At 28.8% G+C, this 443,329-nt stretch overlaps 18 protein-coding genes, 1 long non-coding RNA gene and 1 other non-coding gene across 40 annotated transcripts; 8 read left to right on the forward strand and 12 right to left on the reverse strand.

Moving 5' to 3' along the window:
* Positions 1-23,938: 23,938 nt before the first annotated feature.
* LOC130669816 (fasciclin-2) lies at positions 23,939-110,130 on the forward strand. Of its 5 annotated transcripts, none has more exons than XM_057472906.1 (9): positions 23,939-24,444; positions 86,796-86,961; positions 87,264-87,287; positions 88,890-89,071; positions 90,301-92,097; positions 101,025-101,153; positions 102,097-102,166; positions 102,563-102,688; positions 107,377-110,129. In XM_057472906.1, the coding sequence occupies exons 1-9, from the start codon at positions 24,387-24,389 to the stop codon at positions 107,516-107,518; spliced, it is 2,694 nt and encodes an 897-aa protein (XP_057328889.1). In that variant the 5' UTR covers positions 23,939-24,386; the 3' UTR covers positions 107,519-110,129. The 5 variants fall into 5 exon arrangements, with proteins under 5 accessions (XP_057328889.1, XP_057328887.1, XP_057328888.1 ...); XM_057472904.1 differs by lacking the exon at positions 23,939-24,444 and adding an exon at positions 24,961-25,103 and having other exon boundaries at positions 107,377-110,130; XM_057472905.1 differs by lacking the exons at positions 23,939-24,444; positions 87,264-87,287 and adding an exon at positions 24,965-25,103.
* On the reverse strand, positions 39,892-39,963 carry Trnam-cau (transfer RNA methionine (anticodon CAU)). The gene has a single exon. It is a non-coding gene; the product is annotated as a tRNA-Met (tRNA).
* Positions 110,131-114,793: 4,663 nt separating the features above from the next.
* Positions 114,794-119,836, reverse strand: LOC130669819 (galactosylgalactosylxylosylprotein 3-beta-glucuronosyltransferase I). The gene is made up of 4 exons (XM_057472915.1): positions 119,612-119,836; positions 118,942-119,465; positions 115,355-115,651; positions 114,794-115,272 (listed from the first exon to the last, which is right to left on the reverse strand). Exons 1-4 carry the CDS (start codon positions 119,742-119,744, stop codon positions 115,174-115,176), a joined length of 1,053 nt encoding a protein of 350 aa, XP_057328898.1. The 5' UTR covers positions 119,745-119,836; the 3' UTR covers positions 114,794-115,173.
* Positions 119,837-122,239: 2,403 nt separating this feature from the next.
* LOC130669822 (protein quiver) lies at positions 122,240-134,798 on the reverse strand. Its single transcript, XM_057472920.1, is given in 8 exon segments — positions 122,240-125,698; positions 125,700-125,905; positions 126,801-126,947; positions 128,767-128,814; positions 129,294-129,406; positions 133,640-133,943; positions 134,081-134,258; positions 134,660-134,798. Coding segments are annotated over 5 exon segments (585 nt in total). The 5' UTR covers positions 129,319-129,406; positions 133,640-133,943; positions 134,081-134,258; positions 134,660-134,798; the 3' UTR covers positions 122,240-125,539.
* A 2,622-nt stretch (positions 134,799-137,420) lies between these two features.
* LOC130669820 (uncharacterized) lies at positions 137,421-148,131 on the forward strand. Its single transcript, XM_057472916.1, has 3 exons — positions 137,421-137,779; positions 143,823-143,993; positions 147,740-148,131. Exons 1-3 carry the CDS (start codon positions 137,710-137,712, stop codon positions 148,120-148,122), a joined length of 624 nt encoding a protein of 207 aa, XP_057328899.1. The 5' UTR covers positions 137,421-137,709; the 3' UTR covers positions 148,123-148,131.
* On the forward strand, positions 137,838-143,576 carry LOC130669817 (uncharacterized). Its single transcript, XM_057472909.1, has 4 exons — positions 137,838-138,429; positions 139,962-140,567; positions 140,907-142,127; positions 142,201-143,576. Exons 1-4 carry the CDS (start codon positions 138,312-138,314, stop codon positions 142,464-142,466), a joined length of 2,211 nt encoding a protein of 736 aa, XP_057328892.1. The 5' UTR covers positions 137,838-138,311; the 3' UTR covers positions 142,467-143,576.
* Positions 148,132-148,237: 106 nt separating the features above from the next.
* On the reverse strand, positions 148,238-152,249 carry LOC130670561 (probable cyclin-dependent serine/threonine-protein kinase DDB_G0292550). Its single transcript, XM_057473978.1, has 2 exons — positions 151,872-152,249; positions 148,238-149,727 (listed from the first exon to the last, which is right to left on the reverse strand). Exons 1-2 carry the CDS (start codon positions 151,897-151,899, stop codon positions 148,238-148,240), a joined length of 1,518 nt encoding a protein of 505 aa, XP_057329961.1. The 5' UTR covers positions 151,900-152,249.
* Positions 152,250-154,765: 2,516 nt separating this feature from the next.
* On the forward strand, positions 154,766-170,115 carry LOC130669818 (probable 4-coumarate--CoA ligase 1). 4 transcript variants are annotated; one of them, XM_057472914.1, is made up of 11 exons: positions 154,885-154,918; positions 155,069-155,308; positions 156,499-156,823; positions 156,924-157,131; positions 160,817-160,986; positions 164,309-164,495; positions 165,386-165,540; positions 165,626-165,809; positions 166,733-167,058; positions 167,143-167,338; positions 169,470-170,115. In XM_057472914.1, the coding sequence occupies exons 3-11, from the start codon at positions 156,587-156,589 to the stop codon at positions 169,559-169,561; spliced, it is 1,755 nt and encodes a 584-aa protein (XP_057328897.1). In that variant the 5' UTR covers positions 154,885-154,918; positions 155,069-155,308; positions 156,499-156,586; the 3' UTR covers positions 169,562-170,115. The 4 variants fall into 4 exon arrangements, with proteins under 4 accessions (XP_057328894.1, XP_057328897.1, XP_057328895.1 ...); XM_057472911.1 differs by lacking the exon at positions 155,069-155,308 and having other exon boundaries at positions 154,766-154,918; XM_057472912.1 differs by lacking the exons at positions 154,885-154,918; positions 155,069-155,308 and adding an exon at positions 155,315-155,455.
* A 971-nt stretch (positions 170,116-171,086) lies between these two features.
* On the reverse strand, positions 171,087-172,014 carry LOC130669821 (uncharacterized). Of its 2 annotated transcripts, XM_057472918.1 has the most exons (3): positions 171,863-172,014; positions 171,434-171,786; positions 171,087-171,358 (listed from the first exon to the last, which is right to left on the reverse strand). In XM_057472918.1, the coding sequence occupies exons 1-3, from the start codon at positions 171,937-171,939 to the stop codon at positions 171,258-171,260; spliced, it is 531 nt and encodes a 176-aa protein (XP_057328901.1). In that variant the 5' UTR covers positions 171,940-172,014; the 3' UTR covers positions 171,087-171,257. The 2 variants fall into 2 exon arrangements, with proteins under 2 accessions (XP_057328901.1, XP_057328900.1); XM_057472917.1 differs by having other exon boundaries at positions 171,087-171,786.
* Positions 172,015-173,855: 1,841 nt separating this feature from the next.
* On the reverse strand, positions 173,856-177,850 carry LOC130669520 (uncharacterized protein PF3D7_1120600-like). Its single transcript, XM_057472473.1, has 3 exons — positions 177,191-177,850; positions 175,447-177,071; positions 173,856-174,650 (listed from the first exon to the last, which is right to left on the reverse strand). The coding sequence occupies exons 1-3, from the start codon at positions 177,199-177,201 to the stop codon at positions 174,040-174,042; spliced, it is 2,247 nt and encodes a 748-aa protein (XP_057328456.1). The 5' UTR covers positions 177,202-177,850; the 3' UTR covers positions 173,856-174,039.
* Positions 177,851-179,125: 1,275 nt separating this feature from the next.
* LOC130669704 (speckle targeted PIP5K1A-regulated poly(A) polymerase-like) lies at positions 179,126-184,494 on the reverse strand. The gene is made up of 4 exons (XM_057472733.1): positions 184,238-184,494; positions 182,944-183,029; positions 182,541-182,855; positions 179,126-180,718 (listed from the first exon to the last, which is right to left on the reverse strand). Exons 1-4 carry the CDS (start codon positions 184,492-184,494, stop codon positions 179,271-179,273), a joined length of 2,106 nt encoding a protein of 701 aa, XP_057328716.1. The 3' UTR covers positions 179,126-179,270.
* Positions 184,495-184,524: 30 nt separating this feature from the next.
* LOC130669706 (tRNA 2'-phosphotransferase 1) lies at positions 184,525-186,810 on the reverse strand. Its single transcript, XM_057472734.1, has 2 exons — positions 186,673-186,810; positions 184,525-185,106 (listed from the first exon to the last, which is right to left on the reverse strand). Exons 1-2 carry the CDS (start codon positions 186,709-186,711, stop codon positions 184,525-184,527), a joined length of 621 nt encoding a protein of 206 aa, XP_057328717.1. The 5' UTR covers positions 186,712-186,810.
* On the forward strand, positions 186,551-187,123 carry LOC130669707 (protein PET117 homolog, mitochondrial). The gene is made up of 2 exons (XM_057472735.1): positions 186,551-186,753; positions 186,836-187,123. The coding sequence occupies exons 1-2, from the start codon at positions 186,662-186,664 to the stop codon at positions 186,978-186,980; spliced, it is 237 nt and encodes a 78-aa protein (XP_057328718.1). The 5' UTR covers positions 186,551-186,661; the 3' UTR covers positions 186,981-187,123.
* A 1,723-nt stretch (positions 187,124-188,846) lies between these two features.
* Positions 188,847-192,064, forward strand: LOC130669830 (uncharacterized). Of its 3 annotated transcripts, none has more exons than XM_057472931.1 (5): positions 188,847-189,235; positions 189,665-189,817; positions 191,527-191,604; positions 191,671-191,784; positions 191,873-192,064. In XM_057472931.1, the coding sequence occupies exons 1-5, from the start codon at positions 188,968-188,970 to the stop codon at positions 192,010-192,012; spliced, it is 753 nt and encodes a 250-aa protein (XP_057328914.1). In that variant the 5' UTR covers positions 188,847-188,967; the 3' UTR covers positions 192,013-192,064. The 3 variants fall into 3 exon arrangements, with proteins under 3 accessions (XP_057328914.1, XP_057328916.1, XP_057328915.1); XM_057472933.1 differs by having other exon boundaries at positions 188,849-189,235; positions 191,689-191,784; XM_057472932.1 differs by having other exon boundaries at positions 188,852-189,235; positions 191,683-191,784.
* A 204-nt stretch (positions 192,065-192,268) lies between these two features.
* Positions 192,269-198,429, reverse strand: LOC130669829 (melanization protease 1-like). The gene is made up of 6 exons (XM_057472930.1): positions 197,999-198,429; positions 197,718-197,932; positions 196,143-196,251; positions 195,863-196,044; positions 195,505-195,770; positions 192,269-194,194 (listed from the first exon to the last, which is right to left on the reverse strand). Exons 1-6 carry the CDS (start codon positions 198,184-198,186, stop codon positions 194,090-194,092), a joined length of 1,065 nt encoding a protein of 354 aa, XP_057328913.1. The 5' UTR covers positions 198,187-198,429; the 3' UTR covers positions 192,269-194,089.
* Positions 198,430-202,766: 4,337 nt separating this feature from the next.
* LOC130670627 (PI-PLC X domain-containing protein 1-like) lies at positions 202,767-213,960 on the reverse strand. 2 transcript variants are annotated; one of them, XM_057474061.1, is made up of 7 exons: positions 213,785-213,960; positions 213,170-213,290; positions 212,767-213,024; positions 212,467-212,675; positions 206,956-207,160; positions 206,574-206,859; positions 202,767-203,188 (listed from the first exon to the last, which is right to left on the reverse strand). In XM_057474061.1, the coding sequence occupies exons 2-7, from the start codon at positions 213,264-213,266 to the stop codon at positions 202,948-202,950; spliced, it is 1,296 nt and encodes a 431-aa protein (XP_057330044.1). In that variant the 5' UTR covers positions 213,267-213,290; positions 213,785-213,960; the 3' UTR covers positions 202,767-202,947. The 2 variants fall into 2 exon arrangements, with proteins under 2 accessions (XP_057330044.1, XP_057330045.1); XM_057474062.1 differs by lacking the exon at positions 213,785-213,960 and adding an exon at positions 213,490-213,635.
* LOC130670628 (uncharacterized) lies at positions 213,839-219,938 on the forward strand. 2 transcript variants are annotated; one of them, XR_008990369.1, is made up of 6 exons: positions 213,839-213,976; positions 214,409-214,523; positions 215,771-216,069; positions 217,660-218,115; positions 218,730-218,836; positions 219,761-219,938. It is a non-coding gene; the product is annotated as an uncharacterized LOC130670628 (long non-coding RNA). The 2 variants fall into 2 exon arrangements; XR_008990370.1 differs by lacking the exon at positions 215,771-216,069.
* A 5,303-nt stretch (positions 219,939-225,241) lies between these two features.
* Positions 225,242-247,264, reverse strand: LOC130670625 (insulin receptor-related protein-like). Of its 4 annotated transcripts, none has more exons than XM_057474057.1 (7): positions 247,031-247,264; positions 236,337-237,272; positions 235,324-235,744; positions 233,368-233,521; positions 232,097-232,277; positions 230,772-230,931; positions 225,242-228,881 (listed from the first exon to the last, which is right to left on the reverse strand). In XM_057474057.1, the coding sequence occupies exons 2-7, from the start codon at positions 236,621-236,623 to the stop codon at positions 225,780-225,782; spliced, it is 4,305 nt and encodes a 1,434-aa protein (XP_057330040.1). In that variant the 5' UTR covers positions 236,624-237,272; positions 247,031-247,264; the 3' UTR covers positions 225,242-225,779. The 4 variants fall into 4 exon arrangements, with proteins under 4 accessions (XP_057330040.1, XP_057330041.1, XP_057330042.1 ...); XM_057474058.1 differs by having other exon boundaries at positions 246,948-247,264; XM_057474059.1 differs by lacking the exon at positions 247,031-247,264 and adding an exon at positions 244,861-245,038.
* A 547-nt stretch (positions 247,265-247,811) lies between these two features.
* LOC130669503 (uncharacterized) lies at positions 247,812-440,721 on the forward strand. 6 transcript variants are annotated; one of them, XM_057472448.1, is made up of 8 exons: positions 247,812-247,845; positions 259,005-259,082; positions 315,533-315,619; positions 367,230-367,347; positions 371,728-371,841; positions 408,491-408,561; positions 415,569-415,865; positions 432,815-440,721. In XM_057472448.1, exons 5-8 carry the CDS (start codon positions 371,772-371,774, stop codon positions 432,929-432,931), a joined length of 555 nt encoding a protein of 184 aa, XP_057328431.1. In that variant the 5' UTR covers positions 247,812-247,845; positions 259,005-259,082; positions 315,533-315,619; positions 367,230-367,347; positions 371,728-371,771; the 3' UTR covers positions 432,932-440,721. The 6 variants fall into 6 exon arrangements, with proteins under 6 accessions (XP_057328431.1, XP_057328430.1, XP_057328432.1 ...); XM_057472447.1 differs by lacking the exon at positions 247,812-247,845 and adding an exon at positions 248,375-248,432; XM_057472449.1 differs by lacking the exon at positions 247,812-247,845 and adding an exon at positions 248,417-248,432 and having other exon boundaries at positions 315,523-315,619.
* On the reverse strand, positions 347,524-349,419 carry LOC130669502 (putative ankyrin repeat protein RF_0580). Its single transcript, XM_057472443.1, has 2 exons — positions 348,832-349,419; positions 347,524-348,195 (listed from the first exon to the last, which is right to left on the reverse strand). Exons 1-2 carry the CDS (start codon positions 349,320-349,322, stop codon positions 348,090-348,092), a joined length of 597 nt encoding a protein of 198 aa, XP_057328426.1. The 5' UTR covers positions 349,323-349,419; the 3' UTR covers positions 347,524-348,089.
* Positions 440,722-443,329: the final 2,608 nt, after the last annotated feature.

Genomic DNA, 443,329 nt, shown 5'->3' on the forward strand with positions numbered 1-443,329 from the left:
GATTTTTATTGCAATAAATATTCTGTCGCCTGAGGAAAAAAAATATATAGTAGGGTTTAATAAGTCGAGAATGATCTTGTGTGCTTATAATACATATATATACGTGTTCATGAGTTTAGCACACTTCTTGTGTATAATATTTTCCTATATAACGCCGGCCAATAAGCGTTAAGTGTGAAATATTGCTGATCGGTTTTTTGGATAGGGGAAGTAGAGCACGAGTGTAATATATATAACAAGCATGATGAGAAAAAAAAAAGAAAGATGAATCTGACGCAGGGATTTTTATATTGTGTAATATTAATAATATATAGGTTTTATGTACGAACAAATACGTTATAAGTTACCGAGCGTTAAAATGCGCAGTAAATGTATGACTGGATTATTGGACCCAGTATTAATTATTAATTTCCAAAACTTAACAAAAAAATTTTTATATGTATATATAAATATACCCGAGTAAAAAAAACAAATTCGGATTTACGTCTCAAAGTTCTTAATGAAGTTTTTGAGGATCAATTTAGAATTTTAAGATTGTAGTTACGACCCATTTTACCACCTTGAGGACTAAACTGGAATAACATAATCTGGATTAAAGCCTTAAAATACTCAAAACGTACAGGAATAATTTTATCCACATTTGAACCTCAAAAGTCTCATTCGACGTTTTCTCTCCCCTCCCTTTTCTATCTAAAATTTTTCAAAGTCCGAAGTATAGTTTTCATTCGTTGAGGATTTGAGGTCTTAGTCATAATTTAAAATCGATAAATTATTCGCATTTAGACTTCATAGTTTTCATTGAGGATTTTTAGTACTAAAATAGAGTTACTTTCTGGGCGGCAAATAAATTATCAAAGGAATTGAGGCTTTTAAGGACAACCAGAATTTGTGTTTTGACTCGGGATATGAATAATTTTGTGGTATATTAAAGCTTATAAACTCTAGTAAACAGAATAAAAACTTTTCACAGCAATTTACAACGATATTAATTGTTTTCAAAATAAAAAAAAATATGAAGTCTAAATTTGTAAATTAAATTTTCTCTTATAAAAAAGTTGTCGGATAAAAGTAACTTTCTTTCAACACAAAAATGACTAAAAAAAAATTATTTATAAAGTTTGTAATTTATTAAAATTTAATCTAAATATGTAATTGCTTGATAAAAAAAAAAAAAAAAAATTTATAATCTGTTTAAATGAAATCATATTTGTAAACACAAACTTAATAGTAGGGGAACCCAGAGCAAAATGAGGCTGTATTAAAGATAAAAAAACTTTTGTCGTTGAAAAACTTTCATTTACGAAGTCTGCATGATGGGACAAGTTGATTATCTCGAGCAGTGCGACCATATTTAAATTTTGACTGAAAAAAGTTTGTTTTTTATCTCAACAAGTTTGTCCTGTTTTAGTCTTCTTTAATTCTACAAAACAATCCAAATAACAAACATTTGAAAACGAAATATTTGCTTCAAATTGTAACCGTGCTGTCAAGACTGGCCAACTTATGGCATCCTCTGTTAGTCACCATAAATAAAAATTTCTCCATTTCATGTTGTTTTGAACACATGGATTTTATAGTGTTCCCTTCTACCCCAGTGCCTCATTTTCCCTTGAGTTCCCTTATAATTTAAAAACAAATTTTTTTGTTACAAAAAAACATTTTTAATTACAGTAATCAGAAATTTAAATGAAAGAGTAAAGTACTTGTGATATTGATCAAATGACATGACTGTAATTCGTAAAATTACACAGCTCGTTCGTTAATATACGTGGGTATATTTGATGGAAACTACTATACCTTGCTACATCACCACCCATGAGTGTCCGCCCTCCAATGAACTTCCCTCAGGCATACCCTCCTGATCGATTGATATTCGCGATGCATCTGTCAAATTTACCCTTTCGCAATTCCTACAACGGTATATAAAATTTTCCTGTCGTTCAGCCTAGCAAATATATATACAGATATACATATGCTACACTGTACGTGGTTGGATGCATGAACATGTTTCACTTTCACCTCTACTATACACATTATCGTCAAGCTCTCTTTACTCTTCCTACCCCTTTAATATTCTCCTCGCCCCTTTGCTCTCCTCTGGTAATATATTGATCAACATCATCCTTCTTCTATCACTCTCCATTCTATCCAATGCATCCAACAATGATTATACCATATTGCATGTACCAAATTATCACGGTACATCACGTTACGCTTATCATCCACACGGGACAATAAATAACTGTTTATAATTTTTTTACGCTCTTTTAAGGGTTATAATGTATACATAGAAAAAATTATACGGTTAAATTTTACTATTCTATTGAGAAAATAATAATAGTAAGACATAAAGTGTATACTGGAAAAAAAATTTTCAGACTAAACATAGAATAAATCCAGAGTAAATTCGGAATGAATGCGAAGCGGATGATTTGTTGTTTATTTAATTCCTTTGGAGTTGAACTCACTCCAAAGAGAAGTTTATTTTGACATTCAAACTCCGGGTTAGAATGGATGCGGATTAAAATAAAATCTACATCATTCCGAAATCACTTCACTGAAAAATAATTCTCTATTTACACAGTATGCAGAGTAATTTATTTTTAAACTCCGGAACTCTGACGGAACGAATTCGGATTCAAATAAAATTCAAATTCACTCTGAATTCACTTCCGATATTTTACAGTGTATGAGATTATATATTATGTTATAATCGCAAAATATTCTTAGACATATTTACACTTCTGGTTTTAAATGAATTCGAAACCTTAAGAAAAATGTGCCCGGGTCAAAAATAAAACTTGATTCAGGCTCGCTTCGCCTTATTTTCTCTTGAAGTTATCGATTTGCCGACGATTTTTCGATAAGATCTCGACTTTTTCGATTTAAATTAAATTTTTTTTAACTTTTTGAACTTTTTGCATCTTAGTTTCAACTTATTCGTGTTTTTTGGTCTTAGTTTGAACTTATTCGTCTTTACTTTGAGCACAATAGTCATTCACCTTACTTTTGACTTGCTAAACCACACAGTAGAAAACATTGTGTATCTGTGTTAAAAACGGTCCGGGTTAAAATTTTTGTGTTGATTATTTTGTGTCAAATCAACACATTTCTTTGTGTTACTTTAGAATTTTTAATCGATTTACTCTTCAACACTTTAAAAGTGTTACTTAGTATAAAAATCGATATTATCAACATTTATTAAGTGTTACTTTAAAATCAACACAAACAAAGTGTTGAAATTTTAACACAAATTTTCTGTTGAAATTTAACACAAATAGTCTTTGCTGAAAAATAACACAAATATTGTGTGGACCGTTTCTAACACACAGATTGTGTTGATTTAAACACAATATTTTTGACTGTGCACGTCGAAAAAAAGTTCTTCATTCGTCTTACTTTCGCCTTAATAAATCAAAATTATTTCATCTTAGTTTTGACTTTTTCGCCTTATAATTTAAGTCGAATAAGTCTAAACCAAGTCATTTTGGACTTGATCTTGACTTTTTCATCTTAAAATTTAAGTCGAATAAGTCTAAACCAAGTCAATTTCGACTTGATTTCAACTTTTTCGTCTTAAATCGTGACTAAGTAAGCCAGTTAAGTCAAAACCAAGGCGAAAACTCAATGTATTTCATATCTCCGTAAAAAAAAGTCGAGTTTGTCTTATTGTGAAAAACGGCTCCAAATTTCGACTTGATAAACCAAGTCTAAATCAAGTTTTATTTTTGACCCGAGTGTGCCCTAAAAGGGAAAAGAAAGATATATAAATGTTATGTTAGTTTGGCAAATTGGCAATACGCGAGTATTTTTTTAGGACAAGTATAAAAATGTATAGAACATTGAGCGGATCGATCTTGGCGCGTTCTAGACGCCAACTTTTTGTTCTCTATTTTGTGTTATATATACATAATCTTTTCTATTTCATCCTATGTGTCAATACATGCTTATATATATGCACAATTTGTACAATGTTGTAGTAGAACACAGTGTACTTATACAGTGAGCTCGACACGATTTCCCGACGTTAACCCAAATCGTTGGTTTGTTGGTAACTCTCCAAATCGAGACAAAGTCCATTGCCAGAAAACGTAAGGGACTTTTTTTATCGTAATTTTTCTTTTCTTTATCCTACTTTTCAGATGGATATTAAAATAATAAATCAGCTGTGTACTTTTTTCTTATCTTTAAAGCCTTGCATATTTATACTTATCAAATTTAATTACAATATCTCTGAGAGGAAAAAATGAATCACCAAATTTAAATGTAAATAAAAAAATTTTACCTAAGCGTTTTTGAAAAAAAGAAATATTAAAATTATATGTTTTAATAAAATATGTTAATTAATTAGACGGATTAATTATGGAATAATTAGTAGACTATGGACGGAATGAATATTAATGTGAGAACAGTGTAGAGGCTTCGGTGGAAAAAAATATTTAAAGTTAAAAAAATAAAATTTTAAAACCCCTCGTAAGTATGCTCGTAACTTTGTCATTCACTTGTAAATGAAAATCCATTTAATCGGCATGGAAATCAAATTAAAGTTTAATACACAAATGGATGCAATGTGCCCGCAGGAATTGAGACAAGAGTGAGAAATAATTGCATTAGAGGAGTTACGCGTTGTCGATTTGGGTATAATTCAAGAACCCGTTGCCCATCTATTCTTCAAGAGTTAAACTAGTAAATTTATATATATATACCACCCTAACTTTTGGGAAAGTACTTTTCTTTCTATGCCACTCGAACCCTCCTCTCCCCGTCTATACGTATTGTATACGACAGCTTTCGCTTACCAGCATAAGCATGTATCCATGCAGGTTTTTGTCTTTTAAACTTTTTTTTTTCTCTCATTCTCAATCCATTCTTTGCACTCACTATCACCAATAATCGCGTAGTGGTTTACACAGTATTGCGAATGCGGGAGTGGAAAAATCGAGCCAATACAATACCGATAATAATGATACGAAGAGTGAATCAGTAAAATTAAATCAACCAATTTAAAACAGAAGCAAGTTCACGTGAAATGCATTCCATTAAAGGCGCTTTACAGAAGGCGTTAAATAAAATAATCAAAGAGTTTTTGAAAAAATATTAATAGTTGATAGATTTAAAGAAGATGCTGAATTATCATCACGCGTATTTATCGAGGCTGGTTGAAATTCTAACTTTTATTATAAACATGCATTTGATAAGGAATATATAAAGAATCCTGCATAATTTCGACTGTTATTTCCGGACCGACCGAATTTCGTTTTAGTTCGCTATCTTTTGTCTATATCTGGAAGAAACGATAAAAAAAATACCTGATCAAGATGAAATATTTTTAAAACACGTAAAACTACGAATTGCGAATAATATTGAGTTTTTGTAAACATTACTCAGATAAATATTTGATACCCGCACGAAAAAATATATATCCCGGCAAAATAGTATATATCCGGCTTATTTCTTTAGTATTGTTGTATCTATGCTATTTTGCTGGCATATATTCCTGGATATACATTTTTTCGTATGGGTAAGGCTTAGATAAATATCCTTTCAACAATAAAACACATTATATATACGCCCTGATTAAACAACTGAATTCGATCGAATTAAACAGAATTAAATTTTTAATTCTATTTAATTCAGATAAATTCTGTTAATTCGGTACCTAACTTAAAAATGAATTCCGTCTAATTCGGCAGGAAAATCAGAATTCGTCAAAATTAAAACGAATTTAAATAATTCTATTCAGTTTAATTTTGATTAATTCGAAAGTAATTCTCCAATTTCTGGTTCTGAATCCGAATTGAACTGAATTAAAACGAATTTAAATTTTTAAATCGGTTTTATTCTGTTTAATTCGAATTCAAATTTTCAATTCAGTTGAATTTTGTTTTGCAGAATTCGGCAGAATATAACAGAATTAAAATTTTTAATTCGGTCGAATTTAGTTGTTTAATCAGGGCGGAGAGTGCTTGTTCTTAAATTAAAATAATCATGAAAAAGTCAATATCAACAACAATCAAAATTCGGAAAAAGATTAAGTTATTGAAGATAAAGAACTTAAAAAAAAAATAGCTGAACGAAAGGCAAAACTGGAAATAAGTAAAAATAAGCAACGACAACCAGAAGGTGACACTGTCAATGATAAAGTATATCCGGTATAATTAAAAACAAAAGTAACAAACGTAGAGCAAATAAATTAGCTCGAATGAAAATTAATTAACGGGTAATTGGGGTTGATCGTAAATTTACAGAAGATTAATTATTGGAAACTGAAGAATAAAGAACGTCGGGAGAAATCGTTAAAAAAAAAGAAAGAGACCGAGGAAGGATAAGAAAACCCGTAAATCTATGCTGATCAGTGTATATATTGGAAATGAAGTTTGTGTTGCTAATCAGGGAATTCCCAATGGATTCAGGTATTCTCTTAAGCGCTTTACACACTGATAGAAGTATTTATTTGCGCCAAATAAATATTTATTAATAGTTAATAAATGATTTATTAAATGAGATTTATTTGAGCCAAAAAAGCCATTTCTTAATTGTTAATAAATGGCTTATTTGAATGGAAAGAAATGACACATGAAGTTAATTAAGTAAGGTTATGACAAATATTTTATAGGACTGTTTAATTTTATTTTTTTAAAGAAAATAATACACACAATTAATGTTAATTGAGGATAAAAATTATTATACAAAAGATATGAAAAAATGAAATATTATAATAAATTTTTACTACACTGAGAAAAAATTTCTCTTTGGACAATTAAATTGGTTTTGTTAAATTATATTAAGCTAAAAATTATTTGAGACAACTAAATTTTATTACGTCAATATAATCTATTTTATCATTTTTAACAAATGATTTAATAGACTTCATTTGGTTGACATTAATATTTCTTTCTCTGAGATAATAAAATCATATGGTAGAGTTAAGAAAATATTTATTTAATAGACAACTTAACTATTTTTTAGTGCCAACAAATCCAAATATTAAAGCAAAATATTAATATATTAACTCTAATAAATGTTAATTAGACACAAAAAAATATATTCATTTAGAATAAATATATATATTTGGTCGGGGTTAATAAATATATATTTAAACCTAATGATTATTGATTTAAAAGTTATGGTGTTAGGCAGCAGCAGCTGGAGTAGTTCTGTGCTCGCCACTAGATCGCGCCCACCATTTGTGGTGTCCCTGGTAAGATACTTATTTCGGAGTTTTTATATTCCGAGCTTGAAGCATTTACGGGACGTGTTATCGATGATGACATTAATGATTAAGATTAATATTATCCCTGAATAATTTTTGTCAGTACGAAAAGAAGTACTTGTGAAGGAAATAAATTAATTTTCCAAATATGCATTTATTGAACTGTTGAATAAATATTCTGTCATTTCAAAATAATATTTAATTATTATTAATAACTCATTCTTTATAATGATCACTCATACATTTCATTATGACTCCTTTATAAACTCTACAGGTTATCAATTTGATTTTATGCTTGCTACTAAACGCGTATAAATCTTTACTAAATATTTTATAGTTTCTAATAATTTGTTTCGTTGGTGGATTACAAAAGATTTAGTTAAAACAACCAAATATATGATTGGCAATGGGCAATCAAATCATTTTCTTGTCATAACTAAAGTATAGTTGTTAGGAGAAAATTTTTTTCTCAGTGTAGGGATGGATGCTCAAATTTTTCTAAATTGTTCGGTTGTTCCATATTTTATATAATCTGCGACGCTTATTTATCAATCAGGATTGTATGAATTAATTACGTGATGGAACACGGCCGCGCGCGAGATTTAGGTTGAGATTGAGATTGATTGAAGTCTTCTTTCACTGGCAGTGCCAGAGTTGCCAGTTCTGACGGAAAACCGCACGACCTTACGGAAAAACCGCAAACTAATGAAAAAAACTAGCGATGCTAGATCTTTGAACATAAAATTCTCTTCGGAGTCAGTCAATTTCATCACCTTTGACCAAAACATTGGACCCTGAGAAATAATTAATTCATCGAATATAGATTTAAAATCAAAATCGATCAATTTTCTCCACTGAGATTCCATAACAATCACACTCATTCTATTCAAGGTTATAACCTTAACTTCATGTGTCATTTCTTTCTATTCAAATAAGCCATTTATTAACTATTAAGAAATAGCTTATTTGGCTCAAATTAATCTCATTTAATAAATCATTTATTAACTATTAATCAATCTTATTTGGCTTAAATAAATACTTCTATCAGTGCAAAAACATTAAAAAAGAACACTGATTAAACAACTGAGTTTGACCGAATTAAAAATTTTAATTCTGTTATATTCTGTCGAATTCTGCAAAACAAAATTCAACTGAATTGAAAATTTGAATTTGAATTAAACAGAATAAAACCGATTTAAAAATTTCAAATTCGTTTTAATTCAGTTTAATTTGGATTCAGAACCAGAACTTGGAGAATTATTTTCGAATTAATCAGAATTAAACCGAATAGAATTATTTAAATTCGTTTTAATTTGAACAAATTCTGGTTTTCCTGCCGAATCAGACAGAATTCATTTTTAAGTTAGGTACCAAATTAACAGAATTTATCTGAATTAAATAGAATTAAAAATTTAATTAATAGGGAATATCCTACATCCATATCATGCTTTTTGCATTTTTTAATATGATTTCGTCATGGACCGCGATGAAAATGCTGCTAAAAATATCTTATTAGCAAATACAACCCGGAAAAATAAATTGTTTGAACATCAGGCATACAAAAAACAAGGATCGCCCTATGATCTGGTTGTAAATGGCTGCCAATTTTGAAGAATTGGCTGATAATTATGTCATTTTTATAAGGAGAAACATGGCTGTCAATAATTCACCAGCATGGGTCAGTATAGTTAGCCATTTGTTGGCCGATCATCATTAACCAACTATCGCCCAATCTATGGGACCATTCCAATGCTCATCCGCTTTGTATAGCGTCAAAACCGAAAAGTATATGCGCAGATATGTCCTTGTAATGTAAAGTTAAAAAAAATTGCATCCACACTTTCCTACATATGATAGTAGACTAGCGGAATTTCCTCATTCCGGGAAAAATATTGCGACACTCCCGACGGGGCAATATTCACCCTCTGAAAAAAAAATTAAGTAATAAATAAAAATAAAAAATGTTTCCGTTTAATTTAAATAAAAAGAAAAAAACACCAGTAACCAATAAATGTTTAAAAAATTTTGTTAAGTAAAGTTTTTAAATATTTGAGCTCAAATAATTGTCCTTTAAGTGAGAATCAAACAAGCGAAAGACAATGGAGAAGTAGAAGGAAACACGCCGGAAGCACGATAATTCCTTTGAGATTCGCAATACAAATTCCGAGGGTGCGACATCTATAATTCTAGTACATACATACATATATATATATATGTACATACATATACATATATATATATCTGTAGAATAGTAGTATAGTGCATTGAGTGTCGTATTGTGAGTGAGTAAAAGAGAAACCTAGTGAAATGAGATAGAGAAATAGAAAGGGGTGGTAACGAGGTTCCCGCGCTTTAGATTATCTGTCGCCCCATCGGTCCGAAAGCACTCAACTATACAAGCAGACAAGCACATACCAACAGCAGCAGATCTATGTAAATATATAAACTCTATATATGTACATGTCTGTACAATAGATGTAATAACAATAATAATAATAATAATAATAATAATAATAATAATCGGTAAAAAAATATCGATCAGGAGGTGAGTCCAGTGGCACATTAACAAGCATATTAACGTAGACTTTGCGAAATGTAACAAAGTCTGAGTACCCTGAACTGTATAGAACCTACGGGGTTGTTTCGCCCTTTTTAAAAAGATCGCACTTCTGACTTCAATGGGCCGTGTAATCGGATTAGGTACGGCTGTGTACAATACTTTAGTGTAGTGTGTAGAATATACAGAGTAGAGCCAACTGAATGTAAAGAACGCAGTAGCAGTATGTAGTAGAACTTGTTACATTGTATATATACCGTTTGCATCCGCGGCGATCCCATCTGGCGACAGCTACAGTATTAGAGTAGAAGTGCGGAGAAAGTAAAAGTAACATCCATATGTCCAGCCGCAGGCTACACTATGCTTTACTATACTTTTAATATATTGAGAAAAAGGATACTTATGCTTACTGTATGGTAGTAGACTACTTTTATTCTCGTTCAGTATGTTGTGTATATGTGGTAGTATAGGTCGAGTGAGATCCGATTAGTTGATATTGATTTCAGGACCACTCATTGTCATATAGAGCCTCTTCTATGGATTTTCATGAGAGTACTTCCACACGGATTAGATTCATTGAGAATACCATGAATAGTATAAGGATTATGCGAACAAAAATATAAATTATATATTATATAGAATTGTAGTATGAAGGTGTGAAATATTATATCTTTGATTTTTCTTAAATTTTATTTTTGATATAGAGGTAAAAAAATTTTTACATTGTAATATAAATTGAAAATTCCGTTTTTTGTGATTTTATTTATGTTAGGGAAATGTATTTTTTTATTTTTTTTTTTATTTATAAATAAAAAAGTAAACTGGAAAAACGGAATAAAATTAATGTTGGTTTAAATTTTTTATTGACATAAAAAAAAAGTATAAAATGTTTATAGAGAATTGTTTAAAATTTGTTATATTTAAAAGTATACTCGCGAACTCATTTAGTAAGGTAAAATATTTGATGTTTATTGAGGTAGATAGATATTTATTTATGTGAAAAATGAATTGAAGTTTACGGGTTTGCAGAAAATTTATATAAAGTCAATAAAAGTATTGAAATAAATTGAGAAATGCTTATTAAAATTTCAAATACTGCTGTAGTAAATCAACAATTTTACATTTTATTTCTGGAAATAGTATGTGTACCTGAAAATCGGAACGTTTTTTGCGGAACGAAAATAAAAAATCAACATGAAAAGTAAAAAATTTTCTGGATATGGATTTCTAAAATGTTTTGCATGTCAATTAACCGGCAATTGCAGCCACCGCCAATCACTCCTGAAGTCACTTTTAAGCCGTCAAATAACATAAATTTGTTCATTTTTATTGTGCAAAAAACGTTCCGATCTTCAGTTACATAATAGTATGAGAATATAATGATTTTTATATATAATTAATAAATTTAAACAATTATTTACTTCATTACACGGTAATGAGACTGATAAATTCCCAAAAAATGTGAATATAAATATCCAATGTTTTTATAGTCAATGTTCGAGTAAAATTTGTATGACGTCAATATAAATATTGGAAATAGTTGAAGAATATTTTTAAAAAATATTCCTACTGTTTTAGTATACTACTAAAACTGTTACCTGAACTAAATAATTCAGGTATTGGGTATCATGAAAATATGCTCACTTTCTCGAATAGGTAGTATAGAAAATTGTTGGGAAAACTTCACACTAAATTTTGTTAGTCATAGTGTATCTCAGTGTAAAGGAGGTGATATATCAAAATGGGTCAGCTCAAAAAGTAAAAAAAAAATTTAATTTTTTGTCACTTGTTTATTTATTGGAAGTAAAATTACTGATTGGACCCCACTTCTATAATTAAAAAAAAACTTCAAAAAATTAAATTTATTACTTTATTTCGTATTTCTTTTTTTGTATTTTATATTATCCGGTAATTTTGGCTTATGAGCAAAAGTTATGAGTAACAATTTATTGTTAGAAAATTCAATATTTGAAATTGGCTTAACTTAATCCGGTAGACTATTTTACTAAAATGTAGTTTGATTCTGAACGAACAAAAAGGCGAAAATAAATTATTTTAGTTTTTTTTTCGTAACTTTTGCTAGGTTCCCATCTTGGTACCAAATTATTTATTTATGAAACCTATCAAACCAAATAAAAAGAAACTATCTTAGATCAATCGTGAAAAAATAGAATAATTGGTTTGATTATTAACTAATATAAATTTTTGAGTCACCCATTTTGATACCACCTCGCTTACTGTGATAATTTTATTAAAACTAAAAATTTTATTGTTAGAAATATTCTACGCGATATCTGGCATTAAGTTTTTCGATGTTAAATTAACATCGGAATATTATTATTCCAATCAATTAAAAAAATAAAATTTACCAAGTATAAAATGCCTAATCCGTGAAAAACACCCGTTTCGTTTATTTAAACATCAATTTTTTTGCAATGCATTTATTTTCAATGAATAAATTAAAATATTCATGCAAATTATTTAGCAGCAGTAAAATCGATATTTTACCATTTGTTAATAAAAATCCAATATATTTATTGTCAATAACTGTATATTTATTGTAGCTTGTAACTGTTTGAATTCATAAAATTGGAAACTTTTTTTTTCCATATTTCCTTAATAACAATACCTCCATTGAAATGAAATATTTGACTGTTTGTTCATGAAAAAAACTTCATTAAGCAGATGAAGCGTTTCCTACATCATTTATATACATACATACATACAAAAAAATGAATATTTTAAATTTATAACAAACTGTTAAAAATAAAAAAACAATTTTTTCATCTTTCTACTCAGAAACTCTTTGAGCAAAGTGTTTGATGTTGATGCAGATAGATAGTTAATTAAGTCCAGAACTCGATATTTATCTTCCATACCAACTATTTACAAAAATAAAATATAGCAAACCTAAAAAATAAAAAATGAAAAATCGTAATGATAGTAGTAGTCGTATATAAATGGAAGAAGTAATTACACTCGCCCATGGCCGTGAATGAAACTTCCGGTTTCCGGTATTCACGCTTTCTATACTATATATATCTACTGGCGATGAAAGAGAATAGAGATAGAAAAATAATAGTCGTATCGGAGTAAAAGAGTAAATTTCCGAAGCAGAACAATAGTCAGCCCTTTCACAGTTAGAAGTAATACTGTCCGATTTCTTTAAAGTTTTTCCTTATCTAAAAGATATAGTTACTTCTAAAACAATTTTTTTGTGCTTTCTTCTTCGCGTTTCAATTCTTTACTGTCCTGTTAGTTCTATTTATATATAACAAAAAAAAAAAAAAATAAAAAGTACTAAGAGTTGTATCCAGAGAAGAGAGTGCAAACTGTTGAGACTTTAAAGGACATATCACGCAGCAGCAATGCTTTAAAAGTTTTTTTATTTTCCTTTTATGTTTGTTCATATATTGTATTGTATCTTTTCGCAAGCTCCTGAGATTGGATGTTACTGTAGAGCTAGAGGTAAAGTCACACTATAGTGAATACTCTTTGGAACAGCCGTTGGCGGAGTTATCGATTTGTTCTTTCTCTACGTATTGTTCCAATATTCGCATCTAAGACTTGAGATTTTTTTTTCTTACATTTTTTTTATATATCACACTCTCTCGCTCGGTTTTATTCGGATTTCTCTTTGTCAGACATTTTATTACAAACATCAGTCTCCAAACGATACTTATCCCAACAGCGAAAGTACTTGAGTCTCCGTCAATTCGATAATATAAACATATAGATACTTATACATAAAAATAATATTTTTTTAGAGGGTGTTTAAAAAAAAATTATAATGAAAATATTGTTAGGAAAATGGATTATTTAATAAGATATATTTATTTTCTTTCTTTTTTCTTTTTTTATGTATTTTTAACGGCGCGTATTTATTATTTAATGTTTTTGGAGGTATCATAATAAATATATAAGCGAGGGCTAAGCAAAACAGAGACGCTAAAGAAATAAAGCACTTTTGTAAACTTTGGTACATTGGATTTTTTACTTTTTTACTTTTTACTTATATATTTTAAGAACATAATACATATAAATTGTTTTCATTACTATTAGAGAAATTTTTTTTTTTTTAATACTTTTAATAAAATTTACAAAGTTAGGAAATTTATGTATAACTTAGGTAAAAATATGGTAAGCGATTTAAATGACGGGTAAAAAAATTAAATAATTTTTTTCAACGAAATATTTTTCAAAACTTTTAATCTATTTTTCAAATTACAAATAAATTTTTATGAGACCGAAGAAAAAATAGTGAACCAATTTTAAATTTAATTTCACAGGCGTGAAAAAAAAGTAATTTCTCTATCAATAACCTAAAACGATATAATCATTGGATCGGACGTCTATCGAGTGGTTCGACAAGTGGACTTCCGGTTGACCGAGCATGATAAAAATTTCCCAAGCAAAGTTACACGGATGAAGAAGCTGTGGCTGCATTTTCGCATATTTCTTTATAATTCTTAAAAAGAGAGCAGCCTTGACTAAAAACATTTTTCTAGAGAATTTATTTCCTCCATATTTATCTTATAGAGTTTCATTTCTATTCTGAAATTTCCAGAGTACTTATTGATCAGCTTTAATATTTTCATTAAAATTATAATCACGGAAAAAAGAGCAGTTGAAAAATTACAGTTTCTACAGTGAAAACAAGCCTCGGGGCAAAAATCTTTAAACATTAAAGCTTAAACTGTAATTTTAGAAATTTGTTCTAGTAATAAAATTAATACAATTTTAAGCAGCAAATTTTACAATTTAAAATGTAATTTTAGTTAAATAAATCTTTAAAGCATTATTTACTTTTTATTTTGAATTCTTGCTTTATTTAAGAATTAATAATTGATAGGTGAAACTGTAAAAATTAAGATTTATTGGTTATGTATTTTTTGCTTTCTGGAATAATACCTCTTATTTATTCATAACATAAAAATTACACAGTGAGTTATCAATTGTCGAGAATGATGAATGATCTGAGAAAAATCACAGCTCACACTGTAATTTTTAAATTCTATATCTTAAAAAGAACACTACTATACAGAATAGTAATATTATCCATCGAAAATGTAATTTTAACTAATTTTAGAATAAAATTTAAATTATAAAATCTGTTTACTATAGAGAGCTGGACAACATCGAGTTTGAAACTGTAATATTTATTATGCCTGGGATAAAAATGTAATTTTTACAGTTTCAGAGTCGCACCGCTTTACTACTATACGAAATTGTAATAAATACAATGTAATTTGCTAAAATGTCCAGTGGTTCATTAGTTCCGATAAAATTAGGACCTCTCGAAATCCATTTAATGAATTAACATATTTTTGAATATTAAATGACTGACTCAGGGACTCGATGAGTGACCTCATTGCCCAGATTTTATAAGCGAAGCTCCCATCGCTCAGTTATAATCCACAGGGGGAAGCAGCTACTGGCTGCATGCCTGCATTGCCACGAGATCGAGTTTTCTTTAAGATCTGACAAACTAGCGGAAAGATGAAATGTCGTAAAGTAAAAAGATCTGCGCACACAACCTTTTAAGAACATAGTATTACATAAAAGACGTCACTACTTGGTCCCTTTAACTTCTCCGTCTCGATCTCCAACACATTTACTTGAATTTTCCATTCGTATCTGGTCTCGGATCCTGCATACACTCTAGACTCACCCGTTGGAAAGCAGCATCCAGCAAAGCTCTCCATCTCTCGGTATCTATCTGTCTCTTCTTCCACCCTGAATCCACCCACCGCAACGAGAAACGGTGCTTGCAGAATTGGCGCCCGTCTGACTGTCGTCTAGGCGCCAGTAAACCTGCCCCTCGATACACAATTGTCGACATCGTTCATTTTCCACCCAACACAAACGACAAATTCACCTATAGTGTCCTGCTCTATAATGCAGTGCAGAACGACTCGATTGTTCTTTATTCTTTGATACCTGTATATTATCTATAACTAGGAGTTATTTAGCAGCAATTTATTTTATGTAGATGAAAAAAACAGAATATTAAAAATTAATAAATAATAGTAAAAAGTGGAATCTGTTATCAATAATTAGTACTATTATGTACTTAATGGAAAGTAGTTTACTAATTTTTGTAGATTCCTAAAAACTACTATCAATTATTCCAAAAAGTAAGTAAATATTATTACTTTTAGGTATAAATACGTGACTTATTAGTGAAAATTAATTAATTTATGGCATACGTCTATTAAAAAGTAATGATTGGTCAAATTAATTGCTATCTTAGATACTGATTTTTCCAGCCGAAAAATTGAAAAAGTTACTAACTTTTATTTTATAAATTCGATATCACTGATCAATTATTAGCTTAGAATATCATTTATTCATCATTATAAATTAATTTACAATATACATCAATCGAATAAGTGGTAAATAATACAATTAAAAATTAGTATACTAGATACTGATTTTTTGCTCATAAAAATACCGAAAACTTTTAATTCTTAGTTTATAAATTCTATCCCATTGACTAATAATTAATATAAAATGTTATTTATTCGTTATTATAAATTAATTTCTTATATACATAAATCGAATAAGTGGTAAATTTTTTGAATTTTTCTATGTTTATTTGAATAGTAATAAATAACTGTAGATACCAATTTATCGATTCTTTTTCATATTAATTTAAATCTACGAAATTACAAATTTTGCTCTTCTCTGTGCATCAAATTTTAATATAAATAATAGCCATTTTGTAATATATAATGATCCTGGTTTGATATTAGTATACAAATATACTAATTTTAAGTCAAAAGTAAACTACAAACTATTAAAATTTTGAGCATCATTTTTTTCCGTGTACATCAGTATCATATTATTTCTTATTACAATTTATAAATTTTTGTTATAAAAAAATTTATATAAATATATGAAAATTTTTATAAATATATGAAAATTTATATAAATATATGAAAATTTATATAAATATATGAAATATTAATTAAATATATTTCCTCTTCTGGATTTAGCATAAATCAGAAAAGATATTCTTTGATAAGCTCATCTCCGAACACAGACTCTTGAGCCATTCGTCTTTTTAGTAATCTCCCAACCCAATTCTCTTTCTCTGATCCTCATTACCCTCTTGAGCTTCTATCATATTCTCTCAGATGCACTTCCAACCATCTACCTGACCTTCTTTATACGTAAATAAACGGATATTAGTCATCCGTTTATTAATCATGCCAGTCGCTTCAAGGCGTTGCTCGGAAATTCACCGAGCAGCGAATACAATGAAAAAGACTAAAAAGATGAAATAAAATATAAATGAACATAATATTAAAAAAAATTCCTTTTATCCCGATTATGTTCATTCAAGTAAACGCTCATTCCTTAACTCTATGAAAAGATGGATAAAACGTCATATGAAAGTCGATGATGGTCGAAATCGACTTTTCATCTTCGAAATACCTTATTTCAAATAAAATGAAAAATTAAAAAAAAAAATGAAAAAATTCATTGAATAAAATTCCTCGAGCTTGTTTTTCCCTTTTATGTATTGCGAATAAAATTTCAGAGCGAAATCCAGCATAAATCCGTAACATTTTATTTTGTATCGACTTTCACGACAACTAACAAAAGTTTATTCTTATTTGTAACATTGCTGCAGAAGAACGTGACGTATGTGAACGGACATGGCTAACGTTGGTACATATACATACATACATACATACATACATACAAATATATATAGAGGGTGTTGGCTATAAGAATCACGTGCAAGTAGATGGATGAAGTATCAAAACAAAAAAAAATAAAAAGAAAACAAGATGAGAACGAAGCCGGCTCTTCGCCTAGTCTCATGAGTTCACGATCGGGTGTAAACAAGGGTTGACAAATGGCAAACAAAAAAAGGTAAGAAAACCCTTACTACCACCTTCACTATCAGCAAGCGTTCTCACTCGGAATCTCGCTTATTCTACAGACCAAAGAGAGTTTTCCTAAGCCATCACTTCGTATTTGCCTCTTACTTTAACTCGTTTGCCTCTATCCTACTGTACTTCTTTTTCTTTATCTTCTTCTTCCACTTCTTCTTCTTTATCCTCTTCACTTGGTTCTTTCTGTTACCCACTAAACATCCAAAGGGGATTGCCGTTTGTTTGGACAAGCGAGATGGATCGTCGGATGGTACACACACATAATGTACTCAACAACTAAAACTCAAGATCTGGCTAGAACTTATAACTTTTTTTATACAAAAGATCCGAGGCATCTATGGCATTTTCACAGCCACAACACTACACTTCTATATAGTTCGTCACCTATTATACGATAGAATATATTTTGTTTGATTACTATCCTCACATTTTTTTATAACGCCGTTACGTACATATGTCTGTCTAAAGTGTGAAAACAAATTTATTATAGCCTACAGGGTTTTTAGACTTTTAAATCCATTATTATTTTATTTTAGTTTTTCTAAATTTGAATATTTTTATGTAAACTAAGTTATGTATTTTATGTATGACAAATAGCTTATGAAATAAAAAATTTGACTGACAAAGAAAAATTTAAAGTTTAAAAATATTACGCAATTGCAAATAGACAACAGTATATATATATATATATATATATATATATATATATATATATATATATATATATATATAGGATGAGTGATATATATTTATAATATATGCATTCAGGTGTGAGCCAAATGGTTCACTTGATAAATAATGTTTATCATCGTTAAACTTTGTTTTTATTTGATTCATTTTTATACAACACGGCATGTGTTGTATATGCGTTATATATATATATATATATATATTTATTTTTATTAATCTGATGACGTGTTATATTTGCCGTGGACATCAAACCATCAATCCATCAATCTTCGAGGATGCAAAATTACAGAGAAGGAAGTTGAAGGAAGAGAAGGAAGTTTGTATATAAGTACAAGTATGAGATGCAGGAAAAGGAAATATAAGAGCGAGAGTGAGAAAGATAGAGATAGAGATAGAAAGTAAAGGGGATTAAAAATATTCCTGCAACTCAACTCGAGTAATTCATGGATGCGCTTGCAGTCTCGACGGCTTGTTATAATATATTAGCGGGGAAAAATATTCGGGTGATGGAAAATTCCTGAAATAGCTTTGCTGGGGGGAAAAGGTAATCCCAACTACTCCTGAGGGCAACCAGCAAAGACGCATATTTGCGGCTTGATAAGGAGCCGACCTAACGTAATGATCTTCAATACTCTGTTCTCTTCTTGGCTCATTAAAAACTCCTTAGATGGAAAATTACCCCAGTATTGCTATAATCTCTATTTTTAAATCCTCGTGATCGTAATACTAGTCCACTTCTTTATTTTTAAATCATTAAGGTGACATCTAAAATTGTCTATTTATTTGTAATGGTGTTTACAATTTATTACTTTTTTATGTAATTGTACATAAATTAAATATATGAGTCATCTAAGGATAATTTGATTTTAATGTTGCGCAATATTTTTTATTGAGAATTTTAATTTTATAACTTCCTGGACCATAACTTAAAACTTTATTTTCAAGTTTAATTTAAAATTTTTCTTCTATACTGTACGGAAAAAGCATTAAGGAAAAATCGTTATACTGTCTAAGAAAACTAGAAGCAATTTAAAAATATTGTAATTTTTCTTAGCGTAGGGAAAAGATTTTTAAAAACTAAATACAGTAGGACCTCGTTATAAGACTGGCTCGGGGCTGTAAGGGAAAAAATTCTTGGAATTGAGGTACCCCCACTCCTATTGTGCTTAACAGCGTTTGCGCCTAAACCTCGCTATAAGACTACCGCCGTTTTGCATTTGATTTTTTTATTCGGTTCAACTCTACTCTATTATGCAATGTATCTATTTTATATATAATCATAAATAAATAGAATTTTTTCGTTCTTTACCGTTAATTAATTACACGATACCACGAAATTTTAAGTATTTTTTATGAAAATAAATTCGTTAATCTAAAATCTTTATGTGTGTACATTTTATCCCGATTTTAGTCGTAATTGTCGTTAGTCTTATAGCGAGGTTTCGGCGCAGAACTTTTGTTGAGTTGTAGGTTGGGGAAACGTTCCAAGCGAGTTTCAACAAATTGAGGGAAAGCGTCTTATAACGAGGTCCTACTGTATTATAAATTATTGATTTTTGCACCAAGCAAATTTCACTACATTGATTGACTATTTATTTATAATAAAATAACTATTCTATGTATATAATAATTTAAAAATATTTTGCAATAATTTTTATTATTAGAATAATAAGTTGCCTGTGTATGTTTTGTGTGCACATACTAGTGCGTAGAATTTTTAAATTGACAGGTTTTATCGATAAGTAATAATTGCACCGAAAGAAAAAAATATACATATCAATAATTAATGATCTTCTTTGAAAGAATTATTTTAATAAATTTTTGAATTAACTGTAGATTTATTTTTGAAAAAAAAATTTCTCACTGGAGAAAACTTGAAATTTATCTTTACAAATTCAAATAAATAAATGAATGATGATTTTAAATTTAAGAAAGATAATTTTAAATTTAAAAATACTTTTTTTTAATAATGTCAACAAATTTTCGCGACAAAGATATATGGCTTTGTTTTTCTGCGGACTCTGCCCTAGATCAGTCTAATATATGAAGATGTACGGACTTCGAGCAATAAACTGAATTTACCCATATTATTGTGATCATCATAAAAAAATATTCTCTTCTTAAAAGTATTATGTTTTTTCGGAGTATAAAATTAACTAAGTAATAATTATTATTAAGTTTCCATGCCGTTTCTGAGCTTAAAAAACTTATTCATAAATAGCAGGATAGATGAGTCTACAGTATGTAATTTTTTTCTGTTTTTTATTGAATGAAAATAAAGTTTATAAACAACTTTGGGTTTTAATTGCTAAAAGTTTTAAACTATAGCACTTCATTGTACAAACTATATTTTTTATTATTGAATAGTTATTTTAAATAGCCTACACAGAAAAAAAGGATTTTTTGGCGCAAAAATTTTTACTTGTCCCAAGAAATTTTTTGCAATATAAATTAAAAACAAAAATTTTCTTGTAGCGATAAAAAAATTCTTGCGCCAAAAAATTTTTTGTAGTCCTACTCTTTAAACATGAATTAGTGAAATAAGTGAATATTCACTAATTCAAAGTGCCAATTTTACCACATTTTGGCATTAGTGGTTCGATTTGCACTTCGAATTAGTGAATATTCACTTATTTTCACTAATTCATGTTTAGAGAACTTTAAGTAGGGAACAGTAGATCGGTATTTCCATGACCTTGAAGGACCGAAACTCCACCGTCCATCGTACGGCATTAAATAAATTAATATTGCACACCTCAATCGCGAAAGCGTTAGGTGTGCTTTACTGTCACTCTCTCACTCTCGGCCCTTTCACTGACTTTAAATCCTCTCTACTTTCTTTTTTTTGTATATTTAAACATAATCTGAATCGAATTAACACTTATATATAGTTTTAAAATTGATTTTTCTCAAAATCGACTTCAAACCGTGATAAAGTTTCAGGAAGACCGGTATTGCCATGACCTTGAAGGACCGTCCATCGTACGGTGTTTAGAGAGTAAGAAACATTTTTTTTAAATTTATAATGCAAAATATATAAGAAATTTTTTTTTTACTGAGTATTTTAATTGTTATTGACTTTTGCTACATTTTATTCTGTATACAATTAAATTTATCGCATCATTTATAAGAAAATAAAATTTACAAAAAAAAAATGAAAGCTTACTTCGTAAGAATTTAATTAAATTTTTTTAAAAATCATCCTAAAATCCCGCTTTTTTTAATTTACTTCCCCAAAATGTGTAATAAGAAGTCCACGATAAACAAAGCGTTTAAAAATTCTTAAATGATAAAAAAATAATTCACGATTTATTGCAAGAATACAGTAGACTCGTAATACTAAAAACTTAATATTTTCTCAAGTTTTATAGTTTAATCGCGTGTAGCTGGCCTTTTATACCTGAGAGCTCTATACCATTACGCTATCGCTCCCAGTGGGATCAGTGTATAAATAAAAATAAAGGCCACTATATCAGTATAAATAAATAATTAAATATAAACATCTTATTCATAGTTCAGAGTATACAATATATAATGCAAAATACATATTTTTATACTTACAACTTATTTATTATTGTCTGTGGTCTTGGTTTTACTTTCTTTATTGTTTGAATTTTTTACCGCGCTTTAGTTTAAATTATAGCTCTCATATTGTTATTTTAAATAAGAACTCGTCACGTTAAGGTAACAATTTCAGTTATTGTCACTATGAGAAGTATACTAGAAATTCAATGTACTTATTATATTTAATATTAATAATGAATTAATTTTTTTTATTATTCTTATTCTCTATTCAATCACTTTTACTGCATTATTAATTTATAAAATGTTGCAATAAATATGTATCATGTTAAATGATCGGCAATTATCGGCATGCTATCGGTAAGGAATTTGCAGTTTCCGTCCTGCTTTCAGACGTCGCGAAATTATATTTTTTTTCCAATCTTTTGTATTATAAATTATTAATTCATTTTATAAAGTTTTATATATTCTATAAAATGAATAAAGTAATAATTTGGGTGATTTATTAAGGGGTAATAAGACCAATATTTTTTTTTTTATTCATAAATATGAGTACCCAATATAATTACTGTCAATGCCCGTATATTTATTACAGCGACTGTTTAAAATCGTAAAAAATAAAAAAAGTTTGCTAAATCCCAGCTGTCAGCTCCCCTCGATATTCCATTTCAAAATAATAATTCTACGAATTTGAAATAAACTGACTTAACGATAAATCAATCTAATCAGTAAAAAAAAAAATATAAAATAAATAATTACCGGTCATTAAATAATTTTATTAATAAAATATATACAAGGGCTGAAAATTAGGTACTTTATCATGAATGAGTGTGAATGTAGCTGACAAATGGCAATTTTTTAAATTTTAGAATAAATAAATAAAATGTAATTAGAGTAAAAATAAAAAAATGCGTATTTAGACAAATGAAAAATCCGTACGCGCATTTTTTTAAATTTCATTATTTTAATTTATTTACATATTTATTTCAAATTTATAAATTGTCTCGTCTCATTAGCATGATACTGAAGTTAGCTGACGTCTATTAAATTTTGAATTTTTTAAAAATTCATAAATTAAAAAAAAAATATATTTTAAAAAATTGCACCTGTAGTTTTTTTAATTTTCTAGATGTGCATGTTTTTAGTTTTTCTCCTTTTTTAAATTAAATCATCGAAAACAAAATTTGAAAATTTTTAATTGTCTGCTAACTTCATGATCATACTTTAGCCTGTATAACTTTGATGAGTGTGAATGTAACAGACTTCAGACAAAGTTTCAATTATTAATAAATAAACTAAATAATTAGTGAAATAAAATTTTAAAAAAATGTGCGTTTAAAAAAATTTCAAATTAATAAGTGCATTTTTTATATGAGTGTGAATGTAGTAGACATCAGATAAATTTAAAACTATAAGTAAATAGAGTAAATAATTAAAAAAAAAATATTTATAAAAAATGCACTTATTAGTTTCAAAATTTTGTAAGTACACATTTTTTTTTAGTTTAATTTTTCAAATTATTTACTCTACTTATTAATAGTTTTAAATTTGTCTAATGCCTGCTACATTCACACTCATAATAAATAGTGTAAATAATTTACAAAATAATATTTCGAAAAAATGCACTTATAAATTTAAAAATTTTTTAAATGCGCGTTTTTTTTAATTTAATTTTATTAATTATTTATTCTATTCATTAATAATTTTAAATTTGTCTGATGTCTGCTACGCATTCGCACTCATTAACTTTACGGATATTAAAAGATAATTAAACAAAAAGTTTAAATAATTGGTACACGGCCAATAATCGGGACTTTTACCTCAGTACATCGTACATTGCATTGTATTAATTCATCAGTGACTATAATAGTTAAGTAGTGACTAAACTCTATTACACACTAGTCTACTCTCACATATATTTATATTTATCCATATATATATAGAACTAAATTCAAATGCAAGTTCTCATATACAGAACAAACAAACTGACATATAAACCGAACGTCACCGAGCCTCACCGAGCGGCGCTGTTGTCCTCGGGTCGAGCGCGTTCCCTGCTACAGTCGGAAATCGGCCAGCGTGACGACAACACCGAGTCTACGAATCGCGCATTCTTTAAGATACAATCCAACAGTTAATTCGTGTATGTCTTTCGTGAAAATAGTCAATTAACCATAATAATAATATCACAAATTACACCATATATATATGTGTAATAATTAAACCTACATATTAATGTGTACACCGATTTAAATTAATCATTGAGTTTAAATAAAAAAAAGAAAGGACAATTTTAAAAAAATAACGTGCCGCGAGTGTTTGTGTTTTTTAAAAACTGTTTATTCAGTAGTATCGGTAATTAGTGTTACCGTTAAGACAATTTAATATTTATTTTTACTTAAGTAAATAATAAAACTACAAAAGTAGTTTTAATTTAAGTTGATTTGTTTATTTAAAAATAGTATTATTATAATTAATTAATTATTAAATAAAAGTGATGGCGAGTTTATCAAGTGGGCGACCTGCGGTCGTTGCAATTCTTATGCTGCATCTAGGTGAGTGATGGCGTCGAGCATCATTATATACTATATATTATAACTTTTATTTTTATTAATATTCTTGTTCTCGTATACACTTTCTCGTATATTCTGTCTCAACTTGAAAAACCGGATTCCTTAAGATACTTACGGCTATCGATAAAACCATGATCTTTATCATACAGAGACAAAAGTAATAATAATATATACTATGTACGCTTATATATATACATATATATGTTGATAATGATGATTCAAGGTATACTGTCATTGTCATTTTATCCAAGGATTCTCTATCCTCATTACAACCGATTACGTATCTTTAGTTTTATAATTCGCAGTTAAAAGTTAATTATTTAATATATGGGTTCAATTACCACGTAAACTGAATTTTGAATAATAATATTAATATTAATTAACAAGTGTATTAATTAAGTCGTAATTGGTCAGTGAATAGTAAAAAAAGTTGAATCAGAATTTAAAAACTGAGGGTTTCGCGCGTCGCGTTCGTGAGTTCGTTGCCCGGCGCCGGTTTGAATTTAACCGTCGGGACCGCGTCGACATTCCTGAGTGTTAGTTTTTAAAACATATGAAAGTCGTTTATATCATTATCATATATGTCGTGATATATTTTCAATATATATTTATAGTTATTAGTTATTATATTAATCATACAGGTGATTAGATATTTTATCAGATTATTATTATTATTAATAATTCAGTACCTGCTGCGTGGGAAAGTGTGAATTGATTAGCGGAATTGCGGAAGGAAGTTTGTGTTTCCCCTTTTCCCATGACTTGTTAGCTGGATGCCTTTGCAGTATAATTTTATCTAGTACTGCTTTATAAATAATTTATGTTTACTTAATAATAACAATAATAATAATATAAATTATTATTAAGTAAAAAATAATGAAATTGCAATAAATGATAAGAGTATTTATTAAAATACAAAATTGCTGACACCTGAGCAAACGTGTTACTCGTGAGAGAGCACCTGCTCGGCACCGACTTAAACCACTTTGTTTTACTCTCAATGTATATGGATGTTATGTATAGTTACTTGGCTCCTCTTGGTTCTCGTGATGCTCTGCCTGTTAGCCTACAGGTCCAGGGTCAACAGTAACATGCAAAGGGCAAAGGTAAAAGGCCCTTGAAGGCAACCAAAGTTGTTGAGAAAATTGCTTAAGTCATGCAGACATTAAAAAACAAGATTTAAAACCCACGTATTCTGTCTATTTATCCTAATCTGCGACTTTTAAATCAACGAATATTTTTACTTCCTCTCTTTTTTCTTTATTTTTTTTCTTGTAATCTTTTAAAATGCTTTAAGCTTCACGGTACTTGAGAAGATACCGAAAATAAATTTAAAATAGCTTCGTTATGGAGAAAAAAAATACTAAATTTTTCGAGGTTGCATCCATACCTGGGCTATTTTAAACGTTATCTTTTCACAGTCAATTAGTAGTGTATTAACTTTGCCTTTTTTTCTTTTTTATTGAAATAGGTAAAAATATTCAAATCGATTATATTCATGGAGCTTTTAGGAATTTTATTTTAAAAAGAATCATTTAAATAAAATACGCGTTTATTTTGTTGTAAAGAATATTTTAAATATGTAACAATGATCGGAACGCTTATTGTAGTAAGTAAAATTCCAGCTTTATAAAGTTTAAAATTTAAAATGGAAAAATTACCATTTTACGATAAATTATAAGATGGAATTTTTTTTCGCTATTACATGTGGCAGATGGAATATAAGTATAAAACAAAATTACGTCCGGGTGCGTCATCTGCGACTCGTACTCACAATTTATAAAGTAAAGAGTAAAGACTGTATATATAAAGTTCATTTTTTTTAATTTTTACACTGGGTTATTTAAAAGCTTACTGTAATAACGTGTACAGTATTTTAAATTGTTGTGGCGTAAAACATTACATGTAATTATCATTAGTTTTTCCACTTAAATATAGAATTAACGGTCGTTGAGTGTAAAAAATCCAGCCCGTGCCTTGTTAATGTTTTGTTATTTCTGTCATCAACAGATAATAGTAAAATTTTTTATTTTTATTGTTTATGTCATTTCTTGGGTATCGAATTAACGACATTCAAGTCTGTATTCTTTCAATTGACGTCTTGAGTAGAGGAAGAGGAAAAAAAAATTGAAATAAACAAAAAGGTAGAGGAAGATGAGACTTAAGACCAAGTAAAGAGGATCTTACCCAGTTACTGTCGTTCTTGGTCATTTTAATTTTATTTATTTATTTTTATTTCATTGCACTCGAATTCACGTGTTGGAAATTCTGCAACAAACAACTGTACTCCTGTTTATGTTGCTTCCATGCCAGTCTGATTTATAAACGAGAGACTGTCGGATAACCCCGTCTTCATGTTTCTTCTTTTTTTTTTCCTTCTTTCTTCTCAATGTTTCCAATGAAACAGGAGATTATGATGAAAATTTACCGTTAAAACAAGACAGTTTTACTCTCGAAAATTAACTGTTTTTTTTTAAATGCTATACATTTATATAAAAGTTGTCTCATACATTTCATTTTTATCAATAAATAATTATTCTTTAATAATTTGGTAGAGTCCGTCTGAACTCAAGTCAGAATTAGAATACCGTTTATTAAATTTTGATTTAGTGTTTATATTTATAAATTAAACAAAATATTTAATTAGTTTTAACAAATGAATCTATTCTATGCATTCTTCTGGCATTTTATTTATTAATTGTTGAAATTGGGATTTTTTTTACCGCTTTGACCTTTTTTCTTATATTTTTTGTTGGTGCAAAAAGTTTTTTAGTAATTACTTCAAAACATATATATATTTTTTAAAATAATTATTACAGAAATGATATAGATTTAAAAATGTTTATTATTTAAATAATTTATCTTGTGTGATGATTGGAAACATTTAAGATAATTTTAAATTTTTTAATTGAATGCATAAAAATCAATACACGGAAAAAAATAAACTTTAAAAATTAGTGTTTGAAATTATAACCAGGAACCCGGATGTCAATATGGGGAATTTTAACATTCAAAAAAATAAATTTTATAATACGTGTCGTCAATTTTTTAAATATCAGTTACGAATGAGTGTGAATGTAGCAGACATCAGACAAATTTAAAATTATAAATAGTGTAAATAATTAATAAAATTAAAAAAAAATGCACTTATTAATTTTTTATACGCGCATTTTTTAAAATTTAATTTTATTAATTATTTACTCTATTCATTTATAATTTTAAATTTGTCTGATGTCTGCTACATTCTCACTCGTCAGTTACGATTTTTAAAATTCAAATACTAATTTTCCTTACATAGACAATAAATTTTCATACTTATCCTGTAATTATTCACGTTTTAATTATAAATGAAAAAATTACTATTTAGAATGATAATTTTTACTGATCATTTTATTATTATATTACTTGTCGTTCTCAATTTATGATCCTGAAGTTAGCAGACAATTAAAAATTTTTTGATTATTTTTTCAACAATTCAATTTAAAAAAAAAAAAAATAAAAATATGCACATGTAGAAAATTTAAAAGACTACAGGAGCAATTTTTTAAAATATTTTTTTTTTAATTTCTCGTTTTTAAGAAAAATATAAAATTTACTAGACGTCAGTATCATTTTCAATTTATACAATTTATTTTTTTCCGTGTAAATACTTTTAGTTTGTGATCACTGTTTGTTGGACATTAATATTCAGATAATAAACCACAAAATTTAGTTATTAATGTCCCTGAACATCGGAAGTTTTTTTGCAATTTGATTAGGGGTGGCTGCAATTTTCGGCTTACATACTAGCACCTATGCCAAACATTTCAGAAATCTAGATCCACTAAATTTTTTACTTTTCATTCTACTTTTTTATTTTCGTCCCGCGAAAAACGTTCCGATTTTTAAATAAATTGATCAATTGATTTTTCAACATTCATTTGACAACGCTAATTATTATTAATTTTCTTTTAGAAGAAAAAGGACAGCAGTAAAAATCTTTCCGTCAGTAATTTTTTAATGATACTGAAGTTAGCCGACGTCCAATAATTTTTGGATTTTTTTTAAACAATAAATTATAAAAAAAAAAAATTTGAAAAAATTGCACCTATAGTGTATTAAATTTTCTACATGTGCATATTTTTATTTTATTTTTATTTTCAAATTAAGTCGTTGAAAAAAAAATTCAAAAATTTCTAACTGTTCTAACTTCAGGGTCATATTTTTTAAGTAATTAAACATTTTTTCTCAGGCACATTTTCTTGTGAAATGAAAATGTAACCTTATTACCACAACTTAGAATAAATTAAAAAAGAATTAAGTTTTTTTTTAAATGTTGACAATTTCTTGAGACACAAATATATTTTGATATCTCAAATAATTATTGATACTAATTACGATAATTAAAAATTATTTGCACAAATGTTCATTACTCAGATGACGAAAGAAATTATTTATTTAATTTTAATTACCGTCCAATTTCAAACGATCCTCATCACCACAAGTAAATATCAAATAATTAAAATTTTTTTAGTCAAACGTTAAAAGATATTTGACGTAATAAATGACAAATGGTTTTTAAATACTCAGTTTATGAAATCAGTAAACAATTTAGGGTTAGTATTTATTTAGTTAAGAGTCAATTCAAAGGATATAATAGTGACACTATTCTTAAAGAACTTTAAAATGTTATTCTTTCATTTTTCATTTGACACTTTACACTTAACGCCCTTTATAACGACTTGTCAACGAGTCTAACCCAAACAGATCTCTCTCAAAACTAGTCTAAAACACGTGGCAACTTTCAGGGAGAGATATATATATTTCTCTTATTCACAGTACATCTAACTACTACATATATATAATATGTATAGAGATATTTATGGTATGCCTACCCCCCATTGTCTGGCCCTATCTAGTTAGGTCTACTTTAGAGAACTACTCAGGAAATGAAACAAAACAGACTTTTTAAATTTAAAGGAAACGTAAAAAATTAATAAATGAAGAATATAACTTTTAAATTTGAAACTTGTAATTTATTAAGTAATATTACATCTTAAGCATAAGACTTTAGTCATTTCTCATTTTTTATCTTTTTCTTTATATTCTCAGAGTAGAAATTTCGAGTCTTTTATCCTTATGAGCTTTATAAATGAACTTAGGATACTGAATAAACTTTGGCCTTTGATTCTTAGGCTTTTTTTTTAACTTGATTGTATGCGTAAATAGGAGTGAGAATTTCATAAAGAATAAAAAAGGAAATAATATAAATATAATAAAGTAAAAAATATATATAATGATACAATAGAGTAAAATATATAAAAATAATAAAATGAAGCTGAGAGAGAAGTTAAGAAAAATGTCGATGATGACTAGATTGAGAATAAAGGAATAAGTGAAAGGCATGTATGGACATATTCTCAGGCTTAACTTGTGTAGTGTTGCATTGTTCAGTATCCGACTTGTTTCGTGTTAGAAACGAAATGCTTTGCTGTCAGAAATACCGCACTGACTTTATGGACAAAGAAACCCACCAGATGAGATTGTATACATTTATGTACATATATATACCATACGTATACAAATACGAATACCAATACATACAAATACGTGAAAATATATTACATATATGTATACAATGAAAAAGGATAACAGAAAGTAAAAAAAAAAAGCTTTTTTTTCAAATAAAAATTCATGAATTTATCAGCCTCTCTAAGAGATTTTATTATAATATCTTTGGAAAGCTATTTCATAAAAATTTTTTACGTTTTTCAATTTATTTTATTTTATATTCATTGAAGATTGTGATTTTTATTTTATTATTACTAGGGACAAAATTTTTGCCTTGATTTTGAAATTAATCGATCAAATGTTTAATATTACGGCGAAAATATTGGTCTAATCAGAAAAGTTTTTAAACAAAATTTATAGGAAACTAAATTTTCTAAAAAAAACGTCTCTTTACATTTTTTTATACGGCCAATATTTTCACCGTAATTTGAAAATTAACTTTCATAATGAATAATTCAAATTTTTGATAATTATGAAAATCTTAATTTTGAAATTACGGCTTTCTTTTTAGTCCTAAGAAAAAATTATAAGAGACATTTTCTTTAAAAAATTAAATTCTGAACAACTTTTATTTGAAAAATTTTTTTATACGACCAATATTTTTTCCGTAATATCAAAAATTTCACACCATTATTTATTGTTGGCTAATTTTAAATTGAAGCAAAAATCCTGGCCCTAATTATTATTATATATGCTATTTTTTTTTTTTTTTATTTCATTATGGTCACTGAGTGTAAAAATAGTGGGTGTGATAGCAGAGGAAGTGAGGGAGCGTGAGAATATTAAATCGATCGATATTAATATGAGTGAATAATAATTTGTAACGTTATTACACGGCAAGAGAAACGATAATGAGAGGGTTATTGCCAGGACACACTACGAGAAAATACGTTACTCGTTTTGGTCAAATGTATACATGTTATGTTATGTACCTCATAGTAGCGCCGTTTAATGAGCCGTAACATTTTTTTTTTCAACGTCGCTTTTATTATTTATTTTGTTTTTGATCGAACGTTGGCCAATTGGTATAAATTTTTAGAATAACTTAAATTTTGTTGCGTAAAAGAAAATAAGAAAAATAATGAAAATGAATTAAACATATGATAGATTAACCATACGGGTTGAAATAGAAAGTTTTTGTACTATACAAAGTAAGGATAATCCTTTGTTCATCTTTTACTTTATGTTCGGGTATTAATTGATATATTTTTCACGAATAGAATAAAGATTTTCAATATTTCAATTTTATTATTGACAATATATTATTTACTGGATAGATTTTATTCAGTCGAATGAGAAATGAAAATGCTTCCAACTGTAGAATAGACTGAAATGCAATTTTCATCTTTCGTTTATACACTTTTTTTATTTTATTTTTTATACAATCTGTAATCAAAAAAATATCGATGTATAACGAACCAATTACTAAAGTGGATTCCGCTTAGATTAATATCCTTTTATGTATTTTTTTTTTTTTTTTAAATAGATTATAGTTGTGTATACAATACAGTCTGGTTATGAGCAATTTCGAATGCTTTATCTACTCTCACGTAAATTGAATTTTTTTTCAAGTAGAAGTGTAACGGAATTCCGTTAACTGAAACTTTTCAGTTACTTGGCTTTTTTGGCAGTATCATAAATTAAAAAATTAACACATTTTTAAACTATTAATTATTGAAGTAGATTATGATAAAAATTAATCAGTTGATATATTTATGTACACAGAAAAAAAGGATTTCTTGACACAAAAAATTCTTTCTTGTCCCAAGAAAATTTATGTACCTGAAGATCGGAACGTTTTTCGCGCAGTGCAAATGAAAAAAAATTATGTAATTTGCTTCCTTAAGGAGTAATTCCGAAGGTAGGGGATGGCCTAAGATTTTCGGCTGACCTACCAGCATCTATTTGCAAAACATTTCTGAAATCTAGTCATCCAGTAGATTTTTTGCTATCAAATTTCTTTTTTTGTTGCGCGAAAAATGCTCCGATCTTCACACAGTTTAAAATTTTGTGTTCTTGTATAGAAAAATTCAATGGTTAAATATTTTGTGTCAATTATTTGACACCCCTGAGTGTAAATTTAACTAAATTTGAACGTGTTATCTGATCTCAACAAGTTTTAAGCCTGTATTAATGTTTGACAAAAGTATAATGTGTCAAATCAAAACAAAAAATTGAGTGGACCGTTTTGGACATGTCATTTGTCTTAGATTTAAAATAATTTTTTCAACTGTGCAGGTGCATGAAAATTTTTACTTGCTTTAAGAAATTTTGTGCATCATGAATTGAACACAAAAATTTTATTGAGCCAAGAAAAATTTTTTAGAGCGAAAAAAAATTCGTTGTGACAAAAAATTTCTTCAAGTCCTAAGAAAAATTTTTTTTTTTCATTTCATAAAGCGAAATTTTTCTGGCGCCAAGAAATCCTTTTTTTTCTGTGTAAACTGAAAAGAGTCATATTTAATATTTTAAAAAACTTTTTTTTTCACAAAATTTTTCTAATATATTTTTTTGCACATGACCTAAAAAGCTAGACAACCTTAAAGTAAATAAGTATCAATATTTCTTCGAAACAGATTGTTCAGAAATTTTTTTTTTTATCAAAACAATTTTTCTTTGGAAATTACAAATGTAATAAGCAGTGGTTTTAAGGTCGAGGCGCCCGGATGTTTAACTTGCTTAAGCTTTTCACCTCTTGTTACAGTATTACTGTACTCTGTAGTAGTCTCTAGTGTGACAATGCTTGAATCGTTTTCGTTTTACTATAAAAAAGTTCCACTTGGCTAGTTTTACCTCCTCGTGGTAACTTTTTTTCTCTTTTTACCCAACTCTTACAAAAGTCTTTCTATCCTTATTTTATTTATTTGTTACTCGTGGAAAAATTTACCCACCATTTCTCGCAGTCTTTTTAACAGTCATAACTTAAACATTCCGCTAGTCGTGACCTGACCACGGGATACTTCTTTGTCCCTTGAATAACTAAGCCACGAATTTTTATGAGTTCAACGAAGTCCATATACGTAAACTATTTTTTTTTTGTTTATTAACTTTGTTTCTATTCCCATCAACTTAACTTCTATGGTGGGCTTTGTCATCAAATATAGTACTGTTTACACTCGTTAATTTTACTACATATTTTTTTTCTCAACGCTTTGGCATACATTTTTTTTTATTACCTCGAACGATAATTACCTTTTACTTTTAAATTAAAAATACTCTACCATTCACATTAGTTTATTATAAACATGATTTATTATTTAAATTCTCAAACAATTTTACTTTTTTTCCCATTATTTATTATTTGTCGAAAAATTAAATTTTTTTCTATTAGAGCTTTTAGCCTGAAATATAATCCGACATAATAATAAAATACCGTGATATTTAAAACCTATATACTTTATCATCGCAGAATGAAAATCACCGATAACAGTAATTTGACAGTAGATATATATATATATAATGTATAAAATACATACATAATCTAAAACTATACGTGTCTATCTTATCACTGTTGTTCGTTATCAAAGCACGTCAATAGTATCGTGATCTGTTGATCAATAGCTATGAGAATACTAGTGTTATACAAAGAGATAGGATTACTCGCTATTCTCACGTTCACTCGGTATTTACGCCAACGCATAACCGTGAATTACCTTTGCACATATGTGCATCCATAGATGTATTGTAGCTTACTGGCATGGTTTTAAACTACTCCTTATACATGTTTGTATATATGTATATATATATATAAATATAATCTGGCATTTTCCAAGGTAGGCGTGAACACATAAAATATTACCTGGGAATATACACTGATGACATGTCATCCAGACTCATATGTCACTTGTTTTTATTCAATTTTTTTATTTATTTTTTTCTACGTTAATATAACTATGCAAATGTTCTAGTGATAATTTACTACCGTACTTTGTTATGCATTCGCTTCTCTACGAGTTGAAAATATTCAATGCATAATCTAAATAACCGGGTGGTAAATTTTTCTTCCCTTTTTATCGTAATAGATCACAGTCTGTCAGAGTTAATGACGTCACTTGATGCTTGACACTAACTAGATATTCTTTCTCTGTCTCTCCTTCTTTCTTTCTTGCTTTCTTATTTTTTTTTCTCTCATTACTTATTATTACACAGTGTTGTGTCTTTAACTGTTGCTCTCAAGGCAAATTAAACCCACGCCCACCCACAGAAAACGTCGAAGGGTCCGTGAACACTTGAATTACTAAAATAACACCCGTTTGTTTCACTATATAATTCTACAACTCCCTGTCTCACTTGTATTAATCATGGAATCTCAAGAGCAGTCTCGAGGAATCATTCAATCTGGCCTGCATCATCTCATCTTTTACAAGTATCTCTCCTTCTATTCAAACTTTATATATCTTTTGATGTCTCTAAAACCCGTGTGTATTTTTCGTTTACACTTGGGAATAATATTTCATTATTTTATTACTAATTGACTTAAACTCGTATAAATAAATGAATAATTAATTAATTAATCAATATTCATTGGGAGTTTGAATAATTATTCGTTAAAAAATCCCTTTGTCTTGTTACCCAAAGATTCAAATAACCGGCATATGGGAATTGAAAAAGAAAGAAAGCATATTTTGATTTAACAAAACCAGCGATATTGAGGTTAAAAATAAAATAATAAGAACCGAGACAACACGTCAAGCCAAGTTTGGATGAGAAAAAGAAACTAAGGATAACCAACAGACGATTTCGTGATGGTTTTACGTGGAACCTGTTCGGTATCCAAAAAGGGTACCTGTATATCCGCTTGATATTGCCTGTGCTGCCCTCAAACTCTTAGTTTTTTACCTTTTATTCTGTTGTCTTTATCCTTATAACCTCTTTTATTTTTCATCTTTGTCTTTTTCATTGTCTCGTTTAGTCGTTTTCGCTGTCGCTATCACAGTTGTCGTTGTGCACCTGTATTATACATGCACACCAACTCATCAAAACTAAAACAGACAAAAGGGGCCACTTGTTCGGCTTTTTGAGACCCTCCACCACCGCATGTTCTATATCCGAAACGAAACAGATAATCAACCATAGTCGGATTATATTTCTGGGTGTTCTTCAATATAATATGTTTTTTTTTTTTTTTTTAATACTCAAAATATATTCCTGCGTTATAATATCTCTCACATAATTCTTGCCCTCTATTTTTGTACAATTATTTAAAGTACTCATACATTATTTTACTTGACTACTTTCATGTACTAGTTATGGTAATATTTTGCATTTTGTTTATAATGATATTAATAGAGCAAAATAGAAATAAATTTGTATTTATGTATATGTATTTTTTAGACCCTGATGAAGACTCAATAAAGAGTCGAAACGTCGCAATAATAACAATGGCATGATTGTTTTTTCTTGTATTGTCCAATTACCTGTGATCTATTTAAATATCTTTTGGATTTTTGGATGCGAAAGTGGAAATTATTTAAAGTTTTCGGTTGATAAAATGAATAATTAATTTTTTTTTTTTACCCAGTAGAGTACAATAAACAAGTTCACTGAATTGAGACTCATTTATTGAATATCCCAATGGATTTTATGGTTGACTAGTTTTCGTAGTTGAGTTTACAACTGGAAACCTTTACTACCTTGTGGTGGGTATTGGAAGATATTCCTCGGACCGTTGACGCCTCACCCTTTACATTACATATACCTTTTTTTCATTTATTTTATTTTTTTCCTGTTTCTTTCATCTCTTTCATTCTAACAGGGCACATAGCACTCTGGCGATTTCACGAGTGTGACGTCATTAGTTTTATGTGCAAGTGTAGTAGAAAGGGAGCATGTTGTAAGTCAGGGACAAGCCCCCTTGGTTTCTCGTGATCGTTAAGCCGCGAGGTCAGGCGTATCTTTCTCCTTTTATCCCTTGGGCTGCTCTCTACGCCCAATACTCACTTCCGTTAGGTTCGTTTTCGCGCGAATTGGATTAGAACAACCTTATACCATACCTTCACCTTTTATTCTACTATTTTTATTTCCGAAACATTCTTGTAGTAGTTTGAGAGTAACAACTCGTGTCTCAAGTTAAGGGGATATAATTTGTGATGAGATAGCTGTAAAAGAGTAGTACGTGAAGTTACCAGACCCACTAACTTTGTCAGAATTTTTTTATTTTTTTATACGTTTTATTTTGCACTTGATATTGTATTAAAAGTAAAGAGTATCTATGTTCTGTTCTCTTCTCTTCTGTAATATACGTAATACGCTACACTAGAACTAGAGAAATTCATTCAACCGTGAGCTCGTTAAAAAGTTCATGGCACTATTGATTTACAGTTACTTCAGACAGTTATTTCAACTGATTTATTTATTATTATGTAGATTTTTTTTATTACAACAGTATTGTGATGATTTTTAAAAAATTTTTTAATTGTTTAGTTTGTTAATATTTTTTGCTACGGTTTTACATTCATTTTACGGGGTTTTGATTACGTTAAACTATATATACATAAGATTGTAAATTTCTCAAGTTTATATTAAGTGAAATAATAACTGAAACTCGCGAGCAAGCACGCGAGCAATGGAATATATATGATTAAATTATAATTGTAATTTTATAATAATAATAGAGAAATACTCGAAAATGAATATTCTCGTGAGCGGAATTACGCTTGATATTTGCGTCGTTTAAAAGCCATTAATTAATGATCTTGAAGTTAGCAGACAATTAACAATTTTTGAATTTTTTTTTAAATAATTTAATTTAAAAAAAAAATATGCACAGGTAGAAAATTTAAAAAACTATAGGTGCAATTTTTTAAAATATTTTTTTTTTTGAAATTTATCGTCTTTAGAAAAATCCAAAAACGTTCGCTGAGTTCAGTATCATATTAATTAATATATTAAAAATTTAAGTTTTAAAAAATGATACTCAAGTTAGCCGACGTTTAATAATTTTTAGATTTTTTTTTCTACAATAAATTATTAAAAAAAAAGTATTTGAAAAAATTGCACCTATAGTATTTTGAATTTTCTACATGTGCGTATTTTTAGTTTTTAATTGATTTGTTTAAAAAAAATCCGAAAATTATTAACCGTCTGCTAACTTCAGGATCATTTTAAAAAATATCAATGAATCATGAATTATAATTTGAATATACATATATACATATAAATAAAATAATAATAAACTTTACAACCAGGCTGTAATAATTTAATTATTAAAAGCCTAATGAAATGAAAATTATAAATTGCTATCAAATTATTAATATGATGACTTGAGTAAATATTAACCGAGATATATGATACTGTGTTATAAAATACGCGTCTGATATACATATATGATAAGGAAATTCTTTTATTATTTACAGCTATGATTAATTCAAAATATAAATAAATTATTAAATATTTTCGCTAATTATGAGTAAATATTTTTTTTTTATTATTTAATTTAAATGAATCATTTAAAATGAATTTATTTATTAATTGACTCATTCATAATTCTCAATTACATTTAACTTTTTTACTAAAATAACGGGTTAATAAATGAAATTTAAAATAATTAATTCACAAAGATAACAAAATATTCAATAATTTTAACGAGAAAAAAAGAAATCGTATCTAGATTGTAAATATTTTTTTACTAATGTCATTAAATATTTGTCAACTAATTTACAACACACGTAATACAAGGATAATATACACAAGTGATAAATACTGAATCATTTAACGTGTACACAATGAAATAATATGTGTCATGATAATAGATAAATCAAATTGTCTACATATTACTATAAATATCTTGACAAACTGACAACTCTCATAATACCTATAGTTATATATCAATAATAATCTAGTCAAATTAATTTATAATGTTATATATAATAGTCATCAGATGAATTTACATAGAAATGTCTGTCTCATTTACTGTCTGTTTTCAATGAGCGTTAACGGATGCGAAAATTGCGGCGCACCGCACATAGTCACGATAGTTATATATATATACATATAGCTCTCGAGTTTGCATTTTGAAATGTCTATCTTTGTTTAACAAGTAGAAAAGGTACTATATCTTGTTCATATATATGTATCTATGTAATGGTATGTATGTACATCACTCATTCCTATATCTCTCTATCAATATATATATTTAGGTTTAACGCGTGTCCAATTCGGAACTACGGATTCCGCGGTTTAAGCCGATTAATGATTATCAAACTAGCCGACAATTTACGGGGGATTTGTAATTATCGAATTTTGTCCAAACTTGTTCTATTCGTATTTGAGGATTTAAGTCAAACAAATTAGTATATATTTCTTGTTGATATGTTTCATATCATTTAGCCATCAAGTTTATTTCCGACTTGATTAATTAATTTTTTTAAATCAATTTCATTTTTATTAATTGATCGTGAGTGCTGACTATTCGTGTTTGCAATTATTCTTTGAGAAACCTCGGTGGGATTTAAAGTCAGAATAAATAAACAGTTTTTTTTTCTTCCTACTCCAGCTTAATTGCTGTTTTATTTTCTTATCGGGTTTTATTTAATTTAAAAGTTTTTTTTCTTTAATTTAATTTATTTTATTTAAAATTGAATGTAAATTTTTTTGCTTATTTATTTTGAATAATTTTGAAAATTTTTATAAAAAATAATTCTAACGGGTGAAATAAATATTTCTCATTGATTTCGCGGAATGTAAATAAAGTATAATAGACAATGAAGAGGATGTTTATGTCGGCACGCGACAGTTTCCGGCTGTTGCTGAGTGATCACAAACGGATGAGTATTGATAGTCATCCATGAGAAGAATCGAGAGATGTACCATAATAGACATTCAAGGGTTCTGGTGAGAACATGCATTTGCAGAACGAAGAAAACGAGAGGAAGAAAAAGAATAAGAAGATGAAAAAAAAAAAAGATAATAAAGAATAAGCAGAACGATGGAGCAGGTGAAAGAGAAGGATATTTATTTATTCGTTTCTCAAGACATCTCGTGAGTCGTCTGCTTGTCTGGCTTTTCTCGCTGCTCTCGCCAAGAGATGAAATGCACGCCAGCAAATTCGAACCATTTTACATTTTTTTTTTATTTCTGTCCTTTGCTATTTTATTTTATACTTTCTTGTTCTATTTTTCTTTCTGAAACTCGCAACTTGAAAAAGTGGCGTAACATCCGGGACCCTGGAAAGTCGTAAGGATGCGAAATGGCGACGGGAAAATCCGTGAAAAATTGCCAAGTTGGCGTTATTCCGCTTGAGTACGAGAAAAATCCCAATGCTGAACGATTTATATGCTTGAAGGGAGAAGAAGGTCGATTTTAAATGGGCTCAAAAGAAAATACTCAGATAAAATAAATAGAAAAGACGATTATCTATTGATAAAAATACATCAATCGATATTTTATTCTCTTTTAATAAAAATATTGAAAAAAGCATAATACAGATATAATATATAGACATATATAAAATAGAAAAATCCTTTTAATAAGCTCCAATAAAATCTGCTTTGCAGACAGAAAAAAAGTAAATAATAACGATAATAATAAGATAATAGAATAAAAATCATGAGCATTCGTCTGGAAAGTTGATCTACTTAGATGAAATCTTATACAAATTATCTTATCGTTACTCTTTGAAGTATAGTCATGACTATAGTATTAAATTAATATTCAAATTCAAAAAAGGTTTGTAAAGAGTATGGACCTTTTTTTTTTAAGATGAAAGCAATTATTAAATAATTTATCCCAAAGATTGAAGTCTTACCGTATCGCTAAATAATTTAGTAATAAATTTAAAATTATCAAGCGGATTGAAAATTTCTATCCATAATAATATTACGTCAAGTAACTTATTGTTGAAGAATTTAATATATATTGCTGGAAAAAAAAAAAAATAGTTAGCAGAGCGTGGTTTCGATCCACGGACCTCTGGGTTATGGGCCCAGCACGCTTCCACTGCGCCACTCTGCTCTTGTTGCCTAAAATTATTTTTTTCCAGGATTGTTTTGCATTTATACACAGAAAAAAAGGATTTCTTGTCACAAGAATTTTTTACTCGCCCCAAGAAAATTTTTTCCCAGCCCAAGAAATTTTTTGCATTATGAATTGAAAACAGAAATTTTCTTACGGCGAGAATGGATTTTCTCAGAACAAGAAAAAACTTTTTGAATCAATAAATTTTTTCTCGTCCCAAGAAAATTTTTGTGTTCAATTCATAATACGAAAAAATTCTTGCGCCCAGAAATTATTTTTTTCTGTGTAAACATCCTTGTTGAAACAATTTTTAAAATTATTAAGGATTTTCAGGATATACTGATACTTTATTCATAAAGCCGTTGATTTGGCAACACTTTGTAAAGGTAATTAATCATGTAACTGATGGCTCTGACGAGACTTTTTCCACGTATATTTTATAACCCCCTCTTTTTAGGGCTTTGAAGAAAAAGAGAAAGTGTAGATGAGCCGCAGGACGAATCCATAATTAATGATGGTCCGCAGACGCGATCGATTCAAATGATTTATTTATATTCCAGCCACAAATATTTACTTGCCCAGGGGGTTAGTTATATATTGTAAAGGGGTTGATAGTGGATAAAAATAAAGATAAACACAAAGTGAGCGAGTGAATGAGTAAGTGAAAATGATAATGTATATAAAAAAAAAAAAAAGAATAAATAAATAAGTAGAAGAGACGACAATAAAGCTGGAAAGGATGACTTATTATAATTAATAGCTGCCGTCATCTGAAGTCAAAAGTTCGCCAGTCATTTTGCTGAATGGACTGTAATTCAGGTGGGGCCAGTTTCCATGAATAGGTCCTTAATTCGGGTGCCTCCATGATGCATAGCACCCTCTACATCTACTCTGAATTTATCTTCTGAAAATGTTCCACACATACATACACACGCTGTACCATAACTTGCGTATCTAAATCGAACGATCAAGTCATCGTATGTGTAGAGTTCACGAACTTTCTTGTATACATAACATGAGAAAGCAGTTGATGTAGATTTTATTTATATTTACCCTCGGTAAAACTCACGAGCTTTTAATTCTCCCTGCTTATAAAAATTTCCGGTCGACACGTGTCGCTAAATTATGTTATAATTACTCAGCAATTTAAACATTTTTATCTTCGTATCGTGAGGCTTCAAATTCTTTAACATAACATACATACATCAACAAAGTATTAAAATTTTTTTGTATTTAAATAAATAATCTTGATAAAAACCATTAAAGTGTCCGTATGAAAAAACAATATATGGTTAAAATATATAATCATATATGTTTGCAACAAAAAAATATACGATATATTATATTGTGTATTATAAAAAATCATATAGAGATTTTGGCCGTTTAAATATAAAATTATATACAGTAGTAAATATATGTATTCCATATATGTAACTTATATTTTTTTTCTATTAGCTATATATACATTTACATTTACCTTATAATATATTGTATTGATATATTTCCTTTTATATTCAAAAAATATTTATATGAAATGAAATACATGGTAGCATATAATTTATATTATATATGGCACCATATATTTTCTTTATTATATTTATTTTATTCGGTGTATGTATATGTATATGGGTATATATTCGAATCAAATTAAATAATTTTGAAAATTTTAACTGCAATTTAAAGAGTATATTAAAATTTAGATCTAATTTAATTGGAGTCGTTCATACGAATAAGAAACTGTTTTTTTTCCATACACAATGTAAATATGTTCTTATATATGATCAGAATATATTTTTCGAATATGATAGAAATATATATTTTTATGTATAATAAAAATATAGTTTTCGTATACACTAAATAAAATAATCGGTTGCAGCTACTTATTGGCAATTGGTAGCCACTACCGATTATTTTTCGGTAGACGCTACCGATTATTTCGATACCAGTTACCTAATTTTCGGTAACAGCTATCGATTTCTTTTCGGTAGCTGGTACCGATTCCAATCAGTAACGGCTACCAAAATAATCGGTAGCTGTTACCGAATAATCGGTAGGCGTTACCGAAACAATTGGTAGCTGTTACTGAAAATTAATCGGTAGTGGCTACCGATTGCCAATCGGTAGCTGTTACCGATTTTTTTTTCAGTGTATGACAAGAATATATATTTTCATATATGATAAAAATACATTTTTTAGTATAAAAAAAAACATCAGAAAATATAGTTAAATTGGCCACACATATTTTCTGATATTTATCATATATTTTAACCATATATGTTATTTTTATACAGGAGAAGTGAAGTACATTACAAATTCCTCGTTACTTTTTATTATTTAATAAACATTAAAATATTAATGGTTATTTTGACTTCCTAATTTTATAAAATGAATGATGGATTAGTGTCCAACTCAATTCGTCATTTTATTTGTCCCTATTTTATCATGATGAAGCTTAATGTCACTGATGTGTCTGTGTACGTCTACAAGGGTTGATTTTGATAAATTACATGGCTGGTAATAATGATAAATTTTAAGTTACATAATTTGTTTAAAACATTTTTCATGCTTAAACATAATTATATACTAGGAATAATGATACAACAAGTATTATTAAATAACCACCGAGATTATTTGAAATAATAATGTCGGCCAGTTATTATCTTATGAAGAAGCTTTCCATCTTGATTACCGTTTACGTTATATTTCCTCGGTGTTTATCGCGTATAAAAGTTTAAAACCAAATGCCACACCTCGTTTAAAGACTTTGGCTGGGTATCCTATGGTCCGAGAAATAGTTTCGTTACTTCAATGAATAATCGGGGAAAGTTTGAAAGTTAATTGCACTTCTGTATTATATTGCTTCTTCTATACTTATATTCTTGGGTTTTAGATTATCGCCTGGATATGTATAGCGAAAGCGTGCGAATTGCCTTGATACTAAACCGGGAATTTATCATTTTTTCAGTTTTTCATATAATTCTGTTTTTATTTTTCTAACCTCATTAATCTTCAAGATAAGTAGACCTATTCATTAACTGCAATCTTTTATTTTTAATTTCCAAAGCCTTTAAATCATATCACCTCTTTATATCTTATTTTTCATTTTACATACATTTTATACTTTCTTATATATTCTATCATGACGTTTCCAATAATAAAATGCATATTTATAGGATTTTATTGAGAAATTTTTTCGTCGATGTCAATAATAAATTTTGTTCTTGTATGATTGATTTCTAAGGCTTCATTGGAACGTAACATCTATTCGCACCCTATCGTTTTTCATCCCTTGTAAGTCTTCATCGTGACTCAACAATAGTGTTCATTTTCGACTGTGAAACCTTTATATGTAAATTGTATCTAAGAAAAGGACTTTTATCACATGTTGGAAATCTTTCATAGTTATATACAGTATAAAATAACGTATATGGTTGAGAATAAAGTCCAACACTCGAAACATTAGTATCAGTAACAGTAACACAGTAGGAAAGTAATCTAGAGAAGAATGACATTATGCAAACGATCAAATAGTAAATGTCAAGAGAGTAAAACGGGAAGCACGTTTCTCATCGTTTAGTCACTCGCCCACAGATTCTACCAAGTAAAGAAGATGAGAGAACTACTGTACCATGTATATGTACAAAGTGCATCAGAGTGTATAAGTCTCACTTCTATCTTACTAATGAGCAAATCAGAGATCTTCACTAGTTCAACACCAACATCATCTCTCAGTTCTCCAACTCCTTCTTGAACAGTTTCTGTTTCTACTATTTCAACTACGCACGCTTCCTCTTTCTACTCTTTCTCTCTGTCTATCTCTTTCATTTCAATTTACACGTTTATTGAATCAAGAAAATTGAGTCTTGTGGCCGAGACAACTTCAATCTGCAATTTATCTAATGAATTTACTTGACACGATTTAACTTTTGTGATGAATAATGCAACTGTGATAAGATTTCATAAATCTATATAAGGTAAAAAACTAATACCTGATTACAGGGACTAGTACCCAATCATTTCATGTATTTTTATTAGGGTGTTAAAAAAAACAATTTTTTTTTTATGGTATCCAAAAATTAAAAGTATAATTAAATACAAAAATTTTGTTACAAATCCCAGCTCTTAATAATAATATCAAGGTTTGCCTCAATCCATTTTTTTATTTTCCATTTCAATAACACAGGAAAAGAATTTTTTTTTTTAGAATTTTCTAGCTCACAAACCAATTAACGGATTTTTATGCACAATATATATTTTTGTAGGAAATTGAACGCCCTACAAAAAAAGTCATCAAAAAATCATTTTTTGATAAATTCTACTGTTCAAAAGTTATTTGAGCTTCAAGTCAAATGTATAGTAAATTTCAGGATCTTTTCACTTTTCCAGCGAAACTATCGATCTTATCACATAATGTCATAGAATTATTTTTGTAGATAATTTTATTCCTTACAAATTATTACGAATAAAATTTTTCGAAATTCCGCATTGTTTTCAAGTTATTTTCATTTCAATGCCAAGCTCTTAAAAAACTAGATTTCTGATTGATTTTACTTTTGGATACCATAAAAAAAAAAAATTGTTTTTTTTTTAAACACCCTAATTTGTATATCTATAAATAGTCCCTTGTTGGGTATTAGGTCTTTAACTTAATGTTAAAAAAAAAAAATATATCTAAATATTTACAAATTTATCATAACTCCATAAATATTTAAATATTATTGTTATTGTCATTATTTCTACATCAAGTAAAAGTTAAATTGAATTCTTTTTTTTTTCAAGTACTTATTCTATTATGTTTTTAATATAAAAAAAATATCCACTCGCTTTTAATACTTACGGTCATTAATCATCTGAGACGGTAGTGGATATCACAAAATTATCCACCCTTAAATAAACCTACTCATGATACCGTTCGATTCTCGTAAGTGTATACATTATTTCCCCTCTTATATACTATGAGAATATGTATATACATATATTAATATTTAACTATTTTATTTTTTTTCTCCGTAGTACTTTGTTCGTAATAGTTATACGGGAACTTGTCTCTAAGTACTTCCGTAGAGAGATTGAGAATACGGAAGAGGGCCAAAGATATTCCCCTGTGCACACTTTACAACCAACAAAGTAGTACACTAACGATTTGGTGGCTGATATAATTTATCAGAGTTGTGAGTTTGAAGGATAAAGGAGCCTCGGTTGGTTGGCTGGTACTTCTCTTCTCGTGTATCAACTCTATTACTATACCACACTACGACGATTAATGTAAGACTGACGAGTTCGTTATAACTAAATATGGCTATATATAACACAGTTTCATATCTCAGATTATATTTCACTCGAGTCAAAGGATCAAAAGCAAATCTGACTTCTAATTAACACTTTTGATTAACTTACGCAATTTAAAAAAAACCCGCGTAAAATATTTAAAATTTATGAATTGATTTTATTTATCATTAAAAATATGCCTAAAAATTTTTTCAAAATGATATAGAGGCAGGAGAGGCAAGATGGCCATCCTAAAGAAAATGCCGATTGTGATTTCTTTCACTATTTTCATTTATTTTGCATTAATATGACAGTCATTAAAAATAATACATATATAATAGAGGGCAAAATGAACTTTCTAAAAAAAAATGAATAAAGTTTGAAAAAAATTATTTTTTACCTTGAATATTTTTAATGCATACGAAAATATAAATAACTTAATTCGTTATTAAAAATTCAAATTTTATTATTACAAAAAAATTTGGTAATAGTCTAGAAGTAGGGCTCCACACAGAAAAAAAAGATTTCTTGACACAAAAAATTTTTACTCGTCTCAAGAAAATTTTTTCCCAACCCAAGAAATTTTTTGCATTATGAATTGAAACCAAATTTTCTTACAACGAGAATGAATTTTCTCAGAGCAAAAAAAAACTTTTTGAGTCAATAAATTTTTTCTCGTCCCAAGAAAATTTTCGTGTCCAATTTATAATACAAAACAATTCTTACGCCCTGAAATTCTTTTTTTCTGTGCACCTACTTTTGGCCATAAAAATCTTTGTATCAGGAATTTTTCAATTTTTTTTAAGTTCTACTTCTCGACAGATTGATGATTAATAAAAAAATTAAAAAAAAAAACTAATATTTCCATTAGTTATGGCTGAAAATCTTTAAAATCAAAAAAATAATTTTTTTACATTAATTATGGTTTCTGAAATTTTTTTAGAGAGTTTTCAAAAGAGATAAAAATAGAGAATAACTTTGTTAAAAAAATTTTAGAAACCACAATTAATATAAAAAAATCATTTTTTTATTTTTAAAATTTTCAAACAGCCATAACTAATAGATATATTGGTTTTTTTTGGAAATTTTATTTTCATCATTAATCCATCGATAAGTAGAACAATTTGAAAAAAAAAATGAAAAAATCTTAAACAGAAGACATTTTATAGTCAAAAGTAGGTGGAGCCCCACTTCTAAACCATTACCAAAAATTTGTTGATTCAATTTTAAATTTAAGAATTATGAAACTTACAAAAATATTATGTGACCCGACTTGCCCCTTTTTCTTTAAATTAAATATTCATTAAAAAAAATAAAAATATTTAATAAAATATTGATAAAATAATTGTAGATTGGTATTTTATAGTAATCATCAAGTTATCGCATTTATCAAACCTTAGAATATTAAAGTAGTATTCACAAATATTGTCGCTGCATAAATATGTAAATTATTCAAGAGGGTTGTGGGTCACTTCACAATGGGGTTGACGATCGAAATTAAGGGCACGAGCGACCGCGACCCTACGTATATATATATTAGTATACATCACGCGACGCTTTGAGGTTATTAGAGAACAATGAAATAAAAAGCGTTGTCAAAGATAAAAAAAAAATTATTAAAGCTTTTAAAAAATGAATAAAAAAAACTCCTACACTAGGCGTTTCTAAAAAAATTCATAAAAGCGGAAATAACTGTCAGATTAGCTGTACAATTTGTATAACGTAGTTCAAGTGTTGGGAACAAAAGCCACGAGGTGTAACGTGAATCCAAGAAAATGTCTCGCAATATACCGACACCTTGGGACTTCTACCCTGGTGACTAAAGATCTCGTATTCTCGTCCCTCGAGGCGCTTGCGTTGTTACTTATATATGTGCCTTGTGCCTTGTGCCCCAGAATTTAATGCATACAGATATAACTGAGATATAATGTGTGCCAGAGTATTTATTCGTTGATTACATATACATATACAACTCTGTACTGCGACATAAATACAACAATGCAGACTTAACTGGCAAAAGCACGCGATATGCCGTTTTGCTACTGCGAACGTGTACAACAAGCGTTTTATCGCGAGTGACTTGAGTACCGGTTTCTTCTTACCTTCATTCCATCATGTGACTCCATACCACTCCTGTCTTTCGTCTAACGACTTGTCTTTCCAACTACTTTGTGACATCGATCCACTCGTTAAAGTCGACAGTTCCATCATCGTTATAATTTTTAAAACATTCATGAATTTATTTATTTCATTAACTCATTCACTAACTACCTAATTAATTAATTATGCATTACCATTCTACATACAAATACTTTTGATTAATTGTTTTTGATTAAATTTTAACAGTTAATTAATTTATAAAAGTATTTTTATTAATTAATTGCTTAGGGGGATGTATTGCTCAATTATTATTGTTATTATTATTATTATTATTGCTTGTTACGTAATGTCATTTAATGGAAACACAGACCACAAAGGCGCTGTTAAATAATTTATTTAAGATAATTAAATCATTAAATCAATATTACAGGAGCGACTGGTATCAATTGAAAACTAATTCTATCTAACCCCATGATACCAAGAGAGAATAGTCGCCTAATGAGGACTATTGAAACTGGCAATTACGAACCGAGTTAATCATCAAGTTGACCGTGGTCTAACAGCCTTCTCGTATTGCTCTTAATTGTCTATCCAACTTCTCTCACCTTTTTCACTCTATTTTTATTCGCTCTCAATTACTTTTAAGAGTTTTTCATACGAGAAAATCTTGATTTTTTTTTCCTGAGATTCAGGTCATTAAAACTTTTTAGAATAAATTAAGGCTGTTGTCAAAACAAGACATGTATAACACGAAAAAAAAGACATGGAAGCATGTGTGGAACACTAATGTAAATTACGCAATAGTTTATAATATTTTTTCCGTGTGAATGTTGAAAAAGTTATTTCTCAAGTTAAAATTTTTTAGAAAAATATTAAATCGCTTTGACGTCTTATTCAACTTTCGTAATTTATTTATTTATTTTTTATTAAATTTTTCGACTGTCGACTGGAATTTGTTAGGGTCAATTATCCAATTCCAAGAAAGTTTTACGTAAAAAAAAAAAAAATTTCAACAAAGATGTTTGATTTTATCTCAATCTTGTTGAAGTAATTTGTCGCAGCAGGTGACGGTCGGGAAAAAAGGAAACCCATCGGGTCACAGTTGTCGTGATCATGCCTAAATTAGACTTAGGTTTTTGAGGTTCACTATAATACATTTAGAATCCATAGTAAGGGCGTACAAGGTCTAAAGGTCTATTACCGAAGTTAAAAAAAAATTTAACGGAACGAAAACGCCTATTTGTTGCCGATTATCGTCTTAAATCACGAGTATCTTGAGGGACATCTGTCGATCAGTCTGGACTCTCAGCAAATAACGAAAAAAGGACAAAAGGTCCTGGGGATATTAAATAACAACCACCTACAAGATCTTAAGTAACAAAGATAAGAAAAGAAAATCGCGTTCGATTATTGACGTACAACTTTTATGGAGGTTTTAAATTACTTAAATTTAGGGGTTTTTTTTTGTCAAAGCGAAAAAAAAGTTGTTAGAGTAATTTATTGGTACCTGAGGGAATACTTGTCGCGCATATTTTTATAATTTTAGTATTTTTTTTTCTTTCATTCGTAAATTTTGTCGTTGGTCCTTCCCCTATTTATTCAGCCTTTTTATAGTATACTTGCATAGCGATGATTCCCTTGAGATCTGACTACTACCTTCCGTAGCGTGTGCGTTTGGAATTATATCCTTTGAATCTACAATTACTGGAAAATGAGAGGAGAGGATAAAAGAGAGGACACGAGAAGAGGGTATTTGACGAAAATTCCTGGCACGTATTCACAGGGAAAGTTTACCCGTGGAATACTAAAATCACGCGTCGCCCAAATAGGATCAATACTGACACCAACTTTAAAGATGAGTGAAAGTCTGTTGGCGTGTTAAAACTCACTGTTCATTTTTATTTTTATCGATAATCAGCAAAACACTTGTTACCATTTTAAATTATTTTATCCCCATAGAAAGCACATGCATATTTAATAATCCTGAACAATAGCTTATCAGAAGCTAAATTTGACATAAATCAAACAATATTTTTTTTATAATCATACTATCGATAAATTTAGTATTTATGGATTATATTCGACTGAATTTATAATTTGTTTTCAATAGAAATTTTTTTTTTTATTTTTAAATATTTTATCCGACCACTTAAATTTTAAAATAAAATCTCAGTTTAGGATTTATTGAACAGTGCCGCTTTTTATTTATTCAAATAATTATAAAATGGATGACGAAATATTTTATCGTCAAATATTTAAATATTTATAACGCTAGACTATAAATTGCCGTGAGATATTACTCTGTAAAAAAAGCGGTGTTAAAAATGGACTCAATTTAACACCTCGCGTTAAAATGAAATAAAACCGGTGTAGGCGGTGTTAAATCGGTGTAAAAAAAAATTCCATGTATAGAAATTAGAAAAAAAAAATGTTCCTGAAGATCGGAACGTTTTTCACGCAAGGGGTAATTGGGAGTAGCTGCAATTTTCAACTGACAGCAGCATCTGTGCGAATTATTTCAGAAATCTAGATCCAGTAGATGTTTTACATTTTTAAAAATGGCCTAATCTTCAGGACATACAAAAAAATATAAAAATTTAATGAATATTATCTGAATGAAATTTCAATTTTGCTCACGGAAAAAGATACACTTTAAAAATTAGTGTTTGAAATTATAACCCGGAACCAGGGTATCAATATACAGATTTTTAACATTCCAAACAATAAATTTTATAGTACACAGAAAAAAAGGATGTCTTGGCGCAAAAAATATTTTCTCGCTCCAAGAAAATTGTTACAACGAAAATTTGTTTGGGGTGACAAAGAATTTTTTGAGATAAGAAAAAATTGTCTTGAGCCAAGAAATTATTTTTAGTCCTAAGAAAATTTTTGTTTTCATTTTTTAATGCAAAATTTTTCTTGCGCCAAAAAATCCTTTGTTCTGTGTACGTGTCGTCAATTTTTTAAGTACCAGTTAAAATTGTTAAAGTTCAAATAATAATTTCATAATAAAGTTCAAAAAGTATATAAATATACTTATTTAAATTATTATTCATGTTATACGTAATTTATTTAAAAATTACACAATATTACGCCCACCATCTAATCACCAATAATTTAATTAATTAATAAAAATGTAGTTATCGAGTAAATAAGAATATTCACAAAGTAAAATATTTTAACACCGATAACGAATATTTACACCGACGGTGTTATTTTACACCGCTTTCAGTATTGAAATTAAACACCGAAAATTTAAACACCTACACCGCCTGGACTTACCCCGTTTTTTTTACAGTGTAATAACGACTCTATTTAGATTAAATTAAGGAATTTTTTAAAACGTACATTTTTTTTTTTTATATAAATGACTATTGAGTGTAATAATTATCAACAGCGCGCAAACATGAATGGTATGATCGAAATTAGCGAGACACGTGTATAAATTTAATAGACGGAAGGAAGGTCGTATGAATATAATCGCATTGTATGTACAGATGTTAATTCCTCCAGACTTTTTTTTAATTTTTTTTACATCCGTCTTCGTTACTGTTGTATTTTCTATGAACATATTAGTGGCGCAATAGCCCGCGGCCTCAGTCGTGGTAAAAATAACAAACTTCTGGCTTTAGTTATATTATATATGCTTCTGCCAGCTTGATCTTGACTCTTTTTTATTTTTACTTTTCATTATCTTTTTTTTAAATCTCACAGTGTATGCGTGTGCTCGAGTAGCTGACGACGCAGTACTTGCTGTAACGTCTTTTCCCTCATGATAAAATCTCTTCATGATCAATCTCATTGGACTAGAGTCCCATCTTGTTGGAGCATCAATGTCGTGAGTGACACGTAGATCGAACTGACAGATTGCTGATAAAATTAACTCGCCTTTTGACAGCTTGACGTTTATTTTATTTGTCAATTTACTCACGTATACACGGTACAATATTTTTGTCATGTTAAAATTATTCTTTAAAGAAAAAAAACAAATAGTATTATATTATACAATCCGTTACTCACTTATTGAAATAACCAAACGTGTTTTTAAATTCTAAATTTAACGTAAATATTTCCAATTGGAAATAAAACCCGGAACTTCGATAGCAGAAAAAAATTTCCAGCTTCAATTTTTTTTTTACTTAAAAAAAAAACCATAATACCCTCAATTATATAATTCATTGTGTCAACTCAATAGACATTTCTATATCCCCTGAGTCGTAAAATAGAGATTCAGGATCAGAAAAGAAAAAAATCTCCAAGGATCAATTGAGAAATTCGATCTAACCGACCCACTTCCTCAGAATCACAACTACAACTAAAGCCAGCGATCAGCTTGATGAGAATACAAAAAAAAGTTTGAAAAAACAAAAGATGATTTCATATATATATATAGATATATGGAAGGAAAAAATGAACGACTGAAAAAAAAGACAGAAAGAAATGGTAGAAGCTCACAAGGGACGTTATATATAAGAGAAAAACTCCAAGACCTCCCTCTCGGGTTTCCTAGCTTGCTAAAACTACCCTCGCTTCCCACATGAAACAATGGCCGTTGGAAAGACGTCTCGAATTTCGCTGAATCAAAGGTGAAACCCCGGGGGCTTGAGTGCCGGCAGAGGAGTTGGGTGTCGGTACCGTGTACAGTGGATAGTATAGAGGATAGGAGTTAGTAGAGTATGTAGTTAAGGAGGAACAAGAGTAAAGCTCGGTTGTTGTTGCTTCTGCTGTTGCAGAGCCAATCGATTTGGTCTAGTAGCAAACAAGAGTAGAGCCAGGACTATAACCGTCCTCAGTATCAGTCTCTGTCTATTTTTATTCTATTTCTCTCTTGTATACTCACACATGCACATACGCTTGTTCATTGTGTCCAGTAGCTTTTTAATGCTCTTGAGTTGTGCTCTCGTTCATCCTTTCCATCTTCTTCACGATCCTCCACTTCCGTCCGCGGTGTCATTGTTGTTGAGAGAGACTGTCTGGAGTGCTACAGAAGACAAAGCTTCTATATTACGTTTCCACTTCACTATCTCTTTTCATTACTTTTTTTTTTTACTACCACTACTGTCATATAGTTTTTTTTTTTTTAACCATCCTTATACCCCTGTCGCTGTCTTGTCTCTTATGTTAGCAATGCAAAAGTTCCCGCAGAAGTACACTAAGCGTTTTATATGTACGTACTATAACTGGAGTACTGGTATATACGTACAGAGTACTGTGGCTTAGCTCGTTTTGACCTTTCGACAAGTCGTTTAAATATTTCTCAAAGGCTAACTATAAGCTCAAAGACACTTGATGTATAAAAAAAAACCGCTACGAAATATTATGAATTTAAATGGATAAAAAAAAGAAAATAATAAACGAGTAGAGAATTACGGACGAAAGGAATGCGAAAAATGTAAAAAGGATATTACTTGAGAAATCCTGTAAGCGGAGGAAACTGTAGGGGTAATTGAATCCCGTGTTATATTCGTTTAGGTACGTAACGTCAAAGGACTGAATCAGCGACACGATGAAAATTGAGTTAATCTGAGTCGACTGCTAGGTCACCGCGATCTACAGTTTTTCTGTACTTAAATCTTTTTTTTTTTTTTTTTTCTCTCGGACATTTAGTTTCTTTTGTAAAAATTTTTAATAATTCTCGGCTCTTTTCTTCTCGCGCTCGCGTTCCTCTCAATTAACGGCATTATTTGCCCCGAGATACCGCTATGAGTTTAATTAAACCGCGTACTCATCAAAAGGTCGGTCCGGTGTCCTTGCGCATTTTGTAACTCAATTAAATACATTCTCGTATTATTTTTCTACATTTTTTTATTTTTAGTTTCTCTTGTAATTATTATAATTGAGCCATTTATTATATTTAATTAAATACTTGTTGATTGTTTTAATAAATATTTTTTTTAATAATTTAATTTAATTGTTGAGTTTGCAGTTTAAATTTCAAAAATTCATAAAATTAATTCATAAAATTTTTTTATAATGCACGCAGATAATTTTTGAGCAAAAATTACCCATAAAGTTTGGTACTGTAAGGAAATCTAGCTAGTAACTAAATTTTTAGTATGTTGTTAGTAGAAATTGCACTTCATTTGCATGCTATCGAGTAGTATATTTTACAATGTGCATGAAAAAAATTTAGATATTTACCACATGTTCTCACAGTACCAAACTTTTTGGGTAATTTTTACTAAAAATTAATCTGCGCATAGCAAAAAAAAATTTTAATAACTAGGATAGAGGTACCATTTGTGGCCACTACTCAATTTTTTGAGATTTAATATTTTATTTTAATTAATGAAAAAGAATAGAACAAAATTTCCATTTTGAATGTGGGACAAAATTATCATTAAAAACATTCAAATAATTAATTATGATATTGCGTCTTTTACAAATTAGTTTATTTAAATTTTTCAAGTGTCCAAAACTGGCCCTAAAGTATGTACCTGCAGTTCGGGACGTTTTTCACGCAACAAAAATCAAAATAATTTATGTAATTTGACTCTAAAAGTGGCTTAAAGCTGAGCCATACTAAACGAATTTTTGAATTTTACTTTTCTTTTAATTTATTAATCAATTGTTATTACAGAAATTTTTATAGCTTCCGAAAAAATGTGAAAGACAAACTTTTTCGGAAGGTTTTCATCATTCGAGTGACGTAATTATTCAAAACGTAATTGGAAAAGTAAAATTCGAAAATTCGTTTAGTACTGCCGACCCTTAAGGGGTAGTTGAAGGTGGCCTGCAATTTTTGGTTGACGTGCGTATATCTTCAGGTACATTCTAAAGTGCCCAAAAATGGTACCTTTACATGTACCTGAAGATCGGAACGTTTTTCACGCAACGAAAATAAAAATAATTCATGAAACTTGTATCTAAAGGTGAATTTAGGGGTAGTTGGGGGTGGCCTGTCATTTTCGGGTGACGTGCGAAACATTTTCGAAATCTAGATCCAGTAGATTTTTTACTTTTCATTTCATCTTTCTTATTTTCGTTCCGCGAAAAACGTTCCGATCTTCAGGTACATACCTATACCCTATATTTTTATCTCAGGTTTCAATATTCAGAATGAATTATTCCATCAATTTTTTTTTTTCTCTACAGTTATAAATATTTTCATTGAATCCATGTTTTATACTTTGCAAAAACATTATTTCGATGCACGTAATCCATTAAAAAAAATTGAAACATAAAAACAACATTTTCAGTTATTTTTTTATTACAATAACCATTCATATATAACTTTGTAAACAATTCAAATACATGAATTTAGTCGTCTGAAAAAACAATATGAATTTCTATTAACATGAAAATGTACTTATTTAATTTATGTTCCCTTTGGATTTTTCGAAACAAAGAAACATTGTGAATAATTTAATCACCAGCGAAAAGATAAAAAAAGGTAGCAAGCAATAAAAGTAAATATGACAGTATATGCATAATAAAAGGTAGTATAAAAGTTTAAAACCCATATATGTTGTATACATATATAGTAAATGTAATTTCCAGAGAATGGTACAGGTCTTTGTATTCAGATGCTTAACCCGTATGAGGCACGTGCATTGGATCCGAGGGTTGTTTTACGTCACACATAAGATCTTACTTTTCAAATGTATATGTATATATATGTATTGAATATTCTATAACAGTATACATATATTTCAACGTAAAGTTATATGCGTAAAGACTAACGCACATATATATAAACGAAAGCCTTACGTCTGTTGTTAATATAACACGAAAATGCCTGAGGTAAAGAGTCATTTTGTCACAATGGGTTGCTGTAGGAAAGCGATAAAAGCAAGGTGAATACCCCCGTAATTTCAAACATCTCCCGCAATTAAGCTGTTTATGTAAGGGTGTGGTTTTTGTTTAAGCATTAGTGTTCAAAACCTTACACTATTTACTAGTTATATATAAATACAAGAGAACTGAGTCGTCTCTTGAATTTCCTTGGGTAAATAAAATTCTGTTTATTGCTTTGAAGATTGGCAGAACTGGCTAATGGTACACTATAGTGTACAGTAATGAAAGGCGGGGGTACAGATAAATATAATAATAGAAGTGGTCGAATTGTTAAGATTAAATCTTATGAGATATTGTGAGGAAATAATTATATTTCAAGTGCTTTAAAATTACTCTGTTTTATTAGAGAGCAGTAGTAAAGTTTTTTTTTTATTTTATTGTTTTCATTTTCTTAAGTCGTGCTTGAAAATAATTATATACATTTAACAAAGAACTCAAACAATGAACATTGCAATGCTTTTTATTTTATTATCATTGAACAATCCGCTATATTTTTATTTCCATGACAGCGATAAATTTCGATACGCTTGGAAGATCGAAAGCGCCGAAAATGAAATTCTGTATGAATAGGAAATTGTGAATGGATAGATTGGTTAGGTATGGCGCGGTTCCAAGAACCACAACAGAACACTCGATATCCTAGGGAAGTACGTTGTGTTTACACGACGGCAAATCGATCCCGCATCCGGTGTTGACGGAATTGTTACAGAGTAAACATAGATATAGAAGAATTACGTCATTGATATGCCATTTAGAAGATAATGGTACGCGGTAACATGATTGATTTTACATTTATATTATGTACTAAAGGTAATCATGTACTGTATGTGAATAAGATTTCATTGATTGTTACATATATGTAATACACTGTAAAAACAACCGGCTTAAGTCCATGCTATCCCGGTGTTAAATTCAACCTCGAAAACGGTGTCAAAATAAAACTAGTAGCGGTGTTAAAAATTTTTTCCGGTGTTAAAAAAAGTAATTTTATATTTCAAGTATCAGAAGTTGAACTGCATTGCAAATACAAAAAAACATTTTTCGATGTTTCAAAAATTAATGGTACGACAGGTTTACGAATTTATGAAAAAATCCAACCGATATTTTATACAATGACACATTAATGTCATTGTATAAAATATGGGAAACAGATTTTTATGACTCAAGTCTCTTTGCAAACTACATCGCCGAGAAAAATAGAATAAAATTATAAATAATTATTTTATCATCTTTGAATCAGTTATTAGCTCATGGAAAACATCAGAATTGCAATTAAAATAATTATAATATCGTTCCTAAATATTTAATTTGATAAGTGATCAAAAATTCATGCAATTTGTTCAGTTTAAGAATAAGAAACATTAATGACAATTTATGTACCTAAAGATCGGAACGTTTTTCGCGCAATGAAAAAAAAAACAATTGATAGTAAAATTCTACTGGATGACTAGATTCCTGAAACTTTTCAAATATAGATGTTGGTTTGTCAGTCGAAAATCTTAGACCACCCCAAATTTCCGGAACTACCCCTTAAGCAGTCGAATTACATAAATTTAGTTCATTTTCGTTGTACGAAAAACGTTTCGATCTTCAGGTACATGATAATTTCGTAGTTTTATCGAAATATTATTTTTTTTTATGTCCTGAAGGCCTTTAAATATTTACATACTACACCCTCGACTCCGATCGGAGTTAATTAACTCCACATGTACACCGTTTTAACACTGGTTGGACACCACCGCTACTCCGGCGTGAGTTTATTTTAACACCACACGTGTGTTAAAATAAATCCGTCATAATACCGCTTTTTTTTACAGTGTATCGTATAGAATTAATATAAATCACGTTCGATCGACAAGTCCTTATCCCAAATGGTCAGCGACAGATTTCTCTCTAATTCCCGCAAAATACGTGAACACTTGCTGTACTTTCCCTCACTGGTACCCACCCTTGTGTTAACTCTCTCACACCCTCAGGCGGTCTCTTGGTACATTGTTCTACCCTCGATAATTCCTCACCACGGATTTAAACGTGACTATGTGTCTATGGATAGTAACTCTGGAGTGAGATATTCTGTGAGTGAGTGAGTGAATGAATGAGCACTGGCTCTTGCTGATATATTCCCAAGTGGTCCAGTGATTTTGTTGAATCAACGTAAATTTCATTCTCTATCTTTACACCCAATACATTGTAAAGGTTTTTTTTTCTCGTACTAAAATACTTTTAATTTTAGATAATTTACTTTTTCTCTCGACAAGTTCTCTATTTTATTTATTTTTCTTCCTTAGAGTAAAAACATTTTAATGAATGAATAAATATTATGGCTTTGATGGTTTATCGTTGAGTAAGCTTTAAAAGATTAAAAAAAATAAAAATAAATAATCTTTAGTGACATGTATAGCAAAGGTCAAAGTTAACTAAAGTGACCCCTGTCCCTCCCTCTTATTCTTTTCCCTTAGCTTATCGATCTTTACGCAACGTTAATTTTGTTCCCTCATTCACTTGCTGGTGTCATGTGACCTTCTGTCTGTTCTGGGTAAATAGATATAGAAGAGGAAAATCCGATTGGGGGCTGATGGAAAAAGCTGCATTAAAGATTGTACTAGATGAAAATGATAAGGGTGGAAAAGTAGTGGATTCATATAATATAAATATAAAGTATAACACCGTGACATATTTTCTTCGACTTTTAGATATTGTATATCTCTATACACGTAATTCGTTACAATTTCATATAACTGTACAAAAGTATCATGTCAAATATATTTATATCTGCTATAGATATTTATCTTTTTTTATTTTTCAGTAAATCACTGTTATTCAGTATATTCTTCAGTGATATTATCTTTATAAGTTTCTATTCTCCCCATCTTGTTTGTAGGCACGTGCGAGATATTTATCAGGTTGTCGTGATACTAATTTAACAGTGACTGAACATTTTATTATTAATGTTGTAATCAAATAAAAGAAAAAATATTTAATTGAAATTCTTTGACTTATTTAATCTGTATTATTAAGAGAATAAGGAAAATTTTGTTCCCGCCATATCTATATGGTAGAATTAGTTAATGTTATTGAAATTGGTATCATTAGATAGGTCTTGACTTGAATTTGTGTCTTTTCATAGTTTAAACTCTTTTTAATTGCCAAGTATTGAGATAAATAGATTTATCTATATCATTCGAATTAAATTTAAATTACGCGAGAAAAAAGACGATCGTATTTATGTTCTTTAAATAAATTAATACTTTAATTATTCTGTCACTAAATATGACTGAATGTCACTGAATATATAAATATATTATTTATATCGCGTTACTTATTCCAAAATGACAGATTTTTATACTCCCTTTTGGTTTTAGGAAACTTCTCAAAGCCAAAAAAGTGTGGATAGAAAAAAAAAGGATTCATTAACACAAAAAATCTTTACTCGCCTAAAGAAAATTTTTAGTTACCCCAATAAATTTTTTGCATTGTGAATTGAAAACAAAAATTTATTTGGAACTAGAAAAAATTACTTGGTGCAAAGAATTATTTATTGACCAAAAAAATATTTTCTCGCCCCAAGACAATATCTGTATTTAATTGATAATGCATAAAATTTCTTGGTTCAAATTAAAATTTTTCGCGGCAAGAAATCCTTTTTTTCTGCGTATTCTATAAATTTAGTAGTAATATTTGGGCAGCAGGTTGCTCGTTTGCTATTAATTAAATATTCATTAATAAAAATAATCAATAGACATTTTAATAATTTCAATCTATTTTTTTTTTTCTCCATGAAAATGAATTTTAGTAGTCAGCTACTCTATTAAAGTATTGCGATATTATTTTAAAAATAAACAAAGCTTGTGTCAGTAAATATTTCAATCAAAATTAAAAAATAAATGAATTTTTGTTTTATACAAAAACCAAAGCAATTTATTTCTTCTATTGACAAAGCAATCGGATTTATTATTTATCAAGTTATTTTTCCATAGTTTCTACTTTCCATATTTATATATTTTTTATGATTAAAAAAAAACAATAAAATATTTCGTTGCATTTTATATCAAATACTTTATATACATATATATTTATAAAAGATTAAATGCGTGATGTTAACAATAGATTTGTATAGAAACTAATAGCACATTGGAGTAATATAAAATCTTTCAACAGCTGACAAAACATTATGATTAATATTTACATTTAAACTATTAAATAAAAAATGACTATGAAAAATATTATTTCAACAATATATATACGATACAATGTCATTGTTATCGAAACATTGACAACTATTAGGCTAAAGTTTCATTCATAAAATATTTTCAGCGAGTAATAATCTTTTTTATATATATTATATATAAAACCGTAAAGATTTAATGTCATATCTATATCTCTATTGTATCCTTCCTATTTATATTAAATATCCCTATCCCTTGAACAAATCTTTATTCTCATCTTCATTTCATTGCGTACTGCACGTACGTTGCGGTCGTATATATATATAATATATATATATATATATACATGTCTAGTCGATGCATAGTACGCTCTGCAGATTCAAACATTGGGTGTAACATTTCCGTGTCACGGCAAGCTTCATTGTTCTCCGTGTACTTTGTGTCAGATTGTCATCATATATGCAGACGTATGTGTGTACGGTAGACAATAAAATGAGTCTTGTCACGTGTGTCACAAAGAATTGGAGGATTAGCCGCGTTGAATTGAATAACAGGGCGAGAGACTGGTCGGGATTGGGTACAAAGTCGAATATTTGGGAATAGAAGTGATGCTGCTATTCCTGCTGTTGCTATATTGATGTTACTGCTGCTGCTGTTGCTATTCCTAGTACGTTGGGGGTATATTGGTATACACAGACATACACGAGGATACAGTAGAAAGTAGAGAGACAGATCTAGGCAGTGTGTATAAGGGTGGGAGGGACATCCAGGTTTATAATTGACACCCGGCTGAGGGGTTGCAATGTATACGTGCGGTGAGAGCGAACTTGGTACGAGGGAGAAATTGAGATTGACAGTTAATTTCAACCTTGTCTCTCTCTTCCTCGCTCACCCACTCTCTATTTTACTCCCCTGCTTTTGGTTTCGTCAAGTCCATACAACCACCAGCAGAATTGTGCTTAGGAATCCCCTTCACGACGTGAGAGAAATTTCTGGTGCGATTGGACTTCCGCTTCGTCGAAAAGTCAATGTATATAGTTAAAGGAAAAAATTTAACGGAGAAAATAAAAATAGTTTTCAAGTAGTTTTTCTATTTTATTTTATTTATTATTATTTTTCCAAGGTTATGGATATCTGCAAGAGGCAAGATAGAGTTGAGTAGTACAAATTGTAGGGATTTAAATTTAGAGCGGACTGAAAAACAACGAGTTTAATAATGATTACGTTGAAGGGAACTGGCTGGGCGAATGATAAAGCGGCTTTTGTCGGTCTACCGATTCTTTTTTCTTTACTTTTTTTTTAACTATCTCTACAAAGGGACTTAAGGGATCACAGCCAACCACGAATTTTCAAAATCAATTTGTCCCAATGAATCCTTATAAATACTACTATATATTACTGGTCCGAGTTCAAAGGGGATTTATTTTATTTTATCAGTTTATAAATACGATAAAATTTATTTTATTTCTTTGATTTACTTATAAAACTTATTTTAAAATAGGGGAGGGTGGGGTAGAGCGGTCCCCCTGAAATTTTGATAAAAAAAAAATTTTTTTTTTTCGTTTAATTACTATAAATTCGACATGTTTACGTATTTTTAGCCCTGCGCATGACATCTGGGGCAAAATGGACAAGCCGCAAATTTTGAAAAAGTGATTTTTTCATATTTTTATCGTCAAATTAAAAAAAAATTATAATACTTCCACATTTCTAGCCGTACGCATAACACCTGGGGCAAAATGGACCGGCCGAAAATTCTGAAAAAATTATTTTTTCATATTTTTCGGCTCATTCTCTGTGTCTAAGGCAAATTTGGTCACTAAAAATATTCAAAAATAAAAATTTTTTTTTTAGTTGATACATTTTTAAAATACAGTAAAACTATCCATAAGCTAAAAAATTAAAAAACACGTTTTTTGGGTTCAAAATAATGACAAATAAGAAATATAGAATTGTTTTTTTTTTTAATTAAATAACAATTAGTAATTAAGCTAATCGAGGAGGAACGATTTATTACACCTTAAAAAAATTTTTGGGAGTAACATAAATCCAAAATTAGTTGTCAAGAGAAAGAAATACATTCTTAATCATGAAAACAATTAAAAAAAGAAAAAAAAAATTTTATCATTTTTTGGAGGGGGGGGGGCTCTCTACCCCACAAAAAAATTTTTTTTTCAGAATTTCGGCAAAATGTCCATAAATTTGTTCGAATTAGGACAAAAGTAAAGTGATCTGATGGTTGAAAGCCACAAAAAGAAATAATTGGCTCAGGGGGGCCGCTCTGCCCCACCCTCCCCTACACTTATTTATCAATATTTATTTAAATAATAACAATACTTAAGTACATATAAAAGTATTTAATCTCAATAAATAATATTTGATGACGGAAATTTATTTGAAATCCTATCAAACGATCAACATTAAAAATTTGTTTAATGAATCTGGAATGCGATTTAAAATACCGTAGTGTAGACAAGGTGAGATTACATCGATCGGACATATATATACATAGATGTATATATATATCGAGGTAAATCATGTATGGAATAGTGGAACGATGATGGCCAAGGTCTTCTGCCTTTCACTCTCGATATTCTCGTGTATGTCAACGAGATTAATGGAGCTTGAAATTTTGCTGTCCTTTTCTCGTCCACACTCAATACTAGCTCTCGTAACATCAAGCAACGTATACAGATAACACAACATACATATGCATACGTACTGTGTACACTAGAGTCACTCGATCGGCGTCCAGATGAATTCACTCGGTCTTCTAACAATCGTTGCGCGTGGATTTTTATGTACGAGATGAACGGAAATTTCGATTTCTCTTCCATTTCGGTTCAATGGTGGCTGTTGGTTGTCACATAACGTCACCGAGGACTTTGACAGAAATCAGAGCTCAGTCCCCTCGATCAAATTTTCTTTTTTTTCCTATTTCCATTTTTTTTTTACTCTTTTTTGCGCATTGTGCAGTTGTATTATTGCCCTCCAATGTACACTTTATTCGTTCGAAAACCAAGTACTCTAAAAGTTTCATTTAACGGCTGACCGCTCGCGAACTTTGTTCCGCTTTTCGATTTATTTTGTGTTTTATTGTCAGATTATATTTTTTTAAATTATTATTCTCTAATAACTTTGGATATTTTTTAAAAAAAAAAGAAGAAAAAAATTTCTACGTGACTTGGCAAAAAAATTTTTGTATAATTATGTATTTTTTTTTTTTGAAATTTAAAAACCTTTTGTACACGTAATCTAAAACGTGATTTTTGACTTTAAAATTTCTTTACCTACGTCTTTAAGAGAACGTGTCCATAGAGCAGATGGGTGAGGTTATAATAGTATAGCCAGTCTTTAAAGCCACTCTCTCGTTTTCCTTCCGTAAAGCCCTCTGGGCCGTCCGACAAATTATTAAGCTTCCGGCGTTCCACCACTGTAGCGGCGTGTCAACGCGGAAATTATTCACGCGCCACGGGATGCTTTAATGACGTAGTTTAAATTATACCAAGCCTTTACTTTCGGAATAGTTGTATTATATATTAAAAGAACGAGAGACGAGAGGCGAGAGGGATACTTCTCTTGACTCTTAACTCTTGACACTTGACAGTGTGTTACGTTTTAGCTAGAGCAGTTATTGCAAAGTGTATCACAGTTGAACTGTCTAATTGTACAAAAGCTGCTTTTATGTCACTTTTACATTTACTCTGTGTACTTGTACCCTAGTTTACTGACGTGTGAACAGGTATTGGTGTAGAGTCCCCTTTAATCGAGAGAACCGATTAAGCGAACAAGTTGAGCGCGATTCCAACTGTTTCCGGAGTTCCATGATTGCATCCTTCCTCTTTGTAGTTTTTATTCTTCGGTCTTTCATTTCTTTCTTCAAAGTCTTTCTATTGATATATTGTGCTCTCAAATATTTAATAAGAATTTATTATGTAAGAGAAGGGGGGGGGGGGGGGCAAAATGGGCCACCCTCAAAAAATTTTTATAATGTGAGTTTTCCAGCTTGTTTAACTTTTTTTTCCTTCTGCTGAGTTTTTGGTGATAATTTGCTGTGTATATCAAAAATAAAAAATCCTGAAAATTTGGGTAAAACGGGCCTTCAACAAAACTCAATGTATGTTTCTCGCTTGTTTTATGTTTTAAAACTTTTTGCTGTGTATTTAGTATAAAAAAGAGTTGATAATGAAGATTGTGACCTTAAAATAAATTAATTCAAAGTTTTCTATTGAATTACTATTCGATCATTTCTGTTAAAAATATTTTAGGAACCCGTTTTGCTAAAAAATATTCGTAGGTTTTCAAAGTCTAGGCAGCCCATTTTATACCCCCTTCCTTCCCCTACTAAATTTATATTTTTAAAAAATTGTTAAATCTTAGCTGAGTTTGCTTGAATCAATACCTATTTTTTTTTATACATAATTTTCGTTCAAAATATAGACAGCACTAACTTATATTTTTTGAATCTTTAAATTCGAAATTCAAGGAGGTGGGAGAATATTTTTCATGGTTTTTAACCGATTAAGCTTCGAAAAAAAAATTACAAAAAATATTTAAAAAATTAATGGAGCGTAAGTTCTAATTTGATACTCAGCATGTAATTAAGGTTGAAACACTGTAAAAAATTAGCGAAGTGAAAGCAGATTAAATCCGGAGTAAATGCGGACGAATGACTGTTTTTTAATTTAATCCCCTCGGAGTGAAATTTACTCCGAAGAGGAGTTTATTTTATTACTAAAACTCCAAATCGGATTTAAGTAAAAAACCGAATTCACTCCTGATTTTCTACAGTGAACATTTTTTTTTATTTTTAATAAATTTCATTATTAATAACACGTAATTTTTTTCCATAGGCATAAAAATTCTTGAAAATTTTTTATTTTGTATTAGAAAAAAATATATGTGTTCTATTATGGACACTAATTGCATTTAAATAAATGTATATTTATTTTTATAAAAATAGAATTTTTCAGTCATTTAAATAATCAACAAAGTTTATGATCATTTTAAAAATACTTTTAAACTCATATTTGCATATTCATATCAGACAATAAATTTTATCTACTCAGTATGGATTTTTATTGTTTATCATTGAGTTATTTAGAACAACTAACACATAATATACCAAGAATTTATGGCAAAGTCATGATAAATATATAATAAAAATACATAGAAAAGCTTGAGTCATAAAAAAAATATATATATTTTATGACTTTTAATAACTATAGTACTACAAACAATATTTATCTATCTAGATTATTCGCAAAATGATAAATTATTTATTTGTTCGTATTAAATTGCATAATGATTTTATTTTCAAAGATTTAATTAGCTACCATATTATTACTATTAATTTTAATCCGCTTGGATTTTCAATACTATGATTAATTAGTATTAAATGCATTTAAAATTTAAATCAATTTCTAAACTTGCATAAGTTTCAACAAATGAGCTCAATATATAAACTATCGAAATGTATAACGTATCCAATAATTAATTTACGTCGCATGTGATTCAATGATTAATTGAATACAACAAGTTTTGTTTTGATTCAATCAACTTCGCTTGCATTCACTAGTTTCCCGCCAATGAAAAATTTTTTCCAATAATTAATACCTCACTGCTCCTCGATCACTCGACAGCTCAATTTTACGTACGTCCTGCCGGATAAATAAAATTGCTCGTTTTATTCGTTGGCGCTTTAAACTTTTAGAAAGTATATAAAAAAAAAAACAACAAATATAAAACAAATAGAAAAAGAATATGAATAAAACAGAAAAAACACCTCAAGATTACCCAGCCTTGGAAAATCGAGTTTGTTTCTCGGTCGATTTACGCCGCCTCCTGCAGCGCGACAAGAGCCACCCGACCCACCTCTGCACTTACTCTTTCACATCTTCGCACCCTGTCTTTTTCTGTATTCTATCATTCTCTCTCTTTCATTTAAAATTTTTACCAACCTTATTTTTTCAACCGTTAAATTTTTTTAAAGATAAAAAAGATCTTTGATTTACGTACAGTAATATTCATTAACTCCAAATACATCGTTTATATTTTTTCTTTTATTTTCCTTTATACATTTTTCTTTCTTAACTTATTTTTTCCCCCTTTTAACTCATAAATCTCTTAAGATGATATCATTTTTAAAATAAAAATTAATAATGATACCAAGACAATATTAGGGACACCAATTTATTATGCCGTTTCTTAATGACATTATTTTTTATCATGAAAATTTTTTTATATTAAATTAGAATTAACTAAAAAAAAGAAATTCAGATTTATGACAAAAGGGTTACCCACCCAGTCATGGTCCTATGGCATGATTCTGAGTGTGGTTGGTAACGGGATGGTGGTTGCCCAGTTGTATAGCGAGAGCGAAGACTTTTGAGCGAATCTGAGTTGTTACAACGTCTCGGCCGGTATGGAGGTGCACTACTTCTCCCCGGACGAGACCCATCCCCTCGATACTGTGTAGCGTTGGTCCATTTTGTGACCCTGGTATGATACTTCGAGCCGTCCATCGATGAGTTTTGTGCAACACTTTGATTGAGAATATGAGAAGATCTACACTGACGAGTTGTCCAGTGTGTGAGAAGGTCGGTCCTTCGAGTTGAGATTTCTTCGAGATATCGTTGAGTTTGGTGACCCCGTTGTGTCCTTTGAGTTGAGAAGTTTCGATGCGAATTGATGAGAGATATCTCGAAGAGCTTGAGCGAAGTTGCACGTGTTGAGTGTGGACATGTCGTCCGTTGAGATTTGAGAGTTGATGTAAGATGGAGCCGCGTGTACTGTAGTCGAGTCCCAGGCACTGGTATCGGTGATTGCTGTATCGAGCCTTTAGGGTTCCGAGGTGTCTTTGTCGGATCTCCCCGACACTCGTACTTTCTAAATGTTATATATTCAAACTACCTATTTAACGAGCGCTTGCGAGAAGCATGTAAAACAACGACATCTACTTTTATTTTGGGTTGAATATAAAAGAGCGTCAAATTCAAAATTTTTAACTGCCCGCATGAAAAAACTTGACATGTAAAAAAATATACTTTAAAATATATGAATATTATAATGTGATATATTGCACAATATATAAAATAATATTTATATTTTTGCCGTATTAATATATGATAATATATTGAAAAAAAAATATATTGCTACAATATGTTAATTATATATTTATCAATATAACTTTTTTATGTATGTTTAGCATATATATCGTGGTATATTTTATTATATATTCATATATTGTATTGAAAGTAGTATATTTATTAATATACAGTATGATGTATATTTTTTATATGTTTTCCAGTATATTGCAAAATATATGGTACTCTACATATTTTTCGTATTATGGTATGTTACATAATAAAAACCATGCACTTTAGTTTTTAATTTTCATTTCTACGCTATCGGGCAGCTTCTCAAAAAATATAGGTATATAAAGACTATAATTTTCAATACATCAAGAAAAATATAATTTTTAATATATTGGAAAAATATAAGTTCAATATACCGCAAACCATAGATTTAAACATGCAAGTTCTTCCATGTATGATCAATTGTATACAGACAGTATATCACTAATTATATGAGTCAAAATATATATAAATTTTTATATATTGAACTTTATAATTTACATATATACCATCCATATATGAAAAAAATACATTGAGCATTATATGAGATAATCAATATAGAGAAATATGAAACATTATATAAAAAGAAATATATTATTAAAAATATATAATCCAATATATGTAAAAACATATATTCATAAATATATATATTTTTACCGCCATGTATTTATCACATATTCACCATATATATTTTTAACAATATATAGCTTTTCCATGCGGGTGGCATAAAAACTAATTTATCAATAAAACGTTTACAAAAAAAAAAAAAAAAAAAAAAAAAACAATAAAAAAAAAAAAGTTTAATCTCTACAAAGTTTTAATTATAAACTATGATTGATAAAACTAGATTTTTATAAAAACATTTTTTACAAATGAAAATAAAAAAAAAAGTAGATCCCATAACTAGCATTGATGAATTTTGCATTCACCCTTTCGTAGGTTAGTTAAAAAAAAACGATAAAAGGATTAATATTTACGAATGCGGAAAGCGAATAATGGAAACAAAAAGAACAAAGGATATTTGGAAGACTAATCAAAACGAGGTTTAATTTTGCTTACCCTCTATTTAAAACCGGAAACTTTTGATTACCGGTGGAAATCGAGTTCACCTAGTGCTCAATTTACAGCGTTTCCTCTATATGCCTTCTTAGTCCTTCTATGCTTTCACACACTCAACACACTCTCGATAAAAGGGAAAAGCCTACAGTCAGGAGCAAACCTGTTTATTATATCTCTATAGGTATACAAAATATATATTTATATATATGTGCTGTGTGCAGTATATACTCATCGCAAACTGGAAAAACGATGTCTCTCTACTACAAAACTACCCTTCCTTCAACCCTCAATTCATTCTACGAAAATTCGCCCGAGGGTCGTCGGTTATTCTCGTCAATCTGCAATATTTTTTATCTCTTCTTTTTTTTTTTTCATGTCTCGCTAAAATTTATCTCGCTTGAATTTCTGTCTTCGCACGTTCCCCAAAACATTTTTCAATATATCTCTCCCTCGAAATATGATTTATCTAATATTTTCATTTAATGACGAATTCAAAGATGTATTGTTGATATTGTTTTGCATAACTGTATTATAAATCAAAAAGATTTTAGCCGATAAAGAGGGATACATAAAACTAACAACTAATAAATAATATTTTTAAAAAATATCTATTAAATAAAATCAAGATCAATTTTTAAAGAAAAATATTTTATTCCATTTATTTATCATGACTATGAGAATTTAATATTTTTTATTATAAAGATCAATTTACCCAGCCGTGATTACTGTCGACTTTGCTCATGATTGATTATCTCTGAAGCATCAAAAAACAATCAACATCTCACCAAAGACTGTTACAATGTGCTGTCATAAGCTTCTGTGTAAAAAATAGAGTAAAAAAGTATTTTTTCACTTACTCATTCTCTTACTGTTAGTGTTCCATCATCTATAACTAGAATGTTTGGGTCTCCATGAGAACGATGCGTACGAGAATAAAATATCGAGTGAAATACGTGGGATATATCTGAACTGAACCACACGGATATCTCAAAAAATAAGAGTAAGGAGAGAAGACGAGGGTCGTATCGTGAGGTTTCTAGTATCCCGAGTAGAGGGAAGCGTGGAAAGCAACCAGAATGCCAAATGACAAGAGAATGTAACGAAATGAGGACCTAAAAGAGGAAAAGGAAAAAGGAAACAGAGCATTATTTCGAAGCTGGTCTTAAGAGAAATGGAAAAACAGCTCTCCACAACTGAATTATTTAAGTTTAACCCACACCCTCCCTTTTCTTGCATCTTCTCAGTAACTCCAACCCTACTTACATTCAACGAAAAAAACACTCAAGAGTCTTCTTCCCTTTACTCAGTACACCAAGCTACAGTTTCTCTGTCTCCTAAAGGGAATTTAATTTCCCGAGAAGCCGCACTATCACTGAAAGGACCAGAGACCTCGAATCATCTCTTAAGAGAGCTTTTCCTGAATTAAGAAAATGTTTTAATTGTGGAAAAACACAAGCTCCAATGTAGTGTTCCAGTCTCTGTTCAATTTAAAATGTTTTTTTTTTTACATCTGTCACATTTTCTTTTTTTTTATTTTTAAATTCAAAAGGTAAAACATTTCAAAATTAAATTACTGATATTATTTAATATTCCAGCAACTGTTAATTATTTATTATGAGTTTGTAACAGGGAAAATTGAGTTATTTTATTGACCAAAATCGCGATTTTTCGCTGATGGTCATTTACCCTGCCCGCAACCCCAAACGAGCAATTTAATGAGTTTTTCGACTTGTCGCCGGGCGCGCTGATTGAAAATACTCTTACGCTAGGCCCAATCATAAATTAGTAGAGGAGTGGTTTTCCGATAGCCACCGAAGATACTCGAGCAAAATTATTAAAAACGCAAGACAGCAGCAGAGGAAACACAGAACCGGCAGGGCCGGGAAGCTATCAAGACGTAAAAACACAGAACCGGCAGGGCCGGCTAACCGTCAAGACGTACAAAGGCAGAACCGGCAGGGCCGGGTAGCCATCAAGACCTACACATACAACTGGACATACCACCCGAGGATGGAGACGCTGAATTAACGCAGTAGAATACAAGTAAATTTGGAACTTTGACGGAGAGCCAAAGGAACCTGACGAGACGAACCACCAGACGGAGACAAAGCTACCGGAAAACATCAAAAATAAAATCAGGTATTAATGAAATTAATTGTTCTAGGCCCAAGCCAGAATATTAATTTAACTCACGTAAATACTTAGTCGTTCGTCGGGTAAATCCGCGTCTAGGCCCGTAATAGATTAATTAGTGTAAATTTTGTTAAAATTAATTTAAGCCAGACGTTTGTCTAACCAGATCCAGGCCCTTCAGCCGAATCCAGGGTGTCGTTCATAATTCCAGGCCATTGCCGGAATTATTGCGTCGTAGAAAATTCTAGGCCTATTGTGTGACAACACAAGCCAGAAATTTCGTGGTCGAGTCCGCGTTAAATAAAAGTAATTAATTAAAATAAATAAATAAAATTAAGTAAATTAATTAAAATAAATAATTTAAATTTATAAAGAGACCGTTAAATAACTGAATAAGACAAAGTTAACAGACACGAAAGGTCTGAGATAAAATTTAATTAATCAATAATTAACATTATTAAATAATAGTAATTAATAAATTATCGTAATTTAAGTTAATAACAATAAAAGAAAATCAAGTGTCTGAACGGAACAGAAAAGAATCAAGGAAAGTCAAAAGTAGTCAGTGACGCATACTTTGGAGGATCGGGTAAATGTGGTATTGGAAATTCTGACGTAAATTTATTGTGGTTACAGATAAAATGAAAATGGAAATAAAAGTAATAGTGAGACAGTTGATTAAAAATTAATTAATTAATAATAATATCTTTAAACTAAATTTTAATTAATTAATTTTATTGTTAATGAAGGACGGTTAATTGGTTGTATATTAATTGATTTGTAATTTTAAACGGTGAATTGAATTGGAGGATTTTAATATTGGTCAAAGGAAAATTGTTAAAAGAATGTGTGGGTTAAAAGTGAAAACAGTGTTAGTGATAGTAAAATTGTTAGTGGTAAAATCACGTTGAGGGTCAAGGTGACCGCGTGAATTATTGTAAAGGTTTTAGATCACGTAGAGGGTCCAGGGGACCGCGTGAATGAATTAATTGTTAAGGTAAAAGTCGCGTAGAGGGTCCAGGGGACCGCGTGAAAATAAAAATAAGGTTTTAGCCACGTAGAGGGTCTTGGTGACCGCGTGGACGATTGTTAAGGTTTACTTAAGTCGAGTGTGTGTATTATAGTCCAGGGGACTTAGTGTGAGTGTGTGTGTGTTATAGCCAAAGGTAGTTGGCTTAAATAAGTTTTAAAACGTCAAAGGTAGTTGACGGTAGTAATAAGGTTTATAAGTGTTACAAGGTATAAAAGGTTTATAAAGTCATACAAATAAAGGTAAAAATTATTATTTAAATAAAGTGTTAATAATTATAAATTATCCTTCCTCTTCCTTCTCTTACAAATTAATTAATTTACAACGACCCTGATGATCTAAGATCCGGCTCTGGGAGGCCGTTATTACTTCCAGTGGCGCCCTTAAAAAGGACGACCAGAGTAGCAGCATAGCCCTGTTATATTTGGCGCCCAACTTTGAAAAACCCCCGTAAAAATTTGTAAGAGTAAGGTTGAGGAGTTTAATTATAATTGGCAAATAAAGTGGATGGTTGTGCGGAAAGAAAAAGCAAAATTTTGAGTGTTTGAGAAAAATTTTATTAAGTCAAAAATTGGTGCTAAAAATTAATTTTGAAAAAGTGTGGTCATCGTGGAAAAAGTTTTATATGAAAAATATTTTGGCGGTAAAGAAAATTTCGTGGAAAAATGTAATTTTACAAAATAATGATAACTAATATAAAACTAGAAATATTTAGGATAATTATCACGGAAAATATGATTAAGTAAAGTAGTCGTTGGCTTAGACTTCACTTAATTTTGGGACACGTCATAATTCTATATTTAGAATAATCCTCGGACATAAAATCGAAAAACAAAAAGATTAAGTTTCTTTGGACTTAAAATTTATATCGAAAGATTAAGATTTGTCATACTTAAACGATCAACATTCTTTTGAGTTGAAAAAATTTTTGTTTTAAATTTATAAATTGTCAAACATTGTAAACATCAAAATGTTTACTCAATTACAAGATTTAGACAATATTGGAGTCATGAAGACGCGTCGGTTGTCAGCAGGAAACGATTGCAGCTGCTTGACAAACACACCCAACTCAAGTGCATCACTTACATCATCAACAGTGCTTACATTTTCAACATCAACGAGAACAACACCTTGGGTGACTTCAAGAAGTAAGACTAATTCATTAACTCCAATTTTAAATAGAGGTAGCCATGAATTGTTCATAGCCGCTGATGGATCGGATTTTCCACCCAGTACGCAGGCCCAGGACATTCATAGGCAAGTACTTTGGCAAAAGGAAGCAATAAATGATCGATTTGAAAATAGTGGCGGAATACATCAATTCGGAGGCGATATTCCATCAGAAACGCAACGATTATTCAACCAATTAGACAATAATATGCAGCAAATACGTCAATCGTCATCTAATCAAAGAAAAATTAACGAAGAAACTGCTGCATCAATAAATCGATTGTCTCAATTGGTTAGAGAAGTTCTAATTTCAAATAAAGAAATTACAGACAGGTTGAATTCATGGGAAAACTCCTGGTGCTCAAATTCTTCAGTAAATTCGAGAGCAGCTGAATTTAAGTCAAACGGTTCAACCTTTGCCCCGATGGGTCAAGGTTTGGCGAGGGGGGAGTATCCAGCTGCGATAAAACCACCAGGATATGAGCCTCAATACCAACAACCATTTGGAATTCAACAATCTCTGATGCACAGTCAACCAGATAATTATCAGAATGATAGAGCTGATCAAAACAGCCAGATATCGATGGGAGATCGTATAAGTTACCTCCAAGATCAAATACGCCAACTGCAATTAATCCAACAACAAGAAATGGGTCAACATTGCCAGATTCCGTTGTCAAATCAAAATAGCAACAATGATTACCGGAGAACAAGAGCAGGGGATTATCCTCAGGCCCAGAGTTGTTTTGACAATTCGCCGAGGGTACCCGCTCCTACTCCAGCTTTTCAACAGAATCTAGGCAGGTCCAATGAGTCTTATCCTGATGGAAAAAGGTGGAAAAATATTCTACATAGTCTAAAAATGGGCAATTTGCATTTTCCGCAAGAAAATATGACGGTAAATGACTTCCTGCACGCAGCTGAAGCCAGAGCTCACAGAGAAGGATGGACAGAACAAGAACTGTTGAAAGCAATGAGCTACATTTTACGAGGAGCTGCAGCACGTTGGTTTGATGTCAACTATCTTCGTTGGGTGAACTACGCACATTTTAAACAAGAGCTTAAAAAGGCGTTTGGGAGCTCTGCAACTGACCAACAATTAATAATGGAGATTAGCAGGATGAAAATGAGACCTGAAGATAACGTCACCGAATTTGCGCTAAAGATCCAGCAAAAATACCAGGCGATGCAGAGACCTCCACCAGTAGCTGAACAAGTTGAGTGTATCCGTAATCGTCTAACAGACGAGTTGAGAACTCTAGTTTTCGCCAGACCCGTTACTACATACGAAAATCTACTCAATGCTCTACACGAAGCAACTCGCTGCATTGAGGAAGCTCAACAACCTACTATCGGCACTCAACTAGTAGAATATCCAGAAAAACCCAGACTTAACATAATGCAGTCTCCAGTCAATGACGTGATTTATAAAGAAGAGTCAGAACCCTCTAGTTGTAATCCTATGAGATCTAAATCATCTGGAATATATGAGAATAAATATGGAGTTCAGACTACAGCTAACAACATCAGTCATCAAACTCAGCAGAATTCAGCTCAGATTAATTCCAGTCAAAGCCAAATAAAATCACAGCAACGTCACCAGCAAATTAAATGTGTTTCCCGATTTAAATCCAGGTTTGGTGAAGCTTCGTCAGCTTTTCCGAGATTTACCAAACCGTGTTTTAACTGTGGGATATACGGTCACCTGTTCAGAGCTTGTATAAACCCAAGACGGGAAGTTTGCAACGTGTGTTTTGAAATTGGTCATTCCAGACATAACTGTAATCAACTGGTGTTCGTAAAGAATAATCTACCTGAAAATTCGTTGCAAAATAATAAAATTCCAAGTCATCAAGAGGATAAAGACAGCCCTGGAAACAACTGGAAAACGATTAACACCAGGACTGAACTCCCCGTCGGCTCAGAATATCCATGGAATAATAAAAGGGGTTAAATAAACGACTCTAGACAGTAATATTAGCCGGTTGAGGATATTGCAGGCCGATGAAGTCTCGACTTCGCCGCAGTGTTCCCATCCAGGCCCTTCTTCATTACCAGATAGCCGGTATGAATTATTGCAGGCCAACGAAGTGTCAACCTCGCCGCAACATTTCATTCCAGGCAATAACTTGCATCTAGCTACAATGCCAACAAATGTCGTAACATCAAGAGAATATTTTCTAGCACCAGAGATGATCAGTCACTAAGTTGTATGGAAGTCGGAAGCCCATCAGTCCACATAATAGAAAATTAAAATTGTATCAGTAGATCTAGGATAGCTAGATCGGAATCTCAACTGTAATTTGGTGGCCTCGATAGTTAGGCAAGAGAAAAATAATTAAAGACTCAGAAGTAAATAACTCGAAGACCAAATCTAAACCAGTGAAGAAACCAATTTATTCAGAAGCTGACATGTCATTTCCAACCTCTGTAACTAGGCAGTCCAGCGAGCCAGTTACAGAATCACAAGTAGTAGACTCGATTTCAACTACATCATCTTTGTCTATCGAAATAATAATATCGGAAACATCAAGTCAATTTCAAGGCCTTCATGTATGAACACTAAGTTGGACCGGTATTTTCAATTATCGCTAACCCGGGCAACAGTCTGGCAGGGGGGAGTGTAACAGGGAAAATTGAGTTATTTTATTGACCAAAATCGCGATTTTTCGCTGATGGTCATTTACCCTGCCCGCAACCCCAAACGAGCAATTTAATGAGTTTTTCGACTTGTCGCCGGGCGCGCTGATTGAAAATACTCTTACGCTAGGCCCAATCATAAATTAGTAGAGGAGTGGTTTTCCGATAGCCACCGAAGATACTCGAGCAAAATTATTAAAAACGCAAGACAGCAGCAGAGGAAACACAGAACCGGCAGGGCCGGGAAGCTATCAAGACGTAAAAACACAGAACCGGCAGGGCCGGCTAACCGTCAAGACGTACAAAGGCAGAACCGGCAGGGCCGGGTAGCCATCAAGACCTACACATACAACTGGACATACCACCCGAGGATGGAGACGCTGAATTAACGCAGTAGAATACAAGTAAATTTGGAACTTTGACGGAGAGCCAAAGGAACCTGACGAGACGAACCACCAGACGGAGACAAAGCTACCGGAAAACATCAAAAATAAAATCAGGTATTAATGAAATTAATTGTTCTAGGCCCAAGCCAGAATATTAATTTAACTCACGTAAATACTTAGTCGTTCGTCGGGTAAATCCGCGTCTAGGCCCGTAATAGATTAATTAGTGTAAATTTTGTTAAAATTAATTTAAGCCAGACGTTTGTCTAACCAGATCCAGGCCCTTCAGCCGAATCCAGGGTGTCGTTCATAATTCCAGGCCATTGCCGGAATTATTGCGTCGTAGAAAATTCTAGGCCTATTGTGTGACAACACAAGCCAGAAATTTCGTGGTCGAGTCCGCGTTAAATAAAAGTAATTAATTAAAATAAATAAATAAAATTAAGTAAATTAATTAAAATAAATAATTTAAATTTATAAAGAGACCGTTAAATAACTGAATAAGACAAAGTTAACAGACACGAAAGGTCTGAGATAAAATTTAATTAATCAATAATTAACATTATTAAATAATAGTAATTAATAAATTATCGTAATTTAAGTTAATAACAATAAAAGAAAATCAAGTGTCTGAACGGAACAGAAAAGAATCAAGGAAAGTCAAAAGTAGTCAGTGACGCATACTTTGGAGGATCGGGTAAATGTGGTATTGGAAATTCTGACGTAAATTTATTGTGGTTACAGATAAAATGAAAATGGAAATAAAAGTAATAGTGAGACAGTTGATTAAAAATTAATTAATTAATAATAATATCTTTAAACTAAATTTTAATTAATTAATTTTATTGTTAATGAAGGACGGTTAATTGGTTGTATATTAATTGATTTGTAATTTTAAACGGTGAATTGAATTGGAGGATTTTAATATTGGTCAAAGGAAAATTGTTAAAAGAATGTGTGGGTTAAAAGTGAAAACAGTGTTAGTGATAGTAAAATTGTTAGTGGTAAAATCACGTTGAGGGTCAAGGTGACCGCGTGAATTATTGTAAAGGTTTTAGATCACGTAGAGGGTCCAGGGGACCGCGTGAATGAATTAATTGTTAAGGTAAAAGTCGCGTAGAGGGTCCAGGGGACCGCGTGAAAATAAAAATAAGGTTTTAGCCACGTAGAGGGTCTTGGTGACCGCGTGGACGATTGTTAAGGTTTACTTAAGTCGAGTGTGTGTATTATAGTCCAGGGGACTTAGTGTGAGTGTGTGTGTGTTATAGCCAAAGGTAGTTGGCTTAAATAAGTTTTAAAACGTCAAAGGTAGTTGACGGTAGTAATAAGGTTTATAAGTGTTACAAGGTATAAAAGGTTTATAAAGTCATACAAATAAAGGTAAAAATTATTATTTAAATAAAGTGTTAATAATTATAAATTATCCTTCCTCTTCCTTCTCTTACAAATTAATTAATTTACAACGACCCTGATGATCTAAGATCCGGCTCTGGGAGGCCGTTATTACTTCCAGTGGCGCCCTTAAAAAGGACGACCAGAGTAGCAGCATAGCCCTGTTATAAGTTATGATGAAAGCTTGAATTCATAATTAAATTTAAAGTTATAAATTATTTTAAATGCGTATATAAAATATGAAGCGATATGATAAAATTAAATATATATTTCATGCTATCATCAAAAGCAGTAAAGTGCATTGGACTGCTAGTGAATCATATCGAGGAAAAGCGGCTTTTAACCCTCCTGAGAAAGTCACTTGTGCTCGTACACTCGACAGTTTCACCAGGTGTACAGAACCCATTTCAACTGGTTCGAAATAGCGAAACCCTTTTACCGAAATTACCTGATCACTCTCAAGTATGTAGACTAACTACATATCGAGATACTTGCTGTTACTGTACTTTCTATATATATATATATATATATATATATATATTTCTGTGTACTGAGGACATATATGACCAAGTCTATACCTGGCTTTCTCAAGACCATAGTAAATAAATAAATATCATTGGTCGTCGTCAATACACTTGAGGAAATTTTACTAGACGTAAATAAATTTTTATGAATTTATTTAGTCGTTCAAATAAAAATATCGAGAATTAATTTGAATATTCAAGTAAATAATAATAGTAATAATAATCATGCTAATAATTACGATAAAATTCATATTCGAATGTGATTTGAATGGAAAAAAGCATCGATGAATTAAACAATTCGATCTTGAATCACTCGAACAAATTTTATTAAATACTCGACAGGGAATTGGACAGCATTTCCAATCAATTAAACCCTCTTTCCATTAATCACGACATCTCGTCCATATTTATTGGCATTTTCATCAGTCAATGATAAATATGTATACTATACTTGACAGACTGAAATTAATTTAAAAATTTTTATCAAAATTATTGAATTAAATATTTTTAATTCAATAAACTCATTTACTTACATAAATCATCTGATTTCTTTTATTCTCATTTCATTTCATTTCCATTTTTTTATTTTTCTACCGTACAAACTTTTCGATACCTCGGGGAAAAAACCCAAGTAAAACGAGTAACGACTTTTTCTTTCGCATCACGTGAAAGACATAAAAGTTGTCCGTTTCTTTTTCCTTTTTCATTGGGCCTTTTCTTTCTTTTTTACTTTTCTACTTTTTTCCCCTTACCTCTACTCCACATTCAGCAAATTTCAGTCTTCTAGCCCTCAACTACAGGATAGTTTATTACTTGCGTGTCAATGTTGACTTTAACCATTACACCTCAAGTACTCTAATGTTTTGATCTCTGTTATTTTTATTACGAAAATTTATTACCTTCTCTTCTGTAGATATATATATACTTTTGTAATTCTTATTTTTATTACGAACTCATTTTTCATTTTATAACATCATTGACGTGCTCTAATTATAAAATAACTTTAAGTACTGTCTCTCTAATTCATATTAATTTTTTTTATATTTATGTACATTATATATACAGGGTAGTGGTACCATTTGTGGCCACTGCTCCATTTTTGGACATTTAATACTTTATTTTAATTAACGAAAAAGTGTAAAATAAAATTTTTATTTTAACAGTAGGATAAAAGTATCTCTAAAGAAATTTAAAAAATTAATTATGTCTTTGCGTATTTTGCAAATTACTTTATTTTAATTTTTTAAGTGTCCAAAACTGGCTCTAAAGTGGCCAAAAACGGTACCACCCTAATTATTCATTTAACATACAAAGTTTTTAAAAATTTTACGTAACTATTCCAAAATTTTTCGACTGCTGTTTTCCTAAGTATTTACTTTTCTCAAGAAATAATTTTTAAAACTGACTAATAGGGGAGGGAGGGGCAAAACGCATAAAACAAAAGTCTTTAATATTTTTCAACTGACAATCGATTTTCAAAAAAGTTTCACAAAAAAAATTCAAAATAATATGTACCCGAAGATCGAAACGTTTTTCGCGCAACAAAACTTAAAAAAATTTAGGTAATTCGACTTTAGAGGTGACTTAAAGAACAGTTGGGGGTGGCCTGCAATTTTCGCCTGATGTGCGAAACTTTTCAGAAGTGGAGATCCAGTAGATTTTTTACTTTTCATTTCGTTTTTTTATTTCCGTTCCGGGAAAAACGTTCCGATCTTCAGGTACATAAAATAATGCTCAATTATATTTACAAAAGTAATTTTGTAATGTTTAAAAATCATTTGAAAAATAAATTTTATTTTTTATAAAATTTTGGGAGTACCTCGTTTTGCCTACCCTACCCCGTTCTGCCCCTTCCGCTATATAATTTTAAAAAATTTGAAATATAAATTTATATTCTATTCAAATCTACATAGATATTATTTTTTTAAAACCAAAGGTAAATTATTAAATTGTTAAAATTAAAAATTTCCACTTAAAAAAAAATTTGAAGACTAAAAAAAACGAAAAAATTGAAGTATATCGATCTACATAAATCTGAGAAGATCTAAATAAATATATTTAGATCTAAAGTATTTTCTATATCTTTTTTGTTAAAATATATATTATGTAAATATTATAAAAATTCATAAATAAAGGTGTTAATAAAAATAAATGTGCAAAAGTAAATGCGCTTACGTGTGCCTCATAAAAGTCTTCGCCGCTTGTTACAAAACCCAGCATACCGGCATTAACTACATACTTATAAACGACATGAATAAAAAGCTCAAATGCAGCTGTGCATATTGAGACCGATTTAATGCATCTTAAGAGTACCATGGCTACTCGAACGTGTCATTAATAAATTTAAACTTGACTATTTTAAATATAAACCAACTATATTTAAATTTCGACTTAATACCTTTCAATAAAATAATATAAAATCCAATTTAATAAAAATTATTCAAATTAAATTCCAGTTATATAAAAGTAATGCAATAATTTGATGTAATTTAAAATTAATTTTCTTATACCTGATATTTTTCTCTCAATTTTCTGTAATTCATCCACTGTTCCGTCTATACTTGATAATACGTTTCTTTTATCTTTTTTCATTTTATAGTGGATAAAATTAAAGCTATAGAGCTTCAAGTATAAGTGCAGCAATATAAAGTTTTCCCGCTGCGATTACTCATTTCTGTCGGTCTATATTTATAATGTCCGCAGAAATAGATTCTTAAAATGTATTTTATGTATACTTTGTCATGTTTAAAATGAAATAGATATTTCGTAGAATCGATATTAAACAAATACGTAAATGTGTACACGGAAAAAAGAGCAGTTGAAAAATTGAACTCATATCTGTATTTATTACAGCTTCGTATAGTAGTGAAGCGGTGCGACTAGACTATATAACTATCTGACTGTATATTCTTGTCATTAAAGTAAACAAATTTTTTTATGCTTATTGCATATATATGAATTTAAATTTTTATGAATCATTTTCTTATAATTTTCTAATAATTATGTTATTACATTTATTAAAAACCCATAGCATTTAATATGCTTTTTTTCTATTTATTAATATTTTATCGGTGCAATAATTTTCTATTTAATTTTTTGCATCAGTACGATAAATTACTATAAATGAATACTAATTGAAAAGAAGAAATTTTAATCGATGGGATGTAATTACGGATTGATTTGTTTTTTATATTGTTCCCGCTTACGTCAAAAAATTTTAATTTAATTTAAACATTAGTGTTGCCTGTTGGTCTGTTCTGTTCATTGATACATAATTAGATCATTCTAGATGAGTACTCTTTTGAAATAAATCTAGGAAAAGTACTGATAGTCAGTAAATATTCATTGAGAAATAGTTTAATGATTACCACTGATTCAATTATTAAAGAAAACAATAATAACACGGAAAAAAGAGCAGTTGAAAAATTTAACTCATATCTGTATTTATTACAGTTTCGTACAGTCGTAAAGCGGTGCGACTCTGAAACTGTAAAAATTACATTTTTATCCCAGGCATAACAAATATTACAGTTTCAAACTCGATATTGTCCAGTTCTCTATAGTAAACAGATTTTATAATTTTAAATTTTATTCTAAAATTAGTTAAAATTACATTTTCGATCGTTAATATTACTATTCTTTATAGTAGTGTTCTTCTTAAGATGTAGAATTTAAAAATTACAGTGTGAGCTGTGATTTTTCTCAGATCATTTATCATTCTCGACAATTGATAACTCACAGTGTAATTTTTATGTTATTAATAAATAAGAGGTATTATTTCAGAAAGCAAAAAATACATAGCCAATAAATCTTAATTTTTACAGTTTCACCCATCAACTATTAATTTTTAAATAAAGCAAGAATTCAAAATAAAAAGTAAATAATGCTTTAAATATTTATTAAACTAAAATTACACTTTAAACTGTCAAATTTGCTGCTTAAAATTGTATTCATTTTATTACTATAACAAATTTCTAAAATTACAGTTTAAGCTTTAATGTTTAAAGATTTTTGCTCCGAAGGCCTGTTTTCACTGTAGAAACTCTAATTTGTCAACTGCTCTTTTTTCCGTATATAATTGAGAAAATATTTATTTCCAAACCAATGATAGGAAGAAATAATGTAGAAAGAGGAAAGTGGAGATAAAAAAAATGTAATAAAAGAATGTCGAGTTCAATTTGTTTTAATTGCTCGTATATAGTAATTTTTTTACCTTCCCCTTATTCATTTCAACCCATACTTTTACACATTGCCTCTATCCATTGAAATTGTGGTAAAAATTTTTTTTTATAGCCACCATCAATAGTCCCGATGATATTCTGGCCTATCACAAGTACTCGGTCTTTTTTTTTATTTTTTTTTTCTGTTGCTCGTAATTTTTTACTGCTCTAGACAAACAATTCATTTTTTTATGTAATAGTAAAGTTTAAAGCTTGTGACAATGCAATATTTTATAGTATAGTATTATATTGTTTATGAGCTATGGGTAATTTAATATTATTAAAAAATTTCATTTTATTGCAGGCTTGATAAATATTTTATTAAATACAATAATTGAATTACAAAATATTCATAAATATAAATAATAATTGATATTTATTATATAATTATTTGATTGAATTTGAATCATAAAAACCATTAAAAGTAAATGAAATATTTGTAAAGTTGATTTATTGAACAAAAAGTCATATTAGCTTTTAAAATTCAATTTCCACATACAAACTGTTAATTAAATCTATTGATTACTTGTAAATATAATAAAACAAAATAATCAATTTTCGTATCCGACATATTTATAAGCTTTATTTATAATAAACCCACCGAAATTGAAATCTGCCGAAAGTAAATATAATAAACTACAGAGAATATGTATTTAAAGTGAATGACCAAGTTAATGAAAGGAAAAAAGTAAATTGAAATAAAAAGTAATTTTTTTAATACGAAATATTTCATCCATTGTATTCCTCTAATCCGAGTTCATTTGATCTCTCAGCAAAGAGAATCACGAAAATCTGCACGACATCACGTACACATATATCCAATCGTATTTACAGTATCCTTTCTTTATACGAGAATTTTCTCTATAACATATATATGTATTCCTTCCTGTTTATTTGTCCGAGTCTTCCCAAGCGGGGACCGCAATCTGTCGGATCCCTTCAGTCCCTTTTTCCGCCCCTATCCGCGTTTACTTTCGAACCAGCTTTTCGTACTTAACGAACGCCCTCCATACAACACTACACTCATATATATCTATATATACATATATATATTTATTCACATTATACACTAGCAGAGAGTAAAGTAGAGATACCGCGCCTGCAAGCATTTAATTAGGCCGGCTTATCTCCCGTCGTGCTTCGACTCTTTTCCCATCCCCATTCTATTTATTCCCTCTCTCTTGTACATTAAATCCAAACAATTTTTATCTGCCTGCACTATTTACGCGTCTACCCATTCATTTTACCGCTATACATTAAACTAGATACGCCTATTATCTACTAGGAATTTTATTTTGTGTCATTACTTTTTTTGTGTCACACAAAATATAAAATTACATATCTCTTTACTTCATTTTTTCCCCCTCGAAATATGTTTTTTTTTATGCCAGAACTTCTTGCTTTGAATCTGGTTTAGCTCATTATTATCCGGTTTTAAAGCTCTAATTTTTAGCCTAATCGAAAAAACTCATCGTTGGATTATCGAGGGTGGTTACGATTTCACCCTTGAGGCATTTTTAAAGATATCCTCAAAGAAAGATACGAAAAGGAATAAAAAATTCTATAGCTTAAAAGAAAAAAACTTTTGATGATTTTTTTTTCCTATCATTTGGGAAATTATTTCTCCAAAGATTCTTCTCAAGCTGTACTGATGTAAAAGCCCTTGGAGTCTTCAGCAGTAAAACAGATTTTATCTCAAGTTGAGTTTATTTTTTAGTTTGTAAAGCGACGACTTATTCCTACACGTCACAGACGGTATTGCTTTTAAAATAAATATCTGTCTATGTATATACATTCTCCAGAGAGAACTCACTCACTCCATTTTCTCAGATTTGCTTGCCAACGAAATCGTTAATTGCCCGAACACTTGAAGAACATCCAGGGGCTGAGAGTAAGAGGATGCCCCAGGGTGTCTAATCGCAAAAGTTTTCAACGACTTTCTAATAATGTTCTTCCAAGATTGGATTAGTAATAATTGAGTTCAGCTTCTTCCTAAAGTTATTTCTTTATTTCTTATTTCCAATTCTCTTCAATCATTTCATCCTATTAAATATATTTAATTCGGTTAATTATTTTTAATAGTCACAAATATAACTCAATTTATCTATTAAATAACCCATAATTACCTTCATTAAATTTTCTGACTCTTCATAATGACAAACTTTTTTTTTTTTAAGTAGACGTCATAATAATGAATACGACTTGGGATGGATGAAAAGAAAAAAAAGTTTTAAAATAAATTAAAGGAAATTCGAGCAAAGCCTCCATCGCAATTCAAACAATTTCTTAACAAGTTCTTTAATCAACTTCACCACCAACCCCTTGTATATTAATCCTGATCCACCAATACAAATCCACCTCCCTAATCACAAAACTTGAGTCTCTCTAAAATTCCCGAAGCCATAGCTCTAACGTATTAGCCGCCCAGTTTCAAGCCAATTCGATATTGGAATTCGATCAAATCCTCCATCGCCCTTTTCCCTCTCGTCGTCCAACCAACTGAACCCTCTGGATAGAATTCTTCCGGCTCAAGTGACATGTCGCAGAGTTCACTTGCCATCTCTGTTTCTTTATCTTTTTCTTCCTCTATCTCGATGCAAGTTACCCTCAGTTTCAGTGGGCTCACACCCAGCAAACCCTTGTGACTGTGTTAAGAAACTGAACATGAACGACGGGGGCGCGTGTGTCCCATGGAAAAGACCATCATCATGGGGTAACTTTACGTATGAGCGTGTCTCTGATGTGCAACCCTCTATTCTGTTGTCGCACCCTCCAACTTGTCTCTCGATATTGCCCTGCTGGTCTAGGCAACCATGAGGAGGAACACAACCCTCTTATACGTAAATTCAGGTGCGCCATCGGGGTAGTACATTGTTAATTTATATCCCCAGTATATATACGAGACCTTATGCTCTTCAGTCCCAGTTACACACTCTCTCTCTCTATTTCTATATACATATATATATGTATTTATACGCCAGTTATTTATTTCCCAACTTTATTAACTTTCATTTCAACCTAAAAATAAAAACATTTAAGATAACATTTATAGTTATATCTAAATAAATAACTAAAAGTAATTGGGTAAATTTAATCACTGGGTTCTTTTAATAATTTCGTCAGTTAACATTCTTAAGGGATGTTCTGAGGTAAAAATTAAAGGGAGAGTATAACGACTATGATGTGAAGGTGGTGATGTAGAAGGTGGTTCTTGTAGTTTACTAAAGGGAAAGAACGTGATGGGAAAAACGAATGCCTGTTAGAGGGTGGATGCGCCAACAAACCCTAACTAACGTAAATAAGATGTGTCCTAAAGGCGGCCTGCTACAGATATATATATATACATATAAAGAAAGGGAAGCACCAGCTATCTAACGGAAAAGAGAGAAGAAAAGCCGTTAAAGTCTGTCTTTTACTTTACCATAACTATATACACTAGACTATAACAGAGAATAGCACGGTGATGGTATACGATAGTATTGAGGCGTAGATATATAGACAGGCTTCAAGTACTGCGGCATTGAAGCCAGGATGAATCCCTGATGCCAATTATGGGGCTTCTTTCAACCCCCGTGACACCAAAAGATATAAGAGAAAAGATCCCCTGGAAAATCTTAACACCAGGTCGACTCTTACGATGCCCCCGTGACTAACGCAAGGGTGTTGATGCTTGTCCAGCTAAATTAGGACATACACAACTACGCGCAGCAATTAGGAAGACCCTAAATTTCCCAAGATACACCCTAGACATTTATTATCTTATTTTTAGTTTTTCTCTTGTTATCTTTTTAGCGCATTAATAATGACGAGCAACCTGCAGTCACTACGTGACTGTCCAAATATCACTACTAAATTTATAAAATACGCAGAAAAAAAGGATTTCTTGCCGCAAAAAATTTTATGCATTATCAATTAAATACAAAAATTGTCTTGGGGCGAGAAAATATTTTTTTGGTCAAGAAATAATTCCTCGCACCAAGTAATTTTTTCTAGTTCTAAATAAATTTTTGTTTTCAATTCACAATGCAAAAAATTTATTGGGGTAAGTAAAAATTTTCTTTAGGCGAGTAAAGATTTTTTGTGCCAATGAATACTTTTTTTTTTCTATGCACACTTTTTTGGCTTTGAGAGGCTTCCTAAAACCAAAAGGGAGTATAAAAATCTGTCATTTTGGAATAAGTAACGCGATATAAATCATAAAGCTATATATTCAGTGACATTCAGTCATATTTAGTGACAGAATAATTAAAGTATTAATTTATTTAAAGAAAATAAATACGATCGTCTTTTTCCCGCGTAATTTAAATGTAATTCGAATGATATAGATAAATCTATTTATCTCAATACTTGGCAATTAAAAAGAGTTTAAACTATGAAAAGGCACAAATTCAAGTCAAGACCTATCTAATGATACCAATTTCAATAACATTAACTAATTCTACCATATAGATATGGCGGGAACAAAATTTTCCTTATTCTCTTAATAATGTAGATAATCGGTATTGAGAATATTTATATTAACTTAAGGATCAAAATTAGCAGTGAGATATTTATAATATATATAGCTGTTGTGCATAAGATGGAATAACCACACCGAGAATCCTTGGATCGTTGAGTAAATTCTCTACGTAGCTCTAACGCTTGCCGATGTGGTCGGCCACGGGAATTAACTTTGACTGACTCAGGTGCAATTAGCAAAGTTGCCGAGGCGGCTTCACGCGTCTGTGAATCCTCTCATCTCTTTTGGTTAAAGCTATACAAGATTGAGAGACAGATACATATACACATACATTTACTCCCAGCACATACAATGAAAGAGTAATATATAGATAAATTAACAGTGTTAGTTCCGATTTATCCACGGATTAATTGCTCTATGTTATGTTGTATATTACCATCCGAGAAAATAGAGAGAGAGAAAGAAAGAAGATGAATAAAGGCAATTTCGTGCTCTTATATATATAGACAAGAGATGAAAACTAAAATGAGATCCAACGCCAGCATCACCACCACTATACTCTTTATTCTGTTTATTAGCATTCCCACGATAAGGAAATGAAATTTGTCCCACGATCTCCAGTCTAGGAAATAGACAACATTTATTATTTTAATGTTTATTAATAAATTTAATCAAAATAAAATATTTCTCGATTTACATAAACAAAAGAATAAAAAAACCGTGTACTTAAATTAATAAAAATATTTATTTTATTAAACGAACGCGGAATTTGTTTGTAAAGTTTCAAATTTCCATGGTTGCGTCAATTCCGCACTTTCGCTTGGCAGAATTTAATCGGCTTAATTGCTGCTTCCTGTTGTCGGTCATCACCCATCACCCATTCTCCTCCTCTTGCTGTGTGTTTCTCTTACCCTTCCTTCTTCACCCCATTTCACATTTGTGTCCATTCTCCATAGACCATATCAAACTATCCTGTTCTATCCGTCTGGATCTACACATCTACTATCTCGATTTGTTATACTACCAAAGCAAGCTATTGCTCTGTTGTACCACTGCTATACTGTACATGACTCTCCCCTCGGTCATCATCATTGAGTTCAACTAATCTCTCAACAGTTTCACGTCATGTCATTATGGTATTTCACGAAAATGACTAAGCCTGACGGTTCACTCTGTATTTCTGTATTATGTATTGCTTTCAATTTTATTAAAACACCAAATAACAATAATAATAACAATGATTATAGTAGTATACCTACAGTCAGACATAGTATTAAATTTATTGACTTGCTTTATTATTAAAAAAAAAAAAAGAATTCAATTAATTGTTATTTGTTTTTTTATTGCAGCGTGGGCTAATGCAGCATCACTAGAAATTTTACCTTATGGTGAAGTCCAATCTAAACCCAGTGGATCAAACCTTTTCCTTACGTGCAAATTAACTGGCGTTAATGATCCCAGCTTAGGAAATATTCAGTGGTTGGATCCATATAACCGTGTTATTGAATTACGAAAGTAAGTTTTATGTTTTTAATTATATCTATATTTATATCAATAACTATAATTATAATTATAACTATAATTGGATTTAAAAAATGTATCCATAAAAAAAAAGTTTATAAAATTCTTTATTTTTGGGCTGTAAAAATAATAACCAGTAGTTTAAATTACTATGTACTATACATGAGAATTTAACGATTTTTTTTTATCAGCTGAATCCAAATTTAATGTTTTAATAAACACTAAAAAACACCCAACACGAGCACTAAATTTCTAACAAAATTTTCTTCACTTTATTCTTTTTTTGTTGCACACAGTCTCGTCGTGTTGGCGATCGACAGGCGAGTATACAAAAAAAAAAAAAACATAAACAAAAACAAAAAACCGTTAACATCATTGTTCATTTTATTTTACATATAAATATTTTTATTTATCAACTAGTGTTTTTTTATTCACGAGTTTTGCATCGAATATTTATCACTGAATTTTCTTCATTGGCTACAGTCATTTTTTATTAAAATTTTTTAATTGAATTGGCAAATTTTATTTAACTTTTTTTTTTTTTAATTTCAAAATGCTTTTAAATATTTTTCGTTGCAATATAAAGACACATATTTATGATACTGAAGTTAGCCGACGTCCAATAATTTTTGGATTTTTTTTTAAACAATAAATTATTGAAAAAAAATTATTTAAAAAAATTGCACCTATAGTTTATTAAATTTTCTACATGTGCATATTTTTATTTTTTTTTTAAATTAAGTCGTTAAAACAAAAATTCGAAAATTTTTACCTCTCTGCTAACTTCAGGATCATAAATATTTATGACAATAAAGTTAGCAGACATTTAACAATATTTGAATTTTTTTAACAAAAAAATAAGCATTAAAAAAAATATTTTGAAAAATTGCACATAAGTTTATCAAATTTTCTACACGTGCATCTTTTCAGAAATATTTTTTTTTTATTATTTATCTGTTAAAAAAATTTATTTAAATTTTAAATGTCTGCTAACTTTACTGTCATATATTTTATGATTTAGAGTGGCTTTTATTGTTTGTCATAAATAATCATTTTTCGTTTTATATTTTAATGAACTTTTTGTTGTTTATGAAAACAAAAATTTTTATTTAAATTTTTTTCGAGTAGTCCAGCGAGTGGTTGTCGTCTAGTGTGTTATAGTTCTTTTACTCTTATACTCTTATTTCATCTGCATACATATCACCACTTATCATTCACCACGTCAGGGTTTATATTCCCTCATTTATTATTTTTTTTATTTTTTCTTTTTTCCAAAGAAAGAAAATGAGACAAAAGACGATTCTTTACTCTCTCATTGCATAAATTACTAAGTCTTTTCACGTTTCACCAGCCATTTTAATAGTGAATGAGACCGAGAGAGAAAGAATGGGTACTGGATGTACCTAGTGTAAGAAAAGTGAGAGAGGATTTAAAGTCACTACTGTTTTCTCATTTGCCACAGTCAAATTCTACTCATACCCGACTACGACGACAAGTGTGAACAAAAGATCTCCGACAGGGTTTTCATTGTTCATGTCATAATTTAAATTTTCATATTTCATCGAATTCTCAGCCTTCTTTAATCATATCCTCATCAGTTGGTGTTTTCTTTCTTCATTTTTTTTCTTCAGACTTATCTTCTCACATATTTTTATTTTGCGTGCATTGTGATATTTCACTTGATAATTAAATTTAAAATGCTATCATCCACAAGTATTTAAAAATTATTATAAAGTAATCCTTTCAATGTAATTAAATAAATAAATTTTAGTTAATAAATCTTCCATCTGTATATTTATCAAAATATTTTAATTACTGATAATCCAATTAGACGGTTTAATTATTTGTCATCGAAAGGGTTATTTAAATAAATAAAAGAGAATAAATGTCCAATCAATAAAATATATATTTTAATTAAACAGCTCGTTCACATCCAATGATAAAACTGGGAATCCAATAGTCTACACAGAAAAAAAACCAGAAGACAACAGTCTTTCACTGTATTTTAATCCACTGAGAGAAGATCAAACTGGTCAGTACACTTGTCTCGGAAACTATGCGCTCACTGAGACGTTCAACAAGACTGTAAAGGTTCAAACAATTGGTAAGTTGTACAATAATGTACATAAGATATTATATGTATATAGGGGAGGGAGAGGCAAAATGGGGTACCCAAGACATTTTATAAAAAAGTTTTATTTTTAAAATGTTTTTGAAATATTCCAAAATCACTTTAGTAAATAGGGTAGAAGTGATGTCACGACTGAATATCACACGACATAATATCATGTGATATTTTGACGTAATGCGATCTCAATGTACAGGCTGGTGATAGTATGACTGTGATATTTTGTCGTGTGATATTATAAATGTGATATTTAGTCATGTAACCGGTAGAAGTACCATTTATGGCCACTGCTCCATTTTTGGACATTTAATACTTTATTTTAATTAATGAAAAAGTACAGTCCAGTCGCGTTATAAGTCCGCCGACTTATATTTCTTGGAAGACATTCCCCCTCTATGACTACGAAAATAATCATGTACACACTCACACGCTTGCAAAGTAGGGGAAGTGTGAGTTACGGCGTTTAACTGCTGAGTAGAAGTGGGGGTACAGGAATTCTTAGAATTATATTCCCCTACACCCCTGTAGGCGGACTTATAACGAGATTCGAGGGGATTCTACGGTTTCCGTGGCGCCGCTAAATGACCGTGAATTCTTGTAGAACTCGACGAAATAACAATTTCTTATAGAATAAAATTTTTCGATATCTCGCTTAGTTTTTGAGAAAAATGGATTTCGAGAAAAATCCGATTTTTTCAAAAAAGTGAAATATTTCATAGATTTTTATATCTTCAATTTTTTGTATTTTTTTCGAAAAGTGCGTTTAAAGATGAAAATTTTGAAAAAAAAACGTCTGAATTAGTCTATTTTTGAAAAAGTTATAGCCATTTCAAAAAAAGTCTTATTTCGTCGAGTTCTACAAGAATTCGCGATCATTTGGTGGCGCCACGGAAACTGTAGACTTCCCAACGGTTTATTTAAAAATCACCTGTTTCACTCTCTTCATCAAATTTATTCAATTTCCGGAATTTTCATTTTTGCGTTTATTTAGGGAGTATCTCATTTTGTCCGCAAGAAATTACTTTTTTTTAATGACAGCTAAAAATTTTTTCTATTCACTTCGAATGTCATTAAAAAAAAAAATATTTAACGTATTTGAGTTCCCGAAAACTTACTATTTCCTTAAATACCCCGTTTTGCCCTCCCACCTCTATATATACCTATATAAATATATATATACATATTTTATTACCTCAAAATTACAGACGCCATTACATGGGTTGACGCTCCAGAAACTCAGCATGCAATTGTCGGTAAAGAGTACAAAATAAAATGTCAAGTTAGTGCTCGACCGGCTCCAACAGTCGATTGGTATTTAGGCTCAAAATCTATTTTAACTGATGATCATTACATCGTAGAAACTCACGCATTAAAAATCAAAAGTGTAAGCGACGATGATGCCGGCACATATATTTGTCGCGCGGCCGTATTAGAAACCGGTGAACTTGAAGAACGCTACATTAAACTAATCGTTTATGAAGAACCAAAACTTCAAGAAGTAAGTTCTGAAATCGAAATAATTGAAGGAAAAACCGCAAGTATAACTGTTTGTAATGCTACTGGAAAACCACCACCAGCTTACTCATGGATAAAAACAATCAATCAAGAAAATCTTACAACGGTAAACCGTTTTGGTGTAGATCGTGATACTGGAGTTCTTACCATCACTGATGTACGCCGTGAAGACAGCGGCGAGTATCAGTGCATAGCTGAAAATCCAGCAGCCTCAGCAAATATAAACATACGAGTAAATGTTATCGAAAAACCTAAAATAATGGAATTTATTAACAGAACTCAAGCTGTACAAAAAGACGTTGAAATAACATGCAAAGCTTATGGTCGTCCACCACCAGTAGTTGTCTTCAAAAAACAAACAAACGACAAACCATTTAGTAAAGGAATTCAATCAAACGATGATCGTATTGAACTTACAAGTATTGAAAATGTTGCTAACGGTGAAACTGTTGCTGTTCTATCAATCCGACGTGTATTACGTGAAGACGATGGCATTTACGAATGTATAGCTACCAATAAAGTAGGCTCTAGTTACAAAAATGGACACTTGACTGTTGAATTCCCGCCGTCCTTTGCCTCAATGACGAATCATTCAGTTTGGTCGTGGGAACGTAGGCCAGTTAATCTAACCTGTATCGCCGAAAGTATTCCCAATGCAACAATCCAATGGTACCACGGCGAACGTCCCATTTTACAAACAGAATTGGCTACTTCGGAAATTTATAGGCAGTATGGTAATGGACCTATCAGCACTCTTCGAGTTACCCCAGTTGACACCAGATACTACGGACATTACCGTTGTCAAGCTAAAAATGTTCATGGTGAAGCAATTCATACAATCCAATTGAAAGAAGGCAAGAGACCAGATACTATTCCACAAGCACGTATGTCCGAAATCACAGCAACGACAATAGCATTCAATATTGAACCGCCATCAATGGAACCAGAGTTGCCAGTTAAAACCATCACTGTACAATATCGGGAAGTCAACCAACCATGGAAAGATGCATTGAACAAAACATGGGCATTAAACTCGCCATATATTTTGGAACATTTAAAACCAGCAACTACATACTTATTCCGTTTCCTCGCGACAAATGACGTAGGTCCAGGTAACTGGGGCGCACAGTTTGAAGAAAATACGCCTATGAGAACAGTACCAAATTCCCCGAAATTCCAGCCAAGAACTGACAATCCTAATTACGACACTTCATTGTACAGCAATCAGTACGAAATTAATTGGATAACGCCGCCAGATAATGGTGAACCAATAGACAAATATGAAATCCATTACTGTGAAATAAAACGCGTTAATGGTGAATGGGAACAACAAGACAACACGTGTGTACGCGATGAAATAAAAGGACAGAGATCTAAACATTATATCAAAAATCTTAATGCCGATACGTATTACCGCGTCGAGCTTAGAGCCCACAATGTCATCGGCTTTGGAAAGACCGAGGTCATACAATTCAAAACAGCTAAAGGTAAGTCTTATTTTTTAATTATTTCATTTTTACATTACTGATTACTGATTATTATTACTTTTTTTTTCTATTTATTATTTTTTATTTTTTTTTTAATACGATATGAGCCTTTCAATCTTAGCAGTTTTCTTTTTTATTTTTTTTAAAATTATTCTCTTTATATTAGTTAATTTATTTAATTATTTTTTTTAATTAGTAATTAAAAAAAAAAAAGAATTTATTTAAATTGCTTTAGCTGTAGTTTTCTTGAGAATCATTAATATAAATAATTTAATTAGACAAGTAGTTTATTATACTCAAAATAAAATAGTTGGAATCGATGCTCAAGAAATAGTATATTGTGTGACGAGGGATGAAACAAGACGATTTCAGACTAGGGTGAGGTTGACTGATATCATCCGCAGTCTGAAATCGTATTTTATGAGTCACACATTATATTTTTCATGATTACCTGCATCGGAACTTGAAGATTCAGTGTCAGCAGCCAGTAAGAAACAAGTTAATTTCAAGCCGATGATAAGGAGAATTGTTAGAGTATGAGAAATATGTGATTTACAGTCACTTATTAAATAGTAAATAATACAAAAAATATTATTTTCACTCATTTTTTATTAATTTTATTTGGTTAATTAAAACTGTCATTAAAAAAATGAAACGAGTAAACTGAAGTGACAAGTAAACAAATGAGAGTAATAAGGCTGCAAATGATCATTAAATATAATAAACACCGGGCAGAAACAATTGTTTTTCTTCCCAAGGGAAGAAACCCGGGTCAAAAAATTAGATCTGTTTTAAAATAAATGATAAATTTAAATATTTTTTGTGACAGGCACTTGAAATCTACGACATTTAGCGCCTATAGCCGGCAGCTAAAAATATTAGATAAGATACAGCTGGTAAAAAAGATACCTAATCGTTCTAATAGTGACGTCATCATCGGATCAAAAAATATTTTTTGGTTACATGTGCGATAGCAAACGACCAAAAAATATCGAAGTAACTTAACGAGCCATCTTGTGACAAAATTTATTATCATTTTAATTCGTCCACTTACCGACTTTTCTCTAATTTTCAACAAATTCTCAAAACAATCTTACCAAATAAATAAACGCGGATTTATAACCTGCCATTTATAGGCACTAAATGTAGTAAATTTCAAATATCTGTCACAAAAACTAATGTATTTATCTAGTACAATCGAGTCTAAGACGCTCGCACTCGATAGATAAACTACTATTTTCTTTAATTCAAGTTTATATAAATCGTATGCATTTTATATAGGAATTTAATCTGTTTTTGTCCGTACTAGTCATTATCCAGGCCAATATCAGACTTATTTTCGTATGATATTTAGTCTGTTTTAAATCGGGTTTAGACTAAAAACAAACTTTTTTATTATAATTATTGGTCTGTGTTCAATTGTTTTTAAGGACAAAAACAGGACTTTTTATAAATATAAATAATAATAATAATAATCTAGATTTATAAAATTATTTTAATTTTCTTGATATTTGAAACATGCTAATGCGCTCCCGTAATGCACAAGAATTTCGATGTTTTCTAATGCCAAAATATTTTCGATTTTATCCAGTAAATAAGAAAAATTTCTTGACATTTTAAGAGTTATTTTATCACTTTTATTCAATGCTATAAATATTCAGTCAAGACAACTAAAAATTAAGCTGTCAAACTTTCATTAACTGCCGACATTTTTAAACAAAAGATACTAAATAAATAGTAAACAAAACATAATCAATTCTGTAACTTAACATTTTTTTTATAAATATTTCCCATAAATAAAAATTTTATAAGTCTATGATTTAATCTAGTTTTGTCCTTGCAAATTTTCGGAACTAAAATTTTTTAAAGTTCAAGAATTAATCTAGTTTTGTCTGCCTGTAACGCAATTGTTTTTTGAAACAACAGCTCGAAAACAGCTTGAAATTTTGGTAAAAGATCAAAAACAGATCAAATAGTCCAGTTAGACTAAAATCAGGTCAAATTTTTCGACACGAGAACACAATTGTTTCTGCCCGCTGTATAGAGTTATTTTTGAATTACGAATTCGCTAGCAGTTGTTTGCAGCATCGACTTGAAATTAGCTTGTTTCGACGGGCTGTAGAGACTCTGAAACTTCAAGTTTAGATGCTGGTATCATGAAAACGTTTTTTTAGATGATTTTTCTATATTAATTTTAAATATTAATAATAATAATAATGTATAATTGTAAATAAATTAGGATTTTTAGTATTGAGTGATCCTTAATATTTAAAAATGAAAAATAAACGCGTGCCATGATAAAAAGAAAATAATATTGTCCGATTACCAAAAGAGTCACTTTTTTTATATTTAGAATCAAGTGGCAGCACTGTGGACTACTCGATACTATCTTCTGGAGGTTCGTCCAAGTCCAACTCCATCGTTCATGCGGTTGTCTCAGCTTTTGCGATTGTCTTCTTAGCCATTTAGAATCGCCATTTAAATTAATTCGTAATCATCCGTTTAATCATAAACGCCGAAAAAATATAAACAAATAAATACGACTCTTTTGAATTAATAATTTAAAAAATATAATTTTTTCTTGTAATGAGAGAACTAATTATTTTTTATAAAAAACAAAATTAATTAACAAGAGTCTGGAGATTTATATCTCGTTTATTTTTTACATTTTTATGATTTTTTTCACTTATTTCTGTACGGATGGAATCAAAGACAGTTTTTTTCCCTTTCACCGTATTAACAACGACACTAAAGAGATAATATAAAGTAGGATTAATTAGGTGATACGCTAATTAATATACATTCCGACGTAGGTTTCAAATACGATAATCATTTAAAAAAATAATAATAATAATTATTACATAACGTGGATGCCTCCAGGCTCCAAGCGTTCGTTCATTAAATTAATTTATAATTAATTTTAAAAAAATTAAGAGCATAAAAAAAATAATTATAGTAATGACATATAGACTTGCGGATTTAAAATAACTATATAAACATGTAAAATATACAACGTACTATAATGTATTTATATATTATTAATTATTAATTATTAATAATGTTTAATGCTCATTGTTAAAAACGTACTGGTACGTTTTTCTTTTCTTTCTTACCTTTTTTTTTTTTATTGTTATTATTTTTCTTTTTTAAATCAGGCTAGGATACTGCCTTGTATTGCCAAAAAAAGCTTAATTGTACACTTGTACTAGAAAACTTATTGTGAATTCAAAAAATCATGAGCTTACTATTTGTATGCACGATATTTACAACTATTATTAAATATCTGAAAGCGAATAATTAGTATCTAGAAAATTAAATTTAAAAAAAAAGAAAATAACAAAATAAATAAAGGAGTAAATTATTAGTTTTATTAATTGATTAATTAATTAATAAAATTAGCTTACGATTTATACATTTCGATTTACATATTTTTATAGAATTTTTCTCGCTTCAATGAGCAGACATAAGATTAAATGTTTGATAATTATAATAAGAATATTGTGAATGCATTTTTATACAAAATCCGTTTTTATCGGACTAAAAAATTTAAGTCTTTTGATATTTTTTGGTGCCTTAGCCAAAGTTTTTTATTTTTCTTTGTCTTAATTTGAAAAATCGACACAAAAAGTGGATACTAAAATTAACTATCCTGTTAAAAAAAATTTATGAAAAATTACGAATGAGAAACTTTAAAATTAGAGATGATTTTATTTTTTCAAAAATTAAATTATAAATAACTCAGTTTAAAATTTTTTTTAATTTTGCCATGAATTTTGAAAAAATTCTTTTACAGATTTTCCACTTTTTTGTAACAGGTTTCGATAAAAAAAAAAAGTTATAACTAGGGCCAAGATTTTTACGCTAATTTAAAAATAATTAATACTTAGTGGTGTGAAATTTTTTATATTACGGGGAAAATATTGGTCTTATTCAAAAATTTTTCAAACAAAAGTTGTAGGAAATTAAATTTTCTAAAAAAAATGTTTCTTATAATTTTTTCTTAGGACTAATAAGAAAGCCGTAATTTCAAAATTAAGATTTTCATAATTAATCAAATTCTGAATCATTCATTATGAATCTTAATTTTAGAATTACGGTTAAAATATTGATCGAATAAAAAAATCATAAGAGACATTTTTTTAATAAAATTAAATTTCCTACAACTTTTGTTCGAAAACTTTTTAATAAGACCAATATTTTCGCCGTAATATCAAAAATTTGAACTACTCATTTCAAAAACAAGGCAAAAATCTTATCCCTAATAACTATTTCTCAACAAATTATAAATTTTTTAAAATCTTATTTTTAAAAATTTACTTTTGAATTTGTATCGAATTTCAAAATTTTTACACAAAGTATTAAATCAATCAGCATTTTTAATTTTTAAAAGTAACATTAAAAGTTTCACTCTTTTGAACTTAAAAAGTTCTCAAGCGAAATTTTTCCAAAATTTTTTTTTATACTGGATATTTCTAAATTATTTAACTTTAAAAAAAGTTTATTTTCTTTTTTGGGAATTGATAGTTTGCTTGTTTAGTTTTTAAACATAAGAGCATTATTTTATTATTTAGTAAGCATGAGTGAATTAATAACTAAGTTAATATTATTTAATTAATTAATTACTATATTATTATTAATAGACATTATTATTATAGTTATTATTTAGTCACTTACTGTATTATCTGCTAGTTATTATTTAAATTGCCGCGATATTTAAAAATTAAACCAGACAAATAAAATATTTATTATTAATTTTTAATAGTTTTAAATAAAATTGCATGTATCGCATTTGAATGTTTAAATCTACAATATTTCTTATCATTTTTATTCATCTACCAATGACAATAAATGTTATTATATGTACATGTGCGATAAGAATATTGTATATTGTATTTTAATAATACATTAATAGTTTTTACGAGTCATAGAACTTGAGTGCATTAAACTCAAGCTCTTTGACAGAAGAACTATTTTTTTTTTTTTTTTAATTATTTTATTTTTTGTTTATTATTTATTATTTGTTTTTAATATCGCGACAATACTTACGTAGCATGCCCGGTGACAATAACTGAAATTTTTTCAAAAGCAACGAAACAAAAAATAAACAAAATAAAATGAAACTTTGTAAAAGTGGTAGACATATTTAGCCATAGGGGATTGTTTTTTGCGGCGCTTCGCGTGATTACAGTCAAATGTGGTTGTAGATAAAAAAATCTAAGCGAAATTGAGAGAGAGTGAGCGAGCAAATAAGGGAGAGCGCAAGAGAGAGTGAAACAGAAAATTTAAAAAAAAAAAATGAGAAAATGTGAAAGAGTGAATGAGTGAAATAATGAAAGAGAGGAAAGGCTTGAGAGGGTTTTTTTCCGTTTAAAACTTTAGCAGAAACGTTTGACAATAGTTTTCTATCTGTTAATGATGACGGAAAAGCAAAAAAATTTAAAGCTAGTGAATATTAAAAAACAAAAAAAGCTTTTTTTTTATTTTTTGTCAAACTTCTTCCGCTTTCCTCAGAATTGCTCTGCCTTTTGTTCCTGTTCTACTTTTTTTCTCACTGACATGAATGTTTTACGACGTAAAAAAAGTTAATAAATAAAATTATAGCGGGAAAATTTAAATTCCATATGCTTTAGTAAATTTTTTGAGTATTTTATATCAAAGGTATATTATACACGCAGAGAATTTTACGGTATTTTTTGCATCAAAAATTTATAGAAACATTAGTATAGTCATAGTAGCATGAGGACAGTATGAAATTATTGTACAAATTACTGATACTGTAGAAATTTTAAAAATACATCGAACAGAATTTACAAGGTGCATTGTAATTTTGACAAAGCAACAGATAAAATTTATACCAACTGCATACTAAATATTCTGATTTAACCTAATAAATTTTACTATGCAGTTGGTATAAATTTTATCTGTTGCTTTGTCAAAATTACAATGCACCTTGTAAATTCTGTTCGATGTATTTTTAAAATTTCTACAGTATCGGTAATTTGTACAATAATTCCATACTGTCCGCATGTTACTATGATTAGGGTAGAAGTATCGTTTTTGGCCACTTAAGCGCCAGTTTTGGCCACTTAGAAATTTTTAATAAAATAATTTGTAAAATACGCAACAACCCTATTCAAAAATTCCCATAGAATCCACTCAACTGCGACAAAAACCGCATAGAATCCTATAGACTGTATTGGTTTCTATGCGGTTTTTGTCGCAGTTGAGTGGATTCTATGGGAATTTTTTGATAGGGAACATAATTAATTTTTTTTTAAATGTGTTTGAATACATTTTTATCACACTATTGTAATGAAATATTTTTTTAAATACGTTTCCATTATTTAAAATAAAGTATTAAATGTCAAAAAATGGAGCAGTGGCCACAAATGGTACTTTTACCCTACAGTAATTTTTCTATAAATTTTTGATGCAAAAAATACCGTAAAATTATCTGCATAAACTAAATCTTATGATCTCTTAATGGTTTCCCTCATTAATTTATTTTGCCACGTCGTCAATTAATTTCTTGAACGTACCATTAAGAAAAAAAAATCAAAACGTCTCTCCATTACTTTGAAGTCACCCTTAGCTTAAAAAAACTCTTGATACTTATTAGACTTGGCAAACAACATTCCGTATTTAATATACTTATATATATAAATATATATAGTATAAAATATATAAACAAAAAAGAAGTAAATCAAAAGAGGTAAACGTCTCTCAAGCTTTCCAATCTCATATAGTTTATATCCACAATAAATAATACATGCAATAACTTGCAAGTCGTTCGTATTAATATATAAATATAAATATATATTTAAAAATAAAATAATAAATTTTTTTCTGTACTCATTTTTTAACATGTATACATTTAAATATAATAATGTATGTATGCATAACATGTTTAACTTCTTGTATTTATGAAAATGAGGGTTTTCGAAATAATTTTATGGATTTAAAAAAAAATAATAATAATTAAAATATAAAACTGTACATAAATCAACGGATATTAAAATATACATGAGTGTTTAAAGGAACTGCTCGATTTGCTAATGAAGAAATCAAATCAATATGTTTTTACATAAATAAATGAATGAACAAATAATAATTATTATCATATACATTTTGATATGATTTCTTTTACGGCCGTCTCGCTTATTATATTTCTGCTTGCCCGAACTTAATTTAAAATAATTTATCAGCGGGATAAATAAGTATGGATTAAAATAAACTAAACAATGGCATAGTACTTCAATAAACTATAAAAATATAAAGAGAGAGGGAAAGAAAATAATAAAACGTTTAAATGGTAAATATGTATATGTTAAAACAATACAAGAGGAAAAAGGCGCACAGCTTCTTGAAGATGTAGTTGTATTGAGTGGAATGGCACCGGGTGAGGGAAAATAAATGTCCTGGAAAAGATGCTCAAGTGTTTTGGGAATAAAGAGTATGGGTAGATGATAACAAAAGTTTGTTGCTAGAGTACAGTAGTAGCCGGATAGACTAACAGTAATATCGAGAGGAAATGGTGCTGTCTAAATTTACTTTTTTTTATTTTTTATTTTTTATTATTCTTATATACTTTTATTCTTTACTTCTCTTTAAAGCTTTTAAATTTTCTTTATATTGTATTTTCTTTTTATTTACACTAATGGCTGAGCTTAGTAGACAATTATTTTAATTAATATACTTTTTTTTTTATTAACAGTACTAAGTACAGTTTACTTTTTTACTTACTTTTATATGTTATTAATGATTAATTGTATATTTAAAATAGAAAGCTTTGATAAAAACGGATTTCTGGCATTAATATTTATCTTATTTCTTTCTTAGGACATACTTTTATTTGCTTAATATATATAGTATGAGAGCACGTTTGGTGGTTTTTAAATTAAAAATTTTTTTTCTTTTTTTAAAATTTATTTTTCTAATATTTTTTATTAATTATTTAGCAGTGTTACAAAATATTTATATTCAATATCCACTCAGTTTTAACTCTTGTCAATAAATGTTTTACTCAACTTAAAGCTCTACTGTCATATATTTACTCAGTTATAATTTTACTTAATCACCTCTACTTAATAATGTGTATAATAATTATATATTATTAAGTAGAGCTCAAGTAGTAAAAATATGACAGCTCTAAAAAAAATCAATTCGGAATTGTCCGCATGAAGAATTTCAAATTTGAGACCCACTGGAAGTTCGAGACATTTTTTTAATAGCTTTTGAAAAATTAAAATCAATTTAATATTTTTTTAATTTTGTTGATACTTAAAAAAAAAATTTTAGAAAAAACTACAAAGTCAATTTTGAATTTTGATTAAAAATTATTAAAAAAATTAATTTCCAGAATTGTCTCAAATTTCAAAATTCCATAGCGGAAAATTTTCGAAATGATTTTTTATGCAGATAAATAGAGTTCTGGTTGAAAAAAAATATCTTTGAATTTTATAAGTGTGAATGTAGCAGACAGACAAATTAAAAATTACAATTAAATAGGGTAAATAATTTTTAAAAAAATATTACAAAAAATGCACTTATTTTTTTTTAAATGTTTTAAATGCGCATTGTTTTAAAATTTTATTTTATTAATTATTTACTCTATTTATTAATAATTTTAAATTTGTCTGACGTCTGCTACATTAACGCTCATTAAATTTTAGTGTATCAAGTAGATACGTAACACTGCTTGTTATTTTATTAGATTATCATAAATAAAAAAATAAATAAAAAATGTACCAGTACGTTAAGAAATTAAATTAACAAAAATAATAAATTTGGCGTATAAATTTATAAATTAATTACCGATCATCACCAAACGTCTTTCGATGTTGCTTATTGCACTAACAGACTGCGAAATTAATAAAAAATAACTTGTCATTAAAAATATATAAAATTTATTTATTTTATTTTTCAAGCCCAAAGTACACCAGTACTTCATCAAGGACCTTTAATATCAAGTGCTGCTATCATTGGTATTATCATTGCGATTTTAATCCTCATGTTGGTTCTCATTGATTTAATTTGTTGCTGCACACATCGAGCAGGTAATTTAAATTTCCATAATAACTAATAAGTAATGACACTGAAGTTTCCCGACGTCCAATAATTTTTCGATTTTTTTTAACAATAAATTATAAAAAAAAAATATTAGAAAAAATTGCACCTCTAGTTCTTAAAATTTTCTACATGTGCATATTTTTAATTTTAATTTTTTTTTAATAGATTTGTTGAAAAAAAAAATCCGAAAATTATTAATTGTCTGTTAACTTATGATACTGAAATTAGCCGACGTCTAATAATTTTTTGATTTTTTAAAAAACGATAAATTATGAAAAAAAAAATATTTCAAAAAATTGCACTTGTAGTCTTTTAAATTTTCTACGTGTGTATATTTTTAGTTTTTTTTTTCTTCAAATTTAATTGTTCAAAATAAAATCCAAAAATTTTTAATTGTCTGCTAGCTTCAGGATCGTGTTAACTTATGATCCTGAAATTGGCAGACACTTAATAATTTTTGAATTTTTTTTTTAACTCATTAATTACAAAAAAAAAAAACTAAAAAAATGCACATGTAGGAAATTAAAAAATCTATAAGTGCAATTATTTAAAATATTTTTTTTTTTATAATTCATCATTTTTTATGTATCTGAAGATCAGAACGTTCTTTGCGCAATGAAAAAAAAAAATTGGAAAGTAAAAAATCTACTGGATGACTAGATTTTTGAAATGTTTCGCATTTCAATGCTAGTATGTCAGCCAAAAATCTTAAGCCACCCCCGATTTTCGGAACTACCCCTTGAGCAGTCAAATTACGTAACTTTTTTTGTTTTCGTTGCCCGAAAAACGTTCGGATCTTCAGGTGCATCATTTTTTAAGAATTTAAAAGTTAGTAGACGTCGGCCAAATTCAGTATCATGTTAACTTTAGGATCATTAATAAGTATCAATTATCGTTTTATTTTTTTAATTAATAAACTGTTTTCTGTAGGTATTATTTTCTATGTATGTGAAAGATCACGAAGAAAACCCATTGATGAAGAGGATGCGAAATTAGGAAGGTAACAAAAAAATTCATTTTTTATATTTTTTTTTTTAATGAGTAAAATAAATTAACAAAATTTTTTGAATCATTAATATTAGAAAAAAAAAAAAAAACGAAAAAATTTATAAATGATAAATATAAACATAAACACAAAACACATCGTGCTTTGGCAAGTCTGGCTCTATCATGTTTATTATTGAACAATTGCCGAAATTAATTAAAAAAAAAAAACTAATTTACATTCACAAATACTAAAACAATCGTTATCATAATCATCTTCACAATCATAATCATATTTATTTTAATTATTAATTTTTGGTAGAAAAAAAAATGAAACATTAATAAAAAGAAAATAAATAAGTAAAATTATTTTATTCTTTGGTATATTTTTTCTTTTCTCTCACCGTTGTAGTCTTTACGGTTGGCGGTTTCCATTGCCATATTGTGATCAAAAAATGGCAAATGTCGCGGGAGTTACGGCCATCCAAGACTCGGGTAGTGGAAAGAGTACCATTAAGTTGGTAAAACATTCCTCCATGTAAGGATACCAAAGATGATAGATTGAAATTTAATTATGAAAATAAAATGATAAATAATTATGATACTGAAACTAACAGATGTCCGACAATTTTTTATTGTTATAAACAAACTTGCACTCGCTCGCAGCGTCGATTCAATTTTTTCTTTATTGCAAACTATAGTAAAAAAATTTTTGTTCATAATAAATTTAGATCTGAATTTCATTTCGAAACTCGAATCGTGACACAAATATAACTTTCATCGCGAATTTATATCAAGAACTTTAATCACGACAAAATTATGAGCCAAATTTTTATCCTACTTGGTAGGATAAACTTATTGGTAATTTCTGAATCGATAAATTTGACAAAAGGTAAAAATTCAGTCAAGTTTCTATCGAAGTCATCCCAAGTCTAATTCAAAGACATAATAAATTAATTTTAGAATTGGTACGGATTTACTAGACGAAAAGTTGGAGTAAATTCATGATCAAAGTCATATTTGTGTCACGATCTGAGTTTCGTATGAAATTCAGATCTAAATTCATTATGAATAAAAATTTTTTTACACGGGTTTCAAATAATTTTGAAGTAATTGTAACTTGAAATGAGAAAACAAATTTTATCCGATTATTTTCTAATAAATTGATTCCTTATGTGTTTTTTCTTTAACTTGAAAAACTATTGGAGGTACGTTAATAAGTATTAGAACCTTTTTTGTAGGTACACTCAGAAAATTAAGTAATTGTGTTTATTATGCTAAATTTTAAATTCCAATCATCTAGAATGATTGGAACGGTTTTCAATCCAAAAATAGTTAGTGTTATCATTTTTTTTAATAAAATTAATAATTATTGGATGATAACTTCTGCAATTAATTTCGTAACAGTTACTATCAGGATCATAACAGTTACTATCAGGATGGTAACAATTATAATATCTGATGGTAACTGTTACCATCTGGATTATAAATATAACTATTTAGAATAATAATGGGAATTAACTCTAGTTAACATACAGGATTGTAACAATTATTATAAATATGGTGAATATTACAATCTAGATGATTTATACAATCATCTAGATAATATTCACTACTATTGAACTGATGGTCAAAAATTTTACCATAACTAGATAGTAGTTCCTATTATTTAATTTTCTGAGTGTAATTAAATTTCCTACAATTTTTGTTTCCAACAGTTTTTTTGTCGATCTATAGATTCGCTACTATTCAAATTTTTGACTGCCCAATTTCGAATAAAAAAAAATTTACTTATTTTTACTCACACGAAATTAATTTTTATAAAAGTATTTTTAAATTTATCACTATTTGATTAAAGAAAAAAAGTTTTTATAATACTAGTATAGATTAACATAATTAGAAAAATTGATCTACATTTAAAAAAAATTTTTATCAATACCAAGTTTGTAAATTTGAAATATAAAATTTGTCGGTTGTCTGTTGCTTTCATTATTTTAAATAATTCGCATTCAGTAAGAATGAGCATGTCGTCAGAAAATTATTTTATTTATTTATTAATTATTATTTTACTATTTCACACTGACATTTATTTCATATTATTTAAAATGACATGGCTTTCCACTTAGCATGATTTATTCTTTTTTTTTTTTATCACAATTTTTTAATTAATTTTAATTTTACAATAAAATTTCCATTTGCAAATTAACCGTCGATTCAATTGTGGATCTTACAGAATTTTATTTTATTCCATCTGATTTTCTCGATACGTTGGTTGTTCAATTGAAGAAGAAGAGCAAAGAAGAATAAAATAATAATAGTAATAATATATATAATATATAATAATAAAAAAAATATAATTTAAGAAAGGAAATCAAGCATGGAGAGCCTTTTATTTCGTCCAGATACTTTTCGGCTTCTGTGTGCCGCCAACCATTAACGTGCGATAATATAAATTTTTATGTTTACTTTTCCCAATTTATTTATTTATTCTTTTTTATTTTGTAAGTAGATAATTATCATTATTACATTTTAATCAGATATCGATTTTTTTTATCGCGTTCAACTCGCAATACATTTGTCACCATTCGCTTGAGCTTTGGCCATGCTGCATGATTACACTATTTGAAAAAAAAATAAATTTTTATATATTCATAAATATATAAGTCGAAATTTAAATCGTCGATTGAACGTACTAGACACTAAAAATGAAAATTCAACTTTTAAAGACGTAAATATCCGTAATAGACGTAATAGCCGTAATAGACGTAGAAACTTTTGAAATTCATTTTGGGGCCTTGCAAGAAATAATTCTACTGATGGCTCGTGAGCTACTTTAGAGTCTAGAGTTATCTATTGCAAGGCCCCAAAATAAATTTCAAAAGCTGCTAAAAATTTTGATTTCTTCTCTGCAAACTTCTAGGTAGCCCGTAAGACCCAACCGAGCACAAGAAATTAGCCATCAATAGAATACTGTTTCACAAGGCCCAAAATATTTTCCTACAGCTGTTGAGAATTTGTATATTTGGTCGCCAAGCTACTAGGTAGTCTGAGAGACCCAAAAGAGAAAATTTTTATTTCTCATCTTCTGGCTGCTAGACATGTTTTTTTAACAATGAAATGTTTCCGGTATAGTTTAATTTTTTTATTGCGTTTTGAAAGGTTGTATCTACGATTACGCAAGTCCTATTAACGTTTGCGTACGTCAACTACGTCGAAAATACGTTTATACGGCTATTTACGTCTTCAAAGTTTGAATTTACGTTTTCAACGTCTAATTCGTTCAATTTACGACTTAAATTTCGACTCGGTTGTAAATCAATAACAATCTAGTAGTTGATTGATTAATAATTTAAATAATTTAATTACAATTAATGTGCTTCCCTTGGTCGTAAAAATTTAATCCAATAAAAAATAAATATTTCAAGTGAATTATATATCCTGATTAGCACAAAGCCATTTCAGAGGCGCCTTGAAAAAGACAATAATTTTTATTTGTTTTCGCAACGAAAACTTCCTAAGTATGAGTATAAGATATAATGCGGATGTTGTTCCCAAAGTTACAGTGCACTGCAATATACTTTGTTTTTATAGACAAAGAAAGTTGTCAAAAAAATAATCATTGCTTAGAAGTATTTCAAAAGTTGTTTTAATGAAACACTAGTAAAGATAACTTTGTTTGTACTTTTTGTAATTAACAAAGGTTTCATTTTACACTCAGTACAGAAAGTTCTTGCGGATGACATTGTACTAAAGTTTTATAATCTTGTTGCTGAATGTTAACTTGTAAAATAATTTTTTATAGATGCCGTCAAGCCGTTTCCCGGTTAAAAACTCGAGAAATTGAAAATTTTTACTTTACAAAATTGTGAACAGAAAATAGTTCGAGTAAAGTAGCACACGATGCACATAAAAATTTATTGAATCATTTGCTATTGTTTAGAATCGTGATTGTAACTTAAAAGGGTAGTTTTTTTTTATTTCAATGGCTAGTTACTGTATAAAATTTTATAAATAAATTGAAGCCATTTTAAAAGACCATTCGCGTTACTGGAAAATTATCAAATTTTTTTTAGTTTGAAACAAAATAACTTATGTGAGGCGTTTTATAAAAGTCGAGTATGTCTGTCCTTAACATATATTTTAATAACTGCCAAACTTATTTAATGACGGCCATTAAATAATCGACATCGAACAATCGACAAGTCCATAAAACTGTATAAAACTCAACTACGACCAAAATTATTATTTTAACAAATTTATTATACCATTAAAATATTTTGAACTTATTTTCAAATCGATTTATGTAAAGATTGTAATAAATTAAATTTAGTACAAAGCCTTTATTTGATACTTTTCGTGAGAGTAGCAGTTTTGGTATAAAATTAGTTTGAACATTAATTTTTAAAAATTTATCAACTTTAAATACCTGTAACTTTTGAACCGTTCGTTTTAGAGCTTTTGACTTTCTAAGCAATTTCGTAGAGCATAAAATTTCCTGGAAAAATGTTCATGCCTCAAGTTTTTTCCTCAACGTCAAATGGAGTTATAGAATTTTTTATAAAAAAAATAAGCCAGGAAAATTCAAATTGCGAGCGCCACTTTTTAAAATTAAAATGAAAAATTGTCCTTTTGACAGGATTTTTTTTTCGATGTATAGAATCTTTTTTTACAACTGTTTTTGGAACAATTTAATATTACGATTTTTTTTTAGTATTCTAATATACATATATATATATATATATATATAAAATGATTTAATTTTACGTATGATAAATTTTAATTTAATAAATATTTGAAAATTTGTATTCAAATTCATCGTTTTGATCCGCGGCTCCCATAATTTTTTTTTATAACTTAAAAAACTATAGGTTTTAACTTTGCACATTCATTAATTGTAATTAAAGTATAAAAAAAAAATACTAATTAAAATTAAACTTCTGAATTAAGTGATAAAATAAACGATGCTTTTTATGCATCTTGTTTAACATTGTACTTGAACAATGATAATTGAATAATTAAAAAAAAAAAAAAAAAAAAAAAACGAATGCCAGCATGCGACATATTATCATTGTACTCGAATCACTTGACTTAATGAAGCGTGTCGTGCACGCAGTACACTAGATAAATAAATAAATTGAATAATAAATTGAGTAATTGGTGACTTGACTAATGTTATAAATACTAAGTATATATTTATTATAATTTTTTTTAAAATTAATTTTACAGAGAAGAAAAAGAACCACTTAAAGAAGAGAAGAAAATAACACCAATAATCGACTCTGGTTTAAGACGAGAAACATCCATCACCTTCGATGGCAAACGATCAATCTCAAAGACTGGCTTTGTGGGAAAAGATTCGGCCGTCTAGATATTCTTCCGGCGTACTAGATTATAAATTTTTATTATTTTATCCCGCCACAAGTAGTGACGCGTTAAAGTATGTAATAACTATTAAAACAACCAAAATAATTAATTAATTAATTGATTAATTGATTGATGAGAAATTTTGAATTAACAAAATAAAATTTCTCTCAGCTCGAAAAAATTCCTACACCTGCCATAAATATTTTAATTAAATAATATATTAAATAAATAAATAATTTTAAATTATTTGGTACAAATTTGACAGCTGCATTTGCTGTAAAAAAAGGTAATAATAATAATAGAAAGTATTAGAGAATTTTATTCCCCTTTGCAGTTTATCCTCTTATCCACAATGTAATCAGATCATTCAATTAAATCCGCCCCACGTACTTAAACTTAAAAAACTATTTAGTTATAAAACTATTTACTGATGTGAGTAATTGATACTTATGCATAATGTTTTATAATAAAATACATAAATATAATGTGTAGATTTACGAGCTAATAGTAGTTATTATAATGCTTTCAATAAGCTTTTTTTTATTTTAATCTCGTTAATGTAACTGACGCCGATCTAGTACGCTGGATATTATTTATTAAAGACGATCTATAAATTTTAAAATTGAATTTGAGTAGGATTATGCATGTAAATGGGGCGAAGTTCAACGTAAATAAATAAAAAAAAATAACAAACTTGAAAAAAAAATCATGTGATGACTAATGAGATTATATGTGGGTCGTAACCAAGTTTCGAATTCAATTTCAAACTTACATTCACGTATAAACGTGAATTTGTGTATATATATTTATATATACCTTATAAGAGAAAAAAATCCATTCTATGGATCTCGAGTATTCTAACTAAATATAAATTCTGTCCATTTTTTTTAATTACGAAAAATAATTTAAATGGGAAAAAAATTGAATAATTATGCCGTTGAGAAATTTAAAAACGTTTTCTGTTTTTAAGACTGATTCATTTAAGACTAACAAGTTTATTTCCATAAAAGAATTATTTTTTTTGTTCTCCGTGTAAAAAAAGTTTGAAAAAGTGTTTGACTATTCTAAGCTCAAAATGTGACGACTAACTTTTTTTAAACTTTTGAAGTTCGAGAGAAAAGTTAATAAATATCTTGATATTATTAAGATATGTTGAAACAAAAAACGTTCAGAAATGGTTCAATATTAGTTTTTTTCTGAACGTATTTTCCACCGAAAAAAATGATGAAATCTATCGCTTTTAATGAAGCGTCAAGGAAATGTTGCAAATGAGTCAAAAACTTAATATTCAAAAAAATCAGAGGAATAGGATCAGGATAAGTTAATTAAAACTCATATTTATTCGCGACGTTTCGGCTTTTATTAAGCCTTCCTCAGGCACTCTGAAAAAATGTACCACAACAATCATTTACAAAATACAATCAATATTAAAACAATAGTCGTACAAAACATACCATAAATAACGTGTTTGCTAATGCACTATGACAAGGATTTATAAGATTGACTATTGTTTTAATATTGATTGTATTTTGTAAATGATTGTTGTGGTACATTTTTTCAGAGTAACTGAGGAAGGCTTAATAAAAGCCGAAACGTCGCGAATAAATATGAGTTTTAATTAACTTATCCTGATCCTATTCCTCTGATTTTTTTGAATATTAAATTTTCACCAAGGATCGGAAACATCATCATAATGAGTCAAAAACGTTAATTTGTAATGTGTGAATGTAGCAGACATCAAACAAATTTAAAACTAAATAAATCGTAAATTTCTTATTCATTGTTTCAAATATTAATTTATTTTATACCGTAAGATGGACGGTGGAGTTGATTTTGAGATTTGCAATATACGACTAATCGTGGAAATGAATAGGAAAATTCATGATTATCCTCATCCATCTCCACCCATCTACACCCATCCTGATTGATCCTCATACATTCTCAGTAAATGGTTCGTTTCGTACTTGAAAGTAGTAAATTTCTTATTCATTGTTCCAAATATTAATTTCTATTAAATAGAGTAAATAATTGAAAAAAAATATTTATAAAAAATGCACTTATTAATTTCAAAATTTTTTAAATGCGCATTTTTTCAAATTTTGTTTTATTAATTATTTACTCTATTTATTAATAATTTTAAATTTGTCTAATGTCTGTTACATTTACACTCATAATTTGTAGTATTGTCAATTGTTTTTTTCTTTGTATTTTCATAAGTTTAAAAAAAGTTTGTCACTGTTTCACATTTTGAAGTTTAGAATAGACACCACTCTTGCAACGATTTTTTTTTACACGGGTGACATAATGAAAAATGAATAAAACATAAATTTATATTTCATATTAAAACATAAATAACAATTAAAATGTTGTTCACTGTACATTTAAGCGTGTATATCAATTCTTATACATTACCAAAAGTGTGGAAGATATATATTTAATAACATAAATATATTATAATCTATGAACCAGTTTACTTATGAAAGTATTATTAATTATCGTTTTTACTATTATTTTTTTTTTTTTGAGCTGGTATTCTCATGACATTTTTTTTTTATTTGACACAATTAGTGTTCTATTAATTTTAAACAATTTTACCGCTGATTTTCTATAAAAAAAAAATTTATTTAAACAAAAGTACTTACAATTAATTAGTTTATTAAAAATTACTTAATTATATAATCGAATAAATTATTTTAAGTTGTATTCAAGCTTAACTATATTTAGCTTATTTAAATAAAAAAATACTGCGGCACTTGAGCTTTTAAGTCGTTGATATTTTTTACACAAAATTATAAATTTGAAGTAAAAAAAAAAAAATAAAAAATAAAAAAAAATAAATTTTAAGTGTGTAATAAGTGCCGTGACCTTTAGTATATAAGAAAGGTTATTTTTTTTTGCGAATGAATAAAGTTTGAAAATAAAATGTGATAAGTTTTTTGTAAATGCTTGTAAACGTTCTCTCTAATTATTAAGGAGTATTAAAAAACAAAAAAAAAAAAAGATTTTTTTAAATAACTTTTATTTGCTAGGCTAGTATTTAGTTATAAAATAATAATATTAATGATAAATATAAATATAAATAAATTATATATATAAATAAATAGATATAAAATAAAATGTTCGCATTGCATGAAAAGTACATTCATCTTTAGTTCAAACAGTCAATTAAAGAAAGTAAACAGATTGGGATAAAATGTCAGTAATTTCAAGTAGCAAAAAAAAAAATTTAAGAAGCGTGACTGAACTTGAAGTACTTGAAGTTATTTCTTGGTAAAAATATAAAAGAAAGAATGTTCAAGTACTTTTCACGTTCACTAATTTACTTGGAAACAATTACACTTGAAATTTATCAAGTCACTTTTATTTTAAGTGTCACGTACATGAACATGTGGTTTCAAATATATTTTAAAAAATTTTAATTATGATTAAGTTTTTAACGGCAATTTATTTTTTAAACTCAGTATCTATTTATTTATATTTTTAAATTATTAAATGTATTGCAAGATGAATGTTCTTTTCGCGCTGTAGCTTTTTTACGTAATGTCAAATAAATAAATGAATAAAAAAATTTTTGCCAAATATATATTAATAGCTATAAGGTTAATAAATAATACTAATTACTAATTAAACGATGTACGAGTTGTAATCGTTTTAATAAAATGGGACGCACGTGTTTATATCAAGAGAAAAATATCATGCAGAGATTTAAGAAATTAAATTAAATGATAAATGATAAATAAAAATAGACGTTTGAAAAAAAAAAGTTGATTAATTAATTAATAAAATTATGGAGGAATTTAATGATAATGAATTTAAGATGATGCATTTATTTAATATTTGTTGCCAAAACATTAGTCAAAAAACTTAATTAGTTATAAAACTTTATTAATTTTTTGTTTTTTAGTATAAATGTAACAAAGGATTGTGTAAATATAAATCCTTTAAAAGAACATGTATTAACTGGCATCTTCCATTTTCTTTAATACAAACATTTACAAAGAAACGATTAATTATTATTATTGTTTTTTAGATATAAGGCATATTTTTATGTATGCTTTTTCTGTATGCAACAAAACACAAAACTTGAATAAAAAAAAATAATAAAAATAAAAAATTTGTATTTAACTGCTTTTTTTGGGTGTGGTGCATCCCTACAGAGAATTTCTCTACATTATAAAACCTCACAAAGTTTTTCCCCACACAAATCAACTCTACAGATAAATTTTTACATCGCAACAACTCAACAGGAGATTATTTTCACATCGTTCCATCTCTACATGATAATCTCTCATATTGAAAATATCTACAGCGATAATTTTTACATAGCGCTAAGTTCAAACAGTAGAATTTTTGTTTTGACATTTTATTAATAAAGTAGATTAGTTATATAAAATAATGAATGAATAAAAGTGAAATTAAATTATTCAAATATTACCAAAGTGATGATTCACCCCAACAGAAATTTAGAAAATCTAACGGTTGCTGCTTTTAAACTGGTGGTTTTGTGTTAACTTTCTGTATCAATTATTATTTAATTAATATTCTTTGTTGTCTTTATATTTTTATTTTTAACAAAATATTAATTGTCGAATAAGACAACCGTGGTACTGTTAAAAAATGATTTAAAATGAGTGAAGATACAGCACTTGTTGCTGTATATAAACCAAAGTGGAAATCAAGTTCAAGTACAGAAAAAAGTTATCGAAATTGATACGAAAAGTTAACACGAGACCACCAGTTTAAAAGCAGCAATCGCTGGTTTTTCAGAATTTGCATTGGGGTGAATCATCACTTTGCTAATATTTAAATAATTTAATTTCACTTCCATTCATTCATTCTTTTGTATAACTAACTTACTTTATTAATAAAATTTCAAAACAAAAATTCTACTGTTTGAACTTAGCGCTATGTAAAAATGATCGCTGTAGATATTTCCAATATGAGAGATATTCTCATGTAGAGATAGAACGATGTGAAAATAATCTTCTGTTGAGTTGATTCGTGTAGGGAAAAACTTCGTGAAGTTTTATAATGTAGAGAAATGCACCACACCCCTTTTTTTATACAATTTAATTATAGAGTAAAACTACCGAGTACCTTTCAACTGTTTTAAAAACTGCGGGCAACTTAGTTTGTAACTAATTTTTTTTTTATAAATATATGTGCCACGAAAATGTTGAAAAGTTTTTTTGTCCATGTCAACTGCATTGACTATACGAGTTTTGAAGCCTGTTTAAACCGTCAGTTTTTTTTCTGAAGCAGCAATCGTCCAGTTTCTACCTGCTAAATTATATGATGGCTTAATTTAATTACTGTCGTAATCGCATTCGTTTAATGTAAACTTCAGAATAATGATATATCATTTTACTCAACCAAATTGACATTTAAATTTATATATGCACTGTAATTTTTAAATTTACCCGCTTCAGTATTACAGACAGTTTTATAATTTTTTTTAAATTTCAAACGCGTGTAAAAAAATAGTACGACAGTCGAACTCAAAGTTTGATGTAATTTCAAACTTTTTTAGAATCCAATAATATCACTAACTAGTATAAAAGTTTGAAGCTTTCGAGTTTTAAAAACTTTCACGGTGACCACAGATTTTTGAAACTGAAATCCCCTGACTCTAGGTATTCCAGTCAAATAATTAAAATATTTCCTAACCATCTGTCGTAATTTTAAATCATTGGACATATTTATTTAATTCAAAATGAAACTATATGTCGGTTCAATAGAGAATCAATCATTGTCGTTAAATGAAACTTTATTTTATTATTTGTCAATTTTCATGGGTTTTTTTTTATTTATTAAATGGTTAGTTTTTTATTTTAAATTTATGTCTTTATACAACTTACTCTGTAATAAAGTATAAATAAATTCGTAAGGACATGTACTACAGTTGAGCCTTACTGGCATGATCAAACAATTGAAGAATAGATGAAAGAAATTTGAACCAAGATTAGATGCGGAAACTAGGGAAAAAGCAACAAAAAAGGTTACAACAGCCCGTACTGCAGAGTTTGCCAAAGTGAACCTGAAACTTCAAATCATCTTATTATCTGCAGGCAAGCTCTAAATTTATGCTCTGAAGAAATCCAGTCCGAGATTCAAACACTAACAAACGGAAAATATGATGCGGATCTGGATGCACTATGGAGAACACTCCTTAGAGACCCACTATAAGCGCTATCTGCGTCCTCTTTAAAAAAATCAGCTCGAAAGAAAACCAGCAAGGTAGCTGAAAGAAATAGCATAACATCCAACGAGTGTAGTAAGCAATGCAATCTATGTGACAAAGAAGACTGTGATGTTTTTATATTTCCGAAGAAAAATGTTAGATTATAAACAAATATTTTTCCTTATTGAGAGTTCTTGATAAATATCTGAAGATATTCAATATAAACAAAAATGTAACAAAGTTTGTAGAACAGACTGTACATCTGGTATAAATATAATAAATAATAATGATAATATAAATAAATTTTTCATTTCCGTACGCGAATAATAAATATAGTGAAACTTATTAGTTCAATACTTATGTATACTTTTAATGTTTTTAGTTTTTTAGCTTGTCAATATGGATGTTAATAGATTGAAGATTCTGAAAATTTGTTTCTACTAAGACTTTTTTTTCTAACAGCCTTTTCAATTCTGACTTCTTCATTTTTTCGCTATTGGAATCAATTTCTACTTATTTTTATTCAAGATTGTATTAAATCGAATTCACGCCGCCCCACTTTTTCAACAGTTTTGACAGAAAAAAAAAATTATCGGATTTTTTCAGTTAAAAAAAAAGAAAGTTAAAATTTTTCCAGCTCTGTGATAAAATTCCCTGACTTTTCCAGGTTTTCCAAAAATGTGGCCACCATGAATTTTCTCGAAAAGAATAAAAGCAGATTGAAGTCGCAAAAATTATCGTAATTTTCGATTTTTGAATGATTCTAATAAGAATGAAAGTTCAAAAAAATTTGAATTTGTTTAAATTTCCGGTTCAACTGGTCGAATTTTTTTTCTAAATCGCGTAAAATTTTTTCAAATTTTCTAGTGTTTGCACTCTTTGAAGACCAAATTTATTACAAGTAAAATATTTGTGCAAATGTTAAAAAAGTTTATTTTTCCCCACTTACTTTTCCAATTTATCGAAGGGTAGAAAAAAAATTATTTTACAATTAAATAAAATCTATTTGTGTCCTAAAAATAAAGTAATCGAAAAGTTAAATTTATAAATAATTTATTTCTACAACAGATTATTTTTTTAATTAATTGTATAGAACAGTCTTTTTTAATGATATAAATTTATAATTTGTCTTAGGCTTCTTTGGCTCTAAGTATCTAATAATTCTTCCCAGTAAAGAAAAAAATATATTAACTAATAATTGACAACTTTTTTTTTTTTAATTATAATATCATTTAGATTATTAACTTTAAAAGTAGAGTTTTTAAATATAGTCAATGCTGTTTTAAATTTAGTTTCTAAATACACTAATAAAATTATCAACACCCATTTAATGTAATGAGTATATATCAATATTTAATAAGAAAAAAATATAATAATTTTTACTGAACATTAATAATAAAAAAAAATAAAATGTATATAAAAGTGAATATACCGCAAATATATCACAAATTGTAAGTAAATAAATTTTTAAAAAATTACTACACTTCGATATTGTCATTAGACTTTTTTCCCAATTTTACTAAGCGTTGTTCATCTCGTAACTGCGGAGATTCAGTCCTCGTATGCCAGACGTAAACCTGTTCAATAAAATGTATTAAAAATTAGGATTTAATAAAAAAAAAAGAAAAGAAAAAAAATTTGAAAATTAAATAAAAATACTTTTGTGCAGCAATCAGCCAGTGGTTCTAATTGATCTCGTGTAACCATTTGCTCAAGAAATTCTGATTCTTGATAACCGGGTTTAGCATGAAACGAAAACTTAGCGTCGTTTTTTTCAAGTATTGTTTTAAGATTCAATGCAAAACCAGCCATATCTATAGGAAACGGTCGGTCGGGTTTCCATAATGAATTAAATCCAGTAACTTTGTTTGTTGTGTTGTCACAAATAGGTCGTTCGACCATCAAACCACCTACTAAACCTACTGGCCAAACACCAACTACTTTTATTTTCTCCATCTGCAATATTAAATAGTAAATAAATATAATTTCGAAGATTTTTCTCATCTTTCTCAGCGAATGTTAAAAAGTCACTATATACCAATGAAGTTTGCGTAATAATATTCGCATGTACAGCATGGTGCATTATCTTTGGTGATTGATTTAATTAATAATTTTTTCATGATACCAGCATCGAAACTTAAAGTTTCAGTGTCTCTACGGCTGTCGAAACAAGCTAATTTCAGTCCAATGCCGTGAATAAATATTAGCAAACGCGTGAATTGTGAATGCTTTTAGTCAGCGGGCAGAGACAAACTTGTTTCGTTCCTTGGGAACAAACAGATAATGTTTCTCCGCTGACTGAAGGCTTTCGCAATTTAAACTCTGATACTTGTCATTTATTTAATATTTATTTTAGACCATTAATTTGATTTACGTAAATGACAGTTTCTGCTTAATTACAAATTGCACAGTTCACACTTACGCTAATAGTTGATGACACCATTGGTCTTAAATTAACTTGTTTCTGACTGACTGCTGATACTGAAACTTTAAGTTCCAATCCAGGTAATCATGAAAAATATATTGTGTAACTCAGGATGAAACACAGTTTCAAACTGCGGGTGATGTCAGCCTTCACCCTGGTCTAAAAGCGTTTTGTTTCATCCCTTGTCACACAATATACTATTTGTTTTTAAATAAAATTACATGTTTAATTTTTGTGCAAAATGCTGATTAGCATAAATAAATAAACAATAACATAAATGTCATCCTATAAAGTTTTTTTTATTTAAATTTTATCTGGTTCAATGTTTTAAAATTTTATTTGAAAGAAAATTATAATTTTTTTATCTACAAAACAATTTATATGTAATAGCCGTATTATATCGTAAGTAAGTGTAAGTTTTAATGGCAGTATATTCAACTTTTTTTTATCATTGTAATAATTACTGTCAAACATATGCGTCTTTCTGATTGTAATCACGGGACCTTGAATCATTATTCAACAATAAAAAAAAGTATGCGTAGGTTATTATCATGTACAAATATTATAGACGTCATTGTTTATGAGTCATATTATTGGGTTAAAATCCTGTTTAAATAAAATTTGTTTAGCATTTAATGCACAATTTTAAAGAATATCAAGTACTTGTAAATAAAAATTGAATACTATATTTTATGTTTAATGTACATGTAATAAAGTATTGTAAATTTTTGTGGAACAATTTACAAAAATATTATTTATTGAATTTAAAAAATATCTTAAAGTTTTGTTTGTCTATTTCACGAATATTTAAGTTTTCTAAAAAAAATTTAGTATTTATGTCCATAAATACTTATTATAAATTATTTACAGAGCACCAATTATCGACACTATTTTATTTAATTATAACTATCAGCGTAATTGTAGATGAGAAATTTACTTTTAAGATACACATAAATAAAACTATTATTAAAGCCAGTTGTATATTGGGCTGCATAATTAGAATGGGCAATGATTTTAATAATGTAGTAACTCTAACGAGGTTGTTTAATGCCTTAGTTAGACCATTACTGGACTATGGCAACATAATTTGGTTTCCGTACATGCAGATAAATTTTTAGTAAAAATTACCCAAAATATTTAGGTTTGATACTGTGAGGACGTGGTAAATATATAAATTTCTCCCATGCACATTGTAAAATATACTACTTGATAGCATGTAAATGAAGTGCAATTTTTATTAACAACATAGTAAAGAATTAGTTACTGGCTAGATGTCCTTACAGTATCAAACTTTATAGATAGATAGATAGATATATTTATTGCATTATTAAAGGTACACTTTAAATTACAATAGAGTTCAGATTTTATATAAACATAAAATGAATTTTTTTACAGGAAAAAAGTAACCAATAATTGAAATCTAATAAATCGTGAAAATACTCTACAGATTGCAGAAAAGATTCTCTTATTTTACAGAATGTTCCGATATAATTGTACAACGTTCTTAAAATACTTGGATTATGCATTTGCAGAATGTCGTGTATACTGACAGGATTATTTATTAAGTTTAGGTGATTATTGAATTCCAGCCTAGCTTGTGAGTATAGAGGGCATGATGCCAGAAAGTGTACAAAGGTGTCATTTTCTCCAACTTGGTATCAAACTTTATTACTCAAAAATTATCTGCGTGTATCAATCCTATCAGGTAGATAAGATTAAATCCATATGCAGCGCAAGTTCATAAAATTTGTAACATACGAACTAAGAACGAAAGGAATAATAACCAGTGTTGAAGAGCGATATGATAAATTGAAACTGTGGAAATTAACTACTAGACGAATATTCGTAAATATGTTCTTTTTCAAACTTATTAATAATATGATAGTTTCTCCGGATTTACTTAGATCTATAGATTTCATTATACCTAAACAAGGACTCAGACAAACTCGATTAGTAAATATGCCAAACACAGGGAAGAATTATGTGAAACATTGCCCCAAATTTAAACTTCTAACGAAAACTTAAATTACTTCGGAGGTACTCTTGCTAGATTCAAATCTTCAGCTTCAAAAATTCAAGTTATAATTTTCTTTTATTACTTATATATTGAAAACCAGCTAAAGCATCTGTATACGTTATTTGTAAATTTAAAAAATGCGCTAAATAAATAAATAAATAACACAATTATAAAACGGTAATTTAAATACGAATAAATCTGTTTTGATTCAAAGACGGATTATAATTAACTATTGACTGTTATAAAAAATTAAATCGCGTAATTATGAAATAATAAGAAAAATTTTTTTTTCACGTATACTTTAGATTTATATTCCGTATATAAATGTAATTAATTAATGATAGAAGTAATTGACAATTAATAGAATCAAATAAGAAAACGGATTAAAAAAATGATACTGAAGGTAGCCGACGTCTAATAATTTTTGAAAATTATGCAAAACAGTAAATTATAAAAAAAAATATTTTCAAAAATTGCATTTATAGTTTTTTTAATTTTCTTCATGTGCATATTTTTAGATTTTTTTTTCTGTAATTGATCCGTTGAAAAAAAAATTCGAAAATTGTTAATTGTCTGTTAACTTCAGGATCACTTGAAAAAAGTATATTTAAAATATGAAATAAATTATAATGTCTGACATATATTTCTTATAGTGTCAATAATTGGGACTTGTACTTAATATACGCAATAAAATACTTTTTGTATTGCAAAACTGATATCTTAAGAACAGCAGATATTCAAATAAAACTAATCTTAAATATATTAATAATTAAATGCTATACAAATGATTGATTGAATTCTTACCTCTTTGAATAATTTAACAGAGTAGGTATTGTCATCATCAGCAAAGTAAACAATACCATTTGTGCTTGAATTATGATTATTTCTTAACCAAGTTAAAGCAGTATTTCTTTGTGCAACACCACGTGGTTTTTTCCAATGCGGATCATTTATTCCCAATTTATAATTGGAAGGTGTGATGGCATTAAGATGTTGATAATTTAAACCACTTTCCCATAAGAATCGTGTTACTAATTTTGTACGGACTGACGAATCTTCAACGACAATCCAATGAAAATTGGGTACATGGAGAAATGCTTGGGCCAGTCGTGTCAATTCAGCTTTTTGTACCGGTCTGGCAAATGTTGGTGTTATGGCAAATATTGTCGGTGTATTTTTATTTATTATTTTTTTTTTGTTAACATTATTTATTAATTGATCATTAAATTGATAAATTTGTTCGATTAACTCATTTTGATCTTTTACTGTTTTTGCTAAATTATTTAATGTTTTTTCAGTACTATCCCATTTACTTTGCTCTAAGTAAACTGTAATTAAATATATGTATATAAATTATTTATTAATTTTAATTAAAAATTTTTTATTTAAAATTGCCGCGTTTTTTAAACCAAAATTATTAATACGCATGTAGTTGTTTATATGATTAATTTATTATTAATGAATTTAAACTTACCCACTAAATATGAAAATCCAATTATGTATATTATAAAAAATATAAAAAAGTTGCGAAACGATGAACGGAATATATTTGACATGTTGTTGTTATTTGAATGTAATGGTAAAATAAAATGATCCTTTTCTGTCATCGTGAGATCACCATTTTCATTTTAATGTTGGGACGAAATCTACTATCTACGTTGTTGTGAAATCTTGACGGTAATCACGAATCACGACTGTTATGATCATTATTATTTATTGTAATGGACGAGTTCCCTCTTGTAGCCAAAAGTAGAACTAATTTTTAAATTTAATGTTCATTTCTGATCTAGATATCGTGTTTTCAGAGACATCTATATTCTAAGACAATCTCTATTATGTACGGATGGAAAAGATTGTTGATAAAAGAGGAAATCGAGTTGACAGCGAATACTCAACTCTACTCAAAATTTCTTTACTCAAGCACACAGACGGCAGGTATACGACTTAGCCATAAGTGGCCCTACCTCTACCATCAACTTTAAAACGTATATTTACAGACAATAAATTTATTTTTAATTAATTGGGAATCATTTGGGAAGATTTAGGAGTATAATTTTATTATTCAGCACTAATTAATTAAAGGAAAATTATTTAATATTGTTTGAGCGTTTAGTGCACATGTTAGAAAATATAATTAACACGACTTTTTCGTTAGTTAATAGGAAACTATTTGGGAAGAAAGTTATGAATTATTTTGGTTTTAAGATCCCAAATGCTAATTATTCATTAATTAATTAGTCCTAAATAATAAAGTCATATTCCTGGTACCGTCACTTATTATCCAAAGACAAAATATCCAAAGACATTTTATCCGATAGACAAAATATCTCCGGACTAAATACTCGATAGATAAAATATCCCCGACAAAATATCTTATAATATAAATAGTACGGTACCCTTTTATCAGAAATGTTTAACATATTTGTACATGAAATTTGAGTGTGTGATATTAAAAATAGATCAACACATATGCTTGAAATCGTACTGTGCCCTTTTTTCACAGATTTTGGGTGGGTCTTATTTTGGAAATAGGTCAACACATATGTTTGGAATGGTACAGTATCCGTTTATCGAAAACCATTAATTATTTTTTCACTTATAATATATTTTTCTGAATAAGATTTATCGACAGGATATTTTGTCACGGATTGTTTGTTTCTTGAATATTTAGTCCGGGGATATTTTGTCTATCGGATAAAATGTCTCCGGATATTTTGTCGCGAAAATTTTGTCGCGGATATTTTATCCGCGGATTACAAGTCGTGCTACCATATTCCTAAATCTTCCCAAATGATTCCCAATTAATTAAAAATAAATTTAATGTCTGTAAAATATATATTCTAAAGTTGATGGTAGGGATTTTAAACGGTTAAGTTTATTCATAAATGCAACGTGCTAGTGTTTTTTTTCTAGCAGTGATTATATCATGGTAGAATTTTTCATTGGTGGATATTTTGGGATAGTAGAATATTTTATTGGAGCGGGAATTTTCTAGGTAGGTATGATGCGGTAGGTATGACTTCAATTGGGTAGGGTTTCATTTTTGGTAGGGTCGCTTATGGCTAGGTCGTATACCTGTCGTACTGACAATTCATTATAAATATAATTTATTTGATTTTTCTTTGTACAATATTCATACTTGAAGAACTTATATAATTCGTGTATCTTGTAGGATTCCTTTGAGGATCTTACTAGATTTCTATAATCTTGAAAGATCTTAATAAAAGCCGTTCCGTTTTCTTGCAGAGTTTCTTACATGATCCATGTACAAATTTTTCTCACAATAATTAAGGATCGGGTTTTCCAGTCAATTGTAAAACAAAAACATTAGTATACTTTTAATCCATTCATTTATTTAAATTTACAATTTTAAATATGATTGATGATATGACATGATAGATCACTACAATTACTTTTATTAACTTCAGCATTTAATTAAAAGATTTATATTATAAATTAAAAATTAATTTATTGCATTAATAATTGCACTCATACGTCATTTAAAAGTCAAATTTTCAATCTTATATACTAATGATATTATTTTGTTATTTTCAATGGCAAAATATGATATCAGCATTTTTAATTAATTATAATTATAATACTCTTGACATATCACGTGTGAGCATTTTTTTCAATCTCATAAATATATGATATATATAGATATATATTTATATACACATATACTATCTATATATATGCATATAGATATATATTTTATTTGTTTTTAAAACATATCTTAATTTATCAATAAATAATTAATCGTAAATAATTAACTTGTTTTAAAAATTAACAATATTTTAATAATAAAAAAAATTTTTAATTAATCAAAAACTTTTTTTTACAATTTTTTAATTTTTCTATGATTAATTATTAATTACAAATAAACTTTAAAATTATTTAACAGCATTATACATATATTCTCTTGTCTATTCTATCCTATGTTATATATTTGTGATATCATTGATTAATTCTAGACTATAAGTAATAATAATAATAATAATAATAATAATATTAATAATTATAATTGCTTACTAATTTATAACGTAAATATTAAATAATTTTTATAGCAATTAATTTTTTAAAAACAAATTTTTTTTTGTAATTAATTAAAATATACACGAGTTTAAAAAAAATGATATTGATAAAATTTAATTATTTTTTTTTCTTCATAAATTTTAGTTCATTAATAATTATAATTTAAAAAGTGTATGGATATTGCAATGAAGATTTATTAATTGATATTTAAATAGTTGTATAATAATGTAAATGTGAAGATCAAAGTGCATTCAATGTACAGACACTGAATGTAAGTGCAACATATAGATTATATGGTACATTTAAAATTTAAAGATTAAAAAATAATATCGTGTTTACAGAATGGTCATTTGCGTTGGAGTTTATATGTAATTGTTATTGTTGTTGTTAATGTAATTAATTAATCGTACGTCAATATATAACAATACTAATAATACTAATAACAATAATAATAATAATGGTCATTTGATAATGTATTTAAACATAGATAATGTTAATATAAAAAGCTTTTTGCTTGGCTACAGCCAACATCCAAAAAAATATTTTACACAAATTTTTTTTTTTTCTTGTAATAATTTAACTGTCATTCCCCTCACATGGCACGTGGATATGATTCGACTGTGAGGCCAAAAAAACTATACATTATTAGTAACAATAAATTCAAATTGATGTTTTTTTTTTTTTTTTTTTTTTTTTGTTTGAATTAATAAATAATTCGTTGTTAATTTTTCCACGTGGATGTAATCATTTAGACTAAGGCACTTTAATCACACGTGGTAAATTTTTTTTTTAATATTTTTTTGAATAGTTAAATTTTTTTTAATTTGGTAAATAATAAGATTTAAAAAAAAAATAATTTTAAGTAAAATAAAGAAAAACAATAAATAATAAATAATTAAAATACGTATAGTAAGTGGCCTCGCAGACGCGCGTGCGAAAATGAACAAATGACGCGACACGAGCCGCATGGCTTGCCAAAAAAACCTCACGAATTAAATTATTATTTTTAAAAAACGTGCAAAGTTTGTTTGGCAAAAGGCTCTTTTAAAAAGCCTTTCTGTGAGGACATGAGCGTTCAACTTAAATTTATTCACTATTTCCCACTTTTATATTATAATAATTCCAGTATTATATTTTACAATTTTTTTTTCTTTACTGTCACATAATGTCATTTTTGTAAAGTGGAAATAAAGGAAAAAATTTATAAGCTGAAGGCCCACGTAGTGCGTTGGTTCAATTTTTTTTTTGACAAAGTATACTTTAGGGTGGAAGGTGGGTGTTTTTTTGCTGTTTACTAAAAACGTATTTAGTTTAAAATTACTTATATTTTCAACATATAAATGAATTTAATTTAATAAATAATTTAAAAAAAAGTTATTCGATGAGCAAAGGAAATTTAAAATAAAATGAATTATCCAATATTTTTTAAATTATTGATTAATTTAAAAAAAATTTTTTACTCAAATAATTATTTTGAATAAACAGCTTTTACTACTGAAAGTGGAATAAATATTTACAAAAATAATATATTGGGAAACACTTTTGATCATGCAATCATGCATTGCTGCTCTAGCAAATAAAATAAAAAAATAATAATTTATTGTGTAGTGAAAAAGCTCAGTGTTGCTTTAATTTGTTTAAAAGTATCTATTTAGTGTCGTATTATATTTAAACATGCATAGTGATTTTTAATATAAGTGAGATAATAATTAAATAATAAATAAGACATTGAGAAATAATAAGTCATACTTAGTTGAAAAGAAGATATAATTACACATGGAAAAAAAAATTAGGCGCTGCAACAGGACAAATCCTGTGAGAGCAACGGGATAAAATCCTGTTGCAGCAACAGAATTTTTCGTGAAATCAATAAAATACGGAACAAGTTTCATGTACCAATTTTTTTTGTCAGTACACTGTGAAAAATTCCCAACAAATTTTACTATGGGTGCATTGTAACACCAGACTATAAGAAAACTGGCACAAAATTTACAAGTGTCCCATAGTAAACGTATGCGCATAGGCCACAATCGTGTAGTCTGCGCATATGTTTACTATGGAACACTAGTAAATTTTGTACCAGTTTTCTTATAGCCCGGTGTTACTATGCACCCATAGTAAAATTTATTGGGAATTTTTCAGTGTATAGTAAAATTTCAAAATTTGAAAAAAAATTAAGTTCGGAAAAAATTCTACTTTTAAAATTAATTTTTTTTTTAATTTGAATTTTTTCTAAACTGAATTTTTTTTTAAATTTTAAAATTTTACTATACTGAGAAAAAAAATTGGTACGTTAAACTTGTTCCTTATTTTATCTATTCCACAGGAAAAATCCTGTTACACCCACAGAGTGTGTCCTGTTGCTGTAACATGAAAATCCTGTTGCTGCAACAGGATTTTGTCCTGTTGCAGCGCCTATTTTTTTCCGTGCATAAATAAAAAAGGCAATTAAATCAAAAAATGCTTAATCATAATTAATAATTTGAAAAATCAAAATATTTAATAAATTGATTATTTTTCACATTATTGATAATTTATCAGTTTTCATTCCAAATTAATATTTATCTTTATCTATATTTATACTATCTACGTTATAATTAAATTTTGAAAATCCAACTAGAAATGTATTCTTAATTATTTATCGTATTGGAGCATTATTTAAATATTTAAAATATTTATTGTTTTAATTTGATTAAAAATTTGAATGTCAATGTAAATTATTACATTTTTATCTTGTTCTACTTAAAATATTTTAATATAAGTATATAATTTCCAGTTGGTATGTTTCATTGTAACACAGCTAATTGGTGGACATGCTGTAAACACGCCGTGAGGACGCTATCTATGCATTATCTAATTTAGTTTTTTTTTGTTCGAAATTTAACCAAAGGAATTAGGACAGAGAAAAAGTCAAGAGTATATATGTGGATCCTACTCATAAATAATATATAAAAAAAAATAGTATGTTGATATATGTATGTCTAAAAAATTTATAAAATTCATTTTAAAAAATAAGCTACGATAATAGTTGATTTAAAATTTTTAACTATCCTTAATAACTATCAATAAATAATTATTTAAAATTTTTAATTTTCTAATAACTATGATATTTTTTTACTGATTATTATAGACGATATTGAATTCTAAATAAAAATATTCTATGTTTAAAAATCTTCTATTGTCAAGCTTCGATCCCTGTGTTAAACACGAATTAAAATTTTTAATATTTACTAAAACAGCCATTTTTAATACTTTCTTAAAAATACTTTAACCATTGAGTTGTAAATTTTGAAAAATATTAATTAATTTTTTTAGTTTTAAAATTAAAGTTTATGTTGAAATTATGATAAAGTATATAGTAAATAGATTAAAAGTGTTTGAAAAATGTTGGAATGCCATTCGATTGTTTCACGATGAAACAATCCAAGTGTATTCTAAAATTTTTCAGGGCCTCTACAGGATATAAGAACAAATAATGTAGATAGTGGTGATAATCACAGCGACCTACTAAGCAAGCCTGAGCTCCTTAGGAGCGAACTAAGGATTGGAAATAAAGTAGATAGGATCAGGAGAATGTTATTTGAGCTTGAGGAATGAGATACCCTATTGCACATATCTTCCTCACAGAAGCACATGTGACCAGTGCCGGTACTTTCCATCATGCACACGTGGTCCACCATGAATAAATTTATTTGTAATTGTGATGTACACGTTCTTCGAACACTTTCATAAGCTGAAAAATAACATTAATATATTATTAAAACTTCTAAAAATATATTAAATCTACGTAGGTCTCAGTTGTTATATCTACACGGAGATCCACTAGATTTACGTAGGCCTACGTAGACCTAAGCAAATCTACCCAGGTCCACGAAAACACACTTATTTTTATACATGATTGGACCTATATAGATCTACGTATATCTCCAAAATGGAACAAATTAGATCTACGTAAATCTATGTAGATCTAATCTTTTTTTTCGCGGGTTGTTATAATAATTGAATCTCTCAATCGAACTTTAAAGACTGTCGTCATAAAAACCATTGTTTGATACATATGTTTAAAATGAACTCCGGTATACTTGTATTGTCAAAACTCGTCTTGGGTTATGTTACATTGCCAATAATAATTCGTACCTACACAGAGGAAAAACGGATTTCTTGGCGCAAAAAATGTTTTGCATTATGAACCGAAGACAAAAATTTTCTTAGGACTAGAAAAAATTTCTTGGCGCAAGAATTTTTTTCTCGCCCCAAGAAAATGTTTGTTTTCAATTTATAATGCAAAAAATTTTTTAAGGCAAGTAAAAATTTTTTGCGCCAAGAAATATTTTTTTTCTGTGCATCTTTCTAGCATACGCTGCACTCGATTGTTGTATAAATTATTTGTTCTCGTAGCCAATGCGGCACGACCTAAGGCTTGCGCCACCAATACAACCAATTTTCTACAAAAATTTCCGAGTACCTCATTTTGTCTGACTTTTGATATTACAATTATTAATATTGTAAAAAAATGTATTTGTGTTTGGGTTATTGTTTCTAGTAAATTATATTTTTAGTGGATTGAATTAACGTTAAATATATGAAAAAAATTTAATAGTTTGAATACAATAAGTTCAATAACTTACGTGATTTGGCATTGCGGACCATTTTAACACAACACCCATTGCAAGTCATGAGCGGTGGTTGATCTTTGGGTAGTGCAGTATAATTGAAAGGATCCTTGCATCTGAGATCCGTCCATGAATCACATTCATAACAGTAAACTGAGCGTGCTATCGATTGAAAAATATTTTATTTATAACGTCATTATCAATATCTTAAATTTTGTTCTAAGGTATTTTGTACTATACACATTGAAATATTTGGACAAAATTATGAAATAAAAAATCAACTCTTTAGCAAGATATATAATTGCTGGCATTAAATTTTATGCTAATCTCTAAATTAATTTCTCATTTATATCCTTATAATTAATTATAGCAATCGAAAATCACCCGAAAATTAAAAAAAAATTTACTCTTTCATATTTTTATGGTCAAATTATAAAAAATTTAATATATTAATCCATTTTTCGGCTGGTTCTCTATAGCTAGGGCAAATTTGGCCACTAAAAGTATTTGAAAATAATAATTTATTTTTTAAATAATGCAAAATGATCTGTAATCTAAAAAATCAACAAACACGTTTTTTGGGTTTAAAATAATGACAAATAATAAATATAGAATTAAATTTTTTTAATTAAATAATAATTAGTAATTAAGCTAATCGAGGGGGAACGATTTATTACACCTTAAAAAACTTTTTTTAAGTAATATAAAACCAAAAATAGTGGTCAAGAAAAAGAAATACCATTCTTAATGATGAAAGTCATTTTAAAAAAACAATTTATCATTTTTAGGAGGGGGCCTCTCTGCCCCCAAAAAAAAAAAAAAATTTTTTTTCAGAATTTCGGCAAAATGTCCATAAATTTGTTCGAAATAGGATAAAAGTAAAGTGATCTGATGGTTGAAAGCCACAAATTGTAATCATTGGCTTAGGGAGGCCGCTCTGCCCCACCCTCCCCTAGTAATTGAACGTCTTATTTTCTTGGAGAATAAAAAAACAGTAAATTTAAAGTATTCAGGATACAAAAATTGCAGTTTTCTCTTAGCGCCTAGCCTACATTTGCTTAGTCCTCTCTTATATAATTTATTGTCATTTAAAACTGCACATGAAATCGATATGAATACAAATAAGATATATATGAATCGTACAAAAAATTTTTACCGACGACAGTAGATGTCATTTTTTTTTAATATGCTAGTTCTTTCTCGATAAATTTTGTAAAAAGTTGATTTTTTTATCAATTTTAATCTACATCTATTATAAAAACTACATAGGGGAGACCGGGGCGCTACGGCCACTCTCAAAAATTTTGTAAATTTTTTTTTTTTCATTTTCGGTCAAATCATGATATCTCTGATGTTTTAAAGATATTTTAAGCTGATCTGCGATATCTGGGGCAAAATGGACCACCAAAAAAAATTTGCTACAGAAAAACATTTTTTTTTTCTAAACTAAAATGAATTTGAAAAATTTATTGATTAAAGCTCTTTTAGGTCAACAGATTATATTGTGGTTTAAATAAAAAAATAAAAATTTCAATAAAATTGCTTATATCAGCTAAATAAATTTTTTTTCTAATAAATTTGAAGTCCATAGGATTATAAAAGGTACGGAAACAGTATATTTGTTGTTCAAATCGTTTTTTTCAATAAAAAGAAACAAAAATTTTTTTTAAGTTTTTTTTGGAGGGGAGCCGTCGTGCCCCAGAAAAAAAATTTTTTTTTTAGTTTTGGTAAAACCTTAATGGATTTGTTTACGAAAGGACTAAATTAGGTTGACCTATAGATTAAAAGCCATAAAAAATAATTACCGGCTTAAGGGGGCCGTCGTGCCCCGATCTCCCCTATATTTCACTAATAAATAATAACAACAAACTATTCTAATCAGTGCAGCTAAAAATATATCTAATTAATAAAAAGCTTGATGACAATAATCCTCACGTAATAAAGTTGAAAGACACTTATTAAATTGATTTAAATCACTCACTTTGACATTCTGCATGACAGACGTTGGCAACAGCTAGTAAAATTGCCACTGGAAAAAATATTAATATATGCTTTAAGAATTTTGTTACATAAAAATAATGATTTTTATTTTTTTCAGATCTCAATATTTGTAATAAAAAAAAAAATATGAAAAATTTACAATTATTTATAACTACAATTATATTTGCATAACTAATAACTATTGACTAATATATCTACAAGAAATTTTTTTAATTAATTTTTCATAATTATCCGACGTTTATTTTTATTTCCTCTACTAACTTACCCCTGTGTAGAATGCCCCGATTGTAAGCTTATCTTATATTCTATCAATTATCATTAGATACTTATGAACTACATAATTTGAATTTTGCTTTTATCATTATTACATTTCTAAGATATTTAATAGTTATCTTGTATAAATTTAATTAACTATAATATATATGAAATTTACTTTTATTTTAACTATTATAATTTAATAAATAAATATTCATAATTTAACTGATAATATTATATTTAATAACAAACCTGCTATCATATAGTCGGGCTCCATTGCTGTCAGCAGTCTAAGTCAATTCCAATGCAGTAAAACATGCGCGTAAAATGATGTATTTATTTAACGTTTGCCACGTGATTTCTACCTAGGACAATGCGATTATCATGACTTTATTTTTTAAATAATCTTATAATGATTTTATAAATTTATCATTACAATGTTCGTCATGCAACAATTAAATGTTTGCATTTTATTTGATATTTTTAAAAAGTAATGAAAAAAAACATTTATTTATAGATTGAAGGGAAAACTGCACTGTAAAAAATTTCGATGTAAAAATGAACCCGTAGAACTTTACACGGCCGTGTAGTATGAAATAACGGTGTAAATTTTCCATCCGTGTAATTTTTCTACCGTGTAATTTACTTTTTTTACACCATTCTGTGTTACTCGGTGTAACTTTGATTAATGAGCAACAAATGATCATTGAATATTTTTAACTACTTAATCAATACCTACATTTATTTTATTTGGATATTGAATAGTATTTTGAACATTTAAATATTTTTATGATTAATTTTCTCAATGCAAAATGATCATGAATTATACATTTATACGTTTGGCGGTGTAAAATTTTTAAATTCACACCGCCTAAATTTTTACACCGAAACATTTGCACTACACCGGGTCCAAAAAATTTTTTACAGTGTGTTGTTATTGATAATACACGGAGAAAAATGTTGGCTCGTAACCTACTATTTTTTATTATGCTCTCTAAACTTGAAATAGTTAAATTTTCACTGTTTTACCCAGCAATCAACTAATTCACTGGAAAAAAGCGAATTTTACGTATAAATAGTGAAAATTTTACTTTTTACACAGTAGGTTTAAAAAGTTACTTTTTAATAAGTAATTATAATTAGAACTATTTACTACTAATAACTACAGTGAATTTCAATATTTTCATAAGTGCATCATTTCACTGGGTAAATGAGTGTATATGTACTAATTCCAAGTGCCCGACTTTTAGCTGTGGCAAATAGTGAATATACACTGTGAATTAGTGATAATTCACTCTTTAATGTTTAGAGAGTGCTGTTGACCAATCTTGAAATAAGAAGGGAAACATCCAAAAATTATTATGCTCATACGAAAAATTATAATGTTGTATCATAATACTTACTACGCGCGAGACACTTATCGATAAGATTTAATAATAATTACTTCCATCTATTATAATAATTGTGATGCGGCATTAATATAGGGGAAGGGGGGCAAAAGGGGGTAGGGTAGGCAAAACGGGGTACCTCCAAAATTTGATAAAAAAAAATTTTATATTTTAAATGGTTTTTAAACATTCCAAAATCACTTCTGTAAATATTATTAAGCGTTACTTTGAATTTTTTTCGGTAAACTTTTTCAAAAATCAACTGTCAGTTGAAAAATATTAATGACGTTTGTTTGATGATAAAAACTATTAAAAATTTTTTTTTTTCTTTTGTATCCATTAAACATGTAAAATATAATTTTTCTTCATGTAAATTACTTAAAAAAAAATTAAACTTAATCAAATTCGTTTAAAATCCAGAAATTTTTTTTTTTTACCTTTTTTAGGGGGTACCCCACTTTGCCCGCAGAAATGAAAATTTTTTTTTTCAACGGTAACTGAAAATTTCTTCTATTTACTTTGAATATCATTAAAAAAAAAAAAGATTTAGCGTATTTGAGTCCTCGAAAACTTGGTATTTCCTTAAGTACCCCCTTTTGCTCCTCCCTCCCCTATTACGCACCTAGAGAAGTAAAGTAAGTAAAGTTGTAATGCGGCATAATACTTTTTCATGAGAGCATAATAAATTTTTGGATGCTTTACTTTCTGTTTTAAATTTGTTCGACAGCACAATAAAAATTGGTAGGTTTTGAGCCAACATTTTTCTCCGTGTAGTTTTTAAGAAATAGAATTTCATTAAATTTTATTTATAAATAATTATTTGAAAATTTGAGAAAATTCAATTCAAATCAAATGAAATTAATCAGTTGAAATCAAAAATTAATAGTCAACTTTTTTTTAAAAAACTCATTTATCAGTAGAATTTTTTTGATTAAATGAAATTAAAAGTTTGATGAATCAATGAATGAAACAATTATTTTCCTTAAAAGATTCAATTATTTAATTCAATATCTATTATTCACGTACTATTGAATTAGTTAAAGTTGGTCAGTAATAATTTGTAAGTTAATTGAAAACTATTTTCGTCTGCAATTTAAAAATTAATACAGTACAACCTGGTTATAAGTTACTCGGCTATAAGTTACTTCCCCTCTATTTTTTTTTCGCTCGTCTCGAAATGGTAACCCCACTCTAGTTCCACTAATGAATATTTTTGGTTGTCGCGAAGGAGATTGTTACTGCAGTCCTTTTATAAGTTAATCAAATATGTACGTAGATAAATGACAAACGTCAGTTATAAATTATAAAATAACTGCAGGCACAAATACAAACACGACGCACACATATGCAAAAAACTGAGCGATCGCCGAGTAAAAGTTTTTTTTTTCCTTATTAGCTATCATCCCAATAGGGCCACGTGCCAGTCGAGTAAACGAGGGGGAAGCAATTTCCAAGAAATTTTTCTCCTATACCCTTTTACAGTGACTTATACCCAGGTTATACTGTAATCCGCGGAGAAATTATTCTTGTTTGAAATGCTATGGTGTCATATAGTAAAGCCGGACACACACACATATAAATGTGAAAAATTTGTGTGTGAGTATATTTTTTATGTTACACGCACACAAAATTAGTGAAAAAAGGGCGTAATTTTTCACATTTATATGTGTGTGAGTATATTTTATCGGTGGATCAATGATCGCAAGGATCAATTGTCGGGGATCAATCGTTGGGGATCAATCGTCTTTGGATTAACGGTCAGGTAACCGAAATATACATGTCCCATATAAAAAAATTCGTTCCAAAAAGGTCGATAATAGTGATTTTCCAAATTTGAAGCAATTCTAAATTTTTAGATGATCACTTTTCTTTTCTTTGGATTTTTTTAAAGGGGATATGAACTTTTTTTTTCTCTTTCGTACTCAAGGAGATGAACGGACTGTCCTTGCTGCACTTGTACTGCAAATGGAAACTGTGTCCAAATTTTATGGCTGTTTTGACTTAAAAATTTAAGTCAACTAAGTCAAATTCAAGACAACGAGACTTTACTTTGACTTGGTTGGCGTAAATGGGTACTAAGTAAGACAACTTAGTCAAAAGCAAGACAAAATCAAATGTGTTTTCACATTTTAAGATACGAAAATTCATTCGGTTTTGATTTAGTTGTCTTACTTAGTACTCATTTATGCCAACCAAGTCAAATTAAAGTCTCGTTATCTTGAATTTGACTTAGTTGACTTAAATTTCTAAGTTAAAAAAGTCATATTCAAGTTATTTTTTTGACCCAGGGAAAGTCGAAATATTACATTATAAGTCAGAAAAGATTATTTGTTTATAAAATATCGACTATAGTTAATTAACAAAAAATTAAACAAACAGTGTTCGAAAATTCAAACAATGTATAGATAATGGGCGATTCCATTACAAATTTTTATAACTGTATCGTAGAAATTTGGCCCGCGAATACTTTTTTTTAAAACGAGAAGAATCAAATAAAACAATGTGTAAAAAGAAAAGTATTATGTCTAACATACTTCTAATACTGTCAATAATCAAGGCTGCTATCTTAGAAAATTATAACTTAAATTTTTATAAAATAAAAAAAAAAAGTACAACAAACATAATGGAATAATCCACACTGTAAAAAATCGAGTATGAATCAAGATTTTATTTCAATCCGAATTCACTCCATCACTCGGAGTTAAAAAAATCACTTTGCATACAGAGTAAATAGGGAGTTTGTTTTTTAACAGCGGAGTGATTTGGATTTTATTTCAATCCTCATTTACGGTGATTCAGAGTTTTAATATTAAAATAAACTCCTTTAGAAGTTTATTTCACTCTGAACCGGAGTTTCAATACTGAAATAAACTCCCTATCGGAGCTAATTTCACTCAAAGGGGATTAAACAAATAAACAGTCATCCGCTTCGCATTCACTCCACAGTCACTCCGTATTTAATCCGCGTTCACTCCGCGAAATTTTTACAGTGTATTTTCATCCCTGATTAAAAACTCCGATTAAAACCAATGAATTCTGAAAGTCTATCGAATTTCAATCGGATTCAATCGGAGTCAATTGCATTCAATCGGAATTGAGCGGTTTCAATCGGAGTTTTTAATCAGGGATGAAAAATAAATTTAAATAAAAAAAAAAAAATATTATTTTAAGAACCTTAAACTATTTTTAAATAGGATTCAGGCTAAATACCTTGTTAAATGGTTTTAATCCCAGATGAAGTTATATTAAAGTAAAGGTCATGGTTATTTATGTCATAACAGATTTATTTATCGCACGTGCCCACAAGGTTACAGATTTTTAAAATTCTCCTTTCGTTAACTTTTATGAGAAGAAATCAAATGAAATAATTATATTTAGAAGTAAATATGTGATTCGAATAGGTCGCTCTTTTAAAATCATTTTTCGATGCAGCAACAGGAGCATTAAGTGATTTAAATATGGTCATTTGAGAACTTATTTAGTATTTTTTTCTTTTTAATATTTAGTTACACATCTGTAATAAAATTAAGTACGAACTTGTAATTTCATATTTAATATAAATATTTATTATTGTTATGACTCAATTGTTAAAAAAATTATGATAAAATTAAAAAATGTTACTTAATAATAAAAAATATATAATAAACACACCACCCTATTTATATTATTTATTAAGACATTTTTTTTTTCCTGTCTTTCAACTACTGAGATTATGTCAGAGCATTGTATTCATTGTTAAGAATTAGCACGCGAGAGTGATAAGTCCATTTGTAGAAGTCATAACATTTCTATTCATATGTTATTTCCATCGATGCATACAATATAACATCTGAGTTTCACATAAAAAAATTAAAATAAATTAAACTATGATTATTTAGTGTAGAATTCATATTTTTATATTATTTAAATTATTCAAATTATAAATAAATGAATAAATTTGATTAAGAAAAAAAAAAATAATAATAATAATAATGAATCAATTGATACAGAAAAAATAAAAAATATTCGAAAATAATTTAATTTAAATAAAGTTTTTAATGTTTGTTTACAAATAAAAATACATGTATTATTAAATAAATGATAAATAAAAACAATTTAATTAAAAATACATAAATAATTTAATGCATGTATTAATTTTTACAAGCTGTGAAAAAAAATGTTCTATTATAAAAATGAATTAAATAAATATTTAAAATTTATAAATATTTTATTATTTTTAACAACACCCACGCAAAATACAGTGACAGCTTTAAGCCGAGTCCACTTTCTGCACTAACTTTGCGCATAATAGTACTATATAAAAAATACACGAGTGGCGCTAGTGAAGATCTTTGCAAAGCTTGTAGAGGAGCTTTGCGCGATTGCGCATTGTAAAATTATAATTGTCATCAGTTTGCAAAGATCAATATTATAAAGTCTACTGCAGTAGTTTAATAAAAATATTATATGGCGCAAGCGTTATTTTTTTCAACAACTATTAGAATTTTGTAAAATTAATATCATCTAAAAAAAAAATTAATTGAGAAGCTTCATCTTTTTTTTGAGTGCAAAAACAATTTTTTTACAACAAAACGTATAGTTTTTTTCATACGATATTTTACGAACGAATTTACCGATTTTGAATTTTAATTTTTGCTTTATTAAAGTTTGTTATAAATTGGATCTGATTGAATTTCAAAATCTATCCTCAGGTCAATAGTTAATGAGTTTTTTTAGAAAAAATAAAAAAATTATAATTTGTACTTTCAACAGTTTTTATTTTTTCAATATCTTGTGACAGTAAAATAATGGATTTTTAACAAAAATTAACTTTTTTTAAAAAGTTTTTGAAAGATTCCAAAATCACTTTTGTAGATATAGTTGAGCATTTTTTTTTGTTAGACTTTTTCAAAAATTAATCTGTTTCGATCAGCTCTAGACATTAAAACTTCCAGTATCAATGCAGGCAATATGAAAAATAAAGTTCATGGTACCGGATAAAAACACAATTGCAGATTTCAAGTAATACCAGCCCTCACCTTCAGCTTGGGTAGTCAACTTTACCCTTATCTGAAACCCCCCCCCCATTCCATTCCTTGCCACGCAATATAACCATTTCACACTGACAAAAATGATCCAAAACAATTTTTCAGATTTTGAAAGCTGACATCTGCTGAAGACTTATTATTCCGAAAATAACACTAAAACCAATAGTATATTGTGTGACAAGAGATGAAACAAGACGATTTCAGACTAGAGTGAGGTTGGCTGACATCACCCGCAGTCTGAAATCGTGTTTTATCCTGAGTCACACACTATGTTTTTCATGATTACCTGCATCGGAACTTCAAGATTCAGTGTCAGCCAGTAAGAAACGAGTTAATTTCAAGCCGATGATGCGGAGAACTGTTAGAGAATGAGAAATATGTGATTTACACTCTCACTTAAAAAATGAAATGAGTAAACTAAAGTGATAAATAAACAAATGATAGTAATAAGGCTGCAAATGATCATTAAATATAACTTACCCCGGGCAGAAACAATTGTGTATCTTCTCAAGGGAAGAAACACGCATGTTTCTGCCCGCTGTATGAAGGTATTTTTGAATTACGAATTCGCTAGCAGTTGTTTGCAGCATCGGCTTGAAATTAGTTTGTTTCGACGGGCTGTAGAGTCACTGAAACTTCAAGTTTCGATGCTAGTACCATGAAAAAATAAATAATTATATTGATAAATGGCAAATTATTTTTAGGTTGCAACATGTAAACCATGCAATGAAACATGCCGTAGAATTGGATACAGTGGATTAATTCGTCATATATCTGATTTACAACGTTATCAAGGTACGACATTTATAGATGGTAATTTAGAATTTCAAATACATAATGGAATTCCAAATATTATTGAAGAATTAACAAATGCCTTTGGATTAGTTGAAGAGATATCGGGTTATTTAAAAATAACCCACTCATTTCCAATAGTATCATTGGATTTTTTCAAAAGCCTACGAATTATAGGTGGTAAATATGTTGAGGTAGCTGGGGCTAGTATTATTGCTCTTGATAATCCAAATTTATCAAGTTTATTTCCTGAATCACAAAAAGTTAAAGTTTTAAATGGTCGGTTATTTTTTCACTACAACCCGCGACTGTGTATGTCTAAAATAATAAGTTTTGCTAAATCGGCTGGTATTAAAAATTATACAGAAATAGAAGTTCAACCAGATTCAAATGGTGAAAAAGTTGCATGTGATATTGTTAATATAAATTTGACAATTAAACAAAAAGGACCAAATAATGTGGATTTAGAATGGGAAATTTATAAACCAAGTGAAGGACAACGTTTACTGAGTTACCTATTGAGTTATGTTGAGACGAATAACGAAAATGTTACTTTCGAAGGTAATTCTTGTGGTGATAAACACTGGCGAGTATTGGATGTTGAAATTCCAATCAATCATGAAAATTGAAATTTTTTTTCTTTTTTTAAATTTTGAATTTAAAATTTTCAAAGGAAAAAAATAGAAATGTTATCTATAAATATAAACAAAGGTGAAATTTCGAGTGTAACTAATAAAATTGTCATCTATTATTTAAATTGATCGAGAGCTGTAAATTATTGTTTCGATTTATTTATAGACCATCAATCACCGAACCTCGATAAAACGATGTAATAAACATGATTTTATGATGATCGTTAAAAAATTGATTTAAAATACAATCAAAAATATTATTTTATTTTTTCTTAATTAAGACGTAGACAATTAAGACAACTATAATTCTCCGCATGATTTTTTATCGTTCGATTCGATCAATTATTTATTATGAAACAAATAACTTTTATTAAAACTTATAATGATCAATAAAAAAAAATATTAAAAAAAAAACAATAAAAATTATTTATCGACGAATATCGTGGGATAATAAAATACTAATTTTTTGTTTTATTTATTACTTATTATTTGTTTATTTTATAAATTTTTTTCCTACATTTATCGAGTCATTAATTCAGCAATTATCATTCAAAATAAATAGCCCTAATTCAATATTTTATTTATACGATAAATTACACATAGTAATTGAAATTTCATAACTACACGATTAAAAAGTATCGACGAAAGTTATTATATCGTTAGAAATAAATCTTTCGTTATCGTGATACCTTGTCGCTGAAAGCTACTGTGTGTAAGCGATTTAACATTAGTAATTCAAGAAGTTTTCATCATATGAAAAAATAATAAAAGTGTAAATTACTTATAATTATAATTATTATTTACATTTTAAATAATAAATTAATAGGATATGACTCCGGACCTGTGTTTACCGATTTTGTTAGCACTTGGAACGTCTCGTCGTTCTACACAGCCTCTTTGTAAGTCTTGTCTCTTAAAATTTAATAATTACTTTAATTACATCCTTATTATTAATAATGTCAGCTAAGATTAACTATTAATTAACCGTAATATAATCAATAGTACAAGTGAGTTGTAAAGAAAAAAAACTCACAAATTATTGATTACGCAAATAAAAATATAAAAATGAAATTAATAATAAAAATTAATATGTCTAAAAGAATTATGTTTCAATAGTTATATTTTTGATGCAATAATTCAACAAATTATTCACACGTCCAAGTAACAATAGGTACTGTTGTAATGCTTAAATAACGATATCATGAAACGCATTGATATTTTTTTTTAGTATTTTTCTTACTTCGTTGGTAAAACATTTAATTATTCATAAACCAGGTCATAAATATATTTAACTATGCAATTGATTGCTGTTTAATTGTAAATATTATAACTTTACATGAAAAATTGTTTTTTTTCTTTTTGTTTTAATTCTGTAGTAATCAATGAGTAATAAAATTCGATAATATTTCAAAAACTATAAAATAAATAATAATGAAATGGAGTATTTTACTGTGTCTTTGGTTTTTAAGTTCATTAAATTCAACGGGAAATGGAACAAATTATTACGATCGTTTGGAAGATGATGGTTATTACAACGACAGTAGATTTGGTAATTTTAAAAAATATATTATTCAGTGAAATTTGTAAAAACGATGCAGAAATATGACTTCACCTATTTTAATATGTTTACAATTTTTATGTGGCTCAAGGGTTTGATTTTGTTTCTATGAATTAATTTTAAGACAAAAGTAATGTAAATTTTAAAACTGAAAAAAGATTATAATTGCTACGGCTAATTTTTTAGTTTTTTTTTTTTCACGATTCAAATTTTTGAAACGGGTTCGCTTTTGTAAAAATTAAGATTTAAAATAAAAAATTAATCATTACATTCAGTCTGATGTTAAAATATCTAGTTCTTTACGAATATTTTGAGACCTGTTTTATGGCTCGTCTTCAAACTACTCTTCAATCACCGCAAAAAAATATTACAATTGGTATATTAGTATAGAAAAAATCGTCAACACAATATTAAAAATTTTACATTGTAAAAAAAATTGTGTTAAAATAAACTCACACCGGTGTAGCGGTGCGACTTAGCGGTGTTATCCAATCAGTGTACAAGTGAAGTAAATTAAGTGCGATTGAGATATCAGAGTGTGAGCATAATTGTTTTAAAAGCTACAAAACAGAAAAAAAATATAAAAATGTTTCGTTGAAATAACGATTTTATGGTAAATTGATAAAACCGCATTCACTCCAAGAGATTTTTACAGATTATAAATAAACGTTTGAATTCATTAATTTTATCACCAGTAATCTTAAGAAAAAATTCAATACTTCCATATTTGTCAATTAAATATGATTTGATACATTTTTTTAACTTCAGTATAAGATAAAACTTCTTTCGAGCCTGAAAACTTAAAATCGTTAACTCTTTTCCAGATTTTTTTTTAAAATAGGTGTAGTCTTACTTTCGCATATTCACTAATTTTTTTTCAATACACTGTAAAAAGTCACCGAGGTAAGTCCAAGTGGTGTAGGTGTTAAAATCGGCGGTGTTAAATTTCAGCACCGAAAGCCGTGTAAAAAAAACGCCGCCGGCGGTGTAAATATTCTGTACAGGTGTTAAAAAAAATTATCCGGTGTTAAAATAACACCGCTGCTGGTGTAAATATTCTATACCGGTGTTAAAATAACGCCGCCGCCGGTGTAGATATTCTTTACCGGTGTTAAAACATTTTACTTGGTGAATATTTTTACTTACTCGATCACTATACTTGTTAATAAATGATATTTTTTATTAATTTTCATAAAGAACTGACATTTTTTGTGTTTTATAATCTTTAAAGTTAATACTTCAAGCGAACACAGTTTATACTGCTTTTACACCGATATTACTCCGTTTTTACACCGGTTACCCCGCTTTTACACCGATTTTACTCCGTTTTTATACCGGTTACCCCGATTTAACACCGGTGAATTACTCCTCCTACACCGGTGTAATTTTTCTTTAACACCGGGCGGAGTTAAAATGAGTCCATTTTTAACACCGCTCTTTTTACAGTGTATGTAATAAAATAATAACTGTTAAAAAAAGTTGATAAATGTTACTGATTAAAGTTAATATGCCATTATTTATAGAATTTAATAGTGGAAGAAGATCAGAAGACGAGGTTGTACAACGAATTTTTTTTAACGTGAAAACAGATGTTTATTATATAAAAAAACAAATAACTATTTTGAGTCATCAATCGAATATAATAATTTCTAATATGTCTCATTTAATGAACAATATCGATGAGCTTGAAAGTATAAGAAGATCATTATCCGAAATGACTGCAAATATTACTCAACTTTATTCAGATATGAAAAAAAATCATAAGGGAATGAAAAATAAATACAATATTTTAAAATTCAATGTTAGTGATGTTACTCAACGATTTGATTTGGCTGAATCATTATGGCCTGGTGTATTGAGTCAACTAAATGTAACAATTAATCGGATAAATGATTTGTCTGTTAGTCACGAGCAACTGAAACAAATAACACTTCAACAAGGACATATGCTCAATTCAGGAGTTGGAAGATTGGAACAAAAAATTGACGCTTCATTAACGTCTTACAATATAGAATTATCAAAACTTCGTAATGACATAGTTGGCTATGTTCTTAATGTTGGAGATCAAGTGTTGGAAGTACAGAAAGTAGCGGATAAACTTAAAGAATGTAGTTGTTCATCTCCTTCTGGTAAATTTTTCAATCCAAGATATTCCGATCATTCTAATGCAAAAACTTACCTACTGACCTCTAATCAAAATAAATTATCATTTAATCCATATTCTCCCAATCTACAATTAGATCTTTCAAATTTAATATCAAATATTTCAAAAATTGAAAATCAAATTAATCGTCCTGTCGGAATTATCGGCGGTATGGGTAGTTTTTTAATATTTTCAAATTTACCCTTTGCAATGGTTAGCAATATATCAACTAGTATTAACATTTCTGGAAACATACCTCCACCCGAACTTATGCCTTCACCATCATTAACAACTTCTTTTACTTCATCTTCATATGGAATTACAGGTCCAACGGGACCATCACCACCACCTGGATTTAGTACAACTTCATTTACTGGACTATATCCTGGAGTAACATCAGAAACTATTATACCAACTTATGGCCCACCAAGTTATGTGCCACCAGAACCTCCCTATACACAGGCACCACCATATACACAGGCTCCACCATATACACCGGCTCCACCATATACACAAGCTCCACCATATACACAGGCTCCACCATATACACAAGCTCCGCCATATACACAGGCTCCGCCATATACACAGGCTCCACCATATACACAAGCTCCGCCATATACACAAGCTCCGCCATATACACAAGCTCCGCCATATACACAAGCTCCACCATATACACAAATTCCACCATACACACAGTCTCCACCACATACCTCAACACTTCCGGGTGAACAAATATCTACAACTTGTTATCCCATAAGTCCGGGATCGACTCATCGACCAATGCTACTGCAACCTTTAATACCACTTGGATTTGAAGGCCCATTCAAAGACATGTGTGTTTGTATGTGCTCATGCCCTTGTACATGTCCAACATTTTCTGTAACATTATTTCCTCAACAATACTCGAGAGAATTAAGAACATGGATGAATTTGTACTACTTATCACATGGAATCCATAAAATGCCTTCAGAATGTAGTTGTCTTTGTGCATGTCCTTGTGATGGAAGTGATCTTGTTACACCAGCTCCATCAGTAACCAGCACAATTACTTCAACAACTCAACCAACAATAGCACATCACCCTTCTGTAGAAACAACTCATCATTGGACAACACAAAGTATTCATATCGACATTGATGTTGACGGAAGCGTTGGAGGATGGCCTCCTAACACTAACCTTCCAAATCATTCGAGTTCAACTCCTCGACCACAAAAGAATCAAACAGATATCATACAAACATTATTAGTAAACATGTGTGAGAAAATTGATAAACTTGACGGAAAAATAGAAAGTTTAAAACTATCATTATTAAAGGAAGTGACTATTAGTAAGCAAACAATATTAACATATGTTGATGAAAGAGTTGATGAAGTAAAACGCCATCTTTCCGATGTAAATACTTCGAATTTCCGTCTTAGTTATGATAATAAAAACACAACAATCATAATGCATATGGAGATGAGACATAAATTTGTTGAAACGTATCATTTAATAAAAATGGTGTCTGATGTATTAGCTAAATTTAAACGTGACTTTGATATGCTACGTAAGTTATTTCATGTTTTAAATCAGTTATAAAATAAAATAGCTTATAATTAAACGTTATTTGATTTTTATAGAGTCAAAACTAACATCAAAAAATCAAAACCATGATCATTCTAAAGTTCCGAATGGAGATTATCAAGGTTCATTTGATCCACATGATCTTAATAATCCCAACAATTGGCGCCTATTGGATGATAATAGTATTAATGAAAACAAAACAATGAAAAAGTTATTAAATAAACTACAGAATACTAGTAGTAATGTAACTGATGAACACAAAAAAGACGACATTGACTCGGTTAACGAATTAAAATATTTAAAAAATGGGACTAGCCTATAGATAGAGGTGTGAAGTTATTTTATGAATTGAATTGTATTAAATAATTTGAACAATATTATCGTATTTTAACAAGGTAATAAAAACTCGTCCCGAAAAAAATTATGAAAATGCGTCATGTAGAACTTTTGAATTTGAGACAGAACTTCAAGTTTAACTTTTTTCGATGGATAACTTTACATAAACAAATTCAAAGTCAGATGAGAATATTTTTTCTGCCCTCCGGCCGGAAAGTAGCAACTTTTGGGCCGCTGCCCTGAACGAAGTTGCAACTTTCCGGCTTCTTCGGAGGAAAAATAGTGTACGCACCTTGGCCAGTAAAGAAGAAAGCCTCAGACCACATATTTGTCAGCCTCTGCCAACAATTACATGTGATCTGAGACTTTTCTTATTTTACTAGCCTAGGTATGTAATCTACTATTTAAAAATAATTCTCAAACCGTATTTTTTCTACATTCTTCTCAAGATCAGAAAAAATTTAAAAATCTCTATATTAGAACGAAAAAATGTAGTAACACGTTTTCAGAATTACGTTTTAAGAACCTTCTCATTTGACTCAAAATTCGCCCACATAAAGTTCAAAATTAACTATATTTTTTTACTATGAAAATCCTGAAAGTTCGATTTGCAGTTCTAATGGGACTCAAATGCATACATCCTATACTGTAATTAGTATATTACACACCTAGGGCAGTAAAGTAAGAAAGCCTCAGATCACATGTTTCTGAGACATTTCTTACTTTACTGCCCTAGGTTTGTAATATACTATTTGGTGTGAAAATGGTCCTCAAGAACTTTTCACGGTCTACTTGACCATAAGCAGCTAAAAATTTTAACACTAAATCATTCACACTACACTGCGGACTTTAAATTTTTACAATGTATACATGTCAAACTTTTTGGGAATCTTTTTGGAACGAACTTTTTTTTCACGGGAAATTCTAAAATAATAGAGCGGATATTCAAATATATTTTTACAACAGACATTTATGAGATATAATACATTAATATGTTGTTAATTTTTTTTATTTTATATCGCTTTATAATTTATGCTGAATTAATTATTAAGTTAATTATCTACGTCGTTAGAGAATCAACTTTACTAAAAATAACCTTGATGAGTCAAAAAAGTATTGTAATACAATAATAATTAAATATATAAGTTTATTTATAAGATGCTAACAATTTAGTGTTATAATTATATAAGGAATTATGAATAAAATTTAATCTTGGCTGACATTTTTTTAATAACTGAAACAAACTATTCATTATTTACTTACTTTAGTTGATAAAATAATTTTTTTTTAATTTACTAATAATTTATCTGTAAAATGCCATATTTTACTGTTAATTTTGTAGACTATTCATCAGAAGTTATTGATACATCAGATATTGATGATGATGCAAGCGATGAAAATTTAATAGGGGAAATTCTTGATGATAATGAATCTGATGAGTCAGATGAATTAATGGAACTTGATACTACTTATAGCCATCATGTAAATCACCATTTACAAAATAATGAATTAGGTAACATGTATTTAGAAGAGAATGATCAAAAGTAAATCAAGATGGGTTGTAGAAAATATAAATTTTTTTTATGATATTTAATTATTTAAATCATTTTTTTGTTTTTGATAAATTCATTATCATGAAATCTTTGTACTTGTAGCTGTATAACATTTGATGCAACGGATTTTTTATGTCATAATTATGCAAATTTGATATTACATGCGCACGATTCTCGATCATAATATTCTATCGTTATAACCCTTGATAAAAAAATTTGTGACAATTATCGACAATCGACAAACATCTTCGTATATTTTTTAGTCTTAAATATAAATGATAAACAAAAAAATTTTAACTGTGGAATTGAAAGAAAATTTCGTCATAATGATTTTAGATAAAAATAAAATTTTATCGAACCAAAATAATTAATAAGCTCTAATTACAATGAAATAAATGCAGCCGTGTCTATACTAAATATATAACTATGTAGCAAAGTTTCACATGACTACAGCTCTCCCTTTATCGCGCGCAACTACACTGAGAAAAAAATTTTCTTCTGACAACTAAATTTTAGTTATGACAACAAAATGATTTGATTGCCCATTGCCAATTATATATTTGGTTTTTTTAACTAAATATTTTATAATCCACCAACAAAACGAATTATTAGAAACTATAAAATATTTAGTAAAGATAATTACGCGTTAAGTAGCAAGCATAAAATCAAATTGATTACCTGTAGAGCTTATAAAATAGTCATTATGAAATATATTAGTGAACCTTAGAGAATGAGTTATTAATAATAATTAAATATTATTTTAAAGTGACAGAATATTTATTCAACAATTTAATCAATGCAAATTTAGAAAAATTATTTATTTTCTTGATACATTCTTTTTTTTTTTTTGTACTATGACAAAAATTGTTCAGGGAAACATTAATATTAAACATTAATGTCATAGTGTAATACGGGATACCCCTGTACAGGGGTTTGATAGTAATATATGTATTAATATCAAAAAAGAGTTAGCGTCACTCTGCTAATTCGTAGTGGGTAACCCGTTTCATAAATGCTTCAAGTTGGGAATATAATAACTCTGAAATAAGTTTCTTACCAGGGACACTACAAGCTATGGGCGCGATCTAGTGGCGAGCACCGTACTACTTCCGCTGTTTCTGCCTAGCACCATAACTTCCTCTCCACCATATTTATCTTTTCTCCCGAAAAATTTTTGTCTTAGTTTTAGTCTTGATGCAAGCCAAAAATAAAAAGTTCATTTTAGGTAAAAGAAAAAAAAATTTTTTTTTACTTCATACTTATACATATATTATTTTATTAACTTCGAACAAATATATATTTATTCTAAATGAATATATTTTTCAGTTTCTAAGTAATATTTATTAGAGTTAATATAATAATATTTTGCTTTAATATTTGAGTTTGTTGGCACTATAAAATAATTTAGTTGTCTATTAAATAAATATTTTCTTAACTTTACCAAATGATTTTATTAACTTAGTGAGAGGAATATTAATGTCAACCAAATAAAGTCTATTAAATCATTTGTTAAAAATGATAAAATAGATTATGTTGACGTAAAAAAATTTAGTTGTCCCAAATAAATATTAGTTCAACAAAATTTAACAAAACCAAATTAATTGTCCGAAGAGAAATATTTTCTCAGCGTGGGATTCGAACCCACGCCTGGCCAGTGAACAAGTTCGAGAGCCTCAAGTCCTACGCCTTAGAGTGCTCGGCCATGATCACCAGTTAACAACATGATTATACTCGCAGCAAATGAAACACCACCACACGTTGCGACAACGCATTACTTTTTACTTTCTGTTGCTCATATGATACGCACACTCGTCATTAGTTTTAATTTTTTACTTCTCGAAAATTGAACTTTCATAACAGGGCTTACAAAAAATACTGTATTCTACTAAAGATGGACTAAGAAGCAAACATGACAATCATGATCACGCCATATTTACTTCAAGGTTATAATAAATTGATCATAAGCCTTACGCTCATGTCGTGATAACATGATTGTCAAATTATTTGCTGCTTAGTACACATGTAGCATAAACGACTATTATTTAAGCATGTAAATAGGGGAGGGTGGGGCAGAGCGGCCCCCCTGAAATTTTGACCAAAAAAAAAATTTTTTTTTTTCGACTAATTACTATAAATCCGATATGTTTGCGCATTTTTACCCCTACGCATGACATTTGGGGCAAAATGGACAAGCCCAAAATTTTGAAAAAGTGATTTTTTCATATTTTTATCGTCAAATTAAAAAAAAATTATTATAATTCCACATTTCTAGCCCTACGCATAACACCTGGGGCAAAATGGACCAGCCGAAACTTCCGAAAAAATTATTTTTTCATATTTTTCGGCCGTTTCTCTATGTAAGAGGCAAATTTGGTCACTAAAAATTTATAAAAATTAAATTTTTTTTTTTAGTTGATAAATTTTTGAAATAAAGTAAAATTATAGAATTAATTTTTTTTTTATTTAATAACAATTAGTAATTAAGGTAATCGAGAGTGAACGATTTTTTACGCTTTAAAAAATTTTTTTCGAGTAATATAAAACCAAAAATAGTTGTCAAGAGAAAGAAATACATTTTTAATGATGAAAACAATTTAAAAAAAAAAAAACGAAAAAAAAAACTTTTTTCATCACTTTTTAAAGGGGGGCCGCTCTGCCCCACAAAAAAAAAAAATTTTTTTCAGAATTTTGGCAAAATGTCCATAAATTTGTTCGAAATAGGACAAAAGTAAAGTGTTCTTATGGTTGAAAGCCACAAAAAATAATAATTGGCTTAGGGGGGCCGCTCTGCCCCACCCTCCCCTACTCGTGTAAAAAAAAGGTTGGTCTAATAATTTTCATAACCATAAACTTCCAAACTTGAGACAATTCTGAACTGAGTTAATCATTTTTGAAAAAATTCAAGAGTAAAAGAGAATTTCCCTCTGAATACATTTTAGGAACGTTTTTCTTTATTTAAGCAATAGTAATTGCATTTGAAAATTTCGCTAGTTTGAAAAAGATTAAAAAGAAAAGACTTTAAAACTTCAAAATTTCAAATTTTCTACTCTTGAATTTTTTTTAAGTTCCAAAATGATTAACTTAAAGTTCACCTAACGGACCCAAATTACGGTAGGTTTACTGCAATTTACGGTGATTTTACCGTCATTTACGGTACCCCACAGTAAACTACCGATTTACCGTAAATTACGGTAATAAGGTAATCCACCCGAATGCCTACGGTAGATATACCGTATTCTGCGGTAAAATTACGGTAAAATTACCGTAGTTTACGGTAAACCCGCCGTAATTTAAGGTAAACCCACCGTAATTTATGGTAAACCCACCTAATTTACCCATTTGCCATAAATTACGGCAAATTACGCTAAATCTGCTCAAATTTTACGGTAATTTGCGGGAAACATACGGTAAATCCGGTCTGCTAGGGTCACAGTCATCTCAAATTTGGAGCTTTACTGTTATGAACATTTTTGGAACTAGCTATTTGTACATCGGTAATCGCTAAAAATTCACTCGATTTTTATTCCCAATTTGTTATATTTTTTAAAGCATTAAGAATTATAATAATTACGATTTTATGATATAACTTACATTTGAATCATTTCTCGACCCATCTTGTCTTGTTTCTTGATAAATTAATGGTATATTTTTTCATTGATAATTTATAAAAAATAATGCAATAAATATATGTCTCTTATTTTTTCAGATCGAGCAGTTGGAAAAGTTAGTAACTATCCTAATTTGAATTCTTACTATAAAAATCATATAAATTCATATTTGAAACAATATGAAGTACGACCATCATTAGCTTATCGTTTTCCAGCAAATAATATTCGACATAGAAAAAAAATTCGACACCATATATCAAATAATGTTTATAATAATTATCCACCTGTTAAACTGAACCATATAGTCGCTCAAAAAGGCAAACCTTATGCATATTCATACAGCGATGGACATGGTACAAATTTTAATGTCAATGTTCATCGTCGTATGTTTTATCCATTAGTTAAAGAGAATTTGGACAACAATCAATTAAATAATGACTTCGACACAAATATTTTACAAGCAATCGAAGATCAAAATTAAAAGAATTAATTAATGAAGTTATTAATAAAATTAAATTTTTTATTATCAAAATAAATATTTATTAGTTATTAATAATTAAAATCGATATTTATGAATAATAAAATTTTACTATTAATTATTTATTTTTTTCAATCATTTTTCTATTCTTACTATCGTAATTTTTTTTTAGTCCTTGAAAACTTTTTTTTTTCATTAATTTTTTTTTCAAGAATTCAAGTTTTTTTTTTACGGCTAATTTATGTTTATTTAATTTTTCTCCTGGCTGTTGTACATGAGTTTTATATGGTTTAGATAATGAATTATTGATCGTAGATCTTTTAATTCTTATCGGTAAATTTTCACTATCAAAATATAATTGGGGTGAAATTTTATAAATATCTTGCGATTTACTTTGATAATTAGATTGACTTAAATCTCTAGAGGATTGTTCTTCATTATTCAATGAATCATATCGACTTTTATCATTTAATTCATAATTACTCAGCAGACTTTCAGAATAATCGTTTGAGATCTTTACTTGCCGATCGTCATGATATGGCTTTATTATCAAGTTATTTTCTGAATTATGATTCGATTGCGTATCTCGACTTTTTTTATTATTGATATCATTTAAATTAACTTTTTTATTTTTTTCAAAGTCCACCGGATTAATATGCTTCATTGCGACCTCAGGATTCTGAAGAATTTTTTCAATTTCCTTGTAATCATTTACTTGTATATTTATCGGATAAACTTTTCGATTTGAGTTTATATTATCCACCGATGAATTATCATTATTTACACTTTCTTCTTTATTATTATTAAAATAATTTATATTTTCCACAGTCTTTACAGTTTTTTCAGGTAAATTTATTGCTGATCCATTAAAACATAATAAATATTCTTGACCATTTTTATCTATTTGTTGAGAACAATCAGGAATTGAATTATCCTTTGGCAAAGTATCAAAGCCTACATTTTTTGTGTTTGGAATAATATAATCATTGACTTTACTTTTCCTAATAGAACTTTCTGTAGTTCTTTGTAATTTTTCTTTACGATTATTATTAATTGCAAACCGATTTTCATTAATTACTTTACCTTTTTCAGAATTGATAACATCAAATGAACTTTTACTTTCTTTATGAAAGTTATTTGAAAATTTATTTTTGCATAACGATTTTATTTTATTACACTTTACGTCATTTACGTCTTTCCATTGATTTTTTTTATTTTTTGAAAAATTATATTGATTTTTCGATTGCAAGCGTTTTTCAATATTGCTACGATATTTTATTTGTTTCTTACTTTTTCCAAAATTTTTTCCAAACCGTCGGTGGTTGACAGTTTCATTTTTTATAATCTTCCAATTATTTAATTTCTTCCGATTATTTTTAAAAGAATTTTTTGATTTTGAAACCGATGAAATATCATTTTTCGTATTAATTAAATAGTGATTTTCAAATTTATTAATGCGTCGTTGTTGTTTGATTAGTTCAAGTTGACGTCTAAAGTCCAATGTCAATTGATCAATATTTAAATTACTGTCTGGATCTTCTGGTATCATAATCGATATTACGTCACCATTATTTCTAGACATATGTTTAGACCTTACGGGATTTTTATCTGTAATTTTATTTATTTTAAATGGAGTTTAAATTTTAAAAGGAAAATCACATAAATTAAAAATAACATTTTTACCTAACACTGGAATCGCTAAAGCTAGATGTAAATACAGCAATAAATTACAAATAATGATAATAATTTTTATAAATTTCATAGTGATTAGAATATCATTTATTGCTCAATTAATATCGATCAAATCTCTATTAAAAAACTTTAAAGACTGAATTGATTTTTTCTTAATGTTGAAATTATTTCATTGAAAGAAATTTAATCAACAATGAGATTTTAATTAGCTACTCTAATCACAAATTATTCAACAACTTCTTTTTATTACTGCAATATTATCAAACGAAGTTTATTATGAGCTTATGTTACAATAGGTATTTCAGTTATTTATTCTTAGTTTCATAAATTTATAGATCAAAGTTCACTATCGAAAATCAAGGTCTCATAAAACCGATAAAAATTTTTAAAAAACTTACTCAAGCTCATTTTTCAGTTTCAATCACTTTTTCAAAAATCTGATTAAATCATTTAATTAACAAGTTATAAGAGAAATTTTCCATAAACTAGAATTTTTCGTTATTGTTAACATTTTAAGTGACTGCCCTTTATCGCATGAGTAACCAACCTTAATAGATCTTCGAACTTAATTCCGGTAATCGTAGACACAGAAATGTACTCAATTTCGTCAAAATTTGTTGAAAATTTTAGATGCTATCATAATGACGACGCGTGTAATATTACATACAATTATATATAGGGGAGACCAGGGCACGAAGGCCCCCTTAAGCCGTTTTTTTCCTTTTGTGGTTTTTGACCATCAAATTCGTTTATATTCCTTCTATTTCGGAAGAATCATTCGAAATTTTGCAAAAAATGAAAAAAAAATTTTTTTTTTCTGGGGCACAAAAGCCCCCTCCCCAAAAAATTATAAAAAAAAATTTTTTTTATTTTCCGTCAAGTTATGACCTCTATAATGTTTTTATCATATTTTAGGTAAATATGTGATATGTGGGGTAAAATGGACCACTCGAAAAAAAGAATTGTAATGAAAAAATGATTTTTTTTTCATTTTCCGTCAAGTTATGACCTTTATAATGTTTTTATCATATTTTAGGTCAATATGTGATATGTAGGGCAAAATGGACCACTCAAAAAAAAAAATTGTAACAAAAAAATTAATTTGACGGAAAATGAAAAAAAAATAATTTTTTTGTTATAATTTTTTTTATCGAGTGGTCTATTTTACCCCTTATATCACATATTGACCTAAAATATGATAAAAACATTATAAAGGTCATAACTTGACGGAAAATGCAAAAAAAAATTTTTAGTTATAATTTTTTTTTCGGGTGGTCCATTTACCCCACATATCACATATTGACTTAAAATGTGATAAAAACAGTGTAGGAGTCATAACTTGACGGAAATCAAAAAAAATTTTTTTACCTAATTTTTGAGGGGGGCTTTCGTACCCCAGGGGGCCGTAGCACCCCGGTCTTCCCTATACTTATCTCTACATAAAAGAGGGGGGGGGGGGTTAATGGGCCACCTAAGAAAAAAGTCAATAATGGCCACAGGGCCCATAATTGGTCCCTCTTTCTCGACAACTTTTTAAGCCAATGATATGATAAAATTTTACAAATGCTGCACCATGAGGACAAATACCGTAGTTAGATTCTTATGACATCTACCTTATAATAATTAAATTATATTATGTAATAATTATGCATGAATGTTACCATATATTTTTGATCATATGACGCTTTTTCTGAGTTATACTTTTTCATATATAGATTATTGTCTACCACCAAATCATAACAATAATTATAAGTATATTATATAGATTACTATATAATATACTTATAATTATTGTTAATAAATTCGTAATTTCATTAAAAGATTACAAACTAAGTCAGCTATCTTATTCAATGCATGTAAATATTGCACAAGCGGAAAAGACATTTTTGACATTAAGTAAGTGATATTGAGTTTTAAAAATAGTTATACTATTTTTTTCATTAATTTAAATTTTTCAAGAACTCATTGAATATCATTATTATAATTATTATTATTATTATAAAATATTTGTGTATTAACAATTTTATTTTTTCTTTGCTAATAAAAATGAAGTAACTTACGATGCATATAATTATTAACACAATGCATTTAACCGCAGATAATGATAAAACAATACATAATTCGATATCTTATCAAACAGTTTTTCTACTTGAAAAATATTATTGACGTCTTTTTGTCTCCATCACTTTTTTACATGTAAATTGTGTTAGTTGTTGTTGTACCAGTATATTCAACTTTAAGGTGATTAGTTTCATATATACAATTTTTGAGGTCAAAAAAACCGGTATATAAATTATATTTAATAATTTCATAATTACAAAAAAAGCAATAAATTATAAAATAATTTATAACTTCATATTATTATTACTACAAGAATTAATAGTTAATATTATATATTTATTTGAATGATGTACGAAGATATTAAATTTTTTAAAGAAAACAAAATAAAAGTTTAATGCTGAACTTGTTGCACTCTGCGTCATTACTGTAGAAAGGTTAGATGGATAAGTGATACAAAAAAAATCAACGATGTAAGTTAAAATAATCATTAAGTTAGAGTTTTTACTGTAATAAAAAATACCAGATTAATATCTGGTATTTTTTATTACAGTAAAAACGATTAATATCGATAATTATTTTTGTTTATAAGTTCATTCTATACTCACAGTAGTGGTTTAAGTATGAAAATAAAAATTAATCATTATTTTTGTTCTAATGTATTGTAGTAATTACTATATTAATATCACTTATATAGCTTTTGTAATGTAAGTTTCTAAATTAATAGCTCTATACATTAATTATTTAATTGGATGAGTAATTTGAAGATAAACAGGAAGTTGTATTATATTTATTTATATATGAAAAATATATAGTTTTTGTGAATACCTTTTTAAAATTTATGACGCAATGGGATATTTCATCAGTGTACAAAAAAATTTGAAGTAAAAAAAGGACAAGTTATATCGCTGTTTCAATTTTCTTTCCATACTTCGTTGTAAACAACTAAGAGTTTGATCACTACCCGAGTAGATAAATTCCCAAAGTATGAGTTAATTGTATTGTATAGCTACAAAGTATTTTTTTTTATTAATTTAAAATATTTACAAGCTTTGTAAACATAAATGATTAATTCACCCTGCACTTCAAACCTATAATTGTTTAATCGGCTTATTACATTTATCAAATCAAAAGTAAGTGAATTTTTAATACAGTATACTGAGAGAAAAATTAACTGATATTTGATAAATTGATTTATCGAATATTCGACTGTATTTATTAAATACTATCCTACACATATCAAATATCGATCTTTCCATCGACTAAATATTAATAAATTGATATTAACATTTAATAGGTCGCTGATCAATATTTAGTAGAAATTTATTAATATTTAATAAACTTTTATCAACTATTGATATGTGAGATTTGTATATAGTATTAATGAGTGTGGTGGCGTTGTACCCTCTAACCTAATATATTGCCTTATACATGCGTTACAACTAACAAATTGTTTTTATGCTTGTTGAAATAATAAAAAAAAAAATAAAATAAAGTGTTATAGAAAAATGATTAAAAAAGTGGGGCTTGCTAAATTCCACCTAACCTATATTAACTAAACAAACTGCTTACATATCACGATAGTATATAAGATATGTAGAAACGTAAACTATAGATCAGTCTGTATTTATTAATATTTGATAAACCGCCGATCAATAATTGATAAACTGTTTATTAATATTTAATAAACTGTATTAATATTTGATAATGGCTGACTTGGGAAGAATCTAAGTAAGCTGTTTATCAAATATTGATAAATTTTGTTAATATTTGATAAATTCTTTTCTCAGTGTACAAGTATTTTTGCATTAATGTAACTTAAGCTAACAGTAAAAGTATAAATAAGAAGTATACATACATACAGGGAAAAGACGGGCAAAACGGCACCGCTAGACAGCAATAATGGACTTTTATGAATTTGAATACAGTGAATCTTCTATTTATTACTTTCATATATAAAATTATTAAACCAAATTTCCCGGCCATAAGAACAAAATTTTTTCGCCTAGCGGACAAAACGGACCACCCAAAACAAGAAGTATAAAAATAGGGGAAGGGGGGGCAAAGCGGGGTACTTAAGAAAATACTAAGGTTCCGAGGACTCCAATACGCTAAACGGTACCCCTGTAAAAAGATGAAAAAAAAGAAAATTTCTGCATATTAAATAAAATTGATTAAATTAAATTTTTTTGTAAGTAATTTACAGAAAAAAATATTACATTTTACACAATTATTAGATGAAAAGGAAGAAAAAAAAATTTTTATTGGTTTTTATCATAAAACAAAAGCCATTAACAATTTTGGACTGACACTCGATTTTTGAAAAAGTTTAACAAAAAATGTACAAAATAATGGTCAATTATATTTACAAAAGTGATTTTGGAATGTTTAAAAAATAAAATTTTTTTTTATAAAATTTTGGGGTCACCCCGTTTTGTCTACCCTACCCCCCTTTGCCCCCCCTTCCCCTATTTGTTTTTTGTTAAAAAAAAAATAACTATAATAAAATTATTTATATCTAATCTAACTAAAAAATGATACAATAAAGTCAGTAAATAAAAATGATGCCGACAAAACAAAATTATTGAAGATAAATAATTTATATGAAAGAAAATTTTGAGACACTCAAAATTGTACACAAACAAACACAAGAGCCGTAAATGACAATGAAAAACAATGTTGGAAAAAAAAATTTTTTACCAAGTTTTTAGAGTTGTCCATTTTGCCCATTTTCCCCTATATATATATAGCAATAAATACATTTTGCTAGTTTTAGATAGACTTACAATAATAGATATAGTTTTTTATTTTTATTATAGCATACAAAAAAACTAATTAATTTATAAAAATAAAAGTAAAATACTTCCTTTTAAGTATATACAAGAAATTAAAGTCCGAGGACGCAAGTAATGTTGAAAATTCATTGAATAGAGGGGGGAATAATTGCTATCAGAAACTTGAAACTGAACAGTTATTCATAAACATCATCAGTCTGCTGCATATACGCTCGTTAATAACATCAAGTCTAATTACATCATTGCATAATCAGGTACGATAGTCGTAGTGAGTTAAGTACTAATAATAGCATGAGTGCATATACCTCCGCCCTTGGTCACAAATAACTATTTATGTATATATAAATTGAAAGTAAAACCTGTGTCGAGTCTTGATCCTACTGTACAGTGTACGTTTATTATAGGGGAGAAGCGGTCCTTAGTTATTATGGTTCCTCGCGACTGGTTCGATGCCTGAGTCGAGCCTCCAAGAGCATAACAACACACACAACAGTTTGTTATGCATTCACTATACGTATATTTTACGTAATTTTTGTTCAAGTTTACACTTAGACCCAGTCAGTGAAAGAAGTAGTATAGTTAAGTGTCTTACGATGAAAGTCAGTGAATGCAGTACCACTTGTGTCTGCCCTGCAGACGAATCGGTACATATCGTTAGTTACAATTATTTATCATACTGAACTATTTTCAATTTTACTGACGATAAAAATATTTTAAATTCGTTACATTTTTTTTTTCAATATCTAACACAATTAAATTATGTGATTATATTTTTTACTGCTGTTAAATATGTGAGTTTATATCAAATTTTTTTCCTGTAGTATTTTTTTGTTATTGATAACTAATAGTGAATAAAATTAAATATATATCATTTTTATGATCCCAATAGCTATTTTATTTCAATTGATGAAGTTAATTAATTATATTATAATAATTTTTGATAATATCAAAATAATTGTGTGTCGGATAATTTAGTAATCGGAGTTAATAATTATGTCTAGAGGCACAAAAATCTTTTATCAATTACAATCGTTGAGACGGCATAAATAAAATTCTTGATAGTATAGTTGTAAATAAATAACTTTATGAAACGATAGTAATATCATTTTATAAGTCGCTCATATGTGGACTTTGGAGTAATTTATCGTGTGAGTTTATTTATAAGAATATTTATTTAACTTTTTTTTTTAAACAATCTATTAGTTTAATAAATTTTTTTAATTTTTACATTTAATTAATCATTAAATATTCCTCGTCAGTTTAATACATAAATTTATTTATTGTTAATAAAATAATCACTATGTTAAAAGTAAAATTTTTTTTATATTTAAATTTTATTACAAACGAGATGCACTGTCATATTCAGTTAATAAATATTTTCGTATCGTGTATACACAAACTCGTGACAAGCGGACTTTGAACCAGACGGCTTGCAACAGTTACGCGCCCAATATCATTACTTTTAAATTGGAGAAGGGGAATGACACTTTTTACTCATGATGATAAATGTTTATTTATTTATTTTTTTTTTTAACTTCTATCAGTTTCATTGAATGATAAAGATCTATTTTTAAATAATCCACGATGATTAAAATTATTATTATTATTAATAATTTATCAGTTGTAGATTTTAAATATATAAATTTCAAGCTCCGTTGTATTTATTTACTATTTTTTTTTTTAAGACGTGCCCCCAATTCTGTAATTTTTATCAATTTAAATTGCAGTCTTAATTTTATCAATTGTACTTTGTTCTTTAGTCATATTTTAAAAATAATTTAAACCACAGACAAACTCTTTTTAAATAAAATTAATTTTTTTTTTATTTTCACAGACTACTTGATATTATCGGGCAATGCAATAGACGATAAATTAAAAATAAATATAAAAGTTTTTTAATAAATTTAAATTTTTTAAAAATTATGGAGTCTCTTATACGTGGGATTCAACGAATGGGATTGGTTTTAAAAAATGGCTCTAGAATTAAGAATTTAACCGCAGTAAGATATGCATCGGCTGTTTCAAAATGTAAAGTGATTGAAGGTAATAATGGTGAGCGTATTTTTACATCACCCGATGAAGACATTGAAATACCTTCATTAACTATTCCTGAATTTATATGGCAGAAATTGGAAAAATGGCCGACAAAAATTGCTGCCGTACGTAATCAAATTTATTTCAATTATTGTTATATATTTGTAGAATTTAGTATTAACGCAATATTAATCAAAATTTTTTTTATATATATTTGGTTTACAGGAATGTGGAATTACAGGAAGAAAATATACGTACGCGGAAGCGAGAGATAATGCTAATTATATTGCAAGAAGTTTAAGAAATATGGGCTTAAGAGAAGGTGACGTAGTGGCATTGATATTACCAAATTTGCCGGAAAGTCCAATTTCATTGCTCGGTATTTTAGAAGCTGGGCTTGTTTGTACAACAGTCAATCCTTTATACACAGTTGGTACGTTATAAATCATTATAAAAGTTAATTAACCATTACAACTCATAAATAATTAATAAAATCTTATACGACTTGCGGAATCGGTATTATACTCGATGTCACTAGATGTATGCAATAATTTATGTAGTGAATGCATGAAGAAAAACACCGCTAAATTCACTTTATTATTATTGTTGAAGAATATTTATACTCTATGCAATTGGATAATTTGCTTGATACTACACTGAGAGAACAATTTATTTGAGCCAAATAAATAGATTTATTTGACTGAACAAAATCATTTATTTCATTCAAATATATATTTGTTTATAGTTAACAAATCTTGGTTGTAAAAAAAGTCCAAATAAAGATTTGTTAACTATAAACAAATCATTATTTCATTCAAATGAGCCATATCTTTGTCTCAAATAGATACTGATTGAGTTCATTAAAATATGGGATTTATTTGCCTGAAACAAATCTCATTTGGCTCAAATAAATTGTTCCCTCAATGTATTCGCTTAAAAAAACTTAACTCAATAAAAAAAAATTGTAGACCGGTTGGCTGTGCGCCGTTTTTGAGCGCATTGATCTTAAAAATACTCGTGGATGAGTTTTTTTTTTTAAGCTGATTGATAACATGGAACTTTCAGTTTGTGTGTACGATTTTTCTTGTGAAAACGCATAGATTTGGGAAAAACTTAATGTAAATAATCCTAATAAAGAGGGAAAGATGTTTTGAATTGGATCATAACCTCGAAATATAAAATATCTAAAGAAAAAATTCAGAGAACAGCAATTTCTTTAATGTTTTGTTGACGATAGAATCTAAACTAACGAACCGATTGCTGTAAATTATGCAGTGATTGAAAGAAACCGTGAAGGTGAGGATCTGGTATAATTCTTGAAACATTTTCTACAGTTTATTATGACGTATCTAGGGTAAAGTGTTATTTTTTAAATTTTTCGGCATCAATATCCTTCAAATGAATAAACCGATTTTGATATTCGATAAAGCTATCGACACATTTTATCTAATTCTAGAGCCGATATGATTTGTAAATTGATCAGTTTAGTCGTCTTGAAGATATTCGAAAAAAAATCATTTTTTAACGTTTTGTTCTAAAACCGTCTAAATCGGTTGATTCATTATAAAGTTATAAAAAGTTTACACACACACACACACACACACACACACACACACACACACACACACACACACACACACGGGTATGATTATGAAAATAGTCAAAATAGTTTCTCAGGACCTTAAAAAGTCGACATCTGATGAAATTTCGATTTTCAAAAATCGGGTTGATAAAAATAACTTCCGAAATTTTGTAAAAATCCTCGATTTTCTTAGAGGGAAGTTGAAGATCTCAACTCAATTGCAGCCCTTCATCTTATTTCTAAGTACTTTAATTTTCAATTTAAGCTTTTACCTCGTAAAATAAATAGGAAATTTAGATTTTTTTTTTTAATTCCCACCCAATAACTTGATGGCTTTTTATGCCACTATGTCTGTAGGGGCAACTTGTAGGTATTTGGATGTAATTTAAAAGCTCATTCTATAAAATGTTAATTTTGCTGTAATTAATATATTTCTATTTGAATACGTCGTATTAAAAAACAAAAAAAAATCTGTGCCGCGGTTGGCCCTGCAGGTTTTTTTGAGAAAATTCTCATAAAACAAATTTGAAAATTTTCATCCGAGAGTGAAAACAATCGTTAATTTTTTAGTGACCGTATAACGGCGTCCTCAATTATAGCTAATAGTTAGAGTCAACTAATATATTATTTCTCAGGATATGAAAGAACTTGATTAATATTTGAAATATTTCATCATTAAAAATAGAAAACAAATCATATATTATATTGAAAGTGCATAAATTTTTGATAGCAATACTAACATTATATCAATTTGGTCGATATAATTATGACCTACTCGACATGTAAATTGGATGCATACATTTTTAAGTCATTGTTGGTGTTATTCACTTTAAGAACTTGATTGCAATATTTTTAAGTAAGTTTATTAAGTCATTCTGAATTTTATTTATTTGATTTTTATATAATCACTGAAATAATTATTAATGTACTCAAATTTAAATAGACATAAATTATGAATAATTTAATAATTAAAACGTATCAGAGGTCATTTGCGTTAATCGGAGCATGTTATCCTATCAGACGGTTGTTTTTACCATTAGTGTTAATTTAAAGTCTACATTATTGTATATATTAATAGTCTTAACTCATGATTACGAAAGTATGCAAGTGTCTACATGTTTATATAACCTTGTAATTTATATATGCACTTTAAACATACACGGAGAGATAAAAATGGGAATTTTTCCAATTTGGCTTAGGGGAAATTCCTTTGTTGGCGCTGTAAGTTTTACTATGTCAACATATGAATTGTAACTATGTCACATAAAAAATTTTGCTTTGCTGCATACGAATTATTTTTACTACGTCAACGTAGGAATACACGGTAAGAAATATTTTGCGAATATCACTATGCCAGTATGGGCGTGATCGCCGGACTGTATGGTATCGAAGATTTTTATACGTTGTAAAATAGTATGCATAGATGCTTCGACCATTGCGGAAATACAGTCGACTCTGTCTAAAGGTTCTACGTCGGGACAGGACCATTGCCTAAAGGTTCCCTCCCCACTATCAGCACTTCCCCTACAATATATTCCCGCGAGCGCCGAGGCGCACGCTAAAACGAACACATTGCGCAGTAAACATAACCTCAAAAAAACGTGCATTTAAAGTTAGCGCTCGAAAACTGAATTGTGATTCGTCACTCGAGAAAGCGGGTGGGAGAATATCCGGGAACCTTTAAGCAATGTATCTTGGAACCTATAGACAGTGGGAACCTTTAGGCAGAGAACCTTTAGACAGAGTCAACTGTAGTGACATTGGCAATAGTTGTCGCGGACGCCGTAATGTCAGTATGGCCGTCAGGCCCATACTACATTGCCGTATCCACATTGCTTTTGGCCGATAAACCTAGTCTAACGACATCTATATAGTTTTGGCGGTATTACGATAGCATACATTGATTGACACGCCAAAAATTATGCTGTTTCGCCGTTCCTGCTATGCATACGTATGAGCAATACAATAGCTTCATTACTTTACAGTATAGTAAATATCGCCATACTTCTGGGACTCGTTACAATACTGTCTTGGAATATTTCACATACTATTTTAGTATCTGTTTTTAGACGACACCAGCATGGTGTTGAACGCCATGCATTTCTTACCGTGTATTTCCTATGTTAACAGAGGAATTTTTCCTTCGCCAACCTAGGAAAAATTCCTATGCCAATAAAGAAGAAATTACTCTGGTAACATAGAAAAACTATCTATGCTGACATAGTAAAAATACCCATATCAATATAGGAATTTCAGCAATGTTGACAGAGGAATTTTTCTAATAGTAATATAGAAGATATCCCAAACATATGTGGGTAAAATTTCTTTAAAATATCGTTATATTCTCATTTTTTTCTAGTAAAATTCTCTATGTTGATAGAGCAAAACTTGCTATGTCAACAAAGGAATTTCCCCTAAGCAAAATTAGAAAAAAATCCTATTTTTTTCTTTCCGCATATAATAAATTTTTCATTATGAGCCATTTTTAACTTCCCACTGAGAAAATCAATGATTTTTTTCTTATTTTTTGTGATAGATGAAATTTCTCGACAACTACGATCATCTGGAGCAAAAGCAATTATTACATCGACCGAAATAGCAACAAATGTGATGATTGCTGCAAAAGCGAATCTTCCTCCAAATTCACCTTTCATAATTGTTGAGGATACAGATCGAGCTTTACCAGCAGGATCAATTCCTTTCAAAGTAATTTATATTTTTTAATTTATAGGTATTATATATAATATTTTTTTCGGAAGCAATGAAACTATTTTATTTGAAATGAAAGTAATTTAAGTAAAAGGGGTATAGTCAACTGTTACGTCCAGAATGACGAATACAAGTTATTCAGTCCCTTAATTTTGAGTCAAAGCACTTAAGCCATTTAATCGGGTAGCGGGGATCTCGCTATTTAGTGTCGAGTATGTCAATATACGGAAATATGTAGTACGAGGTAGATGGGTGTGTCTTATCATTAGATAAATGAACAAATAATTGAACTTACAGTTGATTTATTCAAATATAATAGATGTCAGGATACAAGATTTTTTTTGACTGAGCTGGAGACCAGGTTATTGATTAATAATTCACTTGAAATAAATTGTTGTCAGGTGGCTTGATTGTTGATTATGATTCTTGAAACTTGACAATTGTTGATTTAAATGAGCAAGGGGTTTTTACTTATACTGGGTAATTGACAATCTGTCTGAGTATACTTCTCGAAATTTCTTCTAATACGATTAATTAAGTTAGAATTTGATTAATTCAAACCGAAGTAATTTAGTTGTTGATTCATAAAAAAAACAGGAATTATTTGTTTAAAATAATTCTATTAAAATTATCTTTATTTCTGGCGATTCGAACAAAGGAATTAATATTTTTAAAGAACAAGAATGTGCCGGTTCAAGAGCTTGATAATAATGGGCGCAGGGGACGGATTTATACTGATTTTTATATACTTGCATTATGGACGAGGGAAGACTTGTGTGATCTAAGTTGCATCTTTTGACGGGAACTAAAAAATAAGGCAATAATGAAACCTCTAGCAACGAGAAGGAATAAGAAGAGATACGAATTCCAAGAAGGTTCATACAGGGGGGGCACTAGTGGGGAGCTACGTAAAGCAAGAAACTGCACGTGCCGACGGTAGAAGCTTCTGGAATAACGACTAAGGCAAGGAAGTAAGGTAGTTTCAACTATCATGAGAGGAACAGAGAGATCTGACTCAATGTATTTACAGAGAACTCGTTGTGATTTAATTTATTCTTGATAATTTATTGATTCAAGCGTAATTATTTATTTATTTATTTATTCATTTCCTTATAAACTTTTAATAAATTACATTTATTAATTACCTATTTGATAACGACGCAATAATAGTCCACACAAGAATTTGTATGGGTTACGAGTCGATTTATTTACTGGGTACGTTGCAGTAGGTACTAAGTAGGGTGCTTCAAAAAAAAACTTTAATTTTTTTTTTCGCTCTTACCCCCTAAAACGTTAGTGGTTGCCGAGAAAAAAATCCTCCCAAATGATGGGCTCTCTAGCTCAACTCTAAGAGGTCGCTATTTTAATTTTAATTTCCCATCTGAACAACATGTAAAAATTTATTTTTTCATTCAAAGTGTAATTACTCGTACGCTACTCAATTTTTTTCAAATTTATACATAGACCTTTAAAGCTGAGTCCTCAAGCTTTCCAAAACCCTATAACAAGTCATTACCATTATTCAAATGTCAATTGAAGCTATCTGAAAAGTATCGATTTTGTATTTCAAAATGAAATTGTTAATTTTCGATTTTTTTTGCTAGCTTAAATTGGGGATAATTATGACTTGTCATAGGGTTTTGGAAAGCTTGAGAAATCAACTTTGAAGATTTATGTATAAATTTGAAAAATATTGAGCAGCTTATGAGTAATTACACTTTGAATAAAAAATAAATTTTTACATGTTAATCAGACGGGAAATTAAAATTAAAATAGCGACCTCTTAGAGTTGAGCTAGAGAGCCTCTTTTAGGAGGATTTTTTTCTTGGCAACCACTAACGTTTTAGGGGGTAAGAGCAAAAAAAAAAATTTGATGCCGTAAGATGGACGGTGGTGATTTAGGGTTCATCCAGGTCATAAGGTTACCAGGTAGGGTACTCTTATGCACCGTAAAGGTATCGGTCTTTGAGAGCGTGGGTTCGAACCCAACTCGAAATCATCGAATGCTCCTACCTTTCTCAATTCTAAATTGAAGATGCAATAAGTTAAATAATTTTTTTTTTTTTTTTTTTTTTTTTTTTTATAAGTATTACGTTTATATTTATAAAATTATTGTTGGGAATTTGTTGGGAATTTAGGTATGGTAATCGTGAATGAAACAAATCAATTTATTAAACAAATGAATATTATATCTTTTATTAAAATACGCGCTCTAGGGTATGTCTTCAGTCGTAAGAGATTTAGCTTAGACTAACTTATTCTTTTAATATTATTTAACACTGAGGTCCAACAACCTCTCCTCTTTTTGTATAACAACGATCTCTAAGTTCAAAATATATATATATAAGTGCAAATGAAGAAAAACATATTGCCTTGCATTTACTTGGAATCTCTCGTCGACCCAAGTACTTAAGGTCATAAAATTTGATCCATGCTAGCTTTCTTTTCCTTAAGTAAACATATACATATTTTGAACTCAACTTAAATATATATACTACGACTTAAATGCAACACTGTTCGAAATAATGTTTCGAACAGAATATTTAGTAAAGAGAAGTAATTAAATAAAGTATATATAAGAATAAAGATTGATTTTTGTACAGAGAATCCAACAGTTTTTTTTTTTTTTAAGCACCCTAGTACTGAGTCATGATTCTTTTATGAGAGAAAGAGAGTAGATATCCGGAACGTGGTAGCGCAAGGAAGAAGAAAATTAACTTATTTAGTTAATTGTGGATTGTTAATTAGTTATAGGGTGAATCGAATTACTGATTGTTAACTAGTTTTTTCTTGTTCATTGATAGATTATGATCGATCCTTGCGGTCATTATTAGTTCGATTGTTATTTTCCTTCATATTACAGTCGTTATTCTTGAAGAAGAGAAAGAGAGTGAATAGCTGGAACGTAGGGATGCAAGAAAGAAGAAGAATAACTTATTTAGTTAGTAACTATAGTTAGAGTTCTTGAAAGAGAGAAAGAAGTGGATAGTGCGAACGTGGCAGTGTAAGAAGGAAGGCAATTTTACTTGTTTTATTAATTATAAGTTATTGATTAAGATCAGGGTTATTATTTTATTGTTATTAAATTATTATTCCTTGCGGCAAATTGTTTTTATTATTTGTTGAAAGATTTTCGATTGATGATGGGTTAGTGTAATATGAATGAGCATCAGTAGTTATTTTTAGCTTAGTTATTTATCAATTTCATAAAATTAATTACGATTTGATTGTTTGCTAAAGATTTTTCTTGTTTCGTTTTGAATTACTCTTTTTTCAAGCACGAATTTTATTTATGATTTTTTTTTATTTTAAATTGAAGGATCTTTTGACAAAAGGAAAAACATTACCTCAAGTGCCAGAAAAATGTCGGAATCCGCACGATCTTGCAATACTGCCGTATTCAAGTGGTACTACTGGGCTTCCAAAAGGAGTAATGTTAAGTCATTACAATTTAATAGCGGATATGATAATGACAGATTCTAGTTGTGACTTTATACAAGTACCAGGTAATAATAACTTTTTTTTTTTAAATCAATTTTTAAGTAGATAGATCATTATCACTGCTTATAATTTTTAAAAATATCATTTCGCGTGAATAAATTATTTTATTTATTTAACGCCAATCGGCAATGTACAATAACAATTTACATACGATATGAAAGAAGAGTAACAGGCGAAATAACGCTTTAGGCAATGAATTGTAATATAGATACACAAAGATAATGGCGACAAAAAGATTCACGTGGAAGGGTTCGTGGTTGGTCTTTGTATTCCAGTACCAGCTTTTTGACAGACATTCGAAAGGATGGGTAGGGACGACCAAAAAAGTTCACATCCGAGCAGATAGCATTGACTGAATTAGATATTCTGTTGATAGGCCCAAAACGGACATAGTTTTTGGAGGATTTTGTAGTATTTAGCAGCCGGCTATGTCGTAAGCCCATTTTAGGACAGATAAATTCAAAGTGTTCATAAGTATTTCTGGGGAGTCAATGTACCCGTTGATTACCTTGTAAAAGAACGAAATGTCGTTAACTTGCTTTAAATTCACTAAATAATTGATATGAAGGTACTCATGTACTGCGTCGGTGTCCAAGTCATGGCCTGTCTGTCGTAAGAAGTAAGATAGGAACTTGCAGAATCTGCGTTGGATTTTTTCAAGCCTAGTAACCAGTGTTTCGGTATGGGGTGCCCAGATGACCGAGTTATGCTCCATGATAGATCTTAGCAATGAGGAGTAAAGACTAAGCAATGTAGTAACGTAATTTTCATACGTAAAGTAAAAATTTTATTGTCATTTAGTACGTTTTCATTTTATATCCGATACTTTGTATTTCCAATATTACATTTTTTAATATATATCGTATATATTTAAACGATCTGAAATAAATTTCAGATGAATTTCAAGATGTTATTCCTGCTGTTTTACCTTTATTTCATATATATGGAATGAATGGTCTAATGTTGCCAAGAATGGCCGCAGGAGCTAAATTAATTACACTGCCAAGTTTCACTCCTGAATCATACATAAACGTATTGTCGAAAAACAAGGTAAATATATATAATTATTTGCGAAACAAATTTTTTTATTTCTTAAATTTATTTTTATAAGATAAAAATTAATTTTTTTCCGCAGTGTACTCTAATTTTTAGTGTACCACCTATTGTTTTATTTTACGGTGCTCATCCAGGAGTTAAAGCTGAATATTTCAAAAATGTGAGATGTATATTTAGTGGTGCAGCGCCGTTAGCTGCATCAGATGTTCAAAGAGTTTATGAAAAATTTCAAATGACTCCTGATCAATTACGATTCCTTCAAGGTAAATTAAACTAAAGCTTATAAATAACTTTTTTCACTGAGTAAAATAAAAGTGAAGCCCAAAAAAAATAATTTAATATTGAGGAACTCAATAAGGCCACAGCTGAAAAAATTTCATAAATTTTATTTTAATTTGACTGCTAAGCTAAATGAGCCTCTCTCAAAAAATTCAATTTTTATGATTAAATTTACTTTTTTTTTTCTTCCAGAATAAAAATAATTCTTGTAGAATTTTGTATTGAAAAATAAATTTTAAAAAAATCAATTTTATTGATCTTGAATTGTACACTGTAAACAGAGCGGTGTAATTTAGCGGTGTTAAATCGGCGTAAAAAAAAAATTCTACGTATAGAAATTAGAAAAAAAATATATCACGTACAAAAGAATATAAAAATTGAATGAATATTATCTGGAAGAAATTTCAATTTTGCTATGTACTTTTTAAAATAATTATATTCCCCTACACCCCTGTAGGCGGACTTATAACGCGATTCGACTGTATTTAAAAATTACAAAATTTTACGCCCACAATTTTAATCATCAATAATTTTGTGAATCAATAAAAACACTTTTTAACTGTAGTGATAGTCAGTAAAAATATTCACAAAGTAAAATATTTTCAACATCGAAAAATATTTTAATACCGAAAGATTTTTTTAACACCGGTACAGAATATTTACACCAGTGGCGGTGTTATTTTAACACCAAGAATTTTAACACCTACAGCGCCTGGACTTACCCCGTTTTTTTTTTAAGCGTAAAAATTTTAATTGAATAAACCGTATAAAAATTTCTAAGGCTGATTTCAGATTTAAAATTTTTTGCAAAGAATTTTGGATGATTCAAATTTAGAGAACCCGTTTTACCCTACTTTTCTTTATATGTGTACAATAGATAATTATATGATAACTATTTTTATTACAGGGTACGGCTTAACAGAATGTTCCCCTGTATCATTCTTAGAAATGTCAAATACGAAGTTTTCAAGTATCGGACATCCAATAAATTTAAGCAAAGTACGATTGGTTGACCCGCTAACAGGTAATGATGTTGTTACACCAGGACAAACTGGAGAAATATGGATAAAAGGTCCTCATGTAATGAAAGGATATCATAATAATGAAGAAGCAACACAAGAAACCTTACAAGATGGATGGTTAAAAACGGGTGATATTGCTTACTATGATGAAGATTGTGCATTTTTCATAACTGATAGACTGAAAGAACTCATCAAAGTCAAAGGATTCCAGGTAAAAAATAAATATTGGAAATAAAATAAATAAATTATATTAATCGAAATTATTATCGGATAAATAATTATAAATTTTATTTAGGTACCTCCAGCAGAATTGGAAGCTATTTTAAGAACTCATCCTGCTATTGCTGATGCTGCTGTTGTTGGAGTACCTGATCCACGATCTGGAGAAGTACCTAAGGCATTTGTTGTACTTAAACCAAATAAATCGGCGAGTGCAGAAGATATACAAAATTTTATGAAAGGAAAAGTTTCAGAGTACAAAGAACTCAAAGGTATTTTTAAATTAATTAATTAATGTAATAGCGGCTGAGGCAGCCGTTCGGCACGCGCGTGGCTCGGGCGATCACCAATGTTAAGTAGCATCGAGCATGGTTACTACTTGGATGGGTGACCGCTGGCCACGCGTCGAGTTCGAATGAAAGTCTCTGATCGTTAGGCGCGGGATGAAGATCCAGTGATCGGTAAAATGGGAATTTTATCGATCACTGGAGCTTCACTCAAACCGAAACTGTACTGGCTAGGTTTTCTCTGTGGTTTTCCTACGCCACTACACCTCCATTGCACAAGGGAGGTAGTAGGGCATCACCGTAATGATGCAGTACAGTACGAGCACAAGTCGGGCCACAGCCGCAAAAATGAAAGAGAGTAAGAAAGGAAAGAGAGCGTAGAAACATTGTAAAAAACAGAAGTTGTACAATTAAAACACTAAAATAAAATAATTAATTAATGTAACGGGACCTAAGTCCACCTCTGCCGACCGGAAGCCGATACCTTGCCCTTTTGGGCATACTCGCGTTGTGTAACATCCCCATCTTCTGACTCAGACGACACTCTTAGTCGAAAAATATAATCAAGTGACGACTGAGGTGGACATTAACCGGAGGTATAATCAAAAATCCTCATTGCGCGTGGTATCTAACCACAGCCACCACGAGTGCTACTTGTCTTCTGCTCGGATAGCCAATTATATAATATACATGGGTTGGAATGCCCTACTTTCTTACCTCGGTGTTATTTAAGTATCCATACGAAAACGTAGAGACAGGTAGAGGAGAGAAAGGTCATTTTTCGATACGTGTACGAGGAAAAATGACTTAACTACAATAAGTCAGGAATTATATAGTTTCCCTCCGCCATACATCGCTCGAAAATCAGACTTCTGCAATTGGAATTACAAAAAATCATTTTTTTAGATAATACATTATTTTTGAATTTAAAACCGTAAGATGGACGGAGGAGTTTAAAGGTTCACCTTTCATGGAAAATTGCCTACCTAGCTACACGGAGAGAATTTTCCGACAAAATGTACCCTGCAATTTAAAGTAAACCTGGGTCGAAAACAACATAAATACGGAAAGAATAAAAACAGATTCGTTTTCTTGTATTTTTTATTCTTTTTTATTTAAAAATTACTCGAAATTGGGTATTTTTACCCCATAATTGAATACTATCTTGAAAAGGACGAGTAATTATTTATGCAGGCCCAGTTTTACTCACAATTAACGAGTAAAATTTATTAGACAATTTTCCCCGTGTATACATATTTGTTTGGATTTTAGGTTCGGGCTACGCTTTTTACCGTCCATCGTACTGTAATACACCAATTTTATGTAGTGGAAACGTAAACATGCAAACCTTCTCAATAAGACAATTTATAGATAAATTGAGAAAACTATAGATAGCCCAAACTGGGAATCGAACCCAGACCATGTCGGTATCGCGCCGAGTGCTCTACCAGTTGAGCTATCCGACACTATGCTATATTCCGTTCAATTTGATCTATAACTTATTAAGCCACACCGCCCATCTGCCCTGTTATGACAAAACGACGTATCTCAAAAATTATAGTTTCGAGAAAATAGCGTTTAAAGTTTTAACAGAATTTGAGTACAATTTAACAGAAAAATTAATTTCTGTTATGACAGAACGACGTATCTCGAGGTACGTTTTTTGTATCGTAAGAAACTAATGCTTATTTTGATAAATAGATGAAATTGTTATGACAAAACGCTGTAACTCGAAGAATTAAATTTTAACGTGACGAAACTATACGCACATTTGATCAATATTATTGGCATAATTAATTAAAGTAGTAAAATTTTGATGATACCCTATTATTAAATAACACTAAATAAACCTTTTTAGCTTTGTTACGACAAAACAGCGTATCTCGAGATACGTCGTTTTGTCATAACAGGGCAGCCATATCGTACGGTAATACACCATTTAAATATAGTGGAAACCTAAGCATGCAATATCTATAGGATTTGGCAATCTATCATGATGTTTAATCATATTATATGTTTTCGCCTCAACTCGAGAAGTGGTGTAGTCATATTCTATGACAAATAAGGATTCAATTTCATTAATAATATACATAATCTTTTTTTTTTGTAATTGCAGGTGGTGTTAGTTTTATTAATGAAATGCCCAGAAATGCTAGTGGTAAAATATTGCGGATTTCTTTAAAAAATCTTAATCAAGAATCAAGTTAAGTCCTTAAATACTTAATTCACATTAAAAAAATTAATAAATGTAATATTATTTTTTTATGATATTCATATAAATGTAAAAAGGCTAACAAAAGAAAATGGCAATGCAAATGATTTATTTAAAAAACATAATATTTAGATGTATTATAGAAGTTTTAATAATTGTTCGGAATTGTATGATTTTAAAAAAATGTGACAATTAGCTAAGAACTGATTTATTCGGTACTATATTTTTTATTGAATATAAAAAAGATTAATAGCGATAATAAACTTTGTCTGTAGTTATATAAGTTATTATTGTATTAATAATAATACAAAATGAAAATTTTAAATCACGTTAAAGATAAAAAATTGTTAAAAAATATATTTTTTAAATGTTGTAATTAAGTAAAATTTTAATTATATAACAAACAAAATATACTTTATTTTATATTGATGTTTTTAATCTACTTAACATAAAAAAAAAAATGTTTTGTAATTTTATAAGCAATAAAATCAAAAAATATTGTTGTAAATAAAATTAATTATATGATAATTAAATTATTTTAATTTTTTAATTATATAAATTTATTTAATTAATAACTTAATTATCCCCAAATTATTCAACTTTATTTTGGGATTATACTAAAAAATTAAAAAAAAATTTTTTGACAAATTTAGTAGAGCCGATCTGGACTTACGGCACACAGCTATGGGAAACTGCCAGCAATTCCAATATTGAGATACTCCAGCGATTCCAGTCTAAAACACTAAAAACTATAGCTAACGCGCCATGGTTTGTGTCAAACAAGATAATTCACAGAGATCTCGGAATTACAACCGTAAAATCTGAAATAAAACAATTCAGCATCAACTATGACTAGACTAATGTATCATCCTAACACTCTAGCAACAAACCTACTGAACGTCGAACAAATTAGCAGAAGATTGAAAAGATATAAATCGTCAGATCTGAAAAACCGATTCAATTAATTAAATACTTCGCAAGCCACTAAAGTTTGCGTGTTTACATTATGGCAGTGCTATCTAACCCGATTGTTAGAGACTTATAGTCTTTGAAACAATAAATATTATACATATTATATTAAATACTTCGCAAGCCATAAAGTTTACCTCTAACACCTGTAATATGGTTACATGACTAAATAACTAATTCAAAATATCTAATTCAAAATATCTGACGACAAAAGATCTAATGACAAAATATTAGGGTCAAATATTTAGTCGTGACACTGTTTGTATTCCTATACTTAGTAAATTTGACTAGATATAGATATACAAATACATTTAAAATTGCTGCGATAGTAGCAATACTATCAGAAACAATTACACCAGTAACTTCATTAGATGATTTGATCAGATATTTTTGGATAAGATCTAATTTCTTAGATATTTTGACGTTATATATTTAGGGTCAAATATTTAGTCGTGACACCCTGTAAATATATGTACCATAAAAATTACTTAATGTTAATTAGCAGATTGTAGTTTAAATTAATAAATAAGAGACAAATTTAATTTATAAATAAAAAAATTATTATCAAAGATACACTCAATAGGTTTGGATGCTAAAAGTTACTTTTTTAAATGACAGGTGTAAATGTTAATGAGGATTTTGTAGATTTTCCACTGGCTAGTCCATTGACACAAGCAAGAAATGTTGCTGTTGAGAAAGTTGTTAATCTGCCGGTTACTAATCTTACTGGAACGGAATAGACACCATATAAGATGATGATTGTGGGCAAGGTTGTTGATGGAGGAATTGCGATGTAAAAGTTTGATATCGTTGTAATGGTTGCTCTGGTATGCAAATCGAACGAGGTAATTGTAAACTTTGTTGTTGTTGACGAATTTGTATATTGGCATTAATCAAACCTTGGACTGGCGGATAACAAATTTGAGTTGGTGAAGATTCTAAATTGGATGTAAGTCCTGAATGTCTTGGAGGAATTCTCAACTTTGTCGATGGTACTTGGCAAACAGAAATAGCGCAAGACGAATTAATGTTTTTGCATGGTGGTGAAAATGTTAGAGATGAGGAAGAAAATGTTTTAGGCGAATTTGATGCGCAGGATAAATAACGAGAAGCTATTGTCGAAGATTCATGTTTTAGTTGCGGACTGTTTGCTGAATTATATCCTACACTATTTATGAACTTTTCTGAACAAGGTCCTTCGGTACATCCAAATGTTGGGCATGATACGTTACAAGCTTCTGCTTCTGGTTTTCTTCATACAATCATTTTTTTTTTTGGTTATTTTTAGTTTCTGATACAAATAAAGAGTAAAAAATAAATAAACTTACAAGTTTTCCATTTCACTTATTATATGCCGCATGTCTTCCATAAAATTGTGATTAGTGTACTGGTTATTGCGTGCCATGAATAATTATTTTTTCATTTATATTTACATAAATTAACACTAAAAATTTAGTCCAAATGAAGAACCATTTGTGGTATTGTCTTTACTACTAGTGAATTTCATTTGTTTAAAAATAGTGATAAATATTTTTGAAAAATAATAATTGATAATTAATAATTATATATATATATTAGGGTGCGTCATTTCGGAGCAACATTTTTTTTTTTTAAGTGCATGTGGAAAAAATCATAGTTCAACACAAAAAAAAAAATTTCGCGCAAGAAAAAAAATTCTATATCGATTACAGACCTAGCTCATTGAAAAATTCGATTTTCCCATTTAAATAACACGGGAAAAATTTTTTTTTTTAGCTTTAAGTATTGTTAACTCATTAAACAAATCAATAGATCGAATAGACTAATATATATTTTTGTAGGAAATTGAACGCTCTACAAAAAAAGGTCTCTTATCATTTTTCGATAAATCCATCTGTTCAAAAGTTATTGGTGGTCGAAAGAAAGTTGGAGATCTTTTCACTTTTTCGGCGAAACTATCAGACTTATCACAAAATGTTATAGGATCTTTTTTGTTGACAATTCTATTCTCAACAAATTATTATCAGTAAAGTTTTTCCAAATTCCGCATCGTTTTCTAGTTATTTCTATTGTAATGTTGAGCTCTTGAAATCAATCAGAACCACTTTTTTAACAGCTTGAAATTAAAATGAAAATAAATAGAAAACAATGCGGAATTTGAAAAAACTTTACTGATAATAATTTGTAGAAAATAGAATTGTCAACAAAAAAGATTCTACAACATTTTGTGATAAGTCTGATAGTTTTGCCGGAAAAGTGAAAAGATCTCCAACTTTCCTTCGACCTCCAATAACTTTTGAACAGATGGATTTGTCGAAAAATGATAAGAGACCTTTTTTTGTAGAGCGTTCAATTTCCTACAAAAATATATATTAGTCTATTCGATCTATTGATTTGTTTAATGAGTTAACAATACTTAAAGCTAAAAAAAAAAATTTTTCCCGTGTTATTTAAATGGGAAAATCGAATTTTTCAATGAGCTAGGTCTGTAATCGATATAGAATTTTTTTTCTTGCGCGAAATTTTTTTTTTTGTGTTGAACTATGATTTTTTCCACATGCACTTAAAAAAAAAAATGTTGCTCCGAAATGACGCACCCTAATATATATATATATATATAGATTTATTTATTTATTTAACGTCAATCGGCAACGTACAAGAAAAATTTAAATAGGATATGAAAGGAGAGTAACAGGCGAAATAACGCTTTAAGCGATGGATTGTAATATAGATATACAAAGATAATGAAGACAAAAAGATTGCACGTGGAGGGGTTCGTGGTTGGTTTTTGTATTCTAGTACCAGCTTTTTGATAGACGTTCGAAAGGATGGGTAGGGACGACCAAAGAAGTTCACATCCGAGCAGATAGCATTGGCCGAATTAGATATTCTGTTGATAGAATATATGACGTAAAAGTATAATAATTTTAAAAAAATATTCGATTTCATTTTATCTTAACTTTATAATATATTTATTAGATAAAAATATTAAAAACAATAAAAGAACATACAGAAAAAAAGGCTTTCTTGAAACAAGAAATTTTTACTCATCCTAAGAAAATTTTTCTTTTCAATTTATAATGAAAAAAATTTATTGGGGCAAATAAATATTTCTAACGTCAAGAAATGATTTTTTCCCGTGTTCAAAAAAATATAGTATTTATATGAATTTTTATGGATTTAAGAAAAAATTTACAATTACTAAACAATCTTCAATTTTAAATTATTATCTATACATTTTGGTTACGTTTTCAAATTAGTACATCTAAAAATCTAGTAATAAAAATAAGTTAATATATTCTTAATATATTTCATATTATTATTCATAGTTTATTTACTACCTTCAAATATTTATAATATTATTTTGTCTAAGTAATCGTTTCTATTATAAATTCACGTAATTATTTTACTCAATAAATTTATTTTTTATATTTATGTCATTATTTTGGAATATCACAAAAAAAAAATTTATTTCAGATTTAAAAATACTTTTAATAAAAATTTTTTTACACTGATACTAATTTTATTAATTTAATTTTCTTTGCGGATACTCTGTATAAAATCCATCAAAATTTTTCGTACGAAAAATAGGAGGTGGTAGTGGATTATTTGAGTTTCTCTGGTTTTCTAATCCATTCGCTGATACGTTATTGTTAATGTTTTCTAGTTGCTCAGGCGGTTTACGAAAAGGATAATTTATCATAAGATCATCATCAGGATCTTGTACACCGTTTAATTTCAATTTTCTCTCCTTTTTATTTAAATTTTCAAGATACTCTAATCCTTTACGGTTTTCCCAATTATTCAATTGTTCCATCGCTTCTTTAATAGCTTCCAAATCCTGAAGACCATTGTTTCTTTTAGGCTTCCCATTCACAGTTCCACAATGACCAAATTTTTCTGAATTAGATTGCTCTATAACTGATTTATTATTTGGTATCATAGTTTGATTGTTTATTGAGTTTTCTTGATTTTTCATATTATTCTGTTTATAGTAATCATGTGGATAAGAATGATGAGTAGTTTTACAAGAAATAGGTGATTCCTGATTATTTTGATACTGATAACTAGGATCGTATAACATAAAGTAACCATTACCTAGTGGACTGATTTCTTGATTTTGTTTTTGATGTTGAACTGAAAAATTTCCAGGATTAATAGCATTATTATTTTATTGCTGTTGTATCCCTGCTTAAAAAATCAGATAAATTCTCATAGCTGTATGCATAAGGCCCTATACTTAACTATAGCACTTCTCATAGAACTCATTCATTCTTATGAAATCTCTATAAGAATTCATGAGAATCTATTGGATTCTATGAGATTTTCTAAGCAGGGCTGATTAAAAAAAACGATTTGTGATGATTAAAAACGATTAAAATTTTAAACATCATTAATTGTCTTTAATTTATAATCCTCATGGTTTTTCACATTTAATTTCTCAAATCGTCAAAAGATGATTTATTATTCTACGATTAAAAACGATTAATGACGATTAAAATTTCGAATCGTCATGAATCGTCTTTAATCTTCATTCGGAACCAGAAATTGCAATATTATTTTACGATTAAAGACGATTCATGAGAATTTGAAATTTTTAATCTTCATGAATCGTCTTTGATCGTAAAATAATATATAGCAATTTCTGGTTCTGCTTGAAGATTAAAAACGATTAAAAAAGAATTAAAAATTTAATCGTTTTTCATCCTCTTTAATCATCAATTGACGATTCGTGATTATTTAAAACGATTAAAACAGTTTTAATCGTCACAAATCGTTTTGTTTAATCAAGGAGGCCCTATACTTAACTACAGCACTTCTCATAAAACTCATTCATTCTTATAAAACCTCTATGGGAATTTATGAGAATCTATTGGATTCTATGATATTTTCTAAACAGGGATGACATACTGCTGACATTTAAATGTTTTACCATGACAACAATTACATTGTTGTCCTCCAGCATCAATAATCTTCTTTTGCCAAGGTTGGTAACCATTACGATAATTTACATACATTCCATTTTGCCTATCATTTGCTTGCCAATATTGTATCATTTGTTCTGCGTTTTGATTTTTATTTAAATTATCACTAAATCCGACTATTTTTTTCTGTTGTTGTTTTTTATTATTTTTATTACTGTGATTTAATTTCTCAACAGTCGCGTAAGTCATTCTAGGTGGGGTAATATGTGCCATCCATTCTGGTTTCCCATCTTCATTATTTCTTGATATTTTTCTTCGCGTAGGAATTTTATTATTTTTATCAATAATTTCTTCAGACTGTTCTAATTTTTCGAGATAATCTAATTGTCTTTTTTGTTCAATTAATAAAGCATCAAACTGACGTTTTATTATTTCTTCATTTATTCCCTGTTGCCTTAATTTTGATATTAATAATTCTTGGTCATGTTTCATTGCAGGGGTAAATTGAATTGGTTTTTTTTTAATTTCTTTTTCTTGAGATTTAAATAAACGCCGTGGAGGATATTCATGATATTGAGATTCGAGTTGACGTTGAGTAACTAAACTTTTTTTAACATTTTTTTCATCTGGATTAATTTCTAAGCCAGTAGAACAATTTATATTAGAATAATTATGCCCTGAAAATTGTTGAGATTTTTCAGCAAAATTTTGATTTATTTTTAATCTACTGATCATCAAGTCCTGAGGTGAAGTCATTCCATAATTAGAAGTTTGTTGTTGATTATAAGGGTCGTAATTAATTGTTTGAAAATGTTCAGGTTCAAAATTTTTGTGTACAGTAATTTGACCTGGATTTTCATTAATTAAATTCTGTTCATAAATTACTGACGTCTTATTTTGCGGTAAAGATTCAAAATGATTTTGTGCATTCGTCTGCTGATGAAGTACAACATTTTGATCTCCAACCAGTTGGTGTTCATACTTAACTTTATTAAAATCGTTAATAGAATTTTTCAAAATTTGAGGATTATGTTTATCATTATTTAAAATAATTTCTTGCTTTTGAATGCTGTGATTAGAATCTGGAAAATTATCTTTATGATCAGTAACAATAAAATGAGGTTCTTGACTGTTTATAACCCGGGAAATCGGTACAAAAGGTCTATGAGTTTGCCCATTAGATTTTTGAAAATAACCTAGAGCTGAAGTTTCAGAACGCGGCAAATATTGCGGATTTAATTCTAAATTATTATCAGATATTTTTGATGATTTAGAATACAGAGATTGAAGAAAACCATCACCTTGACCAGCGATCTGTTGATTATTAGAAAAATCAATAATTTTTTGATTAGGAGAATGTTGTATTCGTCTGATTTCTTCTGCCGGAAAACTTTTTAATCTTGACGATGAGGTGGAACAAGATTCACGTGATTTATTTTTAGTTGTAAATTTTGTTTTTGGAATTGTTAATAAGGGTTTGCAATCTTTGTCTTCAGTTTTATTTGAAATATTATCATGTTGAATCGCTTTTTCTGCATATTCAACAGCATGCATTGATTTTGATTTTAAATTAATCTCACTGGAATGATTATCAACAATTTTTTGTTTATGATTAGTTTCGCTAAATAGTTTTCTATAAAAAAATAAAATTATTACTACTATTGCTAAAAATTTTGCGAAATTAACCTATAATTCATTAATTTAATAATCAAAATAATGGATCACCAATTATTTTAAATGATAATAACTTACTTTTTGTTCATGTTTGAAGAATAAAAAATTATATAATAATTTAATATATTAAATAAAATTTATGTAATTATCATTTTTATTATGAGAAATTAATTTTACACGGATTTTGGATAAATAATTGTAAGATTTAAAAATAATTAATGACAGTAGTCATTAATAAGTTGAAGTAAGTGTCATAATTAATGACAGCAATGTTGTCATGACAATTTATTTGATTACGAGTTTTATTACTAATTCATTTTGCGATTCTACTAAAAAAAATTTAATTATTATTGTTATTATTATTAATTTGCAATAAACTATTTTACTTTTATATGAATAATAATTTTTAATTATTAATTTCAATAAAGATAAAAAAAACTAGATTGACTTTTTTATATCCCTTTTTTCCCCTGATAGAAATGAAACTTAGAACAAAATCGGACGTGGTGATTTTGCATTAACACCGGGTTCCTTCGAAAAGCTCCTGTTGGGTGTTCGACTAGAGTGTGATGTAAAAAAGACCACTGCCTTGTGAATCCGTTCGGGTAAATAGTCGGGCACCCGATCCGGCATTTCATTAGTCGAATGTTTGGATAATACCTAAATTTGGTGACCCCTTCAATCTCAAGAAAGGTATGATACTAATTATAAGTAAACGTTGAACGTTCCCTGATTAAAAACTCCGATTGAAACCGCTCAAATCCGAAATCCGATAGACTTTCAATCGGAATTCATTGGTTTCAATCGGAGTTTTTAATCAGAGTTATTAAGTCCCATCCCTGGTTAAGAATTACGATTGAGTCCAATTGAGTATAATCGGAATGAATCGGTTTTAATCGGAAAAAGTGTATAAAAATAAAAATATTATTTTCCGATTGAAACTGGTTAAAAATTTTTAATCGGAATGAATCGATTCCAATCGGAAAATAATAACAAAATAAAAATATTATTTTCCGATTGGAACCGAATCATTCCAATTAAAAATTTTGAATTGGATTCAATAGGTTTCAATCGGAAAATAATATATTTTTTGAAATTTCCGATTCACTCCAATAGGATTCAATTGTAAATTTCCAATCAAATCCTATTGAAGTGAATCGGATTTCTCAACCAGGGATCGTGTTGGTGATAAACAATATATAGTGGTATACTTTTCACTGACAATAAGTGAATATTCACTGCCAAATAGTGATTTTCACTAATTCGTTTTTAGAGAGTACTAATAATATATTACACACCTAGGGAAGTAAAGTAAAAAATGTCTCAGATTACATGTAGATCAACAAACATGTGATCTGAGGCTTTCTTATTTACTTCCCAAGGTGTGTATACTATTTTTCTCCTCGACGGAGGCGGAAAGCGGCAACTTCGTTTTGTACAGCGAGACGAAAGTTGACGCTTTCCACCCTGAGGTGAGAAAATATATTGAATATTAAATTCTTTTCGAGACTCGTTTTCTCCGTTTACTATAGCACGAGTTACGACTTTTGATGGTTATTGTAAATATTGCACTTCAAATCTAATCGTAGCAAATAACTCAAAATAGTCCTATAAAATATTTATCAATAATCTTGACTTTAAAACGTTGATAAATAAATTGGATACTACATTTAAATATTCTTAATAAATCTAATATTTGAACATTTTTTCAAAGCAGTTGTGAATTTCGGAAACCTTTTTTTTTTTTGTAGATCAGCTTCAGATTAATGAAATTTCTTCAATGCCAATAATTACTGTTTTTAATAATAAAAAAATAAAAATATAAGTATAGAGATAATAAACTAGACAATTGATATGAAAAATGAATTTTATTTTTCATTAGTGTAACATTACACATAATTTATATTTTAAAATATACTATTATGTTTCAATCTTATTATAAACGCTAGTTTCATACTATTAAATAACAAAGAAAAATTAAATAATATTACTAGTTTTAATGATTTATAGTATTAAAATAACGCAGTATTATTAAAAAATAAAATATTTTTCTATTATTGCTATCATCATAGTCTTGTTTTCATAAATTTCCATAATAATACACTATTATTATTATCATGTTTAAACAAAAAAAAAAAATAATATTCGGTATAAAATATTATACAGTTTTATTATACTGAATCATATGTAAAAACTCTTTATCAATAATAGATGGAATTTTACTCCTCATATAATTACTTATTTCAAGAAACGCTTTATTAGTATACTGAGCATCAGTAAGTGTCATAAAAACATGTAGTGGATTAATTTTCTTTTCCATTTCACACGTAAATTTAATTAAAGTTTCTTCTTTTTTATCTTTTAAATCTTGTAAAATTTTATCCGAAATAAGAGATTCTTTATCAATGCAACTTAAAGTAGGATCAATTATTGAAAGTTTACCTTTTCTATTGCGGCTCACACAATACTTACCGCTACAGAATAATTTTATTTTATCGTGTCGTTTTGAATGAACATCTGACTCTTGTTCAAGCTTAATCTGTTTAATATTTGTCGTATCATAAGTAACTTGCACATTAAATTTGAATATATCTTCAAATATTCTTTGGATTAATTTATATACAATCGAGAACCAATTATTCTCTTTATACTTTTGTTTGTTATCAATATCATCACGTTCTTCAAAGTCATCTGGCAATCCAAAATCTTCGAACTTACCCGCGGGAATTACTATTTGAATTGATCTAGGTTTCTTTGATTTGTGTTTTATTCCCGTATCAAATAACGATGGTAAAAATAATTTGTAATCATCGTGTACTGACTCTTCGCATAATAATGCCGCGTCAGAGCAGTATTTTTGAAAATCTTGTAATAAACGTTCAGACCAACCACTTGCAATGTTATGATTTAATTGTATTGGATCTTGTATACAAACTGGTCTACTTAAATTCAATAATTCTATATCGATTCCCAAATCATTGGCTATTTTATTGTAATCTATTTTTGGATGAATAATACCATCAAGTGGACTTATTAAATTAACTAAGAAATTAAATTCTGAATAAAATTTAAAAAATCCGTACAATAATTGAGGTATACTGATATTGTTTGTGTCACTACTCAATTTGTAATTTTTATTAAAATTTATTTGCCATCCGTTACTGAACGCTGGCACACATGATGACTGTAGTTCTTTTATTGTTGGCAATAAATTAACATCAGGTTGTTGTAAGTAAAAGATTATTGCAATTATCAATGAGTAATTTGTTATTTTACCAGTTCCGGAAATATCTAAATTTTTAGCCCAATATTTAATAATTATCATGAGTGGCCGCAATTTTTTATCTAGACTGAGTAAAAATTTAATAAGTTGACTATTGTGTACTCCAAGTCCATGTTTGAATGAAATATCGCAGTCAGTATTTGTTGGTATATGATTAAATTTAATAACGGGTATTTTAGCCAATGGAATTGGTATTATGTGAGTAAATGTCGTTTTTTGTCGAAATAATATTGATTTAGCTTCTTTAAATACTGACTTCGGTGTCCATTGTAATTTATAATCACCAGATTCTTTTGTATCATCGTCATCGTGAAGTGTTTCTCCTGCAATAAAAATGTTTTTTACTTTTTTTATTAGAAGTTAAATATTTGCAGTAAAAAATCTTTATCGTATGATTTAAAAAAAAAAAAAAAGATTATAACTCTACTCATTTACTTCTTTACTCAGCCTCAACTCTACTCAAATATATTTTAACTCAGCTTCAACTCTACTCATTTATATCTTTATTCAGCTTTAACTTTACTCAGTTACAACTCTACTCACAACGAATTGCTATTATATCGATAGGCTAAAATACGTGAGTAGAGTTGTGGCTGAGTCGAGTTGAAGCTGAGTTAAAATATATTTGAGTAGAGTTGAGACTGAGTAAAAAAGTAAGTGAGTAGAGTTATAATTAGGGACAAGATTTTTGCCTTATTTTTAAAATGAATAGTTCAAATGTTTGATATCACGGGGAAAATATCGGTCTTAGTAAAAAATTTTTTCGAACAAAAGTTGTAGGAAATTTAATTTTATTAAAAAAATGTCTCTTATGATTTTCTTATACGATCAATATTTTCACCGTAATTCAAAAATTAAGATTCATAATGAATGATTCAAAATTTTGTTAATTATGAAAATTTTAATTTTGAAATTACGGCTTTCTTATTAGTCCTAAAAAAAAATTATAAGAGACATTTTTTTTTAAAAATTAAATTCCCTACAACTTTTGTTTGAAAACTTTTTTCATAAGACCAATATTTTTCCCGTAATAAAAAAAATTTCACACCACTAATTATTAATTATTTTTAAATTAACACAAAAATCCTGGCCCTAGTTATAACCATTTCCCTTGAGTAGAAATGTTGTGAGTAGACATGTAGCACTGTCGCTTGTCATATAGTTATTCACGTTTCAATTATAAACGAAAGAATTACTATTTAGAATGATGTTATTTACGGATCACTTTATCATTATATTACTTGTCATTTCTTAATTTCTATAGTTCATTTTTTTCCGCGTACCTAAATTTTTGTTTTTTTTTTTTCTTACTTCAATGAATATAAACAAAGAATCAAATTAGTTTAAACTTGTTTGGTGGGTTATTCATAAAATAATTATTATCTCAAGTATTTTAACTGAAAAGTTTTTAAATTAATTAGAACGAGTGACCTGCAGTCACTACATGACTGCCCAAATATCACTACTAAATTTATAGAATACGCAGAAAAAAAGGATTTCTTGCCGCAAAAAATTTTAATTTGCACCAAGAAATTTGATGCATTATCAATTAAATACAAAAGTTGTCTTGGGGCGAGAAAATATTTTATTGGTCAAGAAATAATTCCTTGCACCAAGTAATTTTTTCTAGTTCTAAATAAATTTTCGTTTTCAATTCACAATGCAGAAAATTTATTGGGGTAAGTAAAAATTTTCTTTAGGCGAGTAAAGATTTTTTGTGTCAATGAATCCTTTTTTTTCTATGTACACTTTTTTGGCTTTGAGAAGCTTCCTAAAACCAAAAGGGAGTATAAAAATCTGTCATTTTGGAATAAGTAACGCGATATAAATAATATAGTTATATATTCAGTGACATTTAGTCATATTTAGTGACAGAATAATTAAAGTATTAATTTATTTAAAGAAAATAAATACGATCGTCTTTTTTCTCGCGTAATTTAAATGTAATTCGAATGATATAGATAAATCTATTTATCTCAATACTTGGCAATTAAAAAGAGTTTAAACTATGAAAAGGCACAAATTCAAGTCAAGACCTATCTAATGATACCAATTTCAATAACATTAACTAATTCTATCATATAGATATGGCGGGAAAAAAATTTTTCTTATTCTCTTAATAATATAGATAATAAAATATGTTACCTATGTCGAAAAATACATCCATATCACTGCCTTTTAAATGAAGTCCTGTGACCGTCGAACCAAATCGCACGGCTTTGCCATATGGAAATGAACTCCGGAAAACTCGATTAAGACTGATACAAACTTTATCACAACATTCTTCTACTTCATTATCCTCCTTTTGTACTAAAGATATAAATTTATTCAATTGAGATTCAAATGTCGGTTCTGCTTCTAACTCAAATCGTAATTTGTCTTGATAATTTTCTTCATCTTCTTTACTTTCATCACTTGTACTTTGTTTTCTAGATTTTTCAGCTTTATTTTGTTGTTGATCTTTAAAAAAAAAGTTAATAATTTTTTTATAAATAAAAACGTATTGTTTGAATTTAAAAAAATATAAATACAAAGTTTCAATACGTACAAGATGTATCAATAATCCGTCGTGTAATTGTGAATTTCCATTTATTAAAATATACGGGCTTACTCAATAACTCATCTGCTGTTTCCCTGAAATCGAACAATAATTTATATTATTCTAAAAATTAACGAATAATTACTTCTGGCCGATTTAGCAGTAAAATCTATATAAGCCATCCCATGATATGTTTTTACTTTACTTTATATTTTTTCTTTTTATTCTTTTTTTATATCTTATTTCATTATTTGAATCGTTTATTTGAGAAAACCCATAAGTCAAGAAAAAAAGTTTTTTCAGGGAACACAAAAAACATTTTTTTGGAAAAACTTGACATTAAAATAATAAATAAATAATTGAATACAATAACGTTAGCGTCTCTGAAAAAGATTCCAACAAGAAAAATTTAATTTTTTAATTGAAACTACTTAAAAAAATTATTTAAAGTTAATTGACTTATGGGGTTTCTCAACCAAACGGAAAAAAAAGTTATAAAATCATTGTTTTTTTAAATATTTTCACTCAAATCATTTATTACACTGATAGAATGAAGTATTAAATATGTATTTGAACTCTGAAACTCAGAAATTACAAAAAATTATAATTAATTTAATAGTATATTACACACCGAGGGAAGTAAAGTAAGAAATGTCTCAGATCACATGTAATTGTTGGCCGAGGCGAAGCCGAGGTCAACAAACATGTGATCTGAGGCTTTCTTATTTACTCCCCGAGGAGTGTATGCTATTTTTCTCCTCGACGGAGGCGGGAAGCGGCAACTTCGTTTTGCACAGCGGGACAAAAGTTGACGCTTTCCGCCCGTCGAGGAGAAAACATTTTAATTAGTCATATAACAGTCAACAATAAAACAACGTTTGAAATTAATTTCCCAAAAAAGCGCGAATTTTAAATAAAAAAAAAAAAATTATTTCTGTAAAACTAAAACTGCATATGTTTATTTGAGTCATTGACTTATAGGGTTTCTCAATTAAATGAAATTGCTGTCACCCCGTTAATTTTTTTTTAAACGCTGATTTGATGCATATTTTGATTGATTTCTATGGAGGGACATCCAAAGAACCCAAAAATGCAAAAAACCCAGTTTCGTAAAAAACATGACTTATGGGGTTTCTCAAACAAACGATTCATTTGTAAATGTGACCCCTCTTTGCTGTGGAAATTTATACCTCTTTAAAGCAATAAATAAATTTAAATCTAATCTAAATTGTTTAGATTTTAAAAATTTCTAAATCTGAGCTTCATACTTTATATAAATAAATAAAAAACAAAATGAACTTACTTATTTTTAAACTCTATTATCACGTATCTAGGTCCAAATTTATAATAATGTATCGGGCCATACTGTGTAAAAAATTTAATAATGTCATCAGGTTGTGCCCAGTGTGGTAACCGTGATACAAATATTGAATTTTGTTCTTTTTTAGTTTTCAATTTATTTAATTCAACATTTCTCATATGTTTTTTACCCAATAGATGACCATGTAATGAGTATTCATCAATTAAATCCAGTGAACATATATCACAACGTCGAGCCATTGTCAATTATTTATAATTTAGTTTATTAAATTAATAAATAACTTTTAGATTTTTATCAATCACTTTTAAAAAGTATTTTGGTTCAATAATACCCATGTCATTGCCACAACTGAGAATAACACCATTCTCAGACTCGAAAAATTTCAATCCATCGTCAGTAGCTTTTTTATAATCAATAAAAATAAATATTTCAGCACTATTTCTCAATCCACAAGAAAAATTAAGACCTTTTGCAAAATGAATATGATTTCTATTAACACGCGATAGTCCTTGTTCTTTTATTTTTTTCCAATATTTAAAATAAGTACCATGAATTATATCAAACTCAGGATTTATTGTAATTGCTTTCAAACTCAGATTATTAACATCAGCTATAGAATGTCCTTGATTTGCTTTTATTTTTAAAAATCCATCTTTTATCAATGTATATCTTTGTTTATGATCGTTCTTAACAATACGTTCAATATCTTTTATCTCAACGCCTTTTAACTTTGATAAAACGTCACTCAGTAAACAAAAACCATCCGGACTTATAATCAGACCTTCATTCTTTGCACCATGTCTCAATAAGTACGATAATTTTTTACTTATTTTTACATCTCTGTCATCATCCTGCAATCATCAAATATAAATATTAGTACATAGCAACTGAATAAATTAAAACATCAATAGATATTAAATATGGTAAAAAAAATTTTAACAGCTGTTATTAATAACTAAATTAAAATTTAAACAATTGTTTAAATTAATTTAAACAATTGTTTAAATTAATTTAAAATATTAACGTTTAATGAACATGTTTGTTTACGTCATAATCCTATTTATTAATTGTAATATCTTATTGTAAAATTTATGTAATAAGTTTTAAGTTGTAAAAAAAATAATAACTGTTAATAACAATTGTTTTAAAATTTTGAATATGTAATAAAAAAATTTATTTTAAGCTTTTAGATAAAACCCTACCGTTTTTTTCATTTACCACGCAATTAAGTATCAAATAACACCTACGACAGCTCGTTGTTTTATTCAAGATGTTCAAGACTTACTTGATATTGTGGACCTATGATTATTATTATTATTATTATTATTAATGATGATCCTGAAGTTAACAGACAAGTGGAAATTTCCGGATTTTTTTTTTTTTCAACAAGTGAATTACAAAAAAAAACTTAAAATATACACATGTAGAAAATTTAAAATACTATAAGTGCAATTTTTGTAAATATATTTTTTTTATAATTTGTTGTTTTTAAAAAACATTTAAAAATTATTAAACGTCGGCTAACTTCAGTATCATGTCAATGAGTGTGAATGTAGCAGACCAGACATGCGGCAATTTATAAATTTAAAATAGATAAATCCAAGTGGAAATAAAAACCAGAGGGAAAGCTGAAGCCAAAAATTAAGAAATTAAGAATAATTTTGAAATTTCAAATACTTTATATTTTTTCTTTAGTAACTTATTCCTAAAGTTTATCTGTTATGTATTGTAGTTATTGTGATTATCGCACTGGATAATGCAAATGAAATATGAAAATTTGTAAATTGCTGAAAGCGTAAATAAATAAATAAATTAATTAATTAATTAAAATAATGAAATTTAAAAAAATGCGCGTACTTATTTTTCAATTATCTAAATATGTATTTTTTAATTTTTATTTTCCTTATATTTTATTTATTTATTCGAAAATTCAAAAATTATGAGTGTGAATGTAGCAGACATCAGATAAATTCAAAATTATTAATAAAAAAAGAAAATAATTTTAAAAATGCACTTATTAATTTTAAAATTTTTTAAATGCGCATTTTTCAAAAATTTCATTTTATTAATTATTTACTCTATTTATTAATAATTTTAAATTTGTCTGATGTCTGCTACATTCACACTCATTAAAAATCCCTGGAGGAAATTTTTCGGAATTTTCTCTGGAAAACTCAGTTCTAAAGACTTTTTAAGAGTTTTTCAGAGAAAAGTCCGAAAAATTTCCTCCAGGGATTGCCAATTGTCAGCTACATTCATACTCATTCATATTAATATTATTATTATGTATGATCAAAGTGAAGTTAGTTGAAAACGTGTGCTTTTGAGAATTCAAAACATTAAAACGCAGTGAGAAAAATATAACATGTAAATTTATAAAATAATAAAATAATTAATTAAAATAAAATGTCATTTACTTCAAGAGTTGTTTTATATGGTAGCTGTCTAACGACCATTGGTATTGTTGGATTCGTTCATTACAAACAACACGATGATAGGTATTTATAATTATTCTACTTGATACATTTAACATTCGTATTAAAGTTTTAGGTTATGTTGATTATATGTTATTTTTTTAAGGCAACAACTTCACTTGGGTGTAGTTCGAGATATCGAAAGACAGGAACGTCGAAAGGCGGAAAATTTGTATTTATTAGAACAGCAAAAAGAACTTACTAAAAAAATGAAACGTGATGAAATTATAGAGCAATCTGCTGCTGGATAGTTTTATTATTTATGTAAATAATTTTTAAATTGTACTGCATTATCAAATTATTGTTTTGTAAAACTGTATGTAATATAAATGATCTTTTGATGAAAATTCAACAGCAAACTTGTTAAATATTTCAGTAAAATTATTTATTCAAATATTTTTTTCTTTATTTAAAAACATTATCGACCTTTTCTTATTTAATTTAACTTGACAATTGACAATTGATTACATAGTAAATTATTTATTGACTTAAGTTTACTAATTTTTTATGATAGTAAAGTTACTGGACATCTGACAAATTTTAAATCTTTGAAATAATAAATTAAAATGTTTATAAAATAAAAATAAAAAAATACATGTGTAGACAATTCAAAACTCAGTACATGCATTTTTTTTAATTTTATTTTTTTAATTATTTAATTTTTTCATATGTAATTAAAATATTGTCGTATGTCTGCTACATTTATACTGATTAATTTTTGTTTACGCCACATGGAATTTAAATTATTTACTACTTTTTTTTTCTTTATAAATATTGAACTTTCACATGTTGAAATCCTACGACTGCTGAGCATTTAAACTTAATAAATTACAAATGCTTTTGTTAATAAATTTTTTAATTTATTTTAATAGGAGTCAAAAACTTTTAAGTCTTTTAGTGCTTATTTTACATTTTTTTCTGATCATAAGCAATTGGATAAGAAAAACAAAAAGCATTAAAGAAGTCGAATGCCTGCTGCTTTAATGAGTGTGGATGTAGCAGACAATTGTCCATTTTTTTAATTTTAGAATCAATAAATAAAATGTTAGTTGAGTAAAAATAAAAAAATGCATGTATAGATGAAAGCCAAATCTGTATGCGCATTTTTTTTAAATTCGAGTATTTTAATTCATTCATTTATTTAATTCAAATCTATAAATTGTCCCATGTCTGCTACATTCACACTCATCTACTTTAATTATCATATTGAATTTGTTTATTTAAAATAGAAAAAAAATTATCAATTTTCTGCTGACTTTACTGTCAATTAAATAACATTTCTTAAAGGTAACAAATCTAAATGTATTATTTGAAAATTTAGATTTTATAAAACACCTGTCAAAAAATTTTTAAAATAATAAAATATAAATATTTAATGAGTATTTCAATTCTGGTTGTAATAAAATATTTTTTAATATCTGTTATATTCAGGATTACAATCCAATATAAATTAAAAAGCAATTTGAAAAATAAATACTAAAGAGTTTTCCAAATCTTGACAATTTTTCTTTTAATAACGCGTAGTTTGTACATTAAAAACAAAAACCCACCAAAATTCAATTGATGATAATAATAATTATTAAATATTAATTCATAATTTTAAAATTTTAAGTAAGTTTTTGTATTCTAAGTAGCATACTTGCCTTTGTGACATCTATAAGATAAAAGTTTTGAGGCTGTTTTTTGACATGTCAATAAGGCACCAAAATGGTGACAAAACGATCAGAAATTTATATCACCGAAAAAGTATCTGCTTAAAAGACCTGACACAAGTGACGATAAAAAGTAGATAGATTATAAATAATATTCAAATAAGTAATTTAAACGACTTTTTAATTGGAAAGTCTTTTTTACGACAGGAAAAACAACACAAATTTTCTATGACTCCTTGGACCATCATCCGTATGTCTCATTTACAAAAAAAAACTTGACTTTGAGACAAAAAAAATGTGTCTTGTTCTTTTAAAAGACATCTTAAAGTTGTCTCTGTGCTACTCGGGTACTACTTATTTAGTTCTTATTTATTAAAATTCAAATTAAGATATTTCTCCCGCTCGTATAAATACGCCAGCTGTTGGGTAAAATGTTAAGCAATGTAAGCAGACGAACAACTGACAATCCAATGTATTGTTGATGTAAACATTCATATTGAAAAATAATTTATAATACTTGTTTATCATTTAAAAAAAGGACTAGAATATAATTGGTTTGAAACACATTTAAAGTATTTTTAAAAAAATGGAGTTTCCTCCAAAAAAAACTAAAAATAAAACAGTTTGTTGTGTGTACGGGTGTAAAAGTAAAGCTTGTCGAGATGATACAGTTCGATTTTATACCTTCCCTACAGCAAATACCGATTTTGTTAAAGTTAAGAATGAATTTGGGGAGGAAGAATTAATAGACAGAAGAGAAGCATGGATAAAAGTATTAAAAATGGGAAACTACATATCTAATTCTATGCGAGTGTGTTCTCGTCATTTCACTAAAAGTGATTACATACCACATTGTAAGTTTATAATTTAAAAAAAATTTAATGTTTAAATATTATTGAAATATATAGAACATAATTACGAGCGTGCTCTGGTGGAAATTTTTCTGAATTTTCTCTGGAAAACTCAGTTCTAAAGTTCTAAAGACTTTTTCAGAGTTTTTCAGATAAAAGTCCGAAAAATTTCTACCAGGGTGAGTGTAGCAGACATCAGACAAATTTTAAATTATAAATAAATAGAGGAAACAATTAAAAAAATAATATTTATAAAAAATTCACTTATTAATTTCAAAATTCTTTAAACGCGCATTTTTGAAAATTTTATTTTATTAATTATTTACTCTCTTTATTTATAATTTTAAATTTGTCTGACGTCTGCTACATTTACACTCATAAAATAATTCAACGATAATCATTATAGATTACGATTTTTTTTTGTTTTTACAGATAATAATAATAAATCACGCTGTCATTTAAAAAAAATTAGTGTTCCTTCATGCAATCTTCCTGAAAGATCATCATTATTATTATTAAATACCAAGCCATCAGGTAATAACTCCAAAGAATCTGATTCCTGCTTACAAAGACCACGAACTAACGGTATATTTTTTTAATTGATATTTTTATCGTATATGATTATATAATTAAAATAATTTTGTATAAGCCAAAAGACCTAGTACCCAATCACTTCATGTATTTTTATATCTATATTTATAAATTTAGATATATAAATCCATGCAGAAATCGGGTACTAGTCTTTGATATGATCCTGAAGTTAGAAGACAATTAACAATTTTCGGATTTTTTTTCAGCAAATCAATTGCAAAAATAAAAAAAAAAAATACGCATATATAAAAAATTAAAAAAGCTATAGGTGCAATTTTTTGAAATATTTTTTTTTTTTAATAATTTATCGTTTCTAAAAAAAATTCAAAATTTATTAGACGTCTACTAATTTGAGTATCATATCCCTGGTAGGGTATTAGGTTTTGTACCTTCCCAAGCGGCACAAAAAAAAATTGTTGACTTTTTGTTGAATTTGAGTTAAGAATTGCCCATAACAATCTTCTTAAATTCTTGAGCAAGTCTGCTCTCAAGATCGATAGGTGCTAGTGTCTTTTTCTACGTATGTGTCTTGATGCAGATACTTGTGACCAGATTTAAATTGCAAACCTAGTGCAAGTCTTACACAAGAAATTCGTGCCAGATTATAACTCAATTCTGGAACTAATCTTTTTAAATGCTAAGAAATCCTTCTATTAATGTATTACCTATATAAACTACTTCATGTTTCGATGATAATGATTGTTTTTACTATCCTGTAACTAATTATTTTCTATCAATGGTATCTCGATGTGTTTTATTACATTTTATAATTTTTTTTCGATAATATTTCGTTTCGTAAATTTGTACTATCACAAACTTTATATTCTATACTTTTAGTTTATTGATCGATATTTTTTTTTGACGAGAATGTCTTTTGGTCAATATCTGGCCCCCGGCTTTTAGACAGTACCTGATTTAAAATGATACTGAATTTGGCCGACGTCTAACAATCTTTGGATTTTTTTAGGAACTAAATAATAAAAAAAAAAATATTTTAAATAATTGCACTTGTAGAAATTTTAATTTCCTACACGTGAATTTTTTTAGATTTTTTTTTTTTTGTAATTAGTTAGTAGAAAAAAAAATTCGAAGTGTCAATTGTCTGCCAACTTCAGGATCATAATTTAAAAGGTAACTTACATTAGTTACTTTTTGTAACATCAGTGAAGCAGCGCTACTAGCTAATTTCTCTGTGGTTCGTAAATTAAATTGTATTTACGTCCAAAAGGGAGAGCTAGTAATCGATATCTCGAAACTAGTGTCTGAAAACCGCGAAAACATCCGCGTCTATTTTAACCTTAATTTTTTTATGTAATAATTACAAAAGTTATTTTATTAGTTTTATTATTTAATAATTTAATAAGTAACTATTAAAAATAGTTAAATATGTCATCAAAAAATAAAAATCAATCAGGTAAAATAATTATTTTTGATTCATTTTAATCTTAAAAAGAAATTTAACCTTTTTATTTCTTGAATTTCGTGTACTAAATATTGACAATTATTTATGGGGTATATACATATATATATGTGTGTTATATATACACATATATGTATATATATTACAGTTAAGACATATACATGTCTATCTTTTGATAAATATATATTTAAGGTTATACTATATTTCACAGTTGTCATTACCACATTTTTTTTATTTAATACTCATTTTTTTCTGTTTTATTTTCATAATTTGAATGAATTAGATGTTACTTGTCTTGACGATAGTCTAATGAGTTTAGAAAAACTTGACCGAGCATCACCGGAGCTGTGGCCCGAGCAAAGTGAGTTATTTTTTATGTTATAAACAAAATTGTTATTAAGAATTTGTTAATTATATTTCTTACCAGCAATTGATCAAGTTCCAGGTGTTAATGAATTTATTGCACAAAATTTATCAACAAGTGAGCAATCGTCGTGGTCTGCATCAGGAGTTAGTTCTGAAGATATGACTCAACTACATCGTAAGGATATTACTTATTTATAATAACAATTGTTATTAAAATTTCCAATAATAATACTAATTGTGGATTTTTTTTTCTTTTGTCAAAGAATTAGGTAATTTACCAATGACTAGTCTGATAGCAGAAGTGAAAAAACTCCATGACTTAGCTTATCAACTTGGCCTCGAAGAAGCCAAAGAAATGACGCGTGGAAAATATTTGAATATATTTAAAAATAAAGAAAAATAACTTAAGATTTAATTAGAGTAAAACTAAAATATAATGTATTTTTATAACTAAATTATAAGCTTATATGATTAATCTTTCATTATGGGGGTTTATTTTGGTTGACTACCCAATTTTATTGATTTAAAGAATAATTGTTAAATTTATATTATTTTCAAATGATTTGTCATCTGTAATAAATAATCAATTTATTTATTTATTTTTAATTAAAGGTGCTTTATTAAAAAGTATAATTTGTACAAATATAATAGTATTTATAAAATTGTTTATTATAAATTACATGATTTTATAAAATATAGTAACTAAATTTGGGTGTGGTGTATACCCAGACAGCATTCAAGTCGGAATGACTGCTTTACGACGTTTTTTTGAAGGCGTCTTCAAGAAGTCTTATAATAACTTCTTAAAGGTGTAATTTTTAAGAACTCTTAATTGAGAGTTCTTGAAGACTCCATAAATAAGACGTCAGTTTTGTGACGACTAAATGTATTCTTTTTTAAACTTCTTTATGAAGTAAAAATTAAAAGCTCCTTAAAGACGTCATGGTAAATTTATACTGAAGTTTTATTTGCAAAGTCAGAAAAAAGAACTCCTTGAGAACTCTTTAAAAACGTCTTACTGAGTTCGCTGGGTGGCTCATTCGACATCTTGAGAACTTCTTAAAGACTTCTTTAAGATGTTGATGAGACGTCCAAATCATAAATAGGAATTCATTCTGAACTCATCAAGACGTGATTTTGCTATCTGGGTACCTACATAGAATTTCTCTACATTATAAAATCTCACAAAGTTTTTCCCTCGACTCAACTCTACAGATAGGGTAGAGGTACCGTTTTTGGCCACTTTAGGGCCAGTTTTAGACACTTGATAAACTTAAATAAAATAATTTGTAAAAGACGCAGTGACAAAATTAATTTTTGAAATGTGTTCAAGGATACTTCTATCCCACTACTAAAATGAAAATTTTATTTTACACTTTTTCATGAATTAAAATAAAGGATTAAATGCCCAAAAATGGAGCAGTGGCCACAAATGGTACCTCTACCCTAAATTTTTACATCGCAACAACTCTACCCTGGTGGAAATTTTTCTGACTTTTTTCTGAAAAACTCTGAAAGTCTTTAGAACTGAGTTTTCCAGAGAAAATTCCGAAAAAATTTTCACCAGGGTACAGAAAATTATTTTCACATTTTTCCATCTCTACATCGATCATTTTTATATGACGCTAAGTTCAAACAGAAGAATGTTTGTTTCGACATTTTATTAATTAAGTAGGTTTATATTAAAGAAAGAATGAATGAAAGTAAAATTAAATTATTTATTTATTTACGCTAATCAGCAGTATACATAACATTATTTACATATTTTAAAATTTAATTTAAAGAATAACAAACAGTAACTAGAAACGACTACTGCTTTAATAGATACAAAATTATTGCACTATATGCTAATTAATTAGAACATAATCATTTTTTTGCATTCGTTGAAAACGATGATGGGGATTCACTGAAGAAATTAAGGTTCGAAGAACCTTATATTTGAATATTACAGAAGTAGTGAATCATCCCGACACAAATTTAGAAAATCCAGGAGTTGCTGCTTTTAAACGGGTGGTCTTGTGTTATCTTTTCGTATCAATTTAAATTTAAATAAAATTAAAATTAAATATATTAAAAGATTTATGTTAGATTCATATTAATTAGTAGTTTTTTGTAATTAAAAGTTAAAATTTTATTATAACTAATGATGATGTTTCGAATGTCAACATCCTCAGTAGGAAACTTTTAAATTAATCTTTCATTTTACCATTTCTGTTAGCAATTGCCGTACATATTTCGTATGAACTTAGTACACATTTATTTTGAATTTTTTAATTTTAAAAATTGTCGCACAAAAATTTATTTCCAAAACTTAAAATTTAAGGAGATCGATAACTTGAAAAACTATAAATTTTTTTTTTTTGCATATTGTTCAAGGAAATTTAATCTTGAACAAGAATTCATAGGTCAATATGTTCTTAAAAATCTATATTTTGTGAAAAAACAATAAAACAAATTATTTCAATCTGATTAATCGAAATTCAAGAATTTTCTGTTATCCACAAAGCGTATTTTTGAATATTTACAAATACTGATGGTAAACGTTTATTTGAATCACAACTAGAACCATAAGATAACATTCCGATCTAAAACAAAAAAAATGAAAATAAACATATTATTATTTGATAAGTAATATTGTACCTAGAGACTGTTATTTTGTTACGTTGCAAGTGATATGTTTTCCAAAATTAATTTTATTGTAGACATGAGCTCAGTCTCTACGTATTTTCTGACAACAAAATGAGCAACTCTTTCTTCTCGAATACAATCCTCTGCTCTGATGAAATTCAAGACGTCATCAATTTCCATCGTTGACTAGATTTGTTAGACAATATTCGGTTACTCCAGCATCGGATATGCCATCAGAGCGAGTTTTTTCGACGGCAGGAAATACTTCTGCTAAAAATCTTGTTTGTTGTCAGAAAATGCGAATCTTTTAATATTTTTCTATCAAAATATAAATATCACTGAAGGACTTAGTTAGAATTGTTTTATGTATTTATATTACAATTGCTTCAGCTTAAAATTTTATTTAATTTGATTATTCCTACTTGTCTCCTAACATTGGATGGCAAATTAATAAAAAATTAAATTAATCTCTTTAACTCTTAACTAATTAGCTAAGCTAATTTAAGTTAAGCAGTTAAATCAGCTAAACTGGTGAGCTATACCCATATAACAATCTTTTTCAATTCTTGAGCAAGTCTACTCTCAAGATCGATAGGTGCTAGTGTCTTTTTCTACGTATGTGTCTTGCTGCAGATACTTGTGACCAGATTCAAATTGCAAGCATAGTGCAAGCCTTACACAAGAAATTCGTGCCAGATTATAACTCAATTCTGGAGGAAGACTATAGTTGAACATAATTGCGCATGACTTGCTCAAGGCTCAAAATTGACCTTGAGCCTTGAGCAGATCTTGAGCGATCCATGCGCAACTATGTTCAACTATAGTCTTCCTCCAGAATTGAGTTATAATCTGGCACAAATTTCTTGTGTAAGGCTTGCACTATGCTTGCAATTTGAATCTGGTCACAAGTATCTGCAGCAAGACACATACGTAGAAAAAGACACTTGCACATATCGATCTTGAGAGCAGACTTGCTCAAGAATTTAAAAAGATTGTTATATGGGTCTGGTTAAGCCGGTTTAAATGTACAGCCCTAATAATTTTATAATAACTAAAAAATATCTGAAATTCGTGTTCGAAAAATCGAACACTGATTAGATAATCGTTTAATGGTAATTTTTATTCAAATTTAATTATCTATAAATTTTGATCATAGTCAATTATTTTTCCAAAAAATTTTTTTCAGTATTTCAAAAAATGTATTCTTTGGCACTTGCGTTTTGTAATTACATGCCTTGTTATTTATTAGTACGAAAAAAAAACTTACCACTGTAAAACCACTTCCATCACGAGTAATTAAAGGACTACCACTGAATCCCGAACAAGGATCTTGATAACCAACGGCACAGAGCTCAACATCAAAACCTTGAGACATAAATTCATCGCAATTTTGAGTTGGTAATATTTTAATTGGTAAAATTTGTTGTTGAGTTGATTTTATATCATCTGATAATTTTCCCCAGCCTACAAGGATTGCAGTACTACCGATTGTAATATATTGTTGATCAGAGTAACAAATAGGTTGTGCTGTTACTACAAAATGAAATGAAAGAGTATAATTTTAATCGAAATATAAGTTATTTTGTTTTTTTTAAAGAAAATGAAAATTTACAAAGATAACTTACGTGTAAATGAAATAGATTTATTGAGACGAATAAGAGCAACATTGCGTTCATAAGTTTCAGCTTTAAAATTTGGATGTTTTACTACGTAAGATATTTCATATGATTGTGAACAATATGCACAAAATAATTTATTACAATCTGGATTTGTTGATGTATCAAAGTCGCCAATTAATACTGAATGTCTATACATAAATTTTATTATTAGAAATGAGTGATTGAAATTATTAAATTCTTTTTTAATAATGTTTTTATAAAAAATATAAAAAATTATAATAATTACAGTTTATAATCGTCAGAATTAGCTAAAGCACATGTTGCAGTAGTTAATACAGTTCGTTCATTTAAAATTGTTCCAGTACAAGGATATGTAATACTTTCATCGCATAGATCTTTTAAAATAAATTTAAAAAATATTTAAAAATTATCATTTATAATAAATAAATGAATAAAATGGTTTATTCGCTACTTAACTAGGAATCTAGTTTCCCTAATTAAACAACTGAATTCGATTGAATTAAACAGAATTAAATTTTTAAATGAATTCTGTCTAATTCGGCAGAAAAACCAGAATTTGTCCAAATTAAAACGAATTTAAATAATTCTATTCGGTTTAATTCTGTTTAATTCAAAAATAGTCGTCGAAATTCTGGTTTTGACTCCGAATTAAACTGAATTAAAACGAATTCAAAATTTTTAAATCGGTTTTATTCTGTTTAATTTGAAAATAGCCGTCGAATTTCTAAATCTGACTCCGAATTAAACTGAATTGAAACGAATTCGAAATTTTTAAATCGGTTTAATTTGAAAATAATCATCGAATTTCTGGTTCTGACTCCGAATTAAACCAAATTGAAACCAATTCAAAAATTGTAAATCGGTTTTATTCTGTTCAATTCAAAAATGATCCTTGAATTTTTTAAATTCAGTCTTACCGAATTTAACAGAATATAACAGAATTGATATTTTCAATTCAGTTGAATTCTGTTTTCCAGAATTCGACAGAATATAACAGAATTAAAATTTTTAATTCGGTATCGAATTCAGTTGTTTAATCAGGGTTTGAAACAAAACTTGACAATTTATAAATTAAAAAATATGGATAGATACTTATTATAAACAGCAAATAATTGAAAAACAAACAATATTCTTAAAAAAAAAATCTTAAAGTATAGTTTTTTATTTGCGTGAAATTTTATCTACATGAAAAATTTTGAAATTTTGCTTATTAATTTTGGTACCGTCACTTATTATCCAAAGACAAAATATCCGCGACAAAATATCCCCGGACTAAATACTCGATAGATAAAATATCCCCGACAAAATATCTTATGGTATAAATACTTTTAATATAAATAGCACGGCACCCTTCCCGTGTAAAGAAAAATCAATTAGTATCCTTGTATTATTAAAATATGCTAATACGAAAAACGTTTATAAACACTTCAAAATTAGTTTTTTCTGAACATATTTTGCACTGAAAAATGTTAATTTGAGGAATTAAGTCAATTTTTATTTTTCGTGTATTTTCAGAAGTTTAAAAAACGTTCAAAAAAAGTTCATCGTTGTGTCACGTTTTGATGTTTAGAATAGTCAACACCTTTTTAACTTTTTTTCAACAATTTTTTTTATACGGGTTATATCAGAAATGTTTAATATATTTGCACATAAAATTTGAGTGTGTGATATTAAAAATAAATCAACACATATGCTTGAAATCGTACTGTGCCCTTTTTTCACAGATTTTGCTTGGGTATTATTTTGGAAATAGGTCAACACATATGCTTGGAATGGTAACAAATAAATAAACTAATGATTGTTGGGTAGTGGGAATAATTAATATTTTATAAAAACTCACTAATAAATCCGATTCTAGCAACAAAAGGATATGCTCCTAAAGTTGGAGTATAACTTCTTATTAAACTTTGTCCACAATCACGTGAAGGTTTAGGATCTGATGAATGATCTGGATTTTTATTGCTATAATCAGGATTATAATTGCCAATGTCACGAGGTGAATTACAACAAACTTTAGCTGTTTTTCCTACGTAGCCACAAACAGCTTGTCGAAATCTAATTTAATTAATTAATTAATCGAACGAAAGAATATGCTGTGATATTTTTTTATGGCATACGCACCGATGGATAGGAAGAGTAGCTTCATTTAATAACGTCACTATATCAGAACAATAATCCAATGGAATACATATTTTATTATCTGGGCATGCCAATGTATTAGTATATCGATAATCACGTGAATAAAAATCACCTCGATCACAGTATATTAAATTAATTATTATAAAAAAATAAAAGTATTCGATATACATTATTATATTAAAATAAAAACTTGTATTAAATCTTTATATTTTACTTTAGAATTATTTTTAATGTTTTCCACATACGATTCTATTTTATAACTGAATACTTATTTTTACCGTATAAGTATAAGTATTTCATGATTTTTAATCTGATACATAAATCTGTATTCATACATAAATGGTTTTTTTACCTTGATACATTGAATTATATCCGCATCCGGCGGAAAACACGATCATCAGTATGCTACTTAAAATCGATACATCTCTGATGATAGATTAATATAAAAATAATAAAATGATTTTTATAAAGTATTAGATAATAGTATTTTTATATTTAATTCCTAATACTTTTTTCTTTACTTTCAAGAATTCGAAAAAAAAAATCGGTCTACAGGTTGACCCTGCGGGCCAGCCCCAAAACTTCCCGCTGTTTTCGAGCTCTTCGAGGATTTCTTTCCCCACGATATTTCACGAACGAACTGACCGATTTTGATGGTTGAGGCGGCAATCGACGTATTTTATTGAGTTCTAGAGCTGATCAGATTTTGGAATTGTTCGGTTGAATTATTTCAAAGATATTCGCAAATCACTGTTTTTTACCATTTCTTTCTCCCGCGATATCTCCCGAACAAATTAACCGATTGAGATGGCTAAGGTAGCAATCGACGCGTTTTATTGTTCTACAGCTGATTAGATATTGGAGTCGATCGTTTTAGTCGTTTCTGAGAAATCAATAAAAAACTAAAAAAAAAAAAATTTTTTTTTCGTAATTCGTCAATATTTTCGTGTCTACTTGATCAAATGATATAAAATTTTCAAGAAAGTTGATGGCCAACAAGCTCTTTCGATTGCCACCTTAAACATCCAAATCGGTTCATTAGTTAAAAAGTTACAAAGAGTTTACATACACACACACTCGGACATCAATCTGAAAATAGACAGAATAGCTTCCTAGGACCTCAAAACGTCGACATCTGATGAAAACTCGATTTTCTAAAATCGGGTCGAAAACAATCAATTCCCGAATTTTTCGAAAATCATCGATTTTCTTAGCGGGAAGTTAAAAAAAAAACATTTCCAACAAGAGTTAAATATGTACTTATAAGCCCAAGAGCTCGTCCTGATTAAAAACTCTGATTGAAAATCAGGAAATTAAAAATATTATCCTCCGATTTAAATTTTTAAATCGGATTCGATCAAAAAATAATATTTATCATTTGTTTATTTCCAATGTATAGATTACATTCGTAACTTTTCACATTTTTTTCTTTGCTTAAGATCTAGAATAAATAAATTCTTTGTACTTTTTAATCTAAACGTCTCTTATTTTGAATTGTTCTGCTTTTATACTTTGATTTATCGAATATCACATGTCACTTTTGTCACCTCTAATAATGACGAACACATCCCTCCTGCTTTCCTTGCACTAGAACTTTGGTTACTCCACGTGGTTATCTCCTCCGTTAACTTGCTTCTCAAAAGTTTTCAGATATGAGCATATTTTTTCATCTGGCTTATTTCTGAGTGTTTGTGTTAGGAGCTTGTATTTGGCTTCTTCTCAATAACATATGTACATATATTATAAAAACATGTGCGCTTTGAGACTTTGTTTATATTGTCTAATAATCTCCGAACTTTAACCTTTGTATTTACGACAAATATAGTATACTAAAAAATAGTAATTAAATATTTATTACTTCCATTTTAAGTAAAAAATTTATTTATTTATTTAGGGGTAATAATAAATTGAATGAGCCACCAATAATATTTTATTTTCCTGTTACGAATAATTTTATACTTTTCCCTGTTTTCTGATTTGCTTAAAGTTATTTTCAACCCCAGTCTACTAACAGTGAACGCGAGTTTCCCTAAATCTAAAGATTAAATTTTACATGAAAAATCTTTGGGTTTTGACATGTCTATTAATTTACTTATTTTTTTTATTAGAAAGCTGCAGACACTCACAAAATTAGCTGATTGAACGCAGATTAAATCCGGAATGGATGCGGAGCGAATAATTTTTTCTAAAACTCCGGAACTCCGAGTGGAGTGGATTGGGATCGAAAAAAATTTCATATTCATTCCAAATTTAAAAATTTTCAATTTTCATAGCGGGAAGTTAAAAAAGGGAAGTCATTGGTTTCAGTTCGATTTTGGAAAATCGAGTTTTAAACAGATCTCGACGTTTTAAGGTCCTAGTAAGCTATCATGATCATTTTCAAGAGGATGTCTGAGTGTATGGATGTAAATATTCGATAACTTTTGAATAGATCAACCAATTTAGATCTTTCAGATGACATTCAAAGCAGCTAATTAATTCCAAGGTGCTGTGAAAAAATTAGGCTTGACCGGTGAAGTATGTGTCAAGTTATTCCAAAAATAAAATTGTTTGAAAAATGTTATTTTGGATAACATTTAGTATACTTGATGAATTGATTTCAAAACTTAACCAGCTCTAGAAAAAACCATTGAAGTCATAGTAATTAATAATTATAATGCAATGACGCACAAATTTATAAGTTAATTTATATAAATAATTGAATAAAAAATACGATAATTTATAAAATTACTTAATTGCTGGTTATTCAATAATTAATAATAAATTAAATAATTGATATCGTTTGTTTATTAATATGTTTATAGCAGTTTGTCAGTTGTTGTTACAAGGTTATTAGACTGTACTGACCAAAACAACTCTCGCGTTGCTATATAAATATGTAATAAGTCTTTCTTTTTGAATAAGTTTCTTACAAGTTCATATTTGTAACAATAAATAAAAGCTGGCGCTGAATTTTTATAACACGTCCATGTTTCGCTAAGTGCAACACCGAGACAAAAAGTTTTTTTTTACTTTTTTATATAAAATTTATTGAAGATTTTAAGAAAAACGAACTGAAGAAAAAAAATGAATTACAAAACCACGTATTGTTTTTTATTTATATTTATGCTAAATATATTCGTTTTATCGGTAGCTAGCGATTCGTATAGAAAAGTACATTTCAGTGGCGGCTTAAGAATTGCTCGAGGTTTTGGTAAAAAATTTATTTAGTCGACAGTTCTTTGAGGTAAAGTATTTTTTTTTACTTCTATGATTTATAAGAATAAATATTTTACTAATTATTATTTTTATTGGTTTATTTATTTTAGTACAAAGAATTTCAACTGCGTTATTAAAATTTTATATGAGTCACCAAACTATTAAAGCGACAATAAAAATAGTTTTGGTGTTGGTACAAAATATGTGATGTAGCTGACATTATTTTTGAGGCAAAACATTGAAATTATTTTGACCTTAAATAAAAAAAATTTGTGTGAAAGACAATAATTTTATTAATCATTCCCTGTCGATTTGTTTTGTTACAAAAAAATTTGACAGGGAATCCTGAAATACTCAATTGCACAGTAAAAAATATTGTGTTAAAATCAACACAATCTGTGTGTTAGAAACGGTCCACACAATGTTTGTGTTATTTTTCAAAACAGACTATTTGTGTTGAATTTCAACACAAAATTTATGTTAAAATTTCAACACTTTTTTTGTGTTGATTTTAAAGTAACACTTAATAAATGTTGATAATATCGATTCTTATACTAAGTAACACTTTTAAAGTGTTGAAGAGTAAATCGATTAAAAATTTTAAAGTAACACAAAGAATTGACACAAAATAATCAACACAAAAATTTTAACACGGACCGTTTTTAACACAGATACACGGAAAGAAAATTATGGCAGCGGTTCCCATAATTTTGTGAAATTTTTTCCTATACCATAATAGGAATTACGACCATAAATTATGGGAGCGGTTCCTATAATTATAGGAATGATTCCCATAATTATAGGAATAGTTCCTATAATTATGGGAATGATACCCATAACACTATAGGAATGGTTCCTATAATTATAGGAATGGTTCCTATAATTTAAAGGAATACTTTCTATAATATTATGGGAATCATTCCTATAATAGTATGGGAACTATTCCCATAATATTATGGGAATGATTCCCATAATGCAATTGGAATGGTTCGTATACCATTATGGGAATGGTTCCCATATTATCATGAAAAAATTAATTTAAAGAAATGTGGTAATCACTTTTACAATACACAGAAATATTATTAAACATAAAAACAAAAATTCAAACATTGAAAAAAAAAATCGTATTTGGCAGAAAACATTAAAATTTTTAATAAGAATTTTTTGTCAGCACAAAACATTCAAGAAAATTTAAATTTTGGGAAATTTCTACACTATTGTGCAAAAAAAAAAATTTTATGATATTATAGGGACGGTTCCCATAACATTATGGGAATAGTTCCCATAATATTATAGGAATAGTTCCTATACCAATATGGGAACCATTCCCATAATAGTATGGAATGATTCCCATACCATTATGGGAATGGTTCCCATAATGGTATGGGAACCATTCCCATATCATTATGGGAACCATTCCCATAATGGTATGGGAACTATTTTCATACTATTATGGGGATGGTTCCCATAATATATGGGAACCATTCCTATAGTAGTATAGGTACTATTCCCATACCATTATGGGAACCATTCGCATAATGCATAGGAAAACTTCCCATAATTTTCTTTCCGTGTACACAATATTTTTTACTGTGTGATTGTATGAAAATTATAAAAAATTTTCCTAAAAAATTAAATGATTTTTTTTTAACATTTATTACAAAGTGATTACATTATTTTATAATCATACTTTATTAAATAATATTTAAAAACTATTATACAATTGTAAATCTTTAACAACCACTGGCACGCTTATCATTCCATTTTATTGCAGTTTCAACAATTCCTGTGGCTTTAATAAAATCAACAGCAACAATATTTGCAGTATGTTGCCATTCATCGCTGTACCACTCGGTGATATTTATATCAACATTTTCAGCCATTTTTCTGAGGCCACCCAATCGATTAAATATCACATCAAAAGTTGTGGGTGTTAATTGAGCCATTGCTGCTCGTGGTTGCGATAATCGGTTACTAAAATCACATTAATCATTAATTACTAACAGTTTTTTTTGTCTTCTCACACTGAAAAAAAAAATTTCCTATCATAACAAAAATCAAGACTACGCAGCTATTTGTTATGATAACAAAACTATCTTGGTTAACGCAACGAAGTGACGTTTGTTGTGGTAAGTAAAGTGAAGTTGCTGTTGTAACAAATGATATGTGTTGCGGAAAAATTTTTTGAATACGCATAGAATTTTGTGCTGTAATTAGGTGAACAATTTCATTAAGAATTACTAATTTTGCAAGAATTAGTAAATAAGTAAAAAAGTAACTCAAAAAACTTTGTTCACAATTGTTATTTGGAAAATAACTGTCTGTCCAAATTGGGCCAAGCATCACGTTCACAACTATGTCCAATACAGACTATCAACCTTAGCAATGTACTAGATAGAAAAAAAAGTTTACTGGAACCAGGAATTTTTCAGATAGATCTGAGTTGTTTTAGAACAGAAAGAAATTCCTAAGATAAGAAAAATTTCTTGACTCGAGAAAATTTTACTTCACCTAAGATATTATCGCTTCTTGATATATTCTCTTGAGTCAAAAAAATCATTTCTTCAAGGCGCCCTTAGCTATACTTAGACATATTGGCATATTTTTCAAAATAAATAGCGTTTAATATTTTAACCATAATTTACAAACGCAATTTATGTCAAAAATAAAAAACTCGTAATAAATTCTTAATGATACTGTTCACCTAATTAAAGCACAAAATTCTCTGCGTGTTCGAAAAATTTTTCGACAACACATATCATTTGTTACGACAGCAACTTCACTTTACTTACCACAACAAATGTCACTTCGTTGCGTTAACCAAAATAGTTTTGTTATCATAACAAATCCCTGACGGTTTTGAATCACCCTGGAAATACCCTCGGAGTGGAAACACGGTGAAATCACGGTGATAAAATGAAAAAACCCACCGTGTAAACACCGTGGATCCACCGTGATTCCAGGGTGTTTCCAGGGTGATTCAAAACCGCCAGGGATAGCTGTGTAGTCTTGATTTTTGTTATGATAACAAATTTTTTTTCTCAGTGCATAAAATGTTTAACAATAATAATAAATAATTATAATTATTCAGGTTAATCAGACCACAAACGCAATGTTGACAATTAATTCACACTTTATTGCTACGTTTCGTCGGACATCACAAATGAATCATAGTATTATGAATGAGTATTTGATTATATAAAAGATGTTTTAGAGGCATGGTTGTGCTTAACCTGTATCCAGCGAGGCCTGTCTAGAATAACAACGTGTTGATACTCATGTTTCATGGCATGCTGATGATATTTGCTATGTATTTTATACTATTAAAAAGAAAAAATGTAAATGTTTAGATTCATTTTATAATCTGTTTTATGTAATATTATATTATTCTATATTTATTGTAAGAATGGAGTTTAATGACTTATTTGACAATTTGGATATTCAACATGTTATATTAGAATATAGTTTATTTATTTAATGTATGTATTTTGTAGATTGCCTGAAGAAGTCGGGATGTCCGACGAAACGTAGCAATAAAGGGTGAATTAATTGTCAACATTGCGTTTGTGGTCTGATTAACCTGAATAATTATAATTATATATTCCCTTGGACCTGATTATCCCTGATTAAAAATTCCGATTGAAATCAATTAATTCTGATTGAAAGTCTATCGGAATTCATTGGTTTCAATCGAAGTTTTTAAATCAGGGATAACAATTATGGATGATAATAATAAAAATTATCGAAACAACAAAAAATTTTTAAGGTACCACGTTTTTAAAACAGACTAAAAAGTATAAAATAATTTCTCTAAGCCTCATGAAGATTTAAAACCCTCTACAGATTCCGAACTTCTTACAGATAGTCCTGAAAATTTGTGATTGTAAATTCTTAATGGCTATAAAAATACTTGTAAGATTTAAAACGAAAAGCGGGGGGGGGGGGGGGCATGCAACAGATAATTGATGCATTAATAGTTCTACTTGCTAACAATTTTCCTCGAGTGGGCCGTACCCCACCGTGATCTGTCTCAAAAGATTATGGCGCCCGAAAAAACTCGTAGATAAGATATCACTAAGTGATGGATGAGGGCAAGCGTGTACAACGGCATGTCTAAAATCTTAGTGAATATAAGTGGAAGGAACCCTTTTTAGGGTATTGAGAAGAAGTTGCATCTCACCACTAATCTGTAACCTGAAGACCATTACAGGGAATTGGTACCATGGGGGGCCCATTCCAAGCCCCACTTCGACCAGAGTCTTTTTATTTCCTGAGATGGAAGGAATGATGGGCCCAAGTGAGGTTGGACTCGTGGTGGCTGTGGTTAGATACCACGCGAAATGAGGATTTTTGATTAGACCTCCGGTTAATGTCCATCTTAGTCGTCACTTGATTATATTTTTCGACTAAGAGTGTCGACTGGGTCAGAAGATGGGGATGCTTCGCAACGCGTGTATGCCCAAAAGGGTGAAAAAACGGCCTCCTGTCAAACGGAGGTGGACTCCGGTCCCGTTACATTAATTAATTACTAACAATTTTATTGCACTGCAACTGATATGAATCAATGTGTGAGTTTTCTCATTGATAGCTCCTCTCTATACTTCTTAGTTATGTATTGCATGCGCCGCACTTTTTTTGTTTTAAATCTTACAAGTACTTTCATAGCTATTTACAATTTACAATCACAAATTTTCAGGACTATCTATAAGAAGTTCGAAATCTGTATGGGATTTTAAATCTTCATGAGGCTCAGAGAAATTATTTTATACTTTTTAGTTCGTTTTAAAAACGTGGTATGTTAAAAACTTTTTTTTATTTCAATAATTGTTTTCTGCTTTTTAGTATTATGTGTATGAAATTTTGCAATCGATTTTAAACACCTTAATAAGATAATCACAGACATGCGACAAATTTCAAGTTTATTTCAGTTTCTTTTCACCTGATATCTGAAATAGAAAATCGTTATTTTTTTTTTTAATAAAATTAAGATGCAGTTAGTTTTAAATTGATAATAAAAATTTCTACTGAACAGACAAACAAGCGAATACGAAATGAGTTAATGTTGCATTGTCTCGGGCCGAAATTTAAGTCGTACATTGAACACAATCTTTCTTCTTCTTCTTTTTGTTTTTGTTTTATTTCGTTTTCTCCTTCACTTCTTTTCCTTCTTTTTTTTTTTAATTTTCTTGCATTGTCATTTAATTCCGAGCTATGTTCCAAATTTCAGCTATCTATCTCATCGAGGAGTTACTTTAAAACCAATTACAAAATTTCACCCGAACAGACATACATGAAAGCGAGTTAATGAAAACGTGGTAATAAAATAATAATAACAATAATAATAATAGTAATGTCTTACTAATGATGTAATTCGTCAGCAGCTTGAGTTTCTATTTTATTTAAATGCCTATAAAGAGCACTAACAGTTCTAACATTGCCCCACTGTTGTTCGACCTGCGGCCAGACACTTGCTCTCGATGCAACGACATTGGAATAATCATAACTGATAATAAGTCTTCTGCCTGTTGACCAAATGTCCTCGAGACTTGTTCCCCAAACATGAACTGGTCTGTCTAAATAATAACCATCAAATTGCTCTTGTAAATAATTCGTTAATTGATAATGTGCTGCCAATGATTGAAATCCTAAATTTTTTTAAAAGTATTTAATTAATTTCGTTGCTATAATATTATTTATTGTACTTAAATAAAATTGATGACAATTATTGTTCAATAAATTACCAACAGGAAATTCTTGGATATCAAAAATAACAATTTCATCGGTATTGTCTAAAAAAATTTTAACGTCTCTAATAACATCTCGAAGTGGTACTATACGAATTGGTCCATGATTACCCCAAAAAATTTCATCTGAATTGGGATACCGACCAACGCGAATGTCTAAATAACGTGCTCCGTAAATTAATTGACCTAGTACATCTTCATCCTATTAATTAAATAACAATAATATATTAATTTTAATGAAACTACGAGTCTTTAATTAAAATCCCAGTATAATAATTTGTCAATAAATAACTTTATTGATATTAATTTTAAATATATATGTCAATGGCAAATTTTTCAAGATTTATAGTTACATAATCGATGACAAAGTGTTATCCAAATTTAAACAAATATAAAATATTTTTTTAACACTTGCGTATTCATTCATTCAGTATAATATTAATTACATATAAATATTATTTTTATATAACATTGAAAATTTATTTATCCTATATAAGTTGCATTTTAGGAAAAATTATGATACAAAGATATATCACGAAAAGTTATTCAAAACTTTAATAAATATTACGTGAACAGGAACATAATTATTTGTTGTAAGTATAATATGAAGCGATTTCATAAATTTATTTTTTTTTTATTATTTATATTAATAGTAGTAATCTTATACTATAAAAAGTTGGGAGTGAATCCGAATTTTATTTCGAGAGTTTGGGAGATTATGAGAGTTTGGGAATTTAAAAAAAAATTACTACGCATGCGTATGTGGAGTTTTAACACTTATATATATTTATATTTAATCGAAATAACTGTTTATGATAGACGTAATTATTGTAATAAACAATTGATTCAGGTATTAACAATAAAACATAAAATATTATGTTTTTAATTTATAAAATGCTTTAGTAACTCACTAAATTATAATTTTATATATAAAATGCATAGTGAAAACATTCAATTATTTAATAGTTATAGTGACATAGTTTTTATGAGAATATTTTATATTTCGGCGCAATATGAAATCTAACTCGTGGTATGGTTAATGTAAGTCATATAACAGTTTTTGACTCAATGAAACTATATTATTAATGATAGAAAATTAATAATCTATTTCTTCAACTTCATAAGCGTGCAAGATTTTATTATCAGCTGCTTATAATTTTTAACTTCCCGCTAAGAAAATTGTAAATTTTTAAAAATTCGGGAAGTTATTGGTTTCGATCCGATTTACGAAAATCAAATTTCCATCAGATGTCGACGTTTTGAGGTCCTAGGAAGCTATTCTGACTAATTTCACGATGATGTCCGAGTGTATGTATGTGTGCACGTACGTACGTATGTATGTAAATACCTGTATCTTTTGAACGGATGAACCGATTTTGAACTTTAAGGTGTCATTCGACGCGGATTGTCAATATCTTGAAGCCGTGAGAAAATTTAGCTTGATCGGTAGGGCTCGTTCATAGATATTCCAAAAATAAAATTTTTTCAAAAGTGTTTTTTTTTTATAACTTTTAATGTGCTCGACGGATTGATTCCAAAATGGAAAAGTTATGGTAAAATTTCTACTATTAATCCGATAGTAGTGAATACTATCTAGATGATTGTATAAATCATCTAGATTGTAATATTTATCATATTTATAATAATTGTTACAATCCTGCATGTTGACTAGAGTTAATTATTATTATTATTCTAAATAGTTATATTTATAATCCAGATGGTAACAGTTACCATCAGAAATTATAATTGTTACCATCCTGATAGTAACTGTCACGAAATTTATTGCAGAAGTAAATATTACCATCCTGATGGTAACTGTTATCATCCTGATGGTAACTGTTACCATCTTGATAGTAACTGTTAAAACATTTATTGCAGAAGTTATCATCCAATAATTATTCATTTTATTAAAAAAAAATTTAACACAAACTATTTTTGCATTGAAAAACGTTCCAATCATTCTAGATCATTGGAATTAAAAATTTAGCATAACAACCACAATTACTTAATTTTCTGAGTGTGATCCCATACGAAAAAAATATATATCCGGATATATCCGGGCAAATCTGCATATATTAAACATATATTTATATATATGTTGCATATATGCGACATATTCCAGATTGCCCGGATATATATTTTTTTCGTATGGAATAATTTTTATTGTCTCCGATAAGAAATTGTCATACTGCACAAAAGAAATCAACTCTCTTACAACACCCAATTTTTATTTCGTTTTTCAATGGACTGAGTAATTTATTTGTACAATTAATTATGATCTTCAAGTTAGCAGACCATTAGTAATTTTCGGATTTTTTTTTCAACAAATCAATTCCAAAAAATCAAAAACTAAAAATATGTACATGTAGAAAATACAAAAAACTACAGGTGCAATTTTTTCAAATATTTTTCTTTTTATAATTTATTGTTTAAAAAAAAATCAAAAAATAATTAGACGTCGACTAACTTCAGTATCATAATTAATTACTTATCCGACATCTTATCATTTAATGTTAATATTTCATACCGAAAAAAATATACTAGTGGCGAATTTAGTTACAAAAGTTTAAAAATGACAACGTTGTCAATTAACAATTTGAGGTTAGAGTACTTAATTTATCTTAATTAATAAAAAGTAAATAAACAAGTGAATATGCTTATTCTAAAAAGTTAACTGGAAAACGATGAAATTATTGGGATTTGAATTATCGAGTGTCTTAGTAAAATAATTTTTTTTCTTTTTTCAGAAAATTTGTCCATAGAAAAATATTGAAAAAAGATGAATTTAAAATCAATTTTTTGTTCATGGATATTTATGTTAAGCGTTTGCATATTTACGTTTAGTTACATCTACAGTTTAATTTCTAATAGGTCATATGGACCATCAAAGTTTGGCGGGAAGATGAGATTTGCTCGAGATTTTGGTAAATGATCTGGAACGATTGAAACAGGTAAAATAAATGAAATCATTTTTTATTCGATTCTGTTTTTTAAATCCGGTTATTTTAATGTGAAAAATTAAGATTTTTTGACACGAAAAATTACACAATTTTCTTGTAGTACCAGTTTTAAATTCTTTAAGACTAAAGAAATTGGGAAAGTTTGGGGCTAATCCACAGAATTAATTGTTTTTTTATTATTTACCGAATTCGTTGAAATTATCGATCGATCGATCTGAAAATTTAATTAGAGGTAGATCTCAAGAAATCCTTTGGATTTTTATAAGATCGGTCAATTCACTTAAGTGATATTGTGACACAAGTAAAAGAGAGAAAAAAACACGTTCACTTTCTTTGTAATTTTGATTTATTCATTGCAAAAAAAACTTCTAATCACCTAATACTAAATTGTAAAAAGTCGGGAATGAATCCGGATTTTATTTAAATCAGAATTCACTCAAAGTTCCAGAGTTTTTAACAAAAATCACTCTGTATGCAGAGTGAATAGGAATTTTTTTTATGGGCGGAGTGATTTTGGGGTGACGCGGATTTTATTTCAATCTGCATTCGCCCCGGTTCGGAGTTTTGATACTTAAATAAATTTATATTTAATAGAAACTACTGTTAATTACACGGTTGAAAATTTTGTGTTCTTGTGTATAAAAGTTAAATGGTTAAATTTTGTGTCAATTATTTGACACCTTCAAGTGTAAATTTAACTAAAGTTGAATGTCTTATCTGATCTCAACAAGTTTTAAACTTGTATTATTATTTGACACGAGTATAATGTGTTAAATTAACACAGAAAATTGAGTGGACCGTTTCGAATATGTGATTTGGGTTAAATTTAACACTAATTTTTCAACTGTGTATACAGAAAGAAATAAACTTTAAAAATTAGTGTTTGAAATTATAACCCGAAACCCGGGTATCAATATGGGGAATTTTAACATTCCAATTAATAAATTTTTTAATACTTTTCGTCAGTTTTCTAAGTATCAGTTATGATTTTTAAAGTTCAAATAGTATTTTTTTTTGCATAAACAATAAATTTTCATACTTATCCTGTAGTTATTCACGTTTTAATTATAAACGAAAAAATTACTATTTAGGATGATAATCTGTACTGATCACGTGATCACTTTTTCATTATATTACTTGTCGTTCTCAATTTCTATAGTTCATTTTTTTCCGTGTAGAAACATAATTATTTCAATAAATAACCAATGTAAAAAAAAATGTCAAAAAAAGGTTAAAAAAGTGTTGACTATTGTAAAGTTCAAAACGTGACACAACGATGAACTTTTTTTGAACACTTTTTAAACTTCTAAAATTAAAGGGAGTAGAAAAAGTTTTCCCTAATTGTATAATTGTACGTTTTTTGAATCATTTAAAAACTAATTTATTGACTCTCTTCTCGGAACGTTTGATTTTTTTATTTTTTTGTAGTGAGAAACACGTTTAAAAACGACTAATTTTGAACAGTTTTTAAACGTTTTTTTATCTTTTTTCTAACGGCTTCCTAATTTCGTCTACAGAGCATTTATAGCTGAATTTATTTTCGTTCAAAATACGATTTTTTTAAACGTTTCTTGAACAAAAAAAAAAAACAAATTAAAAAACAAGTACTCTGCAAACGAAATCAGAATACTTTTAGAAAAAAGATCGAAAAACGTTTAAAAACTGTTTAAAATTAGTCGTTTTTAAACGTGTTTCTCACTATAAATATATAAAAAAACCAAATGCTCCGAAAAGAGTCAATAAATTAGTTTTTAAATGATTCAAAAAACGTACAATTATACAATTAGGGAAAACTTTTTCTACTCCCTTTAATTTTAGAAGTTTAAAAAGTGTTCAAAAAAAGTTCATCGTTGTGTCACGTTTTGAACTTTACAATAGTCAACACTTTTTTAACTTTTTTTTGACATTTTTTTTTTACACGGGAATTGTTTCAGATATTAATAATCAAACTTAAAATATTATTTTTTTAATTTATAAAATGTTTTAGTAACTCACTAAATTATAATTTCATATATATAATGCATAGTGAAAATATTAAATTATTGAGTAGCTATCGTGGCATAGTTTTTATGAAAATATTTGATATTTCGGTGCGATAGGAAATGTTATCTCGTGGTATGGTTGATGTAAGTCATATGACAGTTTGTGACTAAGTGGAATTATATTTGTGAAAGTTTTATTATCAGCTACTTATAATTTTGAAAAATCATTTCGCTTGAATATATGGAAAGGGAGCTCATAACTATTTCCGTACTCAATATAAATATCAAAGACCTAAGATCACTATGTATTAGTAATTTTTTTTATAATTAATATTTTCCGAAACTCCCCTTCGGAGTAAAATTCACTCCCAGAAAATTAAATGAATAAAAAGTCATCCATTCCCCGTTCACTCCGAAAATTTTTTAGTGTTAGACTGTTAATTGAATAGGATGCAAGTAATAATTAGAAGAAATATCATTAATTAATAAATTATTAAATATAATATAGAAATGTGTAAAGATATTTATCTAGACCGTGTAAATTATTAATTAGTTAATCAACTTACTTGAGTTATTGTATATTTGTCAATAATTAATTCTGTTTTAGGATTTTGAAATTTATTATAAGCTGCTGAATCGTGAGTACCAGGAATAAAAACTTCTCGCATTTTTAAATTACCAATACTATTTTTTCGTTTACTCATCCAATTTGGATGCGTCGATAAACAACTTGTCTTTTTAATTGTGTCGTTACGTACCCACGATACATAATAATCTAGATTAAAAAAATGTAAATTTATAATTATAATAAATTTAATAATATGAATACACAAATATTCAATTAATATAATTAGTAATTAACTTACTTAAACATTCATCTTTAAATGTTAGCTGTGAGGTAGAAATAAAATCACTGCTGATTCCGGTTTTTTTAAAACCATGGATTGCATCTGGTTGAAATTTAAATATCACTTGAGCATTTGTTGTATTTGGATTGCCTTTATATAATTTAAATACATCACCGCTTTCGAGATTTGAATTTTTCCAATAAATACATATTTCACGTATCATCTCAGATGACATTAATGGTGATATTAAAATAGACAAATCACTATTATCAATTTCTACGAATAAGAATACATAAAAAATTTAATAACTTATATATACTTTCTCTTTTTGTATTCGTAGATGAAAGTAGCGTATATATTTTAAAAGAAATAATTATAAATGAAATTTAAAATTTATTAAATTTTTTTCTAATTTACTTACCATTATTTTCATTACGACAATTGTTCTCAAGTTCTCCCGCAGAAAAGTTAAATAAAAATATAAACAAAGTGAATAAATAAATATTTTTACAAAACATCTTGATTCAAAAATTACCTATACACTTTCAGATAAAAAAATATATTACAAATAAGAATTAAGTAATTATTCCAATGAAAACTAAACAAATGTATACGTCGATTTTAATCTTCTACTTATCTTACACAAATTTGTAATGAAAAGTATGATTTAAAAATAAACAACAATAGAGTATAGTAAAAGTTTGAGTTAAATAAAAAATAAAACTGCTGTGTATTATTTACGTCACCAATGACTGTTTCTCTCCTTATTTCCTGTATACGTCCGGTGATCACAAATGACCTCGATTCTAGTATAATTATTTTTACCTTTTTATTGTTACTCTGTGTAAAACCAATGTTACAACTAAACAAATGATCCAATGACAACACTTTTGTTAATATTTATAAGTGTACAAGTGTATAGTATCATGTGACATGTAGTGTTTGCATGCACGTGGGGTCAAAAATTCACAAGTTGTAGTATAGTATAAATCTAAAAGTCAATGCTATTATATATTATACATATATATACATATACATAGATATAGATAGATTTATTTTTGCACAATGAATAATTCTTATCGCGTGTTTTTGCTGATCTGCGGATTATTTTCTTCTTCACATCACTTTGTTTCGTGACATGCCATGACGTTCAAAATGCGCGGGGGCGATTTATATATGAATTAGTCATCACTTTATATTATATATATTTTTTCAACAAATTCACCAGGTGCATTGACACTTTTTTTTATTCATCTGAATCTTTTTTCATTTTTTTTCTTCATTTATTTAAAATTAATTAATACTCGTTTAATTACTTAATTTATTTTATTTAAAAATTTTAATTAAGTCAATAAATTACCGTAAGAATAAAAAAATCAGAGTTTTTGTTGTTCTTAAAATTTTTTTATTAAGTATTACGATCACTTGCACGCCGGTACCAAGGTTCATTTTAATCGCTTGTAAATGATATACTTGCATCGACTTTTTTATTTCTTGTTTTTTTTTTTTTTATTGTACGGAATTTTAAAAAATATTGTTTACTAACGTAACATTAGTTTATTTGCTGAGACTTAGAATTATTTATCATGATATTTTTATTTTTTATGTACAATAAATATAAATATAAATATGGATACATGTGTGTATGCTATGATGATAGCAAATGAATGAGACTGAATCCGATGGACGATTAGATTCAAAGACACGTTAGTACGAATGATTATATTCGGTCAAGTGATGAATCGTGACCTAGAATTCGTGAACTACATAACGAGGTAGGTCACCTCGTTTTAATATTTTTTTTTATTGAGACCTTTTTTTGCAATACTTTTTTTTTTTTATTCTACAACTTTGTCGTGAGGGTAATGATTTATTGAAGTAAGCTTCAAGTACCGAAGTTAACTGAAGAATTATGTAGGTTTCATGTAATCCGGATGAATCTTATGGTGAGCAGTTTGACAGTACAACAAACAGTTGATATAATGTGGGTGTTGTACTGACGTCCCACAATCATTTAAAATTGGGATCAAGCAATTTTAAGGCTTTAAATCGAGCTACTGAAATGATCAAATATCGTATATGATTATTTATATAAAATATTATACAGTCGAACCTCGTTATAAGATTATCATTCTGTCTCTTTTATAAATCAGGTATCGCGATAGTTTGAGAGAGAAACTAATAATCTTATTTATATTAACTGTTATTAGGGTGTTTAAAAAAAAACGATTTTTTTTTTATGGTATCCGAAAATTGAAAGTATACCTGAAGTAAAAATTTTGGTACCAATCCGAGCTCTTAATAATACTATAAAGGCTTGCTTCCAATTTCCCATTTAAATAACACGGGAAAAAAGATTTTTTTTTTTTAGAATTTTCTAGCTCGCAAACCAATTAACGGATTTTCATGCACGATAAATAGTTTTGTAGGAAATTGAACGCTCTACAAAAAAAGTGTCTTATCATTTTTTGATAAATCCAACTCTTCAAAAGTTATTTGAGCTTAAAGTCAACTTTATAGTAAATTTTGAGATCTTTTTACTTTTCCGGCGAAACTATCAGTCTTATCACAACATATCGTAGGTACTTTTTTGTAGGTAATTGAATTCCTTACAAATTATTAGAAATAAAGTTTTTCGAAACTCCGCATTATTTTCTAGTTATTTTAATTTCAATGTCAAGCTCTTAAAAAAATAGTTTTTTGATTGATTTTAAGATATATATATATATAGAAGCAAAGAAATTAGTTTTATAAAATAATGACTTTTTTTTTATCAATATTATTAAATTAATAAAGGCAATAAAAGTATATTTTTAATATTAATTACTTTCTTAATCGTAGATATTTAATTAAAGATAGATAATCAATAATTAAAATAGTCATGGCTCGTTATTACGAAAGGTTTTTGTTAAGATTAAATATTAATTTAATTAACTGTCAATAAAAAATTGTCTTTAAATTCCAATATATAATTAGGAAAAAATATTTTTTAACTATTAATACTTTTTTTATTGTTCTGAAGGTACTTATATAAATAAATGATGACGATTAATTTTTGTCACTTATAATCTGATCGAGTAACGAGTGGATTTTTTAATTATAAACTTCATCTGTTATTGAAAGTAAAAACTATTTTTTAAATTAATATTAATAAAAAAAATCAACATGTGTAAAATCGAAATCATGTGCTTGTCATATTTATTTTTGCTAATTTTTGTTGTTAATTCTATTGAGGCCGCAGAAATAAATGATAATTATATGTTTTATCAGCGTTATAACTTCGGTCTGGGTAAAAGATCTGCTGAATATGATGTTTTCAAGGTAAAATATGTTGATTTTTATTCACCTTCATTTATTCATTAACTTCATATTTCTTATAATCGTATTGTAATAGGCATGTTGCAATGAAAGTTTATAAATTATTCTATTTTTAGCGTTATATATTTAAGGATTAATGACCGTTAATTAATTAGGCAAAGTATTGAGTTATGGTTATTTTGATCATCAGTTTTTTGTTGATTACAGAAACGTATAACGTTTAATTTATATATATATTAGTAGTTCAGAAAACTATTTATGCTTAATTAAATACGGTGACGACTATAACAGTATGGTTGGATTGGATATTAAAACAATTACGTGAACTATTAGATGATAAATACACTCTAAAACCAAGGGTGTTACAAGTGTATTATTTTAACACATATTAAATGTGTTCTATGTTTAAAGCCACAACAAAACTATAGTTTTTTGTAGTCACTTAAAACACGTTTCATGGTGTGTCAAAAATCTATAAATTACTTATGGCGTGTCAATATTATTCGGCAAGTGTGTTAATTTCGACTACACACTTGAATCGTTACGAAATTGGGTTTTTTACATTTTTGGGTTCTTTGGATATCCCTCCATAGAAATCAATCAAAATATACATCAAATCAGCGTTTAAAAAAAAATTAACGGGGTGACAGCAATTTCATTTAATTGAGAAACCCCATAAGTCAATGACTCAAATGAACATATGCAGTTTTAGTTTTACAGAAATCATTTTTTTTTTTATTTAAAATTCGCGCTTTTTTGGGAAATTAATTTCAAATGTTGTTTTATTGTTGACTGTTATATGACTAATTAAAATGTTTAAATTAATTATAATTTTTTGTAATTTCTGAGTTTCAGAGTTCAAATACATATTGAATACTTCATTTTATCAGTTGAATAAATGATTTGAGTGGAAACATTTAAAAAAACAATGATTTTATAACTTTTTTTTCCGTTTGGTTGAGAAACCCCTTAAGTCAATCAACTTTGAATAATTTTTTTAAGTAGTTTCAGTTAAAAAATTAAATTTTTCTTGTTGGAATCTTTTTCAGAGACGCTAACATTATTGTATTCAATTATTTATTTATTATTTTAATGTCAAGTTTTTCCAAAAAAATGTTTTTTGTGTTTTCTGAAAATTTTTGTTTTCTTGACTTATGGTGTTTCTCAAATAAACGATTCAAATGTGTTCTATGTTTAATGCCATAAACAAAACTATAGTTTTTTGTAGTCACTTGGGCAAGTGTGTTAATTTCGACTACACACTCGGTTTTAGAGTGTAAATTAAAATAGTTACTTATACTTTTTTTACTGGTTATGATGAATTGAACAAGTATTGTTGTTATTATTATCGTTAAAGCATAAATTCTCAGAACTCATGTTCAATAGTTAGTATAGATGAAGGAAAACTGTTACTAAGTTACCGTTGATACTATTTTCAATTAGTTTCTAGGACTTAAATGTAATGAAAGTGAATATTGTAGTTGGGTGAACTCATGATTCATAAAATCACTAAAACATTCCAAATATAATTGTTATAACGCATTTAATTTTGATTTATTTTGTTGTAAAAAGAACGTAATTGAATGCTTACAGAAATAAATCTCTCGCCTGATGTTCGAAAAATACTGGCTGAAAAAAATATTGAAAAACTATAACACGTTATTTTAGTTTTCATTTTAAAAAATATTGAGGCTAAATTCATTATAAACGAGAACGAAGACGAATATTTTAAATAAATAAAAAAAAAAGATGAAGTATATTTTACAAAACTTATTTTAAAAAATGAAATTAACTCCGTGAAAATTATTAATTAATTGTAAAAATTTTGTTAATATTAGTCATTTGTTAAATAAAAATTTATAATTAAAAAATTAAATGAAAAAAAATTTTTTTTGTAACTTAAACATTTCGAAGCTAAAAATAAAATAATATGGTATTACACAATATTATTTTATCATCAACTTTATTGATAGCAATACATTCTTATATGATTTGATGTTAAAATGTAGGAGAGACATTACAACAGTGATCTACGGACACATATGATTTGTAAGTATTAATTTGCACTTGACTACCTATGTAAAAAAAATTCTTTTCAAAAAGTTTCATAACAGAACTTCCAAATTTTAGACAATTTAGAACTTTGACTTTATAATTTCAAAAATTAAAAAAAAACTTCCAACTGAGTACTCTTAAGATTTGAGAATTTTGTTGGCTTGAAGAATTTTAAGAAAAAAAAAAAAAAAAAAAACAATTAATATCGTCATTTGACTCTTCAAAACTTTTTCTAGAACGAGTTCAGGTTGAAAATTTCTTTACATTTGAATTTTTTTTTAAAGTTCCAAAAACTATATACTCAAAGATCAGAATTGTCTCAAATTTGGAAGTTCATTGTTATATTCATTGGTAATACTTTTTCATTACAAAGTATTTGAAAGCTAAATGTTCAAAAACGCAAACTGATGAAGAAATTTCAGAATATAGATATATATTAAAAAGTTGACGGTAAATTTTAATAAACAACTATTTGACTTGTAATTTAAATAATATTTGAGCAAGAAGTTTTGAATGTATATTTGATGTAAATTTGAATACGATTTAAAAAGTAGAAAATTTTTTAAAAATTATAAAAATTAATCTTGACAAAATGTTTTGTTTTTTAGTATTTTTACAAAGCTTTGGGATTGAAAATGTAGCAACTGTAAGGAAAAGAGGAAATCTTCATTTTATACGTTTTGGTTAAAAGTCTGTATCCAATTACATTCCGAAGGTAAATAACAAATACATTTCTTTTGTTTGATTCTATTATTTAACAATGGTAAACACATTACATGACAAGGGATGAAAGAAAAAAATTTCACGTGAGGTGAAGTTTACTGTCTCAGCCTAAAGCGGGAGCTGATACCACTTGAAGTCTGAAAACGTATTTTATCCCGTGCCATGCACTTTATTTTTCATATTACCTACATTGATATATACCAAATGTTTTAACATTTGGAACCAGTCGAACCAGGCTAATTTCTGACCGATAGCGTGGCAAAATAGGATATTGTGTGACAAGGGATGAAACAAGACGATTTCAGACTAGGGTGAGGTTGGTTGACATCACCCGCAGTCTGAAATCGTGTTTTATCTTGAGTCACACACTAAATTTTTCATGATTACCTGCATCGGAACTTCAAGATTCAGAGTCAGCAGCCAGTAAGAAACAAGTTAATTTCAAGCCGATGATACGGAGAACTGTTAGAGAATGAGAAATATATGATTTACAGTCACTTATTAAATAGCAAATAAGACAAAAATATTATTTTCACTCATTTTTTATTAATTTTATGTGGTTAATTAAAACTGTCACTTAAAAAATGAAATGAGTAAACTGAAGTGACAAGTAAACAAATGAGAGTAATAAGGCTGCAAATGAACATTAAATATAACTGACACCGGGCAGAAACAATTGTGTATCTTCCCAAGGGAAGAAACACGCATGTTTCTGCCCGCTGTATGAAGGTATTTTTGAATTCACGAATTCGCTAGCAGTTGTTTGCAGCATCGGCTTGAAATTAGTTTGTTTCGACTGGCTGTAGAGACACTGAAACTTCAAGTTTCGATGCTGGTATCATGAAAATATTTTTTAAAATTTAAGTTATTGATATGAAACAATAATTAATACAGTAATGCTTTTGTTTCATTACAGACAAGTTCATTGGACCGTTCGTAAAACAAGTAATAGATACCAACTTTCTTAATCATGAATGATTCAGAATATTAAATAATTTGTATGCTTATAAATTTTTTAAAAATAGTGTAAATACTAAAAAAAAAAAAAAAGATAATGCCATCATTATGGATTATAAATAATTATTATATTTATTTGGGTGAAAAAAGTTATTTTTAAAATAAAAATCACAAAATAAATTATTAAATTTTATTATTATAAATTTATATTAATTTTAGCAAAATTTTATACAATATTTTTTTACAATCAATTGACTTATAATAATATTTTCTTATTATTATAATGAGATGAAATAGAAAATAAAATAAACTGTAAATAAGATTTCAAATATTCTTTATTACAAAACTGAAAAAAAAAAAAAAAAATCTGTGATAGTAATAAACTTTTGGCTTATGTGACTAGTTGTAATACTCAGCGGCAATACTAAATTAGTGTAGTAGTGTATGCGATGTGTAATGTCAAATTGATATAATGAAATGATAAAAATATATATACATATACGTATATATATATATTGATTTATTTATATATATTGCAATCAGTCTCATTAGAGAATAAATGGTAAAAAAATAGATATGATAATGAAATTTATGAACAATTAAATCGATTCGGTTTGGCTAATTGTAAGCATGTTATTTTTTTTTTTTTTTTTTTTCTTATAATTGCTTATATACAAATAATGATAATTATAATAAAGATAATCAGAAAGTAGCTAAACAAACGTACTTAAATAAATAAAATTTAAATTCCAAGGTACATAAATATTTTAAACTAATTTACAATTAATTAATCAACTAGTTTATCCTTAACGTTTTTTTTTCTTTTGTTTTTCGCAGTTTCTCTGTTTTGGAAGACTCGGTATGGCAGGATTTTTGATTAGGAATTAAAAACGTTGCATTAAAAATTTTTTTTCTTCCAATAAAAAATAACAACGTCCGAAACCGTGTAGTTCCACTTTTTTTGTTCAGAATTATCAATTAAGTCTTAATTATCGAGGAAATATTGAGAAAAAAAAATTATTTCTTATTTGTTTCACACCATCTATACAGTGCACATTAATTTTTTTTTCTCAATAGCTATACAGTGTACATTAATATATTTAATTTATTGTTTCACTCATAAATGGCATATGTTGATGTACCTGAAGATCAGAACGTTTTTCACGCAAGGAAAATTGAAGTAATTCATGAAATTCGTGTCTAATGGCGACTTAAGGGGTAGTTGGGGGTGGCCTGCCATTTTCGGGTAACGTGAAAAATATTTGAATCGTTTATTTGAGAAACCCCATAAGTCAAGAAAACAAAATTTTTCAGGAAACACAAAAAACATTTTTTTGGAAAAACTTGACATTAAAATAATAAATAAATAATTGAATACAATAATGTTAGCGTCTCTGAAAAAGATTCCAACAAGAAAAGTTTAATTTTTTAAGAGAGTGCACCAGGTGATATTCAAATGAACCGTTTTCACAGGTAAAGACCCAAATTATTAAACGAAATATGTCATTCGATGTGTAAACTTATTATTTATCGAATGAAATGTTTCTCGTTCGGAAATTTCAGTTTATATCTGAGAACGGCTGATTTGAAATTTCCATTTGCTGATGTAAGTGCAACAAGGACAGTTCCGTTCGTTCACATGTGTGTAAGAAAGAGAATAGATGGCACATCCTCTTAACTGAAACTACTTAAAAAAATTATTTAAAGTTGATTGACTTATGGGGTTTCTCAACCAAACGGAAAAAAAAGTTATAAAATCACACAAATCATTTATTAGACTGATAAAATGAAGTATTAAATATGTATTGGAACTCTGAAACTCAGAAATTACAAAAAATTATAACTAATTTAAACATTTTAATTAGTCATATAACAGTCAACAATAAAACAACATTTGAAATTAATTTCCCAAAAAAGCGCGAATTTTAAATAAAAAAAAAAAAAATTATTTCTGTAAAACTAAAACTGCATATGTTTATTTGAGTCATTGACTTATGGGGTTTCTCAATTAAATGAAATTGCTGTCTCCCCGTTAATTTTTTTTTAAACGCCGATTTGATGCATATTTTGATTGATTTCTATGGAGGGATATCCAAAGAACCCAATTTCGTAAAAAACGACTTATGGGTTTTCTCAAATAAACGATTCATTTACAAAATCTAGATCCAGTAGATTTTTTACTTCTCATTTCTTTTTTCTTATTTTCGTTCCGCGAATAACGTTCCGATCTTCAGGTACATATATGTTGCTTAATTAATCAATTTTTTTTTAATTTTTTCCAGCAATTTATTAAAATTGTTGAAGATCGATACTTTCATGACTTTTTTAAAATTTGTTTTAATATTATGTATGAATATTTAAGTATGAATAATATTTTTACAGCAGAATGATTGATGATATGTTACGGCAGGTTATCGAACCAATAATAAAAATTAAATATAATAACAATAAATTTAAATTTTATTAATATCAAAATTTTTTATATTATACTTAAATACGATGCCGGAAGTAAATTAATTAAATTAAAATTAAAATTTTTATAATAAAAAATTTAATCTATCGACTTCCTGCCTTAAGGCACTCTATGGCCACCATATTAATATGATACCGTTGTATAAATATATTTATATATATTAACGTTTAAATATATTTAGCGCTTTATCGTTATTCAATATAAATGTTTTGTTCTAAACTTATTTTACAGTTTTTACATTTTTTTTTAAATGCTTGAAAAAAAAAGAAATGTTTTTTTTTGTTCCATGTATTAATTGTGCTATACATTGTCTGTATAATAACTGAACACTCTGGTTATAATTGATCTTTTGTATGATTAAATTTGACTATTGCTTATAAATAATTTATTTAAGAAAAAAAAACGAATTGATGTTTTTTTAATTAGTTAAAATAATTGTGTGCATTGACAATAATAAATAAATTAATATTTAAAATAAACAGAATTAACGCGTGCACCATTTTTACAATAGCAGTCGATACGTAAAAAAAAATTTAAGTTATAACTTTTTTTTTATTTTAAGATTAAATATAAAAAAATATATCTAAGCGTTTTGTCTCTCCCTGTATGTATAAACAATAACTTAGATTTATAATAATAATAATAATAATAATAATAAATTTATCAATAATTAGTAATAATTTTTCATGATTATCGGTATGCGTTAAATAAAATTAAAAAAACAAAAGCGTTAATTATAAAACTATAACAAAGTTAATGTATTAAACAAAAACAATGAAAAATAATAATTACAAAAAAGTAAAAGTCGAAGGAACACAAGTGACTGTATCATAAAACTAGATATTGCATTAACTACAGAGTCTAAAGCCAATCCGATGGCGTTTATTTTAAATCTACGGAGGTTCAAAGTCTTTATTTATTTATTTACTTATTTTTTTTTTAGTCATATTTACTACTCTTATTATTAATTATATCCGTCATATTCTAAAACTAAATATTAATATAACATATATTTACAATATATAAAGCACGTAAAAGAGGAACTTTGGTGCGGAAACTATAAACATATGTTCCCGATTTCGAGACTTACGGCTTCAGTAAGTTTCTTAATTTTTTTTTAATTATAATAATCGTTATAATAAAATATTAATTGGAATTAATTGGCCCAATTGAGGAATGAAATGTTAATAAGTTAAAATTTTTTTTTTCCGTGTTAAAGAAATTATTGAAAAAGTGTTGACTATTCTAAACTTCAAAATTTGACACAACGACGAACTTTTATCGAATGTGTTTTAAACTTTTGAAAATTCAATAGAAGTCAATAGATATCCTAATATTAATAAGCAGGGACAAGATTTTTGCCTTGATTTCGAAATGAATGGTTCAAATGTTTGATATTACGGCGAAAATATTGGTCTTATCAGAAAAGTTTTTAAACAAAAGTTGTAGGAAATTAAATTTTCTAAAAAAAATGTCTCTTTAGATTTTTTATACGGCCAATATTTTCACTGTAATTCCAAAATTAAGATTCATAATGAATAATTCAAATTTTTGATAATTATGAAAATTTTAATTTTGAAACTACGGCTTTCTTTTTAGTCCTAAGAAGCAAAAATCCTGGCCCTATTAATAAGATATGCTCAAACGAAAAACGTTTAGAAATAGTTCAAAATGGGTGTGGTGCATCCCTACAGAGAATTTCTCTACATTATAAAACCTCACTGGTGGTTTTGTGTTAACTTTCTGTATCAATTATTATTTAATTAATATTCTTTGTTGTCTTTATATTTTTATTTTTAACAAAATATTAATTGTCGAATAAGACAACCGTGGTACTGTTAAAAAATGATTTAAAATAAGTGAAGATACAGCACTTGTTGCTGTATATAAACCAAAGTGGAAATCAAGTTCAAGTACAGAAAAAAGTTATCGAAATTGATACGAAAAGTTAACACGAGACCACCAGTTTAAAAGCAGCAATTGCTGGTTTTTCTAAATTTGCGTTGGGGCAAATCACACTTTGGTAATATTTAAATAATTTAATTTCACTTTCATTCATTCATTCTTTTATATAACTAAACTACTTTATCAATAAAATTTCATAACAAAAATACTATTGTTGCGATGTAAAAATTTATCTGTAGAGTTGATTCGTGTAGGGAAAAACTTTGTGAAGTTTTCAAATGTAGAGAAATTTTATGTAGGGATGCACCACACCCGTTTAAAATCAGTATTTTCTTAACCTATTTTGCACTGAAAAATGTTAAATTGTAGTATTAAGTCAATTATTTTTTTTCTGTGTATTTTCAGAAGTTTAAAAATCGTTTAAAAAAAGTTCGTCATTGTGTAACGTTATGAAGTTTAAAATAGTCAACATTTTTTTAACCCTTTTTCAACAATTTTTTTTACACGGGTTTTTTTCAGATAAATAAAAAAATCTTTCATTGTCTTGATTTAAATTAAAATTAAACGTAACGATTTTTTATAATCTGACTTTAGTACAGTCGGACCTCGTTATAAGACTATCATTCTGTCTCTTTTATAAACTAAGTATCGCGATAGTTTGAGAGAGAAACTGTCTTATAGCGAGGTCCTACTGTATGTTAAAATTTATCATAATATTCAAACTATTACTTTTGAATTCATTCTTTTAAAAAAAAAATTTTTGTATGTTATTACAAAACTATTTTAATTGCAGATAATAAAAAAATGTATAAAAATACTTTGAGCAGTAATTGAAACTTAAAAAATGAATTGAATTTTTATTTTCTGTAAAGAAATAGTCGAAATATTTTAATAACATTACATAATTAATTTGAAAAATTTCAATATTTTACATAAATTTTATTATAGTTTAGACTTGATAGCGTATTGGTAATGCTATTCCAGCCATACTGAGTTTACTTCACCAGAAATAATAGTAAGTATATAAATCCTTATAAAAAAAATCTACTACGACATTTATAAATAATTTAATTTACAAGTCTATCTATGTAAGACAATCAGTGGATGGGTTTTATTATTTTTCTCAATCGTATATTAGTCGTATACTCGAATATTTAATTTTAAATATTTATATATAATATTTAAATAAATATAGCAAAGCTCAAGTCATCCACAATACGCGGATTAGTATTTTTATTTTTATTTCTTTGTGTTAAAAGCATCGAGAATTTAACTGGGAATCATTCTATAGTTGATTAAAAAAAATAATAAAATGAAATAAAAGTACGCAAGTGGACTTTGCTCTTATAAAGATGTCGTTCATCTGTTTTTTTTTATACATATCCATGCGTCTTTTTTTTTTTTCTAAATAACTATAATAGACTATTGTTGCCCTGAGAATATTGTTTGTACATATTGACATACATACAAATTTATCAGACTGACTGATAATTAACTTATGATTAAAGAAAAAAAAAACGTATTTTTTTTCGTTTTTAAAAATAATGATAATTAATTAATTAATAAAATATAAATAAATGCCAGAAGAGTAAAAGCTCTATCACCGATCGAGCGGTATATCTACCATGGCATGTTGTTCACTACCGTATTGCTGAAATCCATTTTTATATTTTCGATTTCTACCAACACCAGCTGTAGCTGTTTGATCCAATAACGTAACGTTGTCCTCGAACTCACGTACCCATCGAGCTGTTGAATCATTACCCCAATGAAAACGAAATTGTGCCGCATTATGGTAAATTTTTTTATGCTCAACACTACGTAAGGCAACACCTTCATCTGAATGGTAAAATGATTTTTCACAAAAATCTTGTTCTAAAAATGGTTCAAGTTCCGCCACTATGTCCATAAAAGTTGGTCGGTCATCTGGGCGCCATTTAAAACATTTTTCCATTAATTTAATAACAATATCAGGACAATTACGTGGTATACTAACGACACCTTTACGTAATACATGATTTAAGACATCGTCATTTGAAAAACCTTGATAAGGTAATTCACCCATTGTTAGAATTTCATACAATACGATGCCAAATGACCAAACATCTGAACAAGATGTAAATACACCATCAGATAAATTCTCTGGCGCCATCCAGCGGATTGGTAATAAACCTTTCTGGCCAATCTTATAATAATCAGTCTCATAAATATCTCTAGCCATACCGAAATCACCAATTTTACATACTAGTCCTTTAGATACCATACAATTACGTGCTGCTAAATCGCGATGAACAAATTTTTTCGACTCTAAGTAAGCCATACCGTCAGCTATTTCACCAGCCATTCTAACAATGCGTGGTACATCTAGTGTTAATATATCACGATTTTCGCGTAAATAAGATTTCAAATCACCTTTTTCCATTAATTCCATAATAACATAAGGCGGGTCACCTTCTGAAATAACACCAACCAATTTAACAATATGATAAGTTGTAAATTGTTTCATAACTGAGGCTTCATTTAAAAACTCATGTCTTTCTTCCTCTGTATAATTTTTTTCTGTTATTGTTTTTATAGCGACATCTTGTACACCATTTAATTTACCACGAAATACACGACCAAAATTACCGTTACCAAGTGGTCCACCAATAACAAGATTATCTCTTGAAACTTCCCAACTGTCTTTAACATATTTTGATTCAATATAATCGGGATTAACACTCGCTATTATACGTGTTTGTTTTATTTTATAAAACTTTAAATAATAAATGTAACCAACAACAAAAGCAACAACAAAACATGACAATACTACCGATATTATTATTACCGTAATAGTTTTATCTTTAATACCAATTGAAAAATAATTTATTTGTGACCAATTACCGTTACCAGAAAGTGAAGTTGAACGTAATCGTGCACTATATTTACCTGGTGTGAGATTCGTTAATGTATAAGCATTACGTTTTTTACGATTAACACTTTCCGGTATACAAATTGAATTTTTTTTAGCATTTTGTACATTGAGATTCGTATACTCAATTGTGTATGAAACAGTAATACCATTTGGTTCATTGACAGCGTCCCATGTTATTAAAACAATAGTGTCATTCAATACATTTATTTTAATGTTATCAATATCATCCATACGTGATAAAGATTTTGTTCTAACACTAGTATACTGATTTGATGAACACAAATGAGTACCATTTTTTAACGTAACACCGCATGCTGTTACAGATATTGTATAAAGTGAGAAATGATATAATTTTTTTAAGCTGTATGAATTTATATTGGCACTTATATTAAATACAAATGAATAATATGTATCATTGTATATACGTGTTTTTTTATTATCAATATAATTTTTATTTTTAGCTCTTGATGATTCAAATGATTCGTGTACTGCTAAATTATCATTTAAATTGTAATTTGATTTATAATTATCATTAACTGGATATTGATTGAAACGGCAGTAATTTTTTTTATCATTCGACGTATAGCTTATGGTCGTATTGTCAATACAAAATATTTCAAATCGTTTTGATACTGTTTCAATTGGATGAGTAATACGACTATCTTTTAGACAGCATGAATCGACATGAGGTACAGTTATTGGTGTTTTAATAGTTACTTCCGGTACTTGTTGTTCTTCAACTTCATTTATTAATCCTTTAGTACAGTAATTACGTGTTAATAAAAATTTAGGATCTTCACTACGTAAATAACCGCGAATAATGTAATATTGTATTGGGCCATTTGGTTGTTCAGGTGGATTCCATTCGAGGACTATTTCAGAGTCACTTTTAGCATAGGATTTAACATCTAATGGTACCGATGGTATATCAGGTGATGTTATAAAGTATATTATTTCAGATTGTCCGGTTGGACTGCGAAATGAATTTTTGTCTCTTACAGCAAGTGTTTTAACATAAGCGGCATACTTTGTGTATGGCTTTAAATCAACAATTGATTTGGATACTTTAGCATTTGGTGAATCTGTTAATGGAATTTCAACATCCAATACTCGCCAGTGCTTATCACCACAAGAATTACCTTCAAAAGTAACATTTTCGTTATTTGTCTCAACATAACTCAATAGGTAACTCAGTAAACGTTGTCCTTCACTTGGTTTATAAATTTCCCATTCTAAATCCACATTATTTGGTCCTTTTTGTTTAATTGTCAAATTTATATTAACAATATCACATGCAACTTTTTCACCATTTGAATCTGGTTGAACTTCTATTTCTGTATAATTTTTAATACCAGCCGATTTAGCAAAACTTATTATTTTAGACATACACAGTCGCGGGTTGTAGTGAAAAAATAACCGACCATTTAAAACTTTAACTTTTTGTGATTCAGGAAATAAACTTGATAAATTTGGATTATCAAGAGCAATAATACTAGCCCCAGCTACCTCAACATATTTACCACCTATAATTCGTAGGCTTTTGAAAAAATCCAATGATACTATTGGAAATGAGTGGGTTATTTTTAAATAACCCGATATCTCTTCAACTAATCCAAAGGCATTTGTTAATTCTTCAATAATATTTGGAATTCCATTATGTATTTGAAATTCTAAATTACCATCTATAAATGTCGTACCTTGATAACGTTGTAAATCAGATATATGACGAATTAATCCACTGTATCCAATTCTACGGCATGTTCCATTGCATGGTTTACATGTTGCAACCTAAAAATAATTTTCCATTTATCAATATAATTATTTATTTTTTCATGGTACCAGCATCGAAACTTGAAGTTTCAGTGTCTCTACAGCCCGTCGAATCAAACTAATTTCAAGCCGATGCTGCAAACAACCGCTAGCGAATTCGTAATTCAAAAATACCTTCATACAGCGGGCCGAAACATGCGTGTTTCTTCCCTTGGGAAGATACACAATTGTTTCTGCCCGGTGTCAGTTATATTTAATGTTCATTTGCAGCCTTATTACTCTTATTTTTTTACTTGTCACTTCAGTTTACTCATTTCATTTTTTCAGTGACAGTTTTAATTAACTAAATAAAATTAATGAAAAATGAGTAAAAATAATATTTTTGTCTCATTTACTATTTAATAAGTGACTGTAAATCATATATTTCTCATTCTCTAACAATTCTCGGCATCATCGGCTTGAAATTAACTTGTTTCTTACTGGCTGCTGACACTGAATCTTAAAGCTCCAATGCAGGTAATCATGAAAAATATAGTGTGTGACTCAGGATAAAATACGATTTCAGACTGCGGGTGATGTCAGCCCTCGCCTGCAGCTCGGGCAGCCAACCTCACCCTAGTATGAAATCGTCTTGTTTCATCCCTTGTCACACAATATACTATATGTGATTCATGCCCAAAAAAATTCAACGCCGTTAAATGATTTAAGTCAGCCTCATACAATTGCACGACTCTTCATGCGAAGTATTAGAGTATGCTTTACGAGCGAACAATTAAGTTTGCCTCTTTTTCGCTACTGTTTTTACTGTTTTACTCTTATTAGTCCACGGAGCTTAACCAAGTTACACATCATTGGATACAGAATTTAATTAGGATTAATTTTGTTACTTATAAAGACCAATTTGATGTATGAAATAACTAAAAAAACATCAAAATATAAAAGAAATAAATTCCCGTCAAGCAGTAGAAGAAGTGTCCATAACACGTAAACACAAAAACTCGAGAAAAAAGCAATTATTTGGATCACTTCTTTTTTAAAAAGATTATTTTAGACTATTTTATTATTATTTTTATATAATTATTTAGATTATTTTAGATCAATGCGACATGACATCAAAGTTGATGTTTTTTTCATTGAGTTAACTTCGTTAATAAGAGTTATAAGATATTTTCGGCTGAATTTTTCTCGAAAACATAATTTCTAATTAGAAACTACAGACTGCACATTGATGCACTACTGCCTAATCTAGTGGTGCGCTTTAATTTTTTGATAATATTCGTTTGTTCAAGAAAAAAACTAGGCCAAAGTTCCTGATTACTGTAGTAGTGCAACGAAGATAATACCGTTCGCTTACTTGGGTGTGAGAGAGCAAAAAGTAAGAACGCATATTAAGTTAATATTATTAAGAGGGGTCTGAACTTTTTTCTCTATCACACTCAAGTCAACAAACGGAACTATCCTTGTTGCACTTGCGCAGTAAATAGAAACTTATTCCACGTGTTTCTCTTAAGCAAATTAATATTTTTCAAAAATCAAAACGTAGACTGCTAGTTTACAGAGTAATGCATCGAGCTTCGTTCTTAATTTTACGTTTAGAGATTTTGTTTGAGAGAAAAGCTTGGACAAAAATTCCTGTAGACCCTCTTTAAACAAAGTATTCAATTCCAAAAAGTATAAATCTTTTTTAATAATAATAAAGTAAATTATTTTTATAATTCCGAACGCATGACGCTGACTTAAGAAATTTCAACAGCGATTTTCTTCGTGCATTCATTTCATAAACTACTGTATACATCTAGTGACATCGAGTATTATACTCTCGTGTGTCGGTAACACTCTAATATACTACCAATGTCACAAGATATATAAGATACTATTACATAAAAATAATAAATTGTATTTAATTACATTATTTTGATCGATTCTTTCTTCAAAATCAGCTGGACAATGATCTAAACATAAACCACCAAACGCCCGCCATTTTTTTCTTTCATCTTCATTTTTATGGATAATGTTTAATTTTAAACATTCTTCAGCCGTTATACATCTTCGTAAGGAGTATGCATACCTAATTTTATAAAAGCAAAAAATAAATTGTATTAATTAATAATAATAATAACGATAATAATTAATTAAAATAAGAGATTCAACAAACGATATAGTTAATGGTAATTGACACTAATTTTTCAGTATCATTAATTTTATTAAATTCTTACTGATTAAACAATCTTATTAATTTCGTTTCAAAAATATTTTTGACATTGAATTTAATAATTTTCAAGTGGATTAGTTGGTTGAATTTAATTATAATTTGTCATTTTCTTTCTAGTAGATTTCATAGAAATCTATCTTTTGCATTTGTCCTCATAGTGGAATTTTCAAAGAATTTTGCCATAATCTATCATAATTCATCGAGTAGGTTCCAAAAATACCATTGGTTCAAAAGTTTATATATGTATGTAAATGTATATATGTAAAATAACGTGCCACGTTGCGACGATAGCGGCTATAATTTTTAACAGATCTTAATGAAACTTGGCACACTTATTTTATGAACGATTAGCTTGGTTAAGTTCGAAAATGAGCAAAATCGGTAACTAGTTTAGAAATGGTGGACATTTGAAATTCCAAAAAAAAACTAAAAATCCTACTTTTTGTTTTTTTTTTCGTAAATAACTTTTTAACGGGTATATCTATCCTTATTATGTAAAAAGAACTTGATAGCCAACAGAAAAATCTATATTTTCCATTTTTTATTTTTTGTTTTACGATAATTGTTCGACTTTTAATAAGGGTTCAAAGTCACGTAATTGACTTATGTGTTTTGGTGATAATGCTATTGTTAATATCTTTGAAAATTTTTGATGGGTGATTATTGAATTATATATACTAATTAAAAGTGGAACAATTATCGTAAGAAATCTACTTCTATTTCGGATGCCGAATGGCCATTTTTTACTTATGTATTGTAAACAAGCCAAAGCATCTGTATTACTTGTAAATTGCAGAAATGCGTTAAACAAATAAATAAATAAACTTAATTACTAAGTTATTTTTTTTAAACTTATTTATTGGACATGTAAAACTGTCTCCGATGATAAATAATTTAAAAAACAGGCTTGTGTTTCAAAATTTGTATAAGCTAATTCACCTAAACTTTAACAAATAACGATCGAATTTGATATCTCTTATCGCAATTTTAAATAAAATATCGAATTAGAAAAAAAACTTACAAATGATCTGGGCACTTAGATACACATCTGTTGTCATATCGATAATTTTTACAAACAAAACAGTTCTCCTCAGTTGGGCCAAAACAACCCGACAGGCATTCTTCATGACATACTGGTTTTTCTGTTTTTTGACAAAAATTTTCATTCCAACATAATTTACCAGGGCATGATGTGCAATTAACTGTAAATAAATAAATAAAGAAATAAATATAAATCTAAATGAATAGAAAATAAGTACTTATGATACAGTATTACTTTGTAAATCTTAATATATGATTTAGATAAATTTTTTATAATTTACTGGTAATATTATTATTATATATATTAGATTACAAATTAAATTGCAAATGTAAATGAAATAAATCTTCATATTATCAGTTTCGAAAAGCACATTTACTTGTACTTTTATAATTATTTGAAATCTTTATAAGCCAGTTGTTCTATAAATTACGTCTTAATAATTCGTATCAGATCATGCACATGCCATAGATTATAAAAGCCTATCTAGCATGTATGGTATATCAAATAAACAGGTTTTAAGTATATGAAGAACTACATTAGTCTTAATCCCGTAGTCGATAATCGCGTGTTACATCGTAATATTATTGTTTGTTTGTTTTGTTTTTGTAATTACACTGCAAAAAAAAACTATGTAAGTCCGTGAGATCCCGGTGTTCAGATTATTGGTGTTAAATTTAACCCCGAAAACGGTGTTAATCTCTGTTCGGTGTTAATTGTGTTGAAAATAAATTAGATTTATTTGTCAAGTATCAGAAGTCGAATTGTATTTCAAGTACAAAGAAAAATATTTGTCCACAATGACATGTTAATGTTATCGTATACAATATGGAAAACAGATTTTCATGATTCAAGACTGTGTGAACGCAATCAGCGAAAACAATAAAATAAAATTATCAATGATTAATTTATCATCTTTAAATGAGTTATTAATTCGTGTGTTTCGAAATTAGGTTTTGAAATTAGGCAGCCGCCATACTCTGATCGAAGTTTATTTACTCTGCACGCACAACGTTTTAATACCGGTTTGATAACATTACTAAGTAACACCGCTCTACCGTTGAAGATCATTTTAACGCCGACATATTACAGTATTATTAAAATATACTTTATCAATTATTACTTTTTGTCTTGATCTGTAATTGATTTGTAAAAATTATTACGTGTTAAATTGCTTTGGGTTGTTTTAAAATTATCTGATCAAGTGTAAAAATAAAAATAAAAAAAAAAATACTTTTTTATAAATTTTTTACCCTGACAATCGGCTGGATTTTGATTCTCTTTGATGAAGTTTTCTCCATTAACAACAATTTCGTTCCAATCAATTGTACTAGCATAACAAAGCTCTGGATTTTTTTCAATTCTCACAGCTCCTCTTAAGATTTTAGTCAACTTCGTTAAGCCAATCTGTAATTAAAATGATAATAATAATAACAACAACAACAACAACAACAACGATTCAAATAATTATATAAACTGTGCATTATAATTATAAGTTCACTGAGAGAAAAATTTGTTTGAGTCAAATAAGATTTTTTTCAGGCAAATAAATCCCATATTTGAATGGACCCAATCAATACTTATTTGACAGGGTGGCCACAAAGGAATAATTTCAATATTCCCTGATATTTCCCGGTTTTCCAGTAAAGTTTTTTACTAGATTTTCACTCATTAAATTTAATAATTAAATCATGCGAGAAACCAGAAAAAAAGGCAATAAAATAAATTAATATTACCTACTTTTGATTATCCGATGTTAAAAATGTATAAGTTAAAATATTTAATAAGAAATTTTATAATTTCAATAAATTCAAAATACACTGGTTACAAAAATTAAGGAACATTAGAAAAATTTCAAATTTTTTAGTAATTTTAAACAGTTTGTAACTCAAAGAAAAATGGTCGTACAATAAAAACAAAATGTCAAACTGTAGCCTCAAGTGTCTAGTTTTCTGATCTGGGTCTTTAAATTTTTTTATTATGCACGGTTCCGGAGCAATTAAAAATCAATCATAATTATCGAAAAAAATGTATTAAAGCTCGAAGACCGTTTTTAAGACGACCAAAAATTTTGTAAATTTATTTTTCGATAGTTTTCTTAGGATTACTCCGGAACCGCACATAATAAAAAAATATAAAGACCAGATTAGAAAACTAGACACTTGAAGCTACAATTTGTCTTTTTATTTTTGTCGTATGACCATTTTCCTGCGAGTTACAACCTGTTGAAAATCACTTTAAAATTTGAAATTTTTTTATATATCCCTTAGTTTTTATAACTAGTGTATAATTGAAAAAATTTTTAAAGCTTGAACTGTTACAATTTAATTTCCGGATACTTTTCGAAATTCCCTGACATTTCCATGATATTTCCCGGTTACATTAAATTCCCTGATAATTCCCGATATTCCCGATTCGTGGCGACCCTGTTTGAGACAAAGATATGGTTCATTTGAATGCAATAATGATTTGTTTATAGTTAACAAATCTGTATTTGAATGTTGCACTGTAGCGGCATTTGTTGGCTACAAACAAATATATATTTGAATGAAATAAATGATTTTGTTCAGTCAAATAAATCTATTCATTTGGCTCAAATAAATTGTTCTCTCAGTGTTTCATGAGTAAAAGATGACCAGGAGCGAGTTGTGCTGGTGGTAGGAGGTGATGAGAAAAATAGAAATTAAGATGGTCGTTTAATTGGGTTAAGTAGTTAACGGTATTTGACCTGGTAGTTAACCAGTCAAGACCGACAAATTAGTTCAAAGACACAAAATACGAAGATTTTGCGTGGGAATGATCAACAATTAAGAGTGAGACTTGATACAAAGATAAGACTGAAATAAAATGGGTAGAGATTGATCGTACGTGATTTGTGAGTCACGATTGATCAATCAGTCACAATTTTTTAAATTTTATTTCGTAGTCTTTAATGCGTAATAAGTGTCACTCAAATTATTAATGTCTAACGTGATATTCATGGTCACTAATGTTTGTCTACCATTTAAACTTATAATTTAATAAGAATTTATTGGCATTAATGTTTAGCAGATAATATTAAGTTAATAGTTTAATTTTGATTATTAATGAAAATTAATATCAATTTTTTTTGTAATGAATGAAAATAAAAAAAAAGGCTTTAAAATTTTAGTTATCCGGATAAAACGTATTAATATAAATATTAAATATATAAAAAAAAATGTTATTACCTCTTTTAGGTTTGGTAATTCGTAGATCATAAACGAGTAATCAAGTATAGTTTTATCACCACGAATAACTTCTAGATTTGGAAATAAATGACGTAGAGTCAGGAGATTACTTATACGATATAACATCATATAACTTGTAATTTCACGTAATTTTGGAAAACTAAGACCCTCAAAATCAGCTTCCGTGTTATTGTCGATCAATACTATTTGAAGAAAACCTTCGATGATCTCACAATCTTTTAATATTTCAAAATTACGAACGCGATTTCTTATATCGATACTCTGACAAATACCATTAGCAATAGTAACATTCTTTAATTTACGTGGCTTTGTAGATATTTTTTTGTCCATCTTCAATGTTTCGTTCGGTAAATTTGATTTAACTTGCTGTCCACTTTTACTTGAGTTTCCATTGTTAGAACTGCAATAAAAATACACAAATATATATTAATAATCATTATAGAATAAATATTATTTGTCAGTAAATATTTCAACAGATAAAAATACGTTTTCACGATGATACTGAAGTTAGCCGACGTCTGATAATTTTTAGATTTTTTTAAAAATCGGTCAATCATAAAAAAAAATATATTTAAAAAAATTGCACTTATAGTTTTTAAAATTTTCTACATGTGCATATTTTTATTTTTTTTTTTTTGTAATCGACTTGTTGAAAAAAAGAAATCCAAAAATTGCTATTGTCTGTAAACTTCAGGATCGTGTTTTTACGTCACAAACTTAATGACATATAAAAAAAAGTACATATTTTGGAATGGTAATTTGTAAAGTACTTGTAAAAATTCTTATTCAAAAATTTGATCACCGTAAAAAAATCTTTAAAAAATTTAAATTTCTATAAAAATAAATATTATCTAATAGAAGAAATTATACTTCCTTTAATGATTGCTATTTAAAAGTTATTACTTTCTTAAAGAAATAATAATTAAATATATGAATTAGTAATGTTTAAAATAAAAGATAAAAATAGTTATATAAATTTAATAAAATAATACCTTGAAGCATCAATGGCACGATTATTCCTAAATCCAAAACTGTCGATATCATCGTCATTAATAATATATTTAGTATCTTGATCATTGTCAACATACGCTCTGTCATCTAATTCCGGATCATACTTTCCCTTAGAAGTTTTATCCCGATGTTTACTATAAGATTTAGAATATCTTTTACTGACGGATTTAACTCGAGATTTATGGTCATCCGCAATCGATGGAAGCGCTAAGAAAAACACAATGCCAAGCGTTAATAACACCGGCAACAGCAGCTTCCGCGTCTTCATCTTGTCGCTTCATGGACACGATTTTCACTGATTTATTCTCACGTCCACGGGTCTTGTCGAGGATGTCGCGATGCTCTGTTGTCCCTACTACTACCCAATATACACCACTTATACTGATGCTGATACTTGTTTCTTAACTTTGTTTCTACTCTCTTACAATTTAAAACAAATATCAAACCTTGAAAATTGCAGCAGTATTTTATGATCTTAATGCGTCTACCTTTTCGTCATCGATATTCCTTCCTCCGTAAGTTAGTTTTTTTAATACCTAAATAACTTGTTATATTTTTTTTCCATTTGTTATTATTATTTATATTCTCTTAATGAGCACTGACACAATCAGAACGTCCGTATATTAATAATAATAAAGTTACAATGAAACCACCACCAGCTTGAAAACACGATTTCACGCGATATATAGAGCATCGGGGTATCAAACACCCGAGTCCTTACGTCTTTTAACCGGTCCTCAACACTCATAAGGATTATGTTTTATTTATAATTTTTTATTTTTAAGTACTGCTGAGAAAAAATTCATTCACTGTTACTGGTATCGCTGTTTCTTTGACTAAAATAACTTCTTGTTGAATATGAAGAACTTCTTTGACTTCATCATTACCATAAGTCAATCAAAGATTTCAAACGCCACCTGATAAAATAAAAATTTAATTGAGTAATTGTATTATATATTCACAAATTATAAATTAAAATTTTTATATTATCGAAATTGAATTGTAAATAAAAATTTGTAATAATAATAATAATAATAATAATAATAATTATTATTATTATTATTATTATTATTATTATTATTATTATTGTTATTATGACAGTACGCATTATTAGATAGTATCAATATGATTTAAACTTAAGCGAAAGTGAAATAAAAAAAATAAATAAACACAAGTGAAAGGTGTGTAATTTTATTATTACTTTTTTTTAATCGGCTTTTTCTTTATTTTTTAAATGGTATATTTATTTTTTTTATTTATCAACTTCATTAGGATACCAGCAGAATCACAAGGTTGCGTAAGTCTCAGTCGGCCCACAGGTAGTAAAAAAAAATATAAACAGAGGTATCAAATAAAAAATTAAAAAAGGCCTTTCGGTATCTGAAATGGAAGTGGATTTCTCATTATGTCTTTATTTTGTCGTTTCAAAATAAAATTGAATTAAAAACTATTTTTTTTTTGTCATTTATGAGGAATTTTGAGTTCGAAAACCACCAAAGTTTCAGCTAAAAAGTGATTCAAGAAGAAAACCACGGAAGCAACATTTTTTATTGATTTGAAAATTATAATTTGCCCCCATTTCCCAAATACGGAACTGATCGTTTAAATTTTTGAACTTGATCAAGATAATTACTTAAATAATAAGTATATAAGATTTCATGATCGTCCGTCAAAAACTTTCATAGATATAATAATGAAATTTTTACCATAACAATAAACCAATCATGTGAATTGGAAGCTTTATTAAATTTGAAAAATTATCGTAAAACAAAAAATAAAAAAAGGAAAATATACTTTATTTTATCAACTATGACGTCCTTTTTACCGAATAAGACTACGTGTTCCCGTGAAAGAGTCATTTAAAAAAATTTCTATAAAATCTACTAAAAAGTATTAGTATATAGAAGAAAAATAAATAAATGTAGAAGAGATTTTTTGGATAGCGCGATGATTCAGATACGCTTGTAAATTTTTACAAGGAAAGAGAATACTATATTTATATATTTATATATACAACCCAATATATAAAACCCGAATGGTGGGAATTTTACTACATTGGCTTCCGTTGACGTATCAGTTGCGAATCCGCCCATTCATAATTTCACGCGATAACGAGAATGACTAGTAAGTGCTCGCTCACAGAAAGATATATTATGATTTACTCTATTTTTCTATGACTATATACTAAAGTCTCTTTTATTTTCTTTTATTCTTTACTTGATATTTATAATAATTTTATTTCAATTCATTTATCTTTTGCACTTTCACGAGATTAACTTCCCTTCTCAATTTACTTTGATCACGCAGTTGATACTTGGGGTAAATTTCTCTTTTTATTAATCTTCTGTATAGTTAATTATAATTAATAAATTTTTATTTAATTAATAATTTCATCAACTCATTAGCGTATGATATTAAATCATAAATATAATTTATCTTGTTTCTGTCCAAGATTAACAGACGTATTTTTTTTTTTATTACTTGTCGTATAAAAATTGACGTAGCTTAAAATATATGTATATAATAATAATATGTATGTATGTCTTTAATTTTTATACTTTAAAGTATGTTAACTTTGTTTCTATCTTCTGGCATATTTTAAGAGCCCGCGTCATCGTTTCAGATAAACAATAATAACTAGATGTAAAGAAGTATATTTTATTACAGTAAATTTTTTTAATTTTATCCATAGTAATATTCATTTTTCAAACTAATAATAGAAAATTCAAAAAAATTATTTCCGTTTAATTTTTTTACAAACATGTCGGCTGCCTAATTTCAGAACACAGTAACTGACAAAAATAAAATTTTTGAAATATGAATTGAATCATGCTCACAAGACTCCACTGTCTGATGTTTTGTATTAAATCAAAATTAAAAAAGTATTTATATTTTATGTTTATTTTATATTGTGAAAGTATATTTATTTTATGTAATTACCCTTATGAATAATAAATATAATATGTTCTTGAAGATTAAAACGTTTTTCGCGCAACGAAAAAAAAAAATTAGAAAGTAAAGTGGATGACTAATTTTTGAAATTTTTCGGTTATAGATACTGGTATGTCAGCCAAAAATCTTAGGCCACCCCCAGCCTCCGGAACTACCCCTTAACCCGAGTCAAAATATTAGACGTAAATTGAACGTTCCTAACGTTTCAAACGTAAAGTGAACATTTTTAACGTTTTGAAAGTAAATTGAACGATTGTTTTGTATTTTGGGTCATAAAAAATTGCTAATTTCATGAGTTATGATTTTAGTTTAATGATAACATTAATTAATTTATTTCAATATCTGTAATCACAATTTTTATAACCTTGATATCATAATATATGAAAAGGTATAAATATATAGTGTTAAAGATAGAAGTATGGAACTGAAAAAAAGTTTTTTTTCAAAATACGAATTTTTTATTTGAGAGCCAGAGAGGTGGACGACAAAATTTTACGGAATTGACTTGATATGATCCAGGAGTACAAAATCGATGAAAAAAGTTTTTCGGTATGCTTATGTTTTCTTATTGTAAGTCTAAATAGGTTTTAGTTACGTTTTCGATTTATGATACTCCAATCTACGTTTTGAATAAATTGAAAGCTGTCAAATTGAGTTTATAATGTCCAAAACGTTCAATTTACGTTCAGAACGTTCGATTTACGTCTAATATTTCGACTCGGGAATTCACCCGTAAATAGTCAAATTACATGAATGTTTTTCATTTTCGTTGCGCGAAAAACGTTCCGATCTTTAGGTACATAATGTAATCGGTTGTTGTTTATAATTGTATATTAATTACGAGATCACCCGAGTCGAAATTTAAATCGTAAATTACACGTACTAAACGTTGAAAACGTAAATTATACTTTTGAAGACGTAAATAGCCGTAAGAACGTATTTTAGACGTACGAAAACGTAAACAAGACTTGCGTAATCGTAGATACAACCTTTCGAAACTTGCAATAAAAATTAAACGATATCGAAAACATTTCATTGTCAAAATAACATGTCTGGCAATCAGAAAACGAGAAATAAAAAATTTTTAGTAGCTTTTGAAAAATACTGATGGCTCGTGAGCTAGTTTAGAGAGTAAAGTGTAGTTATCTCTTGCAAAGCCCCAAAATAATTTTCAGTTGCTAAAAATTTTTTATTTTTTGTCTAAAAATTTTTAGGTAGTCTGTAAAACCCAACGGAGCATAAGAAATTAGCCATCAGTAGATTACAGTCTCACAAGGCCCAAAATATATCACAGCTGTTGAGAATTTTTATTTTTGGTCTCCAAGCTACTAGGTAGTCTGTAAGACCCAAAAGATCAAATTTTTATTTCTCGTCTTCTATTGCTATTGATCGTTTTCAATATAGTGTAATTTTTTTATTTCAAGTTTTGAAAGGTTGTATCTACGATTACACAAGTCTTATTTACGTTTTCGTACGTCAACTACGTCTAAAATACGTTTTTCGGCTATTTACGTCTTCAAAGGTTAAATTTACGTTTCCAACGTCTAGTACGTTCAATCTACGATTTAAATTTCGACTCGGGCAATTATTTTTAATTACTATTTTATCAATAAATCTTATACTTTCAATGTTTTTATAAACTATTTTTTTAATTACTATAAATTTTTTTTAAATTTCATGTTGAAAACTGACTTTATCATTTAATGTATAATTAACTTAATAAAAATTTAAAAGATTATTGAAATTAATAGAGCCAGAAAAAAAAAAACATTTATTAGTGACATAAATTATATTGAGACCATGTGAATCGGAGCGATTAAAATTAGAAAAGTGTCGGATTAATGTAGACATTAAAAAGAAATTACATAGATAAAACAAATAATATATATTATAAGGCGTTGCGGAATGCGTCGAGTCACACTGAGCGGTGTCATTGCGCCAGTAAAGACATTGAGACAGTAATAATGATTATTATTGAATGTACTTTAATTCATAAAAAATAATGGCATATACTCGTGTGTATTATCCATGTATTCGAAAAATAATAAAAAGAAAAAAGAGTAAAAAATAAAAATAAATAAAATAGTGGTCCGATAAACTTCAGCAAACAGAAATTGGTCTCTTTATCTAACGTGACAGAAGCGGGTAATCGACCGAATTGGATCGAGGCCTCATCTGTTTCATCTCTCTTTCATTCTTTATTTATCTTATGCTTCGTTTTATTCATCTATTTTCTCTCTTGCTCTTTTATATCAACTGTTTAGTTGTTAGTTTTTTTGTCACACCAATCACAAGTTTAAAACAACATTGATGTCGTCACGAGCATAGAATTGTTTTCCGATTACTGAGCCGGTGCTCTTACGTAAGCTTATTTTCACGCTGTTATATTACGAGCTATTATTATTGTTATGTTATTTGTTTATATATTTATATGTAGAAATATATTCAAGGAAATAATCAATTTACTGTTATGTTAAGTCTCAACAAATCTTTTGAACTATTTCTTCATGTTGACATTGATAATATTTTTATACTTAAAAAAAAAAAAGATTTAAGACAATTCATTGATGTATTACCACTATGTATTTCTAGCTAAATATTTACATCTTAAATACGTAAAAGAATAAAAATAATTTTCGAAATTACACACAGAATTTTTGAGTAAAAATTACTCATAAAATTTGGTACTGTAAGGACATCTAGCCAGTAACTAAATTTTTACCATGCTGTTAGTAGAAATTGCACTTCATTTACATGCTATCAAGTAGTATATTTTACAATGCGTATGGGAAAAATTTACATATTTTCCATATGCCCTCACAGTATCATATTTTTTGGGTAATTTTTACTAAAAATTTTTCTGCGTGTATAACGTGAATATCTCATAATTAAATAGATAATACAATCATAAATTTTACACTGATTTGTTTTTGAATTGATGAGATGACGCAGAACTGTCTTTAGATTGCGACAGACTTGGCAGTTTAACAGGGGTTCGTACTTCTCTCTCTATTACACTCAAGTCCACGAACGGTACTATCTTTGTTGCACTTGTGCAGTAAATTGAAACTTTGGCAGAGTTTTTCTCTTCAACAAACGAATATTGTCAAACAATTTAAGCGCACTTAGCTAGATTAGACAGTAGTGCACACTGAGAAAAAAAATACTATTTTCCAAACAAGAATTTCTTGGTTCAAGAAATCCGTTCAAAATGTTCATTTTATTATTATTAATTATCGATTTCTTGAGAAAAGAGCATCGAATTTTTTTTGTTATTATATGAATTTGATATTATGTTATGAGTAAACAAAAGAATAGCTTTACTTGAATTAAATAAAAATTATTTCCTTCAATTCTACGAATTCTTAAGACAAAATTATATATTCTTGAAAATAATTAAGAATATATGTTCTTGTATCAAGTAAATGTTCTTAAGAACCGTTTTCAGATAATTTTGTCCAAGCTTTTCTCTGAGATGAAAACCCTAAACGCTAAATAAAGACACAGACCCGATGTTTTACTCCATGAACTAGCGAAGTGCACTTAAATTTTTTGACAACTTCCATTTGTTTACGAGAAAAGCTTGGACAAAGTTTCCATTTACTGTACAAGTGCAACAAAGATAGTACCGTTTATCTACTTGAGTGCGAATAGAGAAACAAATGAAAACGCGTCTTAATAAAAGTATTTTTTTTTCTCAGTGCATCAATGTGCGGTCTGTATTTTGTATTTAGAGATTTTGTTTCCGAAAAAAACTCAGCCGAAAATATCTGATAACTCCTGTTAAGCATAAATACACATATATTTCTCTTCCTTATGTACATTTATACTATACACAGCAGCATTAATTGTTCCTCTCATTTTAATTTGAACATAAGCAATGTAAGAATGAAACGAAGAAGTTGACTTAAGAAAATGACAAAGAAAGAAAAAAATAGAAAATCCACACATGCCAGGAAAGAGAATGAATAAAAAAAGCCAAAACTGATCATGCGCAACAAAATATACAGAGAAAAAAAAAATATTTTTATTAAGAACATTTACTTGATACAAGAACATATATTCTTGATAATTTCCAAGACTATATAATTTTGTCTCAAGAATTCGTAGAATTGAAGGAAATAGTTTTTATTTAATTCAAGTAAAGCTATTTTTTTGTTTACTCATAATATAATATCAAATTCATATAATAACAAAAATAAATTTGATGCTCTTTTCTCAAGAAATTGATAATTAATAATAATAAAATAAATATTTTGGATGGATTTCTTGAACCAAGAAATTCTTGTTTGGAAAATAGTATTTTTTTTTCTCAGTATATATACATAGTATTCGAAATTGTATCGTAAGCTGGTAGAAAATGTACCTGAAGATCGGAACGTTTTTCGCGGAACGAAAATAAAAAATCAACATGAAAAATAAAAAATTTACGGGATCTAGATTTCTAAAATATTTCGCCTGTCAACCGGCAATTGCAGTCACCGCTAATCACTCCTGAAGTCACTTTTAAGCAGTCAAATTACAGAAATTTTTTCATTTTCGTTGGGCAAAAAACGTTCCGATCTTCAGGTACACGGTAGAAACACGAAAAGCCCGTGTGATTTGTTTAGTAGATAGGTGATTATAGAGTATATTATATATATATATGTATATGTTTTGTTGTGTGTCGGTATTACAGAGAGACTTGGTATGCGTTTAAAGAGTAAGACAGAAAGTGAAAAACAAGGAAATATGATGAATGAAGAGAATGCCAAGCATGAGAGCTGCTGTTGCTGCTGGTGATGCTCACTGTTATGTTGAGAAGAAAAACATCGTACGCGTCCTATCCGACATTATAACGTATTTGAGTTTCACATCACGTTTTTAACGGCCATCCGTGATCGATTCACGCTAAGACCTAAAATAATCATTGTGTTTTCATTTTATGTACTAAATATTTTACACACACGTACTGCTCGTTCTTTCATTTTGATCATAACCATTACATTTGCCTAGAGTAATAAAAAAAAAGTACCAACAATATCGCCAATACACACGTCAAGAGCGAACTGATAAAATTTAAGAAGGCAAATATATAACATGTTTATATTATTCACGACTTCCGGTGGTAAATAAACTTGTAACCTTGATACTACACACTAGCACCATGTAAATAAAATGATAAATATGATAAAACTTGTGGCGTAAAGTTAATGAAATATAATATTCTTTGCTGCTATGTGTTAATTGTCATAAAATAAAAAAAACTTAATTATAATAAGATAATAGAACTAATTGGATCACTGAGAAACACGCGTGGTCATTAATCTCATGATCCTGAAGTTAGCAGACAATTGAAAATTTTCTGATTTTTTTTTTCAACAAATCAATTACAAAAAAATTTTAAAAACTACAAGAGCAATTTTATAAAACATTTTTTTTTTATAATTCATAATTTTGAATCAATTCCAAAAATGATTAGACGTCGGCTGACTTCAGTATCATAATAATCTCATGGTGTATATGAATAAAGTAGCTCGTAATTTTCTTGGGTAGATCTCTTCAGTTACTTACATCACTGGTCTTCATTTTCGGGTATATAAGGTATAACCAATATTAACTCTACTGGCAGCACGCACGACGTGTGCTGGAGAGCAGGTTGTCGTACGAGGAGAACACGGTGGAATTTGGATTATTTTGAACTAACGACTGCCGTTCAACTCGTGGTACGAGGCTCGTGGCGCACATGCCAACAGACTTCAACACAGGGATTCCCCTACTCTCTCTTTTTCCTAACTGTTCGTATTTTCTCCTTCAATATACTCATATATATATAAATACATACAATACAAATGTAATGTAATGTAGCGACTAGTAGTGGAGGATAGAATCAAGCAAGTTTTTCAAACGATGATGACAAACTACTATAATGTAATAGATAAAAAAAACCAAGAGAGAAAGGATTTGAAGAAAAGTAGTGCGGGAATGACGTATATGATGAGGTTCTTAATATCCCGATTATTTCAGACACTGGAGCGTCTTTTTTGAAATATTTAGAAAAAATCTACTTCATTTCATCTACCAATTCATGAGCAACGTGCACATGTTCACGTGGATTACACACTACTACAAGATTTTTTTTTCTATCACATAGATTACTCATGTGTGGATTTATTTATGTACATATATCTACGTACACATATTAATGTAAGAAGTATAAGGGGAGCGCCACCGGAAAGGACGCGTGGGCCCTCATATCGTACATATATATATATATTTCAACAATACTTCTACATTAACACGGGGTATAAAATTTCCAACGGATCCGGGAGATGGAGCGGATATATTGTGTATTTACATGCCTAGAGCAACAACGCGTGATCCGACATCAGGAACGTAAAGAAATAAACAATAATAATAATAATGAAAAGAAGCAAAGGATCTTCGCGTTTCAAGGAACACCATATTCTTCTTTGTGTCGTAGTTTAAATATAAAGATTTTTTCCACAGGTATGTAGGATCTATATATTATAGGCAGAGTATAGGTAGATTTTATTTCTTTTATGGATTTTTTTTTCCACCTTTTTGGAGCGGGTAAGAGACAAGGGAGCTACGAGGGATATGCAAGCAAAAAGATTTGGGGCCCAGGCTCAAGGACAAGGGGGACTTACAAAGAAAAATAAAAAAAAAAAAAAGGATAATTGTTATAATAACGAAGACGATGCGCCACTGCAAGTAAAACGGTCTTGCCCGTATTGCGTAGTATGCGCTTGAATGGATTACGTCACACGGTCTCGCGTACTTGTTTACAAGGCGGCTACGTCTCGTACATATACATATATATATATACCTTAAGGACTCGGCAATCATGAGATTTATCATGGTTTATTTTTATTTATTTCCTACGCTATTAAAGTCATGACTTATGAGCGTGAGACGTAAAGGAAAAAATAGATTACTCAGGGAATTCGTGATTTTTTCTTATCATTGACTGCACTCTTAAATCATCAAACTATTATTATTTTTAGATAAATGTACCTTAAATATATACGTACTTTATACAACGAGTTTTAAAAACATCGGTTAGATAAGAGAACCAAAGATCGACAGTTAGGTGCCATTTTACTTAAACTTTAAAAAAAATTTTTTGAATTTCCGACTACGTGCGTAGTGACTAATCATCAATCGACATAATTGGCCACGTGTATATGACTGAGTAATCTTTTTCCCTCCAAATGAAAATGGGAGCAGTTTATATTAATATAGATTTTAGTAAGTGTGATATATATACATATATATAGCGATGCTACTCATCTTCCATTAATGTTGTGAGTAAGAAACAGACGCCCTCGCTTTCCCAAAACATACTCACGTATAATACGCACATGCGTCGTTTCTATATTACTATTTATTTAAACTTCATTTTCTTCGTACTAAATACTATATCTCATTATTTTGTATACAAACTACATATATATATATATATATTACTGTCGTTACTACGACGTTAAATAAACCTTTTGTGTGTATGGTGTATATATAAGTACATATACACATACATACATATATACATAGATTTTTTTTCTACGTTTTACCACAATATAACATATTTATATATATTATATATTACACACCACTAATATCATACCAATATTAATCACCTCATATTTTTATCCACAATTATCACTCGTTAAATTATATAAACATATATATTTCGTAAAACATTTATACCATCAACTCTTACCCTCATATATATTAAGGCTTAGATTCACTGCGTCACTCTTTCGTTACAAGTTTATTATTTATTAAGTTAATATTGTTATTGTTTTATAATTGTTTGTTTGTTTGTTTACTTTTATTATTATATTGTTTTGTTCAGTATGTAAATACACTGAAATTACAAATAATAGTACGTAAATACAACACACGTATATTATGCGTATAGAAGCGAACGTTTACTGACTACTTCAGCTTTCAGCGATTCAGCGGCGACACAAACAAGTCAGCTGGACTTGAGCATAAGCGTAGGATCAATGGGACATGAAATTCTGATGTTAATATATATATGTAAATATATATAGTAGATAAAAAAATGGAATTCTGAAGAAAAGACTAGAGTAAATTTATAGATTTATGTACAGTATTGACAGAAATAAAATTTTTTTTTTAAACTAATTGAATTTTATTTAAACTGACATTTAAATTCAGTGGATTTTTATGATACTGAAGTTAGCCGACGTCTAATAATTTTTGGATTTTTTAAAAAATGATAAATTAAAAAAAAAAAATATTTAAAAAAATTGCACTTAGTCTTTTTAATTTTCTACGTGTGCATTTTTTCAGTTTATTTTTTTTTTCAAATAAAATCATAAAATTTTAAATTGTCTGCTGAGTTCAGGATCGTGAATTCTTTTGTAGGTTAATGGTGATTGGTCTGTTTAAATTAAATTTTCGGATGGAAATCAGACCAATGAAAGAGAGAAAACAAAAGACTGAGGACTCAGAAGTAGAATAATAAAGAGGAACAAATAAAAGGAAATTGTTGGTTTCATATATTAGGTATCATACTTATTTATTATTTTTTTATGCCGTTCAATTTAAAATATTCATCTTTCGCGTGACGCTTTTAAATATTTTTTTAATCGTGATAAATTAATTTAAATATTGATTTATCCGTTAAATTTATACATGTATGTACAAATAGTATGTACATATTTATATTAAATGTTTTGTCGCTAAACATATTTTACATTTACCGAAATTATGTTTATAAATAATTCAATGATAATTAATAAGTCTTTAATTTATTTATTTATAAAATTTTGATTTAAAAGTCAAAAGTTTTTTTTTATCAATAGAGGTTAGCTAGTAGTTTTGATTTTCCTCTAAGTGATGGCGCTGAATATGTTGAGAATTGTTGTATATATATTTTGTTCATATTTTTATTTTTTAGTTAAACGAAATTTGAGATTAAAATTTTGCAATGTTTAGGTTAAAGTTCATAAGTCGCAGTGTAATAAAATATAAATACTAGTTTATTTTTATAGCAATTAGATTGTTTTATCTGAATTTAAAAAAGTTTAAATTTCCCGCGTGAAATTTATTAGTATGGTAAATAATCACGCATCTGAATACAAGCTGTACAGGTAAGAGATAATTGCTGTTATTTTAATTAAAAACAAAGACAGTAAAAGATATTTATTAAAATGTTATCAAGTCAAACCAGTTGATCTGACATTTAGTTATAATGGTTATTAAAATGAATGTAGAGGTTTTGTAAAACCTTTTACTCTCGATTACATATTTCAACATAATAGTATTTCATGTTATCTTATTTATTTAATCTCATTTTCTTTAATGAAAGACTAAAAAATTTCTTGATAAAAAATAATGTTTGATATTTTAAAAGTTATTTAAAACATACCCTAAGCTGTAGTCGCTATGGTTGATTACTATAATTTTTATTATCTTATACTATAGCAGTAAAGATCGAGATCGTGAGCTTTTAAATGAACTACGATTTATTACTTCAAATATTTTTTGCGTCTGATAACTGTTCATTTATTCTAATTATAACGAGTATAAATTCTGTGTCGACTTCAGATTATATATATTCAAACTTAGTGAAATCGCAATGAAGCGTGAATAAGTTATAAATAATTTAAGTAAGAAAACCGCTTCAACCGCTTAAGAAGTTGAGACAGGAGTAGTTTGACTAGTTCTTTTTTATATCGTGTAAGATTTAACTATGTTCGTTTTTCTTGTGATGAAGCAGGTTTAATTTTTATTTCCCAACTCGCATACTTGGCTTCATAATATATATAAGAAGTTTTGAGACTGTTTTTTGAATTATCGATAAGGCACCAAAATGTTGACAAAGCGATCAGAATTTTATACCACCGAAAAAGTATCTGTTCAAAAGATTTGACACAAGTGCGCGGAAAAAAAGAAACTTTAAAAATTAGTCTTTGAAATTATAACCCGGAACCCGGTTGTCAACATGGGGAATTTTAACATTCAAATAGTAAATTTTATAATACGTGTCGTCTATTTTCTAAGTATCAGTTACGATTTTTAAAGTTCAAATAGTAATTTTTCTTGCAGAGACAATAAATTTTCATACTTATCTTGTAATTATTCACGTTTGAATCATAAACGAAAAAATTACTATTTAGAATGATGGTATTAACTGATCACTTTATCATTATATTACTTGTCATTCTCAATTTCTATAGTTCATTTTTTTCCGTGCAGGTACACATTTGATACAGTGTTCGCCATACAATTTGAAAGACCGATACTAATTAATAACACTAACAGATTAAACCACAGGAATTAATCGTAATTACATTGATTGCAAAAAGAAGTTAAAACAAGCTTGTTGACAAAATTTTCGAAGTTGTCAATTACTGTAATATCAGCCGGTAATGAATTTCAAATTTTTATGCCATGAATCAGGAAAGAGTTTTTGGTTTAATTACAATTGATAAAAACTTAAAGCTTGCAATTCATGAAAAAATTTAGCTGCCATTTTTTTTATCATTATTATTATCATTTTTTTAAAATTCTTGCATATAGGAGCGCCATCGATTGATCACTTTTTAAATGAGCAAATAAGTTGTGCACGTTTGGATTTCCCATTTTTTTTTTTTTTAATTATTATTTCAAATGAGTTTAAACAAGATGTTTTTCTCTTGTTTTAGGGCCAGTTTTTCAAACCAGGTCTATTTTTTATTTGGTTTTAAATTATTATTGCTGGTATATCTATATGTTATAACATATTAATGTATATTAGCAATATTAATTTAAACCCGGTTCGAAAAACTGGCCCTTATAATGACGATCGAGAGATAATAAAGTCAAAGGAAGTTATAAGATCTCAAAGATATTTCATTACTTCAAACGGCTATTGATATTTAATATGATATAAATCATTTATTTTTTTCATTGATATAATTGGACTTTTATAAATCAATTTATTTTAATGGCTTATTTATTTATTGTAAGAATTACAGGTTTTTTTTCTGTTAAATTTTCAAAGATTTTGTAGGAAATATCGAGAACACAATAGTTTATTTTTATTAAAAAAAAAAAAAAAAAAAATTACTTATCAATTTTAAAAGTAAAATTTTAAAGCGTAAATAAAATCGATTTTACTTCTTTTAATAGGCCAATATTTCTGTTTGCAGACTAATAATAATATAGTATGATAGAACGTTTCGATAAATTCATTTTACTGCAACATTAGCGATAAGATAATTTAAAATTTATATTACTATTATTTTTGTTGTTCTTAATAAAATTTCTTACTTCGCGATACAAGAGAGAACGTGTTTGTCTACAGGCTAAATCAATAAACTGCATTTGGAATGTTACTTTACCGTACAGCGTCAGGATGTTCTCGTGCACATATAGTATTTTTTTTTAATTTTATTTTAAACTCATTATCTGGATCGTGCATTCTACAGTAATAAAATTTTAACGCCATAAGATAAAAAAGTAAATCATTATATTTTAGATCAATTCAGTATATTTTTTATGTACTGAATAAATATTTATAAACAATGATTATCCACATATTTTTTATTGCAACAATTTAGATGTAGGACACAATTAAGAATCATATGTTACAGTCATTTTAAAGTATAATAGTGAACATACATTTTTTTTAATACCTAATTTTATTCATAATTATTTTTTTTTTAATTAAAATAATTCCAGTTATTCATTCATTTCTCCAATAATAGATAATATTTATAATGTGGCCATGTTTTGATGACTTTTTTTCTGTCATAATCAGATTTTACAAACTATGCTGTGATACTGTGAAATCTCCACCTACTCGGCCTTGATTAAGTATTGATTAAACTAGAGTTTTATATTAACTTTTTACTAAAAATATAAATGTAATACAATTTGGTTAATCAAATCGAGACATAACACCGCAGGAGACAATTCACGTAATAGGATAGGGGAGAGAAAACAATATTAAAAGACAGGGTAGTAGCAATTTTCAAAAGTGGTATTTTACTTAGAGAAAAAACAATAGCAGATAATATTTTTTATGGCAATTTTTGTTATGTCTACAGTAAAACCTTCTTATGTCAACATAGCCGCAATTATTATCTAGTAAAATTTTTTATCGAAAAACCGTTATGAATAATTTCGGTGAAATCTCCAGAAGTGGGGCTTCACCTGTGCGAAGAACAGCTTTATAGACTAAATGAGTATATTGACGTAATATATTGTTTAATAGTATGCTAGGTTCAAAAGAATCATAAATTAGGGTCATTGTAATTAAGTAATTAGATTACGGGAAGAATTAGGCAGGTATATATAATAAGACAAATACATATATATTTTTAGAAAATAAAGTGATAATTTGTATTTCTAAAATGACAAAAGTGCTTTTGAAATAGAAAATATTTCCACAAGACAGTTTAATTTTTACAGAAATCACGTTAGTTTGCAATTCAATTAATTCAAAATTATCGTTTCAAATAACTATTTTTTAAACAAAAATCTAGTTGCTTTATAATAACTGTGACGCAGCTATTTTATTTCTCTACTTTATGTGTTAATGACATGATATAAAATGTCTGATGATTATTTTTTTATTTAAATTGGTCTGCTGATAATAATTTTACCTTTAACTGCAAACTTTATAATTTTATGTTAATTTTATTTAAAGTCCATTTGTTGAAAAGCTTTAGAAATTGTCATTTTATTCACAGATTGAGATTTTTTGTATATAACCGCGTTTTTTATAATTTGAATATGTCGAAAATATTATACAGTCACGTAAATTTCGGATCAACGAATATAGTTAGTGACAAAAAATTTATATAAAAATATCATAGAAATAATTATCACGGTGGCATAATAAATTTCACTACTTTTTTTTACTTTGCGCGCTCATACGTACGGGTAACTTCGAGGTTGGGGTGATAGTAATCATTAATAATAATTATCATTACACAAATAATTAGCCTGTTAATTCCAAAAAAAATTTAAGAAAAAATAAAGTTTAACGAACAAATTTTTTTTTTTATTTCTAACAAAGGAATAAAAAAAAACTACAACCATATCGAACTTTGTCGCTATTATAAACTTTCCTTTATATATTTTATAATTAATCAGTAAAAAAAAAAGATCATCGCCTAATTTTGTGGGTTAGTTCTAAAACTTTCCGTTTAATCCTAAAGGTTTATGAGCTACATAATTCTAGTAAAATTTTCATTATTGAGCTTTATAGATGTTGCATGATTTATATGTGTAGCAAGTTTTGAGATAAACTAATACGTAATTATAATTTATGTAATCCTTGCCTCAAAAGTTCAATTTCCGAGTGTTGGATTGCGGTGAGGAAACGACGAATTCTTGAATCCTACACTATATCACTTTATTATTTTATACAGCACTATAATAGAAAACATTTCTGCATCTTCTATACTCTTATTCCACTAGCTTACAAATATTATGGTTAGCTTTGGTTATATTTATACTTTAAAAGAATGAAATTCCTTTTTTATAACACCTGCTTTGAAAGTTCAATTTCCGAGCGCTGTGTCGTGTCGGAAGCGCAAAATATATTCAGCCTTGCCTACATATCTTACTTACTTAACCGCACTTATGTGCTAAGTAACCTATAACTTTACAGTTTTAACTTTACTATACTAACGTAGTAATGAGATGTCACGACCAGTGATTTCATTTAATTTTGCTCTCTATAGTTAACGATGTGATTGTACTTGAAGCGTGTGAAACGCTACCACACGTTGCAACAACGCATTCCTTTTTACTTTCTGTTGCTCATGTGATACGTATCGTATATGATAGACAACTTTGTCAGTTTATGGTTTCTGTAATAAAAAAATAAACATTCATAAACTATAAATTATGTTAAAAATGATCATATCCTTGGAAAATTTGATTTAAAATAAAATTTGTATTTTTTACTTCTCGACAATTGAACTTTCATAGCAGGGCTTGTAAAAAATACTGTCTTACAGGTGGACTAAGAAGTAAACATGGGAATCATGATCCGGCTTTACGGTTCGCCTACGGCTTGTAGCAATCAGTACACTCGTTCTCATGCCAATGCATCATAAGCCTTACGCTCATTTCGCAACAACATGATAGTCAAATTATTCGCTTCTTAGTACACGTGTAGCATAAACTACTATTACCGACTGACATAATGATATATACTGCTTACTGTCGATTTATTCGAAGTAGCTAGTGGGGACTCGTAAGGACTTGCTCGTTCTGTGCGCGCGCATTAACCTCTGCTAATTTTGTCAACAGTGCAATATACTTGTAATTTTAGTAATTAATTAGTGATAATTTTCTCCATAAATTGAACTTCTGAATCATGGATTGCATAGAACATTGTATGTTACTTATCCGACTTTTTTTTTTTTATTTATTAATTTAAACTACAATCTGCTAATTAACATTATGTAATTTTTATGGTACATATATTACAGGTGTTAGAGGTAAACTCTATGGCTTGCGAGGTATTTAATTAGTTGAATCGGGTTTTCAGATCTGACGGTTCATATCTTTTCAGTCTTCTGCTAATTTGTTCGACGTTCAGTAGGTTTGTTGCTAGAGTGTTGGGGTGATACATTAGTCTAGTCTCATAGTTGATGCTGAATTGTTTTATTTCAGATTTTACGGTTGGAATTCCGAGATCTCTGTGAATTATCTTGTTTGACACAAACCATGGCGCGATAGCTATGGTTCTTAGTGTTTTAGACTGGAATCGCTGGAGTTATCCGACTTATATTATAAATAGTTATTATTATATAATAATGATAATAATATTATTATATCTTCTTAAAACTATCAAGAGCTTTAAAATATTGCGGATGAGAAATTTAATTGTGGTTATGATAATTTAAAGAGTTTTAATTCCTCGGAGTTTACTGCAGAAAAATTTATGAGGTATTTCTCTTTACTGTAAAAATACTATCTTACTCGTTAAGCTTTTTAATAGAATTTCTGTGTATTTTAATTATTTACCTGGCTATAATTACATTTATCAAAACATCCAACTCACCGAGCTATTTAAAATATTTCAAATAAGTATTTTTATTGCGGCTCTAAAGGTTTCACTTCTTTTTGGTTTATTCTACTCGGCGGAGTGATAGAATAAAATTAATGTAACTAAATCATAATTTTTGAATTGGGTACTAAGGGTCGAAAAGCTAACAAATCGGCTTTAGCGCTTTCGGGCTTCATTTTAGATATATACTGATCTCGACAGATCTTGATTTAGTTTTGATATTTCCATAACTTACTTAGAAGTTAATATTAATACACAATTGATTTTCATAAATTTACTGAGCACAAAACGAGCTAGCTGAATAGATATTTAGAATATTCAGAAAAAACAATTGAAAAAAATTGTTCGTGATACAGCATCGAAACTTCAAGTGTCGGTGTCTGTGCAGCGAGTCGAAAGAAGCTAATTTCAGCCCAATGACCCCACAAATATTAGTAAACGCGTAAATTACAAATGTCTTTTTCACCGAATGATAAAAACTAGCGCATGTGTCATTCTTCCCACTAACAGAAATAAAAATTAAAATTTTCAAGTACAGATCTGGTGAAAAATTGTAGACACACCACAGAGGAAGTGGTTCGCAATTATTCACGCAGCTTAAAATGTTCTATTTTCGTCCCTAGGTGTGTAATATACTATTGTCAGCGGGCAGAAAAAAATTTGTTTTAGCTCTTGGGAAGAAACAAACAATTTTTCTGCCCGTTCCAAGCCAGTTTCACTCTTGATTTCAACTTTGATACGTGTCATTTATTTATTAATAATTATCGATTGTCAATTTTATTTATGTAAGTGATAGTTTTGACTTTGTGATCGTATTTGTTATTTCTGCTTAATTATAGATTGCGATTCACAATTGAACCCTACGCTAATAACTGATCACACCATTGGTCTTAAATTAATTTGTTTTTGACTGGCTGCTGACATTGAAGTTTGAAGATTCAATGCAGTTAATCATGAAAAACATACTGTTTGAGACAGGATTAAATACGATTTCAGACTGCAGGGTATTGCCTACGGCTCAGGCAGACAACTTCACTTTGGTTTGAAATCGTCTTGTTTCATTTCTAGTTACAAAATATACTATTTACAGGTCAAAATTAAGTATTATTTAAACTTACGCATCTCTAGCTTTTTTGAATTGATTTAAATATTTTTTTGATCTAAAAAAAATCTTATCTACTTTAAATTCCTGTTAAAAAATCTACCTTTTTAAAGATCGAATTTAAAATTAACTATTTAATTGTTTTTAATTACTATTTTCAATCAACTTATTTATCGTGATATTATTTGAGGTAGTATTATGATACTATTAGTATCAACATACATATGTTTGAGTGAATCACATTGTACAATGTGCTTGCGTCACGTTGAATCGAGTTCTACCTTAATTGCATCTTCGAAACAAGGACCTCGGCCAATGTTCGTGATTATTCTGCAATTATCGTCGACAATAACGCTACAAGCTTCAACTATACAACGTTGATTGATACATATTCCAAAATGAATCCCGCAGGATTTGAAAGTCTCTTGATAATATACGTCAAACATAGTAACAATTTCGACGCCGGAAATTGTGATACAAATTGATTGTCAAACATTCACGTTTTCAATTTAAAAAATATATACACCTATTTATCAATATTCTGTACTGAGTATAAAACATTTGCATTTGACAGTACCAATATTAAGTCTACTTATTCATTTTTTTAAAAATAAAATTTTATCTAATAATTTTTTTTTCTTTTCACCTTTTTATTTATGCATATTTGTTAATTTGTAGATGTCCTAGTTTTTTTTCTTCGTGTTGATCTTATTAATACTAGAAATCAATAACTTTTACATGATCATTATTATTTTTTTTACAACTACAGTCGGACCTTGTTATAAGACTATTGTTATGTCAGAAATTGACATAAATGAATGTTTTTGTGGGTATTTGGCCCAAGCCAAAGCCTATAGACCGGGAACCCCAGAGATCTTTTATAAAGGAGGATAGGTTTATTTTTAAATTAATAAAACGATATTTAAATTTTAATTTCTAACTATATTGTCAAATCAATTACAAAATTGTTGAGATTGAGAGATTATTCTCTGATAACACTGTTTGAGATAAGTACTAGATCATTTTCAGTTATACAATTTTTCGGTACGTTATTTAAATCAGTTCTTCATAATTAATAATAAAAATATTAGGTGGCTAATCAGCCGACTCAAATTTACAAAATTCAAAATTATATTTACTATTTTAATTTTAAATTACATGGGTTTGAATTTTAATGTTATAAATCGGATATTACTAAACTGAACATTTTTAAATTTTATTTAATATTTTTATTATTTTGTTATACCCGTTTTCCTGTAAGAATACTTGATGAACTTCAAATTAAGTAATTATACTAGTTTAATTTATACTAACACTTTTCTTTTTCTTTTTCTTCATTGTAAAAACTTGTTCACACCTTGATGAATGCAGCCAGAAGAGAGCGAGACTTTAATTTTTTTTCTCGGGCCCAAAATTTTCTTATCTGCCCCTCCATATTTGTCATCTTGGTCGATGCACGCATTATTCTCCCCACTATGATTTTCCTTGACAGATCTTTTGATGTTCGCGTGGCTCATTGTGTGTTATAAAATTTTATGAATTAAAAAAAAATTATTTTGAAAATTATAAAAATTAATCGGACGTCACACTATCATTCTGTCTTTTTTATAAACCAGGTATCGCGAAAGTTTGAGAGAGAAACTAATAGTCATAACGAGGTCCTACTGTAATTATAACAAATAACAACATTTAATACAAGTATTAATAAAATTTTCATTATAATTCATTTTTCTAGAAGTTTGACAGTTATTTTTTTACGATACTGTCAAAAAAATAATAAATATGAAAAATTGACAATAGTTATTTTATGAACGATTTTTTTAGATGTCAACATGGAAAAAAAAATAATGAGACATCTAATAAAAAATTTAAATTACCAAAATACACATACAAAGGATTTTCTTGCAAGGTCGAGCTACTCTATAGCGCTTGAATAAACTATGAGGACAGTGACATGAGAAGTAGTGTATTCGTAGATCTAGAACACGAGTGGGCGAGTGTTGATTTATTTTCGTGTCAGATGTGTTAGATTTTTTTTTTTACTTATCCTTCTTTTCATCTGTATCTTTTTTTTTCTAGCATCATAAAAGCTTAGCATCAACATTAACATCTTTTCTGTTATTTAGATATTAGCATTACTTAGTACTATACCTAGTATGAAACGTTGCTCGTTTAAACAACATGCATGGATGAACTGAATAATAGGCCAATTGAGTCTCTAGTTGTTGTACCGCAGTACGTATGTATAGTTTTCGATTCCAATTCTCTGGACTAATGAGTTTCACGATGTTCATGAGAGCAACAGAGAGTATATATTATCTCTGTTAATCTTTCTCTCTCACACTTTGCCACTATATCTCTTTCTCTCTCTTGGTGAATTGCTTGGGCTGTTGAGTGTATACATCTGTCGCAGTGGGATTCAAATTTATATTCATTTTATTTTTTTTAATTAATACACAATACATATGTATATTTAATGTTAACTCTAGTTGCAATATTCATGCACTCATCCGTGATTTTCAATTATTCTACTACTATAATTCACTACTAATTAATTCATTACCTATTGTTAGCTCAATATTTTTCGTCAGCTGCGTTATTTGAAAATATTTTTTTTTTCAGTTTTAATTAATACACTTTTTGCTTGGATATGAATTTATAAGTTTATTTATTTATTTTAATTTTTTTTTTTTGCATACCGAACCCGAAACTGACTCAAAATTGCCCTTAAGACTGTGTTTAATTAGCATAATAAGTTTTTAAGCGCAAAGTTGGTGGCTTGAGTGGCGGACGGTTGGTTCGTTAATTTCCGAGGGTCGAATCTACTGGATGATCCTTGAATATTCATGCTCGTGTACAGTGGATTAAAAATAAAATAAAGTATTCGTGAATATTAAAAAATAGATTCATTAAATTTGTCGGTTTTTTTTTTTTAACATTTTTTTTCTTCTAATTTTTGAATAAAGGCTAGTTTTAGTTCTACTTAAGTGATTTAGTTTTATTGATATAACTTTTATATTTTGTAATGAGTATAAAATTGGATTATTTTAGTGCTTTTGCGGCATTTTTATGGTATTATACAATTTTAATTAAATTTTTTTATGTTTTTTCAAGAAGTACTTTTATTTAGTTGTATCTATTATTATTAAAATTTAAAGGATCTATGATTTTTTACAAGACTTTTTAGAGTAAGTGTGTAAGTAAGAAAGTTACACAAACGCAAATGCTCGTCTATCAAATCTGGTGCCAGAATGGCGGGACCAACCGGCGCCTTTACTACTGTTTTTCTTCAAACCCTCGTCTCTTTTCACCAAACGTCTACTATCATACTTATACTTTCACGATTTTAAGTTACTTTCAAAGCTTTTAATCTTTAAAATGATATTTAAAATACAAAATTTAAACAAAAATAGTTAGTAAAAGAATAGCTTATAAAAATTTAATTAATAATCATGAAATAAAACTTAATAACGTATAGAGAGTGATGTTTTTTATCGAGCTAAATATTTTGTGGTTTAATAATTCATCTCGATCTTCTATTTTCAGGATGTTCTATATTAAAGATGATGGAAAGTGGGTTTTACCGTGGATGTTACTAGATATTGCTGCTGTTTCATACAACGGGTGAGTTTACATTTTGTGTCATATTTTTATTATCAATTTTTTGTATAACAAAAAAAACACATTATATATATATATATATATATATATATATATATATATATATATATATATATATATATATATATATATATATATATGACGTGGAGACTTTTAAAAACGTATTTTCTTCTGCAATTGCTTGAAATAACCCCTTGAAATGTGTCACGTTTACGTAAGCAGATTTTTATATTCTTCCAACATTGAAATCGGTTTTAATAAGCCAAATTAATTCAAATTTCATTTTTGAACAGTAATTGGAATGAAATTTTTAGTGGTGTTCCGCAAGGTAGCGTGCTAGGACCGTTGCTTTATTCAATTCATGTATCTGATTTAGGTTTATTATTAAATAAATGCAAGCATTTATATTATGCGGATGATTTGGTAATATATCGTGAATGTAAGCTAAGTGATATTATAAATTGTATTAAAATTCTAAATGATGAGGTTATGATTATCACGGAGTGGTGTAGGAAAAATGGACTTAAACTTAATACTGGCAAAACTAAATCGATAATTTTTGGTACCTCGTTTAAATTAATTGACATAGAAAGTATTGTGATTCCTAATATTACTGTCGATGGTACTCAAATTGATTATTGTAAATCGGTAAAATATTTAGGTGTCATTCTAGATGATACACTTACTTGGTCACTACAAATTACAGAAATATGTAAAAGCAGTATAGTAGCAGGACACTGGTGCAATTAAAAATTAATGGCGATATCTTTAATTTACAACTAAAAAAAAAATTGGTTGTGACCTTAATGTTTCCGATTTTTGACTATTGTGCTGCAATTTATACCGATATTACTAGTCAACAGCAAATTAGACTACAGAGAAAGCTTGACGCTTGCGTTCCATACATATTTAGGATATCTAAGTATGAACATGTAACGCTGTATTATACAAGCTTACGATGGTTGACGTTGAAATCAAGGTGTGAGTTTTTCTTATCATGTCTAATATATAAAGCTTTGTATCTAACTCAAAAACCACTAATTAGAAATGATTTATCTATTATAGAGCCTCATTCTCGCAGAGGCGACATTCGTCAAAATTATCATGAGCTGCCTAATAGTCATAGTGCTAAATATGATAGGTCATTTCTGGTTAGTGCTATCAGAGCTTGGAATAAGTTACCAGCTAATTGTACGCAACAGCCAACTTTTTTGGAATTCCGTAAATCAAGTTATGAATATTTTTTGAGTCATAATAACTAATTATATTGCTTTATTTGTGTGGATTGGGATGGAGACTAGATTGATTAATGTGTTAAATATGTTAAATAAATGTAAATAATCGCCTATTGCTAATTACACTAATGTATACTATACGATTAAATGTATCTGTTTTGGATGGCTGCAAGGAGTTACAACTTCATGGCCAATCAACAATAAATAATAATAATAATAATTATATTTAAAAACATAATTTCTAAAATAGCAAGTCAACATGTCTTTTAAGAGTGATTCGCAAATAATTTTGTCCAAGTTTTTTTCCCAAATGGAAGCTCTTTTCACAAGACACATATATCAAGGCTCGATGCACTACTCTATCATCTATAATAGCGTTTCTCAGTCTAATTTATTGCGAGTTTCCATTCGGTTACACGGAAAGAAAATTATGGTAACTGTTTTTAATGTGTTGACGAAATAAAAACCGATAACGTTATTGTAATAATAACAACTTGAAATTATGGGATAAATGACCATCATTTCTGGCAAAAGTTGCCATATCAATGCGAACAATTTCTATAATTATGGTAATAGTTCCTATATCGTATTGTAATTGAATTATGGTAATGATTAATCATAGTCATCGAAATAGTTCCCAAAGTCACATAGTTATGAATCCTATATCTACATTGGAACGATTCCTACCCTAATTAAAGAAAATGATTTACTCAATGATGAATGTATATAGTATTAAAATTGAATTGTTTTGAATCATTTCAAATTATTTTGAATCTTTTTTTTTTAATCAGGGTAGGTTCATATGGGAATAATTTTTTGCATTATGGTAATGGGTGCTATTCCTATAATCGATACTTCAAAAAAATTTGTTGCCATACGATATAGGAATCATTCTTATAATATATTGTAATTGTTACCATAAATTTCTCTCGGTGTGAAAAAAATTTGGACAAAGTCTCCATTTGCTGTACAATTGCAATGAATACAGTTCCATTTGTCCCTCCGATTGCAAAAGAAAAAAAAAGTACCAACCACCCTTAAGCATATATATATATATATATATATATATTTAGCGACGAACCTTTAGGATTAGATTGAAACAATCACTACCTAAGTCGCCAAATACCATAGAGTGAAACGTTGTGAGCGATAATGAGAAGAGGAGAGATGGAAAAATTAATTTGTGGGGTGAGAGGCTTTTCGTCATAATTTTTTCTTATTATTTTTTCTGTGATTATTCTCATTTTTAACTTCTCGCTATGAAAATCAAAAATTTGGTAAAAAAATTAGAAGTTATTGGTTTTGATCCGATTTTCAAAAATCAAGTTTTCATCAGATCTCGACGTTTTGAGGTTCAAGGAAGCTATTCTGACTATTTTTGGATGGACGTCCGCGTATGTATGTGTGTGTGTATGAATGTACGTTAACTAATTTTTGTCGTACAATATCTTTGAAACAAATCAACCGATTTGGACGTGCTTAGCTGCAGTCGAAAGGGCTCATCAAGACTTAGATCTGATTAGATTTTGAAGTTCATTGGTCGAGTAGTTGACGAGTTATAAAAAAAAAAAATTTTTTTTTATTAAGTTATTTTTATATAACTCATAATTGCCCAATTTTTTTAAAAATGTAATCAGTTTTGAGTCTTTATGAGCCCCTTCAATTGCCGTCAAGCACGTCCAAATCGGTTGATTCGTTCTAAAGATATCGTACGACCAAAATTAATTAATTTTTTTTAATAATGTATTTTGTTTGGTTGAACAACAAAAGAAACATATCTCAACTTCGAAAAGCCCAAAAATTTGCAAATAATAACGTTTTTGAGCTTTCTGAGCTCGAAGACAGCGGGAAGTTTTGGGGTTGGCCCATCCCGACTAGAATTTTTTCCTGATTTGCCTGAAGTACCATAAGAACCTTGTCAGGTTAATGTAAGGTTTGCCTTATTAGGGCAAACCTGACGAGTTCCTAATGAGGATCTCATCAGGATATCCTTGTTCAAAAAACAGTTATTAGCTATTTTTTAAAATAATTGCTAATAAGGTAACCCTGATAAGGATATGATGAGGATATCCTGGTAAGGATCTGATAAGGTAATCCTGCTAAGGACCTCATGGGTCATTAGCGTCACATCCATATTAGTTCCTCGTCAGGATATCCTGATCAGGACCTTATTTGAAATAAGGTTAATCTGATAAGGAACTTGTCAGATCCTTATGAAAAATTCTAGTCGGGCAGAAGGTCAACCGTTTTTCAGTTTTTTTTTTTTAAATATATATTATTTTAATCATTATTCACTGTATTCATAGACGTCATAATAATATTAAAGAAGCAAAAGCGTTGTTAAATTACTTGAAACGATCAGGATATAAGCGTAGCTTCTCATCTTTTTTTAACTTTCGCGCTTGTACCGCAATATCGACGATAACGACGACGACAACGTTAGTGGGTCGCATTGTTTTTTTTTCTTTTTTATCTTAAAGCATCATCATGAGAAAGACGTTTCAAAAGAAATAAGAAAAACTGGCAAGTCAATACCTTAGCTATTTTTTCCAATGTCAATTTGCTCTGAGCAATGTCTGACTCGTTTCATTTCTTTTCCCTTGAATCAATTCACCTTTTGTCTTCTATTCTATTTGCTTTTTTTTTAACTGACGTTTTTTATCACTAAGTGGAGCTTGTTGAATAAAAACCCGTTATGCAACATTATTACCATCACATATTGACAATTTTTACAAATCACAATAACACAAATAAAAAACGATACAAAAATCTGACGAAGGTCTGATCGCGTAAAGTAAACCCGAAATTATCCACGTCAATGAGCTTGAGGCCATTATTATTAAATACATTATCGAGTTCAAAAAGCTTAAAACTAACGTTTAGACAGCAAATACTTTTTTTTTTCTTTTTTATGTTCGAAATATTAAATATAAAAAATTCAAAGTTGGTAAAAAGTGATTTTTTTTTATAAATTTTTTATTCGAAGGTCGACATACACACTTAGTCATTATCCTAAAAGTAGGTATAAATAAATGCTTTATAAGATTTCAAAACCTTGACATTTGATAAGAATTTCGAGTTTTCAAAAGTCAGACTGAAATCAATAACTTGTTTTCCTTTTCCTTTTTTTTTTTAAATTTAAAATTCTATTAAAAACAAAATGAGAAAAATATTAATAACATAAGATAAAAGATCGTATGAACAAAAAATAAAATTAAAAACATGTCGTGGTATATTGCCGAGTAAAATACGAATGAACGGGTAAAAATCGAAAGCTCAAATATATGAGTGCACGTGGTAGAATCATAATTCAGCTCAGCCAATAAAGACCATCCCAACTTTTTTTTTTATTTTTACAAGCACCGTCTCTTCTGCATTCACATCTTTATGTTTTTATTTATTTATTATTATTTTTTTTTCCATCCATTACTTTTCTCTTTTCTCTACATCCCTTCAATTCGTTTTTCGTAACGGATTTTCCCGCGACAACCAGAATTCTATATATATTCTTCCTTGTATATTTTCTCTGTCGCTCTTACGTCATTCGACGACGTTGCAAGCTCTTTAATTTTTCTTTTTATTTTACATCATTTTTTTTAGTTTTTTTTTATTCTCTTCTTCGTGATCTCTTTTTATCTCTTAGATTTCTTTCGGTCGTCTCTACTTGGTCGCTTCTTCATCCACTCCATAGATGTCGTTGTCCTTTTTCCACTGCCACAACGTACCTGGTAATACCGCGGTACGTTGCGCAGCCAGCCGTGGCTACACCCTCAAACGCGAGCAAAGCAGACTCTCAGTCGTCCGCGCACCTTCTAACGGTGAGGGTGAATAATTTCGCGGTATTATTTGCCATCAATAGACTTCATACAGCTGATAATAACAGTATAAACGCACACATTTAAAAATACATGTATATACATACACATACATTCATGTATATGTATGTATGAATGTGTATATATATATACATTCCACGCTTTATACCTTTTATAGCATACTCTAAAGACTCGTGAGTCTCTCGTGCTGCACTTCACAACTCTTAGTCGAGACTGACCTCGATAAGTGAGCTGGTGAAGTGGACGGTTATAAGAGACTTGAGAGAGTAAAATAAAAAAAAAAAAAAAAAAAAAGGAGATACGCAAGTCGATGCTTGTAACGGATGAGGAGCTTTGTTGCGGCTTTTAGTATCGTACAGGTAAGGGGATAATTTTGTTTACCTGCGCGTAATTTTGCGGCGGGTATTCCTGTGGTATTTGATCTCCCCCTTTTGCCTTAGCGAAAATTTCAGAGAATATTCCATGCCTGCTTGTTTATCTTTTTTCGTAAAAAAACTCGAATTAATTAATGCGACATTTTTTTTAGTTTGTTTATTTATTTCATGTTTTTTTTTTGTTTATTTAAATTGTCGGACTCGAGACGGTTACATACAATACATTTGTTAATTTTTTAACGTTCGCAAATGTTTACAAATGAATGTAGGAAAAAATAACTTGTACACAGAAGTAAACAGTGATATATGTATATTTATTTTTTTTAACTACCACGTGAAATTCATTATTGTAGTGGTTTTTATAAATGTTTATTGATCTGTTTAGATGTATTTTTGTAACATAAATTTGGAGGTAAAATATTAATGGAGGACTGATAGAAATTAAAATATATTTCATAAATGTATTTAAATTTTGTTTAGAGTGGAAGAAATGTCAAAAGTATTTTAATGTTCGGCTTCGTGCATATACACACATTTTTATTATTATTTTTTTTTGACCATCTTTCAAAAGTTTGAGATTGATCTTTAGAACTTTTACTTGTGATATTGGATTGTATTGTGTAAAAGTACTTGTTTTTGAAAATCAATTTTTATTGCATCACATTTCAAATTTTTTTTTTAACTGATTAAATTTCAATTGAATGAAATTTATTTTACTTCATTGTACTAACTAAAACATTAAATATATATATAAATATATAATTTAATAGTTAGGCTATCAAAATATTGCACAATAGCCGTCAGTAATCAAATTTTTATTAAAAATCCAAATTTTTCTATTTCTATAATTTTTTTTATTCATTTAAAAATAAAGTTCATAATTTTATTGAATTAACGAGTAAAAACTTTATTTTTTTTTCTTCAAGTTTTAGAAGGACTTGAAATTTACGGGAGGCAAATTAATTTTTCGCTCTCGTTAACTTTTTTATAATATTTCAAAAAATTTTTTTTAATTGGAGAAAAATGAATTCCACTGGATAATTCAGAAAAAAACTCTTCATATTCACCTTTTTTATTAGTTTTTTTTTGTTTATCTCAAAAACTCGTGGCTCATGTCCAGTTGCACCCATTAAACACTTAACCGTAACATTTTTTTTTTTTTTTTTCAATTTTTTCGTACTTAATACTTTCACTCACGCCATAAAAAGTGTAACCTCTTGACCTTACTTCTATTCTCGTAACCTTATTGAAAAGGTAAATGGATCCTTATAGTCGGTATAGTTACAGTCGTATGTTTTCATCGTATTTTTTATCTCACGTTCTGCCAACAAAGCAATTTATGTGGTTTTTTATCTTTTTCTTTTTACTTTCAATTTATCAAGTATGCGAAAGTAGTTACATAACTAATGAGAAATGTCAATTAAGTTGTCGACCTCTAAGTGATTTGTCGTTTGAAAATTTTTATGATGAAATGAAAAAAATATTCAAATTAACTAAACTACTCGAAATTGCTTTCTATTAAATTAGCCTAATAAAATATTAACTTTTATTTTTTTTCATTTACTGAATAATATTTATTTTCGAACTTCAGCTACGGAAGTTTATTTTTTTTTGTGAACTAAAAAAATATTTTAATCAAAGAGTATGTAGTACAATCCAAGCATTTAAATATTTATTTAAATGCTTCCGGTAAAAGTTAACAAATAAAAAAATTTAGTCCAGTAGCGGAACTGTCGGTAAAAAAATACAAAAGTAAATAACTGAATAAAAAAATTTTCAAATTAATCAATCAGCCTGTACTAGCTATAAATTTAGTAAAGTCGTATAATAACATTGTTAGTAATTCGAAAATTTTTCTCTTGATTTATTGAGTTCATTTTGAAAATCTATATCACAAAAATAGAGTGATAAAATATTTTATCCCGAGTCGAAATTTAGGTCCTCGTGAGGAACTGCTAAGAACTACGCACTGTAGTTTTGTAAAACTGAAAAGTAATTATCCAGAACATAAATAACACAAGAACGATGTTCTAGTTAACTCCTAATAAGCCTTGTTTAGTTACACGTTACACTTTTAGTGGTTACTAGAACTTATTTAGATTCTCATTGAAAATTTTCATGACTGAAGAAAGTGTTATTTCATAAAAGGAATTCCTAATACTACTAATTACAGAGTGTAGGTGGTTAAATAAATACACTTGACATTTAGTTATGATTACGTATATTGTTACAGCATGAAATTTGACAGATGGATTCACGAAGTTCTCTCTCGTACGTGACAAAGGTTAGAGTGTTGTATGAGGAAATTACAAGCTCTTAACAGATGTGTAGAAGGGATAGAATTTTAGCTAATTGGTCAAAATTAAATGGTATTAGGATTTTAAGCATCACCCTTTTTGAAGACCAAAAGTAAGGGCAAGTTACTCGAAAAATTCGTCTAAAACCAAGTTCTCAAAAATATGAGAAAATGTATAAGTACACTATAAGGACACCAAAAATTGAAGTCGGAAAGTTTTAGCACTATTTCAAACTCATTAAGCTGAACTGGGCCTTCAATGAAGCTGACTGCGCCGAACTGAACCTTACTTGAAACTGACTACGCTTAATTGAGCCTTAAATTAAGCTATTCGGCTTACCAGGTGTCATTAATTCAAATTGATCAGGCTGCTAGTGGAATTAAATTAAAGCTGGATTCAACCTGAACAAGCTTAAGCTTCAAACTGACGTAAAATTTTCAGGCAGTCTTAAACCTGATCAGCCTATTGTCAGAGAACTTAAAAATATCTAAATAAAGCATTTTCGGACCTTGAGCTTATCGGAAGATCTTGGAACAAAAAAAAAACAAAAAATTCAAACTATTGTTTAAAATTTTTATTATAGTATCAGTACACAGTATTTAAAAGGAGTTAGAAAGTTTCTATTACATTTGTAAGAGTACACATCTAAATAGAACAAGCTTAGACTTCCAGATTCTGTGTATAGTCTTTAAAAAGCAAGAGTTCGTTAGATCCTAAATAGTACTTGAGAATTTGAAAATACTTGATGTAATCCTAGTTAGTACCCAATAGAATTTGAACTTCGACTCGGGACCTGTATAGAAAAATTTGTTTTATGTAAAGAACAATGTCTAATAAATATGACAACATTAGTAATTTGTCAAAGAATTTTCATTTTATCTCACGTAAAAAATTTTTTATGAGAACAAGTAAAATAATTTTTTTTTTTTTCCATTACTGTTATCTGAATTTTAAACAAAAGACGTGTATCCTCTCGAGCAAAATATAGATATTGCTTTGAGTAATATTAATAATATTACACTGTTGGAAAAGTAATTCATTCATCATTATTACCATAAAAAAAAGTGATAGAATAAAATTTCAATAGAATGAAATAAATTATATTGAAGATAAAATTACCATATTTAATCTTCGATGTTCAATTTTATTTGAAATATAAATATTTTATATATCTTTAATGCGTAATATAAAGTAAATTTTCATATAACGTTTATGTCAAATATTTTATCATAATGATATATTCTTTAGAATTTATTTATTGCTACTAACCGCTAAAATTTAAATTATTCAATAAAATTATAATTGGATCCGCATTATTTCCGCATTTTTTGACTTTGTTGACATTTTTCTGAAATTACAATTTTACTTAAGGTTTTTTTATGTAAAAAAGAATAAATAGATCAATCCAAATAATTATTATGACAAATAATAGAAAGTGAAATAGGGACTCGAATTGATTTCAAGGTTAATCAAGCCAATGGGTTGTGGATAATTGAAAAAAAGAGAAGAAAATAGTTATTTTTCACATTCTTCGGCAACGTACCTTTCGAACAAATTAGCCAACTTAGGCGGACCTTTCTTGCGGCAGTTGAAAGGGTTCAGTAAATTTCAGAGCTGATTAGATCATGGGATTGATCGGTCCAGTAGTTTTCAAGGGCTCCGCGACTAACCCATATACGAGATAACCCGAAGCATGATAATGATCATTGCTTAAATCATGGTATATTCAATTGATATATTAACCTATATTATATTTTAATGTATTCGTATAATCAGAAGGAAATTATTTCACCATTGAATTATTTTTACTGGATCATTGTATCGTAACACCATTTTCTAATCATTCAAAATAAATTTTTCTTGACCCTTTTTTTAAAATAACTCAAAATTTGCTAAAAAGGTTGATCGAGAAATTTTACTTAACAAATTTATGATCAGCTCTTTCGAATCAACATGCCAAAGCATGATCTAAAATGGTTCAATCGTTTGAGAGATATAGAATATTTACAGACGCATACAGTCAGCCATGGTCCCGAAAATAGTCACGATAGCTTTCTAAGACTTTACAACATCAATGTGGATGATTTTATTCCAAAAATAGGTCTAACATTAATAACTTTCTTCCAACTAAATTAATCACTACGTTACAAATAAGTGTTGCCATATAAATACTTTCTTTCTTTAGTTTAAAGTGTTCTAAAGAAACCTGTAAAATTTTAATTACAGACTTTTTTTTACTAAGCTCAAAATGACCGGAGCTATTATTTTAGATTACAAAAGAATTAAAGGGTCATCTTTATTGTTCTGAAGCGTTCTAATTGTTTTAAGAAGCTCACAGTCTTTTTTTTTATTCTTATTCCCGTATTTTTTGCTGTTGGCTTATTAATTACTGATTTACTGCGACTTAAAAGGTATTATTAAATTTTTATTTAAATTCCTCGACAAGTAGCTATAAAAATAATTTTTTATTTATTATTATTATAAGATGAATTGTTTTAAATTCATGCTAAGTATTTTGGCTAGTTGATCATAGGGGCAAGTTGTGCAATCGAAATATCTCGAAAACTAAGCAACTTACAAGAAAAGCTTAAAAGGTGAAAAGAAAGGGTTACGGGAGGAAAACACATTACGTAATTATCAATTGCCATCCGGTGCTTAGGCTCATTGACAGAACGCTTTGTTTTTTTTGCGTAAAAAAAAAATAGGTCTTCCGAATTTTCCTCCTATACTCGTATGAAAATACTTTTTCGTGATCACATAAGTATTCAAAGATAGCTTAATCATTGCTCTTTCGATTATATATGGTTATTTATTTTTAACTCTTATCGTTTTTTATAACTCAACTTTTACTTTGTTGCCTCATTTGGGGCTAGTTAAGCAAGGCGCGTTGAATGCATTAAATGCGTGCCGAGCGTTGGTCTAACCTATATGTTTGTATACATGCAATTGTGATAGTGACAAAAATGATTTAATAAGTTGCAATTGTTAATCATCTAGTAATATTTTTGGTCTCATAATTAGTAACTACTTCAATTTGATATTAATTTACTTGATAATTATTCTCTAATATATAATTATAAGTACAAAAAGTGTTATAATAATTCAAAGATTAAGAAGTTTTGATTTTGTTTGATTTTATTTTAAATATCAGAGTTATAATAATAATATAAGTATGCAATAATAATAATAAATAAATATTTGCTTGTTAATCACAATTTTATGTTGTATTCATATCATTCTATACAGTCATTCCGTTTATTTTAGTTATTGCACAGCTAGCTTCATACTTTGCTCAACTAACCCCACTAGTGGAGCACGTTAAGAAATTTGGAGCGCTCGCGCATTTCTGGGAATAACTTGTAAATTTACACTCGGATCATTTTTGTGTCGCTAGACCTTTTGAAGAAGACTAAATTACGAACCTAACAGCACATAAATTGATTAAATCCAATGCATCGTCTTAAAGTTATGGAAGGTCAAACCAAAAAGTGATCAACTAGCCCCTCCCTACCCTACTTAAATAAAGTTTGTGAAATAGGCATTTCAACACAAAAACTATAAAAATTAAATAAAAAAGATTTTCGGAAGAGAATAATAGACTATCGAAAAAATAATAAATCAAAATATTAATAAACAAACGAAAGTTTTTCGAAAAACACAAAATAAATAAAATTATTGAAACGATAAAAAGTAGAAAGCTTATATTTTTTATAACGCCCACATTCATTTTTATGCACATGTGTTGTGGTTAAAAAATATTACATGTGTATGTATATATTTATCTACATTATAGAAATATATATACAAGCAAGAAAATTCAAGACCGGAAGGCGTTCGCGATGATGCAAGGTGTCGCGTCGTCTGCTTGGCTGAGCGAACGTACACTTGTGTTTACTACTTTTTTTTTTTACAGACACACATTATGACAGCTCTAAATAATACAAAATACTCATTATAATGTATATACTTTTTTTTTTTGCTTTTGTGCACACCCACAAGCAAAACGTTATAGGTGTTTCATATTTATTTGAAAATTTTTTATTGTCATTTTCTTGAAATTACTGTAACAAGTACATTTTAATTTACTTATCTAAGCATGAATTAGTGAAAATAAGTGAATATTCACTAATTCCTAGTGCAAACCGAACCACTAATTTCAAAAAGTGATTCGGTTGGCACTCAAATTTTTACAGCTTCAAGATATTAACAAGCCGCGTCGAATGACACCTCAAAAATTAAAATCTGTTCATCCGTTCAAGAGTTATAAAAATTTACATACATACGTACGTACGTACGTACACACATACATACATATACTCGGACATCATCGTGAAATTAGTCAGAATAGCTTCCTAGAACCTCAAAACGTCAAAATCTGCTAGAAATTCGGTTTATGTAAATCGGACCGAAACCAATAACTTCCCGAATTTTTGAAAATTTTCAATTTTCTTAGCGGAAAGTTAAAAATTTAACTTAATCAAATTCATTTAGAATCCAGAAATTTTTTTTTTTTTTACCTTTTTTAGGAGATACCCCATTTGCCCGCAGAAATAAAAAAATTTTTTGTTTAACGGTAACTGAAAATTTTTTCTGTTTACTCTGAATACCATTAAAAAAAAAAATTAGTGTATTTGAGTGCTCGAAAACTTGGTATTTCCCACTATAAGCATGATAATGAATATACAATATGATAATCTTTTCATACTGCAAGGTGGTTATAGTAATCATTTTTTTTAGCGTGTAACAACGTTAGCATTTTAATTATTAACTCTTTATTTGTTAATCATTAATACATCTATGTAAACATGTATACCTATTTTCGCATAACTCATTTCCATTTGCGTTTTACATTACCACTCATGCAATGGTGTCGTGTACTAGGTTATATTTCGGTGGGTTTCAATGCATGAAATTAGAGCTTGTAGCTCCACTCGAGTATTGGTTTACCAAAGCTTAAAAATAAATTTATAAACACCGTGTCAATTTACTATAGTAAAGTTACATTTGATTAAATTTTTTTTTTAACTTCCCGCTAAAAAAATCGATGATTTTCTAAAAATTCAGGAAGTTATTGTTTTCACCCCGATTTTCGAAAATCAAATTTTCATCAGATGTCGACGTTTTCAGGTCCTGGGAAGCTATTCTGACTATTTTCAGAATGATGTCCGAGTGTCTGTTTGTGTGTGTGTGTGTGTGTGTGTTGATGTGAACGCTCTATAACTTTTTAACTAATAAACCGATCTGGATTGTTCTTGCGGCAATCGAAAAAGCTTGTTGGTCATCAACTTTCCTGAAAATTTCAGATCATTAAATAAAATAAATTTTTATAAAATGTTATGCAACTTTATGAAATTTTACAAAAAGATTTTCGGGCATAATTATTATTAACGGGTTGACAAATCTTTGTAAAAAGTTTTTTATACAAAGAGCCAGAATAGTTATGATATAACGAAGTTGGAGTTAATGTTTTAAGTTCTAGTTGATTGAAAAATGATTTAATCGAAACAGTAGTACAATAAATTACGGATTTCTTTTCTTTGAGTATAATGCATTAACGCATTAACCTTCGTATCGTTATTTTGCTTCAACAAAATGTCTGCTAAAGGAACAAAAAAAAATAAATAAATAAATAAACGAGTTGTTATTCTAAAAATAAAAAATAAATAAATAAAGAGCCGTGAAAGAGAGAAAGAGATGTTTAAGCTTTTAGTTCAGCCAAATGCTAGGTGTCGTATATATTTTTTAAGCAAATCTTTCATGCAAATTGGCATCCCACCCATTTTGTACTCGCAGTACTCGAATGAATGTACCGACTAAAAATTTAATTTCTTTACTTTTTAGCCATTTTTTTTTTTTTTTTTTATCTAACTACATCCACATCAACGTATATACATATTACTTTATAACATATATGAATATTCATGAATATTAATATTTATGTATTTTATATGTTATAATTGAATTATATGTTTCGTTGAGATGAAAAATAATTAACAAAAAAAAAAAAAAAAAGGAAGTTTATAATTTAATAATTTTATAATTATTTAAATTTCAATTTACTTTCGGATATTTGTTGTTCAATCTTTGAAAATTATTATGGTATCAACATATTGTATGTACTTATGGCTTACAGTATTTAAGTAAATTTAAGTATCAATAATTTTGTGTGTGAAGCGTATAGTTTGTTAGTTAATCTCTACTAAGATGTGAAGTTTCACAAATTTCAAGTCTCAGGAGACTAGCTCATGCTAGTCAGTTGAAAGGAAAACTTGTATCGGTTGTTAAATATCTTCTCTTTATATTTACGTATATATAAACATAAATATAAATATTATATCGGGTAATTAGTTTCTTAATTTATTTACAAAATGTAAGAATACCCAAATAGATATTCTTAATATATACACGAAAAAACACTCACTTGAATCTCACTTTATTGATAAATTTAAATTTTTGACCTAAATATAATTTTGTTAAATGGCCTATAGTTTTTGTATTAAGATTAAAAATTAAAAGAAACATGATCACGATTATAACTAGATTTTCAAAAGTATGAAACCATCATTTTTCGTGTACAGCTACGAGTTTAATTGATTTTAGAAATATTTGTTGAGAATGAAGTTCAAGAAAGTTGAATATTTATATGAAACTAGCGAGGCTAAGGCTCTTATGTTGTTTATTTTTGTGTTTGATACTGAGCGACTAAGACCTAATCTTTTAAAGTTATTTGTAAAAAAATAAAATTTTTGAATGTAACAGCCGTGACATAGGCTTGGCAATGTCTGGTCAGATCTGATATGATCTATCCAAATATAATCAGATCTGATCATATTTGATTATGATATCTCATAATATAAAATTTTGGTGATACGACCGTTGAACCGAAAACAATTGATCCACGCATAATTGATCCTAGCGACAATTCATCCGCCGACAATTCCTCCGAGCGATAATTGATTTGAGACGCAATTGATCTGAGTAACAACTAACCGAATGATGTAAAATTTGGTGGTGGATAAATCCTTAGAATATTTGATTTTGGTGTGAATTGATTTCACTAAATAGTTTTTTCAGTACCATTGCAAGCATGGGTGTATTAACATACTATTGTAAGTACATACATACAAACCTTTGAAAAAAGGGCGCATTACCATTGTACACGTTTTTGTTGACATATTCATAGTTCTCCCAGAAAGTGAGTCGCCGTAAATTTTAACCCCCACTCTTAGAAAATGAGTCAGATCTCACGCTGCTACTACGTACTATCATTGCAAACCGAAATTTTCGACGACGACTTACTCTCTGAAAGGACTTCAACTGATATTTTATACGGGGATATTAACTTGTGTAACCAATAATATTGTTCGCATTATCGATTGGATCAATTGTCAGCGGATCAACTACCGCTTGGATCAATTATCGTTCAGATCAGTTGTCGGCGGATTAATTGTCACTAGGATCAATTGTCCATGGATCAATCGTCGTAGATCAATTGTCCTCGGACCAACTGTCAGGTAACGAAAATTTCATTTGACCAGATTTAATAATATATGACGATCTAAATTTTTTTCCACGGGTAATTGAAAATAATTAATTTATAATTTGTGTATTATTCATATTTACAATACAAATATTATTGAATTTGTTAATTTTTTATTAAATGTAAAATATTTTAAATTTATTACAACAGTAAAATATATTTTTTTGTCTGTTAAAGTAGAAGATTAAAAAGTAATTTTCATTTTAATTGCGTACTTGTTCATCCGTGAAAAATTACTAAGTTTCAACATAGCTTTAAAATGTGTCATTTACTATTTAAGATTTTACTTTAAAATTTATTCATGTATAAAAAGTTTAATTTGAGACATTAAATTTTATAAATAATTAATTATCAATTTGGGAGAATTCAACATTTAAGAATCATTAAAAAATTAAAGTTTATGAATTTAAATGAAAATTTAAACATTCAAATTGTAAAGTATTTAAATCGCTATTATTTGTATAGATGTCGAAATTAAGTGATTTCAAGTAGTGCTTCGTTAAATATTTAGAATAATTAATTAAAATTGTTAAAATAATGAAAATGATTAAAATTAGAAATAGTTACGGCATAAAATAATAATTTATTTTAAAACAGAAAAAAATAAACTTTAAAAATTAATTATAAATTTTTATTTTACTCAACGAGGCCAATGAGACTGAATTTATATATACTGACATCGTAAAAGTCGTAATTAACTATAGTACATATATATATGTATGAAAGCGGTGATGTATAATACTCAAGTCAGCTGAATAGAGGGCCACTTAAAAGGGCGTTTGAGCCGAACACCCTAATCTCAGTGTACCTTTGATGTGAGATTGTCGATTGCAGATACCTTGTAGAAAGCATTGAACCGATTCACTTGTAGATAATTGCTATTTTACATACGTAAGGCAATAATGTACTCATGTGTACATTTCATGGGGTTTCAATCTCTTGTTTATCTTCATAGGTTTATGTATAGATAGATAGATGGGTAGCTTCTTTCATCTCTTGTAGATACAGTTATCGTGTATTTATTCGTGTGCATACCTCTAGGAAACTTGATTCATAGAGAAAACTCATGATTTTCATTAAAAGCTTACGGAGATTGTCAAAAGATCAATTTATACAAATCGTATTTAGTAGCTTTACTTCATTTTTCTTCTCGCATTCATCTCCTTTTTTGGTTTCTTTCAAACGTTTTTTTTCTCTTTTTTCTGCTCTTTATCTTTCTATTTTACGTTTTCTTTCTCTATTGTTTTTTTTCTCGATCCAGTTGAATTTGTAACTTCTATCCAGGCTCAGCTCTCTCATTCTGTGTAATCCAAAGACCTTTTCTTGTGAATGAGTACATGAATAAGAGATGCCTTTCATTTCATAGGATATTAGCGATAGAGTTAACGAAATTAATAAAACTATTTACGACAATAGTAAATAATTATTCTAATTTTGTGTCAGAAACTTAACTTACTTAAACTTGATATAATAAATTTTTGAACAACTGTTCACTGTATCAATTCTATATATACTTTAGGCCATAACTATTTGAAGGAGGGCAGTTTGAAGAAAGTATCATATGCTTTATTGGATTTCTTTTTTTTTTTTTTTCGGTCAAAATATATTTGAATCATATTTTGTGACTTCAATTCATTTTTAATAATTTGTAATGCCGCGAAATTTGTTAAATTTCCTGAAAAAAGGAGGTACGAGGTAATAAATTCAGTGTACTACAATCCACAAGCCCATAAAATATTGTTTTTCAAAAAAATGACATTTAAAATATATGAAATATATACGAAAATCGGCTAAAAGTTAGCTATTAAAAATATATTTTTAAACATATTTTATATAAATTTTTGAATAAAAATATATATTTTAACATAAATATTTTTTATAAATTTTTCACATGAGGGTGAAGTCGGTTTAATAGTTCAACAAACTTCTTTAATTGCCTCAAGCCGCAAGAATTATCTAAATGAGATCATTAATTTGAACGATGACAGAAGATTTATAAAATAACCATTTACTTTATTTTTATCTTTTCGATAATTTTTAGTCTATTTTCGTAGATTATTGTCCCATGTCATAGTCGATAATTTACCCAATAATTTTGTCAGGTTTTTATCTCAAGCTTTTTTGACTGCCGCAAAAATATCTTATACCTATGAAATAGTTTGAGAATATCGTTAACGGAAAATTAAAAAAATTTAAAACTTTTTCTTATTCTTTTGTTGCATACTTCGGAAATGACCTATTCTAATCGCTTCAATCAATCAAATTTTATTGCTTATATATGAAATTATGTTATTAAACTTTTAATAAGTATCAGCTTATTGAATTTTTATAAATTTTTTATTGAAAAAAAACAAAAAAAAAAAAAAAGGAAAATAACAAAACTTTATAATTGAAATGAAATATACTACTAGAAACGAGAAAGAAAAAAAATCAAGCAGAAGATAAAAATAATATTTAATGTGTCTATGAAAAGTTTTGATACAGCACCTCACTTTTCATTTTGAGATATTATACAATTCAATTCAGTAGCAAAATTCGTTTGATTCTTTAACTTCAAATAAACTGATGGACATAATAAAGTTTATGAATTTACAAACATTGATAGTTTTCAAATTGAACATTGTTATTACGTCCGAAAGTTGAATTGAATAATAGTCCGAATTTTAAGAATATTCAAAGTATTCGTAAATTTTGTAATCTTTCGAAAAATTTGGATTAGTCGTCAATTTCTGAAGAGTTTGTGAATTTTTGCTTCGTTCGATTCGAATTCGAATATTTGGCTCGAACATTGTTATTTCTCTTTTGATAAATTGTAAAAGATGATGTACAATAATATACACGTAGGTCATATTTTTCAAATGATTCAAAAATCTATGAATAATTCAAACATTTCGAATTATTTGATTCGATACGAATAGTTTGTAAGGTCGAATTATTGGCAGACCTCTAATATATATTATATATTTTTCCAAGTTTAATTGTGTTTAAATTATGATTTTTAAATTTCATAAAAGTCACGTGAACAAAAATACATAATCATAGGGGAATTGAGAGCAAGAGGCAGGTAGTTGTCTATAAATTTTCAGTAAGTTCTCTTGGGACCTAATGTTGTCTGGCGTATAACATCGCACTTCCACTGGATGCTACCTTGTTATTTTCGTAGTCTTTTGGTTTTAAGTAGTTACTTTCGCGTTGTAACATTGCGATTTTTTTCTTTCCGAGTCTCTGTAAAATTTTGTCTTTTAAAGAGTAAAAAAAAAATTTCACTTTCAAGCCTTCCTTTCTTTTATTTTTTGCTCTGCTGTAAAATATGTTCTCTGAAAATTTCTGGTTAATTAGAATGAAATTAATTAAAGTAAAAACTAATGGATACTTTTTTATTCATATTTTTTTTTTTTTTTACAAAAAATTCCAAACATTTTGCCTGATAAATAAAGAATATGAAAGTGGAGATAAAGAGTTCAAATAGTTCCGATAATTGCCTCGCTGGAGGCTAAAAATAGTACGAAGAATAGAGTAAAAAAATGGAAAAATGGAGTGGTTCTATGAATATATATATGCATATCCTTAATAGAAAATGGTTTACAGAAGAAAATTTTAAAAATGGACTGACGTATATTTTGCGAATATGAAAAAGCCTAGTCTTGACGATAAAAGCAAATGTGACACGTAACTCTAAAAGTACTCGTATGTGTAAGAGAGTGAGGCCGATGGAGAAAAGCCGGAAAAGAAAGAGAAAGGACATCTAGTGCATAGGCATTGTGTTCCTTCAAGTTCTTTCGTTGAGAAATTCAACCCACTTACACGCTTAAAGAAGCGTAAACATGACATTTTGTAAATTCAATTTTTTTCTTTTTTCCTTTGCAAAAAAAAAAAAAAAAATATAGGTGTCGGGTGGTACATTATAAAACCGTCTCATGTACTTTTTATCGTAAAAAAGAAGTTATTATGAGTTTTTTAATAATAAAATTTACAAAAAATAGTAGCACTTATAACGGGCTTTTTTTATTTTCATAAAAGAATGCAATTTGAAATCTTTTCTTCTTTTTCTTTATATATCAATCGTTTGACGATACACGGAGAGAAAAATATCGTCAGAATGACTATCCACACGGAAAAAATCCTGTTGCAGCAACAGGATTTTCCTGCAGCTGCAACAAATCGGTCATGTTGCAACAACCGAATTAATCCTGTTGCTGCAACAGGATTTTATCGGTATTAGGCGTTTTGAGCACCTGAAAAAATATCTCCGGACAAAATATCCCCATGAAAAGAAAGCAAAAATAGTGAAAAAAGCCAAGAAAAATAGTTAAATGAAAGCAAAAATAGTGGAAAAAGCCAAAAAAAACTGACACAAAACTGGGGATATTTTGTCCAGAGATATTTTGTCGGGGATATTTTGTCAGGTGCTCAAAACGCATGGAACCGATTTTATCACGTTGCTGCAACATGGCTGCTTCCTGTTGCAGCGCTAGTAAATTTATTTCCGTGCAATGTATCTTCAAATGACGTATCGTCAGAATAACGATTCGTATACCTTGTTTAAGAATACTCACATGTTAATTTAACAGTCTATAGTATTGTTAATTTAAAGATATGCATTTAGGTTGGGATGAGTATTCATTTATTTAATTTAAAAATACGACAATTAGCCTTTGTAAACATATGTAGTTTCGTTGATATAAGTATCTGTTTTGCCAGCGTGAGGATCCGTATAACTAAATTGGCTATACGTTTTATTGTTCTCAGTTGTCGGTTGCCTAAATACAGAGCTTGCGCAATAGTCATGTCAGCGATTCATAAAATGCCTAAAATAAGGATACGGATCGTCACTTTGACGATCTACTGTGAGAAAAACTTTGTATAGCTGAATTGGCTATACGGCGTATCGTTAAGTAAGTTAAGTATACAGCGTATAGCCAGAATAGCGATACGTATACTCACTCTGACAATATTTTTCTCTCCGTGTAGCACTTAAATAAGCAAAAGAATGCACTGATGTAGAGAGGACATTTAATAAAACATTTCTACTACAACCCGAAGTTCTTTTATCGAATTTATTATTTAAAAAATTTGATCGAAAATCTCTCGAATTTACGATCAGATTTTGTTGATTAAGGCGGCATTCGATGTGGATTTAATGAATCAGGAATTAATAAGCCGCTTGGAATGTCACATTGAAGATCCAAAACGGTTAATCCGTTCAAAAGTTACAGAAAAAAGTGGGAAGTTGAAAAAAGACAATTAAAATTGTCGGAAGATAACTAATATACTTAAACAAACTATTAGTTCTATTTGATATTTGACACTGTATGTATGCAGATAAAAACTTAACGTGCTTTACTTCATTATTACACCGTACGTAGTCTGTACAGCGTTTAATTATAACGAGAAAAGAAATTAATTTGACAAACATAGTAAATTTGCAGAAATTCACTTTTGAAAAGTACTGTATATACCTAGAGAATTAAAGGGATTAATAGACTTGAGAGTATATTCTAGCGTCGACAAATCAACATCATTATACACTCCCTCGGGTGTCATTCTAAAGGGAGTGTGAAAGCAAGCACGACTCCACATCGTTGGAGTCGTTCATGTCGCTAGGCGTTCCAATTTCGAGGATTTATATATGTGGATGTACAAGTAAAGTGCGAGAGACTAGACCAGACGTGCCTGGTTGCTAGTGTGCAGCATGAGAATATCAGGGGTAAATAGTTTGTGAGGATTGCCGTGGCACAGTTGGAATTCACTTGGCGGCGAATCCGGAAGACTACGAAATTACGAGATTAAAAAAAAAAATAAATAACATCTCATTTACACTTTTTGTCAATAAATTTTTTTATTTTTATTTCTTATTATGTCGATATAAATCATCATGTGATGATCGATTATTCGAGTTCAAGCGTTCCGTGTATTGACCTCGTAGCTGAGTACTGGAATTTTAATATCGCCCCCAAAAAATTTAAACCAAATTAAAATTCAAAACTTATAACGCTTATAATTGAAATAATCAATTGACATTTATAAATTATCGCCACGAGTACTTTTATTTTTATTTTTAATCATTTTTTGGGAAGTGCCATTTTATTAATCGAATAAATTAACTTTAAATAATATTATTAAGCATTACTTCTTAATGAGATAGTAAATTATTAATTGACTAAAATATAAGAATTATGGAATTCATTATCGATGAACTTAAAAACAAAAATCCAATTCTATCCATCTGTAATATTTACTTTGCCACACTAAATATTTTTAGATAGCCTTTTTTTAGATGTCGTCTTTCTTGGTCTTTCACTAGTGATTTCGGAAGAGGTTTTTGCCAGTAAGCTCAAAACTAATGAAAACAAAACAAAATTGGGTCAATTAATTGCGATTGTGGGCAATTAGTTTGTTTATGAAAATCCGCACTTTTTGACCGACGTAATTGATTTTTTAAATTAAAAAGAAATGTTTTTTTTTTTTTTTTAAATATCTAAATCCATTGACTTGAAATAGTATTCAATTTGATCATTAAGAAATATTTTTTTTGTTAGTATGTAGTATATTATTTTATTTTACTAGAAGGACTTGGGATAAAATCAGAACATTTTTGAGACAAATGAGAAATTGTTTTTTTCTTCAAGTGTTTGGTATTTTAATTATTTTATTGAAAACTGGATAAGGTTAACTTCGAAACAAAATGGGCCATGATTATCGAACCCATTTTTTTTTTACTAATTTATGTTCACCGCATTGTCTAAGCTAGCTTTCTCCGTTTTTTTCTACAAATCATAACGAAGTATTTTTAAACAGAAAACACTTTTAATATTATGGTTTGTTATGGTTATACAGGTTAGGCATATAAATGTTAGAACACTGATTAATTTATATGATTTCTTTGTAGAGCTTGATGGAGCAATAATAAATTGCGAAATGTTGCAAGTAATAGTTCGTTAATTTACACCAGTTTTTGTTCCTATATCCTCTGATATTAATTCATTCAGAAAACACTTTTTTTTTTCTTAAAATAGTGTTTAATTTTATCCCGAGTTCCGTTATACCATAAAAATTGTAGAAACGATTTAACGCGTGGTAGATCGATAAAAAATTTTATCCGAAACTTTTATGCAAAATATTTTTGTAATTTATTTATTATATATATTTTATTTTGAAACTCAAACTGATATTTGATTTCTATAGAATTAAAATTAACTGTTTCAATTTCGATATTCGTTAAAAAAAATAAGTAATAATTATCCGATACTGTTAAAAAGTTTTTATTAAATGTAATGTGCAAACTAACACGTTTTATTTAAAACTAATCTCTAGATGTCAGTTGACAAATTTTCCCACGATTGGGTCGGATTTAAGAGATTTTCAAATAGTTGTACCGGAAGCTTTCAATTCTTTTACGAATATCGGCAAAGGGCCAAAGCTTTAGAAAAGGTTGTTGCAAGTTTAAGCCACATTCAAATTTAAAGCCCTCGAGATATATAACGAACCGGGAAACGCAAACCTATAGAGTTTCAGGCCCGAAACTCGGAGGGGTTACTCGTTGTTCGTTCTCTTCTTATGTACAACTACATTCTACTCTAACTACTCCTCGGTTCCTTCGCTTCCCCATTTACCTCTCTATCCTGACTAGGATTTTGAGCTTAAAGCTTCCGCTTGCTTAGTCTCGATGGAATTACATCTTATCCTTCTTCATTTTCATCCTCGGTTGACCTTTATATACACTTATACTTTTATGCTGACACTTATAGACTCATATTTCGTTATACTTTACTAACACTTTAGTATTAACTTAAGTCAAGTGACGAAAGACTTTTACTTACCGGGATTTAAAAGTTTCGATATGATTTCACACTTTAAATTTATTTTTTCAAGTACTTTTAAATTTCAACTAGTCCAGAGAATCGAGAATTTTAAAAAAACTATTTTTTTTTTTTACTATAATGACCAAATTTAATTCACATTATTTAAAAAAATATCTATTTTCTTGATAAGAATATTAAAAATGATAAAAAATAGGATTTATTATAAAAATATATGGGTAGTACCAGCTTCTTTATCATAATGAGAATTAATTATAATAAGAAATCCGGAAAACATCTCTAGTTAATCCATAAAATTAAATTAAAATAATTAATATAGTAAAAGCCGTGATATTAATTAAATTATTATGTTAAATTATTATGCTAAGTGAAATTCTCAGTACATTTTAGTACTTACCAAAACATTCTCGAGTTATAGAAGCACATTGTGAAGTCCAAGAGATTGCGTGCTCTTGGCAGAAAGTACATGCACAAAGCCCATGTCATTCACACACATACATAAAAGGAAATCCAACACAGAACTATACGTTTTTATGTGAAATTTCATTCAAAGAGTAATACACGACAAACTTGTACAAAGAAGAAAAACATCATCATAAATATATGTATATGTATACAGTTTTATTTTTAAGTGCTTGTTCAAAAAATAATAGCTTATCAAAAAAAAATTAAGTCCTCGGAAAAAAAATTTTATCTTAAATATATAGTTCTAGCTCATTAGGAAATGAACTAGGGATGTCAGTCCCAACTTTAATTAAGTGGGAATTCGTTTTATTTTCATCACTTTTTGACCCTTCAAGTGCAAGGTCCAGATAGATATCTTGTAGATATCTTATATTATCGACAAATCTTAGTTGAGTAAAATTAATTCGCCGTGTAATTGAACACATAGAAAAAGTTTAATTATAGATATTTGAAATGGAAGCAATTAGATCTTTGAAAAATGAATGGAGCCACACATCTAAACAATCATCATACTTGTTTACAAAGAAATTTATGATCTAAATGCATGTTTGAGTTGTCTTACTCTTAAATATATTGCTCTGAAATGACGCACCCTAACAAAAAAAGATAAATAATGTTATTTTAAACATGAACATTATTATATACATATATTATCGATTTAACGTCATCTCTGAATTGAAGATTACCTACCTCTACCTAGCTCAAAGAGATCATACGATCATACATTTGTTCAGATACCTCGAAGGATTGTAGGTCAAAACCAATCATGATATCTTTGAGCTTGCGATCCTTTTACTAAATCTCGTTCTGCTTCTTTACTACTCTACCTATTTCGACGATGTTATATGTATATGTATATATATATATATATATATATATATATATATATATATATATAAATCTTTATCACGATTACTAACCGAAACTTTACTAATAAATATTGATATAAATTACACGGGTATAAAATTAAAGATCAGAAGAATTGATAAAGCCACGAACAAAATTTAATATAAAACTTTCGATCAAAGTTGTTAATAATTATAGTAGCAATAATTAGATAATATTGTAAATTGTTGAAGCTTTTCTTCATCATGGTTGAATCAATTTTATTGTTAATTCATTATAATAGTTACAAAGTTTAATTTAAGTAGTTGGAGAGTTAACGCAATATGTGGGGATGAACTAGTTGAGATGGTTTATCGAGTTAATGAGGCGTAAGCTTGTGTATGGGGTTTCTGTATTAAAGGAAGTGTGTGCATTCCCGTAATTCTAGCAATAGAAGCGTGACGGTGGTGGGTTTAGTTGCTTTTCACGACTGTGAGCTAGGTGTCGGAAAGTTGTGCATGTATATCTCGAGCAGACGACTTTGAGAGGATGAGACGGAAATGGGTAGATGAGCAAGAGAATTAGTTAGAGAGAAAAAGAGGATGTTAGTGGTAGTAATAGTGGTATGGGAGAAGGATGAAATGTAGAAAGCAAAGTTACAACCAAGTTCTCAGTCCGTGGCTGGATTTAGTCTGTCACAGTACAAGGTAACGTTCGTATAAAAGGATATAAAATGTATACATGTATATATGTATAAATGTATACATGTATGTATGTATGAGATGGGTGCTGAGATATAGGATGTATGCCAGTAAACTTCGTCAAAGTTTTTATCGCATACCAGGCATCGTGCTTCGACATACAGAAGAAAACTATGTCGTACATGTCACTAAAATAGATCATAGATATTTGTTATATTTTCTTCGACACTATTTCAGCTATATAGATAAGGTGAAGGGACATAATATGAGTGTATACTTTTGGTATATAAATAAAAAAAGGTTATTGTTTACTAGTCAATAAATACTTTATGATTCCCCAAGCATAAGTAATGAATTTATTTAACGAAAGTAATTTTGAGTAAGATTGCTATCGACTAATCTACTTATTGATGATAAAAAAAAATAATTGATTTCTTGAAAAATACTGCTACAAACTTTTTAACCTTTATTTTATCTTGGCGTAGATTTATAGCTTCATCAATTTAATTACTTTATTTTTTTAATTTTTATTAAGAATGAGTCTTCATTTTCGGCTTTGCCTCGGCCAACAATTACATGTAATCTGAGATATTTCTTACTTTACTTCCCTAGGTGTGTAATATGCTATCAAATAATTGTTATCTTTATTGTCTTTTATGTTTCTACTGAAATTTCACTTATTTAAATGTTTTTATGCGTTAGCATTTGCAGCTTGGAAAAATGCGGTTTCATCTAAAAATACGTCAAATTACATTTTTCTTAAAATATATTATAACTATTTAATTATATTATCATCAGGGGAAGGGGGGGGGGGCAAAAGGGGGTAGGGTAGGCAAAACGGGGTACCCCCAAAATTTGATTAAAAAAAATTTTATATTTTAAATGGTTTTTAAACATTCCAAAATCACTTCTGTAAATATAATTAAGCGTTACTTTGATTTTTTTTGGTAAACTTTTTCAAAAATCAATTGTCAGTTGAAAAATATTAATGACGTTTGTTTTATGATAAAAACTATAAAAAATTTTTTTTCTTCTTTTGTATCCAATAAACATGCAAAATATAATTTTTCTTCATGTAAATTACTTAGAAAAAAATTCAACTTAATCAAATTCGTTTAAAATCCAGAAATTTTTTTTTTTTACCTTTTTTAGGGGGTACCCCACTTTGCCCGCAGAAATGAAAAATTTTTTTTTTCAACGGTAACTGAAAATTTCTTCTATTTACTTTGAATATCATTAAAAAAAAAAAAAGATTTAGCGTATTTGACTCCTCGAAAACTTGGTATTTCCTTAAGTACCCCCTTTTGCCCCTCCCTCCCCTATATCAATTGGGATATTAAATAAGTTATATTTTATCCTTATTCTGGAGTTAATCATATTATTAATAATAGAAATAATATACAGATATTAAAATCACGTTAATAAGGTTTATAATATGATGTCATTATCGTAATCATAATTTTATCACTTAATTACATATTTTATGTCTTTATTATATACAACTTAGATTAGGGGTAATTATTTAGTTTCATAGCGTTACATATGTTAAAAATTTTTAAATGTTAACGTCCCTACATAAATTTGCTCAATCTGTCCAGTTTGACGTCAGATTGATAAAAAATGTGACATATAATTTCCCCCGGAATTAAAAAAATTATAATAATAATAATAATATTCTACGGTTGTACTTTTGAAAACTAATAAAATTTTTTCTATTTTTTCAATAATAAATGATTAAATAGCATAGTACGAATTAGATATTTTATAATGAGCTTCCGGTATCAATATAAAATACTGCCCTATAAATTATGAACGTAGTAATTTTCATTCGAGTATTCACCAGAGGTTTGAGTGTTCGATTGAGTGCATTCTTCAGCTGAATATAGTCAAAGATTGGCAGATAATCAAGCTAACTCACTTTACTGTAAATTCTTATTTCAGACGATTCATTGCTTAAATCTGTCACATTTTTTTCATCTTGACGTAAATTTATAGCTTCGTCAATTTAATTATTTTGACGTTTGAAGTTCCAGTAAGAAAGATTTTTCTTTTTCACCCTTTAAATTCATGTTTTCAACAAAGCTAAGTTTAAAAAAAAAAGTTAATTTTGTTGTAGAGTCAGCGAATTTTTTTTTAGTTAGTAATTGTTGGAATTGGAGAAGGATGATGTGGAATCGGCGTCTATAGAGAATGTACATTATACTGGAATTGTTTAAATAAGGTTGATAATAAATACAATACTGACACTTTATTGGTACAGAAATTAATAATAAATGAATACACTGTAATAGCAAAATGGACTTGAACAATGACAAAATTTAATGTCCTTATGAATGTCTATATGTATACGGTACACTTTAAGTATGACCTGAACTGATCGATACGAGGCTTAGATAGACACTGACTCGATTCATAAAAGAGGTACAGAGAGTACCTAAGGGCTGTAAAGTTTCACTTCTCTACGTACACACCTTTTCGGAAACTGTATATATGTAACTGTGTGGGTGTCTGTATATAGTGTAAGTGTATAAAATACGAGTATCGTTGTAATACACTAACAGTAATTTTGTAAAAAAAAAAAATAATAAAAGTAATAATGGCAGAATTTTATCAATCGCACAACGTTCAACTTGATTTAGACCCTACAGTACTTCTATAATATCTTGTGTTGTCAATCGTTTAGGAAAGGCTAGAGCAAGAAAAAAAATACAATTTAAATCAAGACCTTTCACATGATATCAAATTCAATGAGTTATTCCTGCTTTTTTCCCGCCAACAATTTTTGTAATTTAGTATCTCAAAAAAAAAAAAAAAACAATAACAATAATTCATGAGTATAATTATGAAATGGTTGTTTTTATCGGAAGAGAAAAAAACCCTGTTAAAAAATTACAAAAAATTATTTCAATACTTTTAAAGTTATTTATTAGATAAAGTATGAAAATATTCAATTACTGTAATTATTGAATATTACACACACACATTTACGTAAAAACTGTATGCGTCGTATGTACTTTGTATCAATTGGTTTAAAATCAATAGTGTAAACTTTGTTGGCTATTTGTGATATTAATCAATTAGCTCTTCATTTATTTTCCGAGACAGCTAAAGTAAAGTTAAACAAAAAAAAAAAAAAATATAAAGAGCAAAAAATCACTATATTCTCGAGGTAGTTTGTTCTTTGTCTATACAGCCTGGTTGGCTTATTACGAACGCATAGCTACTACAGTACTGCACTTGCTTGGTCACTGCAAGATATAACGTGATTAATCGCCGTGATTAATTGGGATTCCTTGTTGCCTGGCGAGACAAGGTGAGAAAGAGCTAAGTGACAATTCTACTATAGAAATCCATTTGACTAATTGAACCTAATTTTACAATTAATTACCAACTTAGGGGAGAGGGGGGCAGAGTGGGCCATAAAGAAAATAATTATAATATCATTAATTTTTTTTACGCGTTTGCTTCTATTTAGACATTTGATACTTATTTTCACTTCATTATGCTGCGTCCATTAAAATTGAAAAATCGAAAATTAGGGGCAAAGTGGGCCCTCCAAAAAATTTCGGATTTGGATTTGTCCACTTTGCCCCCATATTTTTTGAAGTTTTGAAAATTTTAAGGAGCCTACTTTGCCCCCTCCTCCCCTGTACAAAATTTTATCTTGTTAAAAAATTTTATACTTGACATAATTTAAAAATATTTATCAAACATGATAAATCGATTTCATTCACTATTAGTCCAATCGATGCGCACGAAAAAATGGTCAAAGATCATTTTTTCGGTGGGTAAAGATCGATTTTGAAAAATTTTTTTTTCAAAATACTAGAAAAAATATAAGGAAAAAAGTTACCATAAATTTGAAGGGTGATCTTTTTTTTTTTATAAAAAAATTAGATGTAAAATGAAATATCTCTAAAAGTATTGAGAAGTTATCGAGACAAACTGGTATCATTGTTTTTGGGATTTAATAACGAACAAAATGAATTTTGAACGAAGTCTCTACGACGAATAGTTGCTGAGATAAAAATTATTAAAGCGCGAAAAACGAAAAAGCGCGTCATTTCGTTCGCGCGCGGACAAACAAAAGAGTGTAACTCGGCAGCAAATCGATATTTTAACAATTTTTTTTTATTATTCTCTTAGTAAATCATATATCAACCATAAAAAAATTTGGTAACTTCCAAAAAAATTTTTTCGAATTTTAAATTTAAAAAAAGTAAAAATCACTTTTTGTTAAATAAAAAATAGAAAAAATGAAAAATAAATAAAATGACCTAATGGATAATTTTGTTTAAACCATTTCCCAAATAATTACGGGTAATGACAGTTAAAAAAAATTTTTTTTTCATAAAAAAACCGGTTTTGAAAATTTTTTAAATTTATCAACAATTAAAAAAAAAAAAAAGTTTTTTTTTTTGATACGACAGAAATTCATCTCGCGAAATTCTGAATCGAATGGTATATACGAATTTTTGTCGATTTTTTGAAATTTTTCCTTTATAATTTTCAATACAAGGACTTAGAAAAATTTCTTGCTACGGGACTTTAAAAAAATAGGACTTCGGATATCTTCGGGAATTGCTAGAGAGAGAAAGTAGGCATAAGACGTAGTGTCGTTTTCTAACGGATAACGACTACTTTCTCTCTCTAGCAATTCCCGAAAATATCCGAAGTCCTATTTTTTTAAAGTCCCGTAGCAAGAAATTTTTCTAAGTCCTTGTATTGAAAATTATAAAGGAAAAATTTCAAAAAATCGACAAAAATTCGTATATACCATTCGATTCAGAATTTCGCGAGATGAATTTCTGTCGTATCAAAAAAAAAAACTTTTTTTTTTTTTAATTGTTGATAAATTTAAAAAATTTTCAAAACCGGTTTTTTTATGAAAAAAAAATTTTTTTTAACTGTCATTACCCGTAATTATTTGGGTAATGATTTAAACAAAATTATCCATTAGGTCATTTTATTTATTTTTCATTTTTTCTATTTTTTATTTAACAAAAAGTGATTTTTACTTTTTTTAAATTTAAAATTCGAAAAAATTTTTTTGGAAGTTACCAAATTTTTTTATGGTTGATATATGATTTACTAAGAGAATAATAAAAAAAAATTGTTAAAATATCGATTTGCTGCCGAGTTACACTCTTTTGTTTATCCGCGCGCGAACGAAATGACGCGCTTTTTCGTTTTTCGCGCTTTAATAATTTTTATCTCAGCAACTATTCGTCGTAGAGACTTCGTTCAAAATTCATTTTGTTCGTTATTAAATCCCAAAAACAATGATACCAGTTTGTCTCGATAACTTCTCAATACTTTTAGAGATATTTCATTTTACATCTAATTTTTTTATAAAAAAAAAAAGATCACCCTTCAAATTTATGGTAACTTTTTTCCTTATATTTTTTCTAGTATTTTGAAAAAAAAATTTTTCAAAATCGATCTTTACCCACCGAAAAAATGATCTTTGACCATTTTTTCGTGCGCATCGACTGGACTATATCAAGTATAACGTACTTGAAACTTAAATCTATCAACAATAAAGAAAAAAAATGATTTCATCATAATTAATATTTAACACTTATCTAATCAATAAAGCATTTATAATAGGTTTTGTACTTCAATAGCCACTTTATAAGCAATATTCCAACGATTGCATTTTGAAATAGGTCAAGAGTACTTTAATAACTTTTATTTCGATTTCCCACGAGCAATAATTCGTGAGAATAAAGAAATATTTTTTTTTTTTTTTCAAAGTCACTTCATTTGCTGGAAAAGTTTTTTATCGGTGTTCTTAAAATCCTAGTAATATTTTTAATAATGCGGCTTCATTAAAATAATAAAACTTTAACTGTTGAAAATTGTGAAAAATCGAAAAAAAAAAATTAATAAATGAAATATGATTTTCTAGATGGTTGATATTGAAAAATACATTTAATCTTGAGAATTTAATCGAGGTGGAATCTGAAAGCCTTTACCAAGCTTCATTGCTTCCTTCCGTAACCCCCGACCATCTTGTCTGGCAACGGGAATGTAATTGCGGCCGTACTGTGTGTATGGCATGATGGAATTGATATTAGAACTGGAATCCTCTAGGATATCATCCTGTCTTTTTGATTGTTATAAGTGAAATGTCAAAGACATTGAATAGATATTAAAAATTATTATTAACACTATTTGGAATTAACTATTTCTTTTTGTGTTTAATTTTTTTTTCATCAACCAAACAATTTTTACCAGCAGTCACACATTGTAAAAAATCACCGGGGTAAATCCAAACGGTGTAGGTGTTAAAATCGGCGGTATTAAATTTCAACACCGAAAGCGGTGTGAAAATAATGCCGCCACCGGTGTAAATATTCTAGACCGGTGTTAAAATAACGCCGCCGCCGGTGTAGATATTCTTTACCGGTGTTAAAATATTTCACTTTGTAAATATTTTTACCTACTCGATCACTATACTTGTTAATAAATAATATTCTTTCATTATTTTCATAAAGAACTGATATTTTTTGTGTTTTATAATCTTTAAAGTTAATACTCCAAGCGGACGCAGTTTATCCTGCCTTTACACCGGTATTACTCCGCTTTTACACCGGTTACCCCGCCTTTACACCGGTTTTACTCCACTTTTACAACGGTTACCCTGATTTAACACCGGTATTTTTAACACCGGTGAATTACTCCTCCTACACCGGTGTAATTTTATTTTAACATCGGGCGGAGTTAAAATGAGTCCATTTTTAACACCACTCTTTTTACAGTGCAGAATCTAAAAGTTTTTATATCAATTTTTCTTGAGAATTTAAAATTAATTTGACTGAAATAAACTGAAGGAATATAAAAGTTTCAATTAATAAGGGAAAATGTTTATTATTTATAGATTTTAGTATAAGTTTCATGAAAATCTGTCTAGCAAATCTCGAAATATTTTTATTTTAATAAAGAATCCACACATTAATATTAATGAATATAATTTAAACAGCAGATATGAACACTGAAAATTATTTATGATGGTTAAAAAATGATATGAAATACTAAGGTTAGCTTTAACGGAGTTATACACTCAAAAATTCATACTTAAAAATATATATATGTATATATTTATTGAAGTTTCATTTATCAATTCATTTGTTTGAATTTTTGACAGTTGATTTTAATTCACAGTAGGTTGTTTTAATTTTTCATGCAGCCACATTGATATTGAGCTAATTTTTTTTTGATAAATACATTTTTTATCGTCACGTGATTTTATTTACGTACTCTCTAAAAACGAATTAGTGAAAATCGTTATTTGGCAGTAAAAAGTCTCATTGCCAGTGAAAAGTACACTACCTTTTGAATAATGTGACATACTTTTCACTAGTATACAGTGAATAATCACTATTTTCACTATTTCAAATTAAAGAGAGTACTAGTAGTAGTAGTATTTATTTCCAGATGTACAGTTTTTTAAAAACTGTAATACATTCTCTTCCCCTTTCGACATAAGTATTAATATCACATGTAAAATATTAAGTAATTAAATAATAATAGCAGTGACTTTATTAATTAAAGAGAGTACTATTATCGTTTGACTTTAATTAGCTATTTGGATTGCATTAAATGGTATCGTGAGTTGAATAAAATTTAAATTTTTCGCATTTCAATTTATGATATTTTGCTTTTATTATTAACAGAGAATATACACACTTATATTTTTTAATTCGGTTCACTTTTAAAATCTGCCCGCCCAAAAAATATGTTTCCGGCGGGCAAAATAGTATATATGCAACTTGTATCCTTAGTCTTTAATCCTTAGCTTGAAATTTTCGTATGGTTCAATTCTTTTCTTTGAAATTTCGGAATTCGCTTATTCTCAAGCCTACTAACAAAATACTAAATCCGTGTAGAGTTGTATATTGGAGTGTGGTTAAAAAAAAAATAATCACATGACTGTTACGTTCTGGCTTTAATTATATTCTAAATAAAAATTTTAAAATTTCTTTTTGGTAATATATAATAAAACTTTGGTCACTCTGATGAAGAAAAATTCTTCAACAGAGTAACTACAGAAGGTAAGCGATTTCCGCGAACACCGTCGTGGCCCGTAGTCTATACTCATGACGAGACATGAGTCCCGGGCCTCGACGACGTTCTCTAGGGTAACCTGAGATGCGACGTTGGACGATTTATAATTTTATAATTTTTTCGTACTGGATCTGCGGAGACAGAACAGTCAGTCAGCCGACGAACATCTAAGTGATGACTCAACCTTTAATTTTATTAATTAAAACATATCTAAATTTAGTAAATGTGGTGTACCATTTATTATATAAACCTAATCAAATATTTATAACAAATCATAATCACTAATAATCGACGACGGACACGCTTGGGGTCGATAGACACCCTAATGATGTCAAACCTGAACATTTAAATTAATAATATAATTTTATTTATATTTTTAATTAATCTGGGATAATACCCCAGAATGTAACATGACATTTTTGGCTTTAAATTATTTAAGTCTATTAACCTACTTATTTTTTATATCAAAGATATGATATGTTGCTCGTTATTCGACTAAAATTTATAAGATAAATTTCAGCATCTCGAAATTATTTTGAATATTCAGTGTTCATTGCTATACAGTTGTCTTGCTAGCTTATTATCTAGTTAGTATTCTGTCTGTTGAAATTAATTAAATTATTACAAGAACTATACATATATATATTTTGTGTGTGAGTAACTTTTATGATCTACTTCCCCACATCGCATCGTGTTATACTATAGTCCACGGATAATCTCGCCATCCTCTTGTCGTAGGTGTGTTCGTTAAATATGCGATAATTTAATTAAAACTCCTGTAAAATATTTCAAATAACTTTTACCATCGTATGATATAAATGATGATATACTTGCTGAATATGCGGAGAAAATGTAATAACAAAAACAAAAAAAAGTAGTATTACAAAAAGTACATTTGAAAATTGGCGAAGTTTTCTTTCGCTCCTACAACTTTTTTTTTTACTTTACTTCGTTTTTCTTATATTATGTTTTTTTATTCTTCTTGTATTTCGACACGCGTGTCTAGCTCCTTACCGCCAAACTTTTGCCTACTTTAAACTTTCGAGTTCGTAAGACTGCTACTAGCCAATAGTCTAGTCAACTTTTTATAAAGTTTACCTGGTAAAATATAACATATATTTGTCATGTGTAAAAAATTCCATTTCACAATTTAATTAAATTTATTTTTATTGACACATTTTTTTTACTTTTATAACTTCTTTCATAATTTACTAGTAGCAAAAATTTGATATAACGGATTAATCAGTTTTTTTTTAAGTAACCTAGATCGTTTTTAAAATAATTTCATTTAACTCTGTGCATTCAATATGCAAGACAAGAAAAAATAGCTGCCTTTTCTCTGGCCCGCGTTTTTTTTTTTTCTTTGTATCTTAAAATGCTGAATAGAAAGAGGAAAACCTGCTACAAAGAATATTTTTCTCTTATCTTTGCTGACTGAAGGATATTATTTATATACACATATATACTCTGAAATAAATTGGTAAATTATAACATCTTAGTCGGGGAGTTTTCAAATCTTTCGTTGAATCAGCAACAAAATATATATTAATTCAATTTAAAAAAGTTATTCAAGTAATCCAATGCCCGCCCGTGTTACACTTATTGCACGACTCGTTCGTGCTTTACGATCGAAAAATTTTTTTTTTTTATTTGCTAACTTTTGAGAATTGAGTCATATTAATGATTATCGAAAGGGCTCACCAAGAGTTAGAACTGATTATATTTGGAGGTAAATCGGGCAAGTGGTTTATGAGTTATATGTAAAAAACCAAAAACAAAAAAAATTTTTAATTTTTATTCGTATAACTTGTAAACTACATGACCGATCTACCCCAAAATCTAATCAATTCTAAGTTTTGGTGAGCTCTTTCGATTGCCAGCAAGCACGTTCAAATCAGTTGATTCGTTCCAAAGATATCGTCGGATAAAAAAAAAGATCTCACACACACACGGGAAAAAATGCTGGAGTAGAATTTACCACACCAAACTAGTAAAAATTTTACTACACTTTGTGGTCGCCGCAATGACAACTGTAGTAACATAAGCCACAGTGTGCGTGATATTTTACTACTATAGGAGTTCTGCTTACTACTGTAATGTGGTAAAACTTTGTAGTTTCCACAACTATTCAATGTAGTATAAAATACTTATTTTGTGGTTTTAGGAACCACACAATTTTATATGAATTGATATCTGTTACTATTTTTGGAGTATACAATACCAGACTACTTGTACAATCTACTCCAATCTGTGGTAAAATGATCAAAAGAAGGAAATAACAGCGCCACCTACAACTTTTTTACTCCATTCTGTGGGTATCCTCAACTTGTGTCAGTGTATTTAATATTATAAATAATATTATAAAACATTATAAATTATAATATATATAATTAAAAATATTTATATATATAATTAAAAATCGAGGCGTGCAATTATAATATATACACTGAAAAAAAAATTTATTTGAGCCAACTAAGATTTATTTGAGCCAAAGATATCGTATATTTGGATATGGCCAAATAAATATTTAATTATGAGAAAGATATAATATATTTGAGTAGTTTAATTGCGTGAAATAAGTGGTTTCTTTGTGGTAAAGAAATGATCCGATTGCTACAAATAAATAAGGGCTTCAAATATATGTATAGTATCGCCAAATTTTAGGTTATTTGTCACTAATTTAATTTCTTTACCACAAATATATTAATTACTTACCACAAATAAATTATATATTTCCGTCAAATTATAAAATTATTTGAATCAACTGTCATATTTTGTTCTACCAAATATATTTATTTGTCATTAAGAAATATTTTTTAAAAAGCCACAAATAAATTGATTTATTTGGTACAAATATTTCTTTTTTTCAGTGTATAATTTAAAATAAATATATATATAAAAAATATAATACAAAAAAATTTGTTTTGTATTACCTGTCATTCTTCTTTTTGCTTACCTCACCTACAACTTCTTCTATTAAATTTTATTTCTATGCTCTTATCAGTGAATCGTGATTTTAATGCAATTTTTTAAATCATTGCTTACTGAGTATTTGTTATTAGAATTATAACTTTTAAAACGATGTTTTTTATATTTTCTATTAATAAAGATTAATACTTAATTATTCTGAGTTTATGCTTATACAAGAATTTATAGATTACAAATATATTTTTAAAATTATCCTTATCAGGTATTGATAAAAAGTAGGCTTTTGAAATTTGAGTCCTTATTATTTTAAGTTATTCATTAATAAATTCATTTTTATATCATTTTAATTTGATATACTGTAAGTCCGAAGAATCTAAGATTAATTTTTATATTTTTATAACGTTTTCAATATCATAAAAACTACACTGAAAAAAAGAAATATTTGTCCCAAATAAATCAATTTATTTGTGGCTTTTTAAAAAATATTTCTTAATGACAAATAAATATATTTGGTAGAACAAAATATGACAGTTGATTCAAATAATTTTATAATTTGACGGAAATATATAATTTATTTGTGGTAAGTAATTAATATATTTGTGGTAAAGAAATTAAATTTGTGACAAATAACCTAAAATTTGGCGATACTATACATATGTTTGAAGCCCTTATTTATTTGTAGCAATTGGATCATTTCTTTACCACAAATAAACCACTTATTTCACGCAATTAAACTACTCAAATATATTATATCTTTCTCATAATTAAATATTTATTTGGCCATATCCAAATATACGATATATTTGGCTCAAATAAATCTTAGTTGACTCAAATAAATTTTTTTTTCAGTGTAATGATCGTTAACTAACAGATATTTAATTAATACATTACGAATAAAATATATTCTACTATGTTGTGGAGTAAAATGAACCACAGTGGTTATTTAATGCTAGTTCTTATTACTACTTACTGTAGTAAATGGTACTACAGGTTGTGTACCACAGTGTACTAGTAACTGTTACTAAACGTGTAGTTATCCTATATATTACTAGTCAGTGTAGTAAATGGAACTCCATTTGTAGTAAATTTAACTACACATTTTTTTCCGTGCACACATACACACGGACGTCATCCGGGAATAGTTAGAATAGCTTCCAAAAATCGGACCGAAACCAATAACTTCCCTTTTTTTGAAAATTTTCAATTTTCTTAGCGGGAAGTTAAAATGTGTTCGCAAAAAGTTCTCAAAACATTCACAGGCGCGAAGTTCCAAAATTGAGCCAGATCCGAACTTAAAGTAGACAATTTTTGAACGCATTGAAAATTCAAAGTAAAAAATTGAGTCCTACACAGAATATGCATTTTTCAAAATTTCAACAATTGTTAAACAAAATTTAGATGTTTACTTATAAATCTATGTACGACCACAAACAATAAATATTTTGAAAAAAATATCTGAAAATTACGATATAGAAAAATATGCTACTAGGTACTTTGGATAATTTGACTATAAATCTATAATAATATTTTATTAAAATATTGTTATTTATTTATTGGCATATAAAAAATATGAAAATCTAAAGTGCCATTGATTTAATTTTGAAAGGGCGTTCAAGTCAAGATAAAACCAAAATAGTTTTTAACGTAAGATTATGAATGATAAAGCATAGGGTAGATTTTAAAGAAATCATTTGTTTTATGTCCAAAAATAAGATGCTTGAGCACCGTTTTATCATAATGTCAGATAAATTACTACAAAAAAAAAAAGGAATCTTTAAATAATATATTCTGACGTTTTAAAAATGATCTCTTCACTCTTTTTCACAATTTAAAAATTGTTATCTTTTTTAAAAAAATAAATTTTCGTTATGGCTGAAAATTTCATGCGAGAAGAAAGTGGCCCGAGGCTGAGAATGAAAAATGAGTTTAAACGAGAGACAAACGGGGTTAAAGAAACCAAAGTACACATAAAAAAAGTTTAGAGAGAAGTAGAAAAATAGTGAGCCAATCATGGCAATTCAGACGAAAGCTTTTTCTATCGTATGTGTTTTGTCTGATCTTGTCAACTTTAAAATCCAAAGTATAGCCAACACAGGTAGTATTTTTTTTCTTTTTTTTCTCACTTGAGAATGAAGATTTCGTTTTAAGTAAAATGAGAATAATAGAACCCGGACGTGACACCGCAAACAAGTACATGGTTAATTTAAAGATCTTTATTCTGTCGCATCTTATGCTTGTAACTTATCTATGTTACAATAGCTATAGCGTCAAATTTCTTTTTCTCATTCATATATTTACTTTCTTTATCTTTCTTCTATTCTCAGTTCATACGAATTCTTCTCTATTTGTTTTTCACATTCACAATTGCTATATATGCTCTTGCATGCATTTCTATGATGAGAGAGTTGGCAGGAAAACTCGTTTCAAATTGCCCTCGAGGAACCCTCTTCTTACATAGCATTCTTTCCATTATACACAAACCTAAGCTTGCAAGGAAAATTTAAATTTCGTAATCTCATTCATAAAAAGTTGAAAAGAAATTTTCTCTAAAACTACCGTGCCAAAAAATTTTTATTTTTCATTCATTTTATAACATTCATTTTTGCACACATTAGTTTTAGTAGTTTTTATTATTACTTTGTTTTTTGAGTATCTTATGAAAGAAATGTATTTATGAATTTCTCAAAAGTTTTTACGAGATGAAAATTTTGTTATCAAATTATTAAAAATATTGCTTAGACCATTGAAAATCTTAGAAATTACGCGAGCAAGATAGGTATTCCTCGAATTTATCATACAATGAAAAAAAAGTATTGCTGTAATAGCAATACTATTAGGTTATGGTAACCATTTAAAGTTTGGAAAATCGTAGATTGCTAATATAGCAATACTTTACTTGCGTAAAGGCTGATTGCTATTTTACCCATACAATGTTTTGTTAAATCAACTATCTATATAGATGATTGCTACGGCAATACGTATTGCTATATTAACAATACGTATTGATATATTCACAATCCGGATTGCTATATTAACCATTTGGATTGCTATATTGAAAATTGGAATTCTATATGATAGCAATCTATAGGAACCGTTAAAACAGCAATACCAAGTACGGGGAGTATAACCAAAGAATATGGTTAAATTAACAATATTTTTATTTAAAATTGAAGATTGTTAATGCAGCAATGTAGTATTGCCAATTTAACGATACATTTTGTTATGACAACTATCTACCATTAACGATACTTTAGATGGTTACGATAACTACACGGTAAGAAATATTTTGCGGATATCACTATGCCAGTATGGGCGTCAACGCCATACTGTATGGTATCGAAGATTTTTAAAGGTTATAAAATTGTATGCATAGATGATTCAACCATTGCGGGAATAGTAACATTGGTAATAGTTGTCGCGGACGCCGCAATGTCAGTATGGTTGTCAGGCCCATACTGCGTTGCCGTATCCACATTGCTTCTGGCCGATAAACCTAGTCTAACGACATCTATATAGTTTTGGTGGTAATACGATAGTATACATTGATTGACACGCCAGAAATTATGGCGGGAAAAACTAGTAGCATTGTGCCCTCGGCATTGTAGTATGGGTCTCAGGGCCATGCTGTTTCGCCGTGCCTGCTATGCATACGTGTGAGCAATACAATAGCTCCACTACTATACAGTATAGTAAATATCGCCATACTTTTGAGACTCGTTACAATACTGTCTTGGAATATTTCACATACTATTTTAGTATCTGTCTTCAGACCATACCAACATGGTGTTGAACGCCATGCATTTCTTACCGTGTACATTTCTTTTTCAGTGTATTAATGAAACGTTGGTTATACACCAAATCAAATGAATTTATAAAATTATCCTATAGAATAATTTAAAAAATTAAGTTTTATATTTTCTGAATTTATAAATAATTTCCATAAATATTTGTTTGAAAAAAATGTTAGTTATATAGAAAAAACATCGAAGATTGTTTTTTAAAAAAATATATATTTATATAAATATAATATTTCGATGGATTTAATAAATAGATTTCGAGATAAGCAATATAAATCCATATGTATTTTGAAATGTGAATCTGTTGGTCTGCTTTTCTGCCATGTGATGGTGTATAAATGTACAAACCGAGAAGATCTCAATTTCTTCCAAGTGAGTACACTTTGATTCCCATGGAATTACGCGGCCGGCTGGATTTGGATCTCGCTGAAGATCCGTACGAGCGAGAAAAGTTTCCGCATGAGTTGAACCATAAAAATAAAATATTAAAAAAAAAAAAAAAAATTCAATATCTCTGAAAAGACGAATTGTTGAGATTATAAATCGTATATGTGTATGTCGTGTGTGCGTTTATAATTTTTTTTGTCCTTTCGTTATTACTATCTATTTGCTCGTATGTGGGATGTCGTTTGCCGCACGTCGAAACAATTCGTGAGAATAATATAAAATGCTGCTACTGAATCACAATTCTTGTTTACTTTTATTCTTTGCTTTATTTTTTACTTCTTATCCAGTGACTTTTCATTTGTCTCTTGTGTCAAAGAATTGAATAGGAAATGCAATGAAATGAAAGACTCAAGAGGGAGATAACAAAAAGAATGGTAATAATAAAAACACGTTGTAATATCATTATCGGAAAAGTATCATATCTTATTGACGTATTTTGTGTTATAAAATATCACGTCAATTTTTTCTTGACAATCCTATTTATTTAAAAACTAATTTATCAAGATTCGTTGACTTAAAATAGCTGTCAATTTTTCAAATTTAACTTTTTCTTTCTCATAAATAAATTATTATTATCAATGACTCAATCATATGTTATTTATATTCAATCGTTAATATAAAATATAAGATATTTAAATTAAAATTTTTTGCGGTTCAATATTTTTTTTATCGTTACAAGCCCGAGTAAAAACCTTTGGATTAGATTGATCTTAACTTTACTAAAACAGCTTACATTTAACTTACCTGATATTGATGAACTGGAATTAGTATTACCTTAAAAAGCTTAAAGAAGACTTAGGTGGGCTTATGCATCAAGTTGAATTCATTTATGACTTATTCCTGATAAAACTAACCTATAGAAGAATAAAAGTACCGAATGCCTGAAAAATAAACAGCTCCAGTAGTTATCAGTCACTAGGTCATCGCTAGGTGTTTCTCAGTTTTATTAGATAAAAATGAAACATTTGTAGGTCAAGAACTTAACTTTACCCAATGCCCCGCGGTTCTCGCAGACGAGATGTGTGACTTGCACCAGGTCATCTGCAGGTATTCTCGGGGGTTTATTTAATAAAAATAAAGCATTTTTATGCAAAAAAGTGGATTTTCAATCAACACTTGAAGATAAGGTGTGTGACGTGCACCAGAACATGTCCAAGCGTTTTTAGAGCGTAGTTAAATAAATATAGAGCATATTCAGGTAAAAAAAAAAATATTTAACCAATTTTAAGGGATTCTCCTCGCATACGAACTGTGTGACTTGCACAAGATCATCTTAGAAATCACCTGAAGGTGATCTGATGTAAGCTACACAGCTCATCGATAAAAATCCATAAACATTGGTTAAAAGTTCAATTTTTAACCTAAAAATGCTGTATCTTTGTCTATTTATGCTTGGAAAACGCTAATAGGAGACGATGGCGTATACCGAGCAGCTTGTCTGCAAAGAAAACTCTTAAACATTCTTCGAAAGATCAGTTTTTAACCTAAAAATGCTGTATTTTTTGTCTATTTATGGTTAGAGAACGTCAGGAGACGACTTGGTGTCTGATATGTACTGGGGCTATTTGTCAGACATTCGATGCTCCTTTCTAACCTAGTGTGGATTCATATCTTCGATAGGTTAGTTTTATCAAGAGTAAGACATAAATGAGTTCAACATGATGCGTCAGCTCACCTAAGTCACATTTAAGCTTTCTAAGTAAAGGTAATACTAATTCAAGTCCATCAATATCAGGTAAGGTAAAAATAAGCTTTCGAAGTTAACGTTAGTTCAATCTAATCCTAATGTTTTGATTGGGAATAATTAAAAAAAAAATCAAGAATTCAAAAGTCCATACGTCAATCGCTCATGTTGAAGTAAAAGTAAATTTTAAATTTTCACTGCGGAAAGTTAAAATCTACTGCTAGTAAAAAAGAATTAAGTTCGTTAGTGATTTTTTTCTAAAGATGTCGGGGTCACGATTATCCATAACATTCATCGAAATCCAACGTTTCTTGAATTAAATTAATTTTTTTCAAATCAGGATATTAATGAATCACTTTAATATTGCATACATGCTTGTTTCTGAATAAGTTTTATTGATAATGATATACATAATGTATATTTAAATTAATTCGAGTGTACTGTAAAAAATGTAGAGGTGAGTGAAAAAGTGTAGACTATTCGTGAAAATAGCCGAAAATTTTCACCCGTTTGTAAAGCAAACGCAATGTGTTCGCGCTTGGGTTATGCAGTATTGATAATTCAAAATGTATTAATTAAAAAATTGATCATCATAATAATTTCTTTTCATGAAATAATACGGTTTCAACTTTTAATTAAATTTTCTACTGAAGTATAATTGATTTGTAAAAATGTTCAAAAATTGTAGAGATTTTTTCAATTCGTGAAATTTATTCTCATATATAAATTTATATATAAATTTTAATTTGGAAATTTTTATAGATATGTTATAATGAACATATTCGTAAAAGCGTCGAATATGTATGTATGACTGTAATAAAAGATAATTTAAATAGGGATTTTTTAATAGAAATGATGAAATTCAGAGCACGCACAAAGTTTTTTTTAAATGAAAGTAATAAATATTAATTAAAAAAATAATTTGTTTAAACTTAGATAATTAATATCAGCAAAAAGTATAAAAATGGAAATATACTTATACTCTGGTTCAAGTAGTTTAATAATGAAACCTTTTAATATAACAATGAAGAATATCGTATTCCATTTATAGCCTTGAGGCCTTTCTCCAGTTTCTCAATCTTCTCTCATTTCTGCTTATCATCAACTATACAAGTTAAGCATCAAGAAGTAAAGCTGTGCTTCATTTGCCTCCCTGTTGAGTATTTTAGTTAGTGTCGGAAGTAATTTTGACCGTCAACTCGAGGTTGCTTTACTAGTTTCGATAGAGAAGTACACGAACTAGAGGCTTCATGCTACAATATAGTCTTGTGTACACTACTATATTTTACAAGAGAATCAAGAGAGAAATACTCGACACTAGAAGAAGAAAGACAAAATTTACGTTGTTTCATATTTTCAACTTATGTATATCACTGATTTATTTGTTTCAAATAGAGATCTATTTTTTCTAACCCTTCATGCTTTTAAAGATAAAAAAAATTTATTTAATTACAGTAAGAAAATGAATGAATTTTTGACCTTCACGTTAATTAAATATGTGGAAAAGCCGTTATCAAAATATATATGCATATATGATTTGGTTTTAGTTAGTTTGTTATCTTTCCCACGATATTAAATTGTTGAGGGATAACGTTGGATAGGTCATACCACATTGGTGGGTGCATTGGGCATGGGAAAACAGTTGAAAGTTGTCGGAGTGAATTTTCGTTGGGCTACCAACTGTATATATATATATATAGTATGATACTATGGATGCGGAAAACGAATTGGGAATGCAACTGCTGCCACAGAAGCGTGTTGCGGATGGAAACGGCCCGATAGATAACGCGCTACGCGGTCGAGTGAGGATGCCGAAGTTTAATGGCAATTTACGGCCGCGTCACGCGCGTCCCGCTTTTCCAATGTGCTCTTTTGTATTGCTTCTACCTCAGTAGATAGTTGGTCTCTTCGCTACTGCACGAGTTATATAACTATCTGACTGTATCTTCTTGTCATTAAAGTAAACAAATTTTCTTATGCTTATTGCATATATGTAAATTTACATTTTTATGAATCATTTTCTTATAATTTTCTAATAATTATTTTATTAAATTTATTACAAACCGTAAACCCAAAGCGTTTAGTATACTTTGTTTCTATTTTTATTAAAATTTTATCGGTGCAATAATTTTCTATTGAATTTTTGCATCAGTACAATGAATTACTATAAATGGATACTCATTGAAAAGAGAACATTTTAATTGATGAGATGTAATTTTGGATTGATTTGTTTTTTTGTTCACGCTTACCTCAAAAAATTTTAATTTAATTTAAACATTAGCGTTGCCTGTTGATCTGTTCTGTTCATTTATGCATAATTAGATCATTCTAGATGAGTACTCTTTTGAAATAAATCAAGGACAAGTACTGACAGTCAGTGAATATTCATTGAGAAATAGTTCAATGATTACCACTGATTCAATTATTGAAAAAAAATAGTAACACAGAAAAAAGAGCAGTTGAAAAATTTAACTCATATCTGTATTTATTACAGTTTCGTTCAGTCGTGAAGCGGTGCGGCTCTGAAACTGTAAAAATTACATTTTTATCCCAGGCATAACAAATATTACAGTTTCAAACTTGATGTTGTCCAGCTCTCTATAGTAAACAGATTTTATAATTTGAAATTTTATTCTAAAATTAGTTAAAATTACATTTTCGATCGTTAATATTACTATTCTGTATAGTAGTGTTCTTCTTAAGATATAGAATTTAAAAATTACAGTGTGAGCTGTGATTTTTCTCAGATCATTCATCATTCTCGACAATTGATAACTCACAGTGTAATTTTTATGTTATGAATAAATAAGAGGTATTATTTCAGAAAGCAAAAAATACATAACCAATAAATCTTAATTTTTACAGTTTCACCTGTCAACTATTAATTTTAAAATAAAGCAAGAATTCAAAATAAAAAGTAAATAATGCTTTAACAGGGGTTATCATATATTTTCGGTTGAGTTTTTTTTCGGAAACAAAACCTCTAAATACAAAATACATACTGCACATTGATGCATTACTGTCTAATCTAGCGAAGTGCCTTTTAATTGTTTGATAATATTCGTTTGTTTAAGAGAGAAACTCGGCCAAAGTTTCCATTTACTGCACAAGTGCAACAAAGATAGTACCGTTCGTTGACTTGAGTGTAATAGAGAGAAAAGTGCGAACCCTTCTTAAAGATTTATTTAACTAAAATTACATTTTAAACTGTAAAATTTCCTGCTTAAAATTGTATTAATTTAATTACTATAACAAATATCTAAAATTACAGTTTAAGCTTTAATGTTTAAAGACTTCTGCCCCGAGGCCTGTTTTCACTGTAGAAACTATAATTTTTTAACTGCTTTTTTTTCCGTATAGAAACTAATGCTCATCATTAAAAGTATATGTTGTAAATAATGCAGCATAAAAACTAATAGTATTTATCTGTTTTGAAACATATAAAATTTTTATAATCACAACAATAACAATCAAGAGAAAAGTTACTTTTATTGAAGGTCTATAAAGTTAGTGCGTAAATCTTATTTAATTATTTTTTAATAAAGCAGATCAATTTTAATTAATTAATTAAGAGATTTTTTGTTGTTTATTATAGTATATTCTCGTTAATTAAACGATCATTATAAGGTTTAGCGGTAACAATTAAGTTGATGTACTTTCGGTAAAGTTTTACGTATAAATTTGTTTAAGAGTTTGCCAAAAGTATTGAATACTTTATTAAATATTATGTTGGCAAAGATGCTTACTGAAATAATTAATATAACAAAGTCGACAAGTCGATGTTCGATAAAATAAAAAAAAATGTTGGAAAATCGAAAACTGCACACCTCAATTATTCATCGAAATTGCGCTTTTTTCATTCCTACTGTCACACTAGTGCAGCTGCCAGTAGTTGATTAAGAGAAAAAAAAAAAGAAAAATAACGATAATAATAAAAATAAATAAAATGCCATCTGGCAGCCAGGATGGAAGGTAGATTTCTCTAAAGACTTTCTAAAAATTTGAATTCTCATAAAAGCAGTAAAATTATCTGTCATTGAAACCATATTTAGTAATTTTCTTGATTTTGTTCAAACTTTCAAGGCTAGTGAATTATTGGAAGAAATAGTCAAAACGTTTAGTTTAAAGACTAGAAATAAAGCTTATTTCACAAGTTTTAGAAAACTTCTTACATAAATTGTTTATAAGTTTTAGTTTTGAAGTTATATAAACTTTAATAGTGAAAAAACGATATTTTTGAGAAATCGAGAAAATTTCAAACATCCATAACTTCTAAACTAATCAACCGATTGCGCTCATCTTGAAATTTGATCAAGATAATTACCCATAGGATGATTCATACACGGAAAAAAGAGCAGTTGAAAAAATACAGTTTCTACAGTAAAAAAAGCTTTCGAGGCAAAAATCTTTAAACATTAAAGCTTAAACTGTAATTTTAGAAATTTGTTATAGTAATAAAATTAATACAATTTTAAGCAGCAAATTTTACAGTTTAAATCGACAATATCGAGTTTGAAACTGTAATATTTGTTATTTCTGGATAAAAAATGTAATTTTTACAGTTTCAGACTCGGAGCGCTTTACTACTATACGAAACTGTAATTTTTCAACTGCTCTTTTTTCCGTGTAACGATTCACAGCCCTAGTTTATTTGATTAAAATAATTTAGTCCAGTCGCGATATAAGTCCGCCGAATTATATTTCTTGGAAGACATTCCCCCTCTATGACTACGAAAATAATCATGTACACACTCACACGCTTGCAAAGTAGGGGAAGTGTGAGTTATGGCGTTCAACTGATGAGCAGAAGCTGCATAGATTCTAAGGAATTCTTAGAATTATATTCCCCTACACCCTTGTAAGCGGACTTATAACGCGATTCGACTATATATTGAATCAATGGAATAACGAATCGAGCCAACATTGGGTTTAAATTGTTCCTTATTCGATTCTCTGTATGCTAGTATACATGGATTAACCCATTGTTGTGCAATTAAAAAAATGTAGACATATTTTTGCTCGAGTGAAATAGTCGAAAATAAAAACCAAGTGTTAGTAAGCATTATCATCGTTTTCAAGCTTGAGCTGTGTAATAAATAAAAAACATATTTAGTGGTATTTATTTTGATGAGTTAAATCTAGTGGTTTAGTGATGTAATAAATAACTTTATATGAATTGAAATGTTTTATTGATGTATACATGATTATTCAATAATCTCTCAGTCATCTGTATAACATGTCTTCTTACTCAATTAAATTTATCTGAATATCAAATAGATTGATTTTATTATGATCATCAATATTGTATGGTATTTATTAATAAAAATATGTCCACATCTGTCATGATTTATACGATATTGTTATAGATATTAATTGTAATCCATATATGTTGCGGTGATAGATTGATTATAATGTTTTAATTGATAATGCTTGCATATAATTAATGCGGGAAAGCATTTACGATTCAGTATAGATAGCAAATGGGAGATTTCAATAATATTTTAATCAATTAGAACTTAAATTATTGTTGGTTAGCTTTGAAGTGAAAATAATACTATTAAATTTCATGTATTTCGACAAGTATGCCATTAAAATTTCAAAATTTATAAGTTGTTTATCGATTTCCATGTCACTAATTAAAGACGTATTAAGAAATTTTATAATTACTTTCTTTCGTTGGAAAACCCATAAAAAAATTGTGGCTGGTTTTGAAAAATTTCATTAAATGTTTAATAGAAGCAATCATATATGAAATTATGTGAAATTAGTGTTTTTGAAATGTGTCCGAAAATGTTCCGCAAGCGTCGAAAATTTAGGTCTAGTTTCATCGAAATACTAGAAAATTTCCCTACACTTTCCAGACACTTTCCACAGATTTTCTATAGATTTTCCATCGAGATGACCGATTGATGACCGATAGATTACTGACTAAACACTGACAAATAACCAATTTCAAATAGCAAAGTTTACAAGCATGAATATGATTGGACTTGTAAACTTTAGGTGAACCTTCAGACACCACCGTCCATCTTACGGCTTTAAATAAATTATATTATTATTAATTGAAATGTTTTTGCTATGTGAATTTAGTGTTTTTGACAAGTTATGAGCTTATTCAAATAATTTTGTCGAGGTTTCAATAATTGCACTTAAGTACTGTAACTTTATTAATGCTGCATGTAGAAGGTATAGCCCAACTTTCTAAGAATTCAGTGCTGTGAGAGTATAGTCAAAATAAACTCTTGTTATGTGCTTAGTAGAGTTGACACTTAAAATTCATGCTGCTGGTTTACTGAAAAATGCTCTGCGTGGGTAGAAATGTCTGTATATTTGATTAAAATATTTGTAAAATATAGTGTACTATGGAATTATTTTCTGCATTATAAAACTAATCAATTACAATTGGAAAAATCTCTTCAATATTTATAAAGTTGAAAAAAAAAATAGTATCTTTAATGAATAAAAAAAATAGTAATTTATTTTCAACTAAAGTATTTATTGGCCGAAAGAAATTTGTGCAATATTAATTAATAATTTATGAAAATTAATTATGACAGTTTATTTTAATGCAGAAAGTAATGAAAAAAAGTAATTTAAATAATTAGGAAAGACTGAAGCAAACAGAATTTCCAAGAGAGCAACTAAAATACGCGTGGCGAATATACTAATTAGTATGGAGTACAATTCGTTTCAAACATTTTGGTAGATACCATCGGTTATCATTTTAAAATAATTTTATCGAAAAAAAACACCTCAATCGCTCATTTAATTTTTAATTAATACTTTCATTCAATTTTTATTATAATATTAATGAATTTTTTCTTTTATTGATTTTTATTCAGCTTTTGAACTTTTAATCGCTTATTTTCAGTTCAACTTTTTTTTATCAAAAAAGTTTTTTGAATATCCCTCCTCTTTGTTTTAGATGTCACTCTTTTTTCAACACTACTGTTACGCTAGGGCTGCTGCCAGTAGTTTATGGAGAGAAAAATGGACAAAAATAATACAATAGTAAAAATAAAAATGGCAGCTAAATTTTTCATGAATTATCCGCTTTACGTATTTAATTATTTACAATTAAATTAATAGAAATTAGATAGTGATTTTCAAAAGGGTTCTTGTGATCAAAAATACAAAGATAATAAACAAGTTAGGCCGATTGATTGTGTCTATCAAGGGTTGTCGTGTTTACGAAGTGTCATACATGACAATCGACTACTCGTTTCTCTGGGATTAAAATAATGTATAATTAATTAATTGAATAATCAATCAACTTGAAATTGGGTCAAAATTATTCTTTAATAAATTGTCTTTGTACTAGTATACAATTTGACCTAATTTAGTGCAATCAAAAGAGTGTAGAGGGAACTTAATGTGAGCGAATGAGTTTAAAATAATAGATCGATTGTAAAGAACCCTCAGTGGGTGAGGCACGATGTGAAGATAGCTTCAAAAAAAATCTTAGAGAAATATTAATAAAATTTGAATTTTCTGATTTGTAAGTTTTTAGGTTCATTGAATAGGTTTCTATTCTTATCAAAAATTTCGGAAATAAATTTCAAGAAGAAAACTTAATTATTTATAGTTCCCTATCATATTAATATTTTATTAAGAAGATAGTAGTACACGGTAAGAAATGCATGGCGTTCAACACCATGCTGGTATGGTCTGGAGACAGATACTAAAATAGTATGTGAAATATTCCAAGGCAGTATTGCAACAAGTCCCAGGAGTATGTCTTTATTTACTATACTGTATAGTACTGGAGCTATTGTATTGCTCACACATATGCATAGCAGGCACGGCGAAACAGCATGGCCCTGAGACCCATACTACAATGCCGATGGCACAATGCTACTAGTTTTTCCCGCCATAATTTCTGGCGTGTCAATCAATATATACTATCGTATTACCACCAAAACTATATAGATGTCGTTAGACTAGGTTTATCGGCCAGAAGCAATGTGGATACGGCAATGCAGTATGGGCCTGACGACCATACTGACATTGCGGCGTCCGCAATAACTATTGCCAATGTTACTATTCCCGCAATGGTTGAATCATCTATGCATACAACTTTATAACCTATAAAAATCTTCGATACCATACAGTATGGCGTTGACGCCCATACTGGCATAGTGATATCCGCAAAATATTTCTTACCGTTTAATCTTACCGTTTAAAAAGTTTATGATTAGAAAATTTATTTTGTTTAATTCTCTGCGCGTCCTAATTCACACCAGAAACTTCGTTTTTCTCATGCCCTATACTAAATTTAACAATAACTAAATGTTTCTTGACATAAGCTTTTTTTTGTTTATCTCACCAATATTTCGACGTGTCTTATCATATTCCGAGTACTTCGTATCAATCTGAAACTTATATTCGTAAATTATATGAAATTTTACTGTTTGAAAATAAATTTTTCTATTACCAAAATCTGGGGGAATCTCACCGTGTCCTGGATATTCTGATATGCCTCAGTCGCCCTTATAAATACATTATTATTTAAAGTCCCCATTTTACCTAGTCTTCTCTATTTTTATGTATTGATTATTTACAGAAATATGTTTATTTAATATCAAAGCTCAATATTCACTTTCATATAATTTCATATATTACATTCACTAAACAATTTACAAATATTCAACTTTAATATAATTTTTATTTATCAACGTTTACAAAATCAATTCTAAAAACTTTCCTACTTTGAGTGCGTACTAAATATCATTGAATAAAGATTTCGTATGAATTTATTATAAAAAAAACACGTTCTCAAATAAAATCTAAAGTATTACAGTATTTATCAGCCGAGAGCGCCAAGCGACTATTTCAAAATACTAAATTTTTCTTTCTAAAAGCTTACACTACTACTACATATCATAAAAATTTATTAGTTTATATTGAAGCGTCCTTATTTTTTTTATCGTTAAACTGTACTATCGCTCAAAAAGGTTGGAGGGTCTCTTGATCCCTTCTGTAGGAAAATTTCTCACCACCCTTAGCTTGCATATCGAAGCAATCAAGTGATATTCATGTGAAAATGCTCATACTTCCAATGTCGCCTTATATATGTATATATATACACAATATGTATTTGTATATACATAATATCTACATAGCCACGAAAATGTCGATCGTCTTAGAAAATATAGGGGTATATAGAAGACGATAGGAAGCATCGAACGAGCAACTCCTTCAGGTACTTCCGCTTTCTGTGTATTCAACATTTCCGTCTAGTTATACGCTCTAACCTTTTCCGTGCACAGACTATTGAAGTTTAAGATAACGAGGTGTATTCCCCAAAGAGTAAGCAGCAATGCGGGAAATGCCAGTGGACTTGTGATGAAACGACTGCGACAGGTGTATATATACATGTATATGTACACATATATATTTTGAAGCTTGTAAAAGGAATTCACCAAAGTCAAGAGTCTGTAGAATAACATGAACGGTAGTAGTGGTATTTCCATCACAAAGATCACATCTTTTCGCGTAGGATCAACACTCATCTATAGAGGATGCCACTGGAATATGTATAGGATACCAAAGGCTCGTTTTTACTCTACCTATACATTATATTCTATATATGTATATATATATACCAAAAGCTGACATGCTTTTATAGAAATTCAAACTCAAGTGCATTCGTCTACCTAAGATCACCTGTCTTTTGGATTACATTCACTTTGTTCATATATTTTACTTCACTCGATTCAAGATTTTGATATATATATATTTGTGTACTATATCTTATGGTCCCGTTGCTTTTTTGGTCTTCTTCTTCTATTTTATCTTTTTCATGTTTATGTCTTCTTCTAGTCGTTTTGATACTTCAATTTCTTATTCGTTTTTGTCTACTTGCGGACTCAGTCATCGTCTTTTATTTAGCTTCTCAAGGTAGTCGCATCGAAATGAGAAACCCTCGGGGCGAGATCAAGTGGCTTTGCCGCAATTCTTGTACCAGAGATTCTACCGTAAATCTGAATATGCATTACATCTTACAAAGATGCACTGGAGATCATCATTATGCAGTACGTGGATATACTAGAGTGAGATAAATTTACCAAAACGAGGTTTCTAAAAGATTTTTTTTTTTTTTAATTGTGACATTTTTGTTATAAATATTTTTTTTTAGTATTGTTTGAAAATTTTTTAGCTGTCAGTTTCAATTATTTTAGAAATATGTTTTCATTAGAATTACAGGTTTTATAAACATATATCAAATTATTGATTTTTGAATTTCCCAGATATTCCCCCTTAGTAAATATTTTTGATATTTTATTCATACTTTGTAGATAAATGTATTTATGTTTATGTATACTTTAAATATTCAGATTATATTGGTAAAGTTAAGCTTTAATTTAAGCCTCTGTTAGAGATTTAATGTTTAAATTTATTAGTTTTAATTACAAAGTAACTTTATTTTATCAAAAAATTTTTTTTTTTAATTATCGGACTGTAATATAAAATAGCAAAAGTTTGAATAACGTTACAAAAGACTTTATTAAAAAAAATTTTATCTTTAAATTAATTTAATAATCAAATTTATAAGCTCACTGATTATTTTTCATACTTCGATATTGAAAGACCTTATAAATTTACATCAACCCTCAATAATCACCATACCTCACTCCGGAACACGCTAGTCAATCAATAACTTATTTTTATTTTAATATTTATTTTCCTCTCGTAAAATTGTTTATTACCATATTATTTTTTTTTTAAATGTATTTTACATTGATAAAAAATTTACTTTTTACAAGAGTAGATATGATTGAGCTGTATATTTAATACGAAAATAATTTTACTGGCTAAAAAAAAATGGCTGTATTATTAAGAGAAAAAAAATTTTAATCCAAGTAAACATATTCACTTGACTCGTAATACTAAAAACAAGAAACAATTTACTGCATCGAAGTGTAATGTTTCTTATTTTTATAACAATTGCTTCAATCTACTCATAAATTTCTACAGACAATACATTTTTACTAAAATTAAGAATATATTTTCTTGGCACTATTTAAGTAAAGTAATACTTAAATTACGAAATTTTACTTGGAGATATACACTTTCTTCTCTTAGTGACACAAACAAATTAAAAGTATGTGAAATAGTATATTACACAGCAAGGGAAGAAAGTAGGACATTCCGACCTGCGTGTGTAATTGTCTACCCGAGCCAAAGGTGAAGGTAGCAAACATGTAGATTGGGACGTCCTACCTTCCTCCGTGGTGTGCATACAATTTTTCACCAGATCTCCACCTGAAAGTTTAAATTTTTGCCTCTGTTTATAGGAAGAATGGCTCATGCGCTAATTTTTATCATTTGTTTTCTGATAAAAGAAAAGAACGACTTTCTTCTCTCTAAACAGAGCAGGAATTTAAACTTTCGGCGCAGGTATGGTGAAAAAAATTTTCAAAAACACTATAACACGCGTTGAATGCCATCTCAATCATCAAAATTGAATCATTTATTCAAGAGATGTCGCTAACGAAAAAATTCCAAAAAAGTATTTTTTTGAATAAAATAAAAAACATTCAATTTATTATTTGAAAAACTTTTTTAATGTTAGAGAGTAAAAAACTGCGTTGAATGCCACCTTGTTCTATTAGTTCAGAAGATATCGGCGACGGATTATTTAAACAATAATAATTGTCCTCATTTTTCCTAGATAAGGCACGACATAATTCATTAAATGTACCTAAAATTGAACTCAAAAACTCATTTAACTTTCTCTAATCGCATTTAGGGATTTTTGTCCAAATTCATTGATTTCATTAAGCAAAATCATAAACAAAAATTGAAAAACCGATAGTTCATTAGTTATTTCCAATTTTCTGAATTTTCAAAGCTTAATAGTAAAATTCAACTCTTTTCGAGTTCTTAAATACTAATCGAAGAGTATCGTTGAGCTTGAAGAGCTCGAATATACATCACCAATAATATTTTCGAGCTCCATGTTTTCAGCGAAATGTAAATATTCGTGATCCGGCCATATTTTGAGCTCAAAAGTTTGTCAATAAGAGCGTTTCCGAGCTTTCTGAGCTCGAAAATAGCGGAAAGTTTTGGGTTTGGCCCACAGGATCCAATCATTTTTCAGATTTTTTTGTTTTCTCTTCAAATTTAATATTTTGATCTTGACCAAAATTCTCAAATACATTTAAAATATTTAAAATATCAAAATCAGTCTAAAGCTAGTATATTTCCCGTTATATGTAAAACGATAAAATAAGTATAAAAAATACAAAATGATCCCTGAGTTTTTGACCTGCGCGTGTATTCTTCATCAATGTTAACTCTCCCGAAATTGGATATTGAGGTGACTATTAATAGACACGCAAACCTTGGACTATCAAAAACTTATACAGTTTACTGTAATCGATATGGTCTCATAGTTTAATGTCACTGAATTACTTTATTGAAAGATAAACAATGCACGGAAAAAATGTTGTGTTAAAATTCCCGTAATCTGTATAGTAGGAACAGTCCACGAAAATATTTGTGTTAATTGCACATCTCAATCGTTGTTAACTTCGTTTTTTGTACTAGGCAATACTTTTAAAGTGTTAACTAGTATATTATTTAAAATTCTTAAGTAGAACAGTGAAATATGTTGATTTAACACAAAATAATCAACACTAAAAACTTTTAACACGGACCATTTTTAATACAGATAAAAAATATTTTTTTCTGTGTACAAATTGGCAACATAAAATACTGTTTCACCGTAAAATCTATTGAGGAAAATGAAAGTACAACAGTCGATAAAATAATTGGCTTGAAACTTTTTTATTTTTTAGTCTTTTCCTCTTCTTATTTTTTGCACTCGAGTAGTGACGGATTTATGCAATGCATCGTCTGAAATACGAATTTACTGTAAAGAGTGAGTTAGCTTGATTATCTGCCAATCTTTAACTATATTCAGTTGAAGAGTGCACTCTATCGAATACTCAAATCTTTAGTGAATACTCGAATGAAAATTATTAGGTTCATAATTTATAGTACAGTATTTTCTATTGATACCGGAAGCTCACTATAAAATATATATGATGTCGTCCACAGCCGCCTCTCATAGTAAAAAAGTTATCACTTTGACTTTTGATGAGAGAAAAAAAATAAAAACACCCCTAAAACCAGATTTTTCGCAAATATTTCATAAACAAACAAAAAAATAGAGCGACGAGAGACAATATATTATGGTAATGGTTACCATATATTATGGTAATGGTTACCATATATTATGGTAATGGTTACCATATATTATGGTAATGGTTACCATATATTATGGTAATGGTTACCATATATTATGGTAATGGTTACCATATATTATGGTAATGGTTACCATATATTATGGTAATGGTTACCATAATATTATAGTAACGCTTACCATAATATTACACGGTAAGAAATATTTTGCGGATATCACTATGCCAGTATGGGCGTGAACGCCATACTGTATGGTATCGAAGATTTTTATAGGTTAGAAAATTGTATGCATTGATGATTCAACCATTGCGGGAATAATAACATTGGTGACAGTTATCGGGGACGCAGCAATATCAGTATGGCCGCCAGGCCCATACTGCGTTGCCGTATCCACATTGCTTCTGGCCGATAAGCCTAGTCTAACGACATCTATATAGTTTTGATAGTAATACGATAGTATACATTGATTGACATGCCGGAAATTATGGCGGGAAAAACTAGTAGCATTCTGCCCTCGGCATTGTAGTATGGGTCTCAGGGCCATGCTGTTTTGCCGTGCCTGCTATGCATACGTGTGAGCAATACAATAGCTCCAGTACTATACAGTATAGTAAATAACGCCATACTTCTGGGAGTCGTTCCAATACTGTCATGGAATACTATTTTAGTATCTGTCTTGAGATCATACCAGCATGGTGCTGAACGCCATGCATTTCTTACCGTGTATGGCAATCATTACCATAATTCTTTCACATGCGATATGGGAACTGTTACCATAATGGTAGGAATTGTTCCCATACTTATGGGAACTTTTCCCAGAAAGTATGGGCTTATATCCCATAATTCCAAGTAATCATTACCATAATGGTATGGGATGATACTTCATAAACGTATTAGGAATGGCTACCATAAATTTCTCTCCACACACACACACACACACACACACACACACACACAAACATTTTTGTTTGAATGTATACTCGGAGCGAGATACAACCGTGTCTTTGGATGCTTGTACAAAATTAAATTTTTCGTAAAATTAATAATAAACTACGATAGGACTAATAAAAAATGACTTAAAACTCATTAGATGCGTCTGGATAAATATTTAATGAAGGAATTAAAATTTTAATTAAATTTAAAAATACTAGCGAACAGAAAAACGATAAAACAAACTGTAACATAATTATGATTTAATTAAAAATTAAAATATAGTTATTTTCAGGTTCCTAACTAAGCGTCAGCGCGGTGGAAGTGAAAAAAGTACGTCAAAAAGTTGGGGCAACGAGACGTACTATATATCAGTTAAAAAGTAAGTTATTTTAAAAACAAAATTAAAATGGGTTAACTAGCAAATTAATCTATATGTGTACAATACCGTACTACTTTTACTGTGATACTATTCTGTTAATTTAGCTACTATTTTAAAATGATGATATTGTATAATAACACGAAAACAAAAAAAAAAAAAATACATCGTATCCAATTAGCCAACACAATCGATACTCAAGCCAACTGAAATCGTGTAAGCCATTAAAACAAAAATTAACGAGGGCTTGGCTGTATTCCCCGGTTGATCCGCGTTGGACCATGAATTTCACCCTAGAGATATTTCTTCAAATTGCCGAGCAAATGCATTTTCTTTATTCTGAGTATTCGTTCACACTTTTTTTTTTGCTAAATTTTTATTTTACACTAATGATTATTATTAAAAATAGGAGCGAATTTAATTAATTTTAGAAAATGAACATAAAAAATATCATCACACTATAATCATTTTAAATTTATTTTTATAATCATGAAGATTGGAGCCTCAACAATAGTATAGTTAAAGTATAACTCAGAGACAGACAATGAGAAAAAAAGAGGTAAATTATTTTATAAAATTCATGAAAATTTGGAGAGTTACATTGTAAAAAAAAGCAGGTGTAAAATGGACTCATTTTAATATCAGTGTGGTGTTAAAATGAACTCGCACTGGTGTAGTGGTGCTACTTAGCGGTAGTATCCAAGCAGTGTTTAAACGGTGTACATGCAGAGTAAATTAATTCCGATCGAAGTATGAGGGTGTGAGTATACGTTGTTTAATGATAATATTTCGTTAAACTTACGAAATTATCTTTAATCGAGATAGAAAACAATTATATTATCTAAAAAATAAGTAATGTAACTTTCATTAAGCTGAACAAATTGCATTAATTTTTGATCACTTATCAAATTAAATATTTAGAAACAATGTAATCATTATTTTTATTATAACTCAATAGCTCTTCATGAGGTAATAACTGATTTAAAGATGGTAATTCAATCATTGATCATTTGATTTTATTTTTCTCGCTCATTCAATTTGCAAAGCGACTTGAATTATAAAAGTTCGTTTTCCAAATTTTACACAGTAACACAAACATTTCATGGTGGAAAATATCGTTTGAATTTCTCCGTAAATTAGTGAATTTTTGAAACGAAAAACGAATTTGTTTTTTGTATTTGAAATAAAATCCAACTTCTGGTGGTTCAAAAATTAAACCACTTTTTTCCCGCTTAACACCGCTTAACACCGGGATATTTCAATACCGCTACACTGTAAAAAGAGCGGTGTTAAAAATGGACTCATATAAACTGGGCGGAGTTAAAATGAAATTACATCGGTGTAATTCGGCGGTGTTAAAATACCAGTGTAAAAGCGGGTAAACTGCGTCCGCTCAGAGTATTAACTTTGAGAAGCTCATAAGGGTAAAAAATATCTTGATACACACACACTCAAACCCACATGCACACACACACACACGCACATACAGGAGTGCGTGCACACGCACACATTTCCAAAGTAAAATATTTTAACACCGGAAAATTTCATTTTACACCGGTAAAGAATATTTACACCGGCGGCGGCGTTATTTCACATTGCTTTTGGTGTTGAAATTTAACACCGCCAATTTTAACACCTTCACCGCTTGGACTTACACCGTTTTTTTTTACAGTGTAGTTACATCACTGAAGTTTCGGATTATGATTAAACAAAAAATAAGCGGTGATAGTCAATAACGTTTTCCATTCAGTAATTTAAAATTACTTGAATTTTCATATTTTTTTCTTTATTTTTACAAAAGTATGGATATGAAGTTAGTCTGTTTAACCTTAGACTGATAATGCGTTCTCACAACTGTGTACACACACCGTAAAAAATCATTTGCGATGTTTTGTAGACTTCGTCAGTACCTCGCGCTTTTATTTACCAACAAACAGAAGTTAGAAAATGGAAAAGCTCGAATCATAATTTGGCAACGTCGCAAGAACAAATCCGCTACGGCTTCTGATCACGTCTTGAGTAAAATACCGTAATTCGATAGTCTCATCTTTTAATAATCTTTACAATTTAAGTTTATTGAGTTCAATAATTTTTGCCAAATACTTGAATTTTGCAAGACTTCAAAAATCAAAGTTATATTTTATAAAATTATTCCGTCACTATTTTAGAAAATTTTCAAATTAGATATGAACTTTGATTTTTTGCTGTGTCTTTATTTAATTTTGAATAAAAATATTATATAAATTTCTATATCTGTTTCTCGTTAGCTTGGATGAAAAAATAAAATGTTTCAATTTTTATAAAATTTTTTTGCTGAGTAAAAATAGCTGAGTAATTTATCTTTATAATATATATAAATAGAGATTGAATTTACGAGCATAGTATATGATCGAAGTAGAGTCTTGCCCAAAGATTGAACGAAACACACGTGCGTCAGCACAATTGGTAGAGCATTTTATATACAGATATATATTGAGGAAATCTGAGAAGCCATTATGAGGTATGGAATACAGCAGAAAATGGCTGAGATTGCTTATAGCAATTATAGACGTTCCACAACTTTTAATTGCTTCTCGTTAAAGCTCTTAATGTGCCACTGGAAATGTGCTGACGCCGAAGACAAAATCACCAAGTCCATTAGCTCACTCGGCCTATAAAATTTCATCGCGTTACGCTTTACTAATTTCAGTACGATGAAGGATAAATAAATCAATTACTTGAAAGTTAATCTATTATTGAATAAAATTATTTTCATCGCGACAAATTATTTAATATAAATAATTATACACGGAGAAAAAATTACAGTCGAATTTACGATGTTAACATCGTAATTTTTCCTATTGATCATTGTACATGGAGAGAAATTTACGGTGACAATTACAATATATTATGGGAATGGTTCTTGTTAGATTCTTTATACAAAAATTTATCATTACTCTATACACGGAAAGAAAATAATGGAAACGGTTCCCATAATTCTATAAAATTTTTTCCTATACCAACATAGGAATTATGACCATAAATTATAGGAACCATTCCCATACTATTATAGGAATAATTCCTATAATAGTATGGGAATGTTTCCCTTAATGGTAAAGGAATAGTTCCTATACCATTATGGGAATCATTCCCATAATATTATAGGAATAATTCCGATGCTACTATAGGAACCATTCCTATAATATTATGGGAACCGTCCCTATAATAGTATGGGTACAATTCCTATACCATTATGGGAACTATTCTTCTAATGCATAGCAAAAGTTCCCATAATTTTCTATCCGTGTACTATATATTTTATTTAATAATATTTCTTTTACTAAATATTCTGTTTGGAATATTATATCGAACAATGTTGTATTTAAGTCGTAGAATTTACTATTTATGTTGAGTTCAAGGTATGGGATTGAGACCCATGTTCCAAGTAAACGTGAGGTAATATGGTTTTCTTCATATTGCACTTATATATATATATTTTGAACTTAGACTTCTTTGTTATAGAACAAGTGGAGATTGTTAGATCTCAGTGTTAAATAATATTAAAAGAATAAGTTACGATCCATATAAACACTATAAACAGCCATGAGTCTTGAGAACGTCTGTTGCAGTAGACACACTGTTACTATTTAAAAATTACGATCTAACATCGTAATTGGTATAACTCACATCGTGTAATAACAGAGGCAGCACTGTAATATTTACTCTATTCAAAAGTTAACAGGAAGATCAAATATAGGACTGAATATAGTTTTTAAAATGTGATTCGTTTTTCGGTTTTTTTATGATGTTAACACTGAAAATTTTTAAATTATTTTTAATCCAAAAAGCCTTTGATGAAATTATGATGTTAAACAGATAAAAATATAACCTACATAAGTAAATTTTAAAACAAGACATTTGAAAATTGACGGAAATAAAAGTATAGTCCAGGATTTCAATTAATAAATAAAATTTTAATTTAATTTATCCAAGTATTTTTTATCTTAACAACTGATCGCGTAATAAATTTATATTGTCCTACAAGATATTTTAGTACGTCTGACCAAAGCCAAGTAGCTTCCCTTGAGACACTGTCTACTCAGCTGGTTCTTACCCTCCTTTCGAAAGCTCACCGCTATCCTTTTAAATCCCTCGAGTAAGAATTTATATATATGAGATATCTTGTAATTCACATTACGATAATGTGTATCTTTAGTTTTGCCTTAAACACAAACAATGCTATGTATTATAATTGTGTCATCACGTATACACGTTAAAATATAAATCTTAACCTAGACAAAAGGAGGGAAGGATGTTATTGTGATAGTGTTAGTTTGACTCGAGATACCGTAGAGGCTATGAATAGATATGCATTGATATTGTGTACTGTGTGGGCCGTAGGATTGAGGATATGAACGTGACACGACCATGACTGGCGGATCAGAGAGACCAAGAGATTTATGACTGAGCTGTATTCTAGTAGTTGTATATATACATACATTCAATGTGTAATCCTATAAACGTATGAACGATATACGAATCGCTTTGACACTGTATATCCGACTACTGGGTGGTGTCCTATTTATTTATATTTTTTTTTTGTTTTTATTTATAGAAAACTCGAAATACAATGACAAAAAAAATTGCCTTGAAAAATATAATGGATATTATTTATCAAGATGTCATTGGTATATTTTTATTTAATATTTTTTTTATAAGAAATAAAGTATAACAGAGTATTTTTCAACTTGTCAAGTTTGGTCACCTCTTTTAATTCATGTTAATTGATAAGGGCGCCACTGGAAGATATACACACGGAAAAAAATTAATCGTGAATGCAACATGATGCAGTCTTGGTAAATAAACATGATGAAATCATGTTGCATTCACATGATTTGTCATGTTTCGGCTACATGATAATCATGTTCCGGTAACATGAGAAAATCATGTGGCATTCACATGATAATCATGTTTTGGCTACATGATAATCATGTTGCGGTAACATGAGAAAATCATGTTGCATTCACATGATCTGTCATGTTTCGGCTACATGATAATCATGTTGCTGCCACATATTGTCATGTAGCCGAAACATGACAAATCATGTTGCATTCACATGATTTTCTCATGTTACTGCAACATGATTATCATGTAGCCGAAACATGATTATCATGTGAATGCCACATGATTTTCTCATGTTACCGCAACATGATTATCATGTAACCGAAACATGACAAATCATGTGAATGCAACATGATTTTCTCATGTTACCGCAACATGACTATCATGTAACCGAAACATGACAAATCATGTGAATGCAACATGATTCCATCATGTTTATTTACCAAGACTGCATCATGTTGCATTCACGATTAATTTTTTTCTGTGCACGGCCTTCCAGCATTGAAGATGTTGAATTATAGAAATCAGGGTCATGTAAATCCTTATGAGTGAGAATGATAAGGCTTTGATAAGTATTAATAATATTAAATTTTGACACCTATGTAACGACTAAACATGTCTTTTTCACCCGTACCTGACATTTGTAGGTTTTATATAAGAGTTGTTATTCTATAAAAATTGACTACTTAGTAAGTCCTTCTCTTGCTTGATGCTAGAATTCCTATACGGAAAAAACAGAATGTTAAAAATTAATAAATAATAGTAAAAAGTGGAATCTGTTATCAATAATTAGTACTATTGTGTACTTAATGCAAAGCAGTTTACTAATTTTTGTAGATTCCTAAAAACTACTATCAATTATTTCAAAAAGTAAGTAAATATTATTACTTTTAGGTATATAAATACGTGACTTATTAGTGAAAATTAATTAATTTATGGCATACATCTATTAAAAAGTAATGATTGGTCAAATTAAGAATTGCTTTCTTAGATACTAATTTTCCCAGCCGAAAAATTGCAAAAGTTACTAACTTTTATTTTATAAATTCGATATCACTGATCAATTATTAGCTTAAAATATCATTTATTCATCATTATAAATTAATTTACAATATACATAAATCGAATAAGTGGTAAATAATAAAATGAAAAATTAGTATACTAGATATTGATTTTTTGCTCATAAAAATACCGAAAACTTTTAACTCATATTTTATAAATTCTATCTCATTGACTAATAATTAATATAAAATGTTATTTTTTCGTTATTATTAATTAATTTATTATATACATAAATCGAATAAGCGGTAAATTTTTTTAATTTTTCTATGTTTATTTGAATAGTAATAAATAACTGTAGATACAAATTTATCGATTCTTTTTCATATTAATTTAAATATACGAAATTACAAATTTTGCTCTTCTATGTGTATCAAGTTTAATATAAATAATAGCCATTTTGTAATATATAATGATCCTGGTTTGATATTAGTATACAAATATACTAATTTCAAGTCAAAAATAAACTACAAACTATTAAAATTTTGAACATCATTTTTTTCCGTGTAGGTTCTAGCAAGGTTTTAAATTTTGACTCGAAAAGCCAAGCTTTCTTGCTGTGAAATTAACTAATTTACTTCTAAAATTTTCTTGCCAGTGAAATACTCCCACAACGTCTTCTTCGAATTCACAGGTTGGAAGTTAATCTTTCTTCAACAATATACTGCCAAATCTCGTTCTTTCCGCCAATCTCATTCTCCCAAATCTTTTCAATTCATTTATTAATACAAATTAGTAATCAGTAAAACGTGTATCGGCACTCCTGTCGGATACAATCAATCCAATAATTAGTAACGAAGTTGCTTCCAGAAGGTTTCACACACAATCTTCTTCGGGTTTAAATAATTACGTGTATTTTGCAAGCACATATTGACGTGCTTCTTAACTGTCGGCTCAACCGACTCTCTCTGTCGTCAGCTACTATCTTACGTTGAAGTCGAATTAATTCGAGCATTTTCAGCAATTATCGGAAAATTTTCTCCCTACTTAATTACACTTGGGACTGACATCTGAGCCTCTTCAATTAGTAAACCCGATGACAAGTCAAAAAACTGATTCTGATACTCATTGGGGGTTACGGCTCGGGTAACTAACCAGCCGCAGAAAATCACGATATCGATCGATAATATAAATAATCTTACGCCGTTACACAAAAGTTAAAACTTATTAATAAATTTTACCCGCGATTAAATAATTAGATGATTAAAAGACTTCGTAAATTTTTTATGGATACTGGGTTTTGTGAGATTTCCTAAATTTTTGATATGGGTAATTTTTAGACTTTTAAAGTTCAAATCTAGGTTAGCAGTTTTTAATTTTTGATCTTCTTTTATCTATATTTCTTAATATTATTCGACGTAAATAAGTACACAGGGTATAAATTATTTATGTATCGGTAATGGGCCATTCCCACCGCTTAAGTAAATAATACACTTTATGATATATAGATATTATTTGACATAAATAAATATATAATCAAATAAATAATAATTAAAATTTTTAAATTAATACAAATAATTATTTTGATATTTATTCAAATTGACGGTATTGATATAAGGTCAATTTAATTTAAGTACATCATACTTTTTACTCATCTGTGAATTGAGTTTTTGCAAAGAAGAAAATCATTTTCAGGATTTTTCATATGCATTAATATATCTTATAAATTATATTTGTTATTGATTTTCATGCGGCAACCACCAATGGCACTGTAAGAAATTGAAAGTGAATTCGGAGGGTATATAAATTTTGCTTTAAATCCGAATTTGCTTCGCTACTCGGAGTTTCGGAGTTTAAAAAAAAAATTACTCCGCTTCAATGTCAAAATAAACCCCCTTTGGAGTGAATTTCGATCAGAAGGGGTTAAGTAAATAAATTATCATGTTCCCCGGACTCACTCCGGATTTACGCCGCATTTACTCCGCAAATTTATGACAGTGTGATAACTTAACTTGTATTTTATCGTAATTCATAGCTTCCGTCAAGTAATATTGTTTATTGGATTCTAGGGATAGAGGGGAGGGGAGTGAATTTTTTTTTTTTTTAATGGAATATAGAAGCATCATGGACATCCAAAATTCTTTACAAAAAATTTTAAATCTTAAGACACTTCACTAATTGTTAACTCAAATAATTAGATTATAATTCTCACAATTAATGAAAAAAAAAATCACATTAGAAAGATTTCGGTTAAATAATAAATACATTTTTCAATATAGTTACATGCCGAGATTATTTTTATCGTGGAGAAAAAAGTAAATTCAATGTTCAGAGAAAAAATTTAATAAGTTCAATTTTTTTACAGAGCTTCATTTTGTCCCACATACTGAACTATTTTTTTATGACTGAGTCATATTGTTATCAATTATTTTTTTTTGCGACAAAAGAGAAATAAAATAAGTTGAAAATATTAAACCTTTTTTATTTCTGTAGGAGACCCATTTTGCCCGACATTGTAAAATTTTTTGTTTTACGGCTGGTCATATTAATAGCGAATTCTTTTTTGGCAACTAAAAAAGCGTAAAACTGATGAAAGAAATACACAATTAATTTTTTTCCTCCGACCCCGATTCCCCCCCCCCCCTCCCCTGTAGAAAACAATCTAGAATATTTAATATCTAAAATTCTATTACTTGAGTTTATTTATACACATAAACTGTTCATTACAATGCATATCGATAATAATTTAAATCAACAAATTTACAAAAATTTTAAACTATTACTTTTGAAATTCGAGGGTTCGAATTATAGTCCAGATAATTATTAAAAACAAATTAATATCACAAGTGACTTTGTTATTTTATTGTTACAATACTTTTTTTTTTTTTTTCTAAATAAGCGGCTGAGGCAGCCGTTTGGCACGCACGTGGCTCGGGTGATCACCAAAGTTAACTAGCATCGAGCATGATTACTTCTTGGTTGGGTGACCGCTTAGCCGCGCGTCGGGTTCGAACGAAAGTCTCTGATCGTTAGGCGCGGGATGAAGATCCAGTGATCGGTAAAATGGGAATTTTATCAATCACTGGAGCTCCACCCAAACCGAAACTGTACTGGCTAGGTTTTCTCTGTGGTTTTCCTACGCCACTGTACCTCTATTGCACAAGGGAGGTAGCAGGGCATCACCGAAACGATGCAGTACAGTCATAAGCACAAGTCGGGCCACAGCCGCAAAATCAAGTGGTAGAGTCAAAAGTAGCAAGAAAGTTTGCGCGCCTACTTTCGGAAAAATTGAAAGTAAGTAAGGATCAATCAGTAAGTGAAAGAGACTTAGTTTGTAAAATAGGCAAAACAAACAATAAGCGAGGCGAGAAAAAGTATGTAACAAGGGAGAATTTGAATGTAGAGTCTTGTAAAACACGATGAGTGAAAGTTAATAAGTAAAAATAAATGAATAAAAAATACTTTTTTTCTAAGAAAAAAATAAATTTATTTTTCTAATCAAATTAAAACCAATGCATTAAAAAAAAAAAAATACTTAATTAAAACTGTAGAATTTTTGATGTCAGTATAGAGTCTATATAATGAACTCTTCGCGGAGATTTTCATAATGAAGATAATAAAGCTTTTGAAAATGTAGAATAATTATTTTGTTATTAAGTTAAAAAAAGTATATATAATAGAAAAAAAAAATAAAGATTATTATTTTTATTTATTTACATTTTAATTATTTTAGTCTTTTCACGTCTCTTAATAAAGATAATTAAATGCACGGAATAAAAAAAAAAGTCTGAAAGAGATTATGAAGTATTATGAAGTATCTTTTTAAATCCGATTGACTACTGAATGCAAAAGATCACTGTAAATTAATTCAATTGTAAAAGAAAGGGTGAAATGATAATAAAAAGAAAATAATATAGAGAACGAAAAATATAAATCTAAGAGATAAAAGAGGGTTATTTTATTCACTTTTATTTTTATTATTTTCTCCGGTACATCGTTCGTTCTTTCTTATATTTTATATTTTCATTTATTATAACTATTTCATTTTTTTTCTCATTTTTTTCTTTTTTTTTTCGTCTTCTTGACAATATTCCTCGATTCCTTTCGTACTTTGGATAAACGAAAGAACAGCCGTTGGCTGCTCGTTATCCCCGTAACTTGGGTGTGCGAAACGAGAGAGCTTTGAAATAGTCTCTATATATTTTTTTATTCTGTTTTCTTATTTTTTTTTTTTTTTTTTTTTTATTTATTTTCATTCTCATTCTCATTCTCATTCACCCTCTTTTTGCTGACGACGAATGGATACCTGTAGAATTTGTCACACAAAGGGAGTTGTTGTGTTCCGCCGATGTGAAAAGAATCAAAGAGAAGGAGTTGAATTCATGAAATACGTGGAATTGATATATAACGAATGGTCGAGTGGTTTTTTTCAATAGTTCCATTACTTTAACGAATAAAAAAAATTTGACTTTTCAATTTTTGTTACGAAGGACGAAAAAAAAAAATAAAGGTCTACTGAAATAGACTTAATTAATTATTTATTCTTTATATTCAATTTACAGAATAAGAATTTTTTGATCATGTATCGCCAAGAAAAGTTTATTTAAAATGAAATAAAATCGTCCGTATATATTTAATAGTAATGTCAAATCAAAATATGTATAACTAAAAATATGGCTTATTTTCATTAGTTTAATAACAGACGAATTCCATTCTGAAAGCTTTGAAAAGAAGATCAAATTTCAATAAAGTGGCTAAAATAAAGTGTTTTCTACTTTAGGAACGAATCCCTTGCAGGAAAAAACAATAGGCCCAAGCTTGGCCGAGGCTTGGCGCAAGACTTATTAACTCTGGGGGAAGCTTGAAATCCAAGCTTGGCCCAAGTCTGTCTAAGCATCGAAATGATAACACCGAGCCAAGCTTGAGTAACAGTATTGTGCCAAGACTGCTGCTAAATAAGCACCTACACTTATTGATAATAAATAACAAAACAAAAATAATAGTAGACATGAGCGTGATAGTAACATATGAAAATACATTTGTACGATAGAGTAATCAGGTAGATCAATGAAACTAATTTTTTTTGCATTTCCTGGGTCTTGAACCTGGTTCTTCATGGCTACTGGGCAAGTGTCTTATCCACTGGGCTGTTACGCTATACATAGAAGCCAGAGGTTTTTAGGTACCATTTGTTATTTAACTGGTAAACCAGGGCTTGTTACTTGAGTATTGGCTGAATTTTGGCCAAAGACTGGCATACCAGGGCGTGTTACTTTATTGGCTGAATCTTAGCCCAAGACTGACAAACCGAAGCTTGCCACTTCACCGTTGGTCAGATCTCGGACCAACCTTGGGAGGCTGAGCCTGGGTAGCCCAGTATTGTGCCAAGACCGGTCCCGTTGTCAATATTTTTGTTCTTTCAAGGGATCCATAAATTTTTAATTCACTGGTTCGTAATGTAAGAATATAATCAACGGTATCATTAAAAATAGTGAAATATTGAACAAGCTCTTCATTGTTATATTTTTTAGGATCAGTATAATCCTTTGCATATGAGACCGAACAAACAGCCACGACAAATCCGTTTTCACGGAACCCAAACACTTGATTCCTTTCGTGCTGGTTTGATAGGTTTTATTCCCTTAGTACCAATTCCATGCTCGGTCAACATACCGCTTGGCCAAAAAGTGACGTGAGCTCTTTCCCTAACTACAATGAAATCCGGCCGAAAGGTAATATTGATATTGATTACTCATTTCTCTGGTTGAGAGAAGTAGATATAGTGGAAAAAACACTATTGTGTTACATATTGGAGAATCCAGTTTTACGAAAAATTACCAGGTGGGTGGCGTTAGAGAGTCAATCGACTCCAGGTGCATCCGTTGCTGAGCTCTCTCTAATTTTGAAGTGTTTTGTAGGGTTTGAGAAGTAAATAAAACATTCAAATTATAAGAAAGTTAATGTAGTTTAAAAATCTAAACTTTGATATACGTCCATTTTCATTTCAAAATTTCCGATTTTCATCCAAAGTACAATGAAATATAAAAATTAGTTATCGCAATGTCGCATTTCAGGTTATTCTGGTGAACATCATCGTGGTATGAGTCTCATGCATCGTCATAGTTTTGTCTTCAAGCCGCGATGAAGTTCGCAGAATTAGCTAATCTGCTTCATTTACTCCGTTGGATAAAATTTTTCCAATGGAATGACCCAACATCGATTATATATAATATTTAGATTTTTGGTTATGAATGTATATTTGATTACAAAAAGCATAAAAAAACACTTATCAATAAATATATAAACATAGTTATGGAGATTCTACTCTGATAATTTATAAATTACCCGTGGGTCCATATTTTAACATCACAATTATTTTTTACACTATTTTTTTTATTAAACGTCTGCTAGCAACAATTATACAATATTCAAAAGTTGGCGCGAAAATGGATGTTTAGTTAGGTTAGACGGTGCCGTGTGAGGTGACGGAATACGGAAAGTCGTATAGGGCTCACAGCTATCTAATAGATGGTTACTGGAACGATACGGTATTGTTACCATAATCATACGTATTGTTGTGGTAACGATCTACGAGTTACTATATTTTAGATCGTTCGAGGAGCAATATTTTTTTTTCCGTGAATCTTTAATTGTAATATTACGAAATAGACGGCAACGTCGTAATCGACAATATTTCCTTGGGAGAATTATTTCGTTACTTGTTTATAATATCATCCCGGATCGAATAATTGAACTTGAAATTTAGGCTGAAAATAAACATATTCTAGAACCTGATTTGAATCTCTATGCTGCGCTTATGTTCGCACTATAGAGTCGCCTTATTAGTCGAATAAGGTTCTATTTTTCGACAAAGACTCTCCCTCAACGTTGCTCCCACCGATTAATCCATTTAAATTTTGTGATTAGAGCGTATCTACTTTTCAGTTATTTTATATCATCAGTCCCGCAAAATTAAGTACATAGCAAATTTACAATCTAATCACCTAGCGTCAATTTTTATTTTCATTTGCATAAGTTTACTACAAAATATGAATCTCTCTTTCACCAAACAAAAACATCGATAGTTTTATAGCAAAGTTTAGGCTTGAAACGCTTACAGTTATCAGGTACGAAAGTGGTGGGATCCGAATTTTAACAATTTATTTCCCTAGTATACTATCTCAACCTAGTCTTGTAACGTGATTGGACTGTAGTTGTGTCGATTATTATATCATAATCATGCTTTACTTAGAGTAAGGATTAATTAATATCCACGGAGAAGTATGACAGGATTACAGATTAAGATACAGTAACAATACACTTTAGATAGCTGTTGTTAGAATATCGTATAACTAATAATGGCTATCTAGTGTCAGCTATTTTAGTATATTGGTATAATATTATAACAATAGTTTGAATTTTTATGGTTTAAATTGTTATGATAACCTAACAATATTGTTATCTGAGTTATTGAAATAAAACTTCTTTAGGCGTGACTAAGGAGTAACTGAATACTTTGATGTCGACGATGCAGCAAAAACGTAACAGTTGTAGGCGGTATATAGTTTCCGCATAAGTGTAAAGGCAGCAATTGATAGTATTCAAAATATACATAGGGAAATAGGGGGTAGGGTAAGCAAAACGGGGTACTCCCAATATTTGATAAAAAAAAATTTTATATTTTAAATGGTTTTTAAACATTCCAAAATCACTTCTGTAAATATTATTAAGCGTTACTTTGAATTTTTTTTTTGTTAAACTTTTTCAAAAATCAATTGTCAGTTGAAAAATATTAATGACGTTTGTTTTATGATGAAAACTATTAAAAATTTTTTTTCTTCTTCTGTATCCATTAAACATGTAAAATATAATTTTTCTTCATGTAAATTACTTACAAAAAAATTCAACTTAATCAAATTCGTTTAAAATCCAGGAATTTTTTTTTTTTACCTTTTTTAGGCGGTACCCCACTTAGCCCGCAGAAATGAAAATTTTTTTTTTTCAACGGTAACTGAAAATTTCTTCTATTTACTTTGAATATTATTAAAAAAAAAAGATTTAGCGTATTTGAGTCCTCGAAACCTTAGTATTTTCTTAAGTACCCCCTTTTGCCTCTCCCTCCCCTATATACAGTTTTTAGACATTATTAATTTAATTTAAATTTATTTTCGTATATTGTTTAATTTAATACTAATAACAATTATTATTTTAATAGCAAATAAATAAACAATAATTAATTAATTTATGTAACGGGACCGGTGTCCACCTCCGTTTGACGGGAGGCCGTTTCCTCACCCTTTTGGGCATACATGCGCTGCAGGCATCCCCATCTTCCACCCAGACGACACTCTTAGTCGAAAAATATAATCAAGTGACGACTAAGGTGGATATTAACCGGAGGTATAAACAAAAATCCTCATTGTCTGTGGTATCTAACCACAGCCACCACGAGTCCTATCTCGGGCCAAACACTACTCCCTTCTCAGGAAATAAAGACTCCGGTCGCAGTGGGCTTGAAAAGGCCTCCAGTGGTACCAGACTCCCAGCTCTGGTCAACTTGGTTGCGTAGGATTCGTGGTGGGGTTCAACTTCTTCCCATTCCCTATGTAAAGGGTTTTCTCCACTTGTTTCTTTCGGGTTCCCAACTAGCCATTATCCACTTGTTCATTCCCTGATAGATTTTCTACTTTTCCGAGCCGAGAGATACTCTAATTATTCAAGCCAAATCTAAGATGGGAGACAGCTCGGGGGATAAATAAATAATAACAAATCAAAAATATTAAAATTAATAATAAAAATTCTTTTAACCTGAAAAACAGTTGATCCTGCGAGCCAGCCCCGAAACTTCCCGCTGTTTATGAACTCAAGGAGCTTGAAAGCATTATTGTCAATATTTATATTTTTTATTCATAAAAATTTTCGAGACGAGTTTTATTATTAAGTTTTAAAAATTTTTATTTATTTATAATATTTTTATCAAAAACTTAGTTATGAATTGACTTTAACTTTTAAAAAATAAAATTTTCGTTAATAAAATATAAACAAATTTTCTCAAAGAGACTTAAATTAAAATATAAAAATATCTCTCAAATAGAATAATATTTATCAATTACAAAATTGGTTAAATAAATTTTATAATTTTTAAGTATTTAATTAAATAAATGTGGTTTCGTAAATTCAAGAAAAAAAAACGGTAAATTAATTAAGCTGAGAAATTTAAATACATTAAATGTTATTTCTTGTAGCAGACCAAGATGATTAATATAACAGGTGTACAAATTAAATTAAATAACGTGCTCTTGTGTACTTTTTTCTTACGTCTGCTTGTAATAATTTATAAAAGAAAAAGTATAATAAAAAAGAGTACGTACATATATATTTACATATAAAGAATGAAAGTGTTAGGAAAAAGATATGCTAAAACGAATGAATGACCTGCAAGCTGGCTTGGCACCTATAAAATTTCCGGTTTTTGTTCTCTGCTGGACTATTTTCTCTTTTCTTTACTTAATGTTTTTTACTCTGTTTATTTCAGTATTATTATTTTTTTTGTGTTTTTCATTGCAATATATTTTTTGTTTTTTTTATTTTACTCTCTCAGAGCTTGCTTTCTCAACCCTTTCTGTCTGCTTTATTTTCGTTGTCCCATCGTCGGAAGAGTAACGGCGGCCAATTTAGTGTGTAGGGGTTGCGGACCGGGAAAATGCTGTCAGATGTCTAGGTAAAGGCGAATGAATGAACGAGTTTACCCGAGTAAGAGTATGAGCGAAATTCTCGGACAAGAGAATTCACGCTAGTTGTATAAACTACCGGATATAAACAAATTGTTAGATGGTGTCCCGTATTAGTGCATAGAAAAATATATACGTTGAGAATTGCAGCGGAATTCAATCCAATATAAATTTTTTTTTCTTATTCACTAGAGAATAAATTGACGTTTGTTGTCAAGTATAGAAAATATTTCTTGATGAAGTATACAATTTATTTTAAAATAAATTGATATGTTTCTGAAACATTCGTTGCATTGCATTAGGTAAAAAATTTATTTATTTAAAAAAAAAATGAGAGTCGTGGTACACCTTGTTGGAATGAAGTTTCTTTTGCTATATATATTGTATTAAATAACAGGCACATTAAAATAAATTAAAAAAGGTTTAGAGTAATTAAATGAAGAAGAAAAAAAAGAAATGATTGAAGGGTATTCTGAAACAATACCCCCCCCCCTCTTTTGAAAAATATTCAATGACCTTGAAATGTCACAACCGTTTTAAAATTTTATCAATTGAATTAAGAAAATATAAAAACCGGTTGACCCTGTAGGCCAACCCAAAAACTTTCCGCTTTTTTCGAGCTTAAAGAGTTCGAAAACGTTATTATTAGTTATTTTTGAGTTCTTTAAGATTATTATTTTCTTTTGAACTCAAAGAATAAATTTAGCTAAAAAAAATTTATTTTTTTCGTATATTTTTGGAACGAATCAGCCAGATTAGTTTACACACACACACACACACTCGGGTATCATTCTGAAAACAGTCAGAATAGCTTCCTTGGATCAGATCCACATCGGGCAGACATTCCTTATGAGGTCCTCATAAGTTTTCCTGATAAGGGCCCGATGAGGCATGTACAGTAGAATCTCTCTACATTCGACCGCTCTCTGTATTTGACCAAATTCTCTCTCTATATTTGAAATCCTGTCTCCCACTACGACTTTTCGTTCGGCCAATCAAAAACAAAACTTAGAGGCGGGTAGATTTGAATGTTCTTGGGCCTGAATACAAACATTAAGTTATATTAATCTAATAAATTTTAATCACTTACTCTAAAGATATATAATATTTAAGCTTACCTACTAATTTTCTGAATTATTTGACATTTTTTATTGCACAATACACTATTCTATTTAGTAATTGAGGTTATATACAGATAATATCATAGGAACTGTTTTTGCACACTGCGCATTTAGCCGCGCAGACCTGCGCATAAGAGACAATAGTGCTGCTGTAGTGGAGACGAAAGGACGAGTCAAATACAGAGAGATCCTGGACGGATGAGTCAAATATAGAGAGATTCTACTGTAACGCAAAATAATGATAAGAGCCTATTAAGCCTTTTTGAGGCGTGCCGTAGAGTTTCCTGATAAGGACCTGACAGGGATAGGGATCTCATCGGGTAATACCCTATTACGGTATGCCTTACATTATCCTTATAAGGTTCCAATGATACCTCGGTTCGATTTCTAGTTGGGCAGCTGATGAGCAGGCCGCACGTCTATACTACAGTAATATACCTGGACCTATACATAGACTTACGCTTTTAAACACACAACACTTATACTATAACTAAAGGGTAGTTTTTGGTGACGATCGAAATCTTACACTTTTTTCGGCCTAGTAGTTCTTATTCGCTGCCAAGAGTGTAATGTGCGATAAGAAACTTTTGTTCAAAAAAAATTTTCGTTTTTTTGATTGATGACTTTTAAAAAAATATTTTATTTGATTGTTCTACTTTATTTTTTGTAAATAAAACCCAACAGATTTGTGATAAGCGGATTAATTGTGATATCACTGCTGTAGTACTGTCAGTAATTTGACGTACATAATACCGGAATAAATCTCTTGACAATTAATTAGACGAAGAATTTTACTACACAATACAAAATACAACAGTTTACAAACAATTGCAAATAAAATATCTTATTTAATTAATCATTGCCACTAACAAAATTTAGATCGTTAATCACAATTATTACATACAACATCTGAAATTACTTGATTAATTTTTCAAATTTAATCTTACTAAGAATGCTCAGAATTTTTTTTATTATATTACAAACTAAAATAAATAATAAATTATTTTTGAAAATCAATATTTGTAAAACTTATTTGTTTTACTTTTAATAAAATTTATTAATTAAATGTCAACAAAACGATGTTTATTCAAACAAATATCACAATGAAAATATAAAAAAGTTTTAATTGAAATGTAAGTCAAATTGACATTAATGATTGAATAAAATAAATATTAAATTTCATAAGGATTTAAAGTTGATCGGACATAAATGCACTTTTCAAGATCAAAAGCTAATTTTTTGATATGTTATGAATTGCTATCTCATACGTCTAAATTAATTTTTTGGAATAGATCTGACGAAGGGTTATTGTTAAATAAATTATTAAAAAATTGAAATTTAACATGTAGCCCATAGAGAATATTAGCGAGATGCACATGTATCGATTTACGTGACTAACTCTTATAAAGATTAAAAAACAAAAAACTTCTATTTCAAATAATCAACTTTCGTAAAATACGTTAAAAATAAAATAAAAATTTTCTGACGAAGGCTTTTCAAGATATTTTAATGAAACAGATAAGAAATTCACGAAAATATCAGTACACCATACTTAAAAATAAATAAATCACGTGATTCAGTGCAGTGTGGCAACGTTGCATAGATTAAAACGCGCCAAATTCGAATTGTAAAAATTCCTGTGTATTTTTAAATTATAGTAGAGAATTTTCGTATTCAAATTTTTAATTTTGATAAAAAAAAAAATTTAGATTCTATTATAACCTACGGAGTACTGTCCGTGCATCCTAATGTAATATCATTATTTATATGCATATAAGATAAAAGACCTAGTACCCCATCAGTAGTACTCAATCACTCCATATATTTGTATGTCTATATTTAGTAAAATTTAGTAAAGATATATGTACGAATACATGAGCGGTCGGGTACTACACAGAAAGAGAAGGATTTCGTGGCGCAAAAAAATGTGTATTTGTTCCAAGAAATTTTTCGCGTTGTAGATTGGAATCAAAAATTTTCTCAAGGCGATCAAAAGTTTTCTTGGAGCAAAAAAAAATTTACTGGGGCGAAAAGAAATTTCTTGCGCCAAGTAATCTTTTTTTTCTGTGTAGTTCCCTGATCAGGTACTGGGTCTCTTACCTTAGTTATAATAAAAAATAAAATTTACAAAATGTTTTACACAGAGATGCTCGCTTGCTCTTCAATACGTCACGTAATTCATTCTAAGCTACCAGTACTAGAATGAACGAAAAAAGCTAAATATTGTTGAACGAACTCAAAATTAAAAGATTTTTGATAAAATTATCATGCTGTCAAGTATAAAGTATCAAAAAAGTTGGAATTTTAATTGATAAATTTTCTATTGAACCGAGTGTTTCACTAGTTATTTTTTATTGTAAATATTAAGATAAAGTAGTAAATTTTTTAATAAATCAGAAATATTACTATGTGGTGTAGTAAAAATAGTAATCTTGTAGCATATATTTTAACAAAAATTTATTAAAAATTACTGAAACAAATAATATAATTCTCAAGAATACCGAGTTGTCCCAATGTTACCTAAATTTTTTTCTCCGTGATAATTGTTATTTTAATGACTAAGGACAAGAAGTTTTCCCTCGTTAACTGCTAAAACAATGTTAAAACTCATCTCTATATGTATATAGATATATACGCAGATAACATTACACGTGAGGTAAACTTTACGGCGTTATTAATGAGTAATTATGATCAGTATATAAGTTTAAGAAGTTAGGTTACGTCTTTAAATAACCGGCTTGTAAAATAAATATTAAGCGTAATTTCTTCTAACTAAAGTAGATCAGGGTAGAGGTACCATTAGTGGCCACTGCTTAATTTTTTGACATTTAATCCTTTATTTTAATTAATGAAAAAGTGTAAAATAAAATTTTCGTTTTATTGGTAGGATAGAAGTATCTTTAAACATATTTTAAAAATTGATTATGTTATTGGGTCTTTTACAAATTATTTTACACTAATGCAAAAAATTAAAGGAGCAGAAAAATTTTATAAATTTTTCAGTGATTTTTGGAAGGCTGTAACTTGGTGAAAAAAAATCGTATCGAAAATTTAAAAAAAGCATTTTATAGCTTGAAATCTCTAGTTTAGGTGTATTTTTTTCAAAATTTTTTAAAAGCTCCGATTATTGCGCAAACATGAGAAATACCGCGAGCCAAAAAATTTCTAAATTTTTTTTTTTTTTCCGAAGAGCCCACGGACCGCGGAAAAATTCTTTCAACTAAACGAATGCATACATCGTTTAGCAAATTTATTCAGCTTCAATTTTGTTTTTTTTTTTAACCTCGTAGGACGATTTATCGCAGAGATATCAGCCTTCAAACAGAAAATGATCCTTTTGGCTTTGATCTTCGATATTTCAGGTACGAATGATCGCACAGAAAGTTAAAGGGCGGCGTTGAAAACTAGAATAAATTCTCTACAAGATCCTGTCATCGTTTTTTAAAAAAAAAATTTTTTTTATTTTTAACATCCATTAGAAGAAAGTACAAAAAAATGACTTTTTTTGGTTTTTTAGTAAATCAACCGCTACTCTGCAAATATCGATAAAAAAAATAATGTTGCCAGGGACTTTTTTAGCTTAATGTACCCCCAAGACCCGTGTAAATTTTTAAATTGATCTATCAAACCGTTTCTTGGGAATCATCGATCAAAGTTTAGCTAAACAATTAAAGGAGCAAGTTTTGTTCCTTTAATTGTGTAATCATAATCAAAATGAAAAAATTTTTTTTTTTCGACTTTTCTCAAATTTTTGCGTTGGAAATTCAGCAAAAGCAAGGAAATGACAAAAAAAATAAAAAATTTCCAAAAAATGTCAAAAAAAATCGAAGGAAAAAAAAAAATTGAAACTTGTTTTTCGTGTTCTAAATTTTTTTTTGACATTTTTTGGAAATTTTTTATTTTTTTTTTGTCATTTCCTTGCATTTGCTGAGTTACCAACGCAAAAATTTGAGAAAAGTCGAAAAAAAAAAATTTTTTCATTTTGATTATGATTACACAATTAAAGGAACAAAACTTGCTCCTTTAATTGTTTAGCTAAACTTTGATCGATGATTCCCAAGAAACGGTTTGATAGATCAATTAAAAAATTTACACGGGTCTTGGGGGTACATTAAGCTAAAAAAGTCCCTGGCAACATTATTTTTTTTATCGATATTTGCAGAGTAGCGGTTGATTTACTAAAAAACCAAAAAAAGTCATTTTTTTGTACTTTCTTCTAATGGATGTTAAAAATAAAAAAAATTTTTTTTTTTAAAAAACGATGACAGGATCTTGTAGAGAATTTATTCTAGTTTTCAACGCCGCCCTTTAACTTTCTGTGCGATCATTGGTACCTGAAATATCGAAGATCAAAGCCAAAAGGATCATTTTCTGTTTGAAGGCTGATATCTCTGCGATAAATCGTCCTACGAGGTTAAAAAAAAAACCAAATTGAAGCTGAATAAATTTGCTAAACGATGTATGCATTCGTTTAGTTGAAAGAATTTTTCCGCGGTCCGTGGGCTCTTCGGAGAAAAAAAAAAAATTTAGAAATTTTTTGGCTCGCGGTATTTCTCATGTTTGCACAATAATCGGAGCTTTTAAAAAATTTTGAAAAAAATACACCTAAACTAGAGATTTCAAGCTATAAAATGCTTTTTTTAAATTTTCGATACGATTTTTTTTCACCAAGTTACAGCCTTCCAAAAATCACTGAAAAATTTATAAAATTTTTCTGCTCCTTTAATTTTTTGCATTAGTGTATTTTAATTTTTCAAGTGTACAAAACTGGCCCTAAAGTGACCAAAAATGGTACCTCTACCCTTCATGTTGTTACAGATGCCATAAGGGTGTATTCTAATAAAAGATACCATTAAAAAAGTATGAAGACGTATACAAATTTTTTCTCATTTATCATTGTATTTTTCATTTAGAAATATAGAGATAAAAAAAAGAATAAAAATGTTTTTAATTTCATCTTTATGGATGAAAAATACATCGATTCAAAAAAAAATTTTTTCATATGCCCTTATGGTTTCTGGGTACCATATGGACGCATAACTATCTACATATCCACTCTTATGACATCTGCACCGTATTATCTAGTTGTTATTATTCAGAAAATTATTGATTTTTATAACCTACCAAATATTACACTTTTTTTACAATAATATTCAGAATCAATTATTGCTAGAAGGTAGAGAAAATATTTTTCACACGCAATAAATATAAATTAAACACTTTTCACGTGTTATTTAACTTCGTTACGAATTAACGTAAGTTTTGTATTGATTCGAAAGTAACATTAATAAAATGTAAATATTTTATTAGGTAATATATTTTTAACCCAACAACTGTAGAAGACTACAAATAGTTAATTGATCAGTACCTTAAAGTCAAATGGAACATACGGTGGATAATTCACAATCAGCACTTCATCGAACCAGGAAAAACATCTGGGAAATAGCTCCAAACCTTACTGACAGAAAACTCCAATGTACCGTGACAAGGTTGCGAATAGGACATACAAAAATAACACACGGTCATCTATTTTCCAAGACGCCCATCAATATTTGCCCACACTGCAAGGTACCCATAACGGTCGAATATCTACTCATAGAATGTAACAATAGTACATATAAAAGAAGTAATTTACCAGCTCACCTTAGAGAATGTCTAAATAACCTGGAGAATATACACAAGATTATTAAAATGCTAAAAGATACAAAACTGATAAATAATATCTAATTTTTCCTCTTTCTATGTTTGTTTTTGCAATCTAAAACCTATGGTCCTACTACTGAGGTCGCTAATGACCTAGCTGTCGATGCGACCATGAATAAATACAAATAAAAAAAATATATATATTAGGGTGCTTTGTTTCCGGCGAAAGTATTTTTTTCGTTGCTCATCAAGCAAAATATTGTTTTTTATACTGAAACAAAAATTCCTGCCACATTTAAACTCTTAATTCCAATCCTAAGAACATTCCATTTGATTTCAAAGATTTCGCATTTAAAATACACGTAAATTAAATTACTTTTTTTTTAACTTTCTAATATTCAGCTGCATTTTATGATATCAATGCGGTTTCGGTCGAAAATTATAGGGCATTTGGTGTTCTTCAAAAGTGCCCATAGTTACTTAGCTTTAATTTCAGCTGTTTTACTTGTGTCCGTTGCGGAAGTTATTTTTTCTATGAAATTGACCTTTATTGGCTTGCAGAACGTAAATCAATGAAACTACACTAAAAATGCCAATGAAAACTTTATAGAAAATTTTGTTCCCTTCAAAAAAAGTCCTATGAGTCAAGTCGCTAAAGTCCATAGTTTCCGAGTTATAGTAATTTGATTAATTTGAAAAGCCAAAAAAGAGCCAAAAAAAGAGCTGAAAAAACCAACCTATCGAATTTACGTCTTAAAAAGGACCTATATATTGAGAAAAAAATTCTCCCATTGGGCAAAATTTTTAGTTCAATTTTAAAAGGTGTCGGTAGCCATTTGAAATTTCCCATGTAAATAACATGCAAAAAAATTTTTTTTGATTAAAAATATTATAACTTTTGAACCATGTGAGACAAAAATTCGGCTCTAGGATATTCTTGTAGGTCATTAAATTTCTTAAAAGAAAGTCCTGGGAGTCGAATTTGTAAACTTGATATTTCGTATACTCACAGGCTATCAAAGTCTAGAGTAAACAGAATCATACAAATTTAAGGCTTTATTATTGAAAATGTGAATACTACGAGAAAATTTGTTCTACATGTAGTGCAATGAAATCACCAACAATATCCACGTTGTTGTTAAAAAATAAATCGATCGAGAATATTAGAACAAAATAACCGAATTGCGTTAACACACAACAAATAGTATAAGTGAATTACAAAAACACAAACAAGAAAATTTTTTTGCTGCGAAATTTAAATAACAAAATGTTGAAAATAGTTGTTTATTCAAAAAAAAAAAATATAAACATCAATAGATAACGGAAAAAATGCGTTTAATATGTATACGTAGGTTTTAGGGCCTTTTCTGAAGCAAATCAAACGTTCGACAGGTATTGAATCAGCATCAGCAAATGCGTTGAATGTGAGAACTTCATTGTATTGGCTTGACAATGCACCGTATTCCAAAGGTCTGCGTATTATTAAACGTACTAACATGTGTGAATAGCTGTGTAGGCAAAAGCCTTGTTCAATTCTGTATGGAACTAGATCATCTATTTGCTAGTGAGTGCACTATATTTTGAGGGAGAATTGGTACACTTCTACTGCAGTATTAACAGTTTTATCGAATAATATGTTGTTCTAGTTTCAACAAGATTAATTCTGTCAATTGTTTTTACCTCTATATAAATGTATGGGTAGAAGTTGTTCCATAACTAGCCCCATGTTGTTGCTGTCGTACAGCTAGTTAACTTGTTTTGTTAACTGAAAAAAAACCCTACTAAAATAAAAAAGATTTGAGTGTTCCTGGCATGCATTGAACAAAAAAAAATAGTGTAAAAAAAAGCTATTGACCTTTAGACCCTGCGGTCGAGGGTAAGCAAACAAGAAGTTACCTTCCGTATTTTGTACGAACCAATACCGCAGCGGAGATTACTGTAGCTTCCAATTCTAACTTAACTGAGAGAAGGAGAGAATATTGGTAGTGAGAAGCAAGTGGAAAATCGTTTAACACAGGAAGCGATGGAATTTTATTATTTTTTATTCTTTAAATTCACTAAAACTTTTTTTTTTAAAGTTATTGAAGAAGTTACGTTAGCACCTGAGGAGGAATATTTCAATTGCTTTTTTTTTATTATTTTCCAGCTGTTTCAATCACTTAATCAATCCATTCCTTCTAGTTTTCCTTTAAATTTTGTTATTCACATAATTAATACATTAAGAATGATCCATTCGTTTTACAAAACATTTCTGACATCTTTTTCATTAAATAAAATTATAAAATAATTTTTTAGAAACAAAGGATGCACACTAAATACAAACTAGTTTATTTAAAAGTTTAAGAAATTTATCTGAAAAGTTTTAATTAAAATATGAGCTGGCTTATCTAAATTCAACGCAATATTTTTAATTCATAGATAAGGAGAACAATTTATGAGAATTATTACAGAAAAATTATTTTATAGGACAGAAGCGTAATCTACTATATTACATGAAAATATGGAATATACACAAATAGGATTACAATCAAATGTACGATCTTCATCCTGAATACACTGTAAAAAAAAATTAGTGTGAAAATGGTCCCCAAGGACTTTACACGCTATCTTCGGTGTGAAGCAAATGTGTGAAATTTTTTCGATGTTAAACAGCATGCGTTGTACTTTTAACACGATGAAAGTATCAGCTTTCACACCTTTTGATGTTATTAGTTCAAAATTCATACATTATCCGATCATATAATCTGTAATTAAAAATGAACCAATAACTGTTTTTAATACTAAAATTAATTAATTTAACTTTTGTTTAAAAAATTATTAACTAAATTTTTTTATACACTGATAGAAAAGTGCATGCTAGTGGTAACTATTAAAGGGTAACGGTAACTGATTTTCGATTCAATTTAATTCACGGACAAACACTGGAAACCTAAAAATGTTGGAAAATCCAAAAGTGCACACCTCAATCACTCATTTTATTTTTAATCATAACTTTTATTATATAATATTAATGTATTTTTTTTTTTATTATGAACGTTTATTCAACACAAATTATCAATTTGATTTTTTATTTCTTATTTTCAGTTTAATATTTTTTTAATAACATTTTTTTAAAATATTCCGCCTTTTGTCTTAGATGTCACTTTTTTTCAAACATATTAATACGCTAGTGCTGTCACCAGTAGTTGATAGAGAGAAACAATAAAAAAAAAAAATAACAACAGTAAAAATAGCAGCTAAATTTTTTATGAATAATCACTTTTACGTCGTTAATTAATTACAATTAAACTAAAAGGATTCATATAGTAATTTTCATAAAGGTTCTTATGATAAAAAATACAAAGACAATAAAAAAAAAGCTACGCCGATTAATGGTGTCTATCGAGAGTTATCGTGCTTACGAAGATTCATATGTGACAATTGACAGCACTAGTTTCTTGGATTAAAATAATAAATTTAAAATCAATGAATTAAGAAATCGACTCAACGTTGGGTTTAAATTATTCCTTAATAAATTATCTGCATGCGAGTACACAATTTAATAATTTTTTGTGCTATGAAAAGGGTGTAGAAATGTTTTTGTATGAGAGAAATTGTCAACGAGGAAGAACCGTCAGTAAAGCACCCCTAGCGCTTTCGCGCTTGAGGTGGGCAATAGAGTGTCTTTAGCGTTTTTTAAAACCTTAACCTAGGGCTAGAAATCTCGTATTTTCAAAAATTCTAATTCGTCTCCGAAAAAAATTGTTTTAAAATTCTCATTTACTCTACGAGTGCAACAAAGATGGTCCCGTTTATTTTTCTAAGTGTGAGAAAGAGATCCGGTAGCGTATCCCCTTGAGGGCTGAGTATAAAGTATAATGATCTTAACCAATGTTTATAGTTACTTTAATTATATCTAACTTCTCGAAACTAATTGAAAATAGTGCATAGAAAAAAAAAACGTTATCTTGAGTCAAGAATATATTTTGGGAGACAGACGTTTTTGGGAACCAAGTAAAGATTTTCTTGAGCTAAGAGAATTTGTCTTGGTCTGAGGAGATCTCTATTTCATCCGAGGAAATTGAGGTTTTTAAAAACCATTTTCTGAATCAAGAATATTTACCTTTAATTGATAATTTTTTTTCTGTGTAGTATCAACTATACATTATTAACAGTTTTTGTTGGTTCCCCGACATTTGACCCACATGACAAAACGCCCCACGGATGAAAGGTCCCACGATAAAATCTCCCAAAGAGCCAATCACAGTTATTTTCCCAATAATCTTGTTCAAAGTTAAAACTCTAAACAAGAATTGATGTTGTAGTATATGTAAAGATGATAACACATAAAACGCCATTTTTTTATGTTAACTGACTCATGTACACTCAATTATCTACCTAATAACTGGTCAATAATTAGTAGATATCGCGTATTAAAATGTGTAATTTGTTGCGTCAAATCACCAACTTATAATCTTTATCAAACTTTAAGTTTCATAGACACCAATCGATATAAGGTTTCATCCCAGATGTGTTGGTGCAATCGTCAGTGAGGCACCTCTAACAAATCCTGCCTCATACCTAATACTGAAGTTACCAAAAAATTATGAATGGGTTGGACTTATAACGCCACCGTCCATCGTACGGTTTTAAATAAAATTAATTATTAAATATTTAATTTTTATTTAATCTATTACAAGATGATAAGTTCACGGCTAAACGTAGGTAAATTAATGCCATTTATGTGTACACGGCTGACTTTTTCACTATTCATGTGCCACATCACCATATAAACGCATTTTAACACCATTTCGGATAAAAATCCTCAGGATCAACTGTCAAAGGATCAATTGTCAAGGGATATTCTATCCGCGGGTCAAATATCACCGAACCGTTTTTGTTTCATTATGCTAACTATTGAACATTAGTTCTCAGAATTTATACTTTACACGGAAAAAAATTAATCGTGAATGCAACATGATGCAGTCTTGGTAAATAAACATGATGAAATCATGTTGCATTCACGTGATTTGTCATGTTTCGGCTACATGATAATCATGTTGCGGTAACATGAGAAAATCATGTTGCATTCACATGATAATCATGTTTCGGCTACATGATAATCATATTGCGGTAACATGAGAAAATCATGTTGCATTCACATGATCTGTCATGTTTCGGCTACATGATAATCATGTTGCTGCCACATATTGTCATGTAGCCGAAACATGACAAATCATGTTGCATTCACATGATTTTCTCATTTTACCGCAACATGATTATCACGTAGCCGAAACATGACAAATCATGTGAATGCAACATGATTTTCTCATGTTACCGCAACATGATTATCATGTAGCCGAAACATGACAAATCATGTGAATGCAACATGATTTCATCATGTTTATTTACCAAGACTGCATCATGTTGCATTCACAATTAATTTTTTTCCGTGTAGCAATAACAATAATAACCATACTTGTAGGACCGTGTTAAAAGTACACCGTTTGATATTTCACACCAAAAAAAATTTCAAACCGTCAACTCACACCGAGTTAATCGTGTAAAGTCCTCGGGGGCCATTTTCACACCGAAAATTTTTTTATAGTGTACTTTCAACTAAACTGAAATTGCTTATTAATAATTGTAATCGTAATAAATTATTAATCAAAGCCGGCCATCCTGAAAATGAAATTTGATTGGAAATAATTATTGAATCTCCAAATTATTAAAATGTTAAAGGTTCTGTCTTCGGTCAGGGATAGTGTGATGGAATAAAATAAAAAAAAAAGACGTAATTCCAAGTTTCCGTTGATCGTGATCTTTTTAGCGTTTCACTTGCACTCTTACAAACTCTTAAAAGTTGAGTATAGTTTCGTGTGAACAAATTTTTCGCAGTGTGACCAACAAAAAGTTGTAGCTTTAAACCTTTCCTTCAAAATGTTTTTGATTCTTACATGATTTGAACTTTAGTCTGCACTGATACTGGTCAAAAAGTAGAAATGAGTATTTATTGTTTCTATATTACTCGTGGAATCTTTTTTTTTTTTTTTATAGTACTTATTGCTTTACTATCTTTCAGTGAAAGGAGCTAAGTCTACGTAATACTTATATTCACTAATAATTGGACGGATTATTGCAATAACGTCTTAACTTATAAGGTTAGTTAAGACGTTATTGAAAAAATCCGTGCAATTGTGAATCAATTGGTTGTATATTAAGTAATACAATTTCTGGTTTTTCTGGTACAATTTTATTTATTCCGATGACCTTTAGTATTCTCCCGGAGTTGCATCTAAAGACCACCTAATATACTTAATCAAATTTTGAATACATGAAAACTTACAAACATTAATATTAATTTATCTACTTACTTATCATTTTTAATGTGATTTTTTCATACACGGAGAAAATTAAATGATTGCAGTTACTATCTATTTATGGTAAAATTTTTTACCATCAACCCGATGGTAGTGACAACTATCTGGATGATTGTATAAATCATATTTATGGTAACTGTTACAATCATGTATGTTAATTAGAGATAGTTACAGTTATCATTTTAAATAGTTGTATTTACGATCTAGATGGTTACAGTTACCATCAGAAATTGTAGTAGTTACCATTAAAGATGATTAAAGTTACCATCTAAGACAAGTAGACTTTAAACATCAGCGCCCCTGTTTAAAACGTAAATATACGTTATTTTCTTTTTCACTCTACGCGGGTTTTCAAAAGTGGAAACATAAACATTGAAATTAATGATGTTCTTGTCAGAATTGGATGTCATGAACCCTTACCATACAAAATAGACGACCTTGTTCAAGACATTCAATGGACAAGTTTTCAGAATGATAGAATAACAATTAATTCAATTATAATGAAACCGTCTGACGAACCATCATTTTACCAAGTTAAAAAAATACTAAATGTCAACAATGGCCAAATTTTATTCATTACCCAGTATTTGGATGATTGTTATTTCGATGAACACACTCAATCATTCAAAGTTATTAACAGAAGCTCTCTCGCTTGGAAATTTTTATTTTATGCTGATATTGAAGACTGTACAGTAACTTATTTCAATATTTTAGACAATCAAGTGTACATAACTAAATTATGGATTTAAATAATTGTAAAAATAAATAATTGTCATTTTTTTGTAAAAATTTTATAAATAAAATTTAAGTATGTTTGTCATCATATTTGTAATCAAAAATTTATAATTTTGCACCAGTACTTGAAAATTATTGAATTTTTGATCAATTTGTTATAGCATTTAATAATATTTATCAGTGATAAATTATCACTATCCTTGATAGGAAACATTATTATCCTGATGGTAAATATTACCATCCTGATAGTAGCTGTAATCATCTTAATGGTTACTGTTATCATCCTGATGGTAACTGTTACTATAAAAAATGGTAACTGCAATTATAAAAAATTGTAGCACTAACCATCTTTACACTGAAAAATTTTTTAATCATCCTAGATGATTGCAGCTACAAATTTAGTATGATAACTCCAATCATTTATTTTTCTCCGTGTACTTTTAAATATTTTAAATGTTTCCTTAAATATTATTAATTATGTAAGATAAAGATAACGTTCGTAGCCACTCTAGAGTCCGCTTAAACATTTAAACATTTTTATATAAAGTATTAAATGTCAAAAAATAGTAGCCACAATGAGTGACTTATACTCTCATTTTAATATTGTGAGGGACTCTAATTAACACTTTAATCATTCAAGTTTTTTATAAATCTACACAATATCGATTGAATTTCAATTCCGAATTTGAATCGATATTGTTTACGGAAGAATTTCAAAAATGTTTAAAAAACTCTACCAAATTAGAGTATTGGAGCTTACATGTGTATTCACGATAATATTTTATTCGAAAAGCTTAAAAACAGCAGGAAGTTTTAGTGCTGGTCTTTAGGGTCAACCGTTTTCCAGACTTTTTTTACCATCATGGCCCATTTTAACTCAGAGTCAGTTTTTTCTGGTTCTTAATGAAATAGTGCAGATGACGAATACGTGAAAATAATTTTTTTTTTTACCGTAAATTATAACTTGGTCGTGATATTCATGCAAATTAAATTGTCCTATCTTTTTCTACAAACCTGAACTAAGTGTTTTTATACAAAAGTTAATTTTTATTTGTCTCAAAAATGGTCTCTCATTATGATCCGAACATCTACCAAAAATATGATGTCTATTTTGCCTCTGACGTCTGTATGATTTCTAATTTATCGTTTTTCTTTCCCTTTTTTTTTTAACTTCCCGCTAAGAAACTTGTAAATTTTCAAAAATTCGGGAAGTTATTGGTTTCGGTCCGATTCACGAAAATCGAATTCCCATCAAATGTCGACGTTTTGAGGTCCTAGGAAGCTACTCTGACTAATTTCAAGATGATGTCCGAGTGTATGTATGTATGTATGTACGTACGTACGTACGTATGTAAATACCTGTATCTTTTGAACGGATGAACCGATTTTGAACTTTAAGGTGTCATTCGACGCGGCTTGTCAATAACTTGAAGCTGAAAGAAAACTGAGTTTGATCGGTAGGGCTCGTTCAGAGATATTCCAAAAATAAATTTTTTTCAAAAATTTTTTTTTTGGATAACTTTTAATGTGCTCGATAGATTGATTCCAAAATGGACTGGGCTTTAGAGCTTTATAAGCCGCGTCGAATGCCACCTCAACCATCCAAATTAGTTCATTCGTTCAAGAGAAACCGTTGTCGAAAGAATTAAAAAAAAAAATATTTTAATTTTTTCTGAAATATCTCAAAAACGACTCGATAAATCGAATTCAAAATTTGATTAGCTTTAGAACTTGATAAAACGCGTCGATTGCCACCTCAACCGTCTCAAACGGTTTATTCGTTTGAGAGATATTGTTGGAGAAAAAATGGTGAAAAACGTTTTTTTTCGAAAATAACAGCATACAAACGTATTTTCGAGCTCGAAAATGTATTCACAATAATGTTTTCGAGGTTCTTGAGCTCGAAAACAGCGGGAAGTTTTGGGACTGGCCCGCAAGGTCAACTGACAGACCGATTTTTTTTTATTGTTACTTGATTTTTAAAATATTTTTCGCGGCAAAAATGCAAATGGTGATTTGGTAAATTATTATTATTGAAAACGGTGAGATTTATGGGTAAGTTTATTTTACGCGAGTAAAGAAATTTAATGGATTAAAAATAGTAAAGGATAAATGAAAGTGTTATTTAAAATGAAGTGGATATTGATTTGTTTTAACAATATAATTGTAGGAAGTGTAAAAGAAGTTTACTTTGATGTAACCGATCATGGATATCCGCGAGTCGTTAAAGAGAAAAAAAAACGTTGGAAAATTATTTTTTTCGGTAACTATTGTAGAAAATTTTTTTTTTTTTGTGAGAAAGCGATAATTGGGTTAATTAATAATTAATATTAGCGGTGGTATGAAGTAGGATTCTGTTCTTAACCTGGGGTGATTTAAATAAAATTAAAATATTTATTAAATTTTGTTTTTTATTTTTAAAAAAATGTTGATGTCAGATTGTTACAATTACCAATTTTTTTTTGTATATTTAATTCAGTTGAAAATACTTATAACTAATTTACAAAAAATATTTTTTTATGAAGGGGAGGGCCGAGCAAAACGGGGTCAGTCGAAAAATGTCTTTTTTTTCATGATAAAAACCATTAAAATTTTTTTTTTTGTATCAAATAATTATGTAAAATATAATTTTTCTTCATGTCAATTACTCACAACAAATGTAATTTAATTAAATTCATTTAAAACTCAGAATTTTTTTTTTACCTTTTTAGAGGGTATCTCATTTTGCCCGCGAAAATAATGTTTTTTTTTTAACGGTAACTAAAATTTTTTTCTGTTTACTTTGACAATCATTAAAATAAAAAAGATTTAGCGTATTTTAGTCCTCGAAAATTTTAAATTTCCTTAAGTACCTCGTTTTGCTCGGCTTTCTCCGATATTATAGTTACAATGTTTTATATAAATTAAGTTTTAAAGCGTTGACATATAAATTCAAAATTTAAAAAAAGTTTAAAAAAAAGTTTTTTGATAACTTATTTTTAATTTCTTCAATTCGTATTCTTGGTTACGTGATGAGATGATGAATCGGGGTATTAATGATATTCCATTCGGAAAAATCGGTATACACTTCGGAACATTCGATATTCGATTCGGGAAATTCGATGATATCACTGAAATGAAATAGGTTTTGGTGTTAAAGCTTTATATGGTTTATCTTAATGAAATGATTTTTATAAAAAAATTTTTTATGTTAATAATGATTGAAATGAGTCGTATGAATTAAAATTGAAAACGTTGATGTATGAAACCACGATTAAAAAATCTTTGAAACAGAAATTGAAGATATTTTTGAATGTCCTAATCCTTGACCACGTTTTTTACATTTGAAATTGACAAAATACCCATTTTCCGGACCATCCACCAAAATTATTTTTTTTTATTACGACGACGTGATTATTTTCGATAATAATTACAGAACTATTTAATTATTTCAGTGTAAATGTTAATTACTATTGATTCAAATATAGTAAATTATCAAAAAAAATTTTGTTTTCTAATCATAGAAAAATGAAATAGTTATTAATTTAATAAATTAAAAAAATTTTTCCGAGTACTGCAGTAAAATTTTAATTGAACGTTTTTACATATCGTCGTTACTTGTTTTCAAAAAAATGAAATAGATCAAAATTTTCAATTTTAAATACTTTGAATACTTAATATTCAATTGAATATTTAGCATTGATATGAAAATATGTTTATATTATATAGTTAATAATCAAATACGAACAAATTTTAATCGAAAATACCTTTTTTTGTCTGGTGTAACTAGCCAATCCTGGCAATGCCTCTTGTCAGCTCCGTAACTTAACAGCAATCTAGTCATCTTAATGTCTTTGTTATCAACAGCCAGATTGATTGGTCGATCTTCCTCTTTATTTTTCCTGTTAACCTCGGCTCCTCTTTTTAATAAGAACTTGACTGCCTTGCGGTTCTTGTTCTCCACAGCAAAATGCAACACAGTCCACCCCACATACTTGTTTTTATCGTTGTATTCCACATAATCATCTATTGCACAGGCCCCAAAAGTCATATATATTTCTTCAGCTAAGTCAAACTTTTTGTTTACCAGAGCCAAATACATAAGTCTTGCAGGGTTTATTGCAATTGGCGGAATGTCGGGTACTTGGCCCATGAAAATTTGATGGACTTTTGTCAAATCTTTTGTCTCTACTGCCTCTAAGAGATATACGTCAAGACGGTCTTGAAATGCTCCTCTTATTGATGATAATAATGCCATGACAGTTGTTATTTAAATAATGCTAACGTTACTTCACTGAACTGTCGACTATTGCACTTGACAATTTTTCACAAACTGATTTGTAACAGAAATTCCGGGTTTGAATATGCTCCGGAACTATGGGTCTTTTACTCCTACTCCAAAATTTTAACCAATAAGATGCATACAACAGTCATTACTGGAATTACAAATTTACTGACGAACGTGCTGTAATTATATTCTCATAGAGCTTAGGCGTCACATTATACCTGAACTTGTCTGTTAAATGTGTCTGCATATAATTGTTGATATTTTTGTAATTACAGTAGTCTTTATGGATTCATTTAAGTTATGACTAGACATTTAATCATGTGTTAATGAGAAAATGTTCAGTAATTTGTTTTTTTCTGGCAAAAATTATATCTCGATATCTTGAGGCTCGGGGTCAAAGTTATAGTTTTTGGATTTCTCAATTTCTCAATGTTATGCTTTTGATTATCTTATATTTTTTTTTACATTTCTTTTGATGCTGTGACATTCTCCTCACAGTTTTTTAGTTCTCTATCCGAAGTTTAAAAAAAAAAATTCATGTACGATGATTCGCTTTTGGTTCTCTTTCGTTCTCAAAACAACAAAGTCAAAAAATTATTTAAAAACTAAAAATCGGCGCCATAAATCGGACAGTATAAGAATAATAGATTGAAATTTTATAAAATATAGGAATTTTCATGTCCAAGTCACCCCAACATAACAGTACATATATGTACTGTTATGCCCTGAAAAAAAGATTTATTTGAGCCAAAGATATCGTTTATTTGGATATGGCTAAATAAATATTTAATTTTTAGAAAGATATAATATATTTGAGTAGTTTAATTGCGTAAAATAAGTGATTTATTTGTGGTAAAGAAATGATCCAATTGCTACAAATAAATGAGGGCTTCAAATATATGTATAGTATCGCCAAATTTTGGGTTATTTGTCACAAATTTAATATCTTTACCACATATATATCAATTACTGACCACAAATAAATTATATATTTCCGTCAAATTATAAAATTATTTGAATCAACTGTCATATTTTGTTGTACCAAATATATTTATTTGTCATTAAGAAATATTTAAAAAAAAGCCACAAATAAATTGATTTATTTGGGACAAATATTTCTTTTTTTCAGTGTATTCAGACTAAAAGATCTTAAGTCTCGTGTTGATGATATACCCATTAAGTACTTAAATTTAAGTTAGGCGTCAAACATTACGGGGAAAATCCCACTGTCTAATGGTCTCCCAGTACATTGTTTAGTGGTATACCTGCATTATTTTCAAAAGAATCATGGTAGCCCTAGACAGGCGCCATCATTATGATCGTTAAATAACGACTGCTTCATTATGTATCTTGAGAGTGTGAAAATACTAAGTAAACTGAATTAAGTCGAGTTCGGAGAATAATTATACGAGGAAATATTTATCATTTATTATTTTTAAAATATAATCAGTCCTTTTATTTATTTATAAATCTCAATATTTATTTATTCTGATTGTTTATTAATAATTTTATCACATGATTGATGTTTATTACAATTTTAAGTTAATAAAATAAAAATAACATTGTTTTTTAAACTTAAATCTAATGTCAAGTATATAATTAAATCACAAAAATAAATTATCGAAGTTGTGCGCAAAAAGTATCTATTTGATCGTTCGAGGTGAACCACATACATATTTTCCTTTTACATTTTTCTTAATCCCCACAACAAAGACTCAGTATCCCTCTCTCTCTAATCTACATCTTTCTTTTTCTAATAAATACAAACATATAAGTTATAACTATATTTATGTTGTACATGTATATTAGGGTTTTTTATATTTAGGCGATATTTTTTTAACTTCCCGCTACGAAAATCGACGATTTTCGAAAAATTGGGAAGTTATTGTTTTCACCCCGATTTTCGAAAGTCGAGTTTTCATCAGATGTCGACGTTTTGAGGTCCTAGGAAGCTATTCTGACTATTTTCAGAATGATGTCCGAGTGTATGTATGTATGTATGTATGTATGTATGTATGTATGTATGTATGTATGTATGTATGTATGTATGTATGTATGTATGTATGTATGTATGTATGTATGTATGTATGTATGTATGTATGTATGTATGTATGTATGTATGTGTGTGTGTGTGTGTGTGTGTGTGTGCGTGTGTGTGTGTGTGTGTGTGTGTGTGTGTGTGTGTGTGTGTGTGTGTGCGTGTGTGTGTGTGTGTGTGTGTGTGTGTGTGTGTGTGTGTGTGTGTGTGTGTGTGTGTGTGTGTGTGTGCGTGTGTGTGTGTGTGTGTGTGTGTGTGTGTGTGTGTGTGTGTGTGTGTGTGTGTGTGTGTGTGTGTGTGTTGTATATTGCAGGAATGTATCCCTAAAATATGAAAGTCATTCTGTTAAATTTATCTCCGCATATTATAGAGGAAACTGAACTAAGATGGATCACATCAGGATTTTATTAGTTTATAAAGAAACCGTCCATCAAATTTTATTACATTTGATTAAGAAAAAAAAAGTTTTCCGTAGTTTATTCGATAGGTTTCAAGTAAAAAAAAATTTCGGATTAGAATGGATCACCTCAAAAAAGTTATCAAGTATCATATTATTGTTTTACTTAATATAAAATCGACCAGAATAAAAATAAATGAAGGTTATTTATACTTGAATCATGGAATAGTGCAATTGGCACCACGACATTGCACAATAATGTTCAGTGAAAAAGGATAATGATTTAGGTGAGTGAGTACGAGAGAAAGTAGAAAAAATTCAGTGTGCTCTAGACACGAGATACCAGCTCGTCCCTTTTCTAATCCCTGTCAATACATCAGAATTACCAGTAGAATACTCAGTCGTTTGTGATAGTAGCCTTGTGTTGGAATCCGATCCATTCGTTGAAAGCAACCTACTATTTTTTACAAACTTTTTTCTCCATTCCCACTGAAGCTCGAGCTTAACTCTCAAGCTTAACTCCATACACAACTCTCTATATTTTTTTTTCTTTTATCTTTTCGTTACTATCATAGTACTTGTATATTTAATATTGTGAATTACAGAAATTGGCTCACTTCACATGCTTACACTCTATTATTTTTGATGATTCGTAATCTACTTACAACGCCATAATAAAAGCTGCATTGACATAGTATTGTTCGAAAGACGTCATTGCTTTTCTATTTATATATTAGGGTGATCCAAAAAATAACAATTTTTTTTTTTTCTCGGAAACAGGTTCAAAAGTTTCATTTAAATAAAAAAAGACGCCTGTGAAAATTAGAGCTCTTAATATTGACATTAAGAGGTTCCTCATCGTAGTTTTATATTTTCCATAAGAATAACATGGAAAAAATTTTTTTTACGTCTTCTGATTTTTCTAAGTAGCTAACGATACATCATAGGAATAATTGGCAGGCATATTTTTGAAGGGAATTGAATGCTCTACAAAAAAAGATTCTTATCATTTTTTGAGGAATCTATTTGTTCAAAAGTTATTTGAGGTTGAAGTCGAATTCATATTAAATTTTGAGATTTTCTTACTTTTCCGGCGAAACTATCAGAACTATTACAAAATATTATTGAACCTTTTTTGTAGACAATTTTATTCCCTAGAAGTTATTTCTAATAAAGTTGTTTCGAATTCCGCATTGTTTTCTAGTTATTTTTATTTTAATGTCAAGCTCTTAAAATCGATCAGAGGACTATTTTTTTTATGAGCATGACATTAAAATAAAAATAACTAGAAAACAATCCGAAATTCGAAAAAACTTTATTAGAAATAACTTCTAGGGAATAAAATTGTCTACAAAAAAGGTTCAATAATATTTTGTAATAGGTCTGACAGTTTCACCGGAAAAGTAAGATAATCTCAAAATTTAATATGAATTCGACTTCAACCTCAAATAACTTTTGAACAAATAGATTACTCAAAAAATGATAAAAATCTTTTTTTGTAGAGCATTCAATTTCCTACAAAAATGTGCCTGCCAATTATTCCTATGACGCATCGTTAGCTACTTATAAAAATCAGAAGACGTAAAAAAAAATTTTTCCATGTTGTTCTTATGGAAAATAGAAAAGTGCGATGAGGAACCTCTTAATGTTAATATTTAGGAGCTCTTATTTTCACAGGCGTCTTTTTTTATCTAAGTGAAACTTTTGAACCTGTTTCCAAGAAAAAAAAAATTTGTTATTTTTTGGATCACCTTATTATATATATATTTTCCGTTACTTTTTTTTTGTATTCTTTTATCTTTTTATTTTTTATACTTACGTAGTCTTTCTTATCCTTACCATAGTGCGATATCATTCCAAGCCAGTCGCTTTGTCTTCTTAAGAAAACGAGAAAGCGGATATGAAAGCAGCTCAAATGTGATTTTCTACGAATTTTATCGGATTCCACAATCGTGACTTTTCTTTATAAGGAAAAAAAATTGGCTTTACTTTATAAAGCTTTTCAGAAGAGTTCAATTGCCTCATTGTTCAAGTACTTTTATCATTTTACTGTCAATAAAAATTTTCTTAATTTAACATTACTTCTTTTTTATTACTCAAACCACTGGATAAGAAAAGTACTTTAAATATATATCTTTAATTAAGTTAAATGCGTCTTCCGTCTATTTAAAAATCTATCGATTTTATTTTTTTATAATACTATTTACGTTGATAATTAATTACATTGAAAGTAATTACATTATTGTAGTTATTTCTAATTCATTAATTATTCTCAAGATGCTGCAGAGAAATTATTTTTAACTTTTTTTATTTTTATACGATACTCTAGAAGAATAAAAAAAATATAAAAGGATAATATATTTTCTATCCAAGATAAAAGTAGTCAATATTTTAAAGTATTGAAATTCAACTCGTTTTATTGCCAATGCTATTATTTTAAATAAAAAGTAACGATAAGTAATTTATTTAAAATTTTATATATTTTTATTTTTATGGCATAACACTTTTATTTTACAGTAATGCATTTTAATTTATAGTTATTGTTCAAAATTCTTTAGTATGTAGTTAAAATAAAAATAAATCCCAAAATATATTGTAGCCCATAATTCTAATTTCAATGGGCCACTCAGAATTTGATATACGTAGAGCACACGAAAAAATTTTTCTTTGAAAGACTATAACTTAAAGTTATCATTTTGAACAAATTGACAAAGTACTTGTCATGTAAAGAATTTTTATACCCTTTAAAGCCATGCTTTAAAAAACTTAGAATTTAGGGCTTATATTTTAACAGAATTTTTTTTTTATTTTATAACCCCACAATGAAAGTCGACGACTTTCGAAAAATTCGGGAAGTTATTGTTTTTACCCCGGTTTTTTTTTTTTTTTTTTTTTCATATAAAAAAACCCATTTTTAGTGTATAGAAGTGAAAAAAAAACAAGCGATTTTTTCCAACACACTCGAATATAGGTGAGACAGTGGTAAAATGTGACACCATTTTTTTTCGATAAAAAAAAAAATGTTTTTACTTTAAAAATGCCTCATTACTATTTTTGAAAAAGGATGCGCCAAACTCTCTAAACATAAATTAGTGAAAATAAGTGAATATTCACTAATTCCAAGTGCAAATCGAACCACTAATTTCAAAAAGTGGTTCGGTTGGCACTCAGAATTAGTGAATATTCACTTATTTCACTTATCCATGTATAGAGAGAAAGTTGATTAGCCCAGACAGTGTAGGTAATTCAAGATTTTTAATAAAAAAAAATTTTTTTTTAGTGCTTGCTACCTAAAGTAATTTATTGAAATCTTATAAAAGCTTACTCTGTGGAAAATTGGGCTACTATTTAAATTTTGTGTTTTTTTTTTTCCTTTTTCAATCATGGTCCATTTTGTCTCAAAGATTACAAACTGAATATAAAAAGAGCGACTTTTTAAAATTTTAATCAAGTGCTATATGGTAGAGGTACCGTTTTCGGTCACTTTAGGGCTAGTTTTGGACACTTGAAAAATTAAAATAAAATAATTTGTAAAAGACCCAATAACATAATCAATTTTTTAAATATGTTTAAAGATACTTCTCTCTCACTATTAAAATGAGAATATTATTTTACACTTTTTCATTAATTAAAATAAAGGATTAAATGTTCAAAAGTGGAGCAGTGGTCACAAATGGTACCTCTACCCTACTTGCAGATTTAAAATTGTCAATCTCAAAAAACCAAATTTTCTGCAAAATGCGACACAATTTACCACGACATACACGAGTCTCTAATAAAATTACTCATAAAAAGAAGTCAGAAAGTATCAAAAATTGATGATGATTGATAAATTGTAAACGAACAAAATAGAGTTATAAAAATTGATTAGTCATAAAACCTGACAAAGCAAATGTGAGAATATTGATTTTTCGTTTCTCTTAGTAATTCTAGTCCGACGACCGCGAGTAGGCTGACCTCTCTTATATGCTATGTTTAGCTGAATGGATAGCCAAGTAAATCCCAGAGCTTTCTGTTTGCCTGGAAACCGGAAGAGATGAACTTTCTAGCAAATATGTTAAGTCAGAGTTTACTTTTGTTCTCATCTTCTTTATTTTCTCCCTTATTTCTTATTTTTATTCTTTGCAATTCATCACTCCCTTCACGACTTTCTTTATGTACATACTCTTTCAGGTTTTTTAATAAAAATGTCTTACTTCGGAATTAAATCACTCAATATCAATACAATGTTGAATGTCAATTGAATTTAAAATTAAATTTACTCTGAATTTAATTTAGATAGACATTATAAAAAAATATTTCCTCATTTACCTGATAAAATAAGTGTTTAAATAAATTGAAAAATATAATTAATCAAAGAGATAATAGTAGAATAATAGTAACAAAAATATATATCATATACTATTGAACTCATCGCATACAAGTCTTATTCATCCATCTTCACATGTTATCACCCCTTATATTCCTCAAGCATGTCAACGACAGAGCTTTTTATTAAGGAGTAAAATATCTTTTATGACAAAATAAGGAAGTGTGAAATGATGATGATGGGAGTATTCGAAATCCCATACTTTTTGTTATCCTCCATAAGCCTCTCTCTAAAACAACTTTAACCTTATTCACTATTCTATTTTATTCTCTATCTCAGCTCTTTATTTCACGGTTGCTTTTGATATATCTTCTCTATTTCTTCAGTGTACTCAACTCATCATAAAGAACATGTCATACAGTATACGTTTATATTTCCAAGGTAATGTCTATGTCATTTTATTTCGTGTTTTTTTATTTATTTTATATTTTTTTTTCTATTATTTCATGTAAAGTATGTATTCTTATGTACATATATTTATACGCATGTGTGTGGATGTACATGTATGTTGACTTACATCAAAGCTTAAAAGAGTTGACTACATGTTGAGATGAGTAGTAGTATGTTAGTTTACTATGACGTTATGAGAATACCACTAGCACCGTTATTGCATACTTGTCATGACATTCTTCTTTTTTAAAGAGAACAAAAAATTGTTTTTCCTCTATATTATTTTATTGTATAGTAAAAGTCTTTTCGTTTATATACTAAAAGAAATTATTATAATAATTATATTTTCTCGTTTGCATACTTAATGGGATAATTAAATTTTACTAATGAATCTAGAAACTAGAAGTTATTGTATATAATTTATAAGTTAAAGAATCATAGAACACATTTATGTGTTAGTATGTATTTATGCACATATATGTATGAATAAATTCATTTCGACTGCATGTGGAAGATAGGCTCACAATCAGTCTTATAATTACAAGTCTCCAAGTATGGCTCTCGAGAGACGCTATTTTGAATCCACGAAGCTTAAGTAATAACCACTTACACCAATTCCCACAACACTTTATGTTAAATTGTCATTTTAATAACGTACTGCTACATATAAATTTATGAGAATTTGACCAAGATTATTTTTTTTAATTTGTTAATGTTTTATTATTCGTTTTGAATACTTGAATTGTTTTTCATTATCTCTTGACATTCTATAGAAAATAATAAGTAAACTAATACTCTGAATTTGAGCAAAACTTTGAATTCTACACTGTAAAATAAGCGGCGTTGAAATTGATATTTAATTAATAATTAAGTAAGCATTAAAATTATCATAAATTGTACATTTACACGTTTTTTTATTATACATTTATACACTTACACATTTAGATTCGGTATAATTTTCACACCAAAATTTTTACACCGAGGCATTTACACTACACCGGGTTCACAAATTTTTTACAGTGTAATAATATTTTCTGCCCTCCGGCCGGAAAGTGGCAACTTTCGGGCCGCTGCCCTAAACGAAGTTGCAACTTTCCGGCCGGAGGGTAGAAAAATAGTTTACACACCTTGGCCAGTAAAAAAGAAAGCCTCAGACCACATGTTTGTCAGCCTCGGCCAACAATTACATGTGCTCTGAGACTTTTCTTATTTTACTGGCCTAGTTATGTAATATACTATTTGTTAAAATTACGAAATTATCGTTTTTTGAGATAGGAAAAAAATTTATTACACTGTATAAAGTTTGCAGAGTGAACGCGGATTAAATCTGGAGTGAATGCGGAGCGGGTGACTGTTCATTTATTTAATCCCCTCGAAGTGAAATTTACTCCAAAAGGGAGTTTATTTTAATATTATAACATTGAAACTCCGAATCGGAGTGAATGCGGATTTAAATAAAATCCAGATCACTCCAAAATCACTTCACTGATAGAAAAATTGCACGTTTACTCCGTATGCGTAGTGATTTTTTTTACAAACTCTGAAACTACGAGTGATGGAGAGAATTTGGATTTAAATGAAATCCGTAATCACCACGAATTTACTCGCGATTTTTCACAGTCTACTTATAAAATAAGCGATGTCACTTTTATCAAACTAAACAAATTGCACTAATTTTTAGTCACTTATGAAATTAAATGTTTAACTCTAATGCTTTTCATGATTAATGACTGATTTAAAGATCATAAATTAATCATGGATAATTTTATTTTATTTTTTTCGTTGATTTAGTTTCCAAAGAGACTTGAATCATAAAAATTTTTCGATCGTAAAGCACACTGATGGTTCGCATCATGACTCATGCAAAATCTGTTTCCCATATTTTACGTCATAACATTAACATTTAATTGTGGTCAAATATTCTTTGAATTTCTCCATAAATTAGTAAATCTGTCGTATCATTAAATTTTGAAACAAAAAAATTTTTTCTTGTATTTTAAATAAAATTCCACTTCTATTATTTAAAAAATAAAACTATTTTTTTTTTAATACTGCTTCCAATATTATGTTAACACCGTTTCCGGGGTTAAATTTATGACTGATAGCCTTAATACGGGGATAAGCTGGACTTATATCGTTTTTTTTATAGTATAGAGTTAAAAAAAAAAATTACTCTGCGTAATCAAATAGCCCCTTAGAGAAATACATGATATTTTATTTCGTGAGAGTTAATGTGTAAATACATATATATTTGTTTAGTTTGAAATATAAACATCAATTCTATAATGAAAAACAAATATCAGTCATAAGAGAGGAAAAATTTTAGTGTGCAGTAAATATGCTGAAAAAATATTTGTTTCAGTCAATTAATATTTGTTTGAACCAAACAGATGATATATTTTAATGATTTAGTTATATAAAAAAAAATGATTTATTTATAATAAATAAATAAAAATTGGTATTGTCAATATATAACTTACGGATTTCTACACATTTCTGTCCAGCTGTTTTTCTTCGTTAAAAGCTTCAAGCGTAAAATAAAGAGTAGAGATCAATGCACTACACTGTAATCTAGCAATCTCAGTTGTATATTTTATTCTTTTCAAATATTGTCGCTTGTTTATATTGGAACATAAAAGAAGGAAAGCGGAGCTTTTCTAATGTTTAAACGATAATACTTCGAAAAAATCACATATAAGAAAAAAGTAATCTTATAATAATGGGTTAATATATTATATATAATGGGTTGATACATTCATAAAACACTTTACTGAAATTTATTAAATTCATATTTTAGATTAGCCGACTGGTGCTAACTTTACTTTGAAGATTTACGGTAATACTACTATCAATTGTAATTACAACAATTTTAAATATAATAATAACAATAATAAGTGAACCCATAACTAGACGTGAATTTTTTTACTGTTGCTTGATTTATAAGGCAATTAAAATGCGTCAGATGCCTCTTTTCCATAGTCAATTATTCATAGTTGAATGTAGACTCCGGAGAGGCGATGATAGACAAGACTTATTAGTACTCCCTAATTGTCATAGTGTTAAATATGATAAGTCGGTCATTGTTATCGCAATGAGGGCGTGAAATAAACTACCAATAGACTGTACAAATGAATGTATTTTTAAGGAATTTCGGAGATCATGCCTTAATTATTATCTGTCAAATTTAAAAGAGTGATTGATTGATAAATTATAATGAATGATATTTTTGTGATGATGATAGTGCATTATTACTGTAAACGTAGATTACATTTGCATTTACTTTTTATATTTGTTTTTATATATGATTATATATTTATACTATATACTTTTTGTATTAAATAATTTGTATCCGTGATGGCCGCAAAGAGCCTAGACTCCATGGCTAAATAACAAGAAATAAATAAAGTATTAGTAACACACACTGGAAAAAATTCTGAGTCCGCGGCGTGGTGTCAATGATTTAATGTGAAAATTTTCGACGCACGATGTTCAATTTTTGGTCGTGTCAATTAGAACGATTACACCAACAACGGCGTAAATATTACTTCGATAGACACACAATGAAGAACAAAATAATAGAAATAAGTTCTCATTTGGGCGAAATAGTTATAAAAACTTCTTACAAATTTCTTCTCCAAGTTTCAATTTTTAATTAATATCATCCCATTCAAAAAAAAAAAATAATCGGCCCATTACTGGGTAGTAAATGGCTGCCAATTTTCAAGCATCGGCCGAAGATCGGCTAGATATCGGATAATAACGGTATGCCAATCATCGGCCAAAGCTTGGTATCATCAGCCAAAGGTTAATTTATCTCAATTATTCATCACATCGTGTTAAAAGTACATCGCTTGATGGTTCATACCTAAAAAATTTCACACCGTCAACTCACACCGAGGACATCGTGCGAAATTCTCAGGGACCATTTTCACAACAAAAATTTTTTACAGTGCATATTATTTGACAATTATCGGAAATGCTTATATTTTATTTATGAATTAAAAACAAAACAGATTAACTAAACATCTTCGATACATGAAATTAATTAAAACGTTATAACTTAAGTTGTGTTTCATTACCACAAATAAATATATTGATAATTTTAATGAAGCGATTACCCATTAATTTGAAAAAAATTTTTTTTTCAAATGTATCCATAAAATCATCGATAAACATTAAAAACAAAAAACTGTCCAATTTGTATTTTTAAATAATTTAATTACATTAATTTTATTTGTTAAACGGAAACGTCTAATGTATCTGAAAATCGGAACGTTTTTTGCGGAACGAAAATAATAAAACAAAATGAAAAGTAAAAAATCCACTGGATCTCGATTTCTGAAATATTTCACTCAAGTCAGCCGAAAATTGCAGCCACCCTCAATCACCCCTAAAGTCATCTTTTAGCAGTCAAATTACATAAATTTTATTTTCGTTGCGCGAAAAACGTTCCGATCTTCAGGTACATAACATCTAACAACTTTTCATAAATTCGATGGTTGAAGCGAGACTTTTTTTACATGAACAAAGTTCAGACTTGACGGATTAATTATAAAAAAAAATACACATATATATAATTTGAAGGTTCTAGTGATGAAATTTACTTCTTTTTTTTTACAGAAGTTTTAAAATAAAAAATAAATTCAAACCTTTTAGTTTATATATGAGACAGATTTTCATCCAAAAGCCATTCAGTATTGAGTTTTATAACTCATCGTAAAATCCAACGTAAAAATGGAAACTGAAAATTGCTTATGGCTATATATGTATAAATATATATATTTATATTTATATATATCAGAATAAAACTAAATAAAATTTTTAATAAAAATAATATTTTAAAAATAAAAAATAAATTATATGGATACATATTGAATGATTATAAATAATTGACGCAATAGCATTGAAAATGTTTATACGCAGATATAAATTGTAAATGGAACTAACGAGATTTCCGGTTGTGTTGGTGTGCCAAGATATGAGCGCAATTACTCAGGTTAGAATGGGTATGGTTGGAAGCGCACGAAGGGTTGATAGAGAGGGATGGAAAATGAGAAGAGAGATATAAATGTGTCACTGTGAATAGATGATTCGTTGCGCTTGCAAGAGCTAACCCGCGAATGATGAATCCTATGTTGTGTCCTCTGTGACCCAATGCAGTTAAAGCGCTACGGTGGTTTGAATAAAAGGATAGCTTTGGCTGCACCATTGCCACAGCAGTACTAGTAGCACATGCACTATATAACTTCCGTCGATTACTACAGCTACTATTGGAGTACAGAGGACATAAACGATAGCACTGGAAAATTTCCGTACAAGTTGACACGATGAATTTCTCTCTTGTCTTTCGCCCCACACTACATTCTGCAAACCCGCGCATGGTCAATTCTAATTTAGTTAACGAGATCACATAATTAGATTGAGTCTTCAACTTGGTCAAATGTACTTGTCAGATACTAATTCAATTATAGTTCAAATCCGAATACAAAATTTTAATTTCGAGAAAAAATAAATATTTTTTAGTTAAAGAATAATATTTATTCTTTTGTTATTTAATTTCAGTAATTAATGATTTCGCTAAAAATAGTATAATGTTTCTGAAGCTTGTTAATTATTTTCAATAAAAATAATATTTAATTAAATTGAAATTTAATCTATTAATTAAATTTATGACATTGCAGGTGAATATATACTTCGATGAATGCATATTTTAGTTTATTATATGAGATATGATGTAAATTATTTCATAATTAAATTTATGTTGGAATAATTATTATACTCGTGTTAATAACAGAGAGAAAGTTTTTAGTTTATTACCAATTATCATTGAAATATGAAATTTAAAAAAATAAATTATCAATTTCCTGCTATAAAAACTAAAAATTTGAAAAAAATGAAAATTATAAATTTTATTTCGATTTTCAGAACTCGAGTTTCTAGCAAATGTCACTCAGTGTTTAACGGCCTAAATGATTATTTTTGATTTTGATCTGATAAGTTTTTGTGATTTTCAAGTCATTCAAAAAATAAAAAACTTAAATTTTTCATGTTTTTTCAAAATTAAATTATAAATCGGTTGATAAATTTAAGATAAATCGTGCCACAAAAATTAAATTTTGTTAAAAACTTCGTGCTAATAAAATTACAAATTAACTTTTTTTGTATTTTTTCAAAAATTACTATTGGTCTGATAGATCTCAAAATTCAATCAGATATAGTTCATAATAAACTTTCTTGATGACAACAATAAAATAATAGTATATTGAAGAATTTAGTTGGAAGTGTTTTTGGCACCGAGTGTTGCCAGCACACGAGTGTCGAAAGCCCTTCCTGCCCAATACGTTACAATAGTTTTCGCACTGAATGGTAAGAAAGAATGTCATATATATATATATATATATATATATATATATATATATATATATATTAGGGTAGGTTGAAAAAAAACTTTTTTTTTGTTTTTCTTAGCATGGGGGTAGAATTTGTAACTTATAAAAAAAAAAAAAATTTTCAAGAAAAAAAAAAATTTTTTATTCAACATTTTGAGGTGGCCCACTCGTTTTTAAAATAAATAATTGATTAAACGGGGTAGTTCCAACGAAAAAAATTTTTTTTGTCCAAAATCGTGGAAAATATCTAATAATTGTCGAATGTGATTTTTTTTTTACTTCACTTTCATTTTAATTCAAAAGAAAATGCTTTTCATTTTTTGATTTTTTACTTAAATTACAAAAATAATAGGAAAAAATTTTTTTCAACTTCTGACTTTCAATTAGCTTTCAAGGGGACACCCCACAGATTCTAGAACACCGTGTAGTTTTTTTCGTTGGGACTACCCCGTTTGATCAATTATTTATTTTAAAAACGAGTGGGCCACCTCAAAATGTTGAGCAAAAATTTTTTTTTTTTCTTAAAAACTTTTTTTTTTTATAAGGTACAGATTCTACCCCCATGCTGAGAAAAACAAAAAAAAAGTTTTTTTTCAACCCACCCTAATATATATATTGGTAAAAAACAACACTACATTAAATTTAACCCTTTAATTAACCTAAAATAATAATTTAAAAAATAATAATAATAGTAACAATTGAATATAATTTAATTGATTTTTATGATAATTTAAAATTATTATTATTGTTTTCAACAGATAGGATACTCAGCAAAAATAACTACACGGAAAGAAAATTATGGCAGCGGTTCCCATAATTTTGTGAAATTTTTTCCTATACCATCATAGGAATTACGACCATAAATTATGGGAGCGGTTCCTATAATTATAGGAATGTTTCCCATAATTATAGGAATAGTTCCTATAATTATGGGAATGATACCCATAACACTATAGGAATGATTCCTATAATTATAGGAATGGTTCCTATAATTTATAGGAATACTTTCTATAATATTATAGGAACCATTCCCATAATATTATGGGAATGGTTCCTATAATAGTATGGGAACTATTCCCATAATATTTTGGGAATGATTCCCATAATGCAATTGGAATGGTTCCTATACCATTATGGGAATCATTCCCATAATATTATGGGAATAGTTCCCATACTATTATAGGAACCATTCCTATAATATTATGGGAATGGTTCCCATATTATCATGGAAAAATTATTATTAAAAAAGTGTGGTAATCACTCTACAATACACAGAAATATCATCAAACATAAAAACAAAAATTCAAACATTGAAAAAAAAAATCGTATTTGGCAAAAAAACATTAAAATTTTTAACAAGAATTTTTTGTCAGCACAAAACATTCAAGAAAATTCAAATTTTGGGAAATTTCTACACTATTGTGCAAAAAAAAAATTTAACTATATTATAGGGATGGTTCCCATAACATTATGGGAATAGTTCCCATAGTATTATGGGAATCATTCCCATAATGGTATGGGAACCATTCCCACAATGGTATGGGAACCATTCCCATAATGGTATGGGAACTATTCTCATACTATTATGGGAATGGTTCCCATAATATATGGGAACCATCCCTATAGTAGTATAGGTACTATTCCCATACCATTATGGGAACCATTCCCATAATGCATAGCAAAACTTCCCATAATTTTCTTTCCGTGTAGAATTTTTAGTCAGGTTTATATAGTGAATTGTAGATTGTAATTAAATACAGTAAGATGATTTTTCATAGTCTGGGACTTTCCGTTGTCCCAACTAAAGAAGGCTATTCATTGGGTTTTCTGAAGGATCGTATAGTGACATAGTGACTAATACACAATATATATATAAAGTATAGATTTGCCATATTTTTCACGAACAGTGTGGACATTCTTCGCGATATTTATTCTTTATATTTTCGTTTTTAACCAATCAAAGACGTACTTTCTTACCGCGAGTTGCAAAAAATTATTTTCAAGTCCAAAGATTTAGGATTTCTCTGTACACGGAGAAAAAATTCCTGTGAAATTTTGAGTTTTTACATCGTAAGTTTTCCTATTGATCATTGTAACTGTGGACTCTCCCGTTAAAATCATAATTTTTACGATGTAACATGGCAAATTTCATTGAAAAAGTTATTTTACGCACAAATAACACGAATTTTTAAGCTCTTTAGTATAATTACGATGTTTAGATCGCAGAATTTTACAATTAAATGTAATAGAAAACTTAAATAAAAGTATGAAATAATAATTGCTCGGACGGGCATGGGCTCCGAAGACGAACCCCTTCAATACTAATTTTTTTTTTTTTTTAGATAATATTAATATTTAAGATTTTAATTTTTGAGCAAAATCTAATTAATGTTAATTCATAATAAAATTATAACTGAACTACATTTCAACCGAATTTCATTACAATTAAATTTATATACAATTGTTTGAGATGAAACAACCTGGCTATATTATAATTCATTCAATAATGACTCAGAATTGGGTTTTATTAATTAAAATGGACAAAATTACATTTAATTATTCAATTTAATTAATTAATACAAAACACTTCGTCTAAATTTATTTGTATGTATATTTATTACTTTAAAAAAAAAAAAAAAAAAACATTTATATGAAACTTTATTCTAATCCAGTTATTTCAAACATTTGCCAAAAAAAAGAAAAAACAGAAGCGTGAAATGTAAAGCTCGAGAGTTCCATTTCCGTATTTACCACTTCACGCTTCATAGAATGCACACACAACCCACAAAATGTTAGCGCTTCCAAAGTCGACTGCATATCTACACGTCAATGCATTATGCATTTGACACATGTGCAGTGCACATGCCGTTAGTTAGAACGCACCAACGTGTAGTGGCACACGTACAGTAAATATATACGTGTACCAAGTGTACAAAGTGTAACTGAGAAATAGAGACAGGGAATACGGGCACTTTTGTACGCATGGACGATTCATGTTGGTCCGATGAACGTGCTACGAATTTTGAATACTAAAGGTACCAGAAATCCGCTACTATTACTACTGAATCTTCAATGGCAATAATTCGTTAGTCCTTTTGACACTATAAATCAGTACTTGCACTTTGTAATCCTATAATTATAGTGTGCAATAAATCTTATAAACATCGTATAGTTATGCTCATTATTTATCTACACTCTGAAAATTAAATAATAGAAACTACTATCTAGTTATGGTAAAATTTCTACTATCAATCCAATAGTAGTGAATATTATCTAGATGATTGTATAAATCATCTAGATTGTAATATTCACCATATTTATAATAATTGTTACAATCCTGTTTGTTAACTAGAGTTGATTATTATTATTATTTTAAATAGTTATATTTATAATCCAGATAGTAACAGGTACCATCAGAAATTATAATAGTTACCATCTAAGGTAATAAGAATTTAAACATTTTTTCATAGCATTCAATAATATTAATTACCATCCTTGATAGTAAATATTACCATCCTGATAGTAACTGTTACGAAATTTATTGCAGAATTTATCATCCAATAATTCCTTATTCTATTAAAAAAAATTATAACACTAACTATTTTTGCATTGAAAAACGTTCCAATCATTCTAGATCATTCCACATCAAATTCATCCTTTGAAGACGTAGTTGACGTACAAAAACGGAAAAAAGACTTACGTAATCATAAATCGTAGATACAACCTTTCAAAGCGTAATATAAAAAAATTGAACCCTGTCGAAAACACTTCATGTCAAAAAAAAACATGTCTAGTAGCCAGGAAACCACAAATAAGAATTCTCAGCGTCTTTAAAAAAAAAATTTTGGGGCCTTGCAACAGAAAACTCTATTGACGGCTACTTTCTCGGGCTCCTTTGGGTCTCACAGACCAACTAGTTCGTATTTCTAATTATATAAATACTTCTATGCATATATTTCCGTTATAATGGGGGGGGGAGTGTCTATCATTTGTAAAGCAATATTGATAGGTTGATTGCAGAAAATGTGGCATAGAGTGACGAAGAAGCGGAAGTGGAGGGGGTCTAAAAACGTAAAGTTTTGCGTGACGTATTTTATGAACGGTCCCAAATATTTCCCATAATACATTGTAATTGCACTATAAATTCCTCTCCGTAGAGCCTTGTAAAATTTTTGTCATTTTTCATGGCTGGATCACGAAATAAAATTTCAATCTACAAAAAGCTTAGGATAATGTAGGATTTTGGTTGTAATTAAAAATTGTTAAATTTATTTTTTATTTTTTTTAATTTCAGAAAAAAAGAGGTTAAAGCAACGTACAATGTGAAAAAATATTTGTCCGGCAAGAACAAGGCCCGGAAACACGAGAAGATTAGACGAAAATCACGAACACGTGGCAAGACGTGAAGCGGGGTAAGTTTTTCAGTAGTAGAGATCAATGTTCAAGCATTCCCAAGTGTTAGAACCGCATTACGAATCAGCTGGACTTGTTAGTGTATTGAGCGAATCATCAGATTGGATTGGGATCGAATGCAATTCCAACTTGTCCTAAAGTCTCTCAACCTATAGACAAGTCTGAAACAACAAAATCCCCAAGAGATAGCAAGTGATTACGATTTAATACCACAAAAAAATAAGAGAAAAAAAACTTCGTTAATTGAACCGCTATCACAATTTTTTTTTTATATTTATCTTCGTATATATATATATTTTCTGACCTCTATCAATTTAGTTGAAATAAATGGGTAATTGATAGACGTCAGTCTAAACCTACAAAAATAACTAAATCTCATTTCATCGTCTATTTTCGTAAAACGCACAAAACTAAATCCGAGGTAATCTAATGAAAAAACTTTTGACACGCATGTTGGGAGATGGAATACAAAAAAAAAGTATAAGAAAAAAAATTCTATCTTAATCTTTAAGTTATTTATTTTCCTGCTGAAGATATCAGATTTTTTTTTTGTACAGTTTACATGGGAATGCGTCTTGAGAATGCTCACGAAAGATAAAACGACTTTAGTTGTTTCTTGAAAAAGGTAGCTTCGAAAAATAAAAACTACAAAATTATAAAAAAAATAAATAAAAAAACACTTGTAAAACCAAGGAAGTTCGAGTTCTTAAAAGTTTAAACATCGATCGTGGGAGTAAAGTGTCTAGTGAACTTTTTGACAAAGATTTTGTCTCTTTATTTTATTTGTGTTACACTTACATCTTTAATATATATCTTACAGTAACTTTGTGACGATAAATTTAATTAGAGAAGTAATAAATAGAACGTGATATTAAGACTAAAAATAATTACGTAAAATGATTCATAAAACAAGAAATTCAATCTTTAGTTGAATGAAAAAATAAAAAATAGTAATAATAATAATACTAGAAATAGTTCGAAAAAAATTTAAATGTTTTAAAGTATTTTAGAAAATATTGCCGACAGAAAATTTTCCATATAAAATATAGTCGTAGAATTGCTGAATTTAAATGTTAAATTTTGAAATGTGAATATGAAATAAAAAACGCCCATTGCCGTTTTTAGAACCAGAAAACTTTTCTGTGGAAAAAAAAAATATATAAATCAGAATAAATTAGATTTTTTTTTCACACAAAGTGGATTCAGCGGTTTAAGTAATATTACAGGACAAATAAATCGTGAGTAAAGATGTTGAAAGAAAGTAATAAAAAAAAAAATATGTCAGTCACATCGATAAACTTCATAACTTTTTTCGTATTTTTTTTATCTTTCCTTTTTTTGTGACATTGATGCTACTAATAAAAGTAAAGAAACCCAAGGTGGTCGCGTGTAAATGCTTCTAAGAGCTTTTTCAAAGTATCGTTTTCAGTCGTACAATTTCTTTCTGCTTCGTTTCAAATGGCGCATTTCAAGGTAAACCATCGAGTCACGGAAATTGCTTCGCATTTGTCCGATTTTGTGTTTGAATTAACTCAACTGAGAAACGGAAAACTAGTATAGCTATAGTGCTGAATGTCTGTGTACCTGTATATATATATACAAACCTACTACTCTCACACATTTTCAAGAAATTTATTCGCCCTCTGTGCTTTTATCTACCTACATCTATTTCATTGCTTCTCAACGCAATGCCGCGTAATATTATGGTGTGTATATACACCGAGAATTTAATTAAAATCCACTCAACCATGAGTGCCAAGAATTGGTCGGCTTGTCTGTTGTAAAATATTCTACAATAGTGGTACTACTTTCTTTTTTTTTTTTTTTTTTTTTTTATTACTTAATTACATTCCAGTGCATCGTCGATAGTATTAATAAATTAATCGAAAATATTCACTAAATAGGACAAAAAAAAATCTTTCCCATTACAAGATAATTTTTTTTTTCCATGAAAATATTTGGAAAATTATTTATAAAATAGAAATACTTAGTAACTGTTTGATTTTTGAAAATACAAACGTACTGTTTCTTTTTTTTTTTCAATTCTATTCAAAATAATTAAACGGAATTGCCATCCATTGTTATAAAAAAAATTATTTTTTTTAGGCAATTAAAATGGCTCACTTTCCAAAAAGGAAAAAAAAACATTTTTTTTTTTAATTTACGAAAATTAGTTTAATTAAATTTTCAATGTGACTTATTTTGCCTACTTCCCACACAAAAAAAAGATCAATAATTTACATTAAATATGTTTTTCCATGCAAGTAAAATTCGATAAAAATTATATAAACATGAAGTATCAGTATCAAGGAGAAAAGTATCACATTAAAATATTTATTGAAATCAGGATCAAAGGATTAAATGTTTTTACTGTGAATTTTGACTTTTTTAAAAAATAATAAATAAAAAAAAAGGTTTGTCACTAATCCTTTGAATTTTTATTAATACGCGGTGAAAGCCTGTCGGTTTCAATGATAAAATAAACATTAAATTCTATTAGCATTTACTAAAAATATAATAATTTACTAAAAATAAAAATGAAAAAGTTTCATTTTTTTATAAAATTATGAATTGAAATTTTTTTTTTTATAATACCAGCATCGAAACTTGAATTTTTAGTGCCCGTCAAAACAAGCTAATTTCAAGCTGATGCTGCAAACAACTGCTACCGAATTCGGAATTCAAAAATACCTTCATACAGCGGGCAGAAACATGCGTGTTTCTTCCCTTGGGAAGAAACACAATTGTTTCTGCCCGGTGTCAGTCATATTTAATGATCATTTGCAGCCTTATTACTCTCATTTGTTTACTTGTCACTTCAGTTTACTCATTTCATTTTTTAAGTGAGAGTGTAAATCACATATCGATACTGCCATTCTAATATGCCTTATCCCACATTTGAGAAATTTTTCAGAAGACGATAAAACGTTTCACGGTCGGCAAAACAAAATTATTTGTAATATGTTTACATTGGTATAACCTACAAATTTATATTCATGTTTTTCATAGATTACAGGCATTTGTAGTGAATAAATAATTTTGAATTGTATGCTGTAAGAAGAGTAAAAAATTATGCATAATTACCTTCTTATTAATGTCGTTAATTGCTTGCTTAAAATTAACTTAAAATTGAAATGTTAAGCGTGACTGAACCTATACGAATGTGGGATACGATATATTAGAATGGCGCGAAAGTCTGCGTGTAGGATACGACATATTAGAATATTCATTTAAAAATACTAAATAAACAATTTGACCTCTAAAATTTTTACATCAGCTGCATATTGTTACAATGATTCCATTTTTCGAAAAAAGTGAACATGTGAAATTTTGTGGGATACGCCGTATTAGAATGGCAGTATCGATATTTCTCATTCTCTAACAGTTCTCCGCATCATCGGCTTGAAATTAACTTGTTTTTTACTGACTGCTGACACTGAATCTTAAAGTTCCGATGCAGGTAATCATGAAAAATATAGTGTGTGACTCAGGATAAAACACGATTTCAGACTGCGGGTGATGTCAGCCCTCACCCTAGTCTGAAATCGTCTTATTTCATCCCTCGTCACACAATATACTAATAAAATTATTTATATTTGAATTGACTTAACTAGACATCGTCACCGACAAAAATAACAGAAGAAATGAAATAAATTAACAAATATTAATACCAGTTTTATACTTCCTGAAACGGACCATCAACTCTTGTTGAATTGATTTATCATAAGTCCACTTGAAAAATAAAACTAGACGAGTTTTCAAATAAAAAGACGATGGCAATTTAAAAAGGAACTTTTAACTGTATCAAAGATGACTACAAGTAGAGAGTGAAATAAAATAAACGAAATAAAACTACACGGTGTTAGAATAAAATAGGACAGTAAAAATAATAAAACATTACTATGACAAATATTTTTCACCTCTTACACAAAGTCGATGATTTTTCACACAAGTTTTGATGCTTTTGCAAGTACGACAATAAAGTGAAAATAATTTATTGGGTGGGCGTGAAAAGTTTACGAGACTTCCTTATACTCCTACTTCTTCTTCTTCTTCTTCTTCTTCTTCTTCTTCTATATTTTATTTTTTTTTTATTTTTCTTATCCTCACTCACTCTACCATGCACGTTTTTTAAAGTATCGAGAAGTAGGTCGCTACGGAAGGCAGGCAGTAACTTGAAACTATCTTTCTCCTTAGGGCAAATAACGCGTGGACGATGTAAACTCTGACCTGTTAACCTTTTGTAAGAAATATTACATAACTCATATTTATTATCCTACAGGAAGATTTTATTTTTATTTTTAACAATACATAAGTACATTTTTTGCTTACATATTCTCATTGGTCATTTGTTAATCTACGTTGGACACTTGGAACAGCTTTTAGCCTGCTCTGTGTTAAAACATTTCCCGACAGCAACACAATGTTGGAGGCACCTCCTGGCAGTCGGGAAGATCTCGTTGAGGCAGCAAGGACACCATGCACACCTACAGGTAATCATTATTAATTATTATTTATTACACAACACAAACATAATCTCATAAAAACAGATTGAATCTGTAAAAAAAAGCTATGCTTCGTATGATATTTTTCTAACTTGTCAAAATAATTTTAACTCTTCAGCATTCGTGTATTGGTAATCGTCTATATTCAGGCTAAACACATTTTTCAATGTTTCAAGTGTTTACACCTTAAGAATCTATAATTAAACTTTTTCCACGTGTTCTGCTACACGGCGGGTTAAATTTTCTGTGTGCGTTTATGCCTCTAACACTAGATATCTATCCGGACCTTGCACTGAAAGAAATAATCGTTAGCAGCTAGCGATTAAAAATCGTTAACTGCAAGCAATTATTTCGTTAGCAGTTAGCGATTTTTTCGCTAGCAGCTAGCGTTTTTTTTGTTAGCAGGCAGCGATTAAAAATAGCTAGCCGGAAGCGATTTTTTCGCTAGCTGCTAGCACGGTGTACTTTTGAGTCGGTGTGAGAGCGAAGAAATTGTTAGCAGCTAGCGAAAAAATCGCTTCCGGCAAGTTATTTTTAATCGCTGCCTGCTAACGAAAAAAACGCTAGCGGCTAGTGAAAAAGTCGCTTCCAGCAAGCGATTTTTAATCGCTAGCTGTTAGCGAAAAAATTGCTAACTGCTAACGAAATAATCGCTTGCAGCTAACGATTTTAAATCGCTAGCTGCTACAGCAAATAATCACTAGCAGCTAGTGATTATTTTTTTCAGTGTGTAATTGAATGTACAAAATTGATAAAAATAACATAAAATCATGCAAATTTTCCAAAATAAAGTTACAATCAATATAATTAATTTTATATAATACCGTAAGATGGGTGGTGGCGATAGAAAGGTCTAACTAAGAGCTACAAAGATTTTTTGAACTCTTGTAATAGTGAAAATTGGCATTTTCTGTTATTTCAATACTCAAACGATGTACAACAGCTCACCTAACATTTTGTTGCGAGTAGTTTAAACAGTATCCGCCTCCCTTGGCTAGTATGGTGTCTGGCTGAAGCCCACAACACGGTTTTACGCTGATGCGTACTAGTATGAGATGTAGTCTAAGGCAAGAGTACGTTAACGTACTTAGAACGAAACTACACATATTATGGCTTGTGGCATATACCTTAAGTTTTGATGGTTAACTTAAGCATTAATACATACAATAATAAGAGAATTATGTCAAATGGTGCAGTGTAGCACGGGACATTGAAAAATATCAAAGAAGATATCAAATATATCATGTTTAAAGACTGTTACAAACACTCGAATATTGACGCTTATTTTATACTTAATTTAAGCAGATATAACGTCAATCCGCCAAAAAATTCCAGAGAATGAAACAGGTCTCTTGGCAATTTGCCTATTTTTGGATTTTTGTTAACTTGAACATGGGTTAGCCCCACTTCTAAACATTTACCCGTGTATTTTTTAGTGTCTCGATTTCGCTGTAACGGCATCTTATAATTTAAATAGTATCGTATGAGCAAAATAATCATAATACGGGAGCACTGACGCGGGTTAACCTTAGAATAAAAAGTAATGTCACAATTTAAATTGACAAGTAATCAACAATTGTTGATGATCAAAAACTTTTTTTTTTAAATGTTTATCTAATAAAGTCTCTAGAAAACATATGGGGTGAGTTAGTCACTTCAAATAGTAAAAACTTGTCGAAATTTTGACCGAAAATAAATTTTTTATGATAATTACCTAAGTCATTTGATTGCAAATCGGCAGAAAAAGTTGCGTTTAGAGTAAAATGAATTTAAAAAAAATATCATACACGGAAAGAAAATTATGGGAAGTTTTCCTATGCATTATGGGAATGGTTCCCATAATGGTATGGGAACCATTCCCATAATGGTATGGGAATCATTCCCATATATTATGGGAACCATTCCCATAATAGTATGGGAATGATTCCCATACCATTATGGGAATGGTTCCCATAATGATATGGGAATCATTCCCATACTATTATGGCAATGGTTCCCATATTAGTATGGGAACTATTCCTATAGTATTATGGGAACTATTCCCATAATGTTATGGGAACCATCCCTATAATATCATAAAATTTGTTTTTTGCGCAATAGTGTAGAAATTTCCCTCGTGATATCGGGAGATTCAAATGAAGCTTCTTCGACGCTATATTTGTATGGAAACACAAAATTTTTTTTGTGTTTCCGGCTAATCAGCACATTGAATTTATAACGTATACACTATACTTGAATATGATTGGTTGCAGCATCTACGAGCATGCGCAACGAACCGCGAAGAAATTTAAAATTTGAAATTTTTACACATAAAGCATGAAGATAAAGTGTGAACTGCTTTTGATTAAATGTTAAAAATGATAATATTAATAAACTGTAAATAATTATGATCCTGAAGTTAGCAGACAATTAAAGATTTTTGGATTTTTTTTTTTCAACAAATCAATCACAAAAAAATAAAAAATAATAATATGCACATGTAGAAAATTTAAAAAACTACAGGTGCAATGTTTTAAAATATTTTTTTTTTTATAATTTATTGTTTAAAAAAAAAATCCAAAAATTATTAGACGTCGGCTAACTTCAGTATCATGTCAAATTAAAATTAATATAAACTTTTTGAGAATTTATACAAAAAATTTCAATTTTTGAAAATTTGAGATTTTATCAAAATTTAAATTTTTATTTCCAAAATTTGAATTTTTGTTTTTATGTTTAATAATATTTCTGTGTATTGTAGAAGTGATTACCACACTTTTCTTTAAATTAATTTTTTCATGATAATATGGGAACCATTCCCATAATATTATAGGAATGGTTCCCATAATGATATGGGAATGGTTCCCATAATATTATGGGAATGATTCCCATAATGGTATAGGAACCATTCCAATTGCATTATGGGAATCATTCCCATAATATTATGGGAATAGTTCCCATACTATTATAGGAACCATTCCCATAATATTATGGGAATGGTTCCTATAATTTATGGGAATGGTTCCTATAAATTATAGGAACCATTCCCATAAATTATAGGAATGATTCCCATAATATTATAGAAAGTATTCCTATAAATTATAGGAACCATTCCTATAATTATAGGAACCATTCCTATAGTGTTATGGGTATCATTCCCATAATTATAGGAACTGTTCCTATAATTATGGGAAACATTCCTATAATTATAGGAACCGCTCCCATAATTTATGGTCGTAATTCCTATGATGGTATAGGAAAAAATTTCACAAAATTATGGGAACCGCTGCCATAATTTTCTTTCCGTGTACAGTATCAGCCGACTTGAGTACTGTTATTTTATATATTTCAGTGATTGTTAATTGTTTTCAATTTAGTTAACGTGAGAAGAACATTAATTCGTTAAAAAATTATGTCTCATTTTTGCCCCACTCTCCTCTAATTATAGATAGAATAACAAGTGATAAAATTGTTATTAACGCGATCAATTTAACAATTTTTTGTTACTTTATCTCCACTATTTTTCATATCATAAATGTGAATTATAAATACTTTTCAATTCAAATTATAATTTTGATTATTTTTTTAAATAATTAAAATCATAAAAAAAAATTTTTCACCGACAAAGTTGTTACTAGTTGGATTCAAAGCTACCAAAGTTTTTAACCATTTTTATTTTTCATGTTCCCTTATTCGTTAATTATTTAAATTCCATCTGCTCATTTATAATTGCCATAAATACAACTACTAGGAACAATAACCAATCACGAAACATAAAACGTGAATGGGGGATAAGGAAGTTCTGAAGTTAGAACAACAGTAATTTTGAAGTTGCTCGCATAGTTGTAGTGTGGTGAATTAAAGGTTGTATGTAGCGTAAAGTTATTTCGATACTAAATATGCATATTACAAATTCGAATAATAATATTTAAATGTGAGGAGAAATAAACTTACAGTTTCAGATTCATCGGAATGTACACTGTAAAAAAAACAGTGTAAGTCCACACTATTCCGGTGTTTAAATAACACCGGCAGCGATATTAAAATTCTTCCCATTGTTAACCGATGTTAAAACAAAAGTAATTTTATTTTTAAGGTATCAGAAGTCGAATTTTATTTCAAACAGAAAAAAATTGTAATACTTAAAAAATTAATAATACAACACATTTACCAGTTTATGGAGAAATGCAAAGAATTTTTATCTACAATGACATGTTGATATTATTGTATAAAATATGGGAAACAGATTTTTATGATTCAAATCTTTTTGCAAACTAAATCAGCGAGAAAACCCATACAAAAAAAAAGAATCGGCCCATTACTGGGTCGTAAATAGATGATAATTTTGAAGCATCGGCCGAAGATCGGCTAAATATCGGATGATAACGGTATGCCAAGTATGGCAGTCGCAAGCATTGGCCAATCGTGGCAATCAATCATCGGCCAAAGCTTGGTATCAAGAGCACTCGGTTAAACCGTTGGCCAACGAACGGCGGTTAATTGTGCGCCGTTTTTATAAGCAAAAAGACGGCTGCCAATGATTCACCATGCACGGGCCAGTATAGTTAGCCATTTATTGGCCAATCATTGCAAACCAGGCATCGGCCGATCTATGGGAAAATTTCAAAGCTCGACGATTTTGTATGGGAAAGTAAAATTAATTTATCAATAATTAATTTATCTTTTTGCAATCAGTTATTACCATACCAAAAAAATCGGAACAACTCCCCTGAATTTCAAAACGTTTCAAATTTGTCCACCTCAGCATGTATCTAAAATCCTTACTTGAATGGGCTATTTATAAGACATTTTTTTGTAGATCATTTCATTTTCAACAAATTATCTCTCACCCCACGGAGAAAAATGTTGGCTCGAAACCTACCAATTTTTATTATGCTGTCGACCAAACTTCAAACAGAAAGGGAAGCATCCAAAAAATTATTATGCTCATATGAAAAATTATTATGCTGCATCTCAATTATTATAATGTACTCTCTAAACATGAATTAGTGGAAATTTCATTTATTACGTTAGTGAAGCAGTATTCACTTCATAATCAGTGTATTTAAATAACAAATTAGTGAATTCTCACTAATAAATTTAGTACTATAATTTTCACTAGCAAATTAGTGATTTTCACTACTGAACTAGCGATATTTTCATAATTTCTACAAGTGAAACCGTTATTCACTTCTTGATTTATGAATTTCACAATTTCACTAGTAACTTTAACTAGCAAATAATTAAATATTTTACTAGATACAAATATAGTTAATAATTATGGTGCTATTTTTAAAAATTTTAATAAAAAACTTTCAAAATAAAAAAAATAGAAGTACAGAACAATAATATATTTATATGAAGAGTACGTCAATCATAACATCACGGATTTTTTATTTCTTCATCAGTTATTGTTTGGTATCATAACGAATATACTATTTACACTCACGAGATCACTTGCGTAGGTCAGCGCAGTGGATAGCATCAAAGACTTTGAATCGGAAGGATGCAGGTTCGAGCCCAGCAGTTAACGGGATTTTTTCATCAATCAAAATCATGTATACTTCCTTTAAGTAATGATTCTAATACATTAATCACATTTCGGATCTAATTACAAGTGTCTTATATTTTTTTTCGCAATATAATATTTTTTTTCACCGATGAAATCAGTGGATTCCCATATTCACTTTTCAATTTAGTGGATTCTCATATTCACTTATCAAATCAGTGAATTCCAATATTCACATATTCATTTAGTGAATATTCACTAATTCTGCGTGGTACGATTGTCACATTGACAAAAAGTAAATATTCACTTAGAATTAGTGAAAAATCACTAATTCACATTTAGAGAGTATGGAAGTAATTGTTATACATTAGGGTGGCGCAAAAAAACCGACTATTTTTATTTTTTTGATCTCGCATGAAAATTTGTTGGTTTACGATGTTTTGAGAAGCCTCTCCAAAAATCAGCTCGATAAAAAATTTTCAAGAGGTCGCTCACGAATTTTGAAAATATCAAAAATAATCGAAATTCGGATTTTTATTTCTTAATTTTTTTTTTTCTCGTGGCAGCAATAGTTTATATTTGTGAAATCATGACTACGCTGAGAATTTCAGCCCAAAATTTGAATATTTAAACCTCGCTCAAGAATTTTGAATGTTTCCGAGTGCTGTCTTTGGGACGTTTTTTAGCGACCCTTAAATATTAATAATAAAGCTTCTCGATTTTTTCACCATCAATTTGCATGACAATGAATGAAAATATAACCCGAGAAATAGAAATATCAAGTTATTTACATACTTTTTTATTTTTTAATTCAATTTGTAGGTTTTTTCGCTAATTCAAAACTTGCCAAATTTTATTGTTTAAGACTGTCCTGTATATTCTTGGTTATGCAGAAATTATATTTAAGTGAAATGACAATAATTGAGTTATAAAAAAATATAAAAACTAATTCAAACTATTAGTTACATATTATCAGTTAATATTCAAAATTCTTGAGCGCCGTTTAAATATTTAAATTTTAGGCTGAAATTTTCAGCATAGTCATGATTTTACAAATATAAACTATTGCTGCCACGAGGAAGAAAAAAATTTAGAAATAAAAATCCGAATTTCCATCATTTTCGATATTTTCAAAATTCGTGAGCGACCTCTTGAAAATTTTTTATCGAGCTGATTTTTGGAGAGGCTTCTTAAAACATCGTAAACCAACAAATTTTCATGCGAGATCGGAAAAAAACAAAATAGTCGGTTTTTTTGCGCCACCCTATTATACATGTATCATAATACTCACTACGCGCGAGAAACTTATCGATAAGATTTAATAACAATTACTTCCATACATTATAATAATTGAGATGCGGCATAATAATTTTTTATAAGAGCATAATAATTTTTTGGATGCTTCTCTTCCTGTTTCAAGTTTGGTCGACAGCATAATAAAAATTGGTAGGTTTTGAGCCAACATTTTTCTCCATGCACGTTTTTGAAATTCGGCAATAGTTTGTAGTTATTTGTATTATTATTGGCAATTTCTCAAATCGGTTGTCTTTTAAATTAAAAAATAATTACATTGATGATAGCAGAACACAATTATAACAAGAAAATTTGATCTTAGTATAATAATAAGTGAATGATGAACGTCATCGGTAAATCAAAATTGCAATAATGTTTTCAATAAAATTACACTTGGTACTTATTGCAACGACAGTTATAGAAATGCTAACAAATTTTTCTAATTACGTTCGGTAACTTATGAAGTCATAAATTGAATTCCGATAAATTGATATCCATTAATAGTTTTTAATATTTTTATCCTTCGATAAATTTTTTTAAATTTCAATTATTGACCATTATAATCGAAGTATTGGATATACATTATATTTATTATTTGAATGCACACAGAATACTTGACCTAAATGATTACATAAGTTTGAAAAAACGAACTATACTGTCATATCTTATCTCAATGGCAGTTTTTTGATTTTCTGCATGTAAAAATTCACATGGGAATTAAGGTGGATATAGGATTTTTTACGGCTTATACCCTCTTCATCAGAGTCGCGGTTATTCAGGCATAAGGGGTGGTTAAACTAAAAAGCTGGTGTAGAGGAGAAAGAGGTACAAATAGAGAAAGAAGAAAATATAAAGAGATATACAAGGGTGCGAATGATAGAGAGACGAATCATTTAGCGACAAGTGGGATGAGAATCGATCGAGCACAATTTCGCTGATGTCACTGCGGGATCGACTAGACTGATCCGCCCTCGCTTTTATTACCCAACCACTTTTACCCTCTCTCTCACACACACTTTCTCTCTTTCTCTCTCTAACATACTCTCTCACACACTCATTGAGAATGAAGAGGGTTTGAGAGAGGTCGTTTTATCACAAGGATGTTTTGAGAGGCTACGATATATTCGCATATGTCAACCTGATGTTTCTCTCAACTCACTTGTTTTAATCCTTCTATTCTCATACATAAGACTGTTTACAATAGATTTCCATACTTCAGACATAAAGCTAAACCAGTTCATTCATTGTTTAATATACTTTATATATTAACAAGTTTATTGATAAAGTTTTTACTAAATATGTGTAGGTTTTATACTACGGACTTTTATTAATTTTTTAATTAATATTTAATATTTTTAGATGAAAAAATCATTGAATAATAATATAACAATAATAAATTTATTCAATTACCCGACAGCTATTTACAAACAATTTGCTCAATGTATCATAAATAATTCATTAGATAAACAGTCGAAAGTTTCTTGATATTTTTATAAATTAAAATGCAAATTCAATATTACTTCTGTAAATATATGGAATTAGATTAATTTTTGTTTTTACATCAATTCAGTTGGATTCTAAGAGAATGAAAAAAAATTATGTCCTCATTAATTCTGATTAATGAATAATAGTATGTTGCATAGTTAAGATACTAAGATAGTCTTTATGTGGCGAGGGCAATGTTTTCAGCACGAGTCGTAGGGTTACATACGCGGGCCGAAAGCTTGCCGGGTAAAGATTATCTGAATATCCCACTATGCACTATATTTTATTCAACAATTGCCTGATTTACGGGTTAATGACAATCCGCGAAGCAAAGTCTGTAGCTGTTTAGCGATACAGTGCATCCCCAAAATTACAACAAACCATCGGCTTTAAAATTCAGAATTTATATTTGATTGATTTAAAATTTACTCGGATGTTTTATTTATTAATTTCAATATTTATTAACAAAATAAACACAACACAACCACGCGGTATAACCCACTCCCCATATGATGAATTGAAGTAACCATATTTAGTGTACTAGCTGTTCAACGTGGATTTGGACAAAAAAACTTTAAGTCGTTCAACGAGTTCTTACGATGTTTAATAGATGGAGCGCAGTTAAAAATCTTAAGACGCGTGCTGAAATGTCATTTCACTACTCACTTTTCGGAACGCCGGTGAAAGTCGAGGACATCTATTTTGATTTGACTCTTCTTTGCACCGGTCGGTAAACAGCCGTTTAGGGTTCGCAACGCAGACGTCATAAAGCGCGCAAATCAGGCCTGCGTTGAATAATAGCATATTGTATGACAAGGTATGAAACAAGACGATTTCAGACTAGGGTGAGGTTGACATTACCCGCAGTCTGAAATCGTGTTTTATCCTGAGTCACACACTATATTTTTCATGATTACCTGAATCGGAACTTGAAGATTCAGTGTCAGTAGCCAGTAAGAAACAAGTTAATTTCAAGCCGATGATGCGGAAAACTGTTAGAGAATGAGAAATATGTGATTTACAGTCACTTTTTAAATAGTAAATAATACAAAAATATTATTTTCACTCATTTTTTATTAATTTTATTTGGTTAATTAAAACTGTCACTTGAAAAATGAGAGTAATAAGGCTGCAAATGAACATTAAATATAACTGACACCGCGCAGAAACAATTGTGTTTTTTCTCAAGAGAAGAAACACGCATGATTCGACCCGCTGTATGAAGGTATTTTTGAATTCACGAATTCGCTAGCAGTTGTTTACAGCATCGGCTTGAAATTAGCTTGTTTCGACAGGCTGTAGAGACACTGAAACTTCAAGTTTCGATGCTGGTATCACGAATTCAATATTATTGATATTATTAGTTATTAAATAATTCATGATAATGATATCAACAATAGAATTGATCAATAACTTATTAGATAATAGAATAATCAGAGACGGAAATACATTAGATTTGTATATTCAAAGCGTTCACACGGTCCAGTTTTAGACATAGTGTATATGTGTGTGGAACAAGAACTGCATTTACGTTCGCACAAAGGAACGTGAAATGCAAGTATATGGACTTCTGATAATAATGCAAGTGCAGAAAATTATAAATTCAGTTAGTCAGTTAGTACGAGAATTTAACAAAGACAAGTGCTCTGCTAAATTCAAAGCTAATTATAATCTCTTCTATTGTTCTCTATCAATCAAAATAAATATCCATTAATCTTATTTTTGTTTTTATTTTGTTTACTGAGAAACAATTTAGAATTAATTTACCTATTTTCATGCGTTGAAAGCATTTCACATTTTTTTCGTATTTTGCAAGTGCTAATGTAACATCCCTAAAATGTTTCAACTACCGAATAGCTTTGAATAGTTTCCCAGCAAGTCTAAACCACAGCTGCCTAAATTTCACTCTTGTCCGGATCCTTACTAATAAGAGGCTGAGAGCAGTAGAAAGGTAATAATAAGGAGACTAAAAATTATAAGTTGCAAGTACTAAAAGAGGTAATGAATTGATAAACTGGATCACGGGGGGAAGGAGGGGGCGGGGGGTCGAATTATTATAATGATTATTAAGTTAAATGTGAAAAAATATAGAAAATAAAAAATAATTTAGATTCTCAAAAGCGTTTCAGAATATAGAGAATGCCAAATGTTCTTAAGGGGTAACGGTAACCGATTTTCAATTCAATTCAATTTACGGACAAACACTAGAAACCTAAAATAGAGAGTCTTTAGCGTTTTTTAAAATCTTAACAGAGGGCTAGAAATTTCGTATTTTCAAAAATTCTAATTCGTCTCCGAGAAATATTGTTTTAAAGTTATCATTTACTCAACGAGTGCAACAAAGATAGTTCCGTTTTTTTTTCTGAGTGTGAGAAAGAGTTCCGGTAGCGTATCCCCTTAAGCAGTAGAAAATTTCTTTATAAAAATGAGCACATGACAGTTTTTTGTAGGAAAAATTTTCAACTTTTTAATAAAAATATTCATTTTTTATATCAGTCACAGATTTCTCTTGAAAATTCGATCAAGTTAGAAAAAACGATTTTTATGGCTGTGCGGCGCTTTATAAAACTAATTTGATATTCTTCTCTGAAATGTTTCTGATATAGTTTCATTGATTTATTGCAAGTTTGAAAGGTTGTGTCTACTATTACGCAAATCTTATTTACGTTTTCATACGTCAACTACGTCTTAAATACGTTTTTACGGCTATTTACGTCTTGAAAGGTTGAATTTACGTTTCTAACGTCTAGTAAAATCAATCTACGATTTAAATTTCGATTCGGGATATAATAAAAAAAATAACTAACAATAATAATTATTCAAATAATGAAAAAAAATATATATTTCTTAATAAACAATCAAGTTTATTTGAAAAATCACCATATTTCAAACAAGCTTATCGTGAAAAAGTATGAAAAAAAACAATAAATTAAAAGTTTTATGCATGAAGTTAAGTGCATTGAGATATTTTTATTTTATGAAGTTAATTTAGATGTAGGGCAAAGTAGACTTAAATTCACTTTGTAGATACTGTATTGTAATAAATAGTATAAAATGTTATAATAAATAATTATTACATTAATGTACCTCTATTTTTAAAAAGTTTTAAAAAGAGAGTAGAACACATTTAACTCTTGGTGTTTGATATATGCAATGCATAGTACGGTAACATAAACATCTCTGATTTGATAAGCTTCTTATGTTTTGGAATAAACTCCATATGTTTATTTAATTATACATTCAAACTACTAATGTTTGTGAAACGTAATAAAACATGAAACTACTGCAGTTGGTTATTACTTAACACACAGATAATCTACTATGTAGAAATTTTAGTTATCAAAACTATAAGATAAGTTTAATATGTAGTATAAATTTCTTTTTTTAAGAAATTTGGAACTCAATGAATAGATTAAAAAATTACCTAATTTTCTTAACATTTTAAGTATACGAAAAAAACGCTTTATTTATTTTTTTCTAATGTACAAAAATTATTTTACGGAATCCCATCTTACGACGCAACAGAGTGAAAGTCATCTTTCAGTCTTCTCAAAAAAAATTCTGAAACAAGGATTACCCTGTGGGCCAACCCCAAAACTTCTCGGTGTTTTTGAGCTCAGAGAATTCGAAAACGTTACTATTGGTGAACTTTTGAGCTCTTCAAGCTCAGAAAAAAGTTGGTTCGAAAAAATATACATTTCGCTGAAAAACAGTAATTTTGAACAGATCTCAAGATTAGGTCCTAGGAAGCTATCCTTACTATTTTCAAGAGAAAGCCCGAGTGTATGTATGTCTGTATGTACTTATGTATATAAATATTTTATAAGTTTTAAGGTGGCATTCGAAGCGGCTTATTGATTTCTAGGTGCTGTGAGAAGTTGAGCTTGATCGGTACAGTACGTTTCAAGTTATTCTAAAAATAAAATTTTTTGAAAAATGTTTTTTCTGGATAACTTTTAGTATATTGGATGGATTCATTTCATTTCTAAACAACTCTAAATCTCTATAGGTAGTGTCGAATGCCGTCTCAGTGATAAAAATCGGATAAATGGTTCCAGAAATATCGTTGTCAAAAGAATCCCGAAAAAGTATTTTTTTTCTAATAAACTCAAAAATCAATAATTTCTTAGATAGTACTCCCATACGAAAAAAATATATATCCAGATATATCCGGGCAAATCTGGAATATGTCGCATATATGCAGATTTACCTGGATATATCCGGATATATATTTCTTTCGTATGGGCTCTCTTAAAATGAACCAGTGAAAAGTGCTGCAAATCAGTGAATATTCACTGATTTGTAGCACTTTTCACTGATTCACTTTAAGAGAGTACGAAATATTCGATAAATACAAAAAAAATGGTATCTAAGAAATGATTTCTTAAATATTAAGAATTTTTTTTAAATGCTAAAAAATCTTTCTATTAGTGCAGTAAAGAAATTTTAATATAACAATATTTTAATTATTTAATGAAATAAAAATTTCCAAAAACACGGTACGTTTTAAATGGTCAACAACCAATTGCCACCTGAATAAATAATGCAATTTTGATATTATACAGTAAAAATAAATAAAAGTTCAATTAAACGTATTTCATTTTTAATTTTCATTTCGACAAAATGATTATTGATTGCCGATTGAATACGCTAATTATTATTTCTTTACGCTTTGTTACATCAAAAATAAAAAAAATATAATTACGTTTCAGTAATTATCAACAAATTTCATTTCATATTCGAAATTCATTTCATTTCACCTCGTTATTCCTTCCTTTTTTTTTTTTTTTTTTTTTTTTTCAATTTTAATTTTAATTAATTCCTCAGTCAATTGATCAGTCGCAATATAATTCCATTGATTGTAGGTGATTCGTAAGTAATCACATCCTTTAAATCTATATATATATATATATCATCGAGAGTACCTATGCTATTTGCTGAGCAAATTGTTTTACGATCGTTAGACAAATATAATGGTCGTTTGAAAAACTTTTTATTTTTATTTTGTACTATCAAATAAAACATTGAGCTTTAATTGAACTTTTCGACTCTGTCATATTGATTTCTTTGTGTGCCGTACAATTGGATTCACAAAATTCAGTTTAAATACTACGCAAGAGATTGAAATTATTATATATATGTACAGATATATCTATTTTTCTTTTATCTTTTTCAATTATTTTAACAATTCATTCTGTCGAACCAAATTTATTATTTTTTTTTTTTTGCATGAAAAAATTGATAATCGTCTGCTCAATTTATACTTGAAATTGAAAAATATTTCAAAAATTATAAATTTACTAATTTTCAAAACATTTAAGTAAAACAAAAAAAAACTATTTTTTTTTTTTTTCATCGACGATATCTTTCGAACGAATGATTGAGACGTTCTTGACGGCAATCAAAAGCTTCTATCAAGTTCTAGAGCTGATGAGATTTTAGAATTGATTGATTTTTCAGTTTTCGAAATATCCCAAAAAGAAACGAAAAACCAAATTTTTTTATCGTATTTCTTCAATATCTCAGAATCTATTCGACCAAATGATCTGAAATTTTCTGGAAATCTAAGTTCAGAAGAATTCTTTCGAGTACTGCAAGAACCATCTAAGTCGGTTCATTCATTGAAAAGATATGAGAAGTTTACACCCCTTCCTCCCACAAACACAGACATCTGTCTCTCTGACAATGTTAAGATGCTAATCCTAGGACCTTCGAACGTCGACATCTGCCGAAATTTCGATTTTTGAAAACCGCGGTGAAACCAATCACTTCCCGAATTTTTCGAAAGTCGTCGATTTTCTTAGCGGGAAGTTAAAAAAGATGTTAAAACAAATTCATTTCAAAACTGGTGTGGGGTCAAAATGAAGTTAAATCGGTGTATTGGTTATTTAAACACTGCTATCCGGAGTTTAATTCAACACCAGCCATCGCGTGGACTTTACGCCGGATTTTTTTCACTGTTAAATTGTACAACGATACTCTCTGAAAAGGCCAACTTTCCATGAAATCTACCTAACAACAGCATGTAATTGTATCTAGTTAATATATAGTCTAGTAAATCGACAATATCCGGCATACTACATTTTTCAATAAATTATTAATAGATTCTCCAATGACTTACCTACGTGGATTTTCGATTTACTCAGTTACGTATTTTGAAGTAATAATTAGAGCTTGTAATGAAATCGCTATATAATCGCGAAATAACCTTTAGCTTGTCATCATCATTATGATCATTTTCCTCGTTCCTCTATCATTTTCTTCTTATTCTCTGCTCTGTAATTTCTCAACAAAATCGACCCTTTTAAAAAGCATCAAGCTACTAACACCGGGATTCCTGTGGTGAAGTTTATCGATTTAACGTCTTAAAGATGATTGATATCATACTCATCAGTTTAAACTTTTACTCTTGATCTCTTTTTTTTTTTTTTTTTTTTTAAAAAAAAGAGGCGAAGAAAAATTTCTATACACGTATTGAATAAATTTACTTTTGGTTGATTTTAAATTTCTTTGAACCAGTCGACATAACCGAGAAGTAAGTAGGCTTACTGCTCAAACTTGGTAACTGGCCAGACGTGGGTTCGAATCCCGGTGTTAGTCGGAAAAATTTGTTCTCTGAGTTTCGGCCTAACCTTGACATAAAATCTCGATATTCGAAAATTAAGGTGAAAATAATAACTTCCCGAATTTTTGAAAATTTTCAATTTTCATGTACATGGTAAGAAGTGCATGGCGTTCAACACCATGCTGGTATGGTCTCAAGACAGATACTAAAATAGTATGTGAAATTCCAAGACAGTATTGTAACGAGTCCCAGAAGTATGGCGTTATTCACTATACTGTATAGTACTGGAGCTATTGTATTGCTCACACGTATGCACAGCAGACACGGCGAAACAGCATGGTCCTGAGACCCATACTACAATGCCGAGGGCACAATGCTACTAGTTTTTCCCACCATAATTTCTGGCGTATCAATCAATGTATACTATCGTAATACCACCAAAACTATATAGATGTCGTTAGACTAGGTTTATCGGCCAGAAGCAATGTGGATACGGCAATGCAGTATGGGTCTGATGGCCATACTGACATTGCTGCATCCGCGACAACTATCGCCAATGTTACTATTCCCGCAATGGTTGAATCATCTATGCATACGATTTCATAACCTATAAAAATCTTCGATACCATACAGAATGGCGTTCACGCCCATACTGGCATAGTGATATCCGCAAAATATTTCTTACCGTGTAGTGGGAAGTTAAAATGAAATTTGCAATACTCTATTGAAAAATTCATAAAACAAAATTTGTAAGAAAAAATTTTGAAATGTATTTTGGACACTCAAAATCCTACAAAAAATGAGGCTATTTATATTTTTTTCAATTTATCTATAAGTTGTCTTATTGAGAAGGTTATTTGCATGTTTGCATGTTTCGGTTTCCACTATATTTAAATGGTAAGAAAAAATTTTGAAATGTATCTTGGACACTCAAAATCCTTCAAAAAATGAGGATAAGAGTCGTAAATGACTATTAATAGCTATATGTTCTCCTATAAATCATTTTCATACTGTATTATATTACAAATAAGTATATTGATAATTTTATTTTAATCATCATAACTCATAGTCTGAAAAATTCAGCGAGTTTGAAAAGAAAATTATACTTTATTTTTTAAATAATTCACATTTGAAATTTATGTTCAAGTTGATCTGGTGAATTATGTGTAATATAACCTTACTATGCATAAAAATTTATGACGTTCAATATAATGTCGATTATAGTGTGTGATGTAATCCTTTAAATACAAATACCTTGATGTATCGAAACAATATATATTATTCATTATAACAAATATGTAATTGAATATACGAACGATATATATGAAGCCATATAGATAATTTTGCCGCAATATAACATTACATATTCACGGTAGATTATTCAATATATTATCTAGGACATATTGCTTTTTCGTGCGAGATATTGAACGAATCTATAATGAGATCTCAATATTTTCAGCAAAAAACGTTTTCTCAGTCAAGATATTTTTTTTCATTATTTTGATAAATTTTTTAGTCGTTCTGCTTTTCCTCCGGCAATTCGAACAATTTTACAGTAATTTAGTTTTGCCAGTTTCTTTTATATTGTTAAAGTTAATAGAAATCGATATTTATTAATTTTAATTAAATCATGTTGCTGTAAATGTAATTTGACACGTCAATGGAATGATTAAATGTAAACGAGAAATGACAATACAATAGAAACACATTAATTGACAGTCAATTTATAAATGAGTGATTGATAAAAGTACATATATGTATAGACAGTAAAATATACAAACAAAAATAGTATTATTGTTTGTGTACAGTAGATAAACATTAAAGGTCAGATTAATGGTCAATACACATTGAAGTGTGATTGGTATCGTGGATAAATTACAACCAGTCAACTGAACATTTGATGAGTGAGTATGCACAAGAGAGCAAAAGAGCGAGATAGTGTGCATGAGAGTCGAGATCATATATTGGATAAATATGGAAATGATGGGCATTATCTACCATGGCATTTCAGCATTGACATTCGGTTCGGCAAATCGTATTAATCGAGAGTCAAATACAATTTATACCCTGTCACGTCATATCGATGATTGATTATCATCAATCATTATATTTACTTGACTAAGCATAATGTCCTCAATTATGATTTAGTACTTAATGTATTTTATTATAAAGCTACTTAAAGTTATTAAGCAAAGAATCTACATAATAGTTATCATCAATTTTAGTACATCGAGTTGTTATTATTATGTTGATATCTGTTAATTTACTTGTTTTGTTAGTGTACATACAGAAAATTTTAACCTAAAAAATGTTGCCACATGAGGACAGCTATTAAATATCTGATTATTTTCATGCACATTGTAAAGTATTGTTAGAAACAGCGCATGTATACCCTCTAAAACCAAGTGTGTGATTGAAATTAATACATTGGCCAAATCACATTGAAACGCCGTAAACAACCTATAAATATTTAACACACCGTGAAATTTGTTTTAAGTCACTACAAAATTGTATATTGCGGCCCAATACACGGAGAGAAATTTATGGTAATGATTACAATAAATTATGGGAATGGTTCCCATAATGTATGGTAACCGGTTTTATTGAAATGTCGATTATAATAACCGTTACCATAATATTATAGTAATCGTTACTACAATAGTATGGAAATGGTTACCATAATATATAGTGATGGTTACCATATATTATGGTAATGGTTACCACAATATTATGGTAATGGTTATCATAATATTATGGTAACTATTACCATAATATTAATGTAACGTTTACTATAGTATTATGGGAACGATGACCATAATCTTATGGTATTCATTACGATAATTATTTTACATGCGATATGGGAACTGTTACCATAATAATGGGAATTATTCCCATACTTATGGGAACTTTTCTCAGAAAGTATGGGCCTATATCCCATAATTCCAAGTAATTATTACCATAACGGTATGGGATGATATTTCATAAACGTACTAGGAACGGTTACCATAAATTTCTCTCCGTGTAAAAGAAAGTAATTCATTTCAACTTGGGTGAAGATTATGGTGTAAAAATGAATATTGTGATTTACGTATTAGCAATAGCAAGTCATAAATTATAATTTATAATCGTAATCAATACTACATGAAGAGAAAAATATTGTTATAATGACTATCTAATGAATCTTCAAATGATGTATCATCAGAATAACGATACGGTTACCTTATTTAAGAATACTCACATTTTCATTTAATCGTCTATAGTATCATTAAAACAATATGATATGTATTTGGTTTAGGATAAGTATTCATTTATTTAATTAAAACATACGACAAATTACCTTTGTAAACATATGTAGTCTCATTGATGTAAGTAACTGTTTTGCAAGCGTGAGAGTTCGTATAGCTAAATTAGCTATCCGAAGGATCGTTCTCGGTTACCTAAATCATGGAGTTTGTGTAACAGTCATGTCAAAGATTCATATAACGCCTAAAATTAGGATACGATCGTCATTTAAACTATCCACTGTGAGGAAACTCTATAGCTGAATTGGCTATACAGCGTATCATCAACAAGGTTCGATACCGATTATCTTCCTAGGGGATCTCGTGGATTTTCTATTGTATTTTTGCAAGATTACAACTCCTACACACCAAAATTTCATTAATAGAATATGTTATGAATTGACTTACTTTTAGGAAATCATACAATATATTTTCATATTTTCATACAAAACCAATCCGCTTATGGAGTAAATAAGAAATTTTCTTCTCAGAGGAGTAATTTCGGATTAACGTAGATTTTTATTCCAATCCGCATTCACTCCGAACAGAAATTCCAACATTAAAATAAACTTCCCTTCAAAGTGAATATCATAAATAAAACATTACCAGTTCCGCATTCACTTTGAATTTACTCCGGATTTAACCCCCGTTCACCCCGAAAAATTTTTATAGTGTACACTTTAAAATATTCGCGGAGTGACTGCGGTGTAGATGTAAAAACATTACTCATGCATAGTGAAGTTAGGTCTTTTGTATTTTGACATTTATATTGAATATGGAAATAATTACGCGCTCCCTTAACATATATTCGCACGAAATAATTTTTAAAAATTATAAGCAGCTGATAATAAGAATCTTAACGCTTATGAAGTTAAATAAATATACTTTTCATTGTACATCATTGATACAATTCAACTGAGTCACAAGCTGTCATATGACTAACATCAATCATACCACGAAATATCATTCTATATTGTATCGAAATATCAAATATTCCCACAAAAACTATGTCAATATAACTATCAAATAATTCAATATTTTTACTATGTATTATGTGAACTTATAATTTAAGGAGTTACTAAAAAATTTTATAAATTTAAAACGTAAGTGTAATAATCCCTATAACGCAATTGCTGTAATAAGAACTAAGTACTTAATTATAAGCTTATTATTATAAGTCAAATGTTTCGCATTTCTATACGAATTTTGCTTCCTTTTTTATATCATCAACACAGTCTTTCATGTTAAATTAATGCACTTGAAATAGATTTTTTGTAATACCAAGTGGAAGTTAAGCGATTGATCACTGGCGGACAATGGCCTAATACTTTCCCGCATGTAAGCCAAAAGTACTTCTTTTCTTCAAATCCCTTTAACTTTTTCTCTACTGGTTTTCATTGTACTTTTACTAACAACTGGCAAATAAACTGCGTATTGTTAAACAAATTCGTCTTTAAATCTTATTTAGATTTCTATAAATATTTATTGGTAGTTAATTGTTTCTCTCAAATTAAACTTTCCCAAAGGGTTTTAATGAGGTATATGATATGTGCTTAGAGCAAGTAACTTCCAACAAGCGATTACAGTATCTGCTTTAGTTTCGTGCATCCCATCTATGAATACTCGTGTGAATGCACAGCACTTGCCTACGGCTTATGTGTTGGATTCACACTCGTGTGGATCATTTCAGAACTGTTGACTCATACTAAAACTCTTTGCTTGACAGAAATTATTTCCTTTACACACTTGCCCCACAACCTAATATTTCAGTTAACTTGAGGTCTTACACACTGAAAATTTAATGATAATGATTGTTATCAGGAATCTATAATGATTACTCTCTTAACATGAATTAATGAAAATAAGTGAATATTCACTAATTCTAAGTGCAAATTGAATCACTTGTCCGAAACGAAGTTTTACACAAATTTTATGCTGTTTTTATTTTAGAATTATGCTACTTGTATGTATCCCTACAAAATAGATCAATCGAGAACATCCTCTCTAAACATGAATAAGTGAAATAAGTGAATATTCACTAATTCCAAGTGCAAATCGAACCACTTACTCCAAAAAGTGGTTCGATTGGCACTCAGAATTAGTGAATATTCACTTATTTCACTTATTCATGTTCAGAGAGTACTTTATTGTACAGTAATTTTGAAATTATTCACCTTTATGCTATTTACAAAAACTGCTGATAAATATTATCATTGCGGATATTATTCTTATTTGAAGCATCAATATTTTAAACCGTAGAAATGTCAATGAATATATTATTATTATTAACCATACCATTAAATTTCTAGTGTCTATAGAAAGCAGTATTTACATGTAGTTAGGCAGAAATATCACTACTATCAATAGTACAATTTATAAAACATAATACTTGATCGATATGCCAATGCATTGATTTATTTTTTAATACCAGCATTGAAATTACGAGTTTCATCGCCTGTTTTGTCAGTTGAAATAAGTCAATTTCAGATCAATGATCAGTGCTTCCCTTGGGAAGAAACTCATTAGTTTCTGCTTGCTATAGTATATTACACACCTAGGGCAGTTAAGCAAATGTCTCAAAACACATGTAATTGTTGGCTGAGGCGAAGCCGAGGTCAACAAACATGTGATCTGAGGCTTTCTTACTTTACCGCCCTAGGTGTGTAATATACTATTCTAACTTGATTTCATCCCTGACAGAATGGCATTAATCTATTCTAAACTTCTAAATATTTATTTCATTCTAACCACCAACCAATCTGACAGTTGTGTATGGAAAATAAAAAAAATAACATGAGTTTCAATAAAAAAATTCTGTCTATCGGTTGACCTTGCGAGCCAGCCCCAAAACTTCCCGCTGTTTTCGAGCTCAAAAACCTCGAAAACATTATTGTGAATACATTTTCGAGCTCTTCGAGCTCGAAAATAATTTTGTATGCTGTTGTTTTCGAAAAAAAACGTTTTTCACCATTTTTTCTCCAACGATATCTCTCAAACGAATTGACCGATTAAGACGGTTGAGGTGGTAATCGGTGTGTTTTATCAAGTTCTAAAGCTGATCAAATTTTGAAATTGATTTATCCAGTCGTTTTTGAGAAATTTCTAAAAAACCAAAAAAAAATTTTTTTTGAATTCTTTCGTCAACGGTTTCTCTTGAACGAATGAACCGATTTTGATTTTTTGGTGGCATTCGACGCGGCTTATAAAGTTCTAGAGCTGATTAGATTTTGGAATCAATCCATCGAGCAAATTAAAAGTTATCCAAATAAAAAATTTTTGAAAAATTTTTATTTTTGGAATATCTCTGAATGAGCCCTACCGATCAAGCTCAATTTTCTCACGGCTTCAAGATATTGACAATCCGCGTCGAATGACACCTTAAAGTTCAAAATCGGTTCATCCGTTCAAAAGATACAGGTATTTACATACATACGTACGTACGTACACACATACACTCGGACATCATCGTGAAATTAGTCAGGATAGCTTCCTCGAATCTCAAAACGTCAAAATCTGATAGAAATTCGGTTTTTGCAAATCGGACCGAAACCAATAACTTACCGAATTTTTGAAAATTTTGAATTTTCTTAGCGGGAAGTTGAAAATTATTAAATTAATAAAAAGCCATTGTTTTCCTTATTAAATTATTTAAACTTGCATCTGTAAAATACAGCATTATTTATTTGCCACGCTATCCATCAGAAATTAGCCTGATTTGATTGATTCCAGACATGAAAACTTTTAGTATCAATGCAGGTAATATGAGAAACATAGTGCGTGGCACGAGATAAAACTCAATTTCAGACATTAGGTGATATCACAGCCCTCCCCTTCAGCTTGGGCAACTTCACCTTCGTCTGAAGTCGTCTTGTTTCATTTTTTTCCACGCAATATACTATTACACATCATTACTTTTTAATCAAATAAATATAAATATAATTTTTTACGAGTGCATTGATATTTCCAATGGAATGCTTGCAACCCTCTACTCATTATAACATGTGTTACCTCTAGCGGAATATTTTCTTATTTTTTGAGAAAAAAAAGCTGTGATTCACACGATACGATTTCCTGACTATCACGATACTCGTTGAGCTATTCGAAGGTTAGTTAGGTTAGCGATACGTATAATGGTGGCAACGATCATATCGTGAATGGGACTAGAATGGATTGTTACGGTATCCAGATCGTTACTTGAGCTATACAGATCATCCCCTTCACGAAATTCCGATAAAGATACGTAAGTGCTTCCAATCACGATAATTTTTTTTCCGTCTACTTTGAAAAAATGTCGAATACAGACATTTAAAAAGAGAAAAATTTTCAAAGTTTACTTTTCTAGCTTTCAAAAAAATTTTTCTACAGTAATAATAAAAAAAGATGACACGTATATATTTAAAGCTAGACTAATTTGAAAGAATAAGTGAAGCTAAAATAATTTGTTTCTGAAAGTACAATTTCCTGAGGTTGAAAGTTACATTTAGTTGGGTAGAAGATTCAATACACGAGATTACCAAACTTGTATGTACTATTGTGGGTTTTCGAATGAGTGGTTGGTTAGTGTAGAAACGAGAATACACGTGGTAGAAATAAAAAAATGTAGAACAAAAAAAAAAAAAAAAACTAGAGTAATATTTATTTCACGATAAGATTGAAAACTCTCAGACACAATTCATAAAATAAAATAAAACAAATTTTCAAAGTAGCTAACTTTGTATCTTAAATCTGTCACGTAGAAATGAAATTAATTAAAAATAAAACTTTGAATAAGAACTTTAAATTTCAATGTTAATTAAAAAGTTCACAACTTTACACTACAAATCCCATTATTAGGTTTATTCAGTTGATCCCAAAGAATTGAATACTTTTTACCATTTTATCAATCATAAAATAAAGTCAAAAGTACTTGTTTTTATGCAATAAAAAATTATTTCGATCACGATTATCGGAGATTGAATTTAATTTAAAACAAAATGAATTATTAAACTTACAGTGAACTTAAAATCCAATTGAATTTAAAAGTGTACATTTGAATTTTTCGATGCTCATTTAATGCAACAGAAGATTTAAAAAATGATTTTTCAAAAAAGGATAACAAATAAATGAATAAATTGTCGAAAGACAAACGTTAGTATGTTAAAATTCAGTGCAAGTCTACAATCGATATAGAAACTCGAGAATGAACGGTAGCTATTGGCACAGGGTGCGCAGCTCAGTTAGTTTACAGACGTTCCCACCAACCGATGAATTATTTAGCTTGGAACCAAGTGGCCCTCAGTATATTTGCCTTTCAACCCAACCAACAACTACTAACTCCTTCTATTTTCACTGTTTGATGTTCACCTTGTTTTATTTTTTTTTGTTTTTAATACTATTTCTTTATATTTTTTATCTCTTTATGTTCGTCGTTCAGTCTTCATTGCGACAGACATAATTAAAATTTTGTTTATTTGCATATCATTATATTCTTTTATTTTGCACTACTGTCATTGTCGTCATTAAAAAAAATTATTATTATTATCATCATTTTTTGTTTGTTATATTTTCCAGTCTGTGAAGTTTATTTCTTTTTTTCCTTGAGCTTCTGCTAGTGACACATGCCACTAGATTGTTTTCACTAGAAAAAAAACAATAAAAATAAAAATTGAGAGGTTAATTGATAAAGTTAGTTATGTAGAGAAAATGAAAATGTCACTACTGAATAACTATTAAAAAAAAAAAAAAGAAACAAAGCAAACTAAATTTTTTTAATACCCGACTAAACTCAATGAAAAGTGTCAAAAAATGATGACCAAAAAATGTTACGTCAATTGATGTTGACATTTAATTTTAAGCTTTGCAGAAAACTTTGTTATTGTTATTGACAAATACTAAAAATACACGAGTAAAGAATAAATAGGATTAAAAAAATATAAAATCGGTTGTATGAATATATTTTTAAAAATAGTGATAAAATAATAATTGACGGATAATAGAGTTTTAAAGTGTAAGCATCATTTATAAAGTTATACATCACGATTTAGCAGTTGGTTAGTAACGGCAGCCGTTGCTTCAGGCTTTGGTAACTTTTAAATTGAATTAATAAAGAATGTCAGAAAGGATGCAGGCGTCTAGTCTTTTATTTAGTTATGCATATCAACCCAAATAAGAACACAACGTAGAACTGGTGGCATCAAAGATAAATATATAAATATTTAATTTTAGTAGTGATTTATACATTAGCATTTAATATTCAATTTAAAGTTGTCAGTGATAAAGAAATAACAACTTAAAGGGAAGAGAGTAATTGAAATATTACCTCTCATTTTGGGAAACTTTTTCATTCTTGAACGTTTGTACAGAGTGTATACTAAAGATGGGAAAAAATAAATTTCCCGCTATAAATTTTAATTCATATAAAAAAAAGTAATGGAACAAAGTCATTGTTAAATTATTCAAACAAAATTGATATTTAATTGACATTGTCCGCATTCTTGCTACATGCTACAAAGTGATATTTCATTTTTAAAATGAAATTTTTGAGAATCGATTTCATGTTTTATAATTTTATTTCATGAAAAATTTTAGAACGTCATTACCCGATTCGAAATATTAGACGTAAATCGACCGTTCTGAACGTAAATTGAACGTTTTGGACATTAAAAACTCAATTTGACAGCTTTCAACTTATTCAAAACGTACATTGGAGTATCATAAATCGAAAACGTAACTAAAACCTACTTAGACTTACAATAAGAAAACATAAGCATACCGAAAAATTTTCTTCATCGATTTTGTACTCCTGGATTATAATCACGTCAATTCCGTAAAATTTTGTCGTCCACCTCTCTGGCTCTTAAATAAAAAATTCGTATTTTGAAAAAAAAATTTTTTTCAGTTTCATACTTCTATCTTTAACACTATATATTTATTATATTATATTATACCTGTTCATATATTATGATATCAAGGTTATGGAAATTGTGATTACAAATATTGAAATAAATTAATTAATGTTATCATTAAACTGAAATCATAACTCATGAAATTACCAACTTTTTATGAACCAAAATACAAAACAATCCTTCAATTTGCTTTCAAAATGTTAAAAACGTTCACTTTAGGTTTAAAACGTTCAAAACGTTCAACTTACGTCTAATATTTCGACTCGGGTATACCCTACTCTTTTTGCACACCTCAAGCGCGAAAGCGCTGAGGGTGCTTTATGAACGGTTTTTATTATTCGACTATTTTACTTACATAAAAATCTTTCTATACTATTCTTATTACACCAAGATAGGTAAAATTGTATGCTAGCATATAGAGTTAGTAAGTAAAAAAAAGTAGAGATGTTAGTAAAAAAATATTAAACTGAAAATAAGAAATAAAAAAATCAAATTGATAATTTGTAAGTTGAATAAAAGTTCATAATAAAAAAAAATACATTAATATTATCTAATAAAAGTAATGATTAAAAATATAATGAGCGATTGAGGTGTGCACTTTTGGATTTTCCAACATTTCTTTTACTTTCCTCAACTTGAGTGATTTATTTTACAAACTGGAATTTTTTTTTCTACTTTTGATCTTCTCTATAACAAGCCCATTTAGGTGTTGATAAAATACTAACTGTTTTTTCCCCTTAAAATATAAATGAAATTAATCTTTTTGAGAAAGTATTAAAGTCCGAGTATAATTGCATTTAGTAGTAAACTATATGATATCTAAAATAAAAATATTAAATAACATAATTTACAATAATGAATATATTGACACATATTCATTAACTATTATTAAAAAATTTTGTCTAATTAAAGCTCAAAGTTATTACCGTAATTACTTATTTGATATTTTACTAATTAATTTATGTTGCTACATTGCTCTAGATGATTGATCGACATTCACTAACGTTTGATTGACTTTAAGTCTACATGATGTATAATAGATTGATGTTAATGCAGTACATAGACTAATCCATCAAATATAATGACATTATTGTATCTATGTAATTATAAGAGTCTATAGATTATCTTATTTTAATGAAAAAGTTATTTGCATTATGATAAATTTTAATCAAAACGATTGTGTTAACGAAGTGTGTTAGTAATATTGTTCACTACAATATATATATATATATTTATATATATATATATATATATATATATATATATATATATATATATATATATAAAAAATTATGTTTAGTACACGTAAATATAAAATCAATAAAATACTTTATTTAAAAATTTATCTAAATTTTCATTTAAATTCTTATCATGATTCGAACCGAGTTTTTATCAAACTATTTATAGAATTCTGAATGAATCTTCATTAAAAATTTATGAATTTTTTGCTAAAATCTTTGGAGACTTTCTGATATAAAACTTATACTTTTCATTTTAAATAAATGTATTATTTGGTACTACACGGAAAGAAAATTATGGCAGCGGTTCCCATAATTTTGTGAAATTTTTTCCTATACCATAATAGGAATTACGACCATAAATTATGGGAGCGGTTCCTATAATTATAGGAATGTTTTCCATAATTATAGGAATAGTTCCTATAATTATGGGAATGGTTCCTATAATTTATAGGAATACTTTCTATAATATTATGGGAATGGTTCCTATATTATCATGAAAAAATTAATTTAAAGAAGTGTGGTAATCACTTCTACAATACACAGAAATATTATTAAACATAAAAACAAAAATTCAAACATTGAGAAAAAAAATCGTATTTGGCAAAAAAATATTAAAATTTTTAACAAGAATTTTTTGTCAGCACAAAACATTCAAGAAAATTCAAATTTTGGGAAATTTTTACACTATTGTGCAAAAAAAAAATTTTATGATATTATAGGGATGGTTCCCATACCATTATGGGAATGGTTCCCATAATGATATCGGAATGGTTCCCATAATATTATGGGAACTATTCTCATAATGCATAGCAAAACTTCCCATAAGTTTCTTTCCGTGTACTCTCTGAAACCAAGTGTGTTACAAGTGCACTTTTTTTAACACACATTAAATGTGTTGCATGTTTAAGGTCATAAGTAAAGCTATAATTTTTGTCGTCATAAAACACATTTGGCGATGTGTTAAATATCTATTTATTTCTTATGACGTTTCAATGTTATTTGGCAAGTGTGTTAATTTTGACTACATACTTGGTTTTAGAGTATACATACATGACTATCATAATAATGTTTGGCTGAGGATTCCTTAATAATATATTCATGTTTACGGATTTCCAGATTAGTTTCTACTGCCATCAAAGCTTATACGAAACTCGTAAAGTTATTGACACAGGTCAGACTACGAAGAGACGACATGTGCCTAGGAGATATGCTTTGATAATATATTTATTAATTATTAAGATAGCCAGCTAATTTAAGAAATATATAATGTTAGTTTTCTTCCCGTTATATATAATCTCTTCCGTGCGTAGTATCTTGCCGTTGGATATTTTGATAATTTATAGAAACATCTGAACTATCTTTGAAATGTTAGAACTTTGTGTGCATAGAAAATTCCACTACAAAAGATATGACAGAATGAAATCTTAATAATTCCATCATAGAGAATATGTGAAAACGAAATAATACTTATAATATATAGATAAAGTTATGTTTGTTATTTGTAATATTAAATATTTATAACAATGGAAAATTTAATTCATTTGATAGTTAATTGCATATTTTTAACTATTAACGATATAAATGTCCTTTATGTTGTCACTGAAATTTTTTTAATCAATAATCTTGCTCTTACACTGTAAAAAATCCGGAGTGAATCCGGAGTGAAATAAAATCCGAATTCACTCCGGATTCACTCCGCCACTCAGAGTTCCGGAGTTTAAAAAAAAATCACTCCGCATGCGGAGTGAATTGGGAGTTTTTTTTTAGCGGAGTAATCTCGGAGTGACGCGGATTTTATTTCACTCCCAATTCACTCCAGTCCGGAGTTTTAATACTTAAATAAATTTATATTAATTTATATGAAACTGCTAAACAATGTGTGTGTGTGTTTGCGTGCATGTGTGTGTTTGGGTGTGTGCAGGTGTTTGTGTGCGTGTGTGCAAATTTGTGCGTGCGTGTGTGTGCGAGTGTGTGCTTAAATATGTATGTGTGTATGTGTGTGCATATCAGCTGATCAATAATGTAATACGCGAATTTTTACTTAGATTTTATTTAGTGGAGTTATATGTTATTAATAATATCTTCAAAACTCTGCTCCGGAGTGAATTTCACTCCGGAGGGATTAAATTAATAAAAAATTATGTACTCCGCAAAAACTCCCCTGCGGAGTGAATTTCACTCCGAGGGGAGTGAATAATTAAAAATTCGTTCACTCCGCATTCACTCCGGATTTAATCCGCATTCACTCCGCGAATTTTGTATAGTGTAATAATCCCACAGTTTACAAAATAAGAGAAAGTAGTTGACTAAGTACGCTAACACCTGTTAGGTACAGAAGGATCTAAATCACAAAACTGATTAAAATTTACGTGGAATCAATGACATATTCGTTTTAAAAAAAGAAATCAAATTTTACATAGCGACTTTCTAAACATGAATAAGTGAAATAAGTGAATATTCATTAATTCTGAGTGCCAACCGAACCACTTTTTGAAATTAGTGGTTCGGTTTGCACTTGGAATTAGTGAATATTCACTTATTTTCACTTATTCATGTTTAGAGAGGATGTTCTCGATTGATCTATTTTGTAGGGATACATAAAAGTGGTATAATTCTAAAATAAAAACGGCATAAAATTTGTGTAAAACTTCTTTTCGGACAAGTGATAGGCTAAAGTCAGCATAAAAATATACACAATTTATACAACAATATTCATTAAAACAAATATATTAAACGCGACGCGCACGAAACATAGATCAATCAATTGCCGGTATTAAGATCCTAGAATTCAATTTTTTTCACTGTAGCTACGCAAAAGTTAAAATTCCTGTTCTACTTAGCGGGAAAGAATTTACATTTTTCTCTCATGAGTAAAAAAATAAATACGCGCATCCGCAAACCTACCATCACATAACAACAGAAATTCAACCCGTATGTTTGCCACATCGATAATGACGCACATGGGTTGAAAAGTTCTACTTTTCTTGCTCGGTGTATAATATACTATTTTTGTTCCTAGAGTTAAAAATAAATTATTTCTAGTCTCATTTGTCTCTTGCAAACCTGAAAATAATAATATGCTATTCGAACCTACTAAAATTACAGTTGAAATTTTAAATGTTCGACTGATCTTAAATGTTACGTCGAGTAATTCCGTGCATTCACATTCTTAATTTTAATGCAGATGATTATAAAAGACAAAGTGTGAGGCATAGGATAAATCAAAATTTTAGATATCGTGCACTGTAAAAAATTGGGAGTAAATTCGAAGTGATTACGGATTTTCATTCATTTACTCCGTCACTCGGAGTTTAAAAACAATAATTGCGCATACGGAGTAAATAAGGAGTTTGTTTTTTCAGCGGAGTGATCTGAATTTCATATAAATCTGCATTTACTCGGATTCGGAGTTTTAATATTCAAATGAACTCTTTTTAGGAGTAAATTTCACTCCGACCCGGAGTTTGAATATTAAATTAAACTCCCCTTTGAAGTGAATTCTACTCCGAGGGGATTAAATAAATAAACAGTCATTCTTTTATTCGTTGTTGCACAAAATATTATCAAGTATATCTTACAAAAAAATTATCACATAGTCATATTCATTTAAGTGATTAAAAAAGTATAAATTATTAATTAATTATTGAGTAAATCATTTTATCTTTGATACAATGAAAAAATGAAATTTAAGTCAATAACAAAATATCAAAGGAACTTTTTTTTAAATTTAACTCTTGAGTTCATTAAAACATGAGCGTTTGAAGTATAAATTATTTGCTTAACAAAATTATTTTTAATTCGTTGCAAAGTAGATTTCACTCATAAATTTTTATTCATTTAATATAATTTTAAATTTCAACAAATTAAAACATATATGAGTAAGAGATAAAAAAAAACTATCATTTAAGCTGATAGACATTTTAAAAATATTTGCTTTTTAACATCAGATAATATTAATTAAATTATATAGGTATTGTAACATTTAATTTCTGATAAAATCAGTAATAAATTGCCACGATAATAGCAGCCAATTTTCCTGAGAAAATATATTGGCTGACAAACAAAATGTTAACGGAAAAAAAATAAAAAAAAATTAAAGAAAAGAAAGAAAGAGAATAAATTGAAAGATAGAATTTTATGATAAGTTTAAAGAGACCACTAGGGAATTGGCTTTTAGATAGAAAATATATTCGTCTCTAAGGCATACAAAACTTTTGAGAATAATGTGTGGGTAAATTTATGAGTTACAAGAGACAGTCACAGTTGTATATATATGTACAACTATCTCTTTCCCACAATTTCATGTTGCTCAGTACAAAGACAAAGTTTCCTTGCATTACATATCCCATATTTGATATGCTCTGATGCACAAGGGTTGTGTTGGAATTATTATTATTGTTTTATACTATTATAACTCTTATTCATTCTCTTATTATCATTTTCGCTCTCTTTCTCTTTCTCATTCCCATTTGCATCTGGATCGGTAGACATAGTCGACGATGCAAAATGGATTCGATTATAACCATAGACCAAGAATAATTACCAAGTTAGATGTTCGTTATAAATCAGTGAGAATTCAAATTCAATTTATTACTTACGTCTTTCACTTTCTCTTTATTACTTTCGCTTATTATATTATCGTACAATTTTTTTCATTCTTGTGATATCTTCTTTTATTACCTCTTGGACTTTTTATTCACTTTTTTTTTTCATTATTATTAAAAGCTTTGTCTTGATAATTTATTCAATTTAGTATTTACTTTCAAAAGTAAACAATATTTTAACATAAAATAATATTATTTTATTTTAAGATGACGAGATTTAGTAAATACATTTTTTTTTCAATTATTAAAAGTGCAGTAAAATATCTTGTTATTATAACAATCCGAACACAACCCGAATAAAAATATGTCGTATGTAATCTAATATATACATTACATTATATACTACATATTTTTATTCAGGTCGTGTTCGAATTGTTAAAATACTAAGATATTTTACTGCACTTTTAATAATTGAAAAAAATGGTACGTAAAAAAAAAATTTCGTGGTTTTTAAATCATAAAATACTTACACTGAAAAAAAATGTGGTTATCGTAACCATCTGAAGTATTGCTAATGGTAGATAGTTGTCATAACAAAATGTATCGTTAAATAGGCAATACTACATTGCTGCAATAACTATCTTCAATTTTAAATAAAAGTATTGTCATTTTAACGATATTCTTTGGTTATACTCCCCATACTTGATATTGGTGTTTTAACGGTTCCTATAGATTGCTATACTAGAATCCAAATTGTTAATATAGCAATCCACATGGTTAATATACACGGTAAGAAATGCATGGCGTTCAACACCATGCTGGTAGGGTCTCAAGACAGATACTAAAATAGTATATAAAATATTCCAAGACAGTATTGTAACGAGTCCTAGAAGTATGGCGTTATTTACTATACTGTATAGTACTGAAGCTATTGTATTGCTCACATGTATGCATAGCAGACACGGCGAAACAGCATGGCCCTGAGACCCATACTACAATGCCGAGGGCAGAATGCTACTAGTTTTTCCCGCCATAATTTCCGGCGTGTCAATCAATGTATACTATCGTATTACCACCAAAACTATATAGATGTCGTTAGACTAGGTTTATCGGCCAGAAGCAATGTGGATACGGCAATGCAGTATGGGCCTGACGGCCATACTGACATTGCGGCGTCCGCGATAGCTATTGCCAATGTTACTATTCCCGTAATGGTTGAATCATCTATGTATACAATTTTATAACCTATAAAAATCTTCGATACCATACAGTATGGCGTTCACGCCCATACTGGCATAGTGATATCCGCAAAATATTTCTTACCTTGTAGCAATCCGGATTGTAAATATATCAATACATATTGTTAATATAGCAACACGTATTACCGTAGCAACCATCTATATAGATAGTTGATTTAACAAAACATTGTATGGGTAAAATAGCAATCTAGCCTTTACGCAAATAAAGTAATGCTGTATTAACAATCTACGATTTTCCAAACTTTAGATGGTTACCATAACCTAATGATATTGCTATTACAGCAATATATTTTTTTTCAGTGCATATATGAGTATTTTATAATTAAAAAACTACGAAATTGTTTTTTCGAATCACATCAAAATTCTGGGTCAAATGAAACACGTTATTTGAAATAAAAAAAAAAATTTGTTAACAATTGCTTGGCTGCAGTTTGTAAAAAAGGTAATTGTGTAGAATCGTGGCTCTACCTGTTTTTCACAAGCAAAAATCCAAATATAGACAAATTGCTTTGAAACGAGTTTCAATAGCTAACAAGCATTTGTCGGCGCATTGAAGATACATTTGCTAAATTAGGTGTTATTTAAGCATTAATAATCTATAAGTGCATATCAAAGGTTTTAAAAAATTCTTTAAAATTTTTCAGTCCCGTGCTGCACTGCACTAATTGACATAACTTTCTTATTATTCTATGCATTGACTCCTAAGTTAACCACAAAAACTTAAGGTATATGTCTATGTGCTATAATCGATAGTAGTTTCGTCCTGAGTACGTTAACCAACTCTTGTCTTAGACTACGCCTTATACTAGTACGCAATGGGCTAAAACCGTGTTGCGGGTTTCAACCTAACACTATACTAGCAAAGGGAGGCGGATACCGTCTAAACCAGTTACATCTCAATGTTAAGTGAGCTGTTGTACACCGTAAAAGTGAGGAAAATAACATAAATATGTCAATTTTCACATATTACAAGAGGTCAAAAATCATTGGAGCTCTCAAATTGACCTTTAAAACTCCATCGTCCATCTTAGGGTATCATATGAAAATTTTAATTACATATTTAAAACAGTATTTCATAAAATTTATAAGATTTCATGTTATTTTTGTAAACTTTTGACCCTTGAGTTGCAAGGCCACGGATAGGTATTTTATGGTAAAAACAAAAATATGAGGCAAGTTGATCAGCCCGAATAATGCAGTATCAGGCGTTTTGAGCACCTGACAAAATATCCCCGACAAAATATCTCCGGACAAAATATCCCCATGAAAAGAAAGCAAAAATAGTGAAAGTGACAACTATTACATAATAATGTTATGGGGGATATTTTGTCCCCATAAATATCCCCATGAAAAGAAAGCAAAAATAGTGAAAAAAGCCAAAAAAACTGACACAAAACTGGGGATATTTTGTCCAGAGATATTTTGTCGGGGATATTTTGTCAGGTGCTCAAAACGCATGGAACCGAATAATGCAGCCAGTTTAAAATTGTCAAAAAAAAAAATTTTTTTTTGGTTCAAGTGTTTGTTACTTGAACTAGTTCATCGAGAACTGAAATTACCGATATTATAGTAAAACGGACTACAAGTAAAAAAGTGTTTTTTACAGGCTGAAAAACTTACTCCATTCTTTTCTACAGATTTTAGTAAAACAGTTTAAACAACAAGCATTTTTTTTTTACTGAAAAGTGCGTCTCATTCTACCCCAGATTACACTGTATTGAAAATTTTGTATATCGAAGTATAAATTTATGAATAAATTTGAAAAACGTTATCAATAATGAATAAGGCGATTGAATATAATTTTGATTTCTTTTTTATAAATATACATATTTATATATATATATGTATATTGATGTATAGAACATGTGAGTTGCTTGAGGTAGTTCACAGGCCGAGTCACTGGAGGATATGATAATTTCATTCCCGCCGTTTCCTGTCGAGTAGAAAAGCTCGTGTACGAGCAAACGCTAGGGCGAATGCAATCGACTAACCGTCCGGTCGTAAAGTTATCTCACTTAATGAGATTCAAAGTAGATGGAGCGCGACGAAGCAAATGTAAAAAAAAAAAAAAAACGAGAAAAAGATAAAGATGAAGAGTGTAAAAAGGAACAAAAGAAAAAGATAAAATAGTGAACTATATAACAAGAGAGAGAAAGATATCTAGTGAGTTAAAAACGAGAGCGTCAGAAAGAGAAATTACCTTTGAAATTCTCGTCGAGTTAAATTTGGTTGGATGGCAGAATAAAAATTACATATTTTTCATTGCATTTTATTTTTATTCCCAAATGTAACATAGAATAATAGTAACGGTAATAGCGATTCAAATAAATAACTTTTCTAAAATTATTGTTAAGTTTGTTGTAACGTCGGTAGGTTAACACTAGAATTTAATGAGGTTTAAAACTACTATACCACAAAAATTTAATATCTTTTTTCATACATGCCATTTTATAATAGCATTGCCACAAAATTGTTATTTGAGTTTACCGCCAATTCATTATTTATGCAAGATATAATACAATAAAGTTTTATCGCCTACAATAGATAGACTAAATTGAAAAATTTTTTACATTATTCGATCGTTAAGAATTATAAATACTTTATTTTTATGGCAAATAAAAAAAAAGTTAAGTTCATATTTCATGCTTGGAAAGTACATTATTAAATGATTCATGAAAATTTACAAGCTATTTAAATTATTTACTTTGATATCAAATTATTAATAATACGTAGGGGCAAGGCGGCGAAACAAGACCGGATAAGCAAAATAAAAGGTCCATCCCAAAAATTTTTCGTTCTAATTACTTAAATTGGCTTAGTTAAAATACCTTGATTTTGTTCAACATGATTGTGAACACAAATTTTAAGAACCCATGCAGGAGCTGCCAGAGTTAAGCGAAGGGACCCTACTTGGCCCAGCACTGGGGAACCTAGCTTTGGCACACCCATATTGGCCCATGCTTGGCTCAAGATTGGGTACTCAATTCTGGCTATCCCAATCATTACCCTAATATTACCCCGAGTCTGGGCCAGGACTGGGTTCCCCTGCCTTGGCCATTCAATGGCAAACCAGCCTTGGGCCAAGGTAGGATTACCCTTTTGGCTATACCTATGGTTTGATAAGTAGATCATATAAATGTATCAGTTCAACATTAGGTTCGTCCAGTTGCTACCGTACAGACCGGGCAATCAGAAGGACGGCAGTTCGCGCCTAGAGCCAAGCAGAGTTATCACTGAGTTTTGGGAAGTTTTGGGACTAACCCGCAGGGTCAACCGATTTCCAGATTTTTTTTTTCGGCATCTTTATTTACTAACTGTATTTAAATTTCTCTTTGCACTTACATTAAGTATAAACAAATTATTAAAGCCATTATGTTGAAATGAAAGTAATAGAAATTTTATTAAATTTTCTTGTTGGTGGTCTGTTGTGCCCGTTTGAGAAAAAAAAAATTCTTCAATGGCAACTGGAAATTTGGTTCAATTACTTCAAATAGAAGTGAAAAAAAAGAAGATCTAGCGTATTTGCAACCACGAAAACCCATTATTTCTTCAGCGGCCCCGTTTTGCTCACCCTTACCCTATATATTAGGGTGATTAAATAAAAGTCAATGATTTATTTTCTTTACAGAGAGTAAAAAGTTATTTATACTGATAAAAAAAAAAAAAAAAAAAAAAAAAATTCCTAAAAAAAAATTTTTTAATTTTAAAAGGTCGCGCAAGATAACAATTGGTCAGTTTTCAATCTCAATACTAAAAAGACATCAAACACTTCAAATAAACCCTCTAACACCTGAGAAAATTATAGACCAGATAAAAATTTTTTTGTCAGAAGTATTTTAAGTCTGAAAAATTTTTTTAAATCGAAATAAATCTTCTTTCTTTTTACCAAAAATTTTTCGTAATCTTGAAAACCTTCCGAAAATTTTATTATTATTATCCCAAATGAAATTATTGTAGACAAAACTTTTTTTTGCGAATTCCCGAACTTGAAGAATTTACAAACTGATCTTTTCTCATTTGTGACCAAAGAATTTCTTTCAAGTCGTTTCATACCCTTGTTGTTGGTAGAATTTAACAGTTGAGCGAAGAATTTTTTCCGTTAAAAGAATTTTTTCATCGAAGACAATTATTTATTGCTTATCGTTAAAAAAAAAACCTTTATTTTAATTTCTCTTACATTACATTAAAAAATCTAAAGGAAAAAAAAATATAAAATAACTTCAATTGTATTTTAACCATTTAAAGTTAAAGTAAATAAAAATCAAGTGGAATGAAGAAAAAAAAATGTTGACTAACTTTTTTCATTACTCAAGACACCTGAGCATAGACGATTGTCCTCAAATGTCGCCAACAATGGGAAAAAAAAAATCTACTTGAGGATTTCTATTTTCTTTTTCAATTGGATTTTTTTTTTTCATTTTTTATGTTTTTATATAAATATTCATTGTTTATAATTTTCCATCAACGTTATACACACTAGACGATATTTATATCTATATATTAACCCAACCGAAACAATTATCGTGAACGTGTCCACGAATTAGCCACACTTTCACTCAAACTAATTTAACTTTGTGTTCATGATTTTGTGTTTCAGATCTGGACACTATGCTCTATGGCTACACCAACGGCATATACGTACTAGATCATACGCCTGAGTCCATGCCGGTGAGAAGTTAATCAAATTTTATCCAAATAACAAATTTTCACAAAATTTCATTATACAACTTTTGTTCAGTGTTGTATATTGTTATAGAGATAGCAGTTTATCGTCATCTAAATTTAAATGCTTTGGAAAACTAAAGCCAATCCAAACAAAACGAAGCCGTTCAATTTGGACTTAACGCATAGTTTAATTTACTGGACAATATTGATTTTATATACAAAAAAATAACAAACAAAAGGTTGATGAAATTGAACCATATTTACTCTAGTTTATTTTGAATAACTTTTTAACTGAATATTTCATTGAAAAAAAAAAAAAAAAATATAGTACAGATATTTTTTCCAAACTGCAATAGCAATTTCTCGATATCTATATATATACACGTCGGAAAAAAGTTTTAAACCAAATGTAGAAATGAAAAAAAAAAAATATTTTTATCCTGGGAGAACAAAAGTAAATTTAATCGAAAGACAAAATTTAAAAAGTTTAATCTTTTTGAGGGAAGCTTATTTTATTTATCAACTAAAGTAACATCAAAATATTTGTACGACTAAAATTCCACGACGAAAATATGACGATTATGTGATTAACCGTACAATATCCACCGAAAACATTAGACTCGTAATATGTTCTCTCTACACACGGAGAAAAATATCAAGTAAAAATACCTATGGCAGCATAGTAATAATTACATTACTCTATAGTTTGTGTAAGCAGTCACATAAGAGCGGCGTGACACAAACTATAGAGTAATGCAATTATTACTATGCTGCATAAGAATATTTACTTGAAATTTCTCTCCGTGCAAATAAATGTTATGTGTGTTCTGTTAAAAAAAAACCGTTGTAAGTTCATGCTATTCCTGCGTTAAGGCTATCGGTGTTAAATTTAACTCTGAAAATGGTTTTAAAATAATATCGGAAGCTGTGTTAAAATTTTTACCGGTGTGAAGCGGTGTTACAAGGAAGTAGCTTTATTTTTCAAGTATCAGAAGTCAGATTGTTTTTCCAAGGGAAAAAAAATTTCTATTATTTCAAAAATTAATGATACGACAGATTTACTAATTTATGGAGAAATCCAAAGAATATTTGTCCACTATGGCATGTTAATGTTATTGTATGAAATATGAGGAACGGATTTTTATGATTCAAGTCTCTTTGCAAACTACATCACTGAGGAAATTAAAATTAAGTTATCGATGATTAATTTATCATCTTCAAATCAGTTATTATTTCATGAAAAACATCACAGTTACAATAATAGTAGTTTATCTATCGAGTGCGAGCGTCTTGGACTCGATTGTACAAGATAAATACATTAGTTTTTGTGACAGATATTTGAAATTTACTACATTTAGTGCCTATAAATGGCAGGTTATAAATCCGCGTTTATTCATTTGGTAAGATTGTTTTTAGTATTTGTTGAAAATGAGAGAGAAGTCGGTAAGTGTATTATTTAATATGATAATAAATTTTGTCACAAGATGGCTCGTTGAGGTACTTCGATATTTTTTGTTCGTTTGCTATCGCATGTGTAACCAAAAAATATTTTTTGATCCGTTGATGACGTCACTATTAGGACGATTAGGTATCTTTTTTACCAGCTGTATCTTATCTAATATTTTTAGCTACCGGCTATAGACGCTAAATGTCGTACATTTCAAGTGTCTGTCACAAAAAAATAATTATAATATTGTTCCTAAATATTTAATTCGATAAGTGATCATAAACTTACCCAATTTGTTGAGTTTAATAAAAGTGGAATTGCTTATTTCATAGGTAATAAGCATTTTGTTTTATCTCAATTAACAATCAAAAATTATTATTATATTTGTTTTCTGTTTTGAACTTCTTGAAACACATACTCACACTCTCAACTCCAATTGGAATTAATTAAATCCGCATTTACACCGTTTTACCTCGGGTGTGAGTTGATATTAATTCCCCTTTTTTACAGAGTGTTTATAAGAAATAATATCTTGAATTTTAATATTTTTTTATAGATCTTTTATCGCGGATATTTTATCTTAAAATAATTTATTTTTAGGAGCGCTCATTTTACATTTTCCTTCCTTTATCTACTTAAATGTTTTACTTTTTTAACAGACATAAATAAAAGTATTAAAAACAAAGTCTGCCATAAAATCAACCAATTTCACTTACTAACTTGTATGATGTACAGTTACAGTGAATCTGAGTAACTTTGATTCTATCAGAATAGTTTTGAGTTCCTTAGAAATACATTTTTATATTCCTTACCATTAAACGGGATTCTAAATCGTTATAGATTAAGTTAAAAATATTGTTTTTTTGGTGAACTATATTATCTTGACAGGCTAAAGTTACCCAAAGTCTTTGATAAATGGAACTCGTATTATATAAATAATGTTTAAAATTAGTTAAACTTAACCCCGTAAACCATTTTTTAGTCGTTCTTCGCACAGGGAACACAAAAATGACATAAAATTATTTCGTATTTTTTTTTTTCTCTTCTTCTCAACGTTCTCTCATATTCTTATAAAAAATAAAAATTGCATTCACATAGGGGAAGGGGGGGGGGCAAAAGGGGATAGGGTAAGCAAAACGGGGTACCTCCAAAACTTTGTAAAACAAAAATTTCATATTTTGAATGGTTTTTAAACATTTCAAAATCACTTTTGTAAATATAATTGAGCATTATTTTGAATTTATATTGTTAAACTTTTTCAAAAATCAATTGTCAGTTGAAAAATATTAATGACTTTTGTTTTATGATGAAAAATATTAAAAATTTGGTTTTCTTCTTTTGTATCCAATAATCATGTAAAATATAATTTTTCTTTACGTAAATTACTTGCAAAAAAGTTCAACAATCAAATTCATCTAAAATCCAGAAATTTTTTTTTTTTACCTTTTTTAGGGGGTATTCCATTTTCCCCGCAAAAACGAAAAATTCTTTTTTGTCATATCAACCGCGAAAGTTGGATTTTCAAGCAACATACAGAGGGCGCAAACCATACGATTCCTGGCAATCTTTAGTTTGGTTAACTTTCCTCGAACTTGTATCGAAAAGTAACTTCTCTCTCTATCTGTCTCTACATTCCTACACGACTTAAAACATTTTTGACTGTTTCTCTCTGTAATTCAACTTCCGCCGTTGATATGACAAAAAATTTTGTTCGATACTTTATGCTCAAAGGTAGGAACCCTGACACTCGAAGTGCAGGCACGCGTTTGAGGCTATGGATACATTCTCATCAAGACCTCGAACTATATCCGGTTTTGATAAGAGAGCGCCCATAGCCTCAAACTCGTGACGTCACTTCAAGCCGTCAGAATCCCTACCGTTGCGCATTCGTATCGAAAATAACTATTTTTTAACGGTAACTGAAAATTTTTTCTATTTACTTTGAATATCATTAAAAAAAAAAATATTCAGTGTATTTAAGTCCTCGAAAACGTCGTATTTTATTAAGTACCCCGCTTTGCCCCTCTCTCCCCTACTATAACCACAATAATTTCAATAAATTTTTATTAATATTTTATCAGTATTTCAAATTGTGTTGAAAGTAATAAATGCATAAAAATAATCGGTTAATATCTCTATTATAATTTGTATTGAAACAATGACATGAATAAATTTCTCTTTCCCAATTTATTCGAATATATCGTTAATATTTAATGTACAATCGATATACTTACATATATATATATATATATATATATATATATATATATATATATATATATATATATATATATAAATAATTGTTTAATATTTAACAACATTCATAATAGCTTTGCCACCATCTACTTTATTATATTCGCAATTAAAATAATTTATCATTTAACATTAAAGAAAAAAATAAAATTCTTTTGTTAACTTTTTACACAATAGTGTACTAAAGATAATTATAATTATTATTATACGTAAATTTTCTCACTTGCATGTACACTAAAAAAAAAAAAAAAATGAGAGAAAAAATAAACGAATATATGAAAATAGTAAAAAATGTAGATATTCAACATGAGTTTTTTCACTCCCACGTGCAATTAGCAATAGAGCTCGACTCGAGTAGCACAAAATTCCCTAGGTATTGGATGTCCATACAATGCTCTGGAACTCGAATGGAAATGGTATTGGATAGTTGATGAATGGGGTTGATGTTCCACAGGAGCGCAATTATAGAAAAACGAATATTTAAAAAAAAATATATATATATATATATATATATATATATTTCTATTATATTTTATAATACACAATAGTTATTGATATTGGCATATAATAATTGTTAAATTGATTGTTAAAAAATAGTACGATATAATACACTTTGCGGTATAATACTGTAGTTTAGTGTCGGAAGTGATTTTATATGAGAATGAAGTATATACATATATACAATGAGTACTTGAGTTTCACTAGAATGTCGAGAAACGACACGTCTACGGCCCCGGAAGAACCGGAACTCAAATGTCGTGTGGTTATCGTGCACCCTTACACTTGGCTTACTCGACACGATCACCTTTGTATATACATCCATATACATACATATACATGCACACCTACCCTAGTCATTTTGTTCACTTCCTTACGCCATTCACCCTCTCTCATCTGACCCAACTGTTTCTCCTGACCTCAAGTCTAGACCATCAAATACCTCCAACTAATATTATATTACTTTACAGATCGTTGTTGAAATAAAAAAAATAGTAATGATAATAAAAATAAAATACTTAAATAACTTTACACTTCAAGTGTCAATAATATAAATATATTTTATATTTTTAAATGATAGACATTTAACTGAAATTGATTTTTTATTATGGATCAATATCTGTGTCAATGTGAGGGGTTACTTTTTAGTTAGAGAGATTGTAAGAAATTATTGATTTAGTTTAAAATAAAAAATATGTTGTTGGCTATAAATAGCATCGAAAATGTAGTGAAAATATTTTACAGTGTAAAAGTATTAAAAATTTTAAATAATCGTTACTTTGAAGTATAAAAATACCAATTGCTTTGCGTGATATTATTTACTGAGAATTTTAGTATGAAAAAAGTTTACAAGCTGTCAAATTAAAACGAAATAGACATTTAAACATAATTTATATTTTTTTTTTAGCGTACTTAGGTTCATTTTAAAATAGCTATTTGCTGAATGAAAAAAAATAAAAAGTAGGGTTTTTTTTATGGCGCTTTTTATTTCTCGCAGGATAGCGATACTTGAAGTAGGTTGTAAAACTGTAAATTTAAAAACCAAATATGAAACTCTGTGCAATGAAGATGACCTGGATGATTCCATAAACTTGTGTGAAATAAATACGATTTTTTTTCATACCTACTTACACTATAACCCTTATATATTTTTATATCATTGACAATTTTTTTTTTCGTGAAATTCTGAGACTTGAAATCGATACTTCCATTTGAATTCACAAACAATTATGTTAATTATAAATGATTCGTTTATTTGAGAAACCCATAGGTCAAGAAAACAAAATTTTTCAGGAAACACAAAAAACATTTTTTTGAAAAGTTTGACATTTAAATAATAAATAAATAATTGAAGACAACAATGTTAGCGTCTCTGAAAAAGATTCTAACAAGAAAAGTTTAATTTTTTAACTGAAACTACTTAAAAAAATTATTTAAAGTTGATTGGCTTATGGGGTTTCTCAACCAAACGGAAAAAAAAGTTATAAATTCATTGTTTTTTTCAATATTTCCACTCAAATCATTTATTATACTGATAAAATGAAGTATAAAATATGTATTTGAACTCTGAAACTCAGAAATTACAAAAAATAATAATTAATTTCAACATTTTAATTAGTCATATAACAGTCAAGAATAAAACAACATTTGAAATTTATTTCCCAAAAAAGCGCGAATTTTAAATAAAAAAAAAAAAAAATATTTCTGTAAAACTAAAACTGCATATGTTCATTTGAGTCATTGACTCTGGGATTTCTCAATTAAATGAAATTGCTGTCACCCGGTTAATTTTTTTTAAACGCTGCCCGTATGAAAAAACAATATATGGTTGAAATATATAAAATCATATATGTTTGCAACAAAAAAAATGTGATATATTGTATATTATAAAAAATCATAAAGAGATTTTCGCCGATTTAATATAAAATTATATACAGTAGTCAATATATATATTCCATGTATGTAACTTATATGTTTTTTATATTAAGCTATATATACATTTACATTCACCTTATAATATATTGTATTGATATATTTCCTTTTATATTCAAAAAATATAAAATATTCATATGAAATGAAGTATATGGTAGCATATAATTTATATTATATATGGCACCATATATTTTTTTTGTTATATTTAAGCATATATTTTATTCGGTGTACGTATAGGTCGATGGGTATATATATTCGCATCAAATGAACTAATTTTAAAAATTTCCATTGCAATTCAAAGAGTATATTAAAATTTAGATCTAATCTAATTGGAGTTGGTCATACGAATAAGAAAGTTTTTTTTCCATACACAATACAAAATATATGTTTTATATATGATCAGAATATATTTTTCCTATATGATAGAAATATATATTTTTATGTATGATAAAAATATAGTTTTCGTATATGAAAAGAATATATATTTTCATATCTGATAAAAATAAATTTTTTGTATATGACTGACGTATATATATTATATTTGTTAAATATATACGGACTCATATATGATGAGTATTATATTTTTTAATATAAAAAAAATATATCAGAAAATATAGTTAAATTCGCCACATATATTTTCTGATATTTATCATATATTTTTACATATATTTTGACCATATATGTTATTTTCATACAGGTGATTTGATGCATATTTTGATTGATTTCTACGGAGGGACATCCAAAGAACCCAAAAATGCAAAAAAACCTAATTTCGTAAAAAACATGACTTATAGGGTTTCTCAGATAAACGATTTAAATATTAAATTTTTTTAATTAAAAAATAAAAAACAAGTATGAATAATAAAAATATTAATTCCAGGATATGGATATGCTGCAACTATTTGCGTCACCAGCAGGCCGAGCTTTAGTGGCTGAAGATAATCACAGTCGACGGCGTGGCGGGACATCAACTTCCTCATTATCCAGAGAATCCTCGCGATTAAAAAATTCACGTAGACTCAGTACGACAATAACCAGTCTCAGTACTCAACCATCTGGTACACCAAGTCCACCTCCTAGACAACGAAAATCCAGTGCAGAGCTTTATAAAGAAGCCGTTGAAATTCTAGGCCTCACGTGTTCGCTCACCGACAGCTGCCGATGCATCGATTGTCAAGTGATTTATTTCTTTATCACATTTTTGGCTTATTGACTTTCTATTTTATTTTTATTTTTTTTTCTATCTTAAGTAAATTTCATCCCCGATTTATTTTGATTGAAAGTTTTTAAATTCACTTTATTTGACAGACAACTTGAACTAAAAATAGTTTGGTTAAGCTGAAGGTAAACGACTCGAACACTCGTGTTATAATAAAAATACTAAATTGATATTTAAATAGCTAATGATTAAACCAAACTTTTTTTACTTGAGTCATCTAAATTTATAATTTTATGAAAAGTATATCAAATAATTTAAATTCTTATCCATGTCAAAAAACATTTAATTTTCTACTAAAAATACAAGTAAAATAAAATTTGAAGCTAAAAAATACAAATGGATGAGTAGTCAAAAAAGACTCGTATAAAAAAGTTTCGGAAATCTTCAGGATAAAAAAGTTATAGATTTTAGACAATTCAGAATTTTGAGTCAAATTTTTTTTGTAACTAGAAAATTTAACAGTAGAAATTAAAGTTGATTCAGTTCTTTTTTTAACTTTATTGATTTTTCAAAAAAGTTTCGTAAGTTTTAGCAAAAAGTACTATTGCAATTCAATTTCTACACGGTAAGAAATATTTTGCGGATATCACCAGGCCAGTATGGGCGTGAACGCTATACTGTATGGTATCGAAGATTTTTATAGGTTATAAAATGGTATGCATAGATGATTCAACCATTGCGGGTATAGTAACATTGGCAATAGTTATCGTGGACGCAGCAATGGCAGTATGGCCGTCAGGCCCATACTGCATTGCCGTATCCACATTGCTTCTGGCCGATAAACCTAGTCTAACGACATCTATATAGTTTTGGAGGTAATAAGATAGTATACATTGATTGATACGCCAGAAATTATGGTGGGAAAAACTAATAGCATTCTGTCCTCGGCATTGTAGTATGGGTCTCAGGGCCATGCTGTTTCGCCGTGCCTGCTATGCATACGTGTGAGCAATACAATAGCTCCAGTACTATACAATATAGTAAATATCGCCATACTTCTGGGACTCGTTACAATACTGTCTTGGAATATTTCACATACTATTTTAGTATTTGTCTTGAGACCATACCAGCATGGTGTTGAACGCCATGCATTTATTACCGTGTATTGAAATTTTTCAAAGTATCAAAAAAAATTAACTTATAATTCCAAATTTTGAAGATTTTCATGCTGAACATTTTCAGAACCAAGTTAGAAAAACTTTTTTTTCTTAAGATTTCTAATCTATAATCCTATGAACTGCGGAAACTCTTCAATCCTTACTTGGATTGAATTTTGAATAACTAATATTACCAAATCATGTCTTAAAATATTATTTTTTTAAATTGATAAAGTTTATATTTTTCGGTATAAAAATGCAATTGTTTCATATATATTTCGATAAATATGTTAAGAATAATGTTTAGAATTTTTTGTTCAATACCAAAAGCTTACACTCTAAAACGAAGTATGTAGTCAAAATTAACACACTTGCTAAACATGGAACATATTTGAATTGTGTTAGAATAGCACTTGCAACACACTTGGTTTAAGAGTAAAAGGCTTCGATTGTAACACTACAATCAGCTGCAATTGTAACACGTTGATCGTTCCGGAAAATGTAAGTTGCACTTCAACCTGCACTTCCTATTTATGAATAAATAAAATACTGTTTTGAATATCATTGTCTACCGCGAGCCGCAGATGAGGGTAAAAAAATTCACGGATTGAAATGCCCGACCAGTCTCCTGAGGTGTGCATACTATTATTCATCACATTTGTAATGGAAAGTTTAAATTGTAGTCATTGTTTGAGAGAAGATAGACGCATGTACATTTTTTTTTCATTTGTTTTTCCATAATAAAAACACAACACTTTGTTCCGCCCTCTGAACAGGTCAGGAATTCAAATTTTCTGCGTGGGTGATGAAAAAATAATTAGTATTACATTTTAAATAAAAATAATTATAATTGTTTCATAAAATAAACAATGCTTGTTCATTGTAAAATATTATCTTACTTTGTGATACAATTGCAGCCTGGCGTTATAGAATTGCGGAACTTTCGAAACACTATTTTAACATCTGCTACAGCTGAATAAATAGATATTTTCTGATACAGATGTGTATAGAAGCAAGATATTGATGTAGGCTTAAATTGACAACACGACACAGCTTATAAAGCATTCTCGTTGAGAATGTGACATAACCTTAGACGAGTGTTGTTAATTAAAGTCTAAATTCATCCCAAAGAGAAAATGAACCTCGGAAATTGCTCTCACTACCGAACGTTTCTAAACTATGCATGCGTAAGGATAAGTGAGAGAATATTTGGTACTTAGAACATCCGGAGTGGGAGTCGAAACCGAACACACCCGAAGTACACTCTCTTACTGGAACTGCTGGAACTATTTTACGAGATACTACGGTTTATATATGTGTATCGAACAATATGTTTTGTAAAGGCAGTATCTAATGTTTAATATGAAACAAATTAAAAAAAATCTTAAAAAATTTAAAAAATAAAAAAAGATATATAATAGTACATTGCATAGCGAGTGGGTTAGGTGATTCTTTATCCGGGAAGCACAATGTTTTTAACACGAGTCGTAGGTGCACATGTACGAGCGCCAGTGTGTGCTTAGTGTGCACCGGAGACGAGTACTAAGAACATTGTGTTTGACGGATAAAGACTTAACCTACGTGCTATGCACTATATTTTATAAAACAATTGTCTGATTTGTGCGAATTATTATGTCAGCACAATAAACTTTAAATCAGGTGGAGATCTATATGATACTAGTTCTTGACTTCTTTCACCACTCATTTCTCATTTATTTTAATTAATAAAAAAATAACCAACGCATTCATACGTAGATACTGACATCAAAGTTGTTAGATTGATTGTACTACTCATTCTGAATATATTTAGTGTCGAGATTAGTTGCTTTAGTGATAATGGTAGAGTTTGTTTTTGAGAACGGTCGATAATGACTTTTGAGGAATGTGTTTATGGATTCAAATGCGGTTATTTATGACCCCATAAACACACGCTGTTGAGAAATATGGGACGCCATTTGCTTTTTGACGAATTATTAACCACTGGTCGGTAAACGGTCATTTAGGGTTTGTTTTGCAGATATGATAAGTCGCGATAATCAGACATGCGTTGTATAAAATTACTTTATAGTGTATTTTAACAAGATACATATGACTGACAAAGTATTTAAATTTTGTTTTTTAAATGAATTCTATATTAAGGTTTTGTTTATTTGTTTTTAAATTACATGCAATTGAAAACGTGGTGGAAGTAAATGAGGTTCATTCCATAATTTACATACATTTGTTACAACTTATAACAAATTTGCTTTTGATTGGTGCCCAAAAATAATTTCGATTTTTAAAAGTATGCTGAAAAGTAAATCCTATAGGTTAGTCAATTACCGCACGAGAAATATTTAACTTCAGGTGCATGACTTAAAAAATAAATTTATTTTTCATGTCACCCACATTGAAACTACGAGATTCAATGTCTGTTTAGCCAGTTGAAACAAGCCAATTTCATAGCAATGCGAGTTTGTAAATTGAAAATCATTTTTATTCCCTAAGGTAAAGAACGTCAAGTTTCTATCCGCTGTGTTAGTTTTTGGCCTCATTTCAAATCTTCCAGTATTGTATTTGGTTATTATAAATTTCAGAATAATCATAAGTCATTTTCACGAACCAAGTTGAGAGTATAATTTGTACATGTGATACTGATCTTGAATTGCCTTATTTTGACTGGCTCTGGATATTTAAACTGCATAAGTTTTAAGCTAGATAATTGTGATTTTAGCATTCGTGTAATAGCAGCACTCGCCTTTGGCTCGAGCAGTCAATGTAATTCTCATCTGCAATTGTTATGTTCCACTCGCAGTTACACAATTAACTGTTTTTTTTTTTTTTTCTATTAAAAATTTGTATACATGATAGAAATAGAACATATATGTGCATAGATTTACACGAGAAATGAATATTTTAAATAAATTTTGTATATATCTTGACATAAATGCGACATATTTATGTTGGCATAAATATCCTTCTGTGTAAATATAGTTTCTGCAAAATAAAATAAATATCACAGAGATTTTACATATATTTCACCTATATTTATATTTTCGTGTGAGTTAGTCCAGGGTATGCCGGGAAAAAATAATTTACATCTAACAAAATCTTATTAAATCAATATAAATCTAATTTATCAATTTTTAAATTGATGTTCATACTTATAGATCGACTTATTTCAGATAAGTCTTTTTTGATCTTGTCACAATCGGCGAGAGTAAAGGCGACGGGCGAAAAGTTAAACTTTTAGTTAATTATCTAGGTATCGAGTTATTTTACTTTGTTACTCAAGCATAAAATCCGGAAAACCGTCACGTAGCTAGTATTAGAGCGTATTAATATTAGGTACTAATTGTTAAAGGATAATTAACTATGTCTATTTGTATACCGGACGAGAGTACAATAGACTATTCCGTCTGTTGATCTGCATGGATGAGGATATGTCCGGGATTTTAGAGCAAGAAGGAAAATACGGGTCGGTGATATGGACCCTCGAGGTCTCTGTTCTTAACGTACACTCTCTCACAATTCACCGATTTGAATTTTATAATCAACGGTTTAAATCATTATTATTTATATTATTGTCTGTTTAATTCACGCTTGGACCCTGCACGGTGGCACTACGATTTTATTGCAGCAGAATTAAATACTCTGGTTAGATTCAAAGCTACTGGGGATACCGAAAAGATGCACTTCCCTATCTATTGAATATAAACGCAAATATAAGAATTGAACGTCGGTTTTCAATCTAGGAGTCCGGATGTCTAGCCGATGGACTCTCTCGAGACTAATAAATCTGGATTCGGCGAGTCGAATCGTCCGCGATTTTAGCGAGTTTTAATTTTGGTATTTGGCCAAGGAGTCCGATCGCCTAGGCGGTGAACCGTTATGTGGACGATTAAAATTAAACTTCTGATTCGCGGCACCAATCGGACTTACGCCATTAGAACTAACAAGAATTAGAACTTGAACTGATAGAATTCAAACCGAATTAGATACGGTGCTTCTAATTTTTATGGCACAATTGTGTTTGAAATAGTTAACAAAAAGAATGCGTAAGTATTCCGGATTCAAAAGGACTCCATATGCGACAAAAACATATAACTATAAGTGCATTGAGTAATCCGTGTTATAGATCTAATAAAAGTAACGGTTTCCAAGAGTTTTAGAAGGTGAGATGTGACTCGGTTATCAGTTTTCATGATCTTTAATCTCGTCTTATATTGAACTTAGGTAAGGAGTAATGCCGGGGGTTTCGCGATGAGATCTCGGTCATCTCGTTCGTATAATTTTCATGACCTCGCAATTAATTAGGAGGTCCAGTTCACACTTGCAGTTGTCCCAGAAAAAGTAAATGGTAGTTTAGTCATCTTTTGGTACTACGCCCACACATACACACGCTCTTATAAATGTATTGTATATAGATGTACGCAGATAAATATGGATGCAGAGTGAATATACTACGGCTGGGGTTGAAAGAAGTTGGCTCGGCTCTTTAAAAAGAGAGAGAAGAAGACAGGAATATTTTTCCATTTGTCGATCTCTCTCTTACCAATTTGCCATGCATGTACTTATGCGGTATTCGACTGTGAGGGTGTCCATAAAAAAAATGAAAGCTTAATAATAACAAAAATGATAGTAAAATCGGCCGAAAAATTTTAATAATTAAATAGAATAAAAAAATAAATCTTAAAACATCTAAAATATTTCTACCAGAATGTCTTGAAATTCATTATAAAGTAATACCTTACAATCTCATCATAATAGTTTAAAAAAATCCCGAGTCGAAATATTGAACTTACAATTAACTTACGTTGACTTATAGAACTTACATAAGCTTAATGAACTTACATCTAACTTAAATAACTTATTGGGCTTGATTATAACATGAATCGACTTAGATAAAAATGTTGACTTAATTATAACTTACCTGGAATAAAATCAACCCAAAGTAAACTTGAATGTCGATACTGCCATTTAATACGTCGTATCCCACAAAATTTGACATTTTCACTTTTTTTGAAAAATGGAATCATTGTAACAATGTGAAGCTAATGTCAAAATTTTAGAGGTCAAATTGTTTATTTAGTATTTTTAAATAAATATTCTAATATATCGTATCCCACCCGCAAACTTTTGCGCCATTCTGATATGTCGTATCCCACATTCGCATAGGATCAGTCACGCTCAACTTTTTAAATTTTAAGTTAATTTTAAGGAAGCAATTAACGAAATCAGTAAGAAGGTAATTATGCGTTATTTTTGACTCTTCTTAGAGCATATAATTCAAAATTATTTATTCACTACAAATGCCTGTATTTTATGAAAAACATAAAAATAAATTTGTAGGTTATACCAATGTAAACATATTACGAATAATTTTCTTTGCCGACCGTGAAACTTTTTTATCGTCTCCTGAAAAATTTCCCAAATGTAGGATACGACGTATTAGAATGGCAGTATCGATGTACTCCCAAGTCGAAATTTGAATCGTAAGTCGGAAGTATTGGACGTTGAAATCGTCATCTAGATATGCAATGTTAAAAAGATGGACAAAATCAATTCCCTTCGGCTTTCCCGTGGAGGATTTTAGTGGGTTGCACGATAAAAATACTCCCGTTTCTGCATTATCCGGCTTACAGACTTGAACTTTGGCACAAATATTTCCAACCTTCTTACGAATTACCCACCATCGGTATTTTTTCCAAAAACTAACTCTGAGGGGGGTTTTACCGGAGTGAAAGATTAAAATACTTGCGTTTTGACATGATTTGGCTTATAGGCGTGAACTTTTGCACAAACATTCCCAACAATCTCGCAAATTCTCCACTATCGAAGTTTTCGAAAAAAATACCGATCACTTTGGGTCAATTTTATTCCAGGTAAATTATAATTAAGTCAATATTTTTATTTAAGTCGATTCAAGTTATAATCAAGCCCAATAAGTTATTTAAGTTAGATGTAAGTTCGTTCCCTCGCGGACTCGGGATTACTCCGAAATCATGGTGAAATTTCGGTGAAATCATAGTGAAATGACAGTGAAATCACTGTAACTTTGTGCCATTTGCTTACTGTGTGATAAATATCATCCGATGGTAATTTTATGATGATTTCACCATCGATTCATAGTAGAATCACAATAGCATAACAGTCAATTTACAGTAGTATAGCTGTAAGTTGACAGTAGTATTACTGTGTATTTACAGTGATTTCACTATCAGTTTATGCTGGATCTGCAGTGCTTCAGTCATGCTTTCTCAGTAATAATACCGTGATCATACAGTGATTTCACAGCAGTCTTACTATAGATTCTTCGTGAAATCACAATAATATCGCTGTGAATTGACAGTAATATTACTGTGATTTCTTAATCATTTAATCCTGGATCTGCTTAGTTTTCATCGAGATTTAGGGGCAATATTGAGATCCTATATTTATTGATTCAAAGATAATAATAATAAAATTAATAATAATATTATAATAGCAACAATAATCCTAATCTTGGTTTTTCAATAAATAATTTTTCTTGTTTAAAAAAATTATTTAGTATCCATCCCTTTGTACGACTTCATGTAATTATTCCTCTGGAGGATTAAATGCTATTTTTTTACCCTCGGTAAAGAAGGAATTTTATTTTTTTTTAACGCATGATGGGACTCGAACTGCCGACCCTTCTATTGAGAGTAGCTTAAGTCATGTACTTTAGCCCGCTCGGCCACCACACGCATTCGGAACTAAATATTTAATCTGTTACTTCATGCTATTCAATACTATGTATACTCAAAATTAAGCTATAAGAAAAATTATTTTATTAAATACTATAAAATTAAAAGAATTCGATATTTATCAAAAAAAAATTTTTGCCTTCATTTGTAAATCATCAAGTTTTCTTAATTTAAGAATATTTTATTTTAAATTATGATAAATAATAAATATTTACTATTGAAATATTAATCTAAATGATATTCTCTTTATTTTTTGCAGTAGTTTAAATTCAATTTATACAGTTTTAAAAAAAAAGTTATTCAATTTTTTTATTTATTTATTTTTTTTCATAATTCTGAAGAATTTTACCGTCTTAAGCTTTTATAAAATTAACTAAATTAGACAATTACAGATAAAGTTTCGCTCGGAAATTTCTAAAATAGCTAAATTTATAATAAATAAAATACATTTGTGCCCAAATATTTGCTAAACTTACAAATAATTATAGGAGCATTTATGAAATAATTGATATTATTTTTTTTTTAATTCCATTTCTATCGATTAATGACATTAAAAATTCAAATTTTTGATTTTGAAATTGGATTAATGATAGATGTACCGTATCAGATCACTATCAAAGTAGAGTGAAATCATGGAGAAAACGCTAATAATTTGCTGTGAAAATATCATAGAGTCACAGTGCTAATACTACTAGGTTGTCATGGGATCACGGTAAATTCATGGTTAAACCACTATGAACTGACTGTGAAACTATTGTAAAGTCACAGAGTTAACACTATCAGATTACTATGGAATCACAGTGAATTCGTAGTGAAATCACGATAAACTGACTGTGAACCCATGATAAAGCCTCAGTGTTACCATTGTTGAGTTACCATAAATCGATAGCTGATCGACAGTAAAATTATCATGAAAGTATGGTAATTTAATTGTAAAATTACTGTAAAATTACTATATAACCAGAGTGACGAAATGGCACAAAACGACTGTGAATTCACTATGAAATTACCATCAATACACAGTAAACTTACGGTAAAATTGATTTCACTGTGATTTCACTGTGATTTCACAGTAACCCCGAATCCGCGAGGGTTAAGCTTATGTAAGTTCTATAAGTTAACGTAAGTTAAATGTAAGTTCAATATTTCGACTCGGGATGGTTCAAAATGATGAAAAAAATTTTTATTTTTATACTGGCAGCTTTTTATATATTCATATCTACACGGAGAGAAAAATATCGCCAGATTAAGTATACGTATCGCTACTCTGGCTATACGCTGTATAGTCATCTTACTTAACGATACACCGTATAGCCAATTCAGCTGTACAGAGTATCCTCAGTGGATCGTCAAAATGACGATCCGTATCCTTATTTTAGGCATTTTATGAATCGCTGACATGACTATTGCGCAAACTCTGTATTTAGGCATCCGGCAACCGAAAACGATGATACGTATAGCCAATTTAGCTATACGGATCCTCACGCTGGCGATACAGATACCTATATCAACGAAACTACATATCGTTACAAAGGCTATTCGTCATATTGTTAAATTAAATAAACGAATACTTAACCTAACCCAAATGCGTATCTTTATTTTTACGAGACTATAGATTATTAAATTAATATGAGAGTATTCCTAAATTAGGTATACGAATCGTTATTCTGACGATACGTCATTTGAGGATACATTGGATAGTCTTTCTAGCGATATTTTTCTCTCCGTGTATATTTAGGAAAAAAAATATTCTTAAGTATTCAAGTATTTATTATTTTATCAGTACTGAATATACATATCCTACACTAAAGCTTGCTCATCCATTCTATTTAATAATAATATATGTAGTGTAAACATGATTTAAAGTTAATGTACCGTTAAAAAATTTTAAACTAAATATGTAGTTTACTGATAATACCTTCCGGTTAAAATACACTATAAATCACATTATTTATTTTCTTGTTCCATTATTGTTATCAATCAATCACTGTAGATAAAATTATTTAAATTCATTACTTAAAAAGTTAAGTTATCAAACTCTTTAAAATAGAATACATCAATGTCTTGTTCAATTATTAACTATCATCATTAGCGTCACTCAAACTGTTTTCAGTTGTTCCTTGAAGCGAAATGTAAGTTTAAACTTGGGTATATACATTGTACTCAAGAACATGAACGTTAAATATCTATTGATGTTAGATCGACATCAATAACTTGGTGAAAATTAAATTACTCATCTAACTATCGTCGTACGTTTCTAAAAGCCATCTACCATTATGGCTATACATTAATAATAGTACCTGCTACCTACATTTCAATATAATTCTCGTACAGATAGTTATACTGAATGTACGCGAGAAACGTGAAAGCACGATCTATAGTTACTTCAACTCGACCGTGTAATCATCAATGTTCCGAGAGAAAATAGCATACGGCAATCACCCAATCACGGTACACTTTAAACAAAATCAAATTTTAAACAGTTTTACTTTTTTATCTTTTATCTTGCATCATTTAATATATTTAAATTAACTTTAACCTACTGAGCTTTGTTAAATACTATTTTAGCAAATCGATGTAATTCCTACTTTAAATTATAGATTTTTATTTTATTTTAATCGCTTGTTCATAATTGTTAACAGCTTTTCTTTGGATTTATTTTTATTATACTCAATTGTTCATATTTTAATTAAATATCGTTAATTTAAATTTATTAAACATTAATTAAATGAAAATTAATTAATTTAATTTAATTATTAGCTATTGATTACACTGAGACTTAATAGAATCCATAATTAAATTATTGTATTTGAAGTCATGAAATTAAAATACTAACATTTAATAAATATTTTTATTATTATTTATATTCAAATTAATCAATTTCATTCATTAACAACTTTTTTTTTTACAATAATTGAAAAAAAATTTTCAAATTTTAGACATTTGCATAACAGACTGTTATTTGGCGGTAACTTATTTCATGTGCTCTCTCGAAATTTTGTATAGCTCAAGTTCAAAAATACAAAAAAATTGGCAAAATTTTTTTTTTTAACTATACAAACTCTATATGACGTATTATTATTACCCCAAGTATCTGAAAACTAAACATCTTCATTTAAAAAGTCTTCTCAGGTACTCAAAAAACTAGAATAAATCGGAAATATCTTGACGGATAACAAATTTTACGTAAGGTAAGGGACCTCGTACCCGACCAGGGAAGTACACGGTAAGAAATGCATGGCGTTCAACACCATGCTGGTGGTCTCAAGACAGATACTAAAATAGTATGTGAAATTCCAAGACAGTATTGTTACGAGTCCTAGAAGTATGGCGCTATTTACTATACTGTATAGTACTGGAGCTATTGCATTGCTCACACGTATGCATAGCAGGCACGGCGAAACAGCATGGTCCTGAGACCCATACTACAATGCCGAGGGCACAATGCTACTAGTTTTTCCCGCCATAATTTCTGGCGTATCAATCAATGTATACTATCGTATTACCACCAACACTATATAGATGTCGTTAGACTAGGTTTATCGGCCAGAAGCAATGTGGATACGGCAATGCAGTATGGGCCTGAAGGCCATACTGACATTGCTGCGTCCACGATAACTATCGCCAATGTTACTATTCCCGCAATGGTCGAATTAACTATGCATACAATTTTACAACGTATAATAATCTTTGATACCATACAGTATGGCGTTCACGCCTATACTGGCATAGTGATATTTGTAAAATATTTCTTACCGTGTAGTACCCGATTACTTATGTATTTGTATATCTATATTTACTGGATTTTACTAAATAGATATAAAAATACATGGAGTGATCGGGTACTAGTTCCCTGATCGGGTACTTGGTCTTTTACCTTACGGAAAAAAAATTGTGGATCTATTAACCGCATTGTTGAGGTAAAATAGTGTAATAGCAAGTACTTCAATAAGTAGTAAAGAGTACTGACAACTAAATATTTTAATAAACATTAATGACTGTACTTGGCGTTACTTCAGGTGTGGTTGAAGTTATTCTGGATTGGTGTTAGGATTTCTTTACTCAAACTTGTTATCTCAATTACAACTACTGTTATAGATAACAACCACAATTATTTCGGTGTATACGCTGAAAAAAAAGTGGCAATACTTTCCATTTTAACGAAGTAACTATTCCCATCTTTACATTCTAATGATTCTTATTCTCTTATGTTAACTTTTGCTGTCCGAGATGGTAATTATTCTTATCCGAGATGATAATCATTACTATTTCAGAAGGCAAAATAAAAAAATTTTTCAGACATAAGAAATATTACTATCTAAATGGTAACTATTACTATCGGCAATAGTAAATATTATTGTCCGAGAAACGAATAAACATAAAAGCATGATAATGATTATCACATATAGATGGTAATCATTCCCTATTGCACGATGGTGATAGTTAAAATTTTTTTCAGCGTGTATGCTTTATTTTCCACTGTTTTTATACTGCACTATTTTATATGTGGTATAAAAAGTACACTCATATCTAGAGGATACTCTAATAAACAGATCTGATAACTCTCCAGTATGGATTACTGTAAAAAAAATAATGAAATGAAAAAAAAAAATATTTATGCCCATCATTTCGCCTGTTTTTGTGGATATGTGTATGTAATCGCGATATCTCACGAAAAACTCAATAAATCGACTTAGTTCTTTTTTTACTAGCTTCAGATTTCTGTAGAATAAAACCCTATCGAAAATCACTACTGTAATCCTTATCCTTTATTTACTGATAATATATATTCTTGCCAAAACCGATGGCTTTAAGTAATCTTGGCGACATTTTTGTTTTGCTGACCATTGTTATATTCTAGACAAGGGCTAGAAGCATCATTATCGGTTTGGCAGTGATAAAACAATACTGACTTTCGAAGAAAATGGTAATAATAAGGGTTTCATTTAAATAATTTAACGTGATAGTTATATGTGTATGTTGTAGATATAACTTTTCGGACATCAATATTCAAATAGATAATGTGTCCTTATGTTCAGATACCTGGATTGAATATTAATTAATAAAATATTACAAGGTAAATAACCCCTCTACTTGCCATGTCCCCTCTACCGGCCACTCCGTTAAAAATTCTTTATTACGTAGATTTTAAACTAATCAATCACTTTAAAAAATATATTTAAAAATAGGTTATGAAATCTAATACAGTTTAAATTTAGTTTAAATACACTGTAAAAAATCACCGGGGTAAGTCCAAGCGGTGTAGGTGTTAAAATTATCGGTGTTAAATTTACCCCCGAAAGCAGTGTGAAAATAACGCCGCCGCCGGTGTAGATATTCTTTACCAGTGTTAAAATATTTTATTTTGTAAATATTTTTATTTACTCGATCACTATACTTGTTGATAAATGATATTTTTTATTAATTTTCATAAAGAACTGATATTTTTTGTGTTTTATAATCTTTTAAGTTAATACTCCAAGCGGACGCAGATTACCGCGCTTTTACACCTGTTACCCCGCTGTTACACCGGTATTTTTAACACCGGTGTATTACTCCTCCTACACCGGTGTAATTTCATTTTTACACCGGGCGGAGTTAAAACGAGTCCATTTTTAACACCGCTCTTTTTACAGTGTAGTATCAAAAGTGAATTTACGATAAGAAATAAAAAATTTGTTTGTCAACTTTCATCAACATTGACTTCTTAAAAGATATCTTTGAAAATCTTCAATTAGTTTACTTGATGGATTGTCGCGGATCAATTGTCTTCGGATCAACGGCCGTGTCACCAATAATGGGTTCTTAGTGTTTAAAAAATTGCTTTAAAAAAAGATGTTTAACTGTCCGGTAGAGGAGTCATTTGCCTTAATAAGTTTTATTTCCCGATGAAATAATTTAGACCTAGAGATCTAAACTCATTATTTTATTACGATGTATGTAGATCTGCGTAGATCAAAGCTAAAACAAAGTAAATTATTAAATTGTAAAAATTCAAAATTTCGATTTTAACAGAAATTTCAAGATCTTGTAATAAAAACTTTTGAATTCAGGGAGATCTACATTGACCTAAATAGATCTGGGATATTTATTTTAAAAAATAAGACCTAAGTTGATTTAACCAGATATTATCAATCTACAAATTTTTCATAGATACAATTATTTATTTATTTTCTTTTCTCTTGTAATAAATTAGAAATTTCTGAGTTTGAAGTGCGCACTTTTAGATTATCTGAATTTTCTTTTCAATTTTTCTATAATTTTATTGCCTTTGTCATTTCAAACACAAAAATAATAATTTTTTTTTCGGTATATTGGTATTTTCTACACTAACAAAAAATTTATCTGCTTTACCAATAACACAGTTTTATACGGCATAAAAGTCTCAACAAAAAAGCCCATTGAGTCAAGTTTGCTTATCAGACAGTTTTTTAGTTATAGAGGTGGAAACTTGATTTTTTATTAAAATTCCGATAAAATCACTTAGCATCTGCAAAGTTTTTACATCACATAAAAAATTGAATAAAGATTCTGCAGAGAATCACATGGTCTATGAAAAAAGACCTAAAACAAATTGATGAATTTAAAAGGTGAAGTTTTCGGTATTCTCCCGTTATATAATTTAAAATGTTTTAACTTACTAAGTTGATATTTTACACAACTATGAAATATATTAAAGATCGATAAGGTCGAAAAATATTATTAGATAATAAATAAAATAAACTTTATTTTCTACTTGAAATGACGAAAATAAAATTCCGAGCGACCTTTAAAAGTTCGGGTTACGAACTCGAGTTCCAAAGAAATTTTTGGTCATTATATAAAAGTAGAGCTCTATCTATTTTTATTTACACAAAATTTTCTAATAGGGATGTCATTCGCTTTTTTCTTTTTTTTTTTTCACTTTAAGCAATTGATGAAATAAAATAGAACGATAATTAAAATTCGATATTTTAAAAGGTTTTTTCAGAGTACAACTTTTATAAATAATGATTTTCAATGCTTTCTATTTAAATTTTCATGATAGTAAAACAAGTTAAAAATGTATTTTTTATGATATTCGAATTGGAACGTTTTTTAAAAGTAAAAATTGATTAAATCCACCTAAGGCTTTGGCAGTTAAATATAAATATGCAGAGGAGTATTATTTCCAGCTATAATTTTTTCACCAGACTCATTGTTTAAAATTCTTTATTGTTCTTTTTATGAGACTTTCAATTGCTACTAAAATTTTTTTTTCCATTTTCCAGGAAAATTGGATACTTGAAAAACATAATTACAAAATTATTTGTTTTATATTGCCTACTAAATATAACTCTAACATATTTGTATTTGTGTAAATTTGAATAATAAACATATTATGATTTGTATTTTTATTTGAGAGTCAAAGTGTCAAAAAAAAAAAAAATTGGAGATGAAAATTTTATAAAATTAATTCCCTTTAACATTAACATAATTGTCAAAGTAATAAATTACGCTGTAAAAAATTTTCGGAATGAACGCCGAGAAAATGCGGAGTGGATGACTTTTTATTCATTTAATTCCCTCGGCGTGAATTTCACTCCGAAGGGGAGTTTCGGAAAATATTAATTATAAAAAAAATTACTAATGCATAGTGAGCTTAAGTCTTTGATATTTTCACATTTATATTGAGTACGGAAATAATTACGAGCTTGCTTTCCATAAATTCACGCGAGATGATTTTAAAAAATTATAAGCAGCTGATAATAAAACTTGAACAAATATAATTCCACTGAGCCACGAACTGTCATGTGACTTACATCAACCATACCACGAGATAACATCTCATATTGTAGAGGAGAGGGGGGCAGAGTGGGCTCCTTAAGGAAAATAATTATAATATCATTCAATTTTTTTACGCGTTTACTTCTTTTTAGACCCTTGATACTTATTTTCCCTTCATTATGCTGCGTCCATTGAAATTGAAAAATCGAAAATTAGGGGCAAAGTGGGTCCTCCAAAAAATTTCGGATTTGATATTTTTTATTTTTTACACGTGTGATATTTGCAAATAACTATAAAACAATTGTATTATAATAATTAAAAAAATCATTAGTAGTCTACTGCTATATAATTTTAAAACGTAATTATTTATGTTAAACTTTCTAAATAAATTATATTTAATGAACAGTTTTGATGGTCTTTTTTAGCTCTGATTATATAAGAAATTTCGATAAGCTTATTATCTGTCTGAATTTATTGGCGTATAGAAAATTTTGAGGGGTCCACTTTGCCCCCATATTTTTTGAAGTTTTGAAAATTTTAAGGGGCCCACTTTGCCCTCTCCTCCCCTACTGAAATATCAAATATTCCCATAAAAACTATGTCACTATAGCAATTCAATAATTTAATATTTCCAATATGCATTATATATATGAAATTATAATATAGTGAGTTACTATAACATTTTATAAATAAAAAAACCGGACCAAAGTGAATTCAGATTGTAATAAAATCCGTATTCACTCCCGATTTTTTACAATGGACATAATAAAAAAAAAAAAAAAGGATTTTTTAGTAATATTTTTGGATACCTAATTTTTTCGGCTCTCCTTTTTTCTTTTTGTAAATTGCCGTATTAATATGCATCAATATATTGAATTTTAAAATACGAATCAACGATACAAACATCAACGAGTACATATTATTCATAAACATGCATATTTATAAATTTAATAATTCTATTAATTATTAATTTACAATCAGATTTTAATCAAAATCTTGTTTAAAAACTATTAAATTTTTTTATACTCTTCCTAATTAAATAAAAAATAATAATAATTTCATTTTATTTAAACCAATTTCCGAAAAACGTATGTTAAAAGGAAATAAATTATATCGATTATTTCCTTTGAACACACGTTTTTATGAAATTGACAAGTCAAAAGAACATTTAATTAGAGACGCCTTAGTATCAGTACTTCGACATAATTATCTTAATGTATAAAAAATTAAAATAATTGAATCAATTAGTCTTTAATGTAATCAGTAAAAATAGTAATAAATGAAAAGCTAAAGCCAATTAAAATATAACTTTAATGACAAACCAATTTATATATTTATTTATTATTTTATATTGCAGAGCAATTACTTTGACTGTGACGACGATTGCGGCGATGCAAGAACCGAATTGGCAGCAGGTACACCGATACTTCTGGATCACGCTTTGTCCCATCCACTTACGTGCTCCATACAGTAGTAAAGACCAGTAACACGCGAGACGTAGCCTGGAGTCTCGATCGATCTGTCAAAGGTCTAGTCTCTTTGCGGATACGAACGTGCTACCTAGCGCCTCAAAGAAATCACCCAAGAAAAACTCTCGCTTTCTCTTATTCTGTTATATATATATTTATATATACTTTTTTTTCTTTTCTTCATTCTATTATCTACCACACATTTTTTATTTCGTCTTCTCACCTTCAACTCATTCTCCTTTATTTTCTTTATCCTCAATAACGGTTCTCACATATACGTGCGTCAACCAAGGATCCTTACAATAAAATAAACCAAGCAATCGTGAGCTCAGTAACAAAGAAAAAAAAATAAAATAAATGAAAGTAATAAGAGGATGAATTATGAGACGAAAAATAAAAAAAAAAAGTTAAGAAATTTAAAAGCAAACATAAATATATATTTAAAAAAACATCATAAATTTTCTAATATAAACAATAAATATATATGGCCTATTTACATAGATTTTAATCATTTTTATTTTAGCAAATAAAAAAAAAAAGATAGAATTAATTTTCAATTTTATTGTCTAATACTTAAAAAAAAACTCGAGCAACTCAATGGAATTATGTATTTTAATTTTATTTCAACATTTTTTATTCATCTTGCATAATAATTTTGTACATATATAGATATATAGTATCAAGAGAAGCGAATATGAGGACACAGTAATTGCATTAAAAATAGATATTCACTTTTTATTTTTTTCTTCTCATTTTCCTTGGTTGAAAAAAAAAATGGAAAAAAACTTAAAACCACTTTCGTATGACGATGAAGCGTGCCAAAATTACTTTTAAAAGTAAAACGAAAAAAAATGATAACAACAATGTGCAAGTGGTATATAGTGAAAAATAAGTGAGGCGTAATAATAAAAAAGTATATTTATGAGTAGAGAGAAAAATTTCTAAAGTACAGTGAATAAAAATAATGTCATAACATAATAATAATATTAAATAATAATAATAACAATAATGAAAAAATATAAAAATTCAAGTCTCGTGCCAAAACAAATACGCCAAATGAACCGTTTAACACAATGTACGATTAGTAACGCACACGTAAACTCAAAATCACGTACCGTTGCGTGAATAATGTCAACTCATCAATCCTACTAGTTTCTACTCTCGTGCTTTGATCATATATATATATATATATGTATGGTAGAAACATAAATGCTAACATTGTACAGTCGTAATTAACGAACACTTGACCGATAAGTGTACACGCACATCGTAAATATAAAGTACGTTAAAAGTTATTTACTACAAATTTCACTAATGATTAAAAATAACAATAAAAATTAAACTTATAATAAAATAACTGGACACACGGAGAGAAAAGAATAGTTATAATTACTATGTAGAATGGTAACCATTACTATGTTACACAGTAACGAGGATTTTTTAGCGTCTAGAGTCACGGGATAGAGTAATCTCCCCATTCTACATGGTAACGTTGGCTATGCTAGCATAGGAATTATTACCATTCTACATTGACGGGAAAACTATGTAAATGGATATGACTACAATTTTACCTAGCAACATTCACGATGTTTTATTTATTTTATACTTAGTAAACAAGGTTGCCTGATTAAACAACTGAATTCGATCGAATTAAACAGAATTGAATTTTTAATTCTATTTAATTCAAATAAATTCTGTTAATTCGGTACCTAACTTAAAAATGAATTCTGTCTAATTCGGCAGGAAAACCAGAATTTGTCCAAATTAAAACGAATTAAAATAATTCTATTTGGTTTAAGTCTGATTAATTCGAAAATAATTCTCCAATTTCTGGTTCTGAATCCGAATTGAACTGAATTAAAACGAATTTGAAATTTTTAAATCGGTTTTATTCTGTTTAATTCAAATTCAAATTTTCAATTCAGTTGAATTCTGTTTTGCGGAATTCGACAGAAGATAGCAGAGTTAAAAATTTTAATTCGGTCGAATTCAGTTGTTTAATCAGGGTTATGAAGAAATAAATAACTCAAGTTATTTTAAATATATGTAAAAATTGAATTAGTCTATTGAAATAATTAAAATGCTGCTCATAATGAAATATCATTTTTTAATAAAGAATAGAGAATAATTTTAAAAATTAGAATATATAGTAAAAAATAATTTATTTGCTTCGTTTGTTTACTTCGTTGTCTTATATATATTTATTTAACGCATGCCTGATTATCGCGACTTATCATATCTGCAAAGCAAACCCTAAATGACCGTTTACCGATCGGTGGTTAATAATTTGTCAAAAAGCAAATGGCGTCCCATATTCCTCAACAGCATGTGGTTATGGGGTCATAAACAACCGCATTTGAATCCATAAGCACATGCCTCAAAAGTCATTATCGACCGTTCTCAAAAACAAACTCTACCATTATCACTTAAGCAAATAATCTCGACACTAAATATATTCAGAATGAGTAGTACAATCAATCTAACAACTTTGATGTCAGTGTCTACGTATGAATACGTTGGTTATTTTTTTATTAATTAAAATAAATAAGAAATGAGTGGTGAGAGAAGTTAAGAACTAGTATCATATAGATCCCCACCTGATTTAGGGTTTATTTTGCTGACATAATAATTCGTAAAAATCAGACAATTGTTGAATAAAGTATAGTGCATAGCACGTAGGTTAAGTCTTTATCCGTCAAACACAATGTTCTTAGTACTCGTCTCCGATGCACACTGAGCACACACTGGCGCTCGTGTATGTGCACCTACGACTCGTGTTAAAAACATTGTGCTTCCCGGATAAAGAATCACCTAACCCACTTGCTATGCAATGTACTATTATTAAACTGTAATGATAGCTATTCAAGCATGGGACTGAGTACAGTGGAGTCTCTCTAACTTTGACTGAGACGAAACCGAAATTCCAGGAATTAAAATTGTAGAAGTACCCCTTCTTTTTACTAGAAGGCGTGACTTAAAAAAGAGTGAGTCAGTCAAAACGACCCGCGAGTTTTTGAATTTTAAAGGTTAGGTTTTACTAAAATTAATATGTCAATTTTATTGTTGTTAAACTTCTTAAATAAAATATCAATTTTTCCAGTGAACCTCATTTTTCATCAAGTAATAAGTGTTTTTATTTTTTTAAAATGATTTTTGCAATATGGAAGCTTATTTAACTTAAATGTCGATTTACGCATATGAATTTAGGGTTAGAATACTTAGTTTACGCGCAACGCCTATACGCAAAACCGCGCTTTACTTTTGCGCATGTACAGTTGAGTGACAGAGTGGGAGAACACTTCCCCTGCTGTCGAAGGAGAAATGAAGGGAAGTCAAAGTTAGAGAACGAAAAAGTTAGAGAGACTCCACTGTAGCATTTTACATAGCCCTGATTCCCATGCTAGATAGCGATTTTTACCATTTTACTTGTTTCAATGTAACGTAGTTATCATTAGCAGAAAAATGCTAATGAATCCTATTCTACATAACAATATTTATCATTTTACAAAAAATGAGTCTGGTTACTATGTAGAATGGTAATCATTACTATTCTTTTCTCCCCGTGCACAATAATTTAACTGTATTGATAAAAATGTAATTGATAAAATTATTTCAATAATAGTTATTATTATTATTGTTATTACATTATATCGTGAGAGAGAATGTTTTTTATCGATACTGTCTGTCCTAATTCTACTCTTAAGCCGAAATAAAATGGATAAAGCTATAATTATACTAGTATTAATTCATTGTAATAAATATATTTAAAGTAAATAATTATTTGATAATCGTACAATAATAGTTGGTATTATTATCATTTAAATTGTATGCAAAGTTTAGTATACTAACATTTAATAAATTAGGAATAAATAAAACGAAGTTTATTGGCCTGAGGCACCAGCACTTACTAAATATACTTTTTACGAGAATGATTTTATTGATGGTAAATTTATTAATTATGTTATCAATTACTTATTGAATGGCAAGCGATCATTAATGTTAAGTAAATTATTACAATAATTTCTTTTTTTTATATTTTTTCAAGAAGAATATTTTAAGAACCTCTCATTTATTTCATCACTTTACGGAAATGTTGCATGTTTGATTGTTTTATTAATTTTTATATATTTTCGTGACATCACTAAAAATAATTTATTGACAGTTATAAATAATTAATCATCTTTTAAATCATTAATAATTTATATTCGAACAATATTGGGATTTGATAAATTTGAGTTATGAATTATTTATTTTTAACATCCGTTTTGTCACTGAACCACTGGAATTATCGAAATTAAAGGAGAATCCTCTTATACTTAATGGAAAATTTAATTTTTTAGTGACTCTTCCGAGAATAAGCATGCAATATATTTTATGAAAAATTTCAGACTTTTAGAGGATATTATTGAGGTTTATAGCCAAGGGCGCCATGTTAAAAAAAATGTAGTCAATAATTCAAAACATGATATACAGAACGATCAATTATTTTTAAGTAAATATGAGCGATAAATTATTTAAATGCTTTCAGCACGAGTATAATTTTACTTAATTCTTAAATAATTTTCCGAGACATTTCAAAATTATTAATTCTCATTAATAAATCGATGTATTAATTAAAACAGAACATAAATTATTTAAATAAAGAGCACGATTATTTAAATTAAGAACACGAGTATTAAAACGTTGAGTGTCTATATATTAGACTGGGCCAAAAAAATCGACGATTTTTTTTTTTTTTCGATACTGTGAAAATATTATTTCGGATGACCAAAAAAAATTATTGTGCAAGTTTGAGCCCTTAATGTTGATATTGAGAGGTGTATCGTTACGACTATTAGTTTTTTGACAGAAATTTCATTTTTTACCCAAAGCTCGTAAATCATCTATCTGAAAAATTTGAGCAATGTATATTCTTAAAGGAAATTGAATTCCTTACAAAAAATCTCTCTTAGTAAATTGACATAAAACGAGCCGTTTCTTTGTAACCGTGCCTTGAACATTGATTTGTTTTTTAAATTCTTTGTTTCTATTATAGATTTTTGTAACTACTAGAAATATTCAAATTTTTTTTAGTTAAGATACAAATTTTTGAAGGAAATTTAATGCTCTACAAAAAAGGTCTCTTAACATTTTTTGCTAAATTCACTCCTTTAAAAGTTATTCAAGGTTGAAGTTGAGTCAAAACGACTTCAATAACTTTTAAGGGAGTTTACAAGAAAACGGCTCGTTTTACGTCAATTTACTAAGAGAGATTTTTTGTAAGGAATTCAATTTCCTTTAATAATGTACGTTGCTCAAATTTTTGAGATAGATAATTTATGAGTTTTGGGTAAAAAATGAAATTTCTGTCAAAAAACTAAAAGTCGTAACGATACACCTCTTAATATCAATATTAAGGGCTCAAACTTGCCCAATAATTTTTTTTTGTCATCAGGAATAATATTTTCACAGTATCGAAAAAAATAAAAAATAGTCGATTTTTTTGGCCCAGTCTAATATATATATTAGGGTACTCCATTTGAAACGAATATTTTATTTTTCGTTCCCCGAAAATGTTCTTTTACACGTAAAAATAAAAATTCAGTTCAATTTTGAGCTCTTAACTTCAATTTTAAGACCTGAAACAACGTCGTTGAAGTTTTTCCATAATAAAACTATGTAAATCTCGATTTTTTTCTTTTCATTGAATAAAACTCAGCCTCATATTAACGTATCTTATATTGGTTTAAAGTTTTATTTGAAGAGAACTGTATGCTCTTTGAAAAAGTCTGCATACAGTTGCCCCACATTGAATTTTTTTGAATAATTGATAAGTATATTTTTAATTCTCATATACATTTATAACGAAAACTTAGTCATCTCAATATTTGATTTGGCTCAAAGTCATAAATTTCGACTAAAGTATTTAAATAAAATAAATAAAAAATTACACCCGACGTGATAATTCAAATTATTATTTATTAATCACAATGAACTTGTATTAATTTTTCAATAACCAATCAATTATTATTTATAATTGATTTTTTACTTATCTGATTTTAATATATAAAATAGTATCTGTAATCTTAATTTTCCATATGAAAACAAAGTCATTAGATGACATTGCAGCGAAAGTTTTAGTAACTTTTTTGTTAAGATAAATTTTTAAAAACTCATTCATTTTGAAATACAAAACTCCAATATAATGTCCCAAGTGTTCCATTTAAACTCAATGTCTTATTTTACTAGTTTTCTCTATGCCATTGCAATTATTAATCATCCAGAAATTGATCCCTCGTGACCAGACTACCGGACTCATGTCGATATTTCGTTATGGTCATTCATAAAAAAATTTTTTTCATTAAAAATCTTGTTAAATTTATTTATAAATTTCATAATAAATAATGGCTACTTTATTTTTTTTTAGTTTGTTGGAAAATTTTTTATTGAAAAAATATAAACAATAAATAATTCCCGATGATATTTGAATGTTTGCTTGATACGGAAATACTGTAGATTCAAAATAAAATAATAATAATAAGCCCTGGTCATATACATATATATATATCCATATTGTTTATTCATGTCACGATTTCAAAAAAAATATAAAAGTTTTGTTTTTTATTAACTTTAAATCAATATCCATTTGTCAATAAATTATTTTTAATTAATAAACAATTAATTTTCAATCGTTAAATATTATTATTATTAAAATTAAAACGAAATAAATAATTGGTAGTATAATTAAATAATCAATTAAATCTTTCTCTAAATTAGAGGACTACAAAAGCGAATGTTATAGTTAAAATAAATATTGTTATCTACTATATGTAAATTTATAATTAATAATTATTATTATTATAGAAAATCAAATTAATTGTGATATTAAAATTATTTCATTGATCCCAATTTTTTTGTATGATTACACTGAAAGAAACGAATATTATTGTCTAGAAGTTTTACTGACGCGAGCATTCTTTATAATTTATTTTTTAATTAATTATAAGTCTGCTAAAAAAATTGATACTTATCCCTGATTAAAAGAAACGATTCAAAAAAATTTTTTTTTTAATCTTTTTGAATACTTTTAAATCGACTTAATCGACATCGTTTTTTAAGAGGAAATAAAAATGAATTATTTTGAATCGACGTATAAAAAACGATTAAAAAAAATTGAAAACGATTTAATTTTTCAAATATTTTCGAATACTTTTGAATCGACAAATAATAGTTTAATTTCTGGCTCGCCACGGCGATTTAAAACAATTCGAAACAATTCAATTTTTTAAATTGTTTTAAATAGATTTAAATCGACATATACTATCTTCTTTTCACGGTTCCGGGTAACCCTGATTTTAAAAAATGATTCAAAACAATTCAATTTTAATACTATTTAGATGTACATTTATCATTGAGTAAATTGTTTTCTTCATAAAGATTATAGTCAGGGAGATCAACTGATGATTTAACTCAAATTTAAAATTTTTGGAAGTCGATAAATTTTTGAAAATTATTTTTTTCAATCAAAAAATAATTCTTAGTAAAATTATTATTTTCTTTCGGTACGTTTATGACCATTTACTTGATTTCAAATTTCGAATATTTTAATTTAAATGAAATAATTATAACATCAAGAAATAATAATATATGTTATCAATAAATTTATTATTTATATGATATAAAAATATAGCGCCATAAAATAACTAATGATATTAGATAAAAAAAAAAATGAGATGCCATATTACATAAGAGAGATAAGCTTAAAGTAGAAGTATGATGTCTTACTTTCCTGATACGAGATATATATTTTTTTTTTTTTTTAACAAAATTACGCTTTATTATCATTGAATATTAAACGACTGAAAAGTTTAGGTATTATATTATTCAATACATGATATTTTAAAAAAAATTTTTTTTTTTATTTTAACTATTACTCGCAGAATTATAATAATAAGTTGTTAAGGTTTCAAAATGATTTTATGCTTTACCCGTAAAAAAAAAAAATGTCAAAGAAGTGTTGACTATTCTAAACTTTAAAATATTACACAACGATAAACTTTTTTTGAACGTTTTTCAAACTTTGGAGAATTCAAATTAAAGAAAGCAAAGAAAAAAAGGTCAGAACTAAAAAAAAATCAGTTTTTACTGACTGTATTTTCCACTGAAAAAAAATACGAGCAGTCACGAGAGTAACCGAACATAGAATTTTTTTACTTACGCCCTTACGCCCGTGATGAGGAAAATGCTCACATTTTTTGAGGAGCATAAAAACAAAATTTTTTTATAATTTCTATGACAACCAAACAAATTTTTTTAAGCGGAATCTGAAAATTGATAAAACTATTCAAAGATAGGAAAAATTTCTACTATTCGTTCTATTTGAAAAAAAAAAAGTTATTCATGTTTAAAATCGAGCGTGAGCAAAATGCTCATAACGGGAGTGTTGACAGGTTAAGTCAAATGTTTTCTTCTTTGAATTTTTAGAAGTTTTAAAATCGTTAAAAAAAAAGGTTGCGTAACAACATATCCGCAGACAAAATATCCACGACACAATATTCGGGACATAATATCCGCGACAAAATAACCACACGAAAAAATATCCGCGGAAATAATATCCAATGAATAAAATATCTACGGACAGAATATCCTGAAAATTGAATTTTTTTACGGATATTTTGTCTACAGATTTTTTGTCCGCGTATACTTTGTCTGATGGATATTTTGTCGCACGGATATTTTGTTAATGGATATTTTTTTTGCGGATACTTTGTTGCGGATATTTTGTCCACGGATATCTAAGTGTGTCACCAAAAAAAAGTTTGTCATTGTGTCACGTTTTGAAGTTTGGAATATTCAACACTTTTTCGACCTTTATTCAATGATTTTTTTTAGACATTTATAAATTGGAATTAATTTTTTGCTGCCATGATATTAAAAAATAATGTCAAAACTCGATCATTTATTATTAGATCGATATCACTCATCCACGAAAGTAAAAAAAAAACAAATGCATAAATAAAAATAATAAATCAAAGCAAAGCAAAATAAATACATGCTGATAATTAGTATTATGATAAAATTAATATGTGTAATTAAATTAATCAGAAGTCATGTAAAAATAATAAATATTGGACTTGATGCAACTCTGCAAGTGAGAACCCTGCCTTTCCGTCACTCGATTATAAGTTAAATTATTAAAATTCAAAGTATAACGATAACGAAAACAAGGCATAATATTGTTGCAATTAATTAAGATGTAATTAAAGTATAGTAACTAAAAAAAAAATATTAATACGTATTGTAATTGCAATTCAATAAAATTTATTGTCATTTTAAGATTTATTTTTTTTTTCCATTTCCAAAAATATGATGAAAAATTATTAATGGATTTTATTTTGTTTAAAAATAACGTAATAGAAGTTAACATTTATTTAGTCATATGATATTTATTTGTAGTAATATGAGAATAGAGAAAGCATTAAGTGGCAAATTTAATTTATGATATTTTATCTCAGTGTGTGCACTAGGTCAGCTTGTAAGGATAAATTAGTTATAATAGGTCATAGAAAGGATCAATGAGATGGTTCCAGTGCTCCGGGTGATGCAAGAGAAATCTGTAGAAACTCTAATTTAATCACCTTTGTACAAATAATTGTTCATGTTTGATAATTATTTATCGTAGGTGTTTGAGATTTACTTGTACAGATTTTAAATTGAGAATTTAATTTAGCTTACGTAACATTTTTTATGATTTATTAATAAGAAAATATTTTTTGTTTCTTTAGTAGCAATCTACCCTCAAAAGGTCATGTGCAGTTGTAGATAAAAAATACATACCCTGATAGCCAATGTAAAGGTAAGTTGGCGTCAATTTGCTCCTGCAATTCGCCGGCAAGATGACTGCCAAATTGACACCAACTTGCTGGTCAATTTAATAACAACTTTTGTTCTTGAATTCAATGCAAGCAACTTGATAGGAATTTTCCGTGTCAACTTACTTTCAGGTTGCGGCAGTAGATTGTTGACAACTTTTAGTTCAAGTTGTATTCATATTGTAGCCAATATTTGAAGTCAAATTTTAAATTCAGCTTAACGACATATTGACCGAGACTACTGCACGTTGCTCCGTAGTTTTTTGCTGAGAAAGTCTTCTAGATGTCCAGAAAATCAGTTTCTCCGCGACTAAATTAGGAAGAAACAGTTTTAGTCACTGGGCCATCAAATTGAGGGAAACATTTGAAAAAAAATTTACCATTTGCCCTGATAGCCAAGTTAGCGACACCTTACTGCAGTTACTTGTCACCAAGTTGGCCACGAAAATTGGCATTTCCATAAGTTGACGGCAACTGGTCACCAACTTTCTGAAAAAGTTTGTTGCAAAAATTGCCTTCAATTTCCTGAGAAAGTTGGCGACAGGTTGCGGC

The sequence above is a fragment of the Microplitis mediator genome, chromosome 6 (genome assembly GCF_029852145.1).
Source record: "Microplitis mediator isolate UGA2020A chromosome 6, iyMicMedi2.1, whole genome shotgun sequence".
Lineage (NCBI taxonomy): Eukaryota > Metazoa > Arthropoda > Insecta > Hymenoptera > Braconidae > Microplitis > Microplitis mediator.

Coding starts and splice junctions, on each gene's coding strand:
- LOC130669816 (XM_057472904.1), top strand. CDS start 25,016: ATGAAAGTCGTTTATATCATTATCATATATGTCGTGATATATTTTCAA. Junction 92,098..101,024: donor ACAATTCAAAACAGCTAAAG/GTAAGTCTTATT, acceptor TTATTTTTCAAG/CCCAAAGTACACCAGTACTT. Junction 101,154..102,096: donor TTGCTGCACACATCGAGCAG/GTAATTTAAATT, acceptor TGTTTTCTGTAG/GTATTATTTTCTATGTATGT.
- LOC130669819 (XM_057472915.1), bottom strand. CDS start 119,744: ATGACAGAAAAGGATCATTTTATTTTACCATTACATTCAAATAACAAC. Junction 115,652..118,941: donor CTGTTAAATTATTCAAAGAG/GTAAGAATTCAA, acceptor TTAATATTGCAG/ATGGAGAAAATAAAAGTAGT. Junction 115,273..115,354: donor TGGCTGATTGCTGCACAAAA/GTATTTTTATTT, acceptor TTTATTGAACAG/GTTTACGTCTGGCATACGAG.
- LOC130669820 (XM_057472916.1), top strand. CDS start 137,710: ATGACTCCGGACCTGTGTTTACCGATTTTGTTAGCACTTGGAACGTCT. Junction 137,780..143,822: donor TCGTTCTACACAGCCTCTTT/GTAAGTCTTGTC, acceptor TTAATTTTGTAG/ACTATTCATCAGAAGTTATT. Junction 143,994..147,739: donor TTTACAAAATAATGAATTAG/GTAACATGTATT, acceptor TTATTTTTTCAG/ATCGAGCAGTTGGAAAAGTT.
- LOC130669817 (XM_057472909.1), top strand. CDS start 138,312: ATGAAATGGAGTATTTTACTGTGTCTTTGGTTTTTAAGTTCATTAAAT. Junction 138,430..139,961: donor TTACAACGACAGTAGATTTG/GTAATTTTAAAA, acceptor CATTATTTATAG/AATTTAATAGTGGAAGAAGA. Junction 142,128..142,200: donor ACGTGACTTTGATATGCTAC/GTAAGTTATTTC, acceptor TGATTTTTATAG/AGTCAAAACTAACATCAAAA.
- LOC130670561 (XM_057473978.1), bottom strand. CDS start 151,899: ATGCATTGTGTTAATAATTATATGCATC. Junction 149,728..151,871: donor TGTTAATAATTATATGCATC/GTAAGTTACTTC, acceptor ATAAAATTACAG/ATAAAAATCCCGTAAGGTCT.
- LOC130669818 (XM_057472911.1), top strand. CDS start 156,587: ATGGAGTCTCTTATACGTGGGATTCAACGAATGGGATTGGTTTTAAAA. Junction 156,824..156,923: donor GGCCGACAAAAATTGCTGCC/GTACGTAATCAA, acceptor TTTGGTTTACAG/GAATGTGGAATTACAGGAAG. Junction 167,059..167,142: donor TCAAAGTCAAAGGATTCCAG/GTAAAAAATAAA, acceptor AATTTTATTTAG/GTACCTCCAGCAGAATTGGA.
- LOC130669821 (XM_057472917.1), bottom strand. CDS start 171,939: ATGGCACGCAATAACCAGTACACTAATCACAATTTTATGGAAGACATG. Junction 171,787..171,862: donor ATAAGTGAAATGGAAAACTT/GTAAGTTTATTT, acceptor GATTGTATGAAG/AAAACCAGAAGCAGAAGCTT.
- LOC130669520 (XM_057472473.1), bottom strand. Junction 174,651..175,446: donor ACAATGTAATTGTTGTCATG/GTAAAACATTTA, acceptor GAAATTTTTCAG/TTCAACATCAAAAACAAAAT.
- LOC130669704 (XM_057472733.1), bottom strand. CDS start 184,494: ATGGCTCGACGTTGTGATATATGTTCACTGGATTTAATTGATGAATAC. Junction 182,856..182,943: donor ACGGATTATTGATACATCTT/GTACGTATTGAA, acceptor TTTTTTTTAAAG/ATCAACAACAAAATAAAGCT. Junction 180,719..182,540: donor GGATGTATTTTTCGACATAG/GTAACATATTTT, acceptor TTTTTATTGCAG/GAGAAACACTTCACGATGAC.
- LOC130669707 (XM_057472735.1), top strand. CDS start 186,662: ATGTCATTTACTTCAAGAGTTGTTTTATATGGTAGCTGTCTAACGACC. Junction 186,754..186,835: donor TACAAACAACACGATGATAG/GTATTTATAATT, acceptor TATTTTTTTAAG/GCAACAACTTCACTTGGGTG.
- LOC130669706 (XM_057472734.1), bottom strand. CDS start 186,711: ATGGTCGTTAGACAGCTACCATATAAAACAACTCTTGAA. Junction 185,107..186,672: donor CATATAAAACAACTCTTGAA/GTAAATGACATT, acceptor TGATGATTGCAG/GATGATGACAGAGATGTAAA.
- LOC130669830 (XM_057472931.1), top strand. CDS start 188,968: ATGGAGTTTCCTCCAAAAAAAACTAAAAATAAAACAGTTTGTTGTGTG. Junction 189,818..191,526: donor ACAAAGACCACGAACTAACG/GTATATTTTTTT, acceptor TGAATGAATTAG/ATGTTACTTGTCTTGACGAT. Junction 191,785..191,872: donor AGATATGACTCAACTACATC/GTAAGGATATTA, acceptor CTTTTGTCAAAG/AATTAGGTAATTTACCAATG.
- LOC130669829 (XM_057472930.1), bottom strand. CDS start 198,186: ATGTATATCGAATACTTTTATTTTTTTATAATAATTAATTTAATATAC. Junction 196,045..196,142: donor AATTCTGACGATTATAAACT/GTAATTATTATA, acceptor ATTTATGTATAG/ACATTCAGTATTAATTGGCG. Junction 194,195..195,504: donor ATGGAAGTGGTTTTACAGTG/GTAAGTTTTTTT, acceptor TTTTTGTTTTAG/ATCGGAATGTTATCTTATGG.
- LOC130670627 (XM_057474061.1), bottom strand. CDS start 213,266: ATGTTTTGTAAAAATATTTATTTATTCACTTTGTTTATATTTTTATTT. Junction 213,025..213,169: donor TTGTCGTAATGAAAATAATG/GTAAGTAAATTA, acceptor TCTTATTCGTAG/AAATTGATAATAGTGATTTG. Junction 212,676..212,766: donor ATTTAAAGATGAATGTTTAA/GTAAGTTAATTA, acceptor TTTTTAATCTAG/ATTATTATGTATCGTGGGTA.
- LOC130670625 (XM_057474057.1), bottom strand. CDS start 236,623: ATGAAGACGCGGAAGCTGCTGTTGCCGGTGTTATTAACGCTTGGCATT. Junction 235,745..236,336: donor CGTGCCATTGATGCTTCAAG/GTATTATTTTAT, acceptor TTTTTATTGCAG/TTCTAACAATGGAAACTCAA. Junction 228,882..230,771: donor AAAGAATCGATCAAAATAAT/GTAATTAAATAC, acceptor AATTATTTTTAG/GTTGCAACATGTAAACCATG.
- LOC130669502 (XM_057472443.1), bottom strand. CDS start 349,322: ATGGCATTATTATCATCAATAAGAGGAGCATTTCAAGACCGTCTTGAC. Junction 348,196..348,831: donor GTTACACCAGACAAAAAAAG/GTATTTTCGATT, acceptor ATTTCATTTCAG/TGATATCATCGAATTTCCCG.
- LOC130669503 (XM_057472448.1), top strand. CDS start 371,772: ATGTTGGAGGCACCTCCTGGCAGTCGGGAAGATCTCGTTGAGGCAGCA. Junction 408,562..415,568: donor ATACGCCTGAGTCCATGCCG/GTGAGAAGTTAA, acceptor TATTAATTCCAG/GATATGGATATGCTGCAACT. Junction 415,866..432,814: donor GCCGATGCATCGATTGTCAA/GTGATTTATTTC, acceptor TTTATATTGCAG/AGCAATTACTTTGACTGTGA.